General features: G+C 44.7%; 1 protein-coding gene across 1 annotated transcript; it reads right to left on the bottom strand.

Annotated features, from left to right (window-relative positions):
• Positions 1-12,399: 12,399 nt before the first annotated feature.
• Positions 12,400-260,921, bottom strand: PLPPR4 (phospholipid phosphatase related 4). The gene is made up of 7 exons (XM_085601861.1): positions 260,585-260,921; positions 158,000-158,185; positions 121,158-121,287; positions 105,387-105,582; positions 101,659-101,716; positions 43,133-43,306; positions 12,400-16,331 (listed from the first exon to the last, which is right to left on the bottom strand). The coding sequence occupies exons 1-7, from the start codon at positions 260,660-260,662 to the stop codon at positions 14,991-14,993; spliced, it is 2,163 nt and encodes a 720-aa protein (XP_085457987.1). The 5' UTR covers positions 260,663-260,921; the 3' UTR covers positions 12,400-14,990.
• Between the last annotated feature and the right edge of the window lie 238,155 nt (positions 260,922-499,076).

Below are 499,076 nucleotides of genomic sequence, written 5' to 3'. Positions count from 1 at the left end.
GGAGGCTCCCCGGACACAACGAAACCCCGTCCCGGGCCTTTGGGAGTGCCGCAGGCCGGGGGATGGGGCCCGGGGCGGAGACCCAGACCCAGGGCCCGGCCGGGCCCCTGGTCTCAGCCGGGGCCCGCAGGTGCAGGGGAAGCCTCCCCGGGCCCTGCGGACCCCGCCCCGGGCACCCTGCCACGCGGCAGGACCCATGACAGAGCCCGGAGCAGGGAGGCCGCCCTCCCCGGGGCCCCCAGGGGCCTGGACGGAACTCCTGAACCCAGACGAGCGAGGGGAGAAAGTACCATCGAAAGTTTATAGGGCAGACATCCGAATGTATCGTCGCCGTCACGGGGGCGTGCGATCGGCCCGAGGTTATCTAGAGTCACCCATGCGGCCGGGCGAGCCCGGATTGGTCTTGGTCTGATAAATGCACGCATCCCGGGAGGTCAGCGCTCGTCGGCATGTATTAGCTCTAGAATTACCACAGTTATCCAAGTAACAGATGGAGCGTTCAAAGGAACTATAACTGATTTAATGAGCCATTCGCAGTTTCACTGTACCGGCCGTGTGTACTTACACGTGCATGGCTTAATCTTTGAGACAAGCATATGCTACAGGCAGGATCAACCAGGTAGCCGCACCTGCTGACAGGGTTCGGGGGGGCCGCGTGCCCATCTCCCCGACCGGACCGCCTTCGCGCACACCCCTCCCTCTCGGGAGCCTGCTGGGGGGGGGAAAGGAGACCAACCGCCTGGGCGGGAGGGCTCGCCGGAGGGGTGAAGAGAGAGGTGGCAGGTCGCATGGGCACCGGCAGGCCCAGCCATCTCCCCCGGGAGGGAGAGGCGGGCCGAGGCGCAGCCTGTGCGAGATGCAGGGGTGCCGTGGCCTGGCATCGGCGGCACCCCTCGGAACGGTCATTCCGAGCTGCTGCGGAAATGTGCTGGGCGGAGAGGGGTGACGGCGTGGCGCACGGGGCCTAGTACGGACCTGCTGGGCAGCAGCGTCCGAGGTCCTGGCGCCACCTGACCCCTTCCGCTCGGGGTCAGACCACTGGGGGTCACGAGCTGCCGGGGCCTCTCGGCCTTCACTCTGCTGGGGAGGGCCCATCGACAGGGGCCGGGAGGCAGGCGCGCACTCAGGTGCCCAAGGGCCCCCGGTGGGCGGGACCCAGGCACTGCCTTCCCTGTCTCGCGGTCGCCGGACCTCACGGAGGTCTGACCCAGCAAACCCGGCAAAAAAAGGACCATCGGGAAGGGGCTGAGAGGCAGGAGCGTACCCGGACGCCGCCCCGGGCACCCTGCCCTGTGGCAGGACCCAGGACGGAGCCCGGGGCGGGGAGGCCGCCCTCCCCGGGGCCCCCAGGGGCCCCGCCAGAGCTCCTGAACCCGGACGAGCGAGGGGAGGCTCCCCGGACACAACGAAACCCCGTCCCGGGCCTTTGGGAGTGCCGGAGGCCGGGGGATGGGGCCCGGGGGCGGAGACCCAGACCCAGGGCCCGGCCGGGCACCTGGTCCCAGCCGGGGCCCCCAGGCCCGCAGGTGCAGGGGAAGCCTCCCTGGGCCCTCCGGACACCGCCCCGGGCACCCTGCCACGCAGCAGGACCCATGACAGAGCCCGGAGCAGGGAGGCTGCCCTCCCCGGGGCCCCCAGGGGCCTGAACGGAACTCCTGAACCCAGACGAGCGAGGGGAGGCTCCCCGGACACAACAGAACCCCGTCCCAGGCCTTTGGGAGTGCCGCAGGCCGGGGGATGGGGCCCGGGGCCCGCAGGCGCAGGGGAAGCCTCCCCGGGCCCTCCGGACCCCACCAGGGCACCCTGCCACATGGCAGGACCCTTGACGGAGCCCGGGGCTGGGAGGCCGCCCTCCCCGGGGGCCCCCAGGGGCCCGGACGAAACTCCTGAAACCAGACGAGTGAGGGGAGGCTCCCCGGACACAACGGCAGCCCGTCCCGGGCCTTTGGGAGTGCCGCAGGCCGGGGGAGGGTGCCAGAGACCCTGGACCCAGCCGGGGTCCCCAGGTCTGCAGGCGCAGGGGAAGCCTCCCCGGGCACTCCGGACCCCGTCCCGGGCACCCTGCCACGCGGCAGGACCCAGGACGGAGCCCGGGGCTGAGAGGCCGTCCTCCCCGGGGCCCTCAGGGGCCCAGCCGGAGCTCCTGAACCCAGCCGAGCGAGGGGAGGCTCCCCGGCCACAACGGAAACCTGTCCCGGGCCTTTGGGAGTGCCCCAGGCCGGGGGACGGGGCCCGGTCCGGAGCCCCTGACCCGGGGCCCGCCCGGGCCCTTGGCCCCAGCCAGGGCTCCCAGGACCACAGGCACAGGGGAAGCCTCCCCGGACCCTCCGGACCCCTTGTACCGGGCACCCTGCCAAGCGGCAGGCCCCGGGACAGAACCAGGGCAGCATCCGGGCCCGTCCAGCTGCCGGCTGAGGACCGAGAGGGGTCCCAGAGTACCCTATCCCTAGTAATCTGGCGGAAGGCTACCCCCCTTTCTTGAAAACCGCGCGCTCCGAGTGACAGAGGGGACCCTTGGGCGAATGCGCCCGGCCTCCTGGAGCCCTGGTTGGGATACGGGAGGCGAATGGACCCTCATCGGGACTTCCAGGCCAGCCCAGCCATCTGGCCCCCTTATAGGAAAGCATTGCGCGCGACCAGATGGCCGAGGGGAAAGGAGCGATCAGATGGCCGGCAACTGAAAGGACTCCCATTTGCCCGTCCAGATTCGGGCCATAGCGGTAGGGCTCCTGCCTGATCCAAGGGCTCGTGGGCTCTGCTTCCCGGGGGGGGGGGGGGCTCGGTGTCAGCGGCTGGGCCTCAGGCATGGGGAGGACCGACAGAGCTCTCGGGCCCGGGCGCCCCGGGGGGAGGACTGCCCGGGACCCATGGAGCCCGTCCCTGGGCACTTTGCCACGCCGCGGGCCGTAGGAGGGAGCCGCAGACGCCTGGGAGGATGTTGCCCGGGCGTAGCCCATCTGGTCCCCGGCAAAGAACCTCCAGCCCCGGAGGGGTGTCCCAGCATACCCTGCCCCTACTAATCCGGAGGAAGGCTACCCCCCTTTCTCGTAACCCGCGCGCTCCGAGAGACGGATGGGACCCTAGGCGCGGATTTGCCCCGCCTCCTGGAGCCCTGGCTGGGATCCGGGAGGCGAATGGACCCTCATCGGGACTACCAGGCCGGCCCGGCCATCTGGTCGCCCCATTGGAAAGCATTGCGTGCAACCAGATGGCCGAGGGGAAAGGAGCGACCAGATGGCCGGCAACTGAAAGGACTCCCGTCTGCCCACCTAGAGCCAGGCCATAGCGGTAGGGCTCCTGCCTGATCCAAGGGCTCGGTGGGTTCTGCTTCCCGGGGGGGCTCGGGGACAGTGGCTGGGCCTCAGGCACGGGGAGGACCGACGGAGCTCTCGGGCCCGGGCGCCCCGGGGGAGGACTGCCCGGTACCCGTGGAGCCCGTCCCTGGGCACTTTGCCATGCTGCGGGCCGGAGGAGGGAGCCCCGGACGCCTGGGAGGATGTTGCCCGGGCGTAGCCCATCTGGTCCCCGGCAAAGAACCACCAGCCCCGGAGGGGTGTCCCTGCATACCCTGCCCCTACTAATCCGGAGGAAGGCTACCCACCTTTTTTGTAACCCTCGCACTCCGAGTGATGGAGGGGATCCTAGGCGCGGATGCGCCCGACCTCCTGGAGCCCTGACTGGGATACGGGAGTCAAATGAGCCCTCATCAGGACTTCTAGGCTGGCCCGGCCATCTGGTCGCCCCATTGGAAAGCATTGCCCGTGACCAGATGGACGAGGGGAGAGGTGCAACCAGATGGCCGGGACTGAAAGGACTCCCATCTGTCCAACCCCGAGCCTTCGCGCTAGGGTTCCCGCCTGCCCACGCAGGGCTCTGTGGCTGCAGGGCTCCGGGGCTGCAGGGCTCCGGGGCTGCAGGGCTCCGGGGCTGCAGGGCTCCGGGGCTGCAGGGCTCCGGGGCTGCAGGGCTCTGGGGCGGCAGGGCTCCGGGGCTGCAGGGCTCCGGAGCTGCAGGGCTCCGGGGCTGCAGGGCTCCGGGGCTGCAGGGCTCCGGGCCTGCAGGGCTCCGGGCTGAAGGGCTCCAGGGCTGCAGGGCTTTGGGGCTGCAGGCCTCGGGGGGGCTCGTAGACCCCACACTGGGCCTCAGGCATGGGAGGCGCGGCGGAGCTCCCGGGGCCCAGACGCCCGGGGGACCCATGGAGCCCGTCCTGGGCACTTTGCCTCGCCGCGGACTGGAGGAGGGAGCACCGGACGCCCCGGGGAAGTGTCGTCCGGGCTTGGCCCATCTGGTCCCTGCCTGAGAACCGACATCCCCAGGAGGGGTGTCTCGGCATACCCTGCCCCTACTAATCCAGAGGAAGGCTACCCACCTTTCTTGTAACCCTCGCACTCCAAGTAACGGAGGGGATCCTAGGCGCGGATGCGCCCGACCTCCTGGAGCCCTGACTGGGATCCGGGAGTCAAATGAGCCCTCTTCGGGACTTCCAGGCTGGCCCGGCCATCTGGTCGCCCCAATGGAAAGCATTGCGTGCGACCAGATGGCCGAGGGAAAGGTGCGACCAGATGTCCGGGACCGAAAGGACTCCCAGCTGCCCACACCGAGCCATAGCGGTAGGGCTCCCGCCTGCCCTTGCAGGGCTCCGGGGCTCTGCACCAGGGTCTCTTGTCCCGGGCAGATGGACACTTGGCAGGACGTGGGATCCCATGCCCTGACCAAAAATCAGGAGGCCCGGGGCCGGTCCCTGATTCTCAACGCAGCCAGGCCGGGGAGATCGGGGAGCCTGCCCAAGCACGAGGGACCCCAGTCCCGGGCACACGGTCCCTCAGGTTGTGCGCTCGTTTTCCACAATTTTCTTTTTCAAAATTCCGCGAAGAGGCATTCTGCAAATTCCGCCCAGACCTAGACCTCTTCATGTCTCTTATTTCACTTTCACTTTCAACTCCTCACCTCCCAGCCTCCTCACCTCTCTTTCCTTCTACCTGTCATCGTCTTCTTCTTCTTCGCCCGCCTGCCCAGCTAACACTGTAGATTAATTCAGCCTCAGCTTCCTCTTCGCGCGCCGCTTCCGCGTTAAATCCACTTTTTGGCAGTTCAAATCAGGTAAATCCGTCACCCCGTTTTACCACCGGCCACGGATTCCGAATGACTCAGAGTGAAAACTGTCACTTTCAAAGGTGTTTGCTCCCGCGGTTTGCCAAACTTTCCCCGGTCAAAGATTCCGCTTCTACAAACCTTCTGCCTTTTCTGAAGAAGAAGGCCGGCTGCGCTGTCCTCTGCCGCCGCGAACGCCAGAGCAGCCGAGAGGCACCGCCATTGTCGTCGGGGGGTGTGGTCACCTACGGCTACGCGGAGGCGTGATTCTCCGGTATAGCGCAGCCTGCTGGGAAAATCCTTGCCTAGCTACAGTTGGCACTGTTCTGTTTTTCATGCATAGCTTCACATTACCTTCCTCTTCCAAGCAACCTTTCCTTCATGCAAGAGTTCCTTCAGCAACCTTGGTCAATGGGCTCTTATCCTCTAGGCCTCACTTCTGAGTTGAGTTCCCATGTGGAATTCTGCTCTGCTCATTAAAGAGTGACCCATGTTCCTGCACCCGGGGTGCGAGAGGAAAATGCCTGTTGTTTCTTGGTGGGAAAATTCAGCTCGTAAAACCACCATTAGAAACGACTGTTTTGCACCATAAAGCCATTCCTTGTCCCTGCCCGACCCTCAGACAATGCACAGAGGAGCATGTAATGGAAGAAATTATTTGGGGGGGGGGGGGGGATGATATACAAACGTTGGGTTAAAAATGATATTGGAGAACACGCTCGTTCGGCTTAGACAGGAGGGAGCAGGCAGGGAGCCCACAAGCTTTCCAGAGGCTTCCATGTAACTGCCCAGCTGACCAGCTGCATGTGTACCTGACTGGACCTCCCTGAACATGCTTGAGCCCTACTGCTGTTCTGTGCTGGAGTGAGTAAATCAGTGTATAGAAAATTTTGCATAAGAGAAAGGGGACTACAAGATGTAGGATTTACATGTCATCCATTTTTGTAGGCATTTTTTAAGAGTGCTTGGTCTGGTGAAGCACAAACTCCGGATTCAGAATGTAACACAGTGGTTGAGGTTGACTTTACTAATAAGAATTTATTTCTACCCAAACAACCCCTTTACAGCAAAATTAGGCTAATGAAAAGACTGAACAAAAAAACATACCTTTATAACCTAGACTATGATTATAACTTATGAACTGCACAGTAACAAAAGGATCAAAAACAGTAACCCACTGAGCTATGGACACAACATATTGTGTGTGATCTGCATAATACAAACTGTTTGCAGCAGACATATTGACCCTCTACGCTGCCTTAGATAAATCAAAACTGCCACTAGACAAAACTCTGATCTCTCTCCAGCAGGTACCATAATCACCAGGGCTATATTGGCACTTTTATTGTTGCCTGAAAACTGTTGGACATACAAGGAACTCAGCAGTACTTATAAAACTGCTGCACTGCTACCAACTTCCCGGGAAAAAACCCAATGCCTGGTATGGCCAGTCCGGCCTTGGTGTCCTGGGGGTGCACCAGAAGTGTGCACTAGTTTTGTACACCCCCATGAGACTAGGGTATTACAGAAGATGCTTGTGCAGCCCCTTCTGTAGTAGTGATAGCACTGGCACACATGTAGCACCATCTCTCTTCTGAAAGGGCACTTCCTCTGCATTGGGGGCATGGCCTCATGCAAATGAACAAATCACTATGCTCCTGCACGCATGCCATATTATGGATGCAGGCTCAAATGCAAAGAGGGCCTTAGTAGGTACCCTGGTAATGTGCCACAAAAATGTGGTGCACTATCAGTTCAGCTCCTTAAACCAGCCCACTAGGGCAAAGGGGGTTCTATGGACCTCTCAGACTTCCTTCTGCAGGCAGGTGCCGTCACTCACTATACCTGCCTGTAAAGGGATCCCCCTCTCATCTTTAAAAGGCAAGCAGTATTCTGCACTGTAAAACACAGAGCGGCTTGTAAACTGCTGCTCCATAAATCACTGAATGCACTTCCCCCAGGGCAGGCATCTCTAAGGGCAGCTCATTCGTTGTAATAGAGTGCACTGTCCCTGTTTGTGCTGGTGCACCTGCTTAAATGTGTGCTGTGGCACAAACAGAGACAGTGGGTCCTATCTGTATTATGGGCCCTGGAGTGTTACTGGATTTGTAGATTTGTACTGGAATTGTAGCCTTCATTTCCTTAAATTACCAACACATTTGATAACAATGACATTTGATAGGAAAGGTCACACCTAAATATTTATACCAAAATTGCTTTTCTGGAAGAGATGTATTGCAGTGAAGCTGAATCTATAAAATTGAAAGAGCGCTGCATTGATCAGCTTTTTTTTCTTCCGCAAATGACTATTGGGTTGGGAAGCGCCAAGACACCCGAGGGTATTCATGCGCTGTACAAATCTCATTAACATTAACATACATATTCTATTTCATAAATGCTGAAAATTACATGTTTTATCTTCAGAGTGTGATAAAGTGGGCAGATGGGTGTTGGCTACTTTTATACTTGAATAAAAACATATTACTGTATTGAATGATTATGGTCTGGTTACATGAGACCCTTTGTTCTGGAAAGCTATTAAAATCAAATTATTTATATTCCTAATTCTAATGTTGCTAAGGCTGGTGAGTTCAATTAGTTACTTGATCTGTTTTTAAATAGGAAATTTAAATATAAATTCAAACCTGATAAATCCTACAAATTAGTCAAATCTGCAGTTTCATCCAGGGCATTATTTGAATTTGTGTACACTCTTAAGGAGTGATAACATTAAGGTTACTAAATCTTCATTACCGTATTAGCTATCTGCTGAGATCAGTGCTATTTTTTATTTGACCGTGCTCTGATTTTGGCTTCTTTAGTTCTTTGCACAGTTGACTTTTAAATCTGGAAAGTGGAGATTCTGTAATCACCTTTTATCAGATAGTACTTTTTGTTAGAAGCTCCTACTTTTATTGCAGCTGTTTTCATTTTAATAATCCAGCTGATACCGCCATTGTTTACTTAATTTAGAACATTTACCTTTGCCTTTTCAGCTAAAAAAAATAGGTTTCAAATCATCAATTGAATAACTTCTGAAGGGAAGTGAAACACTTGAACATGACTATTACATGACCCTATTAAGTCTAATTCATCTTGTATGTTGCATAACCCGATTAAAACCAAATCTTAATTCAATAAAAATTGATATTTGTGATGTTTGTAATGTTTTGCTAAGGGTAAAATCAACCTTTTATGGTGGTAAATAAACAAAACAAAGCAGGAAAGATGTTTACCAATTATTTGTAAAAGTAAATCTGAATGTGAAGCAATTAGTTCAATTATTAATAAAGATTGATAATACTACTTTAATTACCAATAATTACATTTCCAAATCATTCCAAATATTTTTATAAATCTTTATATTTTAATGATTTTTACATGTTTGCTTCTGATTTTGTGGGACAGTTTCCCCTCTAAACAATAACTTAGAGGAACTTAAATTTGACATCACTTTGCAAGGACTATTAGCATAATAACATCATAAAGACCCTACATTCTGTAAAAATAACAGGCCCAAATCACTTAATAATTATGACTGCAAAATGTATGCTAAGATCCTTGTGTTGAGTTATGAATCTGTTGTTCCTTTTCTCAGTAAACCTGACTAATCCACTTTTGTCAAAGGCATACTTGCTGCTGATAATGCAAGGATGTTGTAAAATATTGTTATTCAAGCAAATAAACTAAAAACTGCAATGGCTGCATTGTTGCTTGATGCTGAAAAGCCTTTGTCAAATTAATTGGCAGTGTATATTTAAAGCCATTTAATAGTTTGGAATTTATCCTATCCTAAATGTATTTAATTTGTGAAGCTATTATATCTAATCCTAGGGCAAATGTCTTTGTTAATGGTTGATTTTCCCCTTGTATTGATTGAAATAGAGGAACTAGTTAAGCATGTCCTCTTTCACCTCTACTATTTTTAGATGAAACCCAAATATATCAAGATTTCCTCATGGCATGAAAACAAAATACTATGATGTTTGAGTCTACATTTCTAATCCAAAACTCCATTTCTAGAAGAGATTCCATAAGATTCCAGGGTATCCAGATTCAAATTCAATGTTAATGAAACTGAGCCATTACAATCTATATGTAATCAACATATCTTCAATGATTCTAATTTTCGATGGTGCCCTTCAAAGATCAAATATCTTGGTATCTGGGTTTACCTAACATTAAGATAACACTTCAATATAACTTTTGATCTTTAAAATTTAAAACACAGAATTTGATGTCTTCTTGGTATGGAAGGCCTATTACAATATATTTTTTATTGGTGTAGCAATATACCATTTGTGAACAAGGTATTGCATAAATAAACTATATATAAGTTGACCAAGTATCTGCCGATTGATAGGACCACTAGTCTCTTTATTGCAGGTATTTATGCCCTATTGACGTTTTTCTTAAAACATCTACAATAACGTAACCTTAACATGCAGAACTGCTCCTTCCTCCCTATCGCCCCATCCCTGACATTAATTTCACATAGCTATCAGTATTCTGCTTCACACCACACATCAAAGTATCATCTATAAGTATCACAAGTATGCCCCTCCAGGTTAAGGGTATCATAATAGAGGTCAATATCAAGTGGGCCGCAGCTGTGACACTGTGTGCAGGAAATATACTAATGCAAGTGTGCAGAAACCATTATAAAATAGGCAAAAAGTCTTATGCAGGAGTAGTTGAAGGCAGATGCTCATCATCTTTGCTGTATGACATCGGAGCCTCCAACATCATATTCCAACTTTTAGCAATAAAATACTTCCTAAGACCAGTTCATTCCTCTCTGTAAGTGCTGGCTTTCAGCATCCAATAACTGAATATTAATTGAGTGTCATTTAGTGGTAAATAGAGAGTTATTTCTTTCCCAGTTCACGATAAGGTTTTAACAAGTTAACAATAAAGCCAAGGCACTGATCTTTCCACCAGCTTTGTCTGGTTTAGGTGGAGGGAGAAGACCAAGGATGTGAGTCTCCAATGTGTTACATACCGCTCTGCCCAACGCCTGAACAAGTGTCGCAGTTATGTCTTCACAGTAAGAATGGAAGAATAGAACCAAAACAAGTGAGGAATAAAAGCTTCAGGTGCAATGCATCTGGGCAAGAAAAAGAGACTTGTGGGCAGATGTTGTTAATTCTCCATGGAGTAAAGTAGGCCCTGTTATTATGTCAAACTGAAATCATTGAAATTCACATTACGTGATATCTTAGATGAAGATGTCAATCTCCTCATCCATTCCGAGGCAAGCAGATGCCTACCTAAATCAGATTCCCACTGTGTGTGAAGTGTATTTCGCAACACATGGAGGTGTTGTATAAATGTTCTGTGCTGCTATTTTAAGAGACATTGGCATCGCCCATTTTATGCAAAGTCTATCCCACTGCAGGTGTAGATGACTTGGAAAATTATAGTCACCCTTGAGCGTCTCAAATTGTAGTAAGAGACTATCAGAGAACCACGTGCCAACCACTTATACACAGTCATGGTGGGGAAGAATTGACACTATTAAAATGATGATTGTACCTTATATTGTATATGTTGTCTCAATGCTAACCTTTAGAATTCTGAACTGTTATTTTAAACAGACTGGTATCATTTTCTCCAGATTTTCATGGAAGAATAAAACCCGTAGTATTACTATAATCAAATTATTAAGACCAAAAACGAAGCAGTACGATTCCAAGGTTTTAAATTAGATAATTCCTCTTTTATCATAAGACAGTCTTGTGATTTGTTGTATAATTCAATAATACCCCTATACCTCATTGGATTACCTTTGAATGTTCTCTATTTATTAATTTCAATTTTAATGATATTGTTTTTAAATATATTATCCACATGTCTAATTGTGAATATATTTGAACGTATCCTAATGTAAAATATTTTCCCTTTTTGTTAATTTGAATCCTATTTGGTCATTTCCCACTTCAATCATGTTTTATAAATTTACTATTTTGAAATAACATAAAGGATAAAGTCCCCTCTGCCATACAATATAAGAATATTGCAAGTCACCATGGAGTGGGCCAGAGTTCATACTGTTTACTCCATTAGTCCTCAACAGTAAATTAAATTTGATCTATTCTGGCTACCTTTTTCTAATTTCCTATCTTCACACGCAATTCTTAACACTGCTACATTCTTATACTAGCTTTTTTCTTCTTATCCTCTTCTATCCTTTTCTTTCCTCTCTTTTTTTCCTCTATCTGCCTCTTTCTCTTTGTTCCAGTCTTTTTCATTCTTAAAACATATTCATATATTAGAACATTGGAATGTTGGGAGCTCCATTGAAGACAATGGAGTGCTCCCTGCTTCTACGGGCCGGTAAAGGCCCGCAGAGCAACAGTCCAATGTTTTACAAAGGCCTCTCGGAGCTCGAGGGGATTTAAATCCCCTCGAGCTTTGAGAGGCCTTTATTTTATTTGTTAGAACATTCTGCCCTCTAGTGGCAGAATGTTCTAATAGCCTTCTAGCCCTTCGTAGTAGGGCTATACCGGCTATTAAAGTTCCGTTCCCTTGTTAAAGTTCCTCGCCTTCGGCTTGCGCCTTTAATGCGGGAGCGGGCCTTTAATAGCCAGTATAGCCCGCTACGGCGGGCTATAAGGCTATAGTATTGAATGTTTAAACATGTATAACTTATAATAGCATATTATTGGAACCCGAAACACATTCACATAGACATGGTGCTGAAAGCTCTCCACTGACTCATACTCTATTAGGGAATAGAGTTTGTGCTCCTGTGCACAAATCTCTGTGGGTCTAGGGCCCTACCTACTTGAAATAGCTAGCAAAACGCTTCACGCTCATCAATATTCTATGGTCATGCCATGGCAATCTGGCTAATGGCAGAAGCTCAAGAGCAAATAAAAACAGTAAAAATGCCAAGCTTGATGGGTGCATCTTATTGAACGAATCTGAAGGTCAAAGCTGACAAATAGAATACAAATTCTTCATGAAAGAATTGAAAACACGACCTGAGCATTTCTCTATCACTGGTAACAAGACAGGATTTAGTAGACCGTGCAGCTGGAAGACTCACATCCCTCTTTTTTGAAACTCCAGAAATGTGCAAGCATTTTGGCGACCAAGACATCTCGGCATACTGGACAGACTGAACTACATCGCCTGCTCCCTATCAACGAACTACTGCAATGGCTAAAGCAACTACGTTGATGCACACAGCACTATTCGAAATGTCTCAATTACAATAAATCCATGAAACTTGTCCAAAAGTAAAATGATTAGCATGTTAAAAGAATAGGAACATTAATTCATTGCAAACTAAGGAACTTCCACCACCATTTATATTATTTCTTTATTTTTGTGATGTTTAGCACAAAAACACACAATAGCGTTGATTTTCACTTATTTAACAAAATACATTTATAGCAATCTACAAATTGTTCAGTTTGAAAACATGTGCATAACATTTTATTAAAGACAATATTTTACATGTAGAATTCTTATTTAAAAAGTTTTTGTTTTAGTCATATATTTCTTTTTTTTGCTAAAGCATGACCTAATGAGGAAATAAGTGCCCCCGTTTAGCAAGTATGAAAAATGAGAACTCCAAAAAGATGCAATTTATTAATTAAACTATTGATCACTCTCAATTAAAGTCTGCATGTAAAGAAAGATTATTTATTTATTGATTTTTACAAAAGATCCCTTATCAAAAACATGCAGATATTCGAGTGCTTTGTTTTTCCATATTTTTTATATCAGAATTATATTACAACAGAACTGGACAGGCATTGGTAAAAACATTAGATTTTGGCACTTGAAGTATAAAAGAATGCACATAGTCAATATGTAAAGTAGAGGTCAACAGCATTTTTAACATGATCTAGAAACTTCACCAAGAAAATAAAAACAGTGTAGAAAATAAATCAATACTGTACGTGAATCAATGCAGCAAGTATTCAAATACTGGATAGCAATGATCAGTATAATTATATCCCACTGGCTAAGTTAATGACTTGGAAGAAATAAGGTAAACAAGTTGTTTACAAATAAACAACAAATTGCCAGAGGGGGCATATATCATATTCCATCCATTGACATCATGATCAATGCCATACATGTGTATGGCAACAGAGAACTACACGTTTCCTTTCCTTTTATGAACAATACTGTACTACAGCATATACCCTGTAAAAGCTACCTCAGTCTATACTAAGGTAAAACCAAATGTTTTACCACACAACATCTCCATGTCGTACCTATTTACAATTTCTAGAAAATCATTAGCGTTCACACCATGGACTAAAAGATGAAAATGATTGTGGAAATCCATTCGCCGTTGATCAAAATGCAAATACCCACAGGATTAAGGCTATTTGAATACATAACTCCCAATTCTCATGGAGAGGTTTCTTTTCATGGGGTCATCCTACTATCACCAAAATTTGTGTCAGGACTTGATATCTGTTAGTGGAAAATGTCATGTGGCGCATTTGATTTTTGCTGTCTTTTGCCAAGGTTGAAGAGCATGGTATTTGTAGCACGTGCACAACTCAATATGTTGTCTTCGCTCACTGGAAGAACCTTGCATAAATTGTCCATTCATTCCAACTCATGCTGTCTGAGATGTAGACACATTTGGTAAGCCATCTGTTTCACAGAAAGTCAAAGCCATAGAAATAGTACAAGACAGCAAATTAGATCTCTTCTACCAGTAATGCTTTATAAATGCACCGATTTTACAGGTTCAATGTAGTTTACACTGATAGCATTGTGATCATGGTAAATGTACAGTACTAAGTATGAGATGTACATGCCTAAAAAACTTTTTGTAAGTAGGAGAGACAGTGCTTTCCTTCAGGATGATAAAGGAAATAGGGCACCTGCCTATGATAGTACAAACTATGAGACCAAAGTTAGTTATGTAATCTTAATGCTTTGCAAATACAATGATGAATGTTGACAAAGTATTTTATGGTGAAATGGAATGGAACCATTTGGAAAAATCTAAAGGGGATTGTAAAGTTTTTGGAATCAGGTGGATCTATTTTTTATTTTATTTCAAAAGACCATGTCAAATACATCATGTTTATACGTTCACCTACAAAAAAGCAGCCCCATTGTGTCAAATAACTTGTACGAAACTAACTGTGAAAAATGTAAGAAGCCTACCTCACTAATAGACAACTATTCCGTTCTTAGTGAATCACACCAAGGTGGAGGTGTTACAGGTCACAGTCAGATTGGTTAAAATAATCTGCAATGTCTTTGCAGTTTTGCAAAGTGACAGAATAGCTAAAACAAAGAAACGCTGTAAATACAGAATGGTGTAATCTATGCAAAAGTTGCCATTACTGTCATTCTTTTTAAACATATGCAATATTAACCAAATAAGGTGAACACCAATCTGACAAAGCAATTAGTTTGTGGATTTCAAGAGATGTGCAATGTGTTTCATGTTAAGTTAGCACCTTTTTGCTTTTAAGTGTTGGTGCAAGACCTGATTGTATTAACATTACATCAATAATTGTTTCACCTACAAAATATTCCTGTGGTTTTATGAAATCAAATATCTAGAACCAGCAAAATCAAAACTGTTGGCACATTCAAGAAATAAAGTGTCTGCATTCCAGAGCAGTGTTTCCATTGATATCAGTCAGAGTTTTCTCAGATTGGATATACACTTTGTATGTTTTGCACATTTCTCCAGATTGTCTAGGATCTTGCCTTGTGCTTTTCTTTCCTGCAAGATTTGAAATCCAAAAGCTCATGCATGCCACATCAGCAATGTCCAAGCGTGGTTTGGCTGATTGCTCATAATTTGGCACATCAAGAAAAGTTTAAGCTCAAAGCCAAAAAGAGCACAAGCGTCAATCATCAACATACCCAATCTTCACTTCAGGTTATGCCATCTGGAACAGATTTCATTCTTTGTATGCTCTTGTTGGGGAGCTGCCTTTGTAGAAGATATTGCGGGTGTTTTCTGGGCTATTTCCTCTTTCTGGAATTAAGATGATATTTGCCTTCCGTCTTAGAGTGGAGTCACGGCTAGAGGCAATTGATACAGTCTCAGAGCCAATTTCACTTCCCTCAACAGGTGTGACCCTAATTGTGGTAATTCCATGTGCATGCTGATCCATATTATCTATGTTGCCTCTGTTTCTCTCAATGGAACCAAAGGCATCTTTTAGAGATTCACAGCTTTCAGAGTCTCTACTGAGATCGTTCAGCTCATAAGCTTGGCGAAGGGCACTTTTTTCATGTGCTTTCCATTTCCATGATCCACTCCCCTCACCTTCTTGTGGCATCTGAATGATTGGTCTATTGTTTTCTGGGTGGGCTTCCACCCTGACAATGCTTGTTGGTTCATGCTCTGTAAGGGCCTTGTATCTAATGGAACCAGTGCAGCTGACTGTACTCCCTTCGGAATTCTTAGGATTACCCTGGAGCATTCCTTGTTGCTTTGACATGGCTATGACTTGCATGATTCGTGGTTGGCTGTTGCTTCTACATGCCACACTCTTCTCAGCTACTTTTAACCACTTGGACCTGGCAGAACTTGTTTTCGGGGATGTGTTTATAGCTTCATGAGTTTCTTCTGGAATATGTACCAGTTGTGAAGATCCAGGGCGAGACTGAATAGAGACACGAGGTCCACCAATAATACCACTGCTGTTGCATCCAGGCATGCTACCAGGCTGGAGTTTAAGGTAGGGGTTGCTTTGGCAGTGGTGCTCGCCATTCACACCCACTCTGACAGGTTCAGAGCTAGACCGCATGTCCATAACTCGCTGCGGGGAAAAGCCAGCTTCAGTCTCTATTACTTGAAGAGACAACTTTCTGCTTTCATTTTTACTCTTCCACTGTGACAGAAGTTGCTTTGAACGTGCAGAATCCATAGAGGCATGAATAGATGCATTTCGCCTCGCTGTCTCGTCTACTGCTGCTGAAGTGTGGACTCTTGGGAGAGTATTGCTAAAGGTCACCATATTTTCTTTTCCCATTGGACTCCTGGGTGTTATTATCTCCACATCAGCACTTGCTCTTTTGATATTTGTTAGTGAACCAGTCTCTCTATGATTTCTATGCAAAACAGTTTCAGAAGGATGAGCTGAGAGCCCGTCACTGCTACTGCTGTTTTTTCCTGGTAAGGTCCGATTGGTCTCTTGGCTGAGGTCTGTTAAGGATCGCAGTGGTTCTCTTTGCTGGGGAGGCTGAGGCACATTATCTTCACTTGGCTGAAAGTTTCCAACTGCATAAAGACCCTATTTAAAAAACAAAGTAAAACTTATATAATTAACAATATATTTTTCTAATACTTTACCAAGTTATACAAGGATATGTCATTAACACATTTCAGTAGAATACAGTGTGAAGAGGAATCCCATTTATAATATATGTCCTGCTCTGCCTGATTGTTTGCCTGCCCCTGCTGAGCCTTACCTTGGGTCCATTAGCGTGGTGCTGTGGTCACTGTCCTCGGTGTTTCCTCCCTCCCGCCGCCGCGTTTTCCATCGCGTGGCCGCTGTGAGGAGCAAGGAGGAGGAGGAGAAAACTACAGTTCCCAGGCTCCCCGGCCCCCAACATCCCAGAAGCAACGTTAACATCGCCCGCGCCCGGAGGCGCTTTAAATTGGGACTCACTCCTGGTGGAACGGGTGTCCTGCTCTGCCTGATTGTTTGCCTGCCCCTGCTGAGCCTTACCTTGGGTCCATTAGCGTGGTGCTGTGGTCGCTGTCCTCGGCGTTTCCTCCCTCCCGCCGCCGCGTTTTCCATCGCGTGGCCGCTGTGAGGAGCAAGGAGGAGGAGGAGAAAACTACAGTTCCCAGGCTTCCCGGCCCCCAACATCCCAGAAGCAGCGTTAACATCGCCCGCGCCCGGAGGCGCTTTAAATTTGGACTCACTCCTCGCGTCGCGGGATCACGCGCGGGCGGCGCCAGGCTAAGCCCGGGCAAAGGCCGGGCCGTTGTGTGGCCGTTAGGGGGCCGGCAGGGGTCGGGTCGGGCCACCCCCTTAAGCAGTGAGGTCTGTTAACTGGCTGCAAGCATTATGACAATGTTTTAGAAGGTTGCATATTTGGGTTTTATCTAATCGCTTCATTGTGCCTCCTAGGTAGCTTTTTCTTGTTAACTGTGATACTGTTGATTATGTGTAGGTGTTCATTCCTTTTTTATGCTATAAAAGCTCTGCGTTGGGCAGGGCCATCATTACTAGTTAGCCCATTGAGTTTCTTTACCAACTTTTGTAGTGGTCGACACTTACGTGATTGTGGTGCAAAATGGCTAAAAATATCTCCACTATGGACAACTACTTGGTTAAAATGGTGAGCAAGATAAATAACGATAGACGAAAATCCTTAGGGAAGGAGCCCACCCTAGAAATTGTTTCTTCTGTAGATGAAGTTAGCGAGTCTATTATGATGGATTCCCTTAGTATTGAAGCCCTCCCTCAGGAAAACTCAGCCTCTTCATCCCTAGATTATGAGCTACCAAATCAAGTCCCACTGGAGCCCCCTAGCGGGTCTGCTTTATCTCATTCTCCCCCTAAGAGAGCTGTTAGAAAGTGTAGGAAAACACAAATTAAGTGAGGGAACACACTTCCTAAACCAATGTTGGAACATGGTCGTAGAAGCAATGTAGCCAACAATGAGATTATAACTAATTTGGGTGATGTGAATGGTGATCTCTTGGGTCACATTGCTAAGCTATTTGAGACAAAATTAGACCTTATAACTAAACCGCTTATGGAAAAAATTGAATTACTATCCACGGAAGTAGCTAGGTTGGGTGGCCTCTTAGATAAGATGTGTAAGGAACAGACTATGATACAATCCGAGTTACCTATTCATCCCGGTAACTCTGCACAATCGGCTGTAACAGAAAGGTTATGTCCATCGGAACCTAGGGAGTTACCACGAACAGCAGGTAGTACCTCTCAAATGAAAGCAGCTCCATCTAATAGCGCGAGGTACACTACTCCCGCGAATATACCAAATTACATTAATCTTCCGCCCGAGTGTGAACCCTATGTCATAGTCCTTTCAAATGTCCCACCCCTAGACCCGACAGCAATGAATTTCCGTGAGGAATCTCACGATTCACTCAAACGGAAATCAGTTGCTTGGTTAAACCAAAATTGCGGTTTCCCCCCACATCTCTCAGATCATATACTGTCAACCAGACGGGTATCCTGGATCGGTAATGCAAAGAAAAAATGTAAGGGGGATTGCGAAATTGTCAATTTTAGGCATCCTCAACATGTCGCGACTGTCCTTCTTAGAGCAGCTTCTTTGGATGTAGAGGAGTCTGATGTGGGTGTGCACCCCTTGGGTTATTTTTATAGACACTTAGCCAGGGCATCACAATTTTCTAAAATACACAGACCCTTGACTAATAGTAGAAACACAAATTTTTATATTCCAACTGAAAACAGATTTTCGGTACTGAGCTCATTGGATGAAAACGACTGACTCTCACGAGTAGGGGAATCTACCACAGAAACATTAGTAGAGACCGAGATGTGGGGACTAAAACAGAGTATAGAACACTCAGAACTTAAACTTATAGTATCTCAGAGCCCTAGGAATACACAGATAGACAAATTGGCAAATAGCAATAAATGTTCTTATCCTACGTTAAGCGAGGTAGTCAGTCTGGGCGTACCTGATAAGTGCCATATAGCGAATATGGAGGTCAATGAGTATAGTTTAGACGATAACCAAGACAAAGAGTTAAATTCTTTAGTTGCACTTGAAGATGATACAGAAAAAGACAACTTACCAATAGTATTAGATTCACTTTATGTAAAAGGGAAAACAAGCGTTAGACTGATATCTTGGAACATAGCTGGTTTATTCACGAACCTTAAGGATGTGGTATGGTGTTCTTATATAGAGAATTACGATATCATACTCTTACAAGAAACTTGGATGGTAGAAACCCCCCATAGGTTGGGATACAAAACATACTGTTCTAACGCTATACCTTCAACTAGAGGCAGAGCTTCAGGGGGGCTGGTTATCTGGGTTAAAGTGACTCTAGAAATAGATATCATCCAGTTATCCATCCCCTCTCCGGACCTATTAGGCCTTAAAATTGTTACAAGAAGGAAAGAAACTAGATATCTAATAAATATATACAATAGACCGTCTCCATCTAACAAGGAATCAAATGTGGTAGAACTCTTGGATTCCTTCTTAGATTCATTAGGAGCAAATGTAAAAGTGATAGTTGGCGGGGATTTTAATTGTAAATAGAGCCTGTCCTGGGTTTGGAAAAAGTACTTGATGAACAAGATGCTGCCAACGATATCTTGCCCTTAGATTCTGTAAGTCCAGTTAAAAGCACAACAGCCGCTATACAGATTTTGCAGCTGACTGTGGTGCATGATCTAAGGGCTTGTAATGGTCGTTTTCGATCAGACAGACCTGCAGCCCCAACGTACTTTAAGGGGAACTGTAGGTCACACATAGATTTTGTAATGGTTACCAGGAACATATGGGACCAGGTACTTGATTTTAAGATTAATCATAGGACGGAGAGTGATTATTTCCCTCTCCAATTATGGCTAGACTCCCTATCGTTTTTTATTAGACCCGAGGGACAGACCCTACCAAATATTCCGGTCGCGGAATTACAGATAACTACTAACAGGCGTGCACTAAGATGGCCATATATCTTGGGAACAGAAAAGACGCTGATAAGTATCTATAATGCATTTACTGAAACGGTAGGAGCATCACAACCACCATCAGTGGGTACTCAAGGTGCTCTTGATTTACATCATAAGTTAGTGGATGCACTAACCCCACTATTGAGTAAAATGTATAAAAAAGATAGTAATAGGATAGGGAACCATCTTGAGTCAGCGAACCCATGGTATAATAAAGATTGTCGAATAGCAAAATCAAGGTTGATCCAGGCAGTAAAATCTGGGAATTGTTTGGACATAAAAAGTGGAAGACTAGCCTACAATAACACTATGGCCCAAGCTAAAAAAGCATGGGATGAAAGTTTTTGGGAGGATCTCTTAAATGCAGCTAAGCTACGGGACCAGAGCACGTTCTGGAATTTAATCGCAAAAGGAAATAAGCAGGGTAGATCAACAAAGGATATTTTCTTAGATGAAAATACTTGGTGTGATCATTTCACTAAGCTTTATGCTAACAAAAAGGAGAGTTTGGCCCTCGGGGACTATGAGATAAATTTAGAAATATGCACTGCTCCACTACATTTTAGTTTAGTAGAAACCAACAAGGCTCTACAAGCTGTGAAAATGGGCAAAGCCCCAGGCCCCGACAAAATTCCTGGCGATCTACTAAAACATGATGTGGAGGTGTGGGGGCCTTATATAAATTACCTGAGTAATTCCATTGTGGCAGGTACACCGATCCCCGAATCATGGAAAGGGGCAGAAATTATAACAATTTTTAAAAAAGGCGATCGCTATGATCCAAGTAATTACCGCCCAATAAGTTTAATAGATATTTTACAAAAGATATTTGCCAGACATATTTTAAATAGGCTTTTAGATTGGATTGAAGAGACCAAAATATTAACCAAATATCAAGCTGGTTTCAGAATAAAAATCAGTACGGTGGATCAGGTGTTTCGGTTCATGTGCATCTGTTGGAAGTATATAAATATAAGGAAGTGCAGCCTCTATGTGGCATTTGTGGATTTAAGGGCCGCCTTTGATCTTGTTCCACGCAATTTGCTGTGGATTACATTAAGGAACATGGCGGTCCCTGGGGAACTACTTAAAGAACTTATCAAGCTTCATACAGGGAACAATGCAAAAATTAGATGGGGAAAGGATGGCGAAATTTCAAGGGCCATACCCGTAGACCGCGGCGTGCGCCAAGGTTGCGGGTTAGCACCTACACTTTTCTCGCTATATGTTAATGACATTCCGAGTTACTTAAGGAATTTGTGCATGATTCCCCGAAGCTAGGTGGTGAGCCGATTACGGCATTATTATTTGCCGATGACACCATCCTTATTTCTCAGACTCCGAGAGGATTGCAAAATTTGGTTGACTCTTTCCAGAAGTATTGTGTGGGGAAGGGACTAGAAATAAATCCTACCAAAACCAAGTACATGTCCATAAACCCAACGAAACCCCTTAGGACTAATCTGTTCCTAGAGAACCAAAAACTGGAACAGGTAGGGAGTTTCAATTATTTGGGGTTAATGTTAGATAGTAACTTGTCCTGGAAAGGGCAGATGGATAAAAGCATCTTATCCCTTAAACAAAACTCAATGCCTATTTTAAAAGTAGACGGAGCTAGTTATTCTAAAGCAATTTCACCGGCACTTGAAGTATATAAAGCAAAGGCCCAATCGGCCGCCCTTTATGGTGCTGAGCTCTGGGGCTTTTATTGCAACAATATTTTTGGGAAAGCGGAAAACCACTTTGTGCGTAGGTTACTCAAAATACCGACTAGAACTCCTCTAGTCCCTGTTTACCTCGACATTAACCTTAAAAGAACAGATTATCAAGCAATTTTGAAACCACTGCTGTACTGGGTTAGGTTATGGGTAACCCCGGAGCTGAGTGATTACAAGAGTGGATTGACTGAATTAATTCAGTTAGATGGTTACATGAATACCCCTTGGTTAAAAAATGTTTCTAAGTGGTATGAGAGATTAGGTTTATTACACTTATGGGAAGTTCCTCAGAATATGACAACATCAACCAGGAAACATGTAAAGGACACCTTTTGGTCTTATGTCAATGGAGTGCTATTGCACAGTTCATCGACTGGCATATTGACTTCAACTTTTTTGAATACAAAAGACACACCTAATTTCGAAAGATTTATGGATGAGATCGGTCCTCCTCTGGCAAAAACACTATACTTGCAGTTTAGGTATGGTGTTTTACAGATTAATGCATATACATGCAGCTGGGGAGGGGCAAAAGGCTCTGATTTGTGTACTCTCTGCACTTTAGGGGCTAAGGAAGATGCTGCTCATTTACTCTTCTTTTGCCCAGCATATAAGAAATCAAGGGATTGTTGGATCAAACCTGTTTGTAAACATGTGGGGGTTAGATCCTACAAAGAAGCAGAGCGCATATTCAAGTCTAATACTTCACAATTAGTGGTGTTTGGTACGAGCAGATTTCTATTTAATGTGTATCTTACCAGAAAACGACTTGGTTATAAAATGTAATATTCTATTAGGTGCCCCGTCTCATCCCTTGCTTGTGTAGGTATACGATGCACTGTTCCTTCGATCCTAATGTATTAATTTTTTTAATCTCTGGCTTTTAATTAATTTAAAAACTGTTATTTATATTTTTATACGCGGCATTGCTTAACCCCTTCAGTGCCCGCCCATTTCCCCGCCCTGTGCCGGCCGTTTCATTAGCGGGCGAGGTTTATGACGAGCTGGTCTCGTCATGGGCACAGCGCAACCGCGGCCCATGACGAGACCAGCTCGTCATGGGCATTGAAGAGGTTAAACATGGTGATAACCAAATTATTCTCGCCAACTGTATGTATTATATCTTAATCGTGAACTGTATATATGTATGTTGTAGTTATCTCTTGTCTTGGCTTTTATGGCTATAATTGCCGAAATAAAGTTTAATGAACGAACGAACGAATACCATAATTCACAACCTTAGTGAAGGTGAAGGACGTTGCCAGCGTTTTCAGTATTGGCACAAATAAATATATAGATAAAAGAATCCTCCCTGTCTTTTTAGTGTATTAGAGACAGTGAGAGGTGTATGGGAGTCAGAGCACATATGGCCCTAATTTCAAGTAGGTTAGAAAAGGAGGGGGTATTTACCACACCAAATAAATATCATAAGTCCTTGGGGAGATGTTTGACAGGTTCAGTAAAATCCCCCTGTTGCATGTTTTTCTCAGAAAACGAAGAATAATAGGCGGAATCAGTATTTAATCAAAAGCATTTGGAATGGTTGTCCTTTTTTCTGAGCCTTCGATATATTTTAGCAGGATTTGCTTTCTGAAAACTGTCATGTGAAAATAGTGGGAGTATAACAATTTAAAACTCATAACTCTGATCCCTGCGCAGACTCAGATTTGTGCAGAATGAGGGCAAGAGAAATCTGTAAATCGAAAAGGGATTGAGTAAACCAAGATAGCAATAATAGCTCTCAAACAGAAGTTTTAAAGACAAAACCAGAATCTTTGTGTACACATTTAATATAGCAGAAGAATCAATAATTGAAATGTGTCTTTTTACTTTTCTATCCCATAATTTGGTATACTATGAAGATTCAAATTACCATATCCTTTGTCTATTTCGAAGTGTTTTTCTTTCTTAACATTGCATTCCGTTTTTCTTGGTGAACTGTGAATGTGTAAAATGAACGGAGGTGGATTTTACAACACACAGGGGGCATATCATCAAGGGCATTATCGCCGCTTTACCGGCACTTTTTGCGCTAAAGCGGCGATAATCTTAACGCCCTATCAGCATGGACACATTAACGCGTGTTTCCATGCATTTTCACCCTTTCCCTGAATGCCCAGCTGTGCATCTCTAATGAGATACAAATTGGGCGTTCCTCCCCAAATAACGGGAGAAATGTCGCTAACCGACATTTCTCCTATTATCAAACCTCCCACTAACTGGCATGGCGATAAGAAAAGTAGCGCTAACCGCGCTTAGCGCTACTTTTCTTACGCCTGCTTTTAATCTGACTTAGCCATTATATTCAATGGATGGTGGATATAATGGTTAAGTCTGCCCTCCCCTATCACCAACTTTTCGCCAATCGGTGAATGATTATCGCTGGATTTCCAGCGATAATCGCACAATATGTAGCTATCGCTGGTATTTCTATCGCTTTTGAGATAAGCGTCGCTGATAGCACGCTATCTCAGCGATAGAAACCAGCGATAGCCGACGATAATTATCCTAGCGCTAAGTGCGTTTGGCGATAATTATCGACGGTTGTTGGTGATATGCCCCTTAGTTTGCAACCCGAATAGCTCCCAAATTTAATTTGCCAAGGCACTTAGAATAAACTCCTTTGTATAGCATCAAAAAACATCACAAATTGGAATTACTACATTTTTGCCTCATACTGATTTAGAGGTTTTTTTTATGTACATAAATGTTTGGAAATTGGGGGCATATTAACAAGGGCCTTATCGCTGGCCCCACATAGCGGTAAAAATATTATTGCAGGCTAACGCTGAAAATTATCGCCATGATAACGATATATTAACAATACATAGCGCTATGGCGATAATATTTTAGCGATAGCGGTGTTTACCATGGAACATCGCTTGTTTTCCAGCGATGTTCCATGGAAAATAGCGATAACATTGCTGGTACGACCCTGTGGTCGTATCATCATAATCCACCTCCCATTATTAGTATGCCTTAGTCTGGAATTTAACAGTTGTTAAATTCCAGCCTTAAGGCCGAGGTAGCGCGATCTCTGCACCTCCTTATTAATATCACGAAGGTGCCTTCGCAATATTTTCATGTGTTGTTTACACAGCCACGCCTTCTTTGCATCTCATTAGCGATGCGAGGCGAGACTGTGATAAAACGGGCTCTACATCAAAGAAACACGCGCTAGCGTGATCTTGATGATATTGCGATATAATTATCGCTGCTTATCGCCCAAAAACAGACGCTAAAGCGGCGATAATTATATCGCCAGCCCATGCTAATATGCCCCCTGGATTCTTAGCAACTTACACAGGTTTTGGTGGCATCACATAGTACTTTTCGAGCAATGGATCCTTACTGGCCTTGTTGTGGTTGTTATGTAGCTGCACAATCAAAGTTAATTTTTGGGGATAGATGCACCATCTCAGATACGTTTTTTTAACATAACTTTACTGCTTTCACTACATATATTAAATAATATTAGTCAATATTGTTCAACAACATTTATAGCAATTTCAGTCAAATACGTCAACACACACATGCATGCAATCTGGTTTAAAGCATACGAGTTCCCATTACCCCACTAGGAAATCTTCATTCTACATGCTGACTTCCAACTTCTCCATCATTTTTCAAACTTTTTGAACAGCCTGTAATCTCATGCACATATATTTCAGCCATCATGCACCGTTCCAGATCGTTCTTTCGCTCCTGTATATTTGGATGGCCAATCCCTCCCCATTTTCTGGCTATGTCCCTCCCTGCCGCCATTTACCCCATATCATAAACTTGTTTTGGAATTTAGGTGGTACCCTATCACTCAATATGCCTAACAACTCTCTTCTCGAGGGAGTCCTGAGTTTCTTATTTTCATACCTACATTTGGTAACGTTGTTCCAGTATTCAGTAACTTTGGAACACTTCCGGATAATATGGTAAAAGGTACCTGGCTGACCGCAATCTCTCAAACATTTTTCGTAATGAGCTCCTCCAAAAATATTCATTTGCTTTCTTGTATAGCATACCATATTTAGTATCTTTAATTGTATCAATCAGAATCCTGATCTTATTGTCACTGTTTTGGAGTGTCAGCAGGGGAGGATGCTCTGCAATGGCAGAGGAGTGTCGCCCCACTGGCTCAGACTCGCAGCAAAAAAGATAAAACGATATTTGAGTATTGTTTTATTTTTAAGCCGCTGGCTCAGCCAGCATGTGCAGGGAGGGGTGAGGAGGAGTGCTAGTTCACTCCCTAAGTGCTCAAGTGTGTTTGGCCGGCCGACCAAAACTCACATGCGCACTTACGTTTCGCTAACCAGGGTGCGTTCAATAGCCAAGTTAGAGAAAACCTGCACAATCCCTGTTCTGAGCAGGGCTTCTTTCTAGCCTGCTCAGGCCAATCCCCGTGCTGCTCTTCAGTGCGGGAGTGGATAGGGAGTCTGTGACTAACCTGCTGTGTCTGCTGGGAGAAAGAAGTCCCAGCTCCACGGCGCGACATGGGTGGCGGCCGCCAGCAGGTAAGTTTAACTTTTTTTTAGGTTTCAATATTCTTATTATGCCCCCCCACCCGCGCTTCCTTCAGTGCTTTGTCCCATGCTCCCCCCTCTCCCGCCATTCTACTTTGTGTATGTGACTGCCACAACTGAGTGTCAGCAAATTGTGTCAATAATATTTCTTTTTTCCTCTATCATTTTTCAAACTTTTTGAACAGCCTTTAATCTCATGCACATATCTTTCAGCCATCATGCAATGGTCCATGTTGTTCTTCCACTCCTGTATAGTTGGAGAGTCAATCCCTCCCCAGTTTTTGGCTATGTCGCTCCCTGCCACCATAAAGCCTATACTATATAATCATTTTGGAATTCAGGAGTTATCATCACTCAATATGCCTAACAATTCTTTTCTAGAGGGAGTCCTGAGTTTCATATTTTCACCCCTACATTTGGTAACCTCGTTCCAGTATTCAGTAACTTTGGAAAATTTCCAGATAAAATGGTAAAAGATGCCTGTTGGACTGCAATCTCTCAAACATTTTCCGTAATGAGCTCCACCAGAAATCTTGATTTGTTTTCTTGTATAGCATACCTTATTTAGTATCTTTAGTTGTACCAATCAGAATCCAGATCTTACTGTCACTGTTTTGGAGTGTCAACAGAGGCGGCTCCTCCGCAAGGTGAATATCCTGAACAACGACTCCGGAGCAACAAGTTCCGGATTCACACAAGCCAAATAATGACTTTCCCGAACAGCGACTTAGCCTTAACCACGCATGTGCATGGTTAAGGCTAAGTCGGTCTAGTGTTTTGGATGGGCGGAGAAAGTGGGGCAAAGGACAGGAACATGACAGGTAAGAGGGGTTTGGGTTATTTTTAAGGGGGTGAGGAGGGGTTCAGGGTAGTTTTTAGGGGGTGGGGCTCGGGGTAGTTTTTTAGGGGGTGAGGGTTCAGGGTAAATTATTTGTGGTGAGGAATTCGGGCTAGTTTTTAGGGGGTGGGGTGGTATGGGATTGTTTTTAGGGGGGGTGAGGTTTGGGCCAGTTTTAAGGGGTCCGGGTATGTTTTTAGGGAGTTGGGGCTACTGGGTACTTTTTAGGGGGTGGGAGGGGTTTGGGTTACTTTTTAGAGGATAAGATGGATGCGGGTTCGTTTCCAGGTGGTATGAGTTATTTTTTAGGGGGTGGGGGTATGGGATAGTTTTAAGGGGGTGGGAGAGGTTAGGGTTTGTTTTTAGGTGTTGAGAGGGATTTGGGTTAGTTTTTAGGGGGTGGGAGTGGTATGGGATAGTTTTTAGGGGATGGTGGGGTTTGGGGTAGTTTTAAGGGGTTTGGGTTAGTTTTTAGGGGGTGGGGAGACGGGGTAGTTATTAGGGGATAGGAGAGTTTTGGGTTAAATTTTAAGGGTTGGGAGGGATTAGGGTCAGTTTTTGGGTGGTGGAAGTGGTATGGGATAGTTTTTAGGGGTGATCGGGTCTGGGGTAGTTTTAAAGGGTTTGGGTTTGTTTTTAGGGAGTGGGGGCATGGGGTCGTTTTTACGGAGTGTGAAGTGTTCGGGTTAGTTTTTAAGGGCTGGGAGGGATTCTGTTTTCCATGTATTCCTTTCCCACGAAAATTCATGGTTAAGGTATGCGTGGTAAAAAAAATCGTGGTTAAAATGCAATCGTTGTACGACCGTGTTGTTGAGGTAGTCATTATTGAGGAACTAGTTGTTCTGAAATACAACCCTCCGCAATGGCGGAGGAGCGTCGACCCACTGGCTCAGAGCCAGCAGCAAAACAATCAAATGATAATTCAGTATTGTTTTATTTTTAAGCCGCTGGCTCAGCCAGCATATGCAGGGAGGGGAGGGGCTGAGGCATGGGAAGGGGGAAAAGGAGTGCTAGTGCACTCCTTAAGTGCTCATGTGTGTTTGTCTGGCTGTCTTTGGCTGACAAAAACTCACATGCGCACTTAGGTTTCGCTAACCTGGCTGTATTGAGCAGCTGAGTTAGAGAACCCCTGTTCTGAGCAGGGCATCTTTGTAGCCTGCTCAGGCCAATTCCTGCAATGCCGTACAGCACGGGGACTGGACTGGGAGTCTGAGTAGCCTGCAGTGTCTGTTGGGACAAGGAAGTCTCAGCAGAAAGTCCGGCCGACCTACCCTTTTCTGCCGATCCCTCTTCGACCAGCCTTTTGCAGACTTTGCAAAACCACACAAGGAAATTCCTTGTGAGATACCTGCTGGGTATCGATGAAGTAGATAGATAAACCCAACTAGGGTTGGTCATATGCTATCAGGTACTACACATAGCATGTGTTAGGTTGGTTTAAAAAGGTAGATCACACCATACAACCACCCACATGTTGATAGATTTGATTTTATTAAGTCCTGACAAATCGCCACCAGATTGTTTAACTACCAGGTGAGAAACATGTTGACTGCACAATAGAGCGCCCTATCTGAGACATAATCTACGACATGCGCCTTTGTTTCTTTTAATCAGGGTGGGAGACCCATTGATTAAAATAGTATTTGCTGGTACACACTTACCTATTTTAAAAAACAAATCAGATTATACACCCCCACACTTTCATCTACACTAATTAGGCCCCTTACCCCCACGGCACCAAACGGCATTTGGAATAAAAGATCTCCGCCAAAGAGTCCCTCATAGGGAGCCCGTCAGGTATTGCAGCACTGACCTGACGAGGTGTTTGAGGGACCTATACTCCAAGAGGAGGAATCCTCATCCTTCTACACTTCATGACCACATAAAACCAGTTGTGCCTTGTCTCGATATTAGGAACAGCATACCTTTTGTATCTTCATTATTGTTAGGGCTTATATGCTGGACCTGTCTAAAAATCCCTCAGTCCCTCCTTTGTGATTGAATTTCTTACCTTAGCCAATTAGTGCCTGTAGTATGTTTATGGTCACATGACAGGGTGTAGCAGACAGTCAACCATTGTGTATTCCTCCTAGGCATCAACACACAATAGGGAGCTTAAGTGTGCCTGGATGGGCCATCACTGGCAGGGTGGGAAGGAGGAGCTGGGTACAGCCCCACTTACACCTGCTCAGGCTGTGTGCTGCCTCCACGCCAAGGGCTGCATACCCCCTGTAGTTAGTCTGGAGACAGGACAGAAAAGGTGCTCCATTTGCCACTGGATTCAAGGTAGCCTGGCTGATGAGGAGTGCTACCACGAAACCAGATCCAGGATGCTTGTTTCTGGTCCAGGCAGGACCAGGCCTGGCAGTTCGGGCTGGACTGTTACCATGAGGAACAGGGTCAAGACTGATTTGCATATGGCTGGGTCCACACTGTGGTGGCGTAGTGAGCTAAAGAACGATGATGGATTCAACCCAGATCTGTGACTAGGTGTGAGTGTCTGAAAAGTTTCAGCACTCCGTCCATCATCACCTTGTGTTTGCAGGGAAGGTAGGATGCCTGAGGACTTCCAAGGGAAAACTCTGGAGGCTTCTCCTCCACTTCAAATGCACAACTGGGGAGAAATACTAGAACTCAGACACCACCACTTCAGTACACTTTTGGACCTGTGGATACTCTGCCAGGATGAAGGACTGTTGTGCTGCTACAAGGACTACCTCCCTGCTGGGCAGCGGCTCTAAAGGAGCTGTTGCACCACTGTGCTGACCTGCTTCCTGCAGCCCTCTTCCCTGGGGAAGAAAATTGTCCTGTAACTTTATCTTGAACCTAGGACCCCAGAATGACTCAAATGGTTAGTCTGCTTGCCTCCTGGAGTGAGGCTCAGGGACATATATGGCTCCCCAACCCGCTCTTGGACCCAGCTGAAGCAATTTCCTGACCCTCTAGTGATGGCCCTCAGGTCCCAGATCCTTGGTGTAGCTCAAGGGCTCTTAAATAAAGCTTCACAACTGTATGTGACCAAGCACTGCAGCTAGCATTGATATTCAGTGCAAGCTGCCACCAGCCCATCTCTTGGCACATCAGCAGCATCAGACAGTAGGGTACTGCCAATGTGAAGCTTCAGCTGACAATCTGCGACACCCAGCCAGCTCTTTGACCCATGCAGACAACTTTCAGCAATGCTTTCCTTGCTCCTTGTGACCCTCTCCAACATAAACAGGACTCTTGTCACAGAACTTGTGAAAGTAGACCTTTAGCAGGACAAATCTTGCACTGTATCAGACTGGCACTCAATTGCAGTTGGCCTGAACTTTTGACTTTGACCTGGTCCAGTGTGACCAGATATTTGTGGTTGCCACTTTCTGCATTTAGGTGGTATTTTACACTTTATTCTTTAATAATTCATAACTTTGGTTCTACTGATTTGATTTATGTCATTGTGGTTTTGCTTTGCTTATTAAAATGTATTCTATTTGCTTGACTTGGTGTGGGATACTTTTGTGTGGGGGTGTCACTGTTTTACTGATTGTAGTGTTGCACAAATACTTTACAAATTGCCTATAAGTTAAGCCTGACCACTCTGTGCCAAGCTACTAGGTAGTTGAGCACAGGTTTATTTGGGGTTTGTTTCTGCATCACCCTGACAAGGATTGTGGTTGCTGCTTGATCAGGGCTCACACTCCAGTCAATCAGTAACCCAATTTCTTACTTCAATATATAGGTTGCCACTGCTGCAGCAACTCAATTTATGGGTATCTGATCTCAACCAAGGCTTTAAGTTAAATTGAATCATTATGTAGATATTAGTTCCAGGAAACAGATTTATGTAACACCTGAAGGTTCAGGAGGCACAGTCCACGCTAAACATTCTCTTCTCATGGCTCCTTTTTAAGGAGGAGAGGTCTACTGCCAGTTACTTACCCCAGAGCAGTCCTAATGTCACTCTCCTATTTTCATGGGACTCTGCTTGCTTGCCAGTCTCTGGCTTTGCAGTTTGGTAGCTGAGGGGTTTAGTCACTGCTTTTAATGAGGTCTGAATTTGGACCTAGGAGTGGTGTTTCACTTGCTATTGTAATTCATAACTTTTCAAGTTCCTTTATCTTCTATGAGTCATTTACATTTCTTGTATAGATCCTCTGAAGGAATTCCTTTTTACAGGTATTCTGGGCCTTAGCACATCTTTTACTCTATCTAGTTGTGGGTGCAGAGTTTTGTGATTGATTCCTCTCTGTATTCATTAGGAGAATGTTGGGTCTTACCTCTGATCATCTGCTTTGCTTCCTGTTGGCCCTCATACATCTGTACTAGGCAGGGGATCAGGAGCTCCTGGTTACCTCAGGAGCCTTCAGAAGACATCTCATTATGAGCCTCCTTCAGGGGCGATCAGGTCCTACCTTTCTGCTTCACTAGGCTGCTTTTTATATTCCCTCTGTGTGCATCTTGCTTTGGGATCGAAAGACAGGCTGCCGCAGATTTGCACAGATTTCCCTGCCACAAGTGCTTCAGTTCCGTTTTCACTTCTCCCTCAGCTATGTCCCTCCTCTGAGCCCAGGCTACACATTATGGTGACCGCCATCTTGAAGGTTTTTATGGTTGGCTCCAAATTAGCGACTGTCTGTGCACTGGGATTTCTCCTCTTGTTCTGATTTCACTATGTGCCCATCAGTATCTAGGCTGATTGCAGACTTTTCGGATGGTGCAGGATAAAGGTATTTACATGAGGTGGTTGTCCAGGGGGTAGTTTTGTAAGTAATATTTTTTTTTAAACAACCTGCGACTTGCAGACCACATTAGAATTGCACCTAATAATGTGTTTAAACCATTGCAGAAATGTTTTCACATGCAAAAATAACAAGTAGGAAAAATGTGCTTGCTTTACAATGTATGGGAATATCTTTAGAATGCATTTTAACTCTGCTTAAAGGATTTATAAGTAAATCACATGTAGGGAAAATGTGCTTGCTTTAAACATATAAGAAACATTAATATGAAGAAAGTTTTAGTAGGCTATCCGTCTTAAATGTGCCCTTGTAACTAGGCCCACAATCTTTTCTTTTGACTCCTGCTCATAGCTAAATAGACATTTATTTAGAAAATGTTTGCCTAGTACCAGCATCTTGCTAAAGAATGTGCTGACTTTAAGATTCTGATTCCGAACCACACTGTAAATTCATAATGAATAGACTGCTAGAATAATAATTTAGTTATATTTTATGTATGCGTAACCGGGACACTGTTGATAGATTTGGTTTGTTTCATCTGACTAGCTTTTTGTATTCACAAAGGGACATTGAACACAGCTAATAGCTTAAGTAAGAAGGTTCTCATGAGAAATTTACTCCATGGTTCTAGTATTTGCAACACTGTTTAAATATGTGCCAGCGTGCATGTTCACTGTGGGATTCATGAGGAGAAGAAACGGATGTTGAACACACCATTGGATGAGCGGTTTCCATTAGACAAGGGACTTAAACACCTTCTCATTTTCATTACATTACTGTATGTTCAAATATGATATTATGTTTTCTTAGGGAGGGCAGACATCACTCACTCAGACATCACTCAGACATCATCACGCTCACACTTGTACCTTTTGTGACTTGTTACTGAAATCTACTGCTGACGCTGACTTTATCATTTTTCTTTATTCTGTCTTCCTATGATCAATGCTACTCCAGCGATCATTCCTCTGTCACTAATATTCGAATGGTTGCTACCGCATCGGTGGGGAACCCGGCTGAGTTTCAAGAACAACACTTGATGGGGATTTCTAGTCTTTATCTATGTTTCGAAAATCTTGCTCTTTTAGCTTCTTTAGTGGCAATTTCCTATATGGAACACTCTGTATTGGTTTATGCTGTTACTAATCACCCTTTTTTCTTGCTATTTCTGTAAACTGGACTAATCTTAAAAAAGATCAGTAAACCTACTAATTGCTAAAGGATAAATAAAGGTTTTGAAACTTCTTCAACCTCTCATAATTGACTGAATATTAAGGATCTGGCTGTTGATGAAATATGCATGACCTGTGTTTTTATTCCAACTCCATTTGCAACATGGTGGCAAAGGTACATCTGACTTGTCAAGCACCATCTAGATTCCTAGGGTCAAATATTTAAGTTGGGGTGTTTAATTTAAGAGACCACTTTGGCCAATCCTTTAGGTGCCAACAGTAGTCAATTTCACCTCACTCCCTGTAGTTACACCCCAGGGTAGAGATGAAGACCACAAAGTGGTGCATATTCTGAGGTTTCTCCTTTTACTTGACACATTTTATGGCTTTCATATACAGTCATAGAAAGAGAATACGGCTGTGCTCAACCTGCTTAACAGAGAAGTTACAGAGAAGGAACCACAAATATCAATGAAAGACAGGATATCATATTATATATATGTAAAGTAATGTTGATGATAGTATCACCTTCAGTTCTTATCTATACATATTTTTCCTGTTTGCGGCTCCCTACCCACAATTCCAATCTTTAATTTTTATATTCCTCTCTTCTCGTTTGCTCCTCATGAAATAATTGTGCAATTATAGAATGATGATAGGCAACCAAGTGTTCTGATACTATAAATATCCAGCTGCTGTATAGGTCTAGTAAAGAAATATAATAATACATTAGAGGGACTAAAATGTAGGATACTTAATGCTCTTGTACTTAAAGAATTATGTAATGCTATTTGACATTTTTGATAGCATATCCGTAGGAACTGTATGAACATATGAACTGTTCTAACCACTTACTATATGTGCAGCCGATGTTTATTATGGCTCGGAGCCATTTGGGAATAGGAAGCACGATAACAGCAGTACAGTAGCCAGCTTTGCATTAGATAGCTTTACACAACTTGTGATCTACAAATAACAAACATGTACAGAACAAGTCGCAGACACAGAGCTTAAGGCAATTTGGTCTCATTATAATTAAAACATTCATTCTTTTATGTTTAAAATACCTTAAGGGAGAAAGGGTGGAATTTGCCTAGCTCCTGACCAGATGTGTCATGTAGGAACTCCATCACGTCTCCCAGATGGGTTTGATTTTTGCTAGCTCAGGGTCAAAATGGACTCAAATGAACTATTTGTTTTGAATGGGAGCACAGGGGCATTGATTGTTTCTACTAGTTTCTGGAGAAAAGAGTCAATGTTTTGAGCCCACAAAACATAGGGGGCTGCTGTCAGCCTAGAACGCTAAGTGGTTTATGCTGATGTTGGAGTACATTGTGTATGATTGAAACCCCGGCCTCAGTGTTTCTCTTGGCAGGTCCAGAGAGAATCACAACATTGCTGAGAGAGGGATGGTGTGTGCAAGTGACAAATCCAAAGTTACTCTTGCAGAAAATATATATTGCTGGTAGTTGACCTCTCATCATGGCCCATTTTGGGGACAGGGTGAGCTGGGAGAACCAGTGAGGCAACATGCCCCGCCTGGGCATAACTTCCCAATGAGTGCTAGTCTGACTAATGTCCATTACTGAGTTACTGAGTGGATTGAGTGCTATAATTTCTGGTAGTGTCAAGTCTTTGTGGATTGAAAACTTAGGGGATTAGAGGTGATGGAGAACCATATCCATGCTTCAAATCTGTAAATTCTTTCCGAACAGCAGAGTAGGTTTACTACTCATTCTGTTTAACAAATACGTTGGGTGTAGAAGGGGAGTGCACTCCTGCTTGTGATTCATAAAGGTATATATTTATGATTTGTGACAGCAACTGCAGTCACAAACAAGTGTAATAGATTGCATTCTTGAATGTTTACTGTTTGCACGAGCAGAGCAGATGCGCTCAGCTCGTTTGTGTAATAACAATACATTGCTATGTTTTGACTTATGATTTCACGTGCATGGTTCAGAATGTCTGCTGGGATCCCGTTACAGCAACCAGTGAGTTGTTGGGATCTGAGCTGGCAGAACACACCATTTATTGGGCTGTATGCAGCCTGAATAAAGCATACTTTTTTGAGATGCCAATCTGCTCCTTTTTCCCTCATTTACTTCATTTTGGCGACAACTTGCTTATCCCAGCGCACTGACACACAGCTCCTTAAAATTTCTTTGACTTTTGTCAATCCACGGAGTCCTGCGAGGAGCTTCCTAGAACCCGTCCTCAAGCTGAGTGGTCCTGTCGTGGAGACTCGGTTCTGCAACTCAACATGTCAATGTCTTATTGTGGCCGTAGTGGCAGTGGAAGCCATCCATTTCTTCAGGCATCTTCCTTTTGGCTCTGATTGGCCCCACAGAGGAGACAGGCAACATCGGGCTGTCCTTCGGCTCTAATTCAGTACCAGGCTGACCTTAGGCACTAATTGACTACACAGCAGAGACATGCAACACCAAAGACACGCTTTTTGACCTCATTGTCAAGGGCGCCTAGCTGCCTGAGCAACGTGTCATCCTGCCTCATGCAGGCGGCAGCCATCTTCTTTTGGAGAAGTCAACAGTGTTAAACACAGTTTGCCTGCACACTCGGTGACAAGCACACCACTGGTCAAACCATGCCTGTTAAAGGCCTTACAGTTAGGCTCTCATTGATAATGTGTCATTATTGGTTATGGCTGACTCCGGTTCACCCATAACCATTCTGAGAGATTCCACATTTCATGAGGTCTGCGGTAATAATTGTACTTTGCTTCCCATGATTGGTATTCACAAGGCATTTGGGGAGAAGAGCATTGAAATTCAGGTTATTTCTAGCAGAAGTTACTTGTCTTGGTAGACTGATATACACAAAATATATGTTACTGTTAAGGGCAGAAATATTATAGGGTGGCAGGACCTGGCTAAAATGGGTTTATACCTGTACCAGGTTCTGACAACCCTGTAAAGCTTGGTGAAGTTCTAGCATCATTGACAGATTATGTACAGGAAACTGTTGAACAAATCCCAGCTGGACCGTATTTGTCGAGCTGGCGGTTTCTCCTGCACAGTTTCAGTTAAAAATATTGATGGCGTACTGAATGGTACAGACCATGTGGTGATGTTAGATGCAATGGGCGAACAACAGTGGGCTATAAGTAAGCAGATGTGATTCAATGCTTATACTGAAGATTGCATTTTGGGAAAGATCAAGGAGTACACAGTGCATGTTTGGCCTGTGGAGAAGTACTTGGGGGCATATCAACAACAACCGGCGATAATTATCTCTAAGCGCACTTAGCGCTAGGATAATTATCGCCGGCTTGCGTGAATTTTTATCGCTGAGATAGCGTGCTATTAGCAACGCTTATCTCAATAGCGATAAAAATCCTCACGCTAACAGGCTAACGTGAGATTATCGCTGGAAATCCAGCGATAATCTCACGTTACCTTGTTGATAGGGACAGGCAGACTTAGCCATGATATCCTCCTTCCATAGAATATCATGGCTAAGTCAGAAAAATACCAGATGTAAAAAAGCAGCGTTAACCGCGGTTAGCGCTGCTTTTTTTGTCTCTAACAGGGTTAGCGACATTCTTGATAATAGGAGAAATGTCGCTTAGCGACATTTCTCCTATTATTGTACTCTGGAACGCCCCCTTTGCATCTCATTAGAGATGCAAGGGGAAGCGTAGAGTAAAAGGGTGCTAACATGCAAATTTGCACGTTAGCATCCTGTTGTTGATAGGGTGCTCGTTTTTAAAGCCAAAAAAGCAGAGATAAAGCCCTTGTTGATATGCCCCTTGGATCTGGAGATGAAAACCTTCTTTCAGGTGGCACACAATTTTTCTGTGGTTGTCCTCAACGGAAAACATTTGGTCCCACCCACAAAACTGCATAATAAAAAATTATCTCTGGCACATTCAGGTCATGTGAATACCAACAAGATACGTATGAAGGTTAAGCAAAACATTTGGTGGCCTGGTTTGGCCATTCAAGTTAATTTCAAGATTGACAGGTCCGGAGTATCTACACAAGCACTATGAGAATGCTTGACTCTTTACACTCGACATCTGCTTCTGAGAAACGACTTACTTTTGATGTACTGTACATTTCATTAGTTTTATTGATTTTATTAGTTTTGTTTTCATGTAACCTCAAATTCCTCTTTTGTAATAGATAGTTATTTTTGTGTTTCAGATCAAAAGGGGGAAGATGTAATAGATTGCATTCTTGAATGTTTACTGTTTGCACGAGCTAAGCAGGCATGCTCAGCTCGTTTGTGTAATAACAATACATTGGAGAGCGACCTTTGACCCTGCTCGCAGGCAGGTCGCTCCCCACGCTGCTGTCCTGCTTCGGTTGTACTAGTGTTTTTCAGTACTGTTGCACTGCTTGATTGTACCTGTCTCTTTGTAGATTGCGTATTTTCCTTTTCTCCCTCCTGCTAGTTCTGTGCCGTGCTTTGCCTTCTGTTCACCCCGCCGTCCATCACCAGTTTTTTTCCCGCTACTGCATCCTTGCAGAACCGCCCCCCTGCTCACCCATTCGCTGCCCTGCTCCCGCCTCCCAGCTGCTCCTCCCGCCCTACTCCTCTTATATGGAGGCCGCGCAGTGGCAGCGCGCAGCTGGCTCGCCGATGGCGCGCCAAAGGCATGCCTAAGGGAAGCCCGTCTGCGCCCGTCTGCGCATGGACCGTGCCGAGTGCCAGAACCCCTGGCCCCCGAATGCCATGACGCCCGTCTTCGCTACGACTCCATTACCCTCCATGCACTCAACGCCGGACGACCACGCACCTGCTTCCTGGCCGCCCTGAAGAGCACCCAAGTACCCTTCTCCTGCCGGAACTGCAGCTTCACCAGCATCCCACCTGCCAACCCACTGACCAGGAAAGAACCCAACTACCTCAGATGCATCCTTCTCAATACCCGCTCCACCCGCAAACACGCCATTGAACTCTGGGACCTACTCGACTCTACCTCTCCAGACGTCGCCTTACTGACAGACACCTGGCTGAACCCCTCCTCGGCACCCGACATCGCCATAGCCATCCAGGAAGGCTACAAGATCACCCACAGGGACCGCACCAACGGAATAGGATGAGAAATCGCCATCGTCCACAGGAACACCCTCAGAGTCTCGACCAGCACCAACGACACTCTCAGCACAGCTGAACAGCTGCACTTCCAGATTCACACCGACCCCAACACCACCCTCAGAGGAACCCTCATCTACAGACCCCCCAGACACTGCCTGACCACAGTTCAGTGACTCCATCACCAACTTCTTCAGCACACACGCCCTCGCCTCCACGGACTACATCCTCCTCGGGGACCTGAACTTCCACCTCAAAAACAACGACACCAACTCCACCACCCTGATCGACAACCTAGCCAACCTCGGACTCAGACAACTCGTCACAACACCCACCCATTCTGCCGGCCACACGCTCAACCCCATCTTCTCCACAAGCCCCCAGGTCTCCTTCAACCACACCACCGAACTCCACTGGACCGACCATCGCTGCATCCACTTCACCTTCCGGAAACCCACCACGCAACACCGCACCCAACAGATGCCTTGCAGCTGCTGGAGCAAAGTCACCGAAGACCAGCTAACCATCACCCTCACCCAGAGACCACCCACCGACCCCACCAACGCCGACACCGCCACCCGCAACCTCAGACAGTGGATCGACGACTGCACCAACACCCAGGGCTCCAAGCAAACCTGCCGAAAGCTGGAAAAGAACTGGATCCGTGAACGAACACCGGACAGCTACACAGCCCACAAGACCCTCACCCACAGACACCATCACCTCATCAGATCAACCAAAAGGGCCTCCTTCAAAGACCGCCTAGACAACAACGCACACAACAGCAAAGAGCCCTTCAACATCGTGAAGGAACTCTTTAATCCCAGCACCAACACCAATGACATCCCACCTTCGCAAGACCTGTGCAACTCGCTGGCCACCTTCTTCCATCGCAAGATCTCAGACATCCACAACAGCTTCAACGCCACGACCACCCCGACAACCACTGTGACCTCTGCCCCCATGACCACCATCCGCACCAACCGCCTGCTCTCCTGGACAAACAGTAACGACAACAACACCATCAAGATCATGAACACCATCCACTCCGGATCTCCGTCAGACCCTTGCCCACACCACATCTTCAACAAAGGCAGCACCGCCATTGCACCCCATCTTCAGAAAGCCATCAACATCTCCTTCGACACAGCAACCTTCCCGGAGAGCTGGATGCACGCTGAGATCAATGCCTTACTCAGGAAACCCAAGGCGGACCCCAAGGACCTCAAGAACTTCCGGCCCATCTTCCTGCTCCCGTTCCCGGCGAAGGTCATCGGGAAGACAGTCAACAAACAACTGACCCGCTACCTCGAGGAGAACAGCATCCTAGACCCATCCCAGTCCGGGTTCCGCAGCAACCACAGCACCGAAAATGCCCTCATCGCCGCCACCGATGACAACAGGACCCTGCTAGATAACTGAGAAACCCCGGCCCTCATCCTCCTGGACCTGTCAGCCGCCTTCGACATGGTCTGCCACCGCACACTATGAACACGCCTCCACGATGCCGGGATCCAAGAGAAGGCCCTGGACTGGACCACCTCCTTCCTCTCCGGCAGAACACAGAGCATCCGCCTCCCCCCCTTCCGCTCCAAAGCCACCGAGATCATCTGCGGCATACCCCAGTGCTTATCCCTCAGCCCAACGCTGTTCAACATCTACATGGCACCGATCGCCCACGGCGCCCGACTACATGACCTCAACATCATCTCCTATGCCAATGACACCCAACTGATCCTCTCTATCACCAAGGACCCCCACACCACCAAAACCAACCTCCACGAAGGAGTGAAGGACATCGCCGAATGGATGAGGAACAGCCGACTGAAGCTGAACTCAGACAAGATGGAGGTCCTCATCCTCGGATCCACCCCTTTGGCCTGGAACGACTCCTGGTGGTTGACCATACTGGGAACTGCTCCAACACCCACCAACCACGCACTCAACCTAGGGGTCATCCTCGACTCCACCCTCTCCATGACTAAGCAGGTCAACGCCGTCTCTTCCTCCTGCTTCAACACCCTCCGCATGCTCCACAAGATCTACAAGTGGATCCCCACCGAAACAAGAAGAACGGTCACCCAGGCCCTCATCAGCAGCAGGTTGGACTACGGAAACGCCCTCTACGCAGGAGCCTCGGCCATACTCCTGAAACTGCTTCAACGCATCCAAAATGCCTCTGCATGCCTGATCCTCTACATCCCTCGCTGCAACCACATCACACCCCACCTGAGAGACCTGCACTGGCTCCCTGTCAACAAGAGGATAACCTTCAAGCTCATCACCCACGCACACAAGGCACTCCACAACACCGGACCAGCGCACCTCAACAGCCGACTCAGCTTCTACACCCCCACCCGCCAGCTCCGCTCCACCGACCTCACGCTCACCACAGTCCCCCGCATCCAAAGAGTGACCTCCGGCGGCAGATTGTTCTCCCACCTCGCCGCCGAGACCTGGAACACCCTCCCCATCCACCTACGACAGACCCAAGACCTGCTGACCTTCAGAAAACTCCTCAAGACCTGGCTTTTCGAGCAGCAGCAGCATTCCCCACCCCCCACCCCCCAGCGCCTTGAGACCCTCATGGGTGAGTAGTGCGCTGTACAAATGCTAGGATTGATTGATTGATGTTTTGACTCTATATTCCACAAGCATGGCTCAGAATGTCTGCTGGTATCCCGTTACAGCAACAAGTGAGCTGTTGAAGTCTGAGCTGGCAGAACGTGCTATGTCATGGGCTGTATGCATCCTGAAAAGAGGAAACTGATTTTCAGCCCCTCTGCCTTTAAAGAGCATGGGCTACTTCAAAGAAAGAGGTTTCCTGTTTAGACATCCAAACACAGGAATGATCTCCTGTTTTTTGTAGGCCATACTTAGGGGCTCATTACGATGGTAGGTGGACCCGAGTCCGCCCACCATCATTGCGGTGTCTGGGACCCACCACTGAAATTAGGATGCGCCCGCAACACTGGCAGGTGCATCCATGGCCTTTAACATTGCAGAGGGTGCTGCTGGCTGCAGCTCGGCACGCAATGTTTCTATGGCATGCACTGCATATCCCTGCACTACGTGGCAGGTACAATGCAGTGCCTGCCACTTAGTGCATGGAAATACAGGGGCAGTGCACCCCCCAACACAGAGGGGGCCCGCAACGGGCCCCCGAATCCAGCCAAAGCCAACCTTTCCATGACGCCAGCATTGTAATCTGGTGGGCGGTGCCTGCTAGGCACCACCGCCATTTCATGCCCCCTTGTCCGTCCTCCAAGCAACCAGACTGATTGTTTCTGGCAGGCTGGTGGCAGCCGGACTTTCCGTCCGCCACGGACAGATTTGGATTCCCACCACCATCCTAATTTGGCGGTGGGAATTTTGCTCTGTAATGGTGGAAGGACTGCTGGCCTGGCGGTGGTGGTCCTCTCGCCATCCTAATCGGCCCCTTTGTTTGTAGCCAATTGCAGGGGATTGCAAAGAGCAACCTTCCTGATGAATATTCACTAGGCTGTTTATTCTGTGACCCCCTTTAAGTTGAGATTTTTAAGATGCAACCAATTAGTACATCGGTGGAACTGACAAATTAGAGATGTGTGCAAATTGCAACCACTATTTGTGACCTATGCTTTTGTACATCAGACTCTAAGAGTCAGAGCTGAAAAAGCAACTGTTCCAAATTGAACCGTTTCTGGGGCTTAGTGACGAGTCAGAGGTGATGATGATGATGACATATTCAAAACCACTTAAGAAAGTTCAGGACAAATGCACCGGGACCCTGACTAAATATTAGTGGACCAATGAGACAAGGCTTCTCAAGTGACTAGAACCTCTGTGTTGCAGGAGTTGAATAAAAAAACTCACAGGAAAGTAACTTTAAATCATAGCTAGACAAAGGTAAAGTGAATGTGTGTGTTTCAGAGTCGCTCTAACTAATCAGAATTTATGTTTCATCTGTATACATGTAAACACGTTCTTTAAACCAGTGCAGAGGTTTTGCCAGGGGGTGCATATCAAATGTTAAATAGCAGAGGTGAAGAGACTGAGGCCTCTGGAATTCTGAAGCTTACCAGACGAGACAATAATGTTAAATATGAAAAGGTGACCAATTTATTGCAATGAGACAGAAAAATGGAGAGTGTCTACAGGGCCCAACATACTGACTGTTCAAAATGAGTTCCACCAACATTGCTATCATTGATTTTTTTCCTTAAATCTTCCAAGATGGAAATGGTAATTTTAAATGCAAAAGCCCACTTGAAAAGGATCAAGAATTTTGTGTCTTAGGCATGCTATTGGAGTTGCAAGTTTTTAAACTCTTTGTGAAAGAGAGTGGGTTTTTTAAAAGTGATACCAGCATATATTTCATTATTCAGAGGGGTGGAAACCTAGGGGCTTATCTACAAGCCCCTTGTGCCCCTGGTGTGTCACTTTTTGTGATGAACCTACGGCTCATTTTACTGCCCCATATTTCCTGTCCTTGTAAATATGGCCCCTTTGCACGCAGCACCTTGTGTGAAAGGGACATTCCATGCGTGCTGCTTTCCATGGGTGTTGCTGTGGGTGTTACCATTCAACACCCATGGAACCTGACACATTTCCAGAATTACAAGAAATCTTAAACCTGGAAATGCGTCTGAATGCTATGCCTGTCCAGGGGAGGCGTAGGGAGGCGCAACAAGGAGAAATGTATTAATTCTTCCTCGTTTTTTTCATCTTTCTATGCGTGCAGCATTCTGCAGCACACATAGAATGAGGAAATCACCTCTGGTGATTGTTTATGTGCAGGAAGGTGTCCCTTCCTGCACATAAACAATCATCCCCGTCACGCAGGCATCCTTGCACCATGGTTCAAGGGTGCCTGCGTCGGCGCATGGCAGCCCATTGTGCGCCAGCACAGGAATGCAACATATTATTTTAAATCTGTTGCATCCCTGTGCTTTTTAAAGTGCCGCACAGTGGCGCAGCCAAAGGGCTTGCGGTGCCACGCTGCCGCACTTTCTTGTAAATGAGGCTCTTAAAGAGCAATTGTTTGAGCATGCGTTTGTGGATGACAGCGAGATGACAGCAGACAATGTATCTAGTTCTGCTGGGATTGTGTGAATGCTAGGGAGAACTCTTGTTTTCCTTTTTTTCTTTTTAAAGTTTCTGAACTGTTTAATGTTCTCCCGGTTTATCTACTGATAACACATCTTTGGGCATACTTGTCATTTTTTGTAGCCTTTTCCCAGTAAAAAAAAATAATACACATGCTGCATTGTCTTTTCCTGTTTTTTAAGTTACAAATCTCACATTGGAGCATGCTGACTGCAGCATATGCTCCTGGTAAAATGGAAAATGTGGCATACACTCATGTATTTGTGGCTTCTAATACTCACCAGGTAGACTGCAATACACCCTCCCAGTAGAAAGCCACAGTAAACGTCTATTGGGTGATTCTTGTACTGAGTGATGCGAGTCAGCCCACAGATGATTCCACCAATTATGAAGGCAAAGACCAGGAGAGGCTTCAGCAGCTTCGATGAGTCCGTCAATGTTGCATTGAAGTACATCTAAAATAGAATAACAATACATTAGTTTTTCGGCTGTTGTGCACTTCAGGATGTATTTGCAGTATATGTTACACATCTAAAACATCACACAGGGTTGCCTATTGTGCTATCTTCTGCGAAGGCACATTCAGGGCGTGGACGATGAATATAGGTCAAAGCGTGCAGAGCACTGGAGCGCACGTGGGGGAGGAGATTTCATGAAAAGGGTTCTGACTAATGAGGACAAGAGCTTGGATTCTCTTTCACTAACCTGTGGTTAACAGGGCTGTTTCCATGTAATTACACATATTTCTAAGCACTCGACATTCCGATTGGTTTGCTAGCGAAATCACCAGCAATGGATTTGGTCATTGAGTGCTTATAGGGCAAAGGGATATGAAAACATAGAAACATTCTTCAGTTGGCAGATAAGCAATAACATGTACCCTTGTTCCCGCGCACAAGTATTCCAGGATCTAAAAAAAAAAAGCATTGCGCCTTGCATTGAAGGATGATTCACAGAGAGACATCAAGGCTGAACCAGAGTTTGAATCTTTCCTTTTTTTGCAATGTTTATTTAGTAATTTTCAAAGAAAAATAACCCTAAAGTATATGCCACTGTACATGAAAGTAACAAAGTTTTAGAGGAGACTGACAGGCGCCCCCTCACTTAGAGGAGGGGCGCGCTTAGTCGTGCCAGGAAACCGAAGCCCGTGGGGGTGCCAGTAGGGATGGTCCTACTCCCTGATGACGTAGGGGGACATGTTGGAAAAACCGAAACTGAAGATTGTCGGTTATATAAGGCGGCGCCCCTGGGGTCTCCTCCTCTTTGTCTCCTGGGACCCCGGGGAAGCCGCAAAAACGTCGAAAGCAGCGAGGCGTGTGGCACGGTGGGTCTAGGGAGGCCTGGCGTAGCTTTATGAGCGGTTAGCTCACCGCGGTGAGCTTTAGTCTTGTGTACGGGGGTTCGACCCTCACGTTGTTTAAAAAAAAAAAAAAAGAAAAAGTAAAAGTAAGAATAGATAAGTTAAGGGGCACATGGGGCAGAGTGTACTTCACCGGATACAAATTTGCCTTCGGTAAAGTTCCGCGCTGGGTATCGCGGGTGGTGGTTGGACTCGGGCGCACACCACAGTGGGCGCGTCTCGTAGCAGCTGTCGGGGGCGGGTCTTGGGCTCTTTGATGCTGGGGGCTGTTGCGGCGGTCAGTTCGGGTGGCATGTTCCAGGTTCGGAGTCGCGAGGGGTCGCTGCGGTCATCGGGATCGATGGTATGACCGGCAGCACACGATGGCGGCATTTTGCCCTGGGGGGCGGGGCTTCCGTGCCTTACAATAAGCGAGCAGTGCATTACCGTGGTTTGGCGTAGCGGAAGTGCATGAGTGATGATGTGCATGGGTAGCGCATGTACAGCACTCCAATACCTCCCGGTAGAATTCGCGCTATTGTAATGCAGCGCAGCCAGGCACGCAAAACTCATTGATCTCACCGAGCTTCAGCCCCCCCCCCGTCATGGGTGTCAGCACGGCAGAGACAACGCGCGTCCGTACAATTGCAGCCGCACCCGAGTACTTCACAGGTCTTTAAAAGACCATTGACTCGTTAATGAGGCTTTTGTTGTGTTTCACCCCTTCTTACAGCCACTCGGCCTATCTTTGTGAATCTCTTTCAGCGCAGCCTCCCTCCGCGCTACCAACAGCGGGGGTGGGTATGGTTCAATCGCCCCCCGTGGTGTCCCATTTGATATTTGGTTCATCATCCCTAGTCCTGGCCCCTTCTTCAGCAATTTCATGGCATGTCCCAGGTGAGATCCGGGAAAAAATCCACAAAGGCGAGTTTGTGAATATCTTTGATTTGATCAATGCGGGGGTGGTCCCAAGTAGGCCAAGATCAGGCAAGTTAGCCGATGCAAAACCAAGGGCGGTATGGGTAGAGTGGTCCCTGCGTAACTGGGTGATGGGGTTTGCCATTTAGGCGGCCATTCTGACAGAGAAAACTCCTTCATTGGCCCCACAATTATTCGGGTACATGTCGCTCGTACATGGGGCGGCCTCCGAGTTTACAGGTTCAGTCTGGATGCAGTATGACACTAAGTTTCGGCAGATGAAGGCGGTTAGGCCGGAGATAGCTTGGGACCATGTGGAAATATGGATTTTTTCTGATCAGTTATGTCCCCTATCTTGGACCCCAACGGTTTCATGTATGAATCACAAGTACATGTATGCTCCCTCCAGTTCCAGTTATGAAGACGCAAACCCATGTGCGTCCACCGTCAACATGTCCTCTTTCAGATCCGCCATGAATAGGCCGGATATTCCATTCCTAAGTATGAAAGGCCACCGGCTTTATATGGTTCACTTATGCCATTTTTCAGTCCAGGCAAGTAGGCCCGGATTCTGTCATCAAGCTTTTCTTGCTTTCTGCCTCTGAAGCTCCAGTCTGAGCCTGCATCTGTGACCATGAACTTTGTCTCATTCCCTGCGCGGCTCACGAAGCCTGACATCAGCCTGTTGCCTGCCAAGAAACTGTATTTTACCTTCGAAATTATCTGCTCCGTTCCCTGCCCGATGCATTCCTGTCTAGTAGTTTAAGTAAACATTCTTCCAGCTACCGAGCAAAGGCCCGGTTTCTCTGTCTTCATGCAAGTAATTCATAGCCCTGTTACTATGGAAGATTCCTGCCCTCGCATCTAGTGTAGACACTTAGACGCTTGTACACGCACTAACAGTCAGTATAGTCAGTATAGAATAAGATTCTACTCTAAGAGACCTCTCTTTTGGATAACATGGTTCTTTAAACATAGGATGTTAGATATGATTTGTGGATTAGGTTGACTTGACCTTCCAGACTTCTGTCGCCACATGTAGAGCTAAATGTCAAGTCCCCTTCACCCCCTAGTCGCACGTCAATCACACGTCATACTGCTGCGCGCGCATCTCTGCCAAGTATTTCTGCTGACATTGCGAAATTATTTCATAGGTCCACCCATATGTAACATCATAACCAATGACGTTTTCCTTGTTACACCCAATTACGCCTCCTTCAGCTACGCATGTGAAATGTTATCTTTGCTATCAATTGTTACGCCTCTTGCATTGGCCTCACTGTAATGCCTATTGTATAAAAGTGAATAATTATCAATAATGTATGTACTTCACTTCCTGAACCTTCGTGGTGATGGAACCTGGAGCAACCGATTATAATCGACCATTGGAATAAAGCCCATTCCGAACCTCTAATACCACGGATTCTGCCTCTTATTTACTGAGCTATTTTATTATGTTTCTGTATCAAATTAAGTCCCGGTAATTAAATTATTTACCACATGAATGGCGCCCGAACAGGGACACTTTCTCATCTCACGCGCCGGTGGTGCGTTGCAGGCCCGGTCTCCTGCCACAGCTGGACGGACAACAACGCGTACCAGCAGGATTTCCTGTATCTCCCTCCGGTCAAGCGGGGGCGACTGAGGCTGCGATCAACACCCAGACTAGGCGGTGAGAAGTGCGAAGTATCCCGACCAGAGCCTAGCTGAGAGAGCAAGATCCGAGGTATACAGAGGCCCACCAGTTTCCGAAGTCCCGAGTCGAGTCCAGTTTCCGAAGTGTTCGAGTCGAGTCCAGTCCGGTTCAAGTTCAGTTCAGTTTCCGAGGCCTTCCGTTCCGAGCTACCCGGTGAGTACCATTACTGGGGAGGCGTTCTGGCGTGCACATAAGTTGTGCCGGTCCAGACGGGTTTGGGTACACAAATCCGGTCTGCACTGTTTCAGCAGTGTATCTGTACTGTTTAGCAGTATATCTAGTATATCAAGTATATAAATTCAGAATAATTCAGTTCAAGTCGAGTATTATGTTTAGTGATTAAGTTTTCCTTAGATCGTCATCATCATTGTTGCTCAGTTAAATGTTAAATGTTAAATGTTTTTAGTACGTTCTGCATATTGTGGTATGAATGACTGTTCATTATTGTGATTACTGTATTAAGTTTGTTCAAGATCAAGTATCAGATCAGTTCTCAATATGCCGCTCTTTTCGAAATTAAGACAGATCACAACTAGAAAAGGGGTACTCGAAGAAGCTGTTCCTATTCCTCCTAGGGACACTCCAGGGTACTTCATGTATCATAAACACGGCTTAGACGCTATATTATTTCTTGATTTATGGGTAGACTACACTAAGGAATTACCAGAAAGTCAGAGGTGGCCCGCGGCTGGGACCTGGGATGCAGAGTGCATCGTGAAAGTAGAGGAAGAATTATGGAAAAAGAAAGCTAGACAATCACAGAAAGACGCCATTGAATTATGGCGTAAAGAATCGTATAGACGTACAGAAAAAGCACGTAGACAGGAAGAGAAGAGTAAAGAGAATTCAAATGAAGTCCGAGAAAATCTATTAATTGAAGAAGGTGCACGAGTGAAATCAGAACAAGTAGACAGACAAAGACATGCCCTTATGAAGGGTATGTATCCCCTTCTGGCCGAAGGATTACCTAAGGCTACTCCGGGGATACCAAAAGACTTGCCACCCCCATTATTTCCAATAAAGATACATCCCAAGGGGCATCCTAGAACCGCAGAAGATGTTTTTCTTTCCTCATATTTAGATGACGCAGCTCCCGAGTATGCTAACCCCGCCCCACATAGACCGTTGGCCGGGGAGGTTCAACGCCAAGATCCTGTATCTGTATCTCTACAGCACCAAATCCTGACACAAGTTCCGGCAAGCACATCTGTTTCCACATCTGTTCCTACAGCTACTTCCATAGCTGTGTCCACACCTATAGTTGCTGTATCGCGTTCAACGAATCCTTTCACGCCCGATACCCCAGATGGGGCTACGGGAGGTGCTACCAACATTTTTTCTACGCCACCCAGAATAAATAAACTTACTTTTCAAGAATCTGCACATTCACGTACCCCCAAACTCATAAATGCCCGTACGCTTAAGGAACTTCTTATAGATTGTAGATATGACCCTGTGCCCGGAAAAGAGGACGAAATGACCCTGGCATCATTACGTATCAGACGAGCCGCGGTGTATTTAGGGAAGTTACCAGGAATGACTATGCATCTAGATAATATATACCATTTTGTCCAAACAGGGCGAGATTCTGAATGTATTAACAGAGCTATGGAATACCAGAAAGTGGAAATACAGGGGGAACTGTTACGTTTCCTCATAAATTGTGTGATCAGAAATCAAGACCGACCGGGGGTAGACCCGGAAGCAATGCAAATTCTTACCAGATGGAGCCAGAATATATCAGAAGGGAGACATGATAAGCAAAACTGTATAATAGCCATGTGCCGAAAGATCCGTAAAGAAATAGAACGCCTACACGAAGAAAGATTAGCGGTAGACCAGTTTGAACAAAATGAGGAGGAGGAAGGATCAGGACTGCCCACAGGACAGTCAGAAACTATAGCCTATGTAGGTAGAGGAAGATCTTGTAATAGTACTAGATGTCTTACTGACCCGATACGTCCGATATGTCTAGAAAATAACAGGAATTTTCAAACACCTATAATAAATATAAGGTCCCCCGAGCATTCGTTCCAAGCCGCTGACAAATTACTGCGAGAACGAAGGGGTTATCATTTTCTCGATTCTATGGATGAACAAGAATTAGCCAGGTCAGCCGTTCGTTGGGTTGACAGTCCCGGAAAGTATGATGATGATACAGTAGCACACACATTTTTGAATCTCACCCCAGATGAACAGCGTTTAGCTGGGATTTATATGATTCAACAACTTCTTATACTATATAAAAGCCAACATTCAGATCCTGGTCCCTTACCTGATATATTGACTGAATTACTCACGAATAGATGGAGAGGTTCAGGTACTAAGCTAATTAAAGAAATACTAGAATCAAGAAAGCAGTACATTATTTTTATATGCCCAGAACATGTCTCACTGCCCATTAAGGAAAGAACCACGTATTACATGGACAGACAGAATCCCTTACGAGAAGTACACCCAATAAAAGGCGAGGACAATGAGTTTAAACGTGTATTTGTATATACGCCCATATCGAAAATAGAATTGTTAGAAATGAAGAAAGTGGTACCCAGTCATGACAAAGACCCAGCGGGTTTCCACCGAGAAATTAAAGACATGTTACTCATGGGAGAGTATACCTATCCCGACATTATGACCATATTAAAGGTATTGATGCCTGCTGGCATTTATGAAAAACTCAAGGAAAAAGAGTGGGAGGTGGGAGACCAAAAGATAGACTGGACAGTATTAGAAAATGAAGAAAAGGCCCGAGGTCCAGGTTCGGGGCTTGGGGACAAAACTAAAGCACTACCAGGTTTACTAGTACAGGTACTGCCACGTTTATTAACCACGAAAAAGGAAGACTGGGGTGCAATTTCAGCCTGTAAACAAAAGCAAGATGAAGACACTAGTGATTTCTATGCACGATTTGAAAAATGTTTTGGTATAAATAGTGGCATAAAAGCAAGTAGCGAATCATACCCACATCTGTTTGTGACAAAATTAGTTGAAAATTCCTTTCCCCAAGTGAAGAATAGAGTATTAAAATTCGAGAGTACCTGGCAAGGTAACACCCCATCACAAATGTTACAAATGTTACAGTATCATCACAATAGAATTAGAGAGGAACAAGATCATGAACAAAGACGCATGAAAGACACGAAAATGAAAATGCTAGTCTCCCAGACAGTTCCAGCTGAAGGACATAAAAAGGGTACGACACATTCCGGTGATTCAGCAGGACCTGTAAAAGGGACATGCAACTATTGTAAACAACCAGGTCATTATGTACACGATTGTCCAGTCCTGAAGTGTAATATCGCCACAGGTATTACAAAAGAAAGACCACGGCCACTTAGACAGGATCAGAATGAACAAGGAGCTTTGCAGCATGCACAGTCCATGCCAGCTCCACAACAGTCTATACAGTTTGTGCCAGCTGCACCTGCGCTGCCTGTTGCTGCCACGCAAACCACGACACGACAGCTGTACCAGACCGCACAGTATGACTATCCTGATTACCAACGATATGCATGAAACAGCCTAGAGAAGGAAGTTGACTTACCCCTTATCGAGGTCCCTGTAGACCAAGAAGGACCTTATGTACATAGTGAATTATTAGGTCAAGATAGAAAATTTTTACTTGATACAGGGGCAAGTCGAACAACCATAAAACGTAGTGAAGTTCCAGGGGCACCCCTCTCAGGCTCACAGAATATTTCCCTTGGTTTTTCAGGAAAACCTATTGTTAATGAAGTATCACAGCCTCTTCCACTTACGATAGGACCTTTGACCCGAACTACAGATTTATTGCTCACTAAATCCTGTCCAGAAAACTTGTTAGGTATAAAAACACTGAAAGCTCTAGGAGCTATAATATGTTGTTCTCCGGAAGGAGTAAGATTGTTTTTACGTGATTTCAAAGGTCACTATGTGTCTAGAGACATGGATCCCCGACTGCAGACTTTACCTACACATCTATGGGCACAAGGCCCTACTGATGTTGGTTGCATGAATATTACACCATATCGAGTTACACTAAAGGCAGGAGTGGTACTACCACGAATGCGACAATACAAGTTACCACCAGATGCTGTAGTGGCTTTACTACAAATCATTGACGAGCTCATTGCCCAAGGAGTGGTTGTAGAAACAGACTCCAATGTATGTAATTCACCGATAATTCCGATTCTTAAACGAACAGATCCGAAGGCCTCGCCAGTATATCGATTGGTTATTGATTTGCGCGAATTGAACAAATGCATTGTGCCACAATTCCCTGTGGTCCCAGATATCTCGTCATTACTGACAGCTATTGATTCCGAAGCAACATTCTTTACTGTAATTGATCTCAAAAATGCCTTTTTCAGCGTCCCAATAGATCCGGAAAGCCAATATTTGTTCGGATTTAGTTTAAATGGACGTAGCTTCAAATTCTCACGCGCACCTCAAGGATTTACAGAAAGCCCCAGCATCTATAGCCAAGCACTGAAACGAGAACTCGACAGTATCCACATGCCAGTTAACACTGCCTTGCTTCAATATGTCGATGATCTGCTGATCACCGCTAGAAGCGAACCCGAATGTGAGAAAGCATCACTGACAGTTTTACGATTTCTAGCCGAAAAGGGGCACAAGGTGTCCCCTTCTAAGCTGCAATTCTGTGTCCAGCGAGTTGTTTATCTTGGACACTCGCTGTCCAAGGAGGGAAGGCAGCTTACACCCGACCGCATTCAGTTAATAGCTAACATGCCAATACCCAAGACACAAAAGGAGGTGCGGGCTTTTATAGGGCTCACTTCATATTGTAGGCAGTGGATCCCTCAGTATGCATTTCTAGCAAAACCACTCATTCAGTTGACAACACAGGAGGCAGCCACATCGACTGTTCTCCCTTGGACTCAGGAACATACACAAGCTTTTGAAAGCTTAAAGAAAGCTCTATGCCAAGCACCTGTTTTAGCAACACCATGTTACAGAAAACATTTTACACTCTTTGTTACAGAACGAGAAGGTACTGCTTTGTCAGTACTCACACAGGAACAAGCAGGATCACACAAACCGTGTGCTTATTTTTCTAGTACATTAGATCCCGTAGCTCAGGCTCTGCCTGCGTGCCTGAAATCAGTGGCAGCGACAGCTTTAGCAATCAGACAAAGCGATGCCATAGTGTTAGGACATCTATTGACAGTACAAGTACCACATGCAGTGGAGGTTCTTGTGAATCGAACGCAAACACAACATTTGACTATAGCAAGACTTACAGGGTACGAACTAACACTGTTTCAGCCACATATAGAAATCAGACGTTGTAACACATTGAATCCTGCCACACTTTTACCTGTAAATGGAACAGACCCACTAGCTCATGACTGTATTGATGTTATTACAATCACGACGAAACCCAGACAAGACTTGACAGATGTCCCATTGTCAGACCCAGACCTGACGTTGTATGTAGATGGTTCATGTATGAGAAAAGGTACAGGAGAACTAGTGGCCGCTTACGCAGTCACAACAGACACTGAAATCATTGAAACAAATTGCATAAATACCTTGTCCGCTCAAGCAGCAGAGCTCGTCGCTCTGACACAAGCCTGTATTCAAGCCACAAATAAAAAAGTCAACATATACACTGATTCACGTTATGCATTCGGAGTTGTACATGACTTCGGCGTGCTGTGGCGAGAGAGAGGTTATTTAACTTCTCACGGTGCCCACATTCAGCACGGACCCCTCATTCATGCTTTATTAGATGCAATACATCTACCCACTGCAATATCAATTATGAAATGTAAAGCTCATACGAAAGTTACTGATATCATTTCTCAAGGCAATGATTTGGCTGACAGAACAGCTAAACAGACTGCTCAAACTCAAACATCCGACATGACAAAGACAATAGTCCCGACGCCAACACATTGTATGACGGTTAAAGATCCTACTCTTGACGTAATTGATATACAGACACATGCTACACCAGAAGAAATAAAGAAATGGACTGAATTAGGAGGGATCCAAACGGATCGAGGATGGTTGATGAAGGAAAAGTCTGTGTGGTTCCTTCCTGATTCAATGGTCCAGGTTATAATTAACACTGTACATAGTCCAGCACATCTAGGAGAAAAAGCTATGCTAGACAGCATTCAACACATTTGGTTCAATAAACATTTACGAGCTGCAGCCAAACAAAAAGTTCGTACCTGTATGATCTGTTGTCAGTTCAACCCAGGAAAAAGCGTTCCCGTAGAACAGGGTGGATTTCAGCCTCCTGATCACCCTTTTGAAGTCCTCCAGATGGATTATATCCAGATGGAACGATGTCGAGGATTCAAATATGTTCTCGTAGTTGTTTGTGCTCTTTCCCGTTGGACGGAGGCATACCCGGTTTCAGATTACACGGCCCCGACTACTGCCAAACAGTTAGTTCGAGAATTCTTCCCACGATACGGTTTACCACGTGTTGTTCACTCAGATAACGGCCAGCCGTTCTCATCCGAATTAATGAAACACGTTTCACTTTTGTTAGGCTATCAGTGGAAATTCCACTGTGTCCGACACCCCGAAGCAGCAGGTCTCGTGGAGCGGCATAATCAGACCCTGAAAATTAGATTGTCCAAAATATGCAGAGAGAAAGGTGTCGACTGGGTAGTAGCGTTACCAGTTGCACTCTTTTACACAAGAATGGTAGCACACTCTCGAACAGGGCTATCCCCGTATGAAGTGATCTTCGGCAGACCACCAAATATGTGGGGGACACCTATACCACGCAAAATAACTGATATTGACTGTAATATGCTGACAGATTATTTGGCTTCCTTGATGTCTGCACTACAATCTTGTCGTTCACAGGTAGCTGCAGCTTTTCCTGACAACACTGAGGTGAAACCCCATGACGTAATTCCGGGGGATCTCGTTTTAGTGAGGAACTTTGATCGAAAGACTCAGCTGGATCCTAGGTGGAAGTCACCGAAATTGGTCTTGCTCACCACAAGGACAGCCGTGAAGACCGAGGGCAGAAAAGGCTGGATACATTCAAGTCATATCAAGAAATTTCATGGACTACCATCGGACGTAGACACCACACCTTGTGTGTCTTCACCCATTGACTCAAAACTTCCTTTTGTTGAAAAGAGAAATTCCGAACTTTATAAACTAAAACTCAGGTCCAATCAGTCAAGCAATTTGATTGTTTAAGTCCTCTCCGAGGTGAAGCGGTTGAATTGTCTCTGACATGTATCCCTTGGACCTGAATAGAGAATGCACCCGAAAAATGTTGAAACGACAGGCGTACTGTAAATCACTGCGTAGTCATTGTACAGTGACGTTATTAATTTTGTTTTCCTTAAGTCTTTTAATAATTACTGCAAGTATATTGTTGCATATATATTGTCCTATTTTTAGACACGTTTATAATGTTACTGCTGAACATTCTTTTAGTGAATTACCTCCGCTTGAGTTGTCTTATAGATTTGCGCTGCGCAATAACACGTTTATTAATATGTTACATCATTCCCATCAGGTTAGCAATGCTACAAATTGTTGGATATGTGGCCGACTCCCTCCCTATCAGAATTATAAAGGAATTCTACCTCTCTTTCCATACCCGTTCACACACAACGGCTCCTGTGGAGCATGGTTTAGCTTAATCAATTCCCTAGATTCGAATTCTGCAGTTTATCAAGATAACTGGGTATGGGGAAATTTGAATTTAGTTTTACTTAAGGTCTGCTATCCTAACAAGGAGGGATTTCCCCAGAGAACAGGAACTGATCTCGAAAATGAAGTGTATGGATTAGGTAATTTTACGCTTAATCTTATGATCCTAAATGTCGAATCCGAAGCTACTCCAATTTTGCCCGCTATGTCAATATTTCCAGTAAAAGGTGAATTATGTGTAAGAAAGAATGGTTCCATACATATGGGCCATAGTAGATGCACCACTGTAGTAGAATTTAGTGATCAAGGCAAGTCTACATTTAGAGCTTCCCGCCATTCCTATTTCATATGTGGTCAGACGGCATATGTACGTTTGCCTCTAGATTGGGATGGTACCTGCTACATTGGATTTCTTTTGCCGCCTGTTTTTCTAGCTCCTCCTGATTATCACAGAAATACTCATTTAGTATATACTAGAGTAAGGAGAGATCTCCCGATAGTCGATTACACTGAAACAGCATGGGAAAAATACACAGATTTCAATAAAGGTCTCTTTCCCTATATAGGTAGAGTTACTAATAGTAAGCTGATACGTAGATTAACCAGAACCCTTGAAGCAGTAGTGAACGAAACTATTTCCGCCTTAGGCAATTTAACAGAAGAGCAGTCTGCTATGCGGATTGTTGTGCTTCAAAATCGTCTTGTCCTTGACGTCATCCTGGCCGATAGGGGCGGAGCTTGTAGGGTCATCGGATCAAGTTGTTGCATTTTCATACCAGAAAATTCGCCATCTGTATATAAAGCCATAACTCGCCTTCATAAGATTGTAAGCCAGATACACCAGAATCCAGGCACCTGGACTTGGTCCGGTTGGTTTTGGAATGTATTATCTACCTTTGGATGGAAGGTCCTATCCTTCCTAGGTATTGGCTTTCTCATACTATTCAGTTGCTGTCTATGCCTACAATGTGGACCAGCGATTTGTGGTCTGTGTGCCACATCGTGTGTCCCATCACCAAGATTTCATTCGTCCCAGAAGAAAAAAGAAGAACAAATGATGCTATATGAACAGATCAATGGATTGATGAAGATTGATATCTCTTGACGGGCAAGTAGGGGACAAGGAGGGAATGTGGAAATATGGATTTTTCTGATCAGTTATGTCCCCTATCTTGGACCCCAACGGTTTCATGTATGAATCACAAGTACATGTATGCTCCCTCCAGTTCCAGTTATGAAGACGCAAACCCATGTGCGTCCACCGTCAACATGTCCTCTTTCAGATCCGCCATGAATTGGCCGGATATTCCATTCCTAAGTATGAAAGGCCACCGGCTTTATATGGTTCACTTATGCCATTTTTCAGTCCAGGCAAGTAGGCCCGGATTCTGTCATCAAGCTTTTCTTGCTTTCTGCCTCTGAAGCTCCAGTCTGAGCCTGCATCTGTGACCATGAACTTTGTCTCATTCCCTGCGCGGCTCACGAAGCCTGACATCAGCCTGTTGCCTGCCAAGAAACTGTATTTTACCTTCGAAATTATCTGCTCCGTTCCCTGCCCGATGCATTCCTGTCTAGTAGTTTAAGTAAACATTCTTCCAGCTACCGAGCAAAGGCCCGGTTTCTCTGTCTTCATGCAAGTAATTCATAGCCCTGTTACTATGGAAGATTCCTGCCCTCGCATCTAGTGTAGACACTTAGACGCTTGTACACGCACTAACAGTCAGTATAGTCAGTATAGAATAAGATTCTACTCTAAGAGACCTCTCTTTTGGATAACATGGTTCTTTAAACATAGGATGTTAGATATGATTTGTGGATTAGGTTGACTTGACCTTCCAGACTTCTGTCGCCACATGTAGAGCTAAATGTCAAGTCCCCTTCACCCCCTAGTCGCACGTCAATCACACGTCATACTGCTGCGCGCGCATCTCTGCCAAGTATTTCTGCTGACATTGCGAAATTATTTCATAGGTCCACCCATATGTAACATCATAACCAATGACGTTTTCCTTGTTACACCCAATTACGCCTCCTTCAGCTACGCATGTGAAATGTTATCTTTGCTATCAATTGTTACGCCTCTTGCATTGGCCTCACTGTAATGCCTATTGTATAAAAGTGAATAATTATCAATAATGTATGTACTTCACTTCCTGAACCTTCGTGGTGATGGAACCTGGAGCAACCGATTATAATCGACCATTGGAATAAAGCCCATTCCGAACCTCTAATACCACGGATTCTGCCTCTTATTTACTGAGCTATTTTATTATGTTTCTGTATCAAATTAAGTCCCGGTAATTAAATTATTTACCACAACCAGAGGGAGATTAATCTCTGGCACGCAGAGTTCCAGATGTCACAGACACCAGGGACGGCGGTTCAGTCCTTTCGAGTCGAAAAAACCTTGGGGGACAAAAAACTGGCCTGCTGGCACTATAACAGGAAAGAGTGTAGTAAGGGGGCGGCGTGTAGGTTTAAGCACATTTGCGCCTTCTGCGGAGCGCAAGGACATCCAGAGTTCAAATGTTTCAAAAAGCTTGGCAAGCGCGGGGAACAAGCAACCCCCAAAGGTCGACTGCTGCCCAATTGATGGGGTGAAGCTCCCCACCCCGATCCGCCTACATGTTCTTGCACATCTCCTCAGCCATTATACGAACAGCCGCGAGGCTCATATGTTGTACTATGGTTTCAGGGATGGCTTCCGCATTCCGTCACGCACCCCTCCAACATCAGTCCCTCCACGAAACCAGTTGTCGGTTCGGCAACACCAGGGGTGGGTTCGAGAAAAAATCATGAAGGAAGTACATGCCGGGAGGGTTTGGGGTGCCTTGGGTTCCCCACCCTGGGCGTCTTTGGTATGTTCACCGCTGAGTGTGGTGCCTAAGAAAGACCCAGGAAAGTTCCGATTGATTCACAACCTTTCTTATCCCGCTGCCATGTCTGTCAATGATGGGTTGGATCCCGTTCTTTGCGCAGTCCGATACACTACCTTCGATGCCGCTGTGGCCAAACTACAGAGATTAGGCAAAGGGGCCTTGATGGCGAAGGCTGACATACAGTCAGCCTTCCGCCTTTTGCCTGTTCACCCTGATGACACTCATTTGCTTGGTTTCACGTTCGAGGGACAATACTTTGTGGATCTATGCATGCCCATGGGATGTTCCATAGCCTGCTCGGTATTTGAGACGTTCAGCAGATTCTTGGAGTAGGCTGTGAGGGACCTGGTGTCATCGGATGATGTGGTGCATTACCTTGATGATTTTTTGTTCATGGGTCCCCCTGGGGACCAGACGTGCGGGAGGGCCCTGCAAGCTTTCCAACAGTTGGCCGAGGCATTGGGGGTCCCCTTAGCGGAGGACAAGACCGAGGGCCCCGCCACCCGTCTATGCTTCCTTGGGATTGAGATAGATACCATGGCCGGGCAGTGCAGGCTGCCGCAGGCAAAAGTGAGGGCATTCAGGGATGCGATAACTGCCTGTTTATCAGCCAAGAAAGTTACACTTCATCAACTACAAGTTTTGGTGGGACAGCTTAATTTTGCGTTAAGGATAATTCCAATGGGGAGAGTTTTTGCTAAAAGCATAGCGCGAGCAATGTCAGGCCTGCGGGCAAAACACCACCATACCAAATTGTCAGCAGAGGTTAGAGGGGACTTGAGAACATGGCAGGCCTTTTTGGCAATTTTCAATGGAACTCTATTATGGCAGCGACCTTCCCAGAGCAGCAAGGAGATAGCACTTTACACAGATGCGGCAGGTGGCGTTGGTTTTGGGGCAGTGTTGGGCTCCCGGTGGTGCATGCGACAATGGCCTGGGGACTGGGTTGCGTCTGGGCTCACACGCAACGTTACATTTTTAGAATTGTTCCCCATTATTGTCGCCCTGCACATATGGGGGGCGTCAATTGCTAACGCTAGAATTATTTTTTGGTCAGATAGTATGTCTGTAGTTTTGGCTATAAATAATCAAAGCGCCAAATGTCCTTGGGTGCTGCATTTACTGAAGTATCTCTTCCACTTATGTCTATTGCATAACGTGCACTTTTCTGTCAAACATGTACATGGGGTGGATAATGCAGTGGCTGATGCTTTGTCTCGATCTAAGTTGGCAGAGTTCAGGGCACGCTGGCCGCAGGCGGACAAAGCGATGGCGGAGTTCCCAGAGGAGTTGTGGAGGCTTGGTGCCCCATTGCAACAGACCTAATTGCAGCATCACTGACACCCAAGACTAAACGTATGTACGAAAAAGCTTGGGGGGTGTACACTGCTTTGTTCAATTTAGGCAAGGATGTAAACCGATTCTCTCCTGAGGGGGTGCTGGCTTTTCTGGTGCAGCAGAAGGAAGGGGGGAGGTCATTGTCATTAGTGCGCCGGCAATTGTCCGCTATTGCTTTCTTTGCTGGGCTGTGGGGAGTTAGGGATCCCACCAAAGACTTTAGGGTGAGGAAGGCCATCAGGGGTTGGGAGCGTATGGCACCGGGTGCACCAGACTGTAGGCGTCCCATCAACATGGAGAGGCTGGGAAGACTTTTAGGGGTTTTACACCAGGTGTGTCGGTCTGAGTATGAGACCAAGTTATTCAGAATCACCTACGTGCTGGCTTTCTTTGGGGCTTTTCGTATTTCTGAGTTAGTACCACAGTCAGCAATGGTCGAAGGGGGGCTAAGTGTGACGAATGTCCTTCTTGAGGCAAGGGCTCTTTATATCAGGATTCGTAGGTCTAAAACAGATCAGTTAGGGAAGGGCATTTGGGTAAAGCTGCTGGCAGCGCACGATACAGCGGTATGCCCTGTGGCACTGGCACAGGATTATTTGAAGGGGTGCCCGATGGTGGCCTCAGTCAGGTTCCTGGTACATCAGGATGGGACACCTATGACACGATATCAATTTTCTAAGGTGTGTAGGCGAGCGCTAGCCTGCCTGGGGGAGGATGCCTCCCAGTTTTCATCCCATTCCTTTCGGATAGGGGCGGCCACCACAGCAGCAGCACTGGGCCTACCATCGGAAGCAATTAAAAGGGTGGGTCGATGGCATTCAGCATGTTTTCAGCGGTATGTGAGGCCAGATCTCGTGTAGTTGGAGAGGGACGCCCGCGGGCACAAGCTTTGGTGGGTAACAGCAATTCTCTCTTTCTTGCAGTTGACGCCAGTAGCCCGGTACACGCATGTTGGTGTGGGCATTCCATGATTCGCATAGCAGAGCAGCAATTCCGCGGGTCCAGTCTGGAGGAATCACAAAACGCTACAGGGTTTACGCACCATTGGTTGGGGGTGGGGTATCTGGAAATACAGGATATGTTTGGTCATTTTGAACAGGCGCTAAGATCTGGTGTGATTCCCCGACCTGACATAATAGTCACCCACGCCGGTGGAAATGATATGGCATCCGTAGGTAGGCGCGGTGTGCGTGAGGCTTTGTTTTCAGTCATGGCTAAGTTTCGACAATGCATACCGAGGGCAACAATATTGTGGTCTGAAGTGATTCCGCGAGCTACCTGGGGCGGGGGGGTTTCTGTGAGAGCCATGAATGATTCGGTGAAGAAGCTGAATCACTCCATAGCTAGGCTTTTCGCAAAGTCCTCAATGGGCATTATTAGGCATCGATTGCTGCATCCCGGAATGAGAGAGTTGTTCCACAAGGACGGGGTGCATCTGTCCGCCAAGGGAATGGCGATATTTATCCATACGGTACTGGGGGCTTTTTCTGAGCACAGTCAGCGCACGTCGGAAGGGGGAGGGCGAGCGCGCCAGGCACCTTCTCACCCTGTGGCGCAGCACTGACAGTTAACACAAAAATGGGGCATGCGCAGCATTGGAGGTTCAGGATTGGTAGGAGCCCAAGAAGGGGTATGATAGAACTGTACATTGGATAGGCGGAAAGGGGACTGACCTGCTGGGGGTCCTGGACTCTACTGCCGAAGGTAGGCACAGGGATGGGACTGACCTGCCGGTGGTCCCGCCTCTACTGCCTTATCCCGCAACATATGGACGGTGTGGACCAGTTGGAGGATGCCTGTGGTCAGGTACCTCGGTGGGCCGATGCGTTATGCGGTGCCCTGTATTTCAACAAATGCAATGTTTGCTGTAGTGCTTTGGGGCCTGCCGGCACAAGGTGCGCAGCTGAATTGATCGGCCGAGTCGGCCAACAAATTGAAGGACATGTGTATGCCTAAGCTGAAAACAATTACAATGTTATGCGTAATGTCTTTACTGCCTTTGACATATGAAGGGTGCAAAGTCTGTTGCTGCAATTTGACTTATATTCAATAATGTTTACTCGTTGCCCCATACTAGTTGTGTAGATTTATATGATTGATGAATAAAAGTCTACGCCTTTGACAAAATAATTGATTCTGGATATTCTTGGACTCAGTGGGCCCAGGAGAGTGTACGAAGTGTGGGAGACTGAGTGTTTCATTGTGCGCGTTCTATCACAGGCGCCCCCCTCACTTAGAGGAGGGGCGCGCTTAGTCGTGCGGGGAAACCGAAGCCCGTGGGGGTGCCAGTAGGGATGGTCCTACTGCCTGATGACGTAGGGGGGCATGTTGGAAAAACCGAAACTGAAGGTTGTCGGTTATATAAGGCGGCGCCCCTGGGGTCTCCTCCTCTTTGTCTCCTGGGACCCCGGGGAAGCCACAAGAACGTCGAAAGCCACCCACCCGCCCGGCAGAGGAGCACAGCAGAGCACTGGGCGCGGGCCGCAGCACTGACAGTTAACACAAAAAGGGGGCATGCGCAGCATTGGTGGTTCAGGATTGATAGGAGCCCAAGAAGGGGTATGATAGAACTGTACATTGGATAGGCGGAGAGGGGACTGACCTGCTGGGGGTCCTGGACTCTACTGCCGAGGGTAGGCACAGGGATGGGACTGACCTGCCGGTGGTCCCGCCTCTACTGCCTTATCCCGCAACATATGGACGGTGTGGACCAGTTGGAGGATGCCTGTGGTCAGGTACCTCGGTGGGCCGATGCGTTATGCGGTGCCCTGTATTTCAACTAATAAAATGTTTGCTGTAGTGCGTTGGGGCCTGCCGGCACAAGGTGCGCAGCTGAATTGATCGGCCGAGTCGGCCAACAAATTGAAGGACATGTGTATGCCTAAGCTGAAAACAATTACAATGTTATGCCTAATGTCTTTACTGCCTTTGACATATGAAGGGTGCAAAGTCTGTTGCCGCAATTTGACTTATATTCAATAATGTTTACTCGTTGCCCCGTACTAGTTGTGTAGATTTATATGATTGATGAATAAAAGTCTACGCCTTTGACAACATAATTGATTCTTGATATTCTTGGGCTCAGTGGGCCCGGGAGAGTGTACGAAGTGTGGGAGACTGAGTGTTTCATTGTGCGCGTACTATACATAGTCTTTCAATTAGGACAAAGGAGGAGATAGCAATAGTGAAAAAAGAATTAAAGAACATTTTAGGTAAAGGTGATGAAAGTAGCTCTCACGACTATAACATCTTGCCCCGCACTTCATGCTTACCTGTTGTACCCATCTATCAATCCCTCCCTCATGTGTCGCCAGAATCGGAATCGTACAGGCCCAGAGGGAATTGCAATAATTTTCAAATACATGTCTCAACGTGTGTCCACACGCTAAAGACTCTTACAATGCTGTGAGCTTCGAGCAACGGTGCCTGTCTCTTAGTGACTATTGCTCAACATAAAAACAATCCTGGGAGGCGTTTTCCTCTTTCTATGTGTGCTACAGAATGCAGCACACATGGAAGAAGGAATAAACGAGGAGAAATAAAGTCAGGTCTTCTTGTTAAGCCTCACCTTGGGAGAAGTGTAACTTACTACATAAGAGCTGTTTGTAATATACTGAAATGAAGTAAACTTACTCAAAAGTGCAAACTTACTTAAAAGTGCAGTTCATAAATCAGGCCATTAATCTTTGGGTCTGTTCTAAGTTACAGGTTGTGAGGCATGGCGATAGGTAGCATGCCTATTACGTAATTATAAAGGAGCAGTGACCATCTTTGTTGCAAAAATCCACCACCACAATGAGAGCTGGAGATGAGACCATTTTACTAGCCAGAAAGGGCAGAAGGTTGTCTTCAGCTATATGCATCAATCCTCTTTTCACAGAATGCCCAAGTATTTAATTCCTTTGGCAAGACTTCTAATGTTGGCGTCCCCAATCCATGCACTTAACGTTATGTCAGACATTGACATTACCTCACATTTCCCCCAGTTGGCCTTGTATCCTGAAAATTCAGAGAAGCTTTTGAACAGGTGCATTAGAGCAGCAATAGATGTTTGAGGATTAAGAAGCTACAGTAATATGTTGTCTGTATATCGTAATGAGTTAATTATCCCTTCTTTATTAGGTAGGGCCTGGATTAGTTTGAAGGATATCTTGGCTATTGCCATGGATTCTAGGGCAAGTAGAAAGAGAAGCAGTGAAAGGGAACATCTCTGGCATGTGCTACGTTTGATCTGGGTCATACACGATCTGAGCTATAGGACCCTTGTAGAATTCCCCAGGGAAGCCTTGTTCTTCTGGGGATCGGGAGGTTGGTAATGCTGATATGGCATCTTTGATATGGCATTGCTTATTTCTGCCTGGGATATTTACCAATTCAGGAAATCCCTTCCTTCATCTGATAGAGTCTGTATAGTGATGGAGTCTAAAAATGAAGCCTCACTTGAAAGCTAATCAGTGTGGCCCATGGCATATAAGGATTTGTAAAAAGAGGCAAACTCTTCAGAGATATCCTCTGGCTGGGTTAATAGATGTCCGCCTGCTGATGGTATTTCTGGGACTGATAATTGTGCCTCCCACTAATTTAACTGAAATGCTAATATCCGACTCGCAGTCTCCCTTGCTCACAGTGTTGCCATTTGAGTTTCATCAGGGCTGTTTCTGACATCAATGTGTACAGCTTATTGCAAGCAAATTTTCCTGCTTCCAACTATCTCCAGGTTTGAAAGGTGGGACATGAATTATATTCAGTCATCAGATCCTTTATCATGCATTCTAATGTTTGTCACTTGGTCTCATGTATTTTATGGACAATGGCTGAGTCTCTCATCAAGAGACACACAGGGTGACTTACACTGGAGCCCACAACGTCTGCTTTGGAGTGATGGATTGCCTGTTTTCTGCCCTATAGATCCATACATGAGCATTCAACAACAGTTTCTCATCAGTTATGTGGTACCTGTAGATTTACATTCTCCAGCAGCAAGATGAAAGGCGTCTGCCAGAGATAGCCATGTCTAGTGTTACTGGAGTATGGTCAGAAATCCCCCCAGGTAGTGTGACAGTATAAAATGGGAATGTGAAGAGAAAGAAAGGTTGGCAAGCAAAAAAGTGATTTAGAATGATGTGTGATCTACTGATGACAGAAAGGGATAGTCTTTAGTCGCTGAGTGTTCCATGCACTATACATCCACCACTCCGTGATCTCTTAGAAGGTCATGCAAGTGCGCCCTGTCTGATGCATTACATTTATCATACGGCCCAGTTCTGTTAATGAGTGAGACTAGGGCCACATTTCAATCATCTCCCATCACTAGTTTGTATGTGTTGCATTCTGTGAGCACCCTGTTCGGTTGTCCAATGAATATAGTTTTACATCCAGTAGGTGCATAGGCAGATCCCACTACTAGGGAGTGCTCGCCCAGTTTCTGTCGAATGAAGGCATAGCTGCCTTCCGAATCAATCGGTATTTTTGTAGACTGATAGAGAAGGTTGCATATCAAAATGCCTTCACCACATTTTGTTTACAGGAGAGTAGTCTTATGAGAATCTATGGTATTTTTAGAAATGGCCCTTTTGACAGGTTTATCCTCAAACTGTTTGCCTTTTGCCTCCTATCTTTCTGACCCTGTTTTTGTTGGCTATACGATTCTGGGCACCTTGCCCCTGCTGATCAGTGCTAAAGTGCATATGCTCTCTGCATAAATTGGAATATGTTTTGGTATATCGGTAAGTCCCTAGTAAAGTGCGCGGTGTATGCCAAAGACTGTAAATCAAATGCTTATAGTAGGCTTGCAGCATTGGTTGTGCCACCCACATGAGCAGCCCTGTAAATATGTCTCAGACCTACCACTGTAGTGTCTGTGTGTGCAGTTGTAAACTGCCATGCTGACCTGCCAAATGCACCCACTTGCCAGGCCCAAACCTTACCTTTACCTATATATAAGGAACCCCAAAGGTAGGCCCAACCCCCATGGGTAGGGTGCAGTGTATATGAAAGGTAGGACATGTACTGGTATGTGGGACATGTCCTAAGAATGAAATACTGTGTATTTCGTTTTTCACTATTGAAAGGCTATCTGTCCCATAGGCTAACATGGGAGCTGCTTTATAACATCTTACAAGTATAATTTTCCATAGGGACAACGTAGAGAAATGGAGTTTAGGCTCTCTGAACTCAGAATGTATTAACACACGTTTTGGTAAAGGTGGTTTTTAAATTCTATATTTGAAAATGCCACCTTTAGAAAGTGGGAAAGCAAAAACAGCCTGTTTCACTCAATTACAATAATAGGAATACCAGGAAAACAATGTTAACAAAGTAAAACAATGGTGTGTGCACCCTCTGAGGGGGTCCGTTCAACCTCCAAAAATACCATCATGAAGCAGTAGTTGAAACATTGAAAGTAGCTCATTTACAAATTTATTGAGCAAAAGGAAATCTTGATGTTCATGCACTGAATGATGACAAACGTCCCATACATGTTATTCACAATGCATTTCAGGCTTAAACAGTAGCCCTTCATCAGGGGCTCTATAAACAGGAAAATCACAGCAAAAAACAAAACATAAACGGCCATGTGGAGAACCTTAAGAGGTTTCAATATGGAATATGTGCTCTTTACTAGCGCTCTTGGCAAAGACAAACTCATGATAGAAGAAACAGCTCAAGTGCAATAGAAACCAACTAAAGACGAGAGAGCAAGTGTGTGCCAAAAGTGTAAGGTGATCGTACTCGAAAATTTACAAAGTCTTGTGTAAACATGCTGAAGTTACCCTGAATGATTCCCTAGCAAAGGACGAAGGGGCCAGAACCAACTGTTCTGTTAATGGGTGATTTTAATTGTCATTTATGCCCCAAATTACTCCCTCCAACCCCTGACTGGTCAGCTTGCCCATTAGAAAAGGGCCCCCACTTTTCTCATTGCAAAGAGGGAACAACTTTGATGAAGTTATTAGAAGACTTTGCCCTCAGTCATGTCATGGACTTAGCTGCTCTCAATGTAGGCGAATCCCTAACACCAACATTTAAGGGCAGAGGGGGGGGGGTCTATAATAGATTACATAACGTTCTCAGCTAGCGCAAGAGATCAGATCTTAAATACCTGGACAGAGTGGAGCCCCTTCAGTGATCATAACCCCATTATAATAGAACTCAAAGGGAATGATTTAACTAAAAAAGACCCAGGGTTGATTCACCAATCTGAAATTCAACCAGTAGACCAAGGAAGAAGCTTAAGGTGGTCAGTGATCAACCCCCAGGAATTTTATGTCAAATTAGTGGATGAAGGGAAAGCCCACATAGAGACCTGTTTAGAACACACCTCAGAGGACAAAGGAGTAGTAGAGGCGTTTGAGAACTTGACTAAAATAATCGAGAGACTCCTAACAACCAAGAAGCCCGCAATGCAGTCATCTACGCCAAGATGGTTTGATTCTACCTGTTCCAAAGCGCTAAGAGATCTAAAACTGAGCCTGAAAAAAACCCCAAGGGACAAGGTAGAAATTGCTCGCTGCAGAAAAAACTACAAAAATCAATTAAAGATCAGGAAAGGGACCCTTCAAAAAGAAGTATGGGCAGACCTAAGGGAGGCTGGTGAGAACAAAGACTATGCCCAGTTCTGGAAAATTATAGATAGACCTTGCTTCCACGACTCAAACTCTCCAGTCATCAGCTCTAACATCTTACCAGAACACTGGATTGCTCATTTCAAATCCCTATATAATCAACAGGAGATGGACACTGGTGATGGAATATGGAGGGGACCAAGGGCATATAAATTTGAACTATCTTTGGATGAAGTTCGCAAAGCAATTTTAGGTCTAACACGCAACAAAGCCCCGGGCCCGGACGGGACCCCCCCGGATCTTTTTCTTAGCAACACTGAGCTATGGGTCCCAATGGTAAGAAGAGTTTTGAATGCAGCAATTAAAACGGGTCTGCCGAGATCATGGTCCACTGCGGTGATTGTCCCTATTTACAAAAAAGGCTGTAGGGACAGCCCGCAGTGTTATCGACCAATCTCGCTCATTGACGTCTCCGCCAAGGTACTAGGAAGGGCACTCCTCAATCGACTAATAGATTGGACTGACACCAATAACACCCTGGTGGACACCCAGTATGGGTTCAGAACAGGCAGGTCAACCACCGACCAATGCCTTAACCTATACCTGATCACTGCTAAGTATACCAAGACGTCTGAAGGCACCATGTATATGGGGTTTATGGACTTAGCAGCAGCTTTTGACAATGTCAATAGAGCCAAACTCTGGATACTTATGTCTAACCTAGGCATTGACCCGGATCTCATTAACATCTTAAGGGAGCTACATTGGAACACCACTGCCAAGGTCCGCTACAGTGCGGGGGGGGGTGAGCACTGATCCCTTCCCGTGCTCGGGCGGGGTGAGGCAGGGGTGTATCCTGGCGCCATTCTTGTTCTCCCTCTACATAAATGGCCTGGAGAATGACCTCGTTGCACTGGGAACTGACTGCCCTAAGGTGGGCACGCGTCATCTGCCAGTACTTTTGTACGCCGATGATGCGGTGCTCCTAGCCCGAACAGCTGTTGGTCTGCAACTTTTAATCAAGGGTTTCGCGGATTTCATGAGGAATTTGGATCTCTCCGTCAACATGAAAAAATCATTCATTATGATAGCGGGGAAGAAACCACGAAAGAAATTTGTATTCAAACTGGGGGATCAGGTCCTGGACACTGTTAAAACATTCCCATACCTGGGCCTTTTATTTGACGATAAGTTAAACTTTGTCCCGCTGATTGAGGAGAGGGCAAGGAGACTAGTGTCAGCTAATGGGGCTATACTGAGCTTTGCACGTCGAATGGGTCGTTGGTCACCAGAACAGGTGATGACTTTGTATAGATCAGTTAGTATTTCCAAGACCATCTACGGAGCAGAAGTGTGGGGCTGCAGAGAGGCACAACTAATTCAAAGTGAGGAAGACAAATTTTTAAAAAAACTGTTAAAACTTCCGCCGAGCATCACTGCAGCAATTACTCATGAAGAGCTGGGAATCACATATATTGCTGACATTATCAGACTGAGACCTATACTGGCCTGGCTCAAAATTTGGACAAATCCAAATGCAGGACTATCCAGACAGATCATCCAGGATTGCTTGTCGAAAGAGAAATGCCTTCAAATCCCATGGCTGAAATATGTTAAAGACACTCTGGGGGATATTGATGAACAAATGCTATTCCTGGACCCCTCCAGGGTGGACATATACTCCAGACACTACGTTCAAAGCTTATTGTTGGACAAATTTAATGGCAGGAGGAAGGAGTTGGATTTAGATAAATCCTCGGCAGTTGCCCACTCCCTTGTCTCTAATCAAGCTGGCATGGAACCATACCTCTTTTTATTGTACAGTCAGCACGAGAGGTTTTTAATGACTCGTTTTAGGCTCAATTTGTTGCATCATATTTTAGCTTATCCATCAGGTTTCACTCAAACAATTGAGCAGAAGGGTGCCTGCGGCTGCGACAATAGGTCTCCGCAGGACACCCTTCATTTTGTATTATTGTGTCCTTTTTATAAAACACCGCGCCAAAGATTTTTAGTGGATGTCTTAAAGGACTCAAATATTATCCATGCTAAACCTGCCTTATTGTTCTTGCAAAGAGCCGCTGAAACGCGAACCTTATTCGCTGTTATAAGTTTCCTCAAAATTGCTTTTAAATTGAGAAACACAAGGGAATGATGAAGGGTGGGTTAGGGAGGTACGGGAAATATTATTATAATACGGGGTCTTGTATCACTGTTGCTCACAGGTTTTTATCTTTTACAAAAACCGAACTTTTTTATTTGGATAACTTTTTCTCTGTCTACTTTTTAACAATTGTTACGTTGCTCAGAATGTTCTTTTTGTGATTACATATTATGATTATTATGTATTTTCATGATGGTTTTTAACCTTCGAAACAAATAAATGAACTGAACTGAACTGATTCCCTAGTACTCTTGAATGGAAAGCTTGACGACTGCCGCGTATATATTTAAAACTGGTGAAACATGCAATACAACCAACTCCAAGTGAAAAAAGTCCATGATAGTGAGCCCAAGTGAAAAATTTGTAGCAAACATGTCCCTACAAGCGGAGATGCGTACCTTCAAAGTATGAAGCTAGAACAGATTTAAATAAATCTCAGTAAACTCTCGGCACTGTGTGGTAAATAATTTAATTACCGGAACTTAATTTGATGCGAAAAATTAACAAGAATAGCTCAGTAAAATAAGAGGCAGAATCCGTGGTATTAGAGGTTCGGAACGGGCTTTATTCCTATACAAAGGAACATAATTCGAATTATGGGCCTTCTATTCCATCACCACGAAAGTTCAGGAAGGAAGGAACAATACATTATTGACAGGTAATCATTTTTATAGAAGAGGCATTACAGTGAAACAGATGCAGGAGGCGTAACAGTTGATAACAGAGATAAAGACATACATGCGTAACTAAAATGGGTGTAACTAGGCGTAACTAAAGAACGTCATTAGGTATGATGTCACAAATGGGTGGTTCCATGAAAGAATTTCGCAATGTCAGCAAAAATACTTGGCAGAGATGTGCGCGCAGCAGCATGACGTGTGATTTGACGTGCAACTAGAAGGAGAAAGGAACTTGACATTTAGCTCTACATGTGGAGACAAAAGTCTGGGGTTATGTCAACCTAATCCCAAATCATATCTAATATCCTATGTTTAAAGAACTGTGTTATCCAAAAAGAGAGGTCTCTTAGGATAGAATCTTATTCTATACTGACTATACTGACTGTTAGTGCGTGTACAAGCGTCTAAGTGTCTACACTAGATGCGAGGGGGTAGGAATATTCCATGGTAACAGGGCTATGAATTACTTGCATGAGGGCAGCGAGGCCTGGCCCCTTGCGCGGTAGCTGGAGGAATGTTTACCTAAACTGCTAGACAGGAATGCATCGGATGAGGAGCGAAGGAGATAATCTCGAAGGTGAAATACAGTTTTTGGCAGGCGACGGGCTGGATCAGGCACCGTTAGCCGCGCAGGGAGTAAGACAAAGTTCATGGTCACAGATGCGGGCTCAGACTGGAGCTTTCAGAGGCAGAAGGCAGGAAAAGGCTTGAAGACAGAATTCGGGCCTACTTGCCTGAATCTGTAGAAATGGTGAGAGTGAACCATATAAAGCCGGTGGCCTTTCATACTTAGGAATAGAATATCCGGCCCATTCATGGCGGATCTGAAAGAGGACATGTTGACGGTGGACGCACATGTATTTGCGTCTTCATAACTGGAACTGGAGGGAACATACATGTACTTGTGACTTATACATGAAACCGTTGGGGTCCAAGATAGGGGACATAACCGACCATAAAAATCCATATTTCCACATTCCCTCCTTGTCCCCTACTTGCCCTTAGGAGATATCAATCTTCATCAATCCATCGATCTGTTCATATAACATCATTTGCTCTTCTTTCTTCTTCCGGGATCTTGAACGAAAACTTGGATGTGGGACACACGAGGTGGCACACAGACCACAAATCGCTGGCCCACATTGTAGACATAAGCAGCAACTGAATAGTATGAGAAAGCCAATACCTAGGAAGGAGAGCATTCTCCATCCCCAGGCTGACAACACGCCCCAGAACCAACCGGACCAAGTCCAGGTGCCTGGACTCTGGTGTATCTGGCTTACAATCTTATGAAGGCGGGTTATGGCTTTATATACTGACGGCGAATTTTCTGGTATGAAAATGCAACAACTTGATCCGATGACCCTACAAGCTCCGCCCCTATCGGCCAGGATGACGTCAAGGACAAGACGATTTTGAAGCACAACAATCCGCATAGCAGACTGTTCTTCTGTTAAATTGCCTAAGGCGGAAATAGTTTCGTTCACTACTGCTTCAAGGGTTCTGGTTAATCTACGTATCAGCTTACTATTAGTGACTGTACCTATATAAGGAAAGAAACCTTTATTGAAATCTGTGTATTTTTCCCATGCTGTTTCAGTGTAATCGACGATTGGGAGATCTCTCTGCTGTCTATTGTGTACTAAATGAGTATTTCTATGATAATCAGGAGGAGCTAGGAAAACAGGTGGTAAAAGGAATCCGATGTAACAGGTACCATCCCAATCTAGAGGCAAACGTATATATGCAGTCTGGCCACATATAAAGTAGGAATGACGAGAAGCTCTAAATGTAGACTTGCCTTGATCACTGAATTTTATCACAGTGGTGCATTTACTATGGCCCATGTGTATGGAGCCATTCTTTCTTATACATAGTTCCCCTTTTACTGGGAAAACGGACATGGCGGACAAGATTGGTGTAGCTTCAGATTCAACGTTCAGGATCATGAGGTTAAGCGTGAAATTACCTAATCCGTATACTTCATTTTCTAGATCAGTTCCTGTTCTTTTGGGAAGTCCCTCCTTGTTAGGGTAGCAGACTTTAAGCAAAACTAAGTTCAGGTTTCCCCATACCCAGTTGTCTTGATAAACTGCGGAATTCGAATCTAGGGAATTAATTAAACTAAACCATGCTCCACAGGAGCCATTGTGTGTGAACGGATATGGAAAGAGGGGCAAAACTCCCTTATAGTTCTGATAGGGAGGGAGTCGGCCACATATCCAACAATTTGTAGCATTGCTAGTCTGATGGGAATGATGTAACATACTAATAAAGGTGTTGTTGCGCAGCGCAAATCTATAGGACAACTCATGCGGGGGTAATTCACTAAAAGAATGTTCAGCCGTAACATTGTAAACATGTTTAGAAATAGGATAATATATGTGCAACAATATACTTGCAGTGGTTATTAAAAGACTTAAGAAAAACAAAATTAATAACGTCACTGTGCAATGACTACGCAGTGATTTACAGTACGCATGTTGTTTCAACTGTATCTTTCGGTTTCTTTCTCTATTCAGGTCTAGGGGATACATGTCAGAGACAAATTCGACCGATTCACCTTGGAGAGGACTTAAACAATCAAATTGTCTGACTTATTAGACCATAGTTTTAGTTTGTATAGTTCCTTATCGCTTAGTTCAACCAAAGGAAGCTTTGAGTCAATCGGTGAAAACACGCAAGGTGTATCATTTACATCAGACGGTAGTCCATGAAATTTCTTGATATGACTTGAATGTATCCAGCCTTTGCGACCTTCGATCTTCACGGCTGTCCTCGTGGTGAGCAGTACAAGTTGAGGCGATTTCCACCTAGGATCCAGCTGAGTCTTCCGGTCAAAATTCCGCACTAACACCAGGTCCCCGGGAACTACGTCATGGGGTTTCACCTCGGTGTTGTCGGGAAAGGCTGCAGCTACCTGTGAACGACAAGATTGTAGTGCAGACATCAAGGAAGCCAGGTAATCTGTCAGCATATTACAGTCAACGTCAGTTATTTTGCGTGGTATAGGCGTCCCCCACATATTTGGTGGTCTACCGAAGATCACTTCATACGGGGATAGCCCTGTTCGAGAGTGCGCCACCATTCTCATGTAAAAGAGTGCAACTGGTAAGGCTACTACCCAATCGACGCCTTTCTCTCTACATATTTTGGACAATCTAATTTTCAGAGTTTGATTATGTCGTTCCACGAGACCTGCTGCCTCGGGGTGTCGGACACAGCGAAATCTCCATTGATAGCCTAACAAAAGTGAAACGTGTTTCATTAGTTCGGATGAGAATGGCTGGCCGTTATCTGAGTAGACAACACGTGGTAAACCGTACCGTGGGAAGAATTCTCGAACTAACTGTTTGGCAGTAGTCGGGGCAGTGTAATCTGAAACCGGGTAGGCTTCTGTCCAACGGGAAAGAGCACAAACAACTACAAGAACATATTTGAATCCTCGACATCGTTCCATCTGGATATAATCCATCTGGAGGACTTCAAAAGAGTGATCAGGAGGCTGAAATCCACCCTGTTCTACGGGAATGCTTTTACCTGGGTTAAACTGACAACAGATCATACAAGTACGAACTTTTTGTTTAGCTGCTGCTCGTAAATGTTTGTTGAACCAAATGTGTTGAATGCTGTCTAGCATAGCCTTTTCTCCTAGGTGCGCTGGACTATGTATTGTATTAATGATAACTTGGACCATTGAGTCGGGAAGAAACCATACAGATTTTTCCTTCGTCATCCATCCTTGATTCGTTTGGATCCCTCCTAATTCAGTCCATTTCTTTATTTCGTCTGGTGTAGCATGTGTCTGTATGTCAATTACGTCAAGAGCGGGATCCTTAACCGTCATGCAATGTGTTGGTGTCAGAACTATTGTCTTTGTCATGTCAGACATGTGAGTTTGAGCAGTCTGTTTAGCTGTTCTATCAGCTAGATCATTGCCTTGGGAAATGATATCAGTAACTTTCGTATGAGCTTTACATTTCATAATTGATATTGCAGTAGGTAGATGTATTGCATCTAATAAGGCATGAATGAGGGGTCCGTGCTGAATGTGGGCACCGTGAGAAGTTAAATAACCTCTCTCTCGCCACAGCACGCCGAAGTCATGTACAACTCCGAATGCATAACGTGAATCAGTGTATATGTTGACTTTCTTATTTGTGGCTTGAATACAGGCTTGTGTCAGAGCGATGAGCTCTGCTGCTTGAGCTGACAAGGTATTTATGCAATATGTTTCAATGACTTCAGTGTCTGTTGTAACTGCATACGCGGCCACTAGCTCTCCTGTACTTGTTCTCATACATGAACCATCTACATACAACGTCAGGTCTGGGTTTGACAATGGGACGTCTGTCAAGTCTTGTCTGGGTTTCGTCGTGATAGTAATAACTTCAATACAATCATGTGCTAGTGGGTCTGTTCCGTTTACTGGCAAAAGTGTGGCAGGATTCAATGTACTACAACGTCTGATTTCTATGTGTGGCTGAAACAATGTTAATTCGTAACCGGTGAGTCTTGCTATAGTCAAGTGTTGTGTTTGCGTTCGGTTCACAAGAACCTCTAAGGCGTGAGGTACTTGTACTGTCAATGGATGTCCTAACACTATGGCATCGCTTTGTCTGATTGCTAAAGCTGTTGCTGCCACTGATTTCAGGCACGCAGGCAGAGCCTGAGCTACGGGATCTAATGTACTAGAGAAATAAGCACATGGTTTGTGTGATCCTGCTTGTTCCTGTGTGAGTACTGACAAAGCAGTACCTTCGCGTTCTGTAACAAAGAGCGTGAAATGTTTATTGTAACATGGTGTTGCTAAGACAGGTGCTTGACATAAAGCTTTCTTTAGGCTTTCAAAAGCTTGTGTATGTTCCTGAGTCCAAGGGAGGACAGTCGATGTGGCCGCCTCCTGTGTTGTCAACTGAATGAGTGGTTTTGCTAGAAATGCATACTGAGGGATCCACTGCCTACAATATGAAGTGAGGCCTATAAAAGCCCGTACCTCCTTTTGTGTCTTGGGTATTGGCATGTTAGCAATTAACTGGATGCGATCTGACGTAAGCTGCCTTCCCTCCTTGGACAGCGAGTGCCCAAGGTAAACAACTCGCTGGACACAGAATTGCAGCTTAGAAGGGGACACCTTGTGCCCCTTTTCGGCCAAAAATTGTAAAACCGTCAGTGAGGCTTTTTCACATTCAGGTTCGCTTCTAGCGGTGATCAGCAGATCATCGACATATTGAAGCAGGGCAGTGTTGACTGGCATGTGGATACTGTCAAGTTCTCGTTTCAGTGCTTGGCTATAGATGCTGGGGCTTTCTGTGAATCCTTGAGGTGCGCGTGTGAATTTAAAGCTTCGTCCATTTAAACTAAATCCGAACAAGTATTGGCTTTCCGGATCTATTGGGACGCTGAAAAAGGCATTCTTGAGATCAATTACAGTAAAGAATGTTGCTTCGGAATCAATGGCTGTCAGTAATGAAGAAATGTCTGGGACTACGGGGTATTGTGGTACAATACATTTATTTAATTCGCGCAGATCAATAACCAATCGATATACTGGCGGAGCTTTTGGATCAGTTCGTTTAAGAATCGGAATTATCGGGGAATTACATACATTGGAGTCGGTTTCCACAACCACTCCTTGGGTAATAAGCTCGTCAACGATTTGCAGTAAAGCCACTACAGCATCTGGGGGTAACTTGTATTGTCGCATTCGTGGTAGTACCACTCCTGTCTTTAGTGTGACTCGATATGGTGTAATGTTCATGCAACCAACATCTGTAGGGCCTTGTGCCCATAAATGTGTGGGTAAAGTCTGCAGTCGGTGATCCATGTCTCGGGACACATAGTGCCCTTTGAAATCACGTAAAAACAATCTTACTCCTTCCGGAGAACAACATATTATAGCTCCTAGAGCTTTCAGTGTTTTTATACCTAACAGGTTTTCTGGACATGATTTAGTAAGCAATAAATCTGTAGTTCGTGTCAAGGGACCAATCGTAAGTGGAAGAGGCTGTGATACTTCGTTAATGATAGGTTTTCCTGAAAAACCAAGGGAAATATTCTGTGAGCCTGAGAGGGGTGCCCCTGGAACTTCACTACGTTTTATGGTTGTTCGGCTTGCCCCTGTATCAAGTAAAAATTTTCTATCTTGGCCTAATAGTTCACTGTGTACATAAGGTCCTTCTTGATCTACAGGGACCTCGATAAGGGGTAAGCCAACTTCCCTCTCTAGGCTGTTTCATGAGTATCGTTGATAATCAGGGTAGTCATACTGTGCGGTCTGGTACATCTGTCGTGTCGTTGTTGGTGTGGCAGCAATAGGCTGCGGTGGTGGAGCTGGCATAGACTGTTGCGGAGCTGGCATGGCCTGTGCATGCTGCGGGGCTCCTTGTTGGTTCTGATCCTGTCTAAGTGGCCGTGGTCTTTCTTTTGTATTACCTATGGCGATATTATGTTTTAAAACTGGACAATCATGTACATAATGACCTGGCTGTTTACAATAGTTGCATGTCCCTTTTACAGAACCTGCTGAAACACTGGACTGTGTCATACCCTTTTTATGACCGTCAGCTGGAACTGTCTGGGAAACTAGCATTTTCATTTTCGTGTCTTTCATGCGTCTTTGTTCATGTTCTTGTTCCTCTCTAATTCTATTGTGATGGTACTGTAGCATTTGTAACATTTGTGACGGAGTGTTACCTTGCCAGGTACTCTCGAATTTCAATACTCTATTCTTAACTTGGGGCAAGGCATTTTCAACTAATTTTGTCACAAACAGATGTGGATACGATTCGCTACTTGCTTTTATTCCACTATTTATACCAAAACATTTTTCGAATCGGGCATAGAAATCACTAGTGTCTTCATCTTGCTTTTGTTTACAGGCTGAGATTGCACCCCAGTCTTCCTTTTTCGTAGTTAATAAACGTGGCAGTACCTGTACTAATAAACCTGGTAGTATTTTGGTCTTTTCCCCAAGCCCTAAACCTGGACCTCGAGCTGTTTCTTCGTTTTCTAATGCTGTCCAATCTATCTTTTGGTCTCCCACCTCCCAATCCTTTTCTTTGAGTTTTTCATAAATGCCCGCAGGCATTAATACCTTTAATATTTTCATAATGTCGGGATAGGTATACTCTCCCATGAGCAACATGTCTTTAATTTCACGGTGGAAACCCGCTGGGTCTTTGTCATGACTGGGTACCACTTTCTTCATTTCTAATAGTTCCATTTTAGATATGGGTGTGTATACAAACACACGTTTAAACTGATTGTCATCACCTTTTATCGGGTGGACTTCGCGTAAGGGATTCTGTCTATCCATATAATACGTCGTTCTTTCCTTGATGGGCAGTGAGACATGTTCGGGGCATACAAAAAGAATGTACTGCTTTCTGGATTCTAGTATTTCTCTAATTAATTCAGTACCTGAACCTCTCCATTTATTCGTGAGTAATTCAGTTAATATATCAGGTAAGGGACCAGGATCGGAGTGTTGGCTTTTATATAATATAAGGAGTTGTTGAATCATGTAGATACCAGCTAAACGCTGTTCATCTGGGGTGAGGTTCAAAAACGTGTGTGCTAGTGTATCATCACTATATTTTCCGGGACTGTCAACCCAGTGAACGGCTGACCTGGCTAATTCTTGTTCGTCCATAGAATCTAGTATATGATAACCCCTTCGTTCTCGGAGTAATTTGTCAGCGGCTTGGAACGAATGTTCGGGGGACCTTATATTTATTATAGGGGTTTGGACATCTCTGTTATTAACTGGACGTATCGGACGTATCGGATCAGTAAAGCATCTAGTATTATTACAAGATCTTCCTCTACCTACATAGGCCATCGTTTCTAACTGTCCTGTGGGCATTTCTAATTCTTCCTCCTCCTCGTTTTGTTCAGGCTGGTCTACCGCCAATCTTTCTTCGTGTATTCGTTCTACTTCTTTGCGGACCTTTCGGCACATAGCTACTATACTTAGTAGTTTATCATGTCTCCCCTCTGATATATTCCGACTCCATGTGGTAAGAACTCGCATTTCTTCCGGATTTACCCCTGGTCTGTCTTGATTTCTGATCACACAATTTATGAGGAAACGTAACAGTTCCCCCAGTATCTCCACTTTTTGGTACTCCATAGCTCTATTAATACTTTCAGAATCTCGCCCTGACTGGACAAAGTGATATATATTTTCTAAATGTGTAGTCATTCCTGGTAGCCTCCCTAAATATATTGCAGCTCGTCGGATACGTAATGATGCCAGCAGCATTTCATCCTCTTTGCCGGGCACAGGGTCATATCTACAATCCACTAGAAGTTCCTTAAGCATGTCGGGAGTTACTAGTTTGGGCGTACGTTGGTGGGCTAATTCTTGAAAGGAAAGTTTATTTACTCTGGGTGGCGTGGAAAAAATGTTTGTTGTACCTCCTGTAGCACCGCCTGGGGTGCTGGATGTGAAAGGATTCGTTGAACGTGATATAGCAACCATAGGTGTGGGTACAGCTGTAGAAACAGATGTGCTTGCCGGAACTTGTGTCGGAGTTTGTTGTTGCGGAGGTACAGACGGAGGGTCTTGGCGTTGAACCCCCTCGGCAGGTGGTCTATGTGGTGCAGTATTAGCATACTCGGGAGCTGCGTCGTCTAAATAAGAGGAAAGGAAGACATCTTCTGCGGTTCTGGGATGCCCTTTGGGATGTGATTTTATCGGAAACAACGGAGGTGGCAAGTCTTTGGGTATCTCCAGAGTAGCCTTAGGTAACCCTTCGGCCAGAAGAGGATACATACCATTCATAAGGGCATTTCTTTGTCTGTCTACTTGTTCTGATTTTGCTCGGGTACCTTCTTCAATTAATATATTTTCTCGGACTTTATTTGAATTCTCCTTACTCTTCTCTTCCTGTCTGAGTGCTTTTTCTGTACGTCTATACGATTCTTTACGCCATAATTCAATAGCATCTTTCTGTGATTGTCTAGCTTTCTTTTTCCATAATTCTTCCTCTACTTTCATGATGCAATCTGCATCCCAGGTCCCAGTTGCGGGCCACCTCTGACTTTCTGGTAATTCCTTGGTGTAGTCTACCCATAAATCAAGAAATAATATGGCGTCTAGGCCATGTTTATGATACATGAAGTACCCTGGAGTGTCCCTAGGAGGAATGGGAACAGCTTCTTCGAGTACCCCTTTTCTAGTTTTGATCTGTCTTAATTTCGAAAAGAGCGGCATATTGAGAACTGATCTGAGACCTAATTTTGAACACGTTTAATACAACAAAACACAATAATGAACAGTCATTCACACCACGATATGCAGAACGTATTTAAAACATTTAACATTTAACATTTAATGAACAACAATGATGGCCATTTAGGGAACTAGTCACTAAGCATAATACTCGGCACTAACTAGGTAATCCTGAATTATATACTAGACATACTAGATATACTGCTAAACAGTACAGATACACTGCTGAAACAGTGCAGACCGGATTTGTGTACCCAAACCCGTCTTGACCGGCACAACCTATGTGCACGTCAGAACGCCTCCCCGGCAATGGTACTCACCGGGTAGCTCGGAACGGAAGGCCTCGGAACTGAACTGAACTGGACTTGGACCAGACTGGACTCGACTCGAAACTTCGGAACTTCGGAACTTGGTGGGCCTCTGTATACCTCGGATCTTGCTCTCTCAGCTAGGCTCTGGTCGGGATACTTCGCACTTCTCACCGCCTCGTCTGGGTGTTGATCGCAGCCTCAGTTACCCCCGCTCGGCAGGAGGGAGATACAGGAAATCCTGTGGGTACGCGTTGTTGTCCGTCCAGCTGTGGCAGGAGACCGGGCCTGCAACGCACCTCCGGCGCGTGAGATGAGAAAGTGTCCCTGTTCGGGCGCCATATATGTGGTAAATAATTTAATTACCGGAACTTAATTTGATGCGAAAAATTAACAAGAATAGCTCAGTAAAATAAGAGGCAGAATCCGTGGTATTAGAGGTTCGGAACGGGCTTTATTCCTATACAAAGGAACATAATTCGAATTATGGGCCTTCTATTCCATCACCACGAAAGTTCAGGAAGGAAGGAACAATACATTATTGACAGGTAATCATTTTTATAGAAGAGGCATTACAGTGAAACAGATGCAGGAGGCGTAACAGTTGATAACAGAGATAAAGACATACATGCGTAACTAAAATGGGTGTAACTAGGCGTAACTAAAGAACGTCATTAGGTATGATGTCACAAATGGGTGGTTCCATGAAAGAATTTCGCAATGTCAGCAAAAATACTTGGCAGAGATGTGCGCGCAGCAGCATGACGTGTGATTTGACGTGCAACTAGAAGGAGAAAGGAACTTGACATTTAGCTCTACATGTGGAGACAAAAGTCTGGGGTTATGTCAACCTAATCCCAAATCATATCTAATATCCTATGTTTAAAGAACTGTGTTATCCAAAAAGAGAGGTCTCTTAGGATAGAATCTTATTCTATACTGACTATACTGACTGTTAGTGCGTGTACAAGCGTCTAAGTGTCTACACTAGATGCGAGGGGGTAGGAATATTCCATGGTAACAGGGCTATGAATTACTTGCATGAGGGCAGCGAGGCCTGGCCCCTTGCGCGGTAGCTGGAGGAATGTTTACCTAAACTGCTAGACAGGAATGCATCGGATGAGGAGCGAAGGAGATAATCTCGAAGGTGAAATACAGTTTTTGGCAGGCGACGGGCTGGATCAGGCACCGTTAGCCGCGCAGGGAGTAAGACAAAGTTCATGGTCACAGATGCGGGCTCAGACTGGAGCTTTCAGAGGCAGAAGGCAGGAAAAGGCTTGAAGACAGAATTCGGGCCTACTCGCCTGAATCTGTAGAAATGTGGAGAGTGAACCATATAAAGCCGGTGGCCTTTCATACTTAGGAATAGAATATCCGGCCCATTCATGGCGGATCTGAAAGAGGACATGTTGACGGTGGACGCACATGTATTTGCGTCTTCATAACTGGAACTGGAGGGAACATACATGTACTTGTGACTTATACATGAAACCGTTGGGGTCCAAGATAGGGGACATAACCGACCATAAAAATCCATATTTCCACAACTGCACGAAAAATAAATAAATAAAATATGACCAAAACGAAATATGGCACAAACAACTAACTGAAAATGAATGGAGTGCTGAGGCAAAGTCTTACCAGCATGACAAACAAAGTACTCTGCTCGAGAGCAATCATAGAGTTCACAAGTTACAGCCATGGGGAAAGGGCACTCCTCCCGAATTCAAAATCTACTAAGTCAACCGTGGTTACAAAAATATAAAAAAAAGTGGAATAAAAAGAGAAATAGAGAAATAAAGAAATAAATGTGAATAAGGCTCACAAAGTGCTGGATAGTTATTAGTATCACAACGTGAAAGTGAGAGTTAGACACCAGTGAAATTAATGTTCGTCGAACAGAGACTACCCGAGCAGAAACATGTGATTTGGCGATAACTGAAGGGGAAATGCATTATAAGGCTACATATACTCAAAACAATGAAATGTATGTGATTTTGTGCAAATGGTAAGTGATACAGCAGGATTTGCCAAAGTTAAAAAACTGTGGGTGTGATTCAACCAGCAGGAAATAATACAATGACATGCCTCCGGGAAACATAAAGCTGACTTTAACGGAGTTAATTAAAAAGTTGACAACTCCCATGCATGTCTATAATACAATGAAAATCGGTCCTATGAATTATAGGATAAACAAGTGTATAACAATGCAGCATTCGAGTGAAACATGAGTGAACAAAATGAATAACCATCTTAGCTGATGTGGGTAAAATACAGTCCATTAAATAATCAAAATCCAAAAGCCAAAAACATAAATATAATATAGTCTTAAACAAGAGCGTCAACGGGCAGTCATCCTTGCCTGTAGTGGCATAATACAACCTGATGCATAGGTTTTAGAACACAGTAAATAGGGTAATCAAATGCAAGCTGTTTACATAAACATACTAAAATGTAAAACAAAATGTTAAGCACAAAGCTCAGTGGGCAATCATATCAGCATGTGATGATGAAATGCAACCAAGGGCAGAAATATGTGAAAAATGAAGTAAGATGCCTGTAACATAAAATAATAAACAGATGAATGGGAGCCATGTAAAAACATTGAAATAAGTAGAAGAATGCCAAGAAAAAATGTTCAGAGAGGTGTCAGTGTGTTTCAAAAAAACATGAAAATCCAAGCCTATCATTGAGACCTCACGGTGTCATTGTGTCAAGAAAACGTATCCAATGAGTTTCACGTTGTGACAATAATCTTGACATGTCCTTATCAACCTGAAACTTCACCACTTCAAGAATGGTGAATCTCAGTTGGACAATGGAAGGGTGATGTTCATGCCAGTGAGCTGCCAACAGTAAACTCATGGTCTTTGTTCTTATTCGACTTTTATGTTCAGTGTTACGGGTACGTAAAGCCCTTTACGTCATGCCCACAAAGTATAACTCACTTGCAGCGGATCGTGTAAATAACATATTGGCTGTTACAATCGGCAGTGAAATTTAATTGAATCATTTTACCAGACCATGGGTGGGTTATACTGCGACCAACCAGTATATTATTGCAATGAGAGCAATTGTGACATTTGTGCATGCCTTTGTGTTCCACACCACCATCTGCCTGAAACTGACTAACGCTACGCTCTGCGTTGCTGCACTGTCTTGCTGCTAATTTTCGTTCTTGCTGCTAATGTCTGTTTTTAAGCACTATTGAGTCACTTTTTAAAATCTTACAAATCAATTTCTATTAATTACTGTTAGCTGTGTAATACTGTGTTTTTTTCTTCTGTGGGGGGAAAACTATGTTTATATGCTAAATTGTTGTGGGCTTTTTAAGACTAAAAGGGGGAATCGATCGCTTTCTTAGCCCAGCTTCCGGACCGCCACCGCCTTCCTTTTGACGGCGCAGTCTAGTTGTTCCTCAAGCTGGCCATATTTAAACGTGACGCTGCGCGAGCGCACGAGCCCTGAAACTGACTAACGTTACGCTCTGCTTTGCTGCACTGTCTTGCTGCTAATTTTCGTTCTTGCTGCTAATGTCTGTTTTTAAGCACTATTGAGTCACTTTTTAAAATCTTACAAATCAATTTCTTAAAATTACTGTTAGCTGTGTAATACTGTGATTTTTTATTCTGTCGGGGGAAAACTGTGTTTTTATGCTAAATTGTGGTGGGGCTTTTTATGACCAAAGGGGGAATCGATCGCTTTCTTAGCCCAGCTTCCGGACCGTCACCGCCTTCCTTTTGACGGCGCGGTCTAGTTGTTCCTCAAGCTGGCCATATTTAAACGCGATGCTGCGCGAGCACGTGAGCCCTGAAACTGACTAACGTTACGCTCTGCGTTGCTGCAATGTCTTGCTGCTAATTTTCGTTCTTGCTGCTAATGTCTGTTTTTAAGCACTATTGAGTCACTTTTTAAAATCTTACAAATCAATTTCTTAAAATTACTGATCTGTGTAATACTGTGTTTTTTTATTCTGTGGGGGGAAAACTGTGTTTCTATGCTAAATTGTGGTGGGGCTTTTAAGACCAAAGGGGGAATCGATCGCTTTCTTGGCCCAGCTTCCGGACCGTCACTGCCTTCCTTTTGACGGCGCGACCTAGTTGTTCCTCAAACTGGCCATATTTAAACGCGACGCTGCGCGAGCGCGCAGCAGACGCATGCAGCGGGCACACCGTTGGCGCACCAAAGGCACACCTAAGGCAAGCCCGCCTGCACCCGTCAGCGTCCCGGAGTCGGCCGGGGCAAGACATGCTGCCGGATCACTTCTGAACCAGCGTGCCATGATCAAATACAGCGCGTAGTGTCTCCACGACATCCGTAGGTATGCATTGTGCTGCCCTCACCACTACGTCCCTGATAGCAAGTTGTCTTTTGGGTGTAGAGATTGCAGTTAGGTTTTGGAGTCATCTAGGGATACCTCTTCTCCCACCCTGCAAAGGTCTGCGCAGGAACACAATGATAATTATTTAAATATTTTCCTGCTAAATAAGCGCTCCATGAGGAAACATGAGTTTCAGATCTATGACGTGCTAGCTGACCTCAATCCTGATGTAATTTTTTTTACTGAAACATGGCTCACCGAAGCCTCTAACCCTACTATTGCCAACGCTATTCCGCCGGGGTATGTGATTATGAGGAAAGATCGCCCTTCCGGCAGGGGCGGCGGTTTAGCCATCATTTTTAAAAGTTCTTTTAGCTGTACCCCCTTATCACTGCCAGATTTAGATGGGGCAGAGAGCCTGGGTTTTCTCCTGAATGTTTCAGCCCATCAGACGATCGCTGGGGCTCTGATCTATCGGCCCCCTGGCCCGCCCAATAAAGTCCATAGGTCAGGTGTCTGCTTTTATTGCAGCCAACCATAGTCAGTGTTTGGTTTTGGGCGATTTTAATATCCATATGGACAAGGTACAGGACCCTGATACCATAAAACTGTTTGAATCCCTGGATATTTTTAACCTTATCCCATACCTTAAACAATCCACACATGAAAAAGGATATACTTTAGATCAAGTTTTCTCCTCTGTCAAAACCGTACTCGAGGTTCCATTTGCCTTAACGTGGTCAGATCATTACTTAATACATTTCAGCATCAGGAAGGAGCCAAATAAAGCAGGGCCTACGGGTAAATCTCTCTCCCGTAGTAGTTTTAGACCTTTTCATCTGATGTTACCAGAGGCAATACAGAGTGCCTTATGCCTATGCCCTCTCCTGCTGAGCGGTCAGCCCGAACGGGATGTATTATCCCTGGAAAGCTGGCTAAATCAGCAGGCACAGATTCTGCCCCCCCCCCTTCAAGATGAAGGTAGAAAAACTCATTAGAGTTTCAGCCCCATGGTTTACTACTGCCTTAAAAACCAGTAAAAGCGCCTGTAAACATTTGCAACGGATATGGCGTAGACATTATAGCCCTTCAGATAAAGCCACTTATAGCCAAGCCCTAAAGGATTACTATAAGAAAGTGCGAGAGGAGAAAAAATCGTTCCTGATGACAAAAATTGAACAGGCGGCCACTAAGAGTCAGGAACTCTTCACTATTGTGAAAGGTTTTTCTTCTCCTTCTTCCATCAGTTGCCCGTTCACTCCTTCTAGTGACTGGATTAAGCGGATGGCTAGTTTTTTCCATGGTAAAATTCTGGACATTCAAAACTCTTTTCAGACTAAACCTTGTGAAGAGGTGGCAGCTGACCACAGGCGGGATGTATGTCTCCTGCAATTCCCTAACATTAGTCCAAATCACTCACTATCCCTCATGAAAAGTCTTAAATCCGGTTCACCTTCAGATCCCTGTCCCGCAAAAATTTTATCGACCATAGCAGAAGTGATTAATCCTATTGTAAATACTATTTTAAATTCTCTTCTGCAGGAGGGCCTTATGCCTCAAGCTTGGAAAAGTGCTAAAATCCTACCTCTCTTAAAAAAACCTATGGCTGACCCAGATGATGTTAGCAATTATAGGCCGATTTCTCTTCTACCCTTTTTCTCCAAAGTTCTGGAGAAATTTGTGAATGAAGTCATTACAAATTTTGCTGAGGCTAATAACCTTTTTCATCCAAGCCAGTCAGGTTTTAGAGCCAACTTCAGCAAAGAAACTGCCTTGCTGGAGATGGCTGAGACGGTCAAAAGCACGCTGGATAGGGGTGGGAGCGCAATTCTAGTGTTGCTTGATCTCTCCACGGCCTTCGATACCGTCCCTCACAAGCTTTTATTGCAAAGACTGGAGAGGGGCAGGCTTGGAGGCCTGGTTCTGAAATGGATGAGATCCTTTTTAGGTAATCGCTCCCAAACAGTGTGGACACCCCCTTTTTCAGCTGAAATTCCCTCCTTGAATGTGGGGGTTCCGCAGGGATCTATCCTTAGTCCCACGCTAATTAATCTGTACATCACCCCTCTCCCCCTTCTCGCTGAAAAGCATGGTGCTAAAATAGTGTCATATGCGGACGACACTCAGTTGTTGTTCACTAGTGAGAAGGGCTCGGAGTTTGATGGGGCCTGTATAAAAAAACTGCCTTGGGGAGATTTTTGCATGGTTTAATGACAACCAGTTAAAGTGTAACTCCGGTAAATCGGAGATCATCTTTTTTGGCTCCCAAACCCATGAAGCTTGGCTTTCCTGGTGGCCACAGGACATGTCTCCCCACTCTCGGAAGTGACGATTGTGAAGAATCTGGGGGTCAAATTGGACTCTACTCTTTCTATGAAGACGCAAGTCCAATCTGTGGCTGGCACCTGCTTTGGGATTTTGAAGATGTTGACAAATTTTCTTCCACTTCTCCCAGTTTCACATCGTAAAACAGTGGTCCAGGCCTTGGTGTTGTCAAGACTTGATTATGTTAATTCATTGTATTTGGGTCTTCCCGAGTATCTACTGAGTCGGCTACAAATCATCCAGAATGTGGCTGCCAGGGCTATCTTTTTAACTAAGCCCAGAATGCATACCTCACATCTGCTGTCGTCACTCCACTGGCTTCCAGTGAAAAAAAGAATTTATTTTAAAGCCTTGGTTCTGGTCTTTAAGGCTCTCCATGGGATTGGGCCCCCGTATTTACGGGAAAGATTTCATCCCTACGCGCCTCAGCGCTCATTAAGATCCTCCTCCCAGTACCTGACCTTAATTCCAAGATTCAGGCTTTTGCGGATTGGAGGACGATCATTTCAGGTTTTGGCCTCTCGTCTCTGGAATGGCCTCCCTCTCTCACTACGTCAAAGCTCCAACCTTCTGACCTTTGAGACGAAACCTGAAGACGTGGCTTTTTCAGCTTTAGGTCTCCTTTTTCTTTCTCTCTAGGACAGCGACTAGGGGCGTCTTTCGTATTGGTTGGTTTTCTGTGGCTTTTCTGTAGCGCAGGGACACTGTTTGGAGTAGCCGTGCGCTGTATAAATCATGAATAACATAACATAACATAACATATGCCACTGGTTTAGAAAGGAGCTCTCTTAAGATCTGCAACCTCTTGTAAGTAAAAATAGGAGGTTTTGTAAGCATGCCATGAAAGACAGTTTCGAGTTGCAGTAATTCCCAACGTCTCAGGGGCACTTTTTTAATGGCCGGGGATAAGGTTGAGAATGTGGACACAAAGACTTTGAGTTGTTTTTAGGTCGAGCCTAGAGCAGCGCACATGCGCTGCTTGCGAGACTTTTAGTAAGGGGCTTCAGAAAGTTCACCAAGCTCACCACATGCTTGTGCGTGTGTTTTTGTTTTTCGCACAGGCTATTGGCAAAGACAGCACGCAATTGGGCAAAGGCGGGTGCATGTCCCGCCTTTGCTCAGCCCACGGCCTATTGCTTGCCGTTACAAGCACAGGCACCATCTGTCTTGAATTATTGTGCCCAGATGCGCGCGTGATAATGCAAAATAGATGTCTCGCTGTGGGGCGTGCGCGTGCACCACTCGCGTGCTTGTTCCTCTTGGTTGTTCCACACTCTCCTTTCATTCCCCTCAGAAGCTTCCCAGCCATGCGCTATCTGTCGTCCTCCACAGAAACCAAGAGAATCTCAGCGTATGCGGCTAGGGTTGGTGCAGCGAGGTCACCCCTTGAGGGACCTGTTGACGCGCCATAGGTTGGGGGAGGCCCCAGTGCACCTGGGCACATTTCAGCTGCAGTGGGCTGTGCAGTCGTAAGTTTTTCGCCAGAGAGAGCGCGTTTGAGAGGGGGCGCTACTGGTGTGCGTACGGCTGCCCTGCTTTCACATTGATGTTCGAGCTCACGATATTAATATCTGCCGCGTAGAAATCTGGAGCCTGAATACTGTAGCAGACACCAGTATCAGAAGTAGCCTTCCGAACAAGTATAAAACCTGTGGCTTTTTAGCCCATGTGTGGAAAGGGTGCCTTAATGCACCGCTTGGCAATGCTTTTCCCAACAAGTTCCAGGCGGGAGTATCTTGCAGTGTAAATGTTTTTTCGGGTCCGTTTGCGGTTCCTCTTTTGGCTTCAGCACCCGCATGTGCTAAATTATGTGGGTTTCTGCCACCCCGCGAGTTCTGCATGTTTAGCAGGTAGAGTAGGAAGAAAAAAAGTGTCATGTCCTAAGTTGGCTGTGGTGGTGATTTGTGCAGTAATGTCAATTTGTGGCCCATGTTTTACATGTGAATTATTACCTGAAGTAGGACGACTTTATTTTTGACAAAAATGTTCATAGTTCTAAAGTCATTTTGATTTTACCTTTCCACATTTTAGAATCCATTAACACATTTGTTGCCCTCGGTCTTGCACATTGGAGCGCTCTGCTCATGCCAGGGCTTGTTGGCCTGTTTGCCACGTGAAAGGGCTACTTGGCACACTCAAGTATTTGCTTGTGACTTTGGGCCAGGCATGCCTTTTGTTCTGCTGAGCACAATACATGAGGAGCATGAGCTATTTATTGCAGGCACCATTTTCCCTGAAGCACTCTATTATTTAAGAAGTGTTTGCTCATCCGGGGCGGCGGCGTCCATCCGGGCTCACCCCTTGCAGATAATGGGGTACCATTCTCTGCAGACAAGGGAGGTCGGTGGATACTTTGCAGGTCGTTGCAAGCTGAAGGCGAGGGCCCGACTCCTCTCTAGTATTTGCATGTGAAGGAGCAGCTTAATCAGATTGCGCTCAGATAGTGGGACGGGGGATGATGTCCGGGCGGCCTCCCCGAAGGTCCCAGTTTATAACTCTTGAAGGGAAGACAGTCTGGTCTGGTTTGTGACAAAAGTCCTCTGCTGCAACCTGCAGACACTCAGCGTGGCGGGGAGACATCTGCATATTCGCACTTCACTTTAATGAACAACCCCCTGGATATCCAGGCGTACTCCCTCCCATTGCTGCTCCGACCACAGGCGCACAAGTTAACTGTTAAAGTGTCAGTACGCCACTGGTCGGCCAGTCATTCGGACTCCCGGCGCCCATGTCCTTTGAATTTCAAAGAGTATCTGTATCATATGACACGGTGATCTGCTCAATACATGACCCCAGCAAAATTCCTGAACACAGGGCAAGTCCTTTGTTTGCCATCGCAATCTGCGCAGCATTCAGCCGATAAGATAAGCAGCGAGGCACCAACCCTGCCGCAGCTCAGATTCCCCAGCGCCCTGCAGGTCACCGGTTCAAGCGAGTGGCAGCTTGAGGGCCGCATCTATCATGTACAGAGTGCAGGTCTTTCCAGGTCTGGCTTGAGCACAGCTCTCTGCAACCCTTTGGTTACCAATTCCTGAAACTACACATAGAGCGAGCCGAGGTTCCCCCAAAAAGAGTATTTTTCTCTCATCACTTGCATGCTGTTGTCTGTGTGGTGTATAATTTCATCCTCTTGGAAGTGTTTCATTTAAATGCACAAAGTGCTAGTTTCCATTTGAAAAGTACCTCCAATCATCACAATTGGGCAGCTTAGGGTGGAAGGGGCTCCGTGTTGTGTGCCTCGAAATGCTGGAATGCACTTCCGAGGCACATCAAAAATGCCTTTCGGAAACTGCTGAAGACCTGGGTTTTTACCTCTCTTTAGGCTTTCAGTTTCCTTCCCTCAGTCATTCAATGCCTTGTTAGCTAGCGCCTAGACACCTCCGGGTATTCGTTGCACTTTAGAAGTCCTAATAACATAATATAGTTTGTTACATTCAATACTTAATGTCCTGCATGCCTTCTGTACAGAAAGCAATCACTCCTTACTACTTTTCCTCAGCTTTGACAGTTAGTCTGATTTTGCGTGTTAACCAGCAGTTCTTGCACCTATAATCTCCTCAAATGGTTACAGTAATATGTACTTTGCATATATTTACATCCCTGGATAGGTCGAGATCGCGCTATTAACTAACCAAATAAAAACAAGCATTGGCATAGCCAATAGGTCTCACCTTTGGGATCTTATAAGTGTTTAGCCATGCAACAGTTGATATTGTTGCATCAAGGATATTGTGCTGGATAACTAAATACTTATAAGGTGCCAAAGGCAAGACCTATTGGCTATGCCAATGCTTGTTTCAGTAAGTTATCGCTTCGTAATTCTTGGGCACTTCGCTCAGCTTCATCTACTATTTCAACGGGGTAACCCCAATCCAATTTTTTTTTCTTGCATTCAGTCAACATGACAGCGAGCTGTAAAACATCCTATGTAATGCATTTGGGCCGTATAAATTAAAAGTAAGGGAGGTGTTTCTTGAGAGACAGCGGATGAAAGCTGGAAAACAAAAGAGAATTATTGCGGTTGGTTGGTTTCTTAAACAATGAGGTCTTAATGTTTGTGCCCTCAATATTAATGTTAACATTCAAATACGATAGTTGCTGTTGATCCATGCTGAATGTGAACTTAATCCGAGGATGTCTCATGTTCAGTAGCTTCAAATTTTCTTCAAGAGCAACCCTTGTGTAATGCCAAATGATGAGTATGTCATCTATATATCTGCGATAAAGGATCAAACCATCGGTCCAGTTTTTATCAGATAGAATATACTCAGACTTGAACTTCATGATAAAAATGTTGGTGTAACTAGGAGCCCCTGGAAATCCCATAGAGAAGCCATTAGACTGAAGGAAGTACTTTTCTTTCCATTTAAAGTAGCTGTGGTATAAAAAAACTGCAGGAACTCCAGTAGAAAGGTTTTGTTGGCTTGTAGTTCATCCTTTTGAAGGAGAGCCTATTCCACAGCTTAAATACCTTCTGAATGTGGAATAGAGGTATACAAAGCTACCACATCTATGGTGCACAACTAGACTTCTGATGATGCAGGCAACACAATATCCTGTATTAATTGTAGGAGATGGGTAGCGTCTTGAAGATATGTTGTTCCTGCTTGCACAATGATCTCTAAGAAAAAAATTCAAGAAATGACCTAAAGTTCATGCAATGACCCGCACCCCGAAACAATGGGCCTTAGGGGTGGATCACTGACATTTTTGTGGATTTGGGGAAGCAGATACACGGAAGGGCATCGTGGATAACAAATGTAAATAAATTCAGATGTTTTATTCGTAATCCATCCCATGTCTTTGGCGTGTGAAAGATTTTTATGAGAGTGCCTTGAAACTCCACCGTAGGATCTTAAGGCACAGACAGATAGGTTGATTCATTAAGCAGTATGGTGTCCACCTTGTTCTCATAAAATATACGGTCCATGACTACCAAGCTCCTCCTTTATCAGCTGAGGATTGTATTATAGACATGCATGGGCGTTGTCAACTTTTTAATTAACTCCGTTAAAGTCAGCTTTATGTTTCCCGGAGGCATGTCATTGTATTATATCCTGCTGGTTGAATCACACCAACAGTTTTTTAACTTTGGCAAATCCCGTCGTATCACTTACCATTTGCACAATATCACATACATTTCATTTTTTTGAGTATATTTAGCCTTATAATGCATTTCCCCTTCAGTGATCACCAAATCACATGTTTCTGCTCGGGTTGTCTCTGTTCGACCAATATTACTTTCACTGGTGTCTAACGCACGCTTTCACTTTGTGATACTAATAACTATCCAGCACCTTGTGAGCCTTATTCACATTTATTTCTTTATTTCTCTATTTCATGTTTTATTCCACTTTTATTTATATTTTTGTAACCTCTGTTCACTTTGTTGCTTTTGAATTTGGGAGAAGGAGTGTCTTTTCCACATGGCTGTAACTTCCGGGTTAAACTCGGGGCACGCCTATTAGTTTCAGCGTGCGCTGCATTTACTACCGTGATTTCAGTCGGCTTACCTGCTCTGGGAGGCTGTTTGTTACTCTTTTGAACTCTACAATTGGTGTCAAGCAGAGTACTTTGTTCGTCGTGCTGGTAAGACTTTGCCTCAGCACTCCATTCATTTTCAGTTAGCTGTTTGTTACATCTTTCATTTAGGTCATATTTTTTTTTCATGCAGCGTTGAATGTTTGCTGAGATTTATTTAAATCTGTTCTAGCCGCATACTTTGAAGGTATGCATCTCCGCTTTTAGGTACATGTTTATGACACGTTTCACTTGGGCTCACTATCATGGACTTTTTTCACTTGGAGTCGGTTGTATTGCATGTTTCACCAGTTTTAAATATATACGTGTCAGTTGGTCAAGCCTTCCATTCACCAGTACTAGGGATCCATTCAGGGTAACTTCAGCCTTTTTACACAAGACTTTGTATATTTTGGAGTACGGTCACCTTACAGTTTTGGGCACACACTTGCTCTCTCGTCTTTTGTTGGTTTCAAGTGCACTTGAGCTGTTTCTTCTATCACAAGTTTGTCTTTGCCAAGAGCTCCAATAAAGAGCACATATTCCATATTGATACCTCTTAAGGTTCTTCTCATGGCCGTTTATGTTTTGTTTGTTGTGTAGTTTTTAGGTCTCGCCTGCAAATGCAGCGCATGCGCTGCATCGCCTTGGCGAGATCTATTTTCGTTGCTTTTGTGTCCGGCTTCTGTGGAAGCGGGGTTGGTGTCTGCCCTGTCGGCATTAGGCCCCGCCGACCCAGACTGGAGATTTCACTCGTGCACGCTCGCGCACGGTGTCTCAGGCAAGAACCTGTTTAAGATGAAAGCAGCAGTGGAACAAACCTCTTTAAAAGAGGTGAGGCCAGAGCTGTTGAATTTCAAAATGTTTATCTGTCACAGTTGCCTTAAGATGCAAAAGAAAGCAGCAACCATGTTTAAAATATATTATCAAAGCATCACATTATTAGCTGACATGACTGCGTAGTGCGCGCAACGAAGAAATGGAACAGGCTGGTAAGAGGCTTCTGTGGAAGCGGGGTTGGTGTCCACCCGGTCGGCGTTAGGCCCCACCCACACAGACTAAGAGATTTCGCCCGCGCACGCTCGCGCACGGCGTCTCAGGCAAGAACCTGTTTAAGATGAAAGCAGCAATGGAATAAACCCCTTTAAACGTGGTGAGGCCAGAGCTGTTCAATTTCTAAATGTTTATATGTCACAGTTGCCTTAAGATGTAAAAGAAAGCAGCAACCAGGTTTAAAATATATTATCAAAGTATCGCATTATTAGCTGACGTGACTGCGTAGTGCGCGCAACAGAGAAATGGAGCAGGCTGGTAAGAAAACATGTCTAATGGGAGAATAATGTTGTAATCTTCTACGACAAATCCCAGCCGCTCTATTGTTTAGCCTCTAAATCTAAGTATACTCACGGCAGAGGCAAGTCATGGCCAACATCTCGGTGGGGCATGATGAGTTAAACAAGCTACCACTTTTTCGACTTGAAATCTGGGGTCAGTTGCAGTGAAATAGCTTATTTTTTTAGGTCTTTACCTTTGGTTACGTTTGAAACATCTGTGTTATTACACCCTATCGTCATTCACATTGCAGTGGTCACAAACACCTCCAAAGGTATGTTCAAGTCTCAACCTTTTTCATCTTCTTATTAATTCTACCTACAGTTTACTGCTAGAGCACCATTGTTTTACTATCTCTGGGTGAACACCAATGGTTCATTTCCATGGTATCTGTGGTTACACATATAATACCGCACTGGGAAAGTAAGGGCTAGGTTAAGTCGCCTAGGGTTTAACTGAAATTCACTTTGTATAATGCCGTGCAGAGAGAGCCGCTTTATCAAAGTAAACAGGTTAAAAATGTGACATTGGTGTCCGCGGCTCTCCTACCCTATCACATAGAGTTCACCAGTTAAACTACAGCTGAGATCTGTGTGCACTATACCCACTTAAAGCTACCACAGGTCACACCCACCTTGAACAAGACCATGATAGTGGGTGGGTTTACCTAGGCAAGATACTGAAACAGGGAGAAGGTAGGAGGAGAGGTGAAAAGCCAGCAACACTGCTGAAATTCATTACAATAAACAGATGATTTACCTCAACCTCTGATTCCCCACAATCAAAGGCAGATAAATAGGCCTCCCATGCCCATCCCACCTCACCCATGATGATTCCAGTTTACTCTGAAGCTGAGTGCGAGTAAGGAGTACACCTGATTGTCCAAAGCTATAAAATAATATCAAAATAGATCACCCCATTCAAACATGTGATCATAGAATAACAATTATAACAACACTTGTACTTCAGTGTTGAAACTTGCGGAAATGATATAACTGGTCCAGTTGGTTCTGTCGGACGTTCTATTAAAGGAGAGCATGATTTATCTCAATCTCTTTTCTGGGCTAACATGTCCAGCACTTTATTCAAGCCAGCCCTGTCTAAGTGTCTATGTTGTGATGTGAAATTTTGGCTAGAGTGCTGGGGATATGGCATCTGCTGAGGCACTTGGGATACAAATTTCTACTCTTACAGTGTTGTGTAGTTCCTATATATCCTATACAGTCAGTCAGTCATAAGCTTTTATTCGATATGCAAGATATCTTGTAAGCACATAAAAAATACAATAGACACATAAAAATCACAGTTACAAGAAGCCAGTATGAAAAACATAAGAATATAAAAAAGGGCATAAATTTCCCATAATAAATTATCTAAAAAAGAATTAAACAGCTACTGACAATCTCTTGCAGCGAATGAGCCAGGACCACTTTAAAAATTTCGCAATTCCACACACAAAAAGGGGGGAAGTGTCCGTCGTTAAAATGCGCAGGGCCTCAAGGTGACTACGTGTGCCCATATTGCGACAGAGGGGTTTCAACCAGACACCCCTGGGCCTTGCATAATCCGGGCAAGCAAATAAAACGTGTACAATAGTCTCAACCTTGCTAGGGCAACATGCACAATTGGGAGAAATGCGGGGCACAGGTGACCAACTCGATACCAATGCACCTAGGGGGAGGCATCCAACTCTGAATTTGAAATAAAGGGCTCGGTCATAAGGGAGAGTTATCAAGTCCAGGTAGGGTTCAAAAGCCACAGTGTCTTTAATTTGCAAAAAGGCGACAGTCGACTTGCAGTGGTTGGAGGTTGTATTTAGCCGCTCCGCACACCAGTTCCAATAATGCGCCTTGACAACTTCTTTTGTAGGGGCTGAACGTGATGACCAGCAGCCTCCTAGACCGACATTCTCCAAGAGCTTTTTGGTATCTCTAAGCCACTTTATTTTGGCCCAGCCCCCCAGACTCATAATTTCTCCCAAGGCATCAGCATAAGATTTCAATTCTTCACCCCTCCAGATTCTTGTCCATAACAAAAGCGGGCGAAGCTGGGCCTGGTCTTTAATATTTTTGCAGCCCATGTCCAACCGGACAGGTACGGATGGAGTACTCAGGGGAACGGAGATAAGAGATTTCAATAACTTACTCTCCGCTGTCTCTAGATCTTTCAAACAGCAATGGCCCCACAGTTCTGCCCCATACAAGGCTGATGACACTACTTTAGCCTTGTAAATGTCAACTACTGGGGTGAGTGATCTTCTTGGAGAGGCCCTGAACTCCCTCATAAGGGCACCTCCCACTCTCCTATGGCTGAGGACCATTTTATCAATATGACTAACCCAGGACATCCTATCCGTAATCCGGATACCCAGGTAGTCAAATTCGGCTACTTTCTCTAGGGGTGTCGAATTTAGAGTCGGGGGGCGGCCCAGTTTCTTAGGAGGATTTAGGACTAGATATTTTGTTTTATCCACGTTTATTGTTAATCCTCTTGCATCACAGAACTCCTGAAATCGTGTTAGTAATTTCTGGAGACCTTGAGGGGTCTTCGAAATCAGGAGCGTGTCGTCCGCAAATAGCAGGGTGGGGATCCGGACTCCACCGAGACAGGGGGCGTCGGCTGGTTCTTGCTGGAGATGTTTTACCACCCCATTCACATAAAGTGAAAATAGGGTTGGAGCCAAAACGCAGCCCTGCCTTACGCCCCTAGAGACTGGAATCTTCTCAGTAAGTTCACCGTTTTTACCCCAGCGGACCTGGGCAAAGGAATGGGCGTGAAGGTTGATAAGAAGTGACAAGATGTAAGGGGGTAAGCCCAGCTCGAGAAGTACCCTCCAAAGATCCTCTCGGGGGACTAGGTCAAAGGCAGTCTTCAGGTCTATAAAGGCCAAATAAAGGCTGCCCTTGCCCAGTTCCACCACCTTCCACCCCAGTAATATCAGCCTAAACACCTGCTCAATTGTCCCCATTCCGACCCGAAAACCTGCCTGAAAGTCTGAAAGAATTTTATTCTCCTCCACCCAATGGAGGATCCTTCCGAGGATAGCTTTACCTGCTATCTTTTGGGTGGAGTCGATCAGACTTATGGGTCGGTAATTACCTGGAGCTTCCCTGCACCCTTTTTTATAAACTGGGACCACCACCGCCCCTTTCCAGGATTCAGGTACTGCCCCTCCCATCATGATGTCGTTAAGTAGCGCTGCTATGACCCGTGCCCATTCAGCTGGGTATGCCCTCATAAGGTCTCCCGGGAGGCCATCGGGACCCGCAGCCTTGCGTGGGGCTACCCACCCTATAACCCCCTCAAGTTCTAGCGGAGTAAAGAGGTCGTATACAGGATGTGCATGTTCTGGATAAAATAAACTGTGGGTTTGGTGGCAGACTGGTTCCGAGCACCCCCAGCGGATACGTTAGCCTATTTGCGTTAGCTAGCTCACAGTGCCACTAGAATCTCCTCTTATTGGGGAGACAATAGTTTCTGGCAACCTCAGAACATGACAACCCTGATCCCTCAGGATCGTGGAAACAATATACTACTTTTCGTTCAGTCATACGTGCTCTCTTAGTTTTTCTCAGAGATACACAGAATAAACAGTCTGTGCGTTTCAATAAGTATTTATTGAACAGTTGCTATTCTAGTGTAGAATAGATGTGCTGTAATAACCATCATACAGTAGCATAAATATATGGTTAGCAGTACTACAAAAGTAAAAGGATGATACAGTTTTACCATTTTGCAATAATCATGAATATATACAAGTACCTAGAATACATGATAATCGGTGCGTACTCCTACGACGTCTTCCTAACTAAACGTACCTAAATGTACTTAGCATCTGGGTAGGTGTTATGCCAATAATCCCTCTAGGATCTAGTCCACCCCATTACCTGAGAATTAGAGATTGTGGGACCCCGTCCTGGTCTCGAGTTGGACACCCCGAGATGGATGTTACACCACTGCTTGCTGGAGCACCTGCATGCAGGAACCTCAGCGTCTCTGGTCTGTGTGTCAGCAGGGAAGTTACGGACTCCTCTGTCTCTCTAAGCAAGACATTATGTATATATGCCCATAGGTCTCCCCAGGGGTCCTACCTTGCTGTGTTACTGTGTCGGCCTAAAGGATGATGTTGGGCTTGAACTTTAACATAGATATTATAAGGATATGTTCGTCCTGCCGTTCGTCCTGCTGTGCTTCCAAGAAGCCTCATGCAAAATGTATGAGTATCGAACCAGGGAAAAATCCGCGTTCTGAAAGCATTGTCATATCTAGGTAAAAGGTCAGTACCTAAGAACCGATATGTATGTAATGTAGCGAAGAATATAGGTGAATGATTGTGATGGTACCTATATGGAATATAACACCAATAGTGTCCGGAGCCCCTATGGCCCTCTGTGGTAATCAAAAATTCCTGTAAGTCCTCAATTTCCTTGTAAGGAGCCTCAGGAACAGACAGGCTGAAATTTTGGAGCACAGCACCCATATGTGTGGCTCATAAACTGGTAGCGGAATGGCTAAGAACAAAAGCTGAGGCAGGTGGTGCTATCATGGTCATACAGACACAACACATTATTGTGATGGGCTTTCAGAAGAATGCTGGTCAGTGGCATCAGTCACACATGCATTTCAGCCCTTTCAGTAGTGCATAGGCCCAGCAGATAAGTTTCTGCATGTTAGTATGAGGTGCCCCATCTAGGCAAATCCTAATGTAAACAAAATTTCATGTGTGTGGCTCAAAAGAGGCATCCAGTAATCATATAGTGCAGGACTGTTCAAGGACAATATACATATGCACTGCCACACCTTAAAACTCTTACATTTAGATGCTGTGCTCATGTCTAAACACCAGCATCCAATGGCTAACATTTCTTGGCATTTAAAGCACCAATCAAAGGACAAGGCCTTTACTGGCCTAAGAGAACAACAATGCAACAGAGGAGCCAAGAAAAAGAAAATATTGCAGCATGCTCCCCAGCCAGGGTACCCGCCAATTACTACGCCACACACGAACGCAGCCTAGGTTTATGCATCTTTATTCATCTTTGTGTAAATGTGAACTCAATATTCTAAAGCAGTCTTCAATGCATTCTGCTCTAACACTTCCGTCACAGTTCTAAGGAGTCTCTCATTAGCCAAAAGGGTTACATAATTTATCGCTAGACTACATCTCCTAATCTGTTAAATAAAAATTATGTAAATAGATAGCCATATACAATTACATCTTTTTATTCAATCTTCTTGGTGCTTTGGTTGTTCGACCTGATCTTGTTCTCAGAAACTGGGAACTGTCATCACCAATGTCCAGGATCTGTGTAAGCGGTATATAGGTAACAGCAGTCAAAGATGGTTCAGACCCAGTCTCTTCTTCAACAGTTAGATCTGATGAATGATTAGTTAAAGGTCTAAAGTGAGAAGAGTCTCTGGTAATAGGTTTCCCATGGTGCTGTCTTCCTAGGTTAACACCAGTTGAAAAGGTTTTACATCTGGAGCATCAGATTTTCATCTCCGCATCTGATGTGCGAGCACTCGATCTCCTTCCCTAAAGATAATCTTCTTTGCACGTCATCTTAGGTCAGCATATGTTTTCATCTTTTGTTTGTTCATCAAGTCTTTCTCATGAGTTGTTTTTTTTCATTTCTCTTTCTCTGATTTGTCCATTGAGGCAGCATGGTGTTCATTGCTCTCCCAAACATCAATGCTGAAGTGGTATGTTGAACGATAAGCTCTCAAGGGCTTATTCAACACATTTTTCAAATCAAGCTTCTCAAGATTAGCACGCTGCACTACTTTCTTTAGGGTACTCATAAACCACTCAACAACTTCTTTGGCCTGCGACCACATAGGTGTGCTCTTTTGATTCATTATATTCCAATGCTCCAAGAAATCTTTAAACTCTCGACTATTGAAAGGCGGGCCACTGTCAGACTTAACTATGGCTGGAACACCCCATGCCGCAGAGATGCCATCTATTCTTTCAATGACTCATTCTTGTGTAGTAGATGAAAGATCTTCAATTAGTGGGAATCATGAATACTGGTCCATAATCACCAGCAGGTGATGTCGATTGTCAGAATTGGCTTTGGGCATTCTGACATGCTCAAAGTGAGGTGAGTGGTTTATGTAGAAATGCAGTTGCATAGAGGACAGACCTTTAATTCTTTTTCAACCCTGTCATCAAGATAAGGAAACCAGACATGATCTTGGAGAGCTAGATATGTGGCAACAATTCCATGATGTACCTCATGGGCCACTTCAATTATTTTCTGACTCAGACTCTCTGAAATCAGAATTCTCGACCCTCGGTGGATAATTCCTTCTTGAGTTATAGAGAGATCATCCCTGACATTTTTGCATTTTTTATATTCACCATCACTGGTGAGCGGTCGAGGGTGTTGGTTCTATGACTGTTGTGTAATTATATCCTTCAGCTTTAACATGTCACTATCATGGCTCGTGGCAGTGATAATCTGGGCTAATGAAGTAATAGCTGGTGTGTGTGACTTTACAATGTAATTGATATAGGCCTCAGCCGTTTTAGATGGAGTACCATGACCTTGTACAGGTAATCTGGGAAAGTAGTCAGCAGGGTTCTGATATTTCCCTGGATGATGTACAATGGTGTGATTATACTCTTCTAACCATAGTCCACATCTCTCAAATCAATACAAGTAGGCATTTTAGCCTTTGGATTGCCGAATATAGCCAGTAAAAGCTTGATGATTTGTTACTAGCGTAAAAGGCTTTCCATACAGTATGACATGTAAATGTTCACCAGCCCATACCAAAGCTAAGCTTTCTTTTTCAAGTTGTGAGTAAACATGTTCTGTTTGAGACAAACTTCTACTTGCATATGCTATAATACGCCTTTGAGCATTTGAGTGTTCGCTGTGCTGTGCACTGATAGTGCCAAACCCAACGTGGCTAGAATCAACAACAACCTCTGATCCCCAGCTCTCTTGATGGTTCATCTTGAATCGGTTTGTGTGAGCCATTTTTACGGCCATGTGATGTGCTAGTCTCTAGGTCACCCTTGCCGACTTTTGAAAAGACAACCTCAATTTTTGCCTTCATTGGAAAAACAGTGTTTTAGTTTTTGAAAGATATCTCCGACTGTTCTGATTGTCAGCCACTGCGATATACCTGTTCCGACCGCCTTCTTGGCCCTTCTGTCAGCTTGACAGGACCCACCAGTGTAGTAAGTACAACCCCATTGCTTTGTCTGGGTTGCAGCACCTGATGCTGAGGTCGAACTGGCTCACTTACTCTGGTGAGTAACTGACTGTTTTATTCTTTGACACTGTGCATTACGTATGAGTTCATATTGCATAGCAGCACTGTACCTTGATGTACAGTCTGGCCAGCATTTTTTGGGGTAACCGATATGTAGATTTCTCTGCAATGCTTTCTTTGTTTCCAACTGTTGGACCACCGCAAACTTGCTGGGTGAGCACTGTTGATCTTCGGGGTACTTATCCCCTAACTCGTAGCCAGTTGTAGCATTCTCCCCAGCCTGGGTACCCACCAATGACTATGCCACACAAGGAGCTTAGGTTTATACGTCTTTATTCGTCTGTGTGTAAATGAGACTAAGCATTCTAAATCAACCTTCAATTCATTTCCAAAAAGCCAAAAAGTTCCATCATTACTAAGTCGCAAGACACTACACATATTATTATATATCAAGAATAGAGAGAGGAATGGAGGACTAGTCCAGATCCCCTGTAGTAATCTTATTAATCAGCGAGAACTAGTCTGTCTAGACGTGTGGGGAAGTCGCAAAAGTGTATGTAGTATGATGTATGCAAAGGGGTAGAGTTTACCCTTTTTGAAAGCCCTCACCCACCAACCTAGTTGGTGGCATGCTTCATCATCGGGCCCACCCGGTAACACCAAGTGTGTTCCGGGTGTGCTTCTACGTCTGATTACAGCGGAGCAGGTATGTTGCTGAGTGTGCAGTGTGGGTGACGTGAAGAGTGAAAGGTTAAAAAACTGTCAAGTGGTCCCAAAAAAGATTACTTTATTGTTTGGGCCAATGGCAGTGTTAAATAAGCAAGGTGTTGGATGTGAGTGGAGTTGTATTTAGGGTACTCCTACATCCGGTGTGCGGTCTACATGTTTCAGCCAGGCCTTGAATTGTAACTGGCTTTACTCAGGACCTATGTGAAAGTTGATAAAATGAACTATGCTACAAGTAGTGACACAGAACATAGACTAAGCACTGTCCCTGATGGGACAGTGTTATTATTCTTCGTGGTATGCGACCACCAACCCCAAATAGTCATCCACTTTCTTACACAAATGCTTGATACATGGTGTCATGTGCAACATTTCTAGTATAATATATACCAAATGAGTAGAATGTTTCATTATTTCCAGGTCAGTAACTCACACATGATGACTAACATAAATGGACATTTTAGCTTGAAGTAAAGCAGGACAGTTGAGGTTTTGAGATCTAAGTGCATCATGAGGACTACAACCTGCGGGCTCATTTGTTTTGTGCTATGTGTGAAAGTCATGTCAGTGAGCCTTCCAACTATCAGTAATCATTTCATAGTTGTTCATGTGGTACCAAATGACACAACTGTAAGTCCTGAAAAACACATTTTATTATGACCACCACATACATAAATTGAGCAGAGTTATGAAATGCATATATTTTATCTGTAAGTACAGAAGGTGACCTCTAACTCAGTTGTTATAATAATACATTATGCTGCATTATGTGGTTCCTCAACTAATTGTGAATGTAACTAAATGTATGCATGCAATTTTACAGGCACTACTAAGATGCATAACTATTAGTAGAACATTGGAATGTTGGAAGCTCCATTGAAAACAATGTAGTGCTCCGGGCTTATAATGGCTGGTATAAGCCAGGAGCTCCAACATTCCAATGTTTTCTTTGTTCACAGCTCTGGATTTGAATCCCCTCGCGCTCACTGAAGGCTTTGTTTTATTTGTTAGAACATTCTGCCGTCTACTGGCAGAATGTTATAATAGCCTTATAGCCCTTCGTAACTGGGCTATACCAGCTATTAAAGACCCGCTGCTTTGTTAAAGTCCCTCGCCTTCGGCTCGGGCCTTTAACGATGCAGCGGGCCTTTAATAGCCGGTATAGCCCGCTACGGCGGGCTATAAGGCTATATTAGAATATTGGAATGTTGGGAGCTCCCTTGAAAACAATGGAGTGCTTCAGTCTTTTAATAACTGGTAGAAGAAAAGCACTCCGACATTCCAATGTTTGACTTTGTTCACAGCTGTTACTGTGAATGAAGGACTTTCTGAGCCTAGGGGATTTAAACCCCCTCAGGCTCCGAGAGGGGTCTGTTTTTACTAATTAAAACATTCTGCCCCTAGCCTTAGAGCTCTCCGTAGTGGGCTCTACCGGCCATTAAAGGACCGCTCCCTTGTTAAAGGCCCTCGCCACTGGAGCAGATTTTTCTGACCATATTGCTCATGGATAATATCATTGTTTAATATTATTATCTATAATTACATTTTCATCTGTGTGAGACAAGCTTAAATATTATCATTATTATTACTTACGGAAATGTACACAGCTGCAAAAGCTGCCAATGTAGCATGCTGAGAAGGGAATGACTTTCTGCCAAAAAAGAACAGACAAATTATAATTATGAATTGAAATACACCTATGCTGTGTTACTTATTTTACATACATAGAAATGGTGAAAAGAATATATGCTCACATACAAACCAGGTACAAATTTTTAATATTCGATATTTTGTGGAGTTTTCATAGGTTATTGAAGACTGCATAGAATACTGGTATTGCTCAAATTACTATTGGAAAAAAGGATTTTAATGGTCAAATAAGCGTGCAAATACGTATTGTTAGCTTCTTACGAATTTAAACAAAGCTTGTATGTTTAAAGAAAAATAGCTGTTCATAATTACATTGAAATTGCATCAGTAAACATTTATAAAATGTACCTAACACAGTTGGATCATGATATATATTTTAATTTGAGTGGTGCCATCATCTACTTCCTTTACCATGAAAATACATTAATTTGCCTATGTAGAGCATAATACTGGAATTGCAAAGTCAACTTTGTAGGAGAATGGTTTGTTGGCAGGGATTGGAAAGTCAGTTCAAGCAACACCATGTAAATATCTTCCTTGTGGTCCTGCTGGGTCTCCTGCTGTAACTTGTTGCTTGCAGACAACACACCGGGACAACATGCACGCTGGGACCTGAGGAATCCCAAAGATCCACCCAGCACCTCTTTTCATGCGGGGAAATCCTAGGAATTTCTAAGAATGAAAACCATAGAAATACTTATGATTATTTTCTATGGCAAGTGCAAAAGATCCAGAGCAAAAGTGGAGTTTAGATACTCATTTGCCGCTGATGCTTGTATGTTCAGAAGTGGTGAGGGTGGTGTTTGGTTATTTCCGAAACAGCAATCATAAGGATTAGTAGTGAGCCCCTAAATGTGAGGGCATTGTGAGCTCCCGCCCTCTACCTGGGCATAGAGAGGTCCAAAGGTAGAGAGACATGGTCTGCTGCCGCCTCAGGCCCCAAGATATACATTGCCACCTCACTGTCATTCTTCCACGCCCTCTGATCATGTCAGTTTGAACAGCAGTCAACAATACACCATTCAAATACCACAGGTGTTTATGGGCTGCGCTTGGAGCAAAGGCCAAGCTCCTGCCATCCACAAGAGGGAGGGTACTTATTCGCACCACCAATTTCTAAGCAGAATATTCAATTGATTCCAGACCATGTGTGTAAAATTATAATTTGATGCATTCTCTAAATGGAAATATATCGAATTTGGAGCAGCAGAAAGAAAGAATATCGCCTGTGATGCACAAATATGTTGTTGCAACTTGAATCATGATACTAATATGCAAAATATATTGTTATACAAAGAAAAGCAAATCACATTAGAAATAAAATGTGTAGAAAAAGCGGCAATTTGAATCAGCCCCCATTGAAGACTCTACCTGAAGTGACAAAGTAATGACTTTAGTGTCAGAAAGGAGAGCTATGTTTCCAAGGGTTTGACCAAAGAAGCAGGATAGAGGTGTCTATCAGCTACAAAGAAGAAGTAATGCTGGGGTTTTGCTCCTAGGAGCCAGCTGAATTTTGAGTGAAAGTTTGAAGCTGATATACGAAGCATAGGGGGGCGGCTCACTTCTGTGTCTCGTTTTAGGAGGACTTGTGACTCTGCTTATAGCTAGAGGTTGGGGGTCAGGTGCGAAGTGCTGTATTGCCCTTGGGCTGTTTGTGTTTCAAGCTATTCATTTACATTCTCCATGGAGAGGTGTGGCACAGTGGCCAGAGCGGCTGACTCCGGAGCGCGGGGCTCACAGGTTCGATCGCTGGCAGCAGCTCAGCTCAGCACTATGTGACTCTGGGCAATAGCTCACTTAATCTGCCTGATGGGCCCCAGCCGCCTGAAACCTTAATATGTTTGCACTTTTCAAATAGGAATTACAATACAGTTAGGTACACAATTCAGGGCTAATCTGCAATTTGTTGTCATGTCTGCATGGTGGTCATGATTTCCTTATTTCCGTACTCTAGATATTGTAACGTATTACTAAACGAATATTTATGGATCCGGTGTTATGCTTGTGAAACTGGTAAATAAAGTTGTTTTTTTTTTAAATACACAATTCTAGGTTTACCAATTATCAGTGGTTAATATCCACTGAAGAGAACAACACCACTTAACCATTGCACTCTGACTGGATACTGTTTCTAATAACCAACAATTTATAGTGAGCATAATTAATCATTAAGAAATGAGTAAACACCTTTTCAATTACTGCATTACACAGTTTATCTCCTGCTAACCTTTCATATCCTGTCAATTAATAATATCAGTAATTGTGGTTCAAATGCATACTCTATGTAATATATAACGGTAAAATCACAAGTCTAAAGAAGCATTTGAAATGCAATCGGTCTCGCTTTTGAGACCTTATATGTATTTAGCTATGGGTGCTGAAACATCTACTGTTCTTTAACATGGAGGGAAAGTAAGCACCAAACTGCATGACACGGCAGGTATGGGAATACAGTGAGAGAAATATTGCCTTTCAGCAGGAAATTATATAGTCGAAAGCTCTGTTTTTAAAATGAAATCAGGGCCTTTGGTGGTCATTCAAAAAAAAAAATATTGTCTACGGGTGCTCGTGGAAGACAATTTTTATGGACTGGAATCTAGAGAATGCTAAAGTGATTCTGGTATTTTACTGACCCCTGCTGGTCGTTTTTTATCAAGAAAGTTAAGTAGAGGCAGTTGAACAAGCAGAAAGCAATGCTGGTATTTTACTGACCTCTACTGGTCGTTTTCAATCATAACAGTTAAATAGAGGCAGTAGAACAGAAAAAAAGTCCCTAAGCAGAAGCAGACAAGTCCCAGGGCTGATCTCCAGAGCCCACAAAGTACATGCACATATAAGTATATACTAAAGTATACAAGAGGCCTTGAATGCTCGACCTAAAAAGGCAATTGAGTTAATTATACAAATAACAATGGCCACCATATGAAGCAACTTCCAATTGAAGACCTGACTAAACCATTATCATTGTTATTGCTACTCTGAGTTTCTAAGTGCATCTCAATTACCCTGAATCCTCATAGCACTGTTTTACGACGTTCTTTTGGGAGACATGATGATAAGTAATCACTTTGCTTTTTTTTTAGAGTACGGTGTGGACATTTTATGTGACTTTTGAGAACGCTGTTGTTTAATCCTAGCTGGGGAGCAATAAAGCACTGTGCATGACAATAAGGGGTACCCACGCAGTGTATCATGGATCACGAGAGTTGATTCGAGATCTTGTACCATATCAAAGGATGAAGAGGATGAGATGATTTAACGTGCTGGGCTAGACTTGAGGAGCTAGGAGGGTTCCTATCCAAGATCAATGTGGTGCTTCTTGCAAAGGTGGACCCTTAGGGGATTGATTGCTAAGGGTTTGCACATGATGCAAAGTGCCGCAAAGCAGCACAAAGTGATGCAAAACATTGCAATGATTTACCTAGGATATGTAATAACTTAAAGGTGCAAGCAAAATTGTGCATGCCATGCAAGCGCCTGTGGAACCATTAGCAAACAACGCCTACTTTCTTTCCTAACTATAGTAGTTCAGTGTTTGAGCACTTTTAACAATATATTGTGCTCTCAATTACACAGCTGCACAAATAGTACAATATGGAAGCATATCCACCCAACTAGTTTTAAAATCGTAAAAACCTAGAAATCCATTTTTTTACAGTTTAAAATCTTACCGTCCAGAATTGATAAGAGCCGGATCTGAGCCTGAGCAAATGTCTTCCAAAATGTATGAATTTTCTTTGCAGGATATGTTCAAGGAAGTATAATTCGGTTTGCAAACAGTAAGGAAATATGGCGCCTGATATCCAGTTGAAAGCTGTATGATGTCGGTAATGAGGGCAGTAGAACAGAGACCGAAAATATGAACACCTGTTGAGAAACACAAAGAAAATGTTACACAACCGCAGCCATACTACATGGCTAGAGATGTACAGATTGTTGTCATGAAAATCAGTGGCGGCTCGCATAGGGCGTGCTGCGGGGCAGTGGGGCGGGGCAGGGGAGGGGCAGGGTGGGGGGTAGCAAACACAGACATATTACAGAACGGAGGAACGTAATTATTACGTTCCTCCGTTCCGTCATATGTCCGAGTTTTCTACCACTCCACCCCGCCTCACCACCCCGCAGCATGCCCTATGTGAGCCGCCACTGATGAAAATGCAATAGATAATAAAACAAATTGTAAAATGAAATATAAGCACTTCGCTTCTTCACAATTGTCACTGAAGTAGTTCTTTTTTCTCATATAAGGTTAAATGTCATTCTTTTCTGCAAAGTGACGGAATACAGGGGATTGTTATTAGAATTCATATTACTCAGAAGGGACTGGGCTTCATTAGAAAATAGACCCCAAAATGCAATCTTGTGAAACAGGCTGCAGAAAAATCTGCACAGAACATCGTTCAAGAGAGAATCTCATTCTCATGCCTCTGCTCCGGTCATAACTCTTTCCTAATCTCTAAATAGAAGACGCATGTCTTCAGTTTACACAGTGTGCTAATCAGATCATGTAAATCTTTTTCTTATTGTAGCAATGCGTACGATAGATTTTCTCATGTGGAGTGTAAACTTTTTTGGGCAAAAGTATATACTTTTGCACATCTATCTGTATTCAACATTACATTTTTACAACCAATTTTATTTCGTTTGTACAGCAAGCACCATCCAAGCATTACAATTCAAATATCCTTTATTCGGCTGTATACCAGCCATAAAAGAGAACATCTTAAAAATACATTTCATACGGTAAAGTACAAGTAAGTCAATAACAATGACATTTACGAATAGCCCGTTGACAGTCTCTTCTAGCGAACTAGTCACTGATGAGTTAAAAAAAAAAAAAAACTTAGCAGCAATTTAGTCTGATCTCAACCGGGCACATGGATTAACATCTATGTACAAAAACCATATGTGTGATGAATAAGATTCCCAAAAATTAAAAAGTTTCATCATAAAAAAATATACTATACACTGCAGATGAAATAAATCAAAAACCCGCCGGGCATAATATATATACATCATCTTATGAACACAGTATCCGTGTTAAAAAAAAATGTGCAAGAAGCGGCTATCAATACCGTAGGTGCTTCCTATCAGGAGCCCTCTAACCATTAGATAAAATAAGGGACGACTAGATTCTCCTCATGCGTGTCAGCCAAGCACTACCAAGAAATTTTGCTACCCCACACACCATGACTAAGGAGGACGTATCGGTACAAAGGACCCGCAAGGCCATTTTGTGACATCTTAGGCCCATTCCCTTACATAGAGGTGTTAACCATATCCTCCTAGCTACCCTATATGCGGGGCAGGCAAAAAAGAGGTGCGCCACGGACTCTATAGGGGCTGCACAACCCGGGCAAGCCTTGGAAGTGCCACTTTGGATGTTCCACCCGGAGGTGAAATCATTCACTGGAAGAATCCCAAATCTGACTTTTAAGTAGAGTGATCTATCCAGGGGTTTCTCTATAAAGTCAAGGAGAGGTTCGAATTTCCTAGACCATTTGAACTCCAAGAACCTCTCTGTGAGTGAACCCCCTGCACCTCTACATATGGCCTCCTTCTGAACCCAATCCCAATACAGCTTCTTAATGACTAGCTTGGGTGGCGGAGATTGGCTCTTCCAGGAATCACTCAAGCCCAATTGCACAACCAACTGCCTCAAATTACTTAGCCATTTAATCTTATTACCCGTGTTGAGCAAAATAAGTTCATCTAGAGCGGCTGCATAATTTTTTAGCTCCTCCGTCCTTCTCAGTCGATCCCAAAAAAGTAATGGACGGAGGCGCACTAAGTCTTTAAGGGGACGCCTACCCAATTCAAAACGTAATGGGAGTAGCGGAGTGGAAACAGGTAAAGCTACCAAATCTCTCAAAAACTTATTTTCTGATGAAATTAGCTCCGCTATGTTCTCGAACCCTCATAGTTCGGATCCATATAGGGCGGATGGTAGTACTTGTCCTTCGTAAATTGCGAGGGTTGGTGCCACAGGTTTACTAATTGATTCCCGATGTTCTTTCATGACTATCCCTGACACTCTTTTAAAATTCAGTGACATTTTGGCCAGATGGTCTTTCCAGCTCATCCGACTGTTTACCCTAACCCCCAGATAATCAAAGGAGTCTACCATCTCCAATGACTCGCCATTGAGCGAGAAATTATTCCTAAATCTCTTAGAGGGTGAAAGGGCCATAAGCTTTGTTTTAGAGGTATTGATGGTAAGACCTCTGTCGGAGCAAAACTCACTAAAACGGTGCAAAAGCTTTTGGAGGCCAGCTGGGGATTTGGAGATCAAAATCGTGTCATCCGCGAAGAGGAGGGTTGGGGTTTTTTCCCCTGCCAGGGATGGCGCATCGGCCAGTTCCGCTCTTAGATTGTCCACCACACCATTCACAAAGAGAGAGAACAAGGTTGGTGCCATAACACAGCCCTGACGAACTCCCCTCCTCACCGGCACCTTCTCAGTCAGTTGTCCCTGGGTGCCCCATCTGATCCTCGCATAATTCCCCTCGTGGAGCTTCACTATGAAGTCCAAGAGTGGTCCAGGGAAGTCCATCTTCTCTAAAATATCCCAAAGCCTTGCACGGGGGACCAAGTCGAACGCCATCCTGAGATCTATGAAGGCCAAGTAAAGACTACCGTTGTTGATAGTCACAGACTTCCAATAGATCGCAAAAAAGCGGAAGACCTGGTCCATCGTGCCCACCTTTTGACGAAAACCGGCTTGCAAATGAGAAAGAACGTGCTCCTCCAGGCGCCCACCCTCAAAATAATGACCCTGCCAACCACTTTCTGGATCACGTCAATCAGACTGATCGGTCTGTAATTGGAAGGGTCATCTCTGGCACCTTTTTTATACACGGTTATCACCTCTGCTCCCTTCCACGAATCAGGGACTGGGTGACCCTTAGAGATTATGTTCATTATTAGGGCAATAAGTTTAGCCCAAGCTACAGGTTCTTCCAGGAGGAGGTCCCCCGGGATTCCGTCAGGGCCAGCAGCTTTCTTCGGGGTCAAATGTCTAATGGCCAGCACTACCTCAGAAGTCAAAAATGGCTCTTCAAACATCAGTGAGGGAGGGGCCTTGCTGCCTGTGACAGGAAGAGAAGGACACGTCGCATCCAATCCGTCATACAGAGCAGAAAAATGGGAATACCATTGTTGACTAGTTATATGATTAACTAATTGTGGCTTGCTACGCTGCCTGGCCTTGTTAATCAGATCCCAAAAAAGCGATGCATTCTTCCTATTGGCTGCACATTTGAGATCCTGCCAGTATTGTTCCTCCCACTCCCTTTTAGCTTGCCTCATTTCCTTCACATATTCCTTCCTGGCTATTCTGACTAGAGATTGATTCTTTTTGCGCAAGGCAATGGTTAACTCCTTCCTTTTTGCCTTGCACTGGGCAGAGTACCAGGGATTACTGGTTTTGGGCGATTTGGTATTCGATCTATCACTTTTGCCCTGGATTGAAAAGTATTTACCAACTTCCTCAATTGCATTTTTGTAAACCAGGGTAAAAAGCGGCTCCTGGGCACTACCTATTTCCGAATCAAGTCCCGCCAGCTCTACAGTCAGCTCTTCTATGTACACCTTAATCCTTGCCAGATTGTCAGTCTGTAGGTGGACCTTATCCCATTTCAACCTACGGTTACCATTATAAGGGACCACCTCATTAGTTGACCTCAAGGGGGCACTCTTCAAACCTCCTTTTAGATTGCTCCACCTTATCTTCATACATAGGGGGTTGTGATCACTGTCCTGCGTAGGGACCACCTCCATATCTATTAGATCCCGCCACAGTGTGACATCCAATAAGATATAGTCAATTCTGGAAGGGCCGCTAAGCCTATTAAAAGTCATTGCTCCCTCCCAGTCAGAGAGTGACCTGCCATTTAGAGCTCTTAGGTTGTATTCCGCAGTGAGGGCATTGATCTGTATTGCCTTAGCTGACCACTTTTTAATCGGAGCTAGTGTCAAAGCAGGAATAGACCAGCTAGAGTCCTCCTCCTCTATACCCAGGGGATCATCTCCGCTAAGGGGTTCAAATGTACAATTAAAATCCCCACCCACGAGGATTTTGGAGGTTGGGGGGCAATTAGCCAATGCCTGTTCTAAAATCGTAAGGGTACATGAGATTTTATCTCCCGGGGACCCTCTGGAGTAGATGTTAAATAAGTCTATCCTGCTGTCCTTCTTTTGGCCAGCAAATGAAAGGTGTTGAATATCCCTACTTGCTAAATCATGGGTAGAGACATCCCAATTCAGATCAATTTTTACCCAAACGTGTAAACCACCTGCAGGTCTACCCTTCCCACAGCTGTAAGCGGGTAGCCAAAAGGTTGCATAGCCAGATTTATATAATGGGAACAGGCTCCACATTTCCTGGAACAGACATACGTCGAACTTTTCGATAAAGTTGTTCCATTCAGGAAGAGCCATCTTTTTTAGCAACCCAGCCACATTCCAAGAAATCAAATGTATGACCTCCTTGCCTCTATTAAGCTTAGCAGGGATAACCCCCTTAATACCACCCAGCGCACATGGGATAGACTCGATAGTAGCTTCAAGTCGATCTAATGGAGTTAAAGGTTGACAACTAACACCTCTACAACCCAGGGACAGAGGGTGAGTGATTATTGGGGACCTGCTGATAACAAAACTATTGGGGGCCGGTAGAACCCTATTCCTAGTAACGGGACCGGTGGCCTCTCGATGAACCTCACGATCGCTACCCACTTGACTTACAGCACCTAAACCACCCCGAGTTCCCAGTGTGGACTGTAAGCTTCAATCGCAATCATCCATGCCGGTAAACACATTAAACCTGTTCCCTGTCTCTAGGGGGGTAAAGGGTCTCATGTGATCCAATCTCCGATAGGTATTTCTATTGGATCTGGGGGGAACAAGGTTCCATCCTTGGGGAACAAGTAATGGATGCTGAGGGGGTATTTATATTAGATGATATCTGTTCACTGGTATAAGTTGGAGGGAACACCAGGGATCTGGGATAAAAATAAGTCAAAGCACAGGGGCTAATGCAGTTATTGCCATTTCCCGAGGGCCAGTTCAGTATGTGGTCAACTGCACCCGGATCTCTAAAATTAATCACAACTATATCACCCTCGATATCTTTGCGTCTACCTCCAAGCCAAGAGAGACGCCTAACGTGGAGTATCTCGCCATTAATATACTTATTAATCGGTCTATGTATACTTAGCCAGTGCATGATTTTATTTTTCAACTGGGTAAAGCCTTCCCTCTTATTGTCTGCCAATGGGGGCACCCCCGTCAGAACAACCACCAAGGGCACGGCTTCTGGGGGTAGCTCTACCTGAGGCCCCTGATTCACTAAAACCCTGTTGAGACTGGCATTTCCCCGCTCTTCCCACTGATTCCCTGAGGGTGCAGTAGGAATCCCCCTTATTGGATCACTAACCGATTTACCAACCAGATTATTAACATTTGTAGGTGGCACTAGCCTGTGATGAATAGATGCTGTCTGATTGGTTGACTGTGGAATGGCTTTACTGAATAGGGGGTTATCTTTGGATACATTATTGGTGGGTAGTGTAGCAAGAGGGGTGGGTGGGACGGCCATATACACCTGAGCCTTAGCTGTATCAAGCTTAGAACTTAATGCGGATTCGATGTTCGCCAACCTTTGCTCCACCCTCTTCAAGCTCTCAATAATGGGCGAAATAAGAGATCTAATCAAGTCACCTAGATTGGGTTGTGGTACGATGGGGGTTGATGTCAACTGCGGCGGTTCTGCTGAGGTAGAGGGAGCCTCAGAACAGTTGGCAGCTATTTCAAGGCCTACAAAAGGAGAAGAAGAAGACATTTTAAGCAAAGTTCCTGATGCAACCTCCAGCCCCGATTCAGTTCTATCAGTTGACTTTGTGTGCTTCCCAAAAGCAGAGTGACTAAGCTTAGATTTAATCGTGCCCTCCCCCTCCTTGCGTCTTATTTTCCTCGGTGGAGGGCCATGAACCTTGCCCCTTTCTAGAATCTTTTGCTTCTTCCTAGTCGCTTTACCGCGGCTGGAGAACTGTGATTTGGGGTCAGCAGGTTTACTAATAGAACTGGGGGAAGGGGTATCCCTATTACTCTGCACGGGCAGGGTACAATTTGTGGTGGAGCAATCCTGCAACAAAAATGAGGCACTCTCCTGAAAAGAAGACTCATCATTACCATTAGGACTACCTTTATCACTGGTAGGGACCTGTGGGATAGAATCTTTGAGAGCCCTCTGTTTAAGATTTTCAACAGAGTGCCGACGCTCTGTCCCACGCTCGGCCATTAAAATTTCCCTATCGTCAGCCACCTGGACCCTCTTAAAATAGTTATCCAGGGGCCCGTTTGACAAGCCCCCCGGTTTACCCACACTAGCTTTATCAGAACTCTGGGCCATAGCAGCACAGATCTCCTAGGGAGCGGGTACAATCGTGACGGTGTGGCGGCTCAATAACCGGGCCCAGCCCGGCCTCCCTCGGCCTCTGAGGGCCTAAGAGGGCCTGCCCTTTGCCCAGGCTTCGCCCCGGACTGCGCCCCGCTCGCGTCCCGCTACCGCGAGACCAAGCGTGACTAAAATAGACAGAAAGGGAGGGGTCAGGAAGAGGAACCAGGTGCAACTAGTGAAGAATGCGCAAAGCGCTCTGGTCCTCGCAGTCCCAGGGATAAAATGTTCGTTTTAAAAAGGCGAATCCTCAGCAACAGCCGGTCAGCTCCTCCGTGGCAACCCCTGCAGATGAAGGATTAGAATGAGAAGAGTCACAGCCTGCGAGCGGCTCCCGCGAAGCGGGGGCCGCGAGGCGTAAAGTAGCTGAGATGGGAGGGGTCGGGAAGAGGAACCAGGTGCAACTAGTGAAGAATGCGCAAAGCGCTCTGGTCCTCGCAGTCCCAGGGATAAAATGTTCGTTTTAAAAAGGCGAATCCTCAGCAACAGCCGGTCAGCTCCTCCGTGGCAGCCCTTACTGTCCGTTACTCGTGGTGGGCCGGGACACTGTACTGCCTCCCTTCATTAACTGATTAGGCCGGGGACTGGTGCTGCTGCTGCCTGCCCTCAACCACGTCGTCGGGCTGACGTGAATGACTCGCATTACATTTAGTAAGAGCTGAGCATTCTGAGTTACAGTAATGACTCTGTCAGAACCAATTCTTTCATGATAACAGACCATAATAAGACCACCACTTCCCCCACACTTTATCACGTTTATGAGAACATCCACGTGCCTCATAGATCGGCTTTTCTTGCTGCGCGCACCATTCAAATCCTTTTCGCCACAGCTGGATCGAAGCGGGTGTAGGTTGCCTCCATAGGTGAGCAACATCCTTTTGGCTTTTAGCATTGCGTTTGAGTGCCTTAGATCTCTATTGTTCTCTAAAAGATATAACTGGAACGTTTTTACTCAAACGGTAAGCACAAGTAGTGGTAGAAGCGGAAACAGGTAGGTCTGATATCAAAGCACCTGATTCACAGAGTCATTTGTGCACATACTTTCAATTTACGCATGCAAATGGCTAGGTTTTCTTGTCAAAATCACATTTTCCGGTGCTTAATTTTAGCCAGTGGTTTCCTGTGCTCAGCACCGGCATTTAATTGTCAACACTGGCGTTTGTGACAGTCTGCCACAAGGTGGCACTGTCTGACTAATTGCGAGATGACCACAACAACAGTTAATTATTAGTTCAATTGTACATTAAAAATTACTATTACCTGCCTTCCAAACCATTCCTATAGCTTTGGGGGTCTGCAATAGTTCAAATTGCAATGCTGTACCGTGAAGGTACTGGGTGCATGCACACAGGGGTCACAAAATGTGCCCGCTGCATGCACCCCATGGTGCAGAGGCACAAGGGGGCCCTATATGGCCCCCTTTGTTTCCTCACTGTCACACTATTCATGGCAGCCACGCTGCCATGAAAAGTGTGGCAGTGGGAACTGGTACTATGCTTGGCGGTGCCACAGGTCATAATAGGGCAGTCAGAAGACTGACACTGGCTCACCACCATGTGTCTGGCAGTCTGTGGTCTACCAGTTTTGTAAAATGGCCCTTAGGCATTTAGTGCCTGTATTCTGTAGCTCGGTCACATGACTGGGTGTAGCTGACAGTTGAGCTTTAGGTAATTCTCCTGGACAGCCATACATAAAAGGGAGCTTAGGTGCACCTGGATAGGCCATCCCTGGCAGGATGGTAGGGAGAAGCTGGGCACAGCCCCACTTACACTTGAATAAGCTGTGCCCTGCCTCCACAATAATGGCTGCATTCCCCCTGATTTTAGTGTTGAGTCAGGACTTCAATGAGAAACCTCTAGAAGCTTCTCCGGCACTTCAAAGGCACAACATTTTATAAATATTGGACCTCAGAACCAACTCTCCAGTACACTTCTGGAACTGTGGATACTCTGCCAGGAAGGACTACTGTGCTGCTACAAGGACTGCCACTCTGCTGGACTGCTGCTCTAAAGAAACTGTTGCCCTGTTCTGTTGACCTGCTACCTACTGCCCTCTTGCCAGGGAAAGAAGTACTGGACCTGCAACCTAACCTTGAACCCAGCACCCAAGAGTGACTCCAAGGGAAAGTTTGCTGGTCTGCTAATCTGAGCCTCAGGGACATAAAAGGCTCCCCAGCCAGCTCCTGAACCCAGCTGCAGTGAGTCCCTGACCCCCAATGAGTGCCCCTCAGGTCCTGGACTCTTGCTGTGGCTCAGCAAGTGTAAATCAAGCTTTCTAGCCCATTCACACTGAGACCGTGCTGAACACACCAAAAACCAGTAAGGAGCTCTGCCAGCCCATCTATTCACCCTGCAGCATCAACAGCTTGTGTAGGACCACCAACAACCTACCCACTGCGACACCCAGCCTTCTCTTTGCGCCATGACGAGAGCCTCCTACGACGCTCTCCTTGCTCCTCGCAGCCCTCTCCAATGCGCACAGGACTCTTGATACAAAACTTGAAAAGGTAAAACCTCACCGGGACTTATCTGGGACTGTATCCAATCTGTGCTCCATCGCAGTCAGCCTGAGCTTTTGACTTTGAGCCAGTCCATCACAACCAGATAGCCACAGTTGGCCCTTTGTGCTTTTAGGTGCTATTTTCCAGTTTATATCTTAAAAAATTCATAACTCTGGTTCTACTGATTAGATTTTTGATGTTTTGGTGTTATATTGTTTTTAAATTCTGCTCTATTTTTCTAACTTGGCGTGGGATCTTTTTGCATGGTGTTTCCACTATTCTACTGTTTGAAGGGTTGCTCAAATACTTTACACATTGTCTCTAAGTTAAGCCTTACTCCTCTGTGCCAAGCTACCAGGAGTTGAGCACAGGTTAACTTGGCTTTGCGTGTGCCTTACCCTGAAAAGGATTTTGGTTGCTGAATGACCAGGCCCACATCCCAGTCAAAAAGTAACCCAAGTTCTTACAGGGCTGCTCTGAAAACAAGGGAGATACAAATAATTGAAATATAATTATTATTTTGTACAATGGTGGTTAAAAAAGGATGGAGCAAGATGAAAAAGTAAAATCCTCATGTGAAAAAGATTGTTTTAAACTTTTTAGGTGTTCCCATCACAACAACTATTGATTCCTCTGACTTTTACTATAAAATGTATAAATACTATTAATTATTTTAGTGTATAACATCATATAATGATGCTATTAATTGTTTACATATACAAATATATTTGCTTCTTTACACATTTTATAACAATCAGCTTTAGATTGATGCGTTATCAACACTCAAATAGAAACATATCAATGCACAAACTCATGTGTTACAAGAATACATTACAATTGAACAATAAAGAGCATTTTTCGTAAATGAGTACATTAATAATTTTATGCACTCTGGTTAGTGCTATAATGTTGCGTTTTTATTGGTCTTATTTCTATTATGGTGGCAAGGTACATATTCAAATAATGGTGCTTTTCCTACAGATCAGTGCAACAGCAGCACACAGGAATATCCAGTCTGTACTTCTCCCATTCTTCTAAAATTAGGAATTCTAACTACTCTGCACTTGGCAGTCGGAGGCAAATGTGTCTTGACAGTATTTCACAATGTATATGTTGTAACCTGGTAGTTTGCATATAATATAAATTAGAATTCCATTGTTTCATATTTTTATAATGCCCATACACCGTTGTAAATTCGAAGAGTATAACAAATTCAAAGGTATGCTCTAGCTTGTGAAGAAATATAGAAACAGCTTTTTTTCACACTTCTAATACATTATGGGAATCAGCAGAGTCCTGTTGTAAAGAGGACAGGGCTAGACCCAGGCTAAGGAATCTCCACTGTCACTGTACATAGCTACCCCTTCTTTAGACTATCTTCCCTTATCCCAGAGCGAATTTATGTCACACTGCTTCAAGCTTTAAGCTTAAGTGTGTCCAGGCTGGGCCATTGTAGCCAGAAGTCCAATTTTCCTATATATAGTCTCTTTCTTCCAAGCTGGGCAAGCAGTTTCAGTTCAAGAAAGTGAATTAAACAAATAAGATATCATCCTCCCTCTCTTACATTCCCAGTCCCTAACTCAGGATTGAATTGATTCCTTGAGAGACTCAGGGTATCTACAAGTCCCCTATTTTTATATTCTGTAAAAGTAGTGAGATGATGAACAGAAATGTACTAGGCAATTTTACATCTAGATAGAACATCTCTAGGCTCACCTATACTTTCAAAGACTGCAGAAAATATCCAAGGATTTCCGCTAAGACAAAGCACAAATGTTGTAGACCATCTCTAGAACACCCATTACTAGTTACACTGGAAGAAGTGTAGGAATGCCCTGGTCTAACCTAAGGATAATCATACAATAGATAAATATGCCAGAGTAAAGAACCTGTAGCTTGTCAGACAGTGGAACACATGAAATGACTTATTAATGTAGTGCTTTAGACCTAGTAGACTCTGAGGCCAAGGACTACACAGGACTACTTAGAAAGCCACCAGATATATCACCTGTTACTGCCAGTATTGTTCCGTCATCCTGAGAAGGGTGCTAGGAGTTGACCCCCACATTTTTAAATTACAATCTTGTTCTAATGCTCAAGCAGTTGAAATTTTTTTTTATAACAGACTCCAATTTTCAACCCCAGAAAGTACGATCCTTGCAAATAAGGCTCATTCAGATACACTGAAAAAGATTGGTCAAAGTCCTGCACAATGACAATCCCTTAGAAAATGTTTGTAAGATCTAAGAGGACATATGGTCAACATCCATTGCACAAATTTTTAATTTACAGCATAGTAGAACAATACACTGTGTAATCAAGTCACAATGTATTATAACAATGTCGCACTTGTTTATTTTTTGCAACTTCACTAGAGTGAAAACCTACATCTTAAGCTCTTTGACAGCTACACTGTTGCTGGGCTCAGGTTGGCCTTAAAAATCAGTCCAGCAACAATTTCTGGTAAATTTTTTCAGCAGTCTAAGGCATTGGGCTATTGATTGGGGGGTGAAAAGATGCCTTCTCAAGCAACAGCCACAATCCTTCTCAGGTTGAATCACTAAAGTCCCTAAAGCAATCTGTGCTTAACCCTCTGGCAACTTGGCACAAAAGCAGTCAAGCTTACCTTAGAGGCAATGGATAACGCATTTATGCAGCCCATAAAAAGTAATAAAATGAAAACACAACAAATGAAAATTCCACACCAATTTAGAAAAATAGAGCAAAATCTGACAATTAAATGACATAAAAATGAAATAAAATAAAATCAGTAGAACCAGAGTTAAGAATTTGTAAAGTTTTAACTGAAATCTAGTGCATAAAAGATCACGGTTATGGACAACCGCAGTGGAGTGTGGGTTTGATACACAAGGTGGATTGCAGCATCTCTCAGCTTACCATCAGATTTAGAAGAAATTTTGAAGAAAAGTCCAGGAGAAGGTAGAGATCAGCAGGGCAAGGCAAAAGGTGATTGTTCGAGGAGGAGTCGTCATCGCCAGTGAGCGATGGAGGCAGTCTTGGTGAAGCTATTCACATTGTTAGGAAAAAACTATGAGTGCAAGAGGCTGTATTTCCAGACTGAGGAGGTCATCATGGTTGATGGGGAGCCTGTTTTCACCATTGGATTCAGACATCTTTTTGGATATCTAAATCCTCCAGCGGGAAGAAACAGTAAGTCATAGCTAAAGAGTGCTCCTCAGGGCTGGATATCCTTGCTCAGAGATCCCGCAGATCAGGATTTTCTTCTGGGGAGAAGAACAGAGCGGGAGCTACTGCAAAGTTGGGCCAACTGGCGATGCACCTTGGCTGGATGAGCTGCAATTAGGCCCTGGTTTTCTCTCAGTTTTTCTGCCACTTTTCGCTGAACATTTTGTCTAAGTCCCAACTTTTAGGTTTAAGCAGGAACAACACCTCTAACACCACTTCCAAGGGTCCGGGATCTGAGGAGTACCACTTGGTGCATGATTCAAGGTCTCTGGAGCTTGTTATGTCCTCGTAGATCACACAGGAGGCCAGACAACTACCATTGGAGTCACTATGATAGGCCTGGGTTCAGAACAGGCCTCATGCAATAGGACAGTCCCCTGGGGGTCAAGGCAGTCTTTCTGAAATTGTCCACAGGTCCAGGAGTGAACTGAAGAGGTGTTCTGAAGGTCCAGTTTTTATACATGGTGCCAGCCTTTGAAGTGGGATATCTTCTAAGGTGGCATGTTACATGTGGCTCTGGAAGGTTCTTCCCTTCCCCTGCCAAGGCTCCAAGAAGTCTGGGGTAACAAAAGTCTAGTGTGTGTGTGCTGGAGACAGCACTTTGAAATGTAAGTGGGCATGGAACAGCTCCGCCTCCGACCATCTTGGCATGATGTCCAATTCTGCCAACATCTGATCCCCTTTGTCTCACTGTCAGCCAGGAATACAAAGCCCAAGAGTTAAGCTATTCACAGTTATGTGACACAGGGCACTGGCAGCAGGCAACAAATGGCTATGGCAGGAAATTGCCACCTTTCTAAAAGTGGTATTTTCAGGATTTTGACTTAAAATCTGACTCCACCATTATAGAGGATTTTAAATTGCAAGACATTATTCATGTAAATCCAAACATAACATTCCTATCTGCTCCCAATGATAAGTTAGGACGTATTAGAATTAATAAGGTGGCCCATTGTATGTCCATGGGAGTTATAGGCCCTACAGTAGTGAAAAAATATTTAGGAGCTTTTCACTATAAGACATGTAAAATTTAAAAACACATGTCCTACTTATCAAAAACAATTCAACTTGCCCTGTGGGCTTTTTAGGGCCTCCCTGAGGGTGACATATAGATGTAGCCTTACAGCTAAGCAGTCGACCTTGAGGCTGGGGAACCAAGTTTGAGTCTCGGCAACGACACTCAACATCCTGTGTTTCTGGGCAAATCACTTAATCTCCCCGTGCCTAACAAAGATGAATGTTTCCATCTGTAATAAAGCTGGTGCTCATGTAAAGCGCTCTGATACCCGATGACTCGGGTCTAGTTTGTGCTATATAAAACTCTAAGGTCAGGTCAATTTGCAGTTTAAAACTGCCCTACAGGCTGCAATGGCAGGCCTAGGGCATGTTTTTAAAGTGCTACTGTAGGGTGTGATAAAATGAGTGCTGCAAGCCTACTGGTCAGTTTTATAATAAGTGGTTCTTTCGGAATTATTTTAAATATATTTAAGGATTTGATTAGTAGAGCTGTATGTCTTCCTCAATGTTAAGTTGTGTTTAATACCATAACTATAGACCATCAAGCACAATATTTCATGTTTGTATTGTTATTTACATTTCATCAATCCTTGTTGTTTCCATTGCTACACATTTTTTAACATAAAGAAGCTTTTGAAACAGAATGTACAAGTGTAATGGTGAAAAATAAAGTGCCTGTGCAGTGCAAACAAAGCTGCAGAGATAAAAAAAAATACTTCTTTCAACTGAAAATTGATAGAGTTAAATCATCCATTGGAGTATTCGTCAAAACACAACCAAAAAAGAAGGCATCCGGTGTGACAATGAATATTCAGAAAATGCAAACAGGACCCATAGTTTGTGCTCAAACATGGAAGACTAAATGACTCATCAGTAAGAGGCAAACACTCACCAAACCTCACAAGTATAGTGTGCCCCAGCTGGTGGACAAATATGGGTCCTAGAATTTCTCAAAGAAGATACCCTGAACCTATAGAAAATGCCAAGGTTCTTTGACGTTTGGGCATTCATTGTTACACAGGATGTCTTGTTTTTTGGTTGTGTCATGATGAAGACCCAAATGGGTGATTACCAGTAACACCTATTAAACAAGGAGTTGAAACATTCTTTAGAAATCCTTGCTTGGAATACATAAGTACTGAACTGGGAGACAGGGAATGTCAGTGCCCTAACTTACTTATGGTGTGGTCAATTAGAACGTAACCAAGTGCCAATATACATAACTCTGTAAATATCCATTTGAAAGGAGTGTTCTCCCAATCAAATCCTTCAATATATTTAAAATAATTCCAAAACAACCACTTGTGATTATACGGACTGTGTATCCAGGTTCTGAGGAACACAGGGTTTCTCCAATAGCTTTTTCTGAAGGCCCACTAGTAGCATTTATTTTACAGGTCCAGCGTACATGTAGTCCCATATACTAGGGTCGTATAAGTAAGTTAACTATGCCAATCAGTTGTAGTCTAGTTTTACTCTGTTTTAGACACAGAGAGAGCACAAGTACTTTACCACTGGTTAGCAGAGGTATAGTGCACAGAGTCCTAATGCTAAGAAAACATTCAGAAAACAGGAGGGGTGCAGACAGAAAGTTTGGGGGAAGACTATACGAAGGATATTTCATAATTTTTTTATGTTTTCCTCTTTCACAAATCCGCCATCTTATATTACCCTTTGTTCATTACAGAAATCGATAGGCAGGTAGCATAAATAGAAAAGAATGCCATTCTTACCTCTGTTAGAATTCAAATAGAACATTGTTTCTAAGTATTCCTCTCGTTTGTAGGGACCAGAAAAGTGTTGCAAACTATTCCTTAGCTTTACATAATAACCCAGGGCAGAACATTAATAAGTCAAGACAATCTGTCATTTATTAAGGTAGTTTTAAAACTGTCTTAGAAGATAAAGGGAAAATATTAGCTAATCAGATCCAAATTAGTTTGAAGCTTCTATTGCTTTAAACAGTTAGACTGCGGTGAGCTGTCGATCTGCTTGGCCTTTGCCTCAGGGGTGCCAGTGATATATGTTTTCTTCTTTTAAAATAATCTGATTCATTAGATAAGAATCAATTTAATTCAAATCTTTAGAATATGCAAATAAACAATGTACACTTCTTTAAATACCCCTGCCTATCAAATAGATGTAGACACAAGAAAATGTGAGTTTGTGTGTGTATTTATGTTTAGCTTTTTAAGTGTTTCTAGCACAAACAGGTATATATACTGGATTGTATAGCTTTTTTTCTCAGCTCCAAAAACCCACCAATAAACCGAACTGCTCTTCGAAGGAAAGAGTTGAAGTTACAGCCTCCTGCGTTAATGTTGGCCTCTGCTCCTATCCAATTTTTTCTTTTTGAAAGGCAGCAGTAAAGGACACCTTCTCCGACCATGATCTATTGTGGCAAAAAAAAGAAAATCAGGTGAAGGAAGGATTGCATACATATTACAGCTCCAGGTGCTGTATTTTTCAACTTTCTTATTAGCGAATAATACATAATCTTTGGCTACAACATGCTATTGCTCTTTATTATGGTCTCCGTCAGTGCATATAACTAAGGGCCCGATGTAGGTGGCTAAATACCGGTCGGTAACCCCGAAATTCGGTAAATTTCAGGGTTACCGACCGGTATTTAACCATTCCTAATGTAGGTGATGATTCGGTAAATTACAGAATCTGTATTTACCGAATCTGTATTTACCGAATCTGTATTTACCGATTCGGTAAATGCAATGTAGAAAGCGCATAAAAGAGTGCTTATGTGCTTTAAGAATTCGTTAATTACCACCAACTTCAAGTTGGTGGTAATTAACGAATTCCTTTAAAAATTCACTTTTGAATTTTTTTGTAAGTGCCATGTGGCACACATCCATGCTCTTAGGGCATGTTTGTGCGCCACATGTGCACACAGGCACATTTCAGGGGTGCAACAGGATGTCCTTTGGACACCCTGGCACCCTTGAAATACCTCCCGGTATAACCCATTCAGTAATACCGAATCGCTAATACAGAATGGCTTTACATTTATTCCTATGGGCCTCCAAGCCCATAGGAATGAACGGGTAGGTATTCCTTATTACCGAATCGGTATTACCGATTCGGTAATAAGGAATCGGTATTTTTTACCGGTTCATTAGCTACATAAGAAATACCGATTTCTTAATACCGAATCGGTAAAATTCGGTGTTAAGAATTCGGTATTTATGGATTATCTACATCTGGCCCTAAGGTCCTTATGTAGATTGCTTTGAAGAACCTCTTGCATTTCCATCAAAAAGCTAAATTATTGATTGAATTGAATGTTCTTGAAAAGTCTTTAGTATCCTACACCTTCAGAGTGTTCAGTAATTCGGACTCTTTTATATTGACGTATGTATGATCTTCTCTAATCCTTAATACATCATTTGCACAGGGGTTGCAGATCTATACCACCAAAGGTCCTAATGACCCCTGAAATCCATAGCAGAACATTTTTTTAAACTTTCAAATTGGCTCAGTGGAAGGAAAGGGGCTTAAGGACAGATGGAGGGTGAAGGGGGTGAAGGCATAAACCTGGTGCTGAATTTAATATAGGTCACTGATCCAATTTGCACCCTTAGCTCAGTGTCTGGAAACTTGAGGACCCCCTGCAGAGTACAGAGAGGGCCCCCCTCCCAGTCCCAGTCAGTGTACTGTGCTGTGTGGGGGCTCTGGGGCTAATGTTGCATAACTGCCTTAGCTGGGAGTGCCCTGCAGAAATGGTCAGTGATTTCGATTCCAAGAAAAACTACACTGCAGTAGAGCAGGCTCAAGCCCTGACAGCCTGTGCTGGGAAGAGCTCAGCAGTGAGATATAGAGCTATAGCATGAAACTGTGGCTCCCTCTTTCGCTACAAAAAGTCCTGCCATTATTTTGAGTGAAGGAGCAACGATCACACAACAGGAAGTTAAAGTGTGTAACTGCACCTACTGCATGGAAATGCCTGGGGTGTTTTTGAACCTACCTCTGCCATCCCATTGGAGACTCTTGCAGGTGTCCTGACTGTGCACCACCACCTATATGGTGCACAATCAGAGCTCGTCCTGTGGTCTCTTTTCCATGGCACCCATGGTAGTTATATGGTAGTTATATGGCAAGGGCAATAGGGAAAGGGTGTTCTCTCATTCAAATGAGGTAACACCCCCCTTGAGTATACCTGTATAGGTTTTGCACACAAGAGGCCAGATTTACAACAGTTTTTTGCAGTAGCAAGCGGGAAATTGGCCCGTTTGCGACCGCAAAATAGGGTCCTGGAATGTACAAACGCTATTTTGCGACTTGGTGATTCGCAAAATAGCGTTTCGACTCTCGCTAATAGCGAGTCACAATAGAGCCTGCTGTTTTGCTGTGCTGGTGGTTGCGGGCGAGGACTTCCACTCCCAGCATCCCTGCGGCCCAAGCGCCGCCAGCACGACATTTTGCCCTCGTCCGGAGGAGCACAAAAGGAGCCGGGGCTTTCCGCAGCGCAGTAGTCCATTGTTTTGCTGTGCTGGTCGTTGCGGGGGAGGACTTCCAGTCCCAGCATCCCTGCGGCCGAGTGCTGCCAGCATGATGTTTTGCCTGCACCCGGAGGCACAAAAAAGAAGCCGGGGCTTCCCACAGCGCAGGACGAGCGCGGGCATGCCCGGGCTGTGCCCGAGCCAAGGGCAGTCCCCACCTGCACCCGTCGGGGGCCGAACAAAGCTTGGCTGGGTCTACCCACTAGGCTGGTCACTTTTGTATCAGTCAGTCCACACAACTCAGCAGATCAGTTTTTACCACGCTGGAGCCTGATCCCACACGATTCAAGCAAGAGGAAGCCCAGCAGTGTGGTAAGCAGTGTGGTGAGTACTTGTCAATTGCACAGCTGATCAGCTGCGGTCCGTGGAGGGAGTTTCATGGGACGGAGGGGCGGGGGAGGGGCTGGGTCGGGGATACTAAACTCCGGAATATGGATAATTGAAGGTAAGTAAACAATGAAATAAATAAAACGAATTTCATAGCGCGCGCTACATCGCATTTTGTGATGCAGAGCGCTACGAAATTCGTTTTATTTATTTAATTCTTTACTTACCTTCAATTATCTATATTCCGGTGTTTAGTACCCCCCACCCTGCCGCTCCCCCGCCCCGCCTTTCCGCCCCATGGAACTCCCTCCACGGACCGCTGCTGCAGCTGATTTAAGCGTGGATGCACCAGGTTCATTTATCTATCATGAGGAATAGAAAAGGCACTAACTCTGACCATTTGTCTAATAATAAAAGGGCTACTATTGACTCTTATTTAGCTTAAGCAGTGGGGGCCATTACCAAGGAGAATGAAAAGGCAGAGAGGAGATTATCTATGAGCTTTACCGGTCCCCTAGTGCCTGAACTCTCGCAGGCTGACTCAGTAGAAGCAATTACCATGAGCCCTACGGTTAGCATGACGGATAGTGCACAGGCTGCCGCCACAATGGCGGTGGCATCAAAGAGAGGCAAGCCATTTACAAGTGATTCATCTCCAGGCACAGCGGGGGAGGGTCGAGGGGTACCCCCAGTCATCAACAATAAGGGCACAGAGGAAGAGGTGTCACCAGCACCCAGGAGATTGCGTAAAGCGAAGAAGAAAAACGAGCCTACAAGGAGGGTGGAGGCACCAAAACGTCAGTTTAGCCCTACACACATGTGGGATTTTTGCAACACTTTGAAGGGATTAATCACCAAATTGATGACCAACCTGTTCTCAAAGCTCTGAGACAAATTTGATAAAGGGTTATCAGATTCCAGAGAGACACTTGGGAAAGTGGAGAATATGTTGAATACCATCTCTAAAGTTTCGCCCCCGAGTAGGGCTCATTCACAGGTAGCTTGCTCCAGTTTGCAAGTGCAAAATGAACCAGGAAACCGCCCACCAAACTCTAACAGATCACTGGGGAATGGCCCCTGAGTGAATTGGGGTTCATGGGGAAGGAGAGTGGTAATAGGTTTAATTCTCAAACACATGGTATGGAGAGAGGAGGCTGGGGCTTTAGGGACTGACATTCCCCATTGCGTGAGCACGAGAAAGGGGGTCAAGTTCTGAGAACATTTACAGACCAGGTCTGCCAGTAATTGATCTGCCCCTGGCATGTTGACCCTATAATGTAGTTCTGGTGTGGGTTCATAGTTTGGGAGTGGGTCCAGAGGAAGCCACATATAATCTTATCAATAAAGTGTCTCATTGGTTAGGGAAACCTAGCAGATTTAACACAAGGGACCATTCTCATATCCTGATTGCAAGAAGGGTCTCTTGGATTGGAAAATCCAAGAAATCCTTAAAGGGTGATGCTGTGATTGTCACCTCTTTAGATTCCCAGAACTGGCACACTACATTTTGAGACACTCTGCATATTTCCCTTTCTATGCTTCAGAAATTAAAAAACTCACACTAGGTTTTTTCTACAGGCCGGGATACATTGCTCCAGTAACTAATAATGCGGTAGAGTTGGAGGGGGGCGCACACACGTGGGAGGGAATGGAGTTGTCATCGAACACTTATGCTCCTTTGTCAGATCTTAATTACCTGGATTGACAGGTGGTGGGCATTGAACACAGCCTAGCACAGCAAACAGTGAATGACCCTCCAATGCAGGCCTAGGGAGGACCGGCAGAGAGAGAATGTACACCACCCCACAGATCACTCTAACCGGAATTACTGCATAGGCCATCAGGGGGACAAGACAATATCGGCCATTTTACCCAGCACCCAGGCAGGGAGAGAGGTCAATTTGATCTCCTGGAATGTGGCAGGACTCGCCACAAAATTTGATGATGATAGACGGATTCAATTTATAATCTTTTATAAGATTATTTGCCTGCAGGAGACCTGAGAGGTGGAAAATACATTCTTCTTGGAGGAGTATAAATCATTCTTCCTCCCAGTGGAAGGTTCAACATACAGGCGAGCTAAGGGTGGTTTAATTATATTTATTGCCCTTGAGCTTTGTGGGTCAGTGAAACAACTGAATTGGAACTCTACATTGGTACAAGGTTTAGAGCTGGTGATAGGTAAAACTAAACAGTTCATAATAATGAACTTTTATAATGCCAAAAACAGGAATCTGGGTTAATCAATTCTGAAGGAGTTAGCCGGTCTCCTAGATCAGTTACAGGGGGAAAATTTCTCACTGGGCAATCTTATCTTGTTAGGCGATTTTAATTGTCATCTGTGCTCAGACATTGGACAAAGGACTAGGGCTACTTCCTCATGCATGCCAGTAGAAGAATGGCACATGGAGCACTCTGTAGATGGCCAAGAATTAAATGCTCTTTCAAACACTGATGACCTAACGTTTACTCTACAAAATGCAGTAATGCCTCCCAATAGTCTCTATCCTCCTACCTATAAAGGTTGCACTACCACCATCGATTTTATATTTATGTCATCATCGCTGACCTATACCATATCGTTCTTCAGGACTATAGAAAGCCCCTACAGCAATAATAACCCTTTGAATCTGTGGATGTGGGCACAGGGGCCAAAGCTAGCACAAGGCAGCAGGATGAGAGGGACAGTAAGGTCAACTGACCAGGGGAGGCACCTGCGGTGGTCACAGGTGGAAAGCAACGATTTTATGTATCCCTTTTTAAAGAGAGGCAACAGGAGATTCTGAAGTGCCTAGAAATCTCACCATCAGAGTAAGATGTACTCAGATCCTTTGATGCTATAGCAAAGTCAGTGAGTGCTCTTCTAATTGTACCAGTGATCACTGCCCATTTGGATAGCCCATGGTGGTTCGACTGGGAGTGTTCTCAAGCACTGAGGAAACTTGAAATGGCTCTGAAAGAGACTCCTCGCAATAGATCTATGGTAGCCAGTTGTTGCATTAACTATAAAAAAAGCACTAAATAAATGGAGGACTACATTACAAAAACAGGCTTGGGATGAACTGGTCGAGGCTAGTGCATTAAAAGATAGCTCCTTATTTTGGAAAGTCATTAACAGACCTTATTTCTCTGAACCTGACAAACCAACCATATACCATCATATTAAACGGAACCAATGGAAGAATCATTTCCAGGCAGTTTACAATTATGGGGATGGAGATCACATAATAATGCCTGGGAGGTTCTCCCATGCGATTCTCATATTAATTTTCAGCTAGACAAGGTAATACCATGTATAGAGAGACTGACCAATAATAAGGCTCAGGGTCCAGACGGGATCCTCCCTGACCTGTTTAGAAGTAAAATTGAGGAGTGGGCCAGGGTTCTGAATGCGGCAGTGTCAACTGAAATGCCCCAGTCTTGGTCTACTGCCACTATCGTCCCTATCTATAAGAAGGGGGATAGGGATATTCCCAATTGCTACCGACCCATATCATTGATAGATTTGACCGTCAAGGTTATGGGGCATGTCATACTAAATAGGTTAGTGGAATGGGCAGACAAAAAACGAATTATCTCCGAGGTCCAATATTGCTTCCTAGCAGGCAAATCCACAGTCGGCCAATGCCTGAACCTCTATTTACTGATAGCAAAATATAGAATCGCCAAAGCGGGATCCATTTATCTACGTTTCATGGATCTCACTGCAGCATTTGATAGGGTGAACCGTAGTAAATTGCCGTCTCTGCTGGACGAATTAGGAGTAGATCGATCAATAATAAATGTCCTGACTACTTTATATGATCATACCTCAGCTGCAGTATGCTTTACACAAGAGGGGGATCTCACCGTTAGCTTTAAATGCTCAAGAGGGGTGCGCCAAGGCTGTATTCTAGCCCCTTTTTTATTTACGATGTATATTAATGGGCTGGAATCTGCCTTGATATCTCTGCAGGCCGATACCCCGAGAATAGGCAGCAGACCAGTAGCAGTATTGCTGTACGCAGATGATGCTGTGCTCATAGCACGCACCCCAAGAGCATTGCAAGTCTTAATTGAAGGATTTGTCTCCTTTATGAAGGGGTTGGATTTGTCCCCTAACTACGCCAAGTCGTCTGTGATGGAAGTGGCTTTCGAGAGAATAGTATACAATCCTATAAGGCAGGTTCTTTTAGCATATCCAAAGTTCCAGCTTTTAAATATCTCGGGGTTTTATTTGAAGCTAAATTAAACTGGAATACTCTGAAAGAAGAGAAAGTGATAGACACGAAGAAAGCAATGGGAGCCATAGCAAACTATGCACATAGATTAGGTACATGATGGCCTGGGGTGATTTTAAAATTATATCAATCAATTTGTATCTCTAAGTCCGTGCACTGGAGTGAGATCTGGGGTTACAAGGCAGTGGTGGAACTACAGACGATGGACAATAAATATTTGAGACGGCTGTTAAAAGTCCCTCAGGGTACCCCCGCTTACTCAGTTCACGAAGACCTCGGGGTGAGGCATGTGACTGACTTAGTCGCAGTCAATCCTCTACTTTGTTGGGTGAATATATGGTCCAATGAGGAGGCCTCCTTTAACCCCTTCAGCGCGGCGCGGATTTCCGCGCCACGCTGAAGGTTCCGTGCGCGGGCGGGGCCATGACGGAACGGTTCCGTCATGCGCACAGCGCAACCGACGTGCATGACGGAACCGTTCCGTCATGCGCGTCGAAGGGGTTAATCAAGCTGTAATTTTAGACTGCCTCTCATTTGATTATGCCCTTAAAATACCTTGGCTAAGATACATTAAAGAAACACTCTATACCCTAGAAAGAATAGATGTGTTTACAAATTTTAGAACAGTTTAGAAACAGGATAAAAAACTAATTAATGAGCTATTCTCTAAGAAAGTTAGCGCGGAGCATGAAGGAAAGGAACTGACTAAGCTGACAGTTAGAGCACATGCTCTTGTTAAATCCATGCTGGGAATAGAGCATTCCCTCACTATTTAATCAGCACCTATGATTGTTTTTTAATTACCCGTTTTAGATTTAACATGTTTCATCATTTAGTGGCCTCTCCTCTCGGCTTCGCAGCCTTGTGGCTGCGACAATCAGTTATATAACATTTTGACTTTTTATGTAAATATTTTACGTATGGCAGGCGACTCTATCTTAAACCTTACCTAAAAGACGTGGGTTTTAGGCAGGCTCGAATTGCACTTTTGCACAAGCAACTTTTGCAGAATGAACACACTTTATACGTAGTTACACACTTTTTAAAACTAATGGTGAGATCTAGGAAAAACAGATACGACCAAGACTGAGAGGTGTATTTATGAATAGTGACATGTTGACAGAGGACTTCTGGGAAACCAGTTAGAACTTACAGTCATGTATACGTTAGTGGTCTCGCATGGGAGAGTATATTGTAATGTCATTTTAGAGTTGTGTAAATATGAAATATGCTTTTTTAATGAATATGATATTGTTTTAATGTATTGTATCTTTCATGGATGTGTGCTCTGCCGAATAAAGACTGTTTGATATAAAAAAAAAAATGTAAGAAAAGTCCACAATAGAATGTACCAATAGAATGTACCATTGTTTTACAACTGCATTTGCGGTTGCAAAACAGTCGCAGTTAAACCACTCACAAACGGGACCCCATTCGCTTTGTGAGTGTATGCGAAAACATTTCTTAAGAGCAGGTAGTAGTCCCATGGACATGGTAGTCTGCCGACCCCAGTAGGCCACAATCCCTGTGAGTGCTAGACATTCCTAATGGGGTCGCAAATAGCACCTGCCTCATGAATATTAATGAGGCAGGCAATTTGCCACCCCATCAGGAATCGCTAACAGTGTCTGAGACACTGTTGTAAATTGCATTTTGCGAGTTGTGCAAATTGCCAGTCGCAAATCGGCGCAATTTTCAAGTTGCAAAATGTAAGGGTCATATATCTGGCCCATAGTTTGCTACAGAAGGGACCACACAAAAGTCTACTGACCCTTCCATAAACCCCTTCTGTAAACCCCAAATTGCATGGGGTTTACTACTGTGTAATTGTATTGGATACATTTAAACAATAGTAAAACCATTCAAGCCTGCCTTGTATTCTTTTGAGTGCCCATCCAGCATAAATGGAAACAATAACTACAAGTAACTAATGTGGTGAAAAGGCTAGGTTAGATCCTCGTGCGACCTCAAACAAATAATGTCTCAGCCTCTAACACGCTTTAGTTTAATTTAGAAGAACAGCTTGTTGAGGTCCAGAGGTTTCAAGTGAAAAAATTCAAATTATTCTTCAGGTTTAAATGCTGATGTATATTATTCAAAATTAAAGGAATGGGATCCAAAACATTTTGGCCAATATATATTTTGCGACTAAGAAAACAATTACAATTTGTCACTTCTTCAGGGACAACAAATAATTTCATCATGACTAACAATTCTATTATTTTAACTGTTTATCGAGGAACTGATTATCTCAGAGAAGATATGAGAGTAAATGTGCATATGCATATTTTACCATTACATTCCAACCTAAGAAGAATACAATATTACTCCATTTATATATTAAGTTACAGTCCAGTGAGAATAATTACATTCTCACTAAAACATTTCAGCGAATGCAAGTGCTCTTATGCTGCTGAGGGGAGCTGTTTACATATGCTCTGTTTTGTCCCTACTACACGATTTCTTGTGGTATTGCTCAAGTTGAGAGTGTGGCAACTAATTTTCAGCTATTACCTGTTGTTGCTAGTTTGGTGTCCTGAGAGGCCGCCATTAGCTTTAGAGGATACGTAGCAAACTTTTTTTAGCCCCCTTGCTGCCTGGGTTTCTGGTTGCCAAAACTGGAAATCAAAGACCCCACCCAAAAAAACCTGCCCTGTGGGTGAGATTGAATTTAGTGATTAAACATAACGTTTTGTATCACAGAAACTGAAATCAAATGAAAGAGTAAAGTTATTGGGAGGGATGGGTGACAATATTCAGAAGTGTAAGGGGCACTGGAGCAAAGTGGATGCCAACCCAGTAACAGGCACTGGGATAACCTTTAGTCTCGATGTCAAAGCTCTCAATCATGCCTCATTAACAGCATTTTATTTATATTGGGCCATGATTGAGCATTCCGAACTTGAGGCAGAAGGCAGTGCGAGTTTCTCACAGCGCCTGTTGGTGGATCTGAAAACGAATATAATAAAATAAAAATAATGACCTACCCACGTGTCCTCGGTGTTATCTTTAGCAGTCCCAGTGCAAGTCTCAAAGCTTCAACCAACTCTTCTGCCCCACTGTCAAAACCATGCTTGAATGGCCTGCCAGAATAGGAGTTTGCTCCTATCTGACGGGCTGTTTTTTGACATTCCCACGGTTGTGCCTATGAAATAGGCACTGTAATGGGAACATCAAAATCAGTACCTGCACGACATAGACTGCTGCAGTTCATGTCGTGTAGGTACTGGTGTGCATGCACACGGGGGGCACATCTTGTGGCCCCCTGTGTACATCCACATGGCATGAGGCACCAATGAGACCTCTGGCCCCCTCTGTTTCCTCACCTCCACACTTTTCATGGCGGTCACATTGCCATGAAAATTGTGGCGGTGAGGGAACTCCTAATATGCTAGGCAGGGCCTTAGCAGCCATGCCAAGAATATCGTGGCCTCAGGACCTCTGCGCAACCGCCATGCAGCGGCGGTTCCCTGGCAGTTGCAGCTGTTGAAGTGATCCTGGGGTGGCCCAACCGACCTAGTCTTAATAGAGTGGTCAGGAGACCACCACCGTGAGTCTGGTGGTCCATGGACTGCCAGACTCATAATAAGGCCCTGAGACATCTTGTGTTGGAGTGGTTTAAAGTGCACATGTCAGGCTGGCCATCGCAAGACAGCCAGCCAGAGTGACATGCGCACTTTAAATAGCAGTGGACATCTCTCGTTCCCAGCTGCAAATTGGCAGTAATGGCCCTGACTCAGCTCGGGCTGAGAACAGCAGTGAAAAATAAAATGGTAATAAATTCATTTTATTACCATTTTATTTTAACATCTGGTGCTCTAGCAGCAGGGAGGCAACGCTCCTATGCCCCCTAATGGAGGAACTGCAACTGGTTATTGACGAGTTAAACTGTGTTTCATGTTTAACACAGATAGTTTTCAAATACCTTTAATTTACTTTTCCTCATTTGCTTTCCAAAATCATTTCATTACAAAGATCTTCTCATTATAAACAGTCATGTTTTCTGAGACATGTAATTGCAATTTTAAGTGTTTAGTTATGATTAGATGTCTGAATTTATGATTAGCTTACACCCTTTAAAACAAAAAAAAAACAATTACATGGCTTTTGTCAGCATTGCTGAAGACGCCTGTTAAGCCTATTTTCTTATTTCCACACACCAAAGTATATCAAGCCTTCAGCATTTGTTACCCTTCATGAGAGGAGTCCAAACCCCACTGTAACACTCATTGTCACATGCCTTATTTGTATGATACATCACTAGCTTTACAGGTTCTGATTGTAGCAATTATAGTTTAGTTCTTCTGTTTGCTTCTTAATTGATGGCATAGTAACATTCTGAGGAAAATCAGTTTTGCACTTCACCACTTGTAACTATTTACATTTTTACACCTACTGAGAGTGCCCCTCTTACAGTAGCCATCCATGAAAAGGGAGTATGACCAGAATCCCCTCAAATTACGTCAAATATCCTGCTCACTGCCCAGCTTGATCAAAGCTTATTGGGGGGGTTCACAAAGCACCAGGTTAAAACTTCCCCAAGAGTAAGGGTGCAAGTAATGGGATTACTGGTTGACTGGGATGTGAGCCGTGGTCAAGCGACCACCAGAATTCTCGTTAGGGGAAGGCACAAGCAAAGCCCAATTTAACCTTTACTCAACCCCTTGGTAGCATGGCACAGAGCAGTCAGATTTAAATTAGTAGCATTCTGTTAAGTATTTGTGCAACATGTCAAACAGTAATGAAGGGAAAACCCTACACAAAAAAGCATGTCGCACCAAGTTTGAATAATGGTGTCACTTAAAAACTGATTGCGCCTGACCGGAAAAAAAATGTGCAGGCCGTCTGCGATGGAGCATGGGACAGCTCAAGGGACCGAGTTAGGCCACTGAACAAAGTACCTTAAATTCTAATTTGCGAAGCATTGCGAGCTTCAGCGTCTGAGCCGAAGCAATGCGTCAGTTCTGAGGTGCAACAAGGAGGTTATGCGAGGTCTTGCATTGTCATTGAGGATTCTGTTGATAAGGGTTTGCAATGCGTAATCCTGCTTAGAGGAAGTGTCGCAATGTCAGGGCGATGTGTTGGTTCCAATGAGCTGTGCCCATCATCGTCGTTGAGGTTGCCATCACAGAGAGCCGATGCTGGGAATGCGTCACACATTGGCGATACCGAAGAGGCTGCTGGCTGTGGAGGTAATGCAGAACTTTGGGACAGATCTAATGCACGCAGCAGCTGCAAAGCATCAGTTCTTCTCGGAGTTGCGCTGCACAGCAGAGGGGATGTGTTGGTTCTGCTGGGTCCACTAAGCCTGGAAGAGCACCATATGCCCATTTCCACGGTTCCAGGATTGGGTGGCATCACTTGGTAGGGAAGAATCACAGATGGCAGAGTCCAGCTACTGTGGTAGAGGCCTTTGGAGCATTCTTTCCCTGAAGTTCAAATCAAGAGGCCAGCTGATTAGCCCTTGGAGACACGGTGGAGTCAGGGGTTCAATAGATACAGGTGTAGTACTTCTCACCCAGCCAGGAGGGCAGTAGGTCAGTAAAGTGAGGCAGCAGTCCTTCAGAGCAGCAGCCCTTTTGGCAGCACAGCAGTCCTTCCGGCAGCACAGCAGTCCTTCCTGGCAGAGTATCCACAGACCCGGAAGTGTACTGAAGAGCTCGTGTCTGAGGTCCAATAATTATCTAGTTCTGCCTTCAAAGTGGGGGTGGAGAAGCCACTAGAGGCTTTTATTTGAGGTGCAGGCACACTGCTTTCCTTGCTCTGACTCCAGACTTATTTTAGGGTGTATTCAGCCCTTTGTGTTAAGGCCGGACAGAGTCTATTCAAGTGGAAGTAGTGTTGTGCCCTCCTATCCTGCCAGTGATGGCCCATCCAGGAACACCTAAGCTCTCTATTGTGTGTGACTGTCTAGAATGAATATAGAAAGACCAGCTGTCAGCTACACCCAGGCATGTGACCCAGAGACATGCTGCAGGCACCACATGGATAAGGCAGGAAAATGACCACTTTCTAAAAGTGAAATTTTTAAAAGAAATGCATTTTAATAATCTGACTCAGACATAAGTTATGATGCTTCAATATAATTTCAAAAACACCAAACATAAATGGATTACCTGTTCACATTTGTAAGTTACAGTTTAATAAATGTAATAAGGTAACCCAAATGTTATTCTATGGGAGAGGTAGGATTGCACTAGCGAAAAACAGATTTAAGAGCAATTCACTACTAGGACAAGTAAAACTTAAAAGTACATCCACAGCTTTTTAAATACACCACAGACTTCCATCTGTGCTGTTTAGTGCCTAACCTAAAGGAAGGTTTAGACCCGGTGAAAAGTTTATTTTGCCAAGTCTAAGTGGCAGCTTAAGACTGCATACACAGCTTGCAATGGCACCCTGAGACATGCTTGAAAGGGCAACTTAAGTGGGTGGTACAATCAGTGCTCCAAGCTCACTAGTTAACAATTGAAAATGTCCCATAGAGATTTACTAAAAAACCTGCAAACAATAAATCAAACCCAAATAATCATGGCACAATAATTATCTATTTCTCTGCTGATATATGTCGATGGCGTTTCGACGTTTCTTAATTTAAGACTCATCGTCAGAATGAGAAAAGCACTATAAATGTGATTGTTGCCTGAAAAACAAATGAACAATGATTCAGTAATAGTAAAGCCCAAAGTTACTTTTTGGCTACAGTTTTATGTGGCCACATCAGGAATACCTGCGAAAGTTCCAAATAAAGTGTGGCAGCCAGAGCACAAATTGGACTCTGAGATCTTCTAATGATTCAGTGAACGCAGGCATCCATCCTGGCATTCAAATAACCAGAGAGCATCTACAAAAGAATAGTCTGCCGGAAGGTCAAAACCGATTTGAGAGGGGCAGACAGTCACGATTTTGTGCTTTTCTCGTCCTGATGATGACCTTACATTGAGAATGGTCGAAATGCCATCGACATATACCGGCACAGAAATGGATAAATATTGTGCCATGATAATCTAACAATGGACTGACTTGAATCACGCACAATAACTTTGGATGTATTTCTTTTTGTCTTAGTTCTTTCCTTATTTGTTCTTCACGTTATGCCTTTTATCTAATATATCATGAGCACCATGTGTTCACTCTGCACTTCATTGAGCACCTTCATTATGTATGTTTGATGCTGTCTTATTTAGTTTATTCAGATCAAATCAATACAGTTCGATTTCCATTCATCTGGTCATATTGTTTTGGCATGATGTATTGAATGTGGTTGTTCTTTTATTAAATCCCTATGGCACATTGTCAATAGTTATAACTATACCTTAGTCTCACATGGGTATTCGGGTTACTCCTGTAGCTCTTACTATGCCGGCCTACTAGAAGCATTTCATTTACAGGCCCTGGGCACAGGTAGTGCGACTTTACTAGGGAGTTCTAAGTAAATTATGTGTATATGCCAATGTTAAATAATGTTATGTTTTAAAGAGTGAGCGCATGCACTTCAGCACTGGTTAGCAAAATGTTTGGGGAAAGACCACCTTAGGGCGGACAGGCCTAACAAAGGGGGTTAGCTTCGCCTGACCACATGGATTTTTAGCGAGAGTGCCACCCATAAATCTGCCCCAATCTTTGGATTCTAGTTGGTAACAAGAAGCAACTAAGTGAGGTTTAAGTGAAGGCCTTGCCCATAAAGTCATGTACTCAATTCTAGCGCAGAATGCCCACTCTACAATTGCCAACATAGAAGAGAAATGTTTTCTTGATTGTCCCTTAAAAAAAAGAGATTGACTTGGAGCAAGTGGTAGAGAAGGAGAATGTTTCAATGTCCTCCAATCAATTGGTCCAACTTCCTCTCATGAGAAGACACACTATACGGAGAACATTTCATAGAGGATCGTGTTTGAGACATGAAGAACCTGCATCGAAAAATTATGTCCAAAATCTACTTTGTCTTGACCTCATCAAACATAGAACATAAAGCATGATGCTGGAGACTATAGGGTAGAAGCAAGAGGTGCATTTTTAGTTGAAGTGCCTGCTATCTACTTGACGACCCCATTTTTGCAATTATCATGTTACAATTGTGATTAAAAGACTAGTGGAGATGAAGGCTCAACTCAGTGACATGGAGGAGTTGGCTATCTAGAATTCAGCAGCTATCAAGATTGTCAGTAAACATGGGTGAATTTTTCATATAAAGGTAAAGGACATTGATAACCATCAGCAAAAATCTAATGTTATGATCTTTAGTGTGTTAGAGAAAGGGACAAGGGAAAGATATCAGGAAGCATGGAAGTGATTTCTATTTACAGGTACTTTTAGAGTGGCATTAGTAGGATGTCATGTAATTAGAAATATCCTATAGATTTCCCTTCACACCTCTGTCAGTTGTATATTATCTGCTTCCTATATTGATGTACCTACAGAACCTTAGGCTAAGGGAATGGCTTACTCCAATAATCGGACTGGAGAGGCCTGTCAGGATTTGTGAAATCTCCTTTGTAAGGTCATTTCAAAACCAACAGTGAAACAGAAAAAGTTACTTCCCCAAAGTGATGGAACCCTTCAGGTGGTTGGGGTACTGGTGAATTTTCAAGTACAGACTTGACTAGAATTCGTTTTTGAGAGTTACACATGGTTTTGAATCGCAGAGAGTGGGGCTGAGGACTCTGTATCTCCTTCAGACCAAGAAAATTGATGAACATTATATTGTCTGAACATAGAATGAGCTTGAAAGCAAACCAAGATTGGATTATAGGTCTTTCAAGCAACACAATTTCCAGAGCCCCCCTTTCCTTAACAAGAGCTGCTTTTCTAAATAAGGAAATGCACATTACCGTTATACATTTTCTACATTTTATGGTGTCTTTCTCTACTTAGCCTTTTTTCTAAAGTTAAATTTGAGGACCGACTCCCTGGTATTTGTGAAATGTTAACTAGTGCATAAGGTTGCCACAGACACATAATACAAATTAAATGAGGAAACAGTCTAATTGGTCTCATCAATAGTATTAGCTTTCACCAACATGATTATTCTGTAGCTGATGGGATATGTTTGAAAAAGCTAAATAATATGATCTTCTTGAACTTCTCTTTCCTAGATTGCATCAGGGTGGATTGAGGCAGAGTAAGGTATGACCTGGCGATTACAATGAGTTGGGTAATAATTGCTAACGGATGAACTATCATTATTTTTCACAGTCATATATGTCAGACGGCAGACGGTCACGATTATGTGCTTTTCTCGTCCTGATGATGACCTTACATTGAGAATGGTCGAAATGCCATCGACATATACCGGCACAGAAATGGATAAATATTGTGCCATGATAATTTAACAATGGACTGACTTGATTCACGCATGATGACATGATTCACATGAGCTTTTTTAACAGTCGTCACTTCCTACCTCACTAAATGTCAACAGTTCAAACAGATAGGATCCACAAGATTCGAGAAACTCTCTGTCTTCCAGGGAGTGAAGCAAGGGTCCATCCTTCTATCATCATTTTGAGTCTGTAGAGTGAGCATCTTGGATCCGTACCACTGACCATATCACAAAACATTAGTACACCACTGACACCAAGCTCCAGCATGATGTTTTTTCACCTTATGATGCTCAAGAGGTTATTAACTAAGGTTTTGCATGGGAATTTGTATGAAAAAAAGTTACACAAAGCATTTCTTTACAGTTTTTGTAGAGCGCAACACTCATCCCCGAGGGTATATCACTGCGCTGAAATCACTGAAAGCTTAAATGTCAAAGGCTATGTATTACCTGCATAGACAGTACAGTTGATTGGTATTAATCTGCAAAAAGGTTTTCAATTTTTTTCTGAAGATAATATGGTCACCTGTAAGGCAGATTTCAAGGGGCAGTAAGTTCCATTGAGCCACTGCTAAATAGGAAAAGGAGCAGCCCTCTGTCCTAATTTTTTTTATACGCATTGTTGTGGCTTGTGCTAGATTCTGGGAGTTTAGAACATAATATTACTGGGCCTAAATGATAAAAAGTGCCTTGAGTGCATGCTAGAAATTGATACATTTCATAGTCTGAGACTGCACTGAACATATCTTTATTGCAAATGAGCCTTGCTGCTTCATTTTGGATTACCTGATGACAGGAAAATTGATACTTCACCATGCCAACATAAAGCACATTCCTGTAGTCCAATTAACTCCTAACCAGAGCCTGGACTATGGTTCTGCACAAAATCCACGGTAATCCAGCAGAAGAGTTGGGTGTCATTCACATAAAAACTGATTTCGGATCCCCTTTTTCTGACAATGTTTGCAATGGATGAGACATACACATTGAAAAATACAGGGCTCAAGGAGGAGTCGAGAGGACATTTGGATGTACAATAGATGACCTAAAGGTGTCCAGCTGCACAGATTGACTTGCCTTACTCAAGAAAGAGCCGAACCATTTTAGAACTTTAGAGTGAATCCCCAGCTCAATATCTTTTTCCTCAGTAGGTAGTGGGACACCGTGTCAAAAGCCACGTACAGATCAAGTAAGATCAGGACTGTGGCCTTGCTCGGATCTACCTCTAGTCTGATATTGTCAAGTAGAGCAAGCAAAATAGATTCACTACTGTTGTTAGTTCTAAATCCGAACAGAGAAGGGTCTAATAAGTTATTATTTTCGAGAAAGGCATTGAGCTAGGTATTAGCTAGCCTCTCTAGAGTTTTCAAGGAGTAGGGAAGCCATGAAATATGTTGGTAGTTTGATTGAATTGTAAAGTCTATGCCCGATTTTATGGCTAAAGGGAGTACTGATGCTTGCTTTCAAGCATCAAGGTATTCTGCGGTAAAGAAGGATAGGTCTCATCTAAATGGGGGTGGTTCTCAAAAGTTGTGCAAATACTGTTAATCTTATCAGTGAAGAAATTGACACTTTCTTTACAGTCAATGGCAGAGGGGTATTTGCCTGTGATAAGCATACTGGTTGAGAAAGTTCATTTTTGATTTTAAAAAGTCCTTTAGAAGAACTGCTATTTTTTTCCAGTTCCTTAATGAACTAATCCTTTTGGCTCTTTTAAGGGCTAATAGTTGTTCATCCCTTGTTTTCATTTTTGATGATCAGTGTTGCATTTGGAGTGCCTCCAAGCTTTCTCTAGTGATTTGCAGTTCTTTTTATTTGATTTTAACTCTGGCAAATACCATTTTTCAGATGGTGAACTTCGCTGAGATTTGACTGCTTTCAGAGGGGCGCAATTATTTAGGGATTTATTTGTAGAATTAACCTTTGCTAGGTAGGATAAATTGGTTTAAAGATGACTCTGTGTTTATTTTGCTCCACATCCTTTTGGGAAAGGTTGAAGCATTATTATTTCTATTTTGCTCTAATGGCAATGTGAGTGAGAAAATAGTCAATGAATGGTCTGTCCAAAGTAGCGGATTAATGTTTTGGATTGAGGTGGACTCAAAATTTGTAAATTATAGGTCCAGTGCGTGCCCGCAATTTGAGTTGGGCCAGAGATCCATTGTTTCAGATGACGGATGTGCATGTCACTCTCCAGACATCTCCATATTGGATCTTCAGGGTTTTCACGATGTAAATTGAAGTCTCCAACCACATAGTACTCTTCATGTTTAAGAATTAAAGGAGACAGCTAGGAGTTTAGATGAGCAGATTTTGAAGGATTGTAGCCTTGAGCTCTATACAGCACCATACATCCAAGCAATCTTCTTTCTTTGTAAGAGAGTTGGAATGCTAGAAATGTGCATTCTGTTGAGGTAGAACTGAGTTCAATTGAACATGTGAAGCTGTCTTTAAATGTGACGGCAGTTCCGCCTCCTTGGTGACCTGTTCTGTCATTTCAAGATTTTGTAACCTATTGGCACACAGATCTACATTTCAGGCAGGGTATGATCATTAATCGGTGATCAAAACCAGGTCAGAGTTCGAGTCATTAATCATGTCTCAAATTTCAATACAGTGTTTGGGTAAAGATCTAGCAATAAAGTACAAACAACTTAGTTTTAGACCTGTGGCTTTATTGCTAATTTTGACAATAAAAGGGCGCAGCTCCTTGGGGGGCCAGCCTACCAATTTACAACTTTCAGGAAAAAGGGCTCTCTAAGTGACCTGGTAATCCTACAACGCAAAGGGCTGAATTGTGTCTGACAGATGTACCTAGCACTAGAAATGATTCCTGCGAATACGATATTCTTATTGTTTTTTCAGGATCACAACGGGCTGAGTCCCAGGCCCCTGGACCCGTTCGGGTGCGGATGGGCTCAGGCCGGCATGGCTTTAACGCTCTAATCAGTGGCCATGCAGCATCCTTATTTTCTACCTGTCTATCATGAATAGACTGCTTACCTTCAATTGAAGTCGAAACAAAACTTCCTGGTTGATTGGTTGGTGTGGCTTAACTCCCCACTGCCGACTGTGCTGTGTATTTAGTTAAAAAAGAAATGCCCCCCAAGAGTGAATTCATTATTCTGATTGAATGTCCCTCAAATTCAACTAAAAAGGATTTAAAAATGCCCCTCAAATACAGTTCATATCCCCCACACAAATTCAAATTCACTTCAGTTCAGGGTTTAAATACAGCAAAAAGATAATATTTTTCACTAAAGTGACTCAGTTTTGAATAAAGTGCTCATAGTTATTACAATCTAGCAGCAGGATTTGTGCACAATTGAAGCACATACTCCAACAACAAGCAAGCAGGAGGGATTTGAAAGTCTCCACTCAGTGCCCTCGTTTGTATGCCTGTCTCTCATTAAGACTAGACCGCTAACCTTCAATGGCAGTCAGAGAAGCACTGCCGACAGTGCTGAGTTGATATACTCATCACTAAGTAAGCCCAAGGTCAATGCCTAAAATTGTACAGTACCGTGTGACGGCCACTGAACCATTAGCAAATGTATGCCATAACCTGTCGGAAACTTCCTTGAGCGAATGTAGAACAGGATGTCAGGTACTGACCTATAGAACATACAAAATAAGAAAAGGTTCCTCTTATTTGCACACAGCTCAAAGTAACTTCAAATCCAAGAGTTCCTCTCTAGGCTGTACCAGCACAGCTTCACCCCTTGTTAACTGTCAGTGAGAATTCACTTTTAAATGGCAAAATACACTTAAAATCTGGCAGACGCGACAACCGCCACGTTTCAAACAAGGGCCATAGTTTTAAAAGCTGAATGGGTCATGTTCTACTTTTACCTATAAATTAATATGGATTTAAGGAGAGGATTGTTGTTTTAAACCTTAATCTTTCAAGAAATACCAGAGGGTGCTATGTGTCCTTAAAGGGAACAGCTAGAAATCGTCATTGAAAGATTACAGAGGAGGTTGCAGTTCCAGATGCACTTGCTGTCCAAGGCAAGGGCCTTGGACATGAAAAGAGGTCTTCAAGGCGCGGATTGTTAGAAGCGCCCTACTCTGATAATGCCACATAAAGAGCGCAGGAGTCATGGAGCAGGTTTGTCTATTGATGTCTCCGCCTTTTCTTAAAGTTAGCGAGCCCACTCTTCCCTGCAAGGAATAAAGGGGAAAAGCTTTGAGAAAAGACTTGGATGAAAAGAAACAAGGATGTGAGAAACGCAATGAAAAATGATTTAGAGAGCGTTTAAATGAACTGAAAATAAAATGTATAAAGCGCAACAATCACCCGGGGGTATCTATGCGCTAAGCAGAAACTGAACAGGCAGCGAAGATTCCGAAAATGGCAAAATTATTTCGAAAAAAGCCACGTTTTTAGATCTTCCCTAAACTCTAGTAAGTTTGTTTTGAATCTTAGTTCCATCTGAAGAGAACTCCATAGTCTTGATGTGCATAAGATGAAGCCTCTCCCATCCCAGTTGGCTTTCTGAAATCTGGGGACTACCAGATTTCCACTTGTGGATGAGCGCAGTGAGCGTGCTGGGATGTATCCATGAAAATGCTGTATAAAGTAGTCTGGGCCAACAGCATGTTGAGCCTTCAAGGCAATACAGAGTGTCTTGAACTGTATACGTTTATCAATGGGAAGCCAGTGTAGTTGAATGAGTGCTTGAGAATGCTTGGCATGCTCAGCAGTAGTCTAGCTGTGGCATTCTGTTGTGTCTGTAGCTTATGTAAAACACGTTTTTTAATGTTGATAAAAAAATACATTGCTATAGTCTATTTTGGACGAAATCAGTTGTGACTACCCTCTTTTGCAGGCTATGTGGAATGAAAGGTAATACTTCCCTTAAGGTTTTCAAAATGAGGAAACACGAAGAAGTGATTTAATTTATTTGCCCTTCAAAAGATAACTTAGTATCAATAATCACCCCGAGGTTTTTTGCTTTTTCCCTGGGGGTAGGCAGACTCCCCAGTTCCTGGGGCCACCCCTTGTTTTACCAGAAAGAAGGGTTGTTACCAAACAGTAGAACCTCCGTTTTTGAGTTTAGTTTCAAGCAGTTACTGCTCATCCAGTTACCGATATGGAGCATACAGTTGTGGAACTGGGCAGCCGTGGATCCAGGATTGTTTGTATTGGAAACAACAATTTGTGTGTCATCCACATATGAAACCAGGGAAAAAACAAAAGATTTAATTAAGGCTGCAAGTGGGGTAACATAAGGATTGAACAAAGTGGGGCTCAGGGATGAGCCCTGAGGGACTTCAAAGATAATGAAAAAGCTGGTAAAGTGAAATCGCCTAAGGAGACTGTTCAAATGCGGTTAGACAGAAAAGAAGTCAGGAACTTGAGTGGGTGATAATTGATCCTAATTAATTCAAGGCGATCAATGGGAAGAGCATGGTTGACCGTATCAAATGCGGCAGATAGACCCAGAAGGATCATGGCCACATTTCTCCACTGTCTACCATTTGCCTGATTTCTTCCGTGGCTGTAATCAGCGCCAGTTCGGTGCTATTGTGACTTCGAAAACCGAAGCGTGTAGAGTACAGACTCTTGCTTTTTTCTAAGAAGATGGTTAATTCACTGTTTTTCTCAACCAGTTTGACAGGAAATGGTAATCAAGTTATTGGTTGATAGTTGTTGGGGTCACCAGTGTCTAAGTTAGCCTTTTTTAGCAAAGGCAGAATAGACTCTACCTTTCAATCTTTAGGAAAAAGCCTGCTTTGAAGAGATTGTTAAAAAAGGCCGTGAGGTGTGTGGCTATCACCTCTGGGGCTTAGTGAATTGTTCAGGCTGCGCAAGGGTCCTGCGGTGTACCTGATTTGATCTGCATCAGTATTCTTTGCATCTGATCGGCCTTCAGAGGTCCAAAGTGGGATAGAGCACTGATGTTGTTTGTATCTGTTGAGGCGAAATGAAGAGCTGGGTGAGCCCTCCTTTTATAATCCAAACAGGAAACAGTCCCGGCATTCATAGGCCACTTCATCTTGGTTTGAGAAGAATGATTGAGGAATCACTGAAAATGCTGCCATGTTACCTTGGGAAGAAAAATAGAGGCAGTCCTTTCTTACAGGAAGAGAAAGAAAAGGCTAAGTAGGAAGTGCAGTGAAAATTTAAATATGAGAGGAGGCCATGGAGAAGGAATGCAGCGCTTCCCAACATGAAATAAATTCAGTCTGCAGGTAATCCTGCAAAGGCAAGTGTGGGGCCACCTGTACTCACTATCAACACAGCAAGAAGGCCACTGCAGACGCAGCTTGCTTTCTTTTTCCTGCTTGCAACTGGAAAAACATAAGTGCCAGCTGTTCTCTGACCACCACTCCTCCTCCTGCTCTGAGAGCAGCCCCTCCCGCACCGCAAAGCTACGGCAGCTGGAAAAAACAATGAGTTATTATCATTTTTTTATTTATACTACTGAAAAGCAGTGAGGCGACGCTCTGCGCCTTAGCGGAGGAGCCGCCACTGTCCCTTCCAGTACAAAATATATGCTAGACTCACAGAGACACCCTTGCACTATAGGAGAGGGGAGGGCATCATCCTTAGATAGAGGGCCAGTCAAGCTATTGCAGCCCATGGTTATGGGGTCTTCTGGACAATTATACACTTCTTTCTCATAGCTGTTTGAAATCAGAGATAAGTTACCTAAATAACAAGGGGAAAGAGACAGGTCTTCCCCCCTCAATGATGTATTGTTCAAGACAACATATTTCACATTTTTCAGACACAATTCCTTGTCTTCAAAGATTTATGCAGAAATGTACATGAACGCACCCCTTGGGCAACATGAAGTGCCCCGTTGAGTTTAATGTGAACTCTTCCATAATTGCGGGACCTAAATGTGAGACCTCTGTGGCAATGGGAATGTAGTATCCCAGGGGAGAATTTCACCCTAGATAGTACAAAAAGGAATTGCAATTACATGGAGACTTCAGGCCCATGTATTTTGAAAAGATTCTGGTACGTGTGTTCCCCAGGTTAAGATGGATTTTTTTGCAGCTCATTGCACTATCCACTATCGGACACAGCAGTCCCTTCCGGGAGAGAGATTGTATGCCTAATATAAGAGATAAAGATTATCAGATTTCCAAATTGCTTTGCTGTGACAATAAACCAAACCTCTTTGTAAACAGGAGTTTATTTTAAAGTAAAGATGAACGGAAACAAGACAAGCATTAACATCTACCGAGTACTATGCAAAATGAGTGCGACTGAAATATGTCAGCCAGTACATTACTTACTTTCTATATAATCCTTTAACCATTCTGTTACGGGCCATTGCTACGGCTGTGCACCTCATTGTACTGGAATATCCGAGAAAGAGTCTTTCAACAAGATTAGAGTTTGTGGTTCATCCTCAGTAGTACACAGTAATATAGCTATAAATATAAATGTGGTATACAACTGCACAGTTCAGCAAAGACGCTACCATGTTCTGAAAATTCCCCGAAAAACACACACACACACACACACACACCTGCACACACAGCACACACATACACACACACACACATTAGCTTTAACACTGAAATCCTAGGGGCATACTTACCAAACTTTTATGCAATGGAGGGCATAAATCAAGGTTGCTGCGCAGCGTTGTGTGAAAGGGAGAGAGAAGAAAATCTCCATATTTACCACGACTTGGAGCACTTTTGCTCTCTCTTGTCGCTGTCGCACTGTGTGTTGCCTTGTGCATGCAGGCCCCCTGCACCATAGTGCAAGGTTGCCTGTGTTACAAGCAGGATTGTTTTTGTGCATGAAAGGATACCTTCCTGCACATAAACTGCCCTTAGAGGCATTTTCCTCTTTCGATGCATGACACAGACCGAAAGAGTAAATAACAAGGAGAAGCATAGATATTTCACCTCGCTAGGCCTCGCTGGGGCGAGGCGTAGCCTTTTGATAATCCTAGGTTTACTTGCTTTAGTAAATCTGGGAATGCAACAAAACCCATAGGTGGATGCACGGGAATGCCTAAACTCCATGGAGCACCTTCCAGCTTTGTAATTATTACTGAAGCCTGTGTGTTGCCCTTGCATCGCCTTGCAATGAGAGTGCAATGACTTGACACATTTGGGCCCTCATTGTCGGGATAAAACGTTCATCAATGAGCACTTCTACCACAAACCTTCCCTAGGCCAGGCGGCTTTCCTCCTACATCCAGCACCGCCAGTGCTCCCCTCATGCCTCCCTGGTTACAGTCCTTCCGACTCCCACGCACATCTCCATACTACCACCCCTTGCCGCACCATCTGGAACTGTGCCTCCTTCAATTCTGTCAGCCTCTTGGTGAGGAGCGGCAGAAGCGCCGCCCAATCCTTCACGCTGTACAAACAAAAGCAATAACATGTCACAAGAAAGAGGAAAAAGAGAGGGCTCGGCTGCTGCTGTGTGTCTTTGGTATGATACATTGTTCGAAATGAAATAACATTTCAAATGTAAATTGATATCCGAAAAGATCAGAATGTATTAAGCAGCTTAGAGCGTTCTCTCCCTCCCTCTTCTTTTGGTGCATCATTTTACAACTGACGGGTTATTTAATTTCGAATCATTTATCTCACCGCAGAGACTGATGTCATTGCTTTTTAAAGCGCTAAGTTCTAGTTCATTATTTAAAATACAGGGATCAATCGCGCTTTGTTTCTTTAAACTCGAGGGAAATGGCGCGTCCTTCTGATACGAATGTGTCCCGTTTATGCTGCTTTGCATAGGGCGTCTCCAGTTGTCACATGCAGTATGCCCGCTCAGAATAATTGCAGCATTTAATGCAGTGACAAGCTCAAGTACGACACGCTGTCAACATTACCATTTATAAGACTGTTTCTGCTTCTCATACTATTATTCCATCACCCATCACGCTATGCAGGCCATACAGGGTACATTAATCTAATAAAAATCGTGTTTCGCTTGTTGCAAGGACAGCTTCAGACATCTGAAGTGCACCGACTGATGGGGGGGAGGGGGGGGGGTGGTTCACGAGGGAACGCCTTAATAGCTTAACACGTACTGAAGTTACGTCCGTTGACACTTAGAACCGAACTTTAAATGAGTTTGAAATGTACCTTTTTTTTCCTTCTTAATTTTTTTACGTATTTTTTTTCGTTTCTTTTAATGTAGAAAACGGGGTTGTATATTGCTAAAGAGCACATGATTATGAAAATGCCTTTCTGTGTTCTGCACTCATTTGCCCTGCGTTAGGTTGTGAAATCCTTACGTTCGTGGGATTGTTTGTTTTACTGGCTTTGTCACGTTGGACGCAGTTCACAAAGCAGCTTTCTAATGTGTGCATCAAGGGTTAACTTGAACCCCTGCTAATTCTGTATTGGAATTTAGACGTGCTGCTGCTTGTGACGGATGTGTAATAATTGTACTCTACTAATGCCGCTGCCTCATGCGCTTGCCGTAAGTACTAGGAGCTGGCGATAACCTACGCGCTTCGATGTGTCTTCAGGAGTATGAAGCGCTTTATAAATGCTATTATGCAAAACGACTGGTCCTTCATGAAGGGATGAGCACAGACCTGTGGCTTTTACATAAAACCAGTGACACGATGCACAGAAGGCCGTGTACACCAACGTTCACTCAGGTATAGAAATGATACAATGCATTTCGCCCAAGCAAGATAGCGTGGGGAGGAGGGGGCCACCCACGAAAGAGCGCGGTGCAACGCCGACCCTCGGCTATACCGAGAAAGACGCACCCCACCTTTCCCGCCAAGTGATTGGGCAGTGGACTTGGGCTCCAGGGCATGGACCGAGTTTCAAGGGGATTTACTCAAGGGAGGGATGGAAGGAGGGACCTGGCTTTTATATACCGAAGCAGTGTCCTGTGCTCCTATTTCTATTCCTGCCCTTAGATGAACCGCCTCCTCGGAGATCAATAATTTTCCCACCCACCAAAGCCCCAGATACAGGGTCCTCAAGGGGACTACGTTTCTGGTGAAAGAAGGCGGAGAAACCCTGATATCTAGGATGGACACATATATGACACCATACATGGATCGACAAGCTGGGTCCTGATTGTGTGTGTTGATGTGGGTTTGGGGCTGGTTGGAAGGTTGGGTGGGCCTGAAGGCAGCCTGGCATTCTAATCCCACCCCTGGGTTGCTCACATCTGGATTTCATTTTTTGGCCGGAAGGAAAGTGGTGGGGCTTGCCCATTGGCGTTTTCCCTCCCTGTGCGGATGGGCATCACTGTATCGAATTTGTTGCTATGCCTATCCAACAAATTAAATGTTTATGAAAAAGGTACACTAAATCCATATGACTGTGCTTGGAAATATATATCAATACGACTGCCTTCTCTTTTGGCTTATGTATATGTGGCTACAAAAAAAACTGACTTGTCCTCCCTGTCAAACTGAAAATGGCATGATATTTGGATTGCTTTGACTTTAAAAATGTGAAATGACGGCAAACTGTCTGTTTACTTTGTTGTGTGAAAAGTAAAGAAGAGTTGCGACCAACAGATAAACCAAACGCGAGTCAGTTCATTTCTATGACTGGGAGTCTTGGGCGGGGCACCCGAGTGCGCTTGTTATTTGCAGTTCCCTGCATTGGCCCTAAAGAGCAGTGACGGGAAGGTGCTTGCTGTTGAATGCGATTGTAGAGGACAGTGTTCTGCTAACAAGAGCTGGCCCGCGTTCCCTGGCCCACAGGGAGCCAATGAATGCTCAAAAAGCGAGGCCACACCTTTCCTAGAATCCATTGAAGTGTGCCCTAGGAAAGGCCACATTGCAAGTGTGTGGCACTGCTGCCCTGCTTTCTCTGACACGTCCCTTTGTAATTGGGGCAGATTAGTGCAGAGGAAATGCACTTCTACTTTGGTGAAGCGAAATATGCCCTTTCCAAACGCACAACGACACAGCTATATTTGAGCATAACTCTTATTATCCCATACTATGGGCTTGTTTTACCGATGGATATTTTAGCACATTAAGTAGTAGTACAGTGGGGGGTACTCACACATTACAAAATGCAATTCATAAACTTACTGCAGGTGATCTCTGTCTCTGCCTCTCCATCTTTCTGTGCAGAGACCTCCCTGCAGTGGCAGAGATCACCCTCTGTACACATAGGTATACTAATTAGTAGTAAACGTAGGCGGGACCGTGGAGGAGTGATGGCAAAATAGGGAATAATTACTAATAAATGGGACGGGTTTAGTGAAATTTAAAGATGGTTTTGGGAAGGACTTGCTAATAAGAACACACAACTACAAAAGAGTAAGACAATTGCACTTCACAAAATACTTCTCCAAAGCTAAAATGAATAAGCTTAATTAAAACAAATTAAATACACTTTTAAACTCTTTTAACTCACTTAGGTGTCTGGTCTGTTGGGCTATTTATTTTAGGCTTCAGCTTGCATTGCACAATGATGTAATTGCCACAATGATTTATTAGACTCCCTCCAAGCAGGAAACATTTTATGCAATTGGACCTCTTCAGTTTGGGACCAAGGATGTTTTTTAAAATGACAAGCATTGGCATAGCCAATAGGTCTCAACTTTGGGACCTTATAAGTATTTAGTTATGCAGCACAATATCATTGGTACAACAGCATCAACTGTTGCATGGCTAAACACTTATAAAGTCCCAAAAGCAAGACCTATTGGGTATGCCAATGCTTGTTTTGTTATGGGGGCATAAATAACAGGAGGGTGAAGGTCAGTCAGTTAGTCAGTTAGTGAGAGTGAGTGAGAGAGTCAGTCGGTGACAGAGTCAGTCAGTGAGAGAGTGAGAGTCAGTTAGTCAGTTAGTGAGAGTGAGAGAGACAGTGAGTCAGTCAATCAGTGAGAGAGTGAGAGTCAGTGAGAGAGTCAGTCAGTGAAAGTGAGAGAGTCTGTCAGGCAGTGAGAGTGAGAGAGTCAGTCAGTGAGAGTGAGAGTCAGTCAGTGAGAGTGAATGAGAGTGAGAGAGTGAGTCAGTTAGTGAGTGAAAGAGAGTGAGCCAGTGGGATAGTCAGTCAGTGAGAGTGAGTCAGTCTTTTAGCGAGAGTGAGTCAGTCTTTTAGCGAGAGTGAGAGAGTCAGTCAGTGAGAGAGAGTCAGTGAGAGAGAGAGTGAGAGAGAGTCAGTGAGAGAGAGTGGGAGAGTCAGTCAGTGAGAGAGTGAGAGCCTGTCAGTGAGAGTCTGTCAGTGAGAGTGAGTGAGTCAGTCAGTCATTGAGAGTGAGTGAGTCAGTCAGTCAGTGAGAGAGAGTGGGTGAGTCTGTCAGTGAGAGTCTGTCAGTGAGAGTGAGTTAGTGAGAGTGAGTCAGTGAGAGTGAGTGAGTCAGTCAGTGAGAGTGAGTGAGTCAGTCAGTCAGTGAGAGAGAGTGGGAGAGTCAGTCAGTGAGAGTGAGTGAGTTAGTCAGTGAGAGAGAGTGGGAGAGTCAGTCAGTTAGAGAGAGTGGAAGAGTCAGTCAGTGAGAGAGAGTGAGTCAGTCAGTCAGTGAGAGTTTGTCAGTGAGACTATGTTAGTGAGGGTCTGTCAGTGAGAGTGAGTCAGTGAGAGTAACTCAGTGAGTCTGTCAGTGAGAGGGAGTCAGTCAGTGAGAGAGAGTGGGAGAGTCAGTCAGAGAGAGAGAGTGGGAGAGTCAGTCAGTGAGAGTGAGTCAGTCAGTGAGAGAGAGTGGGAGAGTCAGTCAGTGAGAGAGGGTGGAAGAGTCAGTCAGTCAGTGAGAGAGAGCGAGTCAGTCAGTCAATGAGAGTGAGAGTCTGTCAGTGAGACTATGTCAGTGAGACTATGTCAGTGAGAGTCTGTCAGTGAGAGTGAGTCAGCCAGTCAGTCAGTGAGAGTGAGTGGGAGAGACAGTCAGTGAGTGAGAGTGAGTGGGAGAGTCTGTCAGTGAGAGTCTATCAGTGAGAGTCTGTCAGTGAGAGTGAGTTAGTCAGTGAGAGAGAGTTTTTAGAGTCAGTTAGTGAGAGAATGGGAGAGTCAGTCAGTGAGATTCTGTCAGTGAGAGTGAGTCAGTGAGAGTCTGTCAGTGAGAGTGAGTGAGTGAGTCTGCCAGTGAGAGTCTGTCAGTGAGAGAGAGTGAGTCAGTCAGCGAGAGAGGGAGAGAGTCAGTGAGAATCAGTCAGTGAGAGTCAGTCAGTCAGTGAGTGAGAGTGTGTCAGTCAGTCAGTGAGTGACAGAGAGTGGTAGAGTCAGTCAGTCAGTGAGAGAGAGTGGGAGAGTCTGTCAGTGAGGGTCTATCAGTGAGAGTCTGTCAGTGAGAGTGAATGAGTGAGTCAGTCAGTCAGTGAGAGAGAGTGGGAGAGTCAGTTAGTGAGCGAGTGGGAGTGGGAGAGTCTGTCAGTGAGAGTGAGGGTCAGTGTGAGTGAGAGAGTCAGTGAGCCAGTGAGAGTGAGAGAGTCAGTGTGAGTGAGAGTGTGAGTGTGAGTGAGAGTGTCAGTGTCAGTGAGAGTGTCAGTGTCAGTGAGAGTGTGAGAGATTGAGAGTCTGTGAGAGTGTCAGTGAGCGTCTGTCAGTGAGAGTGAGTCAGTGAGAGAGAGTGAGTGAGTGAGAGAGTGGGATAGTCAGTCAGTGAGAGAGTGAGAGTGGGAGAGTCTTTCAGTGAGAGTGAGGGTCAGTGTGAGTGAGAGAGTCAGTGAGAGTGAGAGAGTCAGTGAGAGTGAGAGTGTGAGTGTGAGTGAGAGTGTCAGTGTCAGTGAGAGTGTCAGTGTCAGTGAGAGTGTGAGAGATTGAGAGTCTGTGAGAGTGTCAGTGAGAGTGTGAGAGAGTGAGAGTCTGTGAGAGTGTCAGTGAGAGTGTGATAGTCAGTGAGAGTGAGTCAGCCAGGCAAGGCAAGGCATTTGCAGTTAGGGTGAGTACTCTAAAGCTCAACTTTCATTGTGACAATGGTTCGAATATAAAACCCATACATGTTTAAAGAGTTTAACGATTTGTGGCTATTCCTAATGCTCTGAGATACTACATTATTATATGCAAATAAATACATGCAGAACAAATAAAAGAAACAATTATAGTGAAGACTTGAATCCGCATGTTCTGAAAACCTGTAATTTCCCATCTTTCAAAAGAGCACAAGCAGCAGCTGTTTTAAAGCACCGTGCTTGTGCTCGTCATTGCTACTTTATATGAATTGATTTCATTTTAAAGTAAATCAATTAAGATGGAGATACAGCACATCGGGTAAGGATTACAACGCACCTGAGAAAACACGTTAAACTCTTATCTTATCAAGCCCGGGAGTGGTGTGTGCGCGAGCGTGCATGCGCGCAGTTTTCACTTTTTGAAGCACTGCACTCGTGCTTGTGGCTCGCCACTGCACACTCCCGCAAGGTGGCTGCCGCCACAAGCACGAGTGCAGTGCTTGGAAAAGTGAAGAACGACGGCTAAAGGCCCTCCTACGCAGTGCATGCGTGCTGCGTAGGGGAGACCTAAAAAATATAAAAAGGGCGGCATTTTAAGTTAGCAACTGTCTCGATTTGAAGAGGCTTAGGCACTCCAAGGGTGTCTAATAAATAATAAATTAAACCTGCAATTTGAGGCAACTAATAACTAAGCTTGGGGCCTCTCTTGAAAAATCAAGTAGTGAACATAACTCCTTTTTGTGAGGCAGTCATTCATGAGTCTTATCTAAGTAATGTCATTAAGTTTGGACTCTTGCTTATAAAGTTAAAGACAGGTTTATTTTAAACTCCTTTGTTTATTTCAAATTTTCTTTGAATATATATAATGTGTTACAATATCAATATGTTGAGTTTATGTTTTTTATGTGAAACTGTTGTGAAAGTATAACTGTTCTTGCGTTTTAAACAAAGCCCGAGTGGGCATATACACCCTGTGATGCATGTGATGTGATCTAAATATGTTTGACATGTGAAAAATGGATACAAGTTATGTAAAATAAATGGTGGTAAAATAAAACCTAAAGGTATCAGTAAATCATTAACCTGAACCTAAAAAGAAAACAGTGTGGTGAATAATTCCAGCCTAGGCATATCCAAGTTTGTACACTATAAGTGTTCTAAACTTAGGCTGTAGTATAGACCCAACCCCTCAAGTTAAAACAAAGTTTAGAAAGTTGGCACTTTCTAGTCCTAAGCATTTGGTACCTGCAGCCTGTCCCTAGTTCACATGATTACATGTAACTGGCAGTTAGTCTTTGCGTCTCTCTCCTAGACAGTAAGACAAAGGGAAGCTAGGTGTTGGCATGATCGGCCTCCCTGACTTAACGAGGGTGAGGAGCTGTCACCTACTGCACTTGCACAGCACTAAAGATCTGCCTGAACACACTCACAAAAGGTTTGACACTAGTATTTTGTGTCCCAAGGCAAGCAGGGGCCAGGGCAGGGAGGAAGGGAAGTCTTACACCCCGGGGAGGAGGGGGTGGACACCTCCAGATCCTTCTCCAAAGTGGACACCAGGTATAAATAATGGACCTTTAGACCCAGTTCTTCAGTTAACCCCTCAACCTGTGGTAGACACAAAAGGACTGCAGTGTTGCTCTGCCAGAAGGGCTGTTACTCTGCTGCCCTGTTGCCTGTATGAAGGTCTAGAACTGCATCTTGAACTCAGGGCCACCAGAGTGACTTCAACGGCTAGCTGCCTGACCTCCTGACCAGAGCCTCTGGGACAGAAGGCTCCAACTCCGCTTTGGCACCCTTGCTGTGCAACTCATCCCTGATGTAGGACTTTGCACCGCAGTCCAACATCTCCTTAGAACTGCCGGTGCATGACACATCTCTGCATCCTCATCATGGGATCTTGCAGTGCTCTGCAACCAGGAGTTAAGGTATTCTTGTTTACCAGGCGTAGCTGGGTCTCTGTATCTGGCTCGTGGTCCATCGCAGTCTAGCTTCGTAGCTTTGTCCGTGTCGGCATGACCAGATACCCTCAGTTGGCACTTTGTACTTTTAGGAACTATTTTCACATAAATCTTTGAAATTGCATATCTCCTTTTCTACTGATTCGATTTTTGTTGTTTTGGCCTCGAATAATTTATTCGATTTTACTCTATTTTTCAGTGGCATGGGATTTTTCTTATTCTGTGTTTTCACTTTATTATGTTTTGACGTGCTGCATAAATACTTTACACATTGCCTCTAAGTTAAGCCTGACTGCTTTGTGCCAAGCTACCACAGGGTTAAGCACACTTTAATTTGGGGTTTGCTTGTGCTTCATCCTGAAAGAGATTGTGGTTCCTGCTTGAGTAGGGGTTCACCCCCTCAACCAGTGACCCATTTTCCAACAGGGAATATCCCAAATGTGTGGTTTCCCATGTAATTCCTGTAGGAAACTTTGCTCTCTGATACAGAAAAAATTGCTGAATGGAATCACACCAAATTTAGCAAATGTCAGAACTTTATTCAGCAAGTGGTCTTTTTGTAATTTGATGGAAATCTGTTCAGCTATTTTTGATGATTTAGTACTTAAAGATGGGCTCGGGATGGGCATAAATGTGTTAACCCTCAGAAAAAGTTAGATATAATAGGATGGTTAGTCCTGTTGGAATCCCAGGGGACTCCTGAGGTCCAAACCATTCAAAATAGTTATTTCTGATTGGCCAAGGGAGGTTTATTCCCTTGGGTCATTTTGGCTCCTGTTGAACCTGACCATCTTTGCATGATCATCCAAAATTTTGCCTTCCTTTGTGGAATCCATTTTTTGGGGCTGCTATATACTGCTAAAGTCCCTGTTCTATCGCCTTAAAACATGGTAAGATTGACCTATACTTGATTGTTATAATAAATTTACTTGGGAGTTCCTAGAAAATGGTACTACATCTTTCCAGGGCCTGTAAATTAAATGATTCTACTGGGCGGCAGCACTCATTGTGTCACCCACTAAAGTAGCTCTGTATAACATGTTTCAGGCCTGCCACTGTAGCCTGCTGTGCAGTATTAAACTGCTATTTCAACCTGGAAAAATAAATGTTTTGCCAGGCCTAAACCTTTCTTTTTAATACTTATAAGCCACCCATAAGGTAGGTGTGGTATCTTCATGTCTATGCTATGTATTCTATCCTTAGATATATATCCCCTGCTGCTCAGCCAGTGTTAGTGTGTGGTAATAGAATGCTGATGTGTGCATGGTTTGAGTGAATTTCAGTTGGAATGCGTGGGCTGAGCAGCAAGGATGTTGCTCCCGGTGGGGCCTTCTTGCCTACTTATTACCATCTTTACCTGTAACCTGAGACTCCTATCTTTACAATAAACCGTATCTTATTTCACCTATACTACTGGCTACCCTGCATCTTCATTTACCACAGTAGACATGTCCTGGCCCTGAAAAACTACTAAACTCATTTTTTGCAGTTGTAAGGCCTATCTCTCCCATAGGCTAACACAGGGTTACCTTATTACATTTAATAAGTGCTTAGTTCAGATTGGGGGCATTTAGAGATATGCTGTTTACACTCAACTGAAATGTAATTTAAAATCCTCATTAATGGTGAAGTCGGATTTGAATTGACAATTCTGAAAATTCCATATTTTTAAAGTGGCATTTTTCTTGTCCCAACCAACTGTGTTTTTCTGCCAATGTCCTGGGTCACATGTGAATGGCAATGCTGCTGGGGTTTGTGTATTGCTTCCAGACAGTGAGCAAAATGGGGCTTAGGTGTGAACAGGATGGGCTATCTTGCTTACCTCACATACATTTAAAAGGGCTTTGCCAACAGCACACACAAAGGAACTTGGCTCGCGGCCTGCCCTGCATTTTATCAACCGAGATACAATGAGCCTGGAACCGGGGAAGGAGAAGAACTAACTAGGATGAGTTTTGGGGACAGGTAAGGGAATTCCCCCATCCAAACGCTGGCACCAAGTATAAAATATGAACCTGCAGAACCACTCAATAGAACACTCCTAGACTTGTGAAAGTTTCAGAATAAGGAATGCACTGCAGGCAAAAAGACTTCCCTGCTGTTTGAAGAACTGCCATGCTGTCTGAAGAAAGAAGTTTTGACCTGCTTTCCTTGATTCCAGGTTACCCAAAGTGACTACAAGGTTCAGATGGATGACCTCCTGTGTGAGCTTCGGGGACACAACATGCATCTAGAGGCCTCCATGCAACTGCTCAGCTGAACAGCACCAACTGGTCTCGGCTGGACCTGACTGAGCACTGCTCCTGACCTCTGCTGGAGTGGGACCTGATCCCCAAGAGATGCCCCTTAGGTCCTGGACCCTTGGCTGGGCTTAGTTAGATCTCCCATTAAAACAAAATGTGACAATTTGAAATATTGGGCTCTCAGAGACCATGAACTAGCTGATTCGTTCCAAAACTCTGCCAGCCATGAAGACCACCAACGCGAATCCCTGGTGAGACTTGGTCTTCACAGCACCATTTGTGACAACCAGTAACTCAATGCCTGCACTTTGCATTATAGTAAAAAAAAACGTGATGACTGCCAATGCTAATCTCCTGCGGTGAACAGATTTTCGCACTACCATCCCTTATGCTCAACCTGCTCTGTGCACCTGAATCCTCATCTTCACGGCCTGCAGCATTGTGAACAGAACCCTTTGTGCCACACTTGGGAAGGTTACTTTGCAGCAGAACTAACCTTTTGCTTTTACCCAACCTGTGCTGCATCCAGATCGGCCTGAACTTGCGACTTTCCCCTGGTCTAGCAAGTGGTACTTTCTGCTTCTTGCTGATATTAGCACATAAAACTTTAAAATGCCATATCTCTGGTTCTAGTGATTAGATTTATGTTATTCAGGTATCATTTTGTTATTCAAATTTACTATATTTTTCTAAATTAGTTTGGGATTTTACCTGTGTTGTTTTTTCTCTTTATTCCTGTTTGTGGGCTGCATAAATACTTTACACATTGCTTGAGTGGGTCTTCCCCCGCTCTCATTCAACAACATAATTTCTTACAGCACCATGATAGTGGAGTTGTTACTGCAGTACTGTCTCTGGTACCCGAATACCGAATGATCTGATTAACTGGCTGCAACACTGAAAAAAATATTGTAGCCGCCTTTATAGGCCTCAGGGTCTCAGTCCCCAAGTAATGAAAATAAAAAAAGGTCACATAAGGGGGCAGATATAGCACAGCCTGACCCACCAGCGCCATAAGGTGGGGTCCCAAATGGACACTCCTCAAATTCAATAAAAATAATTGTTTTGGGTTACTTGTTTCACAGTACCAACACTCTGTACCAAGTTACCCATTGCGGCACCCCCGGTGACAATGCAGTACCTGTACCAGTACCACGGTAGAAAAATACATCAAAAAAAGTACAAAGGTCTAGTCATAAATAGGACCCTGAGGCCAACCGCCATTGTTCAGGCCATAGGCCGTGCATAGTGAGTGAGGGTTGACCAACTGCAGTGGGATGGGCACAGGGCCAACCTTTCACTACACACTGCTGAAGGCTGTGTGAATTGGGGAGTAGTGTGCCATTGGTGAATTGGGCACCTGAGGTGTGTTGGGTGTAGGGCCTGGTCCCATGGCCAACTCCCGCTGCGTACAGCTTAAGGCTATGCACAGCATGAACTGGCCATTTTCCAAGGTGCTGAGCACAGGACCTGGCGCACAGCAGTCAGACAGAATTGTTTCGATTATTATTTTTATTTGAGTTTTCGTGCAGATCCAACAAGAAGAGAAAACATCAATGTAGGGGGTATAACATTTGTGCAGTATAATGAATCTACTGAAGTAAGGTAAACAATTAGCATGCAAAGTCTTGTTTTGATATGTCAAATAACACGCAGCTATGAAAACGTGGTGGAAATAAATAGGACGTTAAAAAAGTTTATTTACTAATATCTTTGGCATCATTTAATGGTTTTTGGGAAATTTGTCAGACAAACATTACCTTTACCTTAGTTTTGTTATGTCCGTTTTTGTGTAGATACATCAAAGGAGAGTCAGAAAGTGCTGCTTCTATTTTCCACAGGAATCTTTGGTGAAGGACACAAGATACCTGCATCACAGAACCAACTGTGCACAATCTTTGGCTCTGTCCAGATGGTTTGGTGAGCTACGGAGGATGAGGGCATAGTATTGCCCAGAATAATTACCACTAGATGAGATTACTTCAAGCATTCCTCCAATCACATTTTTCCTTTTTTCTTCAACAGCCCAACGCAATGCTATGCTCCAAGACCACACACCACACAACCACGACCTAAGGTTTGAGAGTTATTTTATGAGTTTATAAGGCTATGGAATCAAAAAGATATTTATCAAAAGTTTTGTGAAACATTAAAAACATAGTTAAAGATTGTCTTCATATACTTTGAAAGTTGTTTATTTAGGAACTTTGGACAGTTCTGAAAGAGTAATAAATACATTTCCCACAGGCCTAATATGCACTGGATCATCCCTAAAATAATCGCAGTTATTATTTTTCTGTTGCTAAACGTTAAGTATTAATTAAGTAAAATTATGGACTCTTTGAATATTTTGTTATTTTTTTCAATATTCTCACGCAGTGTAACTGGATTTAAATCACAAAATCGGTGTTGGATATTTCATAGTTGTGATCGGTTTGAGGCCAATGGAAATCACCTCATACTGGAGATGAATATGAGATTTTAGATGTAGAATCATTTGATTTAACGAAATGTGTGTACATATCTATATTTTTCTAAGTGTACACATCAAAGTATACACACATACATTACAAGGTTTGACTTAAACGTTTTAATCAAGCAACACTGCTTTACAGTGAAAGGTATTTAGACAAATGAGTGCGTGCGGTGAGGTGTCTGCTTATCTGTGCCTCCTCAGAAAAGAGAATTAAGATGCCAAGGGAAGCCTACCGTGGCTGCAGGTCCAGCAAACGCCAGGCTGAGCAGCATGAGGAACGGGATGGACTCCTGAGTGGGCTCAATGTAGGGCATGCTGAGGCTCCGGTCATAGCAGCTGAATCCGGAGTGCACGGGTTTGAAGACATCCGTCAGCTCAAGGAAATAAAGGCTCACCACAGATGATGCGAGAATCGGCAACTGAAAGAAACACAAAGAATAGCAGTGCTATACAATTAGCCTGCTTCCCACATTTCACAACCTGATTATGAAACTGTGATAACAAGGTTTATTCCACAAACAGCCGAGAGCATCTTGAGACGTGTTCTTCTCTTACATTTGGGTTAGTGAATACTGCATTTCTTTTGCAAATATACAACATACCTTTAGCAAATTAAAATCCATATTGTATGACAAGGGCAAAGTCCGATTTAGCGAAGTAAAAAAAACAGATTGCAATAACGATTTGGAATTGCAAATGCTAGCCCAAAACCTTGCAACTATGGGTTCCTTTCTGCATTCCAAAGCTTTTCTTCAAATTTATTGGTTCATTTGAGGACATATCACAAGCAGCCCGCCATTAATTTCTCTGTCAGCTTCTTCCGCAGCAACTTGAAAACTAGGAGAGCTCTGCTGCTTTGCAGCCACACGAATTTCAATAAGTTACTATAATTTTTCTCACATATTTAATGTAACAATCATGAGAGAGAGCTTCGCACAGCAGCACCAAAATTCACTACATTATGATCACCTAGTCCAAAAATAAGAACTGAATAACATGTAACACAATGCTTACACATTGATAAAGCGGCAGTACCCCACTCACTTTTTCCCATTGACCCTTAGAGTATGTAAGTGGGCAGCAGAGCTTTTGCCACCAACTCCCCCTCAGAGCAACCCGTGAAACAAGCATTGGCAAAGCCAACAGGTCTTGGCAATGCCCAAGCTATTGGCCTTATCAATGTGAATGTCCTTGAGCCATGTTGTCTAGCACCACGTCTGAAAGTCACCGAAAGTCCAGAATCACAGGATGTTCAGCCGACTATGAGTCTCTTTACCCCCTCATGTAGAGTTTATTGTCCTGCTGCTTCTAACACAAAAAGGCGATATTACGTGGCCACGCTGGCCGCATCAGATCTCTTTTTTTTCAGTGACTTTAAGGCATGCTGAACAGCAGATGTTCCGCTAAACCACATGGCTAAAAGACATTCACATTGACAAGGAATGTGTCCTTGTGTAATGTAACTGGCGCTCATGAAAATCGCTCCAATACCTTCGGGTTGTGTTTGCGCTATATAAAGCTGCAAAAAAAAAGGGCCGATAGGTCAGGCATTACAGAGATATGTTGGCTTTGCCAATGCTTGTTCGGTGTTGATGGGTCTTGCTGAAAAAATAGGGAAGTGATAGTGAGAAACTGTTGAGGAGTTTTGAAGCGAAGCAAGGATGTGGCATAAAGACCAGAGCTACCGACAGGGGAACTGGGGAAGCAGGTTCGAATCCGGGGTCAGCTGAACAGGTTTGGGATTCTGGCCAGACCACTTACGATTGCCCCCACATACAACAATGAATGTGTCATTGTGTATTGTAACTCGGGAGCATTTAAAGCATGCCAATACCATTGCCTGGTGTTATCATTATGGTAAGATGGAGGATGGAACAGGTGTTCCAATACTATCGGCTCAGGCAAAAAATAATAATAAAAGCCACAATGATAAGGGAGGTAATGGAGGGAAGGGTCAAGCAGCGAAGTAGGAACGGATCGGGAGGTAGGCAAGCAACGACGGGAGAGGGTGGGAGGAAGTAGGGGGAAAAATACCTTAATTGAAGCAGGGTCAGAGACAAACATTAATGTCTGGAATATAACTGGTGAGCACTTACAGCGCTCCAATACCATCGGCTAGTGATCACGCTATGGCAAGATGGAGTGAGTGCTCCAATACCATCTGATTGTGCAAAAAAAAAAGTGTTTTCGTGTTTTAACAACTTTTTAAGAAACACATTAATTTATGTGCATTTTAGTGATATGTGTCTATGTGTACAAGGAAGACAGCCTGAAAACTCAAGTACTCCTATGGAGTGCTTGAAAACAAAGAAAAAATGGATGCCCAATCCAGGAGCTGTGTAAGGAGACATGTGCTTCGTTCTTGAGCTATATGGGGGCCAAACACAAGAAGAGGGCATGACAACGCCATGCCTCGATGAATGGCATCAAAGAAAATGAGAGCGACGCTGACGTTTACCAATGGTAGGAGATGGATGGCCTGTAAGCTCAAAGATAGAACACCATTCATCTCTTCAAGACAGAGCATGCACTGTCTAGCCGAGCAGTGACATAAAAAGCGAAACCTACTGGCTTTGCTAATTCTTGTTGTGTTTAAAAACTGAAAGATCAAGTGATTTATCCATCGTTCTTTTGCTCACTACGCCACCCCAGCTTGGACCCAACCAAATGCAAATCTTTCTTTACCCTGTTCCTCATGGGAACAGTCCAGCCTGAACTGCCAAGCCGGAAACATCCTGGGACTGGTTTTTGGTTAACACCCCTCATCAGCCAGGCTAGTTTGTATCCAGTGGAACAGTGAGCAAAGGACCCACGTCTGGGCATACCCATCCAACTTAGGGCAAAAAGTGCTACGGTAACAAATGATGGACGGAATACTGAATGAAGCAAACATTCACCTCCAGCCAAGAGATCTTACGTCCATCGTCTTGTTGTGTTTGCTACTTTTAGAAAGTGGGCATTTTTCCTGCCTTTGCCTTTTGATGCTTGCAGCCTGTCTTAGGTTACATGCCTCGGTGTAACTGGCAGTTAGACTTTGTGAATTCCTCCAAACAGTCACACCATAGTGTGGCTCTCTAACTAGGATATGAATGGATTAGGTGAATGGGGGGTGGAGCTGGGCACAGTCCCACATGCAACTGAATAGGCTGTGCTCTGCCTTCACACAAATGTCTTATCACCTCCACATTGGCACTGCAGCCTCCTTGGACCCATTGCAGGAGAGTCAGAAATTTCCAGCACTTCAAAGTAGAAACCTCTAGAACCCTCTAGAAATTTCTCCAGACTTCAAAGGAGGCACTCAGTATGAAACTCTTAGAGGACTGCTGCTGTGACCTGCTGTACACTCTGCAAGTTTGCTTTGCTGTACCTTGAAGGACTGCTTTGCTGTCTGGAGCCTGTCTTCATCTCTCAGAGGCCAGAAACTGCTGTTTGAACCCTGCATCTTCACCTGAACCCAGGATAACCAGAGTGACTCCATGGGTTTTCTGGTCTTCTGTTTAGAACCACAGGGACATAAAAGGCTCCCATCATCAAGAAGCCGCACTTGGACCCAGCCAGAGTGAGTCCTGAACCCCCAAGTGGAGTCCTACTAGTCCTGGACTCTTGGTTGTGGTGCCAAATGTGCTGGGATAGACAAAATCCAAAAGTGAGAATTTAAAACATTTTTGGATAAAAACTGCTCTGAGAACCGACCAACCTACTCGTCTACCTGCCCGCATTGCCGGTCAGCCTGACTTGGCGGATGCTCTCACTACATTATTATTCACAGCAGCAAATCCTGTTCAGTGGTCCTTCGCCAAAGGGGTATCTGGCCACTTGAAACTATCTCGGGCTATAGTGTCCTGCCTCGCCCCGCTTGACATTTTTGACTTCCAAAAATAGACAAAAGCCCTGATTTATATACAGGCGGAGAGGGTACTTTGTTGCATCAGTGAAGGAGTTCCCTCCCAGCCAATATAATGGTCCAACCCCCCACATTTACATGCGGGAGGGCGTTTCAGTTAATTATGACAGAAACTACCCTGTCGCCGTCATGATTAATCCTCTCTGATGGCCCTGGGGAGTAAGGGCAGTCGGAGAAATGGCTACATGTTTGCACACCTAATTTGGATGGTCGGACATGTTACTTTTTTACTGTTTCTTACCGCCAGGCAAAACCTGGCGGATATGAACAGTAAAACATTATAGTTCTCCCCCCAACATGGGAAAAGACTCTCATGGTGAGGGAGCAGTCTATTATTTATTTTCAAAAAGTAAAATGAAATACCCTGAACTACAGGGCTGAATCCTGCAGATGCAACACCGGAGAATAGAGTACAATGCATGGACAAGAACCGCCGTTATGATGGTTTCTGGAAATGATTTTATAACGGACCGCCTGCCTGCTGGTCATTTTGAACTCTGGCGGGCGGTTCTTTCACCAGAGCAACAGTGTACTTTTCTCCATTGCCCTGGCATTCCTACACGCCAATCACCAGGATGTGAATCAGGTCCTAAGTCTGAACATAAAAATCTTCCCTCCTGCTTCAACTCAAGGCTCCTGACAATGATGCTTCCTCTTTGGACACAGCTTGCAACCTTGCCCCACTGAACTTTAAATTCTCAGAAAAATCTTCTTGAAAATGATTTTAAGTCCAGAGGTAAGTGCTGACTGGGCCCAATCCACTTCTTGTACCCTGACCGCATTTCATCATGATCTGTCATTTTTTTGACTTTGACCCGGTAGTGACTTTTGTAGTTCACCATGCCAGGAATTGTGGCCTTTACTTGACCAGGGCTCACACCCCAGTCAACAAACTCAATTTCTCACATTGGTCTTCAGTTGTGCAGACCAGGACTTGTATTTGCACAGTACCATACAGTGATTTGTGTTACACAAAAATCCCAGATAAATAATTTGGCACCACAGTTGACCTCTTTTTGAAATTGTCCTTAGTTTTCCATTGGCAGTTTTATCGCTTTTCCAAATCAATGCTTAGTGACCACACTTGTGGTTGCAAACCATTGACACCACGGCAACTCATAATTGAGGAATTGACACCCTTTTCACCCTCCATTCCTATATGAGATTGAAAATTGAGTGCACATCCTATTTTGAATGTTAGAAGGATTATTGTGACTTGTAAATTAGATTTAGCAGATAGAAAATTAAAATTTGGGGTCTAAAACCTCACTGAAAACCTCACTGAAATTTAACAAACACACATATACAGTTGGAATTCTTGACAGCAAGTGTGTATGATATCTGGTTTCCCTTAGTGTTGCGTGACTCAAACACAACACTCAAAAATACTACACAACACATTAGACAACAAATCTCAGACATGCATCATATCCTAGTTAGAGTGCCATACATATAAATAGCCATTTAATAATATAAATCTTACCTAATGCTTTATCTTAACTAAATGACTGCACTGTGATCTTTGCATATATTACTGTAAAGCATGCATTGTTCTATACTTTGGTCCCACAAAAGATGCCTGAAACATGTTACTGATATTCATTGCATTCGGACATCTTGAGATAACTAGCATCAACAGCACCAAGAAATACTCACAGTTCCACAATGCACAGTTTAACAGGTCTTATCACATACACCCAAGGCAGTTCTATATTATATAGTCAGCTTTGATTGAACTTCAAGGAGCAGTCGCGGCACGTGAAGGGAGTTCCGTGGGGCGGAAAGGCGGGGCGGGGGAGGGGCAGGGTGGGGGGTACTAAAAACCGGAATATGGATAATTGGAGGTAAGTAAACAATTAAATAAATAAAACCAATTTCGTAGCGTGCCCTGCATCGCAAATTGCGATGCAGCGCGCTACGAAATTCGGAACTCCCTCCAGGGGCCACGGCTGTCAAGGAGCACTTACTAACAAATATTCTTCAGCTCTCGTCAACTATTTCTTTTATTGAAATGTTAGTTATTTTATCGAATGCGCTATGAGCCGGTAAAAAATATACACACTCTGTACTTATAAATTCCAATTAGTTGGACGCTTCAATGCTCACATATTGTCTTCCCTAAAATGACCAGCCTGGGTTCATAGGTTTCGAATAGAAATGCATCTCATTATTCTCATCTCTGAATTTGACTGTGACATTAATAATTCCAGGAGATTTTAAGACCTGAAATTGGTGAGTTGGACGGTTTCCCTGAAAACTTTTGGCCCTGAAACATTTTGGCAACTTCCATTTAAGTCGGTAGAGCCCAGATTTATCAAACAATTCTGTTGCTTTTGCATCACACAAGGTGATGCAAGGGCAACACAATCCTTATTTCAATAAACTAAGCCACGCAAATCCACCTTGCGAGGCCCGGCTTAGTAAACCTGGAGTAACGCAAAACAGCACAAGTCTCAGCCGTGCGTTACTCTGCCCTGGGAAGGCATTCCAAGGGTGGACCGTGGGTGTTCCCATACATCATCCCAGGCCTTGTTATAGCATCCCCAGATTTACCAAGACTAGTAAATCTGGGAATGCATCAAAATTGCATGCCTTTTTGATAGAGGCACAATGAGAAGAAATATCTTTATTTCTCCTTGTTATTTCCTCTTTCAAAGTGTGCTGCATGCAGCACACTTAGAAAGAAGAAAACAACTCTAAGGATTGTTTTTGTGCAGGAAGATGCCCATTGCTGCACGAAAACCAATACTGCCTGCAGCAATCCAGCCTGAAATGCAGACATCCTTGCACACTTGCGTTGACACTAACCAGCCACAAGTGGACTAGCGCACGGAGAGTGCAGGAATGCGCCATATCTTGATAGATATGGTGCATTCTTGCCATCTCCATTTGACGCAAGTTGTCTTGCTGCATTGCGCTGCATCAAACTTCGATAAATCTGGCCCCTAGGTTTGTACTTGTGCTGCGCATGTTTAGTTAGTTTATCAGTAAACCCGAGTGTGAGCATCATGTTATCTTATCATCTAAGGAATCTTTTAGAATAGCTAATAAAGGGCACGCTGCTGTCACACATCAGCGATATCTTTAACCCCTTCGCTGCGGCGGGAATTCCGCCGCAGCGCTGGGGGGTGCGGGGGGGCAGTGCGGTGACGCTGTGCTCATGACGGAGCCACTCCGTCATGAGCCACGGTTGAGCTGTGCTCATGACGGAGCGGTTCCGTCATGACTCCGCCCAGTTGCGTTGTCCCCCCGCACAGGCAGGGAAACAGCGCCGCGTGGGCGGAGCGGCCGCCAGCGGTCGTGGCATGACGGAACCGCTCCGTCATGAGCACACGGCAACCGTGGCTCATGACGGAGCGGTTCCGTCATGAGCGGGGAAGGGGTTAATACATGTCAGTCTTTGTAGCTACAATGCAAGTGCTCGCCATGCTGCTGCTTTTTGATGATGGTGAAGAATACGTTATCTACGGCTCCTGCGCCTTACGGAAATCTTCCCACCAAATGGGCACCGCTTTCATTTGAGCCCATTCCTGTGAATCACAAAAGATGCTGACATTACCTCAATATTCCCTTTAAGCTACCTGGTATCTTCCCATGTGATCAGGGAAACACGTTTGCTAATTCCCGGGGAATTTTATGAACATAATATCTCAATGTGGACGCTCATTGCCTTCTGTGTCCAGAGCCGGCTTTAACGCTGGTGGTGCCTGGCGCGACAATCTTTTTTTGGTGCCATCATGACCTCCTCCTTGGAATACCTCATTACGCCCTTCTAAAGTGTCCCTGCATAGCCCCTGTCACATACAATTCATTTTGTTTTAAAGAGCTGGTAAAGGATGGCCTTACTAATCCATTAAAGTTAAACTATCTAAACAAAATAAAGATCTGTTCTTTGCATATTAACCCTGTGCGCTACTTTATGATGACTCAAAAGGCCACTAGACAAAACTCTGAGCTCTCTCTTTAGCAGGAACATTAAGCACAAGAATGATCTTAACAGTTGTATTGCTGCCTGAAAGCTGGACGCACAAGGAACTCAGTAGCAGGTGCTTTTATATAGTAAATCATTGCTAAACTAGGTGCCCCCCACTCCCCTTGAGGTCACTGCTCCCCTCCAGGTCAGCGCCCAGTGCCGTCGCACTGCTCCCACTGCCCTAAAGCCCTGTTTGTGTCAAATGTCAGCCTCCCTTATTTACAATAGCCTCCCATCCCCTTGATGTGGACAGTATCTTTGTACGCTTTCATACACTGGATGTATTTAATTTCTTGCTGCTAATTTACTTAAAATTTAGTAAAAAGCAATATATTTTGCTGTTAGTTCAAGTAATCTCTATTATTGAAGAGACATATGGCAGTGCCCTTAATATCACAGACAGAAAATTGAGTGCATAGATTTTATATACCTAACTTCACATATTCGTGCCTTGACAACATATATATCTTCAAGGTATGTAGATGTGGAAATAAGTGTAGTATTTCTATATTTCCTCTATACACAGTTAACTTTCGATATTTTGTCTCTCGATCTTTTTTCTATGTCATTATGATAACACTAAATTTCTATGCGCAATGTTCTGTAGTACAATCCATATGGTATTTTCCTTCCTTACTTACAGCTCCTTCCATTTTCCCACTATACTTCTATCTTAATAGAACCCCAGTCATATTGAATGAATGAGAATCTATTTGGAAGGGCAAAAAAACAAAATGAAAAGATAAAGAGATCTCACACTCGCCGTTCACAGAGAGCAGGGATATCACTCATATTAGATAGGCCTCACAGCTTAGGTTCTAGAGCATGGGTACTCACAAACCTTCTATCGGGGGCCAAATTTACAGTGTGGTTTGTGGCTGAGGGCCGCACCGGTGGGGGTGGGGTCAGAGGGGGAGGGGAGGGGCTAAAGCAAAAACAATTGTGACCATGAGGTTGAACACAGGTCCCTGCAGCAGACGCCTTCGTCCACTGAGCCACCAGACCCGGCATACACACATCTCTCTCTCTCTCTCTCTCTCTCTCTCTCTCTCTCTCTCTCTCTCTCTCTCTCTCTCTCTCTCTCTCTCTCTCTCTCTCTCCCTTCCTCTCCCTCCCTCTGTCACCATCTGTCTCCCTCCCTCCCTCTGTCACCCTCTGTCTCCCTCCCTCTCCCTGTCTCTCTCCCTCCCTCTGTCTTCCTCCCTCGGTCACCCTCCCTCTGTCTCCCTCCCTCTGTCTCTCTCTCTCTCTCTCTGTCTCCCTCCCTCTATCTCCCTCCCTGACTCTCTCCCTGTCTCTCTCCCTCCCTCTGTCTTCCTCTGTCTGCCTCCCTTTCCCTCTGTCTCTTTCCCTCTGTCTCCCTTCCTGTCTCCCTCTCCCTCCCTCTGCCTCCCTCCCTTCCTCTCTCTGTCTATGTCTCCCACCCTCTGTCACCCTCTGTCTCCCTCCCTCCTTCTGTCACCCTCTGTCTCCCTCCCTCCGTCTCCCTCCCTCTGTCTCCATCTCTGTCTCCCTCTCCCTTCCTCCCTCTCCCTCTGTCTCCCTCCCTCTCTGCCTCTCTCTGCCTCCCTCTCTCTGTCTTTCCCTGTCTCCTTTCCTCTCCCTCCCTCTGCCTCCCTACCTCCCTCTGCCACCCTCTGTCTCCCTCCCTCCCTCTGTCACCCTCTGTGTCCCTCCCTCTCCCTCTGTCTCCCTCCCTCTGTCTCCCCCAGACTGCCTCTCTCTGTCTCCCTCTCTCTGTCACCCTCTGTCAACCTCTGTATCCCTCCCTCTCCCTCTGTTTCCCTCTCCCTCCCTCTGTCACCCTCTGTCATCTCACCCTGTGTGTGTGTCAGCCCTCAGCCCGGGCTGAGTCAGCTTCCCAGCGCACACACACAGTCGCATCAGTACTTCACAGGTCTTTAAAAGACCATTTACATGTTAATAAAGCTGTGTTGTATTTCACCTCTTAGGGCCCCTGCATCTCCACTTTGACAATCACTGGAATCCCCCGGCCCCCACAGAGCAGAGTCTCAGAGTCCGGGCTGCTGCAACCGGCAGTGTTTGCTAAGACTATTATTATTTTTTTAAAAACACATGTAGGATGTCTGCAAGGTCGGCGGGCCGCCAAGGAAGGCTTGCAGGGCCGCAGGCGGCCCGCAGGCCGTACTATGAGTACCCGTGCTCTAGAGCTATCATTCAGGTTACAAGATCTGTAGAACTTTATAAAACAGACATGTTTAGAGGGTTATCACAAATTCACATGTTCTGACTACATATAGCAGTACTGATGACAATGTCATTTCAGATGAAAAATACAATGCTAAACATATCATGTGACCTCTGGCGCTTAGGAAACAGCATTAGCAGTAGGTTTTTCCAACTCTACACAAGCTAGTGTTTAAATTTCAGCTCTAAATATAATGTGGAAATGCAGTAATTTTCTTCACGAACAAGAGTGTAATGTTTCCTGAAAAATGCACATCTTGTTTTAATACAACTTTCAGTTTTGGGGTAAATTATTAGAAATCATCTATGAAATAAGGAACATAAGAGGGAACTATAACCAGGAAACCCTCCTCTCATGAATTTAAAAAAAAACAACGCCTGGTTATAAAAACACATAACTATTTCAAACAATTTTTTACCAAATGAGTATCATGATTTACTCCATGGTGAGGCAATGCTTGCTTATCTAGTCATGGACATCCATATGTGTTAGTCGTATTAAAAGTTCATCAACCACCCAACACAGGTCGAAAGCCCACCAGCCAATAGTCTCAAAACAGGCTAGCAACAGAGAATTGTTTGAAAAGATTTGTTATGTAACAAATGTGAGGTGGGTCAGAAAGTGTATGGAGCTACTGGTTGGTACGCACCAGTTGGCTCACTCTGCCATCAACAGCACTTTCTTGACAGAAAAGAATGTAACTTAACTCTAAGCTAATATAAACAAAAATAATAAATAAAAGAGTGAGGTATATGAATGAAGGTGATATCTATTTACCATCCGTGCCCCGTAATGAGAAAAAATAAACTAAGCTCCCCATAGGTTAAAATTGAGTTGTTGACATCTAGCACATATATTATTTAATTTTTAAATAGTGTTCACAATCAGTTAAAAATATGGCATGTTTAGACCATTTTAACCTGAATGGCAGACATGTTTCATTGCCCTAAACCTTTGCAGCAATTTCATCAGGGCTCGGGGACATCTGCACCTCGAGAATGCACCGGACCAAGTGTTTGCCATGTGGACTCCTACCAGCAACTCACCGGATGTGGACCTGGAGGGTGGCAACCCCCACATGATGTGCATTCAGGATGTGAGCACCTGGCCCGGCGGTGTGCACCCTTAGTTGCATTGATCAGTGGGGGGTTTCCAGGCCCATATCTGTTTTTACATTTCAGCTGCATGATGTGAATGCAGGACGTGGAATATAGTCTGGTGTTATAAGTAAAACACACATAGCCTATTAGAGGACTTACAGTGTTAGGGCAAAGTTAATAAAGCACAGCAAAGAAGGTTTGTTGTTGTTCATGTTGTACAGTTACTGTGTTTGGGCAATGGTGATAAATTACAGCATACAGCAGTGGCAGATGTCAGTATTGTATAGTGTGGTCAGAATGGTCTCACTTGGAATACAAGATGTATTGGGTACAAAACTCATGTGTCAAAGGGCATGGACACCTGAGTGAGCACGAGAGACAGGTAGATGTTAAATAGCCTTGTTGCAGAATGTAGTCAGAATGATCTCACTAGGTGTATATTATATGAACCTATAGTGACATTAACAGCATCAATTATAAAGCGGGTCCAGGGAGTGAAACCAAGTTAGGTGTCTAACTCGCTCCAAGGGATGTTGTAATTTAGGCTAGTAGTGTGAGTGGCTAGATGAAAGACCCAGTGCTGTTCTCCCTGGAAGAGGGTACATTTGTCCCAGAAATTACTTGCTTCCAGGATGGTCCACTGTAGGTCATTAGAAGTATGGCTGTTGGTCAAGAAATTCATACTCATTTTAGTAGTACTTCTTTTGCACAGTATATTTCTGCAGTGTTCCATGATCCTGATCTTCAATGGTCCGGTCGTCATGACAACATATAGTAAGGCGCAGGGGCAGGTGATCAGATGTACGCAATTCTTAGAGTTGCCACTCTGTGTCCACATATGTGAAGGATCTAACCTGACTTCCTTTGTCATTTTTGTGAGATGGCATACCCCACATAAGCCACATAGATAATAAACAGTGACTGGAGAAAGGTTCTAAAGGAGGCATTGTTCTATCCTCTGAGCCGTGAACCACATGTGACAGTGGAGGGCCCTCTGAGCCACCTGGGATAGAGTTTGGAGTAAAAGTGGTGACACAAGCGATGATGTAGTCATTCGTCCTGGTTCTGTGTTCTAAGAGTGCTGTACTGTAATTATTACTGTTTCTCTTGCATGCCAGATTCACTGTCTGAGGGGGATAGGTTTAAACCTTGCTGCAGTTCTGTCAGAGTCGAAAGGATTGCCTGTAAGGGAAGTTGTCTCATAGGGCTTTAGGATGGTCGCTGTTGTATAAGAGTGGACTATTGCAGTGTGTAGTGTTCTTAAAGGTGGTGCATGAAAGATATCCACTGTTGAGAAAGATTCAAAGGTCGGGGAAGGTAAGTTCTCTGTCTGAGTTTGTCTTGGTGAACCAGAGGTAAGGGTTGATCGAGCTGGCCCAGTTGTAGAACTCATGGCAAGTATCCATGCCAACTAGCCACAGGATGATGGTGTCAAAAATGTGGCAACACCACGGTAAGATGTTGATGGTGTAGGGGTTGATGTTGCCAAATATGTGCTCTCTCTCAAAGTCAGCCATGTACAGGCAGGCTAAGCTTGGTGTGAAGATACTTCTAATGGAAGTACCTTGTATTTGGTGGTAGAGTTGGTTAGCGAACAAATACATTTTCATTGAGTAGGATGGTTTGCACACTCAGTGACTTGTGGGTGTAGGAGAGGACCAGGCTTCAGATAGAAGGCTGTTTTCCACAACCTCGATGGTAGCATCCTGAGGAATGTTGGTATATAACACCTCAACATCAAGTGTTAGTAGAAGGTGCATATCAAAGATATGGTTGGCTTCTTTGTGTGGTTCAGGAGGTCCCTCAGGTCCTTGAGAAAGCACAGAGTTTTGGTCACATGTGTTTGTAGGAAATGGTCTCATAATTTGGATAGCGGTTCTAAGTTGGACTCAATCCCCGACACTACTGGTCTGCCAGGTGGAGGGGTTACCCCTTCATGTATTTTTCGCAGAATATAGAAGTATGGTGTCTTAGGGGATGAGGTGAACAGGAACTCGGCCTCATTCTTCGAGACCCACCCTTGGGTTTCGATTGTCATGACCAGTGAGTGAATCCTGGTGGAGAGTTAATTGGGTAGTAGTACCTGCTAGCCACAAGTTTTCATAGGAACTCATTATTGTAGTTAGAGGTGGCCATAATCACAATGGTGCCACCCTTGTCTGCTGACTTTATGGTGATTGTCGGGTCCCTGGCTGATGTCTTAACCACCTTGACATGTTGTAGAAGGGTGTCAACTGTTAGACTCTTCTACCTCTTGAGGACAGCTTGTTCGAAGGTGAGCATCTCACGGGGGGGTGATCCCAGCTGATGGAGTAAACCTACAGGGTTACGTAGCACGGAAGTACCGGTTTCTAGCTTAGATTTATCTTGAAAGGAGAGTGGAGCCTTTTTTTTACAGAAAAGGTTGTGGAGCTTACTTGCAAGGCGGAAATTGTCCTCTACAGGAGTCAGGACAAAACCTAGCCCCTTTTGGAGAACATCATTCTCTTCTATTGTTATTACCCTAGGGGGGTGATTGACCACTAGTTTTTGTTGTTGGTTTAGCTCCTGGTTTGCCTGTGTGGCTCCGTCTGCTGCAACTGGACCTGTATATGTCCCCTTTTCTTCTTCCTCTGCCTCTGCCCAACCCCTGTTTTAAAAAAGGGGGGTGGGTGAAGTGCTGTGGCAATTGTGGGTGAGGTACTTGGGAAAGCATGTAAAAAATGGAAGGCCACATTGGTTGGTGTTGCTGGTAGGGTGTCATAGGGTAGCCATACATTGGTGGTGGGGGCCTCACAATGACTCTCATTGCTGCCTCAACTGTCTGAACTTGATGAACTTCTGAGGAGGTCTGCTTCCCACGTTGTATGGTACCTCCATCATCAGATGAAGTGTCCCACTAGCTATCTGAAAGTCCTCTCTTATGTACCTGTACACCTTTTCTTTCTGAAATGTCCTAATGTCCTTTCTTAGTTTGGAAATGTTCTGTTGCATCAGAATATATACCCATGTGTCTGGTCTGATGGCTACCTTATCCAAATGGATCTTCTAATTACACATATAAATAGTTGTCAAACAATGGAATTTGGTTTTCACAGGGGGTGGGATAGAATGGATGAGGCGAGGATAATGGAGGTATTAGATAAGACTAGACCTAGTATTAGTGATGATATGGATGAAGCACCCCAAACTTAATACACCTCGCTTGATAGGACAAGGAACGATTTTGCCCCCCAAGTGGGTAAGCATCGAAATAAGAAAAGGCCATCCACCCCTTGATGTTCAATAAATCTAAAAGAGGACACATTGGAGTTATGGCAGTAAGAGAGAAAATGGCACACCAAATATGCTGGAAATTGGAAGGATTTATATCAAAGGCCATGCTAAACTACAAAAAGTTGAATATTCAATCTAAAATGTCCTATTACTCAAATAGGATGTGTGAAGCTCCTAACACAGGGAGAGAACACTTTTAAATTATGCCGGATCTCTTGGTTACAGACAGTCAGTCACCCTGTAATGACCTTGCAGACTCGTAATGAATTAAATAGGTTTTTCATCGATAAGATTTTTACATTGAAAGAAGCCATTATGGACAGTCCAAAGGATGAATTTGAGGAGCCTGAGGAAAAGATATATGACAATGTCAGATTAGGCACTTTTGCTCCATTATATGAAAATCTTTACAGCAGTTAATGTTTAAAATACAATCTGGTTCTCCTTGTGATCCATGCCAGCCTAGAGTTATGCAGGTCAAAGCTCTGGCCATAAAGGAACCGCTTAATATTTTATTAAATACTTCACTAGAGGCAGGCGTAGTCCAGGATGCTTTTGAAAAAGGTAAATTGGCACTTCTGCAACAAAAAAAAATAGTGATGATTCAGAGGTCTTGAAAAATTACCAGCCTATTTCCTTACTGCGCAAAAATTGTTGAGTAGCTCAGGGAGTCTGTAACCATCTACTCAATTCTAAATTGCAGCCAGCAGGTGTATGACCAAAATATAACACCAAAATTGTGTTACTGTTGTTCATCAATGATCTAAGGAAAGATTTTGAGGATGGCCAAACAATGGCCCTAGGCCTGTTTGGTCTGTCTGCAGCTTTTGACACAGTGGATCACGGCATATTCATTTGTCATACAAGGACTATATGCATCTCTGAAATTGCTCATACATTGCTTTGCTCATTCCTTTGTAATAGAAGTCAAGCTGTACAATTATCATAATTCAGAGCTGTAGAAGTCAAAGTTGAAAGTGGAGTCCACCAAGGGTCAGCCCTCTCACCTCAATGATTCAACTTCTATATGCAACCAATGATAGAGGAACTGACCCACAGAGGATGCCACATTTCTAATAATGCGGATGACTCACAGATTTTATTATGTCTTGAGTGCCAGAAGACGTCTCAAGTCCTCTTTCATAAAATTATGCATTTTATTTATAGCTGGATGAAGACTAAGGTTTTAAAATTAAATGCAGAAAACAGAAATTATTTGTTTTAACGGTAATCCTGGATTTTAGCCCTACCACTATTGGCCTAGTGAAAAAGGGCCACCCCTGATATCTAAGTCATCAGCTAAAAGTCTGGGGGTAATTGTGGACTATTAATAGACCCCGAGACCGCAGATTAGTAATGTGGTCTCAAAAGGTGTTTTTATTTTTTGGATGGTCAGAAACCTTTACTCATATTTATGGCCTAGAGCCATGAAAACTATCATGCAAGCAAGCATAGGTTGGGAGACTAAAATCTACATATAGTATGTACTTGGGTCTTCCAGACTGTAATCTAGAGATTTTCCAAAATTCAAAAAATGCAGCAGATAAATTGATGTTCAAGGCTCCTCACAGATCACATTGCTTCTCTTGTAAAACAACTTCACTGGCTACCAGTAAAACAGTGCATCCAATTCAAAGTCTGCTATCTGGTTTTAAGGCTGTTCATGAGTTAGCTCCAGATCTCATGACTAGACAAATAACAAGATATGACCCAACAAGGGTACTGCACTCGTCCATGGCTAACCTATTAGTGGGGCCAAGATTTGGTAAAACAACAATCGGAGGACGGAAAAACTCAGTGCTTGCTCCTAAACCCTGGAACTTTCTTCCATTGTACATCCGTTATCTTACGACAATGTAAACTTTTAGACATTCACTGAAAACTTGGCTGTTTAAGAAAGTTTTGCACCCACTCGCATAGGCTTGGTTTCCTTTAAAGTAGTTCTGTAATATCTTGGGTGAACGGGCGCTCGTCAAATGTAATTGACTTTAACATTAACATCAAACAGCATAGTAAACTATATAAATCCTTACTGTTCAAGAATCTAATTTGGAAATGTTACAGTGTTTGATCTGTGATCCTATGTATTCCCTAAAGACACAATGCTTCTCATACAGCATCTAAGTATATGTTTAGCACCTTAATACTAATTAAAGCATCTTAGAAGACAAATGATCATATAATCCCTTGACATTTCATCAATGCAAGATGTATTGAATTGCAGAATTACAATGAATGCCAGATAGTTTTGGAACTTTTGAAATTGATATAAATATTTAACTTTTTCAATAGACCTGAAGGGCTGTCTAAAAGCATTCATAATGAATGGAATATATTTACATTATTACAAGCATGCAGGGACAAAATCTAGAGGCTGATTTTGCAAGGCTGCATTACTCTTTGGAATATTTATCGAGACACTATTATAGGCAGATTGGGACACTATTAAAGGCACATTAAGTTGACGCGACGCTTGTGAACTCTAACCACGATTGCTTCTAAAGACAACCACTGATAAGAAATATGAAGTGATGTGTTTTTATTTTAGCCTTAAACAATATATTTTACCCCACATGTATGGTGATCTTTGAAAGGGGAAGCATAATAACTACCGGGAATTACAGTGAGTGAGCAAAGTGCACATGTCCGCTATCGTCAAGGAATTCTTGAAAAATTACAATACTTTCATGAAATACCAAGCAGGCCTGAAGTTAGCCAGGGACCTTGGAGATTTGCTCTCTTTGCCATAAGTTTGTGAAAATGATGCGTTTTACAGCGAAAGCTCCATAAAAACGACTAAAAGGGGCTTTCCTTCCTGCCCATCTTAAGTATATTTTCAATCATTTATTAGAATCTGCTTGGAAGGGGCAGGGTGGAAAAAAACAAGGATAAACAAATTACAGAATCTCAGAAAGTAGTGTAAAGCTAGACATATTTTACAGGCCCATGCAGGAACACTGTCGATATGGGGAGACTTCATGGGTTTGGACAACAGGTGTATTATACTAATCTTACCAACCAGTATTTCAGTCAGACAACTGCTTTTCCATATATGAAAATACATGCACTTTGCTATTAAATACAAGCTTTTTCTTTTGCAAAAAATAACTGCAATTCTTTCAAACAAAATCTTCCTATTTCGTGAAAAAACAAAACCTTGGTCTAAAAATACAAACTTTAAATTTTTAGTAAATGCACATTTAATGCCCCAAAATAATTTTGTATTTTAATCAAGTACTCACAAGTACTGTTGCCAGACATTGAAAGATTCAGTCTCGGGTGCTTGTTTATCAACATCTGGGTGCCTATCATAATTCAATAATTAGTGCTATTATATGAAGAGAATCAGAAGACATCATTTGTCCATTGATATGCGCAATAGGATGATAATTTCTACTGTTATAGCAGCAGCTGTACTATACCAGGGGTTGGTACTGTAATGTCACAGATTCACGTTAGGTATCAGAAATGTCCTACTATCAAGTCAAGGCCGGTGTAGCAATTCACTCTGCTCTACCTACATTTTTCCCGTTTTATAGAGCTACATATATTTTTCTCCTTGGTGGTTCTGCATACTAGGATACTGACATTCAGTGCTTTGTCCCTAAACTTGTGCTTTAACTTGGTTTACATTGACCACTCATTTTTCCAGTAAGGCTGTGATAAGCTGGCTCCAGAAATGCACTATTTGCATGAAAGTTAAATGTTATTTGTGGGCTGCAGTATTTGTGACACCTAGATTCATGACTAAATATACACATTATTGGCAAGCACAACTTTATTTTGCTCTAGCTGGGTTGCAGCTTTAAAACCACTGTAGTGACACATGGCAGAGAAAAATCTTTGACACTGTAGGCAACTAACATTTAAATATTAGCTAAGCCTACCTAGTGTACCTTATAGAATACTGTATAAGAGTGGGGCATGCTTAATATTCAGGAAAAATATGTTCCACAGTGAACAGTTGAAATAAGCTGTTTGTCACTTTATGAGCAACAAATGGACTGTACTTGGAAGAATGATGACTTAAATGGTGTCAAGATGCAGCCGCGGTCGGTAGTAGGAGTAACAGCAGGGCGGTGACGTGGGGAGGGGGAGGGGCAGGGTGGGGGGTAGTAAACTATGGATTACGGAGGTTTACAGGTAAGTTTACATATAAATTAATAAAACGAATTTCGTTGCGTGCACTGCATCGCATTTGGGGATGCAGTGCACGCAACAAAATTCGTTTTATTAATTTATATGTTAACTGACCTGTAAACCTCCATAATCCATAGTTTACTACCCCCTCACCCTGCCCCTCCCCACGTCACCGCCCTGCAGTTACTCCTACTACCGACCGCGGCTGTCAAGATGGAACACTAGCACGGGAACAGTGGACTGCCAGAACAGCTCCACCTTTGAAGTGTAGATCCCAAATGGGGATGGGGGTGAATGAGATAGAATCTTGCATCCCATGCCTACATCCATCCATGCTACTATTAGGATTAATAACCTCTTCTTCCACAAGGAGAGAAAAGATGACCTCAGTTCAATCGTGTCTGAGAGTTAATACTAGGTTTTTGCCTAGGGAAGAATGTGAAGGCAACCTTCAAATGTTTGCAGTAACATTGGAAAGGAAGGGCTGAAGGGGAGTTGTCTGAGGCAAAAGTTCCAAGATTGGGTTTAAAACTGGCACCTCACCACCACCTTTTCAGAGCATTCCTGCACCTGGAAAAACATCTGGAAGAAGAAAGATGCTTCTGCTTGATTCCATGAGAAAATCGACCAATTGTATCAGGACTCCTGTTGGCACCAAAGGAAAGGAAACACTCTCTAAAGGTCATCTGGTTGGTCTTTGTCCACTGCTACAAGGAGATAAAAGGAAGGGTAGTGCCATCTTGTACGAATATCCAGATGCCCAGTTGTGAGTGAATTTCAGTAGTCTGTGAATGGGCCTTTGCTGGAAAGAGATTGCCCAAGGATCTGAGGGACAAGAAGTAACCCACATTAAGACACATTGGGACTCTTGGCTGTAGAGGGAAGCAGGGGCAAATAGGCCCGTTGCCCCCTTGAAGCTGTGCCTTGAGGTCTCCACAGGAGCACCAAGAACACAGAACAAATAGGAGTGTCCCAGTATGGAAGATCAACGACTCTTCCCCTAATCGTTCAGCCCTGTTAAGGCAAAACTATTTGCTGGTAGCTTTTCCTTTTATTTTATTTCTGGCCCAAGAACAGCATCTCGATGGCATCTTAGTATAATGCATACATACAGACAGTACATTCAGATTTCTTTATATCTTCTCAGTAGTTTTTTACCCTTTTGTTTTAAGAACTTAAACATCCATATTGCAAGGTCCCCTCATCCAGTAATAACCACTTCTTAGTTATTTTGCATACTAAATGTTTCTTGCTTGTTCAGATTTTTTGTGGTAATATTAATGTGTTGGGTTCTTATAGTTAATGTGGTTTGGTACTGCTTGAAATGAGCAAATATTTCTTTAGGCAATTAGCTGGAGCGTGTGCCACTAGGGATTAAGCAGAGTATGTCTTAGATCAATGTGTCAACCTACCAAGGGATGTACCTATTACATTTGTTGTGGTAGCCGCCTCTCAAAATAATGATCCCCTTTTTGACAGCCAATCATAAAACAGGGGTGATCACCAACAATGCTATCATTGCTCACAATTAATCACAAATTACCATTGTTATGCGAGGGAGGGAAATATACAAATGGAGGACAGTAGACATCATTATGCTCAACTATAGCAAGAATTAGCATCATTATACTACGGGTTGCAGCAAAGAGCGGCATGCAATATGTCCAAATCTGCCACCATCATCCATAGCTAATATTATACCAATGGGAGGAAATCATCATGCTGTGGATACCAATACAATGTCAAGAATTAAACATACATTGGCCCTCACCAACATGTTACAAAGGTAGGGATTTCATGGATACCCCACCATTAGCCAAGGGTCAGCACTGTGAAAATTGTGGGAGATTATGGGAAATTTGGAAGTTGATACCTCCTCTCTAACACTGAGAAATGTGCAGGTGATCTCGTTTTGGAACACAATAGATTGTAAACTGATTGTCAATAATAACACAGTTTTTTTCCATTTTGAAATGATTTATTTAATATAATAAAACCACGTTTTTGTATAGCGCACATTCAGACCAGAGGATTCTCTAGGGGATATTGACACGTAGCAGATGTTTATTGTTACTCAACTCAATGATACTAATTTGATGTAATAAGGGCGTATACAGGGCATACAGGGCAGAGTAGACCCACTGGGATGTGATCGTATGGCATGAGGTTAAAAATAGATGATGGCAGTTAATGCTTTAGTCCAACGAGCAACCAGGACCTCCTAACCACATTTATTAACAGTAGCATAAATCTTGAATCAATTTAACAGCAAATATGTATCCCTGGATTGTTCTTTGATGAAGTGCCTAATATACACAAAACATGCTGACATACAAACCAAAGAGAAAGTACTCTTATCAAGAGCTTGAGTTATGGTTTGATGGATGGAGGAGTGTTCATCAGGATGGTGGAGGTCATTGCTTCCACCATCCTGTTGGTATGCTGGCTGAAAATGTTTGAGATGACCGCTGGTGAAGTTGTTATCTCTGTACATTGAAAGTGTTGGACCTGGTCCTCTCAGCAAGGTCACCCCAAACTGTTTGCCTTCACCCTCCTGTTTTTTTAACTCATTTTTGTTCGCTTTAAAACTCTGCGCACTTAAGCAATAATAACCAGTGCTTGGTGCTTGTGCTTTCTCCTTTCAATATGGTCAAATTGGCTTACACCCAATTGCCACATTTAATTTACTTTTAAGTCCTTAGTAAAGTGGTACTATATGTACCCAAGGCCTGTGAAATAAATGCTACTAGTGGGCATGCAGCACTAACTGTGACACCCACTTAAGTAGCCTTTTAAACATGTCTCAGACCTGCGATTGCAGCCTGTGTGCGCGGTTTTACATTGCTGATTCAACCTGGCAAAATAAAAATGTTTTCCAAGCCTAAACCTTCCTTTTTAATACATATAAGTCACCCCTAAGGTAGGCCATAGACAGCCCCTAGGGCACAGTATATTGTATTTAAAAAGTTGGACATGTACTTATAGGTTTTACATGTCATTGCAGGTAAAAACATTCCAATTCGTTTTTCACTACTTAATAAGTGATGACTCTTGATTGGGAGGTGGTAGGAAAGTCATGTTTGGTACATGCAGCCTATTCCTGAATCACATGACTAGGTGTAGTTGGCAGTTGGCATTTGTGTATTCCTCCCAGACAATATCACAATAGAGGCTCTGGATGTTGTCAGGATGGGGCATCCTTGCTTAAGGGCGGGTGGAGTTGTCACCTACTACACTTGCACTTCAAAGGTACTGGCACAGCACACTCACAAATGACTTCACACTAGCCTATTGTGCCCCCAGACAGACTAAAACAAGGGCAGGGAGGCAGAACAATCTTGACATCTTTGTAGGGGGAAAAAAACAGAAGCATCTGCCACTTGAAAGTGGGGGCAAGGTATAAATATTGGGCCCTCAGACCCAACTCTTCAGATCACTTCTGGACTTGTGCAAGACTGAGAAGGAGGACGGCTCTGCCACTCTGCTGCAAGAAGTACTATTTTCTATTTATTTCTATTTAGGGAGTTTTGTAAAGCGCTTGGTGACGCACAGCGGCGTGTCCCCGCGCTAAGGAGCGGCTGCTAACTGGAACCTACAGAAGTGGAATACTTTACTGCTCTGCTGTTCTGTTTCTCTGCTGCCTGACGAGGAAGGTCTGGACCAGCACCTTGAACCAAGTACCACCAGAGTGACTCCAAGGGCTCCAACACCCTTAAATCATGCACCTGGACTGCCTACAATAAATCCTAACCCTTCAAGTTGTGCCTCACCAGTCCTGGACCATTGGAAGTGGGGCTAAAGTTGCTCTGTCAGCCCAGCTGTGTCCCCCATCAAACCTGTGCAGTATGATGCAAGCCAATGCAGCTCCACAGTTCCTCATTGAAACCAACGCATCATGACTCAACTTGATGGAGACTTCACCTCGCAGCTCTGCAGCTGAAAGGACACAGAGCGATGTGACTCGATGCAGGACCCCGCATCGCTCCATGGAACTACTTGATGAGTGGCGAAACACCCTGCATACCGGACATAGGTACACATCTCAGTGGGCCTATTCTGGTCCCTGTATCTGGCTCATGCTAAGTTTGTGAATTTGTCCCAGCCTGGCATGACCAGATAACCACAGTTGGTGCTTTGTGCTTCCAGGCAGTATTTTTATCTACATTTTTAAGATTACATACCTCTGGTTTTGCTAATTGGATTTGTATCATTTTGGTATCAAATAATTTATTAAAGTATACTCTATTTTTCTAAATTGTGGGATTTTTCTTGTGTTGTGTTTTAACTTTATTACTGTTTGTGTCCAGCATAAATATGTTACTTACACATTGCATCTAGGTTAAACCTGACTGCTTTTTTGACAAGCAAAGTATAGGTTGTTTTAGTGACAATTTGTGTTTCAACCTGAAAGAGAGTGTGGTTGTTGCTTGAGGAGGGCTCACACCTACCTCAATCAATAACTCAGTTTCTCACAGGAAGGAACTGCCATACTGGTTGTCCACCAAACCATTAAAAGGATTTTGTTTTTTAGAAACAAACTCTCAAAGTGGGAGTATGTTTCTCAAAACAAAAAAACAAAAACTATGACACCCACGCATGGGCTTTTGCTCTATATAGTGTTTTATTTGCAGTGACAGACAGTTTAAAGACATTACGTGGTCCACCCTTATAGGGTTTTCTTCCTCCGATTGCTCATATTCTGTTGAGCTGTTAGAGGAAGTATTCCATAGACGCAGCCACCTAGGGCCCCGTCTACAGAATACTTATCCCTCCATCTCTAAATGAAGCAGGTGATTGAAGGTTTGAGGGATGAGTGACTCCCTCACATTTGCAATGCAGTACTGTAACACTGCCAATGAGTGTATGTGGCCTCTTTGGTAATCTTGCATTATTCACCAGCCTGACTAAACATTGTAGCAATTTTAAATACTATAACGAGTTTGTATTCCAAACGTCATGCTTTTTCTAACATACTGGTCTCCATAGAGCCCAGTTTGTAAATACCAGTTGTGAATATTAAGACAAATATTGATCACAGAAGAATGGTTTATAAAAACAGAATTGCTTCTGTAGCATGACCACCCCCCTGGGAGAAATATTCAACTCCACAATTGACTAATTCTGCAGGTAACTATGTCTATCTAGACAAATATATTCATGTCCTTCTTTGCCTACTGTCTTGAACTTGATTTGAATTTGTACATCATGTTCTTTACTTTCTCAAACCTTACATTGTTATCATAAGGAGAGAAGACAATTAGTTGAATCAATTTAATAACATTTAATGGGATTATTTCACAATGCTAATCAAGGCCCTTCATGACTTCAAATAATATGCAACACATTTTGATAATTAAAAAAGAAATAAGAGCAGGAACCAATGATGTAATATCAGAAAACGACGAGTGTGGTTTCTGGAGGAATATTGTATTTTGGCCATTGACAGGGAGTTTGTGCTTTCCAGTGAACAATTAATTGTGAAGATTTTCTGAGTGCCTAATGAGGTGCACTTAGTTATCACTTGTATACACAATTAGTCCATGAACAGTGTAACATAAATCTACAATAAAAGATATTAAAAAAATGCGCATCACTTGTGCTTGGCCGGACCGTTTACAGAATTAGTAAAGATTGTGGCTAACTTCATTCTATGTACTTCTTAAACAACAAAAATCATTCTTGGCTAGATTGCTCTTACAACTTGCATGTGTCTAGCAAATGTTATATCATGCCCTTTTCAATATGAAATACACAATGATATAATGCTCTGACCATCATTTAACTCATACATATGCCTGAGCGTAATTTCAATTATGCTGGAGTAATCAGAGTAATTTTGGTAATTCTGTGTTACTCTTTGATGTTGAATTATTGATAATAATGTGATTACACCCGCTCAAATAATTAAGGGGCATATAATCAAGAACGGCGTTAAAATTATCGCCGCTTTAGCGGCAGTGTAATAATGGGCTTGATAATATGCCCTTGAGAATTCCAATAGAAGCCCATCTTCACACCAGAACAGGGGCTTTTATTGGAATTCTCAAGGGCATATTATCAAGCCCATTATCGCCGCTTTAAAGGCAGTTTCCTGCCGCTAAAGCGGTGATAATTTTAACGCTGTTCTTGATAATATGCCCCTAAGAGTAATTTGGGGGGAGAATCCTACTACAAGAGCTTGTTTGCGAGTGTGAGTGGCTGTTTGTGCTGCTGTTTATGTTCAGTTGCATTTAACGCTATTTTCCAAGCGCAAAAAGCATCCTCGCATCCATTTTGGGTGAAAGGGTGCATTTTGAGCTAAGAAACTAGCGCTTAATGCTGTTAATTAGTTGGGGGGGGGGAATCCTACTCAATTCATGTTCAGCTGCATTTAGCACTATTTCTTAGCGCAAAATGCATCCTTGAGTCCAATTTGAACATGAGGGGTCATTTTCGGCTAAGAAAATAGCTTTACTTGAAGAATTAATCTTCTCATGTAATTCTGCACAATCTGGTAGAATGTTTCGGAAATTCCACGTGCTTACACTACACAAAATTACGGGAGTTACACCCACCCCTCACTGGCATAACGAAAATTGAGGGGGCCTCCCTGCATGGTATGTAGAGGGGCCTCCTTCGGGCTCAATCACGAGCTCTCCGGCCAGAGTGCAGTGCCGAGGGGGGCCCTTGGAGCTTCATGCCCCCCGTACCGCAGGGGCTGCCGAGGCCTGTGTTACGCCCCTGCCACCCCTACTCATAAGGCTTCAACTAAACATTTCTCTAGAGAGGTACACCAGCACTTTGACGCAGTACACTGATTGTAAATGAATAAGAAATTAAACTACAAATAATTAAATTAAAATATTATCACTATTTAAAACAACAGCACTTTCCTTTACCATATATTCTTTCTTGAATCTGTAATCAGTCACTCATGTTTATAATGACGTCTTAAGAAGTTCTGAATAAGCTCTGTCAGTACAGTGTCTGATGTATATATACTTTGTTGCCTATTACAGACATGAAATATACTTGATGTTAAGTTCTCTTTTAGTCACAAAAGATAAACAAAAGCTAGATCCGAATGTAAACATTTATCAGACTTCCATCCTCGCCGCACCTCTCCACATCCCGGCTCTTACCAACTCAGAATCCCATCATCTTGATTGCAAATTCGTTCATTTGCCTAATGGAGAAATTAATAATAGCTGCCCTTAATTCGTTTTTAAATTAGGTTTCAACAAGCATAGCGGCTGTATCTTTCTATATTGGCAAGATCCCGTGGGGGGCAGGGTCAATGCTGTGGCCGACTGTTAAGAAAATCAATATTATATATCATCATTGCCCTAATGGTGCATAAGTAAAATTAATATGTCTGCATTAGACTCAAATTCGGTGTCAGGACCAGAAAGTACATACACACTACAAGGCAGGCTAACAAAAAAACATAAAGCTAAAGCGTTTGATGCGATTCCCATGTCCTGCAATCCTCCTGCTGCTGTTAAGATTTAGCAAAGCAAAATGTAAATATGTCTGACCAGCTGCAAATATGTGTCCTAAAACTTTCAAAATGAGTAAACTGATTTGCGCAGAGCAGATCTGTATATTTGTACTACATGTAGACTGCACATTAGGAAGGACACTTTACATTCACCAGAGGCGTTGTCGTAATTGTTCCCTTTCCCAAGATGCCCATTTATCTTCTTGCTACACCCTTTCTTTGGCACACTCTGATGGTAATGGGACTCCTCCTGGGGGCCAGCAGCACTGGGACCCATCCCCACAGACCATGCCAGAAACCTCAGTATCATCGATGCACGGCAAACTCATGCAGACTAGACAGGTGAACGCAGTGACCTCATTCTGCTTGCCCATACTCAATGCTCAACAAGATCTTCAAATGGCTCCCCACGTACACAAGACACACAGTAACCCAGCTCACTAAAATACAGCACACCATCCAAAACACCGCCGCCAGACTCATCCTATATGTCCCCCAAAGCACTCACATCACTCCCCACCACACAGAACTACAATGATTACCCACCCAGAAACAGTACCAATTCAAGCTGCTCATTCACACCTACAAAACCCTCTACAACACTTGACTTGCGTTATTCAACAACTGACTTCAGTTGTACCATCCAACCAGAAATCTATGCTCAGCCTCACTAGCCCTAGGATGCTCCTTCTCTACATCACTGCCAAAACCTGGAATGAACTCCCACAACACATCAGGACTGCCCTGCACTTCTCAACTTCTTCCTCAAGAGCGGTCTGTTCAACTAGGAGCTCTACCTGACCATAGTCCCTGTTCCAACGCATGGACACCCTCATGAGGGATAAGATGCGCCAATCAAATCGACTTTTATAATAACATATCTCTGGTAGCATTCCTTGATAGAACAAGTTCTGAGATTCTATTCTCTTGATCTTCCCAGAAAACAAATGTGTCACATGGAGACAGGCACTGCCCCAACATTATCAAAACATGCACTGAAGGACAGTGAACAGGATTAGTTTTACGCACTTCTTGCTGTGACATGCCGTGGGGCTCTTCTATATCATCCTTAACTTTCAATGACTAAGTCATACTACCGGCATGATCTTTTTTGTATCCAATAACCAAGTTGTGGCATGTGATTTCACCACTCTACTAGACCTAACCATTATCTTTTACCAGAGTTAAGACCTTAACATTTCCATCCTAATCTGCCATTTCCAGTCCATAAAAGAGTGGGTGTACAGTAACTTACAGCCCATTAAGGGAAACCCTTTGCTGCTCTTACTGGGCTCAAGAAGGCACATCTCACAACTAGTAACACATGTGATTTTGCTAGAACACAATTTCCTTTCCAGTGTATGACAAGTAAAAATACTGGGCTCATTTCACACAAAAAATCCCACAGAATTACAGGCAACAATTTACATCTCTACCTGATAGTACTTGTATGTGTTTTTTTCAATTCACGAACACACCTAGAATTGCACCTGACAACCTGCACCAGGCTCAGGCAATTAAGTTTACCAATGCGAATGTCATGCCACATCTCCTCCAGGACCCTATTCCCTTTCTATAGAAATCTACCTAGGGCCTGATTACGTGCTAAGCTGTTAAATATAGCACCTGATACATAAATATACCACATGGTAATTAATTGGGTGTGATAAATAACTCCTATTATGAGTTCATGAGGAATAACATGTAAATTTTGGTTGAATGCACCATAATCCACATTATACGGTAAATACCGAATGATCTCTCCTGTTAAAAAGCTTGAGTTATTTAAAAATCGGATAATTATTGGATGCGTTAAATACCTTCGTAATTCTGACCTGTGGTTAAACAGGAGTTAACGCATGGGTCGGAATATTACAAGGAACTCATAATCAGGCCCTCAGTGTAGATTTCAGCACAGGGGAAATGGCACCTGCAGTGCACATCCACATTTTTTGATTTAGTATTTTCTCCACTGAGAAAGCATTTCTCCTCAGGGAGACATTCCTTCTCCTGCGCCCTCACCAATTTTGGGGTAAATTGGTTCTCCTTCCCATCCTGGAAGTGGTGTTACTGGCTGGACTAACTTTCCCATCACTTCCATGGTGGGAAGGTGTCGGTTCAGAGTTTGTGTACACTCACAGGCATACATTTTTGTGGGTGTTCACAAACTGAAAAGGTAAACCACTTCTTGGTACACCTACTTCCACCTCTTTCATAGTAATCACTTCTGCAGATTTCCATATTTGGTTTGGAGAAATCTGTAGAAGCAAACCTAGAATTGGCCCTACTTCTGAACCACCGCCATGGTACTTGGTGCTCAGCTGAGGGGAATGCCAGAGCTGTAAACCTCCTAACCGAACTGGAAATTTCCCTCACTCAACCAAGAAGTGCCATTCTGGGATTCAGTGCACAAAGAACAATTGATGGACAGAGTGCTGAATAATTTCAAACAATCATCCCCAGTCCAGAGATCTTGGCCTAAATCCATCCTTGTTTTGCCCACCTAGCCATATGGAAATCAGGCTTCACCCTGCTCCCAATGGGATCAGTCCAGCCCGAACTGCAAGGTCAGGTGCTCCCTTGACCGGAAAAAAGTATCCTAAGACCAGTTTGGGGATATCACCCCCATCAGCCCAGGATAGCTTGAATCCAGTGGCATGGTGAACACGGACTCACGTTTGGGAAAACCTGTCACACTCGGAGTGACAAATGCAAAAAGAACAATTGATGGAAGGAATGCTGAACAATGTCAAACACTCACCCCACTACAGAGATCTGGACCTAAATCCATCATTTATTTGCTCTGCACCCCATCCCAGTTTGAAACTAGCCATATTTAAATCAGTCTTGAACCTGATCCCGATGGGAAAAGTCCAGCCCAAACTGCCAGGCCGGGTGCTCCCTGGTCCGAAAAATAAGCACCCTAGGACCCGTTTTGGGGTATCACTCATCATCAGCCAGGATAGCTTGAATTCAGTGGCATGGTGAGCACGGGACCAATGTCTGGGCATACCCATCCCACTCAGGGGTGACAAAAGCAAAAAGAACAATTGATGGAAGGGATGCTGAACAATGTCAAATGCTCATTCCAGTACAGAGATCTGGCCCTAAATCCATTGTTTACTTGCTCACCACACAATTCCAGTTTGGACATAGCCATATGAAAATCAGTCTTGGCCCTACTTCCAGTGGCAACGGTCCAGCCCGAACTGCCAGGGCAGGTTCTCCCTGGAGCAGAACCAAGCATCTTTGGACCTTTCTTAGGGTATCAGCCTTCATCAGCCAGGTCAGCTGGAATCCAGTGGCATGGCGAGCACGGGACCCACGTCTGGGCATACCTGTCCCACTTGGGGTCACAAATTCAAAAAGAACAATTGATGGACGGAATGCTGAACAATGTCAAACGCTTGCCCCCAGTACAGAGGTCTAGGCTTAAATCCATAATTATTTTGCTCACCCCACCATTCCAGTTTGGACCTAGCCATATGCAAATCAATCTAGACCCTGCTCCCAATGGGAACAGGCCAGCCCAAACTGCCAGTCCTGGTGCTCCCTGGACTGGAAACAAGCATCCTTGGGCCAGTTTCGAGGTATCACCCCTCATCAGCCAGGATAGCTTGAATCAAGTGGCATGGCGAGCACTCACCCACGTCTGGCCATAAACATCCCACTTGGAGTGACAAATGTTAAACGAAGAATTGATGGAAAGTGATGCTGAACAATGTCAGACATTCACCCCCAGTACAGAGATCTGGACCTTAATCCATCATTTGTATGCTCACCATGCCACTCCAGTTTGGACCCAGCCATATACAAATCAGTCTTCACCTTGCTCCTCCTGGGAACAATCCAGCCCGAATTGCCAGGCCAGGTTCTCCCTAGACCAGAAATAGGCATCCTGAAACCAGTTTTGGTGTATCACCCCTCATCAGCCCAGATAGCTTGAATCCAGTGGCACGGCGATCACGGGACCCAAAAAGAACAATCGATGGATGGAATGCTGAACAATATTATTATTTATTTCACGTTATTATCATTGTCATGCAGGAGGAAGGGTTACTCTCTATGTGCTGTTAGATGCTGTTAGATGTGTTGATATGTCTATCTCCCTCTATGTTTTAGGAGCAGGTTGGGTGTTGCCAGTGGCCTTTTGAGTGAGTATTATTGGGTGGTTTAAGATGGGGATCGATGTCAATTGGCCTGTTATATGTTCAGGGACTTTGGGTAGTATATTCTTTAGTATTTGGGTTGTGGGTTCTTGAAGAACTAGTGCTTGCTTCTTTTAAGTTTTCTAAAAGTTCTTTCACTTCTATTTCTGTGACATTTGGGGGGTGGTTATGTTTCCTTATGTTAATTGCGAAATGTTCTTTAGTAACTGCCCTGCCCTAGCATGCATTGGAATAATATTTTGTACATTTCCAGTTAATATTTTCAGTAGAAGAATTTTCTTGGCTGTAGGTGTACCCCATGTAACTTAAGAACGGTTTTCCTTTTTGTGAAGTGATCAATTTGGCACCATCTGTCATTATATCTGAAATTACTGTAATAATATAAAATTGTTATATTGTTTATGTTATTTATTAATATATAGATAAACATGCATCTACTATTTATTTTATTTGTTTACTTGTATATGTTTTGGAGAGGTTTTGTGTGCTTTGGAGTATTTTCTTTCAGCAAGCTTGATCGCGAAACAGGGGTTTCTTCTCTATTGGAAGAGAAAAAGAAATTATAATAATTACATGTGGTCTCTTTTTTATGTTTGATGAGGTTTTAGCATTTTTTGGCGTTGCTGCTGGGGTGAGATTAAAATTATTATTTAAATATGCTTACTTTATTCTGTAATGTTGGATGTGTTTTTGTAGATGGGATTTAGTAGCAGTTTGGGTAATCTGTGTAAAAGGAGAAAAGTTAGACAGGGTAAAACCTATTGTTTGTTAAATAATGTTTTTGCAGTTTAGCATTATTTTACTTTTTATTTTAAATATAATTAATACCTACTTGAATATGTAGTTTTAGAGTTGTATATTTTGAAGTCTTCTTTTTTTGCAGGCAGAGTTTCCTCCTCTTCAAATGTTTGGTATTTTCTGAGTTATTCTTTGCTTTAAATGGATTTAATTAGTGTGCCTTTTATATTGTTCGTTTAATTGGTTAGGCTATTTTATAGATTAAAGTTGTGTCTAGTTTCATTTTATTGGTTGCTTTAGTCTAATTCTAATTTTCCTTTGTCAGTTATATCCTTATTTGGTAAATATTAATGTATGTGTTTCTACATTTGTATTTTATATCGTTTTATATATTTTATATTGGATTTATTTATGTTGACAACATAATTAGTATTGTTTATTTTATTTAAATGTTCATGTTATCTAAATCTTTGTTTGTTAGTGTACATTTTATAGGTGAACTATTTTAATATTGTTAATCTTAAAAAAATTTGCCGCAAAATATTTTAATTGAATTATATATTTTGTGTTCGATATAAGTACCTTCTATAGTTATGATTAGGTACTCGATATTTATATTACTGATGTTACATTTTCAATAATTGTGTGATGATATTTTTTGCCTCGATATTATGTTATTAATCCATATCTGCTTGTGACAGGGTAGGCATCATTTGAAGCTAATTAAGTTCCTGGGCACAGCGCAGGTGGCTAACCTGTCGGGGGAAAACATCTTTGGTCTTGTGTCTTGGTTTTGTTTGTTGGAGCAATATACATTTCACCACAGGGGAGCCATTGACAGTCAGGTGACACTGAATACTGACAGAAAGGCACATTTGACTCCGGCAGGAAAATGCTAACTGGATAAAAGTGTCATTTAAGAATTAGTAATCTACAATCTGACTTCACCATTGAGTTGGAGTTCACATTACCATTAAAATTAGTCCTTGAATCATTTTTCTAGCTTTTCCTAAACTGAAGCAATACAGTAACCCAGTATGTATGTTTCTAAGGGAGAGCAAGCTTTACCACAGTGAAAACAGACTTTAGAGACTTTTTTCTGGCAGGACATGTAAAACATAGGTACACATGCCCTACTTTTTAAATCTCATGCACCCTGCTCTATGGTTATTAGGGCATACATTACGGGTGACTAATAAGTATTATAAAGGAAGGTATAGATCTGGCTAAAGGCTTATTTATTTAAGTCCAATTTGCAGTTTTAAAACTGCCTACCCAGGCTGCAGGGGCAGGCCTGGACACATGCTTTGCATTGTCACTTTAGTAATGGACCGGTATGTGTTCCAGCTCACTAGTAATATTTAAGTTACTGGTCCTGGGTACACTTTTGAACCATATACTAGGGACTTACGTTGGTTTCAATTGTGACAGCCTTATTACGATGAGGGCTATGGATTTCAAACCAGCTGGTTGGACCACCTGGCTACCAGCGGGCTCAAGGAGACCGTCGGCTAGTTGGAGGTCGCTCATAATCCTCTGTGTACGGCGATTGTGAGGACGGGTTCCGACAGGCTTTTGATGCCAGACTTTCCCAGATGAAAAGCCTGTCAAAAAGTGACTTTGGGGGCCCCTAGCAGGGCCCCCTTGCCACAGCTGTTAATCCCTGCATCGCGTTCCACACAATGCAGGGATTAACAAAAACTCCCATTTCTCTATGGGAGCTTGTGTTATGGCTGGTTTACGGCTGCAGCACAAGCTCCCATAGAGAAATGGGAGTGTGCAACCGCACTATGTGCGGTCGCACCCTAACAATATGGTCGGGACCACCTACAGGAGGCCGTCCATTCCCAATTCTGCAACTTGTGTTCGCCTGACATCATAATGAGTAGCAAACTTACATGTGTGAGGATCTCCCTACAGAAAAGATGGGAGAGGTGGAGGTGAAGATTTATACGCATAGGTTCGTGAATTACATTTTGGAGTATATTAGTAGTACTACTGCAGTACTACTTTATGTACTACAAAATGCAGTTTGTGAAGGGGGCCTTTAAATTGCAGTGAAGCTTTTGCACAGAAAATAAATTGAAAGATATCTGCCACCTACAAGCCTGTTTTTCCATAAAAAATGTGTACTCTAAACAAGACAACAGAAAGGCACATGCTGGCCGTTTCCAGACCTATACTAACATAGCTTCACTAAGATGAGGAGCACATGTACACATGCAATATTTCTGTTCATGATCAGACCTTATAGGCTATACGTTTAAGAATATATTTAAAGTACCTTCTATCTAAGTACTTATTTTCTAATGGACTGATTTGGCAGGCGTGATAGTACAAAACAGCTTTATGAATCATGTCTTCAAATATATACTTTCCAAACCTGGGAAAACATGAGTTAGTCACACCTATTTCTAGAGTTAGACAGAGCTACTCACGGAAAGTGCTTTGTCAATCAGGGTTGAATATTCAGGAGCAATTCCCACTGAAGAGAGGAATGAGACCCAACTACACAGAAGGAAAGCTTTATGGATCATGTCAGCAGTGACTATTCGATTCAGTTTCTACAAATTAGGCAAATCTAAGCTTGCGCTGTCTTGCTTTAAATTGTCAAACTGGGCAAGCATTGGTTGCGTGCCACAACAACATTGAGGAGAACAATATCCACATACAAACAACTTCACAGCATTGGCAAACACATATTGTCAAGCCAAGCATTCATAGAGAAGTTTAGATTTACTATTTTTAACTCAACAGTTGCATACCTTGGTAGTCAATAGTGTGGCATTTATATAAGTTCCGGTCCAAATTTCACCATATACGGTGGAACAGCCCTGCATTGGTTTTTGTGAATGTATATATTCTCATGTGAAAGTGAATATATATATCAGCCATTTCTTTTATCACTAAATTCTGATTGGGAAGACCATTTTAATTTTAATGGGTGGTAAAATATACTACAATCTAATGTACAATATATAAATAAAATCTTGGACAATGATTAAGCCACCATTAACAGCAACTCAATCAACTTTTGTTTCTTTCTTTGCTATGTATATATTTTCAACTCAACCAAATGATTTAAAGAAAACACATTGGCTCACAGTTACACAAATTTCACAGATAATGAATAATTGAGGTAAATGTTTAACATTAATCAGATTATACACTTACAGCTGATTGCCCAGCTGTTTCTCATAAATATTTCAGCACTTTGATCGAATGCTTGTTTTCCAAAGAGAAAGCTTTGATTCAATGTATTTTATTCTGCGCCTTTTACCTTTACAGAAACTTTGATCTGAAAATCATAATTTTCGCCCAAAGAAAAGTACTTGCAACCACATATAATAACAGTAGACAAAAGGTAACATAACTTGTCTGCCATTTTCAGACTGATTACAATGGCAGATAGAGTTCTCTTTCAGTAGGTAACAATGTAATTTGAGGATTATTTCCAAAAATCATAGATGTCCTCCAAATACAGGTATTGTTGTGGAGGGGGCATATAATGACAGCCAATATACTATTACCACTGAAAACATTAGTGCTTTACTGAGTGGTAGATTCATAATCGGGCCTACAACCTGTCAAGTCAAACTGACCCTTGGTTGTGCCTGGACTACATAGGCAGTTACCAGCTGTGGTATCTTCACGAGGGCAGGGAGAGTCGCCCTCGACTACAGCAGGCAGCGCAGGAAAAAATTAAATGGCAACGAAAATATTTTATTGCCATTTAATTTTTTATGAATGTGTTCGCTGCAGTAGCCAGCCAACCCCGAGCCCAGAGACATGGGGGGCTGTCCTCTGCTGCTGATTGGCAGCATGGAATACTGAAGCAGTGGCTGGCCAGACACTTTAAAGTATGCATGCCACTTTGGCTGATTGTTTTGCGTTGGCCAAAGTTACATGCACACTTTGAAGCTCTTCACCTAGCTGTCTTAGACATTTGCATGGAGACCAAGCACAGGCCTTCAGGGCCTGAAGGAGAGTCCAGCCAGCCTGCTCCATCTAATCCAGGTGTTTCTCTGATGCTGGTTAATAGCATAAGAGCAGCGCTAGGTCTGGTTAAGGGAGCTTGACTTCCACAGCAGACCCAGCTGCCCTTGCCAGTTACTATGTTCCTTGGGACTCAAACCCTAGAGGATACATAACTTTGATAAGGAACCAACATCTACAGACTAAACAATATAGAATTTTATAACACTTACATATTTTTTTACAGTTTGTGCATGGAAATTGTTCTTGTTAATATTGTGCATAGTATTCATTGGCAGAGAACTTGCAGGACAAGCAAACCTTTTCACACACATCTGTTTCGCGTGAAATCTGATGCCATTTGTTGTCTGGAGGTGCATGTTGCAGCATCGCTATGTGATTGTCACCATGTTTGTGCTTGTGATCTTATGGTATCCTAGCTGTGGATGTGCAGCTGCCAGAGAGGGTGAGCCAGTTTGTAAGAAAATTAGAGGTGCTGATCATAATTACATTGAAAATGATGCAAAAACAGCAAGGCGATCAAAGTAATGCTTAAATTGACCTCAGCCACTGGCAATTACATATTATTATTTTGTTGCCCACTGTGTCATTCTAGACAGAGACAGTTAATGTGAATCAGTCTTGGTCCTGCTCCAATAGGAACAATGCAGCCCGATCAGCCAGGCCTCCTTCAGATAGAAACTCAAGCTACCCCAGACCAGTCTCATCATACTTAGGTTTTAAATGAGGCACAACTTGAATTTTATCGCACAGTGAGCATGGGACCCACATCTAGGCATTCCTGTTGTGCCTACTCTGAAACAAAACAGTAATGAAAGGAATGCTGGATTTAATCTCAGCCACTGGTGTCCACTCTGGGCCACATTTCAGACCATCATTTTGTTGCCCACTGGTCCATTTGATACAAAGATCTGCATTATTCAAATAATTTGTGGTCTTGCTTCAATATGAACAGTCCAGCTAGAACTGCCAGACCAGGTCTCCTCCAGTTAGGAACAGAAGCAACCCTAAACCAGTTACCACCTATTTAGGTCTCAACAGGGAGGCATAGCTTGAGTCAAATGGCACACTGAACACAGGACCCAAGTCTGGGCATGCCCAGGGCCATGAGACCCACATCTGGGCATACCCAAGACCAATGGTATTCTGCAATTCTACTGCTGTGACATTTCCTGCATAGTTATGAATTAGCCACATTTGCCATGTAATCCATCAACTGCTGCATAATTTGCAGTTTTTAACAAAAAGAATGTGTTTCTAGCTCAAGCGGATGACAAGTTGCTGAAAATGCAGCGACAGATATTGCATTGCATTGGAGTGTTCTTTCCAAAAGTTCACTGGTAAACCTTCAGTTGCTTGTTGCTTTACTTGGATGATAAACTGGTAGTAACGGGGTGAAACCTTTGTCCAGACAAAGTTAACATGTACACAAATGAAAAAAGAATGAAATAATACTATCATAAAATGTGCCACATTATGCAGCATAATTTGCCTTTTCTTGTGCATAATTTAGTCAACATTGCTGCATAATTTGATCCTACCGTGTCAAAATCCAAGTGACCTAGACATGCCCAATGTACTTAGACTGATAATTGTAAAAAGAGTAAGATATTGGGAGGAATGGTTGAATTAATCTCAGTCACTGGCGATAGCTCTGGGCTGCATTCCATTTGCCCACAGTGTCACCTTAGACAGAGGCCTGCCTTATGCAAATCAGTCTTGGTCCTACTTAGGTAGGAATAGTCCAGATCAAACTACTAGGCTAGGTTGACCTCCAGATGGGGGATTCCACCCCCATGTGCACTCATTCGAGAAATTCACCTATTCAGAATCTGCCTAAAAGACTAACACCCCCACTTTTAAACTTGTAACTCATTTTACATTTAGGTCTGCTGTTGTATCTTCTTGTTACTGTCCATCACAGATGTCACTGGTTAGGTGACCCTATTTATGAAAGAGACACAGAGAGTATGAGAGTATGAGCCTGGGGCTCATTATCTAAATCACATCTGAAGCCCTTTTAATATGTGGATCTATTATCTTTCCTAAATGGCAGTGTTAGACCTGGCATCTTTGGCATGGTTCCACTGGACTTTTTGCCTTCAGACCTCCTGTTTTTGCTGAATTTGTTTTTGCTGGCATTAAGACTCTGTGCACTTTACCACAGCTAATCAGTGCTAAAGTGCATGTCCTCTCTGCTTTAAACATGGTAATATTGGCTTATCCATAATTGGAATATTTCATTTACTTATAAGTCCCTAGTATAGTGCATTACATGTACCCAGGGAATGCAAATTAAATGCTACAAGAGGGCCTGCAGCACTGATTGTGCCACCACTTCAGTTGCCCTTTAAACATGTCTCAGGCCTGCCATTTCAGAGCATGTGTGTAGTTTTACACTGCCATGTCAACCTGGCAAGTTAACCCTATTGCCAGGCCCAAACTTTCCTTTTTAATACATTGAAGTCAGCCCCGACATAGGCCTTGGACAGCCCATGGTCAAAGTACAGTGTATTCAAAAACTGTGACATGCACTGTTATGTTTTACATGTCCTAGTAGTGCACTATCTCTCCCATAGGTTAACACTGGGATTACCTTATTACATCTTATAAGTGAAATTTCCAATTGTTAAGGGATAGGACCACCAGGTTTGGTGTCTCTGGAATCACAATTTAAAATCCCAATTTATGGTGAAGTTAGATTTTAAATTGTAATTCTGAAAATGGCACTTTTAGAAAGTTGCCATTTTCTTACTTTCGCCACTTGGTGCCTTCTGCCTGTCTCCGAATACACATCTAGAGTGGGTGACAGCTGGGCTTTGTGCAGCCCCTTTAGAGAGCCACACATAAAGGGAGCTTAGGTGTGACTGATGGGTCATCTACATCCTGATGGGCTATCCCGGGCAGGATAGGAGGCAGGAGCTGACACACCTGAAAAGACTGTGTTCTGTCCCCACAGAAAGGGTTGAATACCCCCCTCCCCCTGTAGTGAGTCTGGAGCCAGGCCAGGAAGGTCAGGGACTTGTGCTGGCCTCTGACACCACCAACTCTTACACTTCTGGACCTGTGGATACTCTGCCAGGAAGAAGGACTGCTCTGCTGCTACAAGGACTGCCACTCTGCTGGAAAGCTACTCTGCTGGATCCATGCTCTGCTGTGCTGACCTGCTCCCCTCCTTGCCTGGGAGTGAGAAGGAATCGACCAGATAGCCATGGGTGGTGCTTTATGCTTTTAAGCACTATATTTCAGTTTATTTTTAAAAATTCATAACTCCGGTCTTGTTCAACAAATTAAGATCTATTTTTCTAACTAGGTGTGGTATCCTTGTGTGTGGTGCTTTCACTGTTTTACTGTTTGAAGTGTTGCACAAATACCTTACACATTGCCTCTTAAGTTAAACCTGACTGCTCTGTGCAAAGCTACCTGATGGCGAGCACAGGTTTATTTAGGGTTTGTATCTGATTTACCCTGACTAGAATTTTGATTCCTGCTTGGACGGGGTGCATACCTCTGCCAACCAGAAACCCAATTTCTAACAGAGAGTCAATGGGAAATCCCCACATACCTGAAAGGCATCCCCTCCCACCATCATCGAATCAGCTTCTTGCAATCTGGCTGTGACCAGAAACTACCCATTCCTAAATGGCGCACATCTAAATACAGAGGCAGAGAAATGAGAAGCAAAACTGTGGAACAGTCTTCCAAAAGAACTCAAACTGGAAAAAGTAGCATTCTTCACTGGGAAACTCAGACGCATCTGCTCAAGCAATACATTTGGATTGGTGACCTCACAGACTTTGTGCGTGACAACCTGAACTCATTCTCTCCCTTTTTCCATCAGCTCTCCTTTGCTTTGAAAATACTCCTCCTGCTTGAACTTGATGAGCCTGTCTATTCACTCTATTATATTTATCTGTACAATTCATAAGGTCACCTGTCTGCAACCTGGCTACCTCTAGGAGGTCTTATTTATGTTTACATGGCCTATTTACGTTATATTGCTAATTTGAAAGCTAGCCCCCCTGCATTGATAAAAACAGGTGCAACACAAATCTAAAAAAGCACACGTGCAATAGGTTTTAGTGAGCTTAGTTGCACCTGCTGACAGTTATGTGTGACCTGTAAGCATGAGCTGAAATTTAGATCCAACCAAAGCAGCTTTTCAAACTTCTGAAGCTTATAAATTGAGGCCAATTTAGATAAAATAACTTCATTTCTACAATGCATAAAACAGGAACAACGAGGGAATTAAGTGCTATTTAAAAAACTAAATATTGCTATTTTTGTTTACTTATGTGCACACAATGTGCAATGTAAGTGCTTGTACATATTCAGATAACCTACCATGCAAACACATATCTGGTTAACACGCTTGTGACTGAATCTCTACCATTCACTTAAATTGACATGTGGATTATGTCTAAGAGATGTGCACTGTGACATTTACTGTGTGGTTGTTTATTTTTAAGTCAGGCTTTGTGGTTCTGTAGTCTGGGTCATGCTTTTTCAATTGGATTACAGTTGTTACGCTGTTCGCCTTATCTACATGCATCTACATATTCAATAAAAGATGATTATCTGCACTTTCACCAAATTAAAACAATTTCTGCTAGTTTGCTCATTGGGGATACACTGGCACACTAATATCATCGTGCATGTTTTTTCTAGGTGCCCACAATCCTCTATTTGGTAATTTGGGCTTTGCCCAATCTAACCCAACGTCTACTTGAGATCCCTAGCAATCATTCCACCTATCCTACTACGAGTGCTGATCCCTGGGATACACAACTACACATGGTTTAAAAGAGGAAGTACTTAAAATGTAACATCTATTGAATACTGTGTAAATGTCTAATAACTTTTCTAGCATTATTTGCTGCACTCTGATTATGCCAGTCCTCAATAGCGGTGAACTTAACCTCGAACGCTGCCTGTTTGCTCATCTGGTTAGAGCCAGCCTCCCACCCAGAAAGATATCCCAAACACTCACTGACCTATCAGACCGGAAACCCCTAGTGGGACAGTCAAAATGTGGTAACTGCAGTGTATGTCAATGTACATTTAAGACCAAGGGGTTTGTACACAGTAATGTCAAAATTGCTTTGAACCAATTTTCAAATTGCAACATTGTAAATGTTGTCTATGCAATCACTTGCCAATGCAACCAAATCTACATTGGCCAGATGACACAGAATGTACACATCCGGATTTCCCAACAGAAAAGCCAAATACGATGTAAAGTTGCAAATACACCTCTAGATGACCACTTCACAGAGAAAGCACACACAGAAAATGATCTTCGGAGGCAGGTGATTACCATGGTAATCCCCCTTCAAGAGGCACTGACATCACCTCAATACTCAACAAAGAAGAACTTAAATGGATACAATGCACCAACAGCCTACATACTTGCTTGAACAGGGAGGAGGACTGGACTGCGCTTGTATGACCTTCTGTAGCTTGTATTACCTTCTGTAACTTGTTTGCTCTGAAAATACCTTTCAAAAGCTGCAAATATGGTTCAAGTTTGAGGTGTGAGGTTGCCTGTGACAATTCAACACTTAACGCTAATACTGTCTCTGCTTATGAACCTTGTTAAAGCTAACATCTATTTCTCCCCCTCGAATTTGTGGGCGTCCGCACAGTGGGACGTCAGGTATGCTCATTTTGCATTTAGCCATATCTTCTGCTTTGATGGTGTACTTACTCTGTTCTGTATGGTGTTGCACTTTAATATACTGTTTGGGCATATATGGATCCTGTTCTTATCCCAAAATGTTGCATCAGTTTATAATCATACACTTCTTCAATGTTTGAATAGCTATGGCATTGTGTTTCCAATGTAATTACCGCCCGTACAGTCACTATTTATAATAATTTGCTGCCAATTTTGTACTCTTGTTTCTCTGCCATAAATATTGTGGTCATGTAGCGTTAATTTTGTACAGAACATATGGTAGTGTAGTGTGAATTGCGGATTGTCTGTACCCACCTTTATGAAGAACTTGCTGCTCTCTTTGTACCCCTGTATCTACTTTAGACAGACGTGGCACCATTCTAATATGGCCACTATGCCACTTCTCTATTCCTTCTCACTGCCTATCCTGGTTTGTAATCTCCTCTCTACACCAAGTATCACACATACATGCGTGGTAGGCCTTAATAGGAATCCTTGCCCTCAGTACTTTTGCTGGTCTCTTTGTTGCAGGTCATCCATAACTCATCACGTTTTGGCTTGTTAAGTGGACACACTAGCCTACCGTAATAGGCACTATGACCCTCTCTATTTTGCTGGGTAAATGTGCACTAGTTCAATTGTAGGCTTGTTGTATACAACCTTTGGTGATGCTTTGATGCCCGTGTATGCCAGGTAAAGCATGCATGCCTACGCCAACCTTTGGTCTCAGCCATATACACTTCTGTCTTTTACCTCCATTCCTCATTTGATCGCAGCCCATGCCTGCCACTTTGTTGCGGCCCCTTTAATTTTGGCTAGTGTGCCTTGATGTGCTGCATAATTCAGGTTGGTTACCTTATCAATTTTCAGTCCTGGTATCTATACAATGTTTTACTTTCCTGTTAAGGGATTCTTCATTTTCTTATTCACTATCTAGGCTATTTTCAGTGTTGTACTTTGACAATCCAGCTTATGCTGTAAATTATGTTCAGCGGCTCTGGCTCTACATTCACTCATACAAATCTATCATTGATATTTATGGTTAGTTGATCCTGCGTCTCCACACCAAGTCCCCTCACCTACATTGTATGTAATTGATTATTCCACTAAGTCACAATCTCACTAACACGTTTTGGCACCGGCCCCCCTGTGCATGTCATAGATTAGCTTCACATCATGATCTACAGCTTCTCACAATACGCATTGTGACACCATCCGAACATACATTTGCCCATAACTTGGTTATTAATCGAATTTTGCCTCTCTCTACCTTTTCTCTTTTTTGCCCCTGCCTTCCTCCCCTTGTTCCCTATGTCTCTCCTCCTTCCTAGCAGACATTTTGTCTCAGGCATAACTGCTTGTGTCCTGATGATGAACCCTACATCTAGTGAAGGGACTGAAACATCGTTGACTACAGTACCATTACTCAAATTGTTGTAATAATCTATTTGTTCATGTGAGCATAGGTACTTGTAATTATACGTGATGTGATGGTTATGTTTTCATTGTAGTCACATGTAAAAATGCCTGAGCTTAGAAGTTTTAGACTTCGCTCTTGTTTGTTCTCCCACTCACACTTGTTTGTTCTCCCCATTTTTAATAAATGAATGTGATTTTCCAAAGGCTCGTCTCTTTCTAGCCGCATTTTGTTCATCCATATCTCATCACGTTTTGAATGGCTTGCTGTAAACAATCTCTGGTGATGCTTTGACACCTGTGTGTACCTACCCACGCCCGCCACTTTGTTGTGGCACCTTTAATTTCGGTTAGTATGGCTGGATGTGCTGCATTATTGAAACCATTTTCAGTGTTGCACTTTGACAAGCCAGCTTATACTGCAAATTGTGTCCAGTGGCTCCGGCTCTACATTCACTCATACAAGGCCAACCTTTGATATCTGTTGCACGCATTTTGTCCCATGCATAACTGCTTATGTCCTGATGAGGATCCCTACATCTAATTAAGGGGTCGAAACGTCATTGACTATAGTACCATGACTTAAATTGTTCTAATTATCGATTTGTTCATGTGACCATCGGTATTTGCCATTATATGTGACATGACCGTTATTTTTTCATTGTAGTCATGTGTAAAAATGCTTGAGCTTAGAAGTTATTAACTTCTCTCTTGTTTGTTCTTCCACTCCAATGGTTTTCTACATTAATTTAATACATGTATGTGATTTTGCATTTTGGATGCCAAACATAGACTTCATTGTATCTCTATATATCAATGCTTTGTTATTTTGCAAGCATGGGAACTGTGTTCCTTTAGAAATATCTATACCCTTGGTCTCTTAGTACCCTTGAATTTCACTTGTCTCTTAAAATATGCGCTTCAATTATCAGCATTTCCTAGACTTATTATGCATGATACTAATGGCATAAAACTCCAAACTCAGCAGAACTGATCTACTATCTAGCCTTCTTTTATGAACCTTATATAAATTGTAAAGATAGTTCACTGGTATCATTTGGAATTGTTTTTCTTGCTCTTTGGCTTTGGAAGGAAAAAGTAACATTATTTGACCTATTCACAAAGGCATTTTGAAGTATGTAATCAATACTTCAGTTGTACTATTTTATACACTCTTACATGACGTTGTGATTTAGCACAAAGGCATCTAAAATTGGGGAAAAATTGGAATAGTTAGCGAATGTTCATAAATAATTAGTGTATATAATTTATTGTGTTATTTTAACACTTTTACTGCTAGGCAGCAGGAAATTTCCAGGTGATTTGCAAAGGTGTGTAAGATTATGTAAAACAGTACTCCTGTTCTACTACTTACTTGCAGATCTTAAGTGGATCAGAATCGTAGATGTCAAAATATAATTAATAAACACTCCATAATATACAAGAGAGTTACGAATTATATTTTTAAATATAAAATTCAATGTTCGGAATACCAATCTAGGCAAATCATAGTGGAGTTTTATGCTGTGAACAGGATGTAGAATATTGATTTTCACAAAACCAATGGAAATTACAGATTAAAATGATTGACACCAAATGCTTCTAGGGATAAGAGTCATAACTTACTTCACAAATTAGAGAATTGTGCTAGCTTTTAAAGGATGGCAAGTGTGCATTTATTGTTTTCCTAATGAAGTGACTGAAGCTGTCCACCATTGGCAAAAGTCATTATAGTGATATTAGATATAAGTAAATGTGTGTTAAGGCATGATTTTGCAGGTGGTGAGCACCTAACTGATTGCAGTTCAACTCTTTCATGAGTGCTATGATGTTTAGCGGGCGGTACATTGCCCTAAATCATATAATCTCAAATAAACCGCAACACATCAAACAAAAATGTATTTTGTTTCGATAAGATCCAACATATAACATTCATGTTGCTTATAAATTGGTTATTAATAATTACCCATTGATGCAAAGGAGAAGAGCATAACATCACATTGCTATCTGGTCATGGAGAAATGTTTATGAGGAAAGATAGCAATTGCTGATAAAATTACATCTAAATTTATGTCCAACAAAACTGAAGTAAAACTTTAGGGTAAAATCACAGAAAATAAAATTTTGGGCACAGCTCAACCACAGATGCAGGCAAGCAGACTTTTCTTTTACCATATCCACCTAAAGCACAATTCAGGGCAGATATCATGTTGTGAAATAAAAAGGGAGGAGATTGGGAAAAGCAGAGCATGCGATAAAGAGAGAGACACAGTGAGGACAAAAGAGAGAGGGGGTAGAGGGAGAGGACCAGGAAGTACAGGCAAAGAAAGACCAGTGCTGGCAGAGAGAGGGAGAGAGAATGTGACACCTTTCAAACTGACTCTTGAACCCAAGCCTCACAGTGAATGGTAAATCTAAACAAGCATTTGCAATGCAATCGGTCTCGCCTTTGGGTCCTTATATGTATTTAGCTATGCAGCACATTAACCTGGGTGCTGAAACATCTACTGTTCTTTACCATGGAGGGAAAGTAAGCACCAAACTGCGTGACACGCCAGGTATGGGAACACATGGAGAGAAATATTGCCTTTCAGCGGGAAATGGTATAGTCCGAAGCTCTGTTTTAATATAAAATCAGGGCCTTCGGTGGTCATATCACTGAAAATACAAGATTTAAAAAAAATATTATTGTCTACAGGTGCTCATGGAAGAAGCTTTCTATGGACTGCAATCTAGAGAATGCTAAAGTGATTCTGTTATTTTACTGATCTCTGCTGGTCATTTTCTATCAAGAAAGTTAAATAGTTGCCAGAAAAATAAAAAATAGAAAGTCTCTCAGCAGAAAGCAATTCTGGCATTTTACTGACTTCTGCTGGTCGTTTTCTATCAAGACTGTTAAATAGAGGCAGTTGAACAGAAAAATATCCCTAGGCGGAAGCAGGCAAGTCCTAGGGCTGATCTCCAGAGCCCACAAAGTACATACACATATAAGTGTATAATAAGTATATACTAAAGTATATACAAGAGGTCTTGAATGCTCGACCTAAAAATGGCACAAACCATACATGCAGATGCCCAGATATAAATATACTAATAACATCTATGTGTCCTCTACCGTTTGCTACTATATATACTTACAATTGCTTAAAACCAAGCCAGAATAATACTGGTGAGTCGTGTGGGTCGAAATTTAAGGAAAGGTGCAATAGACATTGCAACACTTGTAATAGTCATTATTGCATGAGCAGGTGTTTGCTCGGGGATCACAAATACACAATTTAATGCACCACTTACAATCAGGTCTTGAGTCTTGCTATGTTCAGCAGCAGCAGGTACATTAACATAGTGAGTGACAGGCTACAGCGATGGGCTGGGTGACGTCTAAAGGGTTTCAGCACCAGGTGATAGAGAGAACTCCAAAGCACCACGGCGTTCTTGTGTAGCCATCGTGTTCCAAGACACTGGACACACTGTGTTATAGTTGCTGGAGGAAAGCTTTCCACTCATAGCAACTCTTGACTCAGAAGTAGCTCTCCACTCAGCAGCTCTCCACCCATAGCAGCTTTCACCCCATAGCAGCTCTCCACTCATAGCAGCTTTCCACTCATAGAAGCTCTTCACCCATAGAAGCTCTCAACCCATGGCAGTTCTCCACTCATAGTTGCTCTCTACCCATGGCAGTTCCCCACCCATAGTAGCTCTCCACCCATAGCAGCTCTCCACTCATAGCAACTTTCCACTCATAGTAGCTTTCCGCTCATAGCAGCTCTCCACTCAGCAGCAGAGCTCCACTCAGCAGTACCCCCACTCAAACGTAGCCCGGATCCAAACTTTCTTGCGAAGCAAGTGCTTGAGATCAGAAAGAGTTTATCATACACACTGCAAGCTATAAACAGATTAAATGTGTGGCGTAATCAGACAGATTATGACTTTTGTGATCCAAGGTTGTTTCACTTGAAATACCACAAAGATATGCCACCCCTCTTCTCAAATCTCCCTGTAATGGCAACCACAGGTTTGAATGAAATTACTTTTACACTCTAGTAGGAGGAATGCGTGATAGGAGGAATGCGTGATACGAATTAGGTTGAAGATGTCCCCTTGCCTCTTCATGGGAGCGCCTAGAAGTCGTTTACAGCGTGTGGCGCTATGTTAGGAAAACCTCAAATCACGCAATTTGAAGATGTAGTCGACATTTGCACGGACATAGCCATTGACAAAAATAGCGTGTTTTGTTTGCGAGTACTGGTGGGGGAGGTGCTGTTCCTCCTAATTCACAAAATGGGAAGAGCTCATGAAACAACCACTGATGCTTCAATGGCTCCACAGGTGCTAGAGACAAGAAGTGATATGTTGCATGGGCATCACCTAGGGGACTCAGCTGTGGTAACAGAGGCTTGCCATTGCATTGTAGCGCTCCTGTGTATTTGCTGGACTGGTTTGCGAGGCTTTGATGTGACGCCGCACTTGTGTGCAAGTGCTGTGTTGATGCAGCCCGCATCTGTCCTGCTATGCAGTGGTGCAGTTCTCGTGCAGTGCTTCTACACTGCAGCTGCTGCAACTATCCTGTCAGGCGGAAGAAACTCTCCTGTGCTGTGGTGTTCTGTGCTGTGGTCAAAAGCTGATATGCCGTTTTCCTGTAGCATCGTGTCTTGCTTGCTACCGTGGTGGAACGATGATGCTGTGGTGAGCTACTGAGATTATGTTCCTTGCTCCTGAGCAACTGTGCCATGCTGCTGTGACATGGTGCCCACACTACTGTAATGTAATGTGCTCCTGAGCTTTTTATGATGCTGATATGCTGCCATGCTTTGGTACAATGCAGCCCTGCTGCTGAGTTATGGTGTCTGCCTTGCCACAGTGTTACTATGTCATACTGTTCTGCGCTAAGGCTGTGGCACGGCGGCTCTCTGCTGGCGTGTCTGCTTCAAGCTGCTGTACTGTGGTGCAACAGCAGCACAGTTCCTCTCTGCTGATGTGTTATGATGCCTACCCACTACCATGTCATGTTGCTGTGCAGTTGTGCTTCTCTGCTGCATTGAATTGTGCGGTGGTGCAGTAATACAGGGTTTCTCTGCTGCCATGTTATGATGCCTACCCACTACCATGTCATGCTGCTGTGCAGTGCTGCAGTGGCGCGGTGCTTCTATGCTGCTGTGAAATGTGCAGTTGAACTGTGGCACAGTGCCTCTCTGCTGCCCTGTTATGATGCCTATCCACTACTATGGCATGCTGCTGTGCAGTGGTACATGTGGCACTGTGCCTCTCTGCTGCCATATTATGATGACTATCCACTACCACGGCATGCCACTGTGCAGTTGTGAAATGTGCGGTGGTACATGTGACACAGTGCCTCTCTGCTTCCCTATTATGATGTCTATCCACTACCAAGGCATGCTGCTGTCTGGTGGTGCAGTGGCACGGTGCTTCTCTGCTGCCATGTTATGATGCCTATGCACTACCATGTCATGTTGCTGTGCAGTGGCGCAGTGGCACAGTGCTTCTCTACTGCTGTGAAATGTGTGGTGGTACATGTGGCACTGTGTCTCTCTGCTTCCCTATTATGATGCCTATCCACTACCATGGCATGCTGCTGTGTGGTGGTGCAGTGGCACGGTGCTTCTCTGGTCCCCTGTTATGATGCCTATCGACTACCATGGCATGCTGCTGTGCGGTGGTACATGTGGCACGGTGCCTCTCTGCTGCCCTATTATGATGCCAATCCACTACCATGGCATGCTGCTGTGCAGTGGTGAAATGTGCGGTGGTACATGTGGCACAGTGCCTTTCTGCTTCCCTATTATGATGCCTATCCACTACCATGGCATGCTGCTGTCCGGTGGTGCAGTGGCATGGTGCTTCTCTGCTCACCTGTTATGATGCCTATCCACTACCATGGCATGCTGCTGTGCAGTGGTACATGTAGCACGTTGCCTCTCTGCTGCCCTATTATGATGTCAATCCACTACCATGGCATGCTGCTGTGCAGTGGTGAAATGTGTGGTGGTACATGTAGCACAGTGCCTCTCTGCTTCCCTATTATGATGCCTATTCACTACCATGGCATGCTGCTGTGCGGTGGTGCAGTAGCACGGTTCCTCCCTGCTGCCATGTTATGATGCCTATCCACTACCATCGTGTTAGACCTGTCAGCCTTGCCTCATTTTTTTCCACCCTATTTTTCGTTGGCCTTAGGTCTCCGAGCGCCTTCCCATTGCTAATCAATTCTAAGGGGCAGGTGCTCTCTTCTTCCAACATGGCTGCCACAGGCCCCTGCTACTGCAGTGACCTACTGAGACTATCCTGCCTTCAGCCACCAACTCAACCCCCCCCCTCAAGAAATCCCCTACCAAGGGCGCAGGAACCACCACGCGCCGAGAAGACCCTCTAACTGCCCACAGGACTACTGGGGGATCAACCAGGTATTGGCGCAGTGTCACCCCTGCGCTCCCTGACTCCACCTGGGTCCCCTTTGCTGAACTGCTACTGTCGTGTGGCCTGTCCTGCCTTGCCTGAACTGCTAACCTGCCTAAAGCTGAACCGAACTGCGCTGCTTCTCAGCGCTCCCCTGCTGTGCCTGTAGAAGCGCTGGACTCCTGCCCAGAACTGCTGTGCCAAGAAAGCGCTGTATTTTCCCCCGAGCGGTGTGTTACCAGCGATATTTCCAGAACTGTTGAACTGTCCCCGTAACCCCCCCTGCCGAGGCGCTGCAGGCGAACTCACCGTCGCAGCCCGGCACCGGGTGGGCGGAGTGCCGCTGTCATCCCCGGGGCCTCTGAGGGGTTCGGGGCTCCACCATCGCCGTCGCGACCTGGGTGCTTCCCCCGACGTGGGCCCGGGTGCTGTTCTTCCCTCGCGGCGGCCCTCGGTCAGGAGAGGGCCGCCGTAATCCAGAGTGGGCCGCGCTAGACCCTGAGGCCGTCATCCCGCCTCACAGGAAGGGGGCGTCCTGCCGGACTCCGCCACCCGCCGCACACCCATTGGCCCGCACGACCGCGCCCCCGCAGGCCGCGCTGCCATTGGCGGCTGCGGGTGCGCCTTCACCGAGGCCAGCTGCAATTGGTCCCAGGGCCCCAGGAGCTATCGGAGGGCCTGGGACCGGCTCCCTGACAGCGCGGTGCTCCCCGGCCTAATCCAGACCCACCGGAGCCCCCACGTAACCCCTGCTGATACCGGGCACTGCCAGGAAGCCCGCACTGCTGGCGAGAGGGGCTCCAGGGAGAGCGAGCTCCCGATCTGCCCACAGTACGCTGTATGGGCCCCGAGGGGGCCGAAGAAAAAGGTAACCCCCGGGGAGGAGGGCGGAAGGCCGGAGGGAGGCCCCGAGATCGCCCCTCCCCTGGGAAAGACTGTAGTTGGGCCCTGTTGGCCCCCAATTGCTGTGGAAGGCATCCTGAACGGGGCCTGAACTTAGTAGAGTTAGCCCCTGGCTGGGGAATAGTTCCTTACAGGCTATTGCCAGGCCCTGATTAGGGAAAAGTTGTTCTTGCCCCAGGAACTGTGGACATTCCGGCCCGATGCCATGTTGATTCTTTCTTCATGAAATGCTCATCCTTGCCTGATGAGCTGGTTATTTTTGCCTAAGGAAATACTGTTTTAGAGAGCTAATGCTACCCAGGTTAAATGAAATGTTTATTCCTGCCTGGCGAAAGGTTTTATTCTTGCCTAATGAGATGTTGTCTGATTTATACTGAAATGTTTAGTACTGCAAAAGGATTTGTTTACTCTTGCAGAGGGAGATGTTGATTAGTTGCCTCCAATGACCCAAGGACATGTTTATCCTTGATGAAATGCTTTGATGAAATAGAGATACCGTGATTATTGATTACCCTGATTCTGATCTAGATAAAAGCTATTTGATTTTTACTCAAACTCACTGGTGTGGTGTCAGTCATTGCGTGCGTTTCCTGTCTCAGTGGATGTGTGTGCTGTATGGTCACTTTACACCTAAGCTTTCGGGTGCCTGCCTGCTCGCGCCAAGCTACCCCCCCTCCCCGGGGAACTGGTGACCCCAGTTCCTACATTGGTGGCAGCGGTGGGATAAGGGCCTGTGGCTATACAGCACCCTCCAGTGAGACGGTGTGCACCGCAATTGGACGCCTATCGTGTATGCGAGATGCATCAATTGACCCCCCTACTGTCTAAGTTGAGTGTGCGGAGTCCTGTTTTAACCCAATACTGTTACCTACGTCCTAGTGTCTTTCCCTTTGGTTTATCTGGGCCCCCACCTGTCAAAATGGAGTTCCAGCTAGCCAACCTTGAAGAGTATACAGTGGTGCAGCTGAGGGAATTCTGTCAGGGGATGGGGGTGCCTGTTGGGCGGAGAGCCAAAGGAGTGGAGCTCCGTACAGCCTTGAGGGCATGGGTAAGGGCCCACCCAGAGGGGATGGGGGACAGGAGGGGCAGGGCACACAGCAGGAGGCAGGCGCACAGGAAGAGCTAGACCTACTGTGTATTGATGTTACTGAAAACTTGCTACCAGGGAGATGTTCCGGGGTAGGCAGTAGTGTAGTGTCTAGGAGGAGCGCGTCGCCGGAAGAATATGAGGACAGGAGGGAGGAGAGGCAATTGAGATGGGAGCTTGCCAAGCTGGACCACGAGAGGGAGAGAGAAAGGGAAGATAGGAGATTTGAAATGGACGAGAAGAAGCTGGCGCACAAGCTTCAGCTTAAAGAGTTGGAGCTGCGAGCATTGCAGTTAAGTGTGCCATGGAATGCTAATGGTGGCAGCGTACCAGAGGCTCTACATGAGCCTAAGTTTTATTTACCCAAAGATGTGATCGCGAGTTACACTGTGGGGGATGACATCACCAAGTGGTTGGAGGAGTATGAGGTGGCCTTGACAGCCCATGTGGTGCCTGAGAGCTACTGGGGAGGTGGCCTGTACCGATACATACCTCCCAATGTCAGGGACACCCTCCTGTGCCTAGAGAAGGCTGACCAATTCAGATATACCCCCATGAAGGAGGCGCTACTTAAAAAGTTTGGCCTCAACCCAGAAAGGTATCGCCAGAGGTTCCGTGGCAGTCATAAGCTGCCCACGCAAAATTGGGTAGACTTTTTTGACTATGTAGGTACCCCACCTCAGTCCAGTTCCACAAATCCCACTTGCCCTGACAAGAGTCAGCAGCCAAGAACTGTCCGGTGCTACAAATGTGGGGAGGTTGGACACAACAAGGGCGATCCTCAGTGTCGCAAGAGACCCCCAGCCCCCACAGGAGGTAAGAGCCCCGGGGTGGCTAGTGTAGCGCTTGGGATGAAGCTGCCCCTAGTTAGGGAAGGGGAGTGGACAGGCCTGACCCTGGTTTCACTCGGGGATAGAGAGATGGTCCCAGTGACGCCCTTACCATCTAACACTGATAAGTACCAGCAGAGGGTGAAGGTTAACGGGGAGGAGGTGGAGGCTCTGAGGGACACAGATGCCTGCATGACCACCGTAGTGAGGCGGCTGGTGTCCCCTGAGCAAGAGATCCCTGATGTGTTCCATTCGGCCGCATTGGCCTGTGGCTCAAGTTCCCTTTGAGTGGGGAGGAGTTAAAGGCCCTTTGAGAGTTGCTGTGAGCCCTGCCTTGCCTGTGGAGTGTTTACTAGGAAACGATCTGGAACATACCGCCTGGAAGGAAGTGGAGTTTAGAGCCCACACTGAGATGCTGGGGTTACCAGGATGGACTTGCGTGGTCACAAGGTCCATGGCTGCCCAGCAAGGAACTCAACATGGGTGGAGCCAGAGACAACGGCCCAACCCAATGCTGGTCATGAAGAGGAGAATGTTGTGGAGGACACGCCCCGGTTGATGGATGGGGAGGCCATGGAGGTACCTCCGGAGTCCGCGGAGGTGGATGTTGTTCCCATGGGGACTTGCCGACCGTTGCCGAGTGGCATGTGGAAGGAGGGCCTACCCGGGAGGAATTCTGTCAGGTGCAGAGAGAGTGCCCCAAGCTTGACGGCAAGCAGCGGCAGGCTGAAGCCCAAGCGACCAACCAAGAGACCGACAGTTATCATGTGTACTGGGAGGATGGCCTCCTTTACAGTGAGCCTAAGGTTCCGGTGCAGGGATCCTCAAGGGCTTTAGTGGTCCCCCAATGCTACCGGGCCTTCCTATTGGAATTGGCGCATGAAATACCCTTAGCTGGACACTTGGGTCAGGACAAAACCTTTGGGCGGTTGGTCCCGCATTTTTATTGGCCCAGGAAGAGAGTTGCCTCTGTCACCTACTGCAAGACCTGCAAGACTTGCCAGGCGAGTGGCAAGACTGGGACTAAGGTGAAGGTCCCTTTGGAACCGCTCCCGGTGGTCGGGACCCCTTTTGAGCGGGTCGAAATTGACATTGTTGGGCAGTTGGACCCTCCGACCTCTGCGGTACACCGGTTCATTTTGGTGTTAGTGGACCACGCCACTCGGTACCCAGAGGCTATTCCTCTGAGGACCATCACTGCACCCGTGGTGGCGCGGGCCATGATGGGGATTTTTACCCAAGTGGGATTCCCCAAGGTCGTGGTGTCAGATAGGGGCACGAACTTTATGTCGGCCTACATGCAGGCCATGTGGAAGGAGTGCGGAGTGACCTTTCGGTTCTCCACTCCTTACCACCCCCAGACTAACGGGCTCGTAGAGCGCTTTAATAAGACTCTGAAGGGGATGATCCGGAGCCTGCCAGAGGACTTGAGGCGGAAGCGGGACGTCCTCCTCCCTTGCCTGCTGTTCTCGTACCGCAAGGTGCCGCAGAAGGGAGTCGGGTTCAGCCCTTTTGAGCTGCTCTATGGCCCACCTATAAAAACCAAGACTTACCGGCTGTCCGATAGAGTCAAGAACAGCATCCAGGGTGAGATGGCCAAAATGCTGGAGCTGGGGGTGATCGAACCTTCCAGCAGCCCGTGGGCTAGTCCGGTAGTGTTGGTGCCGAAAGCGGCCCCACCGGGCACCACACCAGAACTTCTGTGTGGATTATCGGGGAATGAACTCTGTCACCAAAACAGACACTCACCCGATCCCACGGGCAGATGAGTTGATTGACCGGCTGGGAGCAGCCCGGTACCTCAGCACCATCGACTTAACATCAGGGTACTGGTAGATTGCCATGGCCGATGGAGCAAATGAGAAAACAGCGTTCTCCACCCCCGAGGGCCACTTTCAATTTAGGGTGATGCCCTTCGGGCTCAAGAATGTTCCGGCCACTTTCCAGCGGTTGGTGAACCAGGTGCTGTCTGGCCTGGAGTCCTTCTCAGCGGCGTACCTGGATGACATAGCTGTCTTCAGTAGCACCTGGGAGGACCATCAGCAGCATCTCCAGGAGGTGCTACAGACTCTGCAACATGCTGGCCTGACCATCAATGCTAGCAAGTGCCAGATTGGACAGGGATCGGTCGTCTACCTGGGACACCTGGTGGGCGGGGGTAAGGTGCAAACCCTCCAGGCCAAAATTGAGACCATCATGGCCTGGGAGCCCCCCAAAACCCAAACTGAGTTCCGAGCTTTCCTCTGCCTCACTGGATATTACCGCCGGTTTGTCAAGGGGTATGGTACCATCGTAGCCCCCTTGACTGAGTTGACATCCAAGAAGCAGCCACGAAAAGTGATCTGGACGGCTGCTTGCCAAGAGGCATTCGAGACCCTGAAGCACGCGATGTGCACCGCTCCAGTGCTTGCAACACCTGACTTCACGAAGGAATTCATTGTGCAGACGGACGCCTCTGAGCACGGCATAGGCGCTGTGCTTTCGCAACTGAGCAATGACGGCCAAGACCAACCTGTGCCCTTTATCTCTAGAAGACTCCTCCCTCGGGAACAACGGTGGAGTACCATCGAGCGAGAAGCCTTCGCTTTGGTCTGGGCTCTGAAGAAGTTGAGGCCATTCCTTTTTGGCTGTCACTTCCTGATTCAGACAGACCACCGACCCCTTCGCTGGCTCATGCAGATGAGAGGCAAAAATCCCAAGTTACTAAGGTGGTCCATTTCCCTACAGGGGATGGACTTTCGGGTGGAACATCGGCCCGGAGTTGACCACGCCAATGCTGACGGTCTCTCCAGATTTTTCCGCCTTAGTGACGAGAACTCCCTAGAGGTTGGGTAGCTCTCCCCACTTTCGGCTGGGGGGGACGCGTGTTAGACCTGTTAGCCTTGCCTCATTTTTTTCCACCCTCTTTTTCGTTGGCCTTAGGTCTCCGAGCGCCTTCCAATTGCTAATCAATGCTAAGGGGCAGGTGATCTCTTCTTCCAACATGGCTGCCACAGGCCCCTGCTACTGCAGAGAGGTCTTTTTAGTAGCACCCTAGTTGCCAGGGCTGGCTGGGACCCTAAAGATTGTTGCAACACCAGCCTGCCTTTTTCTCACATAGTTAGAATAGGGAAGCTCCTGGAATCTTCCAGAACAAGGGAGGGGTCTGCTTTTTGTCACCTGAGAGTGTGGTCACCTGACCTGGGCATATATAAGGGAAGGAGGGAAACTTTTTAGTCAGTTGGGGCAGCACTGACCTGGGGGAACCTACGCAGGAGACGTAGGCGGTAGGGCCTAGTCAGGAACCTATACCACTGGGAGTGACAGGGCTTAGGTGCTGCCTTCCAAGCTGAGTGAAGAACTTTGGACTAGCCCACTGATCTGGCCCGGCGGGAGGGGAACCCAGGGACCATCTGCAGTGACCTACTGAGACTATCCTGCCTTCAGCCACCAACTTAGCTCCCCCCATCAAGAAATCCCATACCAAGGGCGCAGGAACCACCACGCGCCGAGAAGACCCTCTAACTGCCCACAGGACTACTGGGGGATCAACCAGGTATTGGTGCTGTGTCACCCCTGCGCTATCTGACTCCACCTGGGTCCCCTTTGCTGAACTGCCACTGTCGTGGGGCCTGTCCTGCCTTGCCTGAACTGCTAGCCTGCCTAAAGCTGAACCGAACTACGCTGCTTCTCAGCGCTCCCCTGCTGTGCCTGGAGAAGCGCTGGACTCCTGCCCAGAACTGCTGTGCCAAGAAAGTGCTGTATTTTACCCCGAGGGCTGTGTTACCAGCGATATTGCCAGAACTGTTGAACTGTCCCCGAAGCCCCCCCTGCCGAGGCACTGCAGGCGAACTCAACGTCGCAGCCCGGCGTGGCGTGGGCGGAGTGCCGCTGTCATCCCCTGGGCCTCTGAGGGGTTCGGGGCTCCGCCATCGCCGCTGCGACCTGGGCGCTTCCCCCGACGTGGGCCCGGACGCTGTTCGTCTCTCGCGGCAGCCCTCGGTCAGGAGAGGGCTGCCGGAATCCAGAGTGGGCCGTGCTAGGCCCTGAGGCCGTCATCCCACCTCACGGGACGGGGGCGTCCTCCCGGACTGCGCCCCCGTCGCACACACATTGGCCTTCATGACCGCGCTCCCGCAGGCCGCGCTGCTGTTGGCGGCTGCGGGCGCGCCTTCACCGAGGCCTGCTGCAATTGGTCCCAGGGCCCCAGGAGCTATCGGAGGGCCCGGGACTGGCTCCCTGACAGCGCGGGGCTCCCTGGCATAATCCAGACCCGCCGGAGGCTCCACGTAACCCCTGCTGATCCCGGGCACTGCCAGGAAGCCCGCACTGCTGGCGAGAGGGGCTCCATGGAGAGCGAGCCCCCGATCTGCCCGCAGTACGCTGCATGGGCCCCGAGGGCGCCGACGAAAAAGGTAACCCCCGGGGAGGAGGGCGGAAGGCCGGAGGGAGGCCCCGAGATCGCCCCTCCCCTGGGGTAGATTGTAGTTGGGCCCTGTTGGCCCCCAATTGCTGTGGAAGGCATCCTGAACGGGGCCTGAACTTAGTAGAGTTAGCCCCTGGCTGGGGAATAGTTCCTTACAGGCTATTGCCAGGCCCTGATTAGGGAAAAGTTGTTCTTGCCCCAGGAACTGTGGACATTCCGGCCCGATGCCATGTTGATTCTTTCTTTATGAAATGCTCATCCTTGCCTGATGAGCTGGTTATGTTTGCCTAAGGAAATTCTGTTTGAGAGAACTAATACTACCCAGGTTAAATGAAATGTTTATTCCTGCCTGGCGAAAGGTTTTATTCTTGCCTAATGAGATGTTGTCTGATTTATACTGAAATGTTTAGTACTGCAAAAGGAGTTGTTTACTCTTGCAGAGGGAGATGGTAATTAGTTGCCTCCAATGACCCAATGACATGTTTATCCTTGATGAAATGCTTTGATGAAATAGAGATACTGTGATTATTGATTACCCTGATTCTGATCTAGATAAAAGCTATTTGATTTTTACTCAAACTCACTGGTGTGGTGTCAGTCATTGCGTGCGTTTCCTGTCTCAGTGGATGTGTGTGCTGTATGGTCACTTTACACCTAAGCTTTCGGGTGCCTGCCTGCTCGCGCCAAGCTACCCCCCTGGGTAACTGGTGACCCCAGTTCCTACACATGTCATGTTGCTATGCAGTGCTGCAATGGCGCGGTGCTTATCTGCTGCTGTGCATTGCGTGGTGGTACATGTGGCACGGTGCTTCTCTGCTGTCCTGTTATGATGCCTATCAACTACCATGGCATGCTGCTGTGCGGTGGTGCAGTGGCACGGTGCTTCTCTTCTGCTGTGTTTGCTTTAATACGCAGATTGGGGTGACCAACTCTCCGGGGGCGGGGCGCAGGCACGTCAGAGCCCGGCCCTCATATAACAAACCTGGAAGCTGGAGGCTCGTACAGACACACTGTGGATCATACACAGCGAGAAGCCGGTAGAGGAAGCAGAAAGAGCAGCACAGTGCAGCTACGCCACCAGGGTAACGAGGTGCAGGGGAAGAGCAGCACTGGAGGGCAGATTAACAAGCATTTGCAATGCAATAGGACTCGCATTTACGCAAGACATATTGCATGGCAAACCGGTGGGCGGTGGGGAGAAGGCACAGGGAGCGGGAGGGTGGCACAGGAACAAAATAATGCTCATGAAACACGAAGTTAAGAGGCCAGTAGCAATGAAAGGATACATAGGACGACATGGCCATCATAAGGAGGGACTAGCATCCAATAAACCAATCGGAAGGCAGCATTAAGAAAGGACAAAGACACAAGCCAATGAAAAAGTGGGCATGGGAGTGGGTGGGGCTTCCCTCACGTACTCAACTACCACAGATCAACCCCAGAGCAGCGCTTGCGCGCTGGCTCAAGGCTCGATCTAAAAAGTATTTACCAATTACTGGATACCATGTAGAGCAATCGAAAGTGGTTCTTGTCATAAGCAATGTGGATTGAAATCAGGGTCAGTAAAATAATGCAGTGTTGTGGCTGCAGCATTTCCCTTATAATTCTGGATCTCCCACGCTTGCCACATATGTTGTCTGATGCATAACTTGCAAATTTGAACAAACAAATGTGATTCTAGGTCAAACGCACGATAAGTTACCAAAACCGCAGCAACATGTGTTAATGTGCAGTGCTAGGCCCTTCACAAAGGCTGACTGGTCATCTTTGTGTTGCTTATTGCTGTATTTGGGTGTCAGATTGCTAGCACTGAGAGGAAACCATTGCCCATATTGAATTAACATGTGTAACAATGAAGTAATACCATGACAAAATGTGCAGGATTGTGCTGCTTATTTTGCCTTGTCTTGCCACAAAATGTAGTAAACCCCGCCACATAATTTGGTCCTCCCCCCCAGCATAGTTCCAGTGGCCACGATGACATTTGTTTGTGCACCATAGGTATGGATAGGAGATCCCAAGAAAGCCTGGTCTGTCAAGGAACTTATATCCGGTAGAGCGATGGACTAAGAGAATGATCTTTTGCAGCCACTAGTAAAGATAGTAACAGCTAGAATTCTATAATATTAAATTGGCAAACATGCCGCTAAATAATCTTTACCAAACAAAACTCCTTATCTATGTTCAACATTAGTACACTGGTAATAGATCTCGAAAGAGATCCCCCAGACAGCCAAATCGGTAACACACATCTACCTTCACAGGGCAGTATTGTTACATAAAGAACAGTGATTGAACAGACACCTGCAATCACAATACCGTGGCATTGCTTCTAGTGGTGTGTTTAAATACAGAGCTACATTCACCATAGAGTATTATTACTTTGAGGATTCTGATTGAATACCCACCTGCATTCACTGTGCAGTATCAGTTCTAACACTGCGGCTGAATACACATCAACTATCACATTGCACGATCATCACTTCCAGTGTTGTGCTTTAATGCCCAAATTCGTTCACATTGCTGGATTATTGCTTCCAGTGCTATGTTTAAATACATCTAAATTCACAGTCTGAATAGCACTACTTCCAGCACTGTAGTTAAATACAAATCTACATTTACAATGAACGTTCATTACTTCCAGTACTCTTGTTAAATACCCACCTACATTCACATTTAAAAATCATTAATTTCACTACTGTAATTAAATACACACCTACATTTACAGTGCAGTAGCATTACTCCCAGCACTGTCGTTAAATGCACATCTACATTTAAATTGAAAGAGCATTACTTTCTGTACTGTATTTAAATAACCATCTACATTGACATTGCCGGGTCATTACTTGCAACACTGTATTTAAATACACACCTGCGTTCATAGGGCAGTAGATTTACTTCCTGGGCAGCAACTGAAAACACATCTATATTCATACTTCAGTAGTATAACCTACAAACTGTGTGCATGCCTGCATAGGTCCCCCTGCAATTTTATGTTGGGAAATAGGTCTCTCTATTAACTTTCACTACTCCCTAATCATGTTTAAAACTAATTTAAATGCATTAGTCCCTAAATGTATTAGATCCTTAGAATAGCATCAGCTTAGAAGTCCTTGTTTTCTGATTGAACTGGAGGCTTCTCTATTGTAAAACATATCGATGGGAACATGCAAGGTCCATCTGAATTTAATGAAGGGGTGGGCCAAGGGTTTGGCTGACAGGGCGCTCCATCCAATCAGGCTCACAATATCACAATCTTATCTTCAAAGTTTTAGCAAGAGAGTGAGTAGGGCTATCAAACACATGAGGCAGACCCGCCATAAACAGCCAGCTTATAAACATATAGGCTGTCTAATTCAGTCCTATATGAACATATATACAAGGATCTTGGGCAAAAGAGGTAGATTTCCATGATCTTATGTCAATGTACGCCCATTTTCCACTATAGATTGCAGCAATGAACAGGTTACTTGTGCGAAAACATGCTTGTTCACATGCTGTTGTATATTTCTGCAAGGTAACTGTGTTGACACTGGCAGGGAAACAATACTTTACAAAAGTAGGTTATAGTACAATTTATTGATCAATAAATTAATTGTGCCAAAACTCCTTAAGTAAAATGTTTCCATATTGGGGGATTTGAGCAATTGTTGGAAAAGCTGATAGCATCCCTTGTTCTATTGTTCGGGAATCACCTCCCACTTGAATTTAAGTAATCTCAACACTTATGCATTTGCAAGTCTTCAAAGCAGTAAAGTGGATAATGTGATGTACCTATGATGAAGCATGAGAGGTGGTTCATCAATAGTGAGTATGCTAAATGCATTGTTGATCCCTGTATTGTAACAGTGAAAGAAATTCAAATTACAACAAAACATACACAAACGTGGATAGTCTCCACTGTCCTTACATATGAAAACTTAGGGAAAGGAAGTTGCAGAACTTTAGTGCCATCCACTTTGACCATGCACGATATCACAGGTAAACCAAATACATATCTATGAAATTTTCTTTGGTGGCTGATGTTCATTTCCTTAAACCTAAAATTATTCTATATCATTGTTACCATATTTATATTGTTCAGTGGAAAGGTGATTTGCATTCAGTATATGTAACATAACTAAAATATATTTTTCAATATTTGGAAAAGTATTTTATCCAAATGAAGGGCCTCATTGGGCGAATATTTATTTGAGTCAGTAGTGCACGAGGAACACAAATACGTGCAAACTCATATAACATGATGTACTGGCTGTTTTGCTTCTCCCTTGCAGGATGTACAAAGCGCAGGGATATTTAATTAGGAAAAAATGATCTTTGGACATTAAGTTACACCTTCTCACATGGGTGGTTTAGCTAGAGACTGTAATCGATTGCTAATGCCAGCAAACACTTAAACACCACTGGTCACAGAACTGAGTTTTTTCTGGAACTCCTATGTCTTTTCCACCTTTCCTTCAAAGTCCACAGATATAAACCGCATCACATGAGGACTATGGCACAAATAGAAAGGGGAGTCTGCACTCTCTCACTAAGGAATGATCAGTGCGGCTCAAAATATTATAATAAAACTAGGTGACACCTAATGAGAGTAGGAAAAATCTGGGGTCTGTAGGTAGGGCCTTGATTTAGCCTTAGGGAATTCCTGGAAGGGATGTACAGCCTGAGGTTTGATACAGAGTAGGCAACAGGAAAGGAAATTGACAGGAAAGTGACTAAAACATGTATAAAGTTAGTCAAGGGTTCTTAAACCTAATGTTCAATATATGTGTGACCAACTGGCGGTCTAGAGTAGGAAGTTATAGTTAGGACCTAGTTTCCATAGGAAAAGTGTTTTTTCAGTTGCCTATATCTTTGGCATCATTTGACGAATCTTTGCAAAATTTTCAAAACTAGTGGGGCGGTCAGGTCAACTGCTGTGTCGAAAGTATTGGGGTGATTCGTCAAGTGGGGGCTGAGAAAAAGGGGGCCCAAGGCATGTTTTCTCCATGTTCATTTCCATTGGAAACTTTAGACACGGCTACAGCCAGAACTGCTGAATGGAATTACACCAAATTTGTCAAAAAGGTAGCTCTTGGTTCAGAAAGCACCCTTTATGTTAAATGGTGTAAATCCATTCAGTTGTTCCTGAAAAATGTAAACATTTCTCAGGTGTAAAAATTTGGCTGCAGAGGATCTGCGTACCCTCTCAATCTGATTGACTGGCAACACTTAAATCCAGGAAGTGTTGGCAGCCATCTTGTGAACCGAGTCACAAGGAAAAAGGTACAAAAACATTAAGAATTAAGAAAAGGGGGCAGAGTAGAAACCCCCTAACCCCCTAGGCCTGCACAGGGGGTTCCACAGGGACCGCCTGGCCCAAACAAAGCAAATTTTTCTTTCAACGGGATTCGCGTTGGATCTGCGAATCTGGGCAAAACATTTTCTTTAAAGCGAGGCATGGACTACTGCACTTCGTTTCCTTGAAGCCCCCAGTTGGGCCTGGTCCCGGGGCAATGTTAAAATGAGATGCGGGGGACCACGCAGGCCCCCACAGTCCTGGGGTCTACCACCTCCCCAGGGCTATGTTTATTAAATACAGGGGGACACATGGGCCCCCTGCAGCCCTGGGGACCACCACCTCCCTGGGGCTATTTTCATTCAAATGTGGCCCCCTCCCGCTGCCCCGAGGCTGCCACCTCCCCAGGGCTATTTACAATAAATTGGGGGTGCATTGTGCCCCTGCTGATCCAGGGACCACACCTCCCTGGGGCTACATTACAACATGCATGGGGAGGCTCCTGCCCCCTACGCAGCCTCAGGGACTGCCACCTCTCCGGGGCACAAATGAAGTAAAGACAGGGGTCTGTTGCTGCCCCGGGGACCACCACCTCCACAGGGCTACAGAAAAGATGGGTGGGGGACTGTGCGGCCCCCTTCCAGGAGCGCTCCATGGCCTTTGGGATCACCACCCCCCAGGGCCGGCTCCAGCAATGTCCCAGCGTGCCCACCCCCGTGCAGGCCCCCTACTCATTTTAAAGAAAAATCTTTAAGGCCTAGCCCCGAGAATGGGGTCCCCGGGCCGAAATCAGCCTCTGGAGGGGGGGTGCGTGGCCCCTCTCCTTTTTTATTTAAAAAAATATGGGTCAGGCCCTGGGGATGGGCTCCCAAAAAGGATCTGATTGGTGGCCACACAGCTCCTCTTCCCAAAATAGAAAAAAAGGAAGCCAGCAACTTGCCGGAGGCCCTGCCCCCTCTCTGCACTACTCTGCAAACGCGCCTCCTGGCACGATCTGGTTTCAGGGACAAATTCCCCTTCACTGCTGAGGGTCCTTGTGGGCCAACTACCTCTCTTGTTACCCCAGTAAGTCTCACACAATGGGATTGCTAAGAGGTCTTCAGAGGGCACAACCCTCTTTTTCCACCGCACTTCATATGCGCCTCCTGGTGCACTACTGGTTGGGGTATGAAGTTCACTTTACTCCAGAGGAACCTTCTGGCTAAGAGGCCAGAAGTGGTACCTCCTGTAAGTCCTATGCTGCGCAATTCAAAGGAGCTGGTTCGAGACCCAGCCCCTTATCTCCATCACTCTGCAAATGTGACTGCTAGTTAAAAAACCTTAGAAATTCACTGAAAAATAATCACAGGTTTCAGGGACGTCATAGTTAGAAATTAGCATTTAACAAACCTTAGAAATTCACTGAAAAAAAACATAGGATTTAGGGGTGTTATAGTTAGAAATTAGCATTTAAAAAACTTTAGGAATAAACTGAAAGAACCACAGGTTTCAGGGACGTTATAGTTAGAAATTAGTATTTTAAAAACCTTAGAAATTCACTAGAAAATTCACAGGTTTCAGGGATGTTATAGTTAAAAATTAGCATTCAAAAACCTTGGAAATTCACTGAAAAAACACAGGTTTCAGAGACATTATAGTTAGGAATTAGCATTTTAAAAACCTTAGAAATTCACAGAAACAACGCAGGTTACAGTGTTACAGTAACATTATAGTTAGCCTGACATTTCACTCATACAAAACCTGTGAAATTCAGCTGTTATAGTTAGCTGAGCTAACTATAACTCATTCCCCCGCAATACACTGCTGATGACGTCACATATTACATCACTCATAACACAGTGACATCACTAATGACATCACTGATGACATCTGAAAGGACACCACTGGTGACATCATCCAGTGAGTGTGAGTGCTTCTAAGAAGTTTTATATATATATACACCAAGGTGGATTGAAGAATAAATGGGTGTATGAGTGTATGTATGGATGTTTCAGTGGGTGTGTGACTGACTGTGTAAGTGAGTGAATATATATATGTCTCAGTGAATGTATGGGTGAGTGACTAATCTGTATGAATGGCTGTATCAGTCTGTCAGTTGGTGTGTAAGTGGCTGCATGAGTTGGTGAGTAGCTACATGAATGTCTATATGGCTTATTGATTGGTTGTCTGCGTATCTGTATGGGTGCCTGAGTATCTGTGGGGCTGGGTGAGGTGGTGTGTGACTCCCTGGTTGGATGTGTGAGTGGATGAATCACTGGGTGTCTTGGTTCATGAATACATGTGTGAAGGGCTGTATGGGTGAGTGAGTGTGTGTAAGGCTGTGTCTGTGAGTGAATAGATGTCTCTGTGGTATATGGCTGAGTAACTGTATATGTGAAAGGCAGTATATGTGAGTGTTGGAGTATGTAAGTGACTGTATGTGTGAGTGAGTGATTGTGAGAGTGGTTGTATGGGTGAGTGTGTGCTTGTGTCAGTGACTGCATAGGAGAGTAAGTATGTGTTAGTATCTGTATGAATCAGTAAGATTGTGTTTGTATAACTGTATAAGTCACTAAGTGGTAATGTGATTGACTCTTTGGGTGTGTGACTAGGTGTGTGAGTAGCGCTATGGTTGACTGACAGTGTGTGAGTGTCTCTATGTGTGTATGAGTGGATATATTAGTGGCTGTATAGTTGAGTGACTGGGTGTATGAGTGGTTGTGTTTTTTCCAACATCTGCCACATTAATAGTGACTCCAGCATGGGATTATTTGGGGCCTGTACAAGGGCGAAAAAGGCACAAAACATTTAACATCACAATGCACAACTCATTTGCAGTGGACAGTCAGGGGAAAAAAGTTTATATCCATCTAATAAATTGGACCACACAAGCTTTTGAAGTTATAAGGCTTCGCTAATTCCTTGAAGTACGCTACAACCCTCATGAGAAACTCAGTAGAGCAACCCACAGTGAAAAAAACCCATTAAACATGAACTTGAAAATATAAAGCCTTAGTAAATTTTGGAATGGGTGATGGAAAAACCGTACTCTGACAAACAGTGCACATATGGGAACTTTGGGCTGATCTAGAGTTTTGCGGATGAGTTATAGATATCCCGGCTGCCTAAATAGTCCATTTGAATATAATGCACTTGTAACATCCAAAAGGTGGCCAACAAACTGACCTATCAGCCAAGCCCTTCAGACACTGCCTGGTTGAACTATAGGACAGTTCGACCCTGAATACAGATTTGATGTAATTTGACACCCACTTTTCGTAGAGGCCTGGAGGGCTGCTCCTTTTTGAAAGCATTAAGTTTGACACCTTACAGTAATGAAGCCTTACTTTTTAGGACTAGCTGAACACAATGTGTCCCCTTCAGGAGCATTGACCAGGGGACAAGAGTAATACAAACATAATACCAGTGCTTAATTTGTGCCAGTGGTTTCTGGTGCCCAGCACCGGCACTTACTAGACAACACTGGCTCTTATGGCAGTTGGCTACATGGGGGGTGCTGCTTATTACTTTTGAAATGAGCCCAACAAAAGTTATTTAATAATTTATAATGCATTAAAAATAACAAATGCCTGCTGCCCGAGCAATTCCTGTAGCTTTTAGTGGCCTTGAATAGTCTGTACTGTCAGACTTTTAGGAGTGAGATGGTTAGTAGTTGTGCTGATACAGTCATTAGCAGCGCTGGCAGGGGCAATGGGCAATCTAAGCTGATTTGGCCTCCTGACGAGGGCCCTGGTACTTTGTTTAGTACAAATTAAACACTGCATAACACAAACATATGAAGAAAAACACTATACTAAAAAGTAATAGCATCTTATTAAACTAAAGAAATGATTCGAAAGTTCGTGTTCATTTTATTTGAGTAGATGAGTAACTTTTTTTGTATGATAAAACATATAATTTACAAGAAAGAGTATAAATACAATATACAGTATAATTATCGCACGAGCATTAATAACCATTTCAGATGTAATTAAAACAACCAATTGAATCAAGAGTGAAATTTATGACAAAAACATACATTTATTTATTTTAAGCCATAAGGTACACAAACTAAATTATATATATTAATCGTGGGTGCTATATGCAATGTCCAGAACACTTTCAACAGTTGGCACTGGTAAGCACACTGATCTTTAGTATTTTTTGCATATATTTCTTACTGTTTATCCTCATTTCACTATCCACTGTATACATAAATTTACAAATCAACTACTATTTGAATTCAATGCATCTTGAAAGTTCAAAGCCACCCCCTTGGTCATTGTTTTACTGACATTTATTAAACATTATTCTAAGGAATTGACTCTAGGATCATAGAGAGCAGGCCAAATAAAAATAACATGTCCAATATTTTTGAGACCTTATCAAACCGTAATTCCTGCCATGGTCATGCTGACATGGACTGTCGAACTGGAGAATGGATATGTGTACAAAACATCTGCGGCCAGGTAACAACATTTTTTTGACTGGTGCTATTTTACGTCCATGCCTTTAAATTAAGGCGACGTTGGCTCTAAACACCTTTTGCCACCATATAATGAAAACAGGATTCTTGAGGTGGGTATTTCTGGCTTTACACCCTTAAAGACAGGACTACACGGCTATTAGTCACTGTTAGACAGCCATAACAGTTCATTCAGGTTTTCGTTTGCCAGGACTTCTTTTACGATAACAGTTTATTTTAAAAATAACAATAATAATAATGTGTGACAAGAGTGTTAGTGCATATTAATTGTGTGCCATTTTGTTGCGGTGGGATGTGGTCTGTTTTTGTAATGCTGTGTTTCTGTGTTGCATTGGTGCAATGTAATTTTGTTGTGTTGTAATGTGGTTGTGGGGTTGCTTTCTATTTTGACTGTTTTTGTGATATGCCACATTATGTTTTAACTGTGTTCTTAAATTACTTTGAGCATGTTAATTTGCTTTGTTCAGTTGTTTACTTTAGATATGCCATCAATTTTTGCTACATTTCCAGCCAACAATAACAAATGCCATGAAAGTTCAAGTGCCAAACAACCATTTACCACTCTCTAAGGTGGGAAAATAGTGCGGTCCCAGCTTTTCTACTACTCAGGACACCAGCCAGCCCAATATTGTGGTAGAGACTGTGTCGTACCTTAGTGCTCCCTTTGCTCACTTTATGGGATACAGCCCCAAAACTTCCAGAAATCCATGCTTTGTTTTGGCAGTAAGATATGATGAGATATACGTTTGTATGGTTGTAGTTTGAAGAGTGTATCTGCTATTTTATGTTCGAATGTGCATATGTAATAGTCTGTAACATAAGAACTTCCCTGGTCAAGTTTTTCAAATTACGCCTTGGCTGCCCTAGAGTTAGCTGCCTATGGTCTTGTCAATTACAAATTTATACTCCCTCTGCACTAAGATTTAGATAAACTGCTATCCTACTTATCGTCTTGTAGTATCCAAGTATTCCTCTGAGTGCAATACCAATTTTTCTTTTCAAAGGTCCTTGGTCGGCTTCAAAGCACTTAAAGATAGAATTTCATAGTTGTTGGCAAGTCAAAGCTAAGTCATCAAAACAAATCCTAAGCGGGATTGGGGTTGAGGAGCGAACTACCTAAGTGAGAGGATACCATATCTGTTTGTTTTTTAATATACCAAGAAATCTGTCTGTGTTGCGGCAGTGAGTGCACCATGGTTTTGGAATCTTGTGTTCTTGGTGCACCTATGACCCTGGACAGGCAGAAACTGGCAAGGTGGTTTATATGCCAAACTGTTCCTCATTGTTGAATAGTGGGAGGAGGTCAAGAAAATGACCATAGGCTGGTGTGTTCTGCTGTAAGTTTGGAGGAATTGTACATGATGAAAGTGTAATTGTTTTACTACAACTCCCAACTGCATGTATTGCCCAGTTTCAGGAAATCCTTGCCCTTTGCGTGACAGAGCCTTGAGAAAAACATAGAGTGTGCAGAAAGCCTGTTTTGTTTATTAGGTCGAGCATTCAAGACCTCTTGTATATACTTTAGTATATACTTATATGTGTATCTACTTTGTGGACTCTGGAGATCAGCACAAGGACCTCTCTGCTTCCTCTTAGGGACTTTTTTTCTCTTCAACTGCCTCTATTTAATGTCTTGATAGAAAATGACCTGTAGAGGTCAGTAAAATACCAGAATTGCTTTCTGCTTAGGGACTTTATTTTAAAAACAATTCTGGCAACTGCCTCTATTTAACCTTCTTGATAGAAAACGACCAGCAAAGGTCAGTAAATTACTAGAATCCCTTTAGTATTCTCTAGATTCCAGTCCATAGAAATTGTCTTCCACGAGCACCAGTAGATAATATTTTTTCAAATCTTATATTTTCAGTGATATGCCCACCAAAGTCCCTGATTTTATATTAAAAACAGAGCTTTGGACTATACCCTTTCCCGCTGGAAGGCAATATTTCTCTCCATGTGTTCCCATACCTGGTGTGTCACACAGTTTGTTGCTTACTTTCCCTCCATGTTAAAGAACAGTAGATGTTTCAGCACCCAGGCTAATGTGCTGCATAGCTAAATACATATAAGGTCCCAAAGGCGAGAACGATTGCATTGCAAATGCTTGTTTAATTTAGGTAGGGTAATGGTTTTCTTTTAGGAATTTGGAATCTCCCCTATAACCAATTGTCCTTCTGGATGTATGTTTACAAGCATTTTCTGATGCACCTTCTACGCTACAACAGATTCTTATTGGCATAGAGGTATTGCGTCCATTTGTGAAGCCTGCAAATGTATTTGAGGCTGTAGTTTGCTTTTTGAATGCATGCAATAGCCTACTTAAGGGTTATGGCTGCCAGCTGCTCTTGTTGGTTAGTCTATGTGCTGTTCAAAACAAACCTGGCTCCTGCATGATGGAGGGAAAGGTGTGTCTCATCACTGGAGGAGCACCCAATTTTCTTCTCTGTGCCTAAATAATGTATTATTTTCATTTGGCTGATGTTCACATATAAAAAAGCTAAATAGCATGGGAGAAGAGGGCAAACAGTGCATACATAAAAGAATCTCTCAAATGTCTAGTTTTCACATGGACCCTCATAGTCATCAATATTGCAATCATTGCAGCTTTAATTGTGTGGTTATGTGGTGCTTTTGTCCTTTCTGCTGATAATTTCTTGATGAGAGGAAAAGGATTTAAAACAGCAGTACAGAGCATGTGTGTTGCCCCCTTAGACCTGGACAGAAGATTCACTTTTACTGGAAGTGCCTGGGGCTCCACAGCTGCTCCACTGGTGAAAGCAAGGTGGTCTAAGTTGTCCATTTGAGACCCATGGTAGAATACACCAGTTCACTGTGAGTGGTAAAAAGAGGCGATTTTACATCCGGTCTCTCTCACCTTTTTGTTCGATAAAAGGTCCCCTCCCAGGCCAACCAACTCAGGTGTTGTTGCAAATGACAGACATTGATACATTCACTTTGATGTTTGGGACTGAGGGTTCCTGAGACCCAGGCCAAACACCATTCCCTTCCCATTAAGAACTCCTCAGAATGCACCTACAAGCTATTAATAGTGTAACGCTATTTTTATGGAAATGCCAACTGAACAGATACACAAACTGTAAAGTTATGAATTTGCCATCACTGTGGCCCTATGTGCTTCTTACAAAGTCTTGTGATTCTCAATCCTTACCTTTTTTTCAAAAAAAGTTTGATGCACGTACTCAACCTCTAAGCGTCAATGTAATAAAAAATGCCTCCAATGTTTACTGCTCCATTATTGATGCCAGATATATTGCCATATACACTTGTGACATCCATCATCTAGTTCTAAGCTATGCTCTTAGCTTCCTTCTCATCACAAAAATATGGCTTACTGAATGCTTCCAACCCAGTTTTAAAAAGCTTGCCTCATAGGTGGTGGCTTAGCCATCGTCAACTGGAGCAATGTCCACATTACAAAATTGTGCCTTTGATTAGCCAGTTGACACATCCTGACACATCCTGCTTTCCTATCCCTAATGCCACAATCAAAATCCTTATTTGCAAAGGACCCCCTTGCCCATCTCAAGGCCACAAATGGTCCACTGACTTTGACAACCAGAAACTTAATTTGCAAACCAAAGTATGTACTAATAGGTCAGTTAGCAAAACAAGGAATCATAGGGGGTCACAACATGTTCAGTCCTAATTAATATTCATTAGGCTGGTCATAAATTGTGACTTCCAATACTTGGCTACTGGCAATGAAGGCCTGAAAGAGTCCACAGACCACCATCCATGTGAATGCAACTATAAACACTTTTTAAAGCAGCCAGCAAATTAGGCTGCTTAAATAAAAAATCGTTTTCAATTCTTAAAACTTCAGAGAGCTTTTGTATTGGTGCCCTGGACTACTACCCTTTCCCCTGAAGTTGCCACCTCAATTTGCAAAGGTGAAGGGATCCAACGGCAGCCATTTCCATTATACAAATGAGTTATATCCCCAATCTGGGAATCAGTAATTTATTAATGGTTTGCGACTTGGATTCCAGTCCCAAAGTAGGGAAACACATGATACTAAATCACAATGTGAAAGGGGCACCCACAAAATGCCGATGGCAAATTGCCATTTGGTGCCCATTCCCAAACCATTCCCATCACCAAAAATGGGTCTAGTCAGAAAGTTTGCAGATTTCTAAAATTTTAGTACATCTAGCACCTAAATCAGAATCATTCCAATCTGCACATGAGGACAATTTCTCCTCAGCCAATAATAACTGTTCTCCTTAAACATTCTGGAATCCTTACATTCCATGATTTAAAACACTCTTAATTGTTGTGCTCCCTTACAAAAGGTCTCTGGTAGATCTTAGCAGTAAGCTGAAACACAACCGATGGTTCCAAAAATAAAATTAGTCAACTAAAATGCTCTAGCCTTAAAGCTGCCTTGTGCAGATCTTTAACTGAGACATTTTCTACTACTCTCTAACAGACCAGGGCCACTTACCTCAAATCAATTTCTTAAGCACACCAAGAGTTCTACTCAGCACAAATTCGGAACAACATCAACTGCCCCCAAGGAACTTTTAAATGTGGTTAAATAAAAATCCCTAATGCACCACAGCTATCAAACTATGCACACTGGAACACTGCAATTCCCGTGGTTCATTCTTCATTGAGAAGGTCCAAAACATCTGCAACAATATAGCTTACACATTCTCCCTCCCTAACGGACCACTGGCTGCTGTGAATGGTGACTGGCCTCCTTAACTTTTCCACTTCCCCCTTATCAATAATGACATAATTGCCTTTGTACCTAAAAATCCAGAAAACCTATGCCCAGCTGAAAACACTGTCTACAATTCTTCCTCCCTGGAGTCTTCTTGACAGCTTGCATCAACAACAGTCTCCATTTTTGAGGAATTCTTTCCCTGCTAAAATACTTTTTCTCTATACCCTTATGTAAAAAAACAAAAGCTCAGCTGAGACTAACAATTATCACTTATATGCAGGATATCTAAAAAATTTGAAAAGGGGGTCTCCCCCCAGCTCTACACCCATCTTCAAATTACTTTCTAGATTCCTACCAGTCAGGATTACATTCCAAACACTGGACCAAGACCACCCTCATGAATGAATGGGATATATCCTCCAAATGTGGGACGAGGGATCACTCTGCATGTTGATCCTACTCATCTCCTCTGTTGCCTTTGAAACTGTAAACCACAACATCCTTTTGTGCCATTACCAGTATTTAACCCATATCTCAGGAAAGTTTCAATCATGGTTCCAATACTTCCTCAAGTATCATAAGCGGGCAGTTCACCTTTCTGCCTAGCCTAGTGACTTGCAGGCTCCTCCAGTGTTTCCCTTTGTTAACCCTTCTCTGTAACATTAATGTAGAACCTCTCATGGAACTCAGTTGGTCCTTTCATCTACAATTAAAGTAACATAATGATGACACTCATATATATATATCAGAGTAACAGAATTCAAGAACCACTTTGATATAGTATGAAATGGTCAAAAGGAAACTGATAGTCGGATGAGCCAAAGCAACCTGCAACTAATTGACTACAAGACCGAAATTCTGTTTTAGACCCTCCCGCACCTTTTGAAGCTAATGTTCTCCTGCTACCTTCCCCTTACCATCTTTGGAGGCACTGTTCAGATTAACATCAGTGTGAGAATCCTAGGCACCATCTGGGATGCTAAACTTAGTCTCAACTCCCACATCAGAGCAGTGGTTAAATCAGACTTTCACAAACTTAAAATGTTCATAACCCACTCCATCACCCCCTTTCATAACTTAAGCTCACCATGCTGTTCTAGTAGGTATTCTTGTAAACTCCTGACTAGACTACCTGCAGCTCATTAAATTATGGAGTGCCTGACTACAAAAAGCACAGTATGCCAGAGTCTGTCTTGTACATGGCCTGAGGAAAACATATCACTCTCCACCACAACAACTTCCACTGCTAATTAGTCAAAAACAGTTTCAACTTTGAGACCATTTGTTTACATTCAAATGAATCCAAAAGGCACAGTGGTTTAGCTCCCACCATCCTACATGGTACAGTACAAAAATCCATTCCCCTGAAGTCTAATAAACTCAACCTCCTCTACAATTCCAAATTCATAAGCAAATCCAGAGGAGACCTGTACTTCTCAGTGGCCCGGCCCTGCTTGTAAAATTGCCTCCTCATGCAGTCTGCTACACGGATTGGGGACAAGTGGGAGATTACATTAAGCAGTTTGACGATTTTACAATTTCTTTAAAGTTTTTTACTTGATAGCTAATTTGTACAGCGCACGCTAGGCGGCGTAAGAGAACCTTGCACTTTTATGCATTCGCACCTCCTTGGCCGTGTTTAGAGCTGGGACTGGTCGTGAAGGGTGACATTTTTGTTGGCAGTCTAGTCTTCATTCTGGGCTCCTTAATTAATGAGCCTGGGAATGTGAATGTGCTGGCTGCTTTGCTGACTGCGGAACAAGCGGGAGATTATATTAAGTGGTTTGACGATTTTACACATTTTTTAACTTGATAGTTAATTTGCACACTAGATGGCACAAGAGAACCTTGCACATTCATGTATTCGCAACTCATGGGCCATGTTTGAAGCCAGGACTGGTCACGAGGAACGCCATATTTGTTGTCAGTCTAGTCTTTGTTCCGGGCTCTTTATATAATGAGCCTGGGAATGTGGACACACTGTCTGCTACACTGACTGTGGAACAAGTGGGAGATTACATTGAGCAGTTTGACAATTTTACAAATTTGCAAACGTTTCTAACTTGATAGCTAATTGGCACAGTGCACACTAGGCGGCACAAGTGAACCTTTCACATATATGCATTTGCATCTCCTGGGCCATGTTTAGAGCCGGGACAAGTTGCGAGGGATGCCCTTTGTGTTGGCAGTAGAGTCTTCATTCCAAATTCTTTATTTAGGAAGCCTAGGAATGCGGATGAGCTGTCTGCTATGCTGACTGGGAAACAAGTGGAAGATTACATCAAGGGGCTTGACAATTTTACACATAAAAGTTTTTACTTGATAGCTAATTTGCACAATGCATGCTAGGAAGCCCAAGTGACCCTTCCAGATTTATTCATTCGCACCTTCTGGGCCGTGTTTAGAGCCAGGATTTGTCGCGAGGGACACCATTTTAGATGGTCGTCTAGTCTTTGTTCCGGGCTCCTCATTTAAAGAGCCTGGGAATGTGGAAGTGCGCAGCGGGTTCGCCGGTGGTGCACCGAAGGCACGCCAAATGCAAGCCCATCCATGCCCATCTGTTCCAAGACCGCACCATGTGCCAGGAATACTGGCCAAACCGTGCCCCACAAGTACTCTAGGGAGCGGTTGCTGCAGCTCAAAATGAGTAAGCACGCGGGGTGCAATATTTTTTTATTTAAGTCATGATAAGGACAAAGTATATTGCACTCGTTGCATGTGGCCTGCCAGGGAAACAAACCTTCCCAGGAGGCAAGACCAATGTTTTTTCGCCATCTTGGCCTCCAGATGACTGTGGTGTCAGACTGGAATGCACATTGATAAATAACCGCTTTCTTCTCAAGCACACGATTGAGTGTTTTAACCATTTAGAAACTTATACTCCTGATAATGTGCTCATAACTGATATTTGAGCGAATGAAACTTCAGACCCAGACCTGGTTGGTGCAGTACCAGGTGGATTTGCTATCAATAAGTTACTAGGATAGATCGAGTAGGTAAGTGAGGGGGCGGTTTAGCAGTGGCCTATCGTAATCACCTCAAAGTTATATATGAACCCGCTATAGTAACTGAAGGTGAAGCAATGTTATTTAGATGTAAGCTATCTAACAAACCTATTTTCAATGGACTTCTGATCTACAGGCCACTTGGACCAAAAGGGAGCTACTTAGAGGGCTTGGTAGATATTTTAGAATCCTGTATGCAGTATTAAAATCTTACCATTTTAGGTGAGTTTAACTTTCATTTAAAAATTATAATAATAAAGATTCAGAGCAACTCATTGATATTTTAAGTCATTTTAGTCTTTCTAAGCAGGTAAGTTTCACTACCGATGTAGCAGGTCAGACCCTGGGCGGCATTTTTCATAACAACCCAGACTTAAAGGTTGATGATATCCTACCTATTACATGGTCAGATATAAAACCATAAATTTTAGCCTAGACTCTCTCGCCCACCAATGCTACTAATAACTGTGTGGAAAGTAAGAAAGTTCAAGCCTAGAATAAAATTAATAAAACAGACTTGGCAGACGTCGTAGACGAATTCTCGCCCCTCCATTATGAAAGATTTAAATTTACCAGTAGGGACATATTCCAAGTAGATAAGAGCCGCAGTTACTAAGCTCCCCCCATAAAAACTATTAAAAACCACAGAAGAAGGCCCTTTGCTCCCTGGTTCTCTACTCTGCTTAAGGAATTAAAACAAACATGTAGAAGGCAGGAGAAAGCATGGAGGAAAATATATCTGATGGAAGAAAAGGTCAGATTAATGCACCTGGGAAGTTCAAAAGTTAAACATGAAAATCTACGGTAGATAGTTTGAACTTCATACAGATCATAAACCCTCAGTTTCCATCTTTATAGTGGGCATTCATAACAATGTATCAGTAAGGTTGACCAGACTTGTGTCTAAACTACACAAATGCACTTTCACTATTAGCCATGTGTCTGGGGGAAAGAACTGCAGAGCAGACTGTCTTTCCCGGATGCCATTATAGAGTTTGATGAGGGTAATGATAATGATTATATTGAATGTGTTGCCTGCATTGATGCTACTCATGCTTTCCAAGGTGGAGAGTCCACATTCACAGCTGATGAATGGTTAAAGGCATGTCAAGAGGAGGGGATGCTGAAACAAGTTGGCACATATATTGTTGAAGGTGGACCTGTTAGATGTGTACAGGGTGATCATTTGCATAGGTAGTGAGCAAGCTGTCACTTGTCAATGGGCTGATTTTGGGAGGTGATTTGAATGTTCCTCCCTCCAAAATGCACCCCTCCATCATTTCCAAGGCACATCAGGGGCATATAGGCACCACTAACACATGCATGAGTATCAAGGAACACTACTGTAGCCTGCCTTAGATAGCCAGGTGAAGCTGACAGGGGCAAGTGTCCTGAGTCCTTACTTTCAGATATACACTGAAAGTTGAATAAAGGGCCTTTGCATCCTGTTCCATTTCCTAACTTGCTCTGGGGCAAATTAGGTGTCCTCTTTTCAGGGCCTTATGTCACCTTGCATGGGCAAATGAGATATGCCATTTTATTGGTTGATTACTTTTCAAAGTGGTTTTATCTAAAGTTGCAGTTTTTGTTTTGTTAAGGGGGAAGGGGAAGGTGATGTAGTATATAGCGTTGTGGCTCGTGGCTGTCACATGCCTATTTGCTCATGAGCCTGAGTCACATAGCGGCATGCTGATGTTCAAACGTGTATGCATTTAAATGACAGGCCCGTGCTGGCAGTGACCAGTAGGTGAAGATTCTAGCTGACGATGGCTAATTTCCCCTGGAATCTAAGCCAGTTGGTCGCTGCCTGTCGTGGGTGAAGAACTACTCGAATAAAGCATTTCTACTCAATCAACTGGCTCCAGAAGTGCTTACCAAAGAGCTATGGGAGGAGGGAGGGCTCAGGTTTGCTTTGCTGAATAGGCTCTGCCTTTAGTTTTCTCCTGGCTAATCCATATGTTTTTGAGAGGGGAATGAGAGAGACAGAGGTTGTGTATTAGGACATATTAACTTTGGGACCAGCTGGCCTATACCAGCTTATATAGGTGGCGGATGCTCCATTGCATTCAACGGAGCTCTCTACATTTCAGTGTTCTAATATAGCTTTATCAGCATTTAACAAGGGAGCGGGCCTTTAATGGCTGTTATAGCCCAGCTACAGTGGGTTATAAAGCTATTAGAACATTCTGCCCCATAAGGGCAAAATGTTCTAATTAGGAAACAAAGGCCTCTTGGAGTTTGGGGGGGTTGTAATTCCCCTTGGCTCCAAAGCCTTTGTTCAGAGCTCTTGCTGTGAATGTTCTACAGTTATCAGCTGCACACAGGGCCACAGCTGTTAGCTGTTGAACATTCACAGCAAGAGCTATGAAAGGAGCTGAATTCAGTCCCTGGTTCTGCCCAGATTGGCTGAATTGCTTTTTGTAGTTCTGTCAGGCCAGGAAGACCCAGGAGCTGAGCAGCATTCACCCCTCTCTCTTTCTGAAGCCTTAGTGACACTGAGCTAGAGGAGGAGGAGGAAAGGGTGAAGGTTGCATGTGTCCAACTGCACGTCCTCTGCCTTTCACTTTCTATGCCTAATTAATATATTTTTGAGTGGCAGGGGAAGGAGAAAGACAGAGGCTATGCATTAGGACATTGAAATGTTGAGAGCAGCAGACCTATACCAGTTCATATAGGCCGACACGGCTCCGTTGTCTCAATGGAGCTCTCAACAAACCAGTGTTCCTCTGATGGTTACATTAAAGATCAGCCTCCCCTTTCAAGCATTCGTATGTGGCAGTGCCACTTACAATGCATTGTAGTAGTTAATTCTATATTTGAGAGGGAGAATGGTTAGGGGGTGATAGGAAACGTTTTGCTTAGAAGTTCGATCCTTTGTGCCATTGAGAAGGAAAATAGATCACACTGGAATGAAAAATAATTACTTTCTTAAGTTAGTAAACTAATTTAGCCCATGAATCTCCGAAATCCACAAGGCCAAAACAGTCATCATTATTACTTCCCAAATAATCAAATTTTGCAAAAATTCTTAGTTGGTACATCACAAAAAGAGCATTAAAAATTGAAAACAAATGCAGAGACAAAATACAGTTGTTATCACTCTTCGATGGGTGTATATTACTCTGATGATTTGGAGACTCTACTTGTTTCTCATGCAGGCAAAGATAAAATACAGGCTTTGGCGATCACTCTGGAATCTATATAAGGGCATGTTCTCAACATCATAAACATGTTTTTAATGCACAACGCTACATATGACTCATGCTCACAGGATAAACTTGCTGGAAAACCCTTGAACAAAAAAGGGTGTGTCGGGAAAAGGAGATGGAATGATGTGGGGGGTATGGGATTGGGGGATAACCTAGTTACATTACGTTCTTGTAAACTGTTGATCTTCCTATCTATATCTATGACTAAGATGGATGTAATCCAGTGGCCCTTTGGTGGATGGGCAATTCAGCCAAATTTGGTGAAATTTCACAGACTGAAAATTGTGCATACTTTTTCCTGTCAGAAACTGATTTGAGCAGAAATTATCTGGAACTCCTTGCAATTTAGCAGGGATCATATCATTGATCAGCCTAAAACAGATTACGATTTACCAGAAAAGTTTAGACTACCAACAAATTTGATACAGGTTACCCACAACTCCATCAAACCACATGCAAGCAAAATACCCACAGCCTTCAAAAAATGGCAAATCATAAAAGACAGCGACATAGCCTTCTCTCTGATGTATGTTAGTATAGATATATTAGTCTGATATAACACATTTTAATTATGCCAAAATAATTTGTATAATTCAGGAAATTTTGCTTCACATTTGTTACAAGAAATTCCTGAAATTACTCCATTACACCATATTGAGAAATGATGCACCATTGTTAGATTTGGGGGTCTCTAGTTGGCATAGGTAGGTACCTGTGACAAATAGAGACCCTTGCGTCTAGTCAGGGTAAGGGGGGTACACTCCTAAAATAACCCCTGCTCACCCCCTTGGTAGCTTGGCACGAGCAGACAGGCTTATCTCAGAGGCAGTGTGTGAAGCATTTGTGAACACATACAGTAATCAAGTGACAACACTACGGATGGACACCACACAAGTTTTATATAACAAAATAAGTATTCTTTGTATAGATTTATCACAAGACCACAAACGACACAAATCCACAATACTGTTACTTTAAAATGGTAGAATTTAGCTTAGTTCCTTTAAGATGGTAAATGCGACACTCAGAGGCAACACGCAGGGCAACAAAAGTTTTGCAAGGACAGTGATGCGTTGAAGATCTGGTGCAAAGAAACAAAGATGGCGCTTTCTTCTTGATTCGACACGCTTCCTGGTGATACGGCGGTGTCTGCTGCGATGTTGATCCTCTTCTCTGGCGATGCGAGATGCTTTACACGATGCGAGCCGTGACAGGCCCTGCGACACGCTTCCCAGTGATGCGGCGGCGTCTGCTGCAACGTCGATCCTCTCCCCTGGCGATGCGAGTTGCTTCCACAACTATGCGAGCCGTGACAGGCCCTGCGACACGCTTCTCGGAGATGCGGCGGCATCTGATGCGATGTCGAGCCTCGTCTCCTGTGATGAGCCGTGACAGGCCCTGCGACACGCTACCCAGTGATGCGGCGGCGTCTGCTGCAAATTCGATCCTCTTCTTCTGGCGATGCGAGGCTCTTCGGTGGACCTGCGATGACGCGACGATTCTTCTGCGACATGCTTCCCGGTGATGCGGCGGCGGTGTCTGATGCGACATCGATCCTCTTCTCCGGCGATGCGAGGTGCTTCGTGTTGTGAAGCAGAAGCGGCAGTTTGGCGATACACTTCCTGTTCTTGAGTCGCGCTTCCAGCTCCTTGTGACACGCAAGTCCTCAAAAAGTCCAGCACAACTGCAGGCACTTCAAAAGAATTCTTGGGGAGCTGGTGGGTGAAGTCTGTTGGCCCTGAGACTTCAGCAGGAGGCAAGCTCTTTTCCAAGCCCTTGGAGATCCTTCACAAGTTGAATAGAAGTGCACACAAAGTCCTTTCGCCTTTCTGTGGCAGTCAGGCAACCACTGCAGGCCAATCCCCCAAGCAATACTTCAGCTTAGGTATAGTCTCTCCTCAGTTTCTTCTGGTTCCGCTGCTCAGGAAAGGTTTCTTCTTGTTTCCCAAGGTGATCTAAAGTTCTTGGGTTTGGGTCCCAATATTTATACTAAGTTTCTCTTTGTTCTCTGAAGGCAGAGAGGCCTTTGCCTAGTCCAAACCAGTTCTGATCAGTCCTGGAGCACTTTTTTGATAAGAATCCTTCCTTCCTTCCTTTCAGAGTGCAGTGCAGAGACATCAGACGCACCACAGGAGTTGAAGCCAGCATTGTGGAGGGAAGGCACAGCCCTATTCAGGTCCCAGGTGCGACTCCTCCAACCCATCTAGATGCAGATCTCTCTATTCAGCCCTGTGCTGACTCACCCTGTCTCTTGGAATTTCCCCAGCCCCTGTCCCTCAAACTCCAAACAAGGAATACACAGCCTAGCAGAGGCAGGTTTGGATGGTTACACAAGAAAATACCTACTTTCTAAATGTGGTATTTTTAAACACAGAATGTTAAAACCAACTTCACTAAAATATGTATTTTATCATTCTGAGTTCAGGCATACCAAACTCGAATTTCTACCATGTTCCCTGAGTAATTTAGGATTATAAGATGTAATAATCAAACTGCCCATTCTGGCCTATGGGGAACAATAAGCCTTGCAATGGGGCCTACCATAGGGGTGTCTGATATGAAGAAAAGGGAAGGTTTAGGGACTGGCAAGTGGGTGCACTTGCCCAGTCAGCATGACAGTACCAGACTGCATGCAGGCTCTGCAATGGCAGGCCTTAGACACACTTTTACAGGCTGCTTCTGTGGGTGGCACAACCAGTGCTGCAAGCCCACCAGCAGCATTTGGATTCACAAGCCCTGGGCACTCCTGGTGCACTGTACTAGGGTCTTACAAGTAAACCAAACCAACCAATCATGGAATCACCAATACATACATCAATTTACCATAGGGAGCACTTGCACTGTGGCACTGGACAGCAGTGGCACAGTGCCCAAAGCATCTAACACCAGCAAAAACATATGAGGCAACAGCAAAAATGGAAGGGAGACCCACGCCAAGGTGCCAGGTCTAACAACCATTCAGGTAAAAATTGACTGCAATGTACCATTTGTAGTAAATATTTACTGTGAATATATGCAAACAGGAGAATGCGAGTGGCTGTTGTTCAAAGTGCTTTTGTTTTTTTGCACTATATTTTAGTGCGCTGTGCACAAACAAAGGCTGTGAGGATGCATTTTGTGCTAAAATACAGCGTTAAAGGATAAATTAGCATTTTGCGCAATTACGCTTAATTTTGTGTCATTTTGACATTTCATGTAATTTCACAAAAGTAAACTATGTGAATTTTTCGCATCCTTAATATATGTAAATCTTTGATTTGACTCAAGGTCAGAAAAGGTGGGAAGCAGCAGGCAAGAGACAGATATACATAGACCTCTCAAAGTACAGTGTGGGGAAAATATACCATAGAGCCCAAACCACATCAAAAAGAACGTAGAGAATATTTGGTGAACCTAGCCACCTACTGGTATTTGACCCCATCAAAAATGCAAAACAGGGTACCTGAAAAAACAGGATTGCTGGGGAAAGCGCTGCAGCAACCTTTACGGCACTGCCTGAAAATAAACATACTGAAAAGGGTCCTGAAACAACCTGGACACAATCTTTAAGACACAGATCCCCTGAATCCCAGCTTATGTTGTTTTCACCCTGTCTAATGAGCAAGCATATCCCTTATACTCACTAAAGGCCAGACAAATGGCACTCACACTGTGTGTGGTGAAGCAGGTAATTACTGCACACTGGGGTACAGACATGCCACCTGAACACAGGTCCCGGAATTACTGACTATGGGAACTGTTGGGGAAGGAGAAGATATTACCTTTTTGTAGTTTAGTGTGTTGCCCTAAGTGGGATGTGTATGCCCAGACGTAGGTCCTGTGCACGCTGTTGCACTGGAACTAAGCTATATATGGCTCATGATCCCTAATTAGGGCAAAACAGGTCCTGGGTTGCTTGTGTTCCACTACAGGAAGAAGTTGACTTTGCAGTTCAGGCTGGACTGTACCCAGTACAGCAGGGTTAAGGCTGGTTTGCATATGGTTGAGTCCAAACTGAGGTGGCAAAGGGTACAAAATAACGATGAGCAGGTATGCGGCCCAAAGTAATTATTAGTGGCTAATATTAGATCAAGCAATACATCACTTTTATATATACATTAGTATACTGAGAGAGTTCTCAGAAATTAGGCTTAAGAGTGGGGTATGAATTGTTGCGAAATGACAGAATCAACAGGCTGTGAATAGTGCCAGAGGAGCAAGGCGGACAGTGGATCCCAGGTTAGGAGGTGCAAAACTAATGATGGATTTGAAAATTAGAAAGTGAAATCCCAAGTAAAGGGGAAGCATGGAGTTGAAAGTAGCCTTTCCTCTGCATTAGGTACAATCAAGACAAACATCAGAACTCTTTTTTTCGTATTTTTTCTTCAGTGGCAATGCAGATTCCTTGGCAAGTTTAGAAAATTGCAATTGCGTAGATGTATTTGTGCAATGTGCTATTTCCAGAAAACTTCAGAGAACCAACGGAAAAAGTGAAGCAATAAATACTATAAGAAGGCAGACTTAGAGGTAAAAGGGAAGAGAGACAAAGAAGTACTTTAACTCCTCCCCTCTAGGCAGGGTGAATACCACATTCACATTCAATGTTATTGTTATTGTTAAATTATATTTATAGAGCACCAATCACCAGAAGGTCTCTAAGCGCTATAACATGAATCAGAGGTCCAGAATCCTATCACGCAACTGTACTACACACACAGCGAGCTGACTTATCCAAATACCTTTGTAAACAGAAGGGTTTTAAGCCCCTTCCGGAACAGTAGTAGCCTGGCTTCCTTGCACATACCGTCCAGTAGTTTGTTCTAGATCTGGGGAATAGTAACTGAAAATGCCTGGCCCCCTAGAGTCGTTCTGTTAAAACGTGGGCATGCCAATAAACAAGACTCTGATGACCGAAGGCAACATCCAGGGACATAGGGCCTCAGGCGGTCTTTAATGTATTTAGGTGCCTCTCCAAACTGAGACTTGTGTGCAATGCAGAGCCCCTTGAATTTAACCATTTGCTTCATGGGGAGCAAGTGTAACTGCTGCAACAGAGGGGTGGCCTTGGTTCTTCTTGACAATTTGTAAATCAACCTTGCTGCATTGTTCATAACCACTTGGAGCTTCCCCAGAAGTTTTTCGGGGAGCCCAGTATAGACTGCATCGCCATAGTCTAAGCGTGACAAGATTAATGCCATCACGACCGTCCGCATGGTGGAGAAAGACAGCAAGGTCACCAGTTTCCGAAGTTGCCGCAACAGGCCAATACAGCTCCCCACAACAGCAGATATCTGGCTGTTTAGGGTCAGTCCAGTGTCCAACTTTATACCCAGACTCTTTACTGCTGGCACTGGTATTGGGGTGGTGCCCCGCTCTTGAGGCCAAAAGAGACTGGACCGGGGCGAGACCCCTGAAGTGAGAGCGAGCACTTCTGTTTTATCTGGATTTACCTTCAGTGAATTAGAGGTCATCCAGTTCATAGTGAACCGGAGGATATTCTGGACATTACACTGTGAGTCAGGGGTATTGTCGATTTGCACAATTAGCTGAGTGTCATCAGTGTAATTAAACACCTGACAGTCTGTTTTAGCCAGTGCATCTTTCAGAGGCTGAAGGTATATATAAAAAAGCAGAGGGGAAAGTGCAGAGCCCTGTGGGACCCCCCATTGTAGGTTGCCCTGTATAGATGTGCAATCTCCTAATTGGACTCTTTGAGACCGATCCTCCAGGAAGTACGTAATCCACTCGAGGACCTTCCCAGTGACTCCCAGCCGCTGGATATGTGCCAACAACTGTACGTGATTCACCGTGTCAAATGCGGCTGAGAGGTCCAATAGGATCAGGGCTGAGGGGGACTTCTTATCAGCTGCAAGCCGCCGGTCATCCGGCACTGAAAGCATCACCAATTCAGCGCTGTTATGCGCACTGAACCCGGCTTGCCGAGTGTGTAGCTGCTTATGATGTTCAATGAAAGAAGAAAGGACTCTGAGTACGTGTTGTTCAAGGACTTTAGCCAGGAAGGGGAGTCTGGAAATAGGTCTGACATTTTTGAGGATCTTGGTGTCCGCCCCTGCCTTTTTCAGCAACGGGATCACCAAGGCTTCCTTGAACTTCTGTGATACCCTTCCTGTCGCCAACGACAGATTTAGTAGGGATAACACCACAGCCATGATTGTTTTGAGCAATTTCGGCAGACAAGGGTCCTCAGATGACCCTGATTTTACTTTAGCCACAATTTGAGCTAAGTCATGTGGTTTGAGCATAGGGAACACCAAGAGAGCAGTACCCTGAAAGTCAGGTAGGTCCTCCACTGACAGGGGGCAGGGGGTAATACGCGCATTGCCTATATCTATAATAATGTCTTCAACCTTAGTTAAAAAGAAATCCTGTATCCTGTCACAGTCAGATTTGAAGATTTATAGAGGGCCAATTTTACTTTGTAGGCGTCCTTTGACTCAGGATTGAGAAATTTCTGCCATAGTCACTCACATTGACGGAGAGCTTGTTTTTACCCTCTCAGTTCTTGCGTGTACCATGGGGCCCCCTTCATGCTATTCGTCATTCTTTCCCTGCGGGCAGGGACTACCTCATCGATAGTTAGCCACAGCAGATGTAGAAGCTCTTCGTACTTCAAATCCGGATCCCCGGACTGAGATCCAGAAGTATAGTCTGGTTCAGTACTTCCCTCAACTTGGCGTCTTCAATCTTACGCCAATTCTGTACCATCCTCCACCCTGTGGATAGGTGTGTGGGGCAGCTGTCTACAGGGAGTGAGAGACTGACCAAGAAGTGGTCAGACCATCAACATGGTCTGCAGTCAGTATGTAATGTAGCTGATGACGTGGTCCAAATAAGGTCCAAAATGTGACCCTTCTCATGTGTGGGCAGCCCCACGATTTGGTGCAACCCCAGCATGGTCATGGCCTCATTGAACCTACTAGACGTGTAATCTCTTGGTAACCGATCCCAATGATAGTTAAAATCCCCGAGAACCAGGATCTGGTCATGTCATCATGGATGTTCGTTTTTTATCAAAGAAATCCTTCCTGGCAAAGTAAACTAGGACTACAACACCCAAAATGATGGTTCAAACTGGAAGCTGTATTGAGGGTGACATGGAGTGAGGTGGCCTCCCAATCTCCATCCATCATAATGGCCACATTATTGACTGCAGAGGGCCCAGAAAGGTGCAGCTTTCAGGGAAGCATTGCTCGCGGCTTAGCTCTTGTCATTCAACCAGAAAACCCTGGCACAAGACGTGCTGTTCTCAACTCCCTCCCAAACCTGAGGTGGTTCTAATGTTGCCTCAGGTCTTTGGTCCTAGCTTGTTTGACAGCCCTAACAACTGGTTTTGCCTTTTGCATTTTCTTTTTGAAACGTGCTGCTAGAGCAGCTGTTGGAGCTTGGCTGCATTTTCACTGAGTTATTTTCAAAGACCCACGCTAGGTACCACATGTTTATCTTTGTCTTGTATGAAATATACACTTGATGAGATAAAAAATGAGACTACAACACGTTGAGTCTCAAATCATAGCAAATTGTTTTTTTGGCATACATGAAGCACCCACCTGCTCCCATCCTATTACGAAAGACTGTTGCCAACTGATATTCTCAGTAATTTCTCTCAGTGTTGCTAGGAGAACGCACTTAATAATTAGGGCTGTATGTTTTTAACCGTTGCCATGGAAACTGCTTGACTGTGTCATTTTCTCTTTAACATTGCGACAAGTCAGTGCCTTAGTGCGATGCAAGTCCACTAGTTCCATTTTCTCTGAGACTTGTATACTTTCTGTTTTATTGCCACCATTGTTTTGGCTGCTGTAGACATTTCAAAACATTAATTTAGTCCAGTCCGTCGAAGGACAGCACAAGGACAGCACAAGAAGAACAACCTAAAAACCTAAAAGACTTTCTGAGAGAGAAATAGTTATCCCTGGAAGGGCAGAGCCTAATATTGAGTAAAATGGTAGTCTTTCTTCTAATTAGTTTTTAAATGTTTTTTTCTTATAATGCGCTCTAGCATTATATACATTTAAGACGGTTTGCCTTTTAGTTTCACATTTGACCACACTTGCCAATTCAGGTGAAAGGACCCCAATATATTAGGTACAGAAAATTGGGCACAAATTTCTAAGAGCTTTGTGTAGTGCCCATCCCTTTAATCATCAGCAGTGACCAGGCTGAAAACTCAATGATGCTGAGAGACTAAGACCCTAGACTTACCCAGCCAGATGCCATCAGAGAAGAGTGAAGGGAAATGTTTTTTTCCTTTGCTGTGCCAGAGAGTGGTAATGCCGAACTCAATGAAGGGGAGTCGAAAACTTCAGCTGCAGGCAGAATGTTTTCAATATTATTCTTTGATAGACCTGTTATGTTTAGGGTGGTCTTCACCTCAACGTTTTGCCTGTTTTGCCTCACTTTTAGCTAATCTATTTTTTCGGGCCTTAGGACTCTGGGCACTTTACCACTGCTAACCAATGCTAAAGTGCATGTGTTCACTCCCCTTAAACATTGTAACATTCATGTAGCCACAATTGGCATATTAAATGTACGTATAAGTCCTTAGTAAAGTGAACTATACGTGCCCAGGATATAGGTGAAGTAAATGCAACCAGTGGACCTGCAGCATTGTTTGTGCCACTCACTTAAGTAGCCTTTCAAACATGTCTCAGGCCTGCCACCGCAGTGCCTGATTATGCAGTTTGACTGCCATGGCGACTTGGCATTTTAAACCCCTTGCAAAGCTGGTAAACCCCCTTTTATTAGATACAGGTCACTCCTAAGAGGATAGGGTGCCTTGTAAGTAAAAGGCAGGACATATCCTTTTCAGTTTTACATGTCCTGGAAGTGAAGAACTACCTAATTTGTTTTTCACTACTGTGAGGCCTACCCTTCTTATAGGTTAACAAATGGGGATTACTTGATATATTTATTAAGTGTCATTTCTGATTGAGAAGGGTAAACTCTTCATGTTTGGTACCTATGGACTTGTAATAAATCCTCGTTAATGGTAAAGTTGGATTTATGAATACAACTTTAAAAATGCCACTTTTAGAAAGTTAACCATTTAGCAATTGCCAATGCTGACGGTCCCTTAACACATTCAATTATTTTAAATTTCGTAGACGTGCAAACTAATTAACGCAACCTCCGTTTATTTTCTATTATGTTAAAAAACCTTTGTAAGTCATTTATGCACATCAGAATCATAAACAGTTGACCAGCATACATGATAAATATTACAACAGTCTTTCATCCAAACTAGTGACCCACATAAGATTTAACAAAAATCATGACTTCAACATGTGAATAAACACCAACTCCCATTTTGACCTATGTGTCAACATGCCACGACACTTGCATCCTGGTTCTGAATTGAATTAACCCACTTGGAGCGAGACTGATTTTATCATTCACATAGCTCCTGCCTTTTGGGCTTATACCAGAGGCAGATTAACAATTTATAAGCTCTGGCTATTGACAGGGATCTATTCTTTAAACCATTTTAACCTAATCCTTATTCCTGTGCGCCAGTAATATCTTTACACCACGCTCTCTGGAATGTAACACTGTTTACATGTTTCGAATCCTATGTGGTTTGGGGGTTCTCCTCAGGTCTCTGAACAATTGGATACTAAAAAAGAAAAACAATGTGTTTTTTAGTGTTTTTTTTAAAAATATTTGTATATGTGGGATAGACATACAGTGACTTTAACCTTTACATTATTTTCAATTCTGGACCTGTATCTTGGTCCTCCAAATCATCTTTGTGTGCATATGTCTCAGACAATTCTTAAAAACAAATGCAGAGGGATTTTAGTTGATGATGAACCAAATTGTGAGACCAAGGTCAGTAGTGATTCATATACTTGAAATAAGCTTAAGTGCGCTCTCTTAAACTGAGCAATATCCTGCAGCCTCTTGTTGATGAACGACATCTTTCAATTACAATCGAGTCGGTGAAGATCTGCAAACGCGTAAACACAAAACTCAGCGTGCGAGTGGGAAGAGTTTCTGTACTGTTAAGCTTTCTGAGGGGCGCTTTGAATCTTCATTTGTATAAATACTGGCCCTTTCTGTTAAAAAAGATGTGTTAGCAGTGTTGTTCAACACTAATACCATGCTGGCGTCACAGCTTTAAAAGAGAGAGGAAGAAGCCTTGTTTTTGCAAACAAATAGGAGTATGGTTGAATTTATCAACCGCTCAGCAGAGTGTTCACTCACGGTACATAGTTCTGCTGAGAACGTCACTCAGCAGCATTGTTGCAACAAGCCAGAACACTGAGTTTTGTGTTTACACATTTGCAGATCTTCACTGACTCAAATGTAATTGAACGATGGAGTTCATCAACAAGAGTTTTACCTGGTGGTGACAGGCAGCAAAAAAAGTCACCTGGCCACCCATTTGACTGATGACTTACCTCTGATGACCTGTAATCCATTGTGACAGAGCCGCAGTAGGCTCTGTCATCAACATACTTATTGTCGGGTCAGCCATAAATTGGGTGGGCAGGACATGAGTTTGGTGGAAAGGGTACTCTGTTGCCATTGTGACTGATTACCTTCTCCGTCAAACTCTAAATAACCCCATTATTTGTGGGTTTCCATTAGAGTTATTTTTAAGGGTGCGAACATTGTGAACTCAACGTTTTTTCTGCATTATTTACCACACGAATACAGATGATCTCATAGCAGCAATGCCAAGGATTCCCCTATTGTCTGTGGTCTTCCCGATGATCCTGTTTGCTAGTCTAGAAGTTAAAAAGAATTCTTAGATTTTTATTGATATTAAAAAGTGCCTATTCCAGTAGGAGGCACATCCACCATGCTTTGAGTGATAAACCACCTGTGCAGATCAGAAAAGGTCTGTACTACTTTGTAGCAAGAAGAATGGCCTACGCCGTTGCTAATGAGGTACCTGGAGCTTCACAAGCTCACGGTGAGAAATAAAATGTTCACTGCCTTGAGAAGAGTGAATATCTCTTACTTCTGAGAGTCCTTTACATATCCACCTAGAGAGAAGAAAAGTAATAGTAACAGATCACATGCAGGTGTATGATCAAATACTTAGCAGGTGGATAAGAGGACAGAGTACAGGCTGCTCCTGTAGAATAGGAAGAAAGATGCATTTGCCAGGAATTGAAGAGATGCAAGACTTTTATGCAAGAGGTGCTACAGAAAGTGGAACAAAACAGTCTCACCCTGGGTATCTTTGCACTCATCTGTGCATATTACAAACCAACATCAGCTAATGTGAGAAAAATCTCAGGATTGTGAATGAGACGATGAAGGAACATTCTTGTAAATTTGTCAATGAAGATAAATTTAAAAAAAGATTAAGTGGCCATTTGCCCAAAGATGAGGAAGAGGAGAAAAAACGCAACCCCTCCTCAAAAATAGTTTTCTTAGAACCCAAAAAAGTAAAAAAAATAACCTCTCTATACATTGATAGGCCCAGCAAGTGTACCCACAATGGGATGTCTGCAATTGCTTGCCGTAGGCCAAACCCTGCAGTCAACCTCCACTCTTCATGGCAGAAGATGATATGCAGCAGGGATTGAACAACTGTGTGAGTTGGGCACAGCCACTGGACATGCCCAGCCACTAACTCTGCTATAGACCGCCAAAGGCTGTGCGCAGCACTAAATTGATATATGCCAGGTGAAAACAGTGCATCATAAAAAAATATGAGAAATGTACTGATCCGTGGTTAAAGTTTAGCTATTTATCAACAAAAAACAAGCCTAAAAAAGCCATCAAATTCACCAGTTAAGATATACATTGCAAAATGCACACCACAGCTCATGCGGCTTTCGGTAGTCAGTACACAATTTTGCATAGTCAGTACTTTTGCTTACAAAGAGCAAAACATGGCAGGTGATGTGACGGGGGAGCTCAAAAGAGAATTATTTTGCTATTAACTTTGGCAGAGTTTTACAGATCTACTCTACACCATGGTAGTCACTAGACATGTTTAGCTTCCTCTCTTTATTGTGATGTTCATACAAATCTGCCAGAAGACTGTTAACAGAGACTCTTCAAATACTAATAACTCTGATGGGGTTTAATTAATCACTATGAAATGTTGCATCATGTTAGCAAGTTAAGTTCAATGCAGGATTTCAGTGTTCAGTATGACCCTATAAAGGGGAGGGGCAAAATGAAAAGTAAAAGGACCAAAATCTTCAATTTTCTAATATCTTTGGTGCTATGTCATTGATCTGCAGCAACTGTACATGCTTTACTTATTTCCAAAATCTTGAGCTTCATACAGATCATTCAAGGGTGAAGTGAAAGTAAAAAGGGTGTATTTGCTTGTAACCTTGTGACTCTTGAACAAATCCGGACAAAATTTATCTGGAATTTACAGGTTTAGTTTTCTGTTGGTGTATTAAATTAAGCGTAGTGTGATAAGTTTCATGCAAATTAGACCGGAGAATAAAGTCAAAAAAGTGGGAGGGTGATCAAAAACCATTGGTTTGCTAAAATCATTTACAGTATTTGATGAATTTCAATGAAAGTTGAATTTCCTGAAATAGGTTTACATTCCAAATGTCATGCACCACTGGCAGTCGGCTATATGGAAGGTTGATTGCCTCCTGTAAACCACTGATGCACATGATTGAAGGCTCTGTGAAGCAATACATAGTTAGAAGGTGGGTTTGCACAGAGCCTGGCATGTGGCCAAGCCCACCAGTCAACTCCTTCAGGACATATCTGAAGGTATGCAGCAAGGGTAGACTGATACCATACCACACCTACAGCACACCTACCCCATATCCACACATTCAAGGGTAAATCATTTTAACTTTTCATCTAAAAGAGGACAGTTATTATGAAGTTATGGTTAGAGTTTGTCATAACATTCTAATATAAGCCTAAGAAACCTCTGAAATTCACTTAAAAAACACAGGTAAAGTGTGTTTATAGTTGGAAAATCCAACCAAAAAACCTGAAATCCCATACTTATGGTTAACCCCACAAACCATATTTCGCACCGCCCCAATGCAAATCATAATTCAAACACCTCACAATACTTATAACAATAAATAAGTGGACTTCACACAACAAACACAACATGGTCATAATTGTGTCTACTGTTTTGTCGGTCATAGTATTTATGGTAGGTAAATATGTTGTTACTAGAGAGATCCTTTATGCCATTTGCGAAGCCATCTGCTACATCACGGGTGATATCAGGAGCATTGCATGTGGTGTGGGAGTTATGGTTTGCATGGAAGGTGTGGGAGCTCTATTTGAGTAGAGAGTGTAGCCAAATGTTCTGCTTCCAATCCTTAATACATACAGTCAGAGACTCTGGTAATGTGATCTGTGGACGAAGGGACTGGGTAAGATGCATTGCCCATTACCAGGTAATGACAGCTGGGCATGTTGCACAAGGCTGGAGACCATGCGACATGGGATGTAGATTGTCTGTAGGTCATGGGCAAAAGTCATGCCCTATGCCATAAGAGCACTCTAATGCCTGAATGCCATGCATAATAGTTCTTTGCTTTGGCAAGAGGCTCAATGATATATTTTCAAAACCCGAATTAATCACTCAGAAACTTTTCAATAGAGAGTTGTGGTTAAGCACAGAGAAAACAAATAACATTTGTTTGTAAAATGTATAAATGCCTCAAAAAGCTTCAGTTGAAGGGACTTTATGTTTACAGCACAAAACATAAGGACCCAAATTCACCGGTGATTGTGAACAACACAACATTAACTCCCCCAATTTCACTGCTCTGACTTCATACATGATAAAGCACTAATGGCATGGGTGAAGACTATGCCAACTCACCAGTTGGGGTAGAGGTATTCAGTGAAAGGCCTGACTAAAAGTCAGGTCCTTCCCTGAATGGGCTGTGGCACTGAGGATTAAAGAGCTGAGTCCTGACCAAAACCCAGACCACATCTTTTACCGTTCTTTGCCACTGCCAAAAGCCATTCATAGTTTGGGTAGTCGCTCCAGGCACAAAGGCTGTCCAGCACAGCCCCATCGAAGTAGGCTTGAATATCAATACCCTTTCATTGTCAGGGGCCATTTGAAGAAGGATGGAAAGTGGAGAAAAACATAGTATATTTGCAAAGAGTAATTTTCTTGTTCATTTAACATGTTTTTATACCTAAAGGAAGTGATAATACTTTACTGAAATTGCTGCAACACCTCTTCTCTGCACAGGAAATAAGTGCAGATTATCACCATCAAAAACTGGTGTTAATCACACAGCAACACAGAAGCAGAAAACAGTGCAATGCCTATCTATCTCCACATTTGATGCAGGAACAACTATACTGAATCAAGGTCTTACCAGGGAAAACCCAGCATTCTACGTGTGCTGTTCTGAGCAATGCCTGAGGCGGGGGGCGGGTTTACTATGGTTGCACTGCTCACCACAACTGGTGACATTCAGCATATTTTTTGGGATTGATGTCTTTACAATAACATTTCTTCAAACTGACTCTTTTTGTTTATAGTACTTCACAGACTGAAAAAGTGATGCTTACTTGACTACCATGTGGAAGAAAATGGGATTTTAAGCGACTCGTCTGGATTTAAACCCCTTTGCAGCACAAACATAGACGCAAAATGTTTACCTCCACTAATTTGTCCTGTTGCAATGGATAGTAAATTATTCCACAACTTGAACGTCCAACATGATGTTTCTGAGTGCTGACACATTCTGGCAGCTAGAATGGCATTCCATTTTTATGATAAATCTGTGACATAGAGAGGGGCTCCTGAAATAAATTAGAATGAGAGATGAGTGGATCCTGGATAGTTAGTTTAATGAGAGGAGCCTCGGCTTCAGGCTATAACCCATAATGGTAGATACCGTTCAGCAGAGTTCTAACCATAATGCCACACTTTTGTACTGCACTTCTTCTCGGGAGGGCTCATTTTGCACTTGACATCTACTGTCATTTTGAATCTAGTCAAGGCCATCTCAGCAGGTAGGTCACTGCACAACGGCATGTAGAGTGGTGATCACCAGCAGAGAAGGGAGGGAGGGGGAACAAAATTAGCAGTCTCTTCTACTTCTCTCCTGCTGCCGAGTATGGCAGTCGGAGTGCAGCACAATTGTGTACACATGCTGCTCATACAAAAGTGGAGTGAATTTAGTATGGATCTAAATTTGAATGTGTCTTCTATGTGTAGGGCCGGAATAAAAGGAGCAGGCTGCCCTATTACATCTATCACTTTTGTCAGGGTTCCTGGTGAAACCAAAACTCAAGCTAAGCATTGGAATAGGCGTAGGTCTCCGGGTCCTTGCCTTTTCCCGGCATTGGCTAGGCCCAGAAGATCCAGCTGGTGAGAGCGGGAGGTGGAGACCTGGGTGGTCAGCATGCTGCAGCAATTGATTTCTGCATATTCCTACCTCTGGATCTGTCTCTGTCTATCTCTTCTCTCTCTCTTTCTCGCTCTCTCTTTCTCGTGTTCTCTTTCGATCACTTTTTCTCCATCTCTTCCACTCTCTCTGACTCGCTGTTTGACTCATCCCCTTTCTTGCACCTTGGGTCCTACATGCTTGCTTGTGTACTCACAATAAGGCCACACAAGACTCTAAGAAGATGGGCATAGTCCAATCTCTGGGCCAGGCCCCTTGTCTCTGGCAGACATGTCTCACAAACTGCACGCACATTGGCAGTACTTCAGTGCCAAGAGGAAACATAATCTTAAAATATTTAGTAAATATCAGTCACATGTTTTAGAGTCGGGTAATACATTTAGTGCCACTGTGTGCATACGCATGCTTTGTACATATATGAATGAGTCTATCTACCTGTATGTGTGTGTGTCTGTGGGAATGTGTGCATGGACATAAGTGTTTGCATGTGGGAGAAAGCATTTCTATGCGAATTAATGCATGCCTGTGTACATATGAGCCGATGTTTTTTGGGGGTGTGGGCAGCATATCTGCCATTATGGTGGTCTCCGCTAGAAATATGGTGGCCCTATCCACAATAATTTAGTACCTGGTATATGTTTGCTGCTCTTGACATAGTTATCTGTGCCAGATTGCCCCTCCAACCCCCTTGACATACTAGCAGCCACCACTTGGAATAAATGTGGCCATTGCAGGCTTATTGTGGACACATCTAGTATAATGGTAGCCTTAACATTTTGTTGCCACACTTGACACTATGGTAGCACTTGTGTAATATGTAACCCTGGAGTGCAGTGTTGGTCATCCTTGGGTAACTGAGGCCCACCTAGTATAATAGTGGCCCTGACATATAGTTGCCACATTTAACATTATGGTAGCCCTTGCATAATATGTAACGTGGGGTACAGTGAACGTCACCCTGAAGTCATTGAGCCCCAAGTATATTGTGGCTAACCTCAACATAATAGTGGCCCTGCAATATGTTGTCCCCCATGATAATATGATGCTGGGAATACTGTGGCCCCTTGATTTATTGAAGGAACCTTGTTGAGATACTTAATAGATAATAGTGCCCCTTGTATATTGTGCCCACCCTTGACATTATAGTGGCCGCTGTATTGTGCTAACCTGTGGCACAACGATGGTCATCGCTAGAGACCCTGGCACAAGCACACGGGCACACAAACACACATACGCACCTACCCTGACAAGTACATTTCTCTTTGCTGACGGTTTGGATGCATTTGCAGCTTTCTGAGGTAGAAAGCAAGGCGTCAGAATTCTTTGAATGAACACATTGGTCCTAAGCTTAACTGGTGTAAAGCAGGTATGGCAGAAAAATAGATGAGTAAAGAAAATGAGGCATAACCACCTCCTATACCTCATCTAGGTTCGTGGTAATGCAGAGCACCCATAATTCTGGTATAATACCCTTTCAAGCCCATCCCATAAATAAAACACTTATGTGTGAAGTACACTATTTTTGCACATGTCAATGTTTGCACAAATGTTGAGGTTACTGATCAAACCCTGATGCAGTAAAACAATAGCAGATCATGGAATAGTCAAGTGCTAGTAACATCATTCAAATGCTAGTGGCAAATACACGGGCAACAGGCATTGGCAAAGCCAACAGTTTTGACTTTTTTAAGGGAAGTGGTTGGTGATTTTTAGGAAACTTTCTGGGCGTTTCCCCAAGCTGCACATCATAATGAAACAACACCCTGGGCTTCACAAATATGGAAGATGGGAGTAGGGCCCTTTTATGAACAGACTGCACTAAGAGAGTTAATCTGTAACCTCAAACAATCCCATAATAAAAAGGAGTTAGAAAATAAGATTTTGATAGTAAGGGCCACATTACGAGTTGCCCAAGAGACATCCCAGTGGGGATACTGCTCTAGGCAACTACGTCTTTCTTGGAGTGTCCGGGCCTGGAATTATCAGGTCTGCAAGCCAGGCAGCTGTTTTACACTGATCCTGCCCTCCTGCCTCATTCAGCTGGGGGAGCAAAAGATAACCCCCCCAGCTGAAGTAAAAAAAAAAGGAACTTGTCCAGCTTCAGCCCCCTGTCATGCTTCTACCCAGCCCCACAGGTGAAAGAAAAGGCCCCTGTAACATATACCACCTATTCCAAGCAGGTAGAAAATGTTTGTGGATTCGGGTAAATAATTTCTCCTTGAAGGGGAAAAAACATGTTAAATTGGACCTGGTCTTTCTGGGCCTGCACGTTATTCCCCATTCTTTGGGAAATAACTTCTAGTCAGCATGATTATATCCTGGGGAGATATAGCCCAGTATGCTTAATTTCGGCCCTGTAGATCATCTTGAAGATAACTGGGAACTCATAAATCGGTACCAAGTGAAAGACATAAAAGGCATACACAGCAGCATTTTGCATAGTAGAACTTTAAGAAATTGTATCTGTGTGGACGTCTTTACTTTGTAAATTAAAACAGTTGCAATCCCCAAAAAATATTAGCATGACAGTAATAGCACTACATCTGAGGCTAAGGCATCCAAAAAAACACCCTTCTTCAACAACAAAGTAATAAACCTGCAATGAAAGTGTTGTGTCTTCAACGTAAAGATGCCAGAGTGCACACACTTACTCTAGCCGAAAAAAAGATTTGCTTGAACCCCATCATCAAAACCCTATGTTAAGACAAATGGAAAAATGGAACAATTCACAAAAGCCATGGCCTTGATGAACTGCTCAACCAAGCTTAGGCAAACTACACAAATATGTGACAATCAATGTGTGAAGAGGGCTGACGCATATCTGGTCCCTTCCTGATCTTTTTGAAGAGCTGATTAAATGCGGTCTTCCAGTCAGCTGAAGCTACATGTAGCCAGACTTAAAAAGTTCGGACACATGTAGCAATATTTTGTAGCGTGCGTTATGCCTCTTTTTTTCCATTCACACAAATCAAATCTGGGAGGTGAGGCCCATCAGTGGTTGACTCGCATACTGAGCCTATCGTTTGTGGGCTGTGCTGTGTGCTCCAATGAGCTCCGTAGCTGTGTGCTCAAGTAGCAGAAATGCGATCTGTCGCTGCACTCCCTTCCTTTTAGAGCACATCCCCAGTGGAAAGTATCTCTTCTCTAGACGGATTAACTGTCAGGCTAAATATCCCTCTAACCTTGACTCTGAGGAGCTACAAATGACACTTGTCACCCACTGGGCCATAAAGATGAAACATGCTTGAGGTTAGGATTCACGTGCATTTCCTGAAAAAGCAATAAAAGATGGCCTGTGTGTTTTATTGCACGTATGGGCCACACTGCCAGCAGCCAATGCTTCTCATGCAGCCACTGTGGTTCCCATCTTCAAAATGTCAGCTTCACTTTTCGGAGAAAGGGTCAGCATTTCCCTTAACACCAGGGCCGGAGTGGCCGTTGAGGGCTTCGGGCGTTTCCCGGGAGGCTGGAAGAGTGGGGCCGATTTTGCCGTGGTGGGGGGCGCTTTTGCTACTGGGGGCCAGTTTTGCAGCGGCGCTGCTATGTCGGCCCCCAGTAACAAAAGCACCAGGGGGACTGGTGCCTCAAAATTGTCAGAGTTGCTTTGAGTTCTCAGTCCGGCCCTGCTTAACACTGAGCCTCAGCGTGAGAAATGTCTGATCCTGGTCTAAATCCACCGGGCGAAATGCCTGACACTGGTTTAAATCCACGCGTGTGCTCTGCGGCTAGGGCTGTAAATTACATTGTAAAGAGTAATACTCTCTGCGACTCAACTTCGGCTGTGGCGCTGTACTAAACATAATTAGGAGTGGGTGAAGCACACAATGCTTACAGTGCTATGTATGTAGGTATCTATATGGTATTTCTAGAGCCCGAAGCTAGCCAAACGGCCGGGGAGTTGTGTGCATGGCCATAGACAGGCATTAAGGCATCCTGTAATGGGGGAGGCAGCTGGGCTGCGGATGTTTAATGCATTGTGATGGAGTGCTCTCTAAAGAGTGCTAAAACTGTCTTGCCATGTGAAAGGATGATTTGCAAAGATTTTCAGGTCTTTGAGTGACAGCTGATGTGAGATTTGAAGTGCTCGTTATATAAATGGCTTCACATTAGGGGCGACGGGCTTAAATGTTCTCCTGAGGAGTTGTGGGGTGCGGCATGCACATTCGAGCGGGGAGGTATGTGTCACACATGGTATACCTGGAGGCACTACATACAATGACGCCAGCTGCATCAGTATATTACTTACTGCAGCACAGCTGGAATAACTCAGCTGTTAGTATGGTTAGTCTGTGATGACTGTAATAGGATAACTGATTCCATGAGTACATGGAAGAACATGAGACAGAACATCTCTAAGGCGTGTTGTAGGTATTTTAAAACACACATGAATCAATATCTGCCTTTCTCAAGCAGGAGCTGAATTATTAATCGCTGAACGTTGAAGTGTTTTTCCCAACAGGCCGTATGAAAGCGTGCCCCTAGGGTTAAAGAGCAGAGCCAGCGTGCTTTGAGTCTGAGCAGACACCCAGACAACTAATTGTATTTGCAGCTCTGCGCAGGCCCACAGCCACAGTTTCAGCAGTGCAGTGAGAACCCAGCATTCTAGACCAGGAGCGTCTCAGTGCAAGGGCTGACAACACTCAGGTACCTGTTACTGCAGATCGTTTTCAGGAAAACTAAAAAAGGAGGTTGTAAAAAGTATGAATTTAGATAAGCCGAACAGTGTCATGCAGCATTAAACAATAAACCATATCCAGACTATATATAGGGTTACTGTACCATAAAACAGCTACACAGAGCATAAGCAAATGTTTTCACTTAATAGTTCATTTCTTTTAAAGAAAACCAGCTGTTGTGAACTTTTAAGTTGTTTATGTCTCAGCTACATCAGCAATGGTCATGACAGTGCCCCACTCCTGAAATGAAGTTCCAGCTAGGACTTACTATTGCCCCAAACCTGCATGTGCAGTATGTGTGTGAGTATGAGGGGAGCAGAGGTAAGAACAGGGACGCCGTCTCAACCCCTTCCAAAGGGCCACGGGGCATACAGGGGCTACAAAGCCCAACCGTGGTGGTAGAGGCCTGTTACTACTAATGTCCCGGGGCCCCACCTATTATGGATCCTGAGCAACTGGGCCAAGCACCCCTTCTGCTCTCGACTCTCAGTGGAAGCTGAAGTCGAGCAGTCAAGGATCCCTCTGGGGTGGGGTGGATGCAGGTCAGTGAACATGACTCATAACTCAATATGCAAACAGTGCACACAATAAATCAATGCTCAGAGCAATACTCGCTTTACTGAAAATAGTAGTATTTTATTTATAGCTTTACACATGCAAATGTATTTGACATTCAGAAGCAGTAACACAATCCCCCCTTGAGGTTGGGGCACTTGAAGTTGTCAGGCAAATCCCTGTCACATCCTCCTTCGTGTAACATGTTTGCAGTTACTCCCCATTCATTGGCGGTCGCATCCAGGGAATGTAAACTTTTATGCCGTACTCAAGAGTTCTCCCTTTGACTAGGAATTAGTCAAAAGTGTCTATGGTGCCTCAGCACCTTTAGCAGCAATTTCCCTGGGGCACCAAAGGCCCAGTTTCACTCTTACCCGCTCTGGTGGTATGGCAGTGTTAATCTGTGTAGCGAGTACCCGGGGCACTTCCAAATCCAGATTCTTTATGGCAAAGTTGGGCCACTCGCGATGGACACGGCATGCACCTGGCAGCGTAGGCTGTTGCTTTCGAGAACCGCTGCTGGCTGCTTTCTAGTGAGCGGAGCTGCTCCCACTCTGGGGACACAAAGGGTAAGTTGTGCTTACCCATAGCAGAGCGGGGGGGTGCTGGTGTGACCCTTCAGCTCCTTACCAGCGCTCCAACAAGAGGGCAACATCCTCTGCAGTGTATTGGTGAACCTCAGGTGCAGATTGCAGTGTGGCGACTCGATCCGCTGGTCACAACAGTTCTCCTTAGGTCCAAGTGACGCTCCATACCTAGGCTAAAGTGGCACCAGGGGACCCTCCTGGCATATGGAGTCGCCAATTCCAGCAGTCACAAGCCCTCAGCACTTGGCACAAACTCCGTTCACTGGTGATCCCCTCTGGCATACTGTGCCACTGTGGCATGATGGTGAAGCTTGGTGCTTACTGCCTAGTGCTACCGATTCGGCTCAGACCTTGAAGCCCTCCCCTGGTTTATGAGGGTTGTAGAGCCGATCCTACACATGGTCAATGGCGTGAACGGTGTGTAGCCTCACACCTCACTCAGGTAATCCTTATGCAGGGCTCTTCACTGAACCTCACTCCCTCCAACACTCTTCTCTCCCTCACAGGGAATAATGGTATTGGCAAGCAGGGAACGATGATGTTCCAGGCGCCTGGACAGATGATGTCAGTGTCCTAGGTGATGCCCCCCCCCAGCAGGGAGACTATCAGAAGCCTTTGTCACAGGCAGAAGTCTTGCAGAGCTTCTCTTTCTCTCACAGTCCATCTGACTGCTTAACAGATGACAAATATTTGGAACTCAACCTCCCCTACTTTGAGTCCTTTTTCAGACACCAAATGTGATTTAGGGTCTGAGTCACTGAAGTTTTATGTTGGTGTTCTGCTTTTGCTTCTTTTGAAGTGGACACTTCTTTCTTTATTTCTTCTTTCCTCATGAAAGTTGTCTGTTACAGCATCATGACTCCAAACCTTATTGACTCACAACACAGTCCATGGATCGTGACCAGAGTTCACACCAGAATGTCAGCAGGGTTGGACTGGGAACCAAAACTGGCCCTGGCAAAGTGCTCGGCAGCCCCTCTCCCCCTACCCGGGGGGGGGGGGGGTTGGGGGTGCCGCCGAGCTCTTTGCCAGGGCCGTTTTTCGTCCGATTTTGTTACAGGGACGATTTTGCAGCTATGCTGCAAAAACGGCCCTGTAACAAAAACGGCCCCCAGGGGCCCAAAACCAGCCCCCACTAGTGCGGCGCACCGGTGGATTTCCCAGTGCCCAATATGGCCAGTCTGGCCATGAATGTCAGCCATAGTGCATAAAAAGCTTAATCAAAAACTCCCCGCCTTACTCTTTCTGATTCCCTGATCAGCCCATCTCCCTTCTTGAAAAGTTCCCAGGCCCCTACCTTGTTATCTATTACTGTATCAAAGAGTAACCTCTTGAAGTGCAAAAGAAGTCTCTCCCTTCCCTCCAGTGCTTGTCTCTCCCAGCTCACAGGAATGCAGCAATCCATAATCTGTCTGGAGGGATTCCTCTCCCACTCATGTCCTCACCGGGCAGGTTTGGGACTCCCAAAATGGAGTCCAGCTTCCTCCATATCGTTCACAATTGCAGGCGCGTTTACTCTTCATGCACACTTACTGTCCAGCACTAATATTCGCATGTATTGTACCCTTGCATGTACCCAAGCATTCAGCACACACACTCTGCGTGCATGCTGCACCATTCATGTATTGTAATTAATTTTACCAGCAGGGAAATTCCAGTGGTAAAAGCACGGAACAAAGATTTAAGCACATGCGGAAAAAGCACAACCATAACCATCCGTTAGGGCTCATATTCCTGCAATGAACTTTGGGAAGTAACACCCAGCAGTAAATGGTAAACATTGTACTAGGATGGAACTTTCCATTTTGTGCTGAGCTTCAATTGGGCACTGTAGTGGCCAGTCCAAGGAACAGAAATATGAGAGAGGGGTCACCCTACACTCCTTTCGATTGGAGTACACCCACAGCGCATTGTGCATGATATTAGACATATTAATTGACAGGCTAAATACCCTTCTAATCTTGTCTGTGTAAGTCCTCCAAATGACACATATAATACATAATGTCAACCAATGAGCAATAAGAACTTAACATGCCTGTGCTTAGTGGTTTCAGCATTGTTGTCACAAAGAAAGAGTGGAAACTAAAGATGGTCCGTGTTTCTGGTGTGCTTATTGGCTACCCTGTAAATCAGCAGTACTTATGTTGACAGTGTTGGTGCCTTTTTTGAATCTGACGTATGTCAGCGTTAATTTTCCGGAGAAAGGGCCACGACCCCTGACAATGAGAGCCACCATGTGAAAATATGTGCCGCTGTCCTAAATCCATGTCTGTGCTGTTGTGTCTATGGATGCAAATGGGCCTAATTTGGGTCTTGGTACTAGAAGTAAATTAATAGCGAATTACATTAGAAAATATCTTAAAATGCTATAATGTCCTTCTGCTGTTTGACGCGAGGATTAACTGTGATTTTAAGATTTCAGGGTGACAGCTGAGATGATATTTCAAGAGCAGCTCATTAAGTAATACAGGTGTGCAAAAGGGGGAGGAGCTCCATTTTAAATAGACTTCTCCTGCAGATAGACGTCATTAGTGATTTGTGTCAAGCCAATTAGAGAGAAGAACCACATATCTTAAGTGCCATAATGAGGATAATGAAGGAACATTGGCACCCCCTTTACCAGTGAATAACCCAAAGGGGCGCAGCGCCAATGGCATCGATTAGAAGATCCCACTGTGGTCAGTGTTTCATGGTTATAAACCCACGATGATTTCACAAGGTAAAGAGTGCCTACGTGGGCAAGTACAGTTTTAATATATACTATAGGCATTTTTAGACAGAAATGAACGAATATCAACCTTTCTCCACTAGGAACTGAATTTTATATTGATGAAAGTGGGAGTGTTTCCACAACAGACAATTTCCAAGTGTGCCTCTAGGGTTATAGAACCGCGCCAGCTGAAGGTGATGTGCTCTGAGTTCAAGAAGACACCCAAACAACTTATTTACTGTCTATCTAGCTGAACCGCTAGAAGAGCTCTAGAGACTCACGGCTGTGGTGACGGCCTGGGGTGTGAGGCATTCTGACTAAATAATAATTCATTCTACACCGGCATAGAGGACAGGGATCTCTACTTGTAGCTCCTTTTATCAGAAGACTCTGAAAACAAGGCTGTGAAAAAGCATGACCTCAGATACACTCGATATTGATATGTCTACTCATGACATATCACACACCCACACTTGAACCAGAGACTCTGGGCCATACAATAGGGTGCAGCAAAAGCCGGTAATTCCACTTCTTCACAGGGTTGAGTTCATTAAGATAAAATCACAGTTTCTGTGACACCTTATTTTGTCCCTCAGCTGCAAGCTTCACACCCTTCACTGTTGTAGTGTCGAGCCTCAGGCCCGCGTGGTGGGAATTACGGACACAGCCACCAGGTGGTATAGTATAGTAACTGGCCACGAGCATGTGCACCCAGGCCCTTTTATTGTCGGGGCCACGTCACGCGTGACACCCGTGATGGATGGGTGGAACTGCCAGTGTGCCCAGCCCTCGAGGGAGTAGCTGGAAAACCTCATTTCCTGCCAAACACTAGAACGTGTCCTGCAGGACACTACAACTGGCTCACATATTTATTTGAAGAGCCCTTGCACCACAGTGTATGTGATAACCAACCAGGTTCGACTTCCCAGGGGTGGCCAGGGTATGTGGCCACTCAGTGCCAATCCCAGGGCTATGATGCCATGTACCTTCCTGATAAAGTTTTGTTTCTGAGCACAGCCGTCTCAGGCAGTATTTAAAACCAATGAGTAATAATTAACGCCACGTGCCCTCCCCTTCCATGCAGTGTGAGCTGGGACTCATCATTACTGTCCTGCTGGAAGTATGAGGCACACGTGGTGTGCCCCCATCCCAGCCCTGCTGTCTTTCCAAGCAATTGAATGTTGTGTGTGATCTATTGTGTACACAAAAGAGTCAGAATGTAGAATCCTGAAAATACTGAATCGTAAATGAGGAATACTTAATATACGCTTTATGAAAACACGAATACTATGTTAGAATGGAATTACTGCACAAATAAGGCTGTAATATAGTCTAAAACGGATTACAAAATAACAAAATAAAATAAGACACATTCATCTTGAGAGTTAAGCCTTCTTTATGTTGATTAAATATATTGAGTTCCGCTATAAAGAAAAGGTACCATGAAATTGATATTTTTCCTTCTATGTTTTAAGGATTTTTTATTAGTATTCTACATTTCATTTCTATATTTCAAAATGGAGCTATGTGCAGACTATTGCTTGAATGTAACCTAGAACTGATTATTTTTAATTCCTCAACTAGAATTCCAAACCCATGTCCTGCACAGTACAAAGCATGGGCAAAATTAGCAAAGCTCAACAGTTTGTCCTCCAACCGGTAGAAATTAGATCCATTTCAAAGGGCCACAGATTGTGTTAGCGGTTCAAATATAGCATCAATTCATCCTTTTAAAAATCAACATATATGATGCACCTTGCTTCCTTACATACGTCTGTGTGCAGCATGGAACCTGAGTCCATTTGGTACCACTGCCTTATAGGGCCTGCTTCCAATGTTTTCAGTATAATGAAAACGGAGGCAGTTTTAACCATGTGGCTACTAGTCCAAGAGGAGCGGCATGCACACTTAAAGAGATATAGCATGAAAACACGACTTTAGTCTCCAGAGAAGATTGTGTCTCCCATGAAATTCAGTCACAGGATAAGGTTCACATATGAAGTGAACGGAAGGATGAAAGCCATTTTTCTTCAATCCATGCATTTTGCAAAAAGACATATGGTTTGGAAGCAACTCGGAAATATGTAATGTTAACAAAAGTTCTTCTCTATTAGGGTCACATCTCCGTTTTATCGGCCCAGAGAAGCGCACACCATGCACCATGCCCAACCTCTCATGTCAAATACAAAAATACGTCTGTATGCAACAGCACCGTTTGTGCAATGCAATACAACTGAGTAAATCACGACTGTCTACATGCAGGGCATATTCTCATTTTGCCTGAATTGCTGCCTAGCTGCGGCATATCCGTTTTTCACAGATTACGCGTGTGTGCCTCGTAAAGCGTAGCCCAGCTGATGCCGACTCTCCGCTGAAACACAGACATCGCTGCAGACACTCACGTACGCGTGTGCAAATGCAAAGGCGCCTGCCGTGTGTGGGGATGCTTTGCACCACGAAGGTATCACACGCTGTACAGTTCGTGAATTTTCTGTCAGCCTCGCGTTTGCCTCGCGCGCGGCGCTCTCAGCAGATATTGCAGCCATTTGCTTATTTCCAGACCGTCTATATTTATTTGCCTATAGTTGCATCTTCAGACCCGTCTCCCCACTTACCTCCACAAAATAAAAGCATGGCAGCAGCGTGACACTGTCCTTGGTTACCCTTGCTTTCTGCCTCTCCTTCGCAGACATGGCTCCCGCGTCTCGCGACTGGCCTTTCCGTCCGCTGTGGCCGGCGCTTCAGACGGGCTGATTCCGAGAGATCCTCTGGCGAGCTGTGCTCTGTGTGCGGATGTATCTATCATTCCCGAGAGCCACCTACGGCGTGTGCTGCATCCAGCTTTTTTCCTCCCCTCGCAGCAAATGAAGACCCCGCGCTGTCAGAGGAGGAAATGCAAAAATGGCAATGGATTACACGCGAAACACACGTCCTCTCTCCTCTCTGCTGCTAAATGACTATTCATGTGTGCAGCGCGGGGCCGGAGCTACCACGTTATACCTTGACTTGAGGCGTACTGTTGTCCGTGTGACGTCAGGAGACAGAGCTACAGTGCATGGGGGCGAGCCCGCTTCCCACACAGGGGAACGAGCCTTCTATTGCCTGATGCGCTTTAGTCAGAAATCTCTAACTAGACAAGAGCCCCTCCTCGTCCCCCCAAATCCCCCCTCGGGGTATTGGCGTTCAGAACCGTGACAGAACAGCTGAGCTGCTGTGACTTTAAAAATGGCTGTGTGGCGAGGGCAGAATCAGAGCTGCTTAGGGTGCATGGGACGGGGGTAGGGGGAAATGGGGTAGGTAGCTGGCGATCCACCTTGAAGTCCACTCCTTCCAAATGACAGAGGGGGTGAGTAAACTGATGATGGGAGCGAAAGGTGAGTGTAAGGAAGGAGCCATAGGGACACGCTCTCCAAAGGTATGGGATGACAATGAGTGCCCAAGAGTTATTTACGTGGGCAGTGAAAGAATATTTCTGAGAGGTACTCTGGCGGCTCTAAATGAAGAGTAGAATAAGTACGCGCGGAGGTAATCATGGTGCAGGAGAGAGACAAACTCGACATTAAACAAGGAAACATATCTTAGCTTAAATGATCAATTAACTCGATTCCTTCTTTGAATACCTCTTATCTTAAATTCTTTGTAGACAGATGTTGGAATTATGCATGTGTATGGTATTGCCATAGCGTGAACCCTGCCAAAAGACAGAACAGCGCTATCCGGGGTGAAAGACAAGCATACGGTCAACGTGCCATAGGAAGGGACCGGTTTTGTGGAGAGCTAATGCCCCGGTTACTTACCAGTAATCTTCATTAGTCCGAGTATAGTCTTCCTAGCCACATGATAAACAAAGTGAGCTTCAGCTCCACACCAGAACCCTACGTGTTAGACCCGGCCCTCGTAACCTAGTCAGACCTGACCCCTGCACCTCACACCAGCCCGAGCCCACGGCCTAGCCGATCCTTCCCACCAGAACACACACACCCGACCCGGACTTCCCCCGTCCGTGGCCTTCCTCCTTCGGCGACCCCGGGCCCGCGTGCCCACTTCATGCACCAAGATGGCCGCCCGGCCCCAGCGCGACCCTAGCCTAGAGGCGCCACTCCGGCTGGAGGACATCGCGCTCCCCTTGGGATGAGAAAGGGAGGAGCAGTTTCCATCACACCTCTGCGCTTCCCTGGGAAGGTGGGTTTCGATCGACCTGCCGGCCTCCCCGAGGGCTGGCTCCACGCCTGCTGGGTGTCTGGGGCTCCTCCCGACCCGGCCCTGAAAGGATCAAAGGACAATGGCAGGAAACCCCCAACAAGCGACCCCCAGGTGACAAGACCCCTGCCTGCACAGACTCCGTACATCAAAGAGGAGTCGCCCTATAACAAGGGGTGCTCTGGGACGGTCCGGCAGATTCGCCTTTGGAAACACCTGAGCCCTGCTGAGTGACTCGCGGCTCCCTGAAGATCGTAAGACCTCCGAACTTGTGCTTGAGCCCTGCTGAGTGACTCGCGGCTCCCTGAAGATCGTAAGACCTCCGAACTTGTGCTTGAGCCCTGCTGAGTGACTCGCGGCTCCCTGAAGATCGTAAGACCTCCGAACTTGTGCTTGAGCCCTGCTGAGTGACTCGCGGCTCCCCGAAGATCGTAAGACCTCCGAACTTGTGCTTGAGCCCTGCTGAGTGACTCGCGGCTCCCCGAAGATCGTAAAACCTCCGAACTTGTGCTTGAGCCCTGCCGAGTAACTCGCAGCTCCCACAGACTCTCTTGGTCCCGCCGGACCCCACGACGACAAGCGTATCCCCCAGCTCGAGGATTGTGAGCTGTGCACCGGGTACGCTCCTGCATTTGATCCATATCCCCAAAGACTGTCCCGCTACCTCCTAATCCCCCTCCAAGACTTTGTGAGCCCGCGCTCTACTTGTATATATTTTGCCTTGCTGATCATAAAGATCCTACCACTCCGATCTGATAAAGATTTGCTCTTAAGGACTCCTCATGTGGTGTCTCTCTGTCATGTGGTGCCGAGTGTGCGATCCTAGATACGAGGTTCCTCCCCTGAGGAGTCTCCCGCCAGTGCCCGGCTATGATACCTCGAGGGTGGGTCTCAGGGCAGTCAGGGCCCCCTCCGGGCCCCTCTGAGGTCGCCTTCTAACATTGGTGGCAAGCGACGGGATTCGGGCCCATAATCTAGAGATCGTACCGTGAACGGCTGACACACTACCGACAAAGATGGCAGAAGGAAACGCCGTGGTTCTCATAGAAAACGACGCCAGTACCGTGTTCCAGGTGGAACAGCTGGAAGAGTACACTCACAAAGAACTAAAACAATTCTGTAAGGAACTTAGAATCGCTACCACTGGTCTCAACACCAAAGAAGATATGCAAAAGGCACTGAAAGCGTGGGTGGATTCTGGAGCCTCCCGCCCAGAAGGAGCGGGGGAGCCCCACGACGAAGCTGGACCCGCCCAAGGAGAACGCAGCAGCAACCAGGTGCGAGGCTTCGTACCAGACGGGGGCCTATCCCCGGAGGAACTCGCAGACAGAGAGAAGAGTCGCCATCACGAGCTCGAATTAGCCAAACTCAAAATTGAGGGCGAGTTGAAATTAGCCGAGAAAAAGCTAGCAGTTGAACAGTTGCGAGTACAAGGAGAACTAGAAGAGAAGAAACTCCAACGAGAAAACGAGGGAAGGAGACTTCAACTGGAACATGAACGCAGCCTGAAGGAAATAGAACTGAAAGCAAGGAGCGAAGAAACGCGGCCCCCGGGGAACCGGGAGGCGGCCGCCCCGACGGAGCAGAAGGTCCACATCCCCAAGGATGTGGTCAAAGAATATTACAAAAATGATGACATTCAGCAGTGGTTCCGGGCCTACGAGGTCGCCATGACCTCCCATCGGGTCCCGCAGAAGGATTGGGGGGCTGGGTTATGGGGACGATTCCTGAGCGAAGGGAGAGACACCCTGCTCGACCTACCCACCTCCATGCAGACCTCCTATGAACACATGAAAGCGGCCCTCCTCACAAGGTACGGCCTCACCCCGGAGATGTACCGCCAGCGGTTCCGGGACTGCAGGAAGATCCCGGGTACCACCTGGGTGGAATATGTGAATTTCTTCAGCCGCGCCTTCGATGGGTGGATCAAGAGCAGCAAGGTAACCACCCTGGAAGAACTAACCGACCTTATGTTGTGGGAACACCTGGCTGCCAACTGCTTTGTGGAACTACGCCAGCATCTGCTCGACAGCAAGCTCACAGACCCAAGAAAGCTGGCTGTCGAGGCGGATCGCTGGACCAACACCCGGGTTTCCCGGGGCCCTGTAGGAGAGTACCCCCGAGCCAGTCAGGGACCACCCCGCCAGAGAGGGGGGGAAACCAGGGAGGGCAGAGAGAGTCCCAGGCTAGCCCCCCGAAGTCCCAACCTCCACCTTTTCCGGCACCCCCACCAGCTGTATCCGCCCCCCCCCTGAGACGGGGGCACCGGGTAACCATCACTTGTTTCCGTTGCCAGAAGCCCGGGCATTACGCCAACGACCCTGAATGCCCCATGGCCCCACGCACCACCCAGGCAGCACCCCCTGCTAGACAGATAGCCAATGTAGCCCTGGGGGAGGAGGTTGAGGAGGCCGAAGAGTGGGAACCCGCCGCTATGGCCCTAGTATCCTTAGGAGATGGAGAGATGGTCCCTGGGAGCCTCCTGCCCTCTAACACAAAGAAATATGGGCAGCTCGTAACGATCAATGGCCACCGAGTAGAAGCCCTCCGTGACACCGGGGCCAGCATCACCGGTGTCCTCAGCCATTTAGTCCACGAAGACCAGATCCTCCCCAACGTATTTTGCCCTGTCATTTCAGCCGACAACACAGAAAGCCTATGTAAGGTAGCCCTGGTGCCCTTTGAGTGGGGAGGGGTGGTCGGTAAACTGAAGGTCGCAGTGAGAACCTCCCAGCCCGTCGACTGTCTCCTGGGGAACGACCTGGAAAGTTCCCCCTGAGGACAAGTTGAGCGCAAGACCCACCTAGGGATGATGGGCCTCCCTGAGTGGGTGTGCGCCACCACTCGATCCATTGGTGTGGTGGTATAAGTAACAAGGGAACCCGATAAGAGTAACTAAGGACCACGGGTACTAGCTTATTTTGTTAACAATAGTCCCTAGCTTATTTGAAGTTAGGAAGTAAAAATTCAACATAGACTTCGGTGAGACCTATGTGATTTCCTCCTGTGTCCAGCCGGACAGAGGAGCATTTAATCTTGATTATTTGAGAAGATATAGGTAAAATAGGGAAATGCTGATGAAACAAGGGCACAGTCCTGTACCAAGTTTCCAAAAGAAAGAAGAGGGAGAAAGGCCAAGAAGTTAGAGGCAATTATAAATTAATAACAGGCAAACACATCTTGGAGCAGCAAAGGGGGCTTACATTACAATGAGTGACTTTCAGTTAAGCTCTCTCCAATAGTAACCACAATACATTTAAACAATTGCCATAATGTGGAACTATACAAATAAGTCGACGTAACGTTTCGATCCCAAGCTCCTATTATACAGGGATCATCATCAGGACCACAAGATATCTCAACAGAGTAATGCCTGGTAGATTTAAAACGCCTATGAATAGTGTGTCACGGGGAAAACAGAGGAAAAAAATGGAAAAAATAACAAAGGAAAAATTACACAAAGTCAGCATTTGCGTACTCAGAAAGTTAACAGGTACACTGTCATTTTGTGCTCAGGAGTGGCGCCGCATGTGGTAATGGTGAATTGAAAACTTAAGTAAAAAAGAACCATTTGGGCGACACCTTTGTATTTGAAAACCGATATGCAACAGGGGCACACGTGAGGAGTATTTTTTGTGAGATGATGAGGCATGCGAATATACAGTTTGGCGACACGCCCGTAGTGGGCATCGATGTTAAATTAAGTGAAAGGTGCCGAGTAATGCTTGTGAATTGATGATGCATGCGGAACAACGGCGGTTGGTGTGCCGCGCTTACTCGTGCGTAAGGACCGTGTAACGGTCAGGGTTCATCGTGCATAGGAACAGGATGGATAGAAGCGTTGAAGTGGTAGTTACCTCAGTGGGAGAGAGGAAGGGAAGTAGGAGGTGAATTAGATCTCAGGGGAGTAACGCCTTCCTGCTCCAATTTAATCCGGGTTGGACTGGGCAATGGAGTAGCTGAATCTAGAAAAACACGAGGGTTATAAAGGAAATAGGTGGAGTGGCCTCAAGGGGTTAGTAAATGAGCCTTCTTACCGTTTCAATCGGGTTGCCCTCTGGGGAGTCAGGGGAATACGTCTGAGTCTTGGGTGACAGCTGGTAGTGCTGTCTTTATGAAGTTAGCGCTGATGGCGGGAAATAACAGGGAAAGGTGTTTTGAGGGGTGAAGACAGCAAGGGAGAACTAATAGGGCATTGAATTTGAACGGACAGACTGCTTACCGGTTCTAGCATAGGGAGAATACCGCGCTTTGAAATCAGGGTCTGAAAGCCGCAAATCGGCTAGAAACGAAGTGCATGGGATTGCTAGGGGTAGAAGAGAAGAGACAGTGGGTTAACATGGGGGCAATGCTGACTAGTCAGGCAGTGCTTAATTTAATCGAGGTGCTTCTATTGCGGAAAAGGCTTACCCTAAATCAGGACAATTGACGAGGCACAAGTGATAGAAAAACGGAGGACTGCGTAAATACGGCTTCCTCCGGTCGGCAGCTACAATGGCTGTCCGCGTGCTGTTTGGGCGGAATAGAATTCCGTTAGTGAGTGGCCGGTGAAGGGAGGAGAACAGCATTGCGTGGTGTGCTCGCGCTTACCTAGTTCTTGTCTTGCTTCCGCAATGGGGAGTCGAAGACAGTCGGCGGTGCTGGCTAGTCTGGGGTGGGCGGGGATTGATTTAAGCTGGTGGACGGGGTGGAAATGGAAGAGGTACTAGAGAGGCGCCCAACAACCGTCTTTTTTAGCCAGAGGCCCCCAGGACCCTCCACAACGAGGCAGGGGCAAGAGAAACCAAAGATGGTACAACCCCCCGGGAGAACGCAGGACACGCAACAACTTCTACCAATGGTAGATAATGTTCATTCTCTCACACAATACATCGACACCATTCCCATCTTTAATTTATCTAGCCATTCACTGGCCACAGATGAACTTTCTCTCCTGAGAAAAGGTCTATCATTTGTCCCAACCGTGCCACCCAACTTTATGGAACTCCACACTGAAATTCTGAGATTCTTCAGGCGTATTCGTCTCCAAGCCTTTTTTCAACTGCATCCTACTCCTGAACAAATCAAAAACACTCCTTTTCGACCACCATCCAATTTCTCACCTTCAGCGGGCATGATCCCATCTGAAATAATTACCTTAGAAAAAATGGTTCTTAAAGATCTTGCCTCAATCCAGAACAAGAAACACTTCATTCCTTTTAATCTCACATTGAAAGAAAAATTGGCAATTGGTCAACTCAAAGAGAAAGAATCACTGATCATTAAAAGTGCAGACAAGGGCGGAGGCATAGTCCTACAAGAAAAGGCATCCTATGTAGCGGAAATTCAACGGCAGTTGGATAATAAAGATCATTACTTAATACTGGCAACAAATCCAACAAAAGAAATACAGGAGTTAATCCATAAAGTAACAACAGATGGCCTCAAGAGCGGTTTTCTCTCAAAGAAAGAATTCATTTATTTGAATGTGAAAACCCCACGAACCCCAGTCATATACACACTACCTAAAATCCATAAAAACACCACTCACCCACCAGGCCGTCCCATTGTTTCAGCCTGTGGCTCTATCCTTGAACCATTAGGAGCATATGTAGACTTTTTTATTAAAGAATTTGTTCCTAAAACACAATGCTACGTGAGGGATTCCATGTCAATGATCAATCTTGTTGAACATCATCCATATAATCCAACATATGAAACACTATGTACGATGGATGTTGAATCACTTTATACCAACATACCTCAGACAACTGCCCTACTGGCAATCGAAAAGATTCTCAACACAAGACCACGACCCCATGCAGTTCCTACCACGTTCATTTTGCAACTCCTAGAAATCTGCCTCACACGGAACTTTTTCCTTTTTGACAACACTTATTATCAACAGATCAAAGGAACCTCTATGGGCGCAATTTTTGCTCCTAATCTGGCAATTCTGTTTATGGATCAACTTGAATCCAATGTCATCCTTACTGATTCCAACCCCTTCTTCCCAGGCATTTGCCTCTGGCGCAGATATATCGATGACATTTTTATAATCTGGCAGGAGAATACAGAATCCATAACATCTCTTGTACATTGGATGAATAATAATTGTTCAGGCCTATCATTCACTGTCATTTTTGAAAAAGAGTCCATTGCCTTTCTAGACCTCACAATATTTCACTGTGAAGGGGAACTACTGACACGACTATACCGGAAACCAACTGAGCGTAATACTTTATTGAATTACGCAAGCAACCACCCTAGGGCCCTCAGAGATTCATTACCCTACTCCCAATTTCTGAGAATAAGACGAAATTGTTCTTGCAAAACAGATTATTTCAGAGAAGCCAACTATCTCTCCTCAAAATTAAAAGCAAGAGGATACCCAAAGGGAATCATCAAAAATGCTTCTAAACGTGCTTGGTACTGCCCGAGGGATATTCTGCTGACACCGAAACCAAAAAAACAAACTGACCGACTAGCCTGTGTAACCACTTTTTCGCCAGTCTCTAACAAACTAAGAAAAATGATATTACTTCACTGGCCCATCCTCAATGCAGGAACATTGACATTAGACAAACCACTCTTTGCCTTCAAAAAAAGCAAGAATCTCAAGGATCATCTAATCCGTGCAGCTCTACCCTCCTCTGTCAACACTTCTACTCTAGAGGGTGCATGGGGCCTCCCGCCCATTCTTGGGCATTTCAAATGTAAAAATTGTAATGTTTGTGCATTTTATATGGAAGGTAAAAGTTTCACCTTTAACAATATTCCAGCAATCACCACTTCCTTCTCTAATTGCAACACTGCAAATGTGATCTACCTCGTTATGTGTCCATGCCAAAAGATCTACATAGGCCAAACGACGCAGAAAATAAAAACCAGAATATGCCAACACAGGAGCAGAATCAGGTGCAAGACTCCGAATGCGCCACTTGTTGATCATTTCATAGAGGCCAAACACAATGAGGATGAAATCCGTTGGACAGTGTTGAAAGTGCTCAAACTACCACCACGTGGAGGCAACATGGCCCAACTACTAAATAAAGAGGAACTAAAGGCAATTATCACTTATGACTCAATTCGAAAAGGCCTAAACAGGTCTGAAGATTGGACAACACTCCTCTAAACATGTTACTCACAAGACTGTTCCATGCATAATGGAATTCATGTTATCTTTAAGTCCAGTTGAAAATGCATATGTAAATGTATATATTTTTGAATGTTCTGCATGACGACCTGTTGTTGTGACCTGCTTCACTCACAAGGCACCTTAATTCACATCACTTTATTGTTCCACTCACAACTCATTCCCAACGTTAAATGGCCCCCATCTTCCACTGACCCACTCACTACTCTCTCCCATCCCAAAATGGCCCCCGCTACTCTCTAGTACCTCTTCCATTTCCACCCCGTCCACCAGCTTAAATCAATCCCCGCCCACCCCAGACTAGCCAGCACCGCCGACTGTCTTCGACTCCCCATTGCGGAAGCAAGACAAGAACTAGGTAAGCGCGAGCACACCACGCAATGCTGTTCTCCTCCCTTCACCGGCCACTCACTAACGGAATTCTATTCCGCCCAAACAGCACGCGGACAGCCATTGTAGCTGCCGACCGGAGGAAGCCGTATTTACGCAGTCCTCCGTTTTTCTATCACTTGTGCCTCGTCAATTGTCCTGATTTAGGGTAAGCCTTTTCCGCAATAGAAGCACCTCGATTAAATTAAGCACTGCCTGACTAGTCAGCATTGCCCCCATGTTAACCCACTGTCTCTTCTCTTCTACCCCTAGCAATCCCATGCACTTCGTTTCTAGCCGATTTGCGGCTTTCAGACCCTGATTTCAAAGCGCGGTATTCTCCCTATGCTAGAACCGGTAAGCAGTCTGTCCGTTCAAATTCAATGCCCTATTAGTTCTCCCTTGCTGTCTTCACCCCTCAAAACACCTTTCCCTGTTATTTCCCGCCATCAGCGCTAACTTCATAAAGACAGCACTACCAGCTGTCACCCAAGACTCAGACGTATTCCCCTGACTCCCCAGAGGGCAACCCGATTGAAACGGTAAGAAGGCTCATTTACTAACCCCTTGAGGCCACTCCACCTATTTCCTTTATAACCCTCGTGTTTTTCTAGATTCAGCTACTCCATTGCCCAGTCCAACCCGGATTAAATTGGAGCAGGAAGGCGTTACTCCCCTGAGATCTAATTCACCTCCTACTTCCCTTCCTCTCTCCCACTGAGGTAACTACCACTTCAACGCTTCTATCCATCCTGTTCCTATGCACGATGAACCCTGACCGTTACACGGTCCTTACGCACGAGTAAGCGCGGCACACCAACCGCCGTTGTTCCGCATGCATCATCAATTCACAAGCATTACTCGGCACCTTTCACTTAATTTAACATCGATGCCCACTACGGGCGTGTCGCCAAACTGTATATTCGCATGCCTCATCATCTCACAAAAAATACTCCTCACGTGTGCCCCTGTTGCATATCGGTTTTCAAATACAAAGGTGTCGCCCAAATGGTTCTTTTTTACTTAAGTTTTCAATTCACCATTACCACATGCGGCGCCACTCCTGAGCACAAAATGACAGTGTACCTGTTAACTTTCTGAGTACGCAAATGCTGACTTTGTGTAATTTTTCCTTTGTTATTTTTTCCATTTTTTTCCTCTGTTTTCCCCGTGACACACTATTCATAGGCGTTTTAAATCTACCAGGCATTACTCTGTTGAGATATCTTGTGGTCCTGATGATGATCCCTGTATAATAGGAGCTTGGGATCGAAACGTTACGTCGACTTATTTGTATAGTTCCACATTATGGCAATTGTTTAAATGTATTGTGGTTACTATTGGAGAGAGCTTAACTGAAAGTCACTCATTGTAATGTAAGCCCCCTTTGCTGCTCCAAGATGTGTTTGCCTGTTATTAATTTATAATTGCCTCTAACTTCTTGGCCTTTCTCCCTCTTCTTTCTTTTGGAAACTTGGTACAGGACTGTGCCCTTGTTTCATCAGCATTTCCCTATTTTACCTATATCTTCTCAAATAATCAAGATTAAATGCTCCTCTGTCCGGCTGGACACAGGAGGAAATCACATAGGTCTCACCGAAGTCTATGTTGAATTTTTACTTCCTAACTTCAAATAAGCTAGGGACTATTGTTAACAAAATATACCACTCGATCCATGGCGGCTCGACTGACCCCCCTGAGGGAAGTCGACGACGCCCCGACCCCTGAAGATAGGATGGTCCCGGCCGAGGGTCCCCACATCCCCCCACCAGAAGAGTCGATCGCCAGTGACGAACCCCCACCTTCCGACTCCACCTCAGTCACCGAGTTAGGCGATCTGCCCGAATTAGCCCAGTGGCGCCACGAGGGGGGCCCCTCCCGAGAGGAGTTCTGCCGAGAGCAGGCTACCTGTCCCTCCCTGATCGGGCCCCGGCAACAGGCAGAGGCCCAGGCCGCAGGCGACCAGACGGGGACGCACCGGGTGTATTGGGAGAATGACCTTTTGTACAGCGAACAGAAGTCGGTGGAGCTAGGGTCCGGCCGGGTGCTGGTGGTACCCCTACGCTTCCGAAACCTCCTCCTGGGCTTGGCCCACGACGTTCCCCTCGCCGGCCACTTGGGTCAGGACAAAACATACAGTCGCCTCGTGACTCACTTCTACTGGCCCAGAATGAAAGCGGATGTAGAAGCCCACTGCAAGTCCTGTCCCACGTGCCAGGCCAGTGGGAAGAGTGGAGGGAAGCGCAAGGCTCCTCTCCAACCCTTCCCTATCGTCAGTACCCCTTTTGAGCGGGTCGGGATCGACATTGTAGGACCCTTGGACCCCCCAACTTCCCAGGGGCACCGGTTCATCCTCGTCCTGGTGGACCATGCCACCTGTTACCCTGAGGCCATCCCCCTGCGCACCGTCACGGCCCCCGTGGTGGGCCGGGCGTTGATGGGGATCTTCTCCAGCATGGGTTTTCCCCGCGAGGTCGTGAGCGATCGCGGTACCAACTTTATCTCCCGATACATGAGGTCCTTATGGCAACAGTGCGGGGTGTCCTATAAGTTCACCACCCCGTACCACCCCCAAGGAAACGGCCTGGTAGAGCGGTTTAACCGGACTCTGAAGGGGATGATCGCGGGCCTGGTAGAGCCCCTCCGGCGTAAGTGGGACATCCTGCTCCCCTGCCTCCTATTCGCATACCGAGAAGTTCCCCAGAAATCCTTGGGTTTCAGCCCCTTCGAGTTACTCTACGGGCACCCCGTCAGGGGGCCCCTCAGCCTGGTCAAGGAAGAGTGGGAGGCGGCGCCCCGAGGCACCCCCCGAGATGTGTTCCGTTACGTCCTGGCCCTCCGAAATCAGACTCGGAGGTTCCGGGAGATGGCCGAGGCCAACCTGGAGGCGAGCCAGGAGGAGATGAAGCGCTGGTACGACCAGAACGCCGCGCTGGTCGAGTTTCAGCCGGGCCAGCTGGTGTGGGTCATGGCCCCCGTGAAACCCTGCGCTCTCCAGGATAAATGGACTGGGCCCTTCAAAGTAGTTGAGCGGAAGAGCCCGGTCACGTACTTGGTAGACGTCCAGTCACCCCGGGACCCCCTCCGGGTCCTCCACGTGAACCGCCTCAAGCCCCACTTTGTGCGGACGGAGCTGAGCCTCCTACTGGCCACTGATGACGGGTCCGAAGAAGAGTCAGATCCTCTCCCTGATCTTCTGTGCACCAAGGAGAAGGACGGCTCCGTAGAGGGAGTGAACCTCTCCCCGTCTCTCACTCCCCAGCAACGTGAGGATTGCCGCCAGCTCCTAGGGCAGTTTCCGGACCTTTTCTCCCTGGTCCCCAAGGTCACCAACTGGTGTGTCCATGATGAGGATACCGGGGACAGCCCGCCAGTGAGACACCGAGCCTACTGAGTCCCTGATCGGGTCCGGTCCTGTATCCAAGCCGAAGTCTCGAAAATGTTGGCCCTAGGCGTGATCGAACCCTCAGACAGCCCCTGGGCCAGCCCCGTGGTCCTGGTCCCAAAGGCAGCTGCCCCCGGGGTCGCCCCGGAACTCCGCTTTTGCGTGGACTACCGGGGACTCAATGAAGTCACCCGAGCCGATGCCCACCCCATTCCCCGAGCCGACGAGCTCATCGACCGGCTCGGGGCTGCTCGGTTCCTCAGCACCTTCGATCTCACCTGCGGCTACTGGCAAATTGCGCTCACAGAGGGAGCCAAGGAGCGGTCCGCCTTCTCCACCCCAGACGGGCACTATCGCTTTCGCGTGATGCCCTTCGGGATGAAAAATGCCCCGGCCACCTTCCAGCGACTGGTAAATAGAGTCCTGGCCGGGCTGGAAAAATTCAGCGCTGCATATCTCGACGATATTGCCGTTTTTAGTTCCGAATGGAGTGAGCACCTCCAGCACCTCCGGAGGGTGCTAACCACCCTACGCCAGGCAGGCCTCACAGTGAAAGCCAGCAAATGCCAGATTGGGCAAGGTTCGGTAACCTACCTGGGGCACCAGGTCGGAAGCGGGCAGGTCGCCCCTCTACAGCCCAAAATCGACGCCATCCTAGCCTGGGAACCCCCCCACTACCCAAACAGAGGTCCGAGCCTTTCTGGGCCTCACGGGCTGCTACCGGAGATTCATCCGGAATTACAGCAGCCTGGTCGGCCCCCTCACGGGACTCACGTCCAAGAAGCAGCCCAAGAAGGTGCAGTGGTCCCCTGCCTGCCAAGAGGCATTCAATGCCCTGAAAACGGCCATGTGTACGGCCCCCGTCCTCCAGGCCCCCGACTACTCCAAAGAGTTTGTGGTACAAACTGATGCCTCCGAGCATGGCATCGGGGCAGTCCTCTCCCAGGTAAATGACCAGGGTCTAGACCAGCCCGTGGCCTTCCTCAGCCGAAGGCTGTTGCCCCGGGAACAGAGATGGAGTACCATCGAGCGCGAGGCGTTCGCCGTAGTCTGGGCCCTCAAGAAACTACGCCCTTACCTGTTCGGCACCCATTTCAGGGTCCAAACCGACCATCGCCCCTTGGGATGGCTCATGCAGATGCGAGGAGAAAACCCCAAGCTTCTGCGGTGGTCAATCTCCCTCCAGGGGATGGATTTCACCGTGGAACATCGCCCTGGTACGGATCACGCCAACGCCGATGGCCTCTCCCAGTTCTTCCGCCTCAGCGAAGAGAACCCCCAAGAAGATGGGTAGTTCTCTCCGGCTTTCAGCTGGAGGGGACGCGTGTTAGACCCGGCCCTCGTAACCTAGTCAGACCTGACCCCTGCACCTCACACCAGCCCGAGCCCACGGCCTAGCCGATCCTTCCCACCAGAACACACACACCCGACCCGGACTTCCCCCGTCCGTGGCCTTCCTCCTTCGGCCACCCCGGGCCCGCGTGCCCTCTTCATGCACCAAGATGGCCGCCCGGCCCCAGCGCGACCCTAGCCTAGAGTCGCGACTCCGGCTGGAGGACATCGCGCTCCCCTTGGGATGAGAAAGGGAGGAGCAGTTTCCATCACACCTCTGCGCTTCCCTGGGAAGGTGGGTTTCGATCGACCTGCCGGCCTCCCCGAGGGCTGGCTCCATGCCTGCTGGGTGTCTGGGGCTCCTCCCGACCCGGCCCTGAAAGGATCAAAGGACAATGGCAGGAAACCCCCAACAAGCGACCCCCAGGTGACAAGACCCCTGCCTGCACAGACTCCGGACATCAAAGAGGAGTCGCCCTATAACAAGGGGTGCTCTGGGACGGTCCGGCAGATTCGCCTTTGGAAACACCTGAGCCCTGCTGAGTGACTCGCGGCTCCCTGAAGATCGTAAGACCTCCGAACTTGTGCTTGAGCCCTGCTGAGTGACTCGCGGCTCCCTGAAGATCATAAGACCTCCGAACTTGTGCTTGAGCCCTGCTGAGTGACTCGCGGCTCCCCGAAGATCGTAAGACCTCCGAACTTGTGCTTGAGCCCTGCTGAGTGACTCGCGGCTCCCCGAAGATCGTAAGACCTCCAAACTTGTGCTTGAGCCCTGCTGAGTGACTCGCGGCTCCCCGAAGATCGTAAGACCTCCGAACTTGTGCTTGAGCCCTGCTGAGTGACTCACGGCTCCCCGAAGATCGTAAGACCTCCGAACTTGTGCTCGAGCCCTGCCGAGTAACTCGCAGCTCCCACAGACTCTCTTGGTCCCGCCAGACCCCACGACGACAAGCGTATCCCCCAGCTCAAGGATTGTGAGCTGTGCGCCGGGTACGCTCCTGCATTTGATCCATATCCCCAAAGACTGTCCCGCTACCTCCTAATCCCCCTCCAAGATTTTGTGAGCCCGTGCTCTACTTGTATATATTTTGCCTTGCTGGTCATAAAGATCCTACCACTCCGATCTGATAAAGATTTGCTCTTAAGGACTCCTCGTGTGGTGTCTCTCTGTCGTGTGGTGCCGAGTGTGCGATCCTAGATACGAGGTTCCTCCCCTGAGGAGTCTCCCGCCAGTGCCCGGCTACGATACCTCGAGGGTGGGTCTCAGGGCAGTCAGGGCCCCCTCCGGGCCCCTCTGAGGTCGCCTTCTAACACTACGAAGTAAAAGTTAGCCTCCCATGCCTCCCATCCCAACATGGCCGACCCATATCACCCTTGACCGCTATAAGAGGAGGGCCGGTCCAACCCTCAGCCTGAGAACTACCAAGCATATACATCAAGCTGATAGCAACACAGGGAAGGAGGGATGGGAACTCATGTGGCGAGGAAGACTATACTTGGAGTAATGAAGATTACCGGTAAGTAACCGGGGCATTACCTCCTCGTAAGTCTTCCTCGCCACATGATAAACGAAGTGAGCACATACCCATGCCAAGTGGCTTCATGGAAACTCACAAGAAACAAATGGACTAGATGGGGATGCCAACGAAGAAGGGCAAACCCCAAAAACACAGACGATTGGAAGGAACCACCCAAGAGAGAGGCAACCACGGCAGGAAGAACCAGCCTGGGAGAGAGAGACACCGGGAGGGCCGAAAACCCGGACGCCCGAGACCAGTAAGCCAGCAAGAAAGCAAGCCCGAACCAACGACAGAAGACGGACAGAGAAGGCACAGGATGAAACTGTACGGAGCCAAAAGCAAAAACAAACAGACGCCAGAACAGAGAGCAGTAAGCCGGTCCAAACACACAAAGACTATCCAACGGACAGCCAACAGCGAGACGGAAGCAAAAAGCCTGGACTTCAGAACCGAAGAAACAGAGGGCACCCGCACCACAGTGACACAACAGGAAGCCACAGCAGTAAAGAGACGCAGTCTGACTGAAACACATCAGCACTGCAAGGCGGATCACCAACAGCGAGAGAGCCGAACCACCCCAAATTCAACGACCGGAGGGGAAGGAGGAAACAAAACCCACCAAGCCTGGCGGCAACCGAGGACAGAAGCAGAGGAACCAGACGGAAACCACACAGACAGGCAGGAGCCGCAAGAACGTATTGAGGCACAGAAAGGAACCCAGCACCCAACCGAACAACAAAAATGAAGGACACCAAAACCCCACCAGCAAGGAGAGAAACAGGCAGTACACGGACCCCAGTCACACAAATGACCCCCCGGAAGGGAGCGCAACACCAATGAGAGAACCCAGGCAGGCACAGGGCAAAACAGACTCCGAAGAGTCCCGGACACCAAGGGAACCCAACCGGCCAACAGAGAAAAGCAGAAAGCCCACAAACCCACCCACAGAGGCCGAAGAGCGGAAGGGCCAAGGCCAAGCCATCAGAAAAGAACGCAAACGCTCACCAGGGGCCACCACACACAAGAAAGCCGTAGTAAAGGGAACGCAGCAAGAAAGAGTGAGACAGCCCCGCGCAGGGGCCAAGCAAACCGACCCACGACATCCCACATGCAGCAAAGCAGCCGCAGAAGCGAGCACCCAGGCGGCCATCCATACAACCAACAACCAGGCCAGACCCAGCCAAACAACGGAGAGCCAACAGGAACAGGAGCGTACACGGAGGCAAAGTCACAGGCAGAAACACACCAAAGGTGAGAAGGACTGAAGAGCCGGGCGAAACAACCCCGAGCAACGTCAACACCTCCAGAGAGCAAACCGAAGCCAGCAGGCCCCAGTACCCCAAAACCAGGGACAAAAGAAAAGAGGATACAAAATACACACAGGAAGAGCAGGGCCCGCCCGGGGAAGGAGAACCGGGAAATTCCAGCACCCCCAGACAATGAAAAACACCGCTCGAACAAATACCACCATGGGATATTTAGAAAGCAGCGGCCGTGTCCTGTGTGAGCCTGTGCCCCCAGAAGCAGCATACGGACCATCGAGCAATAGCTCCTAGGTCCAACACCCGCAGCAGCAGAAACCAAGGGAGAAGCACCCAAGAGAGCACCACCACAGGCCAAATGCCCCGTCCAGGCCAAACAAGCCCAGAACCCACGTAAGCAAAGGGACCAGAGGAAAGCGCAAAGCCAGGAGCCTGGACGAGAAGGAAACAGAGCCAACACTGGGGACTCAAACCGAAACCGGAACAAAGTGACCCAGTCAAGGACAGCACAACCATGCCAAAAAGCCAAAGGGGGAAACCCCGCAACCCCTCGGAGAAGGAGGCAGGTAAAAAACTGCCCAGAATAGCAACAAGACGCCCCCGCAGGGCAGGGGCAAACCCCATACAAGCCAAGGAACGGCCAACAAGAGTCAGACGAGAAACCCGCCATCAGGTGAACCAACCGACCCAGTACCGACCGGGAACCCAAGCACGCCCCACAGGACAGCAAAGGCCACCATCACCCAGGATGGCGATACCAGAACAGAAAGAACACTGGCCGCACCGGTAGGCAGGATGAGAAGGGATGAACCACAGAAAGGACCGTCCCTAGTTGTGTCTAAGAGATGCCCAATTTAGTGGGGGCAAATCACAAAAATTGACGGACTGGCATCACACACCACCAGGTGTCATGCTTCATCATCTGCCAGTCCTCGCCCTCTAAAAACCGCGTTTGATAGAGGGCGGGCATACACCTGAAGACAGGGATGCACTTCTAAACTAAGTGGGGGCCCAAACAAAAAAAGGAAGGAGTGAGTGAATCTAAAAACCATCATAGTATACCTGAACAATTTTTATTCTATGGGGTTACTATGTGGAATAGAAATATATAAGTGCGGTGAGTGGGGACCTTATCATCCCGTCGCCGCTGTGAATCAGTGATTGTTAATAGGGGGTCAACATGTTTCTGCCTGTATTGTCCACTTGGGTACGTGGCATTCGTCAGGACCTTAAATATTGGGCTCCAATCTTACCACTGGGGGCGTAGGCCTATAGCCAGCTGCCACCTGTTTAGAGAAACCTGTAAGAGAGAGGGGGTGAGACAAACATATAATACTCAAAATGGTTGTCATTCGGTAGACCTTGATGTGTCACAGTCACGCTCCATACTTACTGCTCTCTCCTAAAGTGAAAAAGGTGAAAAATGTATATGAGTGTCAGGCATCTGTGTTCACTCTGACATTCATGTGAATAAAATAGAAGTCTTACCCTATTGGAAAAACCTATTTGCCACATGGGAGGGGTAGGGGGGAAATCCTTGTGGCCACATTCTGGTGGGAGACGATAAAGGATGAAGACAAAAGGGTTAAAAACCAGACTGGTTAGGAAGGTAAATCAAAGATAGTGAATTAGTTAGCAGAAAAAACTGTCAGGGCGTGCTTGGTCTACTATAGTTTCAACCTGTTGGAAGAAGAAATCAGAACAACGACTTACAGTTCAAGGCGTACTCCCCGCTAGAAAACCTAGTGCTGCATGCGTCCAGCCTCCTCCCCGGTGACATTAAGTGTAGTGTGCAGCAAGCTTTAATACTGTTGGGTGGGATCGTGGCATGCAATATGGGTTTCAGGTGAGTGTGGCGCACAGTGATGATGCTGCATTTCCTGTGTCCTGAGCGAAGCATGCAGAAAGGACTGCACGTTGCCTGTTTGTTGCCTGACCCTCGTGGGGGTGTGTCAGCACATGGCGCTGCTCTATGACACGCCGCTTCCTGTGTCCCGTCATTACCTCAGATGATTGCCTGGGGTGGGGCGAGACCAACTGTGGTCCAATGACAGCGCCTGCCATAGTTTCTGGAGATACAAGGGAGTGATTTAACGTGTGTAGACACGTTATATAGAAATATGGGGAACATGTGCCCTGCTCATGAGTATTATTTCATGACGGGAGCAGTTTCGAGCATTTACACAGAAGAAAGGAAGAGAAAACAAACCCAGATTGTTTACAGTCAGGGTGACGGTGTGGTTAAACCCACAATTAGTGCACAAGTTGATTTTACACCTACCGCATGATTGCTGATCAAGATGATTCTAGTTTTAGGGAGTAAGGGAAACTACGTATAGCTCTATTCACATGTATTACTGTGTCTATTGTTTGTGTTTTTGTATTTATAATGGGTACTGTTAAAGTGTATGTTTTAGTGAGCGCTAAGGGAAGTTACTTCATTTGTAGCCATGGGATATCATCGTTCAATCCGTTTTTCCATGTCCCAAGGCGAAACACTCAGCGCTGTTCTCTAACATGTAAGACATGTGAGAGGCAGCCATTGCGCTTCTGTACCACTCCCAGTACCGTCCATCTTAGATCTTTATCAGAGTGTTCTTTATCAATGAAGTGTTTTGTTAATTTGGTGTTATCTTTCTTCCTTCTGATAGTGCTCTGGTGCTCACTAATTCTGGTCTTTACACGCCTAGTAGTCATGCCAACATACATGAGTTGGCAAGGGCATTTGAGTAGGTACACAGGGGTAATGTCCAGTTGGTCGTTGGTGGCCCCATAGTGTCAGTTGGTTGTCATCTGTAGCGGCTGGTGGTTTTGTATGTACTAGTTCATCCTTGATGTTCCTACTGCGTTTGTACGCAAATAGGGGTTGGGTCCAGACTCTGTCGCTGGTGTTTAATATGCGCCATTTCTTTTGAATAATGTTCTGAATTTTGTTGGACGCTGGGGTAAAGGTGGTGACACACACCATCCGGTTGGCCGGCTCCTTTGGCGTATTTTCTAAAAGAGCTGCCCGGTTGTTGTTTCGAGCTCTTTTTTTGGCATTCTTGACCAATTTTTTGGGGTAATTTCTTGCTCTGAGTTTCATTTCCAGGGTGTCTGCTTGTTCATGAAAGTCTAAAATTTCTGAACAATTTCTGCGGATGCGCAGAAATTGCCCTACCGGGAGGTTTTGTCTTAGGGCTTTGGGATGGAAGCTTTCAAAAAGCAGAAGGCTGTTTTTGTCGGTTGCTTTGTTGTGAACTCTTGTGCGTAGGCCTTCTGAAGATAGGTTGATTTCAAGGTCCAGGAATATTGCTCTTTCTTCGTCGATGGTATGTGTGAATCTCAAATGTGGATCAATGCTGTTTACCCATTCCACGAATGATTGTGCTTCTTCATTGGTACCCCTCCAGACGATCAGAACGTCGTCGATGTACCTCTTCCACATTTTGATTTGATCAAGGTAAGGGTTGGTTTCCTTAAAGATATGGTCCTCCTCAAATTGGTGTACGTAGAGGCATGCCAGACTAGGAGCGAATGTGCTCCCCATTGAAGTACCTTTGATCTGGTGGTATATCACGTCCTTGAATTCAAAAAAGTTCTCACATAGTGCCAGTTCTGCGCATTCCATTATGAAGTGTTGTGGTGTGACATAGTTCCAATCCTGGTTTAGAATTATTTGCTCTACCACTTGTAAAGTGCGCTCCTGTGGTATACTGGTGTATAGCGCTTCAATATCCATGGTGACCAGGGTGTCTTCCATATGATTGATAGGCATGTCACGTAGGAGACAGAGAACATCCTTGGTGTCCCGTAGGTAGGTTCTTGAATTTTGGACAATAGGTCTCAGGAACCAGTCACAGAACTGGGATAGGGGTTCTAGTATGGAACCGATCCCTGAGACTACGGGTCTTCCTGGTGGTGGGACCCTGTTTTTATGTATCTTCGGCAGGGTATAGAACCTGGGCATCCTAGGGTTCTCATTAATGAGGAAGTCTGCTTCATGTTGTGTAATCCAGTTGTTGGCGGTGGCTACTACCATGATGGACTTTATTTTGGTCATTAGGCGTCCAGTAGGGTCCGTCTGATAAACCTCATAGCTGGTTGCATCGGCTAATAGTTTCAGGCACTCTTGATCGTATGCGTTTGTGTCCAGGATCACTGTGGCCCCACCTTTATCCGCTGGTTTAATCGTGATGTCTCTGTTGGTTTTGAGATTTGACATCGCGGATTTTTCTTCCCGGGTTAGGTTTTGGAAGCCTTTTAGATTGTGAAAATCGATCTTTTCAATTTCTGCCAATACTGCCTGTTCAAAAGCCAGAACCTGGCATGGAATGGATTGTATAGGTGGACAAAAGGTAGATTTATTTCTTGGATCAGTATGTCCATCGTCCTTCGGTTTGTTTATTTCAGTGTCTCCAAAGAAGGCCCTGAGTCTGATTTTCCGAAAAAAATGTGCCAGTTCGGTATGTAGGGTAAATGAATCATTTTGGGGAGTGAGAAGGGAGCCACCGGGGCAAGAGAAGGGACACCAACGAGAACAGGCAAAGCCGGGAATGAACCGGAACCAAGGAAGGCCCAGAGACACTGAGACCAACAGGACAGGGAGAACCCCCAACGGACAGACCGGGCAATTACTGCCTGACAACAAGGCACAAAGACACCCAAAACACTCCCTAAGGAAGGCCTCTATCAAGGAAGACAACCCCGACACGAACAGCCGGGGGGCCACATGAAAACCAGCCGAAGGGGGACAGGCACAAGGAGGAAGGCAATCAAAAACTGGAAAACCAGAAACAGGACGGGGAAAACACCAATACCCCACCAGCAAACCAGAACCGGAGGAACAGGACCCGCCGGAGAAGGACCAGAGAGATAGACAAAAAGCAACCAGGCAAGAACAGGCCAAAACGCACACCCCAGCAGAGGCAGGTGCCAAACCCCTGGCCCGACCAAACCGTCACCACCCAAGGGTAGCAGACCAACCAAAGAGCCACAGCACTTCGAACATGGGCAGGGGAGCCCAACAACCGACAACCGGAGCGGTCCGGCAGTAGGCAGTAGGCAGGACCCATGGAACTGAGCCAGAGGCCACCCAGAATGGGAGGGGAGGCAACAGAAGGCCCCCAACGCCCAGGAAGCGAGCAGAAGCATGACCAGGATGGGGGCGTTAGAGCCGACTGCCGAACCAGGGAGCAGGAGGAGGAGGGGCGCCACGGCCCCTGAACAAGAAAGGGCAAGCCCCCAGGAGCAGAAACAGAAGCAAAAACCCACAAGGCGACCACCGAAGCAGTCCAGAGAAGGACGGACAGGCGCCAACAGCAGCCCGCCCCATCAGACACGCAGCAGCTCACAGCCCCTGGAATCCTTAGGAGGACGCCAAAAGAGGGACCACCCAGGCCAAACCCCGCACTATAAAGGAGAGCTGGAGGGACGGACCGCAGGCCCAAAGCCTCGATGCAGGTGCTTCCACCAGGACGGACAATAATGACAAAATGTACAGCTCCACCATAACGTGTGTATTACTACCCGATGGAACCCTTACTGCCAACCCTAGAAAAAGAAAGAGTGAGAAAACACCTGGAAGGCCCCAATGCAGTGTCCTGCAGTACCCGTTATAGTGCACGCATGGCTCCTTGATGCTGCTTCAAAAAAAGACATCACAAAAATAGTAAAATACGACCAGCAGATAACAAACAAAGAATTAATGCAACGAAAGAAGACCTACGTACCTAAAGCACAAATTTGCAATGTGGAGCACAGTCAGGAGTTGAACCCACGTCTTGCGTGGGCCGTTGCCACCAGCGGCACAAGACCTACCATTGAGCTAAAAGCTCATTAGTCCATTCACAGAATGCGCCTTGAAGCAGGTTCATCAACACCAGCCAAGAACGGGGGAACCAATGACCAATCGGCACACAGAGTGAATAACGTAACCACTATTGACCAATGAAAAGCTGCAAGGCAAATACATACATCCCACTGCAACTGGTGACTGCAACCATTCAGGAACTATAAAACACATATATACACAAAAACACACTCCCAGAGCACGTAGTACCCTCATTACAGCACCGGGATACCACGACCCAAACAAAAAAAACAGCAAATTTGTCAGAGTCTGAAACGGGACAGCAGTAGAAGAGCCGAACTGATACGAGAGCTCCCAACATTACATTCTCACTTTCACTGCTAGTCGGAAACCAGTTTTGCTGCGCAAGAATAACAAAGTGTGCATGCGTGTGTGCAAGACACCGTAAAAAATATGCAAAGAAAGCATCATCGTTACACAAAGGACTGTAGCCACCCCAAGTATATAAAACAGTTCAAGCCGCATGCTGTTGGTCTGAGGGGCGGGTTAGAATGCGGTATCCCACGGGACAGGGTTCCACTGAGGCTTTGGCAGCAGCGCGCAGCTCCCGGTTGTATGCTGCAGTGTGCAGCTCCTGGCATTGCGCGCGCCAACTCTGCCCGGTAAAGGGTGCTGCCGGATGTAAACCCTGGCCACAGAGTCCCCGCTCAGCAAGGAGACCAACGGGGCATGGCTCGAGTCCAGCAACACAACCAGGAGCTGTATAAATGGGAAAGCGACACGGGCCAAAGGAGCAGCCAGCGTAGATCCGGTCGAGGCCAGTATGCTCGCTCCCGGCACCTCCCGTACCCCCGAACAGCCGCAGGCCCGAGCAGCCAGACAGCCCCAAATATGCGGGAAGCTGGTCGGAAGAGGCGTCACCCCTGGAGGCAGGACAAAAATCTCCACGACCCCAGCAAATCAGCGTTCCCATACCAGGACCCAGTATTTAGAAAAAGAGGGGGGTGGGAACGGATGCGAGCCCAGTGTGACCCAGGAACAGCCCACGCAGCCATCAGGTCAGAGGAGACCAAACAGGTGAGCCTGATAGTGCAGGGCCGAACAAACACCCAGAGCCCACAAATAACAGAGCCCGCTAGAGCAGAGCAGCAAAAAGCAAGGGGGCAGTGCAAGGGCCAAGAGCCACAAGGTGGGGAAGAACCCAGATCAGGAGCCTGCACGAGCAGTGCCACTTGCCCCGGGCCGTGGGGCCTGCTAGAGCAGGACCTTGCCCCAACTTACCTAAAACACGCTCCAGAGAATATGCAGCGCAGAACCAAAAAAACAGGCTGAGGGTTGGGCCGGCCCTCCTCTTATAGAGGTCAAGGGTAATATGGGTAGGCCATGTTGGGATGGGATGGGAGGCATGGGAGGCTAACTTTTGCTTTGTAGGGATCTGGTGTGGAACTGAAGCTCACTTTGTTTATCATGTGGCAAGGAAGACTTACGAGGAGGTAATGCATTGTGATGAAGTGTTCGTTAAAGAGGTAAATCTTCAACTTTTTCCAAAACTGGAGCACCATTGGGATGGTCCTGATACGGGATGTTCTAGATCCTGGGTGCATAGATGGAATTGGCCTGCTGCCTTGTCTTTTTTTGCTTTACGCTTCTTAGTCTGCGGTCTAATGGTATCCAGACTCCAGGTGGGCCAGGGATTACCAGCGATGATGAGTTTGTCTGCAAGATAAAGTGTTAGTCATGATGGCTTTGTAAATGACGCGTCTAGTTTTGGCAAGGACAGCCAATGGAGTTTCATCAGGATGGGGCTGATGTGATCATATTTCTTCTGTCTTGGATGAGCTAATGGAGGTCCATCAAGAGGGGGGTGATGTGATTATTTTACTTCAGGTGTTGACTGAGACGTGCTGCACTGTGTAGGATGCCCTTAAGGGTTGTCAATGTGGAGTCTGGGAGGTCAGGGAGTAGGGCATTACCACAGCACAGATGAGAGATCACAAGTGGTTGAATAGCAGTTCTGAAGTTGCTTTATTGCAGAAATAAATTTACGTCCTTCAAAAAAGAGAGCTGGAACCAGGCCACCATAATTTTTGGGTAATGTGTTCCTTAAGCCTGAAGTTTTTGTCCCATCAAGGTTCATGTCATTGAGGAAGGTTTTTGCTCTTTTTTCTTTTTTGTGTTGAGCTTCAGGTAGGTGCTGGATATACTGGTCTGGATGACGTGCTGGCAGTTTTTGATACTAGATGTCTGAAGCAGAGGAGACTTTCAAATAGAGTTGTGTATCATCAGCATATTGGTGAATCTTGATGCTTGTACCTGTGAGTAGTATACTAAAAAAGTGATGGATGGAATGCTTGAATTAATCTCAGCCGCTAGTAACTACACAGGGCTGCATCCCTAACCATCATTATCTTGCACAACATGCCACCTCAGTTTGGACCCAGGCATATGCAAATCAGTCTATACGCTGCTCCAGTGGAACAATCCAGCCCAAACTGCCAGGCTAGGTCCTCACTGAACCGGAACACAAGCAAGCCAAGACAATTTTTGCCCTTATCAGGGCTCATCAGTCAGGTATAGCTTGGTACTTGTTGCACAGGGTGCATGGGGCCCTCATATAAAGGTAAAGCCATTAAGAATGACTGAAATGTATGTGTGTTACTCTGGTAGAGGTATTACACACAATAGCAGGGCCATAGATAAATGGACAGATAGACAGAGAGACAGTGCTCAGTAAACTACGACTAGCGTAGATCTACTAGGTTTGGTTTCCCATTGCTGGAAAGTGGATTATTAGTAGGGGCAAATGTACATCTGGCACTGGCAATAAGGCCAGTAACCCAGTATAGGGCTCAGAATAGGTCTTAAAAAAGTATTCCTATGCTCAACCCTTGGTAGCTCGGCTCCGAGCAGGCAGGCTTAATTTCAAAGACAGGTATGTAAAGCATTTAAAACACCAATTCAGTAAATAATTAAGACACAATGCACAATAAAAATCCAACACCAATTTATACAAATAGTGAATGTTTTATCTTCAAAATGACACCAAAACATAAAAAATCCAATGTAGGTAAGCGGAGATATGAATTTTCAAAGATTTAGCATTTTCTAGCACATAGAAACCTGTAGTTTCAGGCTGACCATGATGGAGCCCTGCTCGGCTAGCACTCGCGGTAGGTCTCGGTCACAGTTTTTACCTCTGGACTTAGAAACTTTTCGGAAGCTTTTCTTTGCGGGGTCCCTCGATACTCTGCACCAGGCCGGATTTGGTGAGGGTAGGCCGGTCTCGGAGTTCACCTACTCCCGGTCAAACTCTGGAAGTAGGACCTACGGAGCTTTTCAGCGGGACAAACCTGGACGGCAGACCGGCTCACGTTTGAAGGCAGGCGGCTTGGCTGGCCAGGGTGAGTCGGTCCCCTTATGGAGCTTTTTGCCAAAGTTCTCCAAACTCCTGGAACTTCTTCCTGAAGTTCCCCAAAGGGTTCCAAAGTGTCTCAAACTCACTCCATGGGTCTGGAATCTCCAAGATGGTCCTTGAAAGTTGAGGACTTCAGTTCCCACAATCCACTTGGACAAAACACTTACAAATCCACTGGTAGTTCTCCAGGTTGAGGATCCTTGGTGGTGATGTTCAAGGCGAGCTCTGTTAACTTGTAGCTTGCAGGGAGCCCACTCTTTAGTCCTTTTACAGCAAGGTAATCCACAGGCTGTAGTTTCAGATGGTGCAGAAGGTGCAATCGAATATGCCTCCTTATCCTGCATTCTTTTTTCCACAGGGAATCACAACGCGGTCGTTACAACAACCGCGTTGTGATTCCGCATACCATTACTCAGCAAGTCGGAACAACGACTTGCAGAGGGGGGGCGCTGGATGTTGGAATAGTATAATTTACTATTCCAACTCCAGTCTGTGCGGACAGTAGGGAAGGTGTTCGATTTTAAATCCAACACCTTCCCCCCCTCCGCAAGTCGTTGTTCTGACTTGCAGAGTAATGGTATGCGGAATCACAACGCGGTCGTTGTAACGACTGCGTTGTGATTCCCTGCGGAAAAAAAGTTTCGTTATAAACGTTGTTTATCAGTGCAATCTTCAGAGTGCAAGCCTTAGGAAATGCACATCAAACTTCTCAGCATGGCCCGTCTTGCTTCCTTAGGTTTCAAGCAGCAGATCTGAGGGGCTCTGCCCTTCCTATATACTTATTCCAACTTCTCTGGGTCAAGCATGAGGTCACTCCTGTCCAATGGGCTGCAGGGTACCACCCAAAGGTTTGACCACTTCCTACAGACTGTGGCACTATTTTGTCCCAGAGTGCATCAATACTTCCAAATTCATAAAGACTGATTTTCCAGCAGGGAGAGAAGACACCCATAACACACCCAGAGGATGGCTAATCTCCATAGTCTCTCCCCCCTTGCATCTGCTCATTCCTTCCTTAATCCTAGCATCTGGCTGGGGTCAAAAGAGTGGAGTTGTAAATCACACTGATGTCTTCCCCTTCCCTTGAAGTCCATTGTTTACGACTCCTCTCCTTGCTCTGGTATTCCTGTGCAACATGACACTGCCCTCCCAGCAGAGCTGGTCAACCCCAAGGGCTCTTTATCAACTCTTCAAAGAAGTCTGGCAAATCCACTTAACTCTGACCAATCAGGACAGACCACTCGAAGGCTGAAACTAGGCTTACAAATAAGAAAGTCTTATAACTTCTTGTATGTACTTTTTAGGAGAAATTCAACAATATAATATTGTTGGATTTATTAATACCATATGAGGAAGTCTTTGAATGGAATTTTGAGCCTTTTCCTATCAAGAGTTATTAGTTAATAACTTCTTGCTATGTTAACCTATGTGGCAGGCGATTTGCAATGGGAAATATGACTTGGGCCATTTTTCCAGCACCAGGGCTTATAAACACATATTTTATAAGTACTCTACATATAACTACTGGACCCCGCCCCAGGAAAACCTAGGGGAGACCCTAGGTGTTCTGAATATGTAAAACTATTAAAGATCAGTGCTCCTACCACCAAAGTAGATTTTGGGCAGCACTTTATCACAATGTAGGGAGTGAAATGTGCAATTTCACTTAACTCAGGGCATATAAAACTACTGTGATAAGGGTCCGCCTTATACATACCTGATCACCCTCCCCTGGGACACCTAGGTGAGACCCTGGGGGTACCAAATATGCCTAAACATTTTAGGTTATTCATTTTGAGGTGCCCCAATCACCAAAGTCTAGTTTGGGCACAACACAGGGCTACCTTTAAACTGACATCAGGCTTCAGCAGTGCACACATGCAAGTGCAAAAAGGGCTGCTGACCTCTAAACTGCCATGCCCAATTATATACTAGGGACTGATAGGTAATTTCAATCCCTCTGCCCTATTATGTATTAGGGCCTAATAGGGTAGGTCATGCCAATCACAGGGGTACTCCAACCCATAGTGTACCCTAATGTATGTAGGTGTTTTTACTGTATTCTAAGTGTGTCTCTTTCAGCATAGGATTGGCCTTTGGCCTAGTTAGGTAGAGCCCAGGGTCAGTCAGAGTCCGTTACCACCAGTACCAGTCAGGGCATAGGATGACTTTCCAACACCCATTGGCGGGTGACACGGATGCACTTGGTTCAATGCACCAATCTTGAATGTGAAAGACAGATTTCTGTAGCGCTACAGAACCCCACCCAAGAAATACATTGTTGAGGTGGAACCATTGCTTTGGGTTTACTAATAATCCCGAAAACAGCATCTGGGGCAGCGTGATACTGGAAACAAACCTATTTCACTTTTTACAATATCACAAACACAGATGGTGCTAAGAAGAATAGACGCTTATCTAAAAGCATTTATTGCAACAGGTTTCTCAGCACATCAAAAATAACAACACAGAATATCATTAAAACTGCAAATATGCTCGTTGTGCACAACAAGACTAAAACGTATCATTTCTTAAAGAGTTCAAATATCATTTAAAACATAACACCCTAACACCTGCTTTTATACGCCATTCTAGGACAACATCGTAAGTACATCATGCAATCTAGACTCTCTCAGGGTAAAGCAACAAACTGCATACCTTGTTGACAGTTAAAGCTGTGGTTATCAGAGAGGTGAGAAGGCAGTGTTCCCTGGTAAAGGAAAACACATGCTGCAGCAGCGGCCTTTTTCATGGACTTAGCTCATCATCTGCATCAAATGCGATATATCATCTTCTTAGTGCACTGACAGCAGTCAAGACTGTCACCAGCAGTATCTTGTGCAATAATCTGGACAAAGGACCTTACCTGACAAGTGGTCAAGTGGAAGCCCTTTTATACTATCTCTTATCAAGGACTGGAATTTCTGACATAAGTTCAGGAATTTCTGATATAGATTATGTGCATCAAGGTGTAGGTCCCTGACGTATCCATATGACCACATAAGGCAAATTGACTTCAATTCAGACTTCACTATTTTGGCTATATGGCTGTGTTTGCTCTTATTTGACCCTGACATTGTGCTAACTAGACATTTGTTCTAGACTGATGTCACATTCTGTGTTATATCTGTGTTATTGTCTGAATGACTTGACACTTTCACAGTTCTCGTAATGATGTGGTCAGATGGCATCTGCATCAATGGCAGACATGACACAGATTCTGCATAAAATGAGTGAAAATTGTGACTCCCATTACCCTAAGATGGATTCCCGCCTACTTAAAATGGAGTCTGTCCTTAGAGCTTTACATCAGCAGAGAGATAGACAGATAAATAGATGGATAGATAAATAGATAGATAGATTACAACTTATAGCTGTAGATAATATTTCTTATGAATGCTGAATAAGTTGTGTGTTAGACAGAAGTGCAGCATCTCCACAATCATATTACGGGTTGGGAGAAAATTTACTGATTGTGTGGACAAAGGCTTGTTGACTACCATATTACCTTGTTCATCTTTGATTGAGGTGTATAGATTTGTGGAGATGCACACACTCCAGCCAGGCTGCTCATTTAGCCAATCACACTCGCATTCACTCAATGCCTTTTTCTGGCATGATCACTTCTGGGTTTAACTCAGAGTCTTTAACTCAGAATGAAGCCTCCTCATGATACACCTACACACCACATGAGACTACACTCTTCGCTTCAGCGACCATGACTAGGAGACACACCTCTTAGACATACCAGGTTCGGAGAGGATCTTCCTCTCAGACTGACCAGGTATGCTCTACTCTACCTTAATTTCACCACCATCTGTTGTGCTTACCCACAACAGGGCTCTTTGCATCTAATACCTTCAATGTTCTTATGTTTACACCTCATTTCTTTAAAATGACACTTGTTTAAAGGACTACCTCAGCATTTAAGAGGCAATTATTAACCCTTTGCCTAGCACAGAGTACTTACAAAACCTAATCTTTGATTACAGTACCTGATTTACAATTCCGTGTCCTTTTGTCTACAGCTTAAATTTTGATAATGAGAACAAACCTCTAGAGACTGACCTCTGAACTATGCATTGAGTTTGGACTTTACTGTTTAGGTAACTTATACTTTAAGCTCTCCCCATCTCTCATTTCTGCTAGTGACCAAACTATGCTTTGGCATTTTACCATCTAAGCAACTTACCTTTATGCACTCACTGCTACTCATGTCTCTCACGAGTGTTCCCTCTTCCCGCCATCTCCCTGTCTTCCCAACACCGCCATCCCATTCCAGAATGACATCAATTTTGGTTTCTTTCTCATCCAAACGACTTTTGTTCATTTGAAACACATTTCAGCACCAATGTGCAGTGACTCACAGGTGTGCATAATTTAATTATGTCTTAGAGGACATATCTTTTTCCCACTCCACCAACGATTCTATGACTACAAACTTCTCTAACGCCATATTGCTCATGATATTTCACATCACTGAAAAAGACCCAGGCCTGCGCGCCCCCATGGGGTAAAACATGTATCGGCTGTTGTTCTCTCACTCATGGACTACTATGTTTACAGCTATGAAATATAAGAAATAGAGTCTCATCATTGATAATTCAAGTTTGCTGTTATTATATTTTCACGAAGAACTTACTTGTAAAAGGAATGTTATGACCAGTCAATTTGTAATATATATTATTTAATGTGGTTCAGAAATTACCTCTTCCATGTTTCTGTAATATTATGATGTACATTTCTCCGTACTTATGGTACTTTAAAGTCACAATTTCTGAAGGAGGGGGGTCGTGTCCTCACAGGGTCAATTTACATAGCTGCTCAAAATGTATAAACATAAAAGGCAATATAAGTGTACTCGGATTCTAAGACCATATTCTCTTTAAAGTCTTTGCATAACATATTAAAAAGGACTGAACAGCTAACCATGTTTTCTTTTCTTGGACTGCACAGTCATGTTATGAATGAAAACACACACACAAACATTCAGATATTGAGAAACGTTCCACAACAGGCAGATGCTAATGTATTTAGAAACAATACACATAGACATGTATACAGGTGTACACAGAGGCCGAGTTTGCAGTATAATTTTAATCACTGAGTAAACCCCTGTTCGTGCAGGGGTCAGAGTTCGATTTGTGGTTATTGCCATTCACCTCACAATTTTCTCTATGTTATTATCAGGAAGTCAAACTTCCCTAAATTTACTGGGTGGAAAATGTCAGGTAATTACTGATATGTGTATTAATCATTTATGCCAAAATTTATGACTGAAGACTCCGAATAGGAGACATTCACTACACCTGATTAATACCTCCTACATGCAATTTGGGGCCCATCGGGAATATATTTAGGTATTCAGGCACATATGCAATAATCAATAGCACGTGTATGTAGCTGAATATATATAATTATATAGTACACTCTAACACCTTAAAGGGCTTTTAATGCTGAGATTACTACCTGACATATTTCATAATGCTGTGAAAGCACAAGTAAACTATTGAAGAATCTGTGAACTTTCATTAGAAAACAAATATGCTTCCATTCCCTTCTTGAAGTAATTCTTGTTAGGAACAGATCTTAATTACAAAGGGAGTGTTAGAAATTGAGTTTCTGGTTGGCAGAGTTATGTACCCTGTCCAAGAAGGAACCACAATCCTAGTCAGGGTAAGTTAGATGCACACCATAAATTAACCTGTTCTCACCCTCTGGTATCTTGGCACAGAGCATAAAGTATTTGTGCAACACTTCAAACAGTAACACAGTGCCAACACCACAAAAAGACTCCACACCAGGTTAGCAAAATAGTTTATATTTTTATGAATAAAACAAGACCAAAACGATAAAAATCCAATAAGCATAACCGTAGTTATGGATTTTTAAAGAATATATAGTACTGAAAAGCTTAAAGCACCAACCAGGAACATCGTGCTTGACCAGGGTAAATCCAAAAGTTCAGGCTGACTGCAATGAACGTGGGTTGAGTTCAGGGGCCAGCCTTGGCCCGCTGAAACAGAAACTTGGATGCGTCGAAGTTGAAGAGAATGCTAGGAGCAGGGGATGCAATGTGTCATCGTAGATCCTTTCAATGAAGGTAAAGTGTTGGTTCCGAGCTGTAAAACATTGAAAATGCATCAGAACCTGGAGTTGATGCGCCCCGCAGTCAACAATGCAAGGTCCATGGTCCATGCAGAAACAGCGATGTGTCGGCATTGAGGGAGATGCGCCAGTTCTGATCAGCGCAACATTGTTCATGTGTGGACTTGATCAGGTGTAGCACTTTATACCCACTTCCAAGGACCCAGCACAGGATTAGCACCACTTGGCAGGGCAAGATTTGCAGGCTGATGAAAAGCCTTTGATGTCCCTGAGGCTTAGAAGAACAGGGGGCAAGCAAGCATGACCTTGGAGTCACTCTGGGATCAAGTGACATGGGTCCAGTCCTCCCTCAGCAGGGAAGCGGGTTGCAGGAACCAGGGCAGCACAGCAGAAAAGCAATTCTTCCAGAGCAGCAGTCCAGCAGGGTGGCAGTCCTTGTAGCAGCACAGCAGTCCTTCCTCCTGGCAGAGTTCTTCACAGGTCCAATAGTGTACTAAAGTCATGGTATCAAAGGTCCAGTACTTATACCCACTCGTGCCTTTGAAGTGGCAGTGGCTTCAAAGAATGAGTTTGCAGTGCACAGAAGTCCACAATCCCAGCTCTGGCCTCAGATCCATTCAAGAGAGGTATGCAACCCTTTGTGTGGGGTCAGGATACAGCCTGTTATAAGTGTCAGCTTTTCCTTCCCATCTTGCCCAGGATAGCCCATCCAGATGTAGATGGCCACTCAGTCACACCTAAGCTCCCTTTGTGTGTGGCTGTCTAGAGGAAATGCACAAAGTCCAGCTGTCACCCGCCCCAGGCTTGTATTGGAGACAGGCTGCTGGCACACAGGGCTAAGAGCAGAAAAATGGCATCTTTCTAAAAGTGGCATTTTCAAAAAGGTATTGATAAATTCAACTTCACCAGTACAGAGGATTTATCAATATCATTTCAATGATATGAAACAAGACTGACCTACTCCTTTCAAACCAGGAATGACAACTTATAAGTGTAATAAGGAATTCCCAATGTTATCCTATGAAAGGGGTAGGCCTCACAGTAGTGAAACACAGATTTGAAAGTTTTTCACTGTCAGGACATGTAAAACGTAAACGTATGTGTCCTATTTTTTAAATGCACAACAGCCTGCGCTATGGTGTACCTAGGGCCTACTTTTGGGGTGACTTATACGTAAGACAAGTGGAGTTTAAGACTTGGCAAAGGGTTTTTAAATTCCGAATGGACACGGCAGTGCCAACTGCACACGATGGCTCTGCAGTGGCAGACCTGAGACATGCTTTAAAGTGTTACTTGTGATTGTGACACAATCAATACTGCAGGCCCACTAGTAGCATTTAATTTAAAGTCCCTGGACACATATAGTGCACTCTACTAGGGAGTTATAGGTAAATTAAACATACCAATTGTGGAAAAGTTAATCAACTCATACTTTAGGGGAAAGCACATGCACTTTAGCACTGGTTGACAGTAGTTCATTTCTCAGAGTCCTAAAGCCAACAGAAATGAGGTCAGAAAGAGAGGAGGAGGAAGGCAAAAAGTTTGGGGTGACCCTTCAGAGAGTAAAAATCCGATTGGCCGCATTCTGCTAGTCCGACCAGCGTGTTACCCCAAAGAATTGTGGTCCATGAAGTAGCGTCGGCGGGTACGCCTATGCCAAAAGTTTAAAATGAAAGTGAGTGTCGCGTTAGCCATCCCTGGACACGTGTTTCGAGGTAGTTGCCTCTCGTCAGCAGGGAGAAGGTATGTGTGTAGGGTTGCTGCGTAGGCTGCCAAAAAATATTCTCAGGTAAAGTACCACTCAAGGCGCGCAGGTGTGTAGCCATGGGCTCGTCAGCGCCACCGGCTCAAGGGAGCCTGAATATAAACAAAAATCCGATTGGCCGCACTCTGCTAGTCCTACCAGTGTGTTACCCCAAAGAATTGTGGTCCATGAAGTAGCGTCGGCGGGTACGCCTATGCCAAAAGTTTAAAATGAAAGTGAGTGTCGCGTTAGCCATCCCTGGACACGTGTTTCGAGGTAGTTGCCTCTCGTCAGCAGGGAGTAGGTATGTGTGTAGGGTTGCTGCGTAGGCTGCCAAAAAATATTCTCAGGTAAAGTACCACTCAAGGCGTGCAGGTGCGTAGCCATGGGCTCGTCAGCGCCACCGGCTCAAGGGAGCCTGAATATAAACAAAAATCCGATTGGCCGCACTCTGCTAGTCCTACCAGCGGGTTACCCCAAAGAATTGTGGTCCATGAAGTAGCGTCGGCGGGTACGCCTATGCCAAAAGTTTAAAATGAAAGCGAGTGTCGCGTTAGCCATCTCTGGACACGTGTTTCGAGGTAGTTGCCTCTCGTCAGCAGGGAGTAGGTATGTGTGTAGGGTTGCTGCGTAGGCTGCCAAAAAATATTCTCAGGTAAAGTACCACTCAAGGCGCGCAGGTGCGTAGCCATGGGCTTGTCAGCGCCACCGGCTCAAGGGAGCCTGAATATAAACAAAAATCCGATTGGCCGCACTCTGCTAGTCCTACCAGCGTGTTACCCCAAAGAATTGTGGTCCATGAAGTAGCGTCGGCGGGTACGCCTATGCCAAAAGTTTAAAATGAAAGTGAGTGTCGCGTTAGCCATCCCTGGACACGTGTTTCGAGGTAGTTGCCTCTCGTCAGCAGGGAGTAGGTATGTGTGTAGGGTTGCTGCGTAGGCTGCCAAAAAATATTCTCAGGTAAAGTACCACTCAAGGCGCGCAGGTGCGTAGCCATGGGCTCGTCAGCGCCACCGGCTCAAGGGAGCCTGAATATTAACAAAAATCCGATTGGCCGCACTCTGCTAGTCCTACCAGCGGGTTACCCCAAAGAATTGTGGTCCATGAAGTAGCGTCGGCGGGTACGCCTATGCCAAAAGTTTAAAATGAAAGTGAGTGTCGCGTTAGCCATCTCTGGACACGTGTTTCGAGGTAGTTGCCTCTCGTCAGCAGGGAGTAGGTATGTGTGTAGGGTTGCTGCGTAGGCTGCCAAAAAATATTCTCAGGTAAAGTACCACTCAAGGCGCGCAGGTGCATAGCCATGGGCTCGTCAGCGCCACCGGCTCAAGGGAGCCTGAATATAAACAAAAATCCGATTGGCCGCACTCTGCTAGTCCTACCAGCGGGTTACCCCAAAGAATTGTGGTCCATGAAGTAGCGTCGGCGGGTACGCCTATGCCAAAAGTTTAAAATGAAAGTGAGTGTCGCGTTAGCCATCTCTGGACACGTGTTTCGAGGTAGTTGCCTCTCGTCAGCAGGGAGTAGGTATGTGTGTAGGGTTGCTGCGTAGGCTGCCAAAAAATATTCTCAGGTAAAGTACCACTCAAGGTGCGCAGGTGCGTAGCCATGGGCTCGTCAGCGCCACCGGCTCAAGGGAGCCTGAATATTAACAAAAATCGGATTGGCCGCACTCTGCTAGTCCTACCAGCGTGTTACCCCAAAGAATTGTGGTCCATGAAGTAGCGTCGGCGGGTACACCTATGCCAAAAGTTTAAAATGAAAGTGAGTGTCGCGTTAGCCATCCCTGGACACGTGTTTCGAGGTAGTTGCCTCTCGTCAGCAGGGAGTAGGTATGTGTGTAGGGTTGCTGCGTAGGCTGCCAAAAAATATTCTCAGGTAAAGTACCACTCAAGGCGCGCAGGTGCGTAGCCATGGGCTCGTCAGCGCCACCGGCTCAAGGGAGCCTGAATATAAACAAAAATCCGATTGGCCGCACTCTGCTAGTCCAACCAGCGTGTTACCCCAAAGAATTGTGGTCCATGAAGTAGCGTCGGCGGGTACGCCTATGCCAAAAGTTTAAAATGAAAGTGAGCTCATGGTTACGCACCTGCGCGCCTTGAGTGGTACTTTACCTGAGAATATTTTTTGGCAGCCTACAATTCTTTGGGGCAACACGCTGGTAGGTGGAGCAGTGTGCGACCAATTGGACTTTTGTTAATATTCAGGCTCCTTGAGCCGGTGGAGCTGACGAGCTCATGGTTACGCACCTGCGCGCTACGAGATGTACTTTACCTGAGAACACTTATTTTAGCAGCCTACACAGCAACCCCACACACTCACCTACTCCCTGCTGGCGAGAGGCAACTACCTCGAAACACGTGTCCAGGGATGGCTAACGCTACACACACTTGCACTCAAGACTCGGGCATAGGCGTACCCGCCAAAGCTGACTTCAGGGACCACAATTCTTTGGGGTAACACGCTGGTAGGTGGAGCAGTGTGCGACCAATTGGACTTTTGTTAATATTCAGGCTCCTTGAGCCGGTGGAGCTGACGAGCTCATGGTTACGCACCTGCGCGCTACGAGAGGTACTTTACCTGAGAACACTTATTTTAGCAGCCTACACAGCAACCCCACACACTCACCTACTCCCTGCTGACGAGAGGCAACTACCTCGAAACACGTGTCCAGGGATGGCTAACGCTACACACACTTGCACTCAAGACTCGGGCATAGGCGTACCCGCCGAAGCTGACTTCAGGGACCACAATTCTTTGGGGCAACACGCTGGTAGGTGGAGCAGTGTGCGACCAATTGGACTTTTGTTAATATTCAGGCTCCTTGAGCCGGTGGAGCTGACGAGCTCATGGTTACGCACCTGCGCGCTACGAGAGGTACTTTACCTGAGAACACTTATTTTTGCAGCCTACACAGCAACCCTACACACTCACCTACTCCCTGCTGACGAGAGGCAACTACCTCGAAACACGTGTCCAGGGATGGCTAACACTACACACACTTGCACTCAAGACTCGGGCATAGGCGTACCCGCCGAAGCTGACTTCAGGGACCACAATTCTTTGGGGCAACACGCTGGTAGGTGGAGCAGTGTGCGACCAATTGGACTTTGACCCTTCAGAGAGTGCCATTTTACAACACTGAGGAAATTCCATACATGTGGATCCAGGAGGATGCCTAATGAACTTCCACATGTCACTTACCTGTGTTTGACTTAATCTGTGCATAGAGAAGAATGAGCGATCTGGAAGACGGTAGGATGCCATGTGGTTGGTGTGCAATTAGTTTAGTTTGAAACAATCTTGTACCTGTGCATTTAAAAGCTTGAAGAGTTAAGCAAAAATTGCAGGCTATATTCACTCCCTCTTGGGGCACCAGTGGGCCACCTTTATGAAACAAGGAGATACATTCTCTCGAGTCCGTACCCTTGGAAGCTGGCTTCTGCATTTAGAAGATGCTTCAACATATCAAGTAAGAAATGCCCTTGGCACCAAATATCTGGCAACAGTCACAGCACATCAGTGCAGGGATCGCACTGGCTCATTTCACACAAGGCAGGCAGTCAAATATCTTTTTACTGGCTGTAAGTGATGAAGACAAAATGTCATGACCAAACCACTCCTATCTCCATCAAAGTTCCCTGGGCAGTGAGCACTTTCAAATTTGGAGCTAGGATCATACACATGGCTGTGCATCTAAGAATAGATGCTTATGTGGTTGTGGGGCCATGCATAGATGATTACATGGGTGTCAATGGGTGCGCTAGGGAATAAGTGGGTTGTTGTGTGGAAGACTCATCAGTGCTTGAGAATGCATAACTGACTAACACTGTAGACAAATGGTGTGATGGGTGTTTGTGCACGTGTGTGCGTTGATAGATGAATGCATTGTCGTGGGTTAATGGTGCACCAGTTGTTTTATATCTAGTTAGACAGTTGAATTCATCTTTAATGTTTGGTCTATGAATTAATGAGTTTTGGAAAGTTGGAGAGATAAAGCAGTGCGTTTGTGTGAGATTTTTGGTGGCTATGAGGATGAATGGAAGAAGCCATAGATGGGGGTTCATTGACAGGAGAACAGATTAATTTATGTGTTTTGGTGGGTGAAGAGATGCATGTGCATAGCTTTATCTTTATCAAAACCCAATGCCCACTCCATGAAAGAATGAGCCCGACATATGCAGGTACACAATCCAGGATTTATTCTGCCAAAATAAAAGCAAAGTCCAGGAAACACCAGGCAGACGCGTTTCAGCGAGTCTTCATGCTTTCATCAGTGCCGGTTCTGGTTTCCCAATAGAGCCTCACACCTGGGGATGATTTAAAGGTCCTGTGGCGATCTCAGGCCACTCCCTTCCACACGTTGTTACTCCCCGCCTCTGCTATTGGCTGTAATGCCTCCCGTGTTATTCCGAGAACAGGGGCATGCTGGTAAGTCGAGTCCAAAGTGACAGTCCATACAGTGAGGGACTGCCAAACACCAAGTGGCGTGTCTCGGCAACTCGCAAATATCCGTTCTCGACCACAGGGATTATCTTGCAGTACCTGGTGTGTCCCCCGCAGCATCTGCTGCAGCCTCTCTCCCCGTGTGGTACATTACAGCCTGTGCTGTTTAAACCACTTGGGGGGGTGACGCGCTGTAGTTGCATACAAAAATCCAAAGGTGCTGGTCTTTGCGCGTCACACCAGATCGGGAGGGCATGCCGGTCAGCCAGTCTCCAGCATACTGGCATAATATCAAAACCCAATGCCCACTCCATGAAAGAATGAGCCCGACATATGCAGGTACACAATCCAGGATTTATTCTGCCAAAATAAAAGCAAAGTCCAGGAAACACCAGGCAGACGCGTTTCAGCGAGTCTTCATGCTTTCATCATTGCCGGTTCTGGTTTCCCAATAGAGCCTCACACCTGGGGATGATTTAAAGGTCCTGTGGCGATCTCAGGCCACTCCCTTCCACACGTTGTTACTCCCCGCCTCTGCTATTGGCTGTAATGCCTCCCGTGTTATTCCGAGAACAGGGGCATGCTGGTAAGTCGAGTCCAAAGTGACAGTCCATACAGTGAGGGACTGCCAAACACCAAGTGGCGTGTCTCGGCAACTCGCAAATATCCGTTCTCGACCACAGGGATTATCTTGCAGTACCTGGTGTGTCCCCCGCAGCATCTGCTGCAGCCTCTCTCCCCGTGTGGTACATTACAGCCTGTGCTGTTTAAACCACTTGGGGGGGTGACGCGCTGTAGTTGCATACAAAAATCCAAAGGTGCTGGTCTTTGCGCGTCACACCAGATCGGGAGGGCATGCCGGTCAGCCAGTCTCCAGCATACTGGCATAATATCAAAACCCAATGCCCACTCCATGAAAGAATGAGCCCGACATATGCAGGTACACAATCCAGGATTTATTCTGCCAAAATAAAAGCAAAGTCCAGGAAACACCAGGCAGACGCGTTTCAGCGAGTCTTCATGCTTTCATCAGTGCCGGTTCTGGTTTCCCAATAGAGCCTCACACCTGGGGATGATTTAAAGGTCCTGTGGCGATCTCAGGCCACTCCCTTCCACACGTTGTTACTCCCCGCCTCTGCTATTGGCTGTAATGCCTCCCGTGTTATTCCGAGAACAGGGGCATGCTGGTAAGTCGAGTCCAAAGGGACAGTCCATACAGTGAGGGACTGCCAAACACCAAGTGGCGTGTCTCGGCAACTCGCAAATATCCGTTCTCGACCACAGGGATTATCTTGCAGTACCTGGTGTGTCCCCCGCAGCATCTGCTGCAGCCTCTCTCCCCGTGTGGTACATTACAGCCTGTGCTGTTTAAACCACTTGGGGGGGTGACGCGCTGTAGTTGCATACAAAAATCCAAAGGTGCTGGTCTTTGCGCGTCACACCAGATCGGGAGGGCATGCCGGTCAGCCAGTCTCCAGCATACTGGCATAATATCAAAACCCAATGCTTTATCTTTATATACACGGATAAGTGCAAGCGGATGGATGGATGCATGGGTGTTGTCCCACAGATTTGTGAATGGATGCATGGGAGTGCTTGGGTCGATTAAAGCATTTCATTTGTTGATTGTGCATACAAGCATGGGTGTGGGTGGGCAGGTGAATGGATTCATGGAGATGGATGGATGGGAGTGGTATTGTGAATATGTGCAAAATTAATATGTGGATGTGTTTGGACAAATGTGTGAATTTTTTAATGGATGGATGATTGGATCAATATTTGTGAGTGTACTGAGGGGAGTTCTGTAAGCAGATAAGTCTTTCATTGAGATGCTGCCTGTGACTGTACTGTGACCATGAGGACCGATGTCCTATTACTGGGGCCATAATACAGAGAGAGCCTCGGTGGTGCAACAGATGTTTGTGCCCAATTTGCAAGCCCCCAGGGCCATTTGGTATTACAGAAGAGGCTGCAGACGCTTGTGCGGCCCCTTCTGTAATACCGATAGCGCTGGTGCACATAAAGCACCAGCACTATCTGCAGGGGGTGTTCCCTCATTTGCATGTGGGCGTGCCACATGCAAATGAAGGACTGCCTTTGCTTCTGCACCTGCGTCGTATTACAGATGCGGGTGCAGAGACAAATTAGAGCTCAGGAGGCGCACTCACAGACCATCAGTGCACCCCCTGATGGCAGCCATCTGGTGGGGTACAGGGGGTCCCATGGACCCCGCAGACATCCCATTGCAGGCAGGTCCTGTCACTGACTGCACCCACCTGCAAAGGGATATCTAATCCCATTCAAAAGTGCAGGCGGGTTGCTGCCTGCACTGTGAAAATACCGAACGGCTGTAAAGCAGCCGTTCTGTTTTGCACCTGAATTCGCTGACCTGGGGCCAGCGCAAGTTCGTGGCTGCCCTGGGGGAAGCACATTCATTGTAACATGGCGCACTTTCATTGTTTACGCCGGGCGCACCAGCGCAAACAATGAAAATCTGCATATTGTGTAATGTGGCCCATGGTGTTCACCTCATGGCAGTTACTGCTGCAGTACATTCAAAACCTTGCTTAAAAACAATGCAACATTCAACAAAATAGATTGCTATACAAATCCATACAGATTTGAGGTAGACATGTCATCCTGCTGCTGATGATCTTGACTGTTAAATTGAAAAGAAGGGGCAATATGGTCCCATAAAGGGAGAGATGAACTCCTTTGGAGTCAAACTATTTATAGTCTAAGATAGAAATCAAGTCTCTGCCACTAACCTGAGTTTCAAGCAAGCTGCTGTAAGGCTAATTTAGAGAGCTGGGAATTCATGTCAGTGTAACATCCCAGTGTATGTGAGCAAACTCACATACACTGATGATGGACATTTTGCTAATTAGGCATGTCAATTAGATGTCAATGGACTGGAAGTTGTCTTAGAAAGTACCTCAGTGGTCCTTTATTCCAAATTACCACCACAAAGATATACCAGTCAAACAGTAGGCTGTAAAATATCTCAGGATGTCTCTGTACCTACAAAGTTTATACTATTAATTCTTAGGTCTTAATTCCAGTGGGCCAGAAAAGAGCAAGCCCATTAACACACCCAGCATATACCTACATCATAGGGTGTGATATTTTGGGGATGTGGTAAACACCTCCTAGTCCAAGTTTTACTCTGAAAATGTAAATCACATGAAGATTTCATGTTTTCTACAACACTTTCCACATGTTTTGGAATATACCACAAGTTTACCTGGTATTCCTCATAAAATTCATAGGGGGAAATTGTGGGCTGAAGTGTTTATCCTAAACCTCAGAATTCACAGGTATCAGGTTTTAACACCCCACACTTGGAAACAGGTCCTTCACTTATTCCAGATAATCACAGGAGAGGATGCTGATATTGACTCAATGGGGAATATGGCACAAATTGACAACCTAATAACAAGATCTCTAAACAACATACATCCCTATCTTAAGCATGCTCTATACTGACCTCTTACTCAACCCTCTAGATGTATGGCTCTGCTACTGCTGTCTGTAAACTGTTATGTAGATACATAGCTGTTAGACCTGGCACCTTGGCGTGTTGGCGTGGTTCTCCCTTCCATTTTTTCGCTGTTGCCTCGTGTATGTTTTGCTGGTGTTAGTTGCTCAGGGCACTGTGCCACTGCTGTCCAGTGCCACAGTGCAAGTGCTCCCTATTGTAAATTGATATATGATTTGTGATTCCATGATTGGTTGGTTTGGTTTACCTGTCAGACCCTAGTAAAGTGCACCAGGAGTGCCCAGGGCTTGTAAATCCAAATACTGCTGGTGGGCTTGCAGCACTGGTTGTGCCACCCACAGAAGCAGCCTGTAAAAATGTGTCTAGGGTCTGCCATTGCAGAGCCTGCATGCAGTCTGGTACTGTCATGCTGACTGGGCAAGTGCACCCACTTGCCAGTCCCTAAACCTTCCCTTTTCTTCATATCAGACACCCCTATGGTAGGCCCAAGGGCAGTGTGCATTGTAAGTATAAGGTAGGACATGCCCTGGGGTGCGTGGCATGTTCTAAAAGTGAATTACAGCCATTTTCGTTTTTCACTATTGCAAGGCTACCTGTTCTCCATAGGCCAGAATGGGCAGTTTGGTTATTACATCTTATAATCTTAATTGACTCAGAGAACATGGTGGAAATTCGAATTTAGTATGCCTGAACTCAGGATGATAAAATACATCTTTTAGTGAAGTTGGTTTTAACATTCTGTATTTGAAAATGCCACTTTTAGAAAGTAGGCATTTTCTTGTCTAACCATTCAAACCTGCCTCTGCTAGGCTGTGTGTTCCTTTGTCTGGTTTCTGTGAGTGACAGGGCTGGGGAATTCCAAGAGACAGGGTGAGGTGTCCCAGTGGTGAATAGAGAGATCTGCATCTAGATGGGTGGGAGGAGTTGCACCTGGGACCTGAATAGGGCTGTGCCTGCCTTCTACAATGCTGGCTCCACCTCCTGGGGAGCAGCTGATGTCTCTGCCCTGCACAGTGAATGACGAGAAGGAATCCTGTCAACAAAGTGCTCCAGAGCTGTACTTGCCTTCCACAATGCTGGCTCCACCTCCTGGGGGGGCGTCTGATGTTTCTGCCCTACACTGTGAAAGGAAAGGAGAAGTCTGGTAAACAGAGTGCTCAGGAACTGGTTTGGACTGGGCAAAGGCCCCTCTGCACTCAGAGGACAAAGGATTTTGGGGTATACGTATTGGGACCCTGATCCCAAGAATGTAGATCACTTTGGGAAAACAAAAAGAACACTCTGCTGAGGAGAGGAACCAAGAAGAAGCTGAGGAGGAACTATCCCTGAAACGGGGGGAGTGGCCTGCAGTGGTTGCCTACTGCCAAAGAGAAGAGAAAGGAACTTTGTGTGTACTTTTGCTCAACTTGTGAAGGATCTCCAAGGGCTTGGAAAAGAGCTTGCCTCCTGCTGAAGTCTCAGGAACAAATGACTTCACCCCCCAGCTCCCCAGAGTTCTTTAGAAGTGCCTGCTGCTGTTGTTGGGACTTCTGAGGGACTGCGTGTCGCAAGGAGCTGGAAGCGCAACTCAAGAAGTAGAAGCGTGCCGCCGTCGGAGCTGTTGTCGTCGCATCTCGTAAAGTGTGTTGCTGCTGCAGCATCGCATCGAGCGGAATCATCTTGCATCATCCAGGAAGTGTCTCGCAATGCCGAAGAAGCATGTCGCCATCGCAGCCATCATAGCTGACGCATTGCACTGCATCAAGAGAAGAGTCTCGCATCGAGGAAGAAGAGTGTCACCATCGCAGCCATCGTAGTTGTCGCATTGCACTGCATCAAGAAAAGCGCCTCGCATCCATGGAGAAGCATGCCGCCATCGGAGCTGCTGTCGTCGCATCGCGTAAAGGGGTGTCGCCGCTGCAACATCGCCTCGAGGGGAAGCGTCTCGCAAACGTCGGAGAAGAGTGTCGCTGCCAAGGCTGCTGTCGTCGCATCGCGTAAAGGGTGTCGCCGCTGCAGCTGAAGCATCGAGTTGAGTCTTCTCGCAACATCGGAGAAGCGTACCGCATCTGGAAGATCTTCACATCTTTATTTCTTTGCACCAAAAACTTCATCGCATCTACATCGTTGCAACACTTTCATTGCCCTGCGTGTCGCATCTAAAAGGTACATTGACTTAAAGTGTCGCATTTAAGAACTTAAGAGAACTAAGCAAAATTCTACCATCTAAAGTAACAGTATTGTATGTTTTTGTCGTTTAATGGTCTTGTGGTAAATCTATATAAAGAATACTTAATTTTGATATAAAACCTGTGTGGTGTCAATCTGAATGTGTTCACAAATGCTTTACACACTGCCTCTGAGATAAGCCTGTATGCTCGTGCCAAGCTACCAAGGGGGTGAGCAGGGGTTATTTTAGGAGTACTACTCTGACTAGAGGAGAGGGTCCCTATTTGTCACAAGTGCATACCTGTGCCAACTAGAGACCCCCAAGTCTAACATTAGCTGAATTAAACTGATACAGCAATGATAGCATCTATAAGAGTTACATCACTTAGAAGGGCATTATTGCTTTTCCCGAGACATGCCTTTTAAATCTATTGAATATTAACAGATTTACTGCACTATGCGAGCAGGTAGTAGAAATAGAAACACAGTCATTAAAAAGTTGGCCCAGCAACAGAAATGCATCCACATTTCCTCTTTGGGATTCTTAATATTTCTTTTTATTTTGGCACAGCAAGCATTCAGGGTTTGCATCATACATACAAAATGCTCATTATGAATATTTTTTACACCTTCATGATAATTGTACAGTTCAAAGTAAAAGTGGTATATTGACAAAAAAGAGTGGCATACCCCTTTCCAAATTAGAATCTTGAAAACCTGAGCAAACAAATCCTCAAGTTATGTTATGGTACTAGAAATTGTATAGTGCTTGAACACTAGAGTTTCTTGCCTCTAATTCCCTGATACAGTTAGTGTGCAGTGTGTTAAAGAGCCCATTTAGAGTGGAAAGAAAACATCACTGAAAGACTGTCTGAAAAAGACAGTCCAGAGCAAAAAGAGTGCAGTAGTGAGTTCTAGACTCTAGTGGCAGAAATTGAGAAGGAACGATCACCTAAGGAAGGTGTTCTGAATCTTGGCATCAAATAAATTGGATATCAGATCGCGAGGGACTTTGTATGCCAGTTGAATTTTACAGCAATAAAATTGGGGGAGCACTGATAAACAGTATCATGGACAAGACAATTGCTTTAAAATTGATTCTTAGGCATACAGGAAGCCAGTGCAGTTGCCTCAATATGGGGAATTATTGGTGGCATCTGGAGACACCAATGAACAGTCATGCAGCAGCATTTTGAATTAGATTTAAATGATTGATAGTTACAGCTGGAGCTGATTAAATGACAGCATTGGATCACTGGCATAATATCGATGCATTCAATATCAAAACACAAAAATATCAGAAATAAATATTGATCACAGAAATATCAACATCCTATACTTAATTAGTAAAAGCACACATTTCGAGAACAAAAATACATTTGTTAAAAGTATCTATTTTTAACATAATATCAAGAACAAAATTATTGGGCACAAAAATATTGATTCCTTTAAATAAAATTATAATATGTCAAAAATATTAAAACACACAATATTGATGACAATATAATTACCCAAATAACTAAATAAGCACTAATAATTATATAAAAAAGCACTTATAACATAGAACAGTTACTTAAAAAAAAATTATAAACATAACTAAATTAAACAAAAATATGTTCCATTTACATCTTACCCCCCAAAAAAATAGAACAAAAAATTATAACAATACAACCCCCAAAAATAGACACATAAATTAGAAACATTTAAAGTAAAACCTAAATATTAATACAAATATATATTAACTCATATTCAAAATGAGCAAACTATATATTATACAACAAAAATAATACCGAAATTAGCATTTACAATAAAAGAACCAAACAAACAAAAAAAATTCAAACCAAAACTAAAACAACCAATGACTTAAAACTATAAACAAGTTTAACCAATATAATCAAGTAAGCAGTTTAATCAACAATATAAAAGGCACACTAATTCAAAAAACTAACTACTTTAAAAACGATAAAACGGTACAAGCTGAGGAAACTATGCCAGATTTTCTAACCAAACCATTACAGAGAAAATATATACATTTCAACAACTAGTTAACTAAGTAAATAACATTTATATTTACACTAAAACGTATTTGTCAATAAAGTTAAAAATCCTAAGTAACGAATAATTAATCAAATCTATCCAACTTGTAACTTTTTACATAGACTTCCTAAAAGAAAACCCAAATGTGGAAACAGCGATAAACTGCCTGAAAATAAAAACTATTAAAAAGATATATGAAAGTAAGTACACAATACTTATTGCGAAGTATGAACTCACCCAAATAGCGACCAATAATAAACCAAAGTAAAACTTATAATTTTATTCATCCAGAAAACAAAGCACCAGCTCACCATATGAACACCCCCAACGTCAAAGCTACAAAATTAGCAAAAACATCTATACACAAAATACATTTTAGTATACAAAATAAAAGTGATTGCATATTTTATATGCAAATAATAAACGTACAACCACTAAAATATTCTATAAATATATAATATTACACTACTTTCAGTTAAAATGACAGAAGCTGCAAAGTATATCACTTCGGAGAAAGGAAAACAATTACTAAATTATATGGGCTACACTTACAGCCAAGAAACTGAATCAACAGAATCTGTAAACTGGAAATGTCCTAAATATTAACCCAATGGATGCTATGGGAGGGCAAGTACAAACAAAGATGTTGTAATTCATGTAAAAAAACACACAATCACCCCGAAACGTAACAGAAAAAGAAGTAAGGGAGATATTGCAAAAAAAGAGAGGCAAGCACTTGCTCCCAGGTACCCACAAGCAAAAGATATACTACATAAAAAGTCCTAAAACTCATCACAGCCCAACTACCACCTACCCCCACTTTATAACATTTAAATGCACAAACTAAAAGAGCCACAAGTGATATCCCACCTGCCCCAAGAAGATACCAAGACATACACATACCTGAACACTTAACAATGAAGAACCTTTCAATTTCCATGACAACCTAAATAATGAAAAATGAATCCTAATATTCTCTATGGCAGATATCTTACTACAACTGAGACAATGTTACATATAGACCATTACATATTGTGTGTGTGCAACATAACTTGTTTTTGTAAACCTCACGTTTACTCAGAAGGGTAGCTTGGTGCCGAATAACAGATGTTTATTGTCACCCATCTCAACAGTACTCATTTTATCAACCTCAGAAGGATGAACGGCTGAGTGGACCTGCCAGGATTTGAACCTGTGACCATGAGATCAACCACATGCCCCTACTGTGAGCATATTAGTCCACTAAGACAACAGAACTGGCTTTGAAATGTTTTCCAAACCATTCACTCAGATATGCACCCTACTTGGTGAACATCAAAACATAAATAACCCTTTTGTATATGCTCTACTACCAAATAAACAAAGCAATACTTACTATGATCTCCTAAACCATATCAAACACAAAGCAAATAACTACTACCCCCCAAAAATAACCATAGACTTTTAGGAAACCATGATTGAAACCATTCTAAAAACGTACCACCACTCAACAATACAAGGCTGTTACAATCATTTCAAAGTATATAGAGACATCTTAAAAAATCTGCACTAAGTGTAGAATTTCTAAAAACAGCCAATTTGCCTTCGATATCAAAAGCATGATGGCACTAGCCTATGTCCCTGCCACAGAGATAGCCATCTACTACAATCTACTAATAGAAAGCCCTTTCTACAAATAAAATGAAGACAAACTTTGCCCCCTAATGAACTATCTCGAAGACACTTGGGTTGGCACACTGCATTGCTCAGGACACAGACGACAACCCAAATTCCAAATACCATGGTGGAATGTATATGACAGCACTTTGGCACAGGAAGTCGGAACAAACAACGCAGTATAAGGATGGCACCATGCCTCCCAATCCACATTAGGTAGAACCCAACCTATAATTTACAAAGCTTATAGAAGTATTGCAAAAAGAACAAAGCTACCAACAACTAAGAATGGAACAATCAGTTACCAAAATTGCCCCTAAACGATGCAAACAAATCCAAAGAATATATGATATGCTACAATTTATAGTGAAACTCTTCATAAATAACAAAGGAGTAGATTACTTGGAAATGATTGTTATTTTAAATCATAAATCAAATGTTTTATTAGTCAAAAGAGAATAAAATACCAATAATAATAAAAACTGATATAATAAAACTGTATCAGTTATTTAAAATATAATGTTACAATCACCAGCTAAAAATTAAAAAAACAAATTCAATCCATCACATACAATAAACACAATACATAAACCAAACAATTCCACGTAACAATCTCATAGTATTAACAATAACATTTTAAAATTACATTTCCTATCCAAAAAGAAATATAATAAATAATACTTAGGGCCTCATTGCGATTTCGGTGGGAGTTTCCTCCTCCCGACCCTGACTCGGAATTGGGACTGACCGACTCGCGGTCGGCGGTTCTGCCCGACCGATTACGATACGACTGAACACCGTTCCCATTGACTCATATGGGAGCCTGTGTTCTGCTGGACAACACTGGGGAAATGGGAGGGGGGTGTGCAGAAAACTCCATGGTGCCTGCCACAGAGTGCAGGGTTTTACAGAGGCGTCCCTTAGGTACCCCCTAAGTCCCCAACTGGATGCTGCATGATGAAGGGGGCCCTGCAAGGGGCTCCAAAAGTCACTTTCCGACAGCCTTTTTGTGTTGGACAGGCCGACTCGGAAAGGCTGCTGGAAACCAACATCGTAATCGTTCGGTTGGAAACGCAGTCCGTAGAGCTGTACGATGCAGGTCCAACCAACACAAATTCTTCGAGAGTTGGTCGGAACTGATTTGGAAAAAACGTGCGGTTTACAATCCAGCTGTGAACATCATAATCAGACGGTCAGATTGTAAACCGACCGAGTCGGTCGGAAGAGTTCCGACATGGTCTAGAAGAATCCGACTGTCGGAGGAGGCTTTACGCCTGACATCGTAATCGACCCCTCTGTCTCCCGTGAGCACTGCATTTGCTCAACTGAATGACTCCAACACAGAACCCAGATCAAGGCGGCTCTGTGGTTCTGCACCACTCTGCACCAGACGCCCACGGCCCGAGTCTGAGTGGCCCAACACTATGAGGAGGTTTCCCTAGCTATCCTAGTGATCCCCGACCTACCTCGAGCTTCAGACCGATGCCTGCAGCCTTAACCTGCGGGATCCCTCCGACTGCGACTGGATCTGGTAAGAAGATCCAATACCTGAAGACACCCCTTCACCGATGCCCCATGGCCCTGGGTGGCCCAACCGATCGTGTCCAAGCATCCCCCAAGAACCCAACTTACCTCTCCTGCAGGTAGTTGCCTTTACAAACCGCCCCTGCCCGAGTCTGCAGCCTTTTCTTCAAACTAGAGACCTCCATTGGAAATCACAGGGATCCCAGCGTCTTCTTGGCACTCTGCATCCGGCTGCCTCCATGCCACTGGTGGTTCAGCTCCTGTGCTAATTGTTGGCCCTGCAGTGCTGATCTTAAATCCAGGAGCTTTGCTCCCACACCCCAAGGGCCTGATCCTAAGCAGCCCCTGACTGAAGGCTCCCCCAGCCCCATTGGCTAATATGAGGCCCCTGCCTCGGCACCCGACCGCCTTAGTGCCGCTTGTGGGGCAATATAAGTGCCTACCTGAACCCTGGGGAAACTTGGTGCTAACCCCCAAAAGCTATTCTTGCAGGTTGCCTTCTTTTCTCCAATAGAAACCAATGTTCTGATTTTTGTACCATAATTGTTGTGTTGAACTGACTTTTGTATGAAAACAAAGTAACTTTGCTTTAAACCCACAATTGTCTTACTTACCTGTTTATTGTAAGATCCAGTGTGTGATATCAGCATATCACCTCAAATACTCAAAGTAACTGAAAAGTAATCCAAGTAATCACAAGTAATTTCTGTGTAATGTAAACTGTTTTCGAAGCAAATACAAACCTGTAACAATTTCAGTTCCATTCATAATTGCATTTCCTTGTAAAGATTGGCATTTAAAAGTATATTTTACTTACCTGTGCCAAGTACTGCTCGGTTCTAGAAATAAACCAAAAGTGTACCTTTTTTTATACTTACGTAATTGATCTGGATTCTGTCTCTGAGTGTGTGCCATCAACCCTGATTGAGTGAATATAATAAATGCCTAACACACCCTCCGGATAAGCTTAACTGCTCGACCACACTACCACAAAGAGGGCTCTTCGTGGGTATCTAATTTCACCTCTGGTATACCTCTGGGGATCGCCAGCACTCTGTGCGCATTATACCTTACTCTGGTATAGTATATACAGAGCCAGCTTCCTAAAATGTAATCTAATGTTATCCTACTGGAGGGGGAGGCCTCAGAGTAGTGAAAATTATTTTTTTACCTCTAGGACATATAAACTTAAAAGTACATGTCCAACTCTATAAATAGACTGCACCCTACACAATGGACTATTTAGGGTCTACCTCAGGGGTGAAATATGTATTTAAAAGGGAGGTTTAGGGACTGGCAAAAGTTTTATTTTGCCAGGTTGATTAGCAGTTTAAAACCGGACACAGGCAGAAATGGCACAGGGTTTTTTTCTAAAACTCTACCTAAGTGGGTGGCATAATAGGGGCTACAGGCACACTAGAAGCATTTCATTAACAGAGCCTGAGTACATGTTGTACCACTCTACTGTAGATATATTAGTAAACTAAGTCTGCCAATCATGTGAAGCACAATTGTATCATATTTTAAGGAGTAAGCACAAGTTATTTACCACTGGTTAGCAGTGATAAAGTGCACGGGCTCCTAAAGGCAGCAAAAATAAAATTTAGCAGCAACAGGTGAACTTGAAAAAGTGTGGCGGTAGACCGCACCAAAGGCTGTCAGGTCCAACAGTGTATCAACATTTTGTTGATGTGTTTTAGTTGAGTAAACTTATATATTCTACCTTCTCATGACTAACAAATATGTATGTTCCATAAATTAGAAATTTTATACAACACCCAGTTGCAAATGGGCATACAGGCATTTACTGCTCCCTGCACGTTACCCATTTTGTCCAGCATCAATGATAGGGGCCTTTACTTATTTCTCCTCCACAAATTTGCAGGGTGGTATATAGAAACTCTAGTAGGGATTGTAATCAGGCTCTGTTTTCAAAAATATTATGAGAACCTCAATTTCAACCGAGTTAGAACCATCAATGTCTCATGGTCTTTTTCTAGTGGTGTACTAATCAATACACAGTGACTCTATAATGGCTTACTCCACAATGTTAGTGCAGACATCTCTGTCCTCTGAAGGTCCCTACTGATAATGCCTGGTATTAATTTTTAAATCTTCATCATAAAAAAAATGACCGCTCAGGAAGCACTCTCTTCAGTCTCTCTGTACTTGTGGGATTAGGGACATATACATTTTTCTAAATCTTAGTATTCAAATTTGCTAACTTGTTTCAGATTGGGCTAATGCATGTGAATGGTGTGGGCTTAAATATTTGTGAAGAATAATGGTATGGTTCAAGGTTGACGAAGGGGAGCATTTATTGATTAGGGTTACGACTCCCTTGCCTTGCCTCTTCAGCCACAGACTTAGTAAGCTTCACTTGCGGCCAATATCAAAAAGTTTGATCATTTATCCCCTATTGTTTCTTTTAGAGCCTTTCACAGCCTTGGACCTGCCTACTTACCTGCAGAAAAAAATCTCCCTGTATACCATTCTCATCATCTCAAATCCTTCAAGCACTATCTGTTTACCCTTCCAAAGATCCAACGTCTTAGATCTGAGAGGCATAGCATTCTCTTTTCAAGCTGCCAAGATCTGGAACACTGATCCCTTACACCTCCATCAACATGATCATCTACCTTCCTTTCATAACGCCCTAAAAACATGGCTTTACTCTATCTACAATATCTTCAACCAGAAGGCAATGCTGCTATTTTTGTGGTGTAGTGCCTGGACATCATTGTTTTAGCAGTCACTGTTTATCAATATCCAATACAAATACAAATACTTAATGATTTTAAGAAAAAGGAACAAATGATTCAACGTACTTGCAAAGGCACCATATTGAGGTAGAAATTATTTAAAAAACACACCTCATCACACAAAACGCAAGGTCCAAGTAATAAAAGGTAGGAGATCAATGTATACTTGCTCCCAATAGTGCCCAATAGTGCGCCTGCTGGTGGTGTTCTAATGTGAATTAGGAGAAGTATACCCGTAACGATTTGCAACATAACACTACACTTAGAAGTCAGACATATGACTGCAATTTGTGAACTTGAAGGACTACATCTCACATTAGTCAATATCTATGGCACAAATATTGAGAGCTGAATATGCTATACTGATGTACTTTAGACTTATCCATACAGGTTCACAATCGCATGGGCTTGAGCACGAAAACAGAGAGATGCTGCTCCCATCACATTTAAGAAGATTAAATTGGCCACACAGAAAATGGCTAAGATCCACAACGCTGTTTAACAGTTAGCTTTCATAAGGAATATAAGAATCAAGTGACACAACATATACTGGAAATCCCTCTGGAGTCATACGAAAAAGGGCAACATCTGCTTGTTGTATGGGAGGAAATTGCAGCAAAGATATTTAAACCTCACAAGTCAGCTACATTGTGTGCCTCAGAGATGCCTCTCATTATTAAATATGGACACAAAACTTTTAATTAAAATCTTAATGGGAAGACTGCTTCTCCTTATGACAGGCATAGTTTTGCCCAAACAGTATGGATTCATGCCATACAGATCAACTGCACACAATAGAAGCCCCTTTTTGGATTGGTTGAACAGCTTAATACAGACGTTAAGACTGTAGCAGTCATTTTAGATGCCAAAAAATAGTTTTGACTCATTGAATAGGACATTTATATTGGCTGTTTTAAGGAGAATGAAAGTGGGTGAAATATTTCTGAGATAGGTAACATTACTTTAAAACGCTCCTACTGCTAGGATTTAGATGAATGGAAATACCTCTAACACTGTCAGCACGTTTGAGTATTTACTAAAATGCCAAGGGTATCGGAAGTGACATCACATACACTTGGACCTTAATGACATTACAGGAGTGACATCATATGCCCCTTGACCCTGATTTTTCCACAAAGTCTTGTCACATGGCCCAATCATCTCAACAATTTACGTTGCTATAGTCCCATAATTAAATGATTAGTATAACAACATAACACAGACAAATGTCTGTTTTAGATACCATCTACCTTCTGGTGAAGACTTGATCTTTGACCTTTATGGGGCATATGAATTGGCCTAAATTGTAGAGAACTAGTGAAACAAGTAAGCCAGACCTCTTCTAGCAGGGTTTAACTCCCAAGAAAAATTTGAAACAAATGGGATGAAATAGTACATTGTAAAGCAACATTTTCACATACATTTGCTAAAATGCCCCATAGGTTCCCCAGGAGTTGACACCATTTTTTCCAAAATGTGCTATAGGTTTCTCTAAATGTCAAAAATTACATCCATTGTGCCAGGGCCAGAATTTACTCATGAGTGTGAAGTCCAAAGCCCAAAGGTGACTCATGTCAAAATTGCCTCAATATGTAATGGCAAGCATTTTGTCTTGGTTGCCATCCTCTCAAACATCAGGTTGTTCATATTTATGCCACAAATTATCTCCAGTGTACTGGTACCAGTATTAAGCCACTGGTGACTATATGCCAAGAATTCCCTTATGTGTACCAATATTTATTCAAGGGTGCCCTATATGACAGGAGTTACTTCTAGTATGCCAGTAACAGTATTCTGCCCCGTGTGTCTCTATAAGATAATAATTGCCTTCAGTATGCCAGGAATTGAAAACAAACCTCCCTTTGTTTTTAATCGATGATTTGAACCCAATTCCTTTGGCTATAATGGGTCACTCTCTGTTTATTCGGTTCAGTATGCCAGGGCCAATGGAAAACTCATAAGCATCTTATCACATTCTTACATCCACTCCCTCTCATTCTCCCACTTACTCACTCACATTCCCTCAAACTCATTCATTCTCACTCAAACTCTTACGCCACTTTACACTCATTCTCATTCATTCTCCCTCTTTTCCTTTAATTCTCGATCTCACTCATTCCCACTCAACCCTCTCTAGAGCCCTCTGAGGTTATAAACTACTGGCCCATATCTTGCCTACCTCTCCCTGCTAAAATCTTGGAAAAATCCATGAATCAAGATCTGATGGGCTACCTGGAGACAAATAATCTTCTTGACACCTCCCAACATGGCTTCAGACCAAATCACTAAACTGAATCAGCTCTAGTCATGGCCACTGAGGTAATACGCAAACAGCTTGACAGTGGTGGGAGAACCGTCCTTATCCTGCTTGACCTCTCAGCAACATTCAATACAGTTAATCATCTGGTTCTAACGCAGAGTCTGGAGTCAGTAGGAATAAAAGGGACCACTCTAACCCTGCTCTTTTCTTCCCTTAAGTCGAGGGAAAAGAGACTGTGCTGGGGAAATCTCACATCTGAGGTCTTTTCACTCACCTGTGGAGTCCCTCAAGGCTCAGCACTGCCACCAACTCTGTTTAACATCTATGTCACCCCACTGAATAATCTGATTCAAGCACATGGTTTTTCGCTGGTATCCTATGCTGATGATACACAGATAGTCGTATCTATATCTTCAGGTGCAGGCATAGTGGCTGGTCAGTTCCACAACTGTCTGTCGCACATCATTGGGTGGATGCATCAACATTTCATTAAATTAAATACAGATGAAACGCAGGAGGTAGAGTTTGGAAAGGGACCCTCACACTGGAATCACCTCTGGTAGCCAGCAGAGGCTGGCCGTCGTCCTGATCTGATCATCAAAACCAGAAACTTAAGAGTTCTGTTCGATAACCAGCTAAGTTTTTCGGAACAGATTAATCTTCTTACCTCCTCATGTTTCTTTCTTTTAAAAATCTTGTGGAAGATCCTCCCTTTCATCCCAAAAGAATTGAGAAAAACCGTGATTGTCACCTTAATCCTTTCCAGATTAGACTATTGCAATGCCCTTTTCCTTGTCATTGATAAACGCCTACTCTCGAAACTCTAGTCTTTGCAGAATGCTGCAGCTCGGGTGCTACTAAACACCCCCAAATTTCATCTCATTTCCAACAGCATTAGGGACCTCCACTGGTTACCGGTCCAGCAAAGAATTAAATGTAACGGTCTCTGGTGCACAAAGCACTGTATGGGGGAGGGCCTCGTGACCTACAGAAACTGACTTCCTGGCATGTCCCATGGCAGGACTTAAGATCAGCAAATGTGGGCTGGTTCAGGTCCCTAGAATCCGAAGGGCCAGGTTGGGTGGGAGTAGTCTTTCCTACCGGGCAGCCAAACCTTTGAATAAGCTGCCGGTTGCAACAAGATTACAACCGAAGAGATTCCTGTATAGGAAGGTGCTTAAGACTTTGCTATTTCTGCCCAAGTAAACAGCAAGTATCCCCCTAGCCTTCTCAGGTGAAGCACATTCTACACTCAGCGCCAATATGCGGCATTCGCTGCACTTTACAAAAGATCACTTACTTACTTACTCACTCATATAATCTCACTCCCTACCTGTCATTTCCACTCACACATACATGTTATCACGTACAAATATACATGCTTACACACACCCACACGCTCTATAACATAAACAAACTCTCATATACAGACATGCACACAACACACATTTAAAACCATTTTTACTTACCACGGCTGCCACCAAAGCTCCCGTTGCAGCTAAGTGTGCTCCAGTTTGTATTCCACTAATATTGAATAATAGAGATGTATTCTCTATTAGTTAAATAAAAAATGGACAGCAGATATGGAATGCGGAGCCACCCCTTGTGTTTTTGATCCTGCTTTTGCTACCTCTGAAGGAGGGTGCGCAGAGGTGGTGCGAGGGGTAGCTGCTGGCGACTCCTAACATATGTCCACGAGTCCGTACAGATATAGAATGAGGCACACAGTAGGGATACCCCATCACCGATTCTGTATGCAGCACTGTCAGAGCAATTAACCTGTGCATTAGCAAACACTATTCAGACAGGAGGCTCAGGTTCTCAGGCAAACAACTCATTTTGTTCCGATATGTCCAAATTGTGCCAAGATATGCAGAAGATATTAAAGAATAATTGGAGAAAGTCCCTGATGAACCCACTGACGAAAAACACTACTCGCTGTCCCTTCGAAAACTCCTTTCAATGGAAAGAGGAGCCGGTAAGATACCTGTGAATTAAAGTGCACTGTAATAAAATACAATTATGAAAGACCATTATGTTGCACTCATAATAAAATGTGAAGGCAAAATAGATAATTGGATAAAACTCCCTTATAACAAATCTTGAAAGAAAAAAAGATAATTGGATAAAACTCCCGTTGTTGCTGGCAGTTAGAATAGCTATAATGAAAATGCAAGTTCTTCCGCAGTTATTATATCTCTTTTTACACATCTCTATACCTCTGACAAAGTACATTTTAACTATGTTAAGAAGCCTAATGATGAAGCTCTCGTGGACAGGGAAACAACCAAGGATGAGCAGCAATGTTCACATTCTTCCTTTCGACCAGAGAGGTCTGTCCATTGTGCTCTATTTTCCACATGGCACAGGCACAATTATTTATTTCACTGCAGACTACGTAGTAAATTTATTATTGCTCTATCTGAATGTCCCAAAGAACCAGCCAAATTTAGGGCCATATTCTCAAGGAGCTATCGCTGATTTAACGGCACTTTAGCGCAGCCAAAGTTTTGATAAATGCACCTCCCCATTCACAAGCCAGTGGAAACAGCCTACAGCACCACTTTTCCGGCGTTAGCACCCGCAACAAACATCGCCACGGATGACCCCGGTAACTATTGCTAATGAGATGCAGAGTAGGCGTTCCCAAGCAAAAAGCCACGACAACACCACTCCACAACATTCTTAACGACCAGCCAGATCTGCGATAAGAACACAAAACAGGCGATAAGGCGCGTTAGCAGCAGGAAATTAACACCTGCTCAGACCTGGTGCAAAGTCGGGCCACAACCTGCACCAGACAAGGGAGCACAGCCCATAGCCACACATGAAGAACAACAGATGCCCACGAGCAATTGAACATGCAGCACAGACACCCAAGAGGGCCACAACACCCACCAACACCACACCCAGGCCCGCAACATACCCCCCCCGGGCCCACCCCCAACCCCAACCCCAGACAAAGAAACTGAGAAAATGCACACCAACACCACGAATCCCAAAACAAATTTTTGATGTCGCACAAGCAGGAAAATCAACATACCTGCATGGCCAGAAAATTACAGCAATGCAATCACCAACACAAAACACCATTCAAACAAAAGCCAAAACAACCATTCGAATGAGTCCTGGCGGGTCCTCAATGAACAATCTGTAGGACATAGCCTGGAAAACAAAATCCAAGAGTAGAAGGTGTGCCATGCACCCAATAAAGGAAAGAGAGAGGGAGAGAGGGAGGGAATGAGCGAGGAAGAGAGACGGAGTGAGATTGGACAAGCAGCACAAGTCCTCTCGGGCACCTGGCTCCACATGCCAACATGCGTGTGTACATCGCCATCCATACACCATCTGCCGAAGGCCTTGACCCAAACTCAGCGCAAAAGCCACATCACATTCTAAAAACACAATTAGTAGTCAGACAAACATCAGGGATGAAAGCTCCATTGTTCCAGTGTAGAAGGCGGGAGGACACCTGCACCTCTGACCTTGGTCCAGAACGTGGCTGGAACACCCTGAGAGAGATGCCATGGCAGATGGGGACGACTCCCACATCACGCATTGCGCAAATGAACTATCCGACTTATCCACACCCCACACACAGAAGCCCCTGCCTTTGGTACCCCCGCATGGGATGCCGTTGACACTCACGGAAACAGCAACCCATTCTCCCCAATGTTGCACACACATTTGAATCATTGCGCAGAGCTGTGGCCTATGCTCCACACAACTGCCGCAGTTCAGAAGAGTGCCGGTTCCCCAAGACGCACCAACGCAATGGCAGGCCATCCCGGGCACATGCACAACCCCCATCACGTGGAACAGTACCGTTTACATATGCTACATTTACTGGGCGCACTGCCACTGGCAGTGCTGCGGATCGGTTACCGGCTGTGCTTCCGCCTTGCCTCCGTCACCTGCGTCCAGCCCTGGTTCCACTGCCGAACATGCACATTCGAGTGCCCCATGGATGTCTGCCTATCCAACACCACCGTAGATGAATTGGACTATGACTTGTGTCTGCACCCCCTGTTGGATCACGAGCAGGAGTGTAACCGAGACAGCCGTGCATAGGATGCCTTGACATACTGCGTATGTATTGGCAGTAGTGCATGGGAGATTGCACAATTCCTCGTGTGCAGTGACCACATCGAGGTGCACCCCTATTGGGCTGTGTTGCAGATTGGTGAAATGGCGTGGGCTGAGCACACCTACCTGGACCAGTTAATGGATTGGCTCACCCTGGTGTTCCTTGAACACAACAACAACGTACTATTGGAACACATTGCACTTGAAGCTGCATGGGCATTCATGGACGAGTAACTACGTTCCTGCAGCCACATCGGATTGTCACCCACAGCACAGGTCCCAACAACTTGTTGCATCCTGGGGAATGCTCACATATCCCACCACAACAAAGGACATGTCTGCCTTCGTCAGGACTCTGGATGCATGTGCGTGGAACTACGCGTGTGTACACACACCTGTGCAAGGTGATGCAGGTCCATGGTCGGAGCAACACAGCGTTGTCTGACAACGTTGCCAATTCGGACACACTGCTGGGCGGAGAGTACACACATGTCAATGTAGCAAGACATGTGAACCTGTCGGACCCTTTCACCTGATCACTGTCAGCTGAGAAGACAATCGGCGTACTCCAGTGGCAGAGCACTATGCAGATCCCATGGGCAGTGAGTCGTGCCCCCTCACACGGGGCAATGAGCAGACACCAAACAACACATGACTCATCCAGCAAGGCAAGGTGGGCTGAGACCGTTGCCATCCGTGATGATTTTTGTCAATTTTTGCCTCACCATTTTCTGAACCTCGACATGTTCCCATGCTGCGTGTAAGTGTCTTAATCATGCCCCTGCCTGTTGTGGCTGTTGCCTTGTCCGTACTGACACGCACATGACCAATAAAGTCTATGCCACTCAACTGGTGTCTAACTGTGATATGTGTTGATTAGATTGTCCACTCGTGTGCCACAATGAGCATCTTCCCTACACAGAGAGGAACTGACTGACGCATGTGCAATAGGGGTGGCTCCCTTTCGCAAGCTCCACCTCTGTGAGCCAGACATTGTTTTGGGATAGGTGCTGGCCGACCTGTGCACTTACGTGACTTCAGCAATGTGAGAATGGTTTCCAGCTACTGACCATGTGGAGCAATGTCATATATCATAACAGAATGTGTCCACACAGATGTGTGTGAGTAGGTATGCCAGGTGAAGTTCTGTTGTCACGTGATGTAGTACACCACTCCTGGCCTGCTACCGATTTGGTCATTCCTACACACAGCCCTATTCAATACATGGACGAGTGCCTACGTTGTGGGTTGTGAGATTGTTGTTGATGTGCAATGGGGACACAGCTAGTACTCACCTTCACAGTCATCCAATTGGCCACGTGTCTCAGGGATACACATGCGCATTGATGTCAGTTACCAGGGTGTACCTTCATGTGCAATCATTGTCCCTACATCCAGCCATACTTCCATACATGAGTGAACATAGTCCTGACACATCTGTGTGATTTAAAATGTTTTCTTCACATTCAGGTTATTGACGGAGCTGGAGCTGTACATGGCCATCCAAGCCCACATTACATGGAAGCCCAGTGGTGGGCCAACCAGAGTCCTTTGAGGATTGAAAAGTGATTAGGAAGAGGGGGAGTGCAGTCCGCAACAGGATTGCTGTGTAATTGTCCAGCAGTGAAGATATGGCAGTCCGTGTCGGGGTCAGGGTGAATGTCGCAGAGTGTTCCGGGGGTCAGTGGGTGGTATTGTCCCAGGGCATGATGCATAGGGCAGAACCAGGCAGGGACAGGCCATTTTGCTGTGATGGATGTTACTGCCTCCTTCCTCACACAGTAATTACCATCCCCATCTTACTCCCCTGATACAGGTTCTGTGTCCGGCGTGTCTGGTGTGTGTGGCGGGGTAATTTCTACATCACTGTGTGCCACTGACACATCAGACTGCGAAGGTGATGGGGCAGCATCACTGTGTGCCACTGACACATCAGGGGTCGGAGCTGTGTGTGTCGATGTTCCCGCTTCAGTCATCTGGGACAGGCTCAGTGGCAGCAATGGCAAGATGATGAACTGCAGGGCATTGAAGTTCCCAGCTACTACTCGCTGGTGTCCAGCCATGGCAGCCATACTTCCAGCCTGCATCTGCTCCATGGTCTCCATTGACCTCCGCATCTGTGCCAACTCTGGAGCATGGTGCATACAGGGGGTGTCCGATAAGGACTGTACGTGGTCCCTGATGGGACTCATACACCCACGTATTGCATCGAGTTTGGCTGCCACGAGCTCGAAACCCACCCGCAGCTGTTCAGCCAACTCCACCTGGCAACCCCCCACACGCTGTTGGAACTCCATGTATTGGTCGGGGGTCCTGGGAGACAGCCGTGGTGGTGTGTTCCCTCCTGTGTGGTCTGTGCAGGTGGTGGGGTCACCTCGGGCAGCTTGCCTGCCCTGCTCCTGGAGATGGGGTGTGGAGGCTGTCCATTATCCGTTGGAGGGTGTCTTGACATGTGTGCAGGTTGTCCTCTTCATCATCAATTATGGGAAGTGTGGTGTGCTCTGCAGGAGGTGTTGCTTGTCCCTCTGCAATGTAAAGGGGAGATGCAGGTTAACAGTTACAAATGTATGATTTGCAGATGTTTACATTCAGACTGCTTGCCAATGTACATTGTTACTGTTTTGGTGGAGCTGGCTATTTGATGGCAGTTAGTGGGTTTTTCGACAACATGACAGATGTGTGGTAGTACCCATACATTATCATCACACAGGGTCAGGCAATGCCAGATGCGAGTGAACAGTTACTATGCACGTGCAGAACCTGTTGTGAGCCCTGTCCTGTGGTGTTGGTGTGGCACTTTGTACCACATTGCCGTCATTGCTGATGTTCTGTGATTGCTATGTGTGTGTACTGCATTGTGGGGGAGTTGCCCCTGCAGCTCTGATTTCGTGTAGCCTTATCCCTTTGAGGCGGGGAGCCTTTGAATTGTGTGCTTTTCGGGGGCTGAATTGTTTTTGACTAGGGTCATATGTGCTCTCGGACAGATTTTGTGGCCTGGTGCAATGTTCCTCTGCTGCGTGTATTGTATGGCATGGGTTGTGGGTGCACGTGGATATGTCAGAGTGTGACCTGCTCCTTTATGGATGTGATCCGCACTGGGCCGCCTCCATGTCGATTGGTGAGCCATGTCATGTTTTTTGGCTGCTGCCATGCTATTGGGCATGAAGTGTTACTTGCATAGTCAGTGTGGGTCACAGAGCCGCTGCTTCTCTGGATTCAGCACATGTGCATGGGTCGATTGTGATATTTGTGACAGGGAGGGGGGCCCCTTTGTGTACATTGTGGATGGGGGCCTACTTGGTGTTTCTATGTGTGCTGCAGTGTGCCAAAGCTATCAGGAACATGTTTCATGATCATTGTGTGTGTGCAGTGTGCTACACATAATTGTGCATGTGTGCCATTGTGCCCCTCTCCCCCTGTCCCTCCAGTCCCTGGTGGTTACTCACCCTGTTGCTGTTGGGTCAGGTCGTATCGAGCTGTGTCCAGGCCCCCAAATCCTGCCACTGTCTCCACACTGCTGACTGTGGCCACCATTTCCTCCAGCAGGACTCCCATCTCCAGTCCCCGTTGCTGCCTTCCTGTTGGCGGCAAGTTTCTGTTTGGTTTGGCTGTGCATTTCATGCCAGCGCCTCTTGACATCCTCCATTGACCTCCTCGACACTGTGACGGCATTGACGTTGGTGACGATGGCCTGCCATATTTCCGTTTGGGTTGCCAGTGCCGCTGTGGAGGTGCCGAACAGTTGTTGATGGTGTTCTATCACCTCCGTGATGATGATCCGGTCTTCCTGCGGACTGAACTCCGTCTTCCTCTTCCTCTTCTCCGTGCCCTTCCCCTAACACGGGGTTCCTGGCTGGCCCTCTGTGGGGCTTGTGGAGTTCGGCTTGTCCTCTGCACTCGGTCCGGGTGCATCCATGGTGATACACAGTTTGAATTGGTTTTGGTGTTTTTTTTCTTTCTTTTATAGTGCATTTTCCCACCAGACACTTAGGATTTACGGGCCTGGGGCTGATTTTTGCTGATTTTTGTACCGCGATTGGGCTCATCGCATGATTTTTTGTGTTCACGTTTCACATTTTTGCGGCGTGGCATTGATTTTCATGCTGATATTTGACGTGTTATCTGGTGACTATCGCATGCTACCTCCGCGTTGTGAATACTTGGTTGGCACGGCGTAATTTTCCCACGATAGGCTGCGATGTTGAGAGTTGCGTTAAGCTACTCTTGCAGTAGTTATCACACGTTCTTGTGAATATACCCCTTGAACTACAAGCACTGATTTACTCTATTTTGAGCCCATCACACCTCATTTTGTCGGTGTGCGAAGAAAGCACCTTACCACCTAATGACCTAATCTCGATTGCACAAAAGGAATGGATCACAGATCATGAAATAACGAGCGAGTAGTGAAAATTCTGCGATATGCAGATTAAAATGTCTGACTGCATAGTAGACACAGAAGTGTTAATCCACCCCGGCTAGATTATGCTATTATGGTCTGCTTGCATAGGACTGCTGCTGCAGCTGCCACTGGGAGCCCACCAGATGCATTTATCATGGTCTTGACGAGTATACATAACTATTGCAAAAGAAATTCTCAGAAATTTGGTAAATGGTCCAACACAGAGTAGCACCATTCCACACTATTCCGCTATAGTAGCTCTCCCAGGACATGTAAAGGTTCCTATCTCAATTAGATGGCAATGGCTCTTCAACTAGTGAAAATGAGCATTCTAATCGGAAGGGGGGAGGGGGCTCCCCTCAGTAAAAGACCGGATTCTTGATCAGATATCCTGTAATGCGACTTGTGATACATACAGCAAGGTACTACCGACTTGTTTCAATCCTAGATATCTGGGCACCTTTACAACAATATGTATCAGTGAACACATAGAACGGTCATTCTAAATTGATAGCACCGCATTATGCAAGAGGCACATAAATCATAGGCTATAGGTACGCCAGCTGCTAATAAAAGATGTATTGTTTGAGGTCCATGTGCTTTGCAGGCTTGTAAATAAAATGTATATTACCATCGGTGATTCATTATTTTGTTCGTTAATCGATTTATTATTGAATTCATGAACATGTGACATGGATATTATTAATTCCTACGGCATAATGTTAAAAAATAATTTAAAAAAATAAATGAGGGAGAATGCCATTTACAACTGGAATACCCTAAAGTGGAAGATTGTATAATGTTCTAAAATAAACATAGAGAATAAGAAAGATAAGCATTGAAATGTTGGAGCAGAGTGACCTCTACATTCACAATAGAGAATGAATTAGACAGTTTGATGAGATGACCGAGGTTTGTTGATTTCTTATTGTATTGACTGCTCTTGATTAATGCATGTTGACGTTTTGACGTATATCTAAATAACAACCCTCAGAAACTTACACAAATAGGTTGGAGGCCCTTTTGACAATTTTATGAGCTAGTGCGAATGACATGTTTGGGGCCCAATTAGTTTAATCCGATTTATCAAAAAATGAACTCAAGAGAAAAAAAGATTAAAGCTAACTTAAATCAGCTGACAGGAGGGTAGAGTGTATCGACAATGTATTCAAAATATGGTTTGCATAGTTCACTTCCAGATATGTGCCTAATTTACGACCAATTCGGTATTTACAGACATTTATGTTATATCAAAACAACATGCATTACATATGCCATAGTTTGCATGTCTAGCTGCTTGATATTCAAAAGAATATGCAGTTTATGATCCTTTAAAAACCATAATTGGGCGAATGGTCGGCATTTTTGAGTGTTTTTTTTCTCTAAAATTAGGAAATAAGCCATTCACAAATTACTTTCCTATCATATTTGTGCTGCACAAAATAAATAATATTCTCATGCACATCACCATTGTAAATCCTGTTTTGAATGAACTCAAGTGTACCATCTGCAGTGCTTACATGGGTTTTTTTCAAATGTGCACTAAACATATATCTGGACTTTTGTAAATACACGAAATGTTGAAAATATTTCAATGCTCTCCATTAAATGTGTATTTTTTAATCATAATGACAGCCCTCAAACCAATCTACAGAGGTTTATTATTGTCAGGGCTACTACGTGTATGTGCATAGTGGACTAAAATGTGTGGCAAACCAAATGCAAACCATTCAGTACATTATCTAACAGTATTATGTTTAATGATTTGATAGAACCAACATTTGGGTTTAAATTTAAAAATTATGTAAAGTATGTGGCAAGTTATGAGGGTAATGTAGTAAATCCATAATTATGCTGTAAATGCTGCATCCACAGAATTGTATAAATTCATAAATTGACTAAATCCTACCATTGCCCATTGTTTTGATCACAAATATAGCTAGTTCAGGAAAATCCTCACTTACATTTGCAGAGTTTAGGACAAGGCAAGGTCATGGGGGTGCTTGCTCTCTGTAGGGTCAAAGGATTTCTAGAGAAGGGGTTACAAATAAACAAGAGAGTAGGGAGGCTGGGATTGAAGCAGGGCAGAAGCAGGGTGGAACAGGCTGTGAAAAGATAACTGGATGTCTGCAATAGAAAATATAAAGATAACAAAGTACAAACAACAGGAACATAAAAGCAGGGAAATGATAGACAAACTATTATAGGAGATAGTTTGTCTGCTCTTCAGAAGTGATCTCTGTGTGAGGTAAAAAAGACCTTACAAAAAGACAAGAATCAGATGAATCCCACAGAGTTCAGGGATCAGCAAGGCACAAGAAGACTCAGCAGCCAAGTCACTTGTAAACTGCTGCTCTCTGGACTCACCAGGCAGAAATAGCAGGAGGCTCAGGGTAAAAGCAGAGCAGCAGAGAGAGAGCAGGTGCAAGTAATCAGGTAACCATGAATGAAGTAAGGCAGAACTGGGACTTGGAAAGAGAAAGACCAGAGAAACCAGGAACCAAAAAACAAGGAATGGAATACGGGTCAGAGACAAGAGAGAGAAGAGTCAAGAACGCAGAATTTGGTCAGAAAGGCCGTAGGATCCAGGAATTAAGAGAGAGTATAGAATACCCCCATCAGGATGTGATTGGAGACCAAAAGGACTACAGGGACGTTGATGTTGGAGTGTGAGTTTTGGATTCAATGGTTGTTGCACTTTTTTTTAAACGTTTTAAGGTGGTGTTGGAAATTGTCCTTTTTTAGGGTTACCCCAAAACTTTTGCCTTCCTTCTCCTCTTTTTCTGACCTTGTTTCTGTTGGCTTTAGGACTCTGAGCACGTTACCACTTTGAATCAGCGCTAAAGTGCATGTGCTTCTTCCCTAAACATGTGTAATTGGTGTATACCTGATTGACATATTTAATTTACTTGTAAGTCCCTTGTAAAGTGGTATACCATATACTGAGGGCTTGTAAGTTAAATGCTACTAGTGGGATCCAGCACTGATTGTGCCACCCACAGAAGTAGCATTTCAAACTTGTCTAAAGCCTGCCACTGCAGTGCCCGTGTGTGAAGTTCACTGCCACTTCGACTTAGCATTTAAAACTACTTGCCAAGCCTTGATCTACACTTTTATTACATATAAGTCATCCCTGAGGTAGGCCCTAGGTAGCACTAAGGGTAGGGAGCTATGCAAGTAAAAGGTAGGACATGTACTGTTATATTTTGCAAACAGCCTATTTCATTTTTTACTACTGTGCGACCTACCACTCTAATAGGTTAGCATTGGAAATTCCATTATACCCTTTTAAGTGGTAATTCCTGATTAGAAAGGAGTAGTTTTTTGATGTTTCATGTGTTTGGAATGGCATTGATAAATCCTACTTACTGGAATGATTGGATTTAATTTTACTATTATAGATATGCCATTTTTAGAAAGTGGACATTTCTCAGTGCTTACTGTGCATACACGTCTGGGCTGGGTGACAGATACATTTGGGCATTCCTTCTAGACAGCCAATCTACAGGACACTCAACTGCATCTGCATACTTATGGGTCATCCTGGACAGGAGGGAGGAGAGGAGGTAACACTTCACTTGAATACGTAGTGTCCTTTCTTCACACAAAGGGCTGATTTAACCCCCCCATAGTTAGGCTGCCAGTCTGGACTGGGCTGAAGGGGGACGTGTATGCTTCAGAGAGTGTTTTTGAAGTCACCCCATATAACAAATGCACTTTTGTATATAAGTACTGGATCTCTGACCCCATCTAATAAGACACCATTGGACTTGTAACCAGACATTGATGGCCTACACTTGCTCATTGCCAGAAGGACTGCTGTGCTGCCAGGAGGAACTGCCACTTTCCTAACCACTCTGCCGTGTTGGTCTGCTGTCTGTTTAGCTGAAGGATGGACTGCCACTTTGCAACCTGTCTTGCTCTGCTGGCCTGCTGCCTGCTACCTCTGCCTTGTAACTAACTTACTGTGTATTCCAAGGGCTTGTTAGCTAGCTACCTATTCACCAAAGTCTCATGGTCATCAAAGACTTTAGCACCGTGTGAGCTTAGTGACATAGCTCTGAGAAGAAGGGGAGTGTGCTGGGTCACTCGCTTACTGTATTCATTAACTAACGTCCTGCTTGGATGTGGAAAAGGCTGCTTTTTATCTTACATCTCTCCAGTCAGTCCGATTCGCGCTGCACCTTCCATCAGATGTGTGTGCCGATTTCAACCCCTGCATGGTCACATCACCTTCCAGTGTGGCTGAATCATGATGCATTATCTTGGTGACCAGGGGCATGGCCAGAGGCGTGAGGTTCGTTAACCCTCTGCAATCCCAGTGCTTCCCACTCCGGCCACAGTGACTCCGGAGGAAAACCCCTGTGACTACTGCAACCAAGTGAGGACAGTCCTGCATGGCCCACTTGACCCCTGCGACTCTGGCCGGAATGGTACTGTAGTTGGGAGTCGAGCCTCCAAGGTCCCAAATAATGACCCGTGCCCTGAAGGGTGACCCTTCTTTGTTGGACTCCCCAGGGACCGAGGGACCCGTTCAGAACCTTATATTAAGGTGCCAATTACGATCCGGTAAAAAAAAGGCCCGTACAAGTGCCGTACAAACTGCCAATTACGATTCGCATGGGAAAAAGACCATACGAATAGCATTGGGAATAACTCCCCACACGTCCTCGGGTCGGAAAACGTGTCCGACACGGCCACGGACGAATTACCGTACAAATGTGAAAAGTGAAGTCCGACCGAGGAATCACGATCCATCCCGTGCGTCCGATGTTACAACCGTATTGTAAAAACACCGTCCGCACCGAACTCCCATAGCAACCATGGAGACATGTGCCCGCATACGCGCCCAACACTCCCCCCAGCCCCCGTACATTCGAGTCATACTCCCCGTGTATGTACACCCCCCCGTGTATGTACACCCCCCGTGTATGTACACCCCTGTACGTGTTGTACCCCCTCGTGTATGTACACCCCTGTACGTGTCGAACCCCCACCCGTGTATGTACACCCCTGTACGTGTCGTACCCCCGTGTATGTACACCCCTGTACGTGTCATACCCCCGTGTATGTACACCCCAGTACGTGTCGTACCCCCTCGTGTATGTACACCCGTGTACGTGTCGAAGCCCCACCCGTGTATGTACACCCCTGTATGTGTCGAACCCCCACCCGTGTATGTACACCCGTGTATGTGTCGAAGCCCCACCCGTGTATGTACACCCCTGTACGTGTCGTACCCCCGTGTATGTACACCCGTGTACGTGTCGTACCCCCTCGTGTATGTACACCCCTGTACGTGTCGAACCCCCACCCATGTATGTACACCCCTGTACGTGTCATACCCCCCGTGTATGTACACCCCTGTACGTGTCGTACCCCCGTGTATGTACACCCCAGTACATGTCGTACCCCCTCGTGTATGTACACCCGTGTACGTGTCGAAGCCCCACCCGTGTATGTACACCCCTGTACGTGTCGTACCCCCGTGTATGTACACCTGTGTACGTGTCATACCCCCTCGTGTATGTACACCCCTGTACGTGTCGAACCCCCACCCGTGTATGTACACCCCTGTACGTGTCGTACCCCCCATGTATGTACACCCCTGTACGTGTCGTACCCCCATGTATATGCACCCCAGTACGTGTCGTACCCCCTCGTGTATGTACACCCATGTACGTGTCGAAGCCCCACCCGTGTATGTACACCCCTGTACTTGTCTAACCCCCACCCGTGTATGTACACCCCTGTACGTGTCGTACCCCCGTGTATGTACACCCGTGTACGTCAGAGTCGTACCCCCACCCGCGTATGCATGGAGCGTACCCCCACCACAACATCCTAAGGACGGAGCGCACCCCAGGCCCCAACATCACAACCGCATGTACGAGTCGTACCAAGCCACACACAAGGACAGCACTTTACAACAAAATGGGCCATGTACACACCGTATACACGCTAAAAACGCACGTACACAACCAGGACAAGCCAAAACGACACAAGAATACACCATTCGAATGGCACAAAGCCACAAAACATGTCCAACAACTACCAAAACAACACATTCACTGACCTGCAACTGCCAAAAACAAACAGAGGCCCAAAACACCACCACTCCTTATAACACACCCACCCAAAGTTCAAACACAGCCACACCCACCAATGGACCAATAAAAAGGGACCACACACACAAACCATGAGCCTTTGCAACAGACTCACTGCTGCCAGACCCCACAGACAACCTACAGCACCATACTTGAACCTTTACTATACCTTACACTTGCACACCTTCACACACACACCTTCACAAACACCCCCACATCACATTCACACACACACCCAAACAACCACACCCACACACCCACAGCCATCCACACCACCCCCCCACCATCCACACCCACACCCCTCACCATGCCCACCAACAAGAATCCAAAGTTCACTAGCTGAGAGTTGGAGGTCCTTGTCGATGAAATCCTCAGAGTTGAGCCACACCTCTTTGGAACATTGGTCAGACAGACCAGCATTTCAGAAAAAACAGCCATGTGGCAGACCATCGTCGATGCTGTGAATGCTGTTGCGGACACCAGAAGGACCAGGCATGAATGCCAAGCCAGGTGGTACGATCTGCGGAGGAGGGTCCGAGCTAAAATGACCGATGACCACAACCAGGCCAACGTCACTGGAGGAGGGCCGGCCCGCAGACCCGTACACTACCATCCCTGGGAGGAGAGGGTGATGGCCATACTGCCGGTGGTGGCAGTCAACGGATTAGAAGGACTCCGAGACCCGGGTGAGTACACAAACAACTCACCTCACATGGGGGGAACGTCATCCACAACCAAACTCACAAACAGGCACGCAACCACCCCAAGCTATCGCATGACTCAACCACACTCCATGAACACGCACATGCCACTGGCGCCACCATGCCCCATGCACCCAGCTGGACAATGTCAAGTCACAGGCCACAGAAAACACCAACACATGACACGGTAAGCCACATGGCGGGAGTGTGGGCCCAAAAAATCACATAGTGCAAACCAGAAGCAGACAACAATGCCCTCTGCCCATATGGCCTAGGTCACAGCCAGACAAACAGTGTGTCCCCACACAGGAAAGACTCGCCAGCAAATGGCGGACGCCTTGCATCAACACATGGGGGTGACGGCACCTTCTTGCACATGACAGCAGCCAATGAACAGCCAACACTGTGAAAGAGTGGCAGCACACACCACCACAGCAGCAGTGCAGACACACACACTACACCCAATGGGTGCCTGGAGATCACAAACAAACTCACATCAACAATCCAAGGGCCATTCAAAGATCTGCTAACAGTGTGTGCCCAGGAAGCTGGGCTCAGGTGACAGAGGGTGACACACAGAGGGAGGGAGAGGGGGACAGAGAGGGAGGGAGACAGAGGTGGACACAGGGAGACAGACAGAGGGAGGGAGGAGGGTGACAGAGGGAGGGAGAAAGGGAGACAGAGGGAGACGGACAGAGGGAGGAGGTTGACAGAGGGAGACGGACAGAGGGAGGAGGCTGACAGAGGGAGGGACAAAGGGAGATGGACAGAGGGAGGAGGCTGACACAGGGAGGGAGGGAGAGGGGGACAGAGAGGGAGGGAGACACAGGGAGACGGACACAGGGAGGAGGCTGACACACAGAGGGAGGGAGAGGGGGACAGAGAGGGAGCAAGAAAGGGACACACAGGGAGAGCAAATCAGCCTTGTGGGGTGTGGGAATGTCTGCTAATCAGCAGGTAGACTGCGTGCATGTAGACAAGGGTGGCCAGTGCCAGAATCCCCCCTCTCCTCCATGGCAAAACACAGGGCCATGTCACAACCTGTGCACGAGCACAACGACAGCTACCTGCATTATCTAAGTGTGTGGAACCACTACATGTGCCCACGTACACTGCAACACGGAAGGCGCCAATGCATGGCTCGCCACACCTGCCCACTCCACTGCTGACTGCAGTCACAATTGACGCAGCAACTAAGACTGTGCCACACATAGGTAAAGTCGCAAAAGCTGTGGCCAAGGGACCTACCCATGTACAAGTGCACTGTGAGTGGAATGCAAGACATATCCAAATTCACAGAGGAAATGTGCCAACTTAGAAACCAACGAAACATGGATGTTGCATGGAACAAAATTAACATTGTCTCTCTCACACACAGGTCAACGTCGTGGATCACCCCCCAACACTGGGGGGGAAGACTCAGAGGACCCGGCTCGGCAGGATGACGGAGCCACCGCCAGCGACGACTCTCACCACTCTGTGGACGAACCTGCCCCCGACCAACCTGGCCCCTCTGGTGTCCAACGACCTGCAGCACCTGCGTCAGGTACAACGGGGCCAACCACCACCCCCACTCCTGCCACATCCCAGGAGACACCCAGGATCCCTGCCCCACCACCACAAAGCAGCCAGTCTGTCCAGGAGGGACAAGGTCCTCCGGGCATCCAGGAGGAGGCAGGCAACACCGCAAATGCCATCCCTCAGGGGTCCCGGAGACCCGATGTGCCCACAACGGCAGGCCAGGTGCAAGTGGGCAGGGGTGGTGGGAGTGGAGGACGGCGGAGGTGCCAGCCTGACCAGTTGGCTGGGGAACCGGTATATGCCCATGTCCGAAACATCCTGGACACATACCGGCAGGACACCACGGGCATGGCCCAGGTTGTGTCCACCCTCAATGAGATGAAGGGGACCCTCGATGAGATCAAGACCCAGCAGGCCCAGCAACATGCGGAGCAACATGCCTGTCTACTGCAACACCAACGGAGGATGGAGGACAGACAGGCTGAGCTCGTGACGGTGTTCACGGGAATTCACAGTACACTCCGTCGGATGGCCGACAACATGGGCAACCCTCCCTGTGCCAGAAGGCCTAGAACATCACCACCCACAGGGAGGGATCAGGAGGAGGAGGAGGAAACATTCGACAGAGCATCCCAAACATCATCACGGCCTGCTTCTGAGGGTCCCCGCAGGAGGGCGGGTCGTCCACGGAAAAGACCGTGAGGGTCGGCGCAACAGCACCATCTCCCAGGACACCTGGCCTGGCACCTGGCCCACTGGAGCAACAGCATCACAGCATCAAAAGACATTCTCGGCCACATGGCCTTGCTGGTCACTGTCTGACCAATGTTGACAAAGACTGTGGCATGGACTCTGAGGATTTACAATGGCAAGGACACCAACTCCCCCAGTGAACTTTGGATTCCACACACCCGGAAAGCCCCTCATGTCAAACCCCCCCCCCCCCCACTAAAATAAAAAGTCACACCATGAAGAGAAGATGCCTGCTGGTTGCATTATTACCTTACATGTGTCTTGTAAAGTCTAACCATGCCTGAGTTCTCTTTTGACTTCAACCATCCACTCCCTGGGGCCTGAGTCTGGCACAGGACACACATGGGTCACAGTGTATTAGGCAAGACAGACATGGAGCACCATACACACCCGTGATGGGCCCAACCAGCTGCGGGGGTGGCCGCACAACCGTGCCGACAGACATATTGAGTACATCAACAGTCATGCACAGAGGGCAGGGATCATGTGGAGTGTCCTAGGGGGCACCCAGGTATGTGTAGACAGGTGGCAGAACCATGTCCTGCAAGCTTGAGTCCGGTGGATGCTGAGAATGGTGGCATGGCCAACGTTGGATGCATGGGGATGGCACATGTCACAATACCCACACACTCATGGACATCATGCACAATACACAGTCTAATCCCACACAAACAGCTTGCATCTTGCTACTCGACACATAGACACATAGCCACTATCACGGAAAACCATGCCAGACATGCCGGATGCACCGTGGCAACACACCAGCATTGACTGAGAAGAGGCACCTTGGAGGCATAGGGACACCTTTATTAGTCATGTATTCGGGATTGCAGAGGCAACTCGGAGCACACATGAACAGTTCATGTGGAGTAACATGTGGGTCCAACACTGGCACCCCCCTTCCGCAGCACAAATGCGTGATAGCCATGGAACTGGCACACAAGTGTCGTTTAACAGCTAAACACCCCCTGCTGCTAACGGAGAGCCTGCCACACACCATTGATCCGCTGATGTGGAAGTCCCACAGCATGTCAAGCCAATGCAAACCGTATGTGTCCGAGGGCAGTGTTACACACATTGATGCCATCATCACATTCCACAATCCCATCACTGATGACTATCAACAAGTCTGACCATCTATTCAGGTGTACCCAGCTGCATGTAATGTGTACCATGGTGATGCAACATGTCTGCAGAGGAACCAAACATCGACAGGGGCAGTGTGCATACATCGTGAACAACTGCCACACCCAATACACCCCTGATGCATCCCTTACCCTAAGGAGACTTCCAAACGTGTCCGTGCCTGTAACGCTGAGTCAGCACACGATGACGTGTCCATGAGGAATAGCAGTGCCACAACAATGCAACCAGCAGACGGCATGCGCAAGTACCTGGGGAAGAGAGACACACAAGAAGTCAGCCACAAAAAGCACAGCCACTTGCTTGTGCATGTACTCGACACATGTAAGGATGACCACATGCTAGGTCACAATTATGACTGGGGAAATACACCCATCACTGGCACCATCACTCCAGTGACACATCCATACACACCTCTGACTCACGTGCCATACATGCAGGTGGAGACACACATCGCAACACATGCCACACGGGGACCAATGCGTGCACACTCAGACACTGATACTCACCACTAAGCAAAGAAGTCGCGTATGAGCCGAGTCCGGATGTCCTCTTGCGGCTCCACATCCTCCACATCACTAGCCCCATTGCCAAGCCCTTCATCCTCCATGGGTGGATGGTCCTGGTCATCTTGATCCAGGATGAGTGGCACAGCTTTCTCAACTGCCATGTTGTGCAGCATGCAGCAGAACATGAAGATTTTGCAGACCTTCGCCGGGGCATATGGGAGGGCGCCGCCGGTCTTGTGGAGGCATCAGAATCGGCTCTTCAGGAGGCCAAACGTCCTCTCTATCACTCGCCTTGTCCGGCCATGGGCAGTGTTGTAGCGGAGCTGGGCCGGCGTGATGGGGTTGCGGAGAGGTGTGATCAGCCATGGCATGTTGGGATAGCCAGCATCCCCTACATGGAAAGCACATGGACATAAGTAGGACAGGAGTAACGGTCGTGCTGGAAGTCTACGAAAAATACAGGACAGACAGACTGTACCCACCAACAACACATGCTCGTTCGTTGCGCAGCTGCGTCATCATTTCAGGCATCCTGCTATGCCTCATGATGTAGGCATCGTGTGCTGATCCTGGAAAACGAGCACAGACATGTGAAATCACCATGTTGGACAGACACACCACAAGGGCATTGATGGAGTGGTAGTGCTTGCGATTCCGGTACGCTACCTCCTGTGCGTGTGGTGGTACCAAAGCCACATGTGTCCCATCTATGGACCCAATGACATGGGGCATCCCTCCCAGGGCATAGAATCCACGCTTGACCCCAGTCAACATTGCAGGTGAATCAACATGGCCTCTAAGAAATCATGCAGCACACGGCAGAACATGCTCTGGGACATGCCACCAACATGAGCTATCGTATTTTGAAAGGTACCCGTGGCTAGAAAATGTAGGGCTGCCATTACCTTCAGCTTGGGTGTCAGTGCCGTAGGATACCTGTGCTGCGGTTGCAGGTGTGGTGCCAGTCTCGCGTCAACTCCAGAATCAACCGTTGGGGGAAGCGGTAGCACCGGATACTGTCATTCTCCCGCATGGCAGCCAAGTCTGGAATTGGTCGGGCAAGAGGTGGCGCTCTGCAGTAATTTGGAAGTGACAAGGAAGAGTGAGTGCACCACAACAACAATTGATTTGTACTGTGCACATGTTAATCTGTCAATACACATATGCCACATACAGAGTCAGGTATGTGCTACATGCCCTGGACACATATGGCTGCCAGGTGACACTCCTACCAAGACCCAGCTACACACGGAGATTGTGAACCTCCACATGCCATGGCATGGGAATAGCTGTGTCCCAGTGCTAGTGAACAGCCAGACGCAAGACAGGAGTGACATACATCCACACATCAGCAGAAGTAGGATGTCGATTGCAGAGACTGGTAGCGGAATACTAGAGACACAGGTCACATGACATTACACTAGGACAGCCCACACACCTTGCCATGAAGGTGTACATGTCATGACTCACCACACATTCATAGAGAGGATGCAGACATGTCCTTGTTACGCTACTCCGTGTCCCATGCATACATACGCACCTCACATCCGATACCACATGTGGCATGGTGTGCGGAATAGTGTGCCATGGCCATCTACGCACAGGCACATGTTGGTTGCTGCAACGGCTGCAGCTTTTGAGGGAGCTCAAACATCTACCTAATGTGAACCCCCCACACATACATGACATAGTCACATCGTGCACCGTGGGTAGTGACATGTCAGGTGTGGCAACCCCTGTACCGGGCCTCAGGGGACACTTCCGTGTGTTGGTGTCCGTGCCATGCCAGTGACGCTCATGCCAAGTGTGCAGTACGACATGCACACATGTCAAAGGAGTCAAGGGCATGCCTAGCACACATTGCACCGTCACACATTACATATGTACACATCTCATCATACATCTGGTGCCTTCTCCACTCAGGAGTATTGTGCCACATCACAGCCTTTCACACCTGTGCCCCACACATGTAGTACTGCCCAGACAATGCCTTGATGTCCATCCATGGACAAGTATGTCAGCCCTATTCCTTCCTGTGTGCTGCCTGTCACCACTGTGATGTGTGAAAAACACCGTACTTCTGCTAAGAGGGCCTGTGTACGTTCCCGTATCACTATGGGAGTGCTGCCGTATGTGTACCCATCGTGATGGTGAGCGTACAGGCATATGTACGGTCCGTACCACTACGAGTACGCATACGCAAGAACACCCATAGTGGTACGGCCCGTACACGCGTGCCTACGTTCACTTTCACTATGGGTGTCCTCGCGTATGCGTACTCGTAGTGGTACGGCCCGTACACACGCCTGTACGCTCCCTATCACTATGGGTGTCCTCGCATATGCGTACACGTAGTGGTACGGCCCGTACACACGCCTGTACGCTCCCTATCACTATGGGTGTCCTCGCGTATGCGTACACGTAGTGGTATGGCCCGTACACACGCCTGTACGCTCCCTATCACTATGGGTGTCCTCGCGTATGCGTACACGTAGTGGTACGGCCCGTACACACGCCTGTATGCTCCCTATCACTATAGGTGTCCTCGCGTATGCGTACACGTAGTGGTACGGCCCGTACACACGCCTGTACGCTCCCTATCACTATGGGTGTCCTCGCGTATGCGTACACGTAGTGGTACGGCCCGTACACACGCCTGTACGCTCCCTATCACTATGGGTGTCCTCGCGTATGCGTACACGTAGTGATAGTGAGCGTACAGGCATGTGTACGGGCCGTACCACTACGAGTACGCATACGCGAGGACACCCATAGTGATAGTGAACGTAGGCACGCGTGTACGGGCCGTTGCTATGCATTTGGGGTGCCCTAGGGCCCCGGAACGCACCGTACCTGTGTGTGAAGCTCCAAATTACATAGGGGACACATGAGGGACAAGTATTAAGGCCTACATGCATGCTGGTTGTCATGGAGACCAAGTTTAAAGTTTGAATTTGTTCTGGAAGGTGCACATCAGAAGTCAGTTGGAATGAATCTACTTTGTTGCAATGTGTTTGTGGGGTTGACATCATGCTGAAGAAAAAAACAGAATAAGAACCCACTGACTGCTAGGTTTGAAGGGATTGGAGGAAACATAGGATGCAAATGTGAGTGACCAATCACTCTGTACTCCTGTGCATGAAATGGGCCAGCAAGGCAGATATAAGGCAGCCAGGTCCCATGAGGGAGCACTTGCCTGCACATCTCTGTATTCCACGACCCAGCTGCTGCTGCTGATTCCCAGGAACCATGTCAAGGGCTGTGGAGAGGTCACAGCCATTCACCCTGGAGGAGAACATGGCTTTGCTGGATGTGATCCTCCCACAGTACCCCATGCTGTATGGGCGACCAGGTTATCAGGTGAGTGCAGAGTCCACTAGCACAGACTGTGTCCCTTTTTTGTGACTGTGACTTCTGCCATTGTGTCCAGGTGTGACACACATGCTATGTACTGTAGGGGGGGTCCCAGGGGGGGAATGCCTGATGTCTCCCAGCAGTGCCCAGAGACAGGAGGGGTGTGTGCCTAACACTCCCAGCAGTGCCCAGACATGAGAGGGGTGGGTGCAGAGTCCTCCCAGCAGTGCCCAGAGACAGGAGGGGTGGGTGCAGAGTCCTCCCAGCAGTGCCCAGAGACAGGAGGGGTGGGTGCAGAGTCCTCCCAGCAGTACCCAGAGACAGGAGGGGTGGGTGCAGAGTCCTCCCAGCAGTGCCCAGAGACAGGAGGGGTGGGTGCAGAGTCCTCCCAGCAGTGTCCAGAGACAGGAGGGGTAGGTGTGATGCACAGTGTGAGCCTGGATCATTGATTGTGTAGTTGCCCTCATTCCACCTGTGTCCTTTCAATGGCACGTACTGCTTTTGCCCTTCCCCAGAGGATCATGTCCCTATGACAAAGGTGCAATGCGTTGGATGCATACTATGCCTTGTTGTAAACAGCAAATGTGTTCTAATCTGTGTCTCTGTGACATGTGCCAGGTGTATTGATGTAGTGTCACTTGTTCATCCTCACAGGTAGACGCCTCTGCCAAGGAGCACATATGGCTGACCGCCGTCAGCGCCGTGAGGAGTGCGGATGGTCGGAGGCGGCGCCTGTCCCAGGTGAGGAAACGCTGGCAGGATATCCGGTGCTGGACGCGGAGGATCGCACGGGTCCTGCTGGGGGACTCACCTGAGAGCCATAAGAACCGCGGGCGCCGCCGACTGAGCCACATCCACAAGCGTGTGCTGCCGGTGCTCTTTCCAGACTTGGAGAGGCGTTTACAGGAGATGCAGCAGCAGGAAGGGGGTAGGTACATGTGTGTTTGTTGTGTTTCACCAGCATTTGTAAGTGCACTGTTCCATGGATACACTGCCAGGGTTTAATGGTGCTGTGCAGATCCTGTTACCCACAGTATTGCAGTGCTCTCCTGCCTCCCTTCCCCTCCTTGCAATGTGTTCCCTGGTCTGTGTGTAGTCACTCCGTCACAAGGTTATGTAGCCTGGCACCTTCTCCAAGTGTACTATGCCTGCAGCATCATGTGTGGGGGTGGTGTGTAACAGGTTTTGGGACCTTGCCTGTGCCCTGTCCAGTTCTGGACTTGTGGGTTCCATGTCAGTTGGCACTAATACTGAGTCCAGACATGGGAGTTAATCTCTCAAGTGCGAGGCCTTCCAGCACGCATGTCCTATGTGGTGGCCTGTGACATGATGTGCATGAGTGTGCGGTACGCATGGTGCAGGGATGGTAGCGTGTGTTGCAGTCATTCCCATTCAGGAGCATGGAGTTGTGTGGCCACTACTGTCCCCAGGGGCATCTTTTCCTAGGTATCATGTGTGTAATCCGAAAATGTCGACAATCTCTGTGTCTACAGCATAGGTTGTGCTCTGTGCCATTGACCCCTTGCACCATGTATATTGAAGTGAAATGTAGTACAAGTGTCCACTGTCCAGCCTGACCTGATTTTCCTTGTTCATACTCACGGTGGCCATTGCCTGTGTGTCTTGTTACAATCATCTGATGATGCCCATTTGTACATGATTATTTGGACAGGCGCACCTTGGGTATTTTGTGTGCAATATTGAATTTTTGCATCCCATGTGTATTTCACCCAGACTAAGAGATGTAAGTGCTTCCTGTGTCTCCAAAGAATTGTCTCATGTAGGGGTTGGGTGGTGCGGGCATGGCCTACATGTCAACACCTGAGATCTCCTTGCTAGGACTGGCCAGTGTGTGGTGTTTGTCTGGACATACACTCAAGGTGCAGTGAGCCAGTCAGGGTGTGCATGTTATCAGTATTACCTATGCTGCATGTGCCTCTAGTTCCTGGATATGGTCCCTGCTCATCCCTATTTCCTGCCACGCTGTGTGGTGCAGATGCAGTGCTGGATTGTCCCCAGGGCCTTGCTCCTCAGTCAAAATTCCATGTCATCTCATTTGCTATTGTGTCATGCTCTCCATAGTTTTTCAGTGGCATGGTGGGTCACACAACTGTGTCTTGCATGCCCTACATATGTACCTTGTTTTGTAGTTGTGACTCTTCTTTTGTTTCAGGCTATGCACTGTAACCTGAGTAGGTTGGACTCATGTGACATATGTATACAGGTGTATGATTAATTTCTGTCTCTTCACCCTGCCCACAGCATCGTCGGGGGACACGGAGGGAGACATGGGCACAGACGGAGCAGAGGGACCGAGCACCAGTGCCAGCGGTGACATCGTGGCTGGCACATCGAGTGGGACTGAGGCAGAGGAGAGTGAAGCCGGGGACCTGTCGACTGGCACAACAGAGTATGAAGCTGACGGGTCCGAGGATGATCTCTCCGAGTGGGCGGTGGCTGCACCACCATCTGACAGCAGCACTACATCTCGCCCCGCCCCCTCCATTGGCATCAGCCGCCTCCCACGTGCTCGTGTCCTTTCCCAGCGTGCCCAGTCACCGCATGTCTCCTTCATGCCAGGCACCGCACCCCCTGCCCCTGTCTCCACTGCTGCCGCCAATGCCGAGTCTGTGGACATCCAGCGGCAGTTGCAGATTGGTCAGGCTGCGATCCTTAATGTCCTCCATAGCCACAGCCAGGTCCTCAACAACATGGAGGCATACTTGGAGGGCATTCATTCATCGCAGGCTGACCAACGCAACTTGCTGAGGTCCATAGACTCTACACTGACTGCAGCAGTGGGTCTCCTGCAGCGCTACGTCCCACCCCCTACCCCTGCCCCTTCCACACTTCCCACTCCCATGCCGGTCCCACGTACACCCAGACGTCAGCATGCACCCACCACAACAGACACAGGCACCACACCAGCAGGGAAGGTCCGCAACACACCTCCTGACACGCACACACAGGGTGAAGTAGGCACACCCACTGGGTCGGGGGGCAAACGTGTGACACGCAGCCAGAGTGGGAGTCCGCATTACACCAAATCGACTCCCTCCAAATCCCCTCCCCTCAGCTCTCCTGGCCACATCTCCCCCAAAGACTCCTTCATGGCCGCTCTGTCCCTGAGCCCCACAGTGACACCACCCCGCAAGCGGTCAAGGAAGTCCCCGGTCAGGGTGGTTGAGTCCCCCCCCCTGTCCACACCCTCCCCCAGTGGCGCTGCGACCCATCCCTCTGACCCCCCGCTCCTTGGGGCCTGTGGTTCCTTCGGGTGCAGGGGAGTCCCTGGAGGACCTTGCTAAGGTGTGCAGCGAGCTCCTAGAATCCACCTTTGGCCCTGCCCCACCCCCTGTGGTGGAGTCCTCCATCCCTGCACCCACGTCGCCTACCCTTCGCCCTCCTGTCCCTGCGGTGCCTGTTCCTTCCCCCCCACATGATGCCCTCACCCCTGTGGAAGACGACGGAATCTAACTGTGCAGGCAAGCTAGGGGACACGTATCCCACTGTGTCCCCCATCCAGCTGTGACTCATGGACTGCCCTATTGGCTTTGTAAATATTGAACTTTCTACTAACACACTATTTAAGATCATGCTGATTAAAGCCATTTTTGTTTCCTTTGAACACTACTGCTTTTCTGATGTTGCTGTTGGTGGGGCTGCTACATGATTTTGGGTGGTAATCATGTGTGGGGTGTGTGGGAAATGTAGTAGTGTGCTGGTCATAGGGGGGACCCTGGTATCTGTGTGCCATCACACGGTGTTAGCTAGGTTTCTCTGTTCATGTAAGCAGTTACTGCATGGTGAAATTGTCCGAAGGTGTATTCCTTCCTCTGTGTACCCTGCCATCTTCCCTGCAGGGTGTTCCCAATATGTGGTGCTGAGCTGTGTCTACATCAGCTGGGTGTGTGACGGACTCCTTCAACTTTGCACATGCATGCTGAGCGATGTCTCCACCTGCATCATTCGTGGCATCCTTGGTATTCATTGTACTTGTGTATGTGGACTATTGACATGACTTCATGTGGACATGTTTTCTTTTCGGCGCTATGCATGCGTATACTCCCAGCCTCGCACACATGTGGTACATGTACTGCAGGGTCTTTGTGCACCTGACTGACATTTGTGGGCATGGTATCTGTGGCTATTTCACCCTTTGCGTTCCATGGGCACTGCTGGGAGTGTTAGGCACCCACCCCTCTCATGTCTGGGGACTGCTGGGAGTGTTAGGCACCCACCCCTCCTGTCTCTGGGCACTGCTGGGAGGACTCTGCACACACCCCTCCTGTCTCTGGGCACTGCTGGGAGGACTCTGCACACACCCCTCATGTCTCTGGGCACTGCTGGGAGTGTTAGGCACCCACCCCTCCTGTCTCTGGGCACTGCTGGGAGGACTCTGCACCCACCCCTCCTGTCTCTGGGCACTGCTGGGAGGACTCTGCACACACCCCTCCTATGTCTGGGGACTGCTGAGAGGACTCTGCACACACCCCTCTCATGTCGGGGCACTGCTGGGAGTGTTAGACACCCACCCCTCCTGTCTCTGGGCACTGCTGGGAGGACACTGCACACACCCCTCCTATGTCTGGGGACTGCTGGGAGGACTCTGCACACACCCCTCTCATGTCTGGGCACTGCTGGGAGTGTTAGGCACCCACCCCTCCTGTCTCTGGGCACTGCTGGGAGGACTCTGCACCCACCCCTCCTGTCTCTGGGCACTGCTGGGAGGACTCTGCACACACCCCTCCTATGTCTGGGGACTGCTGAGAGGACTCTGCACATACCCCTCTCATGTCTGGGCACTGCTGGGAGTGTTAGGCACCCACCCCTCCTGTCTCTGGGCACTGCTGGGAGGACTCTGCACACACCCCTCCTGTCTCTGGGCACTGCTGGGAGGACTCTGCACACACCCCTCCTATGTCTGGGGACTGCTGGGAGGACTCTGCACACACCCCTCTCATGTCTGGGCACTGCTGGGAGTGTTAGGCACCCATCCCTCCTGTCTCTGGGCACTGCTGGGAGGACTCTGCACACACCCCTCCTGTCTCTGGGCACTGCTGGGAGGACTCTGCACACACCCCTCCTATGTCTGGGGACTGCTGGGAGGACTCTGCACACACCCCTCTCAGGTCTGGGCACTGCTGGGAGTGTTAGGCACCCACCCCTCCTGTCTCTGGGCACTGCTGGGAGGACTCTGCACACACCCCTCCTATGTCTGGGGACTGCTGGGAGGACTCTGCACACACCCCTCTCATGTCTGGGCACTGCTGGGAGTGTTAGGCACCCACCCCTCCTGTGTCTGGGCACTGCTGGGAGGACTCTGCACACACCCCTCCTGTGTATGGGCACTGCTGGGAGGACTCTGCACACACCCCTCCTGTCTCTGGGCACTGCTGGGAGTGTTAGGCACCCACCCCTCCTGTCTCTGGGCACTGCTGGGAGGACTCTGTACCCACCCGTCCTATGTCTGGGGACTGCTGGGGGACTCTGCACACACCCCTCCTGTCTCTGGGCACTGCTGGGAGTGTTAGGCACCCACCCCTCCTGTCTCTGGGCACTGCTGGGAGGACTCTGCACCCACCCCTCCTGTCTCTGGGCACTGCTGGGAGGACTCTGCACACACCCCTCCTATGTCTGGGGACTGCTGAGAGGACTCTGCACACACCCCTCTCATGTCTGGGCACTGCTGGGAGTGTTAGGCACCCACCCCTCCTGTCTCTGGGCACTGCTGGGAGGACTCTGCACACACCCCTCCTGTCTCTGGGCACTGCTGGGAGGACTCTGCACACACCCCTCCTATGTCTGGGGACTGCTGGGAGGACTCTGCACACACCCCTCTCATGTCTGGGCACTGCTGGGAGTGTTAGGCACCCACCCCTCCTGTCTCTGGGCACTGCTGGGAGGACTCTGCACACACCCCTCCTATGTCTGGGGACTGCTGGGAGGACTCTGCACACACCCCTCTCATGTCTGGGCACTGCTGGGAGTGTTAGGCACCCACCCCTCCTGTCTCTGGGCACTGCTGGGAGGACTCTGCACACACCCCTCCTGTCTCTGGGCACTGCTGGGAGGACTCTGCACACACCCCTCCTATGTCTGGGGACTGCTGGGAGGACTCTGCACACACCCCTCTCAGGTCTGGGCACTGCTGGGAGTGTTAGGCACCCACCCCTCCTGTCTCTGGGCACTGCTGGGAGGACTCTGCACACACCCCTCCTATGTCTGGGGACTGCTGGGAGGACTCTGCACACACCCCTCTCATGTCTGGGTACTGCTGGGAGTGTTAGGCACCCACCCCTCCTGTGTCTGGGCACTGCTGGGAGGACTCTGCACACACCCCTCCTGTGTCTGGGCACTGCTGGGAGGACTCTGCACACACCCCTCCTGTCTCTGAGCACTGCTGGGAGTGTTAGGCACCCACCCCTCCTGTCTCTGGGCACTGCTGGGAGGACTCTGTACCCACCCGTCCTATGTCTGGGGACTGCTGGGGGACTCTGCACACACCCCTCCTGTCTCTGGGCACTGATGGGAGTGTTAGGCACCCACCCCTCCTGTCTCTGGGCACTGCTGGGAGGACTCTGCACCCACCCCTCCTGTCTCTGGGCACTGCTGGGAGGACTCTGCACCCACCCCTCCTATGTCTGGGGACTGCTGGGAGGACTCTGCACACACCCCTCTCATGTCTGGGCACTGCTGGGAGTGTTAGGCACCCACCCCTCTCATGTCTGGGGACTGCTGGGAGGACTCTGCACACACCCCTCCTAATTCACAATATGTACGCTTCGAACATACACGGGTGTGGGTTCGCTCCATGCATACGCGGGTGAGGGTACGGGTCGTACATACACGGTTGGGGTGGGGGTTCGCTCCATGCATACGCGGGTGAGGGTACGGGTCGTACTTACACTGTTGGGGTGGGGGGTACGCTCCATGCGTACGCGGGTGGGGGTACGTGTCGTACTTACACTGTTGGGGTGGGGGGTACGCTCCATACGTACGCGGGTGGGGGTACATGTCGTACTTACACTGTTGGGGTGGGGGGTACGCTCCATACGTACGCGGGTGGGGGTATGTGTCGTACTTACACTCTTGGGATGGGGGTACGCTCCATACGTACGCGGGTGGGGGTACGTGTCGTACTTACACTGTTGGGGTGGGGGGTATGCTCCGTGTGTACGCGGGTGGGGGTACGTGTCGTACTTACACTGTTGGGGTGGGGGGTACGCTCCATACGTACGCGGGTGGGGGTACGTGTCGTACTTACACTGTTGGGGTGGGGGGTACGCTCCATGCGTACGCGGGTGGGGGTACGTATCGTACTTACACTGTTGGGGTGGGGGGTACGCTCCATACGTATGCGAGTGGGGGTACGTGTCGTACTTACACTGTTGGGGTGGGGGGTACGCTCCATGCATACGCGGGTGGGGGTACGGGTCGTACTTACACTGTTGGGGTGGGGGGTTCGCTCCATGCATACGCGGGTGAGGGTACGTGTCGTACTTACACTGTTGGGGTGGGGGGTACGCTCCATACGTACGCGGGTGGGGGTACGTGTCGTACTTACACTGTTGGGTGGGGGGTACGCTCCATACGTACGTGGGTGGGGGTACGTGTCGTACTTACACTGTTGGGGTGGGGGGTATGCTCCATACGTACGCGGGTGGGGCTACGTGTCGTACTTACACTGTTGGGGTGGGGGGTACGCTCCATACATACGCGGGTGGGGTTACGTGTCGTACTTACACTGTTGGGGTGGGGGGTACGCTCCATGCGTACGCGGGTGGGGGTACGTGTCGTACTTACACTGTTGGGGTGGGGGGTACGCTCCATACGTACGCGGGTGGGGGTACGTGTCGTAATTACACTGTTGGGGTGGGGGGTACGCTCCATGCATACGCGGGTGGGGGTACGGTCCATAAATTGCCGTACCCACGCTGTGGAATGCTTGTGCGGGCCGTCCCCAGGCCTTTGCCACGTGGGTACGAGCCGTCCCGCCATTGTTGGGGTGACGTAGGTGTGGGCATGGTACGACTCGTACCCACGCTCTTAAGGCGTGGGTACGGGACGTACCTGTATGGTTGTGTTGCCGGTTCGCGTCGTCAAGAACTTCCGTTGTGGCGGTCGCTGGCTTGGCTGGACACGCCCCCACCCCCTCGTAGTGACCAGGGCCTGAGGGTCAGGTATGTCCAGGGCATGTGTGCTATGTGACTTTGGTGTGGGTTTTGTGGCCTGCCCTGGTCCTGCCACCCCCCCACCTTTCCCCCCTCCCTTTGTTGTTCTGACCTTCTGCGGCGTCTGTGTCCAAACCTGTAGAGGAGGTCGACTGCTATGAGGGCCGGGATGACACGTAGGTTCGGGTCCATGTCTGTCTGTCGCGTACAGGTACTCCTTGTTCGCGTCGTCCTGTCTGTCCGTCGCGTACGGGTCCTCCTTGTTCGCGTCGTCCTGATTTCACGGCAGTTTTTGGCAGCCGGAAAATATTCACCGTGCGGGATGACGTCGGTGCGAATCGTAATTCCTGGTTCGTGAATGGCAGGCTGCGTGCGTCCCGACGTCACGTCGGCGCTTTCCCGGATCGCAGTTGTACGTTTATTTTCGTCGGTCGGGGTTTTGTACGATTCGTACGGGAAAGGTGTTTCCGTGCGAATCGTATTTCCATGTTTGTACATTTTGACGACCGGGTACGCGTCGGACGGGGAATATGCTCCGTCCGACGGTTCGTACCCGGTTTTTACAGGATCGTGATCGGCACCTAAGTGTTGCGTTGAGCCCTGTTTTTACCACTATGGAGAGGAAATAGTACACATTAATCACCCCTTGATCGTAAGTGGTACTAGCACAATATTGACTTGAATGATGGGAAATCTTGCATCTAATGTGATACTTTGAACCAGTATAACTTGAAAAGTACTTTTTTCATTTTTGTCTTGATTTATTGATAATACAAACTCTTTTTGTGCTGTATTCATTTTGTTACTGGGGGTGTGTTGCAGAAATACTTTACACATTACTTCTTTAGATACGCCTGTCTGCTCTCCACCAAGCTACCAGGGGGCCAACACAGGTTATCTTATTTGTGTATCTAGCTTACCCTTACTAGAGTGGTAGGTTCTGCCTAGGTTGGGTGTATACTATAGCCAACCAGAAACCTAATTTCTAACAAGGTGTTAGAAAGATAACTATAACTTCATTTTAAACTTTGGCTTTTCCTGTACACACATTTTTGGGGGTTTTAGATCATGTTCTACATGAAACAGTTACTAATGCCCAACCTGCTATGGGAAACTAATTCCTGCTGCACAAGGCCTTCGGGTGCACCCAACTTGCTATATTTGGGCAACTCAGACTGCACATTGCTGAAGGGGATTTGCTGCCAGGCCTGGCCTTCAGCCAGACGTTGCCAACAGTCCTTGGAACTGGATGCCTGCCACATCCCCCACTAGCTGGCTAAGTCAGGAAAGAGGGTTAGGTTTGTTACCCACTTCAAACTTAGACAAATTCCAACTATGCAGAGAGATGAAGGACTTGATGAGAAGATTGAAGCTGCAAGTCTTCTTCAAAGACAAAGAAAGAACAGATCCACGAGATGGAGACACGAACCTCAAACCTAAATCAACTTTCATTCCACAAGAGACCAATCTACCAGTAGAACTGATCACCTTCGAAAAAGCAGTGATGAAAGAACTAGAAGAAATGGATCCAGCCACCAAAAAGTATTCCAATAATACTACTAAGGAAGAGAGAAACGCATTAAAAGAACTGGCAAACAACCCCAATCTGGTAATAAAACCTGCCGACAAGGGAGGTGCCATAGTTATACAATACGCTGAAAAATACGATCAGGAGTGCAGACGTCTCCTGCAAGATGAGAGAAATGATGAGATCTTACACCATGATCCAACAGAACAGATACGAATAAAAAACATGAGTACGGTGGAGAAAGCAAGGTCACATGGGTGGATTTCCAAAAAAGAGGGCGATTTCCTAACCACGGTTTCCCCCAAAACACCGTATTTTTACACTATATCAAAGATTCACAAAAATGTTGAAACCCCACCGGGTCGCCCCATAGTATCGGGCATTGGTTCAATTCTGGAGCCAGTTTCAAAATTTGCGGTTGCTTACCTATGACCGTTAGTACAACCGACATCCACATACTTAAGAGACACAAAGGATGTTCTATCACTATTGGAAGGGATGTCTTTTGATCCAGAGAAACAACTATTAATCAGCTGTGACGTGGAGAGTTTATTCACTAGTTTTCACCACAATGAGACCCTCACCATCTTAAATGACGTCCTCTTCGACACAGACTGGGAGGACCAGACACCAAGAAACGTAATTATGGAGTGCTGCAACCTGGCATTAAAGGAGAACTATTTTGAATACAAGGACACTCTGTATCTCCAGAAGCACAGGACCAGCATGGGGAGCACGTTCGCTCCCAGTATAGCGGGCCTGTACGTCCACCATTTAGAGAGACAAAAAATCCTGAATGCTAACAACCCCTTCCACAACTACATACATACGTGGAAACGTTATATCGACAATATATTGATCATCTGGAATGGAGACACAAGAACTGCCAACCATTTCTAAACTTGGCTGAATTGCCAAGATGAATTTCTCAAATTCACGAGTACAATATCAAACAAAGAATTCGTTTTTCTGGATTTGAATATCTACTCTACCAGAGGCAAACTTGTAACCAGCACTCATTTCAAGTTCACTTCAAAAAAATTTCTATAATTATACAAGAGCTTTCATCCCCGCCATCTCCGTGACAACCTTCCATATGGTCAATGTTTGTGCATAAGAAGGAATTGCACAGAGATTGAAGACTTCAAACAACAATCAGAAGAATTGAAAAAGAAACTGAGGCACGTGAATACCCAAAGGGAATAATTGAGAAAGCATATAACAACTGTAGAGAGAGCCTTTTGGAACAGCAACCCCAGAAGGAGGAAAAGAACCGCCCTGTCTGCATCACAACGTTCAACTCCAACTCAAATCAAATCACTAAAATTGCAAATAAACATTAGCGAATCCTAAACAGTGGAGGGATGAATCTCCCAAAACCCATTTTCTCACACAAACGAGGGAGAAGCATCAGAGATATGGTGGCACACACTAGACCAAGGGAAAAGGAATCAATAACGCAAACTACTATACTACCACCAACTACAGGCCATCATCCCTGCAGAATGTGTAATGTCTGTAAACTAACCAAAAAGAGCAAATAAATTGTCTTCCAAGATGGAAATAAATGGGAACATAGACGTTTTTCCACATGTAACACCAAAAATGTGGTATATCTGATCCCATGCCCGTGTCACATGGAATATGTGGGCGTGACCACACATCCCATAAAAATCAGGATAGGTGAATATAAAAGCAATATCAAATGTAAGAAAAATACCACAAACATGACTGCTCACTATCTGGAGAAAGGACATAAGTGGGAAGAAACCACATGGACAGTTATTGAGCAAGTACAGAATGAGAGGTACCTTTTTGAGAAGGAACAACGCTGGGTGTTCCGATTGAGGACCCATGTGAATGATGAGATTCCTTGGAATCAATTGTAACACATCAACGTCCGTCAAACGATAAAATAGAACAAATAAGACCAGCATACCAAGATCAATTGCACACACAAAAATCGAAGTGTTTTGAAATTTTTAACAACATAGTATTTGAATCTATTTTACCATCCACGCCAATTTTTTCGAAATTATAATTTGAATTTATATAATTTTATAAAATTCTGCTTTCTCGAGAGCACCACCGTGCTGGGCCCACCCGGCCCCCTCTTTCCTGTAGAGCCTGCAGTGAGTATAGCCTCAAATAGAATTCCCAACCCCCCCTCTTTTTACTAGAAGCTAATCTACTAAACAAACACAGCACCAATAACTCCTCCAAATCCCAACCAGGAAGTGAGGCAGTGAAACCATCTGAGACCGACACATTGAAGGCGGCCATTTTGGTGAAGTTGGCGCTCTAGTGCTCAATATTCACACTGTTTTGAGCGCGCACAAACAAGGGCAGCTTGTAGAAATACGACCTGGAAACCACACACAAGCAGTTCCAGTGAGCGACGGGAAGGTAATAACCTGGTGAGTGTGCAGTCTGAGCATGTAAGTAAGACAATGGCTAGTCTCTAAAATAGACAACCGCTTAAACCCTGACATTCGTTAAAAACCTCTTAAGGAAGTCGGGATTCATTCACGCGCCCGCTTCTCTTTTTCGCAGTGTCTGAACAAGGGCGCACCCACCTACCATGCCAGCTCATGGGGCTAACACATCTTTGAGCATCAGTATGTATATTTTTTTAACAAACAATGTATGTAAACAGGTCCGTGAACCTACCACGCACAAACACAAAGATGCTTGTGTCTGATAAACGTGTATGTCTTATATAATTTTTACCTTTCACCAAACAAGAATCTTATGGGGCCATTTTACCGTATATACAAGCATGCATGCGCCTAATCACCTTTACGTGAGGTACGAATGAGACAGCCGTTCAACCCATTTAAACAGGAGTTTGAACGCGCAACACGATAGAGGTTTCGTCAGAGTGAGTGAAAAAACATTTGCTCCCCCTTTTAAGATAACAATGCCGTACCTGGTCAGACGTGAAGAGTGTATATAAATGCATGAGTATGATGCTCACACTAAAGTGAAGAAAAATGTATCACAGTGGTAATTTACCACCTCATAAGTGATGATATATGGTCGCATATACAATGATGATGTGTTTTACTGTTGTATGTTGTTCTTTCCCCTTTCTTTCAACAGAACAATGCCAGATTACCAAGAGGGTAATTTTTGCAAGCCTAAACTAGGCATTCTATACACATGTACCGCAGACCAATAGGCTGATGTACACAACTCAAATTTTCAGAAGAAAATATTGTAGGATTCGTTTTTTGGTCCTGACGAGGAAAGCCAGGGGGGTGGCTTTCTGAAACATGTTGACCCAGTAGGAGGAGACAGAGATAGATACACCTTCCACACTTCCCCTTTTTAATAATTCCAGCTAGGGAAGGCAATAGAGTTATTTTTTCCACTAGCCAGGAATTTTTTACGTCTTCACATTATTCTTCTATCCACGACCCTACCACCCTATGCACTACACATATTTTCTATCACGATAAAAAGTGCTCCCGCGTCTACGTAGGTTGTAGCACGCCCCGCCCCGTAGAGGGATGGGAAGACCCCATTGATGAAGCATGACACTGAATCAGGTTTCAGTGTGTGAGGGGTATTTTAACAACCTGAAAGGGTTTCCTTCTATACAACTGAAGAAGGTGCCTTGTAACACATCTCCTTCCATACCCTTAAAAAAAATTCACAACACTACGGGAAGGAAGGCATCAAGTAGTATAAAGGTAGAATCTTTTTGTTGAAAAGTTACATTAAAGGAGGATGATTCTACCTGGAGCCCTCTCTACTCCCTCCCTTTGGTTATATGAGTATGTCAGGCAATAGCCAATCCAGCCCAGTTTGCAGAGCACCATCCCAAATTTGGGTACAGAGTGGTCCTGCATAACCCCAGGAACATCTTTTGGCTTCCACACTAATCTCAGTATCAACTACCTCGATAGGCACTTCCCAACCCTCTCCCAAAACAACGTAATCTATCTGATGGCATTCCAATTATACACACAGGAAACTGTGCCTGTCTCCTCATCCTTGGAGACACATTTCCGATTGAAAGAGACGGTAGGCCTTCCATTAAATACATTTGTAGTACAAATGTTTGAACTCCACTGGGCAAAAGCCTGCCTTTAGATAGCTCTTTTTTGAATGACAGTTCCTCTCAATTTGAAGGCTGCAAAAATAATTTTCTAACACGTTCTTGAAAAATACTGAACAGGTTTACAGCAAACCAAGCAACACATACTTCCTACAGCAAAGTTCTAATTTCATGCCAAGTTTGATGTAATTCTGTTCAGCCGTTTTTTCTGTAGTAAAATTATTATCTTCGTATGGGAGTTAAAATAGGATATGACACTTTCTTTTAAACTCACCCATTTGTATCCCTGTATGATGGATGTGCACCAAACTTGCCATACAAAATCAAAATTAGATGACCATATTTTTGGAAAGCCTCGTGCAGCTTCATCAAACAATACCAAGATTAGTAGCATAACAAAAATGGCTTTTCTGTATACATACATGTGAAACATACACATACACGCTTTTAATATATGTATACATTACATACAAGTACATGAGGCGTCTGCAAGTGTAGTGCAGATTTCTGAATTTCAAGCCATGCATACATAACTTATGACTTCATCTGAGTGAAAGTCGCAGTAAATTTCATGAATCTGGACAAAAGCATTATGTACAAGAATATTAGTCTTTTTTATTTCCTATTATATGAGACTGGATTGATAAGCTATGGGAAAGAGAGACTGCAGACTTTAAGATGTGATAAGTGGCTGAACTCTAACAAATCCAAACAGTCAGGTTCAAAACATAAAACCAGACTGTATGAGGAATAGATGTCTCACCTCCGATAGGCTCTGTGATGGAGGCGGCCACGTCAGCTGCAGGCGACTGCATAAGGTGCAGTTTGCCAAAGCAGCTAGAGTGTGCAGTGTTTATTCAAGCTTTTTAAACCCGCTTTAATTCGGCCTTTGGCCAACTCTGACTTTAACTGTTGCTGAATGATGGTTGATGACAGCAGGGATCTCTACTCACCACAGCTATCAATATTTCATGGCAGTATTGGAAGATCAGTGTCATTAGTGCATAAGGTATAGTGCTAAGTTATTGCTGTTTTCCTTCATCCTGACACCTTCTGGCACACAATGTTTCTCTTTTTGAAATATTTGTTAAGGAGCTGCACATTAGTGACTATTTTTCATTATTTGTGTGTCTCTCTCTCTCATTTGAGACGCGTGCGGCCTTTCCACTGTTAACAATCTGTTCTTGGGTGATTAGTGGAATTGCCACAGCAGATCCAACTCCTCTTCTTTTTTTGATCAAACCCCATCCCCTCAGTCAAGGCTGTTGGGCATGGCAGAGGAGTGGGTATTGACAAGGGCATCAAGGGGAAAGTTGAGATGAGGAAGACATACAGTAGAACAAAGCTAACTAACACACAAGGGCTTGCAGCTTTACGTTTGCTGTTGGCTACCTCTCCACCTATAGGACCAGAAACACAAACATCTGCACTAAGGGAGGTTACTGAGTTTTTCATTAGAGCACACAGAACTAAGAATTCTTAGCTAAATATTTCTTTTAAACAACGTACAAAGTGCTAGAAGATGCCTGTTCTTGAAAATAAGGCTTATCATCAACACCAATCCAATGTACTGGCCCATCGTAATGGCCGGGATCAGAAAGTCCATTGAACTGAACTAGGTTGAATTTGGTGGGACCCAGAAAATTGCTTTTTTTAGTTTAGAAAGCTTTATTGAAAAGGCAAAAGACAAAGTAAAACATCATTACAAGAAGAGTTAACAATGAATGGAGGTAAAATATTCTTAACGTTAACAGTATACAATACTGTCCCAAAAAGGGATATAAATACTATACCAAGGGAAAAAGCTTTTTAAAGGTATTTGTATCATGGAGGGGGACAAAAGAAAAAGAAAGAGAGAGAGAGAGAAAGGGGGAGGGGAAAAGAGAAAAGGGGCAACCAGAAATACACAATCGATATCATAGATTGCCAAAATTAAAATTAACAAGGTAAAATTATGGAATATTCCTAGAAAGAAAATCAGTTAGAGGCAACCATAACAAATCTCTTTTGATCAATAAAGGTACAGTAGTGGCAAAAGCATGGTCAAGCCTATGGTGGTGACATAGCAGGTTCCACCAAGCACTGTATGAAATCTTCGAAGTATCTTTCCAATTGGTTGTAATGATCTGAAGGGAAGCAGCTATATACAGGTCAATAAATTTACGCACATTACGATGAACGTCCCACATAGATGAAGAGCCTCCCAAAAAAATATGTACAATCTCAAAAGGATAATCTGTGTCTAAGATGTCATTGAGTTTTAACCAGATACGAGACCTGAGGGATTTTACCAATGGGCAATAAAAAAACATGTGAAGAAAGTCACTGTCAGCATGTGAGCAGGACCAGCACTTCTTGGAGTCAAGTAACTTGAATGTGTATAAATCAGAAGGAGTGAAAAAGAGTCTGTTGTAAAAAAAATATAAAGTCTGTGTGGTGCTGGCAGAACGAGAAACAGTATGTATTTTAGACCCTAAGGAACTCCAGACCTGAAGGGAGAAGTCCTGAGCTAGATCTTTTTCCCACAGAAGTTCAAGGTTAGATTTGAGCCTATCAGCAGTGGGGCGAGATATTAATTTGTAAATGGCATGGGCTTTGAGAGGAATAGAAAAGTCTGGGGGAGATGAGGGGAACGGGGTAATAGTAGTTAGGGAGCTGTTTTGGGAAATAATAGAGGTTAAAGCGCTTGCAAGTGCGGGATATTGGGAGGAGTAGGTGTCGGAAAGATGAAATGCTTCACGGATGTCTGAAAACTCCCTCAGGGAGTTGTCTTTAAGTAGATGAAAATAAGTAATGATACCTTTATCAATCCATTCTTTCCAGAAAAGTACTCTATTATTGATCTTTAAGAATTTGTTATACCAGATCGGAGTACGGAAAAAAAAATCAGCCGGCGAGAAAGAAGAGCGAAACAGTGAGAGGGCAAGTGCTTTGGAAAAATTAAATGTTGGAGTAAGAAATCGCTTCGGAGGCTGAGATAAGCGAGTAGCTGTAAGAAATGAAAAAGGTGAAAGTTGTGCAAGCTCAAGTGTACTCCAGGCTGTTAAGGGAGGAGAAAGCGAATAATTTAAAAAGGGCCAAATTTGCTTTAAAGTGAAAGCTGAGTGAAAGCGAGTAAGGTTAGGAAAGTTGCCACCACCTATGTCCTTGGGTTGTTGGAGACGAGAGAGAGAAATCCTGGCTTTGCGATTGTTCCATAAGAATTTTGTTAGAAGGCGATTTATGGTTTTAAAGAAATAGAGAGGGAGAGAAATAGGAAGCATTGAAAGATAAAAATTAACGATAAGAAGAAGCATCATTTTGATAGTTGCCAACCTCCCCACCAAGATAGAAAAAGAGGAGACCAGCCATCTATAAGTGCTGAGATCTTTTTAAGTAGGTCCTTGTGACTGAGTTTGATTGTATCTCTAATATTAGCAGTATAGAGAATGCCGAGACATTTAATGTTCCTGGGATTCCATTCAAAACCAGAACCATCAAACATATGGGAAAGGCAAAATTTGTTGAGCGGAAGGACCTCAGATTTGTCTATATTTAATTTATAACCAGAGACTAGGGAGTATTCTTGTAATAAAGAAAAAAGTGAGGGTAAAGAGGTGGACGGATTACAGATATAAAGCAAGTTGTCGTCTGCATACGCAGTGAATTTAATATCAATATCGTGAAATTTGAAGCCGGTGTAAGATGATGAGCGCCGAATTGTTTCCAGAAAGGGTTCTAAAGCGAGAATAAAAAGAAGAGGGGAAAGGGGACAGCCTTGTCTGGTGCCTCTATGGAGGGAAAAATAATTAGATTGAGAACCATTGACCCAAATAGACGTAGAAGGGGCTGAGTACAACAATTGAATATATTGAAGAATGAGGGGGCTGAAACCGTGCCATCTCAGGGCACTGAACATAAAGTCCCAGCTAACCCTATCAAACGCTTTCTCTGCGTCTAATGTGATAGCTGCAATTGGACAGTCCATGTTTGAGGCGAGGTGGATGATGTTGAGCAGAATTCTCGAGTTATCAGTAATAGATCTACCTTTAACAAACCCAGATTGATCAATAGTAGTAAGATCAGGAATTATTTTATTAATCTGGATTGACAGAACTTTTGCATACATTTTACAGTCTGTATTGATCAGAGAAATAGGTCGATAATTTTTACAAAGGGAGGGGTCCTTATCTTTTTTAGGAATGAGGCATAACATAGCCTGTGTAAAGGAACCTCTGGATTCACCTTTGATAAAAAAATAGTTGATCAGTGAAAGTAAGTGTGGTATTAGAACATTCTTAAAGTGAAGGTAAAATCGAACCGTGAAGCCGTCCGGACCTGGTGTTTTGTCTTTGGGTAAAAGAGTAATAGCATTAAGTATTTCTTTTTCTGAAATAGGAGCGTCGAGGGGTGAAAAATTCGTAAGATTATCAGATGATTTGGGAATAGAATGAAAAAAAGAGTTGATTTGTGCGGGTGAAGGAGTGAATTCCGGATTATAAAGAGAAGAGTAATATTGAACAAAACAATCAAGAATTTTATCGTCAGTGGACTGACAGTTTCCATTGATATCAGTAATAGCTATAATTTTGGATTTTTGCTTTTTGATTTTGAGATAGTTTGCAAGGGACCTGCCAGCCTTATTTCGCCCTCCGTACTTCTTAGCATTGAATCTAAGAAGATTATTATATGCAGAATCCCAAGAATGCTTGTTATACTGCATTTTCGCTTTGATAAGAGAAGATAGCGTATCAGAGGAGTTCGTGGTGAAGTAAAGATGTTCAAGTTCTTTATAATCTGTTTAAGAATGTGAGATGACTGTAAAAGGGCTTTTTTCTTTTTACGAGAAACAAAGTCAATAATGAAGCCTCTAGCGGCAGCTTTAAAAGCATCCCAAATAAAGTGGAATTGAGAAGTAGAGTGAAGATTATTATGGAAGAATTCTTCCATAAAAAGCGTAAAATGCTCAGTAAACTGGGGGTCTAGAAGGAGGGAGTTGTTGAAGCGTCAGCACCGAGAAGAGGGAGTAGGTGAGGGGCAATCTATGTCTAAAATAACGGGGGCATGATCTGAAATAAGAATGGAGCCTATTTCTGAGTTAGTCATGAATTGGAAAATGTGTTGAGTGAGAAAAATGTAGTCAATACGGGAATGTGATGCATGGACTGGAGAAAAAAAGGAAAACTCCAGTGTGTCAGGGTGGGAGATTCTCCAGGAGTCAATAAAACCTCTGGAGGAAATGGTTTTGTAAAATGATTTTTGCATCTTATTTGGAACATATCTGGTTTGTGATTTCCGGTCTAAGAAGGGATCCATGAGTTGGTTACAGTCACCTCCCACAATCAAATCATCAGTCGCATGTGAGGAAAGAAGTGAGGAAAAGTCATCCCAAAAGGTAAAATCAATGCCATTGGGGCCATAAACATTACAGAAGGAAAGTTGTATGTTATTAACAGTAGTATCTAAGAACAACCATCTACCATTAGAATCATGAAACTCATTTTGTAACTGAACGCTCAACGACTTATGAAACAGAATGATAACACCATTTTTCTTGTTCACTGCCGGAGAGCAGAAAGCTTCTCCTACCCATTGTTTACGCAGTGAAGACAGATCTTGCAGTTTAAGGTGCGTTTCCTGCAACAATGCAATTTGACATTTTAATCTCGCTAAATGAGATAGCACACGTTGTTTTTTAACAGGGTTGCGAATACCTTTAACATTCCAAGAAATAACACGAAGACCACTCATCTCAGAAAGATGAAGAAAAATAGACGGAAAGGTAAAGAAATTTCAAAAAGGAGTAGGAGAAGAAAGAATAAGAACAGGAAGAGGTTGGAAAAAAATAGATAGTAAAGAAGAGTAAAAAGAGAAGCGGTTGAACCAATTGAGCACCACAGGAATAGGAACCAAAACAAGTTGCAAGAATAGTAGAGAAATATAAACTGAGGTAAAAAGGAAATAATCCAAAGAAGGAAACAATAAGAAACCATGAACTGAGAAGGAAAAAAAAAAGGATACAGGCAAAAATAGAGAAGTAAACGGTTGCCAGAAAAACAATGAAGAAGGGGATAGAAGATGACTGGGATAAAATAGGTAAAGAGAGATGACAAAAAGCCAAAGGGCTTTAGCCATGCCAAATCCCAGAAAACAAAACAATAGTGTGGTGGGGGGGCGCAAGAACCAAGACGACCACTCCAGTGAGACGAGACATCGAGAGAGAAAAAAAAAAACTGATATAGAGAATAGATAATGAAGAAGGGAGAAAAAACTCCAAACATACAGTAATAGACAAGCGAAACAAGGAGGAAGGAGACTTACCAGACAATAAAGAAACAAAGCAACGGAATGAACCGGACTTGGTAAAAAGATGGGAGATGCAGGGGTAAGTCCTCAACAACAGAACAACATAGGGAGGGACCTGGAAAATATGAAGAAAAACGAGAAATAATTACAGACAAAGTCGAGATAAGTAATACGACATATCAACAAATAATTGGTCACAAAGAGAAAGACAAACAGATATGTCCAGTAACTGGATAATCACTGATTGCGGAGTTCCATGAGTTCTCCTCAATGAGAATGAATGAACTTCCGTAGGTCAGCTGGATCATCAAAGGAAAATGTTCTATCTTTGTAAGTCACCTTAAAGAAGCATGGATGTATGAGGCCATAGCAAGCGTTCATGGACTTAAGAGCTGGTCTGAGATCAAGAAATTTCTTACGTCTATTAGCTGTTGGTTTAGAGACGTCTTGACTGAAAAATATTTTATGTCCGGACCATAACATCTGTTTGTGTTGCTTGGCCGCGCTGAGTATCGCCATAAGATCAGAATACAGCAGGAAATATGCGATGATGCCTCTTGGTTTGGTTAAGGAGGAAGCAGATTTAGGCCCTAATCTGTGTGCCCTTTAAATGTTAAAGTCTGTTGATTTAGGGAGGCCAACAATCTGTAAAACTTGGGTTTTCAGGAAGGAAATCATGTCGGACCCTTCGGAACCTTCAGGAATTCCATAAATGCGTAAGTTATTACGCCGATTACGATTTTCTAAATCCTCTGCCGTTCTCTTAAGTTGGGTAACCTCCTTAGTGAGAGTGTTGACTTTAGCAAGGACATCTTGCGCATCACTCAGCTTCTGCTCAACATCAGACAGTCTTAAATCAAGGCCAGACCATTTTTCCTCAATCCTTTGAAGAGTAGCGGTGGTATCAAACATAAAGGGACGCATCAGGCGTAATTCTTCCATAATGTCCTCCAGCATAAGGGCAGGAGGTTATTTAGGTGGAGAACAGAGGTTCTTCATGAGTCGTTTGCCAGAGTTTGTTGTGGTATCTTTGCGACCTCCAGAACCAGTTCCGGCAGCACCCTGGGGCTTGGAGGTTTGTGAGTGATCCATGACGTAAGATCAGCGCGGCGTAATACGAGCACAGAATATATATAACACCAAGGTAAGGACAAAAAGAGAGCGCCACCAGGTGATATATAAGCAGGAGCCAGAGCAACCAGCAGGCTTATATATCTTATAAGTATATTATAACTGTAGAGAATAAGTGGTGACACTCATTAAACTTCTGTACTAGACCGTCGATACGCAAATGCTGAATATTGGCAGAAAGTTGAAAAGTACATTAAAGAATGTCAGTATATAAAAAGATAAAAAATGTCTAAAAACTGGAGCTGCAGTGAAGAGAATAATAAAGCTGGCTTGATGCTGGAACAATGCTGAACCGCCCAAGACCGCAATTGCAGATACAAAAGAGAACAAGCTCTTAATTCCAAAAAAGAAAAAGGGAGTCTCTTTAGGCAAAGAAGAGAAGAAAAACCAAAAATTTGCGGAAAAAGTGGCAGGGGGCGGAGGTTCGAAATCCGCTATGACATAGACAAAATCACGCAATGTCCCACATGCACAAAATGGCAGCTGCCGTCACTGAGGAGGACAGAAAGCAGGTAAAATAAAGGATTAAATACTGTTGGGAGCGGTCAGAAACATGCCCGCGTACTCCTGGCAGTTTCCGACGCGATGTCCTTCGTCTGCAAGCATCGGCGCTGCTGAGGCGAGGCTCCTTCAGCGTGAAGAGAAGCTCGATATGCCGGAGCGTCTCAGGTAGCGGCCATCTTGCGTCGCTGCCAACGCGCCACCCCAGAAAATGGCTTTTAAGTGTCTATTAAACCCATTTTGTGATTCAGAAAAGCCTTTCCAGGTCACAAAATGGTTTTAGCAACCCCCTCTAATTTCTATTCAATATGGCAGGTAGCAATGGTTTGCAATTGTGATTGCAAAACACTAATCATTTATAGGCACCTAAAAGTAGGTGGTTAAGTTTCACACCTTCCTCTTTGTGAATGGTGTCATGTGAACTTGAGGGGAGGAGGCAATGGTCTAGGGGTCCACTGCCTGTTCCCTCTGAAGTTTTACCAAATCAGGAAACTTTTTTTTTTATAGCAGCACTGGATCCTTTAAAAGGCGCGAGCTGCTGTAAGAAAAAAAAAAGCTTCCCCTTTGGGAATGAAAAGATGGACGTGTTGGTCTTCTGTTACCAGCAGGACATAATCTCTGTTTGTAGCCAATGACAGAGGGTCAGAAACAGCGACCAGCTTCATTAATATTCACGCGGCAGGTCATTCTGCTGCTCCCTGAGACTGAAGAATTTGCAAAACAACCTATTAGTACATACATCACTTCGCAAGATCAGAGACAGCACACAAAATGTTGCTGCAAAATTTTGAGCACTTTTTGAAACTTGTTTCTTAGTACATCAGGTCCCAAGTTTCCTTGTGATGGTAGGTGTACAACAGGCCATCTCGCGTACACTTTTCTGACTCCGTATCAAGGTTCTTAATTAAGATACTAGGGGGCATATCAACAAGCAGGCGCTAAAAAACTATCGGCGCTTTTGCGGCCATTTTCGGCCGAAAAGCGACGATAATTTTATCGCTTAATTAGCAAGGTCACGCTAACGCGTGAAACCTTGCTTTAGCGTCAGGATTCGTAACACCTAGCTTTGCATCTCTAATGAGATGCAAAGTGGGCGTTCCTGACCTGGCATGACAGGAGAAATGTCGCTAAGCAACATTTCTCCTATCAGCAAGCCTAACGCTATGAAGCATAGCGTCAGGAAAAGTAGCGATAACCCCTGTTATCGCTACTTTCCTTACGCCTGCTTCAGGACTGACTTAGCCATGATATCCTATGGAAGGTGGATATCATGGCTAAGTTTGTGAGTCCCTTTCAACTAGCTAATGTGAGATTATCGCTGGGTTTCCAGCGATAATCTCACGGTAGCCAGTTAGCGCTAGGATTTTTATCGCTGATGAGATAAGCGTTGCTAATAGCACGCTATCTCAGCGATAAAAATCGGCGCTAGCTGGCGATAATTATCCTAGCGCTAAGTGCGCTCAGCGATAATTATCGCCGGTTGTTGTTGATATGCCCCGAAGTGCCTCTAGGGGACAGCAGTCTCCTATAGCACTAGCTGCAAAAATACTAGTCCTTGAAGTACAACAAGCAACGTTGCCACTAAAATCAGTTGATTAGTAAAATGTAACTATGCGGTGCAGAGGACTTTTAATTTGCTTAATCTCTGGGGGCGGGGGGATTTGGCACGAAATGGGATTATGATGTGAGAACCACAGCAGGTCAGCCCCTTGCTGAACATTGCTGCTAAGAGTGAGGACAATTTAAATTTAATTTTCCATTGATTTAGTCACGCTAAATTAACTTCATGCTGCAATTATAAAATTTGCCAATTCTGTAATAGGGATTATCAAGCTAAATTTGATACCCATGTCATGCTTTTAAAAGGATTTCTCCCCAGCCTGTTGCACAGCTAGGTCCTTGTAATCTACATGTTAACTTTGCACATACAACTGAGAAAATCATTTTCCCTCTCTTTTGCATCCCATATTTTAACCTTGTGCAAAACCTTTGCGCACACATACTCTGACTTGTTGAGCATGGCAATATACTCGAGTGTTTAATATGGTAGCTGATGGCTGAAAAACAACCCCCATGTGCTCCAGATGACAAATACCAGACGTCCACAGTCAAAAACAATAGGGGAAACACAACGAAGCGCAGGGTTTTTGATTTGAACAAACATCACAAAAATATATATTTTACTGCCGGGCAGATGCTGTATGTAGTTCTGTGAATCCGTAGCTAGTCAGTATTTAATCATTTTTAATAATTCAATATACTTGTTAAAATAGGATAACACATTTATTTTGTAAATCATCACCAGGCTGCTGGACAGCAGTCCTTGCATTGGCAAAAAGGTTTGTGAGCACGTGTCCTGGTATTGGTAGTAAAAACGTGCATGTTACAGACATGCAACAGGCATGTGCTGCTGCTTTGGCTTATTTGAGTGACTGTGTACGTAAATTCCAGTATATGATGTGGGACATTGCTAAATCAAGTTTAGACTTCTCGTTATAGCTAAGTTAGCTTGAGAAAAAAATAACAATGTTTGCCAGCAATGCCGCCGATTGGTTGATGGCTAAGTTACGTTTAACGTTGTCAGCGTGCATGTTTTCAGGTTATTTGTTCATTTCAAACTGCTGGAGCAAGATCGTTTCTGAGCTATTTTATTCAATTATTTGTGAGGAAAGGCAATCACACTAATGAGTAAAGATATGTCATCAAACTTTAAATTGGATAATATATTTAGCAGGGGTTTTTCCCTCTCATTTTCATTTACAGTGAACTGCTGTTTAGGGGAAAAAGCCTTTAACTAATGGAAAAAACTTTATAATGATTATATCTCAATTGGGGAAGATGAAAAAGACTCTTCAAGTTACAAGCCAGCTTCCCTTATGACTCTAGAATACAAACGTGTGGCTTGAGTATTAACACTCAGGTAACAAAAAGCAACATGGTGACGTGAGCACCAGTATTAAAAAACATAGGAAAAATATACCCGCGGTGGCCCAGAATGGTATAGGCAATCTACTGTAATGGCATAATATCAGGCAGGTCCTATTGTAACGGGAAATACAGTAGCTGAGACTTAGGGGCATATTTACAAGAATGGTGGCGCAGGGCAGTGTCGCAAGCTGTCCTGCATCACTGAGAAAGGGCAGGAATGCACCGTATTTATTCAATGTGGTGCATTCCTGTCCTTTCCCCTGTGCTTGTGACACCCTTGCAACATGGTGCACTGGTGCCTGCATCTCAGGCAGGATTGAGTTTGTGCAGGAAGGGGCACTTTCCTGCACAAAAACAATCCAGATAGGCATTTTTATCTTTCTATGCGGCAGCATGCAGCATGCCGCACAGATAGAAAGAGGTAAACATATTTCTCCTTGTTGCACCTCACCTAGGGATGCGTAAGATTTTGACGCATTCTCGGATTTATAAGTCCTTGTAAATCTGGGAATGCATCAAAAACCATGAGAGTTGCATGGCAACACCCACGCAATGCCCATGGAACGCCTCCCTTGCACAGAGTAAGGCAATGCAGCAATCTGTGCTGTGTTGAATTAGTCCATATTCATGAAGCTGTTCAAAGCCACGCAAAGTGGCTTGGCTTCATCAATATGACTTGGGGCTTTGCGTCGTGCATATAAAATGTTGCATGGTGCAAGCATGACGCAAGGTCCTCGTAAATATGTCCCTTAGTTACCAAGTCTTGAACCAAAGCAGGGGTTAACAAAAATTTAAAGGTTAAAAAAAAGCTTTGGAAACATCTTAGGCAAAAGGAAGCCCTAAGAAGGACCAAGGAAAAAGAACCAAGAGTCTTAATGTAAAGAACCTGCAAGCACAGTCCAAAGGTTATTCTGAAAGTTACCCCTCAGAGGTAAGCGTATGTCGAAAAGTATCGGTCCCAAATACGTAGAGAGGATGTATTACTTTATAGATTAGTTGGCTTTTTGTAACTAAGTTGGATCCCTGGCCATCATTGGTCTAGAAGAAGCACTTGCAAATAAGTTAGGGTTACCTGCTTACCGGATGAGTTAGCTTGTTAAGAAAGAGCTTTGCCAGTGGGTGGATTTAGCAGTGGGTATAGTGCTTAAGTGACTTAGGCAATTTCCTGTTCAAAGCATCAAGAATACAAGGCATCTCAAATCCAAAAGTTTAATTACCTGCTTGTGAAATTCTCCCACAGTATGGTTTGAATATTCCACGAGTGGTCAAGAAGTGCATAGCTTTCGTTCTGGCTTTCTGAAAGAACCCAAGCATTTTGCTTCATTTGCATCCTGAGTATAAATTCAGCTGGCCTGTTTTCCTTTGCCATCAAGTGTTTCTACTAAAATATAAAGCAATTATTAATTAGGAACTTTATGGAGAGCTGTATGTTGGCTTTCATTAATTTCAATGTATGACACAAGGAAAGTGCTATTTTCTGAAAAGGGGGAAGGCTAGAGTTCAACTGTTAGTGTAAGAGACATTTGTCCAAAATTAATTTCTATCGACTCCTTATTTGTGACAAGTTTAGTTAAAGGGCAGTCTAAACCGTTCAGTTTTCGCCATTTTCAGGGACCACATGTGATTAGGTTCAGATCTCCATGGTGTGCTGATGGCATTCAGGGGGCATATTATCAAGCCAGGCGATAAAATTATCGCCGCTTTAGCTTTAGCAGGTTAGATGTGAAGGACACCTAACATGAGCTTCAATTGGAATTCCATAGAGCATATCATCAAGCCCATTATCGCCGTTTTAGCGGCAGTTTTCTGCCGCTAAAGCGGCGATAATTCTATCGCCTGGCTTGATAATATGCCCCCTAGAGTCTAGATCATAGTCATAGGCCCAGTGATCTGCCTCCATATTACATCCTTTTGAACTATTGTTATTTAATCGCTTTGCCCAACATTGAGTGGATGGCTGTGATAGAATCACAGTGAGGTGCCGTTTCTACAGGGATTTGTGGTGCGCAAGCATTTACATTTAATGCTAGCATCATCTGAGAGCTAAAGGGTGTATTACAGTTGAATTTGATGAGGCCGCACTTAAACTGGTTGTGCACTCTTTGGTGGCTGGTGATGAGTTTGTTGGGGGAACCAAAAGACAAGGTATGCCCTTAAAAAGGAACTTGTCATTTTGTTTACCCGGTCAGTATGTAATAGATGAAGAATTTTCTACAGATGAGAGAGCTGCATATTTACGCCCTTCGACACTGAATTGACTTAAGAAGCATAGGAGAGATCAGCATCAAAGAGTATCTTCAAGTTCCTTAATTTGAGGCAGACCGAGGGTACCAATGGCCTTTTTTAGCCTTTGTGGGCAGCCACCATCCGACCAGGTCAGTAGAGGAATTTCCTCTCCTTCCCAGGGGGAAGTGGATTCTGCTGTATCATGGCAGCTCTCTTCACATTAGTGAAATGTGCAGAGCGTCCACTCTGTTTAAAACACCCACTCAGCAAATTGTTTTGTTCAGAGAAAACAAATTTCAGCAGGAGTTTATTTTTCTTGACTAAAAAAGTAAATGACCCTAAATGCAAGAGGCATTTCCCTGTGTGTGGAGATCATTCAACATTTCTGCCATGCTTTGCATAACGTATTCGTCAGGGTAAATCATTGACTGTAGTCCCACCCTCAACAGAGCAGGATGTTAGTCACTGTGGCTAAGAGGTCCTGTGTCAGATGGATCAGTACTCAGGAGTTAACACTGGTGGAAAAAAGACAGGTTCCATTAACAATAACCCAACAGTTCCCCTGATTAGAATGGATGGACAAAGTGTAGGTTTGGGGGGACAATGGGATTATTGGTTTAGTATGCTGCCCCTGCACCACTAAACTCTAAATTCGAATCTAAGCCTCTTTTTCAGGAAAAAGATTGTAGATTACATTCAGGGCACTGAAGTAGAGTAATGCCGAGAAGGTACCCCATCGCAAAACTGACAGAGTACCCTCTCTGCCAAACTGAAGGGACAGCGCGCATGATTTACAGACGAGCAGACTTCCAACATGTAGATAGCACAGAATGCTCCTTCTCCATCGCTGACATAACCCTCTGATGGCCTGAGAGAGTAAGGGCCACAGGAGGTTTGGCATATGCCCACCCACACGATTTAGAGTAGGCAAACCCATGGCCAGCATTTACTTTCACAAACCGCCACCCAAAACTTGGTGGTGTGTGTAGGAAGGTGGAATCTGACTATATGGTTGCCCCCACTTTTTGCCTGGTGTTTTGCTGGTTTATGACCTAGTTGGACTAGGATCCTGCTATTCAGGGCCCCAGTCTATCTGCTTTCTCTGTAAAATGGTTTCCATATACATTAGGTACATTTCTAATTGGAATCTGGAGTGCCTTATAAGTCCCTAGCACAGTGGTTCCCAAACTTTTTGACCCATGGCTCCCTTGACCCACTTGGCAGTTGGCCGTGGCTCCCCACCATTTTTTTACCGGCGCACCGGGGTGCCGCGGCGCACAGTTCGGGAACCACTGGTCTACATGAAGAATCAAGCCTAGACGTGATGAAGGATTCAGAGAGTAGCCATCACCATCATAAAACTTGATTTGCAATCACAAAGATCTTATAAAGTACATCTCAATTGCTAGAGAAAGGCTCAAGGAGCTCTGTGGCGTTACAAGAAGTTTACATGGGGTGGGCTCTGATGAACCCAAGATGGCTCACCAGATCCCCTCTATCCAGTGTTTTAAGTGTGCTGGGTCCTGCTGGTGCAGTTCTAAAAGGCAGGTGTCAGGACAATAGGTAAGTTTTACAGACACATCAGAGGAGGTCGCGCAGTAGCATATAAGTAAGCCCAGCCATATCCAAACATATTCAACCATTTGCAAACCTATCCATCATGTATCCTTCCATCTATAATTTCACTGATCCATCCCTTCATCCATCCTTTCACTCATCCATCCATTATCCATCCATCCACCCTTTCACCCTATCCATCTGTACACGCATCCATCCACTCTTCTACCCATCCAGCCATTCACTCATCCATCCAGCTATTTACCCTTTCACCCATCCAGCCATCCTTTCACTTACTCATCCATCCACCCAGTCACTCCTCCTTCCACCCATCCACCCTTTCAGTTATCCATCCATCCTCCCTTTCTCTCTCCATCGACCCTTTCACTTAGCCATCCTTCCATCCATCCACCCACCCACCCATCTACTCATCCACTTATTAATCCATCCATTGACCCGATCACTCATCCATCCTTTCTCTCATCCATTTATCCTTTCACTCCTTACCCCCTTCTATTCATCCTTTTGTCCGCCTACCCTCCCTTTCACTCACCCATCCATCAATCCTTACATCCACCCTTTCACTCATCCATCCATCCATTCACCCTTGCACTTATCAATTCATCAATCCATCCATAATTTCACACCTCCATCCTCCCACTTACTCACTCATCATCCACCTTTTCACACATCCATCTTTTCACTCATCCATCCACCCTTTTACCCATCCAGCAACCCTTCGACCCATACATCCAGCTATTTACCTTTTCTCTCATCCATCCTTCCACTCACTCATCAATCCATCCATCCATCCTCTCTCATTCTCCATCTATTCAATCTTTCATTCATCCATTCACCCTTTCACTAATTCATCCAGCCATCCACCCATCCCTTCACTTACTAACTCGCTCACCTTTTCATATTAATTTTGAGCTGAGCCTTTTTGAGGCCCATCAAGAACTTCACCCTCGCTGCAGGAGCCATTCCAGGACTGGGACAGAAACCACCCAGGGCGGAGACAGGATCCACCATAGGGGGGGGGGGGACAGGAGCCATCACAGGTTTTGGGGGGGGGGGACAGGAGCCACCACATGGGGGACAGGAGCCATCACGGGGGGGGGCAGGAGCCATCACATGAGGGGGAACAGGATCCACCAGGGTGGGCACAGGGGTGGGCATGCAGTATTCTAGTATCATCTTTGTCTCTTCCAGGCTGGACAAGACAACGAAACGACAGGGTCTCTGTCAAAAATGTTAGTTTTGCCATCCCCCACTGTGATGTACAGTACTTAAAGGAGATACTCCAAGAGAACTGATTTAACGGATTGTCCTCCATACTGTTGATCAGTGTGGGTGCGATTGTGCCATGTCTTTATTTTATTACATTTTAGACTGATGTTTGAAGAACGGAGGTTTTCTTACAATTTAGTAACATGAATTAAACTCTGTGGAGAGAACCACATGCTGCCTTGGTGTAATCAGGGCCTGTTCTACGATTTTTATGGCCCTGGGCAGGAAGGGAATGTGTGAGGCCCCTCTAAATTGCAGAGACATGACACGACGCATTCAGGGTTGTTTGCATCTGAAAAGATGCCCCTGCGACCGAAGCTGCAGCCCCTCCCTCTCAGTCACCTTCAAACACGACTTAACAGCTCATGACGGGGCTGAAGGTGTGAGTGCTGCCATCCCGCTGTGCCTCTCCAATGCTGCTGGGGATCTGAGCTTTGGTGCTGCATCGGAGTCTTTTACAACGAGTGTTGCTCTGCGGCTGCAATCTCCCACATCCTGCGCGGTGCCCCTGGCTTCTAATCGCGGCGCACCGGGGTGCCGCGGCGCACACTTTGGGAACCACTGCCCTAGCATATTGGATACTATGTACCTAGGGCATAGGTACCTCAGAGGCCTACCAGGGGCTGAAGCATGTATTATGCCACCCCTGGGAAGCACTCCAAAATGACATTGCAGGTCTGCTACTGTAGCCTGGGTAAGGTGGTGCTTGCACCCCTTACAGTGGTATAGGCTACCTATATCACTACCATTGCACACACATATAAAACATATAAGTCACTCCTATGGCAGGCCTTAACAATCCTGAAGGCAGAGTGCTTGGTTTTTATGTGAGAGGGTGCCCCTGCATGAGCAGAACCCCTCTGCAGCGTTCGGTGTACCTAAATGCTAACTTTGGGATGGCTGCTCGGAAACATGTCGTGTTTGGTGTCAAACTCTTTGGAATACTACCCCCTCGCAAGTTCTGGCGTCAGGAGTAGCATTCCACCCTTCTTGAGGGAGAGACATGTTCACACTGGTCTAACCTGGTAAAGACTTTCTACAGCCCTGGCATCACAAAATGGATGCCACTGCCACAGACACGGGTCTGGCATCCTGCTGCTGACCGAAACCCCAGCAGGGGAGGCCTGGACAATAGGTTTCCTGTCCCAGGGAGGTGTAACCACCCGCCAAACAGGCATATGTGTATTGGGGCTGGGCGGGAGCACTCTCTGGTGCTTTGAAGTCCTGCACTGGGGGCACACTTGGTGTCCCTGTGCATAGTCCAGCTCAAACCAGTTGCAGGGGCTACCTGCCCCTGCTCTGGTGCGAAACTGGACAAAAGGAAATGGGTGTAACCACCCCTCTTTCCAAACCCTCCCATAGGTGGGTCCCTAGACTATGTCCAACCCCCAAACTTTGTATATGTATGGGAACCCAGTCCTTGCGACATTAGATTACCCTGGATGAAACTCTGCAACATATATCCTGGACCTTCTACGTTCTACTTTGCCTAGAAGACTGAAGAAATGTCCCTTGGGGTCAAGGAGTGACTTCCCTGCTTGGCAGGCACCAAAGAAGTAACTGACCGGTCTGTATCACTGAAGCTCCCGCCGGACGCCAAAGTCTTTGCATCACCAGAGGTGGATTTCCAGACTTCCCTAAGGCTACCCTGAGTCCACAGCAAAGCTGAGGCCCGTGGCTATCGTGGGTGACATGAAAGTGTGACCCCTGGACACCGTGATATTTTGCTGATCCATCTTCTTCCTGGTCTTCCTTGAAGTTGTGCTTTGGGCTTCGAGTAGCCCCAACCTTGAGCACCTCCTGCACTGAAGAATTCTGGCCTCCACTCCATGAGTGAGCCGTGGGCCAGTTTCCAGTGCGACTGCTCGAAGCTTCTTCTTGATCGCTAGCCCATTGGCTAGTAGGTCCCCACAAAGGCAACTCCTCTTCTGATTGGGCTTTCCTGGTTGCTCCAGACGTGACCCGACTTACCCTTGCTGGGTGAATCCCACAGATCTTGCTGGTCTGCACCGACGTCCTTTCTCTGATTCCAAGTGACTTGCCGTTGCCAAGGCTTGTTGGGTCCAATCTGGTCGCCGACACTGCAGCACTCGACAGACTTCGTGGGACGGCTCAAATCCAGCTCCTGGTTGTCATTGGTACCTCCTTGACCTCGTGGCTGAAGAGTCAAGACACCGGTCAACTCACCTGAAGCACCCGACATCTGTGGGCATTGGTCTATCGTGCCCTTGGTCACTGGTAAGTGACCCAGACTCTGTCGCCTCTGCTTTCAGGTTCCTTCCATCCTAGATCCAGGCTTGGATCGTTTCAGACACTTCTCCTCTTCACTGCAGCAGCACTTCTTCGCCAGCTCCCATTGAAATCGACGACGCGACCAGACACTTATGCACCCGGCTTCCCTGGGTGAGGTAACACGAGTACTCCAGTGCTCCCGTGGGTGCTACCCCTAGAACTTCCTAAGTCCAAAAGGGTTTGGTCCTGACTCATTTCTAAGTGTCCCTAATCTTTAAATTTCCAACCGCGACATTGCCCATAAAAGCTAACGGGAACCCGCGGCTGTGTTCACACACTGCCCATGGCCCCCGTGGGTCCCCTGTGTCACTACCTTGGGTGGTTCCTTGGGGTACCAGCGATTCTACAGGCTCTAGGCCTTGTGTTTAGTTCAGTCGTGGTTCTTATACCACTTTATTGGTATATGGTTTGGTACGCCCCTAGGGCCCAAACGTGTATTTGTGCTATTACTGTTGATTGCTGACTTGTAACTTAAGTACTTCGAACTCCAGTCTCATAAAGAGACTAGAGGGGTGTGTTTTATCTTAAATACATATATTTTAAATATATACCTGGTGTGGTTGTCCTTTCATTTGGTCATTTAAGAGATTGTAGACTGGTAAAACAAGCTGCTTTACATTCCTTCAAGACTTAGCCTGAAGGCTGCTCTTCATAGCTACCACTAGGATAGCTTTCAATAAAGGTTGTCTTTAACCTATCACCATAAGGAGTTGTTTGGACTGATACAGGGTGCCCACTATAACTAATGGACAGCTTATATCAGGCCAACTTCTCACAGTGTGTAAAAGTAAAAACTTTTCAATAACCCCCAAGCTATGAGAGAAAACGTCCATGGTTAAAGGATCATTGTTTGTTTAACTCTCAAAAACAAAAATCCGCTTTGGGATTTTGTTTTTGGAAACAAAAAGAAAAAGAAAGTGTGAAGTGCAGCGTTGTCATGTTGACAGAGCAGCACGGCACACTTTCAATGCATTTCCACGATCAGCCTTGACAGCGGTTCCTGTAATTGTAACAGATGTCCACTAGGCTGTTGGACAACTCTATATTTCTATATTTAGGGACACTCCGCCATGGAGATACTAACACCATCCGCCAAAGTCATAATTAAGCTCTCAGTGCCTCAGTTATGAATCCTTTCTCCAAAACACTTGCAGAATGAACCTTGGCTAAATAAAAATAAAAAAAACACCCAAATCCACTTCACTGTTGAAATAGAGAAACAGACAGTTTTTGGCATTTTTATGTGCTGTATTTCATTTGTGTAGTTCTGCCTGGCCAGCAAATGTAGTCCAAGGAGTAGCACAAACTGCATAAAACACACACACAGCTTGCGAGCTTGTGGTTTGCTGTGGGATTGCCAGCTTTCTAAGGGTGTGCCAAATTTGAGTAATCTGGTTAAAATTTAATCAAATATGTAAAATGCAAATCCGACATTTAATGCTATATTTTAGCTTAAAATATGTCCTCAGGTCAATTTTTGAAGTGAGGACACATTTCATTCTAAAAAAAAGTAGTGTGAAAAACATAATTGTGATGAACAACAGCTAAACGTTTGCGTTGTTTCCATGCTCCTTAGCTATAATTTTGCCACAAACGGCAATTATATGATGTGGCATAATGGTGTAATTTCAGAAATTTCATGGAAGAAATGTAATGTCAAATTCCCCCAAATTATGCAAATGACACCAGGCCAATTTAAATTTTGCCTTACCCTACTAAGTTCCACCTTTTTATCCATGGCAGGTTAAGCAAATCAGCAAAATTAGATGAATTGGTGCCACAATCTGCTTTAGTTCACCATGAAAAGGACCTAAAAACTCCCAGGCCTAGTCTCTGATTAATAGAATCTCATTCTTATAACCATTCAAGCACAGGTAGCTCCCATTCATAGAATGAAACTGTTAGACCTGACAGCATTAGGGTGATCTTTCCTCCAACTTTTTGCCTTTTTCCGCCACTTTTCTGACCACGTTTTTGCTAGTATTAGTACACTGCACACTTTACCACTGCTAACCAATGCTAAAGTGCTTGTGCTCTCTCCCCTAAACATGGTAATATTGGTTCATCCCCAACTGGCATATTTTAGTTTACGTACAAGTCTCTGGTAAAGTGGTAATACATGTTCCCAGAACCTGTACATTAAATGCAACTAGTAGGCCTGCAGCACTGACTATGCCACCCACTTAAGTAGTCCTTTAACCATGTCTCAGGCTGCACTGCTATGTCGACCTGGCAAAATAAACCTTTTGCCAGGTCCAAACCATCACTTTTTATACATATGTCACCCTTAAAGTAGGCACTGAACAACCCAGAGGTCAGGGTGCAATGTCTTTAAAAGACAGGACATGTGCTTTCAGTTTTACAAGTCCTGGTAATGAAAAACTCTCAAATTCATTATTCACAACTGCATGGCCTATCTCTCCAATAGGATAACATTGGGATTACCTTATTTCATTTTATAAGTGTAAATTCCAATTGGGAAGAGTTAAACCCTTCAAGTCCGGTGTTTCTGGAATCACAATTTAAAATCAAAACTTGTAATGAAGTTGGATTTTAAATTTAAATTCCAAAAATTACACTTTTAGAAAGATCGCCTTTTCTTGCTTTAGCCATTTGGTGCCCGTAGCCTGTCTCTGATCACATGACTGGGAATAGTTAGAAGTTGGGCTTTGCATATTCCTCCTAGACAGCCACACACAATGGGAGCTTAGGTGTTTATCAATGGGCCATCTCTGGCAGGATGGGAAGAAGGAGCTGGGCTCACCTGAGAAGTTAGTGTCCTGTCCCCACACAAATGACTGCATACCCCCCCACCCATTGTACGTCTGGAGCCAGGGCAGCAAAAGAGACCATCTCTGCACTTCAAAGGCATGTCTTTGAAGTCTCCCCCACTTTAAAGGCACCGCTAGGTATAAGTACTGGACCTCAGACACCACCAAGGCAGTACACTTCTGGACCTGTGGATACTCTGCCAGGAAGAAAGACTGCTGTGCTGCTGAAGGACTGTCTCTCCAGAACTTAAGCTTTATGTGTGGGCTACATGGGTCTCAATCCGTTACCAAGACTGACGCACACCCCATTCCTTGAGCTGATGAGCTCATCGACAGGCTGGACACTGCCAAATTCTTCAGTACATTTGATTTGACATCAGGGTTCTGGCAGATCGCTCTAGCTGAGGGGGCAAAAGAGAGGTCAGCATTCTCAACCCCACAGGGCCACTTCCAATTTTGGGCAATGCCCTTTGGCTTAAAGAATGTCCCTGCCAGCTTCCAGAGATTAGGTAACAGGGTCCCATCTGGAAATCTGTGCTGAATACCTGGACGACATCGCTGTCTACAGCTCCAGTTGGGAGGTACAGCTGTACCACCTCCAGAAAGTACTTCAGGCCCTGCAGCAGTAAGGCCTGATTATCAAAGGCAGTAAGTGCCAGATAGGGCAGGGTTCCATGGTGTATCTGGGCCACCTGGTGGGTGGGTGGGTGCAGAGTGAGGCACATCCAGGCCAAGATTGAGACTGTCATGGCCTGGCAACCACCTAAAACTCAGATTGAGGTGAAAGCCTTCCTGGACCTCACAAGATACTACAGGATGTTTGTTAAGGGATATGGCACAATTGTTTCCCCCTTAACAGAGCTGACTTCAAAGAAGCAGCTCAGATTGATCATCTGGACAGAGGCCTGTCAGGAAACCTTTGATAACCTCAAGAATGCCATGTGTACAGCACCCGCACTCAAGGCGCTTGACTTTCCCAAAGAATTAATAGTGCGGGTGGTCTTGATGTGCACATTGTGCTATTAAAAGAAGTGAGACCTACGGCAGAGCAGGTCTTGTGGAGTATACTTGAGGACTTTTTTATTTTAAAGTACTCCTATTAAATATGTCTGGTGCATGTGAGCTGTCAGCCATTTCTGTGCAGAATGTCACTGCTAAAATAAGCTTGATTTTTTTTAATTACTCCTAGCTTCTGTGTTTCTGCTAAAGTTTAGAACTTGTCAGTATGAGCACAGACAGGATTCCTAAAGGCTAGTAGCAGATTATATTTTTCACTATTTAAAGAAAACATTTATTTCTCCTGTTAACTAATGAGATTAAAATAATACACTATGCCTACAGCTCTTTGGAGACATTATTTGGGTGAGTCTGGTAATTTAATTTGTACAAATTGCGTACCCGATTGTTAACTATTACCACAGGATATTTGACTGCAAGGGAATAATCCCTTCCATGAGGGCAGCATTAATTTAGCCTCCTGCGAATTCAAGAGAATCACTATAGTCTTTGGTACATCTACCCTATATCAAGAAGCAAAGGAGCATTTATCAAGTACTGTAAATAGTCCACCCAGATTTTCATGCCTGGAATTTAAAAAAGATAGTCATGGCGCCCATATACTTAGTGGTTTTGAGGCATGTACCAGATTAAGAGTAATTGTAAAATAATTCCAGATTTTCCTGGCTAATGTCTCAATTTATTTAGCAAACAATAGACGAAGGACACAAGGGACATCTCTGCCTAATGCCCCTCTAACTTGTAAAACTTCCACTAATCCTTTGCTCATAAATCTGCCTGAATATGGTGCCCTTGTATGAAGATCTAAGTAACCTGGGGGCATATGTATCAACCGAATTTTTAATCGCAAACGCTGCGATTCGCAAAAAACAGCATTTGCGATTAAAAATTCGCAAAACAGGATGTATGAGGCAAATCCTCATCACAAATTTAAGGAATCGCTAATATAGCGATTTCTTAATTTTGCGTAAGCATTTAAGAAATCGCAAATTGCGATTTCTTAAATGATATGTACCAAGCACCAAAGCATTGCGACTAATCCTTAAGAAATCGCAAATTACCACCAACTTCTAGTTGGTGGTAATTTGCGATTTCTGTTAAAAATGCACTTTTTGTAGTTCTACAAAGTGCCACGTGGCGCACATACATGCCCTTAGGGCATGTATGTGCGCCATATGCACACACATGCTCATTTCAGGGGTGCATCAGGGTGTCATCATGACACCCTTGCACCTTTGAAATTATTCTCAAATTGCGATTAGCAAATTGCGAATCGCAATTTGAGAATTACTTCCCATTCATTCCTATGGGTCTCCTGGCCCATAGAAATGAATGGGAAGGTATTCCTTAATTGCGATTTCGCAATTTGCTAATCGCAATTAAGGAATTTTAAGAAATCGCTAAAGTTTTGCAATTTTTTAAATACATCCCGTTTTGCAATTCTCAAATAGCGATTCTTTAAAAATCGCTATTTGAGAATCGCAAATGGAGATGTTGATACATATGCCCCCTGGTGAACTGGGTGTAGGTGTATGTTACAGGAATTCCCAGCTCACCTTGTCTAAGAAACCAGGCATCAAGAAACTACAGTACTCACCGTGCCTTATTGATCTGTGCATAATTTATTTCCTCTATGTTATGTTATGTAGATATGTAGAGCACACTATCACAAGGGAGGGTATCCTGGTGCTGAAGAGGTTTGAGTCTAGCCACACCTAGAGCCAGTTCTTCATCTACCTGTGGAATTCCAGAAGTGAGGAGGAGGCTCTTATGTGTAGCAGCAGGTAGTTCCACCCTTTAAGAGCAATGTAGGAGAAGGCTCAACTGCTGGATCTAGTTTTCAGTATGTGTGAGATTTTTGCTATCAGGAATCCAGATGAGTGGGGGTGTCTGGAAGGTTTGTGAAAACAGATGCGATGGTGTAGGTATTCCGGGCTGGTGTTATACAGTGCCTTGAAAGTGTGGGTGAGAAGTTTGAATAGAGAGTGTGCTGGAGCAGAGTTTTCTGTTGAAAATCTATTGTTTTTTTTTTAAGCTCTGGTTTGTCTATTGTCGAAAGAAATTAAAATTATTAATTTATAACTACTAATTATTTGTTTTGTGTAAATGTTCTGATTAATCAATACGTACTAATAAGAGAAAATTATACGTGGGGATGCATTCGTGTTGCTTATTAATAATGTGCAGGTTTTAATTCAATAAATGTTGCTGAGTGCTGTTTATTTTAAAGCACAAAAACGCTTTTAAAATGTCGTGTACTAATGCTTTTCTTGTGTTGCAAAGGCTAGATAATTACATACACATAAGGGTATTAGTGGGGTTAACACTGTTTAATCACTATGCTGTGGTAACGTTGTTTTGTCTCTTTTAATTAAGATGATACGTTTTGGCCTAGTGAAAGATGGCTGCCGTTTAAAGCCTGTATTTGAGTAGTCGATTTGTGATGAGAAGGCCTTGCTGAACATGGTCGAGAGTCATCTGACCACAGTCTTCGCCTGGTTAAAAAGTTTTCCGTGAGGACAGCAGCTCTGGGCGGACATCCAAGTGTCCTTGGAGGACAAAGGAGCCACAATGAACTTTGTGATCACAATGCTGGTTCCGAGGAAATATGAACATAAAAAGAAACATTTGCAAGTTTTAGTTCCTTCTTCCGTCTTTTTATTTTTGTGATTTTTCTGAGCGGAGATTTTTCCAAATGTAGTGATGCTACATCCTTTCCTGCTCGCTCTGCTCAGCGGATATCTAAAACATTTTATGTTGCCTTCTTTTGTTAAATTTATTATAAATATTGTTAGCCTAGAGAGGGTCTGTGTCATTGCATTTTGGATTCTGAGGCCACTTCTTTCCGAACTTGCGTTGGTGAGGATCGATGCTGTGAGGACGGTGACTTGGGAGATTTCTACTGAGAGACCTGTCCTGACCCGTTTATGACATTTAGCTAGAATAGGTAATTATGAGAATAATGATTTTGCTTTTGAATTGATTTCCTTTGAACTAATTTTAGATAAATTACCATTATTTGAAATACAGTGTTGGTGGTTATTTCTTGTCAATTATTGAGTACTCTATTTTGATTAATGTTGATTATTATTGGTTAAATCATGACTCAAGACAGTGTCAATTAGGTCTTATCGACCTTAGTGTAGATGCAGGGTGTTTAGAAGGTTTTCTCTCCACAGGTTCAGTGCTGATAGAGTAATCGAGTATATGTTAGTGAAATGGGCCCAAGCGTATGATGAGTGTATGTGCGTGTATCTGTGAATTTACTCTATCCGTGGAAGTAGGGAGAATTTGTACACCCCAATCTGCACCAATTTCCTGGTAGCAGAATTTGATGGTTTTGATGATTGTCTTGATCTGATTAGATTGCTTGTACATTGGTTTTGATTTATTGATTATTGATTGATGTTGGTATATGTACTAATACTATATGTTGGAGTCGTCGTGTTGAGTTTTATGTAGTGCTTCTGGAATTTGGGAGCTGGTAGCAGTTCCGTAGTAGGGAAGAGGGAAGTATATGCTGCTCTCGGGAAAGACGGGATTGTTGGTCCTGTACGTATGCAGGAAAAACGTGTGACAATTGAAGTTGCGCGTCACATTATCTGTGTTCGGAATTAGTGACATCGTTATGTGTTACTATTAGAAATATTTCTGGTATAAAAGGAGTGTGTATGGTAGCGAAGGTTATCTGTGAAACTCTGGTCTTAAGTCCCAGGGATCCACAAGGTTTGCCGTTAAAGCTTATCGCGGGAGGAGTAATAGGTATTCTCTGAGCTTGTTTGAAGGACTGGGCAGAGGAAAACACTGCTTGATTAACGTATGTTATACTTCTGTAGTGGGGCAGATTGTTCGCTGTTCTCGGGAAGGCAGGATTCTGTGTGTATGTACTACATTTTCTTGTATGAATGTGCGTGAATGTATGAGCATTTAGTTGATTGAAAGACTCTTTGGAGCAGTCCTAGAGGAAACAGTTAATGGATGCATGTTAGATGGGCAGAGTAGAGGGATGTGCTACTGTGTCAACGAGAGTATTAATTCCGTACTGAAACAGAAGTGAGTGAAAGACGGGATTCTTGTGAAATAGATTTTCTTTACTATTCTTTGGTTAGCGAAGCAGACAATGGAGATGTTTATATGTTGTAACTAATAGATTTTGTAGAATCTGACACGAAGTCTACTGAGAAGTTTTGTAAAGGAGGGGTAGACGACTGACAGGAGACAGGAGCAGGAGAGACTGCAGCGACTGCTGACGTCAAACAGACCGCGCTCTGATTGGATATTGGATCAAAACCGTGCTCGCGCTGAGATTGGTGCGTTGGTGTGAGCCACTCAGAGATTGGAAGGAGTCACTCTGTACTCTAGTGACGTAGACGCTCCAGGATTGGTGCGTTGGTGTGAGTCGCGCTGTTATTGGATGAAAAATCATATTGTACAGTTGTAATACGGAAGGGATTAGAAAGTTTGGTAAAGTTAAAATGTATTACCAAGAAGAGAAAAAGAAAAAATCTTTGTTCGGAAAGATTAAAAATTGGTTTGACAAGGATAAAGATGTTAAAACGAGAGAAGGTGAATTGTTACCTCCATCGAAAACGCCTGCATCCTTTATGGCTGCGAGATATGGGTATCATACCTGTATATGGTTGGAGAATTGGGTTAGGTATACTAAAGAAGATGGTGTCCTAGCATTCCCAGAACATGGTTCATTTAATCTGGCCGTGTTGAAAAATTTGCGGGAAAAGATGTTGTGTCTTGACCCAAGACCAAGGCCGACACAGTTTGAGGCTTTAGTGGAATGGGAAGAGGAAGTACATGAGCGAGAAAAACAGAGGTCTGGAGGAAACTATAGATACATGTTTGGGAGGAGACATGATCGTGAAAATCATCATGATCGAATGAAGAGATGGCGAGATGCTTGTATGTCAGAGGGATTATACCCTATGAGAACAGTTGAAGAGAAGGGTGCAGAAAGGGTTCCTGAGGCAGAAGTGAAAAGATATGGAATTAATGAGTATGAGGATGAGGTCTTGAATGATATGATTTACAAAAGACCACCTCCATATAGACCAGAACCAGAAGAGAGCACACCAGTGGTTTCTCCGATGAGAGATACATTGCGTATCATTGAGACAGAAAATGTGATACCTGAGTTAAGAAGTGGTAATCCTTTTAGGGAAAAAGAGAGAGAGAATAGAAGTGGTGATGAGAATACGAGAGAATTAGCCAGAACTACATCGGAGTTGACTGAAAAGATTAGAGAGCTGACAAAGAATCTAGAAGCTGTTACGGTGCCTGTAACCATAGGTCCGGTTATGCCTGTTTTTGATAAGCAGAGGACGGGTGAAAATAGTTTGGTGATTCCATATGTTGGGAATAGATTGACAAGTTTGGCTGGTCCCTCAGGAGATTCAGGAAAAAGGACAGAAAATGATGATTTGAGACAATCCAGACATGAGACATGTAGTGAAGGATTAGAGATACAGTCTAATTCGAGATTGGATGCTAGTGAAGCTAGTTGTTCAGGGATGCCGATTTTAGAACCACAGAAGAAAGTGGTTCCAGTGAGAAAATCTACTGAAATAACAGCTGAAGATTTGAATGAATGGATGAAAGTTCTTCAAAAGAGGGATAAAGATTCACAGGCAATTGATGTGGCTAGGTTACGTGTAGAATTAGAAGAGCTTGTTGCAGGGACAGTTCCTACGGAAATTCTGAGAAATCATCATGATGGTGAACTGTTGTTTATGTGCAAAAACATCACCTGGAGAGCTAAAAATACACATGACAGGTTAAGAGTAGTAGCGAATGAGCACGGAGTTGACATTGATAAGGTGAAAGCTTTGCAGAAGTCTTACAGGATGGATTTCACGGATAAAGATATTGAGAATCTGAATGGTGCTGGTAGAACAGGACAGATTAAAGAGATGATCGCTTTATTGCGAAAATGGGGTGATGTTGAGAAGTGGAAGGATAGGTGGTACAAGAAAAGAGAAGAATCAGGGGATAGGACTTATTCAGCATTTCCTGTGAGAGAAAAAGAGAAAACAGTGGATGCTTATCCTATGAGAGAAATACCTGGAGGAGGATATGTACATGTTCCATGGACCAGACAGGATATTTTATCATTTACGAATGATTTCCCTCGACTGAGAGAAAAGCCCGTCGAGTGGTATAGGCAGGTAGACAGGTTTGTGAAATTGTCAAAAGTGCTGTGGATTGACCTGAATAGTCTGTTTGATATAATTGTTCCAGCAGACTTGTGGGCTGAGTGTAAAATAGTTGTAAGTTGGCCTACTGAGGAATATCCAAGAGATCAGAGAACAGGAGCACCAGATCCAGAGGTAATGAAAAAGTATGAGCAGGTGATCGTATACCTGAAAAGTAAAGTACCTCCGAAAGAGACAGACTGGGTTAAAATAGATCGAACACACCAGGAAGCAAAAGAATCAGTTCATGCTTTTTATGAGAGGCTGATACTGGCTTTTAAACAATTCAGTGGGGATGAACACCTGGGTGACAAGGATTTGAGTCATTTTGTATACAGATTTGTATATGGCCTGAGACCTGAGATTAGTGAGAGAATTCGTGAGCATACAGTGGACTGGCAGAGTAAGAAAATAGATGAGATTTTGAGACATGCAAAATACTTCAGTGATGAAATTGAAGCAAAACAGAGAAAGCTGAAAGAAAAAGCAATGTGGGCACAAGTGAAAGTTGCGGAAAGACAGGAAGCACAGTTGGTGGAACAGGCGAATAATGCAGGAAATAATCCAGGGAATAGGCCCAGGTATGCAGGGAAAGGAAAGGGGAATCTTGAGGAAGCCAAAAAGAAGTTCCCGTGTCACAACTGTGGCCAAATGGGACATTGGAGATCTGAATGTACCAATCCACCATTAGCGAATAATGAGAGTAAAACCTTAAATCAACAGGAGCAGAACGAAGGGATTAATCGACAGCAGCAACAACCTTCTGTTGTGAAACAGCAGAGTCAAGAGCCAAAACCGCCCTTGCCGCAGAATAGAGGGTCACAAAAGTACAATCAGGATGCAGGATTCTACAATGATGAGCAGGTAAACAAACCAAGGCGTTCTAACCAGGTACAGCAGTACTTGTTAAAGAATGAAGGGATTGAGTCTGAAGGTGATTATTGACGGTGCCGAAGAGAGGAGGAAGAGTGCATACTTGGTGCAACTCTAGAAATAGACCAGGCAGGACCATTTGTGGATGGGAAAATAAATGAAGAAGGTGTTACTTTTTTAGTAGACACAGGTGCGACAAGATCAACTGTCAGGTCAGTAGATATTAGAAATCTTCCTCTCTCGGATGAAGCAATCCAAGTAGTTGGTGTAGCAAATACACAAATCAAGACACGTCTTACTGAACCAGTAAGAGTACAAATAGGGAAATTTTCAGACATGCACAGATTTATTGTCTGTGATACTAGTCCAGTGAACTTGTTAGGCAGGGATCTGCTTTGTAAGATGAACTGTACAATTTTTTGTACACCGGATGGAATAGCTTTTGAAACACCAGATGAGGATGTTTTGTACCGAATGACTCTAGAAAATAGAGAGAGTGAGTTAATTGGTGCATATGCTGTGTTTGATCCGGAGGATTTGCCTCAAGAGCTGAGAGACACAGTGAAAAGGACAGTTTGGGATTTTACTGGAGAGGATGTGGGATTGATGAATAATGTAGATCCTGTGAAAATTGCAGTGAAAGAAGGAATTACTTATCCTAACATTCCTCAGTACAAAATGACACCAGAAATAATTGAGGGAATAACTCCTATAATTGAGAAAATGATTCAGCAAGGAGTTTTGAGAGAACTATTGAGTAGCCCGTGTAACTCACCGATAATGGGGCTAAAGAAACCTAATGGGAAGTTCAGGATTGTACAGGATTTGAGAAAAGTTAACAAAATTGTGGTAGCATGTTGTCCCATTGTGCCAAATCCGTCAGTGATTTTGTATCAGATTCCACATGATGCTGAGTGGTACACAGTGATTGATTTGTGTCATGCTTTCTTTTCAATTCCATTGCATCATGATAGCCAGCCGATTTTTGCATTTAGGTTTGGCCAGCGTATTTTAGCATGGTGTCGTATCCCACAGGGGTATACGGAGAGTCCTTCAATATTCAATCAGTTATTGAAAAAATCATTGGAGAGCTTGATTATGCCTGAAAATTCAGTACTAGTGCAGTATATTGATGATTTGCTTGTGGCATCAAAGACACGTGAAGCTTGTGAAGTAGATACCATAGCTTTACTGAATCATCTGGCAGATGGAGGGTTAAAGGTATCTCCAGCTAAATTGCAATTTTGCAAGAAAGAGGTGCATTATCTTGGACACAATATTGAAAAAGGTCTAAGAAAAGTGACTGATGACAGGATCAGAATTATCAGAGAAATGAAAGCCCCAAAGACCCAGAGGGAAGTGAGAATGTTCCTGGGAATGGTGGGTTATTGTCGTCAGTGGATAATTAATTTCTCCCTGATAGCAAAGCCACTGATTAAGCTGACAAAAAGTGAGATGACAGATCCATTTGAACTAGATGGAGAACAAATGGCAGCATTTGAGGAGCTGAAGAGCAGAATGTGTGAAGCCCCTGCTTTGGGTATGCCAGACTATGAGAAAGAGTTTGAATTGTACTGTAGTGAGAGAAATGGATGTGCACTTTCAGTGTTAATCCAGAAGCATGGATTACTGAGAAGGCCTATTGCGTACTTCTCATCGACGCTTGACCCTGTAGCTGTGGGTTTACCAGGTTGTCTGAAATCTGTGGCTGCAACATGCAGAAGTCTGGAACAGAGTGAGGGAATTATAATGGGATATCTTGTAAGGGTATTCGTACCTCATAATGTGGCAATTCTTTTGACAAGAAGCAGAACTCAGTACATGTCACATAGTCGGCTGACTAAATATGAGAAAGTCATTCTGGGAGCATCAAATGTGACTCTGGAGAGATGTGTGAATGTGAATCCAGCGACATTATTGCCGGATATTGAAAATGTGGGTGTGAAGACAGAAGATGATCACAATTGTTTGGATGTGCTGGATTACTGTACAAAACCGAGACCAGGCATAAGGGATCTTCCCTTGCTTGAGAGTGATCATGTGCTGTTTGTAGATGGATCATGTCTGAGAAATGATGAGGGTGTGCTGAGTGCAGCATATGCAGTGTGCAAGGTTTCAGAAGTGATGGAAGCATCACCATTGAAAGGAGTGAAATCTGCACAAGTTGCTGAATTGGTGGCATTGACGAAAGCTTGTGAGATTGGGAAAGATCTGAGAGTGACTGTGATGACTGATAGTCAGTATGGATTTGGAGTTGTGCATGATTTTGGCCAACTTTGGCTACAGAGAGGTTTCTTGACGTCGAGTGGGACTCCAATAAAGAATGCTGAAGTGATTGGGAAATTGCTTGAGGCGATACAGCTGCCTAAAGAATTAGCAGTTGTGAAATGTGCTGCTCATGGACAAGGAGATGATTTTGTGACAGTTGGAAACAGATTTGCCAACGACATTGCACAATATTGCGCGAAAAACAATCACTCAATTAATAGGGAACGAGAAGGAGAAATGTCTTTTTGTTCTGTGATGTTTACTAATGGCCTAGAAACGTGGGATGAAGTGAAACAGTTGCAGGATGAGGCAGGAAAGGAAGAAAAGAAAGACTGGATCAAGGCAGGTTGTGCCCCAAGAGAAACAGACCATGTTTGGGTCTATAGAGATGGCAGACCAGTCATGCCTAACTCTATGCTGTCGACAATGGCAAGGATGTATCATGGCCAGGGACATTTGGGAAGGGATGCGATGATCAGGTCTTTTAAACAGACTTGGTACAATGCAAAGTTCAGGACAATTGCAGAGAGCATCTGTCAGAGATGTTTGATTTGCCAGCAATTTAACACTGGGAAAAAGACAGTGGTGAGTCTGGGAACGATAGGCAGAGAAGGTGGTCCTTTCACGAGAATGCAGATAGATTTCATTGAAATGCCCCAAGTGAACAGACTGAGGTATGTTCTAGTAGTAGTCTGTTTGTTCTCAAGGTGGGTGGAGGCCTATCCGACTAGGAGAAATGATGGAATAACAGTGGCAAAGTTACTGTTAAGAGAGTTGATTCCTAGGTACGGGTTTCCAGTAACGATTGAGTCTGATAGAGGTGGACACTTCTATAATGAGCTCATGAGTTTGATTTGTGAAGCATTGAGCATACAGCAGAAGCTACATTGTGCATACAGGCCAGAGGCTTCTGGCGTGGTTGAACAGATAAATGGCACAATCAAGAACAGGATTGGTAAGATGTGTTTAGCCACTGGAATGAAATGGCCTGATGTCTTGCCTCTAGTGCTAATGACTATTAGATCTACTCCAGATAGAACTACTGGGTTGAGTCCGCACGAGATTTTGATGGGACGTGCAATGCGTCATGCATTTGTACCTGTCAATAAGTTGATGACAATAACTGATGACATGATTTTGGATTACTGTAAAGGCCTGGCTGACGCAGTTCATTCTGTGTTTCACCAGGTTGGAGAAGAAGCTACCACACTTGAGAAGAAGCAAGCTCATGATCTGAGTCCAGGGGACTGGGTGAGGATTAAAGTACACAGAAGAAGAAATTGCTTGGTTCCAAGGTGGGGAAGGCCAAGACAAGTCATTCTGACTACGACAACTGCAGTGAAGTGTGCTGGTGTGAAAAACTGGGTACATGCGAGTCATACTCTGAGAGTTCCAAACCCAAAGGATGGGACTGGCAAGGAGTATTTTGAAGAGTCAGATTCCAGTGATGATGAAGATACAGAACCAGTGAGAAAAAATCAAAGTTCAGAAAGAGAACCATTGAGAATCTCAGAAAGGAGATCAGATTCTGTAAGAGAGCCTGAAGTTTCAAAAAGCAGTGGAGGAAAAAGAAGAGAAAAGAGTAATTCCACAGAGACTACTCCTGAATCAGAAGAGGAGATTGAAGAACCACTTGAGATTATACCTGAAGAAGTAGGGTCAGAAGAAGATAGAGAGGGACAGATTGCGGAAGACCCCCGAGGAGGTGTAGGGAACATTCCTGATAAGTTAGGAGAAGGGACAAGTAGACAGCAAGAAGATTGCGTGTCGGAGACTCGAGGAGGGAAAGAAGTAGGGAAGTCTCAAACAGTGGTGAAAAAGACTGTGGAGCGAAAGAAAACTGCTGAAGAACAAGAGGCATTTGAAACAGAATCGGATGAAAGTGAGAATGAAAAATCAGAAGGTCGAGTTCTGAGAAAGAGAACTTGGATTGGAGAAAGAAATAATACCGAAACAAGACCGAAAAAGGTTGTAAGAGGAGATTTTTGGCCTAACAACAGAGTAAAGAGGCTGAGATACAGACTGATAAGAGCAAATACATCGAAAGCTGAACAAGTGAATGAGGTGTCGAGTCAAAATGAAGTGAAGGAAAAGGAGCAAAAGAAATCAAAAGAACCCGAGGAGATAAAGAGAATTAGAAGACCCAACCAAAAGTACAGATCACCGGAATGGTCTTATGTGGCACTGTCTGAAGGAGAAGAAGAAGAAACAGTGAATCGAGATAATCCGGAGGGGATCTTGAGAAAAGTGGTTGAGGAAGAGGAAAAATCTGTTGGAATCTTAAAAGTTATCCTAACTGACATTGGAGAAGAGTCGGATGCACAGGATGTTGTTGATGATCTGATACAATTTGATGCTGCTGAAGAAGAAGTGAAGAGTGATGAATATCCAAATTGAGTGAACTGAAGAAATCACTTGGAGAAAAGTGAAAAGGAGAAAGTCTGAAATTCAGCTGTCTGAAGTGATCCAGAAATAAAGAATAGTAGTAGTGGAGTAGTAGAGGCTAAGTCAAAAGACACGGTCAAAGTAGTAAAATGGCTAATATAGAGAATAACCAAAGTAAATGTGCCCTCTTGAAAAGATGGTGTAGAATGTGCTGCTGCTGTATTGGATTATTGATGCTACTATGGGGTGTTTTAGCTTTATTAGTTACATTTAGAGTTACAATAGGTACATTTGAAATACATACTGAGAATGAGACTAATGTAGAGAAAAGTTCACAAAAAGTAGTTCCAACTAGAATTAGTAATACTTACATGCATAAAGATAGGTCAATTAATGATTTTTCTAGTAATGTTTTTTCAAAGTTGTTGTACGAATATGTGAAGACAATGGAAGTTAGGGATTGCTATGTTTGTATGCAATTACCTGCATCCGTTTCAGAGGGTGTTACTTATCACCATTTACCAGCTACGTATGGAATTTCTTGTAGTGTGTTAAGTAGTGTTTTTTATTTGCTAGGGAAAATAGATTATGAGATGTCTAACAAAGATAGTATTTTTGGGCAATTGCCTATGAATAAAAAGCTGAATCCAGCTAAAGAAGCTAACATTTTTGGTGAGATTTTCATTGAAAAAGAAGAATTAACATTAGATTACATTTTTAAGAATAATTTAACTTGCAGTTTGAAAGAAGAAGAGAAAGCTTTCCTAAACATGGTGGAGGAAAGGAGATTGAGCATGCATGAAAAGGCAGGGAAATACAAAGTGAGTGAGACAATTTGGGACATTGAGATGGGAAAAGAATTGAAAAATGGGGCTAGTCCAACTTTAGCTCTAGATGCACCACAGAAGGGTAAACTATGCATTACCAGAAGGAAATCTCAATATGATACATACTTTGTTGGGACTAGTGAGTGTCATGATACATACTTCATTGCGACAGGATGGGGTTTTAGAGGAGGAGAGGATCCAGTTTTCCCAGGAGTGTATTATGTTTGTGGGAACAAGGCTTATTACAAATTGCCTGACCATTGGTATGGCACGTGTTATGTGGGCCTGGTCTTTCCAAAGATTTTTCATATAGATAGAATAGAAGATGTAGAACATATTAATTTATTAACACGTTTTAAGAGAGAAACTTGGTCAGAAATAGTGGGTGATATTTTTGGAGCTTTAATTCCAGCAGTGGGAATTTCTTTGAATGCATATGGAATTCGGAAACTGTCAACAGTGGTGGATCGCTTATCGACAAATACTGCTGGAGGGTTTGTTTTGGTGAATACGGAATTGATTGCCGTACGTGCCATGTCTATGGAAAATCGACTTGCCCTTGATATTCTATTAGCCAAGGAGGGTGGGGTCTGTGGAATACTGAAAATTCAACATTGTTGCACTTACATTCCAGACGAAAGCAAAGACCTGAAGGTCTATATCAAAAATATTACTGATTTGCATGAAGAATTAGTACCACTAGAAGCTGAGAGTATTTGGACTAAAATAGCTAATAACATAGTTGCTGTTAAGAGTTTTATTGCAAAAATAGGTAGTACTATTATAGGTAAGATATTGTTTCCTTTGACTTGTATAATTGTTGCTTTATTAATACTAAGATTGGTGTGTTTGTGTTGTAAAAACAGGGGAGGGAAAAAGAAATTAATTAAAAGAAATATTGAAAGGAGAAATAAAAGAAAAAGAGATCCACAAGAAATAGAATTAGAAGAATTGAGGGAGAGTGTTTATTTGGAAACAAAGAGGGATGATGAAAGGGAGTCTGGTGTGTAGTGTTGTGTAAGGAGAAAAAGACATTTCCAATTTCTCCTAAAATGGGACTAAAATTTTACTAATTTTTTTTTTGGGTTGTTTATTTGGTGTAAATATCACCAAAGGGGGGATTGCTGGAGCAGAGTTTTCTGTTGAAAATCTATTGGTTTTTTTTTAAGCTCTGGTTTGTCTATTGTCGAGGGTCTGTGTCATTGCATTTTGGATTCTGAGGCCACTTCTTTCCGAACTTGCGTTGGTGAGGATCGATGCTGTGAGGACGGTGACTTGGGAGATTTCTACTGAGAGACCTGTCCTGACCCGTTTATGACATTTAGCTAGAATAGGTAATTATGAGAATAATGATTTTGCTTTTGAATTGATTTCCTTTGAACTAATTTTAGATAAATTACCATTATTTGAAATACAGTGTATTTGTGCTATTACTGTTGATTGCTGACTTGTAACTTAAGTACTTCGAACTCCAGTCTCATAAAGAGACTAGAGGGTTGTGTTTTATCTTAAATACATATATTTTAAATATATACCTGGTGTGGTTGTCCTTTCATTTGGTCATTTAAGAGATTGTAGACTGGTAAAACAAGCTGCTTTACATTCCTTCAAGACTTAGCCTGAAGGCTGCTCTTCATAGCTACCACTAGGATAGCTTTCAATAAAGGTTGTCTTTAACCTATCACCATAAGGAGTTGTTTGGACTGATACAGGGTGCCCACTATAACTAATGGACAGCTTATATCAGGCCAACTTCTCACAGTGTGTAAAAGTAAAAGCTTTTCAATAACCCCCAAGCTATGAGAGAAAACGTCCATGGTTAAAGGATCATTGTTTGTTTAATTCTCAAAAACAAAAATCCGCTTTGGGATTTTGTTTTTGGAAACAAAAAGAAAAAGAAAGTGTGAAGTGCAGCGTTGTCATGTTGACAGAGCAGCACGGCACACTTTCAATGCATTTCCACGATCAGCCTTGACAGCGGTTCCTGTAATTGTAACAGATGTCCACTAGGCTGTTGGACAACTCTATATTTCTATATTTAGGGACACTCCGCCATGGAGATACTAACACCATCCGCCAAAGTCATAATTAAGCTCTCAGTGCCTCAGTTATGAATCCTTTCTCCAAAACACTTGCAGAATGAACCTTGGCTAAATAAAAATAAAAAAAAACACCCAAATCCACTTCACTGTTGAAATAGAGAAACAGACAGTTTTTGGCATTTTTATGTGCTGTATTTCATTTGTGTAGTTCTGCCTGGCCAGCAAATGTAGTCCAAGGAGTAGCACAAACTGCATAAAACACACACACAGCTTGCGAGCTTGTGGTTTGCTGTGGGATTGCCAGCTTTCTAAGGGTGTGCCAAATTTGAGTAATCTGGTTAAAATGTAATCAAATATGTAAAATGCAAATCCGACATTTAATGCTATATTTTAGCTTAAAATATGTCCTCAGGTCAATTTTTGAAGTGAGGACACATTTCATTCTAAAAAAAAGTAGTGTGAAAAACATAATTGTGATGAACAACAGCTAAACGTTTGCGTTGTTTCCATGCTCCTTAGCTATAATTTTGCCACAAACGGCAATTATATGATGTGGCATAATGGTGTAATTTCAGAAATTTCATGGAAGAAATGTAATGTCAAATTCCCCCAAATTATGCAAATGACACCAGGCCAATTTAAATTTTGCCTTACCCAACTAAGTTCCACCTTTTTATCCATGGCAGGTTAAGCAAATCAGCAAAATTAGATGAATTGGTGCCACAATCTGCTTTAGTTCACCATGAAAAGGACCTAAAAACTCCCAGGCCTAGTCTCTGATTAATAGAATCTCATTCTTATAACCATTCAAGCACAGGTAGCTCCCATTCATAGAATGAAACTGTTAGACCTGACAGCATTAGGGTGATCTTTCCTCCAACTTTTTGCCTTTTTCCGCCACTTTTCTGACCACGTTTTTGCTAGTATTAGTACACTGCACACTTTACCACTGCTAACCAATGCTAAAGTGCTTGTGCTCTCTCCCCTAAACATGGTAATATTGGTTCATCCCCAACTGGCATATTTTAGTTTACGTACAAGTCTCTGGTAAAGTGGTAATACATATTCCCAGAACCTGTACATTAAATGCAACTAGTAGGCCTGCAGCACTGACTATGCCACCCACTTAAGTAGTCCTTTAACCATGTCTCAGGCTGCACTGCTATGTCGACCTGGCAAAATAAACCTTTTGCCAGGTCCAAACCATCACTTTTTATACATATGTCACCCTTAAAATAGGCACTGAACAACCCAGAGGTCAGGGTGCAATGTCTTTAAAAGACAGGACATGTGCTTTCAGTTTTACAAGTCCTGGTAATGAAAAACTCTCAAATTCATTATTCACAACTGCATGGCCTATCTCTCCAATAGGATAACATTGGGATTACCTTATTTCATTTTATAAGTGTAAATTCCAATTGGGAAGAGTTAAACCCTTCAAGTCCGGTGTTTCTGGAATCACAATTTAAAATCAAAACTTGTAATGAAGTTGGATTTTAAATTTAAATTCCAAAAATTACACTTTTAGAAAGATCGCCTTTTCTTGCTTTAGCCATTTGGTGCCCGTAGCCTGTCTCTGATCACATGACTGGGAATAGTTAGAAGTTGGGCTTTGCATATTCCTCCTAGACAGCCACACACAATGGGAGCTTAGGTGTTTATCAATGGGCCATCTCTGGCAGGATGGGAAGAAGGAGCTGGGCTCACCTGAGAAGGTAGTGTCCTGTCCCCACACAAATGACTGCATACCCCCCCACCCATTGTACGTCTGGAGCCAGGGCAGCAAAAGAGACCATCTCTGCACTTCAAAGGCATGTCTTTGAAGTCTCCCCCACTTTAAAGGCAACGCTAGGTATAAGTACTGGACCTCAGACACCACCAAGGCAGTACACTTCTGGACCTGTGGATACTCTGCCAGGAAGAAAGACTGCTGTGCTGCTGAAGGACTGCCGCTCCAGAACTTAAGCTTTATGTGTGGGCTACATGGGTCTCAATCCGTTACCAAGACTGACGCACACCCCATTCCTTGAGCTGATGAGCTCATCGACAGGCTGGACACTGCCAAATTCTTCAGTACATTTGATTTGACATCAGGGTTCTGGCAGATCGCTCTAGCTGAGGGGGCAAAAGAGAGGTCAGCATTCTCAACCCCACAGGGCCACTTCCAATTTTGGGCAATGCCCTTTGGCTTAAAGAATGCCCCTGCCAGCTTCCAGAGATTAGGTAACAGGGTCCCATCTGGAAATCTGTGCTGAATACCTGGACGACATCGCTGTCTACAGCTCCAGTTGGGAGGTACAGCTGTACCACCTCCAGAAAGTACTTCAGGCCCTGCAGCAGTAAGGCCTGATTATCAAAGGCAGTAAGTGCCAGATAGGGCAGGGTTCCATGGTGTATCTGGGCCACCTGGTGGGTGGGTGGGTGCAGAGTGAGGCACATCCAGGCCAAGATTGAGACTGTCATGGCCTGGCAACCACCTAAAACTCAGATTGAGGTGAAAGCCTTCCTGGACCTCACAAGATACTACAGGATGTTTGTTAAGGGATATGGCACAATTGTTTCCCCCTTAACAGAGCTGACTTCAAAGAAGCAGCTCAGATTGATCATCTGGACAGAGGCCTGTCAGGAAACCTTTGATAACCTCAAGAATGCCATGTGTACAGCACCCGCACTCAAGGCGCTTGACTTTCCCAAAGAATTAATAGTGCGGGTGGTCTTGATGTGCACATTGTGCTATTAAAAGAAGTGAGACCTACGGCAGAGCAGGTCTTGTGGAGTATACTTGAGGACTTTTTTATTTTAAAGTACTCCTATTAAATATGTCTGGTGCATGTGAGCTGTCAGCCATTTCTGTGCAGAATGTCACTGCTAAAATAAGCTTGATTTTTTTTAATTACTCCTAGCTTCTGTGTTTCTGCTAAAGTTTAGAACTTGTCAGTATGAGCACAGACAGGATTCCTAAAGGCTAGTAGCAGATTATATTTTTCACTATTTAAAGAAAACATTTATTTCTCCTGTTAACTAATGAGATTAAAATAATACACTATGCCTACAGCTCTTTGGAGACATTATTTGGGTGAGTCTGGTAATTTAATTTGTACAAATTGCGTACCCGATTGTTAACTATTACCACAGGATATTTGACTGCAAGGGAATAATCCCTTCCATGAGGGCAGCATTAATTTAGCCTCCTGCGAATTCAAGAGAATCACTATAGTCTTTGGTACATCTACCCTATATCAAGAAGCAAAGGAGCATTTATCAAGTACTGTAAATAGTCCACCCAGATTTTCATGCCTGGAATTTAAAAAAGATAGTCATGGCGCCCATATACTTAGTGGTTTTGAGGCATGTACCAGATTAAGAGTAATTGTAAAATAATTCCAGATTTTCCTGGCTAATGTCTCAATTTATTTAGCAAACAATAGACGAAGGACACAAGGGACATCTCTGCCTAATGCCCCTCTAACTTGTAAAACTTCCACTAATCCTTTGCTCATAAATCTGCCTGAATATGGTGCCCTTGTATGAAGATCTAAGTAACCTGGGGGCATATGTATCAACCGAATTTTTAATCGCAAACGCTGCGATTCGCAAAAAACAGCATTTGCGATTAAAAATTCGCAAAACAGGATGTATGAGGCAAATCCTCATCACAAATTTAAGGAATCGCTAATATAGCGATTTCTTAAGTTTGCGTAAGCATTTAAGAAATCGCAAATTGCGATTTCTTAAATGATATGTACCAAGCACCAAAGCATTGCGACTAATCCTTAAGAAATCGCAAATTACCACCAACTTCTAGTTGGTGGTAATTTGCGATTTCTGTTAAAAATGCACTTTTTGTAGTTCTACAAAGTGCCACGTGGCGCACATACATGCCCTTAGGGCATGTATGTGCGCCATATGCACACACATGCTCATTTCAGGGGTGCATCAGGGTGTCATCATGACACCCTTGCACCTTTGAAATTATTCTCAAATTGCGATTAGCAAATTGCGAATCGCAATTTGAGAATTACTTCCCATTCATTCCTATGGGTCTCCTGGCCCATAGAAATGAATGGGAAGGTATTCCTTAATTGCGATTTCGCAATTTGCTAATCGCAATTAAGGAATTTTAAGAAATCGCTAAAGTTTTGCAATTTTTTAAATACATCCCGTTTTGCAATTCTCAAATAGCGATTCTTTAAAAATCGCTATTTGAGAATCGCAAATGGAGATGTTGATACATATGCCCCCTGGTGAACTGGGTGTAGGTGTATGTTACAGGAATTCCCAGCTCACCTTGTCTAAGAAACCAGGCATCAAGAAACTACAGTACTCACCGTGCCTTATTGATCTGTGCATAATTTATTTCCTCTATGTTATGTTATGTAGATATGTAGAGCACACTATCACAAGGGAGGGTATCCTGGTGCTGAAGAGGTTTGAGTCTAGCCACACCTAGAGCCAGGTCTTCATCTACCTGTGGAATTCCAGAAGTGAGGAGGAGGCTCTTATGTGTAGCAGCAGGTAGTTCCACCCTTTAAGAGCAATGTAGGAGAAGGCTCAACTGCTGGATCTAGTTTTCAGTATGTGTGAGATTTTTGCTATCAGGAATCCAGATGAGTGGGGGTGTCTGGAAGGTTTGTGAAAACAGATGCGATGGTGTAGGTATTCCGGGCTGGTGTTATACAGTGCCTTGAAAGTGTGGGTGAGAAGTTTGAATAGAGAGTGTGCTGGAGCAGAGTTTTCTGTTGAAAATCTATTGGTTTTTTTTTAAGCTCTGGTTTGTCTATTGTCGAAAGAAATTAAAATTATTAATTTATAACTACTAATTATTTGTTTTGTGTAAATGTTCTGATTAATCAATACGTACTAATAAGAGAAAATTATACGTGGGGATGCATTCGTGTTGCTTATTAATAATGTGCAGGTTTTAATTCAATAAATGTTGCTGAGTGCTGTTTATTTTAAAGCACAAAAACGCTTTTAAAATGTCGTGTACTAATGCTTTTCTTGTGTTGCAAAGGCTAGATAATTACATACACATAAGGGTATTAGTGGGGTTAACACTGTTTAATCACTATGCTGTGGTAACGTTGTTTTGTCTCTTTTAATTAAGATGATACGTTTTGGCCTAGTGAAAGATGGCTGCCGTTTAAAGCCTGTGTTTGAGTAGTCGATTTGTGATGAGAAGGCCTTGCTGAACATGGTCGAGAGTCATCTGACCACAGTCTTCGCCTGGTTAAAAAGTTTTCCGTGAGGACAGCAGCTCTGGGCGGACATCCAAGTGTCCTTGGAGGACAAAGGAGCCACAATGAACTTTGTGATCACAATGCTGGTTCCGAGGAAATATGAACATAAAAAGAAACATTTGCAAGTTTTAGTTCCTTCTTCCGTCTTTTTATTTTTGTGATTTTTCTGAGCGGAGATTTTTCCAAATGTAGTGATGCTACATCCTTTCCTGCTCGCTCTGCTCAGCGGATATCTAAAACATTTTATGTTGCCTTCTTTTGTTAAATTTATTATAAATATTGTTAGCCTAGAGAGGGTCTGTGTCATTGCATTTTGGATTCTGAGGCCACTTCTTTCCGAACTTGCGTTGGTGAGGATCGATGCTGTGAGGACGGTGACTTGGGAGATTTCTACTGAGAGACCTGTCCTGACCCGTTTATGACATTTAGCTAGAATAGGTAATTATGAGAATAATGATTTTGCTTTTGAATTGATTTCCTTTGAACTAATTTTAGATAAATTACCATTATTTGAAATACAGTGTTGGTGGTTATTTCTTGTCAATTATTGAGTACTCTATTTTGATTAATGTTGATTATTATTGGTTAAATCATGACTCAAGACAGTGTCAATTAGGTCTTATCGACCTTAGTGTAGATGCAGGGTGTTTAGAAGGTTTTCTCTCCACAGGTTCAGTGCTGATAGAGTAATCGAGTATATGTTAGTGAAATGGGCCCAAGCGTATGATGAGTGTATGTGCGTGTATCTGTGAATTTACTCTATCCGTGGAAGTAGGGAGAATTTGTACACCCCAATCTGCACCAATTTCCTGGTAGCAGAATTTGATGGTTTTGATGATTGTCTTGATCTGATTAGATTGCTTGTACATTGGTTTTGATTTATTGATTATTGATTGATGTTGGTATATGTACTAATACTATATGTTGGAGTCGTCATGTTGAGTTTTATGTAGTGCTTCTGGAATTTGGGAGCTGGTAGCAGTTCCGTAGTAGGGAAGAGGGAAGTATATGCTGCTCTCGGGAAAGACGGGATTGTTGGTCCTGTACGTATGCAGGAAAAACGTGTGACAATTGAAGTTGCGCGTCACATTATCTGTGTTCGGAATTAGTGACATCGTTATGTGTTACTATTAGAAATATTTCTGGTATAAAAGGAGTGTGTATGGTAGCGAAGGTTATCTGTGAAACTCTGGTCTTAAGTCCCAGGGATCCACAAGGTTTGCCGTTAAAGCTTATCGTGGGAGGAGTAATAGGTATTCTCTGAGCTTGTTTGAAGGACTGGGCAGAGGAAAACACTGCTTGGTTAACGTATGTTATAATTCTGTAGTGGGGCAGATTGTTCGCTGTTCTCGGGAAGGCAGGATTCTGTGTGTATGTACTACATTTTCTTGTATGAATGTGCGTGAATGTATGAGCATTTAGTTGATTGAAAGACTCTTTGGAGCAGTCCTAGAGGAAACAGTTAATGGATGCATGTTAGATGGGCAGAGTAGAGGGATGTGCTACTGTGTCAACGAGAGTATTAATTCCGTACTGAAACAGAAGTGAGTGAAAGACGGGATTCTTGTGAAATAGATTTTCTTTACTATTCTTTGGTTAGCGAAGCAGACAATGGAGATGTTTATATGTTGTAACTAATAGATTTTGTAGAATCTGACACGAAGTCTACTGAGAAGTTTTGTAAAGGAGGGGTAGACGACTGACAGGAGACAGGAGCAGGAGAGACTGCAGCGACTGCTGACGTCAAACAGACCGCGCTCTGATTGGATATTGGATCAAAACAGTGCTCGCGCTGAGATTGGTGCGTTGGTGTGAGCCACGCAGAGATTGGAAGGAGTCACTCTGTACTCTAGTGACGTAGACGCTCCAGGATTGGTGCGTTGGTGTGAGTCGCGCTGTTATTGGATGAAAAATCGTATTGTACAGTTGTAATACGGAAGGGATTAGAAAGTTTGGTAAAGTTAAAATGTATTACCAAGAAGAGAAAAAGAAAAAATCTTTGTTCGGAAAGATTAAAAATTGGTTTGACAAGGATAAAGATGTTAAAACGAGAGAAGGTGAATTGTTACCTCCATCGAAAACGCCTGCATCCTTTATGGCTGCGAGATATGGGTATCATACCTGTATATGGTTGGAGAATTGGGTTAGGTATACTAAAGAAGATGGTGTCCTAGCATTCCCAGAACATGGTTCATTTAATCTGGCCGTGTTGAAAAATTTGCGGGAAAAGATGTTGTGTCTTGACCCAAGACCAAGGCCGACACAGTTTGAGGCTTTAGTGGAATGGGAAGAGGAAGTACATGAGCGAGAAAAACAGAGGTCTGGAGGAAACTATAGATACATGTTTGGGAGGAGACATGATCGTGAAAATCATCATGATCGAATGAAGAGATGGCGAGATGCTTGTATGTCAGAGGGATTATACCCTATGAGAACAGTTGAAGAGAAGGGTACAGAAAGGGTTCCTGAGGCAGAAGTGAAAAGATATGGAATTAATGAGTATGAGGATGAGGTCTTGAATGATATGATTTACAAAAGACCACCTCCATATAGACCAGAACCAGAAGAGAGCACACCAGTGGTTTCTCCGATAAGAGATACATTGCATATCATTGAGACAGAAAATGTGACACCTGAGTTAAGAAGTGGTAATCCTTTTAGGGAAAAAGAGAGAGAGAATAGAAGTGGTGATGAGAATACGAGAGAATTAGCCAGAACTACATCGGAGTTGACTGAAAAGATTAGAGAGCTGACAAAGAATCTAGAAGCTGTTACGGTGCCTGTAACCATAGGTCCGGTTATGCCTGTTTTTGATAAGCAGAGGACGGGTGAAAATAGTTTGGTGATTCCATATGTTGGGAATAGATTGACAAGTTTGGCTGGTCCCTCAGGAGATTCAGGAAAAAGGACAGAAAATGATGATTTGAGACAATCCAGACATGAGACATGTAGTGAAGGATTAGAGATACAGTCTAATTCGAGATTGGATGCTAGTGAAGCTAGTTGTTCAGGGATGCCGATTTTAGAACCACAGAAGAAAGTGGTTCCAGTGAGAAAATCTACTGAAATAACAGCTGAAGATTTGAATGAATGGATGAAAGTTCTTCAAAAGAGGGATAAAGATTCACAGGCAATTGATGTGGCTAGGTTACGTGTAGAATTAGAAGAGCTTGTTGCAGGGACAGTTCCTACGGAAATTCTGAGAAATCATCATGATGGTGAACTGTTGTTTATGTGCAAAAACATCACCTGGAGAGCTAAAAATACACATGACAGGTTAAGAGTAGTAGCGAATGAGCACGGAGTTGACATTGATAAGGTGAAAGCTTTGCAGAAGTCTTACAGGATGGATTTCACGGATAAAGATATTGAGAATCTGAATGGTGCTGGTAGAACAGGACAGATTAAAGAGATGATCGCTTTATTGCGAAAATGGGGTGATGTTGAGAAGTGGAAGGATAGGTGGTACAAGAAAAGAGAAGAATCAGGGGATAGGACTTATTCAGCATTTCCTGTGAGAGAAAAAGAGAAAACAGTGGATGCTTATCCTATGAGAGAAATACCTGGAGGAGGATATGTACATGTTCCATGGACCAGACAGGATATTTTATCATTTACGAATGATTTCCCTCGACTGAGAGAAAAGCCCGTCGAGTGGTATAGGCAGGTAGACAGGTTTGTGAAATTGTCAAAAGTGCTGTGGATTGACCTGAATAGTCTGTTTGATATAATTGTTCCAGCAGACTTGTGGGCTGAGTGTAAAATAGTTGTAAGTTGGCCTACTGAGGAATATCCAAGAGATCAGAGAACAGGAGCACCAGATCCAGAGGTAATGAGAAAGTATGAGCAGGTGATCGTATACCTGAAAAGTAAAGTACCTCCGAAAGAGACAGACTGGGTTAAAATAGATCGAACACACCAGGAAGCAAAAGAATCAGTTCATGCTTTTTATGAGAGGCTGATACTGGCTTTTAAACGATTCAGTGGGGATGAACACCTGGGTGACAAGGATTTGAGTCATTTTGTATACAGATTTGTATATGGCCTGAGACCTGAGATTAGTGAGAGAATTCGTGAGCATACAGTGGACTGGCAGAGTAAGAAAATAGATGAGATTTTGAGACATGCAAAATACTTCAGTGATGAAATTGAAGCAAAACAGAGAAAGCTGAAAGAAAAAGCAATGTGGGCACAAGTGAAAGTTGCCGAAAGACAGGAAGCACAGTTGGTGGAACAGGCGAATAATGCAGGAAATAATCCAGGGAATAGGCCCAGGTATGCAGGGAAAGGAAAGGGGAATCTTGAGGAAGCCAAAAAGAAGTTCCCGTGTCACAACTGTGGCCAAATGGGACATTGGAGATCTGAATGTACCAATCCACCATTAGCGAATAATGAGAGTAAAACCTTAAATCAACAGGAGCAGAACGAAGGGATTAATCGACAGCAGCAACAACCTTCTGTTGTGAAACAGCAGAGTCAAGAGCCAAAACCGCCCTTGCCGCAGAATAGAGGGTCACAAAAGTACAATCAGGATGCAGGATTCTACAATGATGAGCAGGTAAACAAACCAAGGCGTTCTAACCAGGTACAGCAGTACTTGTTAAAGAATGAAGGGATTGAGTCTGAAGGTGATTATTGACGGTGCCGAAGAGAGGAGGAAGAGTGCATACTTGGTGCAACTCTAGAAATAGACCAGGCAGGACCATTTGTGGATGGGAAAATAAATGAAGAAGGTGTTACTTTTTTAGTAGACACAGGTGCGACAAGATCAACTGTCAGGTCAGTAGATATTAGAAATCTTCCTCTCTCGGATGAAGCAATCCAAGTAGTTGGTGTAGCAAATACACAAATCAAGACACGTCTTACTGAACCAGTAAGAGTACAAATAGGGAAATTTTCAGACATGCACAGATTTATTGTCTGTGATACTAGTCCAGTGAACTTGTTAGGCAGGGATCTGCTTTGTAAGATGAACTGTACAATTTTTTGTACACCGGATGGAATAGCTTTTGAAACACCAGATGAGGATGTTTTGTACCGAATGACTCTAGAAAATAGAGAGAGTGAGTTAATTGGTGCATATGCTGTGTTTGATCCGGAGGATTTGCCTCAAGAGCTGAGAGACACAGTGAAAAGGACAGTTTGGGATTTTACTGGAGAGGATGTGGGATTGATGAATAATGTAGATCCTGTGAAAATTGCAGTGAAAGAAGGAATTACTTATCCTAACATTCCTCAGTACAAAATGACACCAGAAATAATTGAGGGAATAACTCCTATAATTGAGAAAATGATTCAGCAAGGAGTTTTGAGAGAACTATTGAGTAGCCCGTGTAACTCACCGATAATGGGGCTAAAGAAACCTAATGGGAAGTTCAGGATTGTACAGGATTTGAGAAAAGTTAACAAAATTGTGGTAGCATGTTGTCCCATTGTGCCAAATCCGTCAGTGATTTTGTATCAGATTCCACATGATGCTGAGTGGTACACAGTGATTGATTTGTGTCATGCTTTCTTTTCAATTCCATTGCATCATGATAGCCAGCCGATTTTTGCATTTAGGTTTGGCCAGCGTATTTTAGCATGGTGTCGTATCCCACAGGGGTATACGGAGAGTCCTTCAATATTCAATCAGTTATTGAAAAAATCATTGGAGAGCTTGATTATGCCTGAAAATTCAGTACTAGTGCAGTATATTGATGATTTGCTTGTGGCATCAAAGACACGTGAAGCTTGTGAAGTAGATACCATAGCTTTACTGAATCATCTGGCAGATGGAGGGTTAAAGGTATCTCCAGCTAAATTGCAATTTTGCAAGAAAGAGGTGCATTATCTTGGACACAATATTGAAAAAGGTCTAAGAAAAGTGACTGATGACAGGATCAGAATTATCAGAGAAATGAAAGCCCCAAAGACCCAGAGGGAAGTGAGAATGTTCCTGGGAATGGTGGGTTATTGTCGTCAGTGGATAATTAATTTCTCCCTGATAGCAAAGCCACTGATTAAGCTGACAAAAAGTGAGATGACAGATCCATTTGAACTAGATGGAGAACAAATGGCAGCATTTGAGGAGCTGAAGAGCAGAATGTGTGAAGCCCCTGCTTTGGGTATGCCAGACTATGAGAAAGAGTTTGAATTGTACTGTAGTGAGAGAAATGGATGTGCACTTTCAGTGTTAATCCAGAAGCATGGATTACTGAGAAGGCCTATTGCGTACTTCTCATCGACACTTGACCCTGTAGCTGTGGGTTTACCAGGTTGTCTGAAATCTGTGGCTGCAACATGCAGAAGTCTGGAACAGAGTGAGGGAATTATAATGGGATATCTTGTAAGGGTATTCGTACCTCATAATGTGGCAATTCTTTTGACAAGAAGCAGAACTCAGTACATGTCACATAGTCGGCTGACTAAATATGAGAAAGTCATTCTGGGAGCATCAAATGTGACTCTGGAGAGATGTGTGAATGTGAATCCAGCGACATTATTGCCGGATATTGAAAATGTGGGTGTGAAGACAGAAGATGATCACAATTGTTTGGATGTGCTGGATTACTGTACAAAACCGAGACCAGACATAAGGGATCTTCCCTTGCTTGGGAGTGATCATGTGCTTTTTGTAGATGGATCATGTCTGAGAAATGATGAGGGTGTGCTGAGTGCAGCATATGCAGTGTGCAAGGTTTCAGAAGTGATGGAAGCATCACCATTGAAAGGAGTGAAATCTGCACAAGTTGCTGAATTGGTGGCATTGACGAAAGCTTGTGAGATTGGGAAAGATCTGAGAGTGACTGTGATGACTGATAGTCAGTATGGATTTGGAGTTGTGCATGATTTTGGCCAACTTTGGCTACAGAGAGTTTTCTTGACGTCGAGTGGGACTCCAATAAAGAATGCTGAAGTGATTGGGAAATTGCTTGAGGCGATACAGCTGCCTAAAGAATTAGCAGTTGTGAAATGTGCTGCTCATGGACAAGGAGATGATTTTGTGACAGTTGGAAACAGATTTGCCAACGACATTGCACAATATTGCGCGAAAAACAATCACTCAATTAATAGGGAACGAGAAGGAGAAATGTCTTTTTGTTCTGTGATGTTTACTAATGGCCTAGAAACGTGGGATGAAGTGAAACAGTTGCAGGATGAGGCAGGAAAGGAAGAAAAGAAAGACTGGATCAAGGCAGGTTGTGCCCCAAGAGAAACAGACCATGTTTGGGTCTATAGAGATGGCAGACCAGTCATGCCTAACTCTATGCTGTCGACAATGGCAAGGATGTATCATGGCCAGGGACATTTGGGAAGGGATGCGATGATCAGGTCTTTTAAACAGACTTGGTACAATGCAAAGTTCAGGACAATTGCAGAGAGCATCTGTCAGAGATGTTTGATTTGCCAGCAATTTAACACTGGGAAAAAGACAGTGGTGAGTCTGGGAACGATAGGCAGAGAAGGTGGTCCTTTCACGAGAATGCAGATAGATTTCATTGAAATGCCCCAAGTGAACAGACTGAGGTATGTTCTAGTAGTAGTCTGTTTGTTCTCAAGGTGGGTGGAGGCCTATCCGACTAGGAGAAATGATGGAATAACAGTGGCAAAGTTACTGTTAAGAGAGTTGATTCCTAGGTACGGGTTTCCAGTAACGATTGAGTCTGATAGAGGTGGACACTTCTATAATGAGCTCATGAGTTTGATTTGTGAAGCATTGAGCATACAGCAGAAGCTACATTGTGCATACAGGCCAGAGGCTTCTGGCGTGGTTGAACAGATAAATGGCACAATCAAGAACAGGATTGGTAAGATGTGTTTAGCCACTGGAATGAAATGGTCTGATGTCTTGCCTCTAGTGCTAATGACTATTAGATCTACTCCAGATAGAACTACTGGGTTGAGTCCGCACGAGATTTTGATGGGACGTGCAATGCATCATGCATTTGTACCTGTCAATAAGTTGATGACAATAACTGATGACATGATTTTGGATTACTGTAAAGGCCTGGCTGACGCAGTTCATTCTGTGTTTCACCAGGTTGGAGAAGAAGCTACCACACTTGAGAAGAAGCAAGCTCATGATCTGAGTCCAGGGGACTGGGTGAGGATTAAAGTACACAGAAGAAGAAATTGCTTGGTTCCAAGGTGGGGAAGGCCAAGACAAGTCATTCTGACTACGACAACTGCAGTGAAGTGTGCTGGTGTGAAAAACTGGGTACATGCGAGTCATACTCTGAGAGTTCCAAACCCAAAGGATGGGACTGGCAAGGAGTATTTTGAAGAGTCAGATTCCAGTGATGATGAAGATACGGAACCAGTGAGAAAAAATCAAAGTTCAGAAAGAGAACCATTGAGAATCTCAGAAAGGAGATCAGATTCTGTAAGAGAGCCTGAAGTTTCAAAAAGCAGTGGAGGAAAAAGAAGAGAAAAGAGTAATTCCACAGAGACTACTCCTGAATCAGAAGAGGAGATTGAAGAACCACTTGAGATTATACCTGAAGAAGTAGGGTCAGAAGAAGATAGAGAGGGACAGATTGCGGAAGACCCCCGAGGAGGTGTAGGGAACATTCCTGATAAGTTAGGAGAAGGGACAAGTAGACAGCAAGAAGATTGCGTGTCGGAGACTCGAGGAGGGAAAGAAGTAGGGAAGTCTCAAACAGTGGTGAAAAAGACTGTGGAGCGAAAGAAAACTGCTGAAGAACAAGAGGCATTTGAAACAGAATCGGATGAAAGTGAGAATGAAAAATCAGAAGGTCGAGTTCTGAGAAAGAGAACTTGGATTGGAGAAAGAAATAATACCGAAACAAGACCGAAAAAGGTTGTAAGAGGAGATTTTTGGCCTAACAACAGAGTAAAGAGGCTGAGATACAGACTGATAAGAGCAAATACATCGAAAGCTGAACAAGTGAATGAGGTGTCGAGTCAAAATGAAGTGAAGGAAAAGGAGCAAAAGAAATCAAAAGAACCCGAGGAGATAAAGAGAATTAGAAGACCCAACCAAAAGTACAGATCACCGGAATGGTCTTATGTGGCACTGTCTGAAGGAGAAGAAGAAGAAACAGTGAATCGAGATAATCCGGAGGGGATCTTGAGAAAAGTGGTTGAGGAAGAGGAAAAATCTGTTGGAATCTTAAAAGTTATCCTAACTGACATTGGAGAAGAGTCGGATGCACAGGATGTTGTTGATGATCTGATACAATTTGATGCTGCTGAAGAAGAAGTGAAGAGTGATGAATATCCAAATTGAGTGAACTGAAGAAATCACTTGGAGAAAAGTGAAAAGGAGAAAGTCTGAAATTCAGCTGTCTGAAGTGATCCAGAAATAAAGAATAGTAGTAGTGGAGTAGTAGAGGCTAAGTCAAAAGACACGGTCAAAGTAGTAAAATGGCTAATATAGAGAATAACCAAAGTAAATGTGCCCTCTTGAAAAGATGGTGTAGAATGTGCTGCTGCTGTATTGGATTATTGATGCTACTATGGGGTGTTTTAGCTTTATTAGTTACATTTAGAGTTACAATAGGTACATTTGAAATACATACTGAGAATGAGACTAATGTAGAGAAAAGTTCACAAAAAGTAGTTCCAACTAGAATTAGTAATACTTACATGCATAAAGATAGGTCAATTAATGATTTTTCTAGTAATGTTTTTTCAAAGTTGTTGTACGAATATGTGAAGACAATGGAAGTTAGGGATTGCTATGTTTGTATGCAATTACCTGCATCCGTTTCAGAGGGTGTTACTTATCACCATTTACCAGCTACGTATGGAATTTCTTGTAGTGTGTTAAGTAGTGTTTTTTATTTGCTAGGGAAAATAGATTATGAGATGTCTAACAAAGATAGTATTTTTGGGCAATTGCCTATGAATAAAAAGCTGAATCCAGCTAAAGAAGCTAACATTTTTGGTGAGATTTTCATTGAAAAAGAAGAATTAACATTAGATTACATTTTTAAGAATAATTTAACTTGCAGTTTGAAAGAAGAAGAGAAAGCTTTCCTAAACATGGTGGAGGAAAGGAGATTGAGCATGCATGAAAAGGCAGGGAAATACAAAGTGAGTGAGACAATTTGGGACATTGAGATGGGAAAAGAATTGAAAAATGGGGCTAGTCCAACTTTAGCTCTAGATGCACCACAGAAGGGTAAACTATGCATTACCAGAAGGAAATCTCAATATGATACATACTTTGTTGGGACTAGTGAGTGTCATGATACATACTTCATTGCGACAGGATGGGGTTTTAGAGGAGGAGAGGATCCAGTTTTCCCAGGAGTGTATTATGTTTGTGGGAACAAGGCTTATTACAAATTGCCTGACCATTGGTATGGCACGTGTTATGTGGGCCTGGTCTTTCCAAAGATTTTTCATATAGATAGAATAGAAGATGTAGAACATATTAATTTATTAACACGTTTTAAGAGAGAAACTTGGTCAGAAATAGTGGGTGATATTTTTGGAGCTTTAATTCCAGCAGTGGGAATTTCTTTGAATGCATATGGAATTCGGAAACTGTCAACAGTGGTGGATCGCTTATCGACAAATACCGCTGGAGGGTTTGTTTTGGTGAATACGGAATTGATTGCCGTACGTGCCATGTCTATGGAAAATCGACTTGCCCTTGATATTCTATTAGCCAAGGAGGGTGGGGTCTGTGGAATACTGAAAATTCAACATTGTTGCACTTACATTCCAGACGAAAGCAAAGACCTGAAGGTCTATATCAAAAATATTACTGATTTGCATGAAGAATTAGTACCACTAGAAGCTGAGAGTATTTGGACTAAAATAGCTAATAACATAGTTGCTGTTAAGAGTTTTATTGCAAAAATAGGTAGTACTATTATAGGTAAGATATTGTTTCCTTTGACTTGTATAATTGTTGCTTTATTGATACTAAGATTGGTGTGTTTGTGTTGTAAAAACAGGGGAGGGAAAAAGAAATTAATTAAAAGAAATATTGAAAGGAGAAATAAAAGAAAAAGAGATCCACAAGAAATAGAATTAGAAGAATTGAGGGAGAGTGTTTATTTGGAAACAAAGAGGGATGATGAAAGGGAGTCTGGTGTGTAGTGTTGTGTAAGGAGAAAAAGACATTTCCAATTTCTCCTAAAATGGGACTAAAATTTTACTAATTTTTTTTTTGGGTTGTTTATTTGGTGTAAATATCACCAAATGGGGGATTGCTGGAGCAGAGTATTCTGTTGAAAATCTATTGGTTTTTTTTTAAGCTCTGGTTTGTCTATTGTCGAAAGAAATTAAAATTATTAATTTATAACTACTAATTATTTGTTTTGTGTAAATGTTCTGATTAATCAATACGTACTAATAAGAGAAAATTATACGTGGGGATGCATTCGTGTTGCTTATTAATAATGTGCAGGTTTTAATTAAATAAATGTTGCTGAGTGCTGTTTATTTAAAGCACAAAAACACTTTTAAAATGTTGTGTACTAATGCTTTTCTTGTGTTGCAAAGGCTAGATAATTACATACACATAAGGGTATTAGTGGGGTTAACACTGTTTAATCACTATGCTGTGGTAACGTTGTTTTGTCTCTTTTAATTAAGGTGATACGTTTTGGCCTAGTGAAAGATGGCTGCCGTTTAAAGCCTGTATTTGAGTAGTCGATTTGTGATGAGAAGGCCTTGCTGAACATGGTCGAGAGTCATCTGACCACAGTCTTCGCCTGGTTTAAAAGTTTTCCGTGAGGACAGCAGCTCTGGGCGGACATCCAAGTGTCCTTGGAGGACAAAGGAGCCACAATGAACTTTGTGATCACAATGCTGGTTCCGAGGAAATATGAACATAAAAAGAAACATTTGCAAGTTTTAGTTCCTTCTTCCGTCTTTTTATTTTTGTGATTTTTCTGAGCGGAGATTTTTCCAAATGTAGTGATGCTACATCCTTTCCTGCTCGCTCTGCTCAGCGGTTCAGCGGATATCTAAAACATTTTATGTTGCCTTCTTTTGTTAAATTTATTATAAATATTGTTAGCCTAGAGAGGGTCTGTGTCATTGCATTTTGGATTCTGAGGCCACTTCTTTCCGAACTTGCGTTGGTGAGGATCGATGCTGTGAGGACGGTGACTTGGGAGATTTCTACTGAGAGACCTGTCCTGACCCGTTTATGACATTTAGCTAGAATAGGTAATTATGAGAATAATGATTTTGCTTTTGAATTGATTTCCTTTGAACTAATTTTAGATAAATTACCATTATTTGAAATACAGTGTTGGTGGTTATTTCTTGTCAATTATTGAGTACTCTATTTTGATTAATGTTGATTATTATTGGTTAAATCATGACTCAAGACAGTGTCAATTAGGTCTTATAGACCTTAGTGTAGATGCAGGGTGTTTAGAAGGTTTTCTCTCCACAGGTTCAGTGCTGATAGAGTAATCGAGTATATGTTAGTGAAATGGGCCCAAGCGTATGATGAGTGTATGTGCGTGTATCTGTGAATTTACTCTATCTGTGGAAGTAGGGAGAATTTGTACACCCCAATCTGCACCAAGTGTACCTGTAGTCCAGCTTCCATGTGACCCTGATGTGCGTGACAGTTTCCATTTGCTGATTGGGAGCCATTCAAAAAATGTCCTTAGTATCTTCAGGGCATTGAAGCATGAGGCAGTGAATAAACTGATTTGGGCTATCATTTTGAGTTTGCTGTCAATGATTATCGTAAGGTTCTTGGTGTGGTGGGGGAGGTGGTGTCTGTTGGCCACCAGATGAAGTCCCACGGTAATGTGATGATCATGATTTTGGTCTTGTTGGTGATCAGCTTAGACAATTGTGTGCCAGCACATGAGAAAGGACAGGAATGCATCTTATTCCATTAAATACTGTGCATTCCTGCCCTTTCTCTGTACTGCAGCGCAGCTAGGTGATTTGCTGCTCCATGACACATCCTCATAAATATACCCCTAGGTATCTTTTGCATTAGGAAGAGAATGAGTTATGTGTCGTCAGCACAGGAGAGCACATTGCTGTAATGAAAGTGGAGGATGCTGGTTTTAGGGTTCATGTATGGGTTGGAGAGGGTTGGATTCATGGAGGATCCTTGCGGAACTCGGCTGATGAGGTTCCTGGCATCCAAGGTGTACAGTGCTAGGTTGCCTGACTGGTTCCTTCTAGTCAGGAAGGAGCAGATCCATCGGAGTGCGTGACTTTGGATTGGAATATCATTAAGGCATTGGTTAAGGAAAGGGTGGGAGACTGTGTCAAATGCTGGTCCAGGGGTATGAGGGTTGCAATGTCACCTCTGTCCAGAGTCATGCGAATGTCATCTGTGGTGGTGATGAGGGCAGTTGACGTGCTGTAGTTGGGTATGAAACCAGATTGAGTGGTGTTGAGGAGTTGGTGGTTGTAGAGGTATTCCATGATGTGTCTATTGATGATTTTCTCTAAAATCTTAGCCGGGAATGGTATTTGAAAGAAGGTAGTTAGTGAGCGTTGAAGGGTCCGCAGATTCTTCAGAAATGGAAGGACAGTTGTGTGTTTCCACTGATCTGGGAAGGTTGCAGATGAGTTAGAGGCATTCAGAATGGGTGTGAGAATGGCACTGATGGGTTGCAGTCCTTTGGAATAGGCATAGTGGGGACAGGGGTCTGATGGGGCCCTTGAGTGGATGAACTTCAAGATAGTGACTATTTCTTCCGGTCTGATGAAGAGTCATGTGGTTAGCATTGGATCTTTGCATAAGATCAGGAGGAGTTTGTCAAAGCCTGTTTGGTTCAGTTGCAGGCTGAAGTTGCTGGAAATGACGGTGATATTGTTGCTGAAGAAATGAGAGAGATTGTTGCAGAGGTCCTAGAAGAGGGGGATCGAGTTGGAAGCTTCTGTGGTAAAATCTTTCACAACAGTGAAGATTGCTACTTCTATTGGTGCTGGTATTGAAGTGGTCAACCAGAGCAGCACATTTCATGGTTTGGATCATTTTTTGGTAGCCTCTTAAGGCAGATTTGAACATGCTCCTGTCTATATTGTCCTGGCTCATTATCCATTTGCGCTCTAGTTGTTTGCAGTGGCATTTCATCAGCCTGAGTTCCTCCATGTGCAAAATAATCTAGGGTCTGGATCGTGTTGTATTACTGTGTTTGAGGGAGTCAGGGAGTTGGCCCAGGAGGTGATACAATTGGTGACATTCTTGATGACTTTAGGTAGACTGTTACTGTCTTCAGGTTGATGGGTGTTGCGAGCTGTGTTCCAGTCCTTGTCAGTGACACTGTTCGATGTTTCAGCAGGTTGTTCTAGTGGTGGTGCATGTGAATTGACCGGTATGGGTATGCTGAACTTAATGTGGGTGTGTTCTGGGGAGGGCCTGATGTGGGGTTGTTGACTTGGATGTTGTCAAAGTTGGTGAAAATAGATAAAATTCCCATCAATCATCAGCACAGGGAGTGACATCTCTCAATTTCCAACTGTCCAGCAGCACAGGAAGTGACATCACTGGACTGCTCACCATCCGTCTGCAGAGGAAGTGACCCTACTAGTTTCCGGCCAAAATTATCTTTAAAAGAAGAATCCAAGCAAGACGACTTACTTCCATCATCCATTTGCACAGGAAGAAACATCTGCACAAGTAGTGACATCTGCACATGAAGTGATATCACATTGCTGTATTTCTCAACATCCTTCCACACTGGAAGTGACATCACTAGTTTCCAGCCAAAACCTTCTTTAAAAGAAGTAGCCAAGCAAGAGGACACATTTCCATCATCCATCTGCACAGGAAGTGACATTGGTACAAGAAGTGATATCACTGGATTTCCATTCATTCATCTGCACAGGAAGTGGCATCACTGTTTTTTTCCATCATCCATCTGCACAGAAAGTGACATCACTCCCCCCTTCCCAGGACCTACTTAATGGCTGCCACAGAATGGACGCACAGTGGTTGCGCACAGTGGGTGTGTGCAGCAGGTTCACCAAAGGAAGATGTTCTCCACCTGTCTGCACATGGGCCACTCCCAGTGCCAGGAAGCCCTTGTCCTCCCCTCCCACCACTTGCATAATGCGGCCTTCAATGCTGGCTGCCTCTCCACACACTTCTGCCCCACTGCATGACACCGAGCGAGCAGCCTCCTGCACTTCCTGCAAGTTTGAATGCACTTACACAAACCCACGATTCACAGCACTGACAGCACCCAGCATTCCACTTTCTCAAACTCACACAATCCTATAACCACCCACACAACACTAAACACTTGCATGCATGCTCCTCAACACTTGCTCACTCACCAAACACAGCACAGAGATCTGTGACCTGTTGCACAACAAACCCCCTGACCTACCATTCCTTACAGAAACCTGGCTGAGCCCTGCATTGGCACCTGACATCGCCATCCTTCCTGGCTATAAGATTGCCTGGCAAGATAGACTTCACAAGCCCAGAGGTGGAATCACCATCATCCACAACAACACCATCAGCCGTACCACATCCAGGGACACATCATCAACCAATTTGTAACACCTTTCGTTTCAAGCTCCATGTCACAGCCAACTTCACTCTAGGTCACACTCTCATCTACAGACCACCCGGACCATGAATCAACTTCGCTGACACCCTCACTGACTTTGTTGCACCATTCACCCTCAATGCTAGGGATTACATCCAACTTAGAGACCACACCAACCCCAACTCAAGAGCACTCATTGAAGACTTTGGAAGCCTGGGCCTCCCCCAACCAGTAAAGGGACCCAACCATGCTGCTAGACACCTCCTGGACCCCATTTTCACCAACTTTGACAACATTTTTTTTCTATCAAGTGATGTGTATTGATGGCCAGCAGTTGACTGGGTATGAATCCAGTTTGGTTCTAATATAACCTGTACGAAACAATCCTGGCAAACTACAAGGCTCAAAATTCACCAATGCTCTATTGTCTGACATTAAAAAGCTGATCAGTCAGCTAGTGGTTCTGGACGCTGGTGATATAGTTCAGTCAAATGTATGATGTTACAACACATACATTTACAACACATGCCTTTACAACACAGTTTTTACATCACAACATCCTTTACAATGCATTCATTTACATCGCATGCCATTACATCGCATTTTCAGAAACTGCCTTAACAACGCATTCCATTACATCTCATTATACCTTTACAACTCATACCATTACAATGCATACCATTACATCGCATTTAAGGTAAGTGTTGGATGGTATAGGGGTAATAATTACTATTCTAACTCCAGTGAGCGCAACAGTAGGGTAAGTGTTGGACAGTGTAGGGGTAAAAATTACTATTCTAACTCCAGTGAGTGCAACAGTAGGGTAAGTGTTGGATAATGTAAAGGTACAATGCGTTGTAATGGTATGCATTGTAATGACTTGTGATGTAATTCCTGCATTGTAGTGAGATGCATTGTAATGACATGCGTTGTAATGACATGCGATGTAAAGGATGTTGCGATGTAATGACTGCTATATAAAGGTAGTACGATGTAATGACTGCGTTGTAAAGGTTGTTTCCAAGTTCAGTCTGTTGGTTAAGTGTATGTCTGTGCTTGGCTTTCTATGCAATCATAGTTTTCCTCAAAGTTTTTCTGCATCATTGCCTTACATGTGGATTCCAGAAATATATTTTTTTACATTTTGCAGCAGCACAATTTAGTTTCACAATGCTTTCCAAGAATGTATGTTGCACACCATTAATTGTGCTTCTCTAACTTACCCCTCTAATCTACTCCTCTTGTGTTTTACTGGTCTTGATCCGTATCGATAGCCTAAAGCGTCCCTCATGATGCAGGAGAACATGTACCCATGTGATGTTCTCCTAAATTGCATTCAGGAGATTAAAGTTCTATGTTCCATAGAACTTGGAACGTATTTCAAGTCAAGTCAGAAACCTTTATTTCGGTCGATACGACCATAAAAGAATTCAATAAAAACAGAAAGTGCAATACAAGGAAATAGACAAAAAAGGTAATAAAATGACATCCCGATCTATAATCAGGCACTGACATAGTTCCATATTCGGCGGCTCAATAAAGTGCATGCGCAAGATAAATACTGTGCAAAGGACAATGAGTATAGAATACACAACTGAGCGAATAGTTTCAATGCAGGTCATACCGAGTAGTTAGTTAAAACAGCAATCGGACTCATAACTTTGGAATACAAACTGTGTGCACACATATAAAAAGTAAAACCAAATGCATTTTAAGGTTAAAACAGTTTAAACATTTTAAAATACAGGTTAAAACCCCAAAGAACCACAACGATATGCTGCTGCAACTAAAGTAACGATTTTACAAAAGTAATGCGCCTACGCCACATTGAAGTCAGAAATCTTGACATGGCAAAGACAATGGGCTTAAGGGCGTCAGACTTCAAAACTCTAAATGCCTCAGGATAGTGAACAATCCCCAAGTTCCTGCACAATTGGACAAGTCAGTGCTTCCTTATTAAAGTATAACCCGGACAAAAGGAAAAGACATGAAGCTCAGTCTCTTCCTCCCAATTGCAAGCTAAGCATTCTCTAAGAGAAGAGTGTGTCCATTTGCGGGTGAATACACGGAACGGCAAAATGCCCATTCTACTGGACATACAGTTTTTCTGCATCATTGCCTTACATGTGGATTCCAGAAATATTTGTTTTATATTTTGCAGCAGCACAATTTAGTTTGACAATGCTTTCCAAGAATGTATGTTGCACACAATTAATTGTGCTTCTATAACGTATCCCTCTAATCTACTTCTCTTGTTTTTTACTGGTCTTGATCAGTATCGATAGCCTACTACAATAAGCTTTAAAAGCGTCGCTCGTGATGCAGGAGAACATGTACCCTTGTGGTGTTCTCCTATATTGCATTCAGGAGATGAAAGTTCCATGTTCCATAGAAGTTGGAATGTATTTGACTCTGTTCTCTTCTGGCAGTTGCTGACCGGCGGCTGACAGATGAGGTGTTTACAATAAACCTCTGCTGTTAATCTACTGCGTGTGTCCTGTCTATTTGAAGATCTTTTATTGGCGATGATCAACATCAGGTCGGATATACAGGAAATGTACTGATGCTGCCGTGAAATGGTGACTGTTGTAAGGAACTTACTTTGAAGAAGTGAGCCAAGGCTTTGGACTTTCTTCTGAAGGTGTGCGGGTGGATCAGACGCGCAAGGTGCTGTAACATAAGATTTCCATTGTGTAGTTGTGTGCACGGCGTTTGTCTGAGCAGCGTGTTAATGCCACGAGCCCACAGTTAAAGTCAGCGCTGTGTAGGGTTTCGGCACGCGATCGGCATGTAACTGTTTGCTGCGTGGATTAAATAATTTCTTGAGGCATTGTTGCTCGGCACGCGATCGGCGGGAGGAGTGCTTTCATTGAAGCGTTCTTTCTGCGTGTGTTTGATATTGAAAGAGTAAACATTTTTGTACATCGGTTTTAATAAAAGGAAGGTAAAAAGAAAAATTACCTTGGATTTTTGACAAGAGAGCAAGAATCTTCGGTGCCTTCCTTAGCTCCAGCAGTTCTGTCTGGCTCGGTCTGAGACTACGTGACAGATCCTCGCTCAGTGAGGAAGCCAATCAGGAACGAGTGTGTCATCTATGCACTTTGGGAGGAGTGGCAACGGCGACACGCACACCAGGAAGTGTTTTTTTTTTCACCCTCAACTTTATTAATCTTAAAACCAGAATACAACAAGGGAAGAAATTCTCATTAGCGCATGAAAGAATGTAAAAATGAGTCTGTCTTGGTGATGCGCACACCAATCTGTCTCTGGTCTTTAGTAGCACAATTTAATCCTAATAAAAAGGATATACTCTATATAAAAGCCATTAGCCAATGGTGATAGGCACACCTTTGTTTTCTACGGTGTTAGCAACATCTTAAAAAATATATATGCTTGTTTCTAAATAGGTGAAGTGTGGGTGATTTATATATCACATTCACCTTAATTTATTCTTCTTTTATCTTGGTTTTCTGCTTTCATTGCTGTGTATTTACTGATATCTTTAAGGAAAAGTCTTGCAGAATGTACCTGCACCCTCATTTTATTTTAAAACTCCAGGAGAACCAGTTGTTAAATGGAACAAGTGGAAGAAGATTTTTGCACATTATGCAAGAGTATGTGGGACTAATTTGAGTGCAGAAAGGAAGCATTTGTTGCTTTTGCACTGTCTAGGTGGTGAAGGTCAGGAAGTGTTTACCTGAGTTGTCAGCAAAGGAAGAACAAAGAGGATTAAACAAATATGTGATCAGTATTTTACAATTAGACAGGCATTATTTTCCCAGAATGGGCACTATAATGGAAATATATCATTTTGGGTTAAGGGAGCAAGGTAAAGAAGAAACAGTTGAAGATTATGAAGATTATTTAACTAGTTTGAGAAAACTGGCATCTAGTTGTAAGTTTGGGGCATCTAACGAAGAACGAATTCGGGATCAATTTGTTCTAAAGTGTAGGGAGGATAACATTTGTGAGGAATTGTGGCTTAAGGATAAACCTCCATTAGAAGAGGTAATTTCTATAGCAAAAAGGGTTGAACACATGTTGAAATGTGTAACTGAATTGAAGTGCAAGAAAAGAAATATACAACCATCTGTAGAAGAAGTGCAAAAAGATGTATGTCTTGTAAAAAATGAAAAGACACCCATAAAGGAAACAGTGAAGGGGGATGTTTCTAATAATTAATTTCAATGCATTCATTGTGGGAGATCTGGCCACAAAGTTAATTATAAAAACTGTCCTGCCTTGAGCGTGATTTGTCATGGTTGTGGAAAAAAGGGCCATTTCGTAAGATTTTGCAGATCAAAACAGAAAAGGTTTCAGAACAAAGATATAAAAGAGAAAATATGTCAAGTCAATGAATCCAAATGTAATGATCATCCTATGGGAAGAGTAAGAGTTGATGGAGTTGATCTTGAAATGAAATTTGATTCATGCTCTCATCTTACCATTATTTCTAAAGAAACCTTCTGCAAGTTTCAAGAGAAAAACAGCTTACATAAAATGGATGTAAATCCGGGGGGTTATGGTGGCCAACCTATAAGTATGTTGGGATATTTTAATGCATATATTGAAATGGAAAAAAGTTGATTGTGGGAAAAATTTACATGTCAAAACAGGGCGATGGTTTACTTGGGCAGCCACATTGTTGGGTTTTACGCTAAATCCTAATGCTGAACCTCAGGTACAGATTCAAGGAGTTGAAAGCAAATCTAATGATTTTGTGGCCAAATTTCCACAGTTATTTAAAGAAGACTTAGGATGTTTAAAAGGGTATAAACATTGTATCAAACTAAAAAATGGGGCTGTGCCCTCGGTAGCCAAAATAAGGAGAATTCCTATTGCATTACAGGAGAAGGTAGAACAGGAACTAGATAAGAAATCATCACCCCTGTGGAAACCTCTGAGTGGTTGGCACCGGTTGTCATTGCCAACAAACCAAATGGTCACATAAGACTGTGTGTGGACTTCAGATCACTAAACAAGGAGGTTGTGACAGATAAGTTTCCACTGCCAAATATAGATGAAATCACTTCTACGTTTAGCGGTTCAAAGTTTTCACGACTCTTGATCTCACTCAGGCGTATCACCAGATTGAGCTAACTCAGAACTCACAAAACTTGTTGCAGGGATTCTGCTTATGCGCAGAACTATGCGCAGGAACCCAGGCCCTCAGTGAATTGCGGTGTACCAAAAACTCACCTCAGAACCCAGAACCCCCTATCCGGCCAGCATCAGTGTCCCATTCGTTATCCGAGGTTTAACTCGGCGGTCCCAATGTATAGACAACCCAGAACAAGCGACTTAGTATATTTCGCAGGAATGGTGGGAATCAGAAACACCTTTTCGTAATTATTCTCGTACCAGTCCACAACAGAATAAACAGAGACACGGGAAATGTTTAAAGAGTTTATTTTATAAACCTTGTGTCCTAATATGCAGCAGTTTGGCCAACATTAGCAGACAAACGATTAAAATCAAAACCATCAGCTTAGTTACAATACCATAGAAAATGAAAGGAGCAATCATACTAAAATGACAGTGGCTCTAGGCCACTTCCTTTCTCTAACACACTAATAGTATTATTAGACTAATAAAAGGTCTCTAGGCTTGAATGGGGAACCCCATACCGTATAGATCTGCTCAGAGAGATCACATCACAGGATCAGCTATGCTCTGCTCCTAGGAATGCTCTTCTTCCGAATGTGTTGAAAACATGTAACACTGCAATATTAAAAGCATTCGACTTTCAGGTATTTGCAGCTGCGTGCGTGTTATGGCTAAACTAGTGGGCCGATCAACCCGAACTCAACAACATGCACCGTCTAGCGATCCAGACTGTTTCTGTTACACTGTGTACAGACCAAGGTCGCTATTCACTGTTCATTATGTTAACAACAGACAGTTCTCATGTGAAGCAAAGTCGAGTAAGCATTTCTCAATTCTAATAACATGTGACTACAGTGTCGTGTGCAAAAGCAGCAAAAGCAGCAAGATGGCTTTCAAACATTTAACGCGGTTATGCTAACTTAGCGTTGTACATAGGTAGATAACGATCATCACTACACCCCCCCATGATCAGACCACTAATCACTAGGGGCGCACTAGAAAGAACGCAGAGTTCAAGTTCGATAGAACGGAACCAAGGGCACGAACTAGAAGTCCACATAAGGGAAGTGAAAAAGTTCAAAAGAAAAAATCAATGGAAAAAGTTAAAACTTTAAAAAAAACAAAAAATCGATGATGGACTGAGGACCGAAAGGAAGTTCAAAAGTCAATCCATCAAAGTGTATGCACAATACGTTGCTACTGCTTCCAAGAGAAAATCATTGGAATGTTCCGCAAAAGTATCTGCCATCCAGTTCAGGACGGGGAAAGAACAGGCATGTTCTTCAACCACTGGAGCCTCCAGCACCTGGCGAGGACAACTGGGGTGCACCTCAAGATAACTGTTCGTTAAGAAGTCAATCGCTGCAGCTCCGATGTCCCAATTACCAAGAACTCCATGCGCTGCAGCACAGGCCATAATCCCAACACCGGAACAGTCTGACTCGTGGGCCACTAAGGGGCTCATAAGCCGATCATAATCCGGATCAGGAGACACCGGGTTTGACAGACAAAAAACCAGAGCCCATTGGAACAGACAATCTAGGCAATGAAAGACAGGCTGCACACAAGTAAAGTAGGCAAACCGGAAGGACAATCCATAGGCTACGCTCAGAGTCGCCAGTGGTAAGGCGCCATAGAATTCAATCATCTGGTTACGAAGATGGTGCAGCCGGGACATGTTGTTGCGCCACGCAAGTTGAGCATCCATAGCGCAAGGCACAAATCAACAAAAGTATTCCAGCTACGAGGGCAAGAAGTAAAGGGAGACCTACGAAGACACTGGAAAAAATAGAATGAAAAAAGGCCGGGATCACTCCAAAAATATTTTGAAAAGAGGTCACGAGGCCGGAGCCCACGATTTAAAAAAAATGAGCTATGCCACTTGTGGATGAGGCATTAAAGATAGTCTGTATCAAGGTCCCAAAATGAACTGGGAGATCAGTATTCAAAAGCCCTTGCACCTCAGTGCGCGTGTTAGCTACGTGAAGGACAAATGTTTCCCGGGATGAAGTCAGAGCGACTTCTTTTTGAGACAAAAGAGCCCTTATTCTGCTCATCTTATTGAACTCTGCTTTCAAGGTTGGAATCCAAGGCCATATGGAGACATCCAGCCGGCCATGCGGGGGTGGGAAAAGGACGTTATTACAGCAAACTACCCTCTGTGATACAGTCACGATGTAGGGAATTCCCACTAGCATCCCACAGCAAGCCTCATTATTTAACAGCAAATAACTACCGTTAGCAAGCAGCGTAAAAGATGGAGTAATAACTGGCACTGGAATCCCTTTCAGGACGCAAGCTAAATTAGGGGCTTGGACATTACATGCACCATGTAATTGAATGTGCCTACACACAACAGAGTGATCTGGTGCGGAAGTGCACTCTTCACCTTTCAAGTAAACCTCCTTGCCGTCCCTCACGCATCTGTATGTGAAAGGGAGCGACCAGACTTCATGTAAGAAGGCAGTACCCAACTGTTCGTACCTGCCTAAAGCATAATGTTTCATGCACGAACTAAATTTAAACAAGGGAAACGGTAAAGTGATCAACCCATGTACTAGCCACACGGCCGAATTCAGTTCGGCAACAGAGAAAGGCAAAGGTTCTAACTTTTCAATATGCAGTAATGAATATGTAGCATCTTTCATGGACATGAATTGCTGTTTCGCGGTCAAATTAAAGGGAAGGAATAAAGATGAAGTATTCATGTAATCCCAAGGGACTTTCCCCGCCTTCAATGTTTGCAATGTCCATGCAAACTGCATAATAGATCGCAATTGGTTTTGACCATGATACAATTCAGATAAATCATCCTGCACAATGTCTACCACAGATGAAACAATATTATCTAAAGTATAGATTCTGGAAGACAGGGTGTTAATGCTATTATCTATAACAGCCAATACCTTTTCCATATTGGCTTGATCAATAGCACGTAATCTGGAAGCAGCCTCAATTTGCGACAACTCCCAAACTTCGTTATAACCAGCATACACCCATCGCTTGGGTCTGCCGACTGCAGGACCCTTAACAAAATCATTCAAATCTATTTTGTCATTTAATCGCGCTAAATGGAGTTTAACAGACGCTAAAGTGGAATGTTGCAGCCAAGATTGGCATAACTTCCCTACTGAGTAGGTAGTTACAGTGTGAGAGGATTCAAAACGGGGGTCCACACGAACCTGTGTATACCCCTGCTTCAAATCCAGAAACCTAAGTTGACAGGAGTCCGAACACGTTTGCCACACCAACCACCCCTTTGGATTCAATGTAGAAATATTGAAGGACGTGTTGGAAACCTGTGTCTGCAACATATCAAGGGATAGATCAGTATGATTACCCCAATTGGGATAAGCACCCAGATCCGGCACGGAGGGAGAATTTAATTTTTCAGACGTAGCCAATCCAAAACAGGTTGTCTGAAAAATCGAGGAATTTAAAAATAACATGTAATTCGGGATAAGACAGGCACGATGCAAAGCTTCTGTTCCCTGTACTTGCCATCGTTTGGAGCCCCAAACCGATTTAAGATCGACTGTAGCCTTCCACGGATCATACCCGCCAATTGCCAACTCGTCCATAAAGGACTTGGAATACAATAATTTGGAGTGTGTCAGTCTGACTTTAGAAGCAGCCTCAGGCGCAACCTTAAAATAAAAGGACGCTGGATGGGCTACACTAAAATCAGAAAAATAAGTGAATTTTCCCACTAATGTGGTAGAGCTGCCCATCCTAGGGGCGGGGCAGTGTTCCCATTGAGTAAAATTTACAAAATTTCTAAATGTATTTGCCTTGTGCAGGAAATGTGTGCCATAATGTTGATAACAAAATTGTTCTTCATAATTAGCAGTATTTAAATACAAATCCTCAGCATCAAAAGCAGCATATATTTCAAATCAGAAAACAGTGCTTCTATGGCTTGAACATCCCAATCATCTGAGTGAATGTTCTGTTTAACGACATCACCCATAGAAACACGAAATACATTTGGCACATTAATCACTTCAGTGGGGCCATGAATTTGAAATTTAACAGCATCCCAAGCGATCCCATCACGTACAGGCCAGGCAGTAATGTTCACCAAAGTCTGGTCCCTCTTCATTATGTGTGATGAGGAGTGGGGGGCCAAAGTTCCATTAATTAGTTGAATTGTAGAACGTTCATTCAGGTAGTGTCCATTGATAAGTCTAAAAAACACTACCACAAAGCCAAAGGACATAAACAAAAAAACACATATGAGCACTAGCCAAATGTAAGTCCAAGGGGGTATCAAAAAATTTCTCTTGAACCAAGCCACAAAAATTGAAACCTTGGACGGGGCAATGGAAGTCACTGAACGAGAATCAAAACAGTCTTGAGAGAGGGCAACTGTGGTGGATTGCAAAACAGGCAAGGTAACATCCGCAGGATAAGCATATTCAACTTCTTCAAGCATGCCACCAGGTGTTTGTGGCAACAAGGGACCAGTAACAGCATTCATCTCGATGGCAACATCAGGCACTATGTCAGAAGCTCGGGCTATAACAGAATTTCTCAGCATTGAAGGGCATGAAACTGCCGGAGTCATACTAAGAAGAATCGGCCACTCGTTGTAGTTTGACATTGTCAATCGAAATGTACCTGTTATCCTTTCGACCAGGAAGAGGAGGTAAAATGACAGTTCTTGTACCCTGCACTCCAAGCACTGGAACTGGTGCACGATAAGAGGGGCCGAACTCCTTCTTGTTCTCCACCTTCTCACGGACCAGATCACCAACTCGGGGCAGCCAGCCGACTACCGGAATCTGAACCTCAGTTTCAGATGAGGAGGGTACGTGTTCCTTCGCAAGACTGTTTCTGGCTTCTTGTAGAGTCTGCAATACAGCACAATGTTCATCTACGTCAAAGGGTGCGGCTGACGCCGCCATGTCTAGACCATCAAGGTCTGGAACAAACATTCGAACACCAAAGAGCATCATTTATGGGGTCCGCCCACCCAGAGACCTTCTAGGGAGATTATTAAGTCCACGTTGCACGTCATACAAGTGGGCAAGCCAGTTCCGGCCAGTACCCAAAACTCTGGCTGTCAAAGATTGCTTTTAGTCACGGTTCATTCGCTCCACGACACTATTGCCCTCAGGCCGGTATGAAGACGAAAATTTGACCTGGACCCCCAAATTTCTCATGGCCTCTTTGTACGCCTTAGAGGCGAACGCCGGGCCCTGATCAGAATGAAAGGTACCACACGCAAAACTTCCAACAAAGACACGCAAATCCTTTATGACAGTGCGAGAATCAGCACTCCTTTGTGACCATACCCAAAGAAAACGTGCGCACGAATCCACTGCAACCAAGATGTATTTGAAAGCAGTATCTGAGGTAAAAGGACCGCAGTGATCTAAATAAACACAACCCAATGGTTTACTAGATATGTACAACTGTGTTTGTGGTGGGCGCGCCGCAGAAGAAGGTTTAATCTGCTGGCAAATGTCGCAATTAAGAACATAAGCTCTGGCCTGTTTGTACAAACCGCACCACCAGTAACGTTGTTGTAACAAAGATACAGTAGCCGCAAGGCCGGCATGCGCGGACGCCATGCCCTCGTGGGCTGCTAATATCAAAGAAGGTCTGCAGTCCGCGTTGGGAATCAATCTGTCAGCAACGTCATTAATCCTTACTAATGGGACTTTATCAGGACTTAAGCGATAATGGTAACGAGCAGGGAAACCCTTCGGCGGCTTCGTGCCCTGCTCTGTAGCAGCAATAGCTGCCAAGATGTCATCATCGATCTTATTTTTGGATCTTGTAACTGCTGCTACTAAGTATGTTGCCACTGCTGTTTTAGCTGCCTCGTCAGCCAAGCTGTTATTGACATTATGGACACCAACGCGTTGGTGCCCAAGAGTGTGAATTACATTCACGAGGGGCAGACGTTCTTTAAGATCTGCCACTCTAACCCAAAGCAATTTATGCCTAATCGTGCTACCTTTGGAATCATGGTAGTCATTCTGAGACCAGAAATGCAGATTGTCGTTGTAAGATTGAACACAATAGAAGGAGTCACTCACAATAAGAGTAGTGACTCGGGGATCAGCAAACTCCAGTGCAAGCACCAGAGCACGAGGCTCCGCCAACTGAGCGGTACAATCACCCAATGACTGCGTGTGCACGACATCGGACAGGAATTCACCATTTACGAAAGTACCGACTACAATTGCGCAAGCCGCTGAATAGGCGTGCTTTGATCCAGTTGCGGGTTGCGCAGACCCGTCAGTGTATATGACACAATGGTAATCCTCGAGCGGGCGCAAGGACAGAGGAGCCGGATGAACTAATTCATACTGCAAAAACTCCTGAGTCTGAAGTGCCGCATCAAATATAAAAGTGACATCCAGCGAGGTCAAGGAAGTAGCCCATTGTATCCACCTTGGATGCAAAGCTTTAGAATTCGGTACACTCGCTTTCGTCACTGCCTCTAGAGCAGGATAGGGTGTAACCACCAACATGCGTTTCCCTTGCGACAGCGCTCGTTCTTTCAGAATTGCCATCTGCACTGCTGTCAGAATTTTCTCGACAGCGGAAAAACGCAGTTCAGCTGAAGTGTACAAGTGAGCTTTGTAAGCAATGGGGACGGTGTCGCCCTCATTGTACGTTAAGTATGTGAAACCCACTGCGCCGGGCACTATTCTTATGACCAGGTTAGTGTGGTTATCACGTGTCAGTAAGTACTTAGAAGCAAGAAGATCAGCTTGCAATAGCTGCAATATAGCTGAATGCTCAGGCAGCCAAAAGGATTTGGAAAAAGTAGGTTGTACCAAGGCGTAAAGCGGCTTGATATGCTGGGCATAATCCGGGATATAAGTACGACCGAAATTCAGAAAACCCAGCAGGGATTGTAATTTTTTCAGCGAAGTAGGAGCACGGAGGCATGCACACTTCTCTAGAAAGTGCGGAGCCAATCCTCGACCTTCATTGTTGAGTTCGTACCCCAAGAACAACACTGTATACTCTGCAAAGTGCGACTTCGCAAAATTGAATTTGTAACCGAAGTCTGCAAACAAAACAATAATGCGATCAACGCGCCGAAGATGCGGGTCTAACTCGTCATCCGTGAGATAAATGTCATCCACGTACGAGTACGCATCCGGGTCTATACCCTCCAAGAGGGAGACCACGCGAGCGGCAAAGACTCCCGGGCTGTTCTTGTAGCCCATCGGTAATCTTTTGAATTGTTTTTGTTTGCCACCAGAGGTGAAAGCCGTCCACTCACTGCTAAGAGAGGACAGGTTATGGCTGTAAAAGCCATTGGAAATGTCAAGTGTGGTTTTAAACCTTTTTCTCACGAGACTATCGACGAGAGCCGAACTGTGGGTGTTCTGTACTGCACAGGTCCGGCAATGAGAGTTAAGGTGCCGGTAATCCAAAACTAGGCGGTACGACCCGTCAGGCTTCGTCACAGTAAATAAGGGATTATTCATAGGTGACACACATGTTTCGATTACTCCCTGATATTCCAATTGTTCAAGGATAGATGCTACGTGAGATCTAGCTTCACAACGCATGGGGTATTGGGGTTGTGGCTGGGGCGTAGTCCGCAACGGAATCTCATGGCCGGGGGAAAATTTATCCCAGCCCACCTGAGTCCGATATAACGCAGGCGCTTGCACCTGAGCCCATTCCCCGGCATACTTATCAGCTTGGACCTTAGGCACCGTGTGCGCAAAGGACGGGAGGATTACTTCCTCCCCTCTAGGAGCAGCCAAAACGAAAGCCGGGGGCCAATCTGCCTCCGCCAACAGACTATCATAGATAGTGGTCAGATTATCCCCAAAAAAACCTTGAATTGTACGTTGTATGTCACCTTCAATGTGAAGGACTATATTATGTAGTCTATCAGGGGGAAACACACGAGTGTCAGCAGTTTCAATATTCATGAATATATCAGTTGCTGTCGCCACCAGATATGGACGCAGTGCTTGTCGCACTACTGTAACTTCCGCCGCGCTGTCCAGCAGCGTTAGCGCCCATGTTAGGTTCTGAAGCTGCGTCCGTACCATCTGAGGCATACCTCGCTGTCAGAGCAGCAACTTTCTTCTTCTGAAATGGGGGTCTTTGACGTGCAGAGTCTTCTTGCTTGCCGTTGCCGTCAGTCTATCGGGATTGCTCACGTGCTTGCGGTGCACCCCGACTTTTCACAGCGCCTCCGCCACCGGATTGTGAAGCCGATGTTTCCTGTGAAGAACGAGGAGAGCGTTGTTCAGAAACCTGAAATCTATCAGGCGACTTAATAGTAGCACGATCGCGCAGATCATAAGTGCGTTCACTACTTGACTGGACTGGAGAGGCAGGACAAGACCCCTGTTTCTGTTGCTGTTTCTCCTGTTTTTTCGGCCTCCAACTTTGTTTTGGAAAGTTAGGGCGTTCGTCCTTACCAGACGAATTTGCCTTTGTCTGCTGAGAAGCAGGATTTTTCACAGTCGGCTTAACCCCTAAAGTGCTACGACCAACTTGTTTATAGGCCATCGCGATAATTTTCGCGAATTCCCTCGGCTTGTCGTCTTCGTTCACTGCGTCTAACTTATTAAGCACCTGGAACTGCATTGCATCTCCTTTGAGGTTGCCCAAGATCATGGTAGCAACCACATCAAAGACTCCGACAAGCCGCATACCCAATTCAATAGCAGCCTCCGCACCATGATTCTCCTGAACACGTTTTATAACGGAGGGCAGTACCGACAGAGACGGAGTGCCATAGCACTTCGAGTATGTCGCTGCAAAGACCTTACCCCAGTTTTCACAATCAGCCATATCTGGGACTAAGTATTTAGGCAAAGCAATGGTAAGGATCCTGTGCTTCTCCACAGGAGATGTACGCGGATAAACCGCTTCAATTTGATCAAATTTCTCAGCAAGCCAATAAGGGAAATCATCCCTATTTTGGGGTCGCTTGCCCACCACCGAATTGACCATAACAGGACTAATAACCACCGCGTGGTGGTCCGTCGGTTGTCCCGCAACAGCAGTAGCGACCACCTGCACGTTGTGCGACACGTACTGCACTACAGCCCTATGCACTGTAATAAGGGCAGTGTGCAGAACGCGCAACTCAGCCACTGTTGCCTGTAGGTAGCGGGGATGAGGCTTAAATCCGGCCAACACCGGCCATGTGGCCCCTGCGATTGACAAAGGGCCCATTCTCGCCGGTGTAACCGCATGGGGAAGGGTGCCATTAAACCAAATGTTATGCTGCCAGGCAGAAAGAGGAATTTCCTGAGTCCTATATGGCGTATAGATGGCTGGTAGCGCCGTGGCAGTATAGGTGTGGAACGTATCATCATCATCACTCACCGCCTGCAAAGTAACCCAAGAGTAGAACAACTCAAACGGAAACCACGCATCGGCACTTACTACAAAAATCACAGCCATGCCATCGTCTGGCACCCCATACTGTGCCAGATGACGTTTCAGGGGTGCCCGGCTATGAGCCGGAATATCAACCGCCATTAGGACTCCAACAGTTAATCTACAGAATATTAGTAGCACTAGGGTTCAGATTAACTAACCTTTTTAATGATCAAGCTTGAATGAACCTATTTAGTCGAAACACAGGTAGGTAGGTTAAACCGTCACTCCCGTTATCCGGAAACCAGAGTGAGGGTGTTGTGGACTAATACAAGCACTACTAAAGCGTCTCAAATAAAAAGACCAAACGTTAGGTGCCCCATGTTGCAGGGATTCTGCTTATGCGCAGAACTATGCGCAGGAACCCAGGCCCTCAGTGAATTGCAGTGTACCAAAAACTCACCTCAGAACCCAGAACCCCCTATCCGGCCAGCATCAGTGTCCCATTCGTTATCCGAGGTTTAACTCGGCGGTCCCAATGTATAGACAACCCAGAACAAGCGACTTAGTATATTTCTCAGGAATGATGGGAATCAGAAACACCTTTTCGTAATTATTCTCGTACCAGACCACAACAGAATAAACAGAGACACGGGAAACGTTTAAAGAGTTTATTTTATAAACCTCGTGTCCTAATATGCAGCAGTTTGGCCAACATTAGCAGACAAATGATTAAAATCAAAACCATCAGCATAGTTAAAATACCATAGAAATTGAAAGGAGCAATCATACTAAAATGACAGTGGCTCTAGGCCACCTTCCTTTCTCTAACACACTAATAGTATTATTAGACTAATAAAAGGTCTCTAGGCTTGAATGGGGAACCCCATACCGTATAGATCAGCTCAGAGAGGTCACATCACAGGATCAGCTATGCTCTGCTCCTAGGAACACTCTTCTTCCGAATGTGTTGAAAACATGTAACACTGCAATATTAAAAGCATTCGACTTTCAGGTATTTGCAGCTGCGTGCGTGTTATGGCTAAACTAGTGGGCCGATCAACCTGAACTCAACAACATGCACCGTCTAGCGATCCAGACTGTTTCTGTTACACTGTGTACAGACCAAGGTCGCTATTCACTGTTCATTATGTTAACAACAGACAGTTCTCATGTGAAGCAAAGTCGAGTAAGCATTTCTCAATTCTAATAACATGTGACTACAGTGTCGTGTGCAAAAGCAGCAAAAGCGGCAAGATGGCTTTCTAACATTTAACGCGGTTATGCTAACTTAGCGTTGTACATAGGTAGATAACGATCATCACTACACCGTTTGGTTTAGTGAGGGTCGCCTCAGTTTTTCAGAGTAATGTCTACTATCTTAAAGGGAGTGAAAGGGGTCAAATGCTATCAAGATGACCTATTAATATTTGGTTTGACTCAACAGGAACATGATATCAGAGTGAGGGTAGTCTTAGAGAAACTTAAAATGCTGGCCTCACATTGAAATTTGAGAAATGCAAGTTTTCAGTTCAGAAGGTGAACTATTTGGGTCATCGCATTACGGCCATGGGTGTTGTTCCTAAGAAGGCATTGGTGGATACCATTTTCAAATTTGCATCTCCAAAAACAAAAGAGGAAGTTGTCTCATTCTTAGGAATGGTTGAATTTTATAGAAACGTCATAAATAATTTGGCAACAAATCCAACAATATGAGACAGTTGCTTGGTAAAAATAAGGAGTTTGTTTGGTCTCATGAATGCCAAAAGGAGTTTTTAGAGTTGAAGGAAAATTTGAAAGATGCTCCTAAATTATAGGCTTTTATTCCAGGTATGGAAACTACTGTGGTTACAGATGCAAGCTCTAAAGGTTTAGGAGCAATTTTAAAACAAACAAGGGATGGTAAGGAGCAACTCATTGCTTGTGCATCAAGAAGTTTACGTGGTGCGGAGTTAAACTACTCTGTAATTGAAAGAGAAGAGTTGGCCATTTACTGGGCACTTAATAAGTTTCGCAATTTTATTTGGGGAACTCATTTCAAAGTATGTTCAGATTACAAACCTCTGAAAGAAATTCTTTCAAAGAAGGGTCTCAATTCTATTTCCTCTATGAGCTTAGGTATCTACTGTCACAGATTTTGGACCGACCTGAGATTGTGCAGAATTTATAGATCTTACACTGAAATTAACCATAGACTCATGAAAAGAAAATCTAAACATTGTAGACATGTGGATCACAAGGTTATCCTCTTTCACAACAAAACCAAGAGTGAAACACCTAGTAGAACCACTGCAAATAGGCACCACTAGGAGGCCACTATCTAAATAAGAGAAGGACTAAAGATGACAGTTAAACCAGTGCCAATACTGTGGTAAAGCAGGACATTTCGTAAAGGAGTGTCCAACTTGACCCATCAAGGGACCCATCAAGGGAAAAGGGAGTCCTGTGAGTCCTGTGACTGCTTCAGTAGCTGTTAGTGAATCAGCGGTAAACAAATTGGCTTGGTCGGTGAAGAAATCGGACTACATAGGGAGTCTCTAAATTTGATCTCAGATGAGCAACACCCATGCGCACTGTATCACCATGTAACCAGAAGGGTGACATTAAGATCTTGCTCAGGACACGTGTTGCAAGTACAATCCTTGATAGATTCCGGGGCTATGGGAAACTTCATTGATACCTGTTTTGTAGCCACCTTAGGGATTAAAACTTAACAGGAAAACAAGCCTGAAATGGTCAGGGCCGTTGACGAAAAATAACTAACTTCAGGTTTCCTTTAGCTTAAAACAGAAGATTTAATTCAACAATGGACATAAGGAGACAGTATTTTTTGATATCATAGACACACCTCAGTTCCAGTTGATCCTAGACCTTCTGTTGCTGAGACATTACAATCCACATATCAACCAGAAAACAAAAGTAGTCATGGTAAATTCAGAATGGTACGAAATGCACTGTTATCTGGATAAAGCTTCTGACTACCACATCTGCTCTCAAATGTTACCCCAAGGTACTAAGAATGTGTCAACTATTGGAAGCCTCCCTGAGGTCTATGCTGACATGGCCGAAGTCTTTAACGAAAGAAAGGCTAATATATTTCAACCCCATCGAGAATAAGATTATCAAATTGAACTAATATGAGGAGCCAAGTTACCCTGTATGCTGGGTTATGCCTTGATGGAAAAAGAAACAGAATATCTCCAACAGCACCAAACGAGTATATAGCTAATCGGATTGTAAGACATTCTAAGGCACCTGTCTCCTCTCCTTTGCCATTTGTATTGAAAACTAGACTACAGAGCGATCAATAACATCACAATGAAGAACACATATCTGCCACCGCTTATCCTTACATTGCTGGATCAACTGAAAGAGGCTGTCGTCTTTACCAAGCTGGACCTACAAGGCGGCCTATCATCTGGTGCGAGTCCAAGAGGGTGACGAGTGTAAGATGGCATTCCGAATGAAGTTAGGTTTGTTTCATACCAAGTCATGCCTTTCGGGCTCTGCAACACCCCGGCCACCTTCCAAATCTTTATTGATGATTGCTCCGAGAATGTATTGACATCTGTTGCATTAAATATATTGATGATATTTTTATATACTTACTTAATTTAAACTTTATTTCGGCTGTATGCTATAAAAGTACATAGAATAAAACATACATAAAACATTTGGCATTTACAGTAAAAATAGGCAAAATTCCGTGCAATAATATAACCAATGAAGCAACCTATGACTCCTTGCCATGAAGCAGGCTCCTACAGGGTAAGGATTTAATGCAGTGTGCCTGGCACCTTCCTAGGCTTGAATTATTCGTTGACATAATTGCAAATCTAGCTATCCTGAAGCTAGGCAAGCACAGCTTTCTTGGCAATAAAATAGGTTAGTCATCTGCTAAAAGGTTAAAAAATACATAAAAACTCTAATATTGATCCTGTTATTCAAGTATTAGCCTCCCTATTCTCCAACGATTGTACAGCTGTCATGTTACTGTTCCCCACTATACAAGTTTATTTTCAGGGATACCCGACTTGTACTTTTTTTGTCCACACACTCATCAGAAAACAAGACAGAGCAAAGATTGACAACCTGCATGTGTTGTATCTCAGAATCCTGAGTGCTTCCTTATGTTCCCTAACTCCCAATTTCTGACAGAGCGGGATAATCCATCACCTCCTTTGTGACACGTAGATTGGGCAGAAAAAATTAATTTGCTTCATAGTTTCTTTTTGTTCCCCACAGGCTGGGTAATTCAGCTCCTTTGCCCACAGTACACGCTCCCTCTTTGCAGCAACGGCCCGGACAGGTAAAGATCCATACCGGAACTGAAAGCAGAGATGAAGGAGGTTCTGTTTCCTTCAGGAAGTCCTCCATCTTCCTTAGCTGTGAGAAAGGTATTTGTTAGAGTTCCATGGCTTGACTGGCTATGTATGCGATTATCTCTGAATTGCCAGTATGTAATTTAAATATGTAATTTGGAAATAGCCCCGGCCGGGACCAGAGCATTCCATGGACCCTCAAGGGTGATGGCTATTAGTGTACTCTTTACATGCTTTAGCCATGTAATTCTGCTAGATCCCACTTGGTACAAGATTTCCTCTAACCCTTGTTGATAAGCAGATAGCTCGGGCGGCCCAGATCCTCCTCCAATAACGTATGTGGCACAGTGCCAATTTGTCGGATATATTTCTGGCCCCAAGGTCCACTATAAGTGGAAGCAAAGTAGTGCTGACTGGTAAACCGACCTGCTGTAGCAAAAACCAATTTTCCACCAATTCCAATTAGGTCGTATCCTGATTTCCCCACAATTCAGCACCATAGGCAGCAGTCCCCAGGGCTTTAAGATTATACATTTGGATTGCTGATCAAATAGAGCAATACTGTGATCTGTGTGACATTTTGAGAATGCCTCCCACCATTTGCTCGGTTTTTAATCATTGCTGTGTAATGTGAGCTTGCCACATCCAGGTGTTCTGTAAGTGTGAGGCCTAAGTACACAAATGTACGCACACATTCTAATGGAGCCCCTGCCACAGTGAGATGTGTTGTTGTCAAAGGCCCAGGATTGAGCACCATATACTTGGTTTTACTTACATTGATCTCAAATCCCCTCATCCTGCAGAAGAAATTGAACTGATCGAGAAGCCTCTGGAGTACCATCGGGGTTTTGGAGATCAGTAAGGTATCATCAGCAAACATGAGGGCAGGAACCCTCATGTTTGCTAATCTAGGTGCATCTTTTTTGCAATAGTCCAGAAATTTAACAAGGCAGTTAATGTAGAGCATAAAGAGTGTGGGTGCCAACACGTACCCCTGCCTGACTCCTGTAGTTACGGGGAAGGTATCAGTTAACTCTCCTGCACTGCTGTGTCTTACCTGCGCAAAAATACCTGTGCAAAGTTGTTAAAATGCAACCCGACTATGGTATTGAACAAATAGCTTGGCACTCCCAACTCAGAAAGGACCTGCCAGAGGGTTCATCTTGGTGCCAAGTCAAGGAGTGCAAATCTACAAACACAACTTAAAGTCGTCCCCCTCCCAATTTAACTGTTTTCCTGTACAACATTTGTAGGCGAAGCGCTTGATCAATTGTACTTTATGAAGCCCACCTGTCGGGGTGTCAGAATCTCATTATCAGCAAGCCAATCCTGTAGTCTTCCTAGGATTGCTTTACTAAAAAGCTTTTCATGTGCTGTCTATAAAACTTATTGGACGATAATTTGCCAGCAAGTTTCATGAGCCCTTGTTAAAGATGGGGATTATTTCAGCCCCAGTCCAAGTATATGGTATACGTGCCCCCTTCAGGATTGCCGAGTACAGTACTGCAAAATAGGCACTCCAAGGTCTAGTCTCGCTCAGGAATAGATCACCTGGGATTTTGTCTATCCCTGGAGCTTTATTCAGGATTACTCCCATTATTGCCAGGCTAATTTCCTCCACTGTAATGTTCGTGGACTCCTCTTCTTGTGCATGGGTGGAGGGCCCCTGGGTGACAATCTTGGGATTCACCACCCCTTGCACACTAAGCAGTTTTTGTTTTTCCCCTACTCCCAACTGTCCCCCCTTGTTAACATGCTAATCTCCCTTCTGCTCATATAGACTGGTGAAGTGTGCCACCCAGTCTTTAGATGTGATGTTATTTTCTATGATGCTATATCCATCCCTGCTTCCTGTTGCTACCATGTTCCAGAAGGAACATTGGTCTTTCATTTTGGCCGCATCTAGGAAAGCCTCCCAAATTAAAAATGTTTATATACTCACTATCCATGTCAGAGCATGTAAAGCAAGTACAAGCTATCCTTCGAAAAAACTGCTAGAAAATAACTTACACATCAAGTTGGAGAAGAGTGAATTTCACTCTACCCCTGTGGACTTTTTAGGCTACATGATCAGTCCTGAAGGGGTTGGTTGAGATGGACAGTAAAAAGATAGAAGCAATGGTGAAATGGCCCTCACCTATGAATGTAAAGCAGGCCCAGAAATATTTAGGGTTCACCAACTTCTACTTTCCCAAAGCATAGTCCCCATCACCAGGCTTTTGTGCAAAGTCATGCCGTTTGTATGGATCGAGGAGTTGGAGGCAGCTTTCTAAGAACTCTTAAAAACAATTTACCATAGTCCCTATTTTGGTCCATCCAGACACCACAGCCCCTTTTATTGTAGAAGCAGTTGCAGCTATGAGGGGATTTTTATGTCAGCGAAACAAAAACACCGGCTAAATGCCCCATATTCCATCCTACTCTTAAAAGCTTATACCCACTGAACAAAATTACCCTATAGTAGACCGTGAGTTGCTAGCGATCAAAGCAGTTTTCAAAGAGTGGCGACAGTATTTGCTAGGGGCAAGACATCTGATCACCGTTTATACGGACCCCAGAAACTTACACTTTTTAAAGTCGGCCTGGGCTTCAACAGGGCAGTAACTTAGATGGGCTTTGCTCTTCAACGATTATGTTTCATGATAACTTATCACCCAAGAAATGCTAAATCAAAGGCGGATGCCTTATCAAGAATAGAAAAACCAGAGAACTTGGTGCCAATGGAAAGGCCACAAAATATTCCTCTGGAGAAATTCCAAGGCACCATGATAACATCAACCTTCCTGGATGATTTAAAGAAAATTGTAAGTTCAAAAACTGTGGATGACTGGTGTAAAAGTCAGGAGAATGTAGTATTTCTATACAGTCTTCTATATCATGACGACGAATTGTTTGCTCCTTGTAAGCACTTACAACTGTTAGTCTTAAAGTTATATCAGGATAACATTCTTATAGGATATCCAGTCACACCAAAAAAATTAAACCTGATTGGGGTGCTAGAGGGTGCGCACGCAAGATGGCTGCACTGGTGTGAGGCTCCGGTGGCCCAGGATGAATATCCAACACAATCCTGCTTGATGATCCGCTGTGGGTTACTAAAAGAGGGGTGAATCACTCTACATACCGTGGGTGCCCCAGGAGTCCAATTGCCAGCTGCTCCGTACTCCCTGCTGGTGGCAGAAACCTTGTTTCTCCCCACGCAAGGACTGAGTGGCGCGGCCTGTGGTGGTGCTGCGGGATCGCGCTGAACCTGAGCCCGAGGCGTTGTGGCTGGACGATGCTGTCCCGCACAAGCAACAAAGTGTGTGAGGTGAGGAGCAGTGTGGGGGGGCTATAACGCGGAGGGGCGGCACCTGGTTGGTAGCGAGGGGTAGCCCTGGCGAGGGAGAGCCCAGAACCTAGTGGCCTAATACACGAATGTCCAGCGCTGCTGGTTAGGTGGATGCGGCCTGCTGAAGACGACAATCCACTGCTGATGCATCACTAAAGCAAAGGTGAACCGAGATCTACTAAGCAGACACCAGAGCTTTATTTTGTAATCTGTGCACTGAGAGGCTATATGCACAGCTGAAGTAGATTTCCCGTAATCACAGGCGACCCAGCCTGATGAGAGTGGGACCCCATGTCGACTGCGATGGAAATTTCCAGCCACGTTTAGCAGTAAGAGACCCCTGTTGTTGACAGCGCCCCCGTGTGTGCAGGGGGGAGGCCCTGTACTCTGCCGCTGCTGTTGTGGATGGTGTTGTCCTCCTGAGGGCTGAACGGGGATTGGGGCCTCCTGGGAACTCACGGTCTGTCTGCAGGTGGAATCCTGAAGTTAAAGTGGAATTGTTTACAGACCAGCCATGGGCAGGACAGAGGGGAAACAGGCCACGTTAACATTCAAATCTCACAAGCTGCTTCGCACACAGCAAGATGACACAGAACAGGCCGCGGTGGTTCCATCCCTTGGCGCATCACAGTACCCAGGGGAAGATATGAAACCCTCTTGCTAACCATGAAGCAGAGCCTCAACTCCATTGAGACGAAAATGGACTCTATGTCCGCCCGCATGGACTTCATTGCTCAAAAGATGGAAAATCACAATAGTTGTATGGCGGAAGCGGAACACAGGATATCCGAAGTGGAAGATATGTCGGATGGCAGGAAGGAGCAACTAATGCATATGGAATGCCTATTGAAAGTAATCGCATCAAAAAATGAAGATTTAGAAGTGCGCTCAGGGCGCAAGCAATATATGTAATTTAGGTGTGCCAGAGAGCACGAACACTGGGAGGATGGAGGACTATGTAGAACGCATGTTACAAACCGGTTTTGGAACCGACGTCTTCTCTTCGCAGCTGATGGTTGAGAGAGCACATCACTCGCTTGGCCTACTCCGGGTGTGACACCGAGGTCCATAGTTGCCAGGTTCCTCAATTACCGTGATCGAGAAGTTATGCCCTCCGCCTAGCCAGGGAGTAGTGACAACCCGCATTTGAAGGACACACAAATGCTCTTTATCCAGATTTCACTATCACAGTTCATGAGACCAGAAGGAAATTTGGGCCGGTGAAAAGGAAATTGCAGCAGGCTCAAATTGACTATGCAAAGATGTATGCAGCACACCTTCGAGTTACCCACCAGGAAAAACAGCATTTGTTTTACTGACCTGCTGCAGGTGGAAGACTTTTTAAAATGCGCCCCTCAAAAAATGTCCGTAAAGGCACAACTTTCTCACCCACACGCTCATCATCTGGGATAGCTGAGACCAATAGAATGACCAGAGAGATGAGGCATTGGCTTCCATAAGAACTACAATGCCCTCTCACCGACAGGCTCACACCACCCCCAGACTGTCCCTCACAAGACATCTTGAACCTAAACTCTCCTGACTCACTGAATATATCTCAAAGACTATCTCGGGTGGAAAGCCAACTAGAGATTATAACACAGAGCCTAAGAAAAATACTATCGATCCTCACCCCACATCTGGAGCCTATCCAACGCTTACACTCTGTTAGAAACGGGATTTCTGGTTGGCTAAGGCTTGCGCCAAAGCCAGGCAGAAACCACCACTCTAGTCAGGACAAGAAAGTTACCCGCCAAAGATAGCCCCTGCTCACCCCCTTGGTAGCTTGGTACGAGCAGTCAGGCTTATCCCGGAGGCAATGTGTAAAGAGTTTGCGTGCGCACACAGCAACAACACCCTAGGCCCACCACAAAAGAAACTCCACACAAGGTTGTATATAAAAATAGCCTTTGTATTATAATAAGCACATTAGATAATAATCACACAATTTACACTGTGCCAACCGGCACTAGGCAGAATTTACAGGGGACTATTTACACAAGACAGGGCCAATGGACCACCATTAGAATCATCACAAATCACCAATTGTAAATGTAGAACATATAGTAAATGTAGCGCACAACCAGTAACTACTGGTAACGTTAGGAACTTAGCATGAGATCCTGCAAAGCAAAACAGTGGATGCTTAAATCATTTTGCGCCTGAACCTCCTTAGGCATAAAACTACATTAGGCCCAAAACCTCACTAGCATCACATATTACGCAATAGGCATCACAGTAGACATCCCAAGTGTAAAACCCTTGGGAAATAAATTGACATAAAACACTGTGTGCCCCAATCGGGGGCACAAAACACTGAATCTGGCCCCAGGCCAACTGGCCTCTCACAGGGGCTGAAATGCCCAATGTCCAGAATGTCTGGGCTGGCTGCTCATGCAGCAAAGCAAAAGCGCGCAGGGGCACAATCCTAAACGTTGCAGCTGCCCACTAAGTGCTGGGCAGCTGTGACAATGAGCCTGGGCACCGGCGTGCCCCCTGAGCCCCACTCTGGGACTCTAAGTAAGACTGAATGGGCCCCAAACATTGCAGCTGCTTGCGTTCTCGCAGGGCAGCTGGGAAAATTAGGCCAATAAACAAGCTCTGGCACTACCGTGCCTCTGGGCCCCGCTCTGGGGCTTTTTACACCAATTATGTGCAACGTTGCAGCTACCCACTGCGAGGCGGAGCAGTTGTAGAATTATGTGAGCCCCGACCCTGGGACTCAAAGAGAAGTAGACTCTGCCCCTCGTTGGAGCGGTCGACTGTTCCTGCAGGCCCGCTCGGGTATGCAGGCACCGGTCCTGTGCCTCGCTCTTGCTCCCCAGGTCAGCCCCACTCACCGGGACTCCTTCCGCGGGGCTCTCCCTCTGGTGGCTCTTCGGGTCTCCAGGCTCCTCACTCGGCAAAACAGCAGCACGCACGGGGCTCTCTTTTCCACATGAGAGCCCCGCTGTCCACCGCTGCAGCTTCCGCCCGCTGGGGGCGCGAGGCCCTGCCCACCGGGGATGCGCGGGGCTTCCCTTATCGACAGAGGCGGGATAGCCTCCCGCCCTCTGCCCAGACTCCTGGCTTCCTCTTCTTTTCCTGCCGCAGGAGCCCGGGGTAGGTTCCTGTCTGCTTCCTGGGCACCCGCTTTAAGATAAGCAAATCCTTAAGGCGGCAATAACGCGGAGAAGGCTCCCGCTAGTCGGTAGCACGGGGGGGATTCCTACGCTCGGCATTCCCTCAGCATTGATCGCGCTGCAGGCCCAATGACGGAAGTGCTCCTCCGGACAGCTCAGGACAGGAAGAAAGCACTCTTCCCTTTTACAAATAAAGCGCTCTTCAGAATAGAAGCAGAACGCTCCCCCCAGCACTAGAGGGGAAGACCAAAGTCCAGGAGTGCTTCTCCCAATAAAAAAAGCGAAGTTCAGGGAAAGTCTTCAGGATGCAGGGGGGGGGCAAAGGCTGGGCACAGGGGCCAGCTCACAGGGCCCTGCAGCAGGGAGGCAGTCCCTAGTGGCGGTATCTCCTGGCGCCCAGCAGCAGCAGGCCCCCCTCAAGTTAGGAACACAGAGAGAGAAAATTTTCATGGGGTCACAGCCCCTTCTTTTATACACAGATTTCCTTTGTCACCAAGGTGCAGGGCAAGGGAATAACCAGATGTAACTGGTTCTGGAGCACTTTGTTTTGCTCAGCCCCTCTCCCTATTCACAGGACAAGCTAGGGACATCGGACGCACCACAGGGGTGGGAACCAGCATTGTAAGGGGGGAAGGCACAGCCCTATTCAGGTCCCAGGTGCAACTCCTCCCTCCCATCTAGCTGCTGATCTCCCTATTCACCACTGGGCTGACTCATCCTGGCTCCTGGAATTCCCCACACCATCCAGCACCTGTCAATCACAAGCCAGACATGCACTCCACATCAGGCAGGCAGACACACAGCACATAGAAGTGCCAACTTCTAGAAGTGGCACTTCGCCTATAGTTATAATAAATCCACGCATATCATTGCCCAGCATTTATTCTTACGAGTTTGCACATACTAAACTTGACCCTGCACTCCTCTCGTATCAGGAACTACCATGGACACATATATCCCCCATGCATTCCTATGGGAGGGCAGGCCAGTCTCACTAAATGTAACACAGAGCGCACGCACTTTACACGGGGACACCGAGCTAAAGTGCCTAGAGGCCTAAAACCACTAACACTACATAGGGAAAAAGGCTAGGATAATTGCAAAAAGTTTAGGGGTGAACCTGCCAGAAGGGCCAAGTCCAACACACTCCCCTCCTAGTGTCCCCAACAAAAAACACCCAAGGCCTCACAATCCACGGACAAACTCATTAACCAGCCTCAGAGACCCAAAAGAACAAGCGCCGCAATGTCCATGAAAGAGGCGACTGATCTTGCCAACTCCTACGACTCCTCCACAACTAACAGCCTTAACTACACGATCCAGGTAATCACAGGTTATGGAAGGGATCACACAACATCTAGAACGGAGAGGCCACCAGCCCTCCTCATGAACGTACCCATGGCCCCTCTTCCAAAGAAACCTGACAACAAGACAACGACCCCCTGTATGCTTACAAACTGCAGATCTGCAACCAAACAAGCAACAGAACTGGCAGACCCCCATCCTAACCCATGACATTGACATCGCGTTCATCACAGAAACTTGGCTGAACAAATCCTCCTTACCTATCTTTGACATGCTTGTGCCCCATAAACAAAGACAGAAAGAAGCATCGTGGCGGGGGTATTCCAATCATCCACAAGAGCAACATCTCTATAACCGAAATTGACTCCCTCTCCTACAAAACATTTAAATATCTATCCTCCATCATTAAGAGACGAAGGACAACAAAACGATTCACTGCCATCTCCTCTACCACCCGCCAGGCAACATTCCCTCTTTCGGAGAGCACCTCTCTGACCTGATATCACACTGCTCTTTCCTAGACTCCGACAACATAATATTAGGCGACCTCAACCTACATTGGAATGATGCAAATAACACTTTGATCCAATCCCTAAACAAACTTCTTCTCATTATTAACCTTATCCAAAACTGCACAGAGCAAACGCATAATAGAGGCTCAATCCTGGACGCCATTATAGCTCAGGATGATACATATTATAGACCACATCCTCCCTATCGACTGGTCAGACCACCACATCATTCTATTTCACATTAACCATCTGACCCACTGCCTTACCCGTTCACAGGATACCCTTCATTGGGTGAGAAATCTAAGACAGATTCCCCTTGCTGACCTAGAAGAAAGGGTGAGAACACTACTCCCCCCCCCAACTCGAATGACCTATCTGCAACTGAGCTCATTACACACTACAACACAACAATGATAACCATATTAGACCAAATAGCCTCCTTGAAGCAAAAAAGAGTCAGGAACAACCCATTGAAAGCCTGGTTCAATACAGACCTAAATTCTGAAAGAAGACATCTCAGAGCGGCAGAAAGACTCTGGCGGAACAACACATCCTGAACCCACTTTGACCAACCAAATCAGAATGCAGGAAATACAAAGAACATATTAAGAATGAAAAATCTACCTACTTCCGTAGTGCTCTAGACAATGCCAAAAATCATCCTAAAGAACTCTTCAATCTCATCAAACAACAAACAGTCAAACCTCCCGCCTCAATCATACAGGCTTCCAAAGAACTATGTGACACCTTTGCTAATTTCTTTCACGACAAAATCACCAAGATCGAACGCTCCTTGATGACCACCTCCTGGCAGCCAACGGCAACCTGCCTCCCAGCAATGAAGGAAACAGCCCCCCTCTGCACCCTTTGAGCAGCTGGAAGACATTCAACCCCATCGCCGAAGCAGACATCACGGAAATTATAATCAGGTCCGAACCTTCCTCACACATATCTGATCCGATTCCTGTCCAACTGGCTAAAAAACTCAACCTCACCCTAGCCCCTCTCTGGACCCAGATCATAAATAGCTCCCTGAGTAATGGAATCATGCCAGACTGTCTAAAGTTGGGCCGATTCACACCATTATCAGACCCAAGCAACCCCGACAACTTCAGTCCGGTCTCCAATCTCCCTCTCCTATCCAAAATCCTGTAAAGGTGTGTTCTCCTTCAACTTAACCAACACATTGACAGCAACAACCTTCTAGATACTCACCAATCAGGCTTCAGAAAAGATTGCAGCACAGAGACAGCAATCCTGAACATCATAGATGATGTCTACAAATCACTTGATGTAGACCGTGGCTGCCTACTCATAATCCTTGACCTATAGGCAGCCTTTGACATGGTTGACCACAATCTGCTCATAAATTCACTCCGAGAAAGAATTGGTGCAGACAAGGTAGTCCTACAATGATTTACCTCCTTCCTTCAGAACCGCTCACAAAGAATAAAAATTAACAACTTAACACCTGAGTTTCTCCCCATAACCAGGGGAGTCCCACAAGGATCAGTTCTCTCCCCATCACTGATTAACATCTACATGGAGCCCCTCACCTCCATACTCAAAAAAGCCAACATCCCCTTCCACCTCTATGCAGATGATACCCAGATCTACCTAGAAACATTCTCAATTGGAGACATACAGAAACTAAACACTCTACGAGAAGTCTAACACTAACTTCCCACAACCACCTTAAGCTCAACCAAGGCAAAACGGAAATCCTTTTCATATCCAACAAGGAGCAGAACTCCCTAGTCACAGAATGGCTAAAATTCATTGACGCTCTTAATTACAAGCTTACCCTGGCAGACTCTGTAAAATCCCTGGACCCAAGCCTAAACATGGACAAACATATCAAGAACTCAGCAAAGAGCGCATTCTTGAACCTAACATTACTCAACAAAATAAAACCCTTCATCCCCCCAATGACCTTAAACTGGCCACACAATCCTTGGTGCTGTCCAGATTGGACTACGGGAACGCAACTCTCATTGGCACAGCAAAATATCACTTAGCTCTCCTCCAAGGAATCCTAAATGCAGCTGCTAGGATGATCACAGGAGCAAAGAAATACAACCACATTTCTCCCTCTCTAAGAGAACTAAAATTGCTCCCAATCGAAATGTGTGCCAACTTCAGAACTGCCTGTCTCACACATAAAGCTCTTCACAACGGAAAAACCAGCCTACCTGGCTTCCAAACTCAAAAAGACAGAACAAACGAGGAACCTCAGGAGCACCAACACCCTTCTTCTCATTCCGCCGAAAGCCCGCAAACAAAAAACCCTGTCTCGCTCCTTCTCGGGAAATGCGCCCCAAAATCTAGAACTCCGTACCAGTCCACATCAGGACTAATCCCTCCTTCGTAAACTTCAAAAGCCAGCTCAAAGACCTCTTCCTCAACCGATCTCACCCGAAGGGAGAGATGCCTCATATTGTGACAGAGCCCCTCCACCAAAGGAACCCTGCCAAGCGCAGAACCTAGACACCTCAATAAGAAGACTTCCCATCACCTGTTCCTTTTTGTTTGACTCGTTCTCAAGACCGCTGGAACAAGATTCGACACAAGACAATGCTGTTTATTGTAATACTGTATAACTAATTGCATCACGATATATGTTGTAATGCGCTCTGATACCTCCGGGTCTAGCTAGCGCTATATAAAACTCTTACATAAATAAATAAAATAAATAAATGACAATACATTTTACACATAGACGTTTCATGTACAGTGAGACTTAACTTCCTAAAATCTACATATCCAACATAAAGATTCATATCTTGTACATTTTGTTTTTATGTGCAAGTGTTCAACTAGAATTTGATATTGGGACCTATTGCCCTTGTGCCCTCGTACACTTTTTGGGATAGAGTGAGGTCCTAAAGAGGTCAGAGCAAGGATAGATGGATTTTTTTATTTTTTTATCCTCATTCGCCACCAACCTCACTTCAAATCACACCCTAGATGTCTGTACCCACTCTGAGCAAGCTGAGGAACATAGGCCATTGGAGATGGAGACCCGCCTACTGGTACCAGACCAACTTGGGGATCAATGAAGAAACCAACTGAGATACCTCTTCTGCCAATCTCCAGGAGCTAGATGACTCTCGTCGTAGAAACTGGCAATACCCGACTTAGCCCGAAGAGTATTAGTGGCATAATCATAGGACTCAGGGAAAAAAACGGAAAAAAAAACACTCAGCCCGTCATCTCTGAGCCCCATCTGAGTTGCAGAAGGTTCCAAAATGCGCTCTTCTTTTTACTGCCTGATCTGGCAAGATCCAACTTAGAAACCACCAAAACTGAAGTCTGACAGTCTAGGATTGATTCTGTCCATCTTATACAGATTTGCCTCCCAGCTAGGAGGATAGTATAGAAAAGCAGAGCTCCAGCAGGACCTATAATTTTATCCGTAGAGCCAAATATAATTAAGGGTAAGTCGATGTTAATAGGACATCCCAAGGTGCTTGTCAAAAAGTTTCCAACACTTTCCCAAAAGGCAGCCAAGGCTGGACATTCCTTGAACATGTGGATGTCAGAGGCAGAAACCTGCCCACATTTCCTGCAACTCACCGGTGACCCTTTAATTATTTTTGACAGTTTGTAAGGAGAGAAATAGGCCCTGTGGATGGTAAACAGGTGGTTCCTTTTTAACCAGGCTGGTTTCACTACTTCATGTAAGGTCTTACAAGAATTCTGCCACAATTGAGCACAGTCCTGTGTAGGTAAGGAGCCACCCCACAATTCCTCAGCAAGATTGAATTTGCCGTCCACATCTTCAAGCATGGCTTGATACCAAAAAGAGACTTCCTTCTTCCCTGGGGGCTTGATCACAAGCTAGCTTTCTAAGAAGCTACCACAACCCACAGCGTTCTCAAAATTTAGTTGTGGGTGGTATTGAACCCAGCTTACCACTTGAAGATATTTAAATCTGGAAAGACCTACTCCAACCTTGCCCTCAAGTTGTTCCCAAGAAACAAGGGTGCCTCCAGGGAGCAGGTCCCCCCAAACCGCTAACCCAGCTTCTCTCAAAGGTATTTCCAACCTGTCCTTTAAACACTCTGGAGCCCCCGGGGAATCCCAGAGGGGAGCCAAGCTGCAAAAATAACCAAGTGCCACTGAGCCCCTCAATTTGGCCCAGGTTTTTGCCAGGCCCTGAAGAACCTTCAGCTTGACTTTAAAAAAAAAACTTTGGATCCCCGAATTTGAACAGGAAACCCTCCTCTGAAAATTTGGCCCTCTAAGCATAGCCAAAAACATCCCCCCTGCACTAGTGTTCACAGGCATTCTCAACAGCATACGTAAATGTGAAAGTTGGAAAGCCCAGGTATAGAGCTGGAGATCTGGTAAAGCTAGGCCTCCCTTTTCTCTCCTCCACCTCAGCTTTTTCCAAGCAATCCTGGGTGATTTGTACGCCCAAACAAATGAGTTGATTTCCCTCTGTAACTTATCGATGGTAGATTTTTCAAAATGAAGGGGAATACAATTAAAAGGTGATCTTCAGGAGTATCAACATCTTAATCAAATTGACCCTGCCTATAATGGATAGGGGAAGTAGGGCCCAAGATTTCATTAGCCTCTGACAGTCCCTTGCCAACATAGCCATGTTGGTCTCGGCAATCTTAGTGATGTCTTGAAGAACATTGACTCCCAAGTATCTCATTTTGGAACTGATCTGGTGCTGAGTCCCTTCAAGATTCCAAGTCATGATTTCTGTCTTTGAGGCATTGATTTCATAACCTGAGACAGAACCGAACTCCTGGGCTAGGATAATAACAGCTGGAAAAGCTGACTGCAAATTAGCAGAAAGAACTAAGGGGCATATCATCAAGGGCCATATCGCCGCTTTCCTAGCTTTAAAAGCCAGAAAAGCGGCGATATTCACATCGCACTATCAGCAGGCTCGCGCTACGCTTTGTTAGCGCTATTTTCCATGAGTTTGCTTCCGTTTTCTAATCGCCCTGCATGTCATCGCTAACGACATGTAAAGTAGGCGTTCCGGAGCAAAACTTCATGGAAATGGACGCTAACAAGGCTTTGCTTTATTAACAAGCCTGCAGCAGACCCGCTTAGCGACAAGATTAATCGGGCTAAGCCTCGTTATCGCAGGATCTTAACACCTGCCTGAAAGTCGACTAAGCCATCTACATAATGGGAGGTGGATTGTAGGGTTAAGGTCACTGGGGCGTATCAGCAAGGATCTCCTTATCTCCTCCAATTTAACTCTTGTTTTCAGGCCATACTGGCGCTTTTCGCAGCTATTGCTGGATTTCATATTGCCTCAGAGATAAGCCTTGATAATAATGCGCTATCTCGGTGTTGAAATCCAGCGATAGCTGGCGATAAAATAAATAGCGCTAAGCGCGCTTTGCGATGTTCATCGCAAGTTCTTGTTAATATGCCCCAAAGATATTGTCAGCATACAGGGCTACCTTCCTCTCCCACTCCCCATACTTAAAAAGGCTGGATATTGGGATCATCTCTAAGCCGTTGAGAGAATGGCTCAATATCTAGATCGAAAAGGAGTGGGGGGAGTGGGCAACCCTGTCTGGTTCCTCTTGTGATCTTAAAGGAGTCAGTAATATTCCCATTAACAAGGAGTCTGGCAGTTGGATTCTAATAAATCGACTGAACCATTCGGCAGAACTTTTCCTTTAGGTTAAATTTCCTCAAGACCTCCAACAGATATATCGGTGGCGTCCAAAGTCATGGCTGCTAATGGAAGGGAATATGCAGAAGCCAGATCAATTGCTCCGATGAAGTCATAAGTGAGGTCAGAAAGCTGCCGGCCCCTCACGAAGCCTTTCTGATCTGAGTGGAGGATATCTCCCATCACAAGACCCAATCCTGCTTCTAGAAATGAAATAAGGATGTTATAATCTGCGTTCAAGAATTGATATAGGTCTATAGGACCCGCAGCTTGATGGAGCTTTCTCAGGTTTCAAGATCAAGATTATTGTGGCGTCATTCCACGAAGCTGGGAGCCCTAGGCCGGCCTCTAACACCTGATTAAAAAGCAACGTGAGAGTGGGGATGATCTTGTCCCCCAATATCTTATAGATCTCAGCTGAGAGGCCGTCAGGGCCTCTGCCTTCCCGTTCTTACAGCGTTGAATAGCTTCTCTGACCTCGGTCTGGGTAAAAACCTGATCTAAATGCGGTTGCTGATCGGGCTTCAGGGAGGGAAGAGGGATATCTCCCAACCAACTCTGGGCACTAAGAATATCCAGGCTTTTATCTTCACGATAGATGTCCTGAAAATAGGTCTGAAAAGCCTGCTAATTTCCCCATCTGAAGAAAAGGTATTGTTACCCCTAATAATTTCTTTAAGATGGTGCCTCACCCGGTATTCTTTGGATTTCCACACAAGGAGCTTGCCTGCCCCCTCCCCATACTCGAAATGGGCAATTTTACTGGCCTCCCATCTACGAGTAAACCTAGAGTGCAGGATGTTCTCTAACTGGCCCTTTAGACTATCCCACTTAGCCTTTCGTTCTTGCTGGATGTCAGGGGTGGCTTGGCTGATTAGTTTGGCCTCTGTGTCCTTCAGCTTTCCTTCAGCTTTCTTTCAATAGATAAAACCTCTTCTTTATATCTTTTATTTCTAAAGCATGACCTGCTGGTAATTTGGCTGCGTAAAAAAGCTTTTAGAGAGTCCCATACATTAGTTATAGGAGTTGACCCTAAGTTCGTTTTCAGAAACCATTCGGTTTCTTGTAGTAAAAAAGACATCTCCTCTTCCTCCAAGAGTATGGAACGGTCAAACGACCATGTCCTGCTAGGACAAGATAATGGACAATCTAGACCCAAAAGGATACCTGAATGATCTGAAAGATGGTTAGCCAGGTATGAAATTTTGTTGACCCTACCTCTTAGCGAGTTACTTATCAGCACATAATCTATTCCAGATTGGTGCCGATATTTGTAATTTCGAAATGATACGCCTGGCTGCTGACCTGATCTTTCCCTCCATATATCTGAGAAAGCAAATTGTTTCATTGCCTCTAATAGGAAGTCCCGAGATTTTGAAGGGACCATGGCTCTACTATTTGGAGTCTTATCCAATGCAGGGTTCAAGACGATGTTAAAGTCCCCAGCTAGAATTAAAACAGGAGGGGTCATCTTGATTGGGTCCATAATAACCAACCGAGGTAAACAAAGGTAAACAAAGTCCCCATTATCATAACTTTAATGATAGCCTAGCTGCCACCTGGGTCAACTAGCTGCTGTAAAATGTACGCTTTGGCTGATTTCTTAAATATAATTAGGACCCCTCTGATATTTGCTGTCTGGCTAGTGCAGACGTACGAGCCCACCCATCTTTTATTTTTTAAAAGAGAGACTGTCTCTTCTTTAAGGAGATGTGTTTCCTGGAGAATAATGACCTGAGCTGGTGAATCTTGAAGATACTGTTTGATCTTATCCATTCTCGGTCTAGTACGCAAACAATTGACGTTCCAGGACAAAACCTGTAAAAGACTCATGGTAGGTTAACCGAGAAACCTAAAATTACAATAGGAATTTTAATTTGGAGTGACCAACACCAGCACTTAAACCAACCTAGTTCCAAAGCATTACTTTAAAAATGACGTAGGTACAATCAAAATAAAGGTGAATGAGGATTTTTTTTTGTTTTTTAATCTGCTGCACCCATCCCCTACCCCTACCCCGGTGCGCCCACCCAAACCTCCCCCCACTTCTGGGAACCCTTACCCCAATTATCTGGACAAATGGAGTCCAGGCAATTACATCCCGGAGATACCCGCCCAGCCACTTACATTAGAAAAGGAAAAGGAAAAAGAAACAAAAAAGCAGGAGAAAAAAAATAATAATAATACAGAGGGACCCTATCTACCCTTCAAGGCAGTCAGGACCAATTTAAAAAGGGAAGAAAAACTAATAAGCATACTCTTTTACTCCCATTTCTTCTCCTCCCTTTAGTGTAATTGTTTTCTTTTAGTATAGGCCCCTCTCCCCCATGATTTCTAATTATGCTGACTCTTCCGCACAAAAAGAGAAAGAAAAATCTGAACCTACCCGACCAAACGCCACCAAGCGCTACCCCCAACTGAACCCCGCAAAAAACTCAACGCTTATGATCCCCTTTTGCTGATACTGTCAAACAACTCATCCGACCTCCTGCACTGTTCTTATATTGTGCATTTTGTTATTGTACATCACTTTTAAAAACGCCGGGAATTTTAGTTGAGCTACTGCACCTAATTTTTTTAAATCCTCCAACCTCCTGCCCAGCTCCCACTGCCTCTCCAAGGTGGACCTCGAGAGGTCGGACCGGATCTCAAACGAGAGCTCTTTTGCCCAAACTGTTTTCAACTTCAGTGCTGCATTAAGGATTTTACCTTTTAAAGCGAAGGTGAGAAAATTAACAAGAATTTTTCTGGGTTTGGATCTATTGGGGTTTCTTCTAAAAGGATCCCTATGCACCCTCTGTATATCCTGACTTAGTGTTTCTTCAGAATCCTCGAGCTGTATAGAGGTCTTATGTAAAGAAATGATATAAGATCGGATATCGGATCCTTTTCTGCCTTCCGGAACATTCAGTAAGCGTAGGTTATTCCTACGTTTATTCTCTAACTTCTCCATTCTGTCACTGAGATCCACGCGTTCTGTCTTTAGCAACTGAATGTCCAACTTTGCTCACCCAAGGTCCTCTTTTAACTCACCGACACTATTCTCAAGAGTTACAGTCCTGGAATTTAAGAAGTCTACTTTTTTCCCAAAGATTCACAGAATTTCCTGATTTCTCCTTGGTTAACTGCAGATACTGCAAAACCCCTTTTTTTATATCATCAGATAATGTGGTAAAAAGAGCTTCCAAGCCTGAGGGTGAGGATGATGGTAAAGATAAGGAGCCCTCCTCTTGTTCCCCTCTAGGGTTGCCGTTGAGAGCCGCTAGTGACTGTGGCTGTAGTAGTTGCAATGGCTGTTGCTGTGGCTGTAGCTGGATCTGGCTCAGGGAGCAAGCTAAGGAGTCAGCATTTGTGCCATTCTCGGGCCCCAAAGGCACCCCTAAGTCACCCTGATGAGACCAGAACAAGTGCTGATTCCATATTACTATTAGAAACCGTTATTAACCCCTTCACTGTGGGGGTAATTCCCCCGCGGTGCGGGGGGGCCGCGGCGCCACTGTGCTCCTGACGAGCTCAGCTCGTCATGACTCACAGTGGAGCTGTGCTCATGACGAGCTGAGCTCGTCACGACCCCGCCCACTAATTAATTCTCCCACAAAGGCGGGGAATCAATCGCGCGTGGGCGGGCCGCGGCAGTTTTGACGAGCTCAGCTCGTCATGAGCACAGCTCCACTGTGACTCATGATGAGCTGTGCTCGTCATGAGCACTGAACGGGTTAATGGTGATGTTGATGTTGTGGAGGTATTTGAGCTTGCTAAACTCTGCCTGGGGGATCCAGTTTGTGCATAAATAACCAGAACCTCTGGTTAGACCCTAAATAGGAACGCAACAATGGGGTCCCTCTAACAAAGGTATTGGCGGACTTTTTGCCTCTTAGGTTTTATAGATCTTCCTTTAACCTGGTAATTCTGGAAGGCAGAGTTGCTACTTGAAGCCGGTGTATCAGCGGTGAGAGGGGCTTTGTCCTCCCGGGGGCGACCTTGCCAGTACTTAAATCTTGAGATAGCTCTGAATCCTTTCTAAGGCTATCTATACTGCTAGAGTTAATTTTTATATTTGCCTTAGCCCGTCCGCAGCTCCCTGCAACCTCTTTCCTCTGCTTCTGATGCCCCCTTCTAGCAGTGGTGGCTGATTGTGGAGTAGCATTAATGGGAGGAAAAACCTCCTGTATAGATGAAAAGGTCTGGGAGGTTTACAACCAGCGGGGCGGTGCAGATAGGCGTCTGCCCGCATCTCCTCTACACATCCCAAGCCTCTCAAGCTTGACTTGGCCAACAACCACCACGCCGCGGAAAGGAAAACAATTCCGCCTCGAGAAAAGACGGAAAGAAAAGAAAACTGAGAAGGCAGGGAATCCAAAAAACACACACCGATGAGGTATTGATGGGGTATTGCTATTCTCCGGTAAAGTTATTTCATTGCCCCGGTTTAGTTCATTCGATGGCTGGAGCGGGAGCTCCAGGTGCTAGTGACTACCGACGTGCAGCCGCTATGATCCCCATAGAAATCAAGGATAGATGGATTATTGTCAAAGCAACCTTAATTATGCTTTAGTTTATGGTGCCTTTTGTGCTCCAATCACTTGTTCATGATGTCTCTTGGCCTCAGTTTGTAATGTGCCAACTCGTTTTGACCTTCTGGGTTGGACCTGGGAATGGTTTGGATGGAAGGTCTTCCCAAGGGCAGTGAGTGTTTTGGAAGGATCCTGTGGCTATATTGAGGGACCAAGTTGGATTTAGTATTTGTCAATCGTGCGTGGTTCTAAATGGGTACTGTCACCGTCCCACTGTGCTTTTTAGTTTTTTACTTTTTACATACCGTGGTTTTGTTGTTAGGAACCTGCTGGTTTCCTAGGATGTGTTCAGGGGCCTGTCACAGAATGGATCTTCCATGAAGGGTGGTAGGCATGGCGCCTTTAATTCTTAAATTCCTGTTGCCTATGGGTTACATGGGGAGGAAAGCATTGAAGTTTCAAAAAGCAAATGCTTAGTGCTATGCATGTTATAAAATGCATGGTAGTAAATTATCAAGTGTATTGGTGCTCATGCTAGGGAACAAGATAATTCAGATGGTGTAGCAACTTGCTATTTTTTGGTGCTGCTGGCCTGTTTTTGGAACTCTATGCTGGTTTTACGTCCTTATGTGTTGGGCCGGATTAATGGGTGAGAACACAAGGGGTGGTTAATATTTAGAAGCATTCCAGTGAATTTGACTCCTGTGGGCTATACATTGTGATTATAGTGCACATGCTTAGCCTGTGCCGTGCTGGAGGGTCTTAGCTGCGCGTCTCTCTCAGGCATACCATGCTAGCGCAGTGCCCTGAACCGTGTGCATGCTCTATTATGCGTGTGGCTCTCTTTGGTGGTCTATACGGGCTTAGGGTGGCTCTCAGTACAATAAACATGCCTGGGCAGCCCCCCTTTTTCTATTGCTAATTGTGGGGGGAGTGTTGCAGTGCCCTCTAGCATTACCACACAAGGAGAACCCTATCAATGTATTTAATTTTTCTTTATCTTTGTCTCAATCTCTCTTTTATCTTGGTATATCAATGGACTCTTATTTTTCCTTTCTACTTGTTCAACTGAGCTTCTATGGGTAAGAAATTGGAATCGGGACTAGCCCCTGCAGGCCCTCTAGGAGGGCAGTTCCAGAGTCAACACCCTATAGCGTTATGTTGCAGAGTTGTATTGAGCGAGCCACTTTCAGAAATGTACATTTGGCTGCTTTCTGTTCTCATCATTTGAGAGGGGGGGCGATTTGACTCCGACAAGTTTGGGCTGTCATTGTGGGAAGGGGGAGGGGGAATGCATATTCCGGAGTACAGAGTGCATGCTACAGCTTGGAGTGTATTCCAATTGCCTGTCTATACATACATACTGAAGTGCAATCGCTGCTTGGGAATCCTAATGTGCCTCTTCTTGATTCCATGACAGAGCGTCTGGATCGATCAAAAGTTCATTTTATGACCTGGAATGTCCGGGAGCTGGGTAATCCACGCAATTGCAGGCAGGTCCTTGCCTACCTAGACAGACACAACATTCAAATTGCTCTGTTGCAAGAGACACATCTCAACCCACTGGTGGTTCCTGTTTCTGCTGCCCGTGTGTAGCATCGCTGCTTTGAATCCTACTCTACTTATGCCTGGGGCATGGCGATACGGATTAAGAAACACACACCATATGTGGCCAAGGGGTTCCTCCAAGACACTCTGGGCTGCTTTAGCATTATGTGGGGTACACTGGCTTCATATACCGTTACCTTAGTGAGTTGTTATTGTCCTACCACTGATGGCCCTGCTTTCTTCACCTCCTTATGGGGGAAGGTGATGGACATGGAGTTCACATATGTGATATGGGGAGGAGAGTTCAACACAGCATTAGAGCCATTACATGACAGGTCGCATCCCCAATCCCATCATTCCACTGCCACTCAGGTGCAAAGAATTATTGCTGAAAATTGCCTCCTGGACGGATGGAGATACCTTCACCCGACACTAGAGGAGGGCACTCATTACCAGGCGGTACACTCAACATGGTAGAGGCTCGATTACTACAATGTTTCCAGCGGACTGGGCCCCTGGGTGGCTCAGGTTGAGCATCTTGCGCGCTTGTATTCGGATTACTCTGCACTGCAGTTGGTATTAACCCCTCCGAACAATAGCATGCCTCGCTTGGCTTGGCGACTTGCCCTGCCGCCACTGTTAGATGCCTTGTTCAGAATGGAACTAGGTCAGGAAATACACAATTTTTTCCATCTAAATTTTGGATCGGTCCCTCAACTGACAACTGTTTGAGAGGCCTTCAAAGTCACCATAAGGGCACCTGTAATACTAAGGGGGGGTGGAGTGCTGGAAGCTATACGCACTACGCTCAGTTGGCTAGAAATGGACCTAAAGCGTCTGGAATTTGAGCTTGACACCTCACCTACTGGCGATAAACAGGCTACTTTCAGAGATTTGATGAGCGAATATAAAGACACCGCGGACCGGGAATGTCTGTTTTTGGGCAAGTATTTTCAAGCCTGCAAATATGGCAAAGGGGAAAGACCTGTGAAAGTGCTTGCGGAGTAAGACTGCAAGCCCCGTTTCTCTAATTCTGTGTTATAGATCCAGGAGCCAAATGACGTGATCCACAGAGACACACCCAACTTGCTCCAAATATTCACTACATATTATTCCTCCCTCTACACCACATGGAGGGGGCAGTCACTTACACTGACCCCATACCTGGAGGACATAGCCCTCGGCTGGTTAGGGGAGGTGAAGAGAGAGTTCCTCTCCGCTGTACTTGAGGAGGATGAGATCAGAGTGGCGGTGATGCAGATGAGCTCCAGGGCCGGACGGCCTTCTAGCCAAATTTTACAAAACATATTCGGAACATTTATTCCCCATACTTAAAAGGGTGTATGACGAAGGCAGGGATACTGGAATTCTAACCACAAACTCCAACCCATTAAGCAGAATAATCCAGGGGCAATCTATTGGTGGCATTTATGTAAACTGTAAACTTGTCAAGTGAAGAATGTGATATTTGATCACGAATCAAGCAAATGAAGTCAAGCTACAGAAGATGCGAAAGAAACACCACAAGTTGCAAAACCTCAAGTGAGTGAGTAGAAACGGCGTCTGTGCAACTTTAATGTTTTACTGTTATCAATGTACTGTATGGTTACATTGTTAGTTAGAAACTGTATCTTTAGGTAGGCGTATTTCACATGTTAATGCTTGTCTATCATTCCATGTATCACACCATGTTTCGCATTTTCGTAGTGGCCTGAAATTTTCCACATATCATGTGTCAGGGGTGTTATGGGGACACCACTGTAGAAGAATTCGAGCTACCATCTGAACTTGATTACCTAAAACACCATCAACATTCCTGTTGCCTCGCAGGTACACATGTGCTATAACTATGCACACAATAGTACAAGGGTAGACTAGGGGGGGAACTATGATCTAAGCCTGGACCTAAGTAATAATAGTATTTCCTCTTCACATAAGGTTCAACAAAAGAAAACAGCCCCAGTAGATGACTCACACCAAACCAGACACCCAGCTGGAACAGGCCCTTCTCCCTGAGCTTGACCGCTTTTCTAGTAGGACACTTATTTTTAGTTGAAGAATGTAGGTCATAGAGGAATTTGGTCCATTCCGTCTCTGCGACTCCTATTAGGTAAGGTTCATATAATTTGCCTGACACTATTCATTTGTAAGTGTGCACAGTTCCTCCCTCCCATCTCCCAGGATGGCCCATCAATACACACCTAACCTTCTATTGTGTGTGACCGTCACACACCCCAGACTGAACAGAGGCAGACAGCAGGCACCAAATGGCGAAAGTAAGTGAATGCAAACTTTCTATAAGTGCCATTTTCCAAACTACAATTTAAAATCCGACTTCACCATAAGTTGAGATTTTAAATTGTGAGTCCAGAGACACCACACTAGAAAAGTCTATCTCTTCACAATTGGGAATAAAACTTAAAAGATGTAATACAGTATTTCCAATATTACCAAGTTGGAGAGATAGGTCATGCAACAGTGAAACATTACTTTGGGAGATTTTCACTACTAAGATATGCAAAACTCAAAAGTTCATGTCTGCCTTTTCAATACATTGCACCCTGCCCTATGGGCTATACAGGGCGTTCCTCGGAGGTGACTTATGTATATAAAAAGAAAAGGTTTGGGTCTGGCAGGAGGTTTATCTTGTTAAGTCAAAGGGGCAGTGTAACTGCACACATGCTCTCCAATGGCAGGCCTGAGACATAGTTAGAGAGCTACTTAAGTGGGTGGCACAATCAATGCTGCAGGCCCACAAGAAGGATTTAATTTACATGCACTGGGCACATGTAGTGCACTTTACTAGGGACTTATAAGTAAGTTAATTATGCCAATTGGGTATAAGACAATGTTACCATGCTTAGAGGAGGGAGAACGTGAACTTTAGCACTAGCTAGCAGTGGTAAATTGCTCAGAGTTCAAAGGCTAGCAAAATTGAAGTCAGCAAGAAGTAGGAGGAGGAAGGCATAAGGTTTGAAGATGACCCTTCAGAGAGGGTCATTTTCCAACACGTATTGAATGAGGCATTGAATTTGTTAAAGCAATCTGTGAGCAGGTCTACAATTACTTGTGCAAGTGCTGTGGTCATGTGAGGAGAGCAACATCCACCCATTATCATGAAGGTGGCAGTGGAGCACTAGAAAGGATGGGAAATCAATGACAATCAGGTGAACTGTCCCGTGGAAATGCCATACTGACTAGTTTATGAGACTCCATGCTTCCCTTGAGATTGCTGCCCTCTACGCTGCCTAATCACTGGACAGAGATAAAATTATTACATCGTCCCATCCAGTGAGATCTGCACTGACTCCTGGACGAACCTGCTTCCAATTAAAATCTATTGAATCCCCTAAAAAGCATTCAACACAAGCAAACCAGACTAAGGGTCTAATTTAGAGTTTGGCGGGTGGGTTACACTGTCACTAATGTGGGATCTTCCCTTTGTGCTGGATCATGGCCTGAATTCGACCTATCCTAACAGAAAACACGTTGGAGCCCCTGGAGGCTAAAAACTACTGCCCGAGTTTTTAGAGCTCGGCATTCCCCAGAGGCAGCTCTGATCTACTGAGGAGATCTGTAAGGTGATGGACGGGGGTGGTAGGGCTGCCCTGATACTGTTAGACCTCACGGCAGCCTTCGATACCGTAAATCATGCGGTATTAGTAAGTAGGCTGCAGGCCGCCGGTGTCAGTGGCAAGGCTCTGGCCCTTCTAACAAAAATGTTTCCCTCCAGGGACCATATAATACACTGGGAGGGATTTAGGTCAGAACGGTTCATTCACCCTGGTGGAGTCCCCCAGGGCTCGGCCCTGTCCCTGACTATGTTCAATATATATGTGGCCCCGCTAGGCAGACTAATTAAAGTCATGGTCTAGTGCTCGTGTCTTACGCTGATGACACACAGCTAGTGGTGTTCGTTACGTGAAATGGGGACATGTCAGCTGAACGGTTTCGCAACTGCCTTTCTTCCCTGATGTCGTGGATGAATATAACTTTTGCGAAACTCAACACCGAAAAAACTAGATCTTACAATTTGGTCAGAAACCTTCAATTTGGAGCCAAGCATGGTGGCCCACCGAAGGCGGAACCTGTCAAGTTCCGGTGTCTAAGGCTAGAAATCTGGGTTTCCTGATCGACAAAGATCTAACACTTGCCTCTCAAATAAACCAAGTGGCCTCAGCCTGATTTTTTATTTTGAGGATTTTATGGAAGATTCTTCCTTTCTTTCCGTTCTCGTTGAGGAAAACTGTGGTAGGAGCCTTAGTTCTATCAAGAATAGACTATTGTAATGCCCTCTAACTAGGCGCTGGAGTAAAACAGCTCACTAAACTTCAGTCATTGCAAAATGCAGCAGCGCGAGTACTGCTTGGTTTACCCAAACATCATCCCACTTCTGCCAGTATAAAACAACTTCACTGGCTTCCAGTGAGACGGCGGGTGGAGTTTAAAGCCCTCTGCCTAGTGCATAAAGCCCTCTCCGGAGGAGGGGCGACAGACCAACAATCTTTATTTCCCCGTTATGTCCCACTGCGTCGTCTGAGATCCACGGACACTGGACTAGTACTTCTTCCGAGGATAAAAAGAGTCAGATGGGGAGGAAAACGTTTTTCATTCCAAGCAGCCAAATTATGGAACTCCCTCGCCATCCAAATGCAACTCTAGTCTTGCCGCACGCTTTTTAGGAAAAGTATAAAAACTTGGCTCTTCACGCAAATCTAATCTTTTTAGGCTGTCCCGGTTACACATTACACATTACCCAGCACCAAGACGCCTCGGCAATAGTGCGCTCTATAAATATCTTCAGTCAGTCAGTCGGTCAGTCAGTCAGTCAGATTTCTTATCTTTCTTTTTATAAGTGCATTATACTCTATGGCACTTGTAATAAGGTGAACATGATAAGCGTCATATTTGTGATGGAGTAACTCATCCAGCCAACTCTAAAAAGATACTAACTTCCCAATAGGGATGCCATATTAACTTCTCAGTAAGCTTACAAGTCTAGGTACCGAAAAGGCAACCCAGAGTCTCTGTGTCAATCATATGCAAACCCAGAATGCCAGAATGATAAGGAATAATTGACCAAAGGCACTTTTCCTACTACAAACTAAGGCAGTGAAATGACCGACCACAACAAATAAAACTGTTCTTAATGCTCTTCCAATTTAGGAATTATTACAAGCATTCTTTGTACGGCAATTCTAGTTTCTTCTGGCACTTGCAAGTGTCTCCTCTTAGTAGATACCCCCTTATGACAGGTAATCTGCCCAAACTGCCTCTAACTAAGGAAGAACGCCATGCACACGATTACTGACATCTTTAACCTTTTCGATCCTTTAGAAAGGTATGATAAAGAAAGATAACATTTTACTTATGTCAACCCGTTTCTTTCCTTGCATTAACCAAATATATGCAAATTGTTAATTCGTTATAAAGAACCTTCACGAAGGCTCGCGCTTCTTTTACCTTGGTAAACACCTGAAATTGGCCTTTAGAGAGGATCTTCAATTTAAACATTTGAAGCATGGAGGCTTGCTCCACCGCAGCCTTAAATTGCAATATCGTGTTCTTAAACTCCTTATGTCTGCGAGCTGCCTCTACTGTCATGTCAGAAAATATGGGGAATGAGAACGGTCGAAGGCTGGAATGTCCCTCTCTAGTTACTCTGTTCGCTCTAGTTTCCCATCCAGAAAACTGTTGTTTTGTCTCCTCCATCTGATGATAACTGCGCGATTTCACCTTTCAATTCTGCCCAGGATGGCCTTGATTCGCCATGTCTGACTGTTGTTGCTAAACTGATTTAATTTCCCCCCGGAAAATGGCATAAAAAGGTGAAATGAACTTAGATCTGTTCGTAAGGCAGGCACACGAGTGCATGTCTACCTGTGACTAAGGGGGTGGTGACACAGTCAGAGATTGGATCCCTCGTCGTTTTCTTGAACCCTGGTGTGTGACATCTCTCACCTTCCACCAGCTCAGACACTTCTACATTATGTAGATGTAGGCGGAGTCTCCTGTGAGGAGGTTTCAAACAGCAATTGGGAAACCTATGGAACCCTCTTTATTGCCTAGGAGTTGTGACATTGTGCCACCATTGCTGCCTTTTTTATTTTCTCCTGTAATTCCAAGGAGCTCATCATTCCTTTAGCTGGTGATCCCGACTGCTTGAAAGCTTTCATCACTTTTGAAGCTGGAGAGGGCACAGCTTGTGGCTTTGTGACTCTGCGTGGGTTTAGCAGCGCCAGAGGCTTCATGTGCTTGGAGTTGCCCTGTTATTAGATCAGCACTTTCTATATGCTGATGTAGAATCAGTCTTTTGGCAGTCCTTTAGTGCTGTACTACCACCACAGTGAGAGATGGTAGGATAGTGCACATGCCTTAGGGGGCTGGGAGGATGGTGGGTTTACTTAGTGGGCGATGCAGATTGCAGCTTACCCGGCCTCACGAACACCCATTGTTTACTCTCATACATATAGCTACAGCCTTCTTAGTTCTGGGAGCCCTGTGTCATGGTTGCAGTATGAGAGCAAAGTGCAAACCACTGTTAACCACTTCCATGTAACCTCTACCACACCTCTACCCTCACATTACCAAACCGGTGTCTGCGTTACACCCGCTCCTTCTTCTGCCCAAGCTACAATGAGCCAGGGCTCAGGCAAAAGCATGAGCCGGGGCATCAAAAAGCCAGCCCTGTGGTCATTACAAAAATTAACCACAATACAGTCTCCCCTAAAAGAATTGGGGGCACCCCCTATCTATCAATTACTGTTAGTAAAAAAAAAAAACTCGTAGTTCGTGAATACAAAATATTGTAAACTTACACAAAAGTGTATGTTTACCTTTGTGAATCAGGCCCTTACTTTATTAGGCATTGTAATTCCATATAAATTCTTCGTGGATTTTTAGGATTCCCTCGCCCTGGTGGCTGCTTGTACAATGAGGCATGCACTGCTACTATCTGAATAGTATCAGGTATACCCCATGCTAAAGTATATTACTGCGTGCATCTTACACAAGTTAAAATACATAAACACTCTCAGAACCCCCACACACACCATGAGGTGCAGAATGTCGCACACAGGCCTTGTCCCTGGTGTCACTGTACCTGCTGCATCATAGGCAGGTAAACCTCTGTCCCCAGTCTCCTAACTAGGGATGGGGGACTCACTGAAGGCTTGATCCAGGCTTGAGCCTGAAGCCTGGCTCTGGCTCAGCTTGAGGTCCTGTTTGAACTTTGCTTTGCGGCGAGAGCTTCCAACTTTGGAACTCAACAAGCTAGGTTCAAGTCTCAGCGTCAGCTCAACATTCGGTGAAATCTCAAGTGCCTTAAAAAATGTACGTGATCTTGTGTAATATAACTGGTGCTCATGTAATGCACTTCAACACCCCCAGGTCAAGTTCACACTAAATAAAAACTGCAAAAAACTACACAAGTGGCTAAAACAAATCTTTAAGATACAAAGGAGAGACAAATAGCCCTTTAGTGGCTGATTTGTACAAAGTAAAAACATGAAACCAGGATAAGTTGCAGCTTTCCCACTTAAAGTGTGTGATCCTGGGCAAATTCTTTATTTCACCAAAACTCATTTTATTTCATATTTGGGCATGAACGCACGTTCAAATACACGAGTCGGAAAGCCAACCGTACAAAAACCTTTTGTGTTTGAGTTAATAGATTAATGTTGCTCTATAATAATCTGGGCCACATACAGGGTCCATGAGGCAACTGTCTTGCCTGTTGGTTCACTAATGGCACTGTTACCAGTGTGAGGTCGAGGGCAGGAATGAGTCTAAGCTCAGGTTTATAAACTATCTCTTCTCAGTGCAGCGTTATATTGTGACATATTAGTGTCAAAGCTTCCATGTGTTAAAGAAATAACACTTTCTTGAATTTTGAATCATATTTTACGTGATGTTTGTTGCTTGTTTTGCATAGCCAACATTTTCAGGGCTCTGCTCGTCCATGGGCTCTTAAAGCCAAGTCAGAGCCTTCACTTGGTTCTGGGGCTCTCGCTGTTTGCTGGCTCGCCCACCTCTACCCCCAAAACACACCGCCCATTACAACGTTCCGTCGTTGAGAAGGAGGAAGCATTTAACAGGTGCCTTCTCCTTTGCCTCATCTGGGTGTACCAAAGGTCATGTTTGGGTGGGTCTGGCCCAACCGCCCCCCTGCTAGAACAGGGCCTGAAACCAGACAGCTCCACAGGGCAATTCTGCCCGCTTGCTGCTCCGAGACCAGCCTATCTTGTCACTTGATGCTTGGATGCAGTGCTCTGTCAGAGCATCAGAGCCTTGACCTGGTGGCTCCTAAGGCAGGGGGGCTCCTCTGTTATGGCAGAGGAACATCGCCCCCACCCCCTGCTGAAAACCAGCAGAGGCAAAGCAAAAAAAAGAAAATTATAATAACATTTTTTTATTGTCATTTTATTTTTTGTCCTGCTGGCTGCGACTTCTGCTGAGGAAGGGGTGTGGTCACCCACACTGACGCTGCAGCACCAGGGAGGAGGGGGGAGTGGTGGGCACTGCCAAGTGCACATGACAGTTTGGCCGGTCCCTTGGGGCGGGCCAGACCGTCATGCGCACTTAGCCTTTTTCCACCTAGCTGTGTTGTACAGCTGGGTGGCGAGACCAACACAGGCTTCCAGTCTGTGTCTGAATGCTGAACCGAGGTACTCAGACCAAAGTGCCAGTATTTCCAGCATGTGAGCAGCGCTGGGATTGGGAGATGGGAGCCTGTGCAGTGGGCAGCAGGATCGAGAGCAAAGTGGCGGCTGTCAGAACAAGGTAAGTGCAATTTCCTTTATTTATATTTGTTTTTTTTTGTTTTTGTTCCCTCTCCCCTTGGCCTACCACTTCACAATATGAGTGGCCGCTACTGCCTAGTGGCAATGCCAGACCAGCTATCAGAAACCCGAAGGATGAGCTTGCAGGCAGAGCTACTTCTTCCCTTTCCCGATTAATCTATGAAGATGAAAATAATACATTGAAAAGACCATGCAGCCTGTTATTCAGTCAATTATTCATTATAACAGGGCGCTATTGATTTGATACTGGAAAATCATCTTGGGACACCCATAGAAACATTAAACTGCCTTTCACATTGGTAACAAAAATACCCATTTCAGAGGCACAGGTGTCCTGACAGTGATACAAAAAATCCTCTTTCCACAATACGCAGGGAGATCTGCTATTCCATTCCTTTCAAGGTCTACTAATTTTTGATCTTAAAGCTCAATATGGACTCTCCTAAATTTCAGAATATTTACTTTACAGATTTGAAAGAAATGTTTTAAATATGAAAAATGTATAAAGATGATTTGCAAACTCTACATTCCATCATAGGTGTCAGACAGTACAGCAATTCCCCAATAACATCAAAATGGGAAAATAGAATGCCGGTTTGTATCGACCACAGACCTGGGTGGGGTGAATGCAATGTCCCAGTACCAACAACTCTTTGTTAAGGTACACTGATAAAATCTCATGTCACTTTGATAATGGAACTGAACTCCGGTCTCTTACAAAGTTGCATAGGAACTTGATGGTTGCAATAATAGTAAGAAGGTACATGGGAATGCCGAAAAAGGGTTTAAGAGGCACAATGCCAGTGTGCTAAAAAACCCAAAGCAACACGCATAGGGCCTGATTTAGAGTTTGGTGGATGTATACAAATTCGGTGCATATCCTGTCTTGTAGTATTGTAAGTGCAACAGGCAGTGCTTAATTTGTGCCGGTGCTTTCCGGTGCTTAGCACCGGCACTTTTTCAACAGGGCCGGGTCTATTGAATAATCCCCTTGGGCGGGAATGGGGGCAGTAATTATTAAAAGTAAATGCACCTGTCTTGATCTTGATCTCCGTCCGTTCCGATGTCTGCCAGGCATGTCTCCAGAGGATGTCCAAGGTCGACTAAATTAACCTTTGCCACCATGTGCTAGTTTTATGGTATGAGAATCAGCAGTGCCAGTTGAGGATGTGGGTGGAGCAATTAGAGTAAGTGGGTGGAGCCACTGCTAGAAGAGGGTGGGGCTGCAGGAAGTGGGCGTGGCCTCCTAAACAAATGTGAGCACCTGCACTTCATATTTTACAAATTAAGCACTGGCAACAGGCCAGAGTAAGTTTGCGGATGGGATATTTGTGATGAAGAAACCATTATCCAAACTCTTTAATCAGGCCCTTAGCTGTAACATCCCAGCTACTAACTGGGTTGGTAAGGCTGGTAACTCATCTGAATTTAAGTACAAGATGTACTAAACATTTAAACAGTCACAAATTCTCCAATTTAGTGTTTACAGCTGCAAAAATCCTTTTTCTTATGTTTTAAGTTTAAATTTCAGTTTGGGTTTATTTTGATTTGCACGATTAATCAAAATCATCCCAAACATTCAAAATAAAAAGAGCACCCAGAATAAAAAAAAAGACAGCATCAGACAGATTACAAAAGATACCATTGGCAAGTAAAAAGTATACACAATTGCTAAATAATAATATATACAAATATATTTTAAAAAGTAGCAGCAAAAAGCTCTATTTACAATAGCAGCAGCGGGAGATCATGATTCATTCAGTTTATAAAATATTCAAATAACAGGATAAAAAGCACACTGACACATGATTAACAATTTAGCAGCAAAATCCCTATTCATACAACAGTCATGGGAGATACAGGAAAGCTTAGACAAATACTCAGTAAAAGTGCAAGTGCTACTACTTAACAGAACCTACAGAAACGAGAGGACCCTTTGTCTATATACATTACAATTAAAGTGCAAGACGTGCAAGTACCAGCTAACAATAAGGTCACCTGGTCCATCCTGAAAGGGGCCATGCCCAGCAGAGCAATATGGGCTTTGCTCTCAAGTTGTAATATCTTTGAGGATTGACTAGGAGGAAATCGTCATAAACATAATAAATCTTGCTGTCAGTTGACATGAGTCACCTTTCAGACATTCGATTACTGCTGTCTTGCAGATCCTAATGCTTAACTTCCTGAAAACTGGAAGAAGATAATATCGTCTAGGTGAACATAAAAAAGGGCACAAGCACAAAACATGTAAAAGTGTCTCCTGCATATAACCACAGCACCTACAAGTAACGTCCAAGGTGTCAGTCAAACAGCCATACTTGTATGCTTTGGGTGGAAGTAAGTCAACCTCATTGGCATTAGTTGGGAATTTACTGTAAAGTATAGAGGAAGTGACAAGTACACCGTACGAGATAGTGGTTGATATGGAGGAATTTTAAGGTCAGCATATTTCTTGATGTTAATAGAGAGTAAGTCCTCATGAGCTGGCATGAGCCTCGCTTGCTTCATCCATACTTTTGTCATACTTTTTGGGATCAAAGCGGTCTTCAAAAGGTCTCTGGCAAACTTGTAGATGTCAGATTGCGGATCCTGGGTAATGTCCCACAGGCGTTTTTTAAAGACCCCTGCTCAGCTAATGCAAGGTTGTAGCATATGGATAAAAATCTGGCAAACAATGCATAGTTTTATTGAACCAGGTTGAACTCCATATGGACCTGACATTGTGCAGAGTATGCTGGTAGCTTGAATAAGCACCTGTAACATTGGCATTGACCCAGGTCTAGCCAGCCTGTAAGATGATTTAGATGAACAAACACTCTATATGCCAATGTGGGCATTAATGTGCTTTCAATGACTATGCAGATTGCTGTCAAACCCATGCCAGAGAGGTTTCAAAGTAGTCGCTGAAAAGCAAAAGTCATGGCCTTGGCTGATACTGCTAGAGCCTCAATATGCGGGGTAACGAAGGCTGCGTACATTGAGCCAGACCCCTAGGCACATGATGGTAGGTGTTCTTTCAAACTTCTGGGCATTTATATACCAAGCACCTTTTTTGATTTTCTTATTCCCAAAGACCACGATCTTAGTTTTCGGTGATTTAATACTGAGCATATTTCTCTCACAGTACTCGGCCAGAGATGATAAGGCCCTTTGAAAACCAATTGTAGTTTGATCCATAAGTATCGTGTCATCGGCATATTGTGACGTTTGCACCTTTTTTCCTTGGAGTTTTGGTGGGAAGCAGTGCTACCAAGGTGGTCATTTATATCTGCGAGGTATAGATAAACAAAGTAAAGGCACCAGAATACAGCCTTGCTTAAGGCCCCGATTGCTGAAAATCTTGATTTGTCATTTGCACTTTGACCCAAGTTTTGGTGTGGAGGCTTCTAATTGAATCAAGTAGATGTGGAGAGATGCCTCATGCATGCAATATGGCCCACAGCCGGAGTCTGTCTACTTTGTCGAAGGCTTTTGAGAAATCAATAAATATGCTATAAAGCTGATGCGTCCCCCTTTTAGTCACATTCAGGATCAACATGCATAGAAGATTGATCCCCATACTCTGCCCCTTCTGAAATCCGGTCTGTGTGGAAGGAGTATTTTTTTCAGTTTTGCCCAAACTTCCAATTTCTTGAAAAGTATTTTTGCAGAGCATTTTCCCTCTACATCCAAAAGGGCGATGAGTCTTAAGTTTTCAGGCTTATCCCATGCACCCTTCTTATGCATTGGGACTAGGAGGAATAACAGGCACCAGCGTGTTAAAAAACAGTAGCTAAACATGGGAGTCAAAGGGTAGTCCATTTATCAATTGCCGCCTTAAAAATGCATGCTGGAAGGCCATTGGGCACATGAGCACCAGTGTGAAATTGATTCTAGTGTTTCCTGAACCATTCCACCCATGATCTGAATTGCAAGACCACCTGAATGATTAAGCGGACCAACCAAATGTGATGGTGAAGTAGCCTTCCGCTCTACTGAGTGAACCACATATAACAGGAAGACGAACGCTGGCGGGTTAGCCAGTGGAATATTGAACATCTCCGCTTGAATTTGGCGCTGTCTTGCCTTGTAGACCATAAGCCACATTTTTTACTATCCCTTGCCTTTATTGCTAAAAATACTGCAAGCCCTCGGGAATCTGTATCATGCTGTTGTTTCATGTATAGGCCTCACCTGTAGTTTTTACGCAGTAACTTTATCTTTTCTCTATGTTCCATGTTCATTGGGTCCTTATGCACAGCCCTTAGACTTCTATTGATCTCTCTTTTAAGTATCATTAATTCATTACTGGTTATCAGGCCCACACAGATTTTACACAGTGGCCCTTTGCAGGGCTGCAGATTTAGTAGAGCATTTAGTAGTTTGATAGTAAAGGCTGGCCAAGTTTAAAATAAAATAGAGGATATATCTAAAGTAGGCAAAAGAAAAGTATCAAGGAAGGACATTCCAGGTTTGCGTGCCACCATATACATTTAATGAGTTCTAACCATGCTTACTCTCCCCACCGAGTTTCCTTATGCAAGGTGGCGGTCATCAAATGCAAGGAACATGACAGTAGTGTATAGTCACTTATTAAATTATGATAAATTTTAAAGTTTGAGATTCGATGGAAGTCTTGAATAGTGACCCAGTTGTAATCAAGTGTTGCCAGCCTTTCTCGAAGGTGTGCGCATATGCATCTTTACGATCTGAACTGCACCTACCATTCAGGGTGCACAGGCCCATGGTGTGTAGACTAGTAGACAACTTGATTCCCAGTTTTGAGCTTGTTATGTTCTAATCCCATTTTAGGAGTCTGAAATGTTTTCTGACTCCTAAAATGGGGGTCTGAATGGAAACTGATTTGGTATCTGGAAGGGAATGTTATAGGCATCCCTTCCAGATACCAAATGGGAATCTTACTGTACCCCAAAACTCGATATTAGCCAGGACTGACTCAGTAGCACTTTCAATATTAACCACAGAGCCATTCTGAAGAATATAATGGGAGACTAAGGTGTCCTAGACATATGACAGGAAGTACTCGTTTTTCTAAAGTGCATGTGGTACCCAGTTAAGTATAAATCATTACCCGCGTATTGAAATCAGTGACTCCCCTCAGACTTAAATGTGAGATCACTATTTCCAGGTGGTTTCATCTAGCATCTTTGAATCTTAAGCAATATTTTGAGTAACTCCTAATCCAGAAATGTTAATATTGTCATTTCTGTATGTAAATGATTACCATTTTTCAAATGTTTGTATAGAAGTTTGAATTTGAATTTTAATAAACATGAGTGGGTTTTTACCTATGCATGCAAGTTGTCTGAATATTCTTCAAAGGGGAGAGGGTTTGAAGTCTAGACAAGACTGAGCACTATGCGTCTCACCAAGGAAGCTCTGTGATCACATCCTATGAGCTATGAAGGCTCGAGCTTACTGCTGTCATGCCTTCCAGCTGAGAGCCTCTCTTTCCTCCCATCTGAATGACACACTGTATCTGCTATCGACCTCTGCCAATGTGCGGGTTCAAATAACCTGGGGAACCGCCTTATTTACAAGGAAACTAATGCACGTGAACATATGCAGCTACCGACTACCCACAGAAACAGTACGATAAAAACCTCACATCAAAAGTTACTTAGAGGAGAATAAGAGCTGAGTGACTTCAGCACAAGGCCTTTGGAAGGCAGGAAAAAGGACAATAAGAGCATGTATCATGACAGATTTCGCAACCACGAATAAGTATAAGAAAGATACAAACAGAATTAGAGAGAGACATTAAAACACTAGTGAACCAAAACAACTCCAGCCATAGTGGCCAACAGCAGACAGTTAGAAAAGTTTAAGTTGATCCTTAGCTCTCCCTATACTTGAAAAGCAGAATAGGCACTTTATCAACCTAAAAACCGCCACTATGAACAAGGTGAAAAGGCCAGTATGTTATTAGCAGCTCACCTTCAACAAAAAGAATGGTTGCAGTGACTATTCCCTCCATCTATAACACTGGAGGTCATGTGGACCGTGTGCCACAAGCCACCTACTTCCAAACTCTGTAAAATTCAGAATACACAGGTGTTAGAAATTGAATTTCTGGTTGGATGATGTATGCACCCAGGCCAAGCAGGAATCACCATTATAGTCAGCATAAGCTAAGTACACACTAAAAGATATCCTGTGCTCACTTTCTAGTAGCTTGGCCCAGAGCAGACAGGCTTGTCTAAAGAGGCAATGTGTAAAGTCGTCGTGCAACACACAAACAGTAACACAATGAATATCCACAAAACGACCACACAGGTTTGGAAACATAAACTATCAACACTACAAGACCAAAATGACAAAAATCCAATGTATACAAGTTGAGGTATTGAGTGAAAAATAGCACTTAGAAGTAAATAGTGCTTTAGGGGTTACTTGAGGTCGAGCTAGACCGGGGCAAAGCCAAAGTTTGTGCCGACCGCAATGGCATGCCAGCTGGCTACAGGACCCATGCAGGCCTTCGTGAACAAAATAGGTTTACTAGTTGCAACAGCGAGATGTGTCATGAGAGCCACCGATGCGGATCCTGCAAGTCGAGGATGCATCGATTTTCTTCATGCACTGATGGCGATGTGACGGTTCTGTAGACGGGTTCCTGACTGGTCAAGAGGCGTCAGATGATGCGTGGGGTTTCTCCATGCAGTCAAGGGGATGCGTCAATCAAGCTGCAGTGGTGATGATGCGATGTCCGATCTGTCGATCTTGGGAGGCAAAGCGCTGCTCCTGATGCAATGCCCCAATTTTACTGCCTCAACCGGGTCGATTCAGCTACACACAGACAGGAGATTAATCAAAGTATGTGTTGCAACTATCTGTACCACTTCCAGTAGGTCAGACACATCAGCAGGGGTAGAGACTCTGATAACCCTGAGCCTCAAGCAACAGAAGGCAAGGCAACAAGCACTTGGAGCACACTTGGATTGATGGCAGAGTCCAGCTCTCCTTCAGCAAAGTCAGAGAGCAGCAGCCAGCAGGGCAACAAGCATAAAATCAGGACTTCCAGATCAACAGTTCAGCAGAGTCCTTTAAGCAGCAAAGCAGATTTACCGGCAGAACTTTGGTTACAAGTCCAGTTGTTTCTAGTTTTAGGGGGTCAGAGACCAAGCACTTCTCCCAAAAGTTGCTTTGATGTAGGGGGTGACTTCAAAGCGGCTCCTTGAAGTGCACATGTCCTTCCTTCAATCCAACCCTGCCTGTCAGGCTATCTGCCCAGGTAGGACCATCAGAATGCAAATGTATGTAGATGGGTACTCGGACACATCTATCCTTCCTTTGTTTGTGGCTGTCTAGGGGGAATCCACAAAGTAGAGCTGTCACTCACCCTAGAGGTGTATTGTAGACAGGCTTCATGGCACACAGAGCAGTAAGTGCAGAGAATTGTCCATTTCCTAAAAGTGGCATTTCTGAACCAAAAACGTTAAATCAGTATGGAGAATTTATCATTACCATTGCAAAGATATAAAACACAAAGGTGCCGATCACGATCCGGTAAAAAAATTCCCCGTACGACTCGTATCCGGTCTTTTTACCGTACGAATCGCACAAGTGCCGTACAAACTGCCAATTACGATTTGCATGGGAAAAAGACCATACGAATCGCATTGGGAAGTATTCCCCACACGTCCTCGGGTAGGAAAATGTGTCCGACACGTCCACGGACGATTTACCGTACAAATGTGAAAAGTGAAGTCCGACCGAGGAATTACGATCCATCCCGTGCGTCCGATGTTACAACCGCATGGAAAAAACACCGTCCGCACCGAACTCCCATAGCAACCATGGAGACATGTGCCCGCATACACGCCGACCCCCCCAGCCCCCGTACGTTCGAGGCGTACCCCCCCCAGCATCCGTACGTTCGAGTCGTACCCCCCGTGTATGTACACCCTTGTACGTGTCGAACCCCCGTGTATGTACACCCGTGTACGTGTCGAACCCCCGTGTATGTATACCCGTGTACGTTCGTGTCGAACCCCCCCGTGTATGTACACCCGTGTACGTGTCAAACCCCCCCGTGTATGTACACCCGTGTACGTGTCGAACCCCCCGTGTATGTAAACCCGTGTACGTTCGTGTCGAACCCCCCCGTGTATGTACACCCGTGTACGTGTCGAACCCCCCGTGTATGTACACCCGTGTACGTTCGAGTCGTACCACCACCCATGTATGTACCCCCAGCGCGTAGCGCTGGGGGTACGCACCGTACATACACGGGTGGGGGTACGACTTGAACGTACACGGGTGTACATACACGGGGGGGTTCGACACGTACACGGGTGTACATACACAGGGGGGTTCGACACGTACACGGGTGTACATACACGGGTGGGGGTATGACTCGATTATACGGGGGCTGGGGGGGTACGACTCGAACGTACGGGGGCTGGGGGGGTACGACTCGAACGTACGGGGGCTGGGGGGGTACGACTCAAACATACGGGGCTGGGGGGGGTACGACTCAAACGTACGGGGGCTGGGGGGTACGACTCGAACGTACGGGGGCTGGGGGGGGGTCGGCGCATACGTATGGGGGCTGGGGGGGGTTGGCGTGTACGTACAGGGGCTGGGGGGGGTACGGCACGTACCGGGCCACCTACTCTGGTCGTTTCGCGACGTACTTCGCTTTTCCGGCACTTTTTTGGTGCGGTGAAAATATTGCCGTCCGGACTGCTGTCGGTTCAAATCGTGGTTCCTGGGTCGTGAAACGCTGCCTGACAGCATACCGACGTCACGTCGCAGCATTCCCGGAGCACATTCGTATGTATATTTTCGTCGGTCGGTGTTTTTTACGATTCGTACGGAAATGGTGGTTCCGTGCGAATCGTAATTCCATGTTTGTGAAGTTTTACGACCGGGTACGAGTCGGATGGAGAAAACGCTCCGACCGACGGTTCGTACCCGGTTTTTGCCGGATCGTAATCGGCACCAAAGTAGTTACTCCTTTCTGATCAGAAATTACCACTTAAAAGTGTATACATGAATTCCCAATGCTAACCTATGAAAGGTGTAGGCCTCACAGTAGTGAAAAACAAATTTAGCTGTTTGTCACTACGATGACATGCAAGTAATAAAAGTACATGTCCTACCTTTTACCTACATTTCACCTTGCCCATAGGGCTGCTTAGGGCCTACCTTATGGGAGACTTATACTTAATAAAAGGGGAGTTTAAGGCTTGGCAAATAGGTTTAAATGCCAAGTTGAAGTGTCAGTAAACTGCACACACAGACCCTGCAATGGCAGGCCAGAGACATGTTTGAAGGCTTACTTGTGTCGGAGGCGCAATCAGTGCTGCATGCCAACTAGTTGCATTTAACTTACAGGCCCTTGGTATACGGTATACCATTTTAAGGGACATACAATGAATAAAATATGTCAATAATTTATACCGCAATTACACACATGTTTAGGGAAGATGTTCATGCACTTTAGCATAGGTCAGCTGTGGTGAAGTACTCGGACTCCTATGGTCAACAGAAAGATTCAGCAAAACGTGGAGGTGAAAAGCAAAGCATTTGGGGGAAGACCACTCTAAGGATGACAGGTCTAACAACAGGTGACCTAAAAGCATAAGAACCATTCTTCCAGACTCCTAAACACCCAAAATGGAACACAGAAGGGAGATCCTAACAGGAAGGAGAGTTTAGGAAAGAGGAAATTGCAAATGCTGTATCAGAAGTACCAGATAAGAAACTGCCTGGAGAAGATGGGTTTCCAGAAGAATATTCCTAGTTGTGTATAGAAGAATAAAGTGCTCTATATAAAGTCTACAAAGAAGCAGTAGCTATGGGTTTCTGTCATCCATCTCCAATAAGGTTTTGATCACTGTGCTCCCAAAATTAGTTAAATACTCCACTCCAATGTGCCAGCTATCGCTCCATATCCCTACTCAATCATAACAATATTAGCACAAATCTTAGCAACCACACTAATACAGGTGACACCCACAATTAATTCTACACCATTCTTAAGTAGGATTTGTCTTAGGTAGGTCCTCAAGAAAAAAATATGTGTACTCTATCACACCTGCTGTGGCACTGTAAAGATACAAAGTTGGAGACAGTGGCACTCTCCTTTGAGCTGAGAAGGCATTTGATTGGTTAGAATGGGACTACATGTTTTGCACACTGCATAGAACTGGCCAGAGTAATGACTTCATCAACAAGGTGCCATGGGTAAATTACTTTCCTACAGCTCATGATAACTGTGGAGGTTTCTTGTTAGACTACTCTCATATTCAATGGGAAACAGGATAGAGGTGCCCATTATGTTTCTACTGACCCTTTAACCTCTGGCAGAGGTCATCCAGCAAATGAAAATCCTAGTAAGAAGACAGGTACCAGAAGAAACCTACAAAATTTTGTTATATGCAGATGACATCTTGCTAACACTAAAAGACCTGGAAATTTCTCTACCGACTCATAGCCAACTTTTCTCACATCTTGGTTTAGAAAGGTAAATTTGGGCACATATCACGCACCACCTTTGTCCCGGATTATGACATCGGTCTTCATTATTATTGTTCTCAGTTGAAGTTGGATAAGCAAAAATATGTACTGATCTGCATCAACACAGGGACTATTACGGTTGGTAGAAGACTAAATAATTCCATTAATCACTAAAACTGCCACAGACTACTTATGAAAGTCCCACTTAAACTTGTATTTTTAGTACTGATCCAGACAATCAAAAAGGTGGTGGGGCCCTGCTTCAACTATGTGATAAGCATGTTACAGTTACCAATACCACTCATACAATTACAGTCTGTAGACAAATGTATTAGATCCTTCGTAATGGGAAAGTCAAACCCAGATTAAAGTACTATAAACCGATAGCCAATAGAAAATCAAAAGGTTTAGGCCTTCCCATTGAAAATATTATTACACAGTGCTAGACCTTTTCTAATTGACATAAATGCTACCAAGGCCAAAGAGCACTACAGTGGATGGGAATAGAAAGTGGTCTCAATAACGATGGACTGGGATTCCTCCTATTATACACCTCTAAATATTCCTTTTCACTATCCAAAAATCTAACAATGCAAACTACGATGAGAATATGGCTGATGCCACATAAAATGCTAAAGAGTGGTACCAAGGTCCATAAACATGCACCCATATGGTCTAACACAGATATCAGGGTAGGTGGCCAATCTACCCTGCAGAATTCATGGAAGGAGTCAGGGATCAATACGGTTTATAAGCCATTTTCATCATTAGATACAGAGTTCAATTTTTAACACCTTCACAAAAGTGGGATATACATGAAAATACGTAATTACCTTAAAAGCAAACTAGAAGAACTCCATCTTAGGATCTTCCTGAATCCCTTGTACTTTAATACTCTAAATTTAAAGGGAGCTACAGAGGGGTTATATGATACTTTGGTGAGTTACCTCTATTCCAATCCAGAGGTAGAACACCCGCGAAATGAATGGCAAACAAGACTCCGCCATAATAATCTGAAGAAGGCAGGTGCTATTGCTCGATGACAAGGATATAAGTGAGGCCCATTTAATATGTAATCACTCCGGGATACCTGAAAGTGGCCTGTTACACATTCTATGCCTTGCCTGAACTTTTCAGAGTATTGGTCATCGATCTGGAAAACATTCAATGAAAATATATATCTATCATATACGCTAGTCCTACCACGCGACAAAACTGACATGCCTGAGGTGTCCACTCATCAATTGCAGTGGCTAATTACTGCATTGCCCAAGGCAACAATATCCTTATTGAGACACTGGTGATCTGGGATCTCCTCAACCAGCAAGATCAGAATAGGTTACAGAAATGTAAAAATTGGTCTCATATGAGCAGATAATATGTATATATGACACAACAACTGTATTCCCGGTTAACTTTCCATAAAACAGAGGCTAATGACTGATCTCTGGGGAGTGGAAATCTACCTATTGTTACAGACAAAAAGCAACACAGTTGACAGAAAATCATTGTAACATTAAATCCTAAACATTAGACAGAGAGATCCTGGGATGGTAGGGGACAACACACAAACAGATCAAAACCAAGTACCAGGGAGACTGTCCGAGGGATACACCATCACTCTCACTCCCCCCCACCCAGCTCCCTTGGGGGTTGCAACTGGATTATAAGGTACTGTGAATCCCAGAAATGGTCATACGGTCGCCCTTTTCATACAACATTTTATACAATAGATTCACAATAGGAATGAATATTTTGCAAGGTGGAAACTGTTGGTTTGCTGGGAAGCTCTTGACAGCAGCACGATGTTATAGCAATAATTGACTAACTTTAATATAACCGAAAACTAGGGAAAACTAGAAAATCGGTTACCAGTGGAATATGGGTTAGAAAAGGGACTAAAAACATGTCGGAAAAGAGACGGCATATATACATGACAAGAGACACTATATAAGTACACCAGTTTAGCAGTATTTATACAGCCATGTTTGATAATCTGCAATGTTTAACATGCTCTACTCTTTGCTAATTCCAATTCACTCTAATAAATCATGATTTCAATCATGATTCAAGAAATATGAACATTTTGGGTTGATATTTTCACATATCCTGTATCTGTTTTTGGAGGACCCACTAACTTACATTTCAGTGTTCTCCGTTTTATTTTCTCAGTTCTTTTCACTTGTTTTCTGCATCTTGCCAGTGGCTAAGATATATAATGGCTATTATTCTTCTTCTCTTGCTTTGATCACACATCGCTCACTCATTCATTCGTTATTCTTTATTCAGCCATAGATGGCCATAAAAGACAAAAACAATACAAAGCAGTTAAATGGTTACAAAACAAATAACTCCATCAACCTCGGCATAATTAATAAGATAAATAACCCAATAACCATAAAACATAATAGCTAATGCTCAACAAATTAAAACTACAATACATAAATCCTTTAAAACAATTTGCATATCCGCATATAAAGTGCATTGTTCATCTATAAAATATAAACTAATCAATTACAGTAAAAGTCTACAAACAGAATAAGATATTTTTTAAGCAACACTACTGTTCATCCATAGTTTTCTTAGCTAAAACAGCAGCTTTAAGGAAAGAACACACCCAGGCACAAATCATTGGGGTATCTAATGATTGCAGTTTGTGCAAGGCCTGTTTGCAGCTTATGTGCCCCAAGGATTTTAAAAGTGGTTTCAAAATGAGTCGCCGGGAATAACTAAAATAATTACGAAAAATGATATAATGCATTAGTGATTTTGAGGAAACCCCGGCACAGTGACAAGCCCTGTAGGAGCCTCCCAAGGCATCAGTTGGCATGCTAAAACTCATTAGCCACCATACTGAGCCTAATCTAAAATGAAAAAGAAGGGACCTTTCCCATTGAGTTAATTCAACAGAGAGATAAAAAAAAAACTCTGGACTGGCAAGAATATGATATTAGGTCAAAACAGAGCTCTTTACCAGCTCCTTCTGCATTCTTACCTCGACATAACATTCCAAAAAGGGACTTATCTAAGATTCGTCTCCTTTCTGTAGACTGGTAGGAGATAGAAACAACAGAGACAACCCCAGCCCTTGAAAGGTTGTGACAATTTATTTCAACCGAGGTATAGAGCCCCAATTATCCAAAAGGGGACAATCTTAAATGATCTCTCTACAGAATGTGGCTTGGGGATTTGTCCATAAACTGACCCAAAGAAGTAGAGGTGCCATTCGGACACAATCCTCGATAAAACATTGCTTAATCTCTGTGTGTAGGATAAAACTAGAGGCTGAGGGGGGAAACTGTAAAAACATTCCACATATATGATCTTCCTCACGCTGAAGGGAAGAGCTTTTGCAAGAGCCCCATATCCCTGCCCCATATGTAGCCGCAGGGAAACATTGAGCATTATAGATTTTTAATAGAGGTAAAATTGTCCCCTTCCCCGTTGTCTTAAAAAGGTTAGAAATGGCTCCTGCTGACCTACTGAGTTTAAGACTAGAACTGGCCAATTGTGGCTGCCAGGAAACGATGAACTAAAAGTAACACCCAAATAAGTAAAATCCTTCACATTAGACAGAAACTGCCCCTTTATATGGTAATCTGCGGGCTTCTATTTTCCTGGTTCACAGGCCATAATATGGGATTTACCATGATTGGTGACTAGATCTAAACTGTCAATAAATTGGACAAAGCGGTCCACCAACACGCTCAAGCCCTTAGGAGTGTGAGCCAAAAGGTCTGCATCGTCCGCATATAAAAGTGCAGGCACCTGAGTGTCTGCCCCTCTAGGGGTGTATACCATAGAAGTCAGGCAAGGGCCAAGATCATTAATGTATAAGATGAACAACATGGGAGCCAAAATGCAGCTGTGGCGCACACCGCGCTTAAGGCTAAATACGAGGACATTTCACAATTTGCGCGTACTAGGGCATCTAATTCCGAGAGCAGATTAAACAGAAAATTCCCCAAAGGCACTTCTACCCCCATATCCAGATGTTTTAACGACAATTTATTCTTTTAACAGAGTCAAACACTGTTGAGAGGTCCATAAAGGCCAAATAAAGAGGACAGCGTGGGGCTAATAATTAGTTATTAAACATAAATTCAGGCACCGTTCAATCGTTCCTAAGCCTGGTCAAAACCCAAATTGGAGCATGGACAGGATGTGCTGCTCCTGGACCCAATTGGCCAAACAATTGTAAATGACCCTACCACTTTTTAAAGATGGGTACGATCGTGGCCAACTACTATGACTGAGATATACGTACTTAGTGAGTTGTTCAAAACATCAGTAATCAAGCGGTCCCGGAGATCAATATTGCTCTTTATTAAGTCAATAGGGGTCCCGTCCGGGCCTGGCACCTTACCACCAACGCTATCCTCAATCGCAGATTCAACTTCTAACAAAGATAAGCAAACTGGGCGTGGGGAGGGACGTTGCTTATTCTGTAACATAAGCAGTCTGTTTCCTCCTCTGCTTCGTCTAGATGGCAAATAGCGGAGAAATGGTTCACCCAATCAGAGACCAATATGTTACATTGCAGCAGGGAGTTAACAAGGACTGATGTTAATTTAATTCTGTTAACAGAATCCCAAAAGAGTTTACTACTGCCACCGACCACAGCTAACTCCAAAATTTCCCAATCCTGATTATGCTGGTCCTCCTTCCTATCTTTAAGGGCTCACTTGTAGACGTGGCCTCACATATCACTCCCACATGCTACTGATAGACAGCTAAGAAACAAATACCGGGAGTGACTTAAAATGATGCCCAAGGTAGGTACTGGGTCTTTAAGGCGCCAGATTAATCTAAGTCCGTTTCTGGAGTGCTGGGTTGGCAAGATAACACTAGTCAGTTTAACTCTCTTTACAGGACGAACCCCAGAGATGGAAAGGGCATTATGATCACCCCATTCCATCTGTGCAACCTCCCCTTTAAAAATGCACTCCACAAGATTCCTAGTTATAAAGATATAGTCAATGGTCAAATGCTAGCCATGCCCCCTAAAAGTAGGAAGTAAACACTTATCCATGTTTAGGTAATCAGCTATATCAACAAGGTCAAAAGGTGGCTAGATATATTGCTAACTCAAGTCCTCTTACATCACTGAGTTCCCCTAGGGATCTACCATCAGAGGGCCCTCCCCCAACTATTTTAGCATTAATGTTCCCATACTAAATATACGATGGTTGGGGCACAATCTTATCCTTGTGAATTTTTTAACTAGGTAGGAAGTTAAACAAGTGTGCAAAAAGTGTACAATAAGAATTAATAAAATCAATGCTATAAAAATTGATTATGTAAAAAGAAAAGCAGGAGAATCTGTCCTGGACATTTTATGACTTGGAGAGCTGCGGACCCTGAGTCAATAGGGTTTACATCTACACATAAATTAACCTAGACCCAAATTGCAAGACCTCCAATACAGGAACAACATGCAAAACCATAAAGAGCAATGGGAATTCAAGCCCAGGTCTCCTGTAGGGCAATAATATCGTACTTATTAATAAAGGTCCACCAGTCTGGTTTATCTACTTTCCCTCTAAGTCCTCCGATGTTCCAATTTAAGATAGAATTGCTATGCACAACCTTCTAAAATCACCAGGTGAATTAACCCCAGGCAAAGTCAATCAATGTCTGCAAGGACATCAAATCTATTTATTGTAGGGATGTTAAAGAGCGGAGTGGTCCTTGATGTAGTAACTACCGGGCAATGAGAAGTAGTCCCAATTGGTATTCCAACAAGACTCAGGGTAGTTTGGCAGGAAAAGGAAGGGTACAGGGGATTGCAAATAATGCCTGATTGATACATCACATATGGAGAATGGTATAGAAATGACTGGACTTTTGTTGTGAACAATTATGAAACGTAAAAATCTTTATAAGGAATTACAACAAAAAGGATGTAAAGAGCATACAAGGGGCAATGCACTCTCTTGGTTTGCAAATATAAAGTGAGCACTAATAACAATAGTTAGTAAAGGTTTTATCATCATTTTGATGTAAGAATGGCTTATGATGAAAAATGACCGATTAACTAGTTATCCAGGACTACGTCATACCTTATATGTTCAGGGAGTGTTCTCAGAAGGGACTTCGAGTCCCAGGTTCTAGCGGGGCTCTGGAGGTGGCCCTTGTCGCATTTGCTGCTGATCCCAGGTTCCACAGAGAGCTTTAAAGTGCATTGCAGGGACCCATCTCGCAGGATTGTTGTGCAGAGGGACTTCGCGTCCCAGATTCCAGCGGGGCTCTGGAGGCTGCCCTTGTCACATCTGTTGCTGATCTAAGGTTTCACAGAGTGCTTTAAAGCGCATTGCCAAGAACTGCATTGTGGGACGCTCCCGGGATGTGACAGGGTGAAGTCCAGGCCAAGGGTGGGCCATCCTGTGGCAGTAACTGCCCAGAGGAGGCTGGGCTGGGCCACCCCATTGGCTACTTCATTAAAGTATTGTTATTTGCCTCATGGCAATAGGTGACGTTGGTTCCTTTCAAATGCCTTTTAGCTTTTTCCACCCCATTCAAAGCGGATTTATTTGGCTATTGGCTACAAGGAATTATATTTTTCTTCTTGGTTACACACCAAACCTGTTTGCAATGAAAAGAAGAAAACTGTAGGGGCTCAAATGACGTCCACCCCATCGACAAAATGTACTTAAATTGACTGCATGCTTGAAAGGGCCATGGCAGAAATTGCATTGACAGAAAGGAAGCTCTCATTATGCATGGATACAATGGCCCTCAGTCATTAACAGTGAGGGGAATCTGGGAGACCCTTTTATTATGGCTTCAGGGAATTATTTGCCTGAAAATGGTGCAAATGATGTTAACAGATCCAAGTCAATCCCTAGTTCTGTCACGATTTCAGATACCACTGTTTTATCCCTGGACAAAGCACTTGGCTCTCCTACTATGGTGAATAAGAAATTAAAGCGTGGAGTTCGAAGTCGGCAGAAGAAGCTACAGGGTAAAGCAACCCAGGCAAGTCAAACTGAGGGTGTGGATATGGAACTTCCTGGTAATTTACCTGCCACTGCACCTTCATCTCTGAAAGGGGCGTTAGGGCCTATAATTGGGGGCCACCACGATGCCAAAGGGTTTATGGACTCTTGGTGCAACACAATTAAGGAGCTTCTCTGCAACAAACTGTCTCTTCTTGTTGGGCGGCTCAAAACTATTGACCTGCAAATTGCATTTTTGTCCCATAAACCTTGTGAAATGGAGCTTGTCATTCAAATGTTAAATGCTCACCAGTCTGTTTCTATATCATCACCCTTTTACCTTGACTTTATGGGTCTCTGCCCACACCAAAAGCTCCTGAATGGAGCTTTTTAACTTGGTCCACCACTAGCTGGCTAGTTATAAAGCCCAGATTCAACCCAGATCTGTGACTGGGGGTGAGTGTCTGAAGACTTTCAGCTCTCCATCCATCTTCTCCTTGAATGGAGCTTTCTAACTTGGTCCACCACTAGCTGGCTAGATATAAAGCCCAGATTCAATCCAGATCTGTGACTGGGGGTGAGTGTCTGAAGACTTTAGCTCTCCATCCATCATCTCCTTGTGTTTACTTTGTTTTCCCAGACGTGGGACCCTAGCTCACTTTGTCACTATATTCAAGCTAGCCTGGCTGATGAGGGGTGTAACCCCGAAACCAGTCCCAGGATGCTTGTTTCCAGTCCAGGAAAGACTTGGCTTGACAGCTCAGGCTGGCTGGAGTGTTCTCATGAGGAACATGGTCATGACTGATTTGCATATGGCTGGGTTTGAACTGGGGTGGTGAAGTGAGCTAAAGAATGATGATGGATTCAACCCAGATCTATGACTGGGGGAGTGTCGAAAAAGTTTCAGCGCTCTGTCCATCTTCTCCTTGGGTTTGATTGGTCGTCGAGAGACAATGCTGCATTTGGAGAGATTGGAATGAGTTTGAGGGGAAGTAATGTTTCTGTAAATCTGTGCTCAGAGGGGGGTTCACACACAGATACACAGCCTGGTAAAAACTCTACCACTATTAATCTCCCACCTGCAGCATTCCCCAATGTGGCTATTTTGATTGGCATACCCCCTTTACGCAGTGGTCAGCAGTCTGGTGATGAGCTGAACAATTAAGTGCTTGACTGGCTAGTATGCCACAGTGGGTTTCTCTTCCATTTGCCAACTATGTCATATTGGAGCATAGAGATTTTCTGGATAGGGCCTGGCCCAGTTACCTCAGGGGCCACATTATGTGATCATTCATTTTAGAACGCCTCTCATAGGTCAAAGTCTTCTGTTTGGCTCTCTGAGCGGGAAAGGGATAAGGGGAAATATATTTTTGGGTCTGCTTTTTGTTTTACAGACCAAACAATGTGTCTCAACTGTTGCGAGAGTATCACCCAGTCCTCACATGCCTGAACATACATGAAGCTCCTCAGCTGGGCTGTCCATGTTTTGCCAATGTATCATCTTTAACTGAGCCACAATTAAACCATCAGTTCTTTTTGGAGGCGCCGCCACCGATACCACTCTCAAATTGATATAATGTTCTATCAAGTGGAGACTGACTTATTGAATGAATGGATGAGGATTTTTCAACTCATTCCCTCATTAAGTTTGAGATTGGAATTAGTTTGGATGACAGGGTTGAGACGATGGACTCCACGAACAGGAATATGTGCGGCTCCTTTACCCTTTTGAGCTGGAATGTTGCTGGCTTAAAAGATAAAGGAGTATATCTACAATGAAATGGCGCAGCGCCACAAGCAAATCTGCTGCGCAAAGCGGCGACATTTCAAAAATGCAGAGATGTGCTGTTTTAACAAGAATACACTGTATCCCTGTGCTCACACCCGATTAGCGCTACAAAAGCTGCCTAGCGCCAAGGCTGGCACCCTTGTGCCATGGACAAGGGTCCCTGCGTTGCAGGGATGATAGTTTAAGTGCAGGAAGGAACACCATACTCCACATAAACAATCATTAATGGCAATGTGCTCCCTCTATGTGAGCTGAGAATGCAGCACACATAGAAAGAGCAAAAAAACGAGAATAAAATATGCACCACTCTAACACCTACTTTTGAATGGCGTTACCAATGAAACATCCCCTGAAGAATCGCTATTTTAGCCCAAAATGCATTGGGATTGTTTAGCCAGATCATTTATTATACAAATGGATCTACAGACCATAATGCACTTCAAATGCTGTAATTTTATGACAGTGAAAACACAATAAAGGAATAATTTGAAGAGCCAACTAAGTGGAATTAATTAAATTTAAAGTTAGATTACATAATTTTGGATGAAATTTACCCAAACGGGATTCAGCAGTGCAAATAGAGGACACTTTTTAGGTCAAGCATTCAAGATACTTATATGTGTATATACTTTGTCGGCTCTGGAGATCAGCCCTAGGACTTGTCTGCTTCTGCTTAGGGATTTTTTTTTTTCAGTTCAACTGCATTTATTTAACTGTCTTGATAGAAAACGACCAGTAGAGGTCAGTAAAATACCGGAATTGCTTTCTGCTTGTTCAACTGTCTCTATTTAACTGTCTTGATAGAAAACGACCAGTAGAGGTCAGTAAAATACCATAATTGCTTTCTGCTGAGGGACTTTCTTTTTTTAATTTTTCTGGCAACTGCCTCTATTTAACTTTCTTGACAGAAAACAACCAGCAATGGTCAGTAAAATACCAGAATCACTTTATCATTCTCTAGATTGCAGTCCATAGAAATTGTCTTCCACAAGCACCCGTAGACAATAATATTTTTTTCAAATCTTGTATTTTCAGTGATATGACCACCGAAGGCCCTGATTTTATATTAAAAACAGAGCTTTGGACTATACCATCTCCTGGTGAAAGGCAATATTCCTCTCCATGTGTTCAAATACCCAGCATGACACACAGTTTGGTGCTTACTTTCCCTCCATGTTAAAGAACAATAGATGTTTCAGCACCCAGGCTAATGTGCTGCATAACTAAACACATATAATGTCCCAAAGGCGAGACCGATTACATTGCAAATGTTTGTTCAAGGGGGGGGAGCACTATTTGGATATTTGGACAAACTTTGGATCATAAAGCGATACCCTACTGCACGCCCAGAATCTAACAAACAACATCAACACAGATACATTATGGCTCAACCATAATATTTAGTGTGCGGGTTACCATCGAGGGTAGTTTGAACAGAGATATTATTATTGATTGGCTAATGGATTAACAATCCCCTGGTTGATTTATGTTAAAAATAATCTTAAAGCGTTAAGCTTACCTGATTTATTTAATGCATCGCACACGGTTAAAAAAGGCGATACAGTACTATCACTCCCAGAGGCTACACAAATAATCTAGTAAAAGCACCATTAGGGAGTACCTATCTTAGCCTGTACATACCTGAGGAGGCAGCACATTATTTTTCAAATCTGTTATCTCGGTGGGAGAGAGCTTTAATATTTCATTTTAGGGCTGACAAAGTGGTGTTGCTTCTGGATTTTCCAGTTCCTGGTGGCTCCTCGCCATCACCAGTTCCGGTTTGTCCTTGCAATGCATCTTCAGACCAGACCATAATACACTTTATGTTTTTCCGTCAATTTTACAAAATGCATTTTATCTTATTTATAAAGCCTCTTTTGAAAATCACTAAAGATAAGTAAGTGCAAGAATGTGGTGTGTTTGCTTCAACTTTTAAATGGCCAGGATGTCTGTTATAGTGTACATTTTTTAAAGCAGAAACGAGAAGCAGAAAGTCGATGGAGGGCTGGGTGCAATAGTCTGGCTATGCTTATCACGGGGAGGATAAGAAATCTGTCTAGTGCACTTGATACATTTTTCTTATTGTTGTTTTTAAGTCGATTTGATATTTTGTATATAAGATATCTGTTGTTTTTACTTGTGGATCTTTTATAGCATGCTCTTTGACCCAAATCAAGTCATTTACATTTGAATATTCAGTGGTGCATTTGTCCCAAGCAATTTGAGCCATTAACTCGGATATAAGAATGGCCGTGGGATGAAACATTATTGATTAACTAGTTATCCTAAATCAATAAATAAAACAAGACCAATACGATCAAAATCCAGTTAGTAGAGCTGGGGATATTGAATTTTAATGTTGTTGTAGGAAATATTGCTTTGTCTCGGTCACACCAGACCGAGACAAAGTAACAGTTAAGGTCGACCGAGATGGAGTGTGGGCCAGCTATAGGGACCCAATTGGGACAGTTGAACAAAAGAACCTTCAATCCTGGTTTGCGGAGCAGTGCATAGATCTGCATCAAAGATGCGTTGCACGGCCGAGGCGATGCATCAATGCTGAGATGTGGCGAGGCTGCAGTGCGAGGTCCTGTTGTGTCGAATTTGAGGGTTGAGTCGATGGGGCTTACAATGGAAAGTCCGGTGTCGGGGATGCGACACATAGTTGGGCGATGCGTCGGTTGCAAAGAACTACGAAGCAGCGTTTCAGAGCCTGGCATCCACTTCAAGGCTGCAGTCGACAAGAGACATGCAAGGGCCTGCACCGGGGTTGTTTAGTTCAGCAGCGGTTCCTTAGGTGATGCAAGTTGTGGTGACAATGCGGGTTGAGATGGCGATGTGAGTCTTTGCGATGGGTCCAAGCCACGCAGAAGAGTTGATGCATCAGTTCTGCTTGGGTTTGCACCACCCAGTAGAGGTGATGCGTCTGTTCCACTGAACTCAGAGCAATTGTTTGTATCAAAAATATTTCTTTGTTGTATTTTATTTTTAGAACCAAGCCTGACTTGGGGCAGGTAAGTAAAAATAGTACATTTCTGATAATATAGTTGAATGCAGTTGAATGTAGATACAGGTAGGTCAAATGTTCAGAAACAGTTGAAATTACTTTTCATTTACTTTTCAATTACTTTTTAAGGTACTTTTCAGATTACTTTTTCTACCCGGTGTGATATGCTTAAATATCACACTGGGACATTTCCTGGATATAAGGTGAGTAAAACAATTTTTATCAAAACACAGTTACAAAACACCCCCAACACAAGTTTTTCAGAGGAAAACAGTCAATACAATCCAATGGAGAAAAATAGGGTTATCATCTTGCAGGTAACTAGACAGTCTTGAGGGTTGAGTTTCTGGGGTTAGGACAAGGGTTCCCCCAGGGTCAAGGATGGACTCAAAAAGCCCGCTCAGTGGCACTAGGGTGGCCGGGTGCAGAGTGCTGAGGCCCTATGTTATCCAGTGGGGGATAGGGGGCCTCCGGTTGTCAGCTGCTCAGGAGCAGGCCACAAGGTTGAGGGAGTAAAGCTCCTAGGGTTAAGCTCAGGGCAAAGAGAGGTTCAAGTTTGAACACCAAGTGCACCCACAGCGGCACAGGGGCGGCCGGGTGCAGGGTGCTGCTTTGGCGTTGGGTACCCTGTTGTTTTCAATTGGGATTGTCCGGTTTCAACACTGCAGGCTCAGGGATGAAGATCTTCTGGAGGTGACCACTGGTTGTAGAGGTAAGTTGGTATGTTGTGGGATGCCGTGGCACTGTCAGTTGGGCCACCCAAGGTCATAGGGCGTCGGGTGCAGGGGTGTCTTTTGGCATCAGGATTTTCTTACTGGTTCCGGTCACAGTCAGGGTGGATCCTCCAGGAAGGGGTCGCAGGCATCATTAGGAGACTTGATGTAGGTCAGGGATCACCAATTCCCAGGTCAGGATCAGCAAGAAGACCACCTCTTGGTGTTGGGCCACTCGAACTTAGACCATGGGCGTCAGGTGCAGAGTGGTGCAGACTCGTGGATTTGGCCGGAGCCAGAGTCTGTTGGTGAGCAAATCCGGTGCTCACAGGAGACAAAGTCTTGTTGGGGAAGGCAGGGCAGGTCCTCCAGATTCTGGGGGGCTGCTGGCTGCAGGACACACTGGGATTCCGCTGGAGCAGGTCGAGTTCGCGACAGGCCAGTAGGGCTGTGGCCAAGTCAGTTGATGTCTTCCTTTTCTTCCTTTAGCATGGCTCTTCGGTCCTTCTTCTTCTTGCTTCTTCATGTCTGAGGAGGCAAGGTTCGGGGTTGTCCCTAAATACTAGATTTAGAGGCGTTTCAGTGAGGTACAGGTGGGGAGAATGGGTCTCTTCCTTCCTTGAGGTTGGTACTACCCCTATTATGCTACCCTCCAGTGGGAGGGGGGCATAAGCCTCACTATGGTTGTGAGTCCCCCATCTTCGAGGTGGCTGGGGCTGAGAGTTGTGCCTTATCTCACCTACCCCACCTGAGGGGTGAGGATGGCAAAGGTGGGCACACCTCTCCTCCTAGCTTGGTTTTCCTGCCAATTCTCCCACACAAAGTGGCGGTCAGAACCATGGGGGCCAGTTATTGGTAGCAGCAAATGGCTGGGTCAGCTCACAAAGGCAGGAAGTCTTTGAAGCTTCCTCTACATGGACCCTGCCAATCCTGGGGGGGAGGCTTGGCACCTCTGCCCAGGATGTGCTTTGTTTTTGGTCTTAGGATGCTTGTTTCCATTACACAGAAGACCTGGCTTGGCAGTTTGGGCTGGACTGTTCCAATGAGGCACAGGGTCAAGACTGATCTGCATATAACTATGTCTGAATTGGGTTGGCTAAGTGAGCTAAAGAACGATGATGGATTCAACCCAGATCTGTGAATGGGGGTGAGTGTCTGAAAAGTTTCAGCGCTCAGTCCATCATCTCCTTGTGCTTGCATTTATCCAAATTGTCACACTACCATGGACACACGGTCAGACGCAGAGATTTTTAAATCCCGAGTTGCAGGGTGTCTGTTTTTTAAATGAGAAAACGGCAATAAAAATGCCGAAGAAAAAGGGAGGCATTCGTATTTGAACTCTCCTTCAGTGGAAATACCCTTTTGGAGTGTGTCCCTAATTAAAAGATGGGAATGAATAAAAAGGAGAACTTTATCGCCTGTTTGGTTTAAAGGTCACTGGCTACGATGCTGTGATTACCTGCATAAGCAAATATCTGGAAATAAGTCCTATTTCGAGTGAAGCTGTTTTGAAGATTTAAGTCAGAAGATTTTTTCCCCGTACATAGACCACACGCCCAGACTACGATTCAAAGTGCTGGGAATTTTTAATTGTGTCATTGTAAAACCTGAAGAAGGTGGTTGGACCTGCAGATACCACCGAAAAACATTGCTCCTTGGTCGTCTTTAAAGAAATATTTTTACTTTGTTATGGAATCTAAATATACTTCATAATAGGACAATATCCCTAATTGTGATTTAGGATGGACTGTTAATGTTGATTTCCATAATTGATGTGCACTTTGTTTTTAATATGTACTTTTTTGTGCATTTTACTGTGCAATAGCCCTGAATGCATTGGTGTGGTATTGTTTTTAATATTAGAGCGGACTGCTCAATGTGATTTTTTCTCTTATTAACTTGTTATTTATTATATAGAGTTAATGAATAAACATTTACATATTTGATTGGTTGGCTATTGTGATAAGCTCCTGGTGTCTGAGTGCAAAGTGAGAATTTGGTGTGCGATTTATGCTTCCCAAGGGAATTCATTTGTTAGACATGTATCCAAATTGGCCATGTGCCCCCCTGGAAATAGCGGTGGGGTGCTATTAGTCACTCCAAGGGCAGGAGCCAAGGCGGGAGAGTACTTTCTCTGTGTCGGCACAAGAGGTTTCCTGACGTCATTGAGAGGCGCATGGGACAGGAGCTTTAAAGTGTCAAGAGGCGAGGGTTTGGCCTGCTTTTCCCCCCCTACACACCAGCATACAGCATACTGGAACAGACACATACAGGAAAGGTGGAATTGCTAGCAGCAGAAAAAGAGGGCTACCCAAAAATTTGGACTGATTTACTGATCTGACCCCGTGGAGGGATGGTGACCTGCTAGTAGTCCTGGACCTTTTGCCCTAACCTAAGATGCCTGGAGTTGAACATTTTGGGGGATTTGCCTGGTCACAGGTACCCCGGCGGGTGGGCTATGCGGTGCCCTGGTGTAAGTGCTGGTATGGAACTGCGGGTAGTGCCCATCTCTCTGTGAGATGGTGGGGAGGTTGCTACTAAGGTATGCTTGACAATAATCCCCGGGAGGTTCTTGGTTTAGGGCTGGGGAGATGGTTAAGGAATAGGGGGCTCCCAGCACTATGCATTCTGGAGTGTGTTGCTGTAATGGAAACTGGAGAAACGTGTTGTATTGCCTGTTGGATTGTGTTAGATCTGGCTCCTTTGACAGGTTTATCCCCTACATTTTTGCCTTCTATTTCTCTGACCTTGTTTTTGTTGGCTTCACTGTCAGGAAATGCCACACACACACCAGTACATGTCCTACCTTTCACATACGCTGCACTCTGCCCATGGGGATACCTTGTGCCACCCTAAGGGGTGCCTCACATGTAAGGAAAGGGAAGGTTTGGGCCTGGAAAGTAAGTGCACTTGGCAGTTTACAACTGCATGCACAGTGGTAGGTCTGAGACACATTTACAGGGCTACTCATGTGGGTGGCACACCCAGTCCTGCAAGCCCACTAGTAGCATTTGATTTACAGGCCCTGGCACACACAGTGCACTTTACTAGGGACGTAATAGTAAACCAAATATGCCATTCATGGATAACCAATCATATCACAATTTATACAGAGAGCATATGCACTTTAGCACTGATCAACAGTGTTAAAGTACCCAGAATCGTATAGCAAACAAAATCAGGGTTAGAAAAAATAGGAGGAAAATGGCAAAACGTCTCGGGATAACCTTGTCAAAAAGGCCAGGTCTAACAGATTGCCTGTAAAATCTTTGAGCTGTTCTGCTGATCTTATCCTCTGCATTCGCATACCTTTAAGTCAGCCTAACTATGGTTCTCATTTCTCACTGAATTGATGCTGTGTGAATAAAGATAAAGGGTCCTGTCTTGGCTAAACCATAATCAAAGTTGTCTCTTTCCTTGTGAGTCTTATCAGTTGGGGGGGAGACAGCGATTTGCACCTTGTGAGCGCACTATGGGATAGCTGTCTTTCGACATTAAGGTTGTACTTCCATCCGTTGGTGGGTTTCAATGAGCCAATGAATAAGTCCTACACCAAGATCAACTAATTTTTTTCACAGAAAAACAACGAGTCGGGTGAATATTTGCATTTTTACAGTTGAAATAACACAGCAATTGCGAAATCGGTGTCAATGTTTTGCAAACCAGAACACAGGACCGTGACATTTGCTTACATATTAATAGTTGAACATCCCTGAGGAAGCCATGTTGTCATGCACAAAGCCTGTGCACGCTGACAAAATCCACACTACGTGTGCTAGGCTGTGACAGTCAGATCATACAGTCAGTAAAGCAGTCGACAGTACAGCAGGAAGGAACCTGGTGTAGTCCTGGAGGGAGAACAGTTTCTTTCTGAAATCTCACACATATTCGCACATTTTCAGTGTTTGTTTACCCAGAATCCCCAGGGATAATTTCCTTTCAGCCAAATGCTGCTGTTTGAGTTCTCACTGAACCCTGACAGACTCCGAAGATATTGCATTTGTTGGCAGTGGTCTGAAGGGACAGATAACAGCCAGCCTATTTTTAAAACAATAATGAAACACCTGACCTTCTGACTGAGAGCTTTCTTGCAGATTTAGGAAGCTCTTGCTTTGACATCCACTGTGACAGCCCTCCACTCTCACTTGAGCACTTAGCGGTGCAGTCGCCACAGCCTCTGAGCTCAGGGCTCATCTGCACCAAAGCACTGTTTGAAATCCCGTTGTGATCTATCCAGGGTAAGCCAATGCACATAGGCTCTGGAGGTTTGTTGCACTTGATTACCAAGCAGAAACATAATGAAATGCGGTCATGCCACCCTTACACCTCAGAAACACAATGACATGCGGTCATGCTACCCTTACACCTCAGAAACACAATGACATGCGGTCATGCTACCCTTACACCTCAGAAACACAATGAAATGCGGTCATGCCACCCTTACACCTCAGAAACACAATGACATGCGGTCATGCTACCCTTACACCTCAGAAACACAATGAAATGCGGTCATGCTACCCTTACACCTCAGAAACACAATGAAATGCGGTCATGCTACCCTTACACCTCAGAAACACAATGAAATGCGGTCATGCCACCCTTACACCTCAGAAACACAATGACATGCGGTCATGCTACCCTTACACCTCAGAAACACAATGAAATGCGGTCATGCTACCCTTACACCTCAGAAACACAATGAAATGCGGTCATGCTACCCTTACACCTCAGAAACACAATGAGATGCGGTCATGCTACCCTTACACCTCAGAAACACAATGAGATGCGGTCATGCTACCGTTACACCTCAGAAACACAATGAAATACGGTCAAGCTACCCTCACACCTCAGAAACACAATGAAATGCGGTCATGCTACCATTACACCTCAAAAACACAATGAAATGAGGTCATGCTACCCTTACACCTCAGAAACACAATGACATGCGGTCATGCTACCCTTACACCTCAGAAACACAATGAGATGCGGTCATGCTACCCTTACACCTCAGAAACACAATGAAATGCGGTCATGCTACCCTTACACCTCAGAAACACAATGAAATGCGGTCATGCTACCCTTACACCTCAGAAACACAATGAAATGCGGTCATGCTACCCTTACACCTCAGAAACACAATGAGATGCGGTCATGCTACCCTTACACCTCAGAAACACAATGAGATGCGGTCATGCTACCCTTACACCTCAGAAACACAATGAAATGCGGTCATGCTACCCTTACACCTCACAAACACAATGAAATGCGGTCATGCTACCCTTACACCTCAGAAACACAATGACATGCGGTCATGCTACCCTTACACCTCAGAAACACAATGACATGCGGTCATGCTACCCTTACACCTCAGAAACACAATGAGATGCGGTCATGCTACCCTTACACCTCAGAAACACAATGAAATGCGGTCATGCTACCCTTACACCTCAGAAACACAATGAAATGCGGTCATGCTACCCTTACACCTCAGAAACACAATGAAATGCGGTCATGCTACCCTTACACCTCAGAAACACAATGAGATGCGGTCATGCTACCCTTACATCTCAGAAACATAATGAAATGCGGTCATGCTACCCTTACACCTCAGAAACACAATGAAATGCGGTCATGCTACCCTTACACCTCTAGAAAGAAGGGAGGGCAGTTCACCATCCATGTGACAGGATTCCAAGGCAGACTTCTTATATTTTTTTATTAATGCAGTCCGTCTTCCTTAAATGAACCCTAAGGTACACCTCCCGCTTTGTAAATCAATTACCGTCCCATCTTGGAAATCAATAACTATCACTATATTTTACGACTGGAATTACAGATACAAACCATTGATACATACCATACAAACTTGTAATTTAGAAGGAACCGCCCATCCAAATTTCAATTCAGCATCAGTTGGTAACCTCGTGGTGCGATTCAGAAACACTTTTCTGATTCACAAAATGGAATCAGTACATTAGAATAAGGGAGTTTGCGGTTACAAACTCCGTGATTTTGTGAATTGCAGGAGTTATGACCCCAAAATCCCATAGTACCTCTGGCCCTCTGTTCAGTGCGTAATTGCTTCTGCCCTCAAGCATGCTGGACTCTGTGTTAGTTGATTTATCTGACTTGTTTATGAGCATCTGCAGGTCCCTGGGGGCCACTTCGACCACCTTTGAAGTGAGAGCATTGTGGTGCACTCCACACATCAGCCTCTGCTTGCCATTCATTGTAGCCCTCAAAAATCAGTTTCAACATAAACAAAGCTCACATTAAAATTAACGTCCAACATATTAATGAACATTTTAATGCTCTTTTCAAGGAAATAGCATATGAGTGAATTTGATAACAGTATGGGGGAGGGAGGGTGTGCAAGCTTTGCCCTACGCCAATGTGAAAGGGCAGAAATGCACCATATTTATCAAATATGGTGCATTCCTGTGCTTTCCCTCAGCGCTGGTGCACAATTTGCTGCCTAGCACCACTGCAGGCACCTTTACACCATGGTGCAAGGGTGCCTGCATTGCATGCTGGATTGTTTTTGTGCACAAAAACAATCCTGAGAGGCGTTCTCCTCTTACTATATGTGCTGCATATGCAGCACACATAAAAAGAGGAAAAAACAAGGAGAAATACAAATATTTTTTCCTTGTTACCCCTGTTCTGGGGAGGTGTAAGGTTTTGTGTTGCTCCAGGTTTACGTGATTCAAGAAAATCTGGAGCAGCGTCAAAATCCATGAGTGTTGCACGGGAAAACCCACTGTATCGCCTCTCTGGTGCAGAGTAAGACAGCCCAGCGATTTGCAGTACTTTATTTTACTGCATATCAATGAGGTCATGCACAGCCACCAAAAAGTGACTTTGCGTGGCCTCATAGATATGATTAGGAGGCCTGCGCAGTTGGAGTGTCAAAAATCGTGGCGCTTCTGCGGCGCAAGCTTCTGATAAATAAGCAGCTGAGTGAATCATATTCACGCAAATGGCCTTGTGAATCAGCCCCATACTCTTCTCATTAAGCAAGTGGTGGCAGTCTGCCTGTATTTTGAGTAGTCAGGTTAGAAAATTGTGGTGCAGAATAACTGAACCTCACAGTTTCCCCTTTAGCCATCTAATAGGCGGCACTGATGCTTTGTCAGTTTTTCTACATTCCTCCATGTTACTTCACTAACAATGTGTATATCTGTTTGGGTTAATGCAATCAAGTCGCACATTATTTCCTAAATGTAATTTGCACAGAAACACTAACACCTGTAATTAGATTTGAACAACCTTTTTCAGTTTCATGATCTTTGGGAAATGGGGCATAGCGCGCCTAATGCAACTACCGAAGCCTAATGAGATGTGTTCTTTAATATAGTCCGTTTTTAAGTGCTTTTTTCACACCTTTGCCTTTATAGCCCGCTTTCACCTTCAACCTATTGTTATTCTTCTTGAAGTATATCTGTGCTTGAGTACACCTTCTTCTTAGTCAAAAGGGCGATGACATTTGCACCTTTTCACAGAGATGTCTGTGGCAGATACAGATTATCCTCTAGTCAAGGTTGGTGACAGGGATGCTGTTGGTAGAGGGTGCTGGAGTCACTCTGTGGTACATTGGGCTGAACCTGGTAATAGTGGTTTGGGTCAGACAGTGAGAAAGTGCTCAATAGGGCTAACATTGCCCACTTTCATCTTGTATTTGAGATCACGAACAACTATCAGGGAATTCTGGTGAAGCTGAACACAGTAACTTTATTACTTTGGTTCAAAGGTGGGAGTGGGATACGAGAGATATTTTTGCCAAAGGGAGCAAGTTACCCATAAATCAGACCCATTCAAAATATTATGGTTGCACTTTTAAAAATGTACTTGCCCGAATGTCCCTAGAACGTCATGTGGTGTCAGAGAAGGCATGTTGTCCTACAAGCAATTCCTGGTGAGCTGTGACACTCTAGAAAATGCAGTTGGAGTATGGATAATTGTGGGGCGCTTCCAAATCATCTTGACTAGAGGGTTAAGTGGAGGGATGCTAAAGCATGCTTTATATTGTGTTGCATGACTTGAAAACTCCTTTCAACTTTCATATATATTCCCTTTCAGAGTAGAAGTGTTCACTAAATCAATTTAGTTATGCAGCACATCAGCACATCAGCCTTACATGATCTATCCATGTGCTGACTGTTTTCCTTACAAAGAATAATCCTAATACACTGCTGACCCTTAGTTGATGGTTCATGCTAAGGAATATTGGACCAATATTTAAAGGTGATGAAGAAAAGCAGTTGTTCAAATATGTATAGTAACCCCGGGCGTAGCACTACGCTTCGCCCACGTAGTGTACGTAGCGCTGCCTGCTTCGCACTTTCCGAAGTAGGCGAAGCAGGGCAGCGCTACGCACACGCCGAGGGCGAAGCGTAGCTGCTTGCCACCCGCCACCCACCTCCCGCCCGCCCTTCTTTTAAATAACATGAGCAATGAAAATTAAGTAAAGTAAGTCGACTTACCCGTAAGCGCGGCGTCTCCGGGGCTCCCTCTTTCAGTTTCTAATTTCTTCTGGCAAATGCGCATGCGCGGACGCCCGCGCATGCGCATTTCTCGCGAGAAATGCGCATGCGCGGGCGTCCGCGCATGCGCATGCGCATGCGCATTTGCCAGAAGAAATTAGAAACTGAAAGAGGGAGCCCCGGAGACGCCGCGCTTACGGGTAAGTCGACTTACTTTACTTAATTTTCATTGCTCATATTATTTAAAAGAATGGCGGGTGGGAGGTGGGTGGCACGTAGTGGGGCTACGCGAAGCGCGTAGTGTGCGTAGATTTGGGCACACTACGTGCTGCTTCACGTAGCCCCACTACGCCCACTACGCCCACCCTTAATGTATAGGTACTGCTTTAGGACTCGACCTTAGTTTTGCACCACCATGGATATTCAAATCTAACCCAGCCCTAAATGACCAGTCAGTATAGCACACAGAATCCTGCCCAGTTTATAATAATGAGGCATGTTAGACTTGGCACCATTGGCGTGGGTCTCCCTTCCATTTTTTGCTATTGCCTCATCTGTTTTTGCTCGTCTAGATGCTTTGGGCACTTTGCCACTGCTGTTCAGTGCCAAAGTGCAAGTGCTCCCTGTTGTAAATTGTTGTAATGGATTAGTGACTCCATGATTGGTTGATTGATTTTCTTGTCAGACCCTAGTACAGTGCACCGTGTGTGCCCAGGGCCTGTAAATCAAATGCTGCTAGTGGGCTTGCAGCACTGATTGTGCCACCCACAGAAGCAGCCTTTAAAATGTGACTCAGGCCTGCCATTGCAGAGCCTGTGTGCAGTCTGGGACTGCAATTCCGACTTGACCAGTGCATACACTTGCCAGTCCCTAAACCTTTCGTTTTCTACATGTCACCCCTAAGGTAGACCCAAGGTACCCCTGCAGGTTGCATTGTATGTGAAAGGTGGGACATGCGCTGATGTGTTTGGCATGTCCTGATAGTGAAATACTGCCAATTACGTTTTTCACTATTGCAAGCCTATCTGTTCCCATAGGCCAGAAAGGGCAGTTTGATTATAACATCTTATAAACATAACTCACCCTGGGAACAAGATAGGAAAATAAAGTTTAGTATGCCTGAACTCAGAATGTTAAGATGCATCTTTTAGTGAGACTGATTTTTACATTCTGTGTTTGAAAATACCACTTTTAGAAAGTAGGTATTTTCTTGCCTAACCATCCAGTTTGCCTCTGCTAGTTTTGTGTATTGAATGTCTGGTTTGTGAGTGACAGGAGCTGGGAGAGAGCTGTGGTTCCGGCAATCTGATGAGTCAGGGCTGGGCTGAATGGACCTGGGTTGTGTTTAGAGTAGGGGGAGGAAATTTCCTTTCACCTGCCTGGGCTAGGTCTGCTTTCAACAATGCTGTCTCTACCTTCTGCCAGGAAGCTGCACCAGTGAGGACAGCGCTCTTTTTGGCTGGGTACACACACTCTCTACCTTCAGAGAACAAAGAATTTGTGTGTATAAAAAGGGGGACCCAGACCCCAGACTTTTAGATCACTTCTGGGAAATCAAGTGGAACCTTTGCCAAGGTGAAGAGCCGGAGAAGCTAAGGAGGAATACTGCCCCTGTGCTGTTTGCTGTCTGAGGTTGGCCTGCAGTGGCTTCTTGCTGCAAAGGAAAGGAGAAAAAGGACTTTGCTGTTCGCTTTGTCACCTGCTTGAAGAAAGGATCTCCAAGGGCTTGAAACTGAGCTTGCCTCCTGTTCTGAAGTCTCGGGGACACAAAGACTTCACCATCAGTTCCCCTGAATTTCCTTGCTGGGAATTCTAACCTGCAAAGAGGTGCCTGCTGCTGTTTAATACCTCTAGAGACTGTTTGTCGCTGGGAGCTAGAAGATCGACGGAACGAGGAAGAAGCGTGTTGCATCCGCACCAATTCCCGACACATCGCTGAGTCACGGGGCAGAAGCGTGCCGCATCCGCACTTGGCTTTAATGCCTCGCCGAGCAACCAGGAAGAAGCACGCTGCATTCACACCGGGTCCCGACGCATCACCAAGAAAACCGTCGCAGCATCTGCCATGCGGCTGCAAGAGATCATGTATCATACTGGACCATTGCATCGCAACGAGTCCGCATCGAGGCACAATCTTGTCACATCGTAACCGGAACGCAGTAAGAAACAGACACATCCCCCCCTCTCCGGTAAGGAATCAATCAATCAATCAATCATGGCATTTGTAAAGCTCACTACGTACCCGTGAGGGTCTCAAGGCGCTGGGGGATGCTGCTACTGCTCGAAGAGCCAGGTCTTGAGGAGTCTTCTGAAGGTCAGCAGGTCTAGGGTCTGCCGTAGATGGATGGGGAGTGTGTTCCAGGTCTTGGCGGCGAGGTGGGAGAACAATCTGCCACGGAGGTCGCTCTTCGGATGCGGGGGACTGTGGCTAGGGCGAGGTCGGTGGAGCGGAGCTGGCAGGTGGGGGTGTAGAAGCTGAGTCGTCTGTTGAGGTACGCTGGTCCGGTGTTGTGGAGTGCCTTGTGTGAGTGGGTGAGGACTCTGAAGGTGATCCTCTTGTTGACGGGGAGCCAGTGCAGGTCTTTCAGGTGGGGTGTGATGTGACTGCGGTGAGGGATGTCGAGGACCAGGCGTGCAGAGGCGTTCTGGATGCGTTGAAGCCATTTCAGGAGTTTGGCCGAGGCTCCCGCGTATAGGGCGTTTCAGTAGTCCAACCTGCTGCTGACAAGGGCCTGGTTGACCGTTCTTCTCGTTTCTGTGGGGATCCACTTGTAGATCTTGCGGAGCATGCGGAGGGTGTTGAAGCAGGAGGAAGAGACGGTGTTGACCTGCTTAGTCATGGGGAGGGTGGAGTCCAGGATGACCCCTAGGTTGCGTGCGTGGTTGGTGGGAGTTGGAGCTGTTCCCAGTGCGGTCGGCCACCAGGAGTCATCCCAAGTTGAGGGGGTGGATCCGAGGATGAGGACCTCCGTCTTGTCCGAGTTCAGCTTCAGTCAGCTGTTCCTCATCCATTCGGCGACGGACTTCATTCCTTCGTGGAGGTTGGTTTTGGCGGTGTGAGGGTCCTTGGTGAGGGAGAGGATCAGCTGGGTGTCATCGGCATAAGAGATGATGTTGAGGTCGTGGAGTCAGGCGACGTGGCGAGCGGTGCCATGTAGATGTTAAACAGCGTTGGGCTGAGGGATGAGCCCTGGGGTACGCCGCAGATGATTTTGATGGCTTCAGAGCGGAAGGGGGGGAGGCAGACGCTCTGTGTTCTGCCGGAGAGGAAAGAGATGGTCCAGTCCAGGGCCTTCTCTTGGATACCGGCATCGTGGAGGCGTGTGCATAGTGTGCGGTGGCAGACCGTGTCAAAGGCGACTGACAAGTAAAGGAGGATGAGGGCCGTGGTTCCTCCTTTGTCTAGCAGGGTCCTGATGTCATTGGTGGCGGCGATGAGGGCAATTTCGGTGCTGTGGTTGCTGCGTAACCGAGACTGGGATGGGTCCAGGATGCTGTTCTCCTTGAGGTAGTGGGTCAGTTGTTTGTCGACAGTCTTCTCAGTGACCTTTGCCGGGAACTGGAGCAGGGAGATGGGCCTGAAGTTCTTGAGATCCTTGGGGTCAGCCTAGGGTCTCTTGAGTAAGGCGTTGACCTCGGTGTCCTTCCAGCTCCCTAGGAAGGTTGCTGTCTCAAAGGAAATGTTGATGGCCTTCCGGAGATGGGGTGCGATGGCGGTGTTGGCTTTGTTGAAGGTGTGGTGTCGGCATGGGTCTGACAGAGATCCGGAGTGGACGGCCTTCATGATCTTGATGGTGTCATCGTCGTTTATGTTGGTCCAGGAGAGCAGGCGGTTGCTGCGGATGGTGGTCGTGGGGGCGGAGGTCTCAGTGGTTGTCGGGGCGGTCGTGGCACTGAAGCTGTCATGGATGTCTGCGATCTTGCGATGGAAGAAGGTGTCCAGTGAGTTGCATAGGTCTTGCGAAGGTGGGATGTTGTTGGTGTTGGAGCTGGGGTTGGAGAGTTCCTTCACGATGTTGAAGAGCTCTTTCCTGTTGTGTGCATTGTTATCTAGGCGGTCTTTGAAGGAGGCCCTTTTGGCGGATCTGATGAGGTGATGGTGTCTGCGGGTGGTGTTCTTGTGGGCTGCGTATCTGTCCGGTGTTCGTTCACGGTGCCAGTTCTTCTCAAGCTTTCGGCAGGTTTGCTTGGAGGCCTGGAGGTCTTCAGTGAACCAGCTGACTTTCTTGCTGGTGTGGCTGTTGGAGGGTTTCTTGAACGGGGCGAGGGTGTTGGCGCAGTCGTCGATCCACTGTCTGAGGTTGCGGGTGGCGGAGTTGGGGTCGGTGGGGTCGGCGGGTGGACTCTGGGCGAGGGTGTTGGTTAGCTGGTCTTCGGTGACTTTGCTCCAGCAGCGGTGAGGCATCTGTTGGGTGCGGTTGTGCATTGTGGGTTTCCGAAAGGTGAAGTGGATGCAGCAATGGTAGGTCCAGTGGAGTTTGGTGGTGCGGTTGAAGGAGACATGGGAGCTTGCGGAGAAGATGGGGTCAAGTGTGTGGCCGGCGGAGTGGGTGGGTGTTGTGACGAGTTGTCTGAGGCCAAGGTTGGCGAGGTTGTCGATCAGGGTGGTGGAGCTGGTGTTGTTGTTGTTCTCGAGGTGGAACAGATGCATCGCCTCCCCTGCGCCGCAGTAAGGAACAGACGCATCACCTCCCCCAAAGCAAGGAACTGACGCATCACCTTCCCTGCGACCCTTTTGTTTGTTTTGCGTAATGCATCTAAGGTATTTTGTGAGAAAAGTGTCGCATTTACAACATGCTTTACAACATGCTTGAAGTGAACTATTTCTACCATTTGAAAGTCTTATTTTTGATACTGGATTGTGGAATTTTGTCGTTTGGTCTTGTTTAGATAAGGATTACTTATTTTTCTAAACTCGGGTGGTGTCCATTTGTAGTGTTTAAACTGAGTTACTGTATGTGTTCACAAATGCTTTACACACTGCCTCTGAGATAGGCATGTCTGCTCGTGCCAAGCTACCAAGAGGGAGAGCAGGGGCTATTTCAGGAGTGTATCCCCCTTACCCTGACTACAAGCAAGGGCCCTATTTCGACAAAGCTAACTACCTCTGCCAACTAGAGACCCCCATTTCTAACAAGGCAGGATTTAGTCTACAAACCAATTGAAGAGGCTGTGAATGCACAGATGCAAAGCAGCTCTCTATGCCTTTCCAGGATTACACCAGGACACCTAGGACTGGCAGAGGTTTCTATGCAAACCTGGAAAGTGTAGAACTTTTGAAAAAGCTGTAAATATGCACCTTTTAGACCCCGTTCCGAAGACTGCTGGGCCTGGTGCAACTGCAGGGGTTAAGGACTTTTACCACTGCTGTCCTTCAGCCTGCCCTACTATGCCTCTGCAAACTGGACCAAGTACAGGGTTGTGTTCCGGCCCTGCTGCTGTTTAATTTATACACAGATGATCGAGGGATCACAGTAAAGAAGGCCTATGTATTTCCCCCAAGAATAGGGTGATATAAGATCCCCATTCTACAATATGCAGGTGATCTAGCAATCTTAGGCCATACAAAAATAGGACTACAGGATTCTCTCAACAAGCTGTATAAATACAATGTGAGCAATAAAGTGGGGGCAAGCACTAGCAAAACAAAAGCAATGACTGTCGGGAAACTAATGGGGAAATCTAAGAAAGTGTGGAAACACGGCCTGCGAAGATCAAATACACCACGAATTATAATTACCTGGTGAACTGGTTATCGGGCACGACTAAACAGAAAATCAATTTGGAAACATTGGAGAAAAAACCCGTAATCTAATATTTGCACTACACCAGCTTAATACAAAGCCACACAGCCCAAAAGCTGAAGCTGTCACAAGGATAATAAAGGCCAAATTGATGCCAACAATCTCTTACGGTCAACAAGCTTTACCATCGGAAATGGCAGCACTATTAATACGATCCAATGTATTACCTGTAGACAAGTATTTCAGTTACCACAGTTCATCCAACAAGTACAGATACACCTCGAATGTGGTTTACAAAAACAAGATTTACCTTGCAGTCCCAATTTCTTAGACATTGCTATCAGATAATACATGCTAAAGGGAGGCCATTAAAGGTGGTTTTGCAAGAGATCTTTAATGACTCAGACAACAATGAGACAAGTTATTTGAACAAAGCTAGGGCCAAACTAGGGCTGAGTTTAGATTGTCCCAGAAAAAGTGGCCTTTCTTACAGAGCTCTGAAAGAAATAATGAAAAAACAGATCACTGCGCACATGAAATTTACAGAGCTTCCTTACCGTCTTTTGAAGCCCCACATTCACAGTATTATCTGTAAGAAGCAATGTGTTGGGCCTGCAGGAAAAACATAATGCTAGCCAGGCTTTTAACATTAACAATCGATGAACTATGACAAAACTGGAATGACAGACTCAGTATCATTCCAAACTGCAGTTTTTCATATAAAGTAGTGTTTACACATCCACTGATATGCTGCCAGCAGCTCCCTATTGAAATCAATATTTTTAACACGTGGCACACATACCTTGAAGGTTGCCTAAGGAGAAGTTTTAGAGGTTGAGCTTACGGAGCCACCCATGTTTGATGCGGTTCATTCATAAAGTTGCAGATTTTACAGGTCTTCGAGAAATAAAGAGCCAAGAGCAACTCTCAAAATAGTGAAATTTATCAGATAGCAGTGAAGAACGGTATGTTTCCGGCTTAAATGAAAGATGAGTCAGAGGCCAGGGCATCGTTAGGTCTCACAGAAGAGTTGCCTAAGCCAAGTCACAGGGATCCACCCATGGTGTCATTAAGTTCCACACTGGTCTACAACACTGCTGCATTCCTGACACCACCACCACCTTTCAATACCACCTTAAAAGCTAAATATTGGTGATCGATGGACTGCCTGGATAGAGACATTTGATGATTTCATTGATGCACTTGAAGAGACCAATAACAAAAAGATTATCAAGTATCTCAAAACTCTTTCTGGTGATAGTGTGAAGGAAGTCATAAAGAACATATAGCGAACTGACGAATAAATTACCTATGTTCAGATTAAAGAAACGCTAAATCTCAAGTTCAATGCAGTACCAAACTTTGATTATAAAAGATAAATTTTCAGTCAAGAATGCCAAAAAGTTGGTGAAACCAATTATGCATTCTTGGAGAGACTCGATACACTCGTCAATCACAGTAAGTTCCACTAATTTAATGATGAGGAAGGTATGCCACTTAGAGTTATTGATGGATGCTTGTCACATTCATGCAGACGATGAATGCTTTAGAGAAAGTCATAGTCTGGAGTGACTGTTGATGGCTGCCGGAGCTGAGGCATGTGCTGAAAGACAAGCTGTTGACATGGACACCAGAGGTGCCCAGAGTGAATCAGTCATAGGTATGAAAAGTAAGCCAAAGCAAAAGACTGAGGACACAAAGTGATGTCTACACTTAAAAAAAAGTTATGGTTTAGATGTGAATTTTCATTTCTATACGATCACCAGAGTTAACTTGACACTTTCATTGTTGCCCGAAAACTGATGAATATACAAGAAATTTGCAGTGCTTTTAAAAACTGCTGCAGTGCTACAAAACTGGCCCAACTAACAAAAACAGCCCCCTATACGTCCAGCCTCCTGTAAAAATACCCGATGCCCATTCCAGCCAGATTGGCCTTGTGTATATGTGTCCCTGCCATCTAAGAAATGCCAGCAATAGACATATGCTTTCTGGGAAAAGGAACCTCTCACCCATTTTTTACACTGGCCCAGGCTGTGGGATTCCAAAACGGAACCTGCAGACCTGTATCACTCATGCACAGCACACTACCAATCCCAGCACACACACATGTACAACAAGGATTTAAGGTGTAGCGTGAGCAGCAGAACATTAGATGGAAGGGTCCTGTAGGTATGCATTTATGTCTCACAAGGTAAAATGGTTGACTCTGTGATTCACCAAACATTGTATGCTGCCATCACTACTCTCCATGCATGAAACCCACAACAGGTATGGCAGTCCTCTGTCACTGTGATTGCGGGCTTTGTGCACCCCTCTCAACTCAGAAGAAGATTCAGAGCCTATCATTATCAAACACTTAGATTAATTGAACAAGCTCACACAGGATTAGTATGTGACATGACCAAAATACAAAAACCAGGATCACAGATACATAGAGTTGGGGCACGCAGGGCAGGAGACACAGCCGCACATTATGCAAGGGACATTACCATCGCAAAGGCATTTGTACTGAGCCTGCTGGTACAGAGTTAAATATTTAGGACCAATTGACAAAGGTTATGAGTGTGGTACTCCTGATTACTGTTGAATTTCAGTAATAATCGAGGTGTACTAAAACAGTAAGTCATATCTACTCATAACATAACCTTTCTAAATAAGGCACGTTGCTGTAATTGTGTCTTAGTCTTGCAGTACTCCTGACTCGGGCTTGATGATATTGCTCAGCAACATTTCATATATGTGAAATTCATCCTTCTCAAAAGATTTTCTTCACAGTGAAATCTGGGCCCATATTACTCTCCAAAGGCATATTTTTGGAAAGGGCAGATTTGGCATTATGGGGCAGCTTTTGAGTTTAGTGTATGGAGGGATTTCTGTCAGGTTGGCACAGGACATTGTCACTGCCATCATCAGGGACCACTTCATACCAAAACAAGATTTTTCTGTCAGCCGGTCACAGCAGTTCCTGTCAATTTAGTAAAAGTTTGATGTACGCCTCCGTCAAACATGATAGCGCTCCATTTTTCAAAGGCAAACTCCTAAAGCAGGAGGTTTTCATTTCAATTAAATTTACAATTAATGGCTCCAACACCACTGGAGTTTTCTCCCATAGCTTGAGGGTCATTTTCTTTCTATGGCCCTCACAGCGGGGGCGGACAGCAAAATAACACATAATGCAGTCTATTGTAAATAAAATGGATGATGTTATGTGTTAACCTCTGATGCCCTGTACAATGTCGGCCAGCAGAGGAGTATGTCAATAACAGAGCCAGAGTAGATGTTGTTGACATACTTAAGTTTGCCTGCCTGATTTAGAGGCCTTGTGTTCAGCAAGGGCAGTGGAGCCACACTCCGCAACATTTGGACATAAAGAGTGTCTGTCAGGCTGTACAAAGGTCACCCTGACACTCTTTATTTTCAGGTCAGGCAGCCATAATCTAGACATGCGCTTACTTAATGAGTAGGCTCCTGGCTGCCTGAGCTGAACTTTGCTCGGCTGAGGATATCACAGCTCCTGTGGGCGTAACCTGCTTGGCTCAGCAAAAGATCCTCTAGGCCCTCTCCCTGTGGATGAAAGGGGAGCATCAGTGATAGCCTCGTACCTGAAGTGCCAAGGGATGGGTATCACTGATACCTTGTCACAGAGTGGGTGGGGTCAGCAGTCTCTCAGACCACATCTTACTCTGTGATTGGGTAGGGACTGCTTCCTCCCCTCATTGGCTGACCTAAGATCAGCCAATGAGGACAGTCAGCATCTCCAGCCCTCCTGGCACCTCCGAGGCTTCTCTCCTTGAGAGCTGCTGTAGGTAAGTACTGTTTGGTGCATGTGTGTATGTATGGATGTATGTGCAAATGTGAGTGTTGTGAGTGTGTGTGTGTGTGCATCTGCATTTGAATTGATAGGTGTAAGTTAGGGTGCATGTGTGTGTGTGTGTTCCTTCCCCGTGCCCCTCTCAGTTGTACTTACCAGCTGCCAATGTTTGTGTTTGTTTGGGAGGGTACACTGTGGTAGTTGTGACGGAATACCCTCACTGCCAAAATATAAAACAGCCCCCAGGGACAACTTTTTATTAACGAGCTGCATGGGAGGGGGGATAGAGGATTTGATGTTAACTTGTTTATTTGTGTCATCCAAGAAGCCTAATGTCAAATTTTATGTCCCTTCACCTACAGTGCTTTCAGTTATATTTGCCTTATTTAAATCACTTTCTGAACTGCAGACAAGGGTAGTTACTGTATTTGAAAAGGCTGCAGAAACCCTTACAGCCCAGTATGCCCATTTGAAGAGTGCCTGTCCGAAAATAAAATCTCCCGCCCCTACTCCTGATTTGCAGTTGAATTCCAGGAGTAAACTAGCAGCACTTCCCACTTACTCCTGAAATTTGAACCAGGAATATTCCTATTTTGCTCCAGAAATGGTGGAGTAAGTCTGGATGGTACCAAAAACAGGGCACAGCAAAATCCTTGTTAATCAGGCCCTGTGAATTGGGGTTATCTTTAATCAGGCCAATTATTTTAATTGCTTTTATAGCAGCTCTATCTCATCCTAGTTCACTTCATTCTATCCATACCAATAATTCTTACAAACATCTGTAAGATTGACTAGAGGGGCATCTTTTAGAAAATTACGTAATATATTGCAGTGGCGGCTCCTCATCTATGGCGGCGGAGCATTGCCCACTGCTTTCAAGCAGTGCAAGAAGAGGAAACATAAAATGATAATAACTTTTAGTATTTACCATTTTATGTTTTCTTTGTGGGCGGGCGGGTGGATAGGGCTGCTCTGCTGTCGGAGCAGGGCAGGGGAGGAGGGGTTTGTCCACTCCTAAGTGCGAAGTGACTGTTTGGTCGGCCCTCTTGGGCTGCCCAAACCAGTCATGCACACTTTTCCCATTCTCCATGCAGGCTGTATTACAGCCTGTATGGAGAACATGCCCAGGCCCCTATTCCCTGGTTGAGTGTCAAACCAGGACACTCAAAACCAATCACAACGCTACATTGAAGCATTTGTGATTGGTCAGGGGAGTTTGGGTGCCTGCCAAACACAACGCTGCATTGCAGCAATGTGATTGGTCAGTGGGGCCTGGCTGTGCTTCCTGAATCTTGAGGAAAGCAGGAGCAGAGATCGCGGGACCTGGGCAGGAAGGTAACTAACTTTTTTTTGTTTTGCGCATACTAGCGCAACCCTCCCCCACCCTCTGTGCCCGCCTCTTCCCTGCCACCCGCAAGCCATTCCGGCCGCCGCTGATATATTATCATAAATGTAGATGGACAATGAGTTGTGATGTAGGTCTGGCAAGCTGAACATTCAATTTCAACTGCCTTAATTGCCACTCCATTAAATGTTCGTCCAGCATGAGTGCATACATGTGACACCTTGAGAAATGAATGGTGAGTTGACCAGAATGGTGAAAAATATAGTATGAGGCTCTGATTCCATGCACTCTTAGAAATCCTATCCATCCCATAATGAAACCAGCCTTTCATGCAGGCTTGTGACTCTATGACTGAATTTACCATCCAAAATGAAAATGCATTTTACTAAGTTTTAAGATAAAAATTCCTGTTATTATTATTTTTTTAAGAAAATGTGCAACATATCTGTACTGTAAGCATCACTAGATGATCACTTATATGAGCTCTGGAGTAAAGTAGATATGGTTTAGCCTTGAGATCTATTTAGAGCTGTTATGTGCCTAAGTTAGACCCATGTAGCAACGCAGCCCGTTTTCTTACATTTTCCTGTTTTCTGCAACATTATCTGCTATGTCCTTTGTACATATTCGAGTGCGTGACAATGTTGGATTAGTTTCACTGACACTACTTTTGTTTACACATCTGGCGTCGCACAACACTATCATGATGCCTCGAACACCCTGTACAAGTCCTTTTCGAAAGATGTAAAAATGTCGTTCTATCTTCATACATGGGGCGAGAGGGCGATCTACATATCCACAACAATGATAATCTGTGTGTACATCACAAGGATGGCAGTGAAAAATCTCCAAAGTCGTTTTTCACTATGGCAAGGCTGACTCCCCCATAGAAAAGCACTTGGTTACATTATAACACTTTATAATGCATACCTTCAGTTTCGGAAAAGCTAGAATAATAATTTAAGGACTCAAATTGTTAGCAAATTAAAACCCAGTCTGAGGGTCACGTTAGATTTTAAATTACTGTTTTGAACATCCCACTTTTAGAAAGTTGGCATTGTCTTG

This window comes from Triturus cristatus, chromosome 4_2 (genome assembly GCF_964204655.1).
Source record: "Triturus cristatus chromosome 4_2, aTriCri1.1, whole genome shotgun sequence".
Taxonomy (NCBI): Eukaryota; Metazoa; Chordata; class Amphibia; order Caudata; family Salamandridae; genus Triturus; species Triturus cristatus.
The sequence above is the reverse complement of the archived record's forward strand: the minus strand, read 5'-3'. Positions and strand labels throughout refer to the sequence as shown.

Excerpts from the sequence above, each read along its gene's own strand:
- PLPPR4 (XM_085601861.1), bottom strand. The coding sequence starts at position 260,662 with ATGTCTGCGAAGGAGAGGCAGAAAGCAAGGGTAACCAAGGACAGTGTC. Across the intron at positions 105,583-121,157 it reads AAGAGCAGTTCGGTTTATTG|GTGTTCATATTTTCGGTCTC; the intron begins GTGGGTTTTTGG and ends GTTTCTCAACAG. Across the intron at positions 101,717-105,386 it reads GCTCTTATCAATTCTGGACG|AAAGTCATTCCCTTCTCAGC; the intron begins GTAAGATTTTAA and ends CTTTTTTGGCAG.